Source organism: Martes martes (assembly GCF_963455335.1).
Source record: "Martes martes genome assembly, chromosome: 5".
Lineage (NCBI taxonomy): Eukaryota > Metazoa > Chordata > Mammalia > Carnivora > Mustelidae > Martes > Martes martes.
The window spans coordinates 78,426,618-78,833,917 of record NC_137892.1 but is presented as its reverse complement, the minus strand read 5'-3'; the positions used below and the strand labels follow the sequence as shown (position 1 = coordinate 78,833,917).

At 39.2% G+C, this 407,300-nt stretch overlaps 2 protein-coding genes across 3 annotated transcripts; both read left to right on the top strand.

The window, feature by feature from the left end:
- Nucleotides 1-37,735: 37,735 nt before the first annotated feature.
- On the top strand, nucleotides 37,736-38,281 carry GAPT (GRB2 binding adaptor protein, transmembrane; the record flags this gene model as incomplete). The annotated part of the gene is made up of 1 exon (XM_080804610.1): nucleotides 37,736-38,281. Exon 1 carries the CDS (start codon nucleotides 37,811-37,813, stop codon nucleotides 38,279-38,281), a length of 471 nt encoding a protein of 156 aa, XP_080660736.1. The 5' UTR covers nucleotides 37,736-37,810.
- A 73,875-nt stretch (nucleotides 38,282-112,156) lies between these two features.
- RAB3C (RAB3C, member RAS oncogene family) lies at nucleotides 112,157-402,986 on the top strand. 2 transcript variants are annotated; one of them, XM_080804616.1, is made up of 6 exons: nucleotides 112,424-112,491; nucleotides 129,576-129,706; nucleotides 141,391-141,618; nucleotides 242,614-242,732; nucleotides 356,916-357,040; nucleotides 402,547-402,986. In XM_080804616.1, the coding sequence occupies exons 2-6, from the start codon at nucleotides 129,620-129,622 to the stop codon at nucleotides 402,732-402,734; spliced, it is 747 nt and encodes a 248-aa protein (XP_080660742.1). In that variant the 5' UTR covers nucleotides 112,424-112,491; nucleotides 129,576-129,619; the 3' UTR covers nucleotides 402,735-402,986. The 2 variants fall into 2 exon arrangements, with proteins under 2 accessions (XP_080660743.1, XP_080660742.1); XM_080804617.1 differs by lacking the exon at nucleotides 129,576-129,706 and having other exon boundaries at nucleotides 112,157-112,491.
- Nucleotides 402,987-407,300: the final 4,314 nt, after the last annotated feature.

Below are 407,300 nucleotides of genomic sequence, written 5' to 3'. Positions count from 1 at the left end.
AGCCCGACGCGGGGCTCAATCCCAGAACCCTGAGATCACGACCTGAGCCGAAGGCAGAGGCTCTAACCCACTGAGCCACCCAGGCGCTCCCAAGATTTTTGTTTTCTAAGAAAATCAAAATATGGGCGCCTGGGTGGCTCAGTGGGTTAGAGCCTCTGCCTTCAGCTCAGGTCATGATCCCAGGGTCCTGGGATTGAGCCCCACACTGGGCTCTCTGCTCGGTGGGGAGCCTGCTTCCCCCTCTCTCTGTCTGCCTCTCTGCCTACTTGTGATCTCTGTCTGTCAAATAAATAAATAAAATCTTTAAAAAAAAAAGAAAATCAAAATGTAATTGACGTGTAACACTGTATTCATTTTAGGTATATAACATGTTGATTTGATGTATGTAAATATTATGAAATGGTGAACACAGTAAGTTTCCATCACTATAAATCATTTGATTTTTTTTCTTTTGATGAAAAAGTTTAATATCAACCTTCTTAGCAAATTTCAAATTTATGAACAGTATTATTAATTGTAGTCACCATGCTGTACATTACATCCCCAGGACCTATTTATCTTGTAACAGAAAGTTTATATCTTTTGATCCCCTTCACCCATTTTGTGCTCCTGGCCCCTACATTTGCCAACCACCAATCTGTTCTCTGCTATGAGTTTTGGTTTTTTTAGTTTCCAGATATAAGTAAGAACATACAATATTTGTCTTTCTCTTTCTGACTTAGTTCACATAGTATAATGCCCTCAGGATGCATCCATGTTGTCACAAATGACGGGATATCCTTTTCCTTTTTTAATCACTGAATAATATTCCATTGTAAATATTTGCCAGTGACATTGTGTCAATCCATTCATCTCCACTGATGGTTGCTAAAGTTGTTTCTATACCTTGGCTATCATGAATAATACTGCAGTGAGCATGGGAGTACCAACATGTCTGTGATTGTGATTTTGTTTCCTTTGGATATATACCAAGAAGTGGGATTTCTGGGTTATGTTATACTCCTATTTGCAATTTCTTGAGGAACCTTCATACTGTTTTATACATAAGTTGTACCAGTTTACATTTCCCTCAAGAATGTGCAAGTCTCCCTTTTCCCCATGTGCTGGCCTGCATTTGGTATCTTTTGTCTTTCTGAAAGTAGACATCCTAAGAGGTATGATATGATACCTCATTCTGGTTTTGTTTTGCATTTCCTTATAAGTAATAATATTGAGCACCTTTTTTATGTACTTGTTGACCATTTGTACATCTTCTTTGGAAAAATGTCTATTCAAGATCTTTGCCCATTTGTAATTGCATGTTTTGGTTTTTTTTGTTTGTTTATTGTGATTTGTTTTATGAGTTCCTTCCATATTTTGGATATTAACTCTTTATCAGGTAAGTGGTTGGCAAGTATTTTCTCCCATTTCGTAGGTTGCCTGTTCATCTCACTGATGGTTTTCTTTGCCATGCAGAAACTTTTTAGTTTGCTGTAGGCTGATAACATTGTTTATCTGTATCTTCTTTGATTTTTTTAACTGCTATTTTTGAAACAAAATTTCTCTATTCCTTGTTCATTGTTAAAAATTTGAAAAACATAGAAACCTTAAAGGAGGCAGTATTGGTAAGATTATACTTTAAAAACTCAAAAAATACAATGAGCAACAATCCTGAAGTGGTCTTCTCCCCTACTCCTCTATTATGGTTTTCTTGGCATATCATCCAAGTAGTGACATCATCCCCCTGCTCCCCACACAGATGGCTGCTCTCAATAGTCTTCAGTGTCTCATATCTTGAATTGCTTTTTTGGCTGTCGTTTCAACCCCAGTGATCTGGCTAGATGGTATTGTACGTGGTATTCTATTTTTTTTCATCACTACTGCCCAACTTTTTGAATGTTCTAAACAGACTCTTAACTCTAAGATTACTATGTAATTATTATTTTCTTTGACCTTTCTGCAACAGTTGGCACTTTCATTGTCCCTCTTCTTTGCCATCATACTTGACTCCTAGTCCTGTCTGCCTTCTCTTCTGGTTCTCTCCCTAAACCCTCACTCTTTCTGTTCCTTTTCTCTTTCTTCAGGTCCTCTCATTCACAGGACTTCAGATTTTTGGTCAATATACTAATAAAATAATTCTGAAAATTATGTATCCCCCCACATATTTTTAAGTTGATAGGTAAATTTTTATTAAGATTAGGGGTCATAAATAATATGATCTCTGAAACAGTGGTTGTTATACATATGCCTTAAGTACATTTTTGCAAAAACTAGAGAGTTGCATTTTCATTTTGTGGAAGATGTGCACTGTGTAGTTTAATTGGCAAATAGTGTTTTCACTTTCAAACTGAGCAGTCAGAAAACTGGCTTTGTGTTCTGACTCAAATAAATGTGTTAATACCTGTCTTTGTGATAACCATATTCCTTCTAAATTCCAAGTCTTAGACGGGGAAAAAGAGAGAAAAGAAAAAAAAAAAAAAAGCAAAAGAAAAGATGTGACATGAGGTCTTGCCTCAGCTTTGCCACTTGGAAGAAGCTTCTTACAGAAGCTCTGCAGCCCCAGTATTTCCCTTTTCATGGTGGACTGAGGGGTGCTCCAGAGGTGTTTACACCTGGAGTAAATGAACAAGAGTAAAATTCTGAGTATTGGGATGCATGGATGGACAATGGATAGATGAGAGATATGCTCTCCTATTGTAAAATGGGAGACAGGCAGTTGTGAAAGGAAATTTGGGAAAGGAGAACCTGCAGACAGGGAATTGTCAGGCAGATCAGTTTTAGGAAAGAGTTTGTATAATAGCTGGGAATTTATAAGTTGATTGCCTTGAAATTGTCAGTCTGCCCCATTACACCTTGAAACATCTTCAGGTGTATGCATGTCTTCATTTGAATTGGCTATTCTTAAAAAAAAAAAATTGGTTACTTGTTATATTCTCTCTCTTTTTACTCCTGCAGACTTTATTCATTCTCATAAATCCAATGATCACCTCTAGGTGGATGGCTCAGAAACCTATTAGTCTCTTCTCTCCTTTACAAGCACCAACCAGATATTTCTATTTGAAGATCTCACATTCAACTGGAAATCACTTCCTAGTCAGCATGACAGTGAAACACACTGTAAAGTTGTTTATTTCTTCAAGTACCCCCAGCCTAAGATAAAATTCAGCTCTGTCACCAACAACCTAGTTGTCTCTGACCTGAGCTTGCAGTGGGTGAAGGTGAAACCCCAGTCTTCTTCAGGCCCTTCTGTTTCTGCCCAACCTCCGGGTGATTCAATGAGCCTCATGCAGATTCCAAGCAATCATTGCCTTTTGTGTGAGAAAGGAAAAGAAATAAAAGTATGTGGATACAAATATATGTATATATAGGTAGATAAATACATAGGTAGTTGGATATAGAAAGACAGACATATCTGCTGATACCTTCAGTAAGAAACTGCAAGGCAAACCAGACACTAGTGAAAATATTGGTTAGGGATGGGGATAGAAGCATAAACAGTGTTAAATGAGCAGAAGTAGAAGCAAGACTTCTCGGAGTATGCCTTTATGTAAATCATGAGTCATGTAAATATTTTACACATTCAAAAAAAGCATTCCCTAAAATTGAAAATATTTTAAAATGAAACATATTGTATATATATATTTTTTAAATATATGTACTTAAATATATTTAATATTTAATATTTAAATTTAATTTATTTAATTATATTTAAATATATTTAATTAATATTTAATATTTAATATATTATATATATATTTAATATATTTAATATATATAAATATATATAAATATATTTAAATATATTAAATATATATTTAATATATTTAATATATATAAATATATATAAATATATTTAAATATATTAAATATATATATATTTAAATATATATATATATATTTTAAAATGAAACATATGTATATCAAAATTTAACATACCCCTACAGAAGAAAGAACTACATTAAATGTCTGGAATATGGTATTCTTGCTGAAAACCCTAGGAAGACGATATTGTTGGGAGAAAAAGAGCTTCAAAGTCAGTGGTGTTATTGTTAATAGTAATATTGATATTGTTATTTGGAAATCACTTTATGTATAGTACAGAGCTAAAGCAAATAAATGATTATGTTACTATTAAAAAAAATTCTCATTTTAAGAAATGAGTATAAAATCAAAAGAAGTAAAGAAAACCCTGTAAGCCAAATTGGAATTGACAAATGTCAATTTAAACTCTTGATTTTAGAGTATGTGCTGACAAAGTGAGCACTAAACTCTTGATTTGGGGGGAAAAAAAAAGTATCTCCTACCTCTATTGTCTGAATGAACCAGCATTTAAAAAAAAAATAATGACTATAACTGATGAGTACACTTGACATAAAAATTCATGAGGCCAAAATGATATTTTCAAAAAATTAAATATGTAAATAAAAACTTCTTTGCCCACATTGGAGATGACTATTCCACCAAATCCTAATTCTGAAAATTGGTAATTATAGGGAGAATCTTAACTTACTCTTGTACTTCAAGGTAACAGAATAACCCCAGTTAATGAGGATATTTTTCCAGTTTTATTGAAGTATAGTTGATATACAGCAGTGTATAGGTTTAAGCTGCACAGTATAATGATTTGACATACAAATTTCATAAAATGATTACCACAAAAAGTTCAATTAACATCCATCATCTCACTTAGATACAAAATAAAAGAAAGAGAAAAGAACACTTTTTTTCTTTTCTGATGAGAACTCTCAGAATTTGTCCATTCTGTTGAGTTTCATAATAGGTGACCCTTGAATAACGTGGCTTTGAAATGCGTGGATCCAATTATATGCAGGGAATTTTGGGGGGGCCAATATAATACAATACTATAAATATGTTTTCTCTTCCATATGATTTTCTTAATAACATTGTCTTATCTCTAATTGATTTTATGTAAGAATATAGTTTGCAATACATATAACCCACAAGATATATGCTGATTGACTACGTTATCAGTAGAGCTTCTGGTCAACAGCAGTCTGTCAGCAGTTAAGTTTTGGGGAAGTCAAAAGTTGTACACAATTTTTTAGCTGTGTGGGAAAAGGGCTATGGTCTCTAAACTCCACTGTGTACACCAACAGTATATCACACAGCAGTGTTAGCTGATCATGGTGTACCTTACATTCCTTGTACTTATCTTACAACCAGAAATCTGTACCTTTGACTATCCTCATCGAATTTCTCCTCCCTCCCACCCCCTCCCCACTGCCTCTGATGCTGAGGAAATATTTTTACAGGAGAAGGCCAACTAATAAATACAGAAAGAATGGATAGGACGAGGAAATCACCATTCTGCAACTACATATGAAGTAACAGGCTGTATTAAGAATCTTCAGGGTGGATGAAATCATTAGGCAAATGGCTGCTGGACAGATTTTCCCATGGGTTACCCCACAGATGACCTGCCAGTAACATGCAAGGTTGGGGTAGGGGAGGTGCACCTTTATAATGGGGAGATCTGGCTGACATCACCTTAACACAGAGAAAAACTCTCTGGAATAATGGGGCACCTGGTGGGATGCCGAGGGAATTACAGTCTTCTCCGTGATGGATTCTTTTTTTTTTATTTTTTTAAGATTATTTATTTATTTATTTGAGAGACAGAGATCACACGCAGGCAGAGAAGCAGGCAGAGAGAAAGAGGGAAACGGGCTCCCCGCTGAGCAAAGAACCCGATGCGGGGCTCGATCCCAGGACCCTGGGATCATGACCTGAGCCAGAGGCAGAGGCTTTATCTCACTGAGCCACCCAGGTGCCCCTCCGTGATGGATTCTTAACTAAGAAATGTTCAAGGGAAACCTTAGTCTGGATTTCTAACTTGAAGTTCAAGGGAAGTGCAGAGGACAAAGGAACAAATTAAATGAAACCACCAGGAAAAAGTAAAATAAATTCAGAAAATGAACATTTTATGATACATCTAGCCTGGTTTCTTCAAAAAGTCAAAGAGAGTAAGTAGTGATTCTTGCAGCTTAATTGAGTTAGGAGTCCTAACAGAATGCCTTCTGTTGTCTCTGATTGAAGACATTAGTTTGAACAAATGAGCTTTATAATGTGAGAAAAAGTGAATGTGAACTAGGTATTAAGGAATTACTGTTTATTTTTAAAAACATGGTAGTACTGAGTATTTTAGCTGTATATGAGAATCCCCTCATTGTCAGAGATACATGCTGCACTAATCAAGGATAGCATGTTACAATGTTTCTAACAAACTTTTAAATGGCAAAGGAAGGGAATATGTGCAAACAGTTGCTGGATTTGGTGGTGGATGTATGGGTACTGTACCCTTCTTGCCACAATTCTGTATACTTGAATTTTTTTCACAATTATGTTAAACAAAAATCACCTCCAAGCTTCCAGCTTTTCATTGCTGCTCCACATTGAGGACCCAGAAGCCCTATGCCTCTATCTTCTCCAGGGCTTTGCTGCTTCCCTGGTAGCTGGAGATCTTGGGTCGTAAGCACCCCATTGAGCCTTCCGAGCCAGGTATGCTCTTTGCATCCCTGACCTCCCACATACTGAGGTAGGTATGAGTATGGAAGCAGGGATTGGATGGAAAAGTATGGGGAGATCAGTTGGGCAGAGTGGGTTCGGGACTTCTCAAATGCAGCACATCTCTTCCCACCCACAGAGACACTCACAGACTGCTCCAGGTGTCCTGCCCTGGAGCAGAGCCTAGGAACCCTGTTCCTGTTTGAAGATCCCTGGCCAGGGGCTGAGGGAAGCACCCTGCCTCTGCCCAGCTCTCCAGCCGCTAAGCTGCTGCTCCCCTCCCTCATGTTCCAAGTTCTGAGCATTTTCTCCACTGACTGGTGGTTATAACCTCCTAGATGCCTCTCCTGTCTCTTCCTCTCTCTTCCCACTTTCCCAAGTCAAAAACAAACCAAAAAGGCACACAAAAACAGTGCTTTTGTGCTCACTCTTCCTCCTTAGTAGTTTCATTCATTTTTGTTCAACTCCTTTCAGTAAACCAGATGCTAGAGAGAGGATCTTTCCACTGAGCCTTGGTTTAAATTTCTGTCCATTCCTCTCACCTTTGCTAATGCTTTGTCTTGCCCCTTCCTTTCTTCTGAATCTTAAGTAGTAACTAACACTATTGACCTCTTACTGTGTGTCAAAAACATGCTTCTAGCACATTCTGTGCCTTGGCTGATTGAATCACAACCTAATAAAATAATCTACATGTTATGGAAGAGGAAACTGAGGCACGGCGAGGCTCAGTAATTTATGCAAGATCAAATCTAAGATCTGTCTACTCTTCTCAGTAGTTTTATATTTATGCATTGGTTTATCTGGAAAATAATTGAGTTCCTACTCTGTGCCATGTATTATTGCAGACACCGGAGTAGAGCACTGAAGAAAGCAGGGTACCTATCTTCACAGAGCTTTCATACCTCTGTCAAAGAAAAATAATAACCAAATAGTAAGAATATATAAAGCAAGGTATGCATCAGAAATGTTGACCAGATGGTAGTAACAGGAGGGTGGACAGGAAGGCCTCTTTTGAGGAGCTGCACGCTGTCACTAAAAAATGTATTTTCATCTGTATTTTTCAATAGGTAATTTGTTTTCTTACTTCAAACATTAAAACCTATAAAAAAGCAATCAGCTTTTCCTCCTAGAAATATGATGCTTTATGCATATTTAAGGCTGTAAAATTATTTTTTTTTTCCTTCCCTTTTGTCTCCAGGGTAACATACTTTACTCGACCATATGCTGACCTACTTGCTTTTCACAATATTTATTTTGGAGACCTTACCACATCCATACTTCAAAAGCCTCACTTTGTTTTTACAGTTGCCTATGTTCTCATCAATATGAATGTACCATTGTTTATTTAATCAATCCCCCTGCTGGAGGTGCTTAGGTTTGTTCTAGTCTCTAATTGTTAGAAACAATGCTGCAGTAAATAACCCTATACACCATGAGTTGGCAAACCATTTCTACAAAGGGCCAGATAGTAAATATTTTAGGCTGTGTAGGCCATATGGACTCCGTCACAGCTATTCAACTCTGCTGTTACAGCATAAAGGGGACCCGAGACAGTGTATAAGCAAACAGGTGTGGCCGTTTTACAATAAAACCTTATTTGCAAAAGCAGACATTGGACTAAATGTGGCCATTGGGCTGCTTTATTTGCTGATGCCTGTTATTCATCATTTTATATGTTGGATTGTCTCCACAGGATAAATTCCTAGAAGTAAGAATGTCCATGAATTTCTAATTGTGATAGATTCTACCAAATTACCTTTCACTGAGATTATACCCATTTGCTTTCCCACCAGCAATATACCAGAGTACCTGTTTCTTCAACACTTGATCAATTTAGTATGTTCACATAAACCTTGAGGATTTTGCCAATTCCATAGGTAGGAAATGTCAGTATAGTTTTGATTTCAGTCTGTCTTCTTAGGAATGCCAATGAGCCAATAGAAGAACCATTTGCTTTCTATTGCCTAATGGATCTTTTTTTTTTTTTTTAAGATTTTATTTATTTATGAGAGAGAGAGTGAGAGAGGGAACACAAGCAGGGAGGATGCTGGAGAAGGAGAAGCAGGTGCCCTGCTGAGCAGGGAACCCAACATGGGGCTTGACCTCAGGATACTGGGATCATGACCCAAGCCCAAGGCAGATGCTCAACAACTGAGCCACCCCGGTGCCCCCAATGGGTCCTTTTTTTTTTCTATCTTTTTTTTTTTAAGATTTTATTTATTTATTTGACAGAGATAGAAAACACACAAGCAGGAGGAGTGGCAGGCAGAGAGAGAGAAGAAGGAGACCCCCCCATCAAGCAGGGAGTCTGATGCGGGGCTCAATCCCAGGACCCTGGGACTGTGACCTGAAGCGAAGGCAGATGGTCAATGACCGAGCCATCCAGGCGCCCCCACAATGGGTCTTTTTAACATTCACTTCTATAAGCTCTTAATTTAATGGGAAGATAAACCTTTTTGTGTGGTATGTTGGAGATAATTTTTCTAGTTTGTTATTTATCTTTAGACTTGACCTAATTTTTTTTAACAAAAAGTTTTGTTTGTATAGAGTTACATTAGTGGGTCTATTATTTTGTGGATACTGCATTTTGTATAATAGTGAAAATATCTACCACACCCCAAGGCTATAATGAATTCTCCCATATTGTTGTTGGATTTCATATTTTGTATTTCAAACTTGAATCTATTTGGAATTAAGCCAGGTATAAATTAAGGATCCATTTTCTTTCTTTCCGAACATTAGCAAGTTGACTCTGTGGCATTTAATAAATACTTTACCAAAATAGTGATTTCGGTAGAGTATTTCATTTGAAATACTCTAGTATTTGAAATACTCTAGTGATTTCATTTGACACCTTCATGATATATTAAAATGCTATATACGTTGGGTCTTTTTATGGAACTTTATGTTCCACTGATTTACCTTAACATTCATGTACCGGGATCATGTTGTTTTAGTTACTAAAGCTTTATGGTATGCTTTGGTATCTGGTAAGGCTAATCGCCCTCCCCGCACACCCCACCCCCCGCCCCAGTCCTGCAATTTGTCTTTCTTTTTAAGGTTTTCTTTGATAATCCTGCTAATTTCTTATATAATCTTTAGGATCTTCTTGCCTAGATTTTTTTGGTAAGTTTATTTGGATTAATTTGTAGTTTAAGGAGAATTGACAGATTTAAGATATATTGTATCCTCCTCTCCCTGAACATGGTACAAATTTCCATTTGTTCAAGAGTTTTCTTCATACAAGTCTTGCACATTTCTTATTTGTTCTCAGGTGGATTAATTTTTTTAAATTTATTTTAATAAACATATAATGTATTTTTATCCCCAGGGGTACAGGTCTGTGAATCGCCAGGTTTACACATTTCACAGCACTCATCATAGCACATACCCTCCCCAATGTCCATATCCCCACCACCCTCTCCCGGCCCCCTCCCCCCGGCAACCCTCAGTCTGTTCTTTGAGATTGAGTCTTTTATGGTTTGTCTCCCTCCCAATCCCATCTTTTCATTTTTTCTTTTCCTACCTCCCCCAAGCCCCCACATTGCATCTCCACTTCCTCATATCAAAGAGATCATATGATAGTTGTCTTTCTCTGATTGACTATTTCACTAAGCATAATACCCTCTAGTTCCATCCACGTCATCGCAAATGGCAAGATTTCATTTCTTTTGATGGCTGCGTAGTATTCCATTGTGTATATATACCACCTCTTCTTTATCGATTCATCTGTTGATGGACATCTAGGCTCTTTCCACAGTTTGGCTATTGTGGACATTGCTGCTATAAACATTCGGATACACGTGCCCCTTCAGAGCACCACGTTTGTATCTTTAGGATATATACCCAGTAGTGCAATTGCTGGGTCATAGGGTAGCTCTATTTTCAGTTTTTTGAGGAACCTCCACACTGTTTTCCAGAGTGGTTGCACCAGCTTGCATTCCCACCAACAGTGTAGGAGGGTTCCCCTCTCTCCGCATCCTCGCCAGCATCTGTCATTTCTTGACTTGTTAATTTTAGCCATTTTGACTGGTGTGAGGTTGTATCTCATTGTGGTTTTGATTTGTATTTCCCTGATGCCAGGTGATGTGGAGCACGTTTTCATGTGTCTGTTGGCCATCTGGATGTCTTCTTTGCAGAAATGTCTGTTCATGTCCTCTGCCCATTTCTTGATTGGATTATTTGTTCTTTGGGTGTTGAGTTTGATAGGTTCTTTATAGATTTTGGACACTAGCCCTTTATCTGATATGTCGTTTGCAAATATCTTCTCCCATTCTGTCAGTTGTCTTTTGGTTTTGCTAACTGTTTCCTTTGCTGTGGAAAAGCTTTTGATCTTGATGAAATCCTAATAGTTCACTTTTGCCCTTGCTTCCCTTGCCTTTGGAGATGTTCCTAGGAAGACGTTGCTGCAGCTGAGGTTGAAGAGGTTGCTGTCTGTGTTCTCCTCAAGGATTTTGATGGGTTCCTTTCTCACATTGAGGTCCTTCATCCATTTTGAGTCTATTTTTGTGTGTGGTGTAAGGAAATGGTCCAATTTTATTTTTCTGCATGCGGCTGTCCAATTTTCCCAGCACCATTTGTTGAAGAGGCTGTCTTTTTTCCATTGGACATTCCTTCCTGCTTTGTCGAAGATTAGTTGACCATAGAGTTGAGGGTCTATTTCTGGGCTCTCTATTCTGTTCCATTGATTTATATGTCTGTTTTTGTGCCAGTACCATACTGTCTTGATGATGACAGCTTTGTAATAGAGCTTCAAGTCTGGAATTGTTATGCCACCGACTTTGGCTTTCTTTTTCAGTATTCCTTGGGCTATTCAAGGTCTTTTCTGGTTCCATATAAATTTTAGGATTATTTGTTCTATTTCTTTGAAAAAAATGGATGGGGTTTTGATAGGGATTGCTTTAAATGCGTAGATTGCTTTAGGTAGAATAGACATTTTCACAATATTTGTTCTTCCAATCCATGAGCATGGAATATTTTTCCATTTCTTTGTGTCTTCCTCAATTTCTTTCATGAGTACTTTATAGTTTTCTGAGTATAGATTCTTTGCCTCTTTGGTTAGATTTATTCCTAGGTATCTTAAGGTTTTGGGTGCAATTGTAAATGGGACTGACTCCTCAATTTCTCTTTCTTCCTTCTTGTTGTTAGTGTAAAGAAATGTGACTGATTTCTGTGCATTGACTTTATATCCTGACACTTTACTGAATTCCTGTACAAGTTCTAGCAGTTTTGGAGTGGAGCCTTTTGGGTTTTCCACATATAGTATCATATCATCTGCAAAGAATGATAGTTTGACTTCTTCTTTGCCAATTTGGATGCCTTTAATTTCTTTTTGTTGTCTGATTGCTGAGGCTAGGACTTCTAGTACTATGTTGAACAGCAGTGGTGATAACGGACATCCTTCCCATGTTCCTGACCTTAGCGGAAAAGCTTTCAGTTTTTCTCCATTGAGAATGATATTTGCAGTGGGTTTTTCATAGATGGCTTTGATAATATTGAGGTATGTGCCTTCTATCCCTACACTTTGAAGAGTTTTAATCAGGAAGGGATGCTGCACTTTGTCAAATGCCTTTTCAGCATCTATTGAGAGTATTATATGGTTCTTGTTCTTTCTTTTATTAATGTATTGTATCACATTGATGGATTTGCGGATGTTGAACCAACCTTGCAGCCCTGGAATAAATCCCACTTGGTCGTGGTGAATAATCCTTTTAATGTACTGTTGGATCCTATTGGCCAGTATTTTGGTGAGAATTTTCACATCTGTGTTCATCAAGGATATTGGTCTGTAATTCTCTTTTCTGGTGGGATCCTTGTCTGGTTTTGGGATCAAGGTGATGCTGGCCTCATAAAATGAGTTTGGAAGTTTTCCTTTCATTTCTATTTTTTGGAACAGTTTCAGGAGAATAGGAATTAATTCTTCTTTAAATGTTTGGCAGAATTCCCCTGGGAAGCCGTCTGGTCCTGGACTTTTGTTTGTTTGGAGATTTTTGATGACTGTTTCAATCTCCTTACTGGTTATGGGTCTGTTCAGGTTTTCTATTTCTTTCTGGATCAGTTGTGGTAGTTTATATGTCTCTAGAAATGTATCCATTTCTTCCAGGTTGTCAAATTTGTTGGCGTAGAGTTGCTCGAAGTATGTTCTTATAATTGTCTGTTATGTCTTTGGTGTTGGTTGTGATCTCTCCTCTTTCATTCATGATTTTATTTATTTGGGTCCTTTCTCTTTTCTGTTTGATAAGTCTGGCCAGGAGTTTGTCAATCTTATTAATTCTTTCAAAGAACCAGCTCCTAGTTTCGTTGATTTGTTCTATTGTTTTTTTAGTTTCTATTTCATTGATTTCTGCTCTGATCTTTATGATTTCTCTTGTCCTGCTGGGTTTAGGCTTTCTTTGTTGTTCTTTCTCCAGCTCCTTTAGGTGTAGGATTAGGTTGTGTATTTGAGACCTTTCTTGTTTCTTGAGAAAGTCTTGTACCACTGTATATTTTCCTCTCAGGACTGCCTTTGTTGTGTCCCACAGATTTTGAACTGTTGTGTTTTCATTATCATTTGTTTCCATGAATTTTTTCAATTCTTCTTTAATTTCCTGGTTGACCCATTCATTCTTTAGAAGGATGCTGTTTAGTCTCCATGTATTTGGGCTCTTTCCAAATTTCCTCTTGTGATTGAGTTCTAGCTTCAGAGCATTGTGGTCTGTAAATATGCAGGGAATGATCCCAATCTTTTGATACCAGTTGAGACCTGATTTATGACCCAGGATGTGGTCTATTCTGGAGAATATTCCATGTGCACTAGAGAAGAATGTGTATTCTGTTGCTTTGGGATGGAATGTTCTGAATATATCTGTGATGTCCATCTGGTCCAGTGTGTCATTTAAGGCCCTTATTTCCTTGTTGATCTTTTGCTTAGATGATCTGTCCATTTCAGTGAGGGGAGTGTTAAAGTCACCTGCTATTATTGTATTATTGTCGATGTATTTCTTTGATTTTGTTATTAATTGGTTTATATAGTTGGCTACTCCCATGTTAGGGGCATAGATATTTAAGATTGTTAGGTCTTCTTGTTGGACAGACCCTTTGAGTATGATATAGTGTCCTTCCTCATCTCTTATTATAGTCTTTGGCTTAAAATCTAATTGATCTGATCTAAGGATTGCCACCCCAGCTTTCTTCTGATGTCCATTAGCATGGTACATTGTTTTCCACCCCCTCACTTTAAATCTGGAGATGTCTTCGGGTCTAAAATAAGTTTCTTGTAGGCAGCATATTGATGGGTTTTGTTTTTTTATCCATTCTGATACCCTGTGTCTTTTGATTGGGGCATTTAGCCCATTAACATTCAGGGTAACTATTGAGAGATATGAATTTAGTGCCATTGTATTGCCTGTAAGGTGACTGTTACTGTATATTGTCTCTGTTTCTTTCTGATCTACTACTTTTAGGGTCTCTCTTTGCTTAGAGGACCCCTTTCAATATTTCCTGTAGAGCTGGTTTGGTGTTTGCAAATTCTTTCAGCTTTTGTTTGTCCTGGAAGCTCTTTATCTCTCCTTCTATTTTCAATGATAGCCTAGCTGGATATAGTATTCTTGGCTACATGTTTTTCTCGTTTAGTGCTCTGAATATATCATGCCAGTTCTTTCTGGCCTGCCAGGTCTCTGTGGATAGGTCCGCTGCCAATCTAATGTTTTTACCCTTGTATGTTACAGACTTCTTTTCCCAGGCTGCTTTCAGGATTTTCTCTTTGTCGCTAAGACTTGTAAATTTTACTATCAGGTGATGAGGTGTGGACCTATTTTTATTGATTTTGAGGGGCGTTCTTAGCATCTCCTGGATTTTGATGTTTGTTCTCTTTGCCATATTAGGGAAATTGTCTCCAATAATTGTCTCCAATATACCTTCTGCTCCCCTCTCTCTTTCTTCTTCTTCTGGAAACCCAATTATTCTAATGTTGTGTCATCTTATGGTGTCGCTTATCTCTCGAATTCTCTCCTCGTGGTCCAGTATTTGTTTGTCTCTCTTTTGCTCAGCTTCTTTATTCTCTGTCATTTGGTCTTCTATATCACTAATTCTTTCTTCTGCCTCATTTATCCTAGCAGTGAGAGCTTCCATTTTTGATTGCACCTCATTAATAGCTTTTTTTATTTCAACTTGGTTAGATTTTAGTTCTTTTATTTCTCCAGAAAGGGCTTTTATCTCTCCGGAGAGGGTTTCTCTAATATCTTCTATGCCTTTTTCGAACCCGGCGAGAACCTTGAGAATCATCATTCTGAACTCTAGATCTGTCATATTACCAATGTCTGTATTGATTAGGTCCCCAGCCTTCGGTACTGCCTCTTGTTCTTTATTTTGTGGTGAGTTTTTCTGCTTTATCATTTTGTCCAGATAAGATTTGCTTTCTCCTCCTCTAGAATTCTGTTGTTCTTGGTGAGTGAAGTTGGTCTTGACTGGATTTCTTGTTGATCTTCTGGGGGAGAGGCCTGTTGTAGTGATTCTCAAGTGTCTTTGCCCCAGGCGGAATTGCACCGCCCTTGCCAGGGGCCGGGCTAAGTAATCCGCTCGGGTTTGCTTTCGGGAGCTTTTGTTCCCTGAGTGCTTTCCGTAGAGTTCTGGAGGACGGGAATGAAGATGGCGGCCTCCCAATCTCTCAGCCCAGAGGAGCCGAGAGCTTGGGGTCCCGCTCCTCAGTGTGCCCTCAGAGAAAAGCGCCCAACCACCCTGCCTCCCTGGCCTGCGGTCACGCCTGGAGGAAAGCAGTCAATTGCTGGCACTTGGAGAAAAGCGCCCGGTCCTTCTGTCTCCGTGGCCTCTGGCTGCGCTCCGAGCCCACCCAGCCTGCAACCGGCACAAGGTAACCCCAGGCTGAGAGCTCACTCTTCGGCTTTGTCACTGTACCCGGCTTCCCCGCTCTAATACCTGTGAGCTCTGCGGCACTCAGACACCCCTGGTCCTTCTGTGACCCCACGGGACCTGGGGTTACGCTGAACCCGCCTGGGCTTCCCCCCGGTTTAGCCTCTGGAGCGATGTCCCTCCATGGAGCAGACTTTTAAAAGTCCCGATTTTGTGCTCCATTGCTCCCGCCACTTGCCGGGAGCCGGCCCCTCCCCCCGCAGTCTGTCTTCCCGTCGCTTTGGATTCACTTCTCCGCAGGTCCTACCTTTCAGAAAATGATCGATTTTCTGTTTCTAGAATTGTTGCTCTTCTTTTCTTCGATTTCCCGTTGGATTTGTAGGTGTTCACAATGGTTAGATAAGCTATCTAGCTGATCTCCTACTACCCGATCTCGTCTCAGCCTGCTACTTCTCTGCCATCTTGACTCCTCCCCCTGGGTTAACTTTTTGTTATTGTTACTTTGTAAGATCTTTTCTTCCATCTCATTTTCTGACTGCTGTCGATTTTTGTGTATCAATTTCTTTACCCTGCCACTGAATTCTACTCTTCATAAGTGATTCTTTTTTTTAATTTATTTTCTAGGATTTTCCAGGAATATAGTCACATCATTTGGAGATCATGATCTTTTTAGTTCTTTTCTACTTTAATACCTGTTATCTTTTTTCTTTAATTAACAAAGTTTAGTTCTTCTGGTAGTGTGGTAATAGTGGTAAAGGTGAGCATCCCTGCTGTTTCCTATCTGGAGTTCTAGAGCTTCTAGTGTTTCCCCATAAAACACAATGCTAGCTTTTGAAGTAAGAGTTGTATTTTATCATTGTAGGTAAATACCTATTGATTTTTAATTTGATTGTTTTTATTAAAAATAGATGCTGACTTTGTGAAATGCCTTTTAAGTACTCTCTTGATCTCTATCGATACATATCAATATTGCATTATGTGTCTTGCTCAGTGATATTGATTTCTCAATATAGCAGCATTCTTGCATTCGTGGGATAAATTTTACTTCATTGTGATGTAATATTCTGTTACTGTGCTGCTAGGTTTTGTTTCCTAGTATCTTATTTTAAACTTTCCATAAATATTCATGAGACTGTCTGTACTTTTTTATTTGTTTGCATGATCTTTGTCAGGTCTTGATGTCAATGTTATGGTTGCTTTATAAAAATAAATTCTCCATTTGTATTCTATGATCTGAATCACCCTAATAGCTCTGGAATTATTTTAACTTTGATAGCTTCACAGACTTGCCCTGTGAAACCATCTAGGACTGATGTCTTTTTAGGGGGGCAGTTCTTTGACAATTTCCTACACTACTTGTATAGAAATTGATCTACTTAAACTTCTGAATTTTTCTGGGGTCAACCTTAGAAGAGTATCCATCTCATCTTATTTATGTGGAATAAAGAAGTCTCTAATTATTCTTTGAATTTTCTCTGTGGTTATTTTGTGTAAGCAGATTTTCTATCTTTTAGGCTCTGTTTTTGAGGGAGAGGGGAGAGTGTGGGCTAGTTAACAGTTACTCTATTCTATTAGTTTTTAAATAGATTTATTTTCCTTTTTCATTTATCAATCTATTTAAGAATATGAATTTGCCTCTGGGTATTTTAGTTCAGAGTTTCCCACCCCAGACCTATGGACATTTGGGGCCAGGTACTTATTTGTGGTAGGAGGGCTTTCTCACACATCTTGTTTAGCAGCATCCCTGATCTCTGTCTACTGGAGGTCATTTGCATCCCCATCTCCAGCAATGCATCAGAAATGTCCTTGGATATTGCCAAGGTCCCCTGGTTGGGGGCAAATTTCTTGCAGTCGAAAACCACCGTATTAGCTGTGTACACCCTAAGTTTGTTCACTATATTCAAAAATTTAATTTGTATTTTTATGTGACCCAATTGTTATTTAAGATAAATTTTAAAACAGAAATTCTGAGTGACTCTGGTTGTTTCTGGTTGCTCTTACAAATAACTTGAAGTCCTTCTTCCTAATTTTACTGAAAGTGAAGTCCAAGTTTGTGGTTTTATGATCCATTTTCCTTTCAGATGATTTGCTAGATTACAAAGGAGAAACGCTAAACTGATAGAGTCATTGCTGTAGGAAGTTAATATTTACTCAACACAATATATTCTAAGACTTTCAAAGCATCTCATGTGGACTATTTCATTTAATTCTTGCAATAATCCTGCCTGGTCCATAATATCTCCGGATTCTAGATGGGAGGAATCTCAAAATAACTTGCCAAAAATTTCTTAGCAAATTAGTGGAGTATAAATATGTCTTTAGAAGGCCTCTAGTTCGTGGAAACAGCTCTGTTTTGTGGGGGCAGGTGGAGTATAAGGTGGGCAAGGGAAGCATTAGGTGAAACCCCCTGCTAACTAGTTGTTCCAGAGTGGCTTGTGTTTGAAGCATGGAAACAAATTTAAGTTGTAACTCTTCCAGCTTCCTGTGGAAAAGGCTTTCCTGGGTGGGGCAGAAAAGCACCCCGAGAGTAACGTATTTGAAATGGAAAACAGCTTTCCACTCCTGTTTGTGTGCCTGCCTTTGTGAGGACCCTGGAATATCCCAGGAGAAGATGTGCCTGGGGTTACAGCAACAGCCAAAGTCCCTAGGAAGGAGCTAGTTAATACCCGTGCATGGAAAGAGATCCAGTGCATTCTGTCTTGGTGTGCTAAATACCCTTTGTTTGTGCAGCTTGAGTTTGATAAATACATTTAGAAGCTTAATAACTTTAACTGTTTCTTGTGTTTTAAAAGCCATGTTTTGGAATAGCTCTAATAAACTTCACTTGGGGGAAGCTAAAACAAAATCTAGCCAGATTCCTTTTAGCTGGCTTTTATTATTTTTTTTTCCTGGCTTTTAATTTCCCACTTGAAATACCCATAAATTTCCCAATAAAGTAATTTTTCAAGATTTATGAGCTTTAAGTAACCAGTTTTTTCAAATGGTCTTTTAAAATGGTGAAATGGGATCTCCTAAAATGTCAGTATTAACACAGACTGACAGAAGAGGGTTCTTTACTCACAAGAAAATGTTTTTAAAAAGATTTATGTTTTTAAATGTATTAAGGGGGCTTATGTTGATTCACAGATAAAATTCCAATCGAATGAGTTTTTTTCATTAATTTTTTTTAGACTTTATTTATTTGACAGAGAGAGGGAGAGGGAGCGCACATGCACAAGGAGCAGCAGGCAGAGGGAGAGGGAGAAGAGGGACAGATGCTTTACCAGCTGAGCCACCCAAGCATCCCAAATGGGATTTCATCATGGAGTCTGTGATGAAAACTTTAAAGCGTCTCAGTGTTACCGAAAAACCCAAACTCAGCTGCTACACTCTGGAAAAGCCAATACTCAAGAGACAAATTGTAATTGGGAAGGAATATGAGCCACCTGGGGAGAAGGAGGACTCTTGTCCAAAAACCAACTCTGAGGGTTCTGCCTGGCCCAGAGATTTTTTTTTTTTTTTGAAGATTTATTTACTTATTTGACAGAGAGAGAGAGAGAGATCGCAAGTAGACAGAGAGAGAGAGGGAAGCAGGCTCCCCGCTGAGCAGAGAGCCCCATATGGGGCTTGATCCCAGGACTCTGAGATCATGACCTGAGCCGAAGGCAGAGGCTTAACCCACTGAGCCACCCAGGCGCCCCTGGCCCCAAGATTTTTAATGAAAGTTTAGGGAAGTTAATCAGTGAAAGAGGAGCTCCATGTAACACTTCTTGATCACATGCAGACTCCATGGGGCCAGCTGCAGACTCTCTTACATCATGGTGCTCAGAGGTTGTGGATTGGTTCCCCAGTGCGAGGTTGTAAGAGAGGGTTTGGCTCCAAGTCATCGAGGAAACAATGCATGATCTATAGATATACAAAGAAAGGCTTAGTTCATCCATCCCACAGGTTAAAGGTGCTTGCTAAAACTTAGAGGACTACTAAGCTGGCCAGAGGAGGGTAGAGACAGCAGCTTCATCAACTCAAAAGGTCTGTATAGCATCAAGGAAAAACGTCCTCACTATTATTACCTTTTTCACACATGCATTTGAAGAAATGGTCTTAAAAGGAAATTCAGAAGCATATGTATGGAGGATAAGCCAACTGCAAGGATCCAAAGGGAAAGAGAGGAAAATGTTCGTCAAAAAAATTTTTTTGGAGGGGCGCCTGGGTGGCTCAGTGGGTTAAAGCCTCTGCCTTCAGCTCGGGTCATGATCCCAGGGTCCTGGGATCGAGCCCCGCATCATCGGGCTCTCTGCTCAGCAGGGAGTCTGCTTCCCCCTCTCTCTCTGCCTGCCTCTCTGCCTGCTTCTGCTCTCTGTCAAATAAATAAATAAATAAATAAATAAATCTTAAAAAAAAATTTTTTTTTTTTGGAGATGTCACTGACACAGGTTTTTCCACTTACAAGAAGCTTGTTTTTCTTTGTGTTGCCTTTACTTAATAATTTTGCTATCTTTACATTTTTAAGTAATTGACTTTAGAAAATAATTGCGCCCTTGAAGATAGATTCAAATGTGAGATTACTCCTCAGGTTTTAGCTGCACGTGCTAACTTGGTAGATATGACATAAAGGGACCTCTGCATTTTAAAAAACCGGAAAAGCTTTATAGCCTTGACTGGCATTATCCTGTTGTACCAGGAGAGGGAGCTCTAAGTCCACTGCAGTAAATTAACACTTGCCCTTTACGCAACAATGAGTGGGGTGGGGAAGGTTGCTCTCTAACATTGTTATTACCATATCCAGAAAATAAGTAGATGGAGAGGTAGGTAGATAGAGAAATAGATTGATGAGTGAATAAAAGTCTTGATCAAATATTTTGAGAAATATTTAAACCTTCATCAAAGATTACTGGCAGGATTTGCTAGTTTTACTCATTTTTAAAATACCAGCATGTCAAAATGAACATAACATAAAGTCTTGATTTGCATTTTCCTGATTATTAATGATTTTTAAAATTTTGTTTATTGGATATAAGTATAGATAAAAGATACTTAACACATTTAATGTTTACCTTTAAATCCTAAAATTAATTTTTATATGCTTTAAGTTACCTTTCAGAGCTAGATATTAAAATTTAAATTTCTAACTAATATCTCAATAGAAAATTTTTCCCTTCCCTGTACTCAGAAAGTTGATGGCTTATACTTCTGCTATTGTGTTTTGTTCTTGAATTTAAGTCTACTCCAATGGAATAGACTTTGTATACAGTGTGTGTTATGGGCTGAGCTATGTCCTCCCAAAATTCATATATTGAAGCCCTAACCCTCAGTCTCTCAGACTGTGACTGTACTTGGAGACACGGTCATGAAAGAGGTTAACTAAGGTTAAAGGGGGCATGTGGGTGAAACCCTAATTGGTCTAATTTCCATCCTTATTACAGGAAATTTGGACATACGAGGGGACCCCAGGGATGCCTGAGGAGTGCTCAGGGGAACGACCATGTGAAGACACAGCCAGAAGGCAGCCATCTGCAACCCATGAGGGAGGTCTCAAGAGAATCTAGGCCTACCCACACCTTGACCTTGGACTTCCAGACTCCAGAACTGTGAGAAAAATTTCTGTCCTTTAAACCACCCCGTCCATGGTAATTTGCTATAGCAGCAAATGGAAAACTCGTCCAATGGGAGATGGGGATTTTAGTTTGTTTTGACAAGGAAAAATCATTGGTTGCAATTCTGTTTACTGAACAGTCCCTCCTTTCCTCACTGATCTGTCATGACTCTTTGGTCCTATATCAAAGTGCCATATCATATGGGCCTATTTGTAGACACTTTATTCTATTTCTCCCACTGATCAGTCTATCCCTGTGAGAGGGCTGTGTTTTCTTAACTTGCTACAGCCTCATTGTAAGTCCTGACAGCTGGTAGGGAAAGGCCTCCCACCTTTTTCTTTAAAGGGACTTTGCTATTTTTGACCACTTACACTTTCCTATGAAGTTTAGAATCAGCTTGCCAGGTGTCACTAGAAATCACACTGGGATTTTAACTGTATCTGCATTAAAGCCAAAGAACTACAGCGTAATAATATTTTGTAATTAAAGAATGATCTCCAAGGGAAAGTACTTCCTTTTCGGATCCACGGATGGCATGGACTGCAATCCTGGTTCTGTCCACGTGATGGCACCACAAACCGAAAAATCTGATTTTCGCAGTGGGCCAGAGGCTCTCAAGACTATACATTCCATGTTCACCTTATTTAGTAAATACCAGAACGGTTTGGAGGGTAGACCTGATTTTCATATGGAACGTCCCACAGTCCATCGAGTGCTGAAGTACATTTGGCAAAAATACAGACAAGGGTATATGGTAAATAAAGACGTGAAACAGTAATGAAAAATACCCTGACAATCTGTGCTTCACAGTCCTTTTCTCTCAGAAGGCCATAAACAAATGAAAAAGTTCACTACCACCAATAAAGGAAAGGTGTGGTGTAAAATGCGCTTGGAAGGTCAGGTGGTCTTTTCTAACCAGCAAGCCTGAAGCAGGGTAGTGAACAGGTCTGCATCCATCTGGGGAGCAAAGGTCACCCCCAGGGTTATTAAAGGGGAGGATTATGTAAATCTTCATTTCTACCCCCACCCCCACCCTCCTATCAGCCCTGATCATCTTGGGAGTGAAGTCTACTTTCACTTAGGAGAAACATGCTTGTGCTTGCCCTCAGCTGTTCAAAGAATCAAAAAGCCTTTCCCTTTCCACTGAGTAATGCCAGTGAAGCCTCCTTCCTCCCTTAGGCTGGAAGCGTTTGACACAGAATGTCTCTGAAAATGCTTGTTTCATCCATACCGTGGATACCTCAACTTGGTAGTGGGCTGGAGGAAACCCTTTTCGTAAGTACCCTGGAAGAAGTACCTTTCGTAAGAACCCCTGGAAGGGGTTCATCTAACCCGGTAATGTCACTAGCATTGGCATTTAGTATCAAAAAATAGTTCAGCACATCTTGTTAACTGTGACGAAAAGATGTGTCTACTGCTCAGAAACATACCTTGGATGGTCTCCTAACATACACAAGGAACAGTTCACTAAACCCCAGTTTCCTCGTCTGTAAAGTGGGAACAGCAGTATTTCCCAGTCAGAATTGTTGCAGGATGACAGAGGCATTTCAGAAACCTATACACCTTGCCTTGCACCTTAGCGCTCAAGAAATGTTAACACTGTTGGCACTAGAGCAGGCTGAAAAGGTGTTGCTGGGTCAGCCAAGATGAAGAATAGAATCTGGGATCGGGAACTGAGCCATGTTGTAGCTCACTGGCCTCTCATCCTCCCTTCATGCTACCAATGCCCCTGCAGGGGAGGAGGCCTTGCGTTCCCTCCCCCAGCACCAGGGCAGCCAGGTGACTTCCTGAGCCTTTAAAGGACGCATTGTGGATAACCCCTTCCAAATAAGAAGTGAGAGATGACTTCGACTGTAAACCATAATTAGCGCCAGGAGCACTTTTAACACAACTTCCTACAGTATTATTCATGTGAGCCAAGATATGAAAACAGCCTGTGCCTGTCAACAGACGAATAAAGAAATCATGGTTTGTGTATACAATAGAATATTCCTCAGCCTTAAGAAGGAACGAAGTCCTCCCATTTGAGACTACAATGATAAAGAAGGTATGATGCTAATTAAATCAGAGAAAAGAAGACGTACTGCATGGTGTCACTCAGGTGAAGTCTAGCAAAAAGTCTAACTCATAGAAACAGTAAAATCACTGTTTTTAGGGCCAGGGATGGGGCAGGGGAATTGGAGGTAAGTTGTGAAACGGTACTAACTTTCAGTTACAAGATGAATAAGGTCTGAAGTCCTAATGTGTAGTATGGTGACTATAGCTGATAATAGTGTATGACTGAAATTTGCTAGGAGAGTAAATCTTAAGAGTTGTTTCCAAAAAAGAGTGAATATCTGATGTGATGGATTTTTTCCTCAATTTTAAATATGTTTTAATTTGTCAGTTATATTTCAGTAAAGCTTAAAAAAATGTAGAAAACAATGTCATCAAATGCTCTTGCTGATATAATACCATAATGCAAGGATGGGTTTATTGTATTTATGTGGGGGGTAGCTCAATGGTTTCTGAGTTTGTTTTATCAGTCCAGGTTGGCTTATAGAGACATCCTACACAAGAGACAAATGCTCAGGCAGTCTGCCCAAAGCTGAGCAGACCAGCTAGAATGGTCACTCATCTCACCTGCTCAGGTTTTGCTGTCCCTGAGTGTGATGGTTTCTCATGATCTGTTGCAGAGAAGTCTTGTTAAAACAATGAAAGTAATCTCTTGATATGTATACAAGAATGGGTATAAGAAAGCAAAACACACACACACATATTGCCAAACCAAGTATATGTCAGTCGTCTCTAGGGCTTTTGTTCCTCAGCCGTTGCTCCTAGAGCCTGTCAGCCCTTTACCTCTGACTGTTTCTCTTTTTTCACTTGTGATACAGATGTGAAAGAGAAGCAAAGCCAGGCACTAGGTCAAGTGATAAGTACAGACTCTGGTCAGTCATATACTGTTGAGTAGGAAAAGGAGTTCAGTGTGAAATGAATTCAACTCGGATTTATACAAGGTGGCTAGGTGTTTTAAGGGGAGATCGAGAGTGGAGGGCAGGGAGTGGTAAGTGCAGGCTTGTAGAGTCAGAAAAGTGAGAACTTAGAAAAAGCAGGGAGATTTGAGGGGGTTGGTCTATGTGAAACCCATCTGCTTTTGTTAACTGGCCTTCATTGAAGTAAGGTTCTTACCTTCTCACAGACACTAGGAGACAGGCTCTGTCTTCAGGCATTGGCTGGAACAGATACTAATTTAGGGGGCCAGCAGTGAGTTTTCTCAGGCAGGTACTTTGTTGGGGAGAGGGGAGTGTGAGGGGCTGACCTGAGCAGAGTTGAGCTACTGGAGGGGCAGACTTGAGTTCCTTGAAACTATGTTAGTATTTGTTCAAGTATTTATAGATCAAGTTTGAGGCTTAGTTGGAAAAGACTCAGAGGAGCCTGGCTGTAGAGTTTGAACAAGAAAAGAATCTTTGTCACGTTAATACTAGTGTTACTAACAGAAAAGGTAATTCCACTACCTCCTCCTACCAATAAGACAACGTTGGTACTTCTTGATAGCTTACTGACAATAATTTGACTTTAGAGCTGCCTCAGGATCTCCACAGAATTTGGGAGACAACTGGAGAAATATCTCTCTTGTCCTGAAGGAACTGTTTGTCTTATTTCTGTCATTTTTCCTCTAAATAATCTTCAAGAACATAAATGGTCAGTTGTGTTTCTCCTGCCTAGCATCCATCTCCTTTCTCCTAGTCAGAACACCGTGATAGCCTCTGGTAAACCAAGAATTAGTCTGCAGAGAGAAATGGTTAGCCTAGCCCTAGGAGAAGGGAAGCATGAGACCCCGGCCCAGCCCATCAGAACAGCACACACCTCTGGCCAAATAGTTCTTCCGAGAGTTGACTTGAAACCTGACTCAGGCCAATGGTTAATTCTGAGACTTGTGGAAATGTTGAGAAGGATTCACTCTTGCCAGTCTCCTGCCAGCTGTAAATACAGTAAGCCTAGAGCTGAGGGCAATTACACCGGCACGGGGCCTACAGAGGAAAGCAAGCCATCCAGGACAAGGAGAGGCCAAAACACGAGTGATATTTCTTAAGCTACAATATCCCGCCACTTTGCATTTGTTTTCTTTTGCTTTGTTTGAGTTTGTCTTGAAGTATTGCAGATATTAAAGAAAGTGTGAAAAATACTATAATGAGTATCCATGTACTCACTGGGCAGTTTGTGATAAAAAAATATTATTAATAAAATTAAGCTCCTGGGCTTCTCAGTCACATAAGTCAACAAATCTGTTTTGTGTAAGCCAGTTTGAGTTATGGCTGTGTCCTGGCCACAGAGGAGTCCCAGTACACATCCAATAAAGCCTGTCCCAAGATCAACTAAAAGCATAGTGCAAAAATAAAAATAATAAATTAAATAAATAAATACACAGCAGATCAGTCACAGTTTTAGTTGCAAGTGATGGATCCTATTGAATCTTTTCTTTCTTTCTTTCTCTCTTTTTTTCTTAACTAAAATTGTGGTTTTTTTAGAGAAGTTTTAGGTTCACAGCAAAATTGAGGGGAAGGTTCTGAGATTTCCCATAGACCCCACATATGCAGGTCCTCCCCCATTATCCCACCAGAGTGGGACACTTGTCACCTCGATGAGCCTACACTGACACATCATAGTCCCCCCAAAGTCTGTAGTCTACGCTGCAGCTCCCTCTTGGTATTGTACATTCTGTGACTTTAGACAAATGTATAACATCCTCTATCTATCCTTTTGGTATCATGCAGAGTATTTTTACTTCCCTAGAAGTCCTCTGTGCTCTGCCCATTCCTAGCTTCCCCCTTTCCACAACCTCAGATCATTTTACTGTCTTCATAGTTTTGCCTTTTCCAGAATGTCATATACTTGGAATCCCATAGTATGTAGCCTTTTCAGCTGGCTTCTCCTCACTAATTAGCATGCATTTTAGGTTCCTTCATCTAGTACTAGGGCTTGATAGCTTATTTCTTATTAGCACTGAGTAAGATTTTGTCGTCTGAGGATATCACAGTTTATCCTTTCAGCTACTGCAGGACATCTTGGTTGCTTCCAAGTTTTGGAAATTATGGATAAAGCTGCTTGTGCAGGTTTTGTGTGGACAGAAGTTTTAGTTGTTTTGGGTAAATACCAAGGAACATGATTGCTGGATCATATGATAAGAGTATGTTTAGTTTTTTAAGAAACTCAAAAGATTTTGTACTCTTTTATTATTTTTAAGATTTTATTTATTTATTTGACAGACAGAGGTCACAAGTAGGCAGAGAGACAGGCAGAGAGAGAGGGGAAGCAGGCTCCCTGCTGAGCAGAGCACCTGATGTGGGGCTCAATCCCAGGACCCTGAGATCATAACCTGAGCAGAAGGCAGAGGCTTAACCCGCTGAGCCATCCAGGCGCCCCATTTTGTACCCTTTTTAAGCAAAGGACAGAAGGTTCCAGTGAGCCTGACCCTGATACTCTCCTGCACTTGGCTTGTCTTCATAGGACGCTGCCAGGATACCTAAAGTCCCTTTTTTACCTTTTTTTTTTTTTAAGATTTTATTTATTTATTTGACAGACAGAGATCGCAAGTAGGCAGAGAGTCAGGCAGAGAGAGGGGGGGAAGCAGGCTCCCTGCTGAGGAGAGAGCCTGATATGGGGCTCAATCCCAGGACCCTGAGATCATGACCTGAGCCAAAGGCAGAGGCTTAACCCACTGAGCCACCCAGGTGCTCCTGAAGGCCCATTTTACTCTCATAGAAGTGTTCCTGTTTGACCTACCCCTAAAGGCCATACTTAGAAGCAGAAAACATGAAGCACCCCGGCTTTGATCTTCTCTCCCCTGAACATCCATATCTGGTCCATGCTAGAGCCCTACCAGCTGCCTAACAATGGTCTCTATGCTCTCATGGCACTTTTTAGACCCATCTCACTGACACTCCCACCCACCAGGAGGGGTTTTGTCTGCAGTCAGGGATGCTGGGGCAGCCTTTGGTCCCATGGCTCAGTGCAGCGCCTCTTCTTCTGAGAACCTCATTTAATAGTGGTGGTCCTGCCATGTCTCCAGTCGCTAAGTGTGTGCTTGCGCTCCAGTTTCCAAAACTAGAGATACATACATGAGTGACAAAACTATTAAAAAAAAAAAAAGCTCAAGGACTGATTAACAGAAAAACGTGGATCATTGTTATTCTGGAGACGAGAGAATAGTGTCACAGCGTAGGGCGAATTGGGGCTTCCAAAGTAGTGGTGATTTTTAGTTTCTCTACTAGAGTGTTAATACATTGGTGTTTTTTTAAATTATTATTCTCTAAATATTATATATACATATATATGTTTGTGTGTGTAAACATAAATATGTATATGTAAACATTCATATGTTTATGTGTAAATATTGTATACAGATATATATACACATACACATATACATGTTTTATTAAACCTGATTTATGTTTATATTTAACACCAAAAAACTGTTTTAGCTCAAAGATTATTCTCTCAGAATGAAGCCTACTGCTTTCATTTATTTTCTCAGAAAACATTTATTGAACTACTTCATCTGACACAATAGGCACTGCTAGAGATAGAGCAGTGAATAAGAAAGACATGGTCTCTGTTCTTATGTCATTATGAAATTAATGCTAAAAGGTAGGGGAATACAAGAATAAACTAATATATGTATGTAAGTATCAGTACTATAGGCTCTGATGAAAATAAATGGGGTAGTAGGAGAGGCATTGAGAGCAAATGGAGGTATGAAAGGGGATGGGAGGCAGTGCAGGGGTTGATTTTAGAGTGGGATGGTCAAAGAAGGCATCCCTGAGGAGGAGACATTTAAGAGGAAGCTTGAAGGAGGGATGTGCAGGCCATCTGGGAGAATACAACTGAGTTACTAGGAGGGACTAATGCAGGGCCTACAGGCAGGAAGGAACTAGAAGTGTTGGAGGATTAGAAAGAAGGCAGTTGTGTTTGGGATCGAGGGAGGGAAGGAGGAGGCTGGAGGGGACAACAAGGCGCATGGGGTAGACCATGAAAAGCCTTCTTAACCGTCTTACCATAAGGGTTGGCGCTTAACTCCCAGACTATAGGGAACCACTTAAGGATCTCACTCAGGAGGCTGATGTGTGGGATTTATATTTGGAAAATATCACTCTGTCAGCCTTCAAGATATAGTAGCACTGTTGAATGACCAGGTTAGGAGGAAGAAGGCCAGTAAGTTGCTCAGGCAAGAGATGATGAGCCCTGGAATAAAGACATGTCCTTGCATATAAAGAACAGTGGGTAACTTTATTTAGAATAACCCTAAGTCCCATCAGAGCTAAAGATAAGATCATTTTTGTCTTTCTCCATAATAGTAACAAGGTTCACCATGCCCAGGCCCTTTCGTGAGCATGTCACTTTCCTATGAAATGTACAGAAAAAAAGATTTTTAGTCATGGGCTTCCTGTCTTACACCTCAGTCTCGTTCTTATACCTTCTCTAGTACTTATACCTTCCCCCGTACTTCACTAGAACCAAAGCAAAAGCTCTCCCCCAGCCATCAGACTTACTAACTGCCACCAGCAGGGCCACACCTCTATGAAGCCCAGGTCAAATATTCAGAAATAGATAGGGATTCAACTTTATACCATTTGGAATAAGGCAGATTTTAATCTGGGACTTCTCGGGAATTTGGTTACATAATTAAAAAGTAATAGAGGGACACCTGGGTGGCTCAGTCGGCTAAGCGTCTGCCTTCGACTCGGGTCATGGTCCCAGGGTCCCGAGATCGAGCCCCACATTGGACTCTCTGTTCAGTGGGAAGTCTGCTTCTCCCTCTGCCTGTCACTTTGCCTACTTGTGCTCTCTCTCTCTCTCTCTGTCAAATAAATAAATAAAATCTTAAAAAAAAAAAAGAAAGAAAGAAAGTCAGAGAGCACTTCATAGTCCCGCAGAGGTGAAAAGCACCTAGATTCCAGGCACACAGTCTGAGTTTGAATACAGACTCTGGCACAGGCCATACGATGGCAGGCAGGTCGTTCGTCCCTTGATGCCTGTTTCCTCACCTCCAAATGAGTGTATAAAACCCATCTTTATGCTTGTTATGAGAATTCAAAAAGAAAACCTGTAGAAGGGGTCTGGGGGGCAGTAGGATGATGTATGCTTGAGTGTGCAGTTAGCATGAACTATCTTAGCCAGATTCCTCAGGAGCTTTTAATAACATGTATTTCTCTGATGAACTTTGAACACTTTGGAGACTTCTTTACATTTTCTTGCAACATTATTTCTTGAGTTCCATTCTTTTTTTTTTTTTCCCAGTGTTCCAGAATTCATTATTTATGCAGCACACCCATGCTGCATGCAATATGTGCCCTCCTTAGTACCCACCACCAGGCTTACCAATCCCCCCTTCCCCCTCCCCAGGTACCTCAAGGTCATTCAGCAGAGCCCTAGCATATTAGTTCAGGAGAGGCCTGCCCTCAATACCGGCTTGCCGGGGACTTTTGAAAACTACTAAGGTTTTAGTTAGTTACACCCTCAGATATTTTGCTTTAACTCGTGTGGCCTGGAACCCCAGCATCAGTATTTTTAAAAGCTGCTGAGGAGATTTTAGCGAATGGCTAGAGATAAGAACCGATGATCCATTCAAATCCATTTTGCAAATGAGGAAATTGAGACTCTCTGTGGTAGAATGACTGGCCCAAGCTAGTTCATAATGTCAGCAATGGGGTGACTGTGAAGACAAAAAGGAGATAGTCTTAAAATTTTGGTAAATTAACCAATAAAAGGAATATATTGTGACGAGAGATATATTTCCTAAGAGAAAAAAGAACAGCATGACTTTAGCCTGTTCTCTTGTGAACATGTGTATAAGTAAGCACAGGAAATTTTTTGTAGAGAAACGGGTGTGGCTGGAACATCACTGGGTTTATTTGAGGCCATCAACCCCTTTTGCCTCACACCCTTCAGCTGTTACTTTCTGGGTGAATGTTCAGTGGTCATCTGAAGGTGAAATGGCATCTGAGGTCTATTTCTTGCAGAGGGAAAAAAGGGGACCTGCTTATCAGGTCCTAGACAGGTGCCTAGCCCCACCTACTCCCATAGTATGTGTTTTGTTGTTTTATTCACCTCCTAGTACTCCTCATAGGAATAGAGTTATATAAGACAGCATCCCAGTTGGGGGGGGGGGGCAAGTAGGGGGAGTGAATCCAAAGTATTTACTGTTCTCTGCTTCCCCTAATTTCTCATTCAGCATCAGTGTAGAATGGAGATCATTCAGGGTCTTTTTTTTTTTTTTTAAAGATTTTATTCATCTGTTTGACAGGCAGAGATCACAAGTAGGCAGAGAGGCAGGCAGAGAGAGAGAGGAAGGGAAGCAGGCTCCCTGCTGAGCAGAGAGCCCGATGCGGGGCTCGATCCCAGGACCCTGGGATCATGACCTGAGCTGAAGGCAGAGGCTTTAACCCACTGAGCCACCCAGGCGCCCCTCATTCAGGGTCTTAATGCAAAGGATTTTTTTTCAATTGCCTTGTGTAATTAATTTTTAATTTTTATTTGAATTCAGTTAATTAACATATAGTGTATTTTTAGTTTTAGAGGTAGGGTTCAGTGATTCATCAGTCTTTTATAGCACATATTATTCATTACATCACGTACCTTCCTTAATGTCCATTGCCCAATTACCACATCCCCCAACCCCTTGACTCCAGCAGCCCTCAGTTGGTTTCCTATGATTAAGGGTCTCTTACGGTTTGTCTCTATCTCTGATTTCATCTTGTTTTATTTTTCCCTCCCTTCCCCTATGATCCTTATGTTTTGTTTCTTAAATTCCACGTATGAGTGAGATCATATGATAATTGTCTTTCTCTGATTGACTTATTTCACTTAGCATAATACCCTCCAGTTCCATCCACGTCCTTCCAAATGGCAAGACTTTCCATTTTATTCATGAAGATGCAAAAAGATTTTCAAATTTTTTCATGTTGAATGATTGCTCAAGTTCCCTAGTGTCCATTTATTTTCATCTGGAGGAATAAAAGGGGAAAACACTGGGGGAGGAGGGAGTGTTGTTCAACTGAGGTTGAAGCAAACTTCAAGTCATGTTATCTGATCTGTGTAGCAATTAGGAAAGACTTATGATGAAAAGAGGGAGTGACACTAAAAAGAGAAGTGTATACTACATATGAAAAGTAGTTTCAAAAACCCTCTTCTGAATGCAACAACTATTTATATTGCTCATATGTACTTAGTAGGATTTGAAGAGAGGTCAGGGATCACCCAATCCATTGTTGTCCTATGAATGAAGAAAGCAAGACCAAGCAGTTGTATTATTTGCCCAAGATGCTAGAATTATTTCTTTTAGATAAAATTTCTTTTTTTTTAAAGATTTTATTTATTCATTTGACAGACAGAGATCACAAGTAGGCAGAGAGGCAGGCAGAGAGAGAGGAGGAAGCAGGCTCCCTGCCAAGCAGAGAGCCCGATGCGGGGCTCGATCCCAGGACCCTGGGATCACGACCTGAGCCGAAGGCAGAGGCTTTAACCCACTGAGCCACCCAGGCGCCCCTTTAGATAAAATTTCTTTACACCTATATAATTTTAGGTTGAACATGATTTTCCAGTGCCACATCTTTAAGTAAGACAAGGTGTGCCAATGAAAGACCATATTCATAAGCTCAGAAAGTAGAAATTCCCTACTTTGGGCTGAAGCTCAAGATTCATTAATAACTCCCGTCTTTCTTACCACCAGCCTTGCCAATGTCCAGACTTAAGAAACTCTAGATAAACTTAGAATTCATGCAGCTCAAAGTCTGCCTACAGTTGAGCAAATTGTTTCTCCATCCAAATTAGGAGACCGGCTTACCGAAGAAGGTGGTCATCTGAATCGATTAAAAAAAAAAAAAAAATCTTGGGGCGCCTGGGCGGTTCAATGGGTTAAGCCTCTGCTTTTGGCTTGGGTTGTGATCTCAGGGTCCTGGAATCCAGCCCTGCATCAGGCTCTCTGCTCAGCAGGGAGCCTGCTTCCCCACCCCCTACCCTGCCTGCCTCTCTGCCTACTTGTGATCTCTCTCTCTCTCTCTGTCAAATAAATAAATAAAATATTAAAAAATTTAAAAATCTCTATCTCAACTTTTCATAATTTTCTTTTCATTTTGTTAAAGATTTATTTATTTATTTTTTAGCGAGAGGTCCTCCAGATGTGTGGGGGTAGAAGGGGGCTAGAGGGAGAGGGAGAGAGAGAATCTCAAGCAGACTCTGCACTAAGCACAGAGCCTGATGTGGGGCTCAACCTCATGACTCTGAGATCATGACCCAAGCTGAAATCAAGAGTTGGATGCTTAACCAACTGAGCCGTGCAGGTGCCCTAACTTTGCCTGACTTTTAAAAGAATTGTCTTTTTATTCATTCTCAATTTATTTTAATTAAGACAATCTACATATAGTGCACAGATCTTAAAGGGAGAGCTTGATGAATGGTTACACATAACCACCACAAAGATCAAGATACAGAACATTTCTGGCATCCAGGAAGGCTCTCTCATGCACCTTCCAGTCTGTAGTAATCCCCGTATTTCTGAACTCTACCATCACGTGTTCATAAATAACATTTCCATGATTTAAGAATGGAACCTTACAGTTTATACTCTTTTGTCCATAGCTTTTTAAAGTCTATATTATGTTTGTGAGATCTGTCTATGTTGTTGAAAGGTATCAGTATTTCGGATTTCTTATTGCTGTATGTGGTGTCCAACTGCATGGATTTATCATGTTCTATTCACCGTTGAATTGTTGAGGGAACTTTCAAATGTTTCTAGAGCTCTGAGAAATTCTGAATTAAAGCAGTTATAAACAGAAGTGGCCTTCATATACCTAGGAGGGAAACTCTTGAGTCTTTTTGTTTTTCTTTCATTATCAGTTTTTTTGTTTTGTTTTTTGTTTGTTTGTTTTTAAGCCCCGGACCATAGTCTAACATTTTGAAGTTGCCCAGTGAACTGTAAACAATGCTCTTCCCTGTAGGCATGACACGTTTTCCAAGGGGGCAGATTTTGCAGCTTAGAATGGAATAGCAGTAGGGTACTATCTTTTATGGTTCATTCCTCACAGCACTTCATAACCTCCTTCACTCCAGGGTTTTGCCTGGAACCCTTCTATTCTGCCTTGATCAACTCCTTTTTATTCCATGAGGCTTATTAGCTCAGGTCTTGTGTTCCCTGACCATTCTCAACTGGATGCCTCTTTTCCTTATTCCGACTGTCCCCTGTGTATAACTATGTCTTTCTCAGCCCTTGCCTCCTTGATCTGAAACGATCTGTGTGTACAGCAGCCTTCCAGCAGGCTTTAGGTGCTGCAAGGGAGTTTGTTCATTATTGCATCCCCATTACTCAGCACAATGCCTGGCAGAATATCCACGTCCAACCCATATTGACAATCTTGTTCTTCTAATGTCTGGTTGGTGTTTCAGCAACGAAATATTGTCTTTTAATTCACTTGATTTAAAGAAAATCCCCTGGGGGGTTGAAAAATCCCCTGGGGCTGAAAAGTTCCAATACAGTTTAAAAGGCAAACTTTCCATTGCTTTATGATCTCATCTTTTTAAATTCAGCCTTTTCTGTTCTTTTTTTACTTTGTGGAGTTGGTCTCTGAGAAATGCTGTTAAATAAGGGTTCTGTGTTGGAAACCTCTCAATCACCCAAGTGAGACAACCAAATGAAGTGGTTTAGCACACAGGTGCTGGAGGCACACTGCCAGACCACACTGGGCAGGGATTATGTTACCCCTCTGCTTCCATTTACTCCCCTATAAAATTGGATGAATCGCAGCCCTCTCCCACTGGTTGTTGTTGGGATTTACCAAGTAGTACACAAAGTGTTTAGAAGACCTAGCGAGTGCTCAGAATATGCTGGCCTCTGTTATTAAGCAAAGTGAAACCGTTTTCCTTTCTACCTACTAGAAGATCACAGAAATGTCACACGTCAAGTTGAATCTACTTTGGGAGATTACTGTTTTACCAGCGTAAAGGAATATTAACATTTTCTTTTTTTTTTTTTTTTTTTTTTTTTTTGGAATATTAACATTTTCTGAACCAAAATTTGGACACTAGCTTGTCAAGTGGAAACATAACCTGTGGCACTGAGACACAGTATTTTAAATGAAGACTGTTTTAACAATCCTACAAGCAAACAAATAAACAAGACCTCCATGTAATTACATTTCAAAATCTTTCTTCTTAAAAAATTTTAAGGGCAAATGAAATGACTTTTATTGATTATGAAGTGAGGACTGCAAATATTATGCAAATAAAGAAGCATCTGGGCTCCAGGTATCATTCTCTGATGTAGCTGGAGAATTATTGACAAAGATAAAGGGCTGGACTTCCTTTTTCAAAAACTCATGCCATTTATCTTAATTCTGGTACATCTGATAAGAACTTCCTCTGCAATCAGGAAACTTTGCAAGTATGAAATAATCTGAAGGAGGGGGTAAAGAAGAGGAACACTAAAAAGAGGAACACTAAAGCAGATTTAACCAAAAGAGTAGAGGAGAGTTTGGTGCAGCAGTCTCAAGGTAAGTGAGAACCTGATCTAAGGCATGTGGCTGATGAAAAACTATAAGGAACAAGTTCATTTTAAATAATGACTTTATGTTACCATAGTTTTAGGTGGCCTTCGGTGGCAATAATCAGTTTACAAACTGAGGGTGATGTTAATCTGTCTATACCAGTGTATACACTTACCATTAAGATTAGGCTTTGCTATTGTCTTGTTTCCAAATGGGCAGTATTCTGCCTTTGAAGATTCCAGAAGTCTATCAATCATTTGTGATTTTAAGACAAATGAATAATTGTTAGGTAGCATGTTGGAACTGTTTTCCAAAACAGGAACAGCCTTCTTGCAGATTGGGCAAAATGAGACTAATTGGGGTGTTTAGCCAGCTTTGAAGGGCTCTTGTTTAACATATGGTTTCCATTCTAGTAGGTCTTTCCATTTTGCCTCTCAGATTTTTTCCTATTAAGTTGTTTTAGAGCATAAAAAGGATGTATTTCTTCTCTTTTAAGAAGTCTTCTTGTATTTATCTCAGTAAACACTTCTTTGACAGTTTTACTATTTGGAATGTTCTGGATTGTCTACATAGCACAACATAGATAGTAAAAATAAATTCTCATCTTGGAAATGGTGAGGGCAATTTATTACCTAATCTTCAGCAATAGTCAGCATTCCCCATTTTGTTGCAACCTTAGAATTTTAAAAAGGTGATTAATTTTAATCTATATTTGAAATTCAGTTCAAACATGCTACCAAATTTTTACTTAAATGAGTAATCACTTATACCATAAATTATCTTCCTACAATCAGTTCTTATCTGTTTTAGACAGGAAATGAGGTCCTAAAGGTTAAAGTCATTTGCCAAATGTTTGCCTTTGGACACAGCATTGTATCTGGTCTTTATAAAGGAGGGAACCTAGAAAGGTTCCAAAGATGTCTAGATCTAGGATGTCTGTCCATACAGTTTTATCAAATAAATTTTATAAAAGGTAACTGCATTTCATATGTAATTCGGTGTTTTGTGTGAAATCCCAAACTGAAAATTTTCACGTTGATGTAGTCCAACCTTGAACAAATTTAGAAAAGTTTACTTTCAGGTGTGAACACTCACTAAAATCAGGACTCAGCTTTGTAGGGTTACTTTTTCCCTGTTTATTGTTGCCACTATTACCCTAATGCTATTTGGTCCATTTACTAACAAATATTTAAGAAAGTAGCTCTTCTTTGTCTAGTACTGGTTTTGGTAATATAAAAATAAGTAAGAGCTCCATCCCTCAAGAAGCTCAGAGCAAATCAAGCTATAAAAATTTGGCAATAGATGTTCTTCTTAGCCATTTATAGAATTTTGGTTAAGAATAGTATTTTGTGGCAAATTTTACTTGACTCTTGATTCAGTTGCTTCTTAGTTATTCAAGAAGTTAAATTCTTTAATCCTCTCCTTACTCTTCTCTAAAATAGGCATTACAGTAGTATCTAATTCATATGGCATCTGCAGGATAAATGAGATAATCCATGTAAAAGTGTTTAGAAGGTGATCCAAAATAAGCTCTTAACTAAATATTATCAATGGTGAAATTCAATAGATGATGATAATCATCCCACAAGCACTGTTAACAATATTGGATGACTGTAGTTAACAACACTGTATTGTGTATTTGAAGGATGCTAAGAGAGTAGATCTTAAAAATTATTATGAGAAGAAAAAAGTTATACTATGTGAGGTGGCCATCATTTCACAATATGTATCATGTTGTATTTCACATATGTATTCATATGTCAAATTATGCTATATACCTTGAACTGACACAATATTATGTATCAGTTATATATCTCAATAAAATTAGAAACAGCAACAACAGTGAAAATGGTATTAGATGTAACTGTTTCTGTGTCTAGGCTGAAAACATACAATAATAATGTTTTGTTGATAAAATCATAGTACAACACTCAGTCTGGTTGAATACTTTTCATTTCTTATCTCTTTGCCATTTTAAAGCCTTGGCAGAAAACATTCTGGAAATATCTTAATTGAAAAGTTGTTTTCTGCAAGTTGTGAGAACACCAGCTATAGAAAGCCTTTCAAAGTTTGTTTTAGATATTTTGTGGTAGGTCAAAGAGCTCTTTTCTTCTTTTAAGTATGAACTATAACCTTAGGGGTTATGGTGCATGGATGGCTCAGTTGCTTAAGCATCTGCCTTCAGCTCAGGTCATGATCCCAGGGTCCTAGGAATGAGCTTTGCATCAGGCTCCCTGCTCAGTGGGGAGTCTGCTTCTCCCTCTTCTCCTCACCCCCACTTGTTGTCTCTCTCACTATCTCTCTCTCTCTCTCTCAAATAAATAAATAAAATCTTAAAACAAAACAAAACACCTATACCCTTTAGAAGACGTATCTTAAGTTTTAAATGACTTAAGCAATTAGATGCTGAGATTTGGAGTCATTTGTTTCTTGACTCCCTTATTTAATAAAATGTCAACTGAATTTCTTTCCTGCACTAGGTACTGTGCTATTCTCTAGGAATATACAGTGAAAAGACCTGATCCCTGCCCACCATTTAACCAGGTGGGAAGACACACAATTTGCTGTAACTTAAGCTGTCATGCTATAACAGAGAATGGCTTCATTTATAGGGGAATACAGAGGAAGGAGTGATTAAGGAAAAGGCCTCACAGAGAAGATGATAAATAATGGAAATTATTGCACAGGTATACTCCTCTCCCTTTCTCTCATTGCATTCAGATCATTGTCTTTCACTTGAAAATTATTAACATTATTGTCAAAATCCATGTTGAAATCTAACAAAACTACTCAGGCTTGAGCAGGTAGAAGTTCTTCTCTTTTTCTCTTCTCACAACAGCTAGTACTATATTCTCTTTTGAGTCAGGAACTCACTAAATGACAGTGCTTAATATATTGGCAGATGTTGACAGATTTTTTGTTGTGCTATGTAATAAATATGCAATTAATTTGTTTTTTTAATTTATAGGAGGTGTGTGGATGGCAGATCGTCCAACCTTCTCTTTCTTGAGTTGTCTGCTCTGCCATTATCTTCCACTCATTTTTGCTTTGTCTTGTGATTCATTGATAGAAAGTGAAGTGAAGTCAATTAAAATCCCCCCTGACACAGTGCAATTATACATTCAGGACTGTAATGCAAAAAGCATCACATACAACGAGAAGGATCGTCCAAGGCTACGTTTATTCAATCTCTCCTCTGATTGTATCAGGACTTTGCCAAATGATGTTCTTCCACATCTGAAAAAGAAATGTCAAAAAGAGCTTCCAGGATTATTTTTAAACTCCACCCTAAGAGGAATTACATTTGTCTGCACCTGTGAATTCATTAAGGGCTCCCCCATACCACGAAACAACAGCGCTTGTGCAGAAATGTTAAAAAGCTGTGGAAATACACCAGTAGCCACTTCTATAGGAATTTCCCTTCTTTTCCTCTTGTTAATCTGTGGAATTGGGTGTGTTTGGCGCTGGAAACATGGTAACCTGGTGCATTTTCCCTTACCAAGGGTCTTGCAAAGGAGAAGCAGCAGGAGAAAAGACAATACTAAAACACTCTCAAGTCTCCTCACTATCAGCTCAAGGCATAAAATCTCAGTTCAGAACCAGCACTGCAGATCTTTTGGAAGAGGGACTAACACGCACAGCAGCTATGAAAATGTGGAAAGTGGTGCTCCCAAACATAAAGAGGTAACCGATAAAGAACTATATGAGAACACTTGGCAGACCAATTTTGAGGAGCATATCTATGGAAATGAGATGTCACCTCAATATTATAACTTCCAGAAACCTAGTACTTCTGAAGACCCTCAAGATGAAGACATATATATTCTTCCAGATTCATAATAACTTTTGAAAATACTGGGTTTAGTTGTCAGAGGATATTCACTGAGACTTTTATTTTACTGATGTCATTGTTAATCGTGTTCTTTGGATGAAACTCAATGATCTTTCATCTCCCTCCATCCTCTGAACCTTCGGTGAATTGCTGCAGGTTAAATTCTCTTCACTAACTTTTCCCTAGATTAATTCTGTGTTGTGTTATATTGATTCTTCCTTCTAAATGTTACATGTTCCCTTTCTCTCTTATTTCTATCTCCACCATCTCTTTCTGGCTCAAGATTGTGTCAGTCTTCTAACTCATCTTTCTGGCTCCAGATTTCACCTATTCAGTCAGTTCCCGTGACACTGCCAAATTTACCTTCAGAAAACATTCCCAGTGCCACACCACTCCTTTGCTTAAAACTTCTTAATGGCTCCTCTTTGCAAAAGACATACTTCTTATAATTCTAACTCCAGAACTTGCTGTTTGCCACAGTTGGTTCGAGTTCACTTTTTCGGTGACTTCTAGTAATTTCTCACTTCTCTGCTTTCATCAGATATATCTGAAAACCTGCCAGACTCATCCATCTTCCTCGACTTTGTTTGTCTGCCCCCTTTCAAGCCTGCCTCAAGTGGCACCTTCTTCCACAAGTCTTCTAAGTTATTCCAAACCTACCTTTATATTTTCCTTTTCTCATCTCCTGTAGATTTTTCTGCCTGTTTAATTCTCTGGGTATTTAAACATGTGAATGCTTTCTATGGCATTTTATGATTTAATGTCATATGAGAATGTCTTAAATTCCTTGCTAAATAACAAGGAAGTGCCTCATCTTCATATTTAACTCAACTGCCTAGACCATCATATGAGGCATTTGGTATTATTCAGTTGACACAGAATTAAATTGTACACTTTGCTCACTAATTTTGAGAAAAATCCAATAAATTCATCCACTAAAGAAATATTTTTGGAGTACCTTCTATCTACTTTTACTCTGCACATGGTGGGAGTAAAACAGTAAAAAGAAAGGCATAGGTCCTGAACACATATTGTCTAGCAAGGGAGAAAGGACAATAAATAAACAAATACTGTGCTACTTCTTAAGCTATGTGTCATATCTTACCCCTGAACTCAGGCTTTTATATGCTGCTCTGAATCCTTCAGGCTGAGGCTCTGCAAACACCACATTTTTCCTTTGCCAAGTGGGTCCATATTAGGCTCTATTCCTAGGAAGCAGTGTGGAAGATGGGTAGATGAGAGGAACCCGAAAGGACTTGCTCTTCCTCACTCTCCTTGTTGCCCCATTGGGTACCATTGCAATGCATTTTACCCCAGGATCACCAGTTGGTTGCAGCTCCTAGTTTTTTCCAGCATTCCCAGAAACGGCTCGATTGCACCCTTTCAGAGGTGCTGGTACCACTCAGGTAACACCCTCTCCTTGCAATCTGAGAAGCATCTCCGCAGAGCCTCCTCCAAGCGCCTGAAGTAGAGATGGAGACAAATGGGACCGTCAGAGCTCCAGATCCCAGCCCCAGGTGCGGGGGCCATCTCCTGCTCTCACTGTCTCTGTGGTCCTCTTTCATCTTCTCAATCAAACAAGACCTTTTTGTTAATTCTCTGTATTAAATTCTCCCTGTTAAAACATTGGCATGGATTCTATTTCCCCAGGTGGATCCCAATATACAAATAGAAAAGATGGAGTAGGTGCTTTGAAGAAAAAAAAAATCTAGTATTTGAGAGCAAGGAGTTTGGGTAGGGAAGAATTTTAATAGGATGGTCAAACGAGGCCTCTCTGAGGACACACTTAAGCTGGGCCTGGAGGGTGAAAGGAGTTAACCATGCAAATTTGAGATGAGCAGGGATGGTACCAGCGTGTGAAAAGCTTCCCCATTTGATCTGGCCTGGGGAAGCTGCAGTGCTAGGAAAGCCGTTGACAGTGCAGCCCTAGTCTTTGGAGGAACAGCCACAGGACTTAATGATGGACTCACTCTGTGTGTTCGGTAGGGGAGGGTTAGGATTAAGGGGTGGTGGGAAACAGAGAAATCTAAAAGACCCATCTTATTTCTAGCTGGAGCATTGGGGACAATTATAAAGCATTTCAATGAGATGAGAAAGACAGAGACAAAACGGTTTTGGAGGAATGACTTGGGCTGCCAGTAACAGAAAATGAGACTACATTGGTTTAGACAAGTACACCTTCATTTGTTTCAAATAACATGGACACTGAAGTGAGGCATTTGAGGGCTAGTGAACTAGGCTAATGGTACCATCAGAGATGCATGTTCTTTCTGTGTTTCCTCTCTGCCATCCTTAGTGCTGTAACTTTCAGCTTCATTTGTATTACATGATCACCAAGTAATTGTGGAACCTGCAAGCCTTGTATATGTGTTCTGATCCTCAAGAAGGATGAAAGGAAAAGACAATATCAGGAGATAATCTATTTATATGTCATTGGCCAGAATTGAGTTACACAGATCCATGGAAACCACCAGGTATTGGAGTGGATGGGAAATTGAATTGTGACCTTTGATGGCTTCATAGGAAAGGAGACAAGGGAAAAGGAAGTTGTAAATAGAAGTTAGGTCAGCCAACCTATTACCAAAGGGGCAAAATCAATTTTGGACATGTTTATTCTGACGTGCCCTGTTATCCAGTTTGCAGTGGTAAATACACATTTGGATTCTGGAGGAGAGCTCCTAGCTGGTTATGTACTATTGAGACTGTAAGCATGTAGGTGGTATCTACAGGAGCAGAAATTTATGGGATCACATGGAACAAAGAGTAGAGAACCAAGAGAAGAGGAGAGGAATCCAGGAGTCCCCCCTCAGATTGCAATATTTCAGTGGTAGATCAGTGAGGAGAATCTAGCAAAGGAGCCTGAGAAAGAATAGCCAGTGGGGAGTGCCATGAATTCTTATGATCTCTGAGAATGGTGGTTGATATTGTGAAACAAATGATATATTGACACATACATTATAGTTCACTTTCTAGAGATAGGATGAATATTTGATACTTGTTTATTCTCTTTGGCCAGAAAAGCTAGTAAAAGTCTGTGTAGAGGAAGTATTTAGTCTGATCTTTTACCCAGTTTGCATCCTGACTTCTTTTTTGAATGAATTGTAAGTTTTTTATCAGTTGAAATCTCTTCCTACTTTCCTTACTAGCAGTTCTTTTTTTTTTTTTAAGATTTTATTTATTTATTTGACAGAGAGGAGAGAGATAACAAGTGGGCAGAGAGGCAGACAGAGAGAGGGGAAAGCAGACTCCCTGCTGAGCAGAGAACCCAATGTGGGGCTCGATGTGGGGCTTGATCCCAGAGCCCTGAGACCATGATCTGAGCCGAAGGCAGAGGCTTAACCCAGTGAGCCATGCAGGTGCCCCTCCTTACTAGCAGTTCTTGATGGAGGTGGGCAAGGGGAATAAAAGAGGTTGTCATTCACCTTCTCTTTTTACCGTGCATACTCTCCATTCTTCGTCGCCCCTCTGGTTTAGATTCCCTCTTCTCTTCTTTCTCTCATGTCCCATTCCTCCCTCGCTTCTTCACATCACCCACCCCAACTTTCCCTCCTCCTCCTCTCTCCTTCTCCCTGTCTCCTTCAAATTTTTATCTGCTCCTTGCATCCTTTATTCCAATATTTCTCTGCCTTCTTAAAATCCCAAAAGCAAAAATGTCCTTGAGAGGTAAAGATAATAAAATCTGTCTGCATCTACTGGGAGTAGCAGCCTGTGTTATATTATTAGCAAAAGTGACCACTTGTACCACAATTAAAAGAGGAAGGAGGTCAGGGATGCAGGAAAGGAGACAGGAACATCAAATATGAGTGTAGCTTTGCTGTGTATTCTGGAGATGTAAGCATCTTCACATCCTATGACTTACAGCTAATCTCTGTAAGACTCCATGGCCAACATCGAGCACCTGGCTTCTTCAGCTTGCTGCAGCCTTCAGCTTGAAACATTTCACTTCACATAGTTGATGAGTTTTCATCAATGATGGGCAAGCTATTGAACAATATTAAAATGACATTTTGACTTTTTTATTTTTGCTGCTTGGTGAACAATAAAATATGTCAGAGAATCAACTTGGCTACTTTTGTTACTGTTAAGACGTGAGGGTTACTGCTTTTATTTCTGGAGGTCTAAGAGTCATTGACCATAGTTAAGGTATTATGTACTAGATTATAATCGTCATCTGCTTTCTCTGCCCTGGAGTCAAGAATAAGAAGCTTCCAGGTAGAAGGAGGCTCCTTAAAGACATCAGAAGACTGTTGTTTGGATTTGAAGGGTATTATTTGAGGAGGCTAAGCTCTACTGTCTAAAGAAGTGAGTGGGGGTGCCCTGTGGCTCAGTGGGTTAAAGCCTCTGCCTTTGGCTCAGGTCATGATCCCAGGGTCCTGGGATCGAGCCCTGCATCGGGCTCTCTGCTCAGCGGGGAGACTGCTTCCCTTCCTCTCTCTGCTTGCCTCTCTGCCTACTTGTGATCTCTGTCAAATAAATAAATAAAATCTTTGGGGCACCTGGGTGGCTCAGTGGGTTAAGCCTCTGCCTTCGGCTTGGGTCGTGATCTCAGGGTCCTGGGATTGAGCCCCGCATCGGGCTCTCTGCTCAGCGGGGAGCCTGCTTCCTCCTCTCTCTCTCTGCCTGCCTCTCTGCCTACTTGTGATCTCGCTCTGTCAAATAAATAAATAAAATATTTAAAAAAAAAAAGAAGTGAGTGAAATATGGTCATCTAATCGAGTGTTGGCATCAGAGTGATGCTCACCTCATAGAATTCTCTGGAAGAGTTTGTACAGAACTGGTATTTCTTCCCTAAGAGTTTTCTTTGGTGAGGCTCTATGAGCCTGGAATTTTCTTTGTGAGAAGATTCAAAAATACAAATTCAATTTCTTTGATTGAGATAGGAATATTAAGTTGTCTATTCTTAAATGAACTCAGGTAGTTGATATTTCAGGAAATGTGTCCATTTTTTTCTAAGTTTTTGAATTTATTAAATTATTTATAACATCCCCATATTATCTTTCTAATATCTGTATGTAATGGTATCATCTCCTCATTCTTGATATTGGTAATTTGTGTTTTCTATTTTCAAGTGGTTTTATTGATTTTCTTTATTGTTCATAAGTTTTCTATTTCCTTGACTGCTGCTCTTAATTATAGTTTTTATGTTTAATTAGCTTTAATTAGCTCCTCTCTTTCTAGTTTCTTAAAGTGGAAGCTGATGTCATTGGTTTGAGTCCTTCTTTGTATAGATGTTTAAGGCTATACATTTTTCTGTAAGTACTGCTTTAACTGTGTCATTCATTTTGACCTGTTTTTATTTCTATTTAGTACAAAATAGTTTTTAACTTCCCTTCTTATTATTGTGAACTTTGGGTTATTTAGGAGCTTGTTATTTAACTTACAAATGTTTGATTATTTTCCAAGTATTTTTCTTATTGATTTATAATTTAAATTCACAGTAGTCAGAGAACATATATTATATGATTTGAATTCTTTTAGATTTAAAATTTATTCTGTGGATTAAAATAGGATTTATCTGGGTAACTGTTTCATGTGAACTTGAAAAGAATGTATCATGCTATAAATGGCATTTAGTTCCAATTAGTTCAAGGTGGTTGACAGTATGGTTCAAGTCCTTTATATTTTTTTTAATTGAAATGCGATTTACATATCACAGATTTTACCTTTTTAAAGCATATTATATAGTGGTTTTTAGTATATTATCAAAGTTGTACAAATATCACTAATTCCAGAACATTTTCATCATCCCTAAAAGAAGTTCCCTGGTTAGTCACTCCCCGTTTTCCTTTCTTTCATTCCCTGATGTCTTCATTCAGTCTGCTGTTAACAAAAAGTATAGTTTAAACACACATTTATTTCTCACAGGTCTAGAGTCTGGGAGGTCCTAAGGTCAAGGTGTCAGTAGATTCAGTGTCTGGTGAGAGAACTTTCTGGTTCTTAGATCACCATGTTCTCATTGTGCCCTCCATGGTGGCAAGTGGAGGGAGCTCTCTGAGGTCTCTTTTATAAGGGCTCTAATCGTGTTTATGACCTAATCACCTCCCCAAGTCCCACTTCCAAATACCATCACATTAGGTATTAGGTTTTGACATATGAACTGCCGGGACACAAATATTCTGTCCTAACAGCTGGCAAACACTACTCTACTTTCTGTCTCTATAGATTTGACTATTCTGGATATTTCGTATAAATAGAATCATATCACATGTGTCCTTTAGGGCTGACTGCTTTCACTTAGCATTTTAACACATGTCATTATTTCATCCCTTTTTATGGTTGAATAATCCTACATTGGATGAATATATTACATTCTGTGTATCCAGTCTTCAACTGATGGGTATTTGAGTCAATTCCTCTGTGTTCTTGCTGATTTTTTCTGTAAACTTATCCTATTACTGTTAGGGTCCGTGATCAAAGGAATGAGACTGATGCAAAGCAAAAGTCAAGCAAAGCTTTATTTCCCACCAAGCATCGAAAATCAAACCAACTGGTAGGGGCCATCTCTTACGAAGAGGCCACCATGACGACCCCCAGGAGGCCTCTCCCCAGACGAGGCCACTCCCTGGACGAGGCCGCTCCCAACGATGAAGAGGCGATGATGACGAGGACGACAACCCCGACGATGCAGGCTCTGCTCCCCATGATGCTGCTCCCAACGAGGCTGCTCCCAGGATGAGGCCGCTCCCCAGACGAGGCCACTCCCGATGACGAAGAGGATGACGACGAGGATGACAACCCTGACGACACAGAGGTGACGACGACGAGGACGACAGCCCCGAGCATGCAGACTCTGCTCCCCATGATGCTGCTCCTGACGAGGCCGCTCCCCTTATGACGCCGCTCCAGCGAGGCCGCTTGCCACCTTGAGGCGACACGCTGACAAGGCCTCTCCAGCGAGGCCGCTCGTGGTGGGGTCATGGCTCGGGGCGACGGGGCCACAGCTCTGGGTGAGGCCACTCGCGGCGGCGCTGCTCCCAACAACTATTACTCCGACGACTACCCTAACGGCTCCCGACGACTATCACTCCGACAACAGCTACTAACGGCTATCCCAACCGCTATTCTAACTCCTCCTACTACTATCCCGCAACCCAGCCTCACAGACTAACCTTTATAGAGGTGGTTGAGCTTGGCCCACACACAGGTGGCCAATGAGATTGCAACACACCATAGTAAATATATGTGCGCCCCACTGACTGGATGTCTCCATCCGGCCTGGCCCGCCCCTATATCTGGGGTTTGCAAGTAAGTTCCTCTGGCTAACCAGGCCCTCATACAGGCCCTCACATTACTAAGAGAAGATGGTTGAATATTCTGACTATCGTTATGGATTTTGCCTGTTTATCGTTATAATTTTGCCTTTTTTAAAAAGGCTTTGTCTTATGTATCTTAAAGTTCTGTTATTAGATGAAGAAACACTAAGTATCTTTGTGTCCTCTTGACTACTTGATCCCCTTATCTTTATCAAATCACAGTTTTTATTCTTGGCAATAGTCTTCACTCTGAAATAACCTTTGTCTGCTATTAGTATAGCCATTTTACAACTTTCTTTTAATTAATGGTAGCATGGGATATCTTTTCCATCCATTTGCTTTTAACCTATCTGTGTTTTTATGTTGATAGGGCATTTCTTATATGTAGCATGTAGTTAGGCCTTGCTTTCTTATCCAGTCTGACAATCTCTGCTTTCGTTTGAAGTAGTTATACCACTTACATTTAATGTGATTATTAATATGGCTTTTTAAATTATAATTCTTATTTTTATTAACATATACTGTACTATTAGCCCCAGGGGTACATGTCTATGAATCGCCAGGTTTACACACGTCACAGCACTCACCATAGTACATACCTTCCTCAATGTCCCCACCACCCTCTCCCTAAACCCTCCCCCTGGCAACCCTCAGTTTGTTTTGTGAGATTAAGAGTCTATTATGGTTTTTCTCCCTCATGATCCCATCTTGTTTCATTTATACTTTTCCTACTCCCCAAGCCCCCCACATTGCCTCTCAAGTTCCCCGTATCAGGGAGATCATATGGTAATTGTCGTTCTCTGATTGACTTATTTTGCTAAGCATAATACCCTCTAGTTCCATCTACGTCGTCACAAATGGCAAGATTTCATCTCTTTTGATGGCTGGATAGTATTCCATTGTATATATATATACAACCTCTTCTTTATCCATTCATCTGTTGACGGACATCTAGGTTCTTTCCATAGTTTGGCTATTGTGGACATTGCTGCTAAAAACATTCAGGTGCACGTGCCCCTTCAGATCACAACATTTGTATCTTTAGGGTAAATACCCAGTAGTGCAATTGTTGAGTCGTAGGGTAGCTCTACTTTCAACTTTTTGAGGAACCTCCATGCTATTTTCCAGAGTGGCTGCACCAACCTGCATTCCCACCAACAGTGTAGGAGGGTTCCCCTTTCTCCGCATCCTCCCCAGCATCTGTCATTCCCTGACTTGTTAATTTTAGCCATTTTGACTGGTGTGAGGTGGTATCTCATTGTGGTTTTGATTTGTATTTCTCTGAGGCCGAGTGATGTGGAGCACGTTTTCATGTGTCTGTTGGCCATCTGGAGGTCCGCTTTGCAGAAGTGTCTGTTCATGTCCTCTGTCCATTTCTTGATTGGATTATTTGTTATTTGGGTGTTGAGTTTGATAAGTTCTTTATAGATTTTGGACACTAGCCCTTTATCTGATATGTTGTTGGCAAATATCTTCTCCCATTCTGTCAGTTGTCTTTTGGTTTTGTTCACTGTTTCCTTTGCTGTGGAAAAGCTTTTGATCTTGATGAAATCCCAAGAGTTCATTTTTGCCCTTGCTTCTGTTGCCTTTGGCAATGTTCCTAGGAAGAAGTTGCTACGGTTGAGGACAAAGAGGTTGTTGCCTGCATTCTCCTCAAGGATTTTGATGGATTCCTTTCTTACATTGAGGTCCTTCATCCATTTTGAGTCTATTTTCATGTGTGGTGTAAGGAAATAGTCCAATTTCATTTTTCTGCATGTGGCTGTCCAATTTTCCCAGCACCGTTTGTTGAAGAGGCTGTCTTTTTTCCATTGGACATTCCTTCCTGCTTTGTCGAAGATTAGTTGACCATAGAGTTGAGGGTCTATTTCTGGGCTCTCTATTCTGTTCCATTGATCTATATGTCTGTTTTTGTGCCAGTACCATACTGTCTTGATGATGACAGCTTTGTAATAGAGCTTCAAGTCTGGAATTGTTATGCCACCGACTTTGGCTTTCTTTTTCAATATTCCTTGGGCTATTCAAGGTCTTTTCTGGTTCCATATAAATTTTAGGATTATTTGTTCTATTTCTTTGAAAAAAATGGATGGGATTTTGATAGGGATTGCATTAAATGCGTAGATTGCTTTAGGTAGAATAGACATTTTCAGAATATTTGTTCTTCCAATCCATGAGCATGGAATATTTTTCCATTTCTTTGTGTCTTCCTCAATTTCTTTCATGAGTACTTTATAGTTTTCTGAGTATAGATTCTTTGCCTCTTTGATTAGATTTATTCCTAGGAATCTTATGGTTTTGGGTGCAATTGTAAATGGGACTGACTCCTCAATTTCTCTTTCTTCCGTCTTGTTGTTAATGTAAAGAAATGCGACTGATTTCTGTGCATTGACTTTATATCCTGACACTTTACTGCATTCCTGTACAAGTTCTAGCAGTTTTGGAGTGGAGCCTTTTGGGTTTTCCACATATAGTATCATATCATCTGCAAAGAGTGATAGTTTGACTTCTTCTTTGCCAATTTGGATGCCTTTAATTTCTTTTTGTTGTCTGATTGCTGAGGCTAGGACTTCTAGTACTATGTTGAACAGCAGTGGTGATAACGGACATTCTTGCCGTGTTCCTGACCTTAGCGGAAAAGCTTTCAGTTTTTCTCCATTGAGAATGATATTTGCAGTGGGTTTTTCATAGATGGCTTTGATAATACATAATGTGTTCTTTTAATTGTATTTCTTGGGTATTGGTTGTGATCTCGCCTCTTTCATTCATGATTTTATTCATTTGGGTCCTTTCTCTTTTCTTTTTGATCAGTTTGGCCAGGGGTTTATCAATCTTATTAATTCTTTCAAAGAACCAGCTCCTAGTTTTGTTGATTTGTTCTACTGTTGGTTGTTTGTTTTTTTGTTTGTTTGTTTGTTTCTGTTTCATTGATTTCTGCTCTGACCTTTATTATTTCTCTTCTCCTGCTGGGTTTAGGCTTTCTTTGCTGTTCTTTCTCCAGCTCCTTTAGGTGTAGGGTTAGGTTGTGTATTTGAGACCTTTCTTGTTTCTTGAGAAAGGCTTGTACCACTATATATTTTCCTCTCAGGACTGCCTTTGTTGTGTCCCACAGATTTTGAACCACTGTGCTTTCATTATCAGTTGTTTCCATGAATTTTTTCAATTCTTCTTTAATTTCCTGGTTGACCCATTCATTCTTTAGAAGGATGCTGTTTAGTCTCCATGTATTTGGGTTCTTTCCAACTTTCCTCTTGTGATTGAGTTCTAGCTTGAGAGCGTTGTGGTCTGAAAATATGCAGGGAATGATCCCAATCTTTTGATACTGGTTGAGATCTGATTTATGACCCAGGATGTGATCTATTCCGGAGAATGTTCCATGTGCACTAGAGAAGAATGTGAATTCTGTTGCTTTGGGATGGAATGTTCTGAATATATCTGTGATGTCCATCTGGTCCAGTGTGTCATTTAAGGCCTTTATTTCCTTGTTGATCTTTTGCTTAGATGATCTGTCCATTTCAGTGAGAGGAGTGTTAAAATCCCCTACTATTATTGTATTATTGTCGATGTGTTTCTTTGACTTTGTTATTAATTTGTTCATACAGTTGGCTGCTCCCATATTAGGGGCATAGATATTTAAAATTGTTAGATCTTCTTGTTGGACATACCCTTTCAGTATGATATAGTGTCCTTCCTCATCTCTTCTTATAGTCTTTGGCTTAAAATCTAACTGATCTGATATAAGGATTGCCACCCCAGCTTTCTTTTGATTTCCATTAGCATGGTAAACTGTTTTCCACCCCCTCACTTTAAATCTGGAGATGTCTTTGGGTCTAAAATGGGTTTCTTGTAGACAGTATAATGATGGGTTTTGTTTTTTTATCCATTCTGATGCCCTGTGTCTTTTGATTGGAGCATTTCGCCCATTTACATTTGGGGTAACTATTGGGAGATATGAATTTAGTGCCATTGTGTTGCCTGTAGTAAGTTGACTATTACTCTATATTGTCTCTGCTCCTTTCTGGTCTACTACTTTTAAGCTCTCTCTTTGCTTAGAGGACCCCTTTCAATATGTCCTGTAGAGCTGGTTTGGTGTTTGCAAATTCTTTTAGTTTTTGTTTGTCCTGGAAGCTTTTTATCTCTCCTATTTTCAATGATAGCCTAGCTGGATATAGTATTCTTGGCTCCATGTTTTTCTCATTTAGTGCTCTGAATATGTCATGCCAGTTCTTTCTGGGCCTGCCAGGTCTCTGTGATAAGTCCGCTGCCAATCGAATATTTTTACCATTGTATGTTACAGACTTCTTGTCCCTGGCAGCTTTCAGGATTTTCTCTTTGTCGCTAAGACTTGTAAATTTTACTATTAGATGATGGGGTGTGGACCTAGTCTTATTGATTTTGAGGGGGGTTCTCTGCACCTGCTGGATTTTGATGCTTGTTCCCTTTGCCATATTAGGGAAATTATCTACAATAATTCTCTCTGATATACCTTCTGTTCCCCTCTCTCTTTCTTCTTCTTCTGGAATCCCAGTTATTCTAATGTGTTTCGTCTTACGGTATCACTTATCTCTCAAATTCTCCCCTCATGGTAGTAGTTGTTTGTCTCTCTTTTGCTCAGCTTCTTTATTCTCCATCATTTTGTCTTGTATATCACTAATTCTCTCTTCTGCCTCTTTTATCCCAGCAGTTAGAGTCTCCATTTTTTTATTGCAGCTCATTAATAACTTTTCTTGATTTTAGCTTGGTTAGATTTTAGTTCTTTTATTTCTCCGGAAAGGGCTTTTATTTCTCCAGACAGGGTTTATCTAATATCTTCCATGCCTTTTTCAAGCCCAGCTAGCACCTTGAGAATTGTCATTCTGAACTCTAGATCTGACATATTACTAATGTCTGTATTGATTAGGTCCCTAGCCTTCGGTACTGCCTCTTCTTTTTTTTTTTTTTTTTTTTTTGTGGTGAGTTTTCTGCTTTGTCATTTTATCCAGATAAGAATATATGAAGGAGTTAGTAAATACTAAAAGGGTGGCAAGGACCCCAGGAAAATGTGCTTTAACCAAATCAGAAGAGACCCCAAATCGTGGGGTGAAGAATGGGGGTAAAAAGTTCAGAAAAAAAAGTTTAAAAAAGAAAAAATAAAGAAAAATATTAAAATGGAAATATATATATTACACTGGTGAATAGAACAGAGTCGCCCACTTAATTTTGGGACTATTTTGGTCTCTTAGAAGAAACTACCTCCCAAAATTTTAAAGAAAGAAAAAAATATATATATGTATATATACATATATACATAGACACACAAAATAAGGGTAAACAATATGAAGGGATGGTATATGACTATAAAGATGAAAATTTTTTTTTTAATTTCTAAAAAAAGGAGTTGATAAGATAAATTGGTTGGGAGAATAAAGAAAAAAAGTAGAGAGAATTTGCTCAGGCTGGAGACTAGGACAAAGCCCTGTGCTAGATTTATGGTATATTTTGGTCTATTAGAAGAAGTTGCATCCCAATTTTTTTTAGAAGAAAAAACCCTATGTGTATACAAAAGATAAAGTTAGATACAATGAAAGATAAAATATGACTATAATAATGAAGGTTCAAAAAGATTTTTTTTAAAGATTTTATTTATTTATTTGAGAGAGAATGAGAGAGAGAGATAGAGAGTATGAGAGAAGAGAGGTCAGTGGGAGAAGCAGACTCCCTGCCGAGCAGGGAGCCCGAGGTGGGACTCGATCCTGGGACTCCAGGATCATGACCTGAGGTGAAGGCAGTCTCTTAACCAACTGAGCCACCCAGGTGCCCTCAAAAAGATTTTTTTTTTTTTTTTAAAGATTTTATTTATTTATTTGAGAGACAGAGATCACAAGCAGGCAGAGCGGCAGGCAGAGAGAGAGGGGGAAGCAGGCTCCCCGCTGAGCAGAGAGCCCGACGCCGGGCTCGATCCCAGGACCCTGGGATCACGACCCGAGCCGAAGGCAGAGGCTTTAGCCCACTGAGCCACCCAGGCGCCCCTCAAAAAGATTTTTTTAATGAAAGGTATTGTTAAGATAAACTAGTTAAAAAACATTAAAAGATGAAAAAGTTTAAAAAATTAAAAGATGAAAAAGTTAATAGAATTTTAGCATAAGAAAAAAATAAAATTAAAAAAATTTAATTAACTTTGCAAGTCTAAAGAATCATGGAGAGAAAGCCACGAATTCCATGCTTTGTTTTCTCCTCCTCTGGAATTTGCTCTTCTCCTTGGTAAGTGAACTTGGTCTTGGCTGGATTTCTTGCTGATCTTCTGGAGGGGACTGTTGTAGTGATTCTCAAGTGTCTTTGCCCAAGGCGGAATTGCAACACCCTCGCTAGGATCCGGGCTAAGTAATCTGCTTGGGTTCGCTTTTGGGAGCTTTTGTTCCCTGAATGCTTTCTGTCGAGTTCTGGAGGATGGGAATGAAAATGGCGGCCTCCCGATCTCTGGCCCAGAGAAGCTGAGAGCTTGGGACCTCACTCCTCACTGCCCTTGGAGAAAAGGGCTCAATCACTCCCGTCTCCCTCGCCTCCAGCCATGCTCCAAGCTCACCCAACCTCTGACCAAGCATCTCTGTCTCTGGCACACAGCCCTGCCTGGAGTCTCCAAACCCTGCAGATCCCTGCGTTCTTCCAGGGGGGTCTCCCCGGATATTGTGGGGTCCCTGTTCAAAGAGCAGTGGCCTGACTGTGCCACAGATCACAGTTTAAGATAACCCCGAGTTGGGAGTTCACTCCTAGGCTCCGTCTCTGTAGCCTGCAAGCTCTAATACCTGTGAGCTCTGCGACGCTCAGATATCCCTGATCCTTCTGTGACCCTGCGGGACCTGACACCACACTGTCCCTGCCGGGGCTTCACCCCAGCTAGCCTCTGGAGTGATGTCCCACAGTGGAGCAGACTTTTAAAAGTTCTGATTTTGTGCTCTGTTGCTCTGCCGCTTGACGGGACCCGGCCCCTCCCCCCATGGTCTATCTTCCCGGCGCTTTGGATTCACTTCTCCGCTGGTCCTACCTTTCAGAAAGTGGTCAATTTTCTGTTTCTGGAATTGCTGCTTTTCTTCTCTTTGATCCCCTGTTGGATTTGTAGGTGTTAGGAATGGTTTGATAAAATATCTAGCTGATCTCCTGCTACCTGATGTCGTCTCAGCCTGCTACTCCTCTCCCGTCTTGACTCCTCCCCTAATATGGCTTTAAATATGCATCTTGCCATTTACTTTCTATTTGTTCTATGTGTTCCTTGTTTTCCCTTTTCTTCTCATTCTTCCTTCTTCTGGAATAATTGGGTTTTAAAAATAATTTAATTTTATTCCCTTGTTGGCTTATTAGCTCTAACCCTATGGGGGTTTTAGTGGTTGCGTTTGAATTTCTATTATACATCTTTAACTGTCCTAGTTCACATTCAGATTATGTATCACTTCATGTATAGTATAAGAACCTTACAAAAGTCATCTTCCATTGTTCTCCTCTAAGCCTTTGTGCTATATTTCTCATACATTTTATCTTTGCATATGTTATGAATTCACAGTACTTTGGACTTATTTTTGTTTAAACAGTCAGTTGTCTTTTAAAGAAGTTTAAATGGTAAGAGTCTTTTCTATTTACCCACTTACTTATCATTGTAGTTATCATTGCTAATGTTCATTCATTCTTCTAGATCAATCTTTCCATATGATATCATATTCCTTCTGCTGGAAGGATTTTTAACAATTCCTACAGTGAAAGGCTGCTATAGCTGAGTTCTTTCATCATTTACATATCTGAAAAAATTTTGATTTCATTTCATTTTTGGAATATGTTTTTACTGGGTATAGAATTCTAGATCAGCGGTAAACATACTGTTCCACTGTCTTCTAGACTGTATTTTTGTCTAATAATAAGTTCAATGTTACTCTTTTTTTTTTAAGATTTTATTTATTTATTTGACAGACAGAGATCACAAGTAGGCAGAGAGGCAGGCAGAGAGAGAGAGGAAGAGAAGCAGACTCCCTGCTGAGCAGAGAGCCCGATGCGGGGCTTGATCCCAGGATCCTGGGATCACGACCTGAGCTAAAGGCAGAGGCTTTAACCCACTGAGCCACCCAGGCGCCCCCCCAGTGTTTATTCTTATCACTGACCTTCTGTATATATGTTTTTGTCCTCTGACAGATTCCAAGATTTTTTCTCTTCATCAGTATTTCTCAGAAATTTATTACAATGTACTTTGGTATGGTCTTTTTCCATATTTTTATGTTTGGCATTTTTTAAAGCTTTCTTAGATTTATGATTTTATAGTTTACATCAAGTTTGTACATTTGTTGGTTATTTCAGTTGTTTTTCTATCCCTTCCCCCTTTCTCTCTATTAGAAAGTCCCATATGTGTGTATTGGGCTTTTTTGGTAGGCTGAGAATGAAATGAGAGCAGAATATTCAGTTTAGAGTGTTCAGCAGATTGTTAGAAAGTAAGGATTAGAGCTGAGAAGAGAGATCACGGATGAAGTATACATTTGGGATATATCTGAATAGAGGTGGTAGTTGAAGCTCTAGGGGTTTTTGATTACTCTGAATGATAATGATATAAAAAGTACACAGAAGTGGTCTGCCCTTATATCCTGGTCATATGCAGATGATTGGCTACTAGTAAAAAGGTCAGCAATCACATATAACCTTGTCGTGGAAGTTATTTATGCAATCATTAGCCTCTTTGCCAGTCCTCAAACCCGCTCAGTTTGGGGACATTACATTCTCTCATCCTTGGTTCCCCTTCCCCAGATAGTCACTTTGTGAACTTCTCATCTCATTTAGTTCCCTGATGAAATGGCACTGACGCAGAGCTGACAAACCAGTCTGAAACAACCTGCACTTTTACTCTCTGACTCTTTTTAACCCTGCTTAGTTTCTGTCATAGCACTTACCACTACCTGGTAAATGTTAGTGTGTGATTTTAATCTCTTCTCTATACCTAGAATGTAATTCCATGAAAGAAACATTCTTGTCTTACTTCCTGCTTGATCATCAGTACTTTGCTTATAAGATATGCTTAATTATGTTTGCTGATCAAATTCATAAGGTGTTTTTTTTTTAACACTTGTAGTGAAATTACTGAAATACTTTGGAAAATAACATAATGGGAAGAGTTACATATATTATTTTGAGCATTACCAACACGCAAGGTTATATCAGGAAACACTTTTATGTAAATTAAATGTCATAAGACTTCTTTGGCATTTAATACAAGCAAGATTTGTCTCTGTGATCCCAAATCATTGGAGTGAGGTGGTGCCTCATCAGGTAGAATGAGAACAGAGTAGACCAGGTGCTTTGGCCCCTGGGGAGATCGGAACACTGGGCCTCATGCAGCAGAAGGAAAAGAAAGGAGGGGAGATTATGCCTGTTTCTACATTTTTAACTACTATTGTAAGTCACAGTAAGTAGGTGGTTTGTAAAATTCAGAGAATGCTAAGTCCAATATCCACTTTTCAGTGCTCCCCTTGTGTGGTCCCTTTTGCAGGATGGTGTTCTTGCTCACTCTTATTTTCTAATGCTCCTTTACAGGTTCCTTTTCTCTTGTGTACTCATTCTTATTCTCCATGATTCTTTCCTTGGTTCCCAGCTCCTTTTCCTAACACTCTTTCTCTAGGTGATGTAGATGTTTTATATATGAACTCTCCTGCCCTGATGTCTTTTGGAAGCATTTCACCCACATAGCTCACCATTTGATACTTGTCTGTGTCATGTCCTTTAGACATCTGAAATTTGGCATGGGCCAAACTGATGGATAAGGTCAGGGTTTGAACTTCACTCAGAAATAAATACATCGTTAATGATGGAATAAAAGAAGGCATAGATGTGCAGGGAGGATGTCCATTGCACCATTGCTTGCTAATAATTTCAAAAGCTGATAGTTCAAAATGTCCCAATGTCAAAAACACTGACCTCAAACTATCATAGTATCAGTGTACCATGTACTGAAATAGCTGTTTCTTCAATGCATGGCTCAGACAGTCCCGTTACTGAAGTCTGAGTTGTGTAACATTTGGAAAACCGTGTGTCCTTCCTTCTCTTTTCCTGACTTCTAAGTGATCATCTCTGAAACATAACAATGTCTGTGTAGCAGCAAGAAGGGGTCCAGACCTACTAGGCCTTATGCTAATGGACTGGTCTGATTACTCCAGGTTTCATGGCTCAGTGGTGCTACTTATTTAATTTACTTCCACATTTTTGTTTGTTATTTATTTTTAGGTCTTCTAAGGATAACTACATTGAGCTGGACCTAAAAATCAGTGTTTAATAGACTAGATAAAAAAAAAAAAAAACCTCACAGACCAGGAATTTTAGAATTTTTCCACTTCAAGTGAATGACTATCTACTGATGTTCATATGAAAGATAGGAAGATTGCCAATATATTTTGAATAAAAGCACCTTCCGTTAGATGTTTACAGTTGTATAGAAAGGAAGTTACAGAACATCAAGATCATGAAATTGATAACAAGTGACTTTAATGATCTTAGTAGAATAAAGTGATTTCAGACACATAACAAATATTTAGTAAGTGTCTAGGATGTATCAAATACTGAACCTAGAAATTCAGCAGTGGTATTGGTGGAAGGAAGAGGTAGAGGCAGACTGTGCATTCAGTGGGCTTGCACAGTATGTGTGGTGAGAAAGTTATGAAAGGGAAACCTGTCAAGGATAATGAAAGACTACCTAGGCTTGGGCTTAAGGAAGCTTCCATGCAGAAGGTAACACCTAAATTAAGACCTAAAAGACAGTCAGGAGATAGCAGGCAGAGGTGCCTATGTGGCACAGTTGGTTAATTGTCTGACTCTTGGTTTGAGCTCAGGTCATGATCTTAGGGCCCTAATCTCAGGTCATGGGGTAGAGCCCTGCACCAGGTTCTGTGCTCAGCATGGATTCTGCTTGGGATTCTCTCTCCCCTCTCCCTCTGCCACTCCCCCTGCTCTCTCTCTTCTTTCTCTCTCTCAAATAAATAAATAAATCTTAAAGAGAGAGAGAGAGAGAGAACCAGACAAAGAGGCTGAGGGGATAATGTTGCAAAGAAGTGACAGCATGTGTGAGTACCCAGAGGATAGGGTATGTTCAAGAACCTGAAAGAAGAGAAATGCTGTTTAAGTCTAAGTGTAAATGGGGAGGGGCAAGAGGAAGTTAGTACCTATGAGCAAAGGTCAGATGACGCAGGGCTTTGTATGACAATAAGAGGAGTTTGGACCTTATCTTAACAAAGCAGATACCCACGCTATCAGAATACCATCTTGGAAGGCAGAGATGACACTGATTTTTCCCCAAACCATAGGGTAGTACAAGAATCTCCCAGCTGCAGCAGAATATGGGAAGCACGATGCTGAGATTCAGGATATAGGAGGAATTGATTTCAAGAAGCACATGTCTGTGAGTTACAAAATTAGCAGCACTCTCCAGTGCTTTATTAAGGCTCCCATAGCTTTTAATTTAAATTCAGCTCCTGTAGCTTTGCATTTTGTGATTCTCCCAATAGAGAAGGGAATTAAGCAAATGAGAGAGGCTCAAACAAAAGGAAGCCCAGAAGATGGTAAATTGCCAGGCGCAATCAAGGCTGGCGAAGGTGTGACTGCAGCTATTGACCTATGCTGTTACCATGGAAACCAAAGCTCTGTGGTCCTGGAGTGCTTTCCCTTTTTAAGGACAGATCAGTCTTAGAGAATTGTTAAGACTGCAAATTACCGAAGTTGGATCATCCATGGCCACACGTATTCCACACCACTCTTTTTAGTGACAGAGACAGTGGGTCCAAGGCAGGTTCCCTAGAAGCCCAGAAGCTATCAGGGGTTAATCAGCGAAGGACAGAGTTTAGCTGTTGCCTCAGAACCATCTCCCCAGCTTCACTATACTAGATGGACATATTAATTGTGATAATTTGGGAGGAGGGATATCATTAACTGGGTTTTACATAATAACGTATGATTTTTTAAATAATCAAATAAGGAGATCTGAAACCCATGAAGCAAATATGTACAAATGCACTTTCTCTTTTTCTTCCGAGGTGTGTGTGAGGAGACTGTAGTCCTTTTTAGGTTCCTGGCAATGGAGTGCCTTCTAAGCACCAAGCACCATAATAATGCTTTGTGTGAATTATCTTTCTTTGTTCACCCACAGCCCTACAAGGTTACAAGGATACAAAGATAGTGTTGTTATCCCCATTTTATAGGAGAAGATTGAGATTTAGGGAAGTTAAAATTTGACCACAGTGCTACATATTTAAAAAACGTGCAGGCAGTATTTGAACTCTATCATTTGGCCACCAGACACTGCCTCATTTTTTTTTATTAAAGCATTTTTGGTAGATTATAATATCTTCTGTCTTACTATTATGGAATTTCAAATCTAGGGAATAACTTGGAAGTCATCTAAACTGACTTCCTCATTTTGAAAAGAACACTGAGACCCAGGAAGTTTCTGTGACTTCCACAAGTGAATTAATTCCCCCCAGGGAATTAATGACTAACAGAGACTAGAACTCTGGGCTTTTCAACATACCTTACTGCCTTTCTTATCAACTGGAAATAGGAACTTTGTATTTGTCTTTTTTTCCAAGTCTTTCGCATAGCTACCTCTTGAGTCTTCTTTAAGACCTTGCCTTTTCTCTGTTCTGTTTTAGCTGAGCATTTTCTTCTCTGCATCTAGAAGTGGTGCTGATTTATCCCAACATGAAGCATAGGCAGGCCTAAAAGAGCAAAATATACAGATTTCATAATGCATGTGGCTCTTGTGCGGCCAGAACTCTGCAAGGAGGGCAATCAGTCAGGAGTGGAGTGATGCACCACAGGTCCTCATGGCCATTCTTTCCTAAAACGTCCTCTTTTGTTACCTTGTCTCATCTGGGAGAATTTGTCTAGACTATATACACTTTTAGGTCAATTATCTGGTAAGAGAAAAACATGAGCAGTGGAAGAGGAGCACTGGGGGGCAGGGCAGAGAGGCAGGGGGAGGAAGTGGGGAAATGTCTGTGGCAACTGCATTGCAGCAGAATGGCTAGAGAGTGAGTTCAAAGGAACAGCTAATGACAAAGTAAATATCCTCTCTGGGCTTGTATGGCCAGGGCCTGCAAGCTATTTTCAGTCTGTTTGTTCCAAGAGACTTCAAGGGAGAACATTGTGCCTTACCAGCAAGGGAAAAACCTGACATTCCATTTTAAGGGAGAATCCCCTTTTAAAAGCAAGAGATGAACAAGCAAAAACAAAGCAATGGTTACTTTTTAATTTGCTAGATCAACTAAGGAAGACTTTGAGCAAGAATCTGGGAGAGGACTGGAAAAGAAGAGAGGGAAAATTTAGGGGGGCTGAGGAGCTGCACAAGAAAGGGAAGCCTCCGTAGAGTTATAGGGGCCTCGTGGTAATCAAGAGAGAAAGTTCTGGTGAAAGTTGAAAACGCACACATCTGTAGAGGCTAGGCAGGGACATGTAGTTGTGAATTAGACCTGCTAAAGGGCAGCTGGGTGCTGAGTCTTGAATGTGGGGTGAGTAGAACAGCTGCCCAAATTGTCCTACCTTTTAGGACACTCTGCTGCCCAATCAGTAATCCAACAAAATGTCTCCCTTAGCGCTACATCATGATGCAGAGGTTGTTTCTGTCACTTCTAATGCCTCATGCAGATCTTTATTTTACCAATGAAACAGTTTCTAATTCAAGGATAGTATAGTACTAAAGGAAACCAGAGGGGAAGTGGAACTCTCTTCTCTAAGAACGATTTTCATTTCCTCTTTTAATTAGCTGTGTTACTTAATATAACAATACCTTCTTCACCCACATGTGTTGAACAAGAAAACTGTGAGGCTTCATTGTGGAAGAATTTCTCCCATTGCACTTAATTGGAAAAAAATAAAAGCTGTAATAAAGATTGTTTATTTCTAACACGTGGGTTGAGATCTTACTCTCACCCCCTTTTCAAAGGCCAGGTTAAATCCCAGGTCATTTATGAATACCAGAAGTCCAAAATGACCTGTCCATTTGTCCACTTCCTTCCTTTACCCATCTACCCATCCATTTATTCACTCAGCCTTCCATTTATCCAACAAATATTTAGTGAGATCCTATTAGTTATTAGGCATTGTAATAATAGGGACAGAGGACTCAACACTGGATAAAAACATGCAATGCCTGCAATCTAGATGAAAGCCCAAAATAAAAAATCACACACACAAATGCAAAAATAGAAATATAAATAAATGTTCTGAGGGAAAAAGAAACATGGTGATATTAAATCTAATAAAAGATCTTGAACTTGACTTCTTCAGGCAGTCAGGGCAGACAACTTACACACTAGTTTACCAATGTACTAATTACATAAGCAGAATTTACCTAGAAAGAAAACAAGAATTAATGACTGTCTTTCTGTAAAAGAGGGCCATTATTATAGAACATTATCATTTGTGTTGGCTTGTTTGTTTAAAAGAAAGGGCAAAATCTCAAATTGCTTTGAAGGGTTTGTAACTACTATTTAAAATAATTAGAAGGAAACATGAAAATGTTGGTTGGGAAAATTCCACAGAGATTAGCATTCTTTACACAGGTCTGGCATTAAATATTTCTTGGCAGTGTCACAAAGTGGAGGAAATAAATGTTAAAACTTACCACAAACCTGTAGCTATATCGCAGTTCTAGGGAAGATAATTCACACAAAGCATTATTATAGTGCTTGGTGCTTAGAAAGCACTCCATGGCCAGGAACCTAAGAGGACTACAGCAAAAGTTATCCTCTCTGAGCCAGAAAATCCACAGCTGAGAAGTGGTAATAAGAAGTGGTAATAATAACTCTGAAAGCTTATTGTGAATACTGAATGTGGGATGCCTGGGTGGCTTAGTCAGTTAAGCGTCTGCCTTCAGATTAGGTCATGATCCCACGGTCCTGGGATCGAGCCCCACATTGGGCTCCCTGCTCGGTGGAAAGCCTGCTTCTCCCTCTCCCTTTGTCCCTCCCTCACTTGTGCTCGCTCTCTCTCTCTCTCTCAAATAAATAAATAAAATCTTTTAAAAATATAAGTGAAAATACCTCCAACATTTAGGTTATTTAATGCCCTGAGATGTGTGTAAAGCATTCATCTGCTGAATAACTCATCTCAGTTACCTTACCTACCTATCCTTGCTGGGCTCTTAAAGACTACTTTTACATTTTTTTTCTCCGAAGACTTTGTGCATTGAAATGCACAAAGTGCATTTCTCAATGAAATCAGCTTAATTTTGATTCTATAATAATTCCATTTGAGATTTTCAACAACCATGACCTTTAGCTACAAGTCAGAAATTCTGATTGGCATGGTTATAACTGAATTTATATATTTTTCAAATGAAAGAAACCAGAGTTGCCTGCACCATTTTCATCATCATTTTTGTAATTCAAAATAGCTACCCCTCATGTGAATAGCAAAGCAGCTTTGGTCCAAATTCCTTTCCAGGAAAACTCAAGAATGCCAAGCCAAGAGCAAGGTTGAAGGAGGTGGGACTGGAGGTAGATGAGGTATGTGTCCCACCCCACCCCAACAGTCCGGAGGGTCCCAATGCACTAAGAAGATCTAACTCCCTAATTTCAACATGTGTTGGTGAAAAAAAATGTGTATATACCTGTATTTAGACTCAAAACCATACACTTCGTTGTTTTTCAGCTTTCCATTGATTCTCCCATTAAGTCATTGACTCACATGTGCGGTATGATTCTGTTGTTACAGTGAGATCTCATCTTCTGAAACTTACAGACTTATTTTTTGATGAGCTCTAAAACAAAGGGTATTAAAACAGCACGGTCAAGTCTACATTTCTGCCCTAAAGTTGGCTTTTTGTACACCTTGCTTCCTGTCCTTGGCTGCTACATTTTGCAAGCTGCCCTCCATAGAGCGTCATAGAGTGCCTTGAGAAATTCTCATGATAGGTGCAGAAGTAATATCTTGGGGGGAAAAAAGTCCATAAAAATTATATGCACTCCCTTCTGGCCATGGCATGTTGATATCAGTTACCTCTTTTCAATTACCAAGGTTGTTGATATGGTCTGGGGTTACTTTCCTCACTTTAAGCTGTGAGTTGAGTGTGTGTACTTGCCTAGGAGTAAGGATGGTAGAGGGCTGTTGTTGCCCAGGTCAAGGTGATTTAAGGGAGTCAGAAGTCCTGCTCTTACATCTCTACTGCCTGTCACAGAGTTTAAAACTCCCACTACTACCGAGTTTTCCCCTTTTCCACAGTTTCTAGAATTACTTTGTTTAGATGTCTAAAGATATACAAAAAAAATGTGTAAGATCAGTATGTGATGTGATCTTCAACCATTACTGCTTCTTAATACTTTCATGAGTTTATGTTTCACATAAGTGACAGGAATTTGGAAAAGAATCACTACACATTTGACTAACTAATGAATTGCTTTCTTCTAAGACAAATGGTAGCTGAGTGCAGAGGTTGTGGGTTACTGGCTAGGTTTGGGGGAAGGATACCATGTAAGTTTAGACAGCTTTGGGTAAAAAGATAACTTGAGAAAATAATGCCAAATTGTCTTCATTTTGCTTCTATGTTCTCCCCTCCTGGCCCTTTATTAGCCTTTCTAATCTCTGACTTTCATCATTATGTCTACTTAATTCACAGTGTCTCTCATGGCCCTCCAGGCATAAATGCATGCACTAGCTCAGCACAATATTAAACTGAGGATACAGATATGTGAGAGGCAATTCTCTGCCTCAGAGGAGTTTATGTTCTGCTTAACCTTATAACCACTTTTTTCACTTTCAAATCGTGGACTAATATTGCCACCCACTTGTTAATTTGCATTATTATGCCTGCAAACCCTTGAAACCCAGCATCATTCTAGGTATAACATGCATTCCTTTATTTAAAATAAAATTAAAAAAAAAAAAAGAGCTTTCCTATGCCAGGGACCATTCCAGACTGTAGTAACAGAAAGATGATCTCAAAGAACTCAGAGACTATTGTGAAAGCCACAAAAATTAACCAACAGCTCTAGTATACCATGATAAGTGCTATCTGTAGTAGAAGTGCACTTTCATAGCTATGTGAACAGAGTCGAGGAAGTCACATCTGCTCGAGGGGGTGAAGTGTGTCATCTGGACGAAAGTCATGTTCAGCTAACATTGGGGGATGACACAAGTTTTCATGGCTGTCGAAGTTCCTGGAAATATTAGATACAAGATATACAAGATATACCTGTCTTGATATGAGAGACAATCTGGGCCTAATCACTCTGGGGACCCTATAGGGCATCATGAGAAAACAAGAAGCATTGTGATAAATTCTGGGGCAACCAGACGTCAGAGGGAGTTTTGATGCTTGGAAAATATTAAAAGTGGGAGAAAGCCTCAAGAAAGAGATGTGGAAAGCTGTTAACATAAACATACATACACACTTTTTCTTAGTATTTTGTAGAAAATACGTATGCGAGTATAAATAGACATTTCAAACAGAGGAAACTTAATAAGGGGATTGGCTACAAAAGTGTTGTGGAATATTTAATAGGGGGATTGGTTACAAAAGTGTTGCAGGATATTTAATAAGGGGGTTGGTTGCAAAAAGAGATAATTTTACGCAGATAATTTTACTCAGTAACTGCAGGAATCGGTTCCCTCCCCTACTGCAGGGAGAACCAAAGTGAAATGGGGCAGCCTAGAGTCCACAGTTACCTTGCGCCTGAGGCCGCGGCCTGGGAAATCATACTGTGTGAGTAGGAACCCAGGAATGGATGCTCCTCAGCCACTTACTGCACTTACTGGAACCAAAAGCTTCTCACTTTATCCCACCTTCCCATCTAACAAAAAGCCAATTGACAAGGGGGTCTGGAAGTTTGCAAAAGATGTGTACAGCTTCCTATCTCCAGGAGTATAGAGGAGAATGTAGAAGAATGACTGTGGGGTGGAGAGATAGTAGACACTCTCTGGTGATCACATGTCCTTGGGAAATCTCTTGCCCTTGATTCCTTCTTCCTCCGCCACCAGGTCTCCACCCACAAAGAACAGTATGGAGGACACACACATAAGTGTTTTCATTTTCTTCCTCATTATCCACATACATAGTCATGTCCACTCTCAGGAAATGGGAAATCTAAGTATGTCCTAGAGCAAATGAGAGAAAGTATAAACGAATAGGAGAGATGCAGGTTTAGGAGTGAGCCTTTAAAAACTAAGCAGAGGAGGCTAGTAGTAATTATCTCAGAAAAATAAGAGTCTCCTCCATTCCCAATCCATTCTTTACCAACACAAAGAAAAGAACGTATCCACTTAGTTTATACATTTATGCTTTCCTCTTGATATTTTTAGGTCAGCATATCTTGTTCACTCTCACTGTTACAGATATAAGTAGAAATTAAGTTGTATTTTTACAGCCAACAGTTTCTGATAATGAAATGTGACAAAGCTAACTCCAATAAGCTGCTCTTCATGTTGTTCAAATATGCTCTATTGTACATATTTGGTTAGAAAAATAAGATGTATCTGCTTCAAAAGGAGATTAAATGGCTAAAGATTAGAGAACAATGACAACTAGAAAACTCAATAGAAGGGAAAAAAATAGATACATAGACAAAGAAGTTTCTGTTTTCAGTTTAATTTATGGAAGAGTTCTGTTTTTAATAAGAAAAATAATTAACATTTGTTGATCTTTTAGAGATTAATATAAAAATGAAAAAGGAGTTAAAGTAAACACAGTGGGAAAAAAATGTATGCTTTTGCTTTTACATTTCTTTTTCCTTTGTGTAACCTTGAATTTTTAAAGGTACCATATGTCAGTGGTCCACAATCATACAATATTCTTTTGGGTACATGTTAAATGGTAATTAGTATCACTTGATTGGAAATTTAGAAGAAGACTTCAGGCAATTCCAGGACTTAAGAATATAAAGCAAAATTCGTACCCTTCAATTCATTTGCAAAGTTATGAAAGCATCCTATAACTACTAGATATCTGGAGGCAGTTTTTATGGCATGGGGTCCTAATAGATATATTTAAGAAGTTGGAAGGATTTTACCATAATCTCATCTCTAAGGTAATTCCTTCGAATAAGGGTGTCCTGCAGACCTTTCCTCTAGTTGTTTCCTCTTGCTAGAATGCTTTCCCCAAGATTTCCACTTAGCTAATTTCCTCACTCTATTCAAGCATGGCCACTGAACGCGCCTCACTCACTTTATAAGAGCAGCTGACACTTTCCCAAGGCAGCAAATGTCTTAAGACATCAATTAGCCAAAAAGAGAAACTCTAATAGACAAATTTTTAAAAATGTAACAGTAATATATTTACATGTTTCAATATTCAAAAGAGGAGGAGAGTTTACGGTGAAGTTTTCCTTTTTGTCCCTTCCCATACTTCCCACTCTCACTTCTTGATGCCGGCAAAGGCAGTGTGATCAGGGACATGACCTACACATTAGTGGTGGATCACTCCACAGGATGGAGCCCATGGCCGGTTCCTCTGTTAATAAAAATATGGAAAGTTTACACTATTACAGGACACATGCCCCTGAGACATGTTACACAGTTTAATGGACCGTGATATTTCATTTTCTATCTCATATGGATAATTACTTTAAAGAAATCCCTGGAGCACCAAAACATTATGTTGTGATGTAGAGTGAGTATTATTTCTTTGGAGAGCAGTGATCAATTCTTTAATGCCTGCGGGGATCACCTCATAGAGAAGAACATTCATGACTATTTGTATTTTGTTTAATGGTTGTATTAGTCAAGATTATACAGAGAAACAAAATATATGTGTGTACATAGGCACACACATATGTAAACAAATTTATTATAAGGAATAAGCTCACCTGATTATGAAGACTGGGAAGTCACGTGATCTGCCTTCTGCAAGCTGGAGACCCAGGAAGGCAGGTGGTGTGTAGCTAGCTCACCTGAGAGCCGGAGAGCTGATGGTGTAGATTCTTGCCTAGATCTGAAAACTGAGAACCAGAAGTGCCAAGGGTAGGAGATATTTATTTAGTTCAAACACTGAGGCAGAGACAACAGGAACCCACCCTTCCTTTACCCTTTTGTTCTCTTCAGGCCCTCCAGTGATCTGGTGAAACCCATGTGCATTGGGGAGGGCCATTTGTTTTATTCAGTTCACTGACTCAAGGGCTAATATTTTTGGAAAACAACCTCACAGACACACAAAGAATAACGGGCATCCTCTGGTTTGGTCAAGTTGACATAAAATTAACCATCACAATGGTCAGTTATTAAACTTAACATATTTCATAAATGAAACATAAATAACATACAAAAAATTAAATTTCCTCTCAATGTAAACGAGAAAGAGGAAGTTACTGTGTGACTCATCTTTGTGAATAATTCAAACCCTCTAAAAAGGTAAAACTTACACATAAACTTAGCAGATTTATTATTCTACCAACACTTAGAACTAGTCTATAGTTTCGGTAACATGAGCTTAATTAATTCCTTTATTGCTTCCCACTTGATGTTAATGCTTTCCAGGGATATATCTACGCTCATTTTGATATATAACTAGAGCTGTAGTAATGTTTCTTTTGATAACTTCTTGCAGTCAGAGTAATCTTAGCAGACGCACAAGTCATAAAATACCTTCTCAGACCAGCCAAGGATTTTTCATTAGCAACAGATGGGACAAAGAATTTGACTGCTTTCCCCAAAGTGAGTCTCTTTTAGTGGACACATTTTATTTTATTTTATTTTCAGGACTTTATTTATTTATCTGACAGAGAGAGAGACATCACAAGTAGGCAGAGAGGCAGGCAGAGAGAGAGGGGGAAGCAGGCTCCCTGCCGAGCAGAGAGCCCGATGTGGGGCTCGATCCCAGGACCCCGAGACCATGACTTGAACCGAAGGCAGAGGCTCAACCCACTGAGCCACCCAGGTGCCCCAAGTGGACGCATTTTTTTGGTTATTTCACTTACTTTCACTTAAGTCCTCATTTCTTGTGTGGATATTATTATTGGCATTATTTTATCTTCTGGTGTCTTCCCCCAGACATAATGTATTTTTAGGTCATCACTTTGCTAGCATTTCACACTTCACTGTCTTGTCATTATACTATGTTATTATGCTATGACCTAGTCTGTTAGCATTATTATAAACAGATGTATTCCTTGCTAGAATTTTATTTTCAGTAGTACTATCTAGGAGCTTCACCTTCTGGCCACAACGGGTTAACTGTAGGTTAACGCTCTCCTCATAAAGAGCGTTGATTTATTATTTATTATCCTGGAACAGTGTTGATTTCCTTCTCCACTTGGCCTCGTGTGTGGCTACTGGTACCAACACCCTTTTGAACCTCCTTTCCACCTGATTTTTATATTGGAACACCTGGAATGCTCATTCCTTTGTAGTTTTGGTATAGATTCCATTTTTTTCCCCCAGAACTTCTTGGTTTTCTCCAGGCTTCTTTTCTTTATTCTTTTCCCTATGCACAAATGGAAGAAAGAGCATGTCTATTTTTTATAAACAGACGTAGAGCAGCTATATAAAATTACGGGAAACGGAACACCTTTATATATAGTAGTGTTAAAGAACAAAAATCCAACTGAGTAAATTTGAAGATCTCATTAGCTTTATTAAGCAATTCATGAATTGGACACCATCCCAGCTAGCGGAGTAGAGCGGAGCTCCAAGGAATTACGCCAAATGGAAGGTTGTTACAGGAAGGAGGTTGGGACAAGGAAGTTATTATCAACAATGGAAAAGAAAGGATTGTTTCAGGTGAGGTCACCTTCCCTTAGGGGGAAGGGCAGAGAGTCTCATTAGAAAGATCACCTCATCTTCCTCTTTTAGAATGTCTAGGGCCTATGTGACAGATTATTTCATTGGTGCTGACCAGCTAAGACTACACTTCTGGAGAGAGATTGAAATTGCCATTAAGTTAGGTATTAAGCCCCTGTTTGGTAACTTGGCCTCAGCGGCTCCCTTTTGGGCACAATTTATTTTGTTTCTTTTCTTTTCTTTTTTTTTTTTTAACAGTAGTAACTTTTTTGTTTGTGTTAAAGTCATTGTAAATTTAAATATACCCTATTATATTCACCCTTTTTTTGCAGTGCTAGTATCTTTTAAAAATATTTATACAAACTGTTCTCTTTAGACTGATATTAGGAACTCCCTGATTTTTACAGCAAACCTTTTTCAAATTAACATAGCAATTATTATATCTGCTGTTGTTTAAAGTTCAAATGATCACAACTTGACTGATGAAACCATTTTGTGTGGGTTTATCCTTTCAACACTGCCTTCTTCTTGGTAAAAATTGGACATATTCTCGTATTTCTCTCTCCTAAGACATGGAATTCATTGCTTTTCTGCAGTATCCCTTGCTTCTTAGTTGAGGAGAATATGAGAATAAAAAATCTCGGTGCTAGGATTGCACAAGAGTGTCGGGGGTGAGCAAAAATATTCCTTCTGCATTTGATCTATTTTCATTAGTAGCAAAGGTAAAATACGTGTGTGTGTCTATGTGTGTGTATACATAGGTACACACATGTATATACACACACACATTTCTTTTTAAGGAGTGAATTCACACTGATTTTTCTAATTTAAACATATAATGTTTCATCAGCAACTAAGATTTCCTCTACGTGAACAGAAATGACATTTTTTTAAAAGACTATGTTTATTGATTTGAGAGAAGGAGTGAGAGAGAGAGAGAGAGAGAGCACAAGTAGAGGGAGTGGCAGAGGGAGAGGGAGAAGCAGGCTCCCCTGACTTGGAGCTAGATCCTAGGCCTCTGGGATCATGACCCAAGCCGAAGGCAGATGCTAAACCTACTGAGCCACCCAGGCACCCCAGAGACAACAGTTTGATGTTCCCACCCTGACAGATACTACATTACTACAGAAGAAAATGCTTAGCTAATGATCATGCTCGGCATTTCACCCTATTTCTGCTAAATGATGAAGTTTCACCTTAATCCTGCCAGCAGTTCTATTTTTGAAGCAGAGGACTTCCTTTATAGAATGCATTTTACCGGAGTTGTGATCCCACGGCCCCCAGGGATGCATGGGAGCGCCACCAGGCAGTCATGCAGGACTGCGAGCTGTGAAGGGCCCCCACACCAGCTTTAAGGCTCTGCAACCACTCCCTTATGATTCACCATCATTTTTGAACAAGTCTTTGCATTTTCCTTTCCTACAGAACCGTGCAAATAATGCATGAGCTAGTAGGTTAGAATTTAAGGTCCTGGTTCCTTTACCCTTTTATTCATCCAAAGTAAGCAGCAAGTTCTTAGCATGTGTCCTTCCAATGAATAACAAATCATATTAAATCCCGGAGACTCCCCAATTTCCATACACGATTCAAATGCTGTATCACTGACAGGAAAATGAGCATGAATATTTGACTGGTTACTTAAAGTCCCTGGGAGACTTAAAAGTACAGATTTCTGGAACCTCCCCAAAATGAATCCAAACCTTTTGGAATGGAAGAGAGGAATCTGTACTTTTACAAATCTCTTGGCCTTGTTTTGTTTTGTTTTGTTTTGTTTTGTTTTGTTTTATGCCCGTAAGTGGTATGGAACACGAGGCTCCATTACATTAGGCTGTCGAAATCTGTGACATGAGCGGCTTGTGTTACCAAAGTCAGTTCCTATTGGGTATTTATCTGATATGATTTCTGTCTGTTTCTGTGCTACCAGCGGGGTACCTCTGTGGAGGGAACCAGCAGTTACTACTCTCATCCACTGTGGGTGTGAGACCTCTTAGTTCTCCTAATCGTGCTCACCTAACACTGCCAGCAAAACATTGGCGGAGTGAGTCCTTTTTCGTGTCTAGTTGTTTTTTCCCCTGACCCCAGATGTCTGTTTCCTGTGGTAACTATGTGGGCTTTTCCATTATAACTTATTCCCCTTTCTCCTTCCTGAATCTAATGTTAATCACAACTGTTTCTTCTGCTTGGCCTTGCTGCTTTTGTGGGAAAAAGAGAACAGAAGACAGGAGCAAAGCAGAAGCAGAAGTACCATTTTAATGTAGCCACCTGGCAAGTTCTTGGTGCTATCCTGACTCTTACATGGCATAATCATTGACAAGGAATGGATTATTTCCTCCTGCACGCTTTTCTTGAGGTACAGAGTCTAGGGCTTGTGAGATCCTCAAGGAACCAGAACCTTAGACAAACAACCAAAAAAGGAAGAATTAACTCTAAAGTCACAACATAAAACTACAAATTCAGAATTAGTAAGTGCTAACTAAATGTATTTTACATTTACTTAATTATTCCTATTAATCACAAAAATTCATTATATTTGAAAATAATTTGTAAGAATTCTTCACTTTGCAAGAATCCCTGAATATACCTAATTATTGCTGAGAATTATAGCCAAATGTTAATTAAATGCATTATCTGTACAGCAAATAATTTCAGAAACAAAATTTTAAGATCCATTTCAATTTTTTAATGAGAAAAATATGTTTAGGGACACAGAAGTCAACTTAAAGCACTCCAAGTGACCAAAACTGAGACAATTTGAGCAATAAAATAACATTAGATTACAACCTAAAGTATAAAATTAATAGCTGTGAGTCTGACATAAATAAGTACATGAATATAAAAATTTTAATTTATTTCATGTGAAATCTGGATAGTTTTTATATGTTTAGAATACTGTGGGGAGGAGCACCTGGGTGGCTCAGTCGGTTAAGCGGCTGCCTTCGGCTCAGGTCATGATCCCAGGGTCTTAGGATCGAGTCCCACATCAGGCTCCCTGCTCTGCGGAGAGCCTGCTTCTCCCTCTCCCTCTGCCTGCTGCTGTGCCTACTTGTACTCTCTATCTCTGTGTCAAATAAATAAAACCTTAAAAAAAAAAAAGAAAAAATGCTGTGGGGACACCATGAAACCTAAGAATGCCAAAAGACCCCTAAGGTCTTAAGATGACCCCATTATGTACACTGCCTACAGGCTCACATCCCTGCTTTAATAAAAGTTTTTTTTGAAAGTCGGGTTATAGTTGAAACTACTAGTAAACACTACCCCAACCTGCTGTGTTGTAGTGATAATTTAAAATGTTTTGCTAAAGCAAAATATAATGTAGTACCTCAATATTAAAAACATTAAATAGATAGATAGCAGAATTTGTCAGTCCCTACCTTCCTCAGTAGTTCCAGATGGTTCTGCAGAATTCTGATGCTCTGGGGAGCACAGTGTGTAGTTTTTTGATAGAGAAAGAAAAGCTGAGCCTTTGAAGACAAGCCACGGAATTGGAGAAAATAATTGGAATAAACCTGATGTGGGGCATATATCCAGATGATATGAAATACTCTTACAATTCGAAAAGAAGATAAAAAACCCACTAAGGAATAGAAAAAGTGTAAAGAAACACTTCACTAGAGAAAATAATATGGATGACTAATAAACATATGAAAAATTTCTCAATGCTGATAGTAACTCAAGAAATGCAAATTAGCATGAGTCACCTGCCAGAATGGATACAATCAAAGGACTCCATCCCGAATGTTGAGGAAGCTGAGGAACAACTAGAACTCTCACACCTTGCAGGAATGCACAATGGTACAGCTACATTTGAAAATAGTTGGCAGTTTCCTATAAAGTTAGATGTCTGTTTACTCTGAGACTCAACACTCTCCCTCTTAGACATTTGCTGAAGGTACATGAAAACATATGCCCATGAGGAGACCTGTAGGCAAATGTCTATAGCACCTTTATTCACCTCTGAGTATTATTTATTTACTTCTCTAGGGGAATAGGAACTCAAAAGTGAGCAGTAATGTTCACAAGCTGTCTTTGCTGTAAAGTCGAAGTTCCAAAAATCTGAATTTGCTACAAAATACTGTTTAAAAGTGAAATATTTCCTCCAGAGCCAAAGTATCATTGAATGACATTTTAACACACAACTCAGTCTTTTAAACTTGAAAAACTCATTACTTAATGTGTTCAGTAGGAAATAGAGTGTTAGCAGATTCAAAGCATGCTTTCTTCATAACAGATGCTGTAACTTGCTAATAGTATTTTTTCAAATTACACTAATTTTAACACCTATAATCTTAACAGTTTCTATAGAATTCATATTTTAGAAATTCTTAGCACTAGTTTTAGATTTCCACATTTACTTGACTATCACAAAGTGAACTCACATGTTAAGTGACTATGGATTTTTACCTACCACATCTCAGAATATTCTTTCACCCCTCAGACACCAAGCAAGAAATGATAGTGCAAAGCCCGGGAGGCAATTTTATAACAGGAATTTTTAAAAATTGTCACATAGTAGAGAATATCCATTAGCATCTTCTCAGAATAAAATTGTTAAGTCATATGTGAAGTACGCTTTTATCTGTTTGCTTTCTATGCCTTCTGCAGGAACTAGAGATGTTTTCAGAGTTCCTTTTAGACAGATTCTTAAAATTCTCTGCATTATTGAACTAATGGCCTCACATAATTATGAAAGTTGTCTGTTCTGGGCACCTGGGTGGTTCAGTCAGTTAAGCGTCTAACTCTTGATTTCCACTAGGGTTGTGATCTCAGGGTCACGTCTCAGTATCTTGAGACTTGAGTCTGGTCTTGGAGTTTGCACTCTGCCCAGTGGGCTGGAGATGCTCTCTCTTCCTCTCCCTCTCCTCCCTCTGAGCCTCCCCCTGCTCATGCTCTCTCTCTCAAAAAAAAAAAAAAAAGGTCTGTTCTTCCTCTAGGAGTCTTCACTTCTCCACCATATACTTAGTAATTTTGTAGCTCCATGTTTGTTGTGTCTTCCTCCTCCTTGCTGGCTACTCTTTCTCCTCACCAACCTTATTCTGATTAATATTTCTTATTTCCTACCTAAAAAGTGAACTTCAGTAGCTTTCAGACTTGAAAGAAGAGTAAAAGTGTGCTATTTTACTGCAATGCCCAAATAACTTGGGCAAAATTGTAAAATGATGGAAGCAATTTTATATTCCCTTTAAGCATGGCTCATGTTTTTCCTCCCTCTCTCCCTGTCTTGGCACCTTTTCCTTGGTATCTTTTCCATCTCTCCCTTCTAGACCAGTGCCAACTTCTCTGTATAAATTAGTGTGTTTGTTTGTCACCAGGAGAGAAAATCTACATTTGAGAGGACCTCCAACAACCAGTTGTGGGGTTCAAACATCCCTGGCAACTTGATAAGGAGCAAATTGGGGAAGGAAGAAGTAAAGGGGAGGTGAAAGGTAAAGGGATTTCTTCTTGCCCCATTTGAAATGTACAGATGATTAGCTATAGTGGCAGTGCATTTGGCTGAGCCTAAACTTTGCTAGACTCATTGAAAATGGATTGAGGTCATCACTATAATGAAAATGTGGTTGGAACACACTATTTAAATATTTAATGTGAAATCCCACAATTGATACAATGTAAAAAAAAATCTTTGCTTAAAGTTGATGAGGCTGTGCCATTATTCTAATGAGTTTCTGTACAATTGTTTCACTTTTTTTTCTTTTCTTTTTTTAAAGATTTTATTTAATTTGACAGACAGAGATCACAGGTAGGCAGAGAGGCAGGCAGAGAGAGAGGAAGGAAGCAGGCTCACGGCTGAGCAGAGAGCCCGATGTGGGACTCGATCCCAGGACCCTGGGATCATGACTTGAGCTGAAGCCAGAGGCTTTAACCCACTGAGCCACCCAGGTGCCCCAATTGTTTCACTTTTCAAAATAAACTATAACTCAGTGGTTCTCTCTCCCCAACCTGCATGCAGCTTATTCTCTCTTCCACATTTTCTATAAGGTTCCATTAGGAGGGAATATGTCTTCTCCCAAATGCCTGCTCTGGTTTTTCAGGTGATCATCCACTAGAAATAAAGAAAGAAAGAGAGAGAGAGAGAGGGAGGGAGGGAGGAAGAAAGGAAGGAAGGAGAGAGAAAATAAATCTCACACAAACTCTTTTTATATAGTGAGAGAGCACAACTTTACTGGTTAATTAAGGGCATGAGCTTTGAAGCCAAACACACCCAAATTTAAGTGCTGGCCCTGCTTCTTCTTAAGTATTTAACCTTGCTAAGCCTTGGCTTTCTCATCTACATAAAGCAGAGTTAATAATATCTTCTCAAACTGTTGTCAATGGTGCTGTAATGGTTCCCTAACAGTGTCAAGACACTTCCAAATCATTGGGAAAATCTCTAAATCTACCTAAAAACCTAGAGTTTGCTGGACAGAATGTTTTTGGTGATAAAATACAACCTGAGTTCTTTACAGTTTTCTTCAAATCTTTCTTCATTATTTTAACACTATGGTATGAATTTTATTATTTTTTTAAAGATTTATTTATTTATATGAGAGCAAGAGAATGGGGGGGGGGGTGGAAGGGGCAGCAGGGGAGGGAGAAAGAGAATCCAAGCTAAGCGGGATCCCAACTCCATCCCAGGACCCTGAGATCATGACTTGAGCAGAAACCAAGAGTTGGTAACCAACTGAGCCACCCAGGCGCCCCAATTCTATAAATTTATTACAAAGTGGGGAGTCTGGTTCAGCCGGTTTCTAGTTGCATCCAAACCACCAGACTCGTTCTTGTCTTTCTGAGTTCTCTATTTTATGTCAGTGATTCTGGAGGTCACAGAGAGGCAAGGAGCAGAGATGGGGAGTGAGAGGTATGACAGGCAAGGAGGTTGGGATGAAAAGTCAGTTTAAACAAGATGGTTTCACTCATATGTGGAACATGAGGAATAGCACAGAAGACCACAGGGTTAAGGAAGGGAGGACTGAATGGGAAGAAATCAGAGAGGGAGATAAACCATGAGAGACACTGGACTCCGGCAACCAAACTGAGATTACAGAAGGGAGGGGAGTGAGGGGATGGGGTAATGGGGTTATGGGTATTAAGGAAGACATGTATGGTGATGGTCACAGGGTGTTGTACACAGCTAATGAATCATTGAACACTACATCAAAAACGAATGATGCACTCTGTGTTGGCTAATTGAACATAATAAAAAATTGTTTTAAAGAAAAAAAATTAACAGGACTGACCATTTGCTTAAATTATTTTTAAAAATGTGTGGAAGCTAGGTGATGGGTTCATAGAGTTCATTATGTTATCTTCTTTTGTATAGATTTGAAACTTTCCATTATATGTAATATATAATATGCATGTGTATGGGTACACATGCATATACATACGTGTGTCTGTGTGTATGTGTACAGGAAAGATAGAAATGGACTGTGCTTACCTGTCAACAAAGGCAGGGGAGAAATAGAAAAAATTGGGTGATAAACATTAATAAACATTAATTTTTTTCCTTGCCCAAGTGCTGCATTGATTAAGGAAGTCAGAAGAGCAAGAAATATGGAAAACAAAGTCATTGATTTATTTATTATTTATTGTTTGTATTATTTATTATTTAATTTACATTATTTATTACCGATATTGGTCAGTTTAGAAATGTGGCTTTGGGTGTATGAGGCAAGTGTACTTGCTAATGCTGCTTCCATAAATTGGAGGATTTACTTCTAGCCACAACACACCTGGATATCCACATCCTTTCCTTGTTGGAGTTGTCCTTGTATAACTTTGGACTTGGAGCAAAGTAAAGTGTGTGGGTCTCTATGAGTAACTATATCCCGAAAGAAGAAAGGGAGGGAAAGGACTGTGGACATCCATGCCCAGTACCTCCTTCCAGGCTCACCAGTATCCCTGGAAAAGTGAGAAAGAGGGTGGCAGAGAAGAGCTAAGGAAGGTCCCACATGGAAGGGAGTAGTATGAGTGGGGTATAAGGGTGCCTCCTTAAATGACCAGTGAAAGCTTTTATTTGGGAAGTCAGTCACTATTGACTAATACACTTTTTGCAGTTCTACCCATCAGTTTTTTATATAGATTAGGTTCTTTGTTTATTATGCCTCTCTCTGAAGACTTCTGTTGACCCCATCAAAGGTAGCTTGAGTCTTGAACTTTTGCTAAACATGATGAAGATAGAATATGGAAGAACTATGGCCTAAAATTAAAAGGTGCCCCCAGAAGTACCTTTTTTCTTGGGCCTGGTTAGAAGCTGGATTTACTTATTTGTTCAGGCAGATTCATTTGATGCTTCAGAGGAAGATTATTCTTTTACATTGATTGTGGTTTTTGGGAGAAAGTTTAAAATTCCAATAGATATTTCTGGCATGCGGACTCGCCCAGCTGTCATTGTTGTAGCACATATTTTCAAATAGATTGAACATTTTGATAATTCGCCTTTAAAATGCTCCCCCAAAGATTCAGCAGGTACGGTTAAGAATTGAGGAATACACTTTTTTTTCACAGACATGCTTGGCCATTTTATGACTGTTTTGTCTTGTGATATCGCATAGGCTTTACATATCCACCATTGTCACATCAAGATATATTACCTTTCTTCAAACTCTTATAGACCTATATTTATACCTCTTTTATGATATTTATCCCATAGCCTGTCTTGCGCCTACTGGGTACTGTTCTTGCCAGTCCTGCAGAACTGTAAGCTCCTAAAGAGCTGGGGTTGTAGCTACGTCACTTCCTTGTTATCACAGTGCCTGGTAAAGAATAAGTATTCAATAAATGTTTTCCAAATGCATAAATAATCACATGGCAAAAAACAAATAGAATTCCCTGCTTTTTTTTTAAACATTCCAGATTGTTTGATGTGCTTCCTCTTGCTATTATTCTTTCCTACACACATCTTTCTGTGACCAAAGGTCCTCTGCCTTTGCTATTCTTTTCTGATATACTCTTTATTGAGTCGTATGTGATTCTCTTCCATCTATTTCTATATTCCCCAATCTCCAGATTTTCTAGGCTTAAAATACACCCACCAAAAGATGAGAACATTGGGCAGAGAAAATAGACTGAGTTAAAATCCTTTTTGTATTTTTTAAAACACTTGGTTTATCAAAAAGAATATATGCAATTTTTTTAAATCAAATACTGTAGAAGACCATATAGTATAAAGACAGAAATAATTGGCCCCAAATGTTACCAGCCCCATTACCTCCCTCTCTTCTTGCAATCGCTTATGATGGTATTTAGATCTTTTTATAAATAACTACTATATTTCTACATAGGAGATTTACACCAAAATTCACTGGTCTTCATATGATTGGTGAGGTGTTAACCCACTTGGGCTCACACTCATATCATCTTCTCTGTGCCTTTCACACATAGATGTATTTTCCATTGATTACCATTGGAACATGAAGTAACATGCTTTAAACTTTTATTTCATCATGTATAAATGGTTTCTCTTAACATTTTTAATATTAATTGCCTACTATGGACTTATCATTTGTAGCCCCCTATCCCACACCCAAATTCATATGTCGAAACCTAATCCCCAATGTGATGGTTGGTGGGGAGTTTGGGGGGAGATTAGGCATGAAGGTAGGGCCCTCATGAATGGGATAAGTGTTTTATAAAAGATGCCCCAGAGAGTTCCTTCACTCCTACTGCCAGGTGAGGACATGGCAAGAGATGGCTGTCTCTGGATCAGGAAGCAGGTCCTCACCAGACACAAAATCTGCCCACATCTTGATCTTAGATTTACCGGCTTCCAGAATGGTGAGAAAAACATTTCTGTTGTTTATAAACTACTTAGTCCATGGTATTCTGTTATATAGCCCAGGTGGCCTAAAATAGCCCCCACTGCACCATCATTTGGGCACATTTGTCCAGTGCACAACCTGTACAAATGTACACTGAGCCCTGACTTTGTCCCTCCTTTCCTCCTGTCTGTTTTCATTTCTCACTATTATCAAATGTACTTCACTTTCAACCTTTACATTCTATTTTGTGACATAATTCTATGTATTTTGTGTATAGGTTGAATACTATGTCCATATATTATTCTTTGTAGAAAAAGAAGTTATGATTATACTTCCTTTCATTGTACAGCTTTTAAAAAAAATTATTATTTAGAGAGAGTGCAAGTAGGGGGAAGGGTGGGAGGGGGAAGAATCTCAGGCAGACCCTGCACTAAGCACAGAACCTGATGCCAGGCTCAGTTTCACTATCCTGAAATCATGAACTGAGCTGAAATCAAGAGTTTGATGCTTAGGGGCACCTGAGGGGCTCAGTGGGTTAAGCCTTTGCCTTTGGCTTAGGACATGATCTCAGGGTCCCAGGGTTGAGCCCCGCAGGGAGCTTTCAGCCCCCTGCTCAGTGGGGAGCCTGCTTCCCCCTCTCTTTCTGCCTGCCTTTCTGCCTACTTGTGATCTCTTTCTCTCTGTCAAATAAATAAAATTTTTTAAAAAAGAGTTGGATGCTTAACTGACTGAGCCACCCAAGCGTTCTGCTTTTTCTTTTTCTGAAATTGCCGTTTTCCTTTTAATTCTCTTCTCTCTCTCTGTTTCTCCCTCCCCCTTATTTGGAAAATTCCTTCCCTTACTTGAAGCTAGACCATTGAATCTTGGCATCTTCTGCATGTAGGGGTTTTCTAATTATTTTCTTGGGCTGAAACCTTCATTTTCTGGAGACCATGTCTTTTTTCTTTCTTTCTTTTTTTCTTTTAATTTCCTGTCTTATTTCACCAGGTTGGACCACAGCCTCAAGTAACTGCCTACAGGAGACATAAAGTGTCACATTTCTTGCACATCTAAGTTATCTTCTCTCTGCCTTCAAATTTCATCGATAATTTGGCTGAGAACAGAATTCTAGACTGAATACTATTCCTCTCAGAATTTTGAGTCATGATCCCACTGTCTTCTAGCATCCAGCAGGTAGATGAGATGTTGATTCTCAGTCAGATCTTGCCTGTTGTGTGTGGGGTTTTTTTCCCTGTCTTGCTTGTCATCATACTCTACCACCAGTAGAGATTTTAACATGTTCTTTTTCTCCTTATCGCTCTAACATTTCACAATGGTTGCCCAGGTATTGTTCTCTCAAAATCAGCTTTTATGATATTCTAGTAAGCTTTAGCTTTTAAAATATATTTGCCGATTTTTTCACCTCCATTTTCTCTGCTCTTTCTTTGTGAAACTAAGGCAGATATTAAATTAAATATTATTTGTTTGCAGGTCCTATTTTATCTTTATCTTCCTATTTTTAGCTTCTTATTTTAGATACTGTAATAGCTTATAGCACAAGAAACATGGATTCAAATCTCACCTTCCCAACTTGTTATCTGTGTGATTGCATAGGAATTTCTGAAACTTTCTTGCTTATATTTCCTCACCTGTAGGCTGGATAATAGTGGTATCTACTTCTAAGTTTGTTTTGAGGACTAAATGACTTAGTTCATTAGCACAGCAGCCATTACACAGGGTAAGTACTTGTAAAATGTTAGGTATTCTTTTTTGGAAATAGCAAAGCAGTTAAATTCATTAGACTCTAGAGCTAGACTGAATGGGTTTAATCCTGACTCATTAGCTAATTGACCTTGGACAAGTTGCCTAATCTCTGTATCTTTCAACTATAGAAAAATGCATTATACCATTACATACATCATAGGCTTGTATTAATTAAAATGCTAAGGATAGTTCCTGCCTATTTGGAAAAGTTCTTTGACTCCATCTTTCAAAGTGAGAATAACTTTTATTTTGTCAACTGTGTTTTTAATTTCCAAGACCACTTTCATGTTCTCCAATAGTTTCTTTTTCATAGCATTCTGTTTATTGTTTGTGGATACACTATCATCTCAAATTTTGAAGTTGCTAATTTGATACTAGGTTCTCAGAATAATCTTAATTTTTTTCCACTTGATTTTCAAAATGTGTTTGTGTTTTTCTTTTGTTTTCTTTTAGAAGTCTTTCCTAAAAGGCCAGTCAGCTACAGTTGGCCCTTGAACAACAATGGTTTGAACTACAGGGGTCTATTCATACATGAATACTTTTCAATAAATACAATGTAGTGCTGTAAATGTATCTCTTCTTCCTTAGGATTTTCCAAGTAACATTTTCTTTTCTCTAGATTATTGTATTGTAAAAATATTGTGTATGTTATGCATAATGTGCAAAATGTGTTATTTGATTGTTTATGTTGTTAATACGGCTTCCAGTCAACAGTTTGGGGGAGTCAAATGGTATATATATATTTCTTTTTAAATTAATTAACATATGATATATTATTTGTTTCAGGGGTACAGGTCTGTGATTCATCAGGCTTACACAATTCACAGCACTCACCATAGCACATACCCTGCCCAATGTCCATCCCCCAGCCACGCCATCCCTCCCACCCACCTCCATTCCAGCAACCCTCAGTTTGTTTCCTGAGATTAATAGTCTCTTTGATTTCGTCTTGTTTTATTTTTTTCCTCTCTTCCCCCATGATCCTTTCACTTATTTCTCAAATTCTACCTATCAGTGAGATCGTATGTGTATTTCTGACTTTATGGGGCATCGGTGTCCCAACCCCTGTGTGGTTCAAGAGTCAACTGTATTTTGTATTTCAGAACAAGGTCATATGAAGTCTAACTCAGGCATTTATGAACTGGAGTGGTACAGTTAATGGTTCCTATTGCTTTAGGGTGGGTAGGTAAGAAGTTGATCATTATGTTGGATGGCTCCTACATTCAAGGAATCAGTGAGCTTTGCTTGGTGTGACAGTATTCACACTGGTTTCCCTGGTTGTCCCAGGCAGTTTTTCTTTAGGGAAGAACCTTATGTGTCAGGGATAAACCCTCAGGGATAAATACCTGTCTTCTCGCCGACATGTCTAATGGGGTAGGGACGTCAGCTCTTCTGTGTTAAGACTTTCTATCAATTTCCCTTTCTTCACCCCTCCATTTGGCCTCGAGTGTGAAGGCTTGCCAGGACTCCACTGAGCAGGTTGTCTGCCTCTTTGGCAGCCGCACACACAGCATGAATTCTGGGCTCTGGCCTCCTCCTCCCGCTTAGCCTGAACAGTTAACATCCTCTTTATCCTTCTGCCTTCCAGAAGCTTAGTGGAATTTCTTTTCTACTGATAGTCTCTCTCTCCCATTCTGTTTGTTGTTATAGGCAAATACATTTTTTATTCCTCCCTACTGATTTAATATGGGTCTGTGAGGGAGAAGAGATAAATATAGACGCTCAGTCAGCCATCTTGAATGACAACTGTTGGAGATGCCTCTGCCTCATTTTGACACACTTTGGTTTTACTGACTTAGTCCCACATCATTGTCAGATATAAAGGGTGATATATGAAGAGGGCTATTTAAATATGAAGGCATTTGTCCTGCGTTTATAAATACTGTGGTATATATTGGTCCCTCTCTACCTCTTGATACCTATAGCTCATGACTTCGGTGTGTCAAGAGGCTCTCCCTTGTTAGATGTGTACCTTATTTAGTCTCTTTTTGATTATCATAGTATTCCCAACAAAGATATAATATGAGGAGAATTGATAATATGCACATTTTTACCATTGGTTGACATTATTCCTCCTCTCCCTTCCTCTATCTAGTCTCTTACCGTGGTGACATGGGCTAGCTCTAAGAAACATGATTTTTATAATTCTCCTATTGGGAAAAAGTGCTTTGGATATTGTTTATGTGTGATGCCTAGGAGATAGAGTGGAGAATATGATTGATGTGTCTCCTTTCATCTTATACCTTAGTTCTGTAGGATTCTCATTAGCCTAAACCAGTCTAGTTATTATCAGCTTTTCTGACTTGAGCATCTATCTGCAGAGTGTACTTCCAATCCTACTTAATATTCTGAAGGGAAATAGGAGTCAATAAGAGCCACACAGGAGAAAGCTTGGATACACTTTGCTGCTCCCCCCAAAGACTGCGTTACGCTTTCTCTTCTGTTTTCTTAGGGGCTCTCTGGGTATGTGCCTGTGAGGGGGGAAGGCAGGTTGACGAAAGGTAAGAATACTGTGTAACCAAATGTATTTGAAAGGTTTTTTTGTTTTGTTTTGTTTTTTTTACACCTATTCAGCATTTTAAGTTGGACATGAGAAGAAAGTAGAATTACATTTCTTGGAACACTATGCATTAACCCCCTCTCTTCTTTTCATCAGAGAACCACTTATGTTACTAACTGAATAACACAAATAAAGTCAAGAAGTACCACTATTATTGTTCCTCTGTTATAGATCTCACTTGCCTTTTAGTCACTGCAAAACTCCCTATTAAAAAGAGGGCAGCCTTAGAACTGTCACATTTTAGATTCTGGTCATAAAACTCTTTAGATGACATAGCAGTTCCTTTTTTTTTTTTCCTCCTAATGAGACTGACAGCCACTAGAGGCCCTCCAAGTCCAGAACTCAACAATGGAACTGGAATGTTAAACAGCTCTCAGCAGCATCACCAGCCCAGAGGTAACTGTGGGGTGATTAATCATTCTGAAAGCACAGAGCTGCCAGTCATGTCCCCAGCTGACGTATCAAACACCTGCAGTCTGTTCCACGGCCTGTGTAGGTTTCTCTTCTAGAAAGTACCATGCAAAACCAGCGGTTGTTTCTGGGTTCTTCTGTTCCCTTTTTATTCCTTTCCAGAACTTTTCTCTTAGTATCATGGGGCTTCAAAACAGACTCTCCATGCTTAGCATCTTTTGTGAGGGAGTTCACAAACTGGCAAAGACGAGCCTATTTTCCTGTTCAGCAGAGGCTCCACAGAAGATGCTTCCTTCTAACCCATGAACAGTAATGCCCAGCATTTGATTCTCTGAATCAGATGCGTGACGGATTGAGAAACCTCCACATTCTATCTTGCTGCTGTCTGGGTCCTCAGAGGTATAGTTATGACAGTCTAGAACAGAACTTAATGGTCTGTCTTGTTCTCCACACAGGCTCTAATAAGAGAAAGAGACATTTTTGCATGTGCTTGATCCTTCTGTGGGTGGGAGCCAAGCAACCTACTAAACAGACCAGTGCCACCATAACTGTGAACTAGAACATCTTCAACCCAAATATTCCACGCCAGTAATAAGGAGGGTTACAGACCTCACTATTGTTTACTTGGGTGACTTGCCATTTTCATTTGGATAAATCCAGTCTTCTTAATCACCTTATTCAAATTCCCCATTATTCCCCCAGTGTATCCCCATTGTTAATCAAAATTTTTTCTAGTACATTTTTCCACTTTCTTTTCATGACCTTTCATCCAGAAGTTCATCTTTGCTGATGACTTACCTGCTTGACATTCTCTTAATAGTTTTCTGCAATAAGGGCTCAAGTCAATTTCAGGAAGTTCAGTGTTAATCAAATTCTCTCTTAGAGTGGGAGTGAACCTGAGCCCCCTGGTGGTTGAGAGGGATTCCATTCTTAACCTATTTCCCTAGTGAGGCTGTAAGAGTCGCATAACATGGCAAACACACTTGCCTTCTAGCGGCTTGAGCTGACACATTTAGTTAAGGTTCTTTGTCCTTTGAGAGATAGCCTAGAGTTTCAGTGAGTCCGGAAACATTTCACCTTGTCTTTTTTTGACAGACAGAAATCACAAGTAGGCAGAGCAGCAGGCAGAGAGAGAGGGGGAAGCAGGCTCCCTACTGAGCAGAGAGCCTGATGCGGGGCTCCATCCCAGGACCCCGGGATCATGACCTGACCCAAAGGCAGAGGCTTTAACCCACTGAGCCACCCAGGCGCCCCACATTTCACCTTGTCTTATCATGATGGGACTGAACAGTATAGCATACAAATGTTAATGTTAAGAAGTTCCATTATTAGCCATTTCCTTTAGCTTCCCTAAAATGGCACACAATTGTATCCCAAGAAAGGAGACTACGATAGATAACTGCTCCTTTGCCATTAATTAGAAATATTGATTCTCTGATTTAACACATTGTTCATTTTGTGTTTTGGATTTGCCCAACTGTCGAAGTCGCTTGAAAGAATAATCCATTCAGAGCTCTTCAAGAGAAGAGGGTTGTAGATTTAAAAAAAAATTATTTTTTGGTTGGTTCATAACAAAATAGCCAAATATCAAGTTTCTATTCTTAACCAAATGATCCTTTTACTTATCCGAAGGAAAAATTTTGGAAGTACTTGTTTCGGCTTCTTTTCTTAAACCTTCTACTTCAAATCTGATGCTAAGTTCAAAGGGAAGCAATTGTTTTTCAGGATTTTAACCTGGATTTGTATAGGGTCAACTTCCAAAACTTAAAGAAAAAGATCTTGTACATTAACTTTGACACACTGCTCCCTGTAATTGATTCCTTGTACCTTGATACAGTGGACCATTGATTACTTACTTTCTGAGGATGTCTCTATTTTTATTCTAGAAGTCAAGGTTTGAAATGAGCTATTCTCTACCACATTCAAACATGCTGATTTCCACAGGGCCTGGTCATTTCTATTGTCACAACCCTTCCTGCTGCACTTTGAAGAGCCACAGGATAAAAGCCCCCAAAATATGCTTCCTTGGAATAAGTACTTTTTCCCCCCTGAACTGCACACACAGGAGAAGCTCTGAAAACAAAGTAGTGAGTACCCTTTTGTAAGAGAAATCTGTATTTATAATGGAAATTTGCATTAGAAAGGAGCCCATGCCAGCAAGAGAGCTATTCCAAGAGATCTTTTTCACTTGAGAGACTCATCTGCATCTGCAGGACCATCTCTGTTGATTAAATATTGCCTTCTCTTTTCTTCCTGTGAATTGCTACCCCAGCACCTCGCAATACGTATGTTTTTTCTTTACCTGAACTGGTATTTAAGTTGGTGGCTTGGACTATTTCATGTATACATGAGGTATGCATGTTAATAAACTTCTCTTCGTTTTTCTCTCCTTAATCTGTCCTTTATCATAGGGGGTGTCAGCCAAGAACTTAGTAGAGTAAAAGGAAAATTCTTTCTCCTCCTGTGCAACATTTAACTACCACTGAAAAGAACCTGAGGATGAAATTTATAATGATTAACACTGGCTGCTGCTTCTGTGGAGTGGTAGATGTGGTTGCTGGGAAACTAAGTGGAAGAAAACTAGAGAAAAGCAAAGCTTTTACTTTTGCAGACTTACCCTGTGTGGAGGTAAGAGTTGTTTCCGGGGTTTGATTCTCTGTAGCTTGATTTAACTTAATTGATTGTGAGACAAGGTATCTGCACGCTTAATAATTGTAGCAACATTTAGTGATGTTTTAGGTGATGATTTATATTTGGAGCTGATAATCTGAGGAATTATTTAAAGATCTGTACTGGGAAAGCACGTACACACACACACACACACACACACAGAGCCCAAGTGCAATAGCTATAATGTGTAGCTTTTGCCAGAAAGCAGGGCTATAAATCAGTAAAATGGGAGTTTCAAACATTGGCTATCCAGCATGAAAAGGCCTCATTACTAAATCTGGGATGCACTTATAAATCAAAAGAAGCCCTCACGTGGACAATAATTTATATAAAAATTTTGCTTTTGACTACATAAGTGATTGCTCTAATTCACTACTTCTTTAGTCTTGGTAACTCAAATTTGTTAGTATTTAGTGAGCGTCACGATGAATTTACCAAGTGATTGGCTGAAAATCACAGATGTCATAGATCAATTTACACATAAGGATAAGCTGCATTTTTTTAAACATTATTTCTTTTTAAGATTTGATTTATTTATTTGTCAGAGAGAGGAAGTACAAACAGGGAGAGAGGCAGGGAGAGGGAGAAGCAGGCTCCCCGCTGAGCAAGGAGCCCAAACGCTGGCCTCAATCCTAGTACCCTGGGATTCTGACCTGAGCTGATGGCAGCCGCTTAACAGACTGAGCCACCCACGTGCTCCAAGCTGCGTTGTTTTAAAAGCTTTCTACCTGCCCCATATATATATACCTTTCTCCATCCCCTTAACCAGAATGCATTTAGAGTCAAGATTAAAACTACCAGAAATCATACAGTTAAAAATGGTTAAAATTGTAATTTTGTGTTATCCGTATTTTAACATAATAATAAGTAAATCATTTTTACAATTACCTTTAGAGCTTTAAAGCAAACCGAGGGTAAACCAACACCCCAACTTCACCCAAGAGGTTGGGGTGTAATTGCTCCTGCAAGCAAGGCATAGGTAGCTATCAACACTCTATAGCTGATTCCGATTTGCCTCCAGGTTACCAGCCCTTGACCCAAATGATTCCTTTTTCTCCAGCTCCTTTCTCTGGCAGGTCATCCTGCATACTAACTCCTCTCAATGCCTCAAACACTGTTTTATCACATCATTCCTCTGTTTCAGTTTCTCCTTGTTCCCCATTATTGTAACTTCTATAAATGGGAGAGGCTTCATTATACATAATAGTTAGCAGTTAGTATTAATTTTAATGCCAGAGAATTATTTTAAACTTGAAAATACTGACACGGAGTATAATATATTTGTCTGGATTTTCAGGGTCAGAACCGGGTCTATAGTTTGTAAAAATATGGTTACCCATAGGGATGAAAAATTTCTTGCTTGGTGGGTTGTGTCTAGAAAACTGAAATTCCAGAATCAAGATTTTATTTGGGGGAAGGAGGGAGGACAACGAAGAGGAATCATACTAAAATGCACATATCCACAAGAGGAAAATCTGATATGGGATTGCTTTTCCTTTCTAACTGGACCATTAAGTCCAAGGGAGAGTTGATGGGGAATTGATAGAGAGATCTTGAGAACACTGGGCCTCTCCAGAAACCCCCAGGGGAGAAGCCCATGAAAGGGAAGGATGTTACTTCACCATTTTCCCTTAATAGTTCTACTTTAAGGGTGTGTGTGTGTGTGTGCGTGCGTGCACACTTGTGAAATATGCGTAATAGAGTGGGGGAAATATTTAAAATTACAACAGTCTTCTAAGATTAGACAGTTGTCATTTACATAGCAGCAATCCCTTAGTTCAAATTTTGAAACTGAACAATGAGGGAGAACTTGTCCAATTAAATATGAAAAAGTGCTATAAAGTTACAAAAACTATGTGTCATGAGAATAACATTGGAATACATAGATGAATGGAGAGAAGGTCAATAAGCAGGCATACACACATATGTGTATATATATATGCATGTGTATATAAATATTATTTAGTGATAAAGATATAAATATAGCATAAAATCACAAAGCCATCAAAATAATAGTGTACACTAAATAAAATAAGCTACAAATGCATTATTTGCATACAAAGTTAAAGCATGAGGCTCCTGTTTTATGCATAGATCAGATTGATAGATAATTCTGGGAAAACCCAATAAAACAAGAGGTTATCTTGTGGTAACCTCTTGTTTTATTGTGGTAGTGGTAGTACTTTAGCTAATTTAAATTTTCCCTTTTTGTTTATCTGAATTTTTAAAATCTAAGCTATACTCCTGTAACTTGTACAAGAATGCTTTACCATTAAAAAAAGGCAAAAACTGAAAAGGTTTCTTTTTATATCAGAAAGCTTATGATCCAGAGATCATTTATTTTCATACCATTTTAGAATTATTCAGGATTTTCAGGAGCTTAGACCACTTGTAAAAAATAGAAGCCCAAGGAATATAGAGATATAGAGTCACATCTGAAAAAAAAAAATGGGTCTATAAAATCTCAGTGGAAGATTGTATAAATGAAGTAAATACTGGGCTTAGAGAATAAAATGAACAAAGGAATTGTCTTCCAGCAAAGTGGATACAGTGGGTGAGAGTTACAACAATTTTATTGAGGCACGGGAACTACAAGTTCGGTTGGAGGAACTCATTTTATCAATATTTCAAGTTCAAAGTGGTCAAACTAAAGGGAAAATAAAATTATTTTTTGCCTGTAGTTCTCCTGTTGCCCTTTTCCAGGGACAACCCAACAAAGATTGAAAATGTGTACAGAATAATGCTGAGGGTGGTGGCAAGACATCCACAGGAGTGACATGACCTGAGAGCCCACACAAGGATTGAGGCAGCAATATTTTCCAGCAAGTCTGTGCTTCTATTGCTAAGGGAACTGTGTGAATCAGATAAATGCCAAACTCGTAATTCACCCAGACACAGCTCTTCCACCAGCTAGGTCAATCCAATTATCTCAGAGTAGGGGCAATGGGAAGAGTGCACGAAGACATATTAGGCAGCTTTCCACTGGCAAAAGGTAAAGAAATACACAACTCCACACTACCACCTACAGGGTGACGTCATAACTTATGGCCACACAAAGCCTCCAGCTCCTGTCTCTCTGCCAAAACCACCTTCCCAAGACAATGGAGCAAGAGCAGACTTTTCTTTAAGTTTTATACATCCTATCTTTATTCACAGTAAAGCCCCTTTCATGTGTCAAAATGGCTCTAAATAATAACAGCCAACACTTACTGAGAGTTTACGATATGCCAGGCACTGCTGTATACCATTTGTAATTATTAACTGGTTTGATGTTCATAACCTCGGTCAGTAAGGACTGTTATCCTCTGCATTGCCCGTATAAACAAACATAGGCACACAGAGATTAGGTAACTCGATCAAGATTGCGCAGTTAGTGTGTGACAGAGGTGAAGTACAACAAAACCTTCTCTTTTAGCCACACAACTGTATTTTGAGAGAAAAAAAAAAAATGACCTAGTTGCTCAATGCAACTCACAAGGATCCAACCCCAAAATAGAATCTAATAAGTATTCTTCAACCTGACCAAATAGAACAGTGCTTCGCCTCTTTGAGGGCAGAGATAGAGAAAAGGACTGAGGAAGAATGAAGAGAGACAGATCTTGAGTAATTAAGAGCAAGGCCCATAGTGGATAAGCAAACCACAATACATCCGTGTGATGGAATAGTATTCAGCAAGAAAAAGGAACGAATTATTGAACCTGAAATAGGGTAACATGGAGGAATCTAAAGTGCATTATGCCATACCCAAATGATTCTGGAATCTTTTCAGTTGATATGACATGCTGTATGATTCACATTCTGGAAAAGGCAATACCTTGATACAGGTCACACTGATTGCCAGGAATGGGGGGCGGGCGGGGTTGACTCTAAGGTGGGAGGGTTTCTGAGTAATGAACTCCTATATGCCTTTGTCAGAACTCTTGGAAGGATACACTCAGAAGGGTGAATTTTACCATATCTAAATTATATCTTTAGTTTTAAAAGATACAGGACCCACAGCAGCCAGTACCACTTCAAAATCTATCGTTTAAAAAAAATGTCTTAGCAGGTTACTTTTGTCCTTTTTAACAGATCTCCACTGAGTAGTTACTGTACACGTACAGGGTGGGAGGGCTGAGAGAGCACCAGAACAACAAGAACACGAATAATACAAATGCTGCTGTCCTCAGGAAGCTCCAAGCCTGCTCCATTTAATGATGGGATTTGATTCCCTCTGAAGAAACTAGAAGGACCATGAGTGGCACAAAAGATGTAACTTTTTCCTTTCAAGTGTACCCTCCCAAGACTCAGATTTTAATAGGTATGAAGTGTAAATAATATGATAGTGCCTATGAGTATAGTACAAGGTGGGATACTTCACATGTACCCGAGAGGTGCCCTTACTGAATAAAATAGTTCATGCAGCCATTCATTTCACAAATATTTATTGAGGGCCCACCATATAGTAAGTGCTAAGGTGTGGTCTTTAGCTTTATTTGTCAACTTGGCTAGGTTGTAGTCCCCAGTTGTTCAAACACTTATCCAGGTGTTGCCATAAAGGTATTTTGGAGATGTGATTAAAGTCCATAATTAACTGTAAGTAAAGGATATTATCTTAGATAATCCAGGTGAGTTGGGTCTGAGTCTGTCGGTTGAAAGGTCTTAAGATCAGAGGTAGTCTTCTCTGAAGGGGAAATTTGGCCCATGGACAACAGCTTCAACTCATGTCCATTAGTTCCTGCCTCCTTCTTCATACCAGCCCTACAGATTTCATATTCATCTAACCAGTCCCCACAACCGCACAGGCCAATTCCTTGCAAAAAATCATGATATGTATCCCCTGTGGTTCTGCGATTCTGGTTGAATCCCAGCTACTACCCAAGGAGAGAGGGATATAAAAGACACAGATCTGATCCTTACCACTTGTATGGTTTCATGGAGATGACATGGGAGTAATCTGGTGATTACAATATAATTTTATGATGGTGGAAGTACCAGGAATATATTGGGAAATACCTTGCCCAGATTTCAGAATGGGATGGATAAAGAAAGTGTCCTAGACGATGGAAAGTTTAATGTAAGAGTTAAAAAATTAACTACGAATTAAGAGAGTACAGTGAGTATGTGTATATGTGTGTGTGTATGTTTTGCAGGAAGAATGAGAGAGTGTTTTAAGCAGAAGATCTAGCGTATACTAAGGTGTAGAGGCAAAAGGAAATATGGCAAAATGGAAGAGACTCAGTAAAGCTGGTATGTATAGCCCTCCTCTCTTGAAGGTAATAGAGGAGGGCTTTGAGAATAAGCAGAAATTAGATCATGAAACCCTTGTGAGCCATGTTAAGTTGTGGGGTATGGGGAAGTCATCAGAGGTTTTAAAGCATAGGGAATTCTTGTTTAACTTTGGATTTCAGGAAGATCATTCAAGACACAATATGGAGAATGGATTGGGAGAAAATGGAGGGTGAGGACTAGAAACAATTCAGAAGACTGTTGATGGTGACATAGTCTGGGTAGAAGACAATATAAATGCATAGGATTTAATTAGATAGCAGAAAGGACAATATTTGGTGATTGATTGGATTTGAGGAACTGTGGAGATTGAAAAGTCAATGCCAAACCAAAATTTCTGCCCCGAGAAACTCAGTGGATGGTGATACCATTCAAAAAGATGGAGAACACAGAGGAAGGAGCAAGGGTGGGAGAGGGAAGGGCTGTTTGGTCCAGCTATGTTTGAGGTATCTTTGGACATAAAGATGGAGATATCCAGTAGGCAGTTGGCTATACCAGTCTAAAGGGCCCGAAAAGAACTGAGCTGAAAATAGAATATAGGAGGCACGGTTAGATCAATGGAGACTAAAGTTATGGGTGTGGATGAGATGGCCTAGGATAGTAGAGGGGGTAGGAAAGTGACCAGCATATAACCTGGAACAACCCTCACATACCCAATGTGGGAAAAGAGGAGAGCCTTCAGAATAGCAGACACTGGTTTTCTAATCAGGTTAAAAACATGACTTACATAATAACCTTCTATAGGATTAATTTTCTCTTTAATTCATATGTGAATGTGAAGCAGGACCCAAAGATATCAAAGTATCTTTCGGCTGTAGATGTACTCCTTTTCTCTACCAGTGTGGTCTGGCTAGCATGTGCTTTATAGTTTGAACAGCATTTTCACAGGCCTATATCTTTTCATTTAATCTGAGGGGGGGAAAAAAAAAGTCCTACAAGGTAGCTGTTAACATTCTTCCTGTTTTACAAACAGGAAGGGCATTGAGCCTCGATTCAGTAACTTGTGTAACATTAAAATTTTCTTTTTCATTTTAATGGGCTTTTTTGAAAGCCATATATAAGATTACTTTATTCCTGTATCTTCTCAATTGTTTCTTCCTTACATTTACCCTACGACCCCCCACCCATTTTTTTCCCTACTTGATGAGATTTAGCTTTACATCCAAGGATCTTTGCTTAGTCTTTGTCCAGTCTTTGTCCAGTCTAGTCTAGTAATAACCACCTTGCTAGAGTCAATGCCCACATGGACAGCTGTACCATTGGTTCTGTCATGCTGTAATCATTCAGTGTAGATGAAGTATTTCTCCCTGTAAACCTGGACTATTTTGCCAATTTGCTTACTGTTAGAGTGTCCTCATGCAGGGCCTCTGGCCATCAGTCCCTTCAGTATAGCCCTTTACAGTAAATATAACTTCAAAAACAGCCGAGAGGCTGTGGCTGGCCCTATATTACAGACAGGAAAATAAAGGCTCACAGAAGCCAAGAGGCTCATCAACGTTTCTTACTCTGAAAACAGAGTAGCTGACCTTGCATTCAGATCTTTGGTTGCTGTAGAATTAGCTTTCAGTATCTGCTGCCTCTTAGTAAATTGTGACTTAGTAAATCTTGATGGTCCGTGACTTTAGATTTATCTTTGTTTTTGTGTATTGGTTTGTCTGTGTATGAAATTGGGCCTCTGACCATCCATAGCAAGTTTCATGACTTTTCTAGGAACTAACTTTTTGCCAGAAGGTATATAGCTCTTTATTAAAAAAACAGGGTAATAAAAAAATATGAATCCTAGTGATTACTTTTCTGCTTTAGTTTCAGACTCTCTTGGTGCCAGAAAGTAAAATTAAAATATAGGGATACTATTTTGTAAACTTTAAGTTCCTATAAATACTAAATTTTATCACCAGGATTACAATCATCAGTTATAAGGGAATTAATAAGAAACATCAGTGTAAGTCTGTGGTTAATACAACATTAAAAGACCTTTGAAATTTCTTCTATATAAATGTATTAATCATAGGAAGAGTTCATCTGTTTTTCCTTAGACTACCCTCAACCATAGAAGTACACAACATTATTAAAAATAGCATATCCTTCTACCTAAAAGATTTTCTTGAGAATCAGCAACTTTATCAATATGGAAGTGACTTGTCAATGGCAAATAATCTTGTGAAAAGCTCGTATCCTTCTCCTTTTATTAATGATAATCAGAGGTTTATTCAGATGGGTAGGGCATCTAGCCACATGATAAATCACCCGGCTAAAAAATCCTTGATGAGCAATATATATATATTTTCATCCAGATGAATTCAATCAATCCAGACTAGTTTTAGCATCAGTGAAAACAGTATACAGATTTAGGATTGGATATAGAAGGCAGATACTGTGAAGGAAAGATCCTCAGGGCCTTGGTGAATGCTTACAATTAAGAGTGACTCCTTTTTATTTATTTGTTATTTATTTATTTATTTATTTATTTATATTTGAGAGCTTGTTTGGAGATTCCAGCAGGGGAGCGCAGCTACTTGTATACCTTTGACTGAAGAATGGTCCTCCTCTATTGGGGAAGGTCTTCTTCTTCGTGAAAGCATACAGTTTCAGGAGAGACACACATGGAGTGGTGAGGGAAGAAGGGGGCACCCGCCTCGCCAGCCAGATCAGCTGAATCAACCCTGGTGTTCAATAAGAGAGAGAGACAGAGAGTGTGCTCATGCAAAAGGCAGCTGGGAGAGGGCAGAGGAAGAGGGAAAGAGAGAATCCTCAGTAGGCTCCACACTCAGCGCCGCATTGCCTGAGGGAGCCTGACACTGGGCTCCATCTTACAACACTGGAACTGTGACCTGAGCTGAAATCAAGAGTTGGCTGCTTAAGGAACTCAACAACCCAGGTGCCCCAGGGCTTGCTCCTTTTTAATGGTGACATTTATTTCTATAAGCTTCTAACTGCTTGGTTCCCATAGAAACTCAAGTGCTGGAGGAATGACCCAGAGAATGACACTGTATTTCCTGGGATGGCTATTAGGCCCAACAGAAATCACTGCTTCTTTCAAAACTGGCTTCCAATGTAGGGTTTTCCATTTGCTTGATAGGTACTCTAGACAATTCACTTTACCTTTGGTTTTGTTTCCTCATCTATAATGTGAGGATTATAACATTAATAATTGTATCCCAGTTGCTGCAAAGATGTAAGGAATTATAACTTTATTACTTTACTTTTTCTTCAAAAATTTTATGGTACCATACATTTTACTTTGAAAGGAACTGATCAATATTAGGATTATAAGAGGATAAGTATTTTACTTGGACAGAAGAAACATAATGTAAAAAAGAAACGTGTTCTATGAAAAACTGTTATCTTAGTATACCTGCAACTAATACAACACTGTTAACCAAACTGGAATTAAGATTAAAAACTTGATAAAAAGCAAAATAACAACAAAAAAAACTACAGAGTCACTCAAGAGTGAAAAAAGCAAAACTGTGAACCTAATGAATCTCAGAAAAGAGCGACTTTGGAAGGAAAAGAAATAGTTTCATCCTTTAACATTCATATCCCATGTTATGTTCTCTTCATTTTTTCCCCCACTGATATTTTTTTCTTAAGTCAAAATTCATTTTGTAAAAGTTAGGATGGAGATTCTTGGATAGGAAAATTCTACGTCTTTCTTTCTTTTTTTTAGATTTTTTAAATTTATTTAAGAGAGAGAGAGAGAGAGACGAGCAGTGGGGCACAGGAAGAGGGAAAGAGATCTGAAGCAGATTCTGTGCTGAGTGTGGAGCCTGATACAGGGCCTGATCTCATGACTCTGAGATCAGGACCTGAGCCAAAACCAATAGTCGTATGCTCAACCAACCGAGCCACCCAGGTGCCCCAGGATTTGGTTTCACAATATGCACCTAATGAGGACAATTGCAATTTTTGTACTAGTTTGGGAGTAATTTTTTTTTTTTTTAAAGTAAGGAACTCAGAAATGTCATTACAGAACCAAATACCAAAGTTACCTCTTTGATGTTACAGGGAATTACCTAAGAATTTCAAAAACTATCCTGCAGACCATCTCTGGGGCTATTTATTCACTCATATGTCAGACCTGTGGTGTGGTAAATAAGTGTGGAACTCTACGGTCATATAAATGAATTTTAACCCTTACATTTTTGCTTTCGAAAGAAGCAAGCTTCCTAAACTCATGACTTGGTTGTTTTTTTTTTTTTTTATCTGCAAATAAAGATCATCATAATGTGTCTACTTGGTGGGTTTTATGTGAGGAGAAAATGATAAAATACCCCATGTAAAAAGCTTAGTACACTCCTTAAAAGCCAGTAATTGTATGCACTAGTAGACTTCTGCCTCAAAAGAATGACTTAGTATTATAGCCTTTTTCTGATTTGTGCTTGTGATCCATAAAAATGAGATAACACGTGGGCTAGGCATTTAAGCTGCAATCACTCACAAGCATATCAAACATAGGGGGAATTTTGTGTGTGTGTATCAATATCCCTGCTGTTCCAGAAAATCATTCGATCTGCCTGAGTTAAGCTTAATAATCATTTGGTAGATTCCAAGCTAATGAAAAAGCTCAGTAGCTGCCTCTCTTCTAGCTCTGAGTATTAGACTGGAGAGTCCTTCCAACATTTTATATTCCATCCAACTCATTTCCTGAATAAGAAAATCAATTTTTCAAAATCTTACATGATTTTGTTCTTTGTTGTATCACCTACCAGCCCCGCCTTTTTCTCCTACAGAAAACCAAGGAACCCAGGAAAGAAATAATGGGGTAAATTGAACCGAAATTCAGTTCCCTTGGGTTCAATTCAAATAGTGCTCAAGTGCTCAGTTATGAATGCTATGTTCCAACCAAATATCTCCTCCGAGGGATAGAGGTAATTCTCCCTCAAGTAGCTTCTGGGAATTAAGAACAACCACCACGAAAACACTTTGTTAAGAATCCATCCGTAATGAAACACCTGAGGGGCAAACTCCCTGCTTGAAAGTTCGTATAGTCGGTTATATCACAAGGCCTAACAGGTGTCTTTGAGAGAAACAATTATTGTGGTATGCTAAAAGCAACATGAATTGACAGAGCCTAAGAATTCTCAGCTTTGACTGGCTACTATTCACAGGGTGAGTGCTTTTCTACTGAGACCTAATGTTCCATTAGCTCAGGGATGAAAAAGCAAGGTCAGAAATTACATTTTGCAGGACTAACAAAAACTTAACTTGGATTTACAGGCGTAGCGTAATGCAGAGTGGAAGCATAGTATTATTTTTCATTTCCCAATAGGGTGGGGCCACCTCACCCCAGTTTGCCTGGGATTTTGGGGGATTCAGCGCTAAGAATCCCACACCCCAAGAAGCCCTTAGTCCTGGGCAAACCAAGGTCCAAAGTTGAACACCTTATGTCCCAAACCACATTAGTCCTAGTCCTAGATACATCTACAATATAATTTTCAGGGATAAAAAAAAAAATCCTTTCACCAAAGAAAGCACCTTTTTCAGCTTGAAATACAGTATTTGAGAAAAGATTAAATAGAATCATATTCATAAAATAGCTTAAAATCCTCCCTACGGCTTATTGGTAACACATTCACACATTGTATTGGCAGCAGGGAGACAGTCCCAGGCCTCTTGCCACTAACTGTGCAGAAGGAAACCTTACTACAAGCCACCTTAATACACTCCAGCTAGACTACACATCACTGCTATGATGGCAGAAACTCTGAACATGATAGGAGCTCAGGGAGGAATATATTTGGAGCCTCAAAGTTTTGAGGAAAACTTCCCAGAGGCAGGGATAGCTAAGCTGAGATCTTAAAATAAACAAATTCTTAGTTTACTGCTAGAAGTCACTAAACAAAGTTTTATGCTAAGAAAGAAGGCTAGACAGGCAGGTTTTCCTGATTATCATCCAACCTAAAACAGTAGACATTGTTGAGAAAAGGAGGTGCTCCTGAGTGGGAGGAAGGGGAGATCCATCAAGGCAAACATCTCCCTTTGACCTTGTTTGCCCAGAATTTCTGTAGGAAAAACCTAGTCCCCTGAACCATTTCCTCTTTCAGCTGTCCAAAATCCCTCAGTAAAATACCAAAATGTCTTTCCCATTCTTATGTGTGAAACCCCATTCACCTTTCCAAATTCCCCTGAACATCTCCATTTTCAACAAGCTTCCTCAGTCTTTGTAATCCTCCCTGATCTTCATCCTTCCCAAGCCTCCTAACCCCTTACTATTCATGGCACACCTTTATGAGCTTCCTTATATTTGGTTTCCACTATTTTATTTCTTTTTATTATTCACTAATTAATTAAATTTTGTTAAGCACATACTATATGCCAGACATTCATTGAGGTCAAACGGAATTCCTGGTCTCCTGGAGCTTTTGTAATGCCTTTAAAAACAAATGGACAGGGGCACCTGGGTGGCTCAGTCAGTTGAGCGTCTGCTTTCAACTCAGGTCATCGTCCCAGGGTCCTGGGATGGAGCCCCCACATTGGGCTCCCTGCTCAGCAGGGACTCTGGTTCTCCCTCTCCCTCTGTTGTTTCCCCTGGTTGTGCTCCCTCTCTCTCTCTGTCAAATAAATAAAATATTTTTAAAAATACAAATGAACAAACAAAACAAAAAACTCAACAAGATTACGAGGACTGAAAGGTACAGGCCATGTCATATATGTTTATTGTGTCCTCTATAGTGTTGAAAACAACTGTGGTGCATATTAAGCAATTAATAAAGATTTGTTGATTTGAGTAATTAAAACACTCTGTAGAGGAATTGTCCTTATTAGAAATCAGAATCAAAGGAGATGAAAGAGAGATGGTATATAGAGTTTCCTCGAGGGTCCACTTGAAACGTGATGCTGTAAGTAACCATCTCTCACTGTGTTATCCTGGGGATGTTAGAATACGCAAGTTAAAAGAAGGAAATAGAATTGGAATTTTGGAAAATGCTCCTTATGATGAAAAATATAAGTAGTTTTTCCCTCTATCAAGTTCAGTAGGGTAGTTAGCATGTGAAATGCAAAGAGAACTAGAAAGATCCGAGTATAGATTCTGTTTTGCCTATGTGACTGCAGAAGTTATTATTTCCTTTGATTCTCAATTTGTTCATCTTTAAAATAGGATGTGTGGATACCTCTTATTTGCCCTTCTTCTCTGCCCTACTCCGCCTTCTCCACCCTGCTGTGTCTTAGGAGGCTGAGTACATGAACTGCGTTTATAGGCTCTGTAGCTCTGGCTTCTGACTGGTTTCAGCCAATGGGGAGCAAGCAGGAGGCAGAGGGTAGGCGGCTTGGTTATTTTCTTCCACTGCAGTCCCCTTCTGTAAAAGCAATTTCTCCTAGTTCCAGTGAATGCCCTCTTCCTGGGGTCGTGGCCACCTGGCTGTAACTTCTCTCTGGTTCCCTGTTGATTCTAGCCCCAGGGTACTCACTTTCCTTTAGTGCTTTCTGCTAACTTTGCCCACAATTCTGCAGAGAACTCCTTTATTAAATTTTCCACAAATGACTCAGTTTGTACTGTCTTTTTCTGTTGATATAGACAAAAGTATCTCGTTAATGTAAACATTAAATTAAACCATGTGAAATGTCTTTATACTAGCAGAGCCTCTAGTATAAAGTAAGTCTTAGGTAAGCAGCCCCTCACCCTCCTCCTCCTTCCTGTGGTACACACTAGCCTTCTTAAAGACATGCCACTAGTTTATGCTGGTATGCAATCAGTGCTTAATGTGATTTTTAATAGCTTAACACACTTCTCCTGGAAGGGATCTTTGCTACAATGCAGAAAAACTATTGTTTACGTCAGATTTACTAGCAAATAAAATCAAGAAATTGCATCTTTCAAAAAGTCATAGAAATATAAAGAAAATTGGGGCACCTGGGTGGCTCAGTGGGTTAAAGCCTCTGCTTTCGACTCAGGTCATGTTCCCAGGGTCCTGGGATTGAGCCCTGCGTCAGGCTCTCTGCTCAGCAGGGAGCCTGCTTCCCCTCCCCTCTCTCTCTGCCTGCCTCTGCCTACTTGTGATCTCTGTCTGTCAAATAAATAATAAATAAAATCTTTTAAAAATTATTTAAAAAAAGAAATGTAAAGAAAATTGTACTTCAACTATAATTGCTTCAATGAGTTAGATATGTGCTTAATCATGGTATAATCCTCCCTTCAGGAACACATATACTCAGACTATGGAAGAACTAAAGGATCAGATAGAAGAAAAAGACTTACTTGACATGGTAACACCTTCATGACCAAAATATTGCTCACAAATATTTGTTTTGAAGCTGATTGATAATTTTTCCCACTCAAGTTTCCCATAAATTTTGTGTCAGGGAGACTAACTGAGAACTAAATGTGACAGAATAGCTATTGACTGAATTCCCTTTTTGTCCATAACATGATCATAGAAGAATGAAAGGTGTTCTTTCCTAGCTCCAGGAGTGAGAAAGCCTGTGAGTTTTCCTACTCACAAGTTAGGTAGGTAAGGGAGTTCCTAGCATCCTAACCCTCTGGAGTTAGTTAACCGAGACGAAGTAATCATCTGTTTTGGTTGCACCAGGAAAAATTTTCTAGACACATCTGTAATATTAAAGGCTTAGATCTGTGTAAATAAAAGTGGATTTCCTAAAGAGAAAACTAATCAGCAGGAATACTGTGAATGAGTGTTGAAAAGAGGTCCTATGAGGTTGATAGATCCCTCGAGTTGGGAAAGTTGTGCGAGTTCTGCGTCAAGAGCAGCAGAGGTAGGAGCTTACTGGAATGTGGAGCCTTTGAAGTGGTAGAGCCCGATGCAATGCTGACCTGTGTTCTTTAGGTTGTAGTGATGGCCACAAGCTCCATGTCCTTGTGTACCTGAGTCTTTTTGAAATGTGACTTTGCAGCATCTCTCACCAAGAAGTGGAGTTTATTTCTCTATTTCTTGAACCTGAGCTAAATTGTTACTTCTTTTGGCCACTATGAATGCTAGGCTCGTTCTTAATCTAGGCCTCAAGAGACCTTGTATGTTTCTACTCTTTCTCTTGTACCCTGAAAAGCTACCATGCATACAGATTCAATATAGCCTACTAGACGACAAACGACACATGGCCTAGTCTTTCCCCCATTCCTCATGCCATATCCGAATAATGCCAAGAAACAAAGGTTTTTGCTGACTGGTAGCTGCCTGCAGAAGCATGAATGAACCCAACTGAGACAGAGCTTTTCAACCAAAACCAGTCCCAGTTGTCAACCCACAGAATCATGAACTGAGAATGATTGTTATTTAAATCCCTAAGTTGAGAGGTTGGTTATTGCACAGCAAAGCAAACTGATACACTGTGTGCATATGACCTTGGAACTTTGATCAGGATCTCGTGGCTTAGGTTGGCATGAGGAGGTTGGCATGCTGTGACTTGCCTGCATGGGGGCCATGTTAAGCTGAAAAAGAACAACATCAGTGACTGTAAAAGACGTCTGGCATGTAGCATTTTACCGTCCTGTCTATCCTCTAGAGTTCTTGTGCAATCGGAGGAAGAAGGAAAGAAAAACCCTCAACCCCCATTCTTGTCAAATCTTTTGATACTGGACTTGTAACCATCTTAATATGTGGGGACTTGGGTCAAATTTAATTTTAGTTAGAAAAATAGTAAAACTTTGGTTCTGAACCTTCATTCTTATGTCACATTTTAAAAATACTGAAATTTAAAATGTTGTACAAGCCCCTGTTTGAGGAAGACCATATTATACTTCAACTTTCCTTAGATTTTATACCTTGTTTCTCAACCAGCATAGAGGAGAGAACTATCAGATTTCTTTCTGGAGAAGGTTTTGACTTCTGAGTTAATGTTCGTAATATCACGATGTTTGAGCAAAAGTTCGGTCAAGTTATGAGACAAGTAAGGTCTAACAAGTTCAGGCCTAAAGTTATGATTGTTAAAATATTTATATTTACAGAGAACTCCAGTCTTGATGTCATGTGAATTGTATATTAGCCCTGGCTCTGTTCTTAATGAGAGTGAGTCATTACCTGTCTTTGATCCTTGATTTCTTTATCTGTCAATTCAGAAAGAACTCAGGAATCTTTAAGTTCCTTTGAAGGTCTCCCAGTCTGTATCTCTCATTCTATGTTTACATTTAGGCAGTCTTTTTATTCAGAAGCATAATTTACTCCTCCATAAAAGATCCATGATCCAAGATTACTCTCTCCTGTAAATCTTTAAAACAGTTACTAATGGTAAGATTGGGCAGGCAGCTAATCAGGCACTGTTTTATGTTATCACTGACATGATGTCTGGTTATCTGTTACCTGTTTATATATTTGGTCTCCTGAACTAGTTTGGAGCCTCCTTGAGGATGAGAATGGTGTGTTACCCTTTTTTGACTCTCCTTTTTCAATTATAGTATGTAAACCTAAAAATAACTCAGTGGAGGGCACCTGGGGGGCTTAGTTGGTTAAGCGACTGCCTTTGGCTCAGGTCATGATCCTGGAGTCCTGGGATAGAGTCCCACATCGGGGTCCCAGCTCCATGGGGAGTCGGCTTCTCCCTCTGACCTGCTATCTCACTCTGTCTCTCTCTCTTTCAAATAAACAAATAAAATATTTTTAAAAAATAATTCAGTGGAAATGATTGATACATATAAAAATTGACTATATTAACAAATTGTAACATACTTTCAGAATAGTCTTTTTTCCAATATTAGTCAGAGCCCTTGAATAGCACTGCATGACCTTTAGGGCTTTAGGTAGCTCATTTCACCTTTCTGGGACCTAATTTCTTAAGTATAAAATGGGCAAATTGAACTAGATTAATAATAGTGATAAATAAGATCCCTTTGTGTACAGTCTCTCAGTTTTTAAATGCTGTGGAATTCCAGGACATAGATGGTTGTCATGAAGCTCATTCTTCTTGTTAGCTTTACTTGGCTATGAGATGTAAGCTCAGCTTAGAGTTATGAAGAGGTACCTCTAGGCACCCAGCTCCTGAAAGCATGCTGATAGTCACAAGTAGTCTGGCTGAGTGTCAACAGCAAGTTCTTCCATCTTGCTCCCCTAACTTCCCATCCTCACCCCTAACACACACACTATCCCACACTATTTCAAGTCTTCTAAGAGGTGATACTGAGGGGCCACTCTCTCTTCTCAGAGTCAGTATGTTGAATTGCCTCTCCTTTGATAGATTTGAGGCCTAGAGGTAGAAAGCTTAATCTAAACCCCTCATCATTAAGCTGGGTCTTGCTTATAAAATTATTTTCAAAATTTATAATAGCTTTACAAGAGTAATGATCTTTCTAAGTAGATAGTGCTGTCTCTTTCGAAGTACACCGGGCTTAATAAAGATGTAGGTCACATATCTTTTCCTCAGATACCAGTCTGAAACCTGTAGCCTACTAAGTATTTTGTATGAAATGTCGGGATCATTATTTAGTACTCTACTATTTTTCTCATAATTTGCATAATTATAATCTGTTTATTCTAAAACTGCCATAAACTAGAAATATAATATATACAACTTACCAAAAGATGTGAACTTCCTTAATAATATTTCTAGTGAACCAAATGAATCATTATTTATCTGAATATGTTAAGAGTTTTCAAATTAGAGTGTAGTATGAAAACATCAAAGTAATCCAGTAATTCCACGAGTGGACTAGAAGTAGTATCCTCATTCCCAGGTGAAGTCAACAACAACAAAGCCTAATAAAACTTTTTTGTAAGATATCATGAAAGAAATTATTATTTTTTTAAAGATTTTATTAATTTATTTGACAGAGAGATCACAAGCAGGCAGAGAGGCAGGCAGAGAGAGAGGAGGAAGCAGGCTCTCTGCTGAGCAGAGAGCCTGATGTGGGGCTCGATCCCAGGACCCTAAGATCATGACCGGAGCCAAAGGCTGAGCCACAAAAGAAAATATTTTTAAAACAACATTAGTTTTTGTGAGGAAAACTGTGGGCAGGAGTCTCAGCTTTGGACTCAGATAACCCTGAGCTCTAAATCAGGCCAATATCTTACTAGCTAGGTGTCCCTAAGCAAAATTCTTAACCTGTCTATTAATTTTCTTTGTAAAATAAGATTAATAATACTACCTTGAAATATTATTGAGGATTAGATGGAATGATGTTGACAAAATGCCTACCATAGTATGGGTCTTGAAGAAAGGTTAGCTATCAATAATATCATATTCATATTAGGAAAAAAAGCATTATTTCCTTCTTACTGAGTTGGAATGCATTTATTTACTTCTAAAATTTTTTTTATTAACATATAATGTATTATTAGCCCCAGGGGTACAGGTGTATGAATCATCAGGTTTACACACTTCACAGCACTCACCATAGAACATACCCTCCCCAATATCCATAACCCAACCACCCTCTCCTTACTCCTCTCCCTGCAGCAACCCTCAATTTGTTTTGTGAGATTAAGAGTCTCTTATGGTTTGTCTCCCTCCTGATCCCATCTTGTTTCATTTTTCCCTTCCCTACCCCCCAAACTCCCCACTTTGCCTCTCAAATTCCTCATATCAGGGAGATCATATGATAATTGTCTTTTTCTGATTGAATTATTTTGCTCAGCATAATATCCTCTAGTTCCATCTACGTCGTCACAAATGGCAAGATTTCATTTCTTTTGATGGCTGCATAGTATTCCATTGTATATATACACCACCTCTTCTTTTTTTTAGTATATGTGCTGCCGAAGCGAGCACTACACCACCTCTTCTTTATCCATTCATCTGTTCGATGGACATCTAGGTTCTTTCCATAGTTTGGCTATTGTGGACATTGCTGCTATAAACATTCAGGTATACCTGCCCCTTCGGATCACTACATTTGTATCTTTAGGGTAAATACCCAGTAGTGCAATTGCTGGGTCATAGGGTAGCTCTATTTTCAACTTTTTGAGGACCTCCATAGGAGGTTCCCCTCCTATGTAGGAGGGTTCCCCTTTCTCCACATCCTCGCCAGCATCTGTTGTTTTGTGACTTATTAATTTTAGCCATTTTGACTGGTGTGAGGTGGTATCTCATTGTGGTTTTGATTTGTATTTTCCTGAGGCCAGTGATGTGGAGCACTTTTTCGTGTGTCTGTTGGCCATCTGGAGGTCCCCTTTGCAGAAGTGTCTGTTCGTCTCCTCTGCCCATTTCTTGATTGGATTATTTCTTCTTTGGGTGTTGAGTTTGATAAGTTCTTTATAGATTTTGGATACTAACCCTTTATCTGATATGTCATTTCCAAAAGCTTCTCCCATTCTGTCAGTTGTCTTTTGGTTTTGTTGACTGTTTCCTTGGCTGTGCAAAAGCTTTCGATCTTGATGAAGTCCCAATAGTTCATTTTTGCCCTTGCTTCTCTTGCCTTTGGCAATGTCTCTAGGAAGAAGTTTCTGTGGCTGAGGTCGAAGAGGTTGCTGCCTGTGTTCATCTCAAGGATTTTGATGGATTCCTATCTCACATTGAGGTCTTTCATCCATTTTGAGTCTATTTTTGTGTGTGGTGTAAGGAAATGGTCCAGTTTCATTTTTCAGCATGTGACTGTCCAATTTTCCCAACACCATTTGTTGAAGTGACTGTCTTTTCCATTGGACATTCTTTCCTGCTTTGTCGAAGATTAGTTGACCATAGAGTTGAGGGTCTATTTCTGGGCTCTCTATTCTCTTCCATTGATCTGTGGGTCTGTTTTTGTGCCAGTACCATACTGTCTTGATGATGACAGCTTTGTAATAGAGCTTAATGTCTGGAATTTTGATGCCACCAACTTTGGTTTTCCTTTTCAACATTCCTCTGGCTATTTGGGGTCTTTTCTGGTTCCATATAAATTTTAGGATTACTTGTTCCATTTCTTTGAAAAAAATTGATGGTATTTTGACAGGGATTGCATTAAATGTGTAGATTGCTTTGGGTAGCATAGACATTTTCATAATCTTTGTTCTTCCAATCCATGAGCATGGAACATTTTTCCATTTCTTTGTGTCTTCCTCAATTTCTTCATGAGTACTTTATAGTTTTCTGAGTACAGATTCTTTGCCTCTTTGGTTAGGTTTATTCCTAGGTATATTATGGTTTTGGGTGCAATTGTAAATGGGACTGACTCCTTAATTTCTTTCTTTTGTCTTGCTGTTGGTGTATAGAAATGCAACTGATTTCTGTGCATTGATTTTATATCCTGACACTTTACTGAATTCCTGTATAAGTTCTAGCAGATTTGGAGTGGAGTCTTTTGGGTTTTCCACATATAGTATCATATCATCTGCAAAGAATGATAGTTTGACTTCTTCTTTACCGATTTGGATGCCTTTAATTTCTTTTTGTTGTCTGATTGCTGAGGCTAGGATTTCTAGTACTATGTTGAATAGCAGTGTGATAATGGACATCCCTGTCATGCTCCTGACCTTAGCGGAAAAGCTCTCAGATTTTCCCCATTGAGAATGATATTCACTATGGGTTTTTCATAGATAGCTTTGATGATATTGAGGTATGTACCCTGTGTCCCTACACCATGAAGAGTTTTGATCAAGAGAGGATGCTGTACTTTGTCAAATGCTTTTTCTGCATCTATTGAGAGAATCATATGATTTTTGTTCTTTCTTTCATTACTGTTTTGTATCACATGGATTGATTTGCGGATGTTGTACCACCCTTGCAGGCCAGGAATAAATCCCACTTGGTCGTGGTGAGTAATCCTTTTAATGTACTATTAGATCCTATTGACTAGTATTTTGGTGAGAATTTTTGCATCTATGTTCATCAAGGATATTGATCTCTAATTCTCTTTTTTGATGGGGTCTTTGACTGGTTTTGGGATCAAGGTAATGCAGGCCTCATATGTGTTTGGAAGTTTTCCTTCCATTTCTTTTTTTTTGGGAACAGTTTCAGGAGAATAGGTGTTAATTCTTCTTTAAATGTTTAGTATAATTCCCATGGGAAGCCGTCTGGCCATGGGCTCTTTGTTTTTTGGGAGATTTTTGATGACTGCTTCGATCTCCTTACTGGTTATGGGTCTCTTCATGTTTCCTATTTCTTCCTGGTTCAATTTGATAGTTTATATGTCTCTAGGAATGCATCCATTTCTTCCAGATTGTTAAAATTGCTGGCATATAGTTGCTCATAATATGTTCTTATAATTGTTTGTATTTCTTTGATGTTGGTTGTGATCTCTCCTCTTTCATTCCTGATTTTATTTATTTGGGTCCTTTCTCTTTTCTTTTTGATAACTCTGGCCAGGGGTTTATCTATCTTATTAATTATTTCAAAGCACCAGCTCCTAGTTTCTTTGATTTTTTCTACTGGTTTTTTGTTGTTGTTGTTGTTTTGGGTTTTGTTTGTTCGTTTGTTGTTGTTTTTTGTTTGTTTGTTTGTTTCTATTTCGTTGATTTCTGCTCTGATCTTTATTATTTCTCTTATCCTGCTGGGTTTAGGCTTTCTTTTGCTTTTCTTTCTCCAGCTCCTTTAGGTGTAGGGTTAAGTTGTGTATTTGAGGCCTTTCTTGTTTCTTGAGAAAGGCTTGTATCACTACATATTTTCCTCTCAGGACTGCCTTTGCTGTGTCCCACAGATTTTGAATCATTGTGTTTTCATTATCATTGTTTCCATGAATTTTTTTCAATTGTTCTTTAATTTCCTGGTTGACCCATTCATTCCTTAGTAGGATGCTCTTTAGCCTCCATGTATTTGGGTTCTTTCCAACTTTCCTCTTGTGATTGAGTTTTAGCTTGAGAGCGTTGTGGTCTAAAAATATGCAGGGAATGATCCCAATCTTTTGGTACCAGCTGAGACCTGATTTGTGACCCAGGATGGAATCTATTCTGGAGAATGTTCCATGTGCACTTGAGAAGAATGTGTATTCTGTTGCTTTGGGATGGAATGTTCTGAATATATCTGTGATGTCCATCTGGCCCAATGTGTCATTTAAGGCCCTTATTTCCTTGTTGATCTTTTGCTTAGATGATCTGTCCATTTCAGTGAGGGGGGTGTTAAAGTCCCCTACTATTATTGTATTATTGTCCTGTGTTTCTTTGATTTTGTTATTAATTGGTTTATATAAATGGCTGCTTCCATGTTAGGGGCATAGATATTTAAAATTGTTAGGTCTTCTTGTTGGACAGACCCTTTCAGTATGATATAGTGTCCTTCTTCATCTCTTCTTATAGTCTTTGGCTTAAAATCTAATTGGTTTGATATAAAGATTGTCACCCCAGCTTTCTTTTGATGTCCATTAGCATGAAAAATTGTTTTCCACCCCCTCACTTTAAATCTGGAGATGTCTTTGGGTCTAAAATAAGTTTCTTGTGGACAGCATATTGATGGGTTTTGTTTTTTAATCCATTCTGATGCCTTGTATGTTTTGATTGGGGTATTTAGCCCATTTACATTCATGGTAACTATTGAGAGATATGAATTTAATGCCATTGTATTGCCTGTAAGATGTCTCTTACCGTATATTGACCCTGTTCCTTTCTGATCTACTACTTTTAGGGTCTCTGTTTGCTTAGAAGACCCCTTTCAATATGTCCTATATGGCTGGTTTGGTGTTTACAAATTCTTTTAGTTTTTGTTTGTCCTGGAAGCTTTTTATCTCTCCTTCTATTTTCAATGATAGCCTAGCTGGATATAGTTATCTTGGTGCATGTTTTTCTCATTTAGTGCTCTGAATATGTCATGCCAGTTCTTTCTGGCCTGCCAGTTCTCTGTGGATAAGTCTGCTGCCAATCTAATATTTTTACCATTGTATGTTATAGACTTCTTGTCCCAAGCTGCTTTGAGGATTTTCTCTTTGTCACTAAGACTTGTAAGTTTTATTTTTTTTTTTTTAACATTTTTTTTACATATTTTTATTGATTTTTGAGGGGGGTTCTCTGCGCCTGCTGGATTTTGATGCTTCTTCCCTTTCCCATATTTGGGAAACTCTCTACAATAATTTGCTCCTGTATACCTTTTGCCCCCCTCTCTCTTTCTTCTTCTTCTGGAATCCCAGTTATTCTAATATTGTTTCATCTTATGGTATCACTTATCCCTCGAATTCTCCCCTTGTGGTCCAGTAGTTGTTTTTCTCTCTTCTGCTCAGCTTCTTTATTCTCCAACATTTGGTCTTCTATATCACTAATTCTCTCTTCTGCCTCATTTATCCTAGCAGTAAGAGCCTCCATTTTTTAATTGCACCTCATTAATAGTGTTTTTTATTTCTGCTTGGTTAGATTGTAGTTCTTTTATTTCTCCATAAAGAGCTTTTATTTCTCCAGACAGGTTTCTCTAATATCTTCCATGCCTTTTTAAAGCCCGGATAGCACCTTGTGAATCATCATTCTGAACTCTAGATCTGATATATTACCAATGTCTATACTCACTAGGTCCCTAGCCTTCAGTACTGCCTCTTGTTCTTTTTTTTTTTGTGTTGAGTTCTTCCACCTTGTCATTTTATCCAGGTAAGAATACATGAACTAGAGAATAAAATACTAAAGTGGTGGCAAAGACCCCAGAAAAATGTATGCCAACCAAATCAGGAGAGACCCCAAATTGGGGGGAGAAGAAAGGTGGTTAAAAGAAGTTAAAATTTTTTTTTAATTTTAGAAAATATATTTACATTAGACTGTTGAATAGAATAGAGCCACCCTCTTGATTTTGGGTGTATTTTGGTCTCTTAGAAGAAACTACCTCCCAAAATTTTAAAGAAAGAAAAACTTATATCTATACAAAAATAAAGGTATACACAGTGAAGGGATGGAATATGACTGTAAAGATGAAAATTTTTAAAAAATCCTAAAAAAGGAATTGATAAATCCATGGAAAAAGAAAAAAAAGAAAGTGGACAGAATTTACTCAGGCTGGAGACTAGAACAAAGCCCTGTGCTAGATTTAGGGTATATTTTGATCTATTAGAAGAAATTGTATCCCAAAAATTTTTTAGAAGAAAAAACCTTATATGTATATAAAAAATAAAGTTAGATACAAAGAAGGATAAAATGTGACTATAATAATGGAGGCTTAAAAAGATTTTTTGTCAAAAGTTATTGTTAATATAAACTAGTTTTAAAATGTTAAAAGAGGAGAGAGGAAAAGTTAAAGTTAGAGCAAGAAAAAAATAAAATTAAAAAAATTTAATTAACTTTCCAAGACTAATGAATCATGGGGAGAAAGACATGAATTCCACGCTTTGCTTTCCCCTCCTCTGGAATTCTGCTGTTCTCCTTGATCAGTGAGCTTGGTCTTGGCTGGATGTTCTTGCTGATCTTCTGTGGGAGGGGCCTGTTGTAGTGATTCTCAAATGTCTTTGCACGAGGTGGAATTGCGCTGCCCTTGTCAGGGGCTGGGCTAAGTAATCTGCTTGGGTTCCCTCTCGGGAACTTTTATTCCCTGACCGCTTTCCATACCGCTTGGAGGATGGGAATGAAAATAGCGTCCTCCCAATCTCTGGCCCAGAGGAGCTGAGAGCTCAGTGCTCCACTCCTCAGTGGGCCCTCAGAGAAAAGTGCTCAGTCCCTCCTGTCTCCCTGGTCTCCAGCTGCACTTGGGCACACCCGGCCTGTGACTGATCATTTCTGTCCCTGGCACACAGCCCCATTTGGAGTCTCCAAACCTTCTGGAGGCTTCCTGTCTCCAGAGAAGGAAGGTGAGTCTCCCCGCATCTGCCACTTGTGGAGTCCCTGCTCAAAGAGCAGTGGTCTGACTGTGCCACGAATCATGGTTTAATTTAACCCCAAGCTGAGAGCTCACTCCTCAGCTCCATCTCTGTAGTCGGCTTCCCTGCTCTGATACCTGGGAGCTCTGCTACACTCAGACACCCCTGATCCTTCTGTCACCCCTTGGGACCTGAGATCACACTGTCCCTGTGAGGGCTCCACCCCTGCTTTAGCCTCTGGAGTGATATCCTTCAGTGCAGCAGACTTTTAAAAGTTCGCATTTTGTTCTCTGCAGCTTCACCACTTGCCAGGAACTGGCACTTACCCCCGCAGCCCCCGCAGTCTATGCTCCCGTCGCTTTGGATTCATTTCTCCATATGTCCTACCTTTCAGAAAGTGGTCGATTTTCTGTTTCTAGAATTGCTGCGCTTCTTCTCTTTGATCTCCTGTTGGGCTTGTAGGTATTCCAAATGGTTTGGTAACTATCTAGCTGAGCTCCTGCGATCTGATGTCATCTCAGTCTGCTACTCCTCTGCCATCTTGGCTCCTCTATTCATTTATTTACTTTTTAAAGCACCTTACTTACATTGATTATTTGTGAGGTTTAAAACATCATGAGTAAGAATGAGTTAAAAATGATTTTCCTTTTTAATTAAAAAGGAATCAATAACATCATGGCGATGTTTAATTTCTTCCAAAGTGAACACAAGACAATCAATAGCATTTCTTGATACAGATGCTGCACGAAATTTAAATCAAAACCAGTCCTAACACAGTGAGTTAGACAAAGGTAACATGGCTCAGGTACAAAGGATGTTACAAAAGTAACATCCTTGCACTGTGGATTTGAATAAAGCTTGCATGAGGCAGTAAGTGAATCCCAGGGACATTCTTATCTCTTATACTAACATTTTATTTTTTAGTGTAAGTCCTAATGGAGAGATGGTTACAGTGGTAGGAACAAAATGTCTGTTGCTATTTTTAATTTAATCAATATCATCACTACTAATTAATACTTAATTATTTTGGTTTTGGCTCTTCTGTATCCAAATAAATTATCTCAGTTTGACTCTACTGGATAGAATTTTGCCATTTAATAGATCTGACACAGACATGGATTGATAACAACAAAGTGAATGATAGGTAAATTAGATACATGAAACAACAGAATGAATATTGGTAAATATGAAATAAATGCAGGGTTGTAAAAATCCAATCAATAATGAATAGTGTTTGGGAACAACAGCAAAAAACTGGACTCAAAGACAGATATTTAAGAGTTCTCATTCCAGCCTATTCCTTTAATCATCTATGTGACTCTGAGTATATCGCCTTCTTGGGTCCTCAGGGCCTTTGAGCCTTCTCTATATACCAGTATGGGGAGGTGCTTATGTTACATATTCCCTGACATTCACTAGTGGCCCTTTTGGCTTCTATTAACTATATTCTGCCTTTTAAAGTCTTTTTAATGTCAACTCTTAATCCCAGATTCACATGTAAATGAAGAAGGATTCCCTCTTTTACTGTTACCCAATAAGGGCCAGAATATTTTGGGGGGGCCTGGGTGGCTCAGTCAGTTAAGTCTCTGCCTTGGGTTCAGGTCATGATTTTAGGGTTTTGGTAATGAGCCTCACATCTGCTTCTCCCTCTCCCTCTGCCCTTTTCCCCTGCTTCTGCTCTCTCTCAAATAAATAAAGTGATTTAAAAAAAAAAAAGCCAGGATATTCTAACTTTTAGGTAATCGATTGGTTTTAAGGTTTGATTGTTGTTAAATTACATACATTTCTGGGAATTGGTAAATTTTAAATAATTAGACATTCACATTTCAGTAAAATGGCAAGTGAAAAAGCAGCAAACTTTACTTTATAGTCCCCTGATACTTTGTGGTTAAGACTACCAGCTATCTCCCAATACCTGTTCTTCCTTTCTTTTGTGATTAAATTCCTGATTTTCTTTTTTTTTTTTTTAAGATTTTATTTATTTATTTGACAGATAGAGATCACAAGTAGGCAGAGAGGCAGGAAGCAGGCTCCCTGCTGAGCAGAGAGCCCAATGTGGGACTCAAACCCAGGACCCTGGGATCATGACTGGAGTCGAAGACAGAGGCTTTAACCCACTGAGCCACCCAGGCGCCCCGAAATTCCTGATTTTCAACTGGGCAAATGTTCACCCAGAATGGGGGTCACATTTCTCAGCCTTTGCCTTGCAATTAGGTATGATCACAAGATTAAGTTCTAGGCATGATGATCTAAGAGCCCTGGTGTATTTAATGGAATGGGGGAGTGCCTGTCATCCTTCCTTCTTGCTGGGTACAATGTGGATGTGAGAGCTGGAGCTTCAGCAGTCATCTGGTGACCTTGAGAATGAAACTCATAGATGGTGGCTTGATTCTAAACAAAGCTGAAGCGCTCTTGCTTCAACTTTAGGGAGATAATCAGCTCCCGTCCACTTTTAGTTTATCCTAAACTAATAAACTAGTTAATCCCTGGATAGTTCGTTTGTTCGTTCTTTCTTCTAATTCCTCCTACCCACTTAAATACACCCAACTAAAATATGAGAAACAGGATGGAATTAAATTCCCCAAAACTTTTGCAACTCTCATTTTTTTCACAACTTGATTTTCATGGGTTCTCTCACAAATAAAAGACATACTAGGAAACTGAGAAAGATTTCATTTTTAGAAAATGTTAAGAAGGCATGAACTTCTCAAAGAATAGTAAATCTAACATGTCATCATTTGGAACATTTAGATATGTTCTATGATAACAGACTGAATTCTGGGAATTTTAGAAAGTAGTGATAGTATAAATATTACAGGAAATTCTTCTGAAGAAAGTAGCTGTATAGATTTTTATTATTAAATTCCAAATAAGTATATAAGTGCCCTTTTTTTGGCACTTCTCCTTGGCAAAAATATACAGAGCTGTACCCTTAAATTAATCTTTTTTAAAAAGTACAGAAGTCTTAACTTCTAATAAGTGCTTCAATGAAACATAGTGATACTAGGTTCCCTTTACCATTTGTTATTAATTAATTTAAATGAAATTGCTCTAACCATCACATAACTTCAACTATGCATGGAACATTTTAAATTTTATTTTCTGAGAAGTTGTAAAAACTATTTACCTAGGCCATATCATATTCCATTCTCAGTGACCACGAAATTAGAAAACAGATCTTAGATTTCTTAAGAAAAACAGAATACCAAAATAAAACTAAAGTTAATGAGGTATTTTGAACGCAGGAGGCTCCCAGTATATCGTTGTTGCATTATGAGTCAATCTGTGAAATTTTTGAACATTTCTTACATACAAATTCTTTTAAAGAAAGGCTACTTTAAAAGAATGGGAATTGCTGGAGTATTTGTTTAAAATGCTAATTCCTGGACTTCTCATCACAAATAGTGAATCAGAGTCCCTATGCATGTCTTGAGAATATGAATTTTAAATACCTACCCCAAGAGATTTTAAAGCACATTTGAGTTTCAGAACCTCTGTTCCATTGTTTTGTGTAATGCAAAGAAGTTTCAAGCTGATTCAGATTATTATTTGCATGCCTCTGAGCCAATATCAAGTTGATTCTTTTTCCATTCTGCCTCCGATAATAATCATTTCGACCTCATGCAAAAGTCAGGAATCATTACTGGACTGATTAACTCTTAAAGGGAGAGGGGTGTCCCTAGATAGGTACAGAGAACATGGATAACAGACATCTGAGTCAAATTAGGGCGAAAATAAGTATGACAAAAGTAAGGTTAGATTTCAAAACCATTTTTGAACTCATCCGGGATGAGTACCTTTGTAACGTAAGGAATAACTGCATTAAAGAAAGCACAGGATAACTTAATAGAGGTCTCCTATCTCATTCTGTGACGGTGCTTCTGGGCTCTGGTGATGAATGTGTTCATTTTATGTGACTTGCTTTGGGTAAATAACCCAGTGCCCTATCAGCTCTCCAGCCCGCGGCCAGCAGCGCTTGTGTGTGCGCGCTAATGACGGTAGAATGTGCTTGGGGGAGGGCCTCGGGAGGGGCTGCCCAGCGCAATCGCGCCCCTGGCACTTGCTAAGAGATTCTCAGCCTTTTCTCCGCAGCTGGCACTTGAAGACTCCACGCTTTCCCTCCAGAGGAAAGAAGCCATCTATCTAAATCAGCTGTACTCTCTACGTCCCTCGTTTCTCCCTCCGCCACCCGCCACCCCCACCCCTTCCATTGTGTTGTGCGTTTAGCTCAGCTTCCTGTGTAAGACCCTAACCTCATTTGTAGGAGCGGGCGTTACTGAGAATTTCGGAACCTCAAGTTGCAATGGAGCTGTACGGAAAGGTGAGCAGAATGGAGTTCCTCCTGCATGCTCTGCGCGAAATGTCGCTTTGACGGACTTTGGGGTGGGTGGGTAGGTGGGTGTGTGTGTGTGTGTGTGTGTGTGTGCGCGCGCCTTGTCAATGCAGTTGTGTGAGTGAACTACTTTCTTTATGTGTGTGCTATGCATCACCTTTCTTCCCCGTGTTTGTTGAATCAGATTGTAAAACCACCCCACTCTGCTTATGGAAGTGTGTAAACTTTCCCGTTTCGGGATAAGGAGGTGTAGGGCGGAGAGTCCCAGAACGCAGCTCGGGTTTTTCTTGTATCGGGAATTAGCACAAGGTAGTGCGTTTCCTAACCGGAAAATCACAGTCTAGCCACGGAAATCTGTGAGTAGAAACGGAAAATTCCCCCGCTGATACGAGCTGGAGTCACTTTCTCCTGAGCCTCGCAAAGAAATTGGCTGGGAGGCTCCGAGCAGTCACGACCAGGAGCTGTTCCAAGGGAGGCGAAGGGAGGCTCAGCGGCCAAGTCTGACTGGAGGAGCAGCCGCTTTAGATGCTTGCTTGCCGGGAGTTGTAGTTCGTGGTTCGCTGGTTTGCGAGAAAAGCACGGCATGTTAAGACTACAAGTCCCAGGAGCGCGCGGGACTCCCGGCCAGTACGCGTGTGCGGCGCCAAGGAGGGGACAGCTCCGGTGCTGATGTTGGAGCCGGTTAGTGAACCCCAAGAGTGCAGAGTGTGGAACGTGGAGCGCGCGGGCTGTGCATGCTTGACCCAGCGCCCTCGCCAGCGCTGTCTTAACCAGAGAGAAAGGACATTTTGAGAACAATGAGACACGAAGCTCCCATGCAGGTGGGTCTATACAGAAAGTATGGCCTCAGGAGGAATTGAGACAGATGCTTTCTTCTCTCCCCAAGCACAAATTGTGCTCGACCTCAGGGAAGGTCTAGGCTCTGACTCGGTCTTGGGGACACCGTTGGGTTCCTCTGTGCTCTGCGGGGCTGTGATTGGGTTGTCTTGATGAGGGATAGGAGTATTTAATATCTTCCCAGGCTCCGCAGGGAAGATGTGAATGACCGTCTAAAATGTAAACCCGAGCAAACAAAAGTCAGGGGAACAGGCGGTCTGGTATAGCCATTGATCTTCCCTCCTGGCTGGCCTGGTTTGTGATCCCGGTGCAAGTGCAATGATTTTAGGTTTGGGATTGCGAGGTCTCTATAGGAGTCGGGATGGAGCGAATTCCACTTGGTTAAGGGCGCGTTAAGAAAGGCTAAGATAATGTTAGGATCCCCCAAAGTCTCTTGTCTTCAATTAGGGTCCTAGTAGTATGGGAGAGAATAATAAACACATGCCAGAGGCACGGCAGCCTTTAATCTCTATCCACAAAACTGGTTTACTCTGCGTTTCGGAGAACCCTCTCTGAGGTATCCTGAGTGGTGTGCCCATTTGTTGTACGTTCTGATTCCCCATTCAGTTAGGTTTGGTTACTTCGACTTAGGTGGAAAGATGCCTCTGCCTAAGCATGTTGCTTAGGCAGATTTTGTTTTTAAGTAAAAATGAATGGTGCTTTCTTCTTTGTATGCACAACCAGTTAGTGCTAAACATCAACCTGTGTTCATTAATCTAGCAGAGTGATCCTGTTGCCTAACAGAGAGGCACTTTATGAACGGGGCTGAGAAGAGAATGGAATACACGATTTGGAACATGTCTCTCTTGAGAACCCACCTCTGCTGCCAAATCTAACAATATAAATATTTGTTTTTAATACTTGCTTAAACGCTTCCCAGTTGTTTTCTTCACAAATCAAAGACTGTAAACATATGCTGGTTTACTTTTAATTTATATTATAGGTTATGTAATTTAACAGTGATATTAAGTGGAAAAAATCTGTAGAATTTAATTGTTTGTTGAGGGATTATATAACGGAAGCCCTCAAATTACATTATGAGTTATTGAAAATATGATTTGTTCTAAAAAACAGTGGTCCCATTGTGTATCTTCTAATACCTCTGTTTGTGACTTAGCTTTTCATTACAGACCTGATGTGAAAGGAATCTGGACAGACAATAAAGGTACAGGCTGTTGTAATCAAGATATATTGGCTTATGATAATTTTCCATTACTGGAGGTACTGCCAGGAACCAACTGGCTAAATTAATCATATTTGATTATAAATAAACATTGACAGTAGACTTTACAAGTAGATTGTTAGTATTTAAAGTCAACCTCATATATGCACTGAAGTCTATCAAAATAAATTACTAAAAAAACTACGGTGCATCTGAATTTTTATTTTCTTAGAAGAGTTGCTTAGAATGTTCACAAGGCCATTAAAATGTTATAGACTGTATGAAATTAATGCCTTAGGAAGAATTTAAATTATTTCATATCAACTAGGTAGTAGGCACTATAATTCTCTCTTTTATTCAGAACTTCAATGAATTATTGTAAAAATAGGTAATAAAATTAGTTTATTTGTGGATAAAGTTATTTTTATATTTGTATTATATTTTATTCATTGGGCTAAATTTTTGAAATGTAAAAATTAAATGTCCAAATAATATAATGAATTCTGTGTATAATTTAAGAAATCAAAGACTTTTTTCTGAGGTATATTTAATTAAGACACATTCACTGATTCCATTTAAGAAGTAAATTTTTGCTGTGATGACTCTCTATCAGGTTTTCAAATATATTATTATTCAGGGTTTCAAATATATACAATGATAGGAAGAATAAAAACTATAAACATGCTTTTATTTTCTTTAAGTGGCAAGTAATGTCTCAGTACCCTTACTTCTGGAATATAATCATTTATTCCAGGTGACTTTGATACATGAAAATGCAACAAGATAAGTAGTTGACATTTCTTTTTTTTTTCCTTTTTTTAAAAAGACTGAACCACACCATCATTTGAGATATATGCCTCCAAATTTTTTATGTAGTTTCTGAAAAATGAGTCACAAGCAAATCCTCATTTTGTAGTTCATTTATCCTAAGAAATTCTCTTCCCCATTTAAAAATGTTTAGTCCATTTGTTGATGTGAAACAAAAACAAGCTCTTTAATTGTTGGCTTCTTAATCTATTTATTTTCTTATTTCAAGGAAACGTTTAAAAATTATGTAATTTTTTTTAAAAAGCATTTGATATGCTTATATATATATAGCTTAGTGGTCTGTTCAAGGTATATGTCTTTGATATATGAATATTTTCTGAAGAATATTTCTTTCTGAATTGAAGCAAAATGAGGGATAATAATTGTTTTTTTAGAGTAACTATTAAAATAATACATAATGATATTCTTTGATATCTATATTTCCTTTGTGACTAAATAACTAGGAATAGCATTTGGTAAGTGTTCCAAATAATGGGTTAGAATTTTAATGTAGGAGATGGTCATTTTGTGTTTTCTCATTCATTGAGTCCATAAATCGTGAAGGCCAAATGAAATGGGGACTAACAGTGCTCATGACTTGAGGGCAAAACTCTGATGAACAAATTGTCATTTGATTCAAGAGCCAGAAATGAACAAATTCTAGTTTATTTAGTGCTTTGTCTGTGCCAAGCACCATTCCTTACATTCAGATCTCATTGTGTGTGTGTGTGTGTGTGTGTGAAAGATTGCTAGAGAGAGAGACACAGAGAGTGTGTGTGTGCGTGTGTGTGTGCGTGTGTGTGTGTGTGTAAAACACAAAACAATCCTAGAGGTCACCATTATCCTAATTACAGTAAGGTACTGGAGCTTATTAAGATTAAATAACTTTTCCAACATGACAGAATCAAAATCTGCCAGATTTCTGTCTAGAAAGTCCAGGTTCTTTCTTCTATTATTGTGTTCCTCAAGAAGACACACAAAGGTGATGTAAAGAACAAGGGTCCTATTGATATAGTTTGCTTTCTGTCTGTGGAATTTCAATTTCTTGCAGATATACTTATTATCTTGCAGGACCAAAGTGGGATCCATTGTCTCTCATTAAATGCTGGTCTTTAGTGTTGTTATCTATAAGCTTTTGGGTCATCTCATAAATGTATAGCCTTTGAACTATTTAGGAAATTAAAACAAGCAAACAAAGAAACATTTACCCAAAGCATGAAGCAGAGTGGGGGAAAAAAAAAGTTGTTTGACTAAAAATGAGGAGGATTGAAGAAAGAATATAGATGTATGCTAAAGATGAAGTTGAGGTAAAAGCTATAATAGATATTAAATACAGTCATGCTTTATACAAAAACAACTCACAAAGGATTATAGTCTAAATATCACTGTTTCATTTGGCTATGAAAGGACATGGCATTCTGACCAAATCTAACCTTTTGATGATCCCTTTATCTTTATAAGAAATGAAAATTTAGTCTTCACCCCTTACAGAAACAGAGAAAACTCCTAGTTGACATACTTTCTGACTCTATTTAAACAAATTCTGGAAGCATCTATCTTTCTTCTGTAAAAGAAAGTGGAGTATAGAAAGGGGCACTAACTGTAGTAAAAATAAAACTTCATGATATAAGAATCATTTTCCTTTTCCACTTTTTCAGTCTAAGAAGTTGTGAATTTATTACATGGTGTAATCACAGTTTTTCTTTGCCATTCTAAGCTTGTAGTGGAACTGGAAATTCCTTTCCTGGCCATCATATTCCAAGAAAAAAATACATTTTTATGTGAAGGAATGGGTTTTCCTAGGACTGGTGATACACAAAAGACACCCAACCTAACAAACAGTTGTGTTACCTCAAAAGTGTTGTATAGGTAAAGGATTATCCAACCATTTTCTTCTTTTTTTTAATTCATTAATTGGTTTCAGAGGGTCTACAAGAACAATCTTAGTAGGTAGCCATGACATGTGAAGATGAAATCTTTTAGATTTACTTGGAATTAGGTAGATTTCAGAATTTTTTCATTTATTTACAGTTTTTAGATATTAATGTACATTGAAATACACAAATCTTAAGTGAACAATTTTATGATTTTTGATACATGGATATACCTGTGTAACACACACTATTATAAAGATATAAAACATTTCCAACCAACCCCAGAAGTTCTTTCATTCATATTTTTTTCTAGTTAATTCCCTGACTTAAAGTTTTGACTCTTTTTTAATCATAAAGCATCTTGATTTATTCTAGAACTTTATGTAGTTCTGTGAAACGTACAATAAAACAAGTAGTAGAACATGCACTATCTACTCTTGAGTCTTTCTTATTTTGCTTAGGATAATGTGTATGGGATTAATCTATGTTGTTGCATGTATCAATAATCATTCCTTCTTATTGATGCATATTATATTTTTTTATTAATCTACCATACTTCTGTACTTGTAAAATCCATCCCCCAGTTGGTAGATTTTAAAAGGTAATTTCCAGTTTGGTCCTGTTATTGTTAAGGCTATAAGCAGTATCATATTGGTCTCTTGTAATATGCTTTCATTTCTCCTGGATAAATACCTAGAGGTAAAATTTTGGGGGTAAAGGGTAAGTATATGTTTAACAGTAAAAAAGTCAAATGGTAGTACTTCTTACTAGCAGTGGATGAGTGTTCCAGTAACTTTACAATCCTCAGCATATAGCGCCAGTTGTCTTTTTAATTTTGGTCACTTTAATGGGTGTTTTGTGGTATCTCACTGTGATTTGAATTTGCATTTTCCTGATGTCCAGTGATTTTGGCACATTTTCATGTGTTTACTGGTCATTTATATAACTACCTTTATTAAAGTTTTCTTTAACCATTTGTTCTTATGTAAGGTTGTTTTATTGTTTACTTGTAGGCCTTTACATAAATTTGAAACTAGTTCTTTGTACGATATATATATATATATATATATATATATATCGTACAAAGAACTAGTTTCAAATTTATATTTGAAACTATATAAATTCAAATTTATATTTCAAATTTATATATATATAGTCTAGACATATATATACATATATATACACATGCATATATCTAATGTGTTAATATATTAATATAAATGTATATATTTAAAAATATTTTCTGTTAGTCTGTAGCTTGAGTACTCATACTCTTAATAGTGTCTTTTGATGAATTTTTAAAAATTTGGACGAAATCTAGGTTATTCATTATAGATGGGCTCTCTCTATATATATATTTAGACTATACACTTACTTTGATTTGTTTGTCTTGACTATGTCCTAAGACCTTGCTACATTTACTTATTTCTGTGGGTTTTTTAGATTGCTTAAGAATTTCTACAGAAACAGTAGTATCATTTGCAAATAAAAGCAGTTTACTTCTTCCAGTAACCTCCTTTGTCCCCCTTTCTGTCTTATTCCATAGAGTAGGATGTCCAGTACAATGTTGAGTAGAAATGAGGAGTAGACATCCTTATCTTGTTCTCAGTCTTAGGGGGAAAGCCTTACATCTTTCACCATTTAGTAGAAACTTAGCTGTAGTTGCTTTGTTGTTGTTGCTGTTGTTATGGGTATGATACCCTTGTTATATTGAGAAAATTTCTTTTGATTGCTAATTTGCTGAGAGTATTTGTTTTTAGCATACAATGCGTGTTGAATTTTGTCAAATATTTTTCCTGCATCTGTTGTGGTAATTGCATAATGAGTGTCCTGTATCTTGTTGCTTATATTGATTTATTGATTGATTAATTTTTTTAATGGCTGTCTTGTTTATTAACATCCCCAGCTATCCCCCTGACCTTCCACCCTTCCTCTTTGCTCACCTCCTTCAACTACCACCTAAACCCTTGGAGTTGGGAATACATTTCTAGAGGGTCCTGTTTTTGTTTTTTTAAATTTTTTTAATTAACATATAATGTATTATTTGCCCCAGGGGCACAGGTCTGTGAATTGTCAGGCTTACACACTTCACAGCACTCACCATAGCACATGCCTTCCCCAATGTCCATAACCCAACCACCCTCTCCATACACCCCTTTCCCTGGCAACCCTCAGTTTGTTTTGTGAGATTAAGAGTCTCTTTTGGTTTGTCTCCATCCCAATCCCATTATATTGATTTATTTTTTAGTTAACCTGGCATTCCTTAGATAAACCCCAGTTAGCTATGATATATTGTTTTTTCTACGTATCATTGGATTCAGTTTGATCATATTTCTTTGAGGATTTTTGCATTTAAATTCATGATGGATATTGGTATATGATTTTCTTGTAATGTTTTTATGATATTACAATATTGGAGTTATGCAGGCCTTTTAAAACAAACTGAAAAGTGTTCACTACAGTTTTCTAAATGATTTTGGTGTCTAAGATTGGTATATTTGGGTTCATAAAGTATTTGATAGACTTCATAAATGAAACCATTGGAACCTGGAGTTTTCTTTGTGGAAAAAAAATTTTAAACAACTTCAGTTATCAAAATATATACAATATCTCTATCATTCAACTATTCTATCTATCTATGCATTGGTTGATCGATCTGTCATCTATAATTTATCTTCCTTTATTATATTGTGGTATGCAGAATAGCTCCCTCCCTCCTCCAAGGATATCTATGGTTTAATCCTTGAAACAATCCCTGTAATAAATTATATTACATAACAAAAGGGACTTTGCGGATGTAGTGAATGTTACACACTTTAAAATAGGGAAATTAATTTGGATTATCAGGTTGGTCCAGTCTAATCACATGAGTTGTTAAGAGCAGAGAAGTTTCTCTGGCTGTGGTCAGAGAGATGTGGAAGAAGGGAAAGTCAAAGATTTGAAGCATGAGACTTGTTAGCTTAAAGATGAAGTCAATACATTAAGAAAATAGAAATCTCAGTCCTACAACCACAAGCAAGTGAATTCTACCAACAACCTGAATGAGCTTAGATGTAGAATTTTCCTCAGAGCCTCCAGGTAAGAACCAATCCAGCCAACACATTGATTTTGGCGTTGTAAGGCCTTAGCGGAGTGAGCGGTGTACCCAGCTGAGTCACACTATGTCCAGACTTCTGACTCATTTAGTTATTGGGTGCTGTTTTAAATATCTGTTATAGCAGCAGTAGAAAACTAATTATGCACATATATGTTTTCTATTTCATCTTGGGTCAGTTTTGTTAAATTTTATTTGTTGCCTAATTTTTCAAATTTACTGACAAAGTTATTCAAAATATTTTATTATTTAATTTTTCTAAGATCTATAAGGATATCTCCTCTTTAATTTGTATTTTTGACAATTTGAGTTCTCCTCCTCTCTCTTTCTCCGTATGTTACTAGATGTTTATCAATGCCATTATTATCCTCAAATAACCTTTTTTAACCTTTGCCTTTGTAAACGTTTTTGTTGCTTATTTTGTATTTTATTGATTTGGGCTATTTATTTATTTGTTTATATAAAATTTTTAAAAGATTTTTTAAAAAAAATTTATTCATTTGAGACAGAAAGATACAGAGAGAGAGAGAGAGAGAAAGAGACCACGAGCAGGGGGAGAGGCAGAGAGAAAGGATGAAGCAGGCTCCCTGCTGAGCAGGGACCCTGATGCAGGGCTCAATTCCAGGACCCCGGGATCATGACCTGAGCTAAAGGCAGGCGCTTAACAACCGAGCCACCCAGGTGCCCCAGATTTAGGCTTTTAAAAAATAAGTGTGTTACTTATACTGTAGTAGGACCTTTTCTTTATCAGTCTCCTTAGAGTAGAAATTTAGATCACTGAGTTTAAATATTTCATTTTTTCTAATAAACATAACCATGTAAAATAATAAATCTCCATCTAAGTACTACTTTAGCTGACACTCATAAATTTCTGAGTGTAGTATTTGCATTGTATTTTATTTCAAATTCTTTGCTCCTTTCTTTGTGATGTTTTCCTTAATCCATGGGTTTAGGTATGTTGTTATTTTCCAAATATCTGCTTATTTTCCAGATATTTTATTGACACTGATGTCTAGGTAGTGTCTTTTGCTACCAGAGAATATACTGTTTAAGATTTCAATCTTTTGAATTTTTGGACTTGTTTTTATGCCAGCATGTGGTCCAACTTTATGAACACTCTATGTGCATTCTGCATGTGGCATGTGAGACACGATCATTGATGAAGCCAATTAAATCATGGTATTGTATGGTGTTGCTAAAATCATACATATTCTTACTGATTTTGGGTCTAATTACTCTATCAATTACTGAGAAAAAACCCCAATTATGATTGTTAATTTATCTATTTCTCCTTTTAGTTATTTCAGTTTTTACTTCATATTTTTGAACTTCTCTTATGAGATATACACACTTTGTAATTGTGTCTTCCAAAAATTTTTCCTTTTTGTTATTGTGAAATGTTCCTTTATATCTCTGGTAATGGTTCCTTGTCTTAATGTGTATTTAATCTGATATTAATATACTCTTGCTTTCTTACCAGTGTGATATATATATATATATATATATATATTCATACTTTCACTTTTAATTTCTATGTGTCTTTATATTTAAAGTATGAATCTTGTGATCAGAATAGAGTTGAGCCTTACATTTTTAGCCAGTCTGGAAGATCTCTGCCTTTTAATTGAATTTTTTGTCTGTTTTCATGTGTTATAGTTATTGATACGGTTGGATTTAAAGTTACCTTTTTGCTATTTGTTTTTTATTTATTCAATGTGGATTTTTGTTTCTCTGTTTCTTCTTTTTTGTCTTATTTTGCTTAATTACTTAATTACTTACTTAATTCTTAAGTATTTCATTTTATTTCTTCTGTTGGGTTTTTAATTATACATGTTTGCTTTTTTCTTTGGTGTTTATTCTAAGGACTATATTATGTGTCTTCAACTTGTAATATATTCTATGTAATATTGTATTAGTTCACATAAGTTACAGTAACTTCTCAATAATAGAATTTCATTTACTCATCCTTTGTGAAACTGTTGTCATATATATTACATCTGCTTTTGTTACAAACACTCTACATGGTTTTATAATTTTAGCTTTAAACAATCAAAGGTTTTTTTAATAGAAGAAAAGAAAAACATATGTATCCATTTTTACAGTTGTCCATCACCTATTTACCATTTCTGGTGAAATGGCATTTGCCATTTCTATAGAAAGATTTGAGTTTCTATCCTGTGTCATGTTCTTTCAGCTTGAACAACTTCCTTTAACATTTCCTGTGGTACACATCCACTGGCAACAAATACCCTCAGCTTTTTGTTTATCTCCTTATAGTTTGTATTTTCCCGACATTTTTTTCTTTTTTTAAAAATTATTTTTATTAACATATAATGTATTATTTGCCCAGGGGTACAGGTCTGTGAATCATCAGTCTTACAAATTTCACAGCACTCACCGTATCACATACCCTCCCCAATGTCCATAACCCAACTCCCCTCTCCCTACCTTCTCACCCCCAAGCAACGTTGTTTGTTTTGTGAGATTAAGAGTCTCTTGAGGTTTTTCTCCTTCCCGATCCCATCTTGTTTCATATTTTCCATCCCTACCCCCCAAGCCTTCTGCCCTGCCTCTCAAATTCCTCATATCAAAGAGATCATATGATAATTGTCTTTCACTGATTGACTGATTTCTTTCAGCATAATACCCTCTAGCTCCATCCACATTGTAGCAAATGGAAAGTTTCATTTCTTTTGATGGCTGCATTATTTATATATATATATATATAGATAGATATAGATATATGTTCATATATATATGTATGTGTGTGTATACACACACACACACACACATATATGTATATCACATCTTCTTTATCCATTCATCTGTTGATGGACATCTAGGTTCTTTCCATAGTTTGGCTATTGTAGACATCGCTGCTATGAACATTTAGGTGCACGTGCCCCTCGGATCACCACATTTGTATCTTTAGGGTAAATACCATGTACTGCGATTGCTGGTCATAGGGTAGCTCTATTTTCAACTTTTTGAGGAACCTCCCTGCTGTTTTCCAGAGTAGCTGCACCAGCTTGCATTCCCACCAACAGTGTAGGAGGGTTCCCCTTTCTCCACATCCTCACCAAAATCTCTCCTTTCCTGATTTGTTAATTTTAGCCATTCTAACATCATGAGGTGTTATCTCACTGTGGTTTTGATTTGTATTTCCCTGCTGCTGAGTGATGTGGAGCACTTTTTTTATGTGTCTCTCGGCCATTTGGAGGTCTTCTTCAAAGAAATGTCTGTTCATGTCTTCTCCCCATTTCTTGATTGGATTATTTATTCTTTGGGTGTTGAGTTTGATAAGTTCTTTCTAGATTTTGGATACTAACCCTTTATCTGATCTGGCTATTTGAGGTCTTTTCTGGTTCCATATAAATTTTGGGATTAATTGTTCCATTTCTTTGAAAAAAATTAATGGTATTTTAATAGGGATTGCATTAAATGTGTAGATTGTTTTAGGTAGAATACACATTTCACAATCTTTGTTCTTCCAATCCATGAGCATGGAACATTTTTCCATTTCCTTGTGTCTTTCTCAGTTTCTTTCATGAGTACTTTATAGTTTTCTGAGTACAGATTCTTTGCCTTTTTGGTTAGGTTTATTCCTAGGTATCTTATGGTTTTGGGTGCAATTGTAAATGGGATTGACTCCTTAATTTCTCTTCTGTCTTGCTGTTGGTGTATAGAAATGCAGCTGATTTCTGTGCATTGATTTTATATCCTGACACTTTACTGAATTCCTGTACTAGTTCTAGCAGTTTTGGAGTGGAGTATTTTGGGTTTTCCACATAAAGTGTCATATCATCTGCAAGGAGTTTGACTTCTTCTTTACCGATTTGGATGCCTTTAATTTCTTTTTGTTGTCTGATTGCTGAGGCTAGGACTTCTAGTACTATGTTGAATGGCAGTGGTGATAATGGACATCCCTGCCATGTTCCTGACCTTAGCAGAAAAGCTCTCAGATTTTCCCCATTGAGAATGATATTTGCTGTGGGTTTTTCATAGATGGCTTTTATGATATTGAGATATGTACCCTCTATCCCTACACTTTGAAGAGCTTTGATCATAAAAGGGTCTTGTAAATGCTTTTTCAGCATCTATTGAGAGTATCATATGGTTCTTGTTCTTTCTTTTATTAATGTATTGTATCAGATTGATTTGTGCATGTTGAATCAACCTTGCAGCCTGGGATAAATCCCACTAAGTTGTGGTGAATAATCCTTTTAATGTACTGTTGGATCCTGTTGGCTAGTATTTTGGTGAGAATTTTCACATCTGTGTTCATCAAGGATATTGGTCTGTAATTCTCCTTTTTGATGGGGTCTTTGTCTGATTTTGGGATCAAGGTAATGCTGGCTTAATAAAATGAGTTCAGAAATTTCTTTCCATTTCTATTTTTTGGAACAGTTTCAGGAGAATAGGTATTAATTCTTCTTTAACTGTTTTGTGGAATTCCCCCTGAGAAGGTGTTTGGCCCTGTGTTCTTGTTTTTTGGGAGATTTTTGATGACTGCTTCAATCTCCTTACTGGTTATGGGTCTCTTCAGGTTTTCTGTTTCTTCCTGGTTCAGATTTGGTAGTTTATGTCTCTAGGAATGCATCCATTTCTTCCAGATTGTCAAATTTGCTGGCTTATTGTTGCTCATAATGTGTTCTTATGGTTGTATTTCTTGGGTATTGGTTGTGATCTCACCTCTTTCATTCATGATTTTACTTTTTGGGTCCTTTCTGTTTTCTTTTTGATAAGTCTGATCAGGAGTTTATCAATTGTATTAATTCCTTCAAAGATCCTAGTTTTGTCAATTTGTTCTACTGTTCTTTTGGCTTAGAAAGAAATCTGTTTCATTGATTTGTGCTCTGATCTTCATTATTTCTCTTCTCCTTCTGGGTTTAGGCTTTCTTTGCTGTTCTTCCACCAGCTCCTTTAGGTGTAGGGTTAGGTTGTGTACTTGAGACCTTTCTTGTTTCTTGAGAAAGGCTTGTATTGCTATATACTTTCCTCTCAGGACCACCTTTGCATGTCCCAAAGATTTTGAACAATTGTGTTTTCATTTTCATTTGTTCCCATGAATTTTTAAATTCTTCTTTAATTTCCTGGGACCCATTCATTCCTTAGTAGGATGCTCTTTAGCCTCCATGTATTTGGGTTCTTTCCAACTTTTCTCTTGTGATTGAGTTCTAGCTTCAGAGCATTGTGGTCTGAAAATATGCAGGGAACGATCCCAATCTTTTGGTATCAGTTGAGACCTGATTCATCACCCAGGATGTGATCTGTTTTGGACAATGTTCCATGTGCACTAGAGAAGAGTGTGAATTCTGTTGCTTTGGGATGGAATGTTCTGAATATATCTGTTATGTCCATCTAGCCCAGTGTGTCTTTTAAGGCCTTTATTTCCTTGTTGATCTTTTACTTGGGTGATCTGACCACTGCAGTGAGGGGGATATGTTAGAGTCCCCTACTATTATTGTATTACTGTCAATGTGTTTCTTTGATTTTGTTATTATTTGGCTTATATAGTTGGCTGCTCCTATGTTAGGGGCATAGGTATTTAAAATTGTTAGATCTTCTTGTTGGACAGACCCTTTCAGTATGATATAGTGTCCTTCCTCATCTCTTATTATAGTCTTTGGCTTAAAATCTAAATGATCTGATGTAAGATTGCCACCCCAGCTTTCTTTTGATGTCCATTATCATGGTAAATTGTTTTCCACCCCCTCACTTTAAATCTGGAAGTGTCTTTGGGTCTAAAAGGAGTTTCTTGTAAACAGCATATCAATGGGTCTTGTTTTTTTATCCATTCTAATTGCCTGTGTCTTTTGATTGGGGGTTTAGCCCATTTACATTCAGGGTAACTATTGAAAGATAGTAATTTAGTGCCATTGTATTGCCTGTAAGGTGACTGTTAATATACATTGTCTCTGTTCCTTTTTGGTCTATGTTACTTTTAGGCTCTCTCTTTGCTTAGAGGACCCCTTTCAATATTTCCTGTAGGTCTGGTTTGGTGTTTGCAAATTCTTTTAGTTTTTGTTTGCGCTGGAAGCCTTTTCTCTCTCCTTCTATTTTCAATGATACCCTAGCTGGATATAGTATTCTTGGCTGCATAATGTTCTCATTTAGTGCTCTGAATATATCATGCCAGTTCTTTCTGGCCAGCCAGGTCTCTATGGATAAGTCTGGGCCAATCTAATATTTCTACCATTATATGTTACAGATTTCTTGTCATCAGCTGCTTTCCATTTTCTCTTCGTCACTAAGACTTGTAAGTTTTAGTATTAAATGGTAGGTGTGGACCTATTTTTATTGATTTTTGAGGGAGATTCTCTGTGCTTCCTGGATTTTGATGCTTGTTCCCTTTGTCATATTAGGGAAATTCTCAACTATAATTTGCTCCACTATACCTTCTACATCTCTCTCTCTTTCTCCTTTTTCTGGGATCCCAGTTATTCTTATATTGTTTTGTCTTATGGTATCACTTATATCTCAAATTCTTCCCGCATTGTCCAGTAGTTGTTTGACTCTCTTTTGCTCAACTTCTTTATTTTCCATCATTTGGTCTTCTATATCACTAATTCTCTCTTCTGCCTCATTTTTCCTAGCAGTAAGAGCCTCTATTTTTTATTGCACCTCAATAATAGCTTTATTGATTTAAAGTTGGTTAGATTTTTGTTCTTTCATTCCTCCAGAAAGGGCTTTTATTTCTCCAGACAGGGTTTCTCTAATATCTTCCATGCATTTTTCAAGCCCAGCTAGCATCTTGATAATCATCATTCTGAACTCTAATTCTGACATATTACCAATGTCCATATTGATTAGGTCCCTAGTCATCAGTACTGCCTCTTGTGTTTTTTGTTTTGTTTTGTTTTGTTTTGTTTTGTGCTGAGTTTTTCAGCCTTGTTATTTTATCCAGATAACAATATATGATCGAGAGAATAAAATATTAAAAGGGTAACAAAGACCTCAGAAAAGTATATTCTAACCAAATCAGAAGAGATCCAAAACTGGGGGGAGAATAAAAGGGGTAAAAAAAAAATCTATCTATTTATATATCTATCTGTCTATATATATATATATTTATTATACTGGTGAATAGAATGGGGCCACCCACTTGATTTTGGGTGTATTCTGGTCTCTTAGAAGAAACTACCTTCCAAATTTTAATGAAAGAAAAATTTATATATATAAAAAAATATGGGTAAACATGATGAAGGGATGGAATATGACTGTAAAGATGAAAATTTTAAAAAAGATTCAAAAAAAGGAATTGATAACAGAAGTTGGTTTGGAAAAAAAAAAAAAGAAAGAAAGAAAGAGGAGAGAATGTGATCAGGCTAGAGACTAGAACAAAGCCATGTGTTAGATTTAGGTTATGTTTTGACCTATTAGAAGAAATTGTATCCCAAAGTTTTAAAGAAAAGGAAAACCCTATATGTATTTAAAAAAAAGGTTAAATATAATAAAAGGATAAGATATGGGTATAACAATGAAAATATTAAAAGATTTTTTTAAAAAGGTATTGTTAAGATAAAATAGTTAAAAAACGTTAAAAGAGGAAAGAGGAAAAGTTAGAAAAATAGAATAAGAAAAAAATTTTTAAAAATTAACTTTGCAATACTACAGGATCATGGGAAAAAAGCCATGAATTCTATGCATTGCTTTCCCCTAGCTCTGGAGTTCTGCAGTTCTTGTTGATTGCTGAAGTTGGTCTTGGCTGGATGTTCTTGCTGATCTTCTCTGGGGGGGACATGTTCCAGTGATTCTCAAATGTCTTTGCCCAAGGCGGAATTGCACTGCCCTTGCCATGGGCCAGGCTAAGTAATCTGCTTGGTTCCCCTTCGGGAGCTATTGTACCCTGAACGCTTTCTGTGCAGCTTTGGAGGTCGGGAATGAAAATGGTGGCCTTCCAATCTGGCCCAGAGGAGCTGAGAGCTCGGGGCCCTACTCTTCAGCGCACCCTCAGAGAAAAGCAGTCAATCCCTTCTGTCTCCCTGGTCTCCAGCTGCACTCTGTGCTTCCCTGGCCTGTGGTCAAGCGTTTCTGTCTCTGGCACTGGCCTCATTTGGAGTCTCTAAACCCAGCAGATTCATGCTGCCTACACCTGCGCTGCTCCTCCCAGAGGAGGAAAAAGGGGGTCTCTCTGGATCTCACCCTTGTGGGGGTCCCAGCTGGAAGAGCAGTGGCCTGATTGTGCCTCGGATCATGGTTTAAGGTAACTCTGAGCTGAGAGCCCCTCCTCAGCTCTGTCTCTATAGCTGGCTTCTCCACTCTGATACCTGGCAGCTCTGCCACATTCGGACACCCCCAGTCTTTCTTTGACCCCATGGGACTTAAGACCTTACTGTCCGTGTGACGGCTCCACCCCCGCTTAGCCTCTGGAGCAATGTCCCTCAGTGGAGCAGACTTCTGAACCTTCTGATTTTGTGCCCTACTGCTCCACTGCTTGCCGGGAGCCGGCCCCTCCCCCATGGTCTATCTTCCCGTTGCTTCCGATTCACTTCGCCACAAGTCCTACCTACCAGAAAATGGTTGATTTTCTGTTTCTAGAATTGCTGCTCTTCTCTTCTATCTCCTGTTGAGTTTGTAGGTGTTTGGAACAGTTTGATAACTATCTAGCTAAATTCCTAGGACCTACTGAGATTTTAGTCTGCTACTTTTCTGCCATCTTGCTTCCTCCTCCTATTTTGCCTACATTTTTGAATGATAGTTTTGCTGCATATTAAAGATTTAGTTGCTTTTTTTTCCCCCCTTTCAGCATTTTAGGTTATTTCATTGCTGACCTCCATCATGATGTGAAGTTAGCTGTTCTTCATATTGTTGGACCCTTCTTTGGTATTTGTCCCTTTTTCTGTTTTCTATTCAACTTTGAATTTGAACAGTTTGTCTGTAAGGTGCCTAGATGTATTTTTCTTTGTATTTAGTCAGCTTAGTGGTTGAGTGAGGTTCTAATCGATGTAGGTTCATGTTTTTCACCAAATTTGAAAAATATTTATGTATTATATCTTCAAATATTTTCCCATCCCATTATTGACTCCTTTTTCCATCAGAGGCTCTAATTGCATCTATATTAGACTTCAGATACTGTTAAAAAATCAATGAGGCTCTATTAATTTTTTTCTTTCTCTTAAATTGTGTAGTTCCTGTTGATTTATCTCAAGGTCATGGACTCTTCTGCCACCTGTGGCTTTTGTTAAGCCCACTGAAGTACTCTTCATTTCAGTTAACTTACTTTTCCTAGGTTTAATGCTGGCTTCTTTTACAATAGAAACATGTTGTCAAGAAAAGATGCATATAAGCCCTTGAGATGAGATGTTTGAGTACTGGAAGCGTTTAATCGGATTTATTTCTGGTATTGTGCAGAAACCAAGAAAACACTGTGAGCTTCTCATAGAAACGGTGAGTCAGAAATGTAAATAATAATATTAGTGATTTGATTATTCCATGTAGATTTCTGGGAAATATATTATGTTTACATTTTAATTTCTATCATTGTATTTTTATTCTTTAGGGCCTTTGCCATGCTACATTTTTTCCTTTGTGTTTGAAAATAAAATTGTGGGCTTTATGACACTTTCAAAAATTTGAACAAAGTGTAAAATTGTAAAAATAAAATAATTAAATAATTTTAAGAGTTGCTTTATCTTGCCAACCAATATATTCCTTAACATCTTCAACTCTGTAGAAACAAAATGCCTTTTCAAACACCAACATGTTTCTGATTGGTTTGAAGCATTATGTCAGTTTTATTGGCGTCAGGAAATATTTTTCTGTCCACTAAATGATGAAACCATAAGGGTGAATGTTCTAGATCTTCAGTTGTTCAGGGAATGGTAGAAGACACGGTCATGGTTCCCTGAAATACTCTCCAATAAGGTGATTGAATTGGATCCAGTGTTAGGAACTTTGATCCAACAAGCCTTAAAGAGTCTTATTTTGTGCCTACTTGACCCCCTGACTGAGAAAAACCTGGCACCATTATCATTTTGCTTCTACATGGTCAGTTTTTATGGTGTGGGAACCCAAATCATAATGTAATTTTAAGATGTAAGGCATTGAGCCTCTCATTGTTAGTCTGCCTGCTTTTAGTTTACTTTATCCATCAAGGATATTGTTAGTCTTTCAGTGGCTCAGATGCATGTCTGAGTCTCATCTACTTGAGAAACTTGCAAGCCAATGTTGATAATTTCTGTTTCAATGGCCATAGCTTTAAGAGCCTTATAGGACTCGGAGAAAGAATCTATGTACCAATTAACACAATATGACTCTCATCTCATACTCATCTATGGTGGTTGCAATGAAAAATGGGTTTTCTTGGTTGTCTTTTGAATGTTGTAATTCACCAAGCACTTGTTTGAGTGGTAGAACTGATGAAAATGGACAACAGGAATAGTAGCGATAGCTTTTGAAAGAAAAGCTGGGATGATTGTGGCTACCAAAATCCCTCTGTAAGTCATTCTAATTGGTGAACCTGCACAGTATAGAAACACAAGTGCATAAACTAATAACCCACCAAGTTTCTCAAGAATGGTTTGGATGGGAAAAAAGAAAAAGAAGATGAAGAATGGTTCAGATAGTCCCTTTTTGTCATAAGTGCATGGACAGTAGGCTATTTATGCCCCTATATGTGACCTACCTTGATGAGTGTTAATAAAGGATTTGGAAGAAATCTTCATAGCAAATCTCTGCAGGTATTTTTCAAGGGCTTAAGCCTTTAAAATAACTTTTAATGTTTTTCAATGTTTAATATTTTTTAAATGTTTAATGTTTTAAAAAATTTTAGTGATAAAAATTCCTTGGGTAATACATATATTAATATTAAGATCTAGGCTTTTTTCCCCCAGTGGGAATTTTTAGAGTATTTTACTAAGTATTTTTAAGAGAGGCTTTTCATTATACCACAGAGTACTGGGTTTATCTATTCTGTTTAGTTTTTATTTTCTTCTCAGGAAGAGGTATTCTTACAAGAGATATTCTTTATTTTGTAGTTTTAGCTTGGACACTGGCCTCCTGAATCTGTCAGGTGCTTTCTTGTGGAGTGAGGGGAAGTAAAGTCCAAATGTATGTTATTTTTAAAAATGACCGATTGAGACAGTCAAGGCCAACTCCCACAGAGCTGAGCAGAATAGAGCCACATGTGCTCTGAGAACATGATTACTGCTTCTTACGATGCCATGCCTGCTCATACTCTGATGGAAACTCACAGTGAGTTATATCACTGGCCCTTAGAAGGCTCTGGATCTTACCATAGCTAAGATAATTAACACATTTTCCAGAAATCAGCTTATCTGAGCAGGCTGGGCATTCTAGAGTATAGACTTCTTTGCAGAGTCAATATCATGGTGATGAGATCTCTTGTCACTCTTGGCAGAAGGGGTGTCTGGTGAAGAGTGCTAGGATCCCATTTTCCACATCCTGGGGTTCTTAGCTGAAATGTCAGATTACTCAGTCTCCCCTTACATGTATCCCTGATACCTTGACAATGTACACCTGCCCTGGCTTCCATGTGGACATTTGCTAATCCAGTGAATTCTAAACCCAAATGGTCAAAAGAATCACATGGGATGCTGAAAAATTATAGATGCCTGGGCCCACGTTGGACATTTTAATTCTGCAGAATTCAGGTACAGTTCCCCAGTTTTGGGACTCTCAGATCTAATGTATCTTATGAGAATTTAGTTTTGTATTCCTGAATAAAAATGAGTTTTCAGCCATTCCCCCGGTTTGCACGCCCTAGTCAGTGTGACCAACAGTCTTAGCTTTCTGGTTTTAGCACTGAAAGTCCTGTAGTGTCACACTCGGGAAAACAGGGGTAGTTGGTCACTCTAGCCACACCACATAATCAAGACACCTGGCACAGGACTGGAAGAGATTATGCTGAGTGAGTTAGATCAAGCAGAGAGAGTCAATTATCATGTGGCTTTACTTAGTTGTGGAGCATAGAATAACATGGAGGACACTGGGAGATGGAGAGGAGAAGTGAGTTGGGGGTAATTGGAGGGGGAGATGAACCATAAGAGACTATGGACTCTGAGAAACAAACTGAGGGTTTTGGAGGGGAGGGGGGTGGAGGGTTGGGTGAGCCTGGTGGTAGGTATTATGGAGGGTACGTATTTCATGGAGCACTGGGTATGGTGCATAAACAATGAATGCTGGAACACTGAAAAGAAGTAAAATAAAATAAAATGAAAAAAAAATCAACCATTAAAAAAAAAAAAAAAAGACATCTGGCATCTCTAATCCCAAGGCCATTTCAAGTTCTGTAGGTTAAGAATTACTATACAGACATGAGATGCCCTTTTTTCCGGTCATTCACTTCCAAATCCCAAACTTTCTTGCTTTTTCTTTTTTGCTTCTCTTTTTTAATATGGAATTTCCCTTTAGTGAAAAACCCTTGCCATTGTTTTAGAAGGTTTTGGAGAAAGGATAGAGATAACCAGAATGTATGCATGATACTATTTTTATGTATGTGTATTTATCTATGTTTATATATACATATGAAAGCCTCTTAGTGAGTTCTCACTTTGAAATAATGGTATTGTGGACTTTTAAAAATCTATTATTATTGGGGGCACCTGGGTGGCTCAGTGGGTTAAAGCCTCTGCCTTCAGCTCAAGTCATGATCTCAGGGTCCTGGGATCGAGCCCTGCATCAGGCTCTCTGCTCGGCAGGGAGCCTGCTTCCCCCCACCCCCCTCTCTCTACCTGCCTCTCTGCCTACTTGTGATATCTTTCTGTCAAATAAATAAATAAAATCTTTTAAAAAATATATTATTATTGAAGTACAGTTGATATATAATATTGCAAAAGTTTAAAGCATATAACATATTGATTTGATACATGCATGTATGGTAATATGATTACCTCTGTGGAGTTAGCTAACACCTCTATCAGGTCATAAAATTGTCATTTCTTTTATGTGGTGGTAACAATTAAGATCTAGTGTCTTGGCAACCTTGAAGTGTATGATACAGTATTGGTGTTATGATGGTATTGTTGACTTTGATGATTTACCAAATTTACTATCAGAAATTAGGTTGAACTTCACCTAAAGCCAATGCTAAGGCAACACAAGGGAGTTTCCCACAATTCCTTTGCATTCCTGGTGCTTCCTTTCTCATGCTTATCTTACCATTGTATTACTTGAATTCTGCCCCTTTATTAGTTCATACCTGAAACTCGGCTCTCTCCCAGTTTCTACAAAAGCCCATTCATGCCCAAGTTTCATGAGGTTAGTAACTCCCTAGAAGTTATTGGGTGGCCCCAATATCACAGGATGGGTCCTGTCACAGGGCATATGGCCATTGACCACATTCCCTTTCCTACAGCCTCTCAAGACCACAGAACACTTTTATCTGCACACAGGGAGGTAAAGGTATTTTGTGGTATTTTGATAAGTGCTCTTTGTTCCATGTCATAATATTTGTAATGAAAGAGTAAGGAGTTTATCTCGGTAATTATGAAACTCTACAGAGTGGAAGTGTTGGGCGTCAAACCTCTTGCCTCTAAGGTTAGGAAATGAGAGGAAGCATATTCTATAAAATTGACCATTTCTATTTTCAGAGAGTAGCATCAATGTTAATTGCAGAATCAAGTGAATGGCTTTAATCAAGGATCTAGCACATGCCAAAATTTTTACTTTCATGATCTTACTACAATTCCTGTTTTATAGGCGAGGAAATTATAGATTAGCAGAGTTGAAAAAATAACAAAATATCAAAGACCTTGACCAAGTTTACGCAAGTAGCAGACCTGGGATTCCTTCTCAGGCAACCTGACCATAGAGTATGTGCTCTTTACCCATATTCACATCATACCAAGAATATAGAATTTTCTTTTTCACAGATGTATCTGCATGTACATAATTTCAGAACTGCTGGAAAAGAAGTGGAATCTTGTTTTCCAACCTTTATGCTGTGATTTATAAGGCATAGATTACTAGTAGTTAGTATAATCATCAGCATCACAGGACTGCACTAATGACCCTCTGGCTTCAGCATTCATGAAGATGTGCAGGCACTGCTGGGACCAGGGCTCTGCTACATTGCAGCTGTCAGGATTACATCCTACGTGTCTGGAGAGCTCTCTCAGCCAGCCATGTGGTTCCCTTCCCAGAAAACCTTGTTTACACTCTTCTCTCTGTGGCCCAGGCATCCCCTGTACTGTGCTGCAGCACAGTCCCCGTACAGGTGCTCTCTCCCTCTGGAAATCCTCTGTAACTACACCAAGAGTGAACTCCAGTGTGGGCTGGAGAACAGTGGTCTTTGACACTAGTAGGAATAATTTTTACATGGCTTGATACTCTTTATTGTTCTGTATACATCTAGATTTCCCAGAAGATTCAAAAACCATTATAATGAATTTTAAAATATATCAAGATTAGATCATGACTTTTTTCAACAAAGGAATAGATTTTTTTTTTTTCTAGAAGCAAAAGAAGAGGTAGTGTTACCTCTTCCAGTAGTCTCCTCTGTGGTTGAAACTTGAGGCTGTTAGTTTGGCAAAGAGAAGAGTGAGCAAGCTGAACCCATAGAGCTGTAACTCTTGAAGAACACATTTGGTCTAGATGATGAAGGCTCAGCACATGTGCTGAGAGAATCAAGAGACCCTACTGAAAAACAAGGAATCCTCTACCTAAATTTCCTCTCAAATACTCTGGCCTTAATTTCTTCTTCAAAATGGGGATAAAGACTTTCGGTTTCCACTCCAGTGCATACAGAGCTTGGAAGTTGTTACTCTCATCCTCACACAAGAAAAAAATGAAACAAAATGAAAATTACCAACTCTTAGATTCATCAGAGAATTGAGGTCACAGAGAAAAATGCTGCCCCTTACATGGGAGAGACCAATAACCTGATAAAGTTTTCACAAATTCTTGGAACAGAAACTCCCATGGGAACCAGTACTGGAGTAAGAAAACCTAAACTGTAATTGATGAGTCACTGTTGGCTCAGGGTAGACAAGTCCAAGAGTTAAAGCTCCAGGGGGTGCAGTTTCAGGGAGGACACACTTGTTTGAGTTTCATCCTCAGGACCCCTGCCAAGTTCTCACAGTGAGGGTTAGAGAAAATCCCCTCATGTTTTTGGCAGGCGAAGGGAGAAGGGACCCTTTTCAAATACACCCAGAGCATACTGTTTTGATAATATGGGGTTACTAATAAATATTGATATCCTGGGGCAGTGAAAGGATGAGGTATGATGATGTATGGAAAACACGTAGTACAGTGCCCATAAGGGTTGTTATGGAGGTGATTTTACCATCTTTCTGTGCATAAGCTGAAAGTTCTACTCATCTATAAGAGAAGCTGTGTAGGAGATGGGGATCCAGAGATGGGCTGGAAAAAGTACCTTAAAATGTCATAGCCTAAGCAACACCTTTAAAATATGCAGTGATTTCCATCTTAGAAGCATTACTATCATTTGGCATACCATCCTATATATTCTCCCATGAGTCCCATGAAGAGTAATTCACTCCCTGCTGACATGAAGAAGAGAGACAAGGGTGATTGCTGAAGTCTGCCCTACTTTTCCAGGCCCTTTGCTTCAGAGCCAGGGTTAGAATTTGAATTATCTAATGCCTTGGCTGTTTCCAATTTCCTGGACAGCATCTTCTCAGCTCAGCGGTGATGTGTCCACAGTGGCATGAGCAGTGTTTTATTGCTTCTCCACTGGCTCGTTCCAGAGCCAAGAGCAGCAGACACACACACACACAAACACACACACACAGAAATTGCTGGCCAGAGACTGCAAAGAGCATCACAATTCTGGTCCATTCTGAGAGACAAACAGGGAGGCAGCAAACTGTGCAGACCAGGATTTCTCCAGGAGAAATCACGTGGGGGCCAGATGACGGATATTTGGGAATCCTAACGTTTCATATTTTCCTTGTTGATTTTATTTTTATTTTTTTAAGATTATTTATTTATTTATTTATTATTTATTTATTTATTTGACAGAGAGAGAGATCACAAGTAGACAGAGAGGCAGGTGAAGGTGGGGGGGGTGGGAAGCAGGCTCCCCACTGAGCTAAAGCCCAATGCGGAGCTCCATCCCAGGACCCTGGGATCTTGACCTGAGCTGAAGGCAGGGGTTTTAAACCACTGAGCCACCCAGGGGCCCCTCCTTATTGATTTTAAAATTTTAGTTTTGACTTTAGAGCTCTCAGGAATAATTCTTTTTATTATGATTATCCTTTTTTTCCCAGGCAACGATGATTAAGATTTGAAATTACTTGATGTATTTCTCTACTTCCAATACATACGTCCCATCCTCACTTTCATCCTTCCAGTTTCCAAGAACTTCATGTCCTTTTCTGGATGATTTATCCATCTTTGTTCATCTTCCCATTGACCCTCAGGCTGTTATCACTAGTAGTGGTGAGAATGTAGTACATTTCGAATGACTTCTTTTTGTTTTTCTCATGAGATCCACAAAATAGCTTAATGTCATTTAGATTCTTAAGTGCCCAGAAGAATCCCTGGAAGTAATTTGCTTTTCCTGTTTATTCTGAAAAACAAATGTCAAAAATTCTGAAATAATCTGTGATTGCATGTGTTAGTTAGAGGTAATCTGTTTGGTCCCTAGTTAGTAGGACTTCTGGGGAAACTAGGATTAAAATTAAAACTGGCACATCAATTAAATCCAGGATTTGTTCACCTGCTGTTGAACCAAAGCACACCTAATGAAACAGCACAATGGATTCTCAGTGCACCAAGTCCCAGAGGTTAAGGATCTGCTTTAAGTTTGCCAAATTCTTTGATGACATGTTGTAGAGGTCTCATCTATAGATTTATATATATTCAGTGGGATAAAAGGTTTATTGTTGTTTGTCTACAAACTGATTACCATTTTGATCAGAGCCTTAAATGAATATGCAAAATGCATACTAATCAAACTTGGAATGGCATAAATCTGGAAGGGATAGCCAGTGTTTTGATGAAAGGACATAAAATTATCAGATCAGTATTGAATTATAAATCAAAACAAACAAGAGGAAATGTAACAGGGTACGTATAAAGGTTGGCATTTCCATGAAAGAAAATCAATTACCCAAGTATGGAATGGGAATAAGGAAGACCTATGTTTATTACGGTTAATGTGAAAAATGTCCTGAGCATTTGAGAAGACTTAAGTGAGCTGTGATAAAATATAATAGTCTCATTTTATTCTGCACTGTTGTATCTGGAATATTGTGACAAATTTTGGGAGCCACACATGGGACTTTAACATCTGGAGAGATGTCAGTTAATCTAGCAGGATGTGGGGGATTTTTCCAACATGACTTCTTGGGGAAAAGGGGAAGGCAGTTGGGATCATCCAAGAGAGAGATATAGGGAAGGAGATTTCAACTTTAATCTAAGAAAGAAATTTATAACAATCACAGTTGTTCAGCAGTGGATTATGGTGCTTCACAACCTCGTAAACTTTTTGTCACTCTGTGTGAAGGGCCTGGCTAGAATACTAACCTGAAATCCTGAGATGCCAGCAGAAGGGACTCTTGGAATGAGTAGAAAGTTGGACTATCTTGAAAATGCTTTCCAACTCCCTGATTTTTTTTAATTAATTCAAGATTAATGCAATTTAAAGAGTCATCTTTTTTTAAAGAGTTATCTTTTATATATATTTTATGATATCTGATTTACTTTCTAGGAGGTTACTTCATGTGTACTCACGTTTCAAATATCAGCTGTATTTTTCCATGAAAACTATGAGAATGTTCACATGACTTAGTATTTAGAAGTGTCAGTAAATTGACATAGTGAAGACAAGTGTCTTTGACATTCATATGCTGTCAAACCACTTCATTTCTGTTCTCAGTAAGATTAGGGATTTTTTTCCTCAATCCTCTGGGCTAGGATGTATTTCATTATTCTGAATTTTAATGAAAGACCTGTGCATTCCCAATGCACATTTTATTGGCTCTTTGTGAATCTTACTGTGTATATAAATCAAGAAATAGTTAAAAAAAATTATCTCCAAGAATAGCATGTTAGGAAACACTTCTAATTAGTCCTGTAGAGGTTCTGGATACCCCTGTTTGCCAGCTTTGTCCTCCATCCTAGACATCTTCCATGCCCCCCCCCCCACCTTCTTTGCTGCCAACATTGCAAGGTATATCAGCCCTTGAAATTAAATGTTTTCAATTTCTCATACCAGAGAAAACCCCAATATGGTTTTCTCCATCTAAATCTCTGTAATTATATTAAAAAAGTCTATATATTGATGATGTTGATATTGCTACAGGTTTTCGAATCTACTTTTGGAATAGGATTTGAAATTGATAGCAGCTGTAGGTCATGTTTTCTTGTGATGCATCCTGGAGAGCCACAGGACTCAGTTGGATACCACCTTATAGTGATGGGATGCAGTATATGGTAGGCTATCAGGCTGAGTATGGGCAGCTCTAGAAAAGTTGTAGTGTCTATTTTCTGACTGTGGCTTAGCTGAACATTCTTAACCCAGGACCTAGCATCTGGGCTGGTTCATATAAAAGATCTTATTTGCAGGCCTGGCTGAACTTAGCACTTTCAGAAGGGAGCAGGGTTGTAGTAATTGGTGAAAGGACTATGTCTGCAGGAGTGGGGTAGTCACATGAAACAGTTTCCTGACTTTCTGGGGCTTCAGAAATCATCAGAGGAAGACATCATTGTTCAAACTTACAGTCCAGAGTTATAATCCTGTTTTTGTCCTTGGCTGGCTGCTTGTGTTGGGGGAGGTTTACTTTAGCCAGTAGATGCCTGGGCCAGAAAGGAAAATCACAATATCTGCCTGTTGTAGTGGCCCAGTTTCACTCGTCAACACTCATTCCAAGTTGTAATTATTGAAGACATCGGTGTGGTTACATGGACTTAAAAAAACAAATGCTTAAGCTGATATTTAGTAAGTGTGAAATGCAATCAAAATTTGTATTGCCCTTAAATTTAATAATATATGCAGATTTTCTGTTTATCCTTATTCTTATATTCTTATACATATAATTGTGTTCTCTTACTGGCACTAAGTATTTGTAGAAAGAGAATATGTTATCTCACCATCTCCTTTTTCTCCTTTCCCTTAATTGTGTATAAACACAATGCACATGACTTCAACAGCTGATGTCTTAGATGAGGTTGAGTACTATTTGCTGTTTCAATTATTCTACTATGTACTATCTTCTGAGGCTTCTCCCTTGACCACCTTCCCCAGAAGAAAGATAATTATTAATCAGATTTTATTGGAAGTGCAAAAAAGACTATCTGCCTAGCCTAGCACTGCCCAATAGAACTTTCTGCAGTTATGCCAGTGCTCTGTACCTGTCCAGTACTGTTGCTCCTGGCCACATGCAGTTATTGTGCACTTGAAATGTGACCAGTGTGACTAAGGAACTAAATTTTAAATTCTATATAATTTTAATTAACTTTTTTTTTTTTAGATTTTATTTATTTATTTGACAGAGAGAGAGATCACAAGTAGGCAGAGAAGCAGGCAGAGAGAGACGGGGAAGCAGGCTCCCTGCCGAGCAGAGAGTCCAAAGCGGGGCTTGATCTCAGGACCCTGAGACCATGGACTGAGCCGAAGGCAGAGGCTTAACTCACTGAGCCACCCAGGTGCCCCTTTAATTAACTTTAATTAAATAAAAGGACTAGTGGCTTCTGTATTGGAGTATGTTGGATAACACAGCAATTGCCAAAGAATTCATAACATAAAAAAATGTAAGTAAGTGCACTAATCAGTGGAATTCACCATTTAAACACTTCTTTTGAGCCAAATGGCACTTAAATGCAGCATCACTGGGCGCCATAGTGGCTCAGTTGGTTGAACATCTGACTCTTGGTATCGGGTCAGGTCATGATCTCAGTGTTGTGGGATGGAGCCCCACTTTAGCCCTGTGCTCAGCCCAGAGTCTGCTCAAGATTCTCTCCCTCTCCCTCCCCCTTTGCTCCTCCCTCTGCTTGCTCTCTCTCCCTAAAATAAATTAATAAAATCCTTTAGAAATCATGCAGCATCAGCTTTGGAGATATTAAGGTGATCAAGTGAGGAAAAAAATCAACATCCATCTAAAGCATTTATAATTAATAATGAAGATCATTCTCTATGCCATCCTAGGTGCTTCACATATCTGCTTTACAGATATGCCATCTATTCTTTTACAAATATTCCAAGTTAGATCATATTTTTTTTCTATTTCATGTAAGAGAAAAAACTGTTGCATGCCATTTTAAAATAATAAACCAACCCAAAGTCCCACAGCCAGGAAATGGTAGAGCCAAGGTTTGAACCCAGCTAGGATTCTTCAGTGATATTTCATAATGAACATTTCCTACATTGTCTTTTAGAGAAGATGTGCATATCTCCCTAGTCATCATTGAGAACTAGGACAGAGGTTAAGAACATGAGCCCTGTCGTGACATTACCTGATTTGAATTCTGTCTTCTATTACTCATCACCTGTGTGAACTCGAGCACATTACTCAATAACTGAGCCTCAATTTTCTCATTTAAATATGAATCTACTTCATTGGGTTGTTGTTAGGTTAGTAAGTTTCTCACACGGTGTTTGAACCATAAGTACTTGCCATCATCATTTTTAATTTAAAGGGATTGCCATTTATTTTAGGAAGTTGCTTTAATGTGATGTTAATAGATGAAATAGATACATGCTTTCGGTACGCTTTCCTAGGAAATAAGAGAGATTCTAATATTCAGATGATTCAGTAAGAAACACCCTGCTGTTCAGCCACTTTGGTGTGTCCATCACTGGGATTATAAAGTTTCAGAGCCCACATGCTCTGGCCAGTTCCTCATATCTTTGCTTTTCATGTAACCTTTATAGATGTCTCCTTTGGTGTCTTTGATTGGTTCTAAATGCTGAGCTGTGACAAACACCAACACAGCTGGAAAGAGCTGTAAGATTTGCTGTTCTGTCTTCCAGCAGGGAATTATTGCCATGGATACCAGCATCAGAGGGAAACTGGGGAGGATTCTCAACTGGTCTCCTGAGTGGTCTGACATCTGTTTCTGGCAAGGCCAATAACGAGTGTGCTTCTAGCTTCATATCAAATGGAAGACTGATCCATGTTTCTTGCTCTCTTTTTTTTAAACCACAGATGGCCTCTTCCCAAGATGCCCGGTATAGCCAGAAAGACTCCTCTGATCAAAACTTTGACTACATGTTCAAATTGCTCATCATCGGCAATAGCAGTGTGGGGAAAACATCTTTCCTGTTCCGTTATGCAGATGACTCCTTTACATCTGCATTCGTCAGCACAGTTGGGATCGATTTCAAAGTAAAAACTGTATTCAAAAATGAAAAGAGAATCAAGCTTCAGATTTGGGTAAGTGACTTTGAAATGACAATGTTCTTCAGTCGAGGGCATTGAACATAGATGTATTTAAGGGAAATGCTTTCTGCCTTGTTCTGTCCCCATGACGTCCACAGGCCCCATTTCCAGGTTCTTTGCTTGGAAAATTCTATTCTATTTCAAAGATAGTAGAGTGATGCTTCTCTAAGTTATGGAGACTGAATTATGCCTTGTTGTCAAGTGATCCTTCTTAGAGTCTTCAGATCCTTCTTAGAGTCCAAATATGTGTTGTGTTGGTGGTAGAAGGAACAATCAGTGAGAAGCCAGGCTATCCCTTTTATCATCTGTATGACTTTGGACAAGTCTGTGCAGCCCCCATTGCCACTTTTGTAATCTCCAAAATAGGCAAAGTCAGTCTAGCCTTTTAGGTCATAGGAAGCATGCTGTCCTGGGCCTTATAAAGAAGGTAAATGACCATGTATAAAGAAAACTTAGGTTTGATCCCTTTATAAAGCCCCAGAGAAAACTTTGAACATGGTCTACTCATACTTCACAGATTGTTTTCTCAGCTCTATGAGTTACATTTATGCAGACAAAAAACAAAACAAAACAAATGAAATAAAATATTTACTTGATAACAGCGTTTTCCTCTAAGCAGAAGGTTTCCCAATAAGTTTTGAGAACACTTGGCTAACTTTCTACCTCTTTCTACTGATGCAGAAGATCAAAATTTCTTTAACTAAATTGTTCGGAAATAATTGGGAGAATAGCAAGTAAAAAACAGAAAAAAATGTATGTGGATAACAGGTTCAAAGTAATATAAGAATGAGTGAAACTTAGTCGTACCGTACCAAGAGAGAATTATGTAGTATGCATTTTTTTGTGTGTATCATATAATATATGAGTACAATGGTGTGGAATATTTCCACAGTAAGTTTTGGTTCTTTTTTCCTGTTGATTTGTGCCTCTGCCACTCCAATTGACTGGAGCTACAAACAGGCATTTCCTTCCAAGAGGTGTTTTCTTTCTTCTTCTGAGACATTTCTGATATCTACTACTATTTTGTCCTAGCCCCAGGGTAGATCTGTAGCACTGATCATTAATCTCCTTCCTCAAATATGGAGAGTTGAAAGAAAGATAAATCCCCGAGTACAACATTTAAACTTTTCTAAAAAATAAAAACACTTTATTAGAATATCGGTATAAACTGAGTGACCTTTAAGTATCTTAAATCTCCTAGGAGTAAATTTAAAGATGTAGGTATGTACACAGACAGGTATCCTTTCAGGCAGCTTATAATGAACTCATACTCTTACTTATTTTAACTCTGGAGTTTTCCAGATCTAATGAGAACTGGTATAAGAGCTTGGAAAAGTAGTCCCAGCTCCTTCACTACTCTTCCAGCCCCTAAAGCCATTTTTGTTGGGAGGGTCCCTCTTTGGAACTTAAACACACAGCCCATCTATGGAGACAAAAAGAGCTGTGTTCATTGCTTCGTGTTTGGGCCCTGATTTATTCTCTTCCTTTTGAGCTCTAGGCAGCCCACTGTCATATTGAGATAACTTTCATATTCAGGTTTAAGAAAGGCCCCTTAACTCTGAGGAATTTTGGAAAATTGAAAATTAATTTTGTAACCACACATCTCTCAATTCTCTGACCATGTTGTTTCTGCCACTAAAATAACAGTCATTCCTCTGGCTGACAGCTCCTTGTTTCTCCTCACTGCTTTATACCTTACAGATGCCTAACGATGGATGTTGTGATCATTTAGCTACAACACCAACATGGTGTGTTAAATCTATCTAATAATCTCTAGCAACTTCTCAATCTAGGTTTTTGACAGAAATGTAGCAATACATAATTATCTGTTCTTTTTTTGGTAATTTTTTTTAAAGATTTTATTTATTTATTTGACAGACAGAGATCACAAGTAGGCAGAGGCAGGCAGAGAGAGAGGGAGGAAGGAGGCTCCCTGCTGAGCAGAGAGCCCGACGCAGGGCTCGATCCCAGGACCCTGAGATCATGACCTGAGCCGAAGACAGAGGCCTTAACCCACTGAGCCACCCAGGTGCCCCCATAATTATCTGTTCTTAATGCAAAACAGATACATTTGAAATAATATAAGAGATTTTTGGGAATTATAAAGTATTTCATATTTACAAAAAATATTTTCTTCAAAACATTCAGCTAGTACCAGACCAGAGCTGATTCATTGACCTCTCTGGGGGGTTAGAATGAGGTTATTTCTATGTAGGTATTACTCTTGGATGAAAATTGCTCTCCTTTGAGCCACCCTAAGCTTGAATCAGATCTGTAAGCTGCATCCTCAAGCTTCTCACCTCTCATCACTTTACTCAAAAAGCCCTGACATAACTCTCTTTAAATTTTTCTTCCATAGTCCACTATTCTTCCAAAACCTCCAACTCTCCTCACAGCTCAATTCAGTGCAGGACATCATTCTGGGGGTTCCATTTTCCCATTTGGTGGATATCCATACTCCTTTAGGGGTCAGCCACTCAGGAATTTTTCACCTTGCCTTCTCCTTACTTGCAACAGTAGTATGATGGCCACTGTTATCTTTGCAATTAAGGCAGTCTCATTTCTTCCTCTTTAGGGTTATTAGGAACTCTTAATGCACCTATGATTCTAAGGGTGTGAATTACTGTATACCAACTGGTTTCCTAGACTGTGAAACATTCAAAAGAAGTACTATAAAAAGATTTGATGTTCATTGAACTTAGAGTTGATTGGAAAAATAAACTAACATTCATAGAGTAATTATATACTTATGTAAGGAAATACCAATTGTATAACTATTATAGGTAACTTGCATTTATTGATGGTTTGTAAATTTAAAGATGTGGATATGTTCACAGACAGGTATCCTTTTAGGCAGTTTATAATAGACTCTTACTCTTCTACTTATTTTAACTCTGTAGTCTTCCAAGTCTAATTAGAACTGGTGTTAAGAGCTTAGAAATTAGTCCCAGGCCCCTTCACTACTCTTCTAGACCCCAAAGCCATTTTTGTTGGGAGGGTCCCTCATTCTAACTTAAACACACAGCTTTTGCATTATTAATAATAACTTTGCATTTATCATTCTTATTCTTATTTTATTTGAGTAATCTGAAAGTGGGACAAGATTAGTAGCTTGCCCAAGATCAAGTGTGATGCGTGGCTGATTCCAAGATGGGTCTATCAGATACTAATACTTGGGCTTGTTCTCCTCTACCAAGATGCCATAATTAAGAAGTCTTCTGGAATATGGTGGTGTTTTTGTGATGATGGCAGTCTTAAATTATGGCAATCCTAAATGAAGAAAAATTTGAAAAATTTTGGCCATTTTAATGAATTGAGGCATGCCGAGGATGATAGGATAAAGAATAATAGGGTGGTATGCCTAAGTATAGGTATACCTACAGTAATTCTAGGGATCCTTGCTTTATGTTGTCATATAAGTATACTGGAAAATATTTAATTGTGTATAGTTTTTATCATTTAACATCTTCAACTCATTTATTTGGGAATATATTTGGCATTGATGATTTTTCATCTCATCATATTTTAATAACCAATTAACCGTTTTTCCCAGCTTATGGTATTTTAATGTACTTATATTAACTTGTAACTGATTCTTTTGGATATCCACAATCGTCTTAGCCTATGCTACACAGTCGTTCCTCCTCACACTTCTGACACCAAATGTGTGGTGTCAGAAGATCAGTTAATGCTTCAGCTCTCTGTAGCCATCAACTAGCTGTCCTATAATTTAGTTTAATTCTGATACTAACTACATGGAGTTAACACAGACCCCAGAGATAAAGGGCCCCATTCTGCCTCTTTCACTACAGACTCCAGTCACAAGTCTGGGCTACCTATGCTTCTGACCTACAGTCTCTAAATCGGGGGTCCCATTACTTCAGCCTCCAGAGTCAATTATTTGTTAAAATAACTCACAGAACTCAGGAAAGCAGTTCACTTACTATTACCTGTTTATTATAAAGGCTAGAACCCAGTAACAGTCAAACAGAAGAGAAGAATAAGGCAGTTTCAAGGAAGGAGGGTAGACACAGCTTCCATGCCCTCTCTGAGCATGCCATACTCCCAGCATCTTGATGTGTTCACCAACTGAACTTCATTTTTTAGGATATTTATGGAGCTTCCATTACATAGGCACTGCTGATTAAATCATCGGCTCTTGGCAATTAACTCAGTCTCCAGTTGGCAATATCCAGTAGGATATTTATGGAGCTTCCATTACATAGGCACTGTTGATTAAATCATCGGCACTTGGTGATTAACTCTCCCCTCCCAGAGGATGAGATTTGGGGCAAGGGCTGAAAGTTCCATATCTTTACCCAGACAGGCTGAGGTTGTTGATATGATTCTGATTATATCATTAGTTTTAAACTGTCCACGAATAGGACTACTTCTAGGTTAAGAAACCAAGACATAGGGAAGATAAATATTTGGCTTTACCTTATAATCAGTGCCACAGCAGGTCTCCCACTAGTTGAGCCAGTCTGATTGCTATAATACCAAGTTCACTCTCAACTCAAGGTAAGTGCTATGTTATGCCAACTGTGATGAATCTGCTTGGTTGCCAGTGGAATCCACCAGGCATAGGAACATCAAGCTTGAGTCTAGATTTCAAGTATTTGAAATATTTGAAATTTCAAGATTTCAAGTAGTATTTCTAATATGTCAGGAGGAAGAGCCTGGGTAGGAAGACTCTCCTGTTTTCCTGTCAATGGTTTACTTTTGCATGTGCAGCATAGGGGGTTTCTGAGTCCACAAACTGGATTGCTTATTGGATTTTGGAAAGTCCACATTCAAATAAAGCATTTTAACAGCTACTAGAAAACATTGACATTTCTTCCTGGTCATGTTACACCTCCTCTCTGTGGAAGTTCATTACTGCCTTGGAATAAATATCATCGTTCATTTGTACTTAGTTACAAACTTTGTATTCCATTAATATATTTATGAATCCCTTTATTGTTCACCAAATTAACATTTCTCATTGCATTTTCATTTTATTATCATTTTTATGATTCTCAAATCAAAAATTTTGAAAATTTTAAAGATTCAAAGTACTTGGTCTGATTCTTTTTTTTTTTTTTAGTGTCTGCTTAATGCTATTATGAATATATTAGAGAGAAATTTAGTGTGGTTTTTCACTTTAATTGGAGAAAAGTATTTCACAGCTGGGGTCTGTATAATTTTGCTTCTAATTTTAAAAATAGTTTAGCTTTGAGAAGGCCTATGTAGAATGGATGTCTTCCCAATGAGAAGATTGAGAAATAATAGGGGTTCAATTACTAAGATGAATATTACCTGTATTTATTTTTAGTATCTAAATTACTAGTATGAGAGCACTGAGGCTTATAGCAATTTGCAAAGCAAGAAGTACTGGCAGTTATTGAAATTAGACTGTGTAGGTAGCCAGACTTCACAGTGTGGTTCCGCTGAATAAATGGCATCTTCCCTTGCTTAAAGAAAGCGCCTGGGTATCCTTTTTCAGTTGGGTCTACATTATTTAAGACCAAAAATCAGTGTTGACTCTAACGAAGGAAGACTGAACTTGAAAAAGCCATAGCTTAGTTAGGTAACATAGGTTTAAATGGGTGGAGGGGCAGGTAGGCAGCAGACAGAGAGCATTGCTGTTTGCATTGCCCTTTATGACTCCTTGTCTTTCGGCTTCCTTTCTCTCCCTTTCCCCCCTCCTCCTCTCTTCTTCATTTCTGAAGTTCTGGCCAGGCTTAGTTACTCAGAAACTGACTTTCAGCATGTTCAGTATCCAGAGCTGCCACACAAAGATTCACACAGTTATACAGTGGTCAAGGGCACCGGTCACAGGGTCAAGTGGGGTCATTCTCCAGCTAGAGTGCCTCTTAAGCCTGATGCTTTCCCTGACAGGCACCTTTTCCTTTTCACAAAGGTGCCATCTGTTTGTCAAATAGGTGCGGCTGGACCACAGGCACGTAAAGAGGATTCTGATTCCCCTATAGTAACCATGTATGCAGGGCATAACTAGTTTGAATCTAGTACAAGAGATGGACTTGGAAACCCAGAGAAGGCTACAAGCCCTGCTTCCCTAGGGGAGGCATGGAGGAAGAAGGTGTTTTAAAATATAGGTTTTATTGTTATTTAAGTATGGCAGGGCCAACAGATCAGGAGACAACTGCCATTGAAAAGATAGTTTGTTATACTCATGGATGCAGGAGCATACTTAAGAGAAGGAGGCATGGGCTGGGGTTGGGGAACATAAGAGGAATGAGGGGAACCACCAGGGTGGGTCAGGAAGGGGTATGGGTGTGTGACAAGAGTCTCTGTGTGGTCTATGTGGTAGGAATGGCACAGCAGGGTCAGCAGATTTATGATTCCTAGTTGGAAGAATTTCAGCAGACCCTGAGGGGCATAGAGGCTGTCCCTAGTTGTCTGGTACCTGGCCTCAGGGTGATGAGGGCAGGTGGAGAGTGACCCAAAGTGGGGAGCCCAGTAAAGGAGGGGGTTGGGGCTTTGGAGCGCTGGATTCATTCATTTGCATTTAAAAGTGAGCTGCCAGTGAATTGTTTAATGTCTCCAGGAATTGGCTAACTCTGAGAGGGGCTGTCCCTCCTGAGCCCACAAAGCCCCAGGTGTCACAACATCAGAATACAGAAAATGAAAGACATGGTTAACACAGAAGGCGGGTTCTTGAAGCCCTAGGTTGGCTTCTGTCATTGACTCTCTGTCGCTGATACTTTGACATATGCTTGTGATTTCAGATACTCTTGGCACAGGCTCCATGCATTTCTGGGTCTGAGTATTTGGAGACCTAGAAAGTTGGGTCAGGAAATGCTCTTACACCTTTTCTGGCTTAACCCCTCATTTGATGATATGACTGACAGAGCATCATTTATTGAACCCAGTTTTGACCCACAGAGTGAACACTTTATGTTTATATGCATTTTAGAATTGATTTTTCCCCATGAAGGAAGGTGGTATTATTAGCCCAGTTTTAGAGATAAAGAAACGGAGAATCAGAAAGATAAGGTAATTTGCCCAAAGTCATAGCTAGGTTGTGTTAGAGGCAGGATTCCAACCAGGGCACTCTATCCAAAGCCCATATGTACTTGACTACGTGGTGTAAATGAGGTCCAGGAAAGCCAAGTGATTTCTTTGAGACCTTTAGATTCTCCAGTCTGAAATCCTACATCTGATAATCCTTAGCAAGTACTTTTTCCACACTATGTAACTGCTCCATATTTTCCCTTGTTTCTTCATTACCTGTTCCAAGAAATTATTTATGGTTACCGAAAGAAATTAGTTTTGTTTTATTTGTTTGTTTGTTTGTTTTGCTTTTTACTTACTATCCATCGGCATGAGTGGGTTGTGCATTATCTGCGTTTAAAACACATAGATATACACAGCAGGAGGGATTGGAACACATTCAACTAGCTTCTTCCTTGTACATTTCTGGAATGCCTGTTTCCACTGTTGGGGAACACACATATAAAGAAGAGTATGTGGAAGGAAGAGTCTGTGTAAAATGGAATGGGAAAATATTTCTACCTGTAATCTTTGCATCTGGTGCTCATTTAGCCTAATCCCCCTGCCCACTGATTTCAGGACGGTGTTCCGATCCTTTCATCCACTTATAAGGAGCCAACATTTGCTACCCAGGTAAATTCCTTAAGAGAACCCCTGAAGCCAGCAGCTGCTGCCAAAACCATTCCTGCTACTGTCATTTATATGTTCTTTCCCACCTCACATGTCTTCTAACCTAGCATCTGCTTTCCCTGAGAGATTGAGAAAGGCGGTGTTTGGTTGCACTCCTGAGAGGAAGTTGATGCTTGTGTGCAAAAGATGCATAACATTCACTGTCTCAGGAAGCTGAAATCAGCAACTCTTGCAATCCCACTGTGTTTAAGCCACCTTCTTAACATTGACAAAATGGGAGGAATGGTAAAGACTTTGTTCCTGGCCCAGTGGAGATGGCCAGCTATGTGGGAAGACAGGACTACAAAGAAAAGAAAGGAGCACCCCGTGGGTTATGTAATGAGTGTCCCCAAGGGGCAGAGTGGTCCAGCAACATGAGCAGGGACTTCAGACACTGCTGGTCTGGGGTTCCTGTGCTGACTCTGATCTCACTAGCTGTGACCTCAAGCCCTGACTTCTCTGAGCCTCATTTGACTCGTTTGTGAAATGAGAGAAAACACCTACAGCTCTTACCTACTAAGTGTTGGCCATAACAAATACTTATGATTGTTCAATACTAGGCAGAAAATTAACAATAAATGTTAGTTTTCTTCTTTCCTAAAAACAGTGTACCAACCTGTAGACTTTTATGCTCCATCAAATAATTTAATCAAACCAGGTATCTGTTGGGTGCCTACTATGGGGTAGGCATTGTGCTAGGTGCTGGGGACATCATGGTGAAGGATACACAGGCTCTGCCGTGGGAGCCAACCGTCGGATGGGGAGGTAGTGAATGAAGAGAGAATTCCACCTGCTGTGATAACTGCTCTGGAGGCATGAACACGGGATGTACAGGAAAGAAGCCTAACCCAGGCTTAGGGACTTGGGGAAGGCTTCCCAAGGGCAGCTACATGGGAGACATGAAATTGATGAATGAAGTAGAATTAGGTATCCACTGATTCACTCATTTGGTCACTCAATCAACATGTATTGAGTTTTTACTATGGCCCAGACACTGGGAAGGAATTTGAGATTGAAAGTAAATGCTCAGAAACTCTAGATGGTGATGGTGCTATGGGTAAATAATCAGAAACCTCTGATAAATGAAAGACATCAACAGGGGAGGGGAAGCTTGTTTTTGTCAGATGTTCAAGGAGGGTTTATATTTGCTAACTGAGCTAAGACCCAAAGGGTGAGAAGGACCTAGATGTTGAAGAAGAGGGATGGATATTCTTATTTTCCTCCTCCTCCCTCTCTCCCCATCTCTCCTTCCTTCCCCTCCCCCGCCCCTATTTCAAAAGTAAGAGTTTTTGTTTTCTGAGTTTTTTTCTGCACCATAGCTTCATGTAGTGTTTCTTGCTTACTCTTTGTTTATCAGATCTTGACTACTCAGATTCTGAGCAGGAGGGTTTAGATTATTGGCACCTATAGCATTTACAGCTTGGCAGTCTTCTTTAAGGAACAAGATATAAAAATGCATTACTTTTGCAAAAGTATCAAAGAGCAGATGACTGTGTGAACCCATTGCTGGTGCTTCTTGGAAGGAACCTAATCTTCAGTCATCTTCATGGCAGTTCACCACTATTTTTGCAGAAATTTTACCTGCATATCTGCAGGGACTGAAAGACACAGACCTCTGCTAAGAAGCCGTTGTGACTGCAAGAGAGAAATGTACGGGGGGATTGCGTGGGCACATGTGTCAGTGCAGTGGGGAAGAAAATGGACACTGGGGCAGGACACCAGATTTCTGAGGCAAACGACACTCAGTAATCCCTAATGTGCCAGGTATAGTTGAACATTTTTATGAGTGCTAAGTCATGTTGTCCTCACAGAAACCTATGAGACAGATGCCATTTTTATCTTCAGTTTACAGATGAGGAAACTGAGGCACAAAGAATGTGAATAACTCACCCAAGGTCTCACGGCTAACAAGTAGTTAGCAGATAGCAATGTGAGCCCCCTAGCTTTGGAGGCTTTTCTCTTAACCCGTTCTGCTACACCTTTTCTCTGTAAGTGCCGCTTTGGAATCATTCTCTGGGTGAGCCACTGGGCACATTTATTTTCTAGTTTTTATTTTTTTTTTTTAAGATTTCATTTATTTGAGACAGAGAGTGAGTGAGAGAGAGAGAGAGAGAGAGCACAAGCAAGGGGAAAGGGAGGGAAGCAGACTTCCTGTCCAGCAAGGAGCTGCATGTGGGACTCCATCCCAGGAGCCTGAGATCATGATCTGAGCTCAAGGGAGGTGGTAACTGCCTGAGCCACCCAGGCGCCTGAGCACATTTTATTTTTAATGCTTATGACAACCTCAAATCGTTGACATTAGCATAGATCTTTTTAAACATATGAGGAAACCAGGACTCAGGCAGATTAAATAATTCCCTGCTGGACACATAACTTTTCCCACTGCTTTTAGAGTAATTTTCAACATATTATCTCTCAGATTAAAAAAAAAAAAATCAGGAAGTAGCCAAAATCAATGGAGTAAATTTTTTCCAGAAATATATCATGACCACATATCCCATCCAGATTGTTATCTTTTGTGATTCTCCTGTCATCCCAGTTCCCACAGGGACTTCTAGCCAAGACTGCTGCTCTCCAACTTTCTAAAAATGGGAATACCAGCTTTAGTAGCAGAGAATGGGGATTTGGCATAAGCACTGTTCCAGATAATTGAATATTTAGACTGCCAAAACTTTGGAACAAATTAAACATTGTAATGAAAATCTTTTTGCATTGCACGTTTACGTAACTTAAAGGGACAAGAAAGATAAGCCAATTTGTCGTGGCTTCTCAGGATTATCAGTATGAGTCCTTTAGGGATGACTCCTCCACTTGGCGGTCACCAAGTGATATTTTCTCTGGTCTTAGGTCATTTAACACATAGTTTTTCTTTCTTCAATATCACCTTCTCCCTTAACACATAGTTTTTCTTCCTTCAATATCACCTTCTCCCTTGTCATGTTTCCAGTTGCTTTCCCATTTTTTTTTTTACTTCCATAATATTTTGTAAATTACGTTTCCTGTCATTAGGTCACTTGAGATCAACGCCGTGGGTCAGAGTGTGAATAAGAGGATCTTTTTATTGACATGCATGAGCTTTGGGGTGAGGATGCTGGAAAGTCTAACTGACCTCTCAGAAGCCTCCCTTTGCTACTGAATTATTATTGTTATTATTATTATTATTAGCTACTGTATTATTATCTCCACATGTTTACCACCACAGTGTTAAATCTTCCTGATCACTTGGGTGTTATTTTAACCTTTGGCCTAGTCTAGGCATACTTCTATCTAAAATCCCCGAAGATGGCAATATCATATAGTGGTTTTGTCATTAAAAATGGATTCTGAAGCTAGGTGGTCTGAGTTCACTTTTTTTTTAAAGATTTTATTTATTTATTTGTCAGAGAGAGAGAGAGAGTATGCACAAGCCAGGCAGAGTGGCAGGCAGAGGCGGAGAGAGAAGCAGGCTCCCTGCTGAGCAAGGAGCCTGATGCGGGACTCGATCCCAGGATGCTGGGATCATGACCTGAGCTGAAGGCAGTGGCTTAACCAGTTGAGCCACCCAGGCGTCCCTGAGTTCATGTTTTAGTACAAGACTCTGGGTGTCGTGACCTTGGGCAAGTTAATTAACTTCTCGGTGACTTAGAGTTTCTATCTGTAAATTGGGGAAAAATAAAAATACTTTCTTATAGTCTTTCTGTAAAGAGCAAGTAAAATGTTTGTAAAGTTTTTAGCATAGTACTGACACATTGTATATGCTCAATCACATAGTACCTGACACATTGTATATGCTCAATAAAGAAGTCATTTTTATTTCTCTCAACCTGCATTTTACCAATATTGACCTCCGCTTAATGCCATACTTTCTGTAACTACAAATGGACTTTTTGAGCCATAAATTTCTAGTTCCAGTGTAGGTAGACATTTATATGACGAACTTAATCCTGGTGTTCTAACATGGTAATGAAATATCCAAGCAGATGGACAAGGTGAAGTGTCTTTAGGACACCTAGGTTTCTCTCACCAGCCCGGAGGAGGAAATTTTGATAATGCCCAATTGAGGGGTTTTGTGGTATCTAGAGCCATCTCTACATTGAGATAAAGTCATCAACTATGCGGAGAAGGCAAACCCATACACCTTGTTTAAGTGCTCATGAAATTGATATCCTTCCCCATAACAAAAACAACTATAAATCATTGAAATCATGGAGAGCTGTTATTAAAACTCTGGGTTATTATTTCCTCAGGATATTGCCTAGTGATACTGACAGCTTCTGATTTAAGCTGTAAGTTATATGTCTGTGTCACCAAGTGTCATTGTTATTTTCTGATGATTTGTTTAAAGTGATACTGAACTGGGGCACCTGGGTGGCTCAGTCAGTTAAGAGTCTGCCTTTGGCTCAGGTCATGATCCCAGGGTCCTGGGATCAAGCCCCATGTTGGGCTTCCTGCTCCATGGGGAGTCTGCTTCCCCCCCTCTTGCTCTGCATGATGCTCCCTCCGTTTGTACCCTCTCTTCTCTCTCTCTCTGTCAAATAAATAAATAAAATATTTAAAAAAATAAAGTGATACTGAGATGACCGGTTTTTCTGGCATTACATAAACACAGCTTAAATCTGGGGACCAGTGAAGCATTTAATTACTCAAGTCAGATTTAAGGAAAAAGCATATTTCACAAGCTGGATGACACTTATTTTCAGTTAGGAATGCTCTGATCTTGCCTTCAACTTTTGTTCTCCTAACACTAACTTTGCTCATCCTGAGCATTATCACTGTGATAAGGCAATGAGCAAGTTAAAAGAAATAGCAACCTAAGTACCAGGGGATCCATACCATTTTGCTCAGACTGCTAATGGACGTGAAGTAATGGAAGAAAAAGTCTCCACCTTCACAAAGCTTACAATCTTTGAAAACAACTTAGTCAATCTTAGAATGTCTATAAAGCATCATATGCAAGATTACAGAGTATAAACTAAAAAATACAAAGGAGACCTAAAATTAAAAAGAGTTGAAGTAGATGTGTGTGTCAGCAGTATTTGGGAGAGAAACACTCTGGACAATTTTGGAAAGTTTATTGATTTTACAAAGCTATCTGTAGGATTTTGGGAAGCAATAAGGGATGGTGCAGGCCTGAGGGCTGTTACCACCTCTTGGATTGATGGAAAGGGGAACCAGAAAGAGCCACAGCTGTCGAGGTAGAAGAGGCTGAAGAGGCCCTGTGGATTGGAGCCTTGGTCTGTCTGAATAACACAGCTTCTGCCAGTCAGCTGCTCAGCAGAAAAGTGGCCAGGGGAAGGAATACCCAAACCTCTCATCCCTCCTGCCCTCTGACTTCTTAACTGTACCTCTCATTGGCTGAGCCCATCCCCCCTTTCTGGGCAGCCAGCAAAGGAGCTTTGTTTTAGCAATTCACTGAAGTTAGGCCCCTACAGCACAGAGTAAAAGAGAACTGGGTAAAGTGGGTATTTAGCACAACGAAGAAGCAGTTTTGTTTTGTTTTGTTTATTTGAGAGAAAGTGAAAGCTAGAGAGATCACAGAGGGGGAGAGGTAGAATGAGACGCAGACTTGCCACTGAGCAGAGAACGCGATGTGGGGCTCAATCCCAGGACCCTGGGATCATGATCCAAGCCGAAGGCAGACACTTAACTGACTGAGCCACACAGGTATTCCAAGAAGATAGTTTTGGATTAGTATTTTCTGTATAAAACAATTCATTTATTAGATAAGAAGGTGTAGAGCCCAAATGCACATTTTAAAGAATTTGAATCATAAACATTATATGGCATAGTCTTCATATGTTCATACTCCTGATAATTTAAGTAACATGGTATATTTCAAACATATTTTGTTTGCTTTCACTATCCACATGGTCCTCCTTAACTGTTCCAGGGGGGCATTCCCTGGATAAGTCTACTGAGCACAAGATATTGCTCATGAGTTGGCACTTAGAACACATGTGTGGCCATTAATGGTCTGCTTCAGAAGGAAATACATTAATATTCACTCAAAACTGAGTGTCTGTGTGGAAAAAAAAATACCAGTGAGCCCAGAGCCTTTGTCTTATCCTCTTGGAGTTGCTTCAGTAACCTCTGAAAAGGTCTGAGAACTTGGGCCACAAAAGCTGCTGGGGCGTATGGTTTAGTTACAGAGAGGCCAGGAAACCCTGTATGCTACACAGGTTGAAGAATTCAGAGTTGGCCCTCCACTGTGTGAGGCTGCATAAGCATGTTCCCTTCCACATGCCAACCGTGACCCATCCTGACCTCTAACACCCATGTCTCCAAAGAAAGAACAAGGCAGTGTATTTTTTTCATAAAGCCAAATTATTCAATTTTATGAAACCTGCAACCTTAAAGTAATATTATTTATTTTAATTCCTTCCCACTCTTTTGGTAATCTGATAGATGGTAGGTTTCTTCTTAAACCTTTCTGGGGAAAAATATGGCAGTTCTCATAGATAAAATGCCCCTTTGTATTTATTTTTTATTTGTATTATTTTGGTCTCAGAAGCCCAGATGTCTGGGAATCAGAGAGGTGGGGGTTTGTGTGGGTACAGCCCTTCTGAGCTGAGCCGTGTGGAGAGAAAAGCCACGTAACGAGGCAGTCACTGTGTTTTAGTGACACAAGCATCAACATGACTTTGTCCTAAAGGACCAGGCATCGTGGTCGCTATGTGTTGTGCAAAGTGCTAAACCCTGGGGGAGAGGGATCCAAAGGTTTCTATGCTTCCTATCGTCTGGCGACTTACAGGATGATGGTATCACAGCAAGTATGGTGATACAAAAAGAACAACCCAATGAGAAAGGCAAAGGCCATTTATACTGAGTTTGATACAGCAAGGAGTCAGCCACCATCACTTGTATTTTGACAGAAAGTGAAAGGCTGGCAGAGGAGTGGGAAAGCTTTCTAGTGGTGGAAAGGGATGTTTTCATGTCCTGATTGAAGGCTATTAGCTGAGGGCATGGGTACCGATGGGGCATCCTTTATGATTGGTTATCCATGTTTGGCTTTTTTTGAAAGTCCTAAGTTGGCAGTAGGGACAAGCTGTCAGTTATTAATCAAGTCTTGACCCTTTTGGGCAGTTGTTACAGAAATTATTTCATTTTGTGGATTGTCGCTAAAGATAGCAATCTGGTCCTACAAGTCTGACTTACAGCAGACTGGCATCCTTGGTTGCTTATTGGACGTAAAGAGGTTGGTTTCCTGGACAGATTGCAGGCTGTGGGTCTAAGTTCTCTTTCTATATATGGTCTGCCTGTTGTCTGTATGTTCAGTTGCATAAGTAAGCCAAAGACAAGGCCAACTTTAGTAAGGGCAACAAGAGAGCACAAGGAGAGATAAAGGGTTTTGGTCTCTGATGGTTTGATTCTGGGCAAATTATTTGACTTCGTTATGTCTTGGTTTCATTTTCTATAAAATAAAGACAATAATCTTTGCCTATATGGGTTGTTCTGAGGAATAACATAGTATTATGTAATGTGCCTCGTATGGTTCTCATAATTTTTGGATCTAATTACACCCTTAAAAATTATTGAGGGTCCCAAAGAGCCTGTATGTTTGTGGGTTACATCTATTGATATATCCTATATTAGAAATTAAAATGGAAAAATTTAAATATTTATTGGTTAATTTAAAAATAAAAATAAATTAAAAATAATAAATAAGCATACTATATGTAAACCTAAATTACATACTTTTTATGAAAAATAACATTTTGAAAAATAAAAGAAATAGTGAGAAGAGTGATTTTTGTATATGTTTGCAAATTTCTTTAATGTTTGATTTAATTGAGGACTGCTGGATTTTTGTATCTGCTTGCTCATTCCTCTGTTGGTATAGCTTGTATCATGTCACATCTGAAAAACGCCATTGTACACCTGTGAAAGAATGAGATTGAAAAATGCAAATAACAACTGAGTGTTATTTTTTTGTATTAATTTTGACCTCAGAGACCTTCTGAAAAAGTTTGGGGGCTCCCAGACTACATTTTGAGTACCACTGCTCTAGGCCTCAAAAAATTATTAATAATATTAGCAGAAGATTACAGCACTGTTGACCCATATTTGAAAGGTAAATCTTTATAGAGAGATACTGCTTTATACTCCCACATGCTGGCAGATAAAAGAAAGGAGATACTCTGATAATAGATGCCCTTCCTGAAAACCAGGTTTGAGGATCAGAGCAAAGGGTGCAAATCTTTGCAAATAGAGGACAACCTGGAAGGAAGTTTTTATTTTTCAGCAGTGTCTGAATGAGAGAATGAGTGAATGAAAGCTCATAGCTATGCCTTTTATATGACAATAGTAAGTAGCACAACTGGAAATTAGGTTCTGCTCGGATCTGACTCACTGGAGCAGGAATCTCCTCTAATTTTGGGAAGGGAGGCAAGTAACAAATATGGTGGACCTTCCTCCAGCCCTTACTTAATTTACAGACTGGGAAACTGGAGAAACCATTTGATTTCTTGGCCATATTCTCAGAGAGAGCCTTGCTAGTAAAATCAATCTCCTTGATTCGGAAATCCTAGTCTTTTGAAGTTTATCTGAGATATTAATTTACACTAAGTTATGCATGACTGATACACATGACTGATAGACTATCAAATATCCTAAGGGTATTCGAATTTTAAAACAGTACCTTGTTACCTGAAGGAGTGAAGGATCTTTTAGCAGCATGTGTCTTAGTGGGGCCACCTTCCCTGGACTCTTCAACTTAGACCAGCTGTGTGAAGGGCTGACCAAGATGCTTAAGGCACATTGTTGACCCTTTATGATAATTGAGAGGGGAATTGGACTTATAGGAATAATTTCATTTTATTTTAGCCAGTAGATCTGTCCTCCTCTTTTACTATAAAAATATAGTAGTGTTTTTGTTTTCCTTCATATTTTGCAAAGCAGTTACTCCGTGGGTAAACACAAAACGTTTCATCTCTACCACTTACTTCTAAACAAATTTATAGTCTGTTGGAAACAAGAAAGTGAGAATTGAAAGTGTTTTTCTTACTTTGCTCTATGGCTAGCTTCTGTGAATGCTCTAACAAGGTCTATAAGTCTGGTTTGGAGAGTGAAATTCTAAATTGAGTTTTGTAATAACATAGCTACCAAGGGCTAAAGGCAGAGATGAAAGGACAGGCTGCTTAGTCCGGGGCTGGTGAAAAGCTGCACGTGCTGAGACTTTTAGCCTGGCCTTGTCACACCTATTCCAACAGTATAGAGGTGATTGTATAGTTGGGAGGTGCTGGAGTTTGCAGATGGGCCAATCTCAGAATATGAGAGAAATTCATGTATGAAAATAACAACAGAAGTCTATATTATGAAGCGGGGGGCCTGGGTGAATGGTTTTGATCCACCGGGGTTTACTAATACCACTCTTTCCCAGAAGAGGGTGTGGTTAATGATTTTAGCACAGAAACCATGGCCTTTCCAGGCAGAGAGTCCCCGAAGTCTGGTCCCAGAGGCAGATCCTTGTCAGAATCATTTGGAACATTTATTAAAAATTGAGATTTTGAGCCTCATCCCATGCCTGCTGAATCAGAGTTTTTCTTGAATAGAACTGGGGAATCTGGATTTCTAAAAACCTTCTCAGATGAGCCTCATGCAATAAGGTTTGCTAACTGCTTTTCTACAGAATATGTCCCAATTGCCCCTAAAGTACTTCTTGTCACGTTGTCTGCTCATGCAGAGCTGTGAGTAAGTCTACTTTATTCCATTAAGATTGAGGATGTATCTGGAGACGGGTGGGCTTAGATACTCTTTTCAGATTTCCTCTTGATTTCTGAAGCCATAGAACAGCCTTAGGTTGACCCAAAGGTGGCTTCCAACTGGAGGCCTATACCTTTAGAGTAGCCAGTGACAGAGCATATGTGTGCTCAGAAGAATAGCACTGAAGCTTCAGGACCTTGAACAATATCTGGCCATGATTCTACTTGTTCCTTCATTTTCTTCTCCCCTTTCCCTATCTGCCTATCATCCTTCCCTCTTTCAAGTCCAACTATAATTTGACTTCCCCCTGGTTGCTGACTTGCTCTCGATTCCTTCTTTTCCCTTCTATTCGATCCATTCTTAGCTATTGAGGTCTTTAGAAGTATTCTCTCTCCATTCCCCAGCAGCTCAGTTTTCTATGTCTCTGAATATTCATGAACTAAAATGGTGGAAGTTTCCAGTGCTCTTTTTGTCTCAAACAAAGAGAGGTTCATTTCCTCAAACTTATTAGCATTTGCCACAGAGATATTCAAATGTTTTTTTTTTAGGTTACAGAGTCATTTCTTCAAAGGAAGGCTATACAGAATTCCAATAACTAAACACATGTGTTTTAAAACACATGTGTTTTAAAAAAGGTAGGAAGCTCAGAGTCTCATTCCTTCAACTTCCCACCCCCTTAGTGGGATGAAGGCAGGGAGAGCTCAGCTTAGAAAACCACTGTTCCATGGTATCTTTTAGAACAGGGGCTGGGGAACACATGGATATGTCTCTAGCTGACTGTCCTTGAGCCGTGCCTCCTAGGAAATGGAAGATCTTAGAGAAGGAGCCCAGGGTTTCTTAAAACTAAGCGATGGAAAGGGAAGTGGAGGGGGAAGCATAGGCTGAGGACATCTCACCCACGGGGCAATCTATCAGGACCCTAATCTTCTAACTCAGGTATTTGTGTGGTGAAGACTCATTAGGGCAGTGAGAAATGCACTATTAAAACTCATCAGATTAATTGATGTTTACACGAACAATCTATCATTTAGTTTTTGACTTTCTTTTTCTTCCATCAAATTATGAGTGCCTATGGGTCATGGACTGACCATTATTTAACTCAGGAGTCTCTGCACCTGGAGTGGCTGGCCCATGGGAGATGTGGGTATATGTTGCCTACATGAGTGAGTATATTCATGTCTAACGGAGTTATGAGCATGTTCATTTACCTTATGGGTATTTGGTGGTGAAGTTTTTTGGGTTGCACCCCCAAATTTTGTTCACATATTTGCTGTTCTCATGATCATCACCATTCTTCCTTCCTATTGTTTCAGTTGTCCAGGTTGAGGGATATTTGAGGAAAGAATATATACGGAGAAAAGACCGCCTGGAAGAGCTCTGCTTCCCAGGAGCCAGCGTGGCATTTCTGGTTGGGAGCACAGACCTTGATGTCAGACTGCTTGAATTCACATCCTGCATTACGGCTTCTTAACTTCCCCTAGTCCAAGTTTCTCCATTCGTAAAATGAGCACAGTTAGGATGCTTACCTCACAATATGGGTATGAATAATAATAAATGTACATTGCTTAGCAGAGTAACTTGTAGATAGAAGGACTCCATAAAGGTTCGTTCTTGTTAATGTTTGTGTCTTGGACCAAGTTAAAAGCTCAACAATCAATCTCAGAAAGTTGTGCTCCATAATTTAAAGAATTTTTTCCCTGTCAATTTAAAGTTGCCAAGTCAGAATTCCCCACTAGTACCATGTAGGAACATACCTCTCTAACTTCCCATGTGAGAAATGTTGGAAGTTCTACAAGATGCTAGGGGACCACCAAATTGTATAAACGTTAGGCCTTGCAAAACATGGATCCACCCCTGTTAAGGCTTGATTTCACAGGCAGTGGGAAGAAACTCCAAGCAGTGTAGTGAAAGTACATTGGAGGTTGCTGATTCTCATTGGAGAAAGCATAGTCATTTAAGATCAAGGCTTAGAGTTGGACTAAAATATTATTGATAGAGATAGGAAGGGTGGACCTTTGCAAAAGAGCAACACTTTTTGAATTTAATTTTACTGAATTTAATTCAATTTGGGTGCCCAAAGAGAGAGGAATAGTTGATGAAAGAATACTCCAAGAGGTGATTATGTCCATTATGAGTTGAATAGACAAGCCTTCTGAACCATCTGTCCTGGAAATACAATGCTGGGATACTGATGTGTGTGTGAAGTTGATCAACTCTTCTCAATTTTCCCTGAGGACAAAATAGGAAGAATGATACTAAAATGGCCAAATGAAAAGCTATAGTCGCATGCATAAGGAAAAATGTCTTGTTTTGTCAAACATGACATCTGTTGTTTGGGGGTTTGCTTTCCATCCTTAACAGAAGCTTTGTAAATGAATGCATCTTAATCTGGGTGCAATAGTTAAAAGAAAGAATGGTAAATTAATGACTTATGAAGGCTGCTCCTGCCCCCGAGAAAAGGTTTTTGGAAACTTGTGTCATCTGGCATGCAGAATAGATCTCTGCGTTTACAGGAATGATTTCTACAGAATTGGGTATTTTTTAGCCAGACACACAATTGTCATCCTAGGAATCAAAATCAGACTAATTGCTGATCAGACTGGACCTTGAAACTCCTCATATCTTGGCAGGCGCAAGCGCCTGTCAGGACCAACATTTGTGCATCCCCAGATCATCCCTGACTTCTCCTAAACTCTGAGGCTGCCTTCTAAAGCACACTTTACCTCTTGAATGATCGTCCCTTAGCTTCTGCTTCCTTTCTTGACACAGAACAGAGAAGGAGATAAACCTTCCACTAAAGTTCAAGAAGCCAGTCCATGATCACAGCATAAGTAACAGGGAACTCAGGAGAGTACAGTTCACTAGATGGGGGAGGGGGGCAATACATAGCATTCAGCAATGGGAACAGCAGGAAATAATAGCAAGAAACACGAGGCACATTATGTTAACGTTCTTTAATTTTGCTTGTCTAATTTATTGTTGCATTTTGGGAGTGGATGAGAAGACACTGGAAGTCTCTAAGTATGTGGAAAAGAAAATGTCTAACCAGGAGAGTTTGAGAGAGGTCCACAGAGAATGCAGCCCATGTTAATGATCTGTGTCGTTGCTCCTATAGCTCTCAAACCTGAGAATTTGGAACAGCTAAAATAATTACTTATTATTTTGACTCCACCCCTCCTTTGAGACGAGGTTTCCCTGGTTGAAGGGACTATAGGAGATGCAAGCATACTTGTTCACTTGTTCAGTCTCAAATGGATCTTAGACCTGGTCTTCCTGGGATCCCAATTTGCTGGAAACTGGAAATTTCTAGGTTCTTTTATCCACCTCCCCAGTTCTTTAGTAGGTGGATTCCTGCCCAGATTTCTTTCTTCAGTGTCTCAGTCCCTTTAGAAACTGCGTGCCTGCCCCTAAATGCTAATGTCTATATATAATTTAGGTTCGGGGTAAGTGTCCATCATACCCCAAACTTTAAGTCCTATTTTTGGACATATGTCATTGTACGTATGCCTCTTAATTGGTTATCACTTTGCTTTTGAACTCTTGTTCCTTTATTTTGCCTCACTTTATTGATCTTCCTGCACTCATGCTCTTGAGCTTCCTGATTTGACTCTCCATGTTTCAATCCGTTATTTGGACTCCACATTCAGCAAATTTATCCTCTGCTTCTATTTTCAATTATCTTAACATCATTGTGTCAGCTCCTCTATTGAGAAAGATTGCACAAGAAGAAAGTGCCAGACCATGGTGACAAATGAATCACTTACAATATGGTGAATCATAATCCTTGGAGTTGTCTCCTTTTCCATTCCCACAGGAACACTGTTGCAATGAATTTGAGTTGACAGAGTTGGCAGTGATAGACCACCGAAAAGAAAGGGCTTATGTGAATTTCAAACTTCTGCTCATTTTTTAATATGTCAGAACCTTTGATATATGTTCTTTTTAATTTTATGCCTTTGTATAATTTTTGTATAATCAGTACATCTCTTTGATATGTTGGAAAAACTGACAAGAGCATATGGAAATCAGAAGTATGATTAGGAAAGAAACTTCGGTAACAAATTAACTTGCTTTTTTGGTCACATTTCCAATTAAAGGTCTGAACCCATGGAAAGGATATGGGCATGTGGGGAAAGCATTATCATTAAGTTGCTTCTATTTAAAGAATGACTTTTCCATTTTTACTTTCTAGTTTGAGTGGATTTTGATATTTCTCTTTCAGTTCCCCACTTTTGATGTTTTCTTATACATAGAAGTTCATATTTGGAAGACTGAAAGGACTAATACTCTTTCAATAGTCTTCCTATTTTTAGGACAAAAAGACCAATGTCAAAATCTACGCTCTGTCCTGTAATTCTATACTGCTTTTCTTTGTCTTCATCTACATTCTATCTTCTGCTTTCCCTTGTCCTCTCCTGCTGTCAGTCTCTTTCTAGATGACTAAATGTTCACTATCCTTGTATATTCTGGTGCTAGACTGTTAAAGAGCTGGGATTTCTATCCCTGAGACCTTCAAATTCTTTCTCTAATTTTCTTATAAAAGGGTTTAACTGAAGAACAAACATAGAATTTAGAGTAACTCTTTAAGCTTTGGCTATATCATTAATATATTCTTTTAGAAGATAGAAATTCCTAAAAGAAAAGGAGGAAGGCAGAAAAAATTGTTGGAGCCACCCGCTCAAGGCTTAGTCATAATTAATTTTAACACTGACATAGATTTTGTGAAAAGGAAAAGCGTTTTGATTAGTATTTTAAAAGTACATATGTGCAATGTAGAAAATATGCAAATAAAGAAAAGTAGAAAGGAAATCACCAGAAATGTTACTACCCAAAGATAGCTATTAATAGTTTGATGTGTAAGTTTCCAAGTTTTCTCTGTATGTATATCCCATACTTTAAAAACAAAATACACACTGTATTACCAACTGTGTTTTCACTTGTATGTTATGAACCTTTTCTAAAATATTTAAATACACTTTGAAAGCCTGATTTTAAGTAGCAATATAGGAATAATTCATTTACCCAATCTCTTACTGCTGGTTTTCTTTTTTGCCTGATTTTTTCTTTTTGCCATCTTAAATAATGGGACTTTGCACTGACTCCTCATTTATCTCTTCCTGTGGGTTGATAAGACCTAGGAAATAGGATTTTGGGGGTTTTAAATTATGTTACCAAGTTGCTATCCTAAGTAATATGATTTTATACTTCCAGCAACAGGACAGGAGATGGCTATTTCATTGAACCCTGAAATATTCCACATGATCATTCTCTTAATTAGCAATTTTAAATTTCTTATATTTTCACCTTCATCTGCTGGAGTGTTTTTCCGATGTTTACTTGCCATATTCACTTTTGCCTACTTAAGTTACTGATCTTTGTGCTGTGTATCTTTATTCTTATTGATTTGTGACACTTTTTTTTTCTAAATAAGGCATTTCCTCCACAAATAAGTTGTTCTCCTAACTGCCTTTCATTCTGTTTCTGGCATGGTTTGCATACATTTTTTTCTTTTGTTTTTATGGAGTTACATGTTTCAGTTATCTCCTTGAAAATAACTATATCAAAGGACAAGCCATCCTAATGTCAAAGCCATTTGGAAATACTAAATATGTCATTCTTTTGAAATTATAACCCATGTTATGACACAAGTAGATGTGTTAGTTGTTAAGTATAATGAAGTCTTTAAAGACTGAGGAAACTGCACAGCAAAGAACAGATACAGAATTTAGAATTAAAAGTAACAAGAGAGGAGCGCCTTGGTGGCTCAGTCAATTGAGTATCTGCCTTCGGCTCAGGTCATGATCCCAGGGTCCTGGGATCGAGCCCCGCTTCAGGCTCCCTGCTCAGAGGGGAGCCTGCTTCTCTCTCTCTCTCACTCACCCTGCTTGGGTTCCCTCCCCAGTGATGCTTGATTGTCAGGGATTCCTGGCCTTTCCAATCTCTGTGTCCCCAGATTCTGTCAAATAATCAATGATTTTTAAAAACACTTAGAGAAGTTTGCTTCATAAAGGGAATCTACTACACATGTATGTATAATGTAAAAGTTCACTCATGCTGCATCTTCTTTTTGCAGAGACACGCTCTATTTGGAGTGTCTTTGTACAATGTGCTCAGTTTCTCTCTCACTCTCGTCCTTTCCAGCTAACAGTGAAAACAGAGGAGGAGAAAGAGAGCAACTTCTCCTGATGCCTTTGCTGGAGTCAAGCTCATTCCTGGCTCTTGGAAAGACTGTTTCCAGCTGCTGGCAGTAAATTTGTCTGCCTGCCCAGGAGCTATTTTGCACCAATCCATGTCCCTACCAGGCAGCTGAGTATCAGGAGGCCATGCGTGGATGTCAGAACTTGCAAAGTAGGATAGCTAGCACCTCTCTCTTTCCCCTCAAAGGCTATGCGTTTGAAATCACCTCTAGGACAGAGTGAGGAAGGGAAGAGTCAGGCTATGAAACTACTTGACTACATTATTTCTATTTGGGTAAACATTTATCCCACAAATGCCAGGAAGACTGACAATCACCATTGCAGAAAGAGCTCCATTAAAATTTATGAGCCAACATACTGTGAGGAAGTAATTATAAATAATAATTACTCTGATGCTCGGTGCTATTGTGATTTGGGGCTGCTCCACTTGAGGTGGTTTTTTAAGATGCAGCTGAAATACGTGACTCTAAAAATAGTCTCATAAACCTGGTCTAAGAGTTCCTGAAATAGAAGAACAGAATAAAATATGAGATGTCTTTCAGGGACAGTGCTGTCAGAGAAGATGCCCACCCACCCCCTTTTTTTTAAGAGAAAGGGAGGGGTTGGTCAGGGGCAGTGGAGAGGGAGGAAGAGAATTTCAAGCAGTTTCCATGCCCAGCACAGAGTCGGACGTGGGACTCCATCTGATGACACTAAGATTATGGCCTGAGCGGAAATCAAGAGTCACACACTTAACTGACTGAGCCACCCAGGAGTCCCAGAAGGTGCCTTCTTCTGTAGGATGCTGGCTTCACTTATTATAGAATGAGAATAGCAATTCTTCTGCTCTAAACTAGGAATCTGGCTCAGTATTACAATTATACTCACATTCTAATGTAATAGGGGAGCTTCAGAAAGATAATTTTAGTTAAGTTACATTGTTCCTATTTTGCACTGTTTCAAGGTCAGGGAAATAAATATTCTCATCAGATCTTTCCTTGGATTGGTTTATGCCATCAGACCAAGCATCCTGGAGTCGTGTTCATGAACAAACCACCTTTGCTGCTTTTGCTCTTCCCTGAAGGCTGTCTGTCATCACCCATAATCAACTTCATATAATTGAATCCAGCATGCTTTGTCAAATTTTTATCAGAGCAAGGTTACTGTGTGGGTGGAAAATGAGTTGACTTTTAAGCGAATAGAAGGGCAGAATGTGCTGCGGGCAAAGCTGTGCTCAGGAGTCCATAGAGTAGGCTTTTGGAGGGCTACTTGAACTCTTTCGTAGCTATCAAACCTTCCCACTTCCTCATTCTCTTATCCGAGAAAAATAAGAATGAGTCCTGCCAACTGTAGTGCAGGTAAGCCCAAGAAAAAAGTCATTAAGAGGAACAGGGATCCATCTGGGCACAACCAGAGGAGAGATTATGTGATTGTGTCCTAACTGACCACCACCTCCGTGTCTGCATATGTTATTCTGGGAACCGTAGGGAGATGAAATTGATGTCCTTACCATATCAGAATTTCAAAACAAGTTCCATAAACTTATATTAAGTCTCTATCTTAAAGATGTGCAGACTTTCAGATGTTAATTTTTATATCATTGGTAATTTAAAATACACTTTCCTATTTTAAAATGCTATAAACCAGATTGGTTTCCTGGTAGAGCTACAAAGCTTATATAATTCATAAAGTAGCAACAAAAATTAATAGTAATAAAGCAGTCTTGAGAACCATTTTGGGATAAGAACTTTGGACTTGATTGGACACAAAAAGATCAGAAGCCTATTTAGGTTTCAAGGAAATTGTATTGCCCTAGAAACCAGGACCCTTCCCCCCCCACCCCCCTACCCCACCACACCAAAAAAAAAAAAAAAAACCCTGTGATTTTTTAAAAACAACCATTGATTCTAATTGGAAGCGAGCTGCCCAAACTGCATTTCCCAACAAGGGCATCCCTCCCGAAGCCAGCATCAAATGAGGCCATGGAGCTGCTACAAGAAAGAACAGTTAGTAGACTGAGCTATTCCCATCCTTTATCTTCTTCAAGGCCCATTCCCCTCCCAAGCTGAGCACCTTTCTTCTTACGAATCCTCTTGGGTGTGCCTACTGGCTCTTCTCCCTGGGCTGGCTGTCACTCTTCACTTCTGTTTGGTTCCGCTTCTGTCCCCGCAGGTCAATGAATGTGTCCACACTAAGGCTGGAAATTATCTCTTCAGTATCAAATACAGACCTTTTTCCGGACTTCATCCTCAGATACTCAGCCACATGTTCCTTGTGTCTTCCTTGGGTTCGATGGCATCAGCCTTCCCTGGTTCTTCTTTCAGCTCTGACCATCTCTTCTAGTTCTCTTTCATTAGTTGTTCCTCTCTGCTCATCCCATATGTATTGGGATGCCCTGGATTGCTCCTTTCATCTCCTATGATCTTTTACATGGATCCCACGTGATCCAGTAGACCTGTTTATACCTCCAAAATGTGAATGTCTGCTCTTGACCTTTAAACTATGCATGAGACCTCCTGGATGACTCCGTTCCACAAGCTGATTAGTCTAAAACAGAAATAAGTTTTCTTAAAAACTGCTATCTCCCTGTTCCTTGGTGTCCTCAGATGTCATAGAGATGACTAACTTTAATGAATACCTTCCAACTACCATACAAGCCATGGGTGAGGCATCCTACAGACATTACATTATTAAATTCCTGTGGCACTGTGTGAAGTCATTTCACTACCCCTTAATAGGCGACTGAAGCTCAGAGAAGTTCATTCATTCCCTTACAGTCACCCAGCTAGTAAGTGACAGAGCCAGGATTCAAATCCTGTTCATTGATCTCATGCTACTATCTGAATCAATTTTTCATAAAATGGTTAATGGGGTCTTTTGTTGTCTAAATATTCTACACATACATAGTACTTCATAGAAGGTCAATAATTTGTGGAAAATAAAAACAGTATTGTTTTTTTAACTTAAACACATCTCGGCATAGGTGAAAATTGATGCTTATCCTCTTAGTTTTATAATCTGCATCTAGTTAGCTCTATGACTTGGTAACATTGCTGACCATTTAACTTCGATTCCAGTTTCTACAAATAATTAAATAGAAGAACAATTCCTGAAGATATGTAGAAAGGAAAAAGGGTATCCTTTAACTTGGGTCTTAAAAATAGCCACGGGTTAAATAAAATCTTTAAAAAAAAAAAAAAGCAGGGTGTGATGGGCACCTGGGTCTGGTTTCGGGATCCCACAGTCCTGGGATCGAGTCCCGTATCAGACTCCCTGCTCAGCAGGAGCCTGTTTCTCCCTCTCCCTCTGCTCCTTCCCCTGCTCATGCTCTGTCTCTCTCTCTCTCTCTCAAATAAACGAAATCTTAAAAAAAATAAATAAAAATGGCCACAGGTGTCACTGGTAGCAGAATAGCTAAACATACCTAAAAATAATCTGGATAACTGATACTTGCTTCACATTTCCTAAATTTACCAAATTATGGAATTATTCCCCATTAAAGTAATATGGGGGGGTGTTTAAAGGATTACAATTTTATCTGCTAGTGTACTTGACCACATGTCCCATACTCGGGAAATTAAGGTTCCAACATGACAGGTGTCTGATTCTCAATGGTATGTAATTGGTAATTAGCTATTCAGATTATTGACAAATGTGCCGCATTCTTATTTTGGAAATGTATGCAAATTGCACTCAGTTGAAAACATATATCAAAATGTTTGATTTGGCTTCCAGGTTGATAGGTAATTGAAAATAATGATTTTCTACCTTTCAACGTATCACATGTGACTTTCTAAATTCCCTGTTGTAAATTGCCTATTTCTGAAATCATGCCTTTGTGTGACCATAACCAATTAATTATGCCACCACTCCTAAAAAGGTTTCCTGCCTCTCAGTCTCCATAAAGTAGTTCATTAGCTTTGCAGGGATTTAACTTCAATACTACATTTAGTTAGCACTCCCTGGGATGTTGTGAACAGAAGTGTGAGCTCCCTAGTCAGGGAAGCAGAAGAATTAGAAGAACAATCAAAAAGTAAATATCTGGCTTTAAAATATTCTGGGTTGTAAAGAACAAAGCAATATAAGGATGCTAATAAATAAACAACACTGCTTTTCTAATGAGCTTTCTTTCACATGAAGTATCCCAGACAAGTCAGATTTCAGCTTTCTCTAACAGGAAAAATATACTGGGGAGCTCAGGAGCAAATTTTTTGAGGTCTGGGATTGAGCTCTCATAGACATGATATCTTTGGCAGCCAGACTTGCTAACCACATTATGTGGGCAAGTGGAGTGAGCCTGAGGAGTACAGTTAACAGAAATCATAATTATAGGTGAGGCAGCTGAGATAGAAGGAAAATCAATGCGCTAGGAGTCCAGACAGATGGGAGTATCCAGCCTGGGAATGGCCAAGTGCAAGCTTGGGTGAGTTCTTTCTCTTCTTCTGCTGGACTAGCTTCTAAAGCTAAGATTTCTCAGATTCCTTTGGGTTCTAGTAGTCTATGACTTAATAATGGCTCAAGCTATACAGTTTATCACGTTTAGAATCTAAATTATTAATCTGACAACCAAAGGCATCCCATCAAGCAAATGGCGTAGCTTAATGATAACAGAAATAGCTCACAGAAGTGAGTGTTAGGTTAGACCTGGTGTAGTATACTCACAAAAGCCCTAGCAGTAGGCATTAGTATTATTGTCCCTATTTTGTTGAGGGGAAACTGAGGTACTGAGGAATGATATTATTTCCCGAGGACTTATAGCCCACAGATGATCAATGGCAAGACAAAATGTGAACCTGGGAAACCTGTGGTCTTGAATTACCACACTTCTTGCCAGCCAGCCATTGGTCAGGGATAGTCCAGGAATTTTACAACACAAATAACATACTAATTCTCTTCTCCACCTGATTTTTGAAAAAAATAAGAAAAAAGACAAAACAGTTAACAGAGGGAGGTTAAAAAAAACCCAAACCTTTGATAATTATAAGGCAAAATATTGGAGACTGATGCATTTTGTGAAAGCCTCCAAGTTATACGGACTTATCCCCCCATCACAGAAGGTAATGGTCCACCTAGGCCTCTCCCTGAAGAACAGAAAGTGAGCTTTCCACAAGAAAGTTTTTTGTTTATTTGTTTGTTTTTTATTTTCCCCCCAAACTCGCTAATCAGATAAGTCACTCTGGGCAGAGTTGAGTCAGGGAGAGAGAGAGGTCAGGAGTGCTCCACTCACTGAAGCCCCCCCCCCCCCCAGTTGGAAGGAAAGATGAGAAATGGAGAAGAAATGCTCCCATCTTAACCATTTCTCTGTCTTTTCATTTATAATTTAGTTCCTCATTTTCATGCCATATATTTCTGGCATTAAAATTGTTTAAAATATTTTGACCAATATGGAAAGAAAAAAATTATTATAATCAGCACTTGCTGAGGTCTTTTGGCTGGCTCTTTTCCCTCTGTCTTTTCATATTTGCAACTAGGCCACAGCAGCAGGACTGGGAAAGCTGAACAGGACTGCAGGTGAGAGAGTCTGTTCCTTCAGCATCCCACCCACACAATGCAAACGAAGGACTGAGGTGCTACATGTTGGTTAGTAACCAAAGTGAGTGGTTCGAGAACCAAGTAGTGTAAATTTTTTAAAAAGTGATTTATGATTAAAAATGGTTGTAGCTTTGGGAATGTGATTTCTAATCGGTGTCAAAGGCAGTGGAGACAGTGGGATTCGGATGAAGCCTCTTGATGAACCCGGAGTGTGGCTACCGGGCAGTCAGTAGACATATTAGAGTCACTCAGGCCCAAGTGAGATGGAGCGGGTCTCCCTCTGCAAGGTTTTTTAGGCCGCAGTGCTTTAGCAAGTGCTATAGGCTGATTATTAACACCACAGAGCAGAAACTGAGAGATCACTGGGTTCTAATTGTCTCTTACAGCTCTCCTAAATGAATGTGCACAGTGCATATCTCCATGACCAATCATGTGTCTCACTTCTAATAGAAAAAATATGCTTCCGATTTATAGATACATGAAATATAACTAGCTGGAGATAGAGAAGAAACATAACTGGGAGAGTGCTAGGGGTTCTTCAAAGACAATGGAAAATAGGAGCACACCACTTTCCCATTCATCCACCCACCCACCATCCATCTAGCCTACAAATGTGTTATGAGCAAGCACCTGGTATTTGCCAGACACTACACACAAAGGTAAAGACACAGATCTGTCTTCTTAAAGCAGATGAGAGTAAAAAATATAAGATAGGTTTAATTCGTGCGATTTGCAAATGACAGGAAATAGCCAAGCAGGGGGTATCAGAGAAAATGAGAATTTCACTCCTATGAGGGAAGTGCAGAGATGTTTTTTGGAAGAAGTGGTAACTTCTATGAGCCCTGAAGTCAAGGGGGAATTAATTGGGGAGTGAAAGGTTTGGGGAGGAGGGCCTTCCAGGTGGAGGGAGCAGAATGTGATCAAGGTGGGTCTGGGGCTCCAGGTAGCGGGTGCTGTTGACACCAATGGTCAGGCAGGGCCTGAGGCTGAGGAGGTGAGACCTCTGTACTCTACTCCAGAAGACTAGAGATTCTGGAAACAAACTTCATGCACCTTAACTTTGTTGTGATTTAGGCAGGATGGGAGCTGGTCTCTGGAGCCTGAGGGACTTTTCTAGCCGCACGTGTTCAGAATCTCATGAACAATCCTTCGTTACATGTTTTATAAGAAAGAGGAAGACTAAAGACTTTTCCCCCATGGTGATATCCTTGATTTCTTTCTTTTGTTTTTTTTTTTTAATTTATTTATTTGACAGAGAGAGGTCACAAGTAGGCAGAGAGGCAGGCAGAGAGAGAGAGGGGGAAGCAGGCTCCCCGCTGAGCTGAGAGCCCGATGCGGGGCTCGATTCCAGGACCCTGAGATCATGACCTAAGCCGAAGGCAGAGGCTTTATTTAACCCACTGAGCCACCCAGGCGCCCCGATATCCTTGATTTCTATTTGGACTGTTTTCTTTGAGCTGTAGGAATCCTCTGGGGCACCATCAATGTGTATCCCAAGGCTGGGGCGGGGACCCCTCTCTCTTCTCATAGCACGTTCTCTCACTGCAGGTAGCATATTATGTTGTAACCAATACTTAAAAATAGTTTGCGTCTCCTTTTTTCAACGAACGTAAAGCAATGTATTTATTCAGTACTTCTGCATCCTTAAGAGCTGGCACACTGCCGACTATTAGCACTTGGTAAAGATTCATGGAAAGAATAAACCTGAGTTAGCTCTCCTGATAAGTTTTAACAAAACCTATTATGCATGAGGTATCATAGGAGAACCCTGTCCGCAAGGTCAAGCTTTCATACCAGTACCACATCTACCAAAGCAGAGGTGACATTCTCTTGCAGGTGATTGACAGACTTCTGGGCCTGTTGCAGGATTATAGTAAGAAGAAAGAGGAATCCTTTCTTGGTGGGGACCAAGCTCATTCAGGTGGGCCAGGAGGGCTCTGAGGGAAGATCAGGTCATGCAATGGAAATAGAAAGGCAGCAAAACCAATTTTGTCTGCTTCTCATTTCGCCTCCAGCCCTCTCTGATTGGACTCTTAACCGTTTGTGGGGGCAGGGAAAGCTGGTCCTGGACATCATGATCTTGGGTGTTAGCGCATTCATTAAATAGCGAGACCAGTGATCACTCATGACCGACACATTCAATTAGGAGCTGCACAAATAATTCTCCTCAAGCTGCCCCTTGGCACCTTCTGCTGTATCATTTTAAAGTGCCGAATCAGCTAAGGAGCATAATGATCCCTCTCTGTATTCCTCATCTGGTATTGTGGGCTGTGGTTATTTAGCTCTGAGTTCATCCAGGAAGTATCCAGAATCAAAGGAGCATTGTGTTAGTTGATTCAATATTGTTCCTTAGAAGGTGTGTTTCAAATCCAATTTAGACCCTTTCTGTTGAACCGCTGTTGAATAAGGCACTGAAGCCAATTAAAAGAAACGTAAGTACTTAGGATGATAAAAACCCTAGCTTTTTAGCTAATAAGGTAGAATAATAGCTTCCTCACCCTAAAATTTTGAGTTTTCTTGGGCTGACAATTTATGCCTTCAAGCAACCTCACAAGGATATCTGAGAACCGATGGTATTGTATTGAGTCTAGGATACATAAGTACCAAAGGATTTTTTTAAATGACGCACTTGTTAAAGATAATGTTAGTCCTCAGATTTAATAATGCACATAGCCTCACATGTACCTGAATTGATTTAAAAGGTCTAGTGATTGAAGGTCGCCTCATTCCTTTTTTTTTTTTTAAGATTTTATTTATTTATTTGACAGACAGAGATCACAAGTAGGCCGAGAAGGAGGCAGAGAGAGAGAGAGAGGAGAAAGCAGGCTCCCCGCTGAGCAGAGAGCCTGATGTGGGGCTCAATCCCAGGACCCAGAGATCATGACCTGAGCTGAAGGCAGAGGCTTTAACCCACTGAGCCACCCAGGCACCCCTCATTCCTTTGATATTGAGTACATGATAGTGCTTTCATACTGTCTCATGCTCTCTTTACAGCAGCTATGTGAGGTTAAATGAATATTATCCATGTTTTACAGGTGAAAAAATCCTGAGAATCAAAAGTAATAGGTGATGAAGATAGGGAAAATACTACCATTCTTGGATTATGAAAATCAGAGTTCTCATCTAACTTTTGAGGCAAAGTAGTGCCACGGGTATGAATAGATTCATTACTTCCCAGGATTCGCCTGAAAATGAGAAGCTAAAATTGGAAAATCATCAAAGTCATTCAAAGAAACAAAGGCTACTGGTTCATGGAGAATTCCACATTATAACATTAATTATCAGAAGATCTCAAGTCCATCTCTATAAGTCCCTTCTAACTTATATTTCTTTCTCTGGTAGCAATAATTTCACTCATTCATCCATTTAAAAAAAAATCTTATTTGATGAGTTCTGTAGATTCCATGCTGTGAGTATGAAGATAAACAAGACTCTCCTCTTAGTATCTCCCCTTAGATCAGAGTTCAGTGTGTGACTTTGTAGTTTCTGGATTTAAGAAAAGGTATTTTCAACATAAATGAAAACCCTCCCAATTTTCTTTAACATGAATGGAAATCATGGTCCAAATGTAAAAACAAACAAACAGAAAACAAAAATAAAAACTCTCTTATTCCTTGGAAAGATTTTAGCACAAGATCCAGAAACTTATTTCCTTAGTTACTTAAAACTCTTTGTAGGATGTTCTATGGCCTGTCAAGTAGACAAGTGAACTTAGAAGTTGCTCATATTCATCATGGAAGTGGGTTCCAGGACACTATTCCACTAATTCTCCCAGGCTTCTCTTCTAATTGGTTGGTGCCCATTTGGTGCTAGTCGTTAAATATTTTACAGATCACACCTGCAATCCAAGGGTCTTTCCAGGGACCGTTTTCTAAACTTATGGTTCTAACTTGTTTGTTTTGGTCACTGACCTCCAGTTTCAGAGTTTCTTTTCTCTTTGGGATCTGCTCTCCATTTGATGACTGGTACCATCCTGGGATTCTCCATCTTCTCTCAACTGCCAGCTTAACAGCCATGGTCCATCCCTCCCTTAATCCACACCATTCCCTTCCTGAGCGTGCTAACCATGCAGGTTGGGTGGAGGGGTGCTTCTGACATTCCAAGGCACACATGATTCCAAGGTACTTCATGATCTCCCTTGGCTTTCTGGGTCCCTCACTGTCACTCCCCACCAAGCCTGACACAGCCTGGCCTTTCTTCCCTATTCTGTCCCCCTCAGGCTCCCTCCCACAAAGAGGTATTTCCCATCTCCACCTTCTCATAATCTGCCTGGTCAATATTGTTTTTTCTGGGAACTCTGAACGCAATTAGCTAAAGCAATAAACACATCTGGGCTAAAATGTTCTAGTTGTCCACCCATCCTGGGCAACACATTGGCCTGACAACTGAAGACTGCTGAAGGTACAGCCTTAGATTAGGAAACAGCTGTCTCTGCTGTTCTTCCAGGCACTAGCACAGCCTCAGACTACACCGTTCTTCCCCATCCATGAGGGGCCCTGACAGTCTTTTTTCTCTTCATTCCTGACTTCCGGTGTTTCTCTTTATGATTCACAATTTATATGCAAAGAATTTGCAGCATCTGACCGTTCCAAACTGAAAACAAATATGACATAATCTTGTTCTTGGAACCCTAATTACTCAGATTTAAAACCTCAACTACATAACCAAGAACATTTTAAATGAGCAAACATTAAATGCTGCCTTCATACCCCTTCATGTTTTCTTAAATGCATCCTGAAGATTTCTAACTCTGGTCTCTATTTGGATCTAAGATGCAAGGTATGTCTTGTGCCAGTGGGTTAGAGAAAGGATGTTTCATGCTAATTCTTAGTTACATCAGGTAAGAGAGCAGAAATCAGAGTCCATGAAATAGGAGTGGCAAGGAGAGAAATTAAGTGAAGGAGCAAGAGAGGGAACGGCACAAGGGGCTGGGATGGTGAGGCAAGAGAGTAGTTGAAGTCAAGAAAGGTTAAAAGAACCTAATGTAAAGTCCTGGTTTTTTGGATGAAGAGTGAGGAGTCATGAAAAATGAATTTAGCAAGTAACTGAGTAACCCTAGTTGATTAAGAAGAAACCATGAGACTGTCTGACATGTAATAATTGGTGTCTCTACGCTTAATGTTCTCAACTCTGTCTTCACATATATTGAACTCTTTTTGTACCTTAGTTTATCAACTTTCATAATTATAGTCACAAATGATAACTAGGGATGCTACTCCTGGAAAAATAATTGTGGTCATATTTGTTAAGCTTCTGTTTATTATCATCTCTGAATTTCTTGTAGCTGTATTTCTGCAAATGGTTTGAGTGCAGGCATTAACAACCAGGTTTTGCCAATGAATTATTGAGAGTTGGCTAGGAAATCTCTGAGATTTTTGAAAATATTCTTTTCAAAATATTCTTTTCAAAATTCTTTTGAAAATATTTTTGAAAATATTCTTGTACATTGCAGTCCGAAAAAGTCTAATCTCCAAGGCACAGAAGAGAAAACTCAGACCTGAACTACAGAACAGCTTTGAAATGTTTGGATTAAGCAGGATCATTCACAGTCTAGGGGGATCACTTTTATCTGAGTCTAAATTGATTTGGGCATTTTGGTTCCATGGGAGCTGAGTAATGTGTTTGCTTTGTAGCTTGCATCAAAACTTAGTCTATATAAAATGTCACTGACCTGGGGATGTTGAAGGTAGGCAAATCAGATCCTACTTAAAACCAGCTTGTTTCCTGCTGCTGTGTAACCTGCAGGATCAGCAGCAGTAGAAGTGACCCCAGTGCCCTGACATTAACTATGTCACATCACAGAGTTTTGAGATCCAGATGTTGGTCTCCACTCTCTCCGGTCTCAATACTGCTGAACACTTCTCCATCATGACCGCATTTTTCTAGCTTCCTGTCTATTCTGTGTGTTTTCTGTCACTATTAAATGAGTCAATACATGAGACTACAAGTAATTCTGTAGATCAGTTGTTTTCAAAGGGGCAGAGGCAATGGAGATGGTAGAGGTGGTATTTACTCCAGGAGGGGTACAAGATAACACATTAGCATGAAATATTAGAAAATGAGTTTATGCTTTTAAAATCTATTTTATGTTTGTGTTGTTATACACATAATATAGTGGTGCAATAGTACACATACATAGCTACTATATATTTGTGTGTGTAAAACAACAAACCCATGCATGATGAAGAATTTTAATTTTAATCCCAAAGCATTTATTTAACTATTCATGCATTCTGTAAATAATTTTAGCACGTATATTTTGTCCAGCACTGTGGTAGACCCTGAGAATACAATAGCCGCTAAGATAAACACGAGTCCTCCATTCAAAGATTACGGTCTACTTGGAATACTACTTCCTAGAGTAACGAATGCTGTAAGCTTGTAAGAGAGGGACCTGGCTTAGTTTGGGAGTAGGAGTTGTCAAGAAAGGCTTTAACATTATTCTTTTGTGGTTTTTCTTTGAAATTGGAATATATTTTATAGCATTCTCTAATGAATTGTCCCAAAGAGTATAGCTTTTACGATCATATTCCTTAAGAAAAGGAATGCAATTTTTTCCTCATAAAATTTAGTGTTATATATTTTCTTTTCTCCACTGTCTACTATAGAGGTGAAATAGTTATTACATGAACACTTAGTCAGAAGTAGTATTATATCTAAGGTTAGAGCATGGCCAAGTTTTCCATCCTTCCACTGAGAAATCACGGGAGAGATGATGTTAATGATATATTGTGATTAGCATTCCCAACCTCTGGTACTGTTGCACACACACACACGCACGTGCGTGCGCCTGCATGCACATACCTACCTATATAGAACAGTTAAGGTTTTTTTCTTGATAAGAAAAACAGAGAAGAAAGATGAGATAAATTTACTGATAGAAATATATTTGAACTTTTGAATGTTAAACATCTTAGTTAGATAAATATAATTAAAATTTTAAATGAAAATGAATTTTAATAAAGTACATGGCCCTCAAAAAGGTGATATTTTAGTTTTAAATTACTAGAGTAAAAGTGTTACTAATCATTATACTGTGCCTAAAATATAGTTCCTTACATTTCATCATATCAATCATAAATAGATAAATTCAGTCTATAGTATCTTTTTTTTTTTAAAGATTTTATTTATTTGACAGAGAGAGAAAGCAAGAGAGAAACACAAGGGGGGGGGGCAGTGGGAGAGTGAGAAGCAGGCTTCCCGCCAAGCTGGGAGCTTGATGCGGGGCTTGATCCCAGGACCCTGGGATCATGACCTGAGCCAAGCAGATACTTAATGACTTAACCACCCAGGTGCCCCAGTCCATAGTATCTTAAAGGATTTTTCTATTTACATGGCAAACCAGAGGATGAATTGAGAATTAAATATAACAAACAATGAATAGTGAACTTTTCCCTTAACACCAATCTACAGTGTTTCTCTCTTTATATACATATTCTTTGTATGCTCTTTTAAAAAAAATATGGAATAGTAGTTTTTGTTTATTTTTCTTTTGCAGTGCTCTCTTGGCTATTTTCTGTATTTATTCTTCTGTATAAATTTATTTTGCTCAAAATAGTTTTATTATTTTATAATTATTTTAAATGTTTGTTATAAAAAGTCAAAACAGTACAAATATAGTCAAAGAAGAATATAAAAAATATTTGAAAATCATACCCCCATGAGAATATAATTATTATTATTATTATTTTGTAACATATCCTTCTAGACCTTTCTATACATTTAGACTTAATGAACATTGATGCACAATCATATAAATGGCATCATGTTATACATTACTCTTGAATTTGCCATTTTACTCAGTATTTTACATGTATTAAATCTGTTTCATATCTAAGGACTTTAATTCTTTGTCATGTGTTATATTACATGGATTTCAAATTTTTTCCACGATCTCCTTTATTACTCCCATTTTCTACAAACATGCAAAATGTTTAGAAAGTACTATACTTCTATGATTTAAAATTTGTGTTTCCTTCTAGTGATTTTATTTTTGCTTTTTACATTTGAAATCTTTGGTTCATATAGAAACTCTTCTGGGAAAGAATATAGGAATCCAGATTTATTTCTTTCAAAATTACTAGCTTCTTGTCCAGTTCTGTTGGTTGGATAATTATTTCTTCTCTATTGTTTTGAAATACCAAGTTTACCCATTGTATATTTGGCTGGATTTCTACACACTATTTCCATTGATCTCTATCTAATCCTGTGCCAGTACCTTAATTTCAGTTACTCCAGCTTTATAATATGTTTTAATATTTGAAAGGATAATTTCTATCTTTATTGTTTATTTTTAAAATTTTCCCTTAACTCCTTTCCAGACAAACTTCAGAAAAATTCTAAATATAACATAAAATATCATTTTGGGGGGGTTTTACTTTGATCACATTGGATTTATAAACTGACTTAGTAGAAAATTGAGTTTCACAATATTGAGTTCTTATAGTAAAGAAAAAATGTTAACTCTTCATTTATTCTATTCTTTTACATTGCATTATTCAATAGAGTTACATAAATAATCCCTCCTATAGGATCTTCACATTCCTCACCAAATTATGATTTTTGTTGTTAGAGGGAGTTGGAACTTGACTTTTCTTCTCTAAATTTCTGTTTCTTTAGAAAAGCTGTTATTTTTATTGGTTTTTCAAAGGGTCTTCTTTTTGTTTTATTGTTTAAAATTGATAAGGTGAGCTTTTATTGTAAATCTGGAAGGAACATTTCAGACATTACTTATGCATTATAAGTGTTTCTAATATATTCATGAAACAAATGTACTCAACTAACAAATGTATAGAACTAAAAGCAATTGGTCTAAAAATTAAATTAGTTTTATAATATATAAAATTATAAAAGAGCAATATAGAAGGCTAATACTTATTTACAATTTTAATGAGGTAAGGGGGAGTACTGAGTTCAGGAAATATTTCTCCATAACAAATCAACATCCTCCCAAGAAGTATGATCTTCAGTAGCCTGAAGCAATGAAGGGAAAGTGATGGGATATGATTTGGGGAGGTGATTTGAGACCAGTCTGTGAAAGATGATCAGAAGTTGGAATCTGAAGGTAGGAATAGGAGGCTCTGGTGACTTATTAAAAGAGAGAAAGAGAGTGAGAAAGGAAAAGTGTTAACACATGTGTTTGGGAACCTGGTGGATGACCGTGTCGTTGGATGAGATGAATAATACAGGAGATTGTTGAGTTTTCTTTGGGTCATGTTAGCTTGGTGGTAGGTGATAAGGTGGTGATAAGACACATAGTTGGTGATGCCCATTGGAACAACTGAGAGAGATGGAAGCTGGTGACAAAGATTGCTCATCATTTGCCTTTAGATGATAGTTGAAGCTATGGAAAGAGAAATTTTATCCTAATTGAAAAAAAATTGTAATAGAGTTTTGTACATATGCAATAAGTCCTATGATCCTCCACTTATATATAATCTATTTTGGATGCCCGTTACTCGTATCATGCCAGCAGACTGAAGAATAAATGAAGCATTTTAGATTAAATGACCCAGAAATGAAATCCAAAGCTATAAAAATTCATATTTTCTGACTTTCTGGCTAATGTTTTCTGCATTTGCTTCTCCCTCTTTTTCTGACCTGATTTTCTTCTGCTTGCTCTTTTTGTTAGATGAGCTGGCTTAGTTTAAGCGTTTGAATTTAAAGCTTAGAGCAATTTGAGGGTTTTCTAAAGCATTCTTAGATCCACTACTGAACTGTAATATGTCACATAGGTAATGAAGTATTGCTTGGAGAGTGCAGTTTACCTGAAGGAAATCATTTTTAGCAGAAGATAATAAAAGGGCTTTTCATGGTCAAGGATTTATGGATTCTTTCCAGAGAGCTCAGTAAGTTGGAACATATTTTAAACTGAAAAGAAGAAATTACTTAGAGTACAAGATTCAAATCCACTTTTCAAATAGGTTATATGACAGACTATATATCTGATTATGCTGTTTATAGTTATAACTTAAATGTCCTAAGTCTTAGGAACAATTTATACTACAGAGAAAGTACTCCCATAATGATTTGTATTTAATTTTCCAAACTTTCAATTGAATTTTCAAATTTAGATGAGAAAATATTTCAGGAAATTCTTAGTGCAATGATAAACCAATAATGAAATCTCTTCAGATCATGTATTTCTCTCTCTCCAATGTCTCAAATTGCATTTGAAAAATCTTTGAATTTATGAGTATCTTTTCAAGAACGATTCAACTCATTTCACAGAAATGATTCAGAAGCATTTGTTCATTTATTCTCTCATTCAACAAATATTTATTGAGTGCCTACTGTGTCCCAGGTGGTGAAGATACGAAACAAAAATACCACGGAGGGTTTATATTCATGTGAGTGAGATAAATAGTAAGTAATCAAATATAGAAATACATTCATATAATTTCAGGTAGTGATTAACGGATTATATATATACATGCACACACACCTATGTAATATATGACTTACATATAATTATAGGTAACATCAATATATATAATCTATATAATTTCTTTAAGATTGGTGTTATATGTTTAATAAATCTAATTTATGAAAAGACCCATGAATATGAGTATTTTTTAAATGTAAGGAAGAATCAACTACAATAAAAGTCTATCTTGGAGTTTTATAACTTACTGGTGACAGAGGGTTGCTAGATATCATTGCGCACTTAAAGATAGATAAGTTTGGGAGAGAATAAGAACTGCTTTAGATGTGCCTATTACGTTGTTGGGATAGTAATGGAATGGAAATTTTACCTATATCAATTCATTTAATCCTTCCAACAAAACTCTATAAAATGTCATTATCCTCCTCTCATGGTAAGACAAACTAAAACCCAGAGAGACCAAGTGACTTCCCCAAGTCTATCTAGTAAATAAGTACACATTTGAGATTTTGACTCCAGCCTGCCTCTACATTCACTTAGGTGATTATTGGAGAAAAGGAGAATTATGGCTTCAGAATAAGAACTTTACTTTTAAAAATATGTAGAATATTATTTACTAAAAATTCTGCCATGGTTAATGAAAAGGTTAAAATGTCCCTTATTGGGGCGCCTGGGTGGCTCAGTGGGTTAAGCCTCTGCCTTTGGCTCAGGTCATGATCTCAGGGTCCTGGGATTGAGCCCCGCATCAGGCTGTCTGCTCAGCAGGGAGCCTGCTTCCCCCTCTCCCTCTGCCTGCCCCTCGCCTGCCTCTCTGCCTACTTGTGATCTCTCTCTCTCTCTCTCTGTGTCAAATAAATAAATAAAATCTAAAAAAATAAATAAATAAAATGTCCCTTATTGGTTGCATCATTTATGCTGCCTAACAAACCATGCTAAAGTTAGTGTCTTAAAATAGCAGTATATTTAACCTGTTATTATGTAGGTCAACAGTTTGAAATGTACTTAGCTGGGCAGCCCTTCCTGTCTTGATCAGATTTTCTCATGCAGTGTGGCTCTATTTCTGAGAGTTGCGTAGCTATTGGCTGGGCAGTGGGACAATGAGGCTACTGGGTCATACGCATGTCATCATCCACAGAACTAGCCTGAGTTTGTTTACGTGTTACCTGCAAAGTTTTGAGAGAGGAAGGAAGCAAGGTATCATAGACCTAGATCCAGAACTGGCGTATTGTTACGTCAGTCATATCTCTTGGCCAAAGCAAGTCACAGGGCTGATTCACATTCAAAGAGGTAGAGAAATAGCTGTCACCTTTTGATGGGAGAAGCTGCAAAGTCATATCATAAAAGGGACAGGCAGACAGGTAGGTCTGAGGACTTGTGGCTGTTTCTGCAGTCTACCACATTAGGCAAAGACCTTTTCCTCTAGAGTGAGTTAATCACATAGGAAAATAATTCTCAGTATTGCTATTTGACATGCACACGTATGTCTGTGTACATCTAAATGCGTATGTATGCCTCTACATATATATGTTATCTAAGTTATATTTCCACATGATATACTTTTATTTCAAATGAATAAATATGCTAAATTGAAATTAGTCTTTTCCTTTGGAAGAGATAATGTCTTCACTGCATTTTCTTTGGTCCCATGTAAAAGTTTATGCCTGTCCCATAGTAAACTACCCGGAAACATTGGGTGAATAATCCCTTGCAGGCTTTATGTAATCTTTTTCTTCCTTTAGTCCCAGAGAAAAAGAAGCAATTATCTATTCTTGTAACACTTATGTTTGCCAATGAGGGGGATGACGATTTTTTTTTCTAGATAACAGATAGTTTATCCTTCCAGAGTCTATAGTAGGCAGGAACATTTAGTTACACCATGGGTGCTCATAGTGGAGAATAATTAGTCTACTATTTCCTCTGGCAGAATCAAGCTTTATTTCTCCAGCTGGCTTTTTTAAAGACAAAAAAAAAAAAAAAACTTTTAAAATGTGCCAATATTAGACTTTGAAAGAAATAATAAAATTAATTATTTCTCAAGTAGCTGAAAATTGGTTCCAATTCACTGGCCACTGGCCTCATGATTATTACCTCTTGCCCTAATTTCTTAATATGATGACTACCTCAGGGTGCAAAAAAAAAAACCAAAAAGGAAACAAACAAAAAATGTAATATTCTGTCCCTATTTATGCAGGGTTGATAAACGTGAAACATTATAAGGTTTTCTAAACCCATGAAATCTTGGCAGTGCATCATGGAAATTCTAATCATTATGCCTTGCCTGGGATTTGAAAAGTAAGAGATTATACACTCCCTGAGACTACATTTATCCCTTCTCCTACCCACCCTCACCCTATCCCATGCAGAAGCAACAATAAAATGAGGATATAAATGGGTTTACCAAGATATCTGTCTATGGTTTCCTGGAGTTGAGTATGTGAATACGAACCTCATTTTGTTGCATGAATCGGACATGGGAGGAGACTACATTAGTCAGAATAATTAATGATAATATTATAGACAAACCCTAAAATCTTAGTGACAATACAAAACATTTTTCTTGTATTATTTCTTTCTCACATCATGGTCTGAAGCAGGTTGGGTAGCTCTTCTGTGTGGCCTTCCTTGAAGCACAAGACCCAGGCTTCATTTATCTTACTGTGTCCATCATCGTGGATCCCTTTGTTTTTAACCATAAGGAAAAGAGAGCATGGAGGAGGCACACACAATCTTACCTACCATGGATAGGACTTATTTCCCTCACTTTCCATTGGTAAGGATGAGACATAGCACCCATCTAGAATGGATCCATGGAATTGGGGAATGTAGAGGAACACAAGTGACCTCTGACACAAAGAAGTGTTCAGGGAAACTCGATTAATATGGACTATCAAAATTAAAACATGATAATGTTCATATCCTTTTACAATTCATCTCAAATCAAGGTCCCACTGAAGTCTTAATTGTGAATATTTCATTCGTCTCGTAAAGTAAACAATAGGATATTTTTAGCATGTGAAAGAATAGAAACTATTCTTGTAGTCATGTCTTAAGGGTTTTTCATTAGAATTTTGCTACCTACAGCAAGTATCATTATACCCAGTGCAATAAATGAGTTCAAGAATTATAAATCAATGCATCAAAATCTCATCTAAAATTATGTATGTGTATCTTACTTTTTTCCCCAACCATGTTATTTCTAGTACACATATCCATCTTAATTAGACATGTATTTTTCCATCCATAGCAAAAAAAACCCCACCAAAACAAACAAACAAAAAACCCCAACAGAATTATAATTTCCTAGGGCCAAACACTGGCTCCTCAAAACCATTCTTTATGCACACTTTTTTTTTTTTTATATTTGTCATATCCCTGACTAAGCCACTCAATTAATTCAAGTGCTAAAAATCTATATAAGCAAATGAAACTATAGTTGATTGACTGAAAAAGCCCTAGATGAGACAGATCTAACTTTGATCAAATACATGAGATCCACTTTTCGTTTGGTGAACTGAGTGTCCTCCATAGGTGACCATGCTTGAGCAGGCAGGGGTCAGTGGTAAGAGAGAGATGTCTTTTAGAATGTTGAAGCAATGGTAATTTACTACATCACTAACCCTATTGTTAAGAGTTCCTAATTGTTGGGGACGCCTGGGTGGCTCAGTTGGTTAAGCGGCTGCCTTCGGCTCAGGTCATGATCCCAGCGTCCTGGGATCGAGTCCCACATCGGGCTCCTTGCTCCGCGGGGAGCCTGCTTCTCCCTCTGCCACTCTGTCTGCCTGTGCTCGCTCTCTCTCTCTCTCTCTCTCTCTCTCTGACAAATAAATAAATAAAATCTTTAAAAAAAAAAAAAAGAGTTCCTAATTGTTGGAAATATAGGCCCCACACCATACCTCCTGTTCACTCCTGCTTCTTCTGAATGGGTATTCATATTATAATATCATAGATGCACAACAGAGGAAGGGATGGACAGAAGAGTAAGAGAACACATGCAAAATGGGATGAACAGTGGTGAAAGCAAACAGAAGCTACACTGTCAGTCATTTTCCAGTATTCACAGGTAGAGATTTTATAGAGTTCAACAATGAGGGAGGAAATATTTACCTAGTCCTGCTGCTCTTCCTCTCCCACATCCCAGTCCGCCATTTGATGGACTCAGATAAAGAATGAGGAAAGGACTTTCATGTTCAGTCTTTTACATTGACCCTTTATGAGAAAGGCCCCTAGAAGCCTTTGGTCCTGTTCTCATATTCTTGTTGTCTGGATCAGAGAAAAAGGACATTAAGCCCTTTTTCCTGGAAGTTTCTGGACTGTGGCAGGGACAGAATGGAGCCTAGGACAGAGAAAGCATATGTCTGTTGCCAGTTTATTCAAGCCCAAAGGAGACAGGGAAAAAGGAGGCAGAAATTCAAGGGAGCATCTTCATTCAATAATATAACGCGAAACTGTAACATTTTCTTGGTGTTGATTTCATAAGTCTTGTAGCATCTTCAGAATTATTCTCTTCTTCCTTTAGCAGGAGTAGGGGATAAAGGAAAAATATACAGTGATATAGATATTAGTTATATCCATATTGATACAATTACTGAGCACCAAGCCGGCACCTTGTGATTTGTTCTTAGAAAAACCCCAGCGGAGAGGTACACATAGGATCATTTCTCACCCAGGAAAATAGAGTCTGAGTAATTGTTCTAAATGTCATAGAGCTCATAAAGAGGAGCTGAGATTCAAATCCAATAAGTGGATGAATCTCAGAAACCTTATGCAGAGCAAAGAATGCCAGATACAGAAGGGAGCATACTGTATGAATCCATTCATCCAAAATCCTAGAGCAAGCAAAAACTAAGCTTATAGTGGTAGAAATCAGATCAGTTGTTGCCTGGGTGAGGGGCAGGAGGAAACTGACTTCACAGGGGTACAAGGCAACTTTTGGGGGAAGGTAAATATGGATAAATATGCTTTATTTCTTGATTGTGGCAGTGGTTACGCAAGTGTGTGTTTGTCAAAACTCACTGGACTACATGCAAAAAATGGATGTATTTTAATGTATGTAAATTTTAATCCAATAAGGTTGATTTAAAAATGATGCAACCAGTATGGCACAATCTTTTCTTGAGGAAACACTGCCATGAAGAAAGAATCTGTGTATGTCTACATAATGGAAAATGGGATACAGCAAATAAGCACAGAACTGCTCGATATTAAAGGAAGAGCTATTTATGTTTGTTCTTGCTGAATTATCCAACCAGTACTTCTGTATTTTTCTAGTTAACACTGGAGTGTTTCACTGTATTTACTTAATAGACACTTACTAAATTTATGTCTAAATATGCAAAGTATGCAGAGTTCAGAATCCAGACATTCTTTGGCTAAATTTTCTTCTTCAAGTTAAAAAGAAAGCACATTTTATGAAATTAGAATATTCAGATGATTGCTTTAATTTTTTTTATTTATTTTACATTTGTAGACAGTGTATATGTGAAGATAAGGTATTATTGACTAGTGCCTAGCTCGAACTCATTAGGGAATGTGGGTTATAAAATTAGTATTAGTTTAGATCAAAGGAATAGTATTAGCAGACCTATCTTTGGCAGGTATTCTGCCTTGTAAGCACATTTTACAAAGAGGTTTGGATAAAATCTCTTTCTTATTTATTGGAAAATTGATTTTCAAAGAAATTAGTCATCTTCCTCCTAAGAACTTCAAGTTTAAAATATTAAAGCATAACCCAGTTTACTTGGGTGAAATAGAAAGGGAAGATTCTAGATTAGCACAAAGATAAGTATTAGCTAAAGTGAGTGTTACATGGGTCAGAGATCTGAACAAACACTTTATCAGAGAAGATATTCAGATGACCAATAAATATATGAACAGATGCTTAACATCATCAGTCATTAGGGATACCCCTACACATCTATTAGAAAGCTAAAATTCAAAAAGAATTTAAAAAATGAACAATAACAACAACAAAAAGTTGACAATGACAAGTGCTGACAAGGTTGCAGAGCAGCTACCTCTCATTCTGAGATGATGGAAATATGAAATGGTACAGCCATTCTGGAAAACTGTTTGATAGTTTCTTAAATAATTAAACAGCAGTGCCTGTGTGGCTCAGTCTGTTAAGCATCTGCCTGTGGCTCAGGTCATGATCCCAGGGTCCTAGGATCAAGCCCTGAGTTAGGCTCCCAGCATGCTTCTCCTTCTCCCTCTGCCTGTCGCTCCCCCTGCTTGTGTGCTCTCCCTCTCTCTCTCTCCCTTTCTGTCAAATAAATAAATAAAATCATTTAAAAAAAATTTAAACATATCACCCAGCAATATCATTCCTGAGAATTTATCCCAAAGGAATGAAAACTTATGTTTACACAGAAAACTGTACACAAATGTTCACAGCGCCATGATTCTTGATTGCCCCAAATTGGAAGCCACCCTGGTGTCCTTCAGGGGTGATAGTTAAACTGTGGTTCATCTATACCATGGAATACTACTCAGCAATAAAAAGGAATGTACTATTGATACATACAACAATTTAGATGACTCTCCAGGGATTTATGCTGAGTGAAAAAGTCAATCTCTAAAGGTTATAGTACACAATTCCATTTATGTAATATTCTTGAGATAACAAAGTTATGGAAATGGAGAACAGACTAGTGGTTGCTAAGGGTTAGGGACAGAGGAGGGGGTTGGAAGCAGATGTGGCTATAAAAGGGCAACATGAGGGGCGCCTGGGTGGCTCAGTGGGTTAAAGCCTCTGCCTTCGGCTCGGGTCATGATCCCAGAGTCCTGGGATCGAGCCCCCCATCGTGCCCTCTGCTCAGCAGGGAGCCTGCTTCCCCCTCTCTCTCTGCCTGCCTCTCTGCCTACTTGTGATCTGTCTGTCAAATAAATAAATAAAATCTTTAAAAAAAAAAAAAAGGGCAACATGAAACATCCTTGAGGTGATACAAATGTTCTTTAACTTGACTGTATCAATGGTTATGATATTATACTGCAGTTTTGTAAGATGGGAGATGCTGAGAAAGGGTACACGGGATCTTTCTATATTTTCTTTTCTTTTTTTTTTTAAAGATTGATTGATTGATTAAGGGTGAAGAGGGGGAGAAAGTCTTTTTTTTTTTTTAAGATTTTATTTATTTATTTGACAGAGATCACAGGTAGGCAGAGAGGCAGGCAGAGAGAGGAAGGGAAGCAGGCTCCCTGCTGAGCAGAGAGCCAGATGTGGGGTTCGATCCCAGGACCCTGGGATCAAGACCTGAGCTGAAGGCAGAGACTTTAACTCACTGACCCACCCAGGCGCCCTGAGGTAGAGAGAGTCTTAAGCAGACTCTGACATGGAGCTCCATTTCACCATCCTGAGATCATGACCTGAACTGAAACCTAGAGTCAGCCACTTAACCAACTACGCCTTCCAGCCACCCCTGTATTATTTCTCACAACTGCATGTGAATCTATAATTGTTTCAAAATAAGAAGTTTAATTTAAAAAAAAAAAAACATCAAATCACATTACTCTCCTCTTACAAAGTGTTCCTTAGCTTTCCATCACACTCAGAATCCAATGGCCCCTTGCTCTTGCCTTACAGTCCTTGCAGGAGCTGGCTTCTTGCATCCCCTCCCAGCTCATTTCTTACTGTTACTTCTCCGACTTTGTGTCTAGCCACACTTGGTGTCTTTCTATCTCTCATTTATTCCAAGACCATTCCTACCTCAGGACTTTTGAATGTGATGCCTGCAGTCTTTGGAATACTCTTTTTCCTCGATTTTAGTGTCGATTACACCCTCCCTTTATACAGTTGCTCACATCACCTCCCTAATCTCACTTGCTCCCGTAATGTCATTAGCTAAAATATCACGTCTTCCAAGAGGACTGGTATTACCACTATATCTAAAATAATCCACTTCCCTTTCCCGTGTTGTTCTCTGTTCTCTGATGTTGCTTAATTCCCTTTTGGGTATTTATTCTTACTATAGTATCATTTTGTCCACTTGTTTTCTTGTGACAAAATACACATCACATAAAATTTACCATTATAATATTATTTTCATTTGTTTATTTACTTTAGTAATTGGTAATTAAGTTCCATTAGGGTAGAGGCCACATCTTCCCTATTCACCACTGAATCCCCTGGACCTGAGCAAATATTTTAAAATAAATAGTTATTAAATTAACAAATGAATAAGTGAGTGAACCAAAAGCAAGTTAAGGAAGTACATATATTTCTATGAGAGTGAGAAATATATATATATAATATATTTCTCAAGAGTGAGAAAAGAGATAAATGATACCTGCTGGCCATTAGTGTTTTGCAGAAGACATGGGAGTATGATCTAAGGAAAATTATGCATACAAATTTGTTAGTAACTCCTTTCAGTTGCAATAGTTCTTTTCCGGTTATTTCTTTTAAGCTGCGCTATTGAGGAATTAGAGGCTATGAGCTTGTCTGTATTAGATTACACTAAACCCTGGGCCCTACCAGGCAACAAACATGTTTATGAACTGCAAAGAATAGTACCAGTGGTTCAAATTGAAACAGTGTAATAACAGATCAGTTAAATGTCTTGAATCTATGTGCACTCATTTCATTGCTGTTACTTGATTCATTCCTTCTGTGGACTCTCATTCTGAAAAAAATAATCTTCTCAATGCAAGCCCTGGGATTGCTTTTCCGTGAGGTTATTCAAACTCCATATTATTCATTTTCTATCTTCGTGCTATCAACATAGTGCCCTGCATACTATAGGCTTTCCATTAATGTATCTTAAAATCAGTGAATGAATAGACAAAGGACGTTTGTTTCTATTTCACATATTTAGGAATAAGAACCTTTAATAAGTTTATGTCCTCTGAAACCCTATGAAGTCATGGAAAACTACACTTCTAGAAATTCTTAAAGGAGTTCATGAGAAATGTGCATGTTCCACTGAGGGATATCCCTGCACTAAATTTCTGAAGGACACAAAGAATCTTTTTTATTGCCTTGCATTGCAAACTGTTTGCAACAATAGATTTTTACGAATAGATGATAGACTGTATTCTATTTTAATTCATTGCTTCTGGCAGGTTCCAACAGACCAGTGTGAGAGTGTGAAACAAAAAGTAGGCAGCTCTGTTTACTTGGTTGGGGATTGTATAAGATGACATTCACTGTCCCTCAGGAAATCAGCACAGTCCAGTATAATTGACTGTATTTTATTACGTTTGGAATGTTCATATTTCCCCAAGCCAGCGATGCACTGTCCGATTACAGTGAAATCAAAAATATTTAAAGCATTTTCCGCTCATAAGTGGTAGTTGACAGAGAGAGTGATTAAGCTATTACTCTGTATGCGTGGGTAGCCCCAGTGTGAGCGTCTCTACTTCTGCTCCGTGTTTAAGCCAGAGATATGCTGAAAACCCCTGGCAGACAAAGACTATATTTCTCAAACTTAAGCATGAATCAGCATCATAAAGAGTTGTTAAAGCCCAAGATTCTTATATTGAAGCTAATTATATCACAATTAAGCTGGAAGGGGGGAAAAAGTGATTCCTGGGCCCTTTTCCCAGAGATTCTGATTCCACAGATCCAAGGGAGACACAAGAAATTGCATTTCTAACAAGCCCCCAGATGATGCTGCTCTGCACACCCAAGACTTTAGAGTACCCCACTGCATTGACCAGAGCTGGCCATAGACCTAGAACCAGAGTTAGGGTCTACTAGTAATCCACTTGGTGCCAATTGGGAGGGAATCAGCTAAAGAACTCAGCTGAGGTAGGAGCGGGAAGAAACTATGACTTCTCAGAAGACAGATGATGAATGTGAAGCTGATTATGTGGGAGATGACTCATAGGATAATGGAGATGATTCAGGAAAAGTGGTACAGCAGAATGGAACGGAGACGTGGAAGTATCACTGAAGTAGTGATGCATGTGGAACGTCAGACCAGAGCCAAAGAATTCTTTTGTTACTTCTGAATCTATGGGCATTCTGTCCTAAGGAGACAACCAGTTGCCATGCATCTTGGAAAACAAAATTATATGATGCTTTTTGAGATGTGATGTATAAATCATGTATAAACACAAGGTGGAAATAGCTATGTCAGATGCTCCTGGTTGCCTTCCTAGTATCTGTTCGCCCCTTCTCGCTGCCTACAGAGTCATGGTGTAATATTAACCGAGGACAACTGGATTGGTTTTTATATACTGTTGATGGCCCGACAATGGTGGCAGCTTTTTATTGAGTGTAGCAGTATGCCCAGTTATAAAATTTGATTTCACAGCTTCCTTTATAGCCATGTGGATCCATGTGACTGCATTCTAGCAAGAAGGGCATGACCGGGAGTCTTCCAGGCAGGCTTCTGGTTGTCCTGAGGTTTTCCTGATTTAAAGAAATGAAAGGACAGACTCAGCTGCGTAATGCTCTTCGGCATTTCTTCTTACTCTTTTTCTGGAATGTAGTTGTGAGGCTTGGAGGTGTCAGAGCCATCTTTGGAAGCACTGGGACAAAAGCCAAGTGAAAAGATGGAAAAATCTGGGACCCTGGCATCCTGGAGTTTCTACAACAGCCCTTGGCTGCCAACCCCAGCTTTCTGTTACATAAGGAAGATATACCCATTTGGTTAAGCAGTTGTTTTTATGTGCCTCTTTCATGGAACCAAACAAAATTTCTAACAGATGAAATGGGTATCGTATATTGAGAATTTTTAAAGTAACTAAGAATTTTATATGGATTGTATCATTTAACCTCCATAGAGCCCCCCACCAGAGGTATATTGTTCCATTTTACCAAGAGCTTCTAAGAAGAATAAATAGCATAAAAAAGAATATCCACCTTAAATAATGCCAGTATCAATTTATTGGTGGCAAATTTGACATTTATTTATGTTAACTTGCTTTAACTCCTAAGATAGTCTTTTGACACCAGCTTTATAGTGATATCGTCCTAGGTATATTATATTGATTTCTAATTATCAGTCTCCACCTCCCATCGGGCTCAAATCATTTGAAACTTCTACCAGAAACAATTTTGATTCTTGTAACATGGATGTAGACTATGGAGCAACACTGGCTTGAGTAGAACTAACCCCATTTCGATGCTGCCAGTACATAATAGAGCTCACCCATGCACATCCTGAAACAAGTATTATATCCCAGTGGCACAGACGGTTTCATTAATTTTTTTATTGCAATTGCCTACCTTAAGAGCCTGTCTGTGCTAAGTCATGTTCTTTCATTTCCTCTTTAGAGGAAAGTGATTAGAACATTAAGTGGAGCAAATTGACCTGAACCTCAGAGATAAAGGGAGAAATTAACTTGCAAAGAAACGGTCCACACTTTCTAGAATTTATTTGCAGCTTGTATATGGGGGTGGGAGGTTAGCAGCCTGGAAGACAAATTCAGAATCTAGTTTTAAATTAGATTTTAATATCAGTCTGGAATTCTAGTTAACCTCAGAATGACTGTAAATGTCTTTGGTACTTGAGTGTTCCACAAAATCATTATTAAACTTCAGGTAATAGTTTTAATGAATCCCACAGCCTAGTCCCCTGTATGGAGAAGATCATCCAAGTCTACAATATCATGTCTTCTCAGTCAGCATGAAGTATATAGTCATGAGGCATAATCAGGATCAAATCATAGGATCATTCAATTTTAAAGACCCCAGGGTATTAAACTGGCTTACTAAATGTGAACACTGTGACCGAGAGGTCAAAGTCATCCATACTAATATCAAAACCAAGACTAGAATCAGAGGCTCCTAATTCTTTATTTAGGATTCTTTCTAGTCTCCCACAGTCTCCCGTGTAAGCTTCCCCTAGAATTTTTTTTTACATTCTACGTCTCAGTGGATGTGTAGCATTTTTTTAAGCTATAGTCTCCAGAAATTGATGGCATTCAAATGTGTCTTTCTTGTTAAAATTAAATCCTCATCCCACAGGTGGTCACATATGGTATCAGTTCCCCTCGACAGAAATAGAGTAAATCCCTATGTTCAAAGAGCTCAAGTCACAGTAAAACACACTCAGAGGCTGCAAGAACATGGAGGGGAGTCAGGACAAAGTGGTGGGCTTAGCTTACACTCAACCTGCTTCCCAGCCAGCTCCCTCAGCCATTGATACAGTGATTGTATAAATCCAGTTTCCAAGGTCAGCAGGGTGTCACTGAAGGCAGGAAGACCTAGATGTCTAGGTGCATTGCCTTGGGAGTCAGAATGCCTGCAGTCATCTGCTAGCTCAACTGATAACTAGTTTTAAAATTGATCTTGAGAAAGTTTCTAGTCCTCTCTGTGCTTTGGTTTTCTCATCTATAAAATGGTTCTAATAATATCAACTCCATAGAGTTAAAAGGTTCAAATGTATGAATCCTGTGTGATTCCTGCTTGATGCTAGCACTAGACTGTCACAATCCTAAATACATTCATACAGGCAAGACCAATCTTGAGTCAACCAAAAACTCATTCTTCTCTTCTCATCAAAAGTGAACTCTTCACATTTCTTTCCATCCAACTAACACTTCTTATATGGGATGATTTGGAGATTGCTGGCAAGTGTAATCTTATTTTGTTCTCATCCTCTTTTGTTATGAAAATCTTGAGGTGAGGCAACACACAGCCATTTATACCATCTGCATGTGTATTTTCCCTTAATGCACATGTACGTGGATCATCTTTCTCCTCTATTCTCAGGACTGGTTTATCTTTCTGGTAGGGAGTCATGAAACCTTTTGAGAATCTGATGGCACCTATCAGCATCCCCTCCCCCACCAGCACTACCACCACACGCATATCCAAACAATTAATATATGATTTTAGTTACCCAGACAGTCCTTGATGCCTATTCAGGGTTCTTTGGGAGTGATAAAGCCCTCTATTCCAAGCCTGTGTACCCTTTTTAAAATAAGCACGTTTCCAAAGACAGATTAAAGTTATTTTTAGGGGCACCTGGGTGGCTCAGTGTTTAAGTGTCTGATTTTTTATTTCAGTTCAGGTCATGATCTCAGAGTCATTTGATCGAGCCTCATGTGGGGCTTTGTGCTCAGCACAGAGTATGCTTGAGATCCTCTCCCTCCCTCTCCCTCTGCCCCTCCCCCCACTCATGCACAAGCATGTTCTTGCTCTCTCTCAAATAAATCTTAAAAAAAATTTTTTTTAAAGCCTTGGCTCAGATATAACTTGAGAAAAAAAAATGCTAAACAACAGAAGTGATTTGTTCTCAACATCTATGGCAAAGACACATTTCTTTTCAACTATCTTTCCCTTTTTGGTGATTTTGGACTTCCTGGGCTATGCTAAATGTGATAATATTCTAAGTTAGCCAGATATCTCTTAAGGATCTGCCAAATTTCAAAGCAAAGTTATGTAATTATGCATTTCCAACAGGAAAAAAAGTTAAGGTCAAAATGTGGAAATGTTATCAGAGACAAATTTTGTATTTATCACCTTAAAATCTGGATAATACAGAATTGCAGTTCTTATTTTTTAAACCCTGATGTGTAACCATATGAAAGTAAGTTAAGCAGAGGCCTCATGCCTGCTTTGTATGACAGCAGGGACGTCTTTATTTTATTGACTACATTATAGAACCCAGCCAACTTCATGGTCAAAGTCAGAAATCCTGGTCTTACTTCCACTGCTGACTCAGTCCAACCTTACCTTGATGAGTCACAAAGTGCACTCCATTTGCCCTATCTATTCAATATGGAATGAAATCTGTGAAATCAAACTCATGCAAAGTTCTGGCCATCATACATTTTTTCAAGTGGACAGGGCAGAGGAAAGCGGGACTCTTGTTCTATTTCAGCAATGACAGTCTCTCTGGACCCCCGATAGTCTTCCACCAAGTGGCTAGTTAAGCCATTTACCTCTAAGCCCTGTTCAGTGCTCCTCCTCTTCCTCGTGTTGATCAACAGTGGGCTCTTGATTGATGGTGTGTCATTTCCTGTTCTGAAGATAATAGTAATTACCAAAAACCTGACACTTAATAATGCCAGGTACTGTTCTCAATGCTGAAAAATAATAATAATAAAAAAGATAATTCTCACATCAGTCTAATGTTGTAGGTACTGTTATTATCCCTCTTTGAAAGATGAATGAACAGCTTATCAGAAAAGGTAACTATCTTGGTCAAGATCACACAGTTAACCAGAAGCAGAGTGAGACCTCACAGAGGCTGTCTGGTTCCAGACTGAGCACACATACTGATTCTATTGTAGGAGTAAAGCAATAGAGTTTTTCAAGTTAGGATTCCTAGAGTAAGTTGCTTATTTCCAGTGTATTTTCCTCCAGCTGAGACTTTTAACCAAAATTTATATACTTTTAAATTAGAACCATTAAAAAATTGCGCCCTTGAAATAAATGGTATTTTTAATCTCCTCTCAAGCACATTTGCTTTTAATTAAGTCCTTCTCATCTCTTATTATCCACCCCCCTCAGCTATGGACATATAGGTCACTAATGGGATAGAATACAAATCAAAACCACAATGAGATACCACTTTATACCAGTTAGAATGGCAAAATTGAACAAAACAGTAAACAACAAATGTTGGCGAGGATGTGGAGAAAGGGGAACCCTCTTACACTATTGGTGGGAATGCAAACTGATACAGCCACTCTGGAAAACAGTGTGAAAGTTCCTCAAGACATTAGAAATAGGACTACCCTATTACCCATCAATTTACCCCAAAGATACAGATGCAGTGAAAATAAGGGCCACTTGCACCTCAATGTTCATAGCAGCAATGTCCATGATAGCAAAACTGTGGAAGGAGCCAAGATGTCCTTCGACAGATGAGTGGGTGAAGAAGTTGCAGTTCACATATACAATGGAATATTCCTCAGCCATCAGAAAGGATGAATACCTACCATTTGCATCAATATGGATGGAACTGGAGGGGATTATGCTAAGTGAAATAAGTCAAGCAGAGAAAGACAATTATCATATGGTTTCACTCACATATGGAACATAAGGAATAGCACAGAGGACCACAGGGGAAGGGAGGGAAAACTGAATGGGAAGAAATCAGAGAGGGAGACAAACCATGAGAGACTCAGAAGGTTGGGGGGGTGGGGAGATGGGGTAGCTGGGTGATGGGTATTAAGGAGTGCACATGTTGTGATAAGCACTGAGTGTTATACACAACTAATCACTGAACACTACATCAAAAACTAATGATGTACTATGTGTTGTCTAACTAAACGTAATAAAAAAGAATGTAAGTATTGCAAAAAAGAATTTCAAAATAAAGTATGATTTATACTAATGAGTCTTTGTTGTAGTTTATGTGACTCAAATATAATTGAGGCTTTTCTTTTCATCTGCTTTTGTGTGTGCTGATATCCAAAATCTTTGCAAGTTCATTTTCATAAGAAATAACTTGTAGTGACATACAACTGTTACTCAGAAATTCTGAGAATATACTACTTCTACCAGAACAGAAGCTGAGAAGTTATTAAGTGAATTAAAATACATGAAAAAAAATAGTGACATGATACATGTAAGAAAGCTTCTAGAAATAACTTTAATATTAATTAGGGATTATTTACATACTCACCATTTGCTCTTTACCCAGCTTGGTGGATGATAAACTAGGTGCAATCATGCCAGAACTTCATGGTAAAGATTTGAAATGTGCTACTATAGAGCTTTCAAAGTGGGGCTGCTAATTAAAACTGTATTAAAGGTATGGTGTCCCAGCATTTGCAGAACAATGGAATAGAGGAGAAGCAGCATCTGAATGAGTTGTTGGGAGTCCTGTGTTCCCTCAGCTCTGCCTTCAATTTGCCAGGTTGTGCCTTGAGTCTCAGTTTCCACATCAGTAATACAGGAAACTAGACCAAATGGTTCTTGAAGGTCATACCATCTCCAGTATTCCTCAGTCTTGAGACTGAAATGTGTAAGGAATCGAACTATGACAGATTTGACCTTGTTGCATTATCATTCTTGTTTCTTCTTGGAGGGCTTCTGTTTGGCCTGTAACTTGTGAGTCAATGGGTGATCTGTGAAAATTCAACCTACTTTAGTCTTGTGGTTCTTCTCTCCCTTATTGGCCACTTTTCTGTGCTAGGAACAAATTAAACTATATAAAATAGTTGTAATTTGTTGGACTCCCTCATGATTCAGTTATTCACTTGTTCTAGCCTCTACTACTTTAAGCAATCTCTAAGGATATTCCCGGGATACGTTAGTATTTAATTTTAATAAACATATTAAGTTCTTGAAGTTGGGTTCTTTGAGAGGGACAAGGAGAAATTTTTTTTTATTAACATATAATGTATTATTTGCTTCAGGTATACAGGTCTGTGAATCATCAGTCTTACACAATTCACAACACTCACCATAGCACATACCCTCCCCAATGCCTGTCATCTAGGCATCCTATCCTTCCCCCACCTCCACCCCCCAGCACCCCTCAGTTTGTTTCCTGAGATTGAGAGTCTTATGGTTTGTCTCCCTCCCTGGTCCCACCTTGTTTCATTTTTTCCCTCCCTTCCCCCCATGACCCCCCACCCTACCTCTCAAATTCCTCATATCAGAGAGATCATATAATAATTGTCTTTCTCTGACTGACTTATTTCACTTACCACAATACTAGAACTCTAGTTCTATCCACATCATTGCAAATGCAAGATTATGTTTTTGATGGCTGCATAATATTCCATTGTGTGTGTGTGTGTGTGTGTGTGTGTGTGTGTGTGTGTGATTTATAAAACACATCTTTTTATAAAACACATCTTCTTTATCTATTCATCTGTTGATGGATATCTATGTTCTTTCCATAGTTTGACTATTGTGGACTTCACTGCTATAAACATTCTGGTGCACGTACCCCTTCGGATCACTACATTTGTATCTTTAGGGTAAATACCCAGTAGTGCGATTGCTGGGTCGTAGGGTAGCTCTATTTTCAACTTTTTGAGGAACCTCCATGCTGTTTTCCAGAGCAGTCGCACCACCTTGCATTCCCACCAACAGTGTAGGAGGGTTCCCCTTTCTCTGCATCCTCGCCATCATCTGTCATTTCCTGACTTGTTAATTTTAGCCATTCTGACTGGTGTGAGGTGGTATCTCATTGTGGTTTTGATTTGTATTTCTCTGATGCCAAGTGATGTGGAGCACTTTTTCATGTGTCTGTTGGCCATCTGGAGGTCTTCTTTATAGAAATGTCTGTTCCTGTCTTCTGCTCATTTCTTGATTGGATTATTTGTTCTTTGGGTGTTGAGTTTTATAAGTTCTTTATAGATTTTGGATACTAGCCCTTTAATATGTCATTTGCAAATATCTTCTCCCATTCTGTTGGCTGTCTTTTGGTTTTGTTGACTGTTTCTTTTGCTGTGCAAAAGCTAATGTTTATTTTATTCTCAGCATTAGGCAAGGTGTTTTGCATTGAGAAATCTATTTGGTGGATAGACTGGACATGATAGAATGTACAACCCTTAAAACATGCTCTGTTTATGTTTTTCCCTGGGTTTGTGTGATATTTTGTCAGCTTCCTGAATTCTCTGATTAGTTTTGGGTATTAGAGTAACATAACTTTCAGATATTAGAAAGTCTAACCTGATCCAAAACAAAATGTTCATCTGGTATCCAGTTCACAGTTTCTCCCCTCATCAAGCCTGATCCAATTTGGAGAATCGTAGTGAGGAAGTAAGTCGATTCCTTCCTTCTTCTCAACAAGTTAGTTACATACCTATAATCTCCAACACTCTTGACCATGCCGCAAAGTTGGTCTGGCTATTCCCATGTCATAGAAGTTAAAACTCAAAAAACCCCACCCATTTCACAGGATTTGACCGAAAGATGTCTGATTTTAGAGCACATTCTTCTCACTGTCTTGTGCGGCCTTTAAAATTTCAGTTACACATGGTTGGAGTGTGTGTAGAGGAGAAGGGGCTTTGGATTTGATTTTCTTACATAATGTTCCCATTTAAAGAGGATCAGAAATTTCAGTTATGTTCAGATACGTTTTGTTTATCTGCATCTCTTTGGCAAGGTTTAATTGTGTCACAACCTGATCGTCTGATGTAACTGAAGAGGCATTTGGCATTAAACAACGGGGGGTCTTGACTCCTGCAATAAAATGCAGATACTTTCTCCAGCACTGGCACAAACACACCGGAAATATAGAATCAAAGAAATATATACTTTATATTGAATTTATTTTATAGATGACATAAATCAATGAATTATTAAAGGACATTCTTGGATTTGAGAACAGGTCAGGACAGTACAGACTAGTTGCAGAATAGACAATAGATTATAAGTTTTGCAAAGATGCAAGGCATTGGTGTTTTTCAGAGCAATTACTCAATAAACATTTAAGAGAATCTAAACAGAGAAGTTAAAAGTCGTATCTTGGGATCAGGATTGAGATTATTTCATGTGCTGTGATGCATATTATGTAGTGATAACAATGAGTGTATACGTTCTCTGTGAATCATCCTCATGTATATTACACATAGATTCAGACCTCAAGGCATCATTTCTCTCATTCTTCAGGAAACAACTTTAGAACTTGAGTTGTTGCCTTGTCTTTTTAAAATCTATATTAATGTGTTTTTCAGTGAATCTGGTGAGTCCTGGGTTTTTAATTGAAAGCTCTTTAAAGAACGTGGCTAAATATAAATTACCAATATCGAATGGATGCTGCTTGGAAAGCTTTTTCTTTTTCCTACACAAGAGAAAATGGTGGGGGAATGGTGCCTCATGCCAGAAGTCATGTTTTTCTGCTCCTTCCAGGTGAACAATTCATGGGTGACTGTCAAAAAGATCTGCTGAACTACAAATTCAGATGATACAGTAGGCTATGTAGTCAGTACACTGCCATAATTCAAGATTTAACCCTACAACTTAGTTTCCAGTAGCGTGAAGTTCAACATTCATGTTAAGGTGTTTTACATTGAGTAATGCAGTGTATTTTTAATGGGTAGAGATCTTTCCTATAGGTTGCAATGTGTCAGAAGATGTGAAAGTCCATTGCCGACCAAAGACACCAAAGAAGGTAAAGATGGAAAGTATAAGACCTTTTTGTTGCTCTTGAGAGATTTGAACTCTCTTTGGAATTTGGGAGGGATTGAGATGAAACATCTTCATAAAAAAGTCAACCTTTACAAATCTGAAGTCCAACTCACCTCTGAATCATGTGGTGAATAACCAAAGTACGATGACCTTATGAAACTTCATTTGTTTTCCTGGGGCTCAAGCAGAGGATTCTCCTGAGTGCTTTCCTCAGACCTAGTGGCAAATCCAGCACCCTCAGGATCATGTTGAAGTTTCTGAATTGAGCCTAAAAACCCTATCACCACAGCTCATGCATGTCACTCATGTGGAGTAACTTTCTCATGCTCACTCCCACGAGCTTGGCTTTAGCCACAAAACTATCTCAGGCTGTTACCTTTCTGTGAGACCTTGCCATGAAAATGGCTTTGTGTCCATCCCATATCTCATTAATTTAGGTTCTTGAGACTCAATTCAGATGACATTATATATCTCTTAAAGAAAGAAATTTTTTTTTTTCCCCTTCCAAACCTTATTCTCTTCATCTCTATCAATACCTCCTTGGCTCTACCCTTATTTAACTCCCATCTCTGTAATAACACTTTTAAGATTCTTTGTAAAGATACATTTTAAACTTTCTGTATATCGTAATTTTGTTTCTTTCTCCCATCTGCTACTTAAATTTTCTTCTCCAAAGAAAACCTTGCCATTGCTTCATTTCCACACATGGCAGGCATTCAAGAATAGCGAATTGGAGTCACAGTTACCCTGAAATGAGAGGGAAATGTGCTTCCCAGCACCCTGTCAGCATCTCCCACCGTTTGTCTTTTCTGCCTTGTTTTTGGGTTTTGTTTTTTTTTTTTTTTTTTTTTTGGCCTTTTAAGCAAATGACAACCAAAGAAAAAATCTGAACCCAAGTCAATAGCACCTCCAACCATTGTTACACAAATTACTGGATTCGGTCATTTAAAGTTTAGGATTCCTATTGAGATTATTTCTCATGGGGAATCTGAAATGAATGTGTCTTCTAAGCTTTTAGTGATCCTTTCCTAGTCGGCTGCGTTCCTCTTCCTGTGACCCCTCCGCTGGCATTAATTTTCTCCTCTAGGCAGGTCTCTTGGGCTGGGCTCCTTTCCATTCTGCTCGAGCACCACTCTTATAACAGGTCTCCATCTGGCCCAACAAACTGCCCTCTGTGTCCTCACTACTGTCCTGATACAGCTTGGCTCTTGCCTCTGCCAGGAAACTTGCTTCCATTAGCCTTTTGCTTTTAGTATCATTTCAAAGAAAATGTCCATGTGGTCCCCAAGCCCCAAGATACCTAGGTTGCTTTTCTGAGGTGTTCTCTGATACCTGCCTCATTCCATCTCTGTCAAGGACCAAGGAAACTCTGTAGCACTCTGACAACCTTCTCTCTACCTCTGAAGAACCCATTTCCACACTGGATTCTCAGTCCTTGCTTGTATAGACTGTTGGTGAGGAACAGGCTATCCCTGCGATGGTTTTGATCACCCCTTTTGTAGGCCCTGGATTGATGACCCAGCACCTGATGAGGATGTGGAGCCTCTTGTTATCTCCTTTTCTTAACTTTGGGCATACAAATGAAATTCCCAAGCTGGAAGGTTTTTTTGTCTTGTTTTCCTTCACCATTCACATTTTTTAAAAATTTTATGTACTTAAAATTATCAACTGTTGAATTGTTGAACACTACATCAGAAATTAATGTGTACTCTTTGTTGGCTAATTGAATTTAAATTAAAAAAAATTATCAATGATTTTCACAGCTTCTAGAATTTTTAAATTAAGTTTTTAATTTTAATTCCAGTATAGTTAACATGCAGTGTTTTATTAGTTTTAGGTTTACAATACAGCGATTCATCATTTCCGTGCAACACCCAGTGCTCATCACCAGTGCCCTCCTTAATCCCCATCACCTATTTCAGGCACCTCCCCCAACCCCCAGGGGACCCATCAGTTTGTCCCTTTGGCTAAATAGAGTCTCTTTCTTGGTTTGTGTGTGTGTGTGTCTCTCTCTCTCTTTTAATTTATTTTTTTTAAGGTTTTATTTATTTATTTAAGAGAGCACAAGAGCGAGAAAGATCGTAGAGGTTGAAGAAGAGGGAGAAGCAGACTTGCTGCTGAGCGGAGAGCCCAATGTGGGGCTCGATCCCAGGACCCAGAGAGCATGACCTGAGCTGAAGGCAGACAGTCAACCAACTGAGCCACCCAGTGGGTAAAATTCACCCATGGTAAAAATTATATGGTATTATATGGTATTTATTATATGGTATTTCTCTTTCTTTGATTTACTTCTACTTAGCATAATACTCTGTAGCTCCATTTGTGTCATTGCAAATGGCAAGATTTCATTCTTTTTTATGGCAGAGTAATATTTCATTTCATATATATATATATATATATATATATATATATATATATATATATATCTCACATCTTTTTCCATTCATCTATTGATGGACACTTGGCCTGGCCTGCTTCAATAATTTGGCTATTGTAAGTAATGCCACTATAAACATACGGGTGCATGTAACCCTTTGAATTAGTGTTTGTGTATTTTTTGGGTGAATACCCTGTTGTGTGACTACTGGATCATAGAGTAGTTCGATTTTTAGTTTTTTGAGGAATCTCCATACTGTTTTCCACAGTGGCTGCCCCAGTTTACATTCCCACCAACAATGCACAAGGGTTCCTTTTTCTCCACATCTTCACCAATATTTGTTGTTTCTTGTGTTTTTTATTTTAGCCTTTCAGAACTGTGTGAAGTGATATCTCATTGTAGTTTTAATTTGCATTTCCCATGATGAGCCTCTATTGATGTGTCTGTTGCACATCTGTATGACTTCACTTTGGAGAAATGTCTGTTTATCTCTTCTGCCTATCTTTAATTGGACTATTTGGTTTTTGGATGTTGAGTTGTAACGGTTTTTTATATATTTTGAATACTAACCCTTTATCAGATATGTCATTTGCAAATATTTTCTCCCATTCAGTAGGTTGCCTTTTAGTTTTGTTGATTGTTTCCTTCACTGTGCAGAAGCTTTTTATTTTGATGTAGTCCCAGTAGTTTATTTTTGTTTTTATTTCCCGTCTCTGGAAACATATCTAGAAAAATGTTGCTATGGCTGATGTCAGGAAAATTACTACTTGTGCTCTCTTTTAGGATTTTTATGGTTTCAGACCTCCCATTTAGGTTCTTCACCTATTTGAGTTTGTTTCTGTGTATGATGTAGGAAAGTGGTCCAGTTTCATTCTTTTGCATGTAGCTGTCCAATTTTCTGAACACCATTTGTTGAAGAGACTGTCTTTTTCCCATTACATATTCTTTCCTCCTTTGTTGAAGTTTAATTGATCATATAATTGTGTATTTATTTTTCTGTTCCATTGATCTGTGTGTCTGTTTTTGTGCCATATGGCTTCTAGATTTTATGTTTGCTTAGAATGGCTTTTCTCACTCTCTTCTTAGATTACTAGGGCTGCTGTAACAAATTTCCACAAACTGGAAATAAATTAGCTTGAACAGAAGACATTTATTGTCTCAGAGTTCTGGAGGTCAGGTGTCTAAAATCAAGGTGTCATCAGAATCATACTCTCCATGAAGGCACTAGGGAAGGATCACTTCCAGGCCTCTCTCCTAGCTTCTGACAGTTTCTTGGCTTATGACAGCATAACTCTAATCTTCACATGGCATTCTCCCTATGTGTATTCTTTGTCCAAATTTTCCCTTCTTACAAGGATGCCAGTCATACTGGATTAGGGGCAGATCCTATTCTAATATGATCTCAGCCTAACTTAACTAATTATGTCTGTGATGACCCTATTTCCAAATAAAGCCACAGTCTGTGGTACTGGGTGTTAGAACTTCAACATATGAATTTGGAGGGTGGCACCCTCCATGTATTGGCATAACATGCTGCAATATTTGTTAAAACTGTCCTTTCTTATAGAACTTTCCAGATGATCAGCAAGCCAAATTGATAGTTTTGTTTTATTTTGTTTTGTTTTTGGTGTTTTCCCCATCTGTGGGTAACCTGAAATTTATTTTGATATAAAGAGTAAGGTAGAGGTAAGTATGTGCCTTGATGTTTTACCAAAGAGTGAGTTAATGCTAATTTCAGTGTCTTATCCATTATGCTGTCCTCTCCAGAACCTAGAGAAGTACTTGAATCATAACTAGATATTCCATAAATGTCTTTTAGATAGAATCAAATCGCTTATCAGTGAACTGGGTTGTTACCTTTCTGACTACATGATGGTTTATCTAAATATTTGAACTGATAAGGAGCTATCTAAAAATTGGATGTCAGGTTGTGAAGAAATGCTAGAGAAATTAGAAAGCCTAAATCCATAGTAATCTAAAAGATATTGGATTAAAGAAATACTAACACTTTCTGTTTATTGAAGGAAATAAAGGACACATCTTCACTAGCTTAGAGGACAGGGTAATGAGCTAGAATCGAAGACTGATTTATAAGACAGATGTCTTCTACTCTTCCATCTGGTAGCTAGAGAGTGTGTATGTGTGTGTGTGTGTGTGTGTGTGTGTGTGTGTGTGTATTCAGTGTATATATGTTGGGCGTGGGCAGTAAGCAGCCATGTAAGCTCTTGAAAATATTTATAAGCAACATTTTAGAGCAATGATAAAAATCATTATTGAGCCATTTAAAATCTTAAAGCTTACAGGACCCTAATTTTCTGTACTTTACTTCATAAATATTTTTTCATATTATGGAAACTATTGAAAGCTAAATTTTGATGGCTAGTTATGAAACTTATGTGGGTCATATTTGATATTTGGTAAACAAAAGATATGTACTTGGAACATTATACTGCAAGTAGCTGCAATTCATATGGTATAATGTACATTCATGCTCCAAGTGATTATCGTTACTAGTATTTTAAAGGGAATACATGGAAAAAAATAACAATAAATAAGTAAATAAAGGTAGTACTTAGAGTTAACCAGACAACTGATTAGCTTCTTTAAGCGAAGAAGCTTCACTGTGCAAGGTGACAAGATAAGTCACAGAGTTTGGGAAAGTAGTTAGGAAAAAATTATGTCAAGAACTCATCTCTCAGCAAAACAATATTTCTTTTATGCTTTTTTTTTGTATTTTAACATAATCTTCCCTGAATGTCTCAGAGAAAGACATTAATGTGTTAACTTTTGAAACAAATACTTCTTGTATTACTAGCAAATGTTTTTTTCTCGGTAAGAGACTTATTTTAAGGTGAGTAAAAATCTAAATGGAACCATTCTCTATTTTAACAATAACCTAATATTCTAACAATAACCTAACCTAACAATAACCTAACTCTATTTTAACAATAATCTAACTGAAAGTCATTCCAATTTCAATATGATCATGACTTAAAAAAAAAAAAAAAGCTTAGAAAAAGCATGAATAATGTTGAGCTCTGTCATCAACTCAAAAGGGTTATTCTGATTAAAAAAAAATCTTTTGCTGTCTTTGCTCTATGAGGATATCAATAGGAAAAAACTGTATAACCAGGGAGACGTTATTATATGTCCAAACAACATTTTTTTTCTGTTTGGTGAGCCTTTATTATTTTAGATTCTGGCAAATATATGCTTCCCAACTTGATGGGCCCCTAGATAGCTATATTGTAGCCCCTGTCATCCCCTCCCCACCGCTCACTGTCCTTGCCCAAGCAAGGTGTCAGGCACTGTAAGCACGGAGGGACCTTGAGGAGTGAGTGAAGGAGAATACTCAGTGTGAGATGGGTAGGACTAAGGGGACCTGGCAGGTGCTTGAATATCTATGTGGCTTTCATTAGGTTCCCTGATGGCTTTGAGTCTCATTGTCACTTTGAACTAGATGCTTTCTTTAGCCCTTTCATCTCTCTGTAGCCTTAACAGTATTTCTGTTGAAAAGGGGAATCTTTGTCCTGAATGAGGACACAATCTTTGGTGCATGCAAGCCTCAGTGTTTATGAGGCAGACAACTCTATTATGTATTAAGCTTGTATTCTCATCTACAACACTTTAGTTCTCCTAGTAGAGCCTTTCACCTGATAGTTTTTCCACATGCAACAACACATTCTGTTTTGTGATAGTCTCACAGCCCTTTGTTTCTCTGACCAAAGTCAGTTTTTCCAGTTCACATAGGCATCTCCCTGAAAAGATTGCCTTCAGATGGTCTTTACTGTATTTAAATATGTTAACCTCAAATTAAGCTATTGAATGCTGCTTCTTTGCTCAAAAACCAGAATCAGAACCAGAGACTCCAAATGTGAATTAGTCAGCAAACTCATGCAGGCTTTTCTCTGCACAGAGAAATAAGCAGAGGCAATGTTTTCTTCTGAGTCCATGAATGGCAAGCATATCCTTTAGGAAACAGAATGTTTGATTTTCGACAAGAAATGTGTGCTGAGCTTAGTCTTTTAGAGGTTCCGTTTGTCAGCAGATTTTTGTGTAATTCAAGTTTCTGCTTATTTCTTTCAGAATCTAAAATCCCTCTGAGTATGTTAGATAACTGATGGCTACAGTCTTATAAACTGAAATAAACAGGAAAATTCACTGTATTTACAAGTGGTAGTCAGGAGAATGTGGCACTAATTTATAGCAAATAAAAGAATCAAAAAAAGGGAAGGAGTTATATAATTTGTGAATGAAAAGTATAAAAATTTCCCATGTGGAGAAAATGCGATACCCTAAAACAGTACCAGCAATTTAGGTCCTAGTAAAGTGAGCCACTGAACCTTCCTCTGAGATTCTAGAACCTAAAAAAAACAAGTGATTTTGCCAGGCTATCTAACCAAGAAGGAAAAAAAGTGCCCAGAAACCAGATCGGGAATGAGTAATCAAGAACACACTGTTTGGGGCACCTGGGTGGCTCAGTGGGTTAAGCCTCTGCCTTTGGCACAGGTCATGATCCCAGGGTCCTGGGATCAAGCTCCGCATCAGGCTCTCTGCTCAGTGGGGAGCCTGCTTCCCCCCCACCCCCTCTCTGCCTGCCTCTCTGCCTACTTGTGATCTCTGTCTGTCAAATAAAAAAATCTTTAAAAATCTTAAAAAAAAAAAAGTAAAAAAGGGCCTTTAGGTAACCTGGCAGCGTCCTGTGAAGACAAGCCAAGTGCAGGAGAATATCAGGGTCAGGCTCACTGGAACCTTCTGTCCTTAGGCTTAAAACGGGTGAAAAATGGGGCACCTGGGTGGCTCAGTGGGTGAAGCCTCTGCCTTTGGCTCAGGTCATGATCTCAGGGTCCTGTGATCGAGCCCCGAATCTGGCTCTCTGCTCCGTGGGGAGCCTGCTTCCTCCTCTCTCTCTGCCTGCCTCTCTGCCTACATGTGAGCCTACATTTATTTATAAATAAATAAAAATCTTAAAAAAAAAAAGAACACACTGTTTGCATCCAGCATTATTAAATTGTGAAAAGACAATGACCTGATGTTTGTGTGTTCTTCACGTGCGCGCTTGCGTATGCACGCACGCACACACACACACACACAACTGCAAAACAATTAGGAAAATATTAGAGTTATTCCCTGCATTAGTTTCCTATTGCTGCTGTAACAAATTTCCACAAACTGTGCTTTTCCTTGCCTCAAGAAATAATGGTTCTTCTAACATGCTAGCCTCTTGTTTCCTTGACTTCTATATTACCAGTGACTTTCGCCTTCTATTCCAGGTCCTTTGTCTACCGTTATGGTGCATCCTGGGCATATCTTTTGAAATCTTAAAATCAGACCTCCCCTGTCTGATTAAAATGATTATTTGTCCAGCTTTCTCACATAGGGGCCTTACTACACATACAATGAAGTTGAGATTGTAAAGTAATGTGTCAAACAGTATAGAATACAGAAGAGTATAGGAAGGAGACTCCTGGTTAAACAGAAAAGCTTGACTTCAGATACTCCTTTCCTCTGCCTTCTAAACCCCCGGTAAAATGGGAGATAAAGAGAATGGGAAGGCTGCCAATATGTTACACAGCTCTGGAACAGGGAGAACACATGGCAGAGTGGTAACTGACTCCCGTGGCAGGACCTGTGTCTCAGGTGCAAGGTGAGGGTAGATTCATTCTGCTGAACCTTGTAAAATCTCAGAACTTGGAAACATCCAGTACCACAAGAAGCGGAAGTGAAAGAGACAATCTGAGAGATTATCTGATGTGTTTGACCAAATAACAATAGCATTAAGAGGCTGATGGTGCAATGAGAAGGAATTAGCTATGATTCCATAGATGATGATACAAATGAGACATGAGGAAGTTATTAACTTCAGGAAAACCTAAAAGAGGAACAAGAAAAAGATACTACTTCTCTCAGCAGTGAAACATTGTTACGTAGTTATAATAATGTAAAATAGAACATTAGATTGAAAAAAAGTTTGTGCTCTTTCCCTGCAGTTTTTTTTTGGAATTTGGAGGGAAAAGAAATTGGGGTGAGGGCATTGTTGAGTTCAATCCTCCTCTCTTAAAATCGGACGCCTGTAGATAATGTTTAAAACTCACCAATCAGAAATAGCAAGAAAACATATTAATGAGAAATATGGGTGTTAAGATTGAAGTCATATGGAGTAGTGAGGCCTTGGACTATTGTTTTTCATAGTAAGTCTTTAAAATAAGGTGGAAATGTGACTATGATAAGAATTAACATTTACTAAGATGAAAAACAAGTCTCAGAGTGGAAGGTGGGAGACTGGGTTAGATATCTAAAGTAAAGGAGCTGACTTGTATTTGCTGTTGTAGATGAAAGCAAAGACTCGCCATTGAGATCGCTTGTTGCAGTTATGAACACTACCCATCACAGGCTTCCCTGAAGAGTTAGTTGACAAAATCTATTTTGGTTATTCACTGTCTTGTACATTAGGCATAGTGTATAAGTGAGCCAACAGTCAACACTAAAAGCCACACCAAAGAACTGAAGTGAGTGAGCCAGATGAATGCCAGGGAGCAATGGAGTCCCCATCCTTAGGAGCAGAACACTCTGAGGAGCCCACTACAGGGAGAGACCAGTGAGGGCAGGCCTGGGGCTGCACAGAAGTTCCTGGTGGTGCAGAGATAATCAGTCAGATTTTCTAGCTTTCATGTTCTCACTCTGCCATATCACAGTGCCTTCTAGGCTGGGAAAATTGTCAACTGAGATGAGGGCATGGAGAGCTGATGACTGAAAGTGGCAGGTTGTAGAGAGAAAGATCAAGAAAGAGGACAAGACACCTGAGGTGTTTTATAAACAACAGAGAAAAGGGGGAATGAGTGGAAAGAAAAGGTAGGGGGAAATGGCTTGAATAACATCTGCTTTTATTGACATAATCAATAAAATAGAACTTTTCTCATAAAACAATACGTAAGATCCTAATCAGATATGCTTATATCCAATGGGTATGCTCATTTCTTAACACTGATACTCCTTAGGCAGGTAAGAAGAGGGGAATGGAAAATTTGTTAATGAAATATAAGACTGAGCAAAGTGAAACTTTGTTTTAAAACAGGTTTAAGAAAATTCTTTTTTTTTTTTTAAATTTTTATTTATTTATTTGACAGGCAGAGATCACAGTAGGCAGAAAGGCAGGCAGAGAGAGAGGAGAAAGCAGTCTCTCCACGGAGCACAGAGCCCGATGCGGGGCTTGATCCCAGGACCCTGGGATCATGACCTGAGCCGAAGGCAGAGGCTTTAACCCACTGAGCCACCCAGGCACCCCGGTTTAAGAAAATTCTTAGGAGGATAAGGACAGGAAAGAAGGAATCAAGATCTCCCAGCTTACCATCAGATAATTCGACTTCCTGTCTCTCATTCAGGGAATTCGTTCGACTCTGTGTAGCCCCACATCTATGAATTCCATAGGGCAGGGATGTAGCTCATGCATCCTCTGGACTTAATTAGGTGCTTGGAGAGTTGTAGGTTATCAATGAATGTTGCTTGAAGAGAAGTAAATGCTTTTTTTTCTTCTCAGTTTTCTTTCCCCCTTTAAAGTCAGATATGACACTGAATCGTTTCTGCCTAAGGACTTAATCCTAACCATTTCTCATTAGGACTTTTATCTAGCCATGAAAGCTACAGGGAAAACTGAGTCAATTATCTGTACAAGTTAAGTGAAATAAAAATGTTGGTGCCCAGATCCTCTAATTTAGCTATCTTATGTTGTGTAAATCACATATGGAATTGTGTACATGATGTCAAAGTCAAACACTCAAACAACAATATAGTTGCCCCTGTCTTCCTTTTTAGATTCAATTAACAAAAATATCAACAATTCTCTCACAACCTATGAGTTCTATTATTATCTCTTATAAGAGTATCTCTATATATGAGTGTCTCTTATTATCTATTATCTCTTTGTTATGCTTCTCTCTGATTCTCATTCTCTCTTTCCCACCCCCTTTCCCATATACATGTGCACACACACAAATACAAATTTAATTCTTAGGACCAGCTATTCTTTTCAAAGGGAGAAGAGAGGAAAGACTCTTGTCAATACTTTTCATCTTGAAATAAATTTATAAATAGCAGGGTCATCTTTTGACCCATGCAGTTGTCCAACCCAATGATTACTAAAATATTCAACTGAAGAAAAGAAGCCTTCACCTATTTAGCAAGATCTCTTCAACAATACTACCAATTTTGACATAACCCCAATAACTCCATGAAATAGTTAAAAAAAAAAAAAAACTTTTAGTTTTAAATCTCTAGGAGACTTCAACCACTGACCTAGAGTTCCACAGCTTTTTTCCATTGCTAACAACCCCAACCACCAGCTCTCCAGTGTACAATAATGACACTATAGTCTTCTTTGTTTTCTTTAGTGGCTTATTAACAACGAGATCATCCTGTCACCTTCATGAGTTGAAGCCCTTGTAGAAATGATTGCAGCTCATTTTGTCCACCCACTAAATACCAAAATAACCTGCTATCTTCGCAAAATGTGCATTCACTCCCCAAATCATATTTTATGCGAAGCTTTAGAAGAGAGGGAACCATGCCAGGACTCATTTTAAAATGAAGTTCTATTTGCTATTTCTAGTGCTAGTGCATGGCAGACAGCTGGAGTTTCATTTAAGTTGATTTCTTCCTTGACACTGTTTCTTTTCATATATGAATTAGCTAGAATCGTGCTTAAAGTGGAGTTAACTAATTCTGAACTAAAACAATAACAACAATGAAAATTAATTGTAAGTAAATAAAACCCTGTAAACATTACAGTAATAATATGCTTGGTGTGGCTGTTAACATGTTTTTGTGCAGTTAGAAAATACTGATTTTATTAATGTTAGGAAACTGCATCTAATAAATGCTGGTCTATATGAATGTGGCATAAATTGAGGTAGAAGACAAAAAATAAAAAGCCCCAAGTCAGCAAAAGAGAATAAGGCCCAGATTACATTTTCTATAATGAGCCTAATGCAAATGTTAGTACAGCTCATCCTGTGTTTAAAATAAGTTTAATATATGCTTAAGAAAAAACGTGACTGGGCAGTTAGATGTACTGGTATCCTTTGTAGTCACTAATGTATTATTTGGCATTCTCCAGTTTATTTAGTTTTTTAGACTTTGATCACTGAAAACATTTCTGATCCAGGACCCTGAATAGATTTGTTAAGGTTCTATTTGGCTTATAATCTCTGCTATCTCACCTTTTCTCACCTATCAACCACCTTTGACACTTGGGTTGAACAAACTATTTCCAACATATCTATTTTAATTAATTTTGGTAAATACTTTAGAAAGGGCACAATGTTTATTTCTATAGAAATGCTTAGAATCCTTTTTCTTTGCTAAAAGCCATAGATTTTTAATAATTTGTTCACTGTCTGCTAGAGATCGGAGTTTTCTGTGTTCTTGGAGCTGAGCATTTCCTGGTCTCTCCAGATCTCCCTATAAAGGACAAATTCCATAAAATATGTTAACAATTTTGTTGACTTTTCCCATTTACTTCTCCTTCTTTTAAACATAACATGTTCCTCAGAGTTCTGAGCCTGGCTGGCTAAAGGTTTCTTCCCCAAAAGCATATTCTTTATAGTAGCTATGTATACCATGGAACAGCCCTACCACCCCTACCTTACTCTTTTAGGGGAAATAGAAATATCTCCAGGATCCAGAATAGGTCAAGGACAATTCTAAATTGTAGACTTTAATATTTGGCAATGTATTTGACTTTACCAGGTCTGTAAGCCATGCTTACAGACCTTATTGTATTGGGAATGTCTTCTATTCCATTTTTAAAAGACAACTTTTTTATGTCACTAAATTATTAAAACTTTAACTAATGTAATGTATCATTCTACACAATAGGTTTTGTTCCCCATCTTTCCTAAGAACATCTCACTACTATCTTCTCAAGCTGAAGATTGGATAGAAAGATGAGGAAAACTTTATGTTCTTTATCATTTTGCAATCTAATTTAATTTATTTTGGTGTTTTATTGATATTTCTTTGTCTTTGATTCTGTGAAAAGAAATTAAGCATGGACATATTTGCATCTTTAACTATTTATGATGATAACCTGATACCACTTAGAAAATCAGTAGACATAGTCTCTTGATAAGTCAGTGAAGTCCAACATGTATTTAAATTAGTTTCACTGTCTTTGTAAGTTTTACATTAATATTTTGTTAGTACTCTTTGGTGAGTTGGATATATATCCTCTATAATAGGAAATAAAGATAGTTTGACATTTATTGACCTTTTCCTGTGCCAGACATTATTGCTAAACATTATATGTAGTTTACTCTCACTTAATCCTCACAGAAGCTCTATGAATTTGATGCTATTTTTATTCCCATTTTTACAAATGAGAAAACTGAAGCCCAGGGAAATTGAAGGTAACATGGCTTCCATGAGGTGAGACCAGAAGTTAAGGCAGGAAGTCTGACTCCAGAAGAATTCCATTATTATATACTACCTCTAATATGAACATAATGTTGTTTTCTTAATACAAATTTGATACAAACTCTTATTCTGTTCTCTAGTGCCAAATTAATGTTTTACAAAAGACATCTAAAACTCGATGGGCTTTTGGCCATCAATTCCTATAATTTGCCCCCTTGGCATTCAGTATTTATCAAAAGCTAAGGAGTATGAAGCAACATTGAGGGAGGAAGTCCTAAAGGTTGTATGGTCTCTACATTCCTGTAAAATGCTTTACAATCTATTCCTTGAGTTATTCACACTAGGAAAAGAGATGTATGTACATCCATCCAAATTGTGTCCTCCTATTTGAATGACTTCTAAATTCACACATTTTTCTTTTTTTTTTTTTAAGGATTTATTTATTTATTTATTTAAGAGAGAGATAGCAAGAGAGAGAGCACAGAGGGAAGCAGACTCCCCGCTGAGTGGAGAGCCCAATGTGGGGCTCAGTCCCAGGATCCTGGGATCATGACCCCAGCTGAAGGCAGATGCTTAACTGACTGAGCCACAGCAGGCCCCCCCCACCTTTTTCTAGAACAGGAATTAAGAAGATTATTGGGAAACTACAAGGAATGCTATGTGGCTGTATATATGCCTCATTCCTCTGCATTAAAAATAAATACTTCTCCTTAAGTAATTCTGTATTCATTTGAGTTGGTCTGAACTTTTTTTAAATATAATTTAATTTTATTTTTTTTTAGTGATCCATAATTCATTGTTTATGCACCACACCTGGTGCTCCATGCAATACATGCCCTCCTTAATACCCACCACCAGTCTCACCCAACCCCCCCCCAAAACCCTCAGTTTTTTTCTCAGAGTCCACAGTCTCTAATGGTTTGTCTCCTCCTCCGATTTGCCCCAACTCACTTCTCCTCTCTATCTCCCAATGTCCTCCATGTTATTCTGAACTTTTTTTTAACTTTAAAGAATTATTGTTTAAAAATGAAGCAATGGTAGCTGAGTACATTCCTGTTTCAGTTATCTATTATTGTGTATCCTACTATACCCAAACTAAGTAGCTTAAAATATTTTACTCTTTTTTGTGATTTCATGGGTCAGAAATTTGGACAGTGCATGATGAGGGTGGTTCATCTCTCTCTGTATGATGCTTGCTGGTTTGGGGTGTCCAAAATGGCTGCTGTACTCACATGCCTGATACCTCAGTCAGAAGGTTAGAGCGGTTGGTGTTCACTGGAATAACCCCACTGGAGTCCCAACTGTGGGGACACAATTTTCTCTCTTGGCCTTAGATTTCCTCCACTCATTATAGGAGCCTTTCCTCCTCTTCCTGCTCTCTCAATGTGGTCTCTACAACAGCGCAGCCCATACAGCTTTATACTGCAACTTAAGGCTCCCCCAGGCACAAAAGTTGAAGCTGGCAGATCTGCTTAATGCTCAGGCTCTAAAATGGCATAATGGTATTTTGCTGCATTTGTAATTTAAGCATGTTACGGGCCCAGCTCTGTGTCATAGGCTATAGAAGGGCGTAAGTGCCAGGAAGTGCAATTAATTGTAGACCACCAATGATACTACTATAGTTCCATTAGGTTATAAAATAGTGATGTAACTAATAAGATTTCTAATCACTAAGAAACCCGGTAGCCACATTTAAAAAGGGTAACAATTGATCATGAGATAAGAGGCCATTATTGAAGATAATTTACAGAAGTAGATTTCCATAAATAAGCTGCTCTTAAGCCATTTTTAGATCTGGCTTATTAATAATAGCTCTATATTTTAAGTCACAAAGAACCCACAAATTGTGATTCATACCATTTCCACTCAAAAAAATAAATAACCCAAAAACCTTTGAAAAGTTGCCTGGGTAGTCTCATGAAAGTTCTGTAAGTTGGTTTGAGAAAAAGAAAGAGAAAAGATGCTTTGTATGCTGGTATGCTTAATTTTTGGAATAAGCACTGTTGTATGTCATTTTGTGTGTGATTTGATAAAACCAGAATCTCTGGTTTAAGGCATGGCATTTTTATATTCTATATGATTAAGGTAAAATTTGATAATTACTTTGACAAGTAAAGTAAAGTAATAGACTTTAACAGTAGTAGTAGTATTTAAAGAGGAGTAGAGCAAAGTGAGGGCAAAATAGTGTGTGGGGTAGTTATGAACCTACTGAAAAACTTTTGATGGCACCATGGAGTTATGAGCTTTGGAAATCCAAAATGTGGTCTAGATGGGAAAAAAAAAAAAAATCCTTGGCAATATGAAAGAATGAATAAAACCAGAGGAATCAATGAAGACAAAGCACTTTTATTAAAATTTTTTTTCAGTGTTTGAAAATTCATTGTTTATCCACCATACCCAGTGTTCCATGCAATACGTGCACTCCATAATACCCACCACCAGGCTCACCTAACCCCCCACCTCCCTCCCCTCCAAAACCTTCAGTCTATTTCTCAGAGTCCACAGTCACTTATGGTTTGTCCCTACCTCTGATTTCCCCCAACTTATGTGTCCTCTCCATCTCCCAGTGTCCTCCTAGTTATTTCTAATGTTTCACAAGTAAGTGAAGCCATATGATAATTGACTCTCTCTGCTTGACTTATTTCACTCAGCATAATCTCTTCCCAGGCCTGTCCATGTTGATACAAAAGTTGGGTATTCATCCTTTCTGATGGAAGCATAGTACTCCATTGTATATATGGACCCTATCTTCTTTATCCATTCATCTGTTGAAGGGCATCTTGGCTTTTTCCACAGTTTGGCGACTGTGGCCATTGGTGCTATGAACACCGGGGTATAGATGGCCCTTCTTTTCACTACACCTGTATCTTTGGGGTAAATACCCAGTAGTGCAATTGCAGGGTCATAGGGAAGCTCTATTTTTAATTTCTTAAGGAATCTCCACACTGTTTTCCAAAGCGGCTGCACCAACTTGCATTCCCATCAATAGTAAGAAGGTTCCCCTTTCTCCACATCTTCTCCAATGCTTGTTGTTTACTGTCTTGTTAATTTTGGTCATTCTAACTTGTGTAAGTTGGTATCTCAATATGGTTTTGATTTGAATCTCCCTCATGGCTAATGATGATGAACATTTTCTCATGTGTCTGTTAGCCATTTGTATGTCTTTGGAGAAGTGTCTGTTCATGTCTTCTGCCCATTTTTTGACGTGATTATCTGTTTTGTGTGTGTTGAGTTTGAGGAGTTCTTTATAGATCTTGGATATCAGCCCTTTGTCTATAGTGTCATTTGCAAATATCTTCTCCCATTCCGTGGGTTGCCTCTTTGTTTTGTCGACTGTTTCCTTTTCTGCGCAGAAGCTTTTGATCTTGATGAAGTCCCAAAAGTTCATTTTTGCTTTTGTTTCCTTTGCCTTTGGAAATATATCTGGAAAAAGGTTGCTGTGGCCGATGTCGAAGAGGATACTGCCTATGTTCTCCTCTAGGATTTTGATAGATTCCTGCCTCACGTTGAGGTCTTTTATCCATTTTGAGTTTATCTTTGTGTATGGTGTAAGAGAGTGGTCGAGTTTCATTCTTCTACACATAGCTGTCGAATTTTCCCAGCACCATTTACTGAAGAGACTGTCTTTTTTCCACTGGATATTTTTTCCTGCTTTGTCAAAGATTATTTGACCATAGAGTTGAGAGTCTGATTCTGGGCTCTCTACTCTGTTCCATTGGTCTGTGTGTCTGTTTTTATGCCAGTACCATGCTGTCTTGGTGATCAGAACTTTGTAGTAAAGCTTCAAATTGGGCAACATGATGCCCCCAGTTTTGTTTTTCTTTTTCAACATTTCCTTAACAATTCAGGGTCTCTTCTGGTTCCATACAAATTTGAGGATTGTTTGTTCCAGCTCTTTGAAAAATACCAGTGGAATTTTGATCAGGATGGCATTGAAAGTGTGGATTGCCCTGGGCAGTATAGACATTTTAACAATGTTTATTCTTCCAATCCATGAGCATGGAATGCTCTTCCATCTTCTTGTGTCATCTTCAATTTCTTTCATGAGCGTTCTATAGTTCTTCGAGTACAGATCGTTTACCGCTTTGGTTAAGTTTATTTCCAGGTTATCTTATGGTTCTTGGTGCTATAGTAAATGGAATCAATTCTCTAATTTCCCTTTCTGTATTTTCATTGTTAGTGTATAAGAAAGCAACTGATTCTGAGGGTTGCTGGGGGGAGGGGGGTTGGGAGAGGGTGGTGGGGTTATGGACATTGTGAGGGGGTGTGTGCTGTGGTGAGTGCTCTGAAGTGTGTAAACCTGGCGATTCACAGACCTGTACCCCTGGGACTAAAAATACATTGTATGTTTATAAAAAAAATAAAAAAATTAATAAAAAAATAATAAAAATTTTTAAAAAAAGCAGCTGATTTCTGTACATTGATTTTGTATCCTGCCACATTCCTGAATTGCTATATGAGTTCGAGTAGTTTGGGGGTGGAGTTTTTTGGGTTTTCCATATAAAGTATCATGTCATCTGTGAAGAGAGAGAGTTTGACTTCTTCTTTGCCAATTTGAATACCTTTTATTTCTTTGTGTTTTCTGATTGCTGTTGCTAGGACTTCTAGTACTATGTTGAACAACAGTGGTGAGAATGGACATCCTTGTTGTGTTCCTGATCTCAAAGGAAGGCTGTCAGCTTTTCCCCATTGAGGATGATATTCACTGTGGGTTTTTCATGGATAGATTTTATGAAGTTGAATAATGTTCCCTCTATCCCTATACTTTGAATCGTTTTAATCAGGAATGGGTGCTGTATCTTGTCAAATGCTTTTTCTGCATCAATTGAGGGGACCATGTGGTTCTTCTCTCTTCTCTTATTGATTTGTTCTATCACATTGATTGATTTGTGAATGTTGAACCACCCTTGCATCCCATGGATAAATCCCACCTGGTCATGGTGGATAATCTTCTTAATGTACTATTGGATCCTATTAGCTAGGATCTTGTTGAGAATCTTGGCATCTATATTCATCAGGGATATTGGTCTGAAATTCTCCTTTTTGGTGGGGTCTTTGTCTGGTTTGGGGATCAGGGTAATGCTGGCTTCATAAAGAGTCTGGAACTTTTATATGCTGTTCCCAAATTTTAGAATTAGTTATCTGGCTATAACATAACTTGCTTCATGAAAATAGCTATAGCTCTTTGCCAGCTGTAGATGACCACTTACTTTGCCATTTCTAGGGGTACTTTGGAGGAAATATTGTGAATCTATTGAGTGAGTGATAATAGACCTACACAAGTCACTTCATTAATATCATGAACAAACTGCTATGGAAACATAGAAGGGAAAAAGAGTGAAGTGGTAAGTTCCTTATTGCTGTGATAATAAAGTGTGACAGGTGAGACTTTGGTAAGTGACTATAGTAATTGATGAATTGGTGGGGGCATAGATTACCTGGATGAGCCAGTGATAGATTTTCATTTTTTATCTTAATAAAATACTTGTGATTTTTATTGTGTTCAAAGCCAATAGAACCATACATTAGGCTTTAATGTTTACAAGACTACATCTTTTACTTTTCACGGTTTTATCACATTTCAATTCTTACAGTTGAATTTAGCCTCACCCCACCCTAGCCCAGAAGCTGGGTGGTTACATAACCCCAGGCATTTCCTCTTCCTTTTCCCATTACACCCCTTCTTCCTATGTTGTCGACTTTAAGTGGGTCTTTATACGGTAACTACAGCTCCAGTAGAGGCTGTGATAGGGTTGTTTGAGGAAGGAAGGAGGGTCAATGTGGCAGGAATGAAAGAGAGAGGGAAAGAAGAGAAGATAGGAGGGACAGCTTAGAAGCAGATGATAGAGGCTCTGATAGCTCATGCCAAAGAGTTTGGATTGTGTTTTAAGTTCATTGGGAAGGTTCTGGAGGGCTTTAAGTTTTAGAAGATTGTCTGCTGTAAATGTATAGTTGGGTTGTTTGTTTGCTTGTTTTCATAAATAGACTGAGCTTTAATAGAGAAACAGAGAAAAGCTTTAACAAGCAGAGAGGATTGGAGATATATAGATGAGGTGGTGTTTGATGAATATTGGTATAGTCTACAGCAAATGGAAAATCAAAGAAAGAAGCAAGGAAGAGGGGAAGAGATGTTCCTCTGTATTTCCTACAAAAGCTCGGCACTAACATAGATATAGAAGGGAAACAAGCCAAACCACTTTTACAGTCTTAAACACACTGATTAAAAGGTCTAGCTAGAACGGTAAAATATGGATAATTACCAGACATTAGGGACTGTCTGAGAGACTTTGACTACATTCAGGAGGAGCCATCTTGGTTCAAAATGTCTTTTCAGGGAACTGAAAGCTTCTGATAGGCGGTGAATGTGACTTACATTTCATTTATTGTGCGTTGTGCCTAGAACATAGACACTCAGTGAACACTAAGTGTGTGTTTGATATTTCTCTCTCTCTCTCTCTCTATATATATATATATATAGTGTAACATAGTTTTGTACTATATTTTATCTGTCTTCTGCTCACCTATGATGTCACTGGAAGAATTTATCAGATAAATCCAATTTATACCATGATTTGATTAGTGTGTGGAACTGGTCTTCTTGTTCTTTAATCATAAATGAATCATTCTACTCTTCTCTCCACAAAATGTGATTGTGTCCTGAAGATTGATGGATCTAAGCATATTTTGGGCCAGGAGAATTGTCTAGACTTCAGCTAAAACAATAAAGTGGTGATTTTTCTTCAAGGTCAGAACACCCAAAGGCAGCTAGGCCTGCTGCAGAATATCCATTTAATAGATTCATGTGTTACAGCTGGCATGAAAATAGTTCCAAGTGACTAGATACTAAAAAACCCAAAGTATATGTAATACAGTAATGAGAGAACAGGGTTATATATATATAATTTAAATGCATCCCCAAATATAGACATTTGCCTTTTTATTGCAGTGTATCATAAACTCAAAGTTTAGCTAGTACAATATTCAATGTTTTTCAATGTTTAGATAACACATTTGTCAAAAGACAATAAATTGATTTACCATTTTCCAGGCATGTGAATATATACTTGCTAGTAAGAAAATAGTGTTCTTCATGGAAAAAAGATTCAGTTGATGTCATGCTTATGAATACATAGTAAACTCAGGTAATGATAGCTTTTGCTAATAACTGAGATTAAGTTTAGCCAGCTACCACACAAGTAAGTTAAATTGAAGTGGGGAACTATGACAGAGCATGTTACATTTGTTTCCAAGTTTTGACCTATATGTATTATTTTTATTGTAGTAAACACTGAAGAGGCATTCCATTCCATAAGTAAGCATAAACAAACACTATAAACGCTCCCCTTAGTCTCACCAGGTATTTGGTGAGACTCTCCTTGGGTCACCTTTTCTGGCATTGCTTGTCCATTTCTATTCCTTTTTCAACTACTTTCCAGAAAATAAAGTACTCAGACAGTGGTTGTGTCTCTTTAAAACACCTATTATATTATAGCCCCTTTAAACTCCAAATATAACTTCTTAAAACCATGCAGTCTACCTGGACCAGCAATTAAAATTTTAAAATACATTGGAAATGAACATTTTTAGTTTCAAGCTGTGAAAGATAGGGGAGGATGTATCTTGCTTACTATAAACCATCAAATTTTTCTTTTTCTATCCAAAGTTATCAAAACCCTGCAATATTGTAATCACTGTTTTTGTTAAATAGCTATTAATTCAACTAAGCGGTTGAGTAATTCAACTAAGCGGTTGAGAAATTCAACTAAGCGGCTAAGAAATTGAGGTGAATGCTGGAAACTACCACAGAGCCCCACAGAGCACGCAGGCTTTCCTCTGTTAGACTCCATGCCCCGGAGTGCAGGACATTATCATATTCATCCCTGTGACTGCAGTGCCCAACACAGTGACCCAAACACAGAAGCTCAGTAAATGTTTGCCTGATGATGTGTCAGTTGTAGATGATGCACAGAGCAGGGTTCTCTGATGAGAAACCAAGTCTGGAGATTTCTCTGAGTGAGATTAACACCCCTTCTTCCCAACTAAACCATAACCTCCTTGAAAGAAGGGCCACATCTATTCATCTTTTTTTTTTTTTTAATCCCTAGTCAGTATGGTACATGGGAATGGTTTATGAATATATTTTAAAAATCAACAGAATTACTTTAGGAGACAAAGGCAGTGTCTTTACATATGTTTCATGTGATTCAGTCTTCTGAAACTTCCAGGAACTATTAAAATCCAAAACATTCTGATTCCCCACACTTTTACATTACATGATGTAAGGGATGGGGAGAAGCAAAAACAAACCAAAAAAAAGTGTGTGTGTGTGTGTGTGTGTGTGTGTGTGTGTGTGTGTGTAACATCAGTTCCATGACTGGAATGTAACTTATTCAGGGAACTTCAGAAACAGAATTCACTTGAAGATCTCTTGGGTAAACTTGACATCTTTCCCTTCAACTCTCTGAGCCCCAGCTTGTTTATCTGCGAAACAGGGATGATATTTATGGCACATCTCCTCCAAAGTTGGCCTAAGATCAAGTAAGATGATATATGTAAGTACATGTAATGAGCCACAGAGTGCTTCATACTTTGCCAGGCCAATCAATGTAGGTTCCCTCAAGCTGTCCTTGGTGGCATGATTATAAAATGTGTCACTGTATTGAGTTAATTTCCTAATTGGAACAGATAGGAATGTCTCCATATATATTTATGTATATTTATTGTGTATATGTTATTATTTATATATTGTATTTATATAATGTATACACAATTATATCTGTATATATACATATATGTATATGTGTATTCATGTATATATGTAGAAATTTATCATAAGAAAACCTTTACAAGAGAATAATGATGTCCCGTGGAGTATACTGTCCCACATGAGACACTCATGACTTCCCAGGCATCAGCAGCAGCTTCTAAACTTCTCTGACCACAACTACAATAAAAAATATATTTTATATCACAATCCAATTTGCACACACACCCAGAGATGCAGACTAAAATCTCTCTAAAATGACACTGCTTATGTGTGATGTCCAGTGATACTTCTGTTGTATCCTTGTTAATTTTTAAAATGCTGTCCATGACCCACTTCACTGACTTTCTGACCTGCTGGTGGGTTGCAAGCCACAATCTGAGTGTCAGTGACACACAGGCCGTCCATGCAAACAAACTCCTTGTACATCCCAGATAGGCAGTTTTCTCCCAGGCCCCAGTGCACTTTAGGCTATACCTCTTCTTTTTCTTTAAAAAAAAAAAAAATTTTTTTTAAGATTTTATTTATTTATTTTGAGAGAGAGAGAGCGTGTGTGTGCATGCACAAGCAAAGGGAGAGGCAGAATGAGAAGCAGACTCCGGGCTAAGCAGGGAGCCCAGTGCAGAGCTGATCCCAGGATCATGGGATCATGACCTGAGCCAACAGCAGACGTTTAACTGACTGAGCCACCCAGGCACCCTAGGCTATACCTCTTTTTGCAAAGCTTAGGTATTATTGTATCGTTGTCTGCTGATGACTCAGCTCAAAGCATTACCTCTTTTTTAGGAAGCCTTCCTTCGCTTCCTTCAAGCACTTAGATGGCCATAGCTCTCACCACTCTATACCTGTGTCCCAGACACCCATCATGTCTCCAGCATAGTACTTTTCAGCTGGTGTCTCTCTTTCCCCCTTCCTTCTTCCCTGTCTCTGTTTCTCTCTCCCTCACGCCCACACACCTGTGCCACCTCCTGTCCCCCTCCTTTTCTTCTCTTCCTCTCACCTGATCTCCTTTACTTTTTTTTCCTTTTCTTTCGTCGTAAAGGATAGAGGATACAGTAGCCTTTGTAGAAAATTTGAGAATAGAGAAGAATAAACAGAAAGTAAAACCCGTTTTTTAAAGTAACCCTCCAGAGATGACGACTAATGTTTCTACATTTTCAGTTAATCTCTATTTATATCTGAGTCTGTACACTTTCAGAAACAAAACTGGGATCATACAGTGGAATTTTTAACCTGTTGGAAATAGACCTGATATTTACCTGGACAGTGAGTGTGGTTAGAACCAGAAATTTTTGACAAATCCAGGACAACCTATATGTTGGGTTAACAAATACTCAGGATATGGTAATGAGAGGTGATGTCTGCAAGGAGAAGAAATGTGAAGAACTTTCAGTAAAAGATGAAAAGGATAAGTCAGAAATTATATGTGGCAGCCACACTTGAACTCTCCTGATGAATAATACCAAATGTATTCTTTCATAATCATATTTCAGAGAAGCTTTTGTTTGGAATAACTGTGTCTTAACATCCTATTGTGGTAGTTTTTCCAGGGATTAAGCCAGGATTTGAATAAATTGCTTTACTTCTTTAAAACTACTAATTCAGTCTCAAAGTCAAGTCCACAGAGCACCAATATCAGAATTTCCTGGAGGATTAAACAAAGTGCAGGTTCCCATGCTCACCCCTGTCCTATTGAATCAGTCTTTAAGGATGGACCCCAGGAATTTTTAGTTTAAATGCTGATGCATAATAAAGTTTGAGAATCACTGCCCTGAAATTTATAAAACTCTTTTAAAGAAATCAGAGTACTAAACAGCTTTGCAGAGGCCCTACAGTGTACATTAATGCAAATTCTCCTGAGAAATAAATTCCTTTAAAAAGGCCTAAATTTAGGCATCTTTAGAATTGATAGTGACCTAAAAATTCTATAATTCAGTCATGTCACTCCACAAATAAGGATACTGAAAAGATGAAGTGACCTTCTCCAAGTCTCAGCAGTAGATTGTGGAAGAACTGATCCCGTTACCCAGAGAGAGCCTCTGACTCCAAGTGCAAAGCCCTTACCTTCCTTCCAGGATGGAGTGGGCTTTACTCTCGGTGCTGGATTACTTACTTAGAGCACTGTTTCATCATAGTAAATGCCATTTTAATCCTTGCTTATTTGCTTTCTAATGACAAATCCTGAATCCATTTTCTTTACAAAAACACATTTTGGTGTTTAAAGAGAAACATGCCTGGTTTTAATGTAATTATGAAAACTGCAGAGCCATGAAATCTTTGTTAACTGCATACAGCTTGGGTTTGCATATAATTTGTGGTTCATAATTCTAAAGTTTGCCTGCTGGTCTGCTCAGATAAGAGGAAGCAATGAGAGCTCCATATTAAAGGACACTGAAAGAATAAACTGCATAGATATCTCTATTTCCAGAAAGGGGGGGGGGGATTTTACTCATTTCGTGAGGTGAAAAGTAATCTAAATAGCTGAATATTATAATCTCAAACACAGAATTCTTGAAAGCACTGAGGATCTTGCAGTAAGGATACACAAAAACAATACCACACAAATATTGTATAGTATCGCTTCTATGTGGAATCTGAGTATGCAGAATTTGTAAGAACAGAAATTAGAATGGCACTTGGGGATGGGGAAATCAGAGACATCTTTACGAGTTCAAAGTAGATAATTAAGTCCTGGAGATCTAGTGCATAGCATTGTGGGTAATATACTTATTACAGACATCAAACTTGCTAAGAGTCTGGATAAAAAACAAAAACAAAAGAAAACAAAAAGTGTTGTGCAAATGAACTTTGCTGACTGTATCTGGTGCTGGAGCTCCCTTCCATTCCAGAACCGCAGTCATAAAAAAGGGAAGTGATAAGTAGATAAGTTGACTTTTACTTTATCTGAATGATTTTGGTTGCCATATTTTTGGAAGTCTAAAGAAGTGTTAGCTTTTTTTCAGGGCTGCAGCATTCATTCATTCTCTAACAAGGCAGTCAGCTTCAGCTTGAATTAGGAGTGGTGATCCCATTGCCCGACACCGGAGGAAAGGCTGATTTGTCACCTGGTGACGTGCTCATCCTTAATTGACACTCTAAGAAACCAGTGTTACCAAGTCATAGAGAACTTCAAGCAGTTAGCTGATGGTATGAGTTTTGTTTCATTCACAGTGAGTGATGGTGAAACATTATATTGAGAAACAATTTTATCAAAAGAAAGGAGCTCATAATTTATTATTTTTCATAATCAATTTGATTCTCTGCTTTTTTCCTTACTGTTTCATAACATTTTTCTAATCATCTGTTTATTTATGACATTAGGTTCTATGTTAGGTAGATTGATATTCAGGGAATTTCTGCTCTCAAAGTATTTTTAGATAAACAAGTGACTAGTGGAATAACTATACATCACATAGGGTATTTTTCTAGTGTTTATTTTGTAACTTTCCTCCTTTAGGAGGAAAACAACTTTTCACAAGTGAATTCCATTACAGCAGTTAGAGAGAAGTATCTGGTCCAAATTTGAACTAGAGTTTTCTGTCTTATGGTTAGAAATATCACTTTTAGGTAGATTCACTAGAAATCTGCAAAGGATCACCACTCCCTTCTTTTATGAACTCTTTAAAAATTGTGATGATGCGTATGATATTGTGTCATTTGAATATTTTATTTATTAGGAAAGGAGGTAAGAGGTACTTGAATTCAGAATCCAAGAGAAAATAAATTTGTGTTTCAATGAATATCAGTAAAGCTAAAGAGAAGTCTTCTTTTGGAAGGAGTGTAAGTCTCCTAGGGCTGGGTTCGTGGAGCAGAATTAGATGATGCCCAAACTTACTGCTGGAAGGACCCCTTGAATACAATGATTTGTTCCTAAGTGTCTTTGTCCTCTTTTCACCACTTGCTCTTCCTCTACCATCCTCCCTCCAGTCCTCTCTCTCTTCCTCTCTCTTTGGAGAGGGGCTGTTCGGTTCCTAGTCTGATTTAACTTGTTTCTGGAAATGGAGCAAATTAAAATTTATATGTTAATGTGTTCATCCCTGAAGTGTCCATCTTCCTGTGATGGGAGGATTAGGCTGCATTTGATCAAGTGCTGGCCCATCCAGTTCCTCTTGCTTTCCCATTGCTCATAGCAGCTTTGCAGCTTATTTCGACATAGGAGATACTAAGCATTACATCTTCGGAGCCTCCCATATAAAATTATCTCCTTATGACTCAAAATGTTTCCCTGATGGTTTGGGGCACATGTGGCACAATTTTTTTAAAAGTACAAATTAACATAATTTAGTCCAGCAACCACCAGGTGATCTACTAATAAGTGTAAAGGAGGTACCAAGGATAGGAACAGTTTTTTGCTTAAAGAGTAGCTTGTATGTCCACCTTGGATGTTAAGCTTTACTCTCTTACTAAGAAGAAAGATCGGTCAGTTCCAGCAACACATTGTGGGACAGTAGTCTTAGGGGAAGAGAGTTTGAGCACCCTCTGGAAGAGCATACTGTCAATGGTTGCCTTGGGCATCCGCCCCAAATTTGTATCTTTATTTAGAGACAAATGGCTAATCTCCCTTATGGAATCATTGAGACTTATACCATGGGAAAAGCAGAATATCAGTAATCTAAAGGAATTATTAGAAGAAAAAGTAGAGGGGCACCTGGGTAGCTCAGTGGGTTGAGCCTCTACCTTTGGCTTAGGTCATGATCTCAGGGTCCTGGGACAGAGCCCCGTGTCGGGCCGTCTGCTCCGCGGGGAGCCTGCTTCTCCCTCTTTCTCAGCCTGCCTCTCTGCCTACTTGCGGTCTCTCTTTCTCTCTGTCAAATAAATAAAATAAAATCTTTTAAAAAATAAAAAATTTAATAAATTAAAAATAAAAGAAGAAAAAGTAGATGTGTAATATAATGAAGCTATACCTATCTATAGAGTGTTGGTTTTAGAACATCTCTGCTTTGGAATTCTCATCTAGAGCTAAGAAAGTAAAACACATCTCATATCTAAGCCCTTTGTCTTTTTACAGATGTTTAGTAACTCCTCTGAATCTTGGTCTTTATCAAAAACATCAAGCTTCCAGTGCTCAGTTTTTACAGTTTAGGCACCATCTACAGATTTCCTCTTGGAATCTTGTCATCGTATAGTCTAACCCTTTAGAGACGCATCACTTTTCTAATCATCCTTGATGTTGCTCACCCAGCCTATGTTCAAACATGTCCAGCAATGAAGGAGTCACAAATTAGTAAGGCGACTGATTTCTTTATTAGTAAGTTTCTCTATTTTGATCAAAATCTATACAGTTCCAATCATTATTTACCATTGAGGCAAAGGGCTTCATCCCTTTGCAAAAACCAGTTTGGATAAAGGCCCAGAGAACATTCCAGTCATTATTTGTTTGCTTTCCTTTCCATGGAAATTTTCCATTTTTATTTGCTTGTCTCTTTTTTTAATTGCCTTAGACACTTCATATTTAAGTAAGTCTTCTAGCAGAAAGAAATTGTGAAGCTCAGAGATTTTCGCCTGTCAGTTTCAAGCAAACTGCAAGCCTGTAGCAGTAATCTCATTTCCATTTGAGAAAAAAAATCCTGTTTTACTGAGGAATAATAACGTAGAAGGCATCTTTACCTCTTGGTCATTCATCATTTTATTTAAATAAGAGTAATTAACAATGACTTTTCACATCTTTGAAAATATATGGCATGTAGGAATTAGATCTAGAAAAACAATAAAATACTACCTATCTATCTATATATAAATTTCTATAGCAACTTAAAAAATCCAAACCATAAACATGAAACATATTGTTATATACAACATTGCATATAAGAAAGAAAATTTTAAAATAATAAAAGCATCACTGGGAGTGATAACTAACATGTATGGTTGGCTTCCTATGTTTGAGGGCCTGTGCTAACCAATTGCCTGTGTTCATTCATTTGATCTTCATGACAACCTTGGAGGTCATCAGTCATGATCCCCATTTTACAGTTGAGAAAACTAAGGTGTAGAAAGGTGAACTTATTTTTCTAAGATCACACAGCTAGTAAGTGACGGAGCCCAAGTGTGAACACCAGCCACTTAGCCCCAGAGTCCCTGCCCTTCCCAATTCTGTAGTAGTAGTTCGACTCTCAGGATCAGAATGGCTAAGGGTGCTTGGAGAGAGTGCCAATTCCCAGCATCCACCACCAAATGTACAAAAGGAGAGCTTCTGAGGGTATGGCCCGATGTTCAACTGCCAACTATAATTTATACATAAGCCAGTTCAAAAGAATAGGTCTCCTGAATATGAGGTTAGCCCAAGCCAGTCTGGGCTACATCAGAATTTATCGCTATTGGCTTCCAAAGGGAAGGAACCCTGACTCAAGTCGTCATGTTCTTCAGCAACTCTAAGTAGTCTTTGGGTATAAAGAATCATTTGTTTGTCTTCCTGGGAAGGATGATGGATCTGTGCAAATCCAGCCTTACTCCCTTGCTCATCCTCCTTTCCCTCACATTTGAGAGGCCAGCTTGAGCATATAGTCGAGCAGAACAAAGAACACGCAGGAATCAGACCCTGACCTTATTAGCACAGCGTGATCATTGAGCCTGGCATACTCCAGTCTGGGTGGAGCCCAGCTGGACACATTTCTGTCTTTCCTGTAGGAGAGGGATCTGTAGATGCCAGTGCATCTGCTCTCTGACTCTGCTATCAAGCTATTCATGCAGTAGAATCTGTTGACATGGTAAGAAAAATACATTTGTCTGGCACACAAGCCCTGAAAGAACTTTTCACGTTGAAAGTAAAAATTTGAATTATCGTCAGAATGCTAATGCCCTTTCAGGCTTCTCATGCCAGCAGCCGTGTTGTCAGTAAAATTTAAATGTGGGAAAAAAATGCTTTTATGGGCTGCCAGATTGTTTGGCAAATGATTTAGGTCTATTTAGTCTATTTGTAATGCAGTGATTTGGGTATCTTTTTACTATGAAAAATAAAAACTAAATGTTGCTTTATGCGCAGGTTTTGTTTCCCAGAACAATAATGGTTTTCTCTGTCTTAGCTAAGCTTTCTTCTTAAATTTAAGAGATATGAGTGGTTAACATAGTACTCTTCTAGTGAGTGATAGAGCCGCAGTTTGATACAGGTTCTTTTTAATTGGATCTGGAGACATAATGTGGTTGGTTTATTTGTAATGACTTCTGGAAATTTGCTTTTTCTGACTTAGTAGAGGATGTAACTCCTAAATAGAATTCAGCTTGAATAAATTCTGTAGATGTTATTCTATATTTAGGTTGCATCAAGTTTTAGTATGAGTTTGGCCTCTCTTAGAATTTGTTCGCTTACAGTTCTGTGGTTGGATTTCATCCCTTTCAAAATCAGGGGGCCCAGTAACTATAGTAAGAGGGTCCTGGGTGCCTGTGGGCCCCTCTCCCTTCTCTGGAGGAGAGTCCTCACCTCACAGTTGGTCCTCAGCACTGGGCGCCCGTCTTCCTAGCTTCCCCGGTCCTTGCAACCAATGTCCAGGCCCTATTTCCGCCCCCTCCACACCCCCAGTAACTCCACTCCTGTCTTGAATGAAGATTTATTTAAAAAAAAAAAAAGAAAGAAAGAAAGAATGAGCATCTTCCTATGCTCTATCAGAAAGACTTTTTTATTTTCATAGTTGTAGAAAGTCACTCTTCAGACTCCTGAGACTGACTTAATAAAGCCTCCTTGAAGTTTTTCCATGGGCACATGTCTTATTAACCCTATCGTCATCTTTGTAGCTAGCCTCTGACTTCTGTCTCCAATTTCCATTCCTCCAGTTGCAGAACTGAACATCAACCTCAGCTCTACATTGGTGTCTGAACACAACTGAATAGAAAAGAGAAAATTGCTTAAATAGCCATCAAAGCCATCTTTTGACGGTTTCAATATAACTGGAAAAATGTAGGCAAACAGCCTGGGGGTGTCATCTTCCCCATGATCCTGATCTTGAAGCTGTAATTGTTCAATTACCCTTGCTTGATTTTATCCTGGATACTTTGTGCCTTATAAAATTTAATGCTATCTAATCTCATACAGAATCATGACGCCAGTCCCATGGGGTCATGTGAGAAATCACCCCGTGCTGTACAAGGCAGGGGGTTTGAATGTCCCTGCTTCCCAAATGCCAGACAATGGGATTCATATTTTCCGCCACTCAACGACTTATGAAACAAGTCAGCAACTCAGAATTGCCTTTGATGTTTAGATATTCCATTTGGATGGCATATCATCTCATTATATTTTTAAAACTTATTTGCGATGAAGGTTATTCATAAAGAAACAAAGAAATATATGAGCCCCACTTCTAAAATAGAAAGGTATGCCATTATTAACAGTAGTCTGTCTCTGGCCAAGAAGCCTTTCCACAGTAAACACTCTTTCCCTGATGGCTCTTCTCCCTGGCTTTCTGGCGCTCCCCTGAGGACAGACAATTATTTTCTTCTCTGGGCCCCCTTGTCCCTTACCCAGCCAGCAGCCTGCTGCGAGCTTGCCTCCTGCCTAGTGGAGCCCAGAATGAGATGCTAAAGTGACGTATATTCCCGTAGCATCTGGGTTCTACATTTTCATTTCCCTTTGTCTCCTGTGTCCTTTAGAGACTTCATTCATCAGACATAATACTTATTGTTAAACAGTTCTTATCAACTACAGTGAGCAATTGTTTGAAATGTGGGACTCGGTGCTTTAACCTTGAAACTCTGTCGTGATTCATGAGGCCTTTTGTCTCAAGGACGGTCAAAACAATTACAGAAATAAGAATGTGTAGAGGACTCTCAAGAATTTCATAAGCATAATCAAATAATAGTCATGATAGAGAATTAATTGTGTATTTCATCTTTGAAATCTGTTCCCTTTTTATGTACGGGGGCACAGAGAGAGAAAAAGAGGACATGTAGATTCTGGGTGATTCTGAAGGACACACATCTTTATTTCCGCTCCTTCCCTGAGGGTGGGATAAGTAAGGAATAATATTCCACTGAGCAGGCCATTTGCATCTTAACAGGCACCTTCTCTTGGGATTTGACATGCTAGCTTTGAGTCTTTGCTATCCTTAACACAATCAATAATGACGCTAGCTATGGCATTTTATAGCTCACATAGGACTTTTCTCATTTGCAGCTTTCAGTTCAACTCAGTATTAGGTATTGATTTCATTTTGGAAATCTTGAAAGTGATGCTCAGAGAGGTTAGGTGATATCTCTAAAGACACACAGTATGTATCTCAGAGCCAGAGTAGCAGTCCCAGGTGTTCTAACACCAAAACCCTTGTTCTCTCCTCCACATATTCCTGCTCTGGGAGAAAAGTAAAAGAGAGGTCCCATTTATTGAACACCTTGTATGTGTGAGAAACCTTTAAGTGTGTTAATTTATCTAATCCTTACGACAGCCTTGAAAGGGTAGATCACATTATCTTTATTTTAGCTTGAAAGTGAAAATTCAGAGGGGTCAAACTACCCCACTCACCTAGTACCTTGTCAGAGGTTACATTTTCCCCCTTCCATTTTGGACTGTGCACCCTGCTCTAAAAGAAACCAGAATCTGTTCTCTGTTTTGTTTTTCTTCCTTCCCAGATACTATAGTTTAAATGGGAATAGGGAATTCTGTCCATTTGCAGCACCTGGTGAATTTTCAGGTGCGGAAGAAAAACCTTCTGCAGTACTTAAAGATAAATATTGTTTTAGTCCCCGCAGGGGATAAGGGAAGAGAAATTTACAAAGGATAGCCTTTGTAAAGGATAGGTCAGTCTCTTCGCTCCCTCCCTTATTTCCATGTATTTCCCATCATCCGGACTGTGGTTGTGTCTGCTCACCACCTCCTCTCAGCCCCTCACTAGGGAACCTGCCTTAGTTTTTCTTGGAGCTTTTTCCAGCTCACTTCTGTCTGCCCCTTCTTTGATTCCCCCAGCACACCGCACGCATCACACAGTAAATTCTTCAAACACAGCCAGCTTCTCAGATCACTGGATGAGCTTCATTTTGGCAGTTTATGGGAAATACAGATTATTTCATCTAGAGATTGCCCTTCATGGATGTGTTCTCTGTATTTTTTTTCTGTACCAAGCACAATATTAGGAATATAGACTTCCATTGTTTGGTTAATTTTTAATAAGAAGGTAACCCAGACAGAATATTGATTAGTTAAAGCAACCTGACTTTTTCCTCATATAAATTTTGAGCCCAAACATCAGTTTTACTCAGGCACTAAATTGCTGGGGCTAAGTTAAGATTTCGTTTTATTCTTGGTTAAGAGAGTCAAGAAGAAGAAAGGAATAGCCATTTGATAGAATATTTTTATTTCTTTTTGAAGTTCCTTTGAGCATGAAAACACAAGACTGGAAGGACAGGTGCCCCATCCCTCTGTGGCTATCCAGCAATGCAGACAGAATTTGTAACCATCCTCTTTACTTTTTCTAAAGAAAATTGGAAATCTTTTGAGTTTTCTTCTTCAGTTTGCCTTTGTACGCTCCCCTTTGCTGCTCAGCTCTTAAGGGCTTTGCACAGGCTTCTGATCTCCATCCTCTCTCATCTTCCCGTGCCATCTCTCTTCATCGTTTCAAAGCCATCCTATAAATAGCTCTACTCTCCTAGGAGACTTTGACCACATTCTTGTGTTCAAGAACCACATTCCCGTCATTGTCACACTGATAACTCAAATTGAACTTGTGCAAAACACTGAAGTCAATGCAGTTCTCTCATATGCCACCAGCATTTTTCATATTTTAATGATAACATCAAAACTCAGAAATTTTACCAAACTCTCCCACTTACCGACTGTTCCCTCTCACCCTTCTTTACTTTTCTTCCATACTTCTGAAGAAATATAATTAGAAAAGAAATTGTTTTACCCTAAGCCTAGGTCAAGGCAAAAGAAAAAAAATCACCCAGGATACTTTTTTAGTTGCCGTGTTTTGATTGTTAATACTAATCAGGTCTTTTCTCTATCTACCCTCTAGGAGAAAATGTTAGTCTGGGATGCAGGCCTCTAGTATTTTTAGGAAGGAAAGAAGGTACATACAGAACTTTGTCTATAAAGATTAAATATATTTCTGTTGAAAAGATGAAGAGAGGTGGCTCTCTGGGTGTCTCAGTGGGTTAAAGCCTCTGCCTTCAGCTCAGATCATGATCCCAGAGCCCTGGGATCAAGCCCCACATTAGGCTCTCTCCTCCACAGGGAGCCTGCTTCCCTTCCTCTCTCTCTCTGCCTACATGTGATCTCTGTCTGTCAAATAAATAAATAAAATCTTAAAAAAAAAAAAGAAAAGAAAAGAAGAAGAGAGTGTAATTTAACAGAGCAACATATTAGAAGTCAGGAAATCTGGGTTCTGGATGCATATCTGGTACTTTTAAGCTACGTGAATTTGATTATCTCACTGGTTTCTCTGGGCTTTCATTTCTGCATTTGTAAGCAAGAAACTAAGTTTTCTAGGACTGTTTCAGCTCTAAAGTCACAGAATGTTTGTAAATACCTTTTTCCCTCTTATAAGATTTTTGATCTAGTACATCAGAACCATTTTAATGGGGAAAATTGGCCCATTAATATTTACCCTGATCACCTTTGTATTTGCATCTTATTTTATAATTTTGGCTTGACCATCCTATGATTTTTTCTATTCATTTCCTGCTTTCTCTTGGATTGGTTGAGGGCTTTTATTTTTTGCATTTTCATTCTTTCCTTTATTAGCTTGAAAATTTTTCTGTTATATATAATTATTAAAAGTCTACAACTTATATTTAAAAGAAAAATTTAATATCTGTATTTCCCCAAACTCCAATACTTAGAATAATTTTTCAGCCACCCTTCCCACTCTACATCACAGTGTTGTGCACTGTTCCATATTTAATACTGTCTTGACTTTTTATACCCTAAATTGGAGAACCACGCCCTGGAAGAGCGGGTTTAAAGAGATAAAGTCTTGTCATCTGTAATAATTGGGACAACTGGGATGAGAACCAAAAATTAAACCCCTGGATACGGCAGTCGGAATGTCATTGATTACTTGAGCATGAACAATTTCAGTAGAGCGCTGGGACCAGGTACAACTGCCCTTGGTTGAAGAATGAGTGGAGTTTGACAAAGATCAAAAGTCCATACCAGGAACAGGTATTGAATAGCCAAATGATAACATCATACATTAAGCTAGACTGAAAAAAAAATCTAAATTATCCAGTATTCAGCCCAGTATTTGGAAAAAGGATTAGACTTTGTATGACAAAACTTGGCTTTATATGACTCCTGTCAATTCTCCCTATTATGACTCAGAACTGCTGCCTAACCTGCCTCTCTCTCCGTTTGGTCACCTATAAAATGGCCTACCCCTTCAGAATAATTAAATGATAGATGTGAGTATACTGTGAAGTATGTGAAGCCCTGCTCAAGTCTGTACTTTTCACGTTGTCACTGTTATACTTCACTGGTGATTAGTCTGGTGAAAAGCCTAACTCCATCAGTGCTAAATATCACACATTAGTATTATTTCTATCTAAATCCCATTTCAGTCATACTCTGCCCGATGTCCTATGTCCATTCTCAAGGCACAACTTGAACAGATCCCATACCCAGTCATTTGTTTCTTATTTAAAAAAAACAACAACAACAATAAAACAAAACTCAGAGCACACAGGTTTTTAGGACAGTGAACCTACTCTGTATCATACTATAGTAAGGGATACATGTCACTATACATTTGTCCAAACCCATAGATGTACAATACCAAGGGCAAGCTCTCATGTAAACTCTGGGCTTTGGGTGATAGTGATGTGTTAGTGCAGGTTCATCAGATGCAACCCATGTACCCTTCTGGTGGGGGTTGTTGATAAAGGGGGAGATTATGCATGAGGCTATTCAGAGGGGATATGGGAAATCTCTACATTTTCTACTCAGTGTTACTCTGAACCTAAAATTGCTTTAACAAAAATAAAGCCTGGTGCACCTGGGTGGCTCAATGAGTTGAGCTTGGGACTCTTGATTTCAGCTCAGGTCATGATCTCAGGGTCATGAGATTGAGCCCCGTGCTCAGGGGGTGTCTGCTTGTCCGTCTCTGTCCTCCTCTGCTTCTCCCCCAGAGTGCACGCTCCCTCTCTAAAAATAAATAAATAAATAAAATCAATCTTGGAAAATAAAGCCTGCTCAAAAAAAAAAAAAAAAAAAAAAAAAGCTCAGTATCATTGAGCCTAAATGTGTCTATATTCCTAGGGACTGGAAGAGGGGTTTGATCCACTTTTTCACCCTTTTGTCCCTCCTATTTTCCTAGGTCTTGCTCTAACTGTGTCAGAGGTTGAAGGAGAGCTGGGAGATAAGGAGAAGGCAGGTGACTTTACTTAATTGGACATGAATTTGAGTTCTCTCTTGGCTTCTCCAGCTGGGCCTGTCCTGCCATGCACACGTTCTGTGAGATACAGCCAAATGCTGGTTCCCTTAAATAGGATGTTCAGGGAGCCCTGCAGGGCTGTCCTGCTGCACAGTGCAATAACTTGGAAGTTTTGTTCATATACCTTCCCTTTTAGCATTACTTCAACTCCCTCCTTTCCCTGGTAGTATACCACAAGCCTCCCATACCTCATCCAGGATACAGCCCCCTCACCAAGTGGGTTAATGGCAAGATATTTCAAGCGCAGCTACCTGCTGTGGTGTTTATTTGTCCATGGGGAGCTCACATAACCCAGTCACCCTAACCAGTGGGAAATCAGACCTCTCTACTGCCTGCCTGTCCACCCTGCCATCTCTCTCCAGGTCTTAGACCTCCCGTGCAAGCGCAGATCAGTGTTCCCACTGCCTATGCAAACACCCATCCAACCCGATCCTATTAGCATGTGGCTTTTGTGAGTGAAAGTTCCATCCCTTTGTAAGGAGTCTAGTTTGAGTCTTAGGTGCCATTTTTAGGGCAACAAGAAGATTCCCACTCAAAAGCCTGTTACCCTTTGATCATTGTAAGCACTTTGAATTGTGTCCTGTGAAGAAAAACAATCAGCATCCTTGACTAAAAGCTCTGAGCTTGCCTACATTTAAGTATTTATGCCCCAGGTTTTGACAAAATTGAACATAATCAAAATCCCACTGGGAAGATGTCAAGGAGATTAATTAAAAAGAAAGCAAAAATGGTGTCTTTCTTTGTCTTTGTGTTAATCATTCTTAGAAAACGAGCTCTTAAATAAAATGAGCGAAGATGCCTTTTAGACAGGTTTGATTGTGAGTTTTATTTAGGTCTTGAAGCAAGTTCACCAGAGCCTTTAGTGTTTACTGAAGAGTGTCTCAAATTTGTTAGCAGAAGCATACAACTGGGTTGATACATGAGTGTCTCACTGATGGTGGAGTCAAAGGCCACCTATAAGAGAGCTATATGTGACCGTCATCTCTTCCAGGGAAGATGAATTGCCATGGTAACAGTGCCAAGAAATAATAGGTCAAGTTTTATCCTCTGCCTCAGGCTTATTTTATTATGTCTTACTTAGAAGTGGATGCCATTATAAAATGAAGGTTTGGGTATTTCAAAGCTAAACATCGTGACAAGAAAATCTGATCAATAAACTGGTGTTAAGAAGGATGGATAAAGGACACTTGGTAGGAAGGACGTCCAAATTGATCAAAGAAATATTTAGAGCCCAGTTTCTTAGTACTGGCTTCTAAAATGTGAGTCTGACTTACAGATGCTTGTGTAAGTGTGTGTAAATGAAATAAAAGGACTGTTTGCACAAGATCTGTAAGGAAAAGTGGTTTGTAAATTTCATCTTAATAGAAGATTAACTGCTGTTAGGAAAAAAGTTCTTTCTTCATTCCAAAAATAAATATACAGCAAGGAAACATAAAATATTTAAGCTTCTTGTTTTGCTTATTATATTCATAAGACTGTATGCAATGTTGTTTTGTCTGCCTATTTATGAAAGTGAAAAAAAGAAATACAGCTTGAGGGAAAGTACCATCCTACAAAAGAAATGATGTGTAATTATCACCATTTTGTTGTTTCTGTTCTTTTGGAGGGTTATGTTCCAGTGTACATCATGACTTGGGATCTTTCTATAATAGCATGTCAATCATTTACGGGTCAAATACCAACATGAAGCAATATATAATTTTTGTCATTTCAAGCAACACTGTTCTTTCCTCCTGATTACCATATATGTGTATGTGTGTGTAAATATAGAGAGATCTACTTTTTAAAATGCCAAAGGTTTATCAACTCACCTTTTTGTGAACAGAATTAATTTTACATACGTGGAATATAGTAATGCACTTTAGCATTACATCCTTCATGAATTTATACAGCGAGACTATGTTAGACTTCTCTCTAAGACTACCTTAAACTTTTGATATTTTCTTTTCTGTGAAGTAGTAAATGGGTATGTGGGTAGCTGTGAAATTTATATTGCTTTTGCCCTGATCATAAAGATTCCAGACTGGGGTCAGTGACTGTTAGCTTCCTAGTGCTGCAGTAATGAAGACCCATAAATTGAGTGACTTGAAACAATAGAAATTTATTTTCTCACAGTCCTGGAGACCAGAAGTCCTAAATAAAGGTGTTGACAGGGCCATGTTCCGTCTTGGGTTCTAGCAGAGAATTCATTTCATCCCTCTCTCCTCATTTCTGGTGGTTGCCAGCAATCCTTGGCTTCCTTCGCTCATTGATGTATCACTCCCATCTCTGCCTCTGCCTTTGTGTGACCTTCCCTGTGTGCTCTGGATCTCTGTTTTCTCTACTTTGAAGGATACTAGTCATAGGATTAAGGCCCACCCTAACTCGGTTTGAACTCATATTAACTTGATTACACCTACAAAGACCCCCATTTCCAAATAAGGTCACGTTCACAAGTTCTGGGATTGGGACTTCAACATATCTTTTGGAGGGAATTCAATATGGACCATTCAGTGGCTATAAATCAGAGAACCTCACCACTGAGCAGGTGGCCTCGATTATAATTTTAAATTGCTAGTCTGTCTGGTTCTTTAGAAATGATATTTTCATGATTTTACCTAATTTTTTATCATGTAGAGAATATGGTATTCTGCTTAATGAAATGCTTTTAATGTGTAGTATTTTAGAATATGCAAAAATATGTCTCTAATAGATAGAGTATAAGTTTAATCTAAACTGATCGCAGTCCCTAACTGGTAATAGATACTCGCCAAATGTTTAGTGAATGAATGAACAAATGAATCAGTGAATCAATGAATCAGTCAATCAGTCATTAAAATATTAAGCAGAGTTTAATCTTCATTTGATGATTCAAAATAATTCCTACAATTAACTGGTAGCAAAGTACAAAAGATTACTACGTGTATAGACACTAAGTGACTGAGCGTTTATTCCATTTCATACCTTTGATCTATCTGGAAATTCAGTAATGTGTGTTTTATGTCTTATGTTGCAGGATCCTCACTTAGCATTTGACAATATTTTTGGGTTATCACATATTATTTCCCTTAGTTTAATTAAATTACTTTTGTTGATGAGTTAACATCAATGTGTTCGGTTTAGTTTCTTCACATATAAAACTACCTACTTTATCATGTATTAGGATTATCTATCCTTCAATCTATTTTTCTCTATCTAGACATTCAATAAATGTATTTTGATTGTAGTGATATTATTTGAATGATATTCCTTTACTAATGTTTACTTTCATCTTCCTTTTAATCTATACAGAGGGAAGTCACCACCAAAACAAAAATCTATTACAATGTAACTCAAACCAAGGTTAGTCCCCCTATCTTAAAACTGCAGGTTATCTCTGCATAACTTCAGAAGACTTTGGAATGCCATACATACAGTTAAAAAATATTTAGTATTTTATCAGAAAAAAAATTAAGGCAAAAACAAAGACAAAAATTCAAAATTCAAACTGAAAACATTTCTCATGACTACTTATCAAGCCGCTAATATTTTACATTCTACAGTTCTTTTCTTGATATATACTCAAGTATTTTCTCATCAAACCTATCATTAAAGCCAAAAACTCCTCTTAAAAACATGAATAGAAATGGGGCACGTGGGAGGCTCAGTTGGTTAAGTGCCCCATTCTTGATTTCAGCTTAGGTCATGATCTCAGGGTCTCAACCCCATGTGGGCTCCACATTCAGCCAGGAGTCTGCTTTAGGATTCTCTTTCCCTCTCCCTCACACCTCCACCATTCATGCAGGCACTCTCTCAAAAACACAACAAAAGAAAACAAAACATGACTGTGAAATCAAAATAAACTAACTAAAATGATTTTTTTTTAGAAGAAAATGACAGCTAACTTTCATGGAAGAAAGTTTTCATCTTTAATCATATTTTCATCACTCATTTTCTCTGTAAGAGATTTCCAGTTGTGTTTTTCAATTCTAGGAAACCTACATTTATAGAAAATCAGCAGGTATCCCCAGTTATCAGAATTAACTGAACAGAGGAACCGTGCAAAACCAAGCTTTGGAGCCATTTTTCTGAGCAAATTGAGAAGAGGTACCATTTTAGCCAGTTACCTTCTGAGACTGTTCACATTTAATTACATTAGTGGCACTTGACATTATAAAATGTTCCTTTCTTTCAGATAGAACCTCCTATCATCATTAGTAAATGTCAAATGTAATGAAGTGTTTTCTGACTTCTTTTTCTTCCTGGAACCATAGGAGAGAACATGCTAATGAGTTTGTAATTCTGAGATTGTTTTCTGTACTCAAAACCAACTTGGTGCCTGGTTTATTAGCTTAGTTTTACTCTTTTTTATTGTCTTTGCATTTGGGAAGGGAAACTACTCTCTGTTTATCCTAATACACTACCCCTATTTGTTACGATTTCTTATTCTCCCTGAGGGCTTTTAGGTGACAACTACCTCCAATTAGATTGTGTTTCTGGGTTCGTATCACAATGGTATAGAAGATTCTGATCCTTGCTGTGACTTAAGTGCTTTCTGAAAGCTTCTGTTTTTTTTTTTTCCTTAAAAGCCAGTTTTTGTCCCCCTCTGTCTACTTTTAAATTTTGATAATGGCTATCCAACCTTGCGGTTTCCTATAACATATCAGTCATAATATAATGGGGCCTTGATTTCTGCTCTCTTAAAGATTAAATACCCTCATAGACTGGAATGAATGTTTTATAATACTAGAACTAGTTTCTTTACTGTCAAAATAAAATTAACATCTTATGAAAAGGAAAGCCATCACCAAAAGAGGTCAAGAAGAAAGAGATGTCACACTTTTCCAACACACCATTATTCAGTGTCTATGTCAAGGTCATGCCTGACAGGAAGGGTCTGGGTCACATTTCAGCAGTGCCTCAGCTGTATTGGCTGTTTTCTGCTAGAGAAAATTCAGGGGAAAGCTATCTGTTATATAGAGAAGGCAACAAGAATGGGATCCTCAACCTGTGAGATGACTACTCAATCAAATGTTAAAAAACTTTTTCTTTTCCAGATTTTTATCTTTTTTAATTTTTAAATATTTTTTATGACTTTAAAAAAATTTTTTATTGGTGCATAGTTGATGTACACTGTTAGTTTCAGGTGTACCACATAGTGATTGAACAAGTAAGTGTATGTGTGATGCTGTGCTCACTGCAAGTGGAGCTACCGTCTGTCACCACTCAGCGCTATTACTGTATGGTGGACAAGATAGCCATTTAAAGTTACTTCACAATAAGAAAAAAAAAAAAGGTAATTCTATGGATAATGAATTCTGGAAAATAGGCATTTAAGACAAAAATAGATGTTTTAAAATAAAATGACTAGTTTTAAAATGTTTTGTTCCCCAGAAAGCTGAAATACATTACACAATCTCTGAGTATACCATGCTTTGTGTACATAGTCTTTGGAAATTTGGCTCTCTAAATTTCTTCTTTATTTCACAATTGGATATGCTATTAATTGAATTAAATCTAAAGAATATGTAAAAAATCCACATAAGCTCAAGACTGGCTTCTTTCTGCCTAATAAACTTGATTATTTTTCCTAATTACATGCAGTTTGTGATATTCATGTTTATGTCAAACATCTACATTTTCATATATATAAAATACTAAGCAAAGTACAATAAAACATTCAAATGATATCCAGGAAACTTCTATTAGGTAGGCATTTAACTTTGCAGCATTATTATCCTTGGGATTCAACTCTTTTTACAGATGAATTAGTTATTTATGTGCCTCTATATAAATAATTTTCAAATTAGATTGTTTAACATTTTTCTTAATGATTTCTTGCACCACTTGACATATTAAAGATAGTAACCTTTGGTCTCTCTGGTACGATGCAAATATATATTTCTGACTTTATTTGATTATGTATCATTTTAATTTTATTTATATCTTTTTTATATATTCAAGGAATTGTTAAATTTTCAAGTGGTGAAATCTGTACTTTCCTTTTTGTTTTCTGCTAACGGTGATATGTTTATGTTCTGAAAGATCTTTCCCACAGATTTTGCTCTGTTTTTGCTATTTTGGGTAGCATCATTGATTTCCATCCTATCTTTGGAACCTTATATCCCTAATATCACCACATAAATATCTTCTTCTAGTCAGGCCAGTCTCATCCCTGGTCCTATTGTTGGTTTCATGAAAAGTCAGCTAATTCTCAACTTTCTCTTCATGCCCCACTGTTCTTCTAGAATCATTTGCTGGTTTCTTCAGCCTTCCTTGATCACCCAGGGGGCTGCATAAAATATACCACACAGATTAAGAGAAAATTGTGAGCAATCTCAAGTTTCTCATGGGTTAGTCTATGATGGAGTGTAAGCATCCAAGGTGGAGAATACCTGTGGGTGAGCGTTAGCATATCCAACACGAGCCCATCCCAAGAGTGAGACCCAGGAGATATTAGTTTCATTTTGATGGTAAGGAACCTACTCTTGTGTAATCCAACACATTAGTTCCCCTCCAAGGGCCATTAAAGCTTAGGGGGAGCTAGGATGTACTCCATGGGCAAGGGAGGTATCTCTGGGAGAAGAGCAGAAAGAGGATCCAGAATAAAGTCTGAAAGAAGATAATATTTCCGTCCAAAGTGCTCAGCACCTAGAGTACTAGGAAAGAGAAATCAGAGCCAGATCTCTAGGTAAAGTGGTGAAGGGGAAAACCAAGGAGCATTGTGTCGTAAACCATAGCCCAGATCCAGTGAAGACAAAGGGGCAAGGGTCAGGTGAACTGAGGAATAATTTCTTGAGCTACACTAAACAGTATATGTGACATATATGCAGGTGACTTTAACGATATGTCTGCCATATTCCCAGATTTCACTATTGCATGTCATCTCTTCAGTGGGCCCTGAGCCTCTGTGTTTGTAAGCTGCTATCTCCCATCGTATGCTAGCCTTGCCTCCCCAGCTTTCAGGAACAGTAGCCAGTACTCAGCATTTATCAACCACTGTTTGTATGCCAGGCTCTGTGTGAAGCACTGCAAATACACCGTTTCACGTAGTCCTAGCAAACATGCTAGACTTTAGAGAGGTTTATTTACAGAGGTTTGGGGGCTTGTCCATGTTCCCCAGCTATGTAATAGGAGAGCACGAACTCTGGGTCTGTTGCCTCAAATGGCCACACAAAGCAGGTATTTTTATTCTCCTTTTACAGCTGAATAAAGTAAGATTAAACTGCATCCTTTTGAAAGCAGGAAGCTGTTCATAAAATTCTTCTTTTCCCCCATAGTGGCTTGTACTTAGATTATAAACACATAATGCTGGAGTTAATGAAGTCTTCTGGTTTTAAACTAAACAAAAAGGTATGGATTTTCATATGTATGATCTTTTTATTTTATTATCTACAGTTATCTGCTGCCTAACAGGAATGAACATATGTAGAACGTATTTTGAGCTAGATCTTGACCAAAAAAAGAATTTTTCATAATCTCGCAGAGCTGCCATATGAAAATCATGAGGGAAAACAAGACTATAGAGATATATAGTGATATGTTGCAAGTACAATGTAGAATCTCTATTATGACTATTTCTGGAATAATTAATCGCCTCCCAAAATTTGTATTGCCTTATTTTTTTAGAGTTTATAATTAAAATATATATAATTAAAATTATATAACATAATAAAAATATTTTTTAAATTGTATTTTTTAGGACACAGCTGGCCAGGAAAGATACAGAACTATCACCACAGCCTATTACCGTGGGGCCATGGGCTTTATTTTAATGTATGACATCACAAATGAAGAATCCTTCAATGCAGTACAAGATTGGTAAGTAAGAACAAATACTCCCATCTCTAATAATAATAGCGTTTTCATTCGACTTCCTCTTCTTCCTCAAAGCAATGACCACACTGCAGTGTCATATGTTTGTTTATTTTGTGTGTGATTCCCCCTTGTGCTTCAGAAAGCGGACAAATACCAACTATGCTCATTGTTTAAGGATTGGTAAGAAATCCTCCTGGTGATTTTTCTACATTCTGTACCTTGTAGTGCTTTGCAACCTGTCATGCTTGATTCCACGAGACTTTCGATTTTTTTTTTTTAATATAAATAATGAATGGTTTGGAAATGTACTGGTCTGAAATAAGGATTTGGAAACTGAACCAGTTCTTAGAACATAGCCAGGCTCATTTCCTTATGGTCCGTGACTGCTTTCACACACAACAGCAGAGGTAAGTTGTTTTAACAGAAACCATATGGCCCACAAAGCCTGATACGTTTTCTGCCTAGCTGTTGACAGTAAAAGCCTGCTGACCCCTTGTCCAGATTCATTAAATAGTTTTCCATTTTTCTTCAAATTGAAATGTTTAAAAGGACTGAGATAAAGGCAGAGATAAAATACAAGCGTGTTCTGACTCCTGGCTGCATCAGCTGTGCGAAAACCCCTCTGTCTGTGGGGAATAGGACTGGGAGTGGAGAGCTTGGGTGGCTTCCTTCAACCTATCCTCCCAGCACCTTGGGAGGGCGGGTGGAAGAACTGATGGGCACGGTTGGGGATTCAAGCAGCAGGGCTGAGCAGAGTTGCTTTCCCATGGCAAGAGCCAGAGTCTAGCTAGAGCTCTGTGTGGTAGGAGGAGGAAAATGGCGCTCCTGCTGCTGGTACCAGGCCTGAACAGCCATCACGTTTTAACTGCCAACAATCACAGCTCGGCTTATGTAAGGGAAGAGTAGTCATATAAAAGGGAAATAAACTGCGTTCATTTTTTTTTTCTGTTTTGCATCATAATAATATCCAAAGTGATTTTTTACATGTGTTATCAGCTCAATGAATGTCAGATGCTTTTAAAAACTTTAATTTGCTTTAGATTATTTCTTTTAAATTCTAATTGTTCATCTGAGAAACACCTACCTCTCTCCTACTTACACACACAGATGTGCACACACACTTACAGTATAAGAAATAATGCATTTACAGGAGCCACTCAAAAAGGAAATATATAGCTATAAACTGAAAAGGGTGAGCTTGGGACTATATGAAAAAGTAATTATAAAAGAAGGCTTAAGTCCTCTTCTTTTTAGTAGACTGAATATTGTAAAAATGCCAGTTCTTCTCAAATTAATTCATAGATTCAAGGCAACCCCAATTAAATAACGACAGGTCTGGTACAAAATGGAATGAAAAGAGAGTCCAAACATAGCCGCAAATCCGTCTGGGGGTTTAGTTTATGATGAAAGTACCATTTCAAATTACTGACAGAAAGGTTTGTTCAATTAATCATGTGGTGATATCTGGTAAATTATCACAGAGAGCTCAGGCATACATACTGCTTTGCAAAATGGCCATTTTAAACTCGATTCTTTCCTCTCAGGAAATGTTGACACCCAGTGCTCCCAGACAGGAGGTGTTCATGAATCACGTTTCAAACTTCAGGGTCTCAAATGTTGTGTGCACCCATAGTTCTTGCCCTGTTGTTTCAGTGAAAGTTATAGGACTACTGAGAATACCGAGAATCGAGTTTATTTAAACCAAATGGCAACATGACCAGGAACCAAGCTCTCTATATTTCTGGCTCTAGCTTCATAAATGCCGTGGAGAAGTTCAGCTTCCGCATGCCCTATCCCATACCTTCCCTCGCTCACCCTGGCCAGCACAGCTTCATCCCCATCAACGCTTTCTCCCTGTTCACAGACGACCTGCCCTTACCAGTCTTCCTCTGCCTCAAATTCCCTATTTGACTCTTTGCCACTTTCCTTTTTGAGGCTCTGTCCCCCCACCTTTTTTTGAGAGGTGTGTTTTCCAGACTATTCTTGTCTCTCCCTAGGACTGCTTCTCTTTCTACTTCCAAGATTTCCCTCACCCAGCCAAGGGTAAGCATACCCCCATGATTTTTTCTATTGGGCTCATTTTTCCTTTCCTTGGCTATCCTATCCTCTCTCACACATCATTTATCACGTACACCAGATACCTCCCAAGTTTACATTCCTGGCTCCAGTCTGTTCAAAACTGCAGTGTTGCATTTCCAGGTGCCCAAAATGTTTCTTCACCTGGATATCCTGCTGGTGCCTCAGAATCAATTATCTCTGCATAAAATTGCTCCCCTTCCTGACATCATTATTTCTTCTCATTGACACCGCAACACTCTGTCACCCTGGGTCCACCCTGAATCCAATTCTAACCTCCAGCCATCCCAATAGGGAACTTGATCTTGCGTATTAATTTTTTCTGAATATCTTTTGATTCTGCTCCTGCCTCTCCATTCCTGCTATGACCATCATTGCTCCTTTTCTTCTTATTGTTTGCTTCTCCCCTCATAGTAGCCTTCTAACTGATCTTTCTCCCTTGTTTCAAGACATCCTATCCCACTGCTGCTGTCAGTCTTCCAGAAGAGCATAATCCTAAACCCCTGCCCCAAAGCCATGACTTACCATCACTACTGAATTAGTTAAAACTTCTTTAGCCTGACTTTCAGATATACCACATCATAGAACCACTATACTTTTATTCTCACTATCATAGAGGCAACCTGATCTAGTCACGGTTTCTAGAGCCCAGCCTTAACTCCTAAACTTTGTGGGGTTTTGCTTTGATATCACCCCCTGCTTTGCCTATTTTCTTCAGAGCTTACCCCTTCCATTTCCCAGCATATCTAGATATGTCAAAAACCAACAGAATCAATCCTTACACACTCTTTTTTTCCCCCATCCTCAGTCGTATGATCATTATCATCAGGGGGTGTTTATTCACTCCACAAACATCTATTGAGCACCCCCTCTTTGACAATCTGCCAAACATTGTATTTATGCCAGCATTGACTATCCCAGTTTAGGGATCCACCCTCTTCCCATTTTCTGATATAGAAATCTGAGCAGTGTTTTTGATTTCCCTCTTTTACACATCATATCTCATTGACTACCAAGCCCAGTAATTTTGACTTTCTGAATGCCTCTCAAATCTATTCTTATCCTTAATTGCCACTGTCTTCATCTGGACTGTCATTGGCTATCTTGTCTTTTTACTTTTAGGTCCAACCCACTCTATATCCTATATCATACTGCCATCAGAGATAGTAAATTTTAACATGTCTTTTTTTTTTTTTTTTAGAGATTTATTTATTTATTTTGGAAAGACAGAAAGAGAGAGACAGAGAACATGTGAGTGGAGGGGAGGGACAGAGAAAGGGGGAGAGAATCTCAAGCACACTCCCTGTTGAACATGGAGCCTTACATGGGGCTCCATTCCATGACCCTGAGCTCATGACCTAAGCCAAAACCAAGAGTCAGATCTTCAACTGACTGAGCCACCCAGGAAGCCCTGAATGTTAACATGTCTTAAAAATAAATCTTCAGTAATAAATCTGGCCATACGTATTTTTAAAACCCATGTGTGTCACTAACATCATCTCCTACCACTGTCCTTCACTGGTCCTGTATGTCAGCCAGACAGCTTTGTTCAATTTACAGATGTTTGATATCTCTAATACCTCTGTGCTTCTGCTTAGAATACTTTCTCTGTTATCTTTCCAACTCTTATTCACTTTTTAAGGACAGCTCAAATATCAACTCTTGTCTACAACTTTTGAAGATACTACTACCCCCCTTCCTACCCATCCCAATTTCCAATCCTAGTGGACAGTGCTAGTCAGACCCTTATGTCTGCATGCATGCTACCTTAGCACTTCCTACAGACTGCATACAGAACCTAGTAGACCCTGCTGTTATTTGATTACATCTTTTCTTCTGTATTAGACTGTGAGTTTATTAATCTTGTTTCTCTAGTACTGAATACAATACAATCCTATACTTTTTTTCTGAACTTTTATTGTAAAATATATAAAATGATTACAACCCTAATCATTTTTTTCAATGTACAGTTAGTGGTATTAAATGCATTTTTAGTGTTGTCACAACCTTCATTACCATCCATCTCCAAAACCCTTCATCTTGTAGAACTGAGATTCTACATTTTTTAAATGATACTTCCCCTTCTTTCCTCTCCTCAGCCTCTGGCAACCACCATTCTGCTTTCTATCTCTATGAATTTGACTATTCTGTGGTCAGATGAGGTACTTACCTCATATAAGTTGAATCATAAGGTAATCTCTTACTGTACAATGTCTATTTTGGATGGATGATCTAAGGAACTATAGAGGTTCTCATCTGTTGTTGATAGCCCAACAGAAAATGTAAAATTACTTCAGACTGACATAGTCGGGATTTAAGAGTTCTATTCTTCCTCCCAACAGAAGATTTAATATTGTTATGCCCATTGCTGCTGTGGCACTAATTATTTTCAACTTTGTGTTGTTCTGAAGTGCATAATTTTCTTAAGTTCTTAATAGATTGCAAATTATTTGCAGAGCAAAAATGTCTCACTTATTTGTGTTCCCTACTTAACATAGGTAACATCACAAAACAGATATTTTAAAAATTATTCTCACCTGAAAAAACTGACCTGTCAAAAACCTTGGAAAATGTTTAAGAAATAAAAACAGAGGGTCGCCTGGGTGGCTCAGTGGTTAACCTCTGCCTTCGGCTCAGGTCATGATCTCAGGGTCCCGGGGTCGAGTCCCGTAACGGGCTCTCTGCTCAGCAGGGAACCTGCTTCCCTCTCTCTCTGCTTCCCTCTCTGCCTACTTGTGATCTCTCTATCAAATAAATAAAATCTTGTAAAAAAATAAAAACAGAATTGCATAGTAAGAGGGAAAAAAAACTGTTTAGAAAAAAAAAAATCCAGTTCAGCATTTCCTACTTGTTTTACATATATGACATTAGTAAGTAGTACTCGAGAAGGGAGGAAGCTTCATACAGTAGTGACTTTCTATAATAGGAAATGAAGCCTTCTCAAAAAAAAAAAAAAAAAACAAGCACAAAGGGACATATTCTCTAAATTAGTAGTCTCCAAGTGCTGATCTTTATGTGGCCAAAAAGAAAAAAGCCTAGGAAAACATATATAGCAAAAAATAAGAAATTAATTGAGACTGATTTACACCTAACATTTCAAATACTCTGAAAAAGTGCACTTCAATTGCACCAAAAGGAAAGAAAATGATTTTTGGCTGTGATCTCAGTAAAATTCTTAAACCAACTATAGGGACATTCAGATTAAGTGTTAAGTTTCTTAGAATTTCATTACACATAAATTCTAATGTGTTAAGAAGCCAGGCATAGAGATTTAGAGAGAATAGCAACAAGCTAGCAGGTCATGTTGAGGAAATGATGGCTATCCTTTTTTTGAAAACACATTAGACTGTGGTTTCAATTTTCCAGTGAAATTTTATTTGGGGAATTAAAAATATCCTCTTTCATTTGGCCAAATTCCACAATTCTATAAAATTAATATAAAATGAAGCTCACTGTAAGCTTACTTATAAGTTTATCTAGAGTCTACAAATATTCAAAAAGAATGTGAGGAAAGAAACACCAAAGATACATACAATATGCTTAATAAAATAGGATTAGAGAGTAACTCCCAAGAATCAGGAGCAAATAATTGTTTTAGCCCTCATGCCCTAGAAATGGGGTGGAAAAAACTTACATGCTAATTCTTAATTGTGAAGTGTAAGGTCTCAGGGCAGCAATAGTGAGGAGGCCCCATTCCATGTACATGGATGACTCACTGTAGTAGCAGTAGGGAAGCTTCTGTGTGGGAGGCAAGAAACTGTGGCATTGGCCTGAGGTAACCTGCTTTGGGTGATGCCTTTGTCATATTGGGTAAGAGAGGTGGTAGTTGAGCAGAGCCCTTACAGAATGTGTCGTGGGAGCCATTTAGCAAGTGGGCAAGAACCATCTCAGACGGATGAAGCAAGAAGATCTGAGGGGCCACATAAAAGGTGTCAGAGAGAATTTAAAAGCTTATGGAAATCCAAAGGATAAAATGGAATGAAATTTAATTCTGAGATTCTTGGAAATCAAGGTGAAAATCAAGGCTGGGGGGAAAAGTAAACGGTATATTCGGTATATTCTATTGCTCTCATTATAGGAAGAGGAGAAAATACCACACCAATCCCCCAGGGTGAAGATAGTTTTCTTTGAATTAAATTCTGATGGAAATGTCTTTTATTGGGGGCACATTGGTTTATGTCAACAATGGCTTTTACAACTAGTACTGGAAAGACCTCAGGAGACACCTTTCTTACGGTGCCCTCAAAACCCAGGAGGCAAACATTAGAGCATCTTCAGTGAATGCCCGCATGAGAAGCTAGGCAAATACTGTATTCTGAATACATTAACTTTTTGCAGTCTTTAGCTATCAAAGAATTGAATGGTAACCACTCAAGGGAATGCTTGGATTCCATGCTACCTAGTCTATCTTCCCTAAATATTATTTTTCTATCCTATACATTAGGTGGAAGAAAGTGTGAGGTTATGCACTCTGAAGAAGGCTTCAGACGCTAATATTGCATCTGGTATTTTGTAATACAAATACTGACCTTGTATTAGAATTGTTAACAAGTCTAGTTTTTGAACTTTTGTCAGTCTGTTGAACTTCTCATACCTCTGGCTTTCTCTTCCTCAGGGCCTTTGCACATGCTCTGCTTTCTATAATAAACCACATTCCTCCAACCCAAGATCAAGACAGTTTCTTCTCATCCTTCAGATCTCAGGTTGTCCATCATTTTCTCTGATATTTTTTCAAATACCATATTCTTTTAGTTGCTTCTGTAGTATACTCTCAAACACTATCACCCATGTATCTTATAACATATTTTAAGTGTTCATTTAGTGCTCTGTTTTCCTGCTGAATTCCAAGTTTCTTGAAAAAAAGGACTATGCTTATCTTCTTCACCTTTGTATCCCAGTGTCTACTCTGGGGAATGGCACCAAGTGGCCACTTAAGAAATATTTACTGAATGAGTGAGTAAAACTTGCATGGAGAATGTGCATCTCCTGAAGCTATTGGAATTGATTGGAATGTTTTGTAAAAAGATGTGGGAAAGTAAGGTGGCTATAAACATTCATATTAGGAACTCCAACGAAGCTTACAACACTCTTCGGATTTGTCCACACGGTGAAATTATGTGTAAATCATGTTCAGTGATATTCACTGAATTTGCCAGATCCCCATTTGCTTAAACCTGTAGTTTGTTAGGGAGCAAACTGTGTGCAGTTGTAAAGTCAAGGGTAGGAATTTAGTGTCTCCATTAGATGAGAAAAGAGAAGTTACCTCTTATTAAAAAAATTATAATAATAATAGTGGTCTGGCTTTGACTTCTCCTATAGGCTTTGGCTTAAGAAACAAATTAAATAAATGGTTAGAGAGACAAGTCCCAAATAGACTTAAATAGTTCTAGAAACACAAAATCACCACTGAAAATGTCACTGCCTTTGAAATGTTTCTCAGATGAGTTGTGGCCAGAGAGTTCCCTAGGTCTCAGTTGGAGCATGGCTCCAGGTGTACAGAATGTGGATCCCTTGTCCAGGCTTTTCCTAAACATCCAACACCAAGACTCAACTGTCTATGCCTACTGCAGTGCCTTTCAACTTGACTTGAAATCTTCCCTTTCCTTTATTTAAATGCATTTCTGTTCTAAGTATGGCATGGCCACAGGCTGCTGTATTCCTGTAGGAGAATGTCACTGACTTCTCTTCCCCCACCTTATTTATTTACATTTGGCTTTTTTATGACACAATGAGGAACTCTAAATATAAGTTTGTTTTTATGTTTTGTGTGGGTTTTTTTTTTTTTTTTTGAGGCAGGAAATCTGGTGAGCAGATTGATATTTTTTAAAAACCACCAGACGGAGGATAAAAGTCTAACACCATCTTCCCACCAGTTTTAAATAATTCATTTCTATGACGTTCAGGGTACCATTGCAGTTGTGCTAGAACAGGAATGAAATTTCACCTTCAAATATTCTTTTCCTCTGCAATCTTTTGTTATCCAAAAATGTGTAATGGTCTTAAATGAAGGTGACATCATGTTCAATATGAAAGAACATTTAACTGGTAATAACAACTAAGATAAGATGAATAATTGCTAGGCCTTTGTTCGTGGCTTCCTAACCTTGTTCCAGGGTCCTATCAACTGCAAAGTTGGTTCTGTCACAGCTCAGAGTGAGCAGTGGTGGGATTAGAATGTAGATGTGTGATGCCAAGGTCACCCCCACCCCACACTGGGCATCAAGGGTCTTTCTTCTCCTCTCTCTTTCTCTCTCTCTCTCTCTCTCTCTCTCATTTCTCACTTCTCACTCTCTCAACGTTGCTGTGACCCAGCCTTAAACCATTTTCCTGTATAGATAACCCGACTTACCCTCAAGCTTTTATTTAAAGGATAGATAGCTCCTAATCCACAACTCCTTCCAACAAACCTGAAATAAACAAACACCCTGGCCCCTCAACTGTCCTTTGCATCTCCTTTTTGGTTTACCAGGGCAAAAACATCGGGGTTAATCTTTTTTTTTTTTAAGATTTTATTTATTTACTTGGCAGACAGAGATCATAAGTAGGCATAGAGGCAGGCAGAGAGAGAGGAAGGAAGGTAGGCTCCCTGCTGAGCAGAGAGCCTGATGCGGGGCTCGATCCCAGGACTCTGGGATCATGACCTGAGCCGAAGGCAGAGGCTTTAACCCACTGAGCCACCCAGGTGCCCCCATCGGGGTTAATCTTAACTCCTTATTTTCTGACACCCCGCATCCACTACTTCAAAAAATACTATTGTATCTTGGCTCTAATCTCAAAGTACAGTCCGCTCTTGTTGTTCAAAGTTGTTATACTCCATGAAGTCACCAAAAATGTTCAGTTGGTGAATACTGAATTGTTCAATAGTGAAAGTAGAGAGTCAGTTTCCTGTGGGCCTCTGGTCACATTTTTGCCAGCGGATCAATATATGCTTAGTTTTAGGTGTGTTTCTACTTAAAGACACTTTAATGTATTTTGTTGATTTGTGAACATTGAAGTCATGGCCAACAGCAGGAAGCTCATGCCTAAATGAAGTGTGTCTGACACACGTATTCCTGCACGGCCATATCTCAGTCTTTTTGCACTTTGGGAACACCAGACAGCACCTGGGCTTTATGCTTGGAGGTTATTTTAAAGAGCACAATCACCAACAAAAAGCACAAAAGGTGGAAAGTATGGCACTAAGCATATTGCGAAAAAAAAAAAGGTGTAAAGTATGGCACTATTTACAGAAGAAGACTGAAACAAGGCAGAGCATGGTCTTTTTCAGTCTCTGCTGGGAATATGTGCATCAGACCACTCTGATTTTTCATCACTTTGCTTATGTCTGCAAATGTCTGTGAGAGCGCTGTGAGTATTTATTTGGAGATTACAAATAAATTTTAGCAAGTAGGCAAATTTGCAAATATGGAATCCATGAATAATGAGAACCAATTTCATATCCAGAATCCCATCACTGCCCACCATTTCTACTGTGTTTTAGTTTGCTCAGGCTGCTGTAGCAAGGTCCACGACTGGGTAGCTAAATAAGAGAAATTTATTGTCTCCCAGTTCTGGGGCTCTAAGTCCCAGATCAGATTATTGGTGGGGCTGGTTCCTGAGAAAACAAGAATGGATCTGTTTCAGACCTTTCTTCTAGCTTCTAGTAGCCTCAGGCATACCATGGCTTATAGATGGCTGTCTGCTTCCTGTGTTTTCATATCATCTTTCCTTTGTATATGTCTCCCTCTGTGACCAATGTTATCCTTTTTTTCCCCCCTAAGATTTTTATTTATTTGAGAAAGAGAGAGAGTGAACAAGAGAGAGCAAGAGAGCACAAGCAGGGAGTGTGGCAGAGGGAGAGGGAGAAGCAGGCTCCCATTGAACAGGAAGCCCGTCTCAGGGCTCGAGCCCAGGACCCTGGGATCATGACCTGAGCCAAAGGCAGACACTTAACCAACAAAGCCATGCAGGTGCCCCCCAAATTATCCTTTCTATAAGGATACAGTAACATTAGATCTGGACCCACCTTAAAGACCTTATCTTAACTTGATCGTCTGTAAATGCCTAATTCTAGTATGGCCACATTCACAGGTACTTAGGATTAGAGCTTCAGTATTTCTGGAGGAATACAATTCAACCCATAACATACCGATATCACCTTGATCGTGCCACCATCCTGTCCTGTCTGGATTGTTGCTATGGCCTTACCGGTCATCCTGCTTCTACCACTGTCCCTGCCCCCAGAATCTTCCCAGCACAGAGAGGGAGCTTTTCAAACTGTAAATCAGATCATGTCACTTTTTTTACCCAAACTTTCACAGCATTACACCCCTCGTAGAATAAAGTCAAAGTCCTTACAAAAGGCTACGAGATCCTGTGCAACTGACTCACCACCTCTCTGGTCTCACCTTCTCCTGTTCTTCCTCTCTTGCACCCTGGCCTAGCCACAACAGCCTCTTTGCTATTCCTTGAACATACCAGACACGCTTCTTCTTCCTCAGAGCGTTGGACCTCCTTTGCTCGCTGCTTAGAACTTTCTTTCCCAGATATCCTTATGGGTCTCCCCTCACCTGATGGTCTTCACTATAATGTCACCTTCTCAACAAGACCTTTTATATAGCCCACCCTATTTTATATTGCAACCATTTTTGTTTTATAACTTACTTATCACATCTGTCTCTACAATAAGATTGCTAGCTTCAGAACAGTAATTTCTGTCCTTTTTATGCAGTATTATGTCTTATGTATCCAGGGCAGTCCCCACCACATACTAGGTATTCAACACACATTTGCTGAGCAAATGAATAGATGAATAACAGAGACAGAAGTATATGGGACTGGTTTTCTTCATTTTCTGTCTTTATAGTCTGCACAGTTCATGGCATAGATCAGTTATGTCCAACAAAATATTGGTGGCAAGGGCCAGGTAGTATCAGGCCATTATGATGAAAATAATCAATACTTTCAATTCAAATATAGTAGTAAGGAGGTAATGCCTATTTTATCAAAATTTTGTCTATATTATAAAATTCCCCAGCTTCTCAGTAGAATGGAATTCTATCAATAGAATTGATAAAGAGAAATTGAAATGTTTTAGTATTACATAGGGTGCAAAGTGACTTGAAGTTACCTGGTTACTTTTGTAGTATGTTCTGTCTCTAAAATGGTTTGGTTTGGAGTTGTGTTTCTTTTTGGAAAAGAGAGCATATTTGGAAAAGAGAGCTTAGGTAGTAAAACAAATGCATAGCATGTATTTCAGAGTACCTAAAGACAATTAGAAGTGTCATCTAACCCAATGGGAAATATTTGCTCATCTCTCATGGCCTCAGTTCAAAGTTTTTCTTACTGTTTCTGTTTCCAATTAACCAACTGTCTGCCTCTGGGTTTTTTTGTTTCTTTGTTTTTTTCCACTTACTCTTTCATTTACTGTAGTCGACTCTGGCTTGTCTCAATGAATTCCCCCGACTGGAAATTGAGATAAAAATTAGCTGCATGAAGAATACAGGCATGGTAGAAAATGTAAAGCCTTGAATTAAAGATCTTAATTAAGCATTTCATTTTACCCACTATCTGCCCAGACCTGTAAGGCAAATATTGGCTCATATTTTGGTCAGAGAGAATCGAATCTTTTTCTTTTTTTTCTTTTCTTTTCTCTTATTTTATTTTATTTCCTTTCTCTTTTTTCTTTCTTTCTTTCTTTCTTTAACCTGGAAATAGAAAAATTTTGAAGACTGAAATTTGTTCTGTATGACTTGGTGTTTTGTTACTTAACTAACCTTAACTGTACTCAGAGGTGGTAATTACTATTCTATAAATATTAACACTAAACCAAAGGCTAGAAGCTAAATTCTAGTTTCTGCAGCCTTACCCCAGTCAGGCTATATAGGGAATATAAGATTAAATAAAAAACTTGGACTCTTAGGTAAAAGATATTATATAAATATGATTGCTATTTGTTCTGCTTCACTTGCCCTCTGAAAATATACTTCTTGGCAGCTCCTTTTGTGCAGTTTTGTATGACTATGCTTATTGCAAATGCCAGTATTTTCTCACAGGATTTCCTTGGTTTCCACCTATTTTAATATACCTCCTTTTCTTTGAAATTAGTTGCCTGCCTTTAGGGAATAGATCTGTCTTGAAGGACAGTAATTATACTTGTCACATAACTCCTCAGGAAAGGAGATTGTGGTAAGAGCTTATTTTCTGAGATGTCCGTCTTGGTTTCTGGGTGGTATGGTTGATGATTGTTGTATAAAAACAAATCTTTAGGATTGTTGGTGATAGTATTAAGAAAACGAATTTCTAGGCTTTAAGAGGGAATAGTTATGCCTTTTTTGAACCTTACCAGTGTTTTCAGGTCTGCGGTGAATGTGGCCTCCAAGTCTGCTTTCTGACCATAGTGAATATGTTGGGTACTTCTTGATACCTACTACTGGTCCTCATTTTCTAATTGTCCAATCAGGAAATATATACGTACTCAGCTACAGCATCGTGACATGAGTAGAAAGGCTAAGTCTTCTAGGTCTGAACTGGTACGACTCCAATCCAACCTCTACTTATTTCTAAATTGTTGACATTGTTTGCCTAATGTAGGGCTCCTGACTAGGTGGAGCATTCTGGAACCCTTTTTGCTCAATTACAGTTGGCCTGGGTTTGGTTGTTTATCTCTGCAGTTCAGTTCATTAATATAATTTCTTAATTGTCAGTTGTAAACCAACCCCCTACACACACACTCCTTGAAAACAAATAGAAAAGAAGAAAGAAAGAGAGAGAGAGAGAGAGGAGAGGTGGGGAGCAGAGGGGAAGGGGAGGGGAGGGGAGGAGAAAGGAAGAGGAGGAAAGGGAAAGAAAGAAAAGGGGAAGGGAAGGGGTGGAAAGGAGTGGGAAAGGGAGGGAAGGGGAAGGAAAGGAAAGGAAAGGAACATCAAAGCTAACTATTCAGGAAATTAGAAAACAGCACAATATTGTTCATGGGAGGATTCCATTTTATCACCAGGAAATAGGTTCTCAAATATAATGTCTGATTCCATTAAATTTAGGCAGAGCCCTTCTTCAGTGTTGTCTGTACCTTTCCTTTTCTGTACCATTGATTTCCAAAGCAAGATAAGAATCACAGTGTAACTGAAAGGACGTACAGGCAGCCCAACCATACATCACAGTCTCCCTGCCATCAGTCTCACGTTCTTTGCTCATATGATATTCCTTTGGACAGTTCTCATTTAAGGTCAATTATATCCTATAACCTAATTTTAATTTATAAATATCAAATGAATTTGGCTTTTTCTCTTTTCTTCCTTCCCATAGCATATTGAAAGCAACAACCAGTGGAAGGCAGATGAGAGGAGAAATGTCATAATGTCTAAGTGGCTTCCAGACCTTTTTTTTTTTTTAACCAAACACTCACAGCAATTTAAAGTTTTTGAGTAGTCAGCCTGATCTCTGTCTACCTCGAGTTGGCCAAACTCAAGATTAAGGGCAGAGTCCTCCATAAGATTGGCCTCACTTCAGTTTGGGGGTCCCCAGGGCTCTTCTGACTAGCTGGCTACACATTCAGGGTTTCCCATGACTCTGTTAGGTTTAAGAAGTCACTAAAGAGCTGACAGTTCAGGAAAGAATTATAGTTAAAATTTCTGCACTCCTGTGGAAGACCACTTTGTGGAAAACTGCACTGAGCAAGCCCGCCAAGGAGCATGCAAGACTGACTAACATGGGCACACCAGCTACGCCAATACCAGATGGCCTTCCCGGGTCTTCCACTACTCTGACTTGCATCTCACTTTCCCTTTGGCATCCTTTTTTTCTGTTCCCTCGTTGGCTCTCCAAATTTTGCTATTCACATCAGTTTCATTTCTACTGAAGCAATTCCTAGTGAGAAGGCCAACGTGACAGGGTCCTGTGGAAATAGCCCTCCTCACAATGCCCGTATCAGAATGTCAGAACATTCTTTTTCTGAGCAAATAGTGGAACAACAATCATTTTTACCTCCTACTTCATCCCTAACCCCATTTCTTATCAAACCCCTTCCCTCAGCCTCACACCTTTGCTGAGTTCCTCTGTAAACATGACATTTTTTATAGATTTTTTTACCCTGACATTCAAGGAGTTAAGTATAGTAACAGCTAGCTGTGCCCACTCCCCAACCTAGCACTTCCTAATTACATGTCAAACACTTAAGGAATGGGAAGAAGTGGATGCTCTGCTATCAATGAGGTTATTTTCTTTCTGGTTTTGATAAACTGTGAACTTTGAATATGTATATTAATATGTTAATTTATGCAAATCTTTGCCTTCAGAGTTTGTGTTCTGGAGATGAGTCCTTTCTGAATTGCTGGAGCACAGAATTTTATATCCTATGACCTTATCATATATTTTGAAAAGGACCAAAAAGACTTAATTTATGTGACTTGATAAAACAGCTTATTTTAGTAGAAATTTCCTTAAGCCAGGAGGAAAAGTTGCCTTTTTTTTTTTTTTTTTAAATTCCTTCAATTTAAAACTAACAGACAGGGATCTGGGGAGGAAATAAGAAAGGCCAAAAGAGGGGGATGGAATTATTGGTTAAATCTGAGGACTTGGGTTGGTGAGGAGAGCCCGGAAGGCTTCGCAGACCCTTCATGGAAGCCCCTTGCCTCAAAGTTAGACAAATCCAACAAACCAAAATACTGTATAACTGGGGAACTTTCACAGTGCTTACCACTCCTCAAACTCCCTTAGCTATATTTAAAGAAGGTAAAGGATTCCTAGCTTAAAAATTGCCTGTGAGGAGTAGAGGGGACACTGGTGTGTTGTAGACACTGAAGAACTTTCTCTTGCCCTCAGTCTGTATTAGATTGTAGTTCCTGATCCAGATTGCACACTAGAATCACTTGGACACCTTTTCAAGGCATATTGTCCCATGCAATAACTCAATCAGAATTTCTGCTATTGTTACCCCAGCATCAGGATTTTTTTAAAAAATCCCCAATTGATTGTAATATGAAGTTACGTTGAAAGATGAGAGACAGCTTTACCCAAGGCAACTGTTGTCACATATCATTGGAATTGGACACCCTTGTATTAATAATAACATTCTGGGGAAATACATAAATATATCTCATAAAGCTTCTTAACCTTTTGTATCTTTAGATTTTTTAGAATGAGTTTTTATGCCCCTACCTCTACAAGCAATCCATGAAAAATGATGGCTGTATCCCACATCCCTCTACTTTGGACTGGACCTTCATGCTACATTGCTTGCCAGCTTTTTTTTTTTCTTTCTCAGAAATTCTGTAGTTCTCGTAGAAACACAGCATTGAGTCTAGTCGTGGATCAGTCATTCAAACCTGAGGGATTCAGATCAAAAGTCCGGGTCCCGTCAGCAAGCTCAGGACCTCTAGCCAACTAATTGCCACGTTCTGAGGCGGGGGCTCCTTCTACACTCCCTCCCAGTGTGAGAAACGTAAGCTTGAACTCATGGGTGGAAGCACGGAATTTCCCCAGGGAGGGGTAAAGAGATGCAGTGACGAGTAGTAAGTACTTCCTATCAAAGATTTATCGTCTGTGCAATTGCTGTAAAAGTCCCCAGGATTCACTACTGTTCTATTAATGGCCAAAGGACTGGTATGGAAAGGGCTTCTGCAGACCTGAGGTAAACACCACCTCAAACATGTAGGAGTCTCATGATGTAGCAGCCCTGTGGGGCATTTCCGGTGAACTCGGTCTGGATCAGGATTCTCATGAGCAGCAGCAACACCACCTGGTTGCTGATTTGGGAGGAGGTGACCAGTGCATTTTGTGCCTTTTCATGGTTTCTTCATTCTCTTTGATGAGATGCTCACACAGAGAAGAGGTGAGGCCAGACTCTGAACTTTTAGAGCCTTCTAACTAGACAGAACAGGGGGTATGGTCACACGTGTGGTTATCCAAACCATATATATATATATATATATATATATATATATATACACACACACACACACACATATATATACACACACATACACACACACACACATATATGTATATATATATATGTATATATATATATTTTTTTTTTTAAGTTGGATATGAAGCACACAGTATGCTGAGTATAGTATATGAGATTCCAGCCAACTAAGAAGGATTGTTTTTTGTTTGCTTGGTCTTTGTTTGCATTTGGGGGTTTTTGCATGGCACTCACTTCAAAAGCTTCTAAACGAATTACATCCCACCCTCACAAACTTCGGAGTCTCTTAGGGGAAATAAGACATGCAGTTCCCTGGTCACCGGGCCACTATAATGGAAATAGCCTTTTTCCTGGAATTTCGTCTTTGGCCAGTCTCTTAGCCCTTGATCCCTCTGTACCTCCCATGTGACCAGGGCATTTCTGCTAGCCACCCTCTGATAGTCAAAGGCCCTGTTCCACCAGGTCTACTGTTTGAAAAATAGATGGGGTGTGATGACCTCATGCACCTGTCTTCACTCCAACTCCAGCCATTCCAAACTACAGGCCATTATTCAGATGTGAAGTGCTCCTTGCTACTTCTACTGTTCCATCAGAATGACGGGCTCCTATCCCCATTGTAGATCTGTAGTGTTCTCTTCTTCCAAAACTCACCTCACCTAATCTTCCTTCTCAATTATGCAGAGAATGTCCTAACTGAAGCCAGCCAGGAGGCAAGTATGCATTAAATGTTAGTTATCATTCCTTCCTCCAGCCCTCCCCATCAGTGTCACTGACTTCCCAGGGGCTTCTCCTGCACTGCCTTTTCTAGATCTTGTAAGAACTGACTTCCTCTTGCCTTGTATTATCATTATATACCTGTTCATTTACTCTACTATGCTATAAAGTTCTTGACCTTTGAGTATGAACCAGATTTATCCTTCTGTGACCCGAGGATCTCTCAGAGAACCTTATACTTAGTAGACAATCAATACACGATTGATGATGAATGAATGAGTGGATGGGAAAATAAATACCCATGACCATGCCCGATCTTTGCCCGCAAAACTCCCCCTTCTATAGGGTTTGCTCCCTATCTAAACAAATCTTGTTAGCTGATTGCTTTGATTCTTTCCAGGGACTAATCAGATTAAAATAGTTCACAGAATATGTAAGTCCATCATTGATTTGCTAGGGTAGCTGGGAACATTGTACTTTAGAAGGACAGCTTTAGCTTCCCAAACTGGCCTCCAGTTTTTGAAAGATTTATGATAAATATAACAATGAGGGTCTTTTTCTTACTGTCTGAAGCTGGGGATGCAAACCAACAAAAAACAGCCTCTCATTCTAGGCAAGTCACTATGCTTCCTGTAATGGGTCTGTCAGGGAAGAAATTCCTGGAGCCAGAATCATTCTGTGGCATTTTCAGGCACTTCCTGCCCAGCCTTTCTCATCACCTTTGCAAAGAGCTCTGCTCTATGTGGCACTTACAGGAAACAAAGACACGACAAAGGACAGGGAGGATGGGTTACATGCTGAATATTTTAACTGGGTATCAGGAAGCAGCCAAATCTCTGACAGCTAGTGATTGCACATATATGCACGTACACGTAGCCATCCTTATGATATTTCAAAAGAACTACATCTTGTAGCCTGAGCTTAACATTAAGGACTTTGATTTATGACTTCTCATTAGCAGCCACTACACATCATTGTGATTCAGTACCATCTTGCATAATAATTAAGTCATCCATACAGTACATGGTTGATAGCAAGAATGGAAAGCAATATTTGTTTCATACCACTTCTGCAGCTGCAGAGGGAATTCACACAAATTTTCTGAAGCCAGAAATCTATGTATATCTTTTTTAGGGGGCAGGAGGGCTCTCTTTGATTTTTTTTAAGCTTTGCAGAATAATACCTAGGAGGTTAAAGCAGAAATAGATACTGCCTCATTAACAGAGAGTCCAGCTGACTTAGTCCACAAATTATGGTTCCTTCCTAACTTTTAATTTCTAATCTACCTACAAATTTGAGGGTTTAAATCTGCCTGGGTCCCTTGGCAGGAAGGTCAGACATCTTTGTCACTCTCAGTCCAGGGTTCAGGTTTCCGGACCCTTCTACTGGGCTTGCTGGTGAGAGTCTGCACTCATCTGCCAATTCATCATCTTCATCACCTTCCCTGTGGGTCTCACTGTCCTCTGAGTCTTTGTTGTCACTGGAGTCTCAAATAGAAGGTTTCACAAAGTTGGTTTGCAAATTCAGTGTGCTTGCATTTCTGAAAAGAATCCAAATCTGCAACACTCTGCATATACAAAGATATTTATTTATTTGAAGACTTATTTATTTATTTGAGAGAGAGCAGGAGCACACGAGTGGGGGGAAGGACAAAGGGAGAAGGCGAGGGGCAAAGAGAATCCCCGATGAGCACAGAGCCTGAAGCAGGGTTCAGTCCCAGGAACCCAAGATCCCAACCTGAGCTGAAAACCAAGACCCAGATGGTCAACCAACTGAGCCACCCAGGTGCCCCTATATAAAGATATTTATGTTTAAATAATTAGCATTGTTAATTATTTCATGGGTTCTTGTTTCTAGATTAGAAAACGGCTTGGTGGGGCGCCTGGGTGTCTCAGTGGGTTAAAGCCTCTGCCTTTGGCTCAGGTTATGATCCCAGGGTCCCGGGATCGAGCCCCATGTCGGGCTCTCTGCTCAGCAGGGAGCCTGCTTCCCCCTCTCTGCCTGCCTCTCTGCCTACTTGTGATCTCTGTCTGTCAAATAAATAAATAAAATCTTAAAAAAAAAAAAAAGAAAGGAAAAAGAAAACGGCTTGGCTGGCTCCTCGAGCTTGGTAGTTAATTCCTCCTTCCAGCAATGCATACAAAAGCTTGCAAGGGGAGGACAGAAGGGAAAACTAAAGCAGTGGACTTGACATCCGCCATTATTCTGACAGAAATACCAAGGGCTCTCTCTCCTCTCAGGAATTAAACCCTACTGTGAGGAGGTACAGCTCTCTTTGATCCAGCACCTACAATCGAAACTCTCCATTTTTTCCTAACATTGTTTCTGATCAAATTTGCTTTGAATGAGATTGTGAGGCAACAATAGACACGTATTATGCTGACATTTAAAAGATCTGGACTGGAACTTTCAGTAGGATTGCCCGAGGTAGCAAAGAAAAGTCTAAACCGTCCACGCAAATTTGAATTACAGATAAATAATGATCACATTTTTAGTATAAGTATTCCCCCCCCATGCTGTGTTTGGGACATATTTATGCTCAGAAATTATTTACTGTCTATCTGAACAAATCTAACTGGACACCCTATTTAGAAACATATAGACAACCTGAGTACAGTAGAAAATATTTTAAAATACTCACATTCTAACGTGTCACTGCTTTCTGCCATCTGCCTCTCTCATTTTTCTGGAGGTCACAGCTGGTAACCAAAAGCATGCTATTATTTAGTCAAAATATTTATTATTTCTGGCAAAAGCATGTGAGAGTCTGAAGGCTGAGGTGGGAAACTTCCATAAGGAAAACAGCATAATGTGGGTTCATTGGTATGAATTTCACAGCACCCACCCATCCTAATTCTATGTTGTTATTACAAATAACATCTAATATATAATAAATATATATGTGTGTGTCATCTTGTTTAAATATCCCTTTTGCTATCAATAGAATTAGGAAAATCTTTAGTTTGGGACTACATAAAGTAAATGTCTTTAGATCTAACAATATTCAGCTCCAAGTAATTTACTTTGTAAATACTCACTAAATATTTATTTTAAATTATGGCAAGCATTACTGTCGAGACCTTAAAAAAAAATCCCTAGGGCTTAAAGGGCTCCAAATGAGATTTGATATTATCTCTCTCCAACCCTCCTTTCTATCAAATGAACTCATTCTTTCAGAGATTTAAATACTACACTTAGAGTCATCTTTGACCCACAACAAAAAAGAGCTTTTACTGTGACTGCTTGTGTCCATCATACGACACCATATCAGTGAATGACAGGATAGAACAACAGACATGTTGTTTTCTAACAACATGTTAGAAAAGTAGAGAACTTTACCCCATCCCAGCTCTCACACTTATTAATATAACAGAGATTAGGAAATTCTTTAAAAGGCATGTAAGCTAGTCCGCATGATCTGGAAGGAATCTCAAGTGAATTTATCTGTCCATCCAGAGAGAATACTGGGAAAACACTAAGAATAAGAAAGATAATTAACCCTTTTAGGCATTTAAATCTACGCATATTTTGTCATTGAGTTTATCCTTGACATTACAATTATCTGCTTTTGTGTCTTTCCTCTCCCCTAAACTGGTAATTCCCTTGAGGTATTATGAACCCTGCCATATGTTATTAGTGTTGCCATTGTTTGGTAGTGCCTGGTTCATAGTATGAAGAGTAATTATTTCAAAAGGTCTTGTAACTGTTACTCTAAAGTAGAATCTGATTGGATTGAGACAGTTAGGGACAACCACTCAACATTTTAATTTGGGGAATAATCATACGTCTGCTGGCTTGCTTGTACAAGCCCCAACCTTGCCTTTCTCAAAGATCTATAAGACCTGTGTATGTGTGTGTGTGTGTGTGTGTGTGTGTGTGTGTGTAGATATCTATTTACAAAGAATTCCAAAGATGGTGTAGGGAATCCTTAAGAAGTAGACGTAGCTAACTTGCCGTCAAATTTATTCATGCTCTTCCATTGCCTAGTTACTGGGAGGTAGGTACAGTTAAGGACTATATTTCCTAGCTTCTCTTACACTTAGGTGGACTGTGTGATTAGTGCACACCAACAGAATGCCAGCCAAAATCATGTATACTACTTCCAGGCCATGGTGGTTAAGAAGTGAATTTTTGGGGGCTCCTGGGTGGCTCAGTGGGTTAAGCCTCTGCCTTCGGCTCAGGTCATGGTCTCAGGGTCCTGGGATGGAGCCCCTTATCTGGCTCTCTGCTCAGCAGGGAGCCTGCTTCCTCCTGTCCCTCTGCCTGCCTCTCTGCCTCCTTGTGATCACTCTTTCTGTCAAACAAATAAATAAAATCTTAAAAAAAAAAAAAGAGTTCCAGCTCCCTTTGTTCTTAAAAAAAAAAAAAAGAAGTGAACTTTGTTTTCTTCATCCCCATTTTCCTCTTTTTTTTTTTTTTAAAGGATTTTATTTACTCACTTGACAGAGAGAGAGAGAGAGACAGTGAGAGAGGGAACACAAGCAGAGGGAATGGGAGAGGGAGAAGCAGACTTCCCACTGAGCAGGCAGGGAGCCTGATGCGGGGCTGGATCCCAGGACTCTGGGATCATGACCTGAGCTGAAGGCAGATGCTTAACTGATTGAGCCACCCAGGCAACCCCCTATTTTCATCTTTTAAAGGGCTAGATGCAGAATCTTGGATGCCATAGGGTAAAGATGGTACAACCAGGAAATGGAAGGAGCCTGGGTTTCTAGAAATCAGTTCTAGAAAGAGATCTTCCCCAACCTCTCAATCAGCCACATTCATTTGGGACATGATGTGTACAAGGCATAAACTTATATTGTGTTTGAGCCATAGGCTTATTTGCTTCAGAAAATAGCCTCACTCCTAACTAATACAATTTGTTGGTCAAATTTTTTTTAGCATCTATTCACTCTATTTTTTTTTCCTTTTCTATCCTTGCTAGAAGCAATTGTTCAAACTATTATTTCTTATAGTTTGCCCTTCCCCATCTTTCCTTCATAGTGCTTAGAAAAATCCCAGTACAGAGAAATGATGATTCTTATACGATTTCAAAGTGATTGGTTCTATGTGAATTTTCTTTTCATTTAGGAAACATTAGTACTCATTATGTAGAGCGTGCATCTTTCAAGGCCTTGGGAGTAAAATGATAATTAGCTGATGAAATTATCAAAAGAAACAAACATAAGAAGGATAAATTACAATGGAATGGAAAAAGTGTTACTGCCTTATGGAGTCTCTAGGAGCCAGTGGAACATGTTGTCTCTACTTGGAGTAGAAGTATCACAGAGAAGGTGACCTTGAGTTAGGTCTTGGAGGATGAAGATGAGGTCTGTCAAAGGATGAGTCACTGTTTGTACCTTTTAACCATTTATACAATGAAGAGAGGATATTGCTTTTTATAAAATGATATTACTTTGTCATATTAAAGCTGGTCATATTCATCAGGAGTAACGATGTATTGTTTATTTGGAACCTTTTGCTAAACAAAGTTTTCAGTTATTAATTTTATCATTAATAATTTTTTCCTTTGCCTCAGTCCCCATGATCTCATTTATAATTTTTTTAAGCTTGAAGATTTTTTTTACATCAAATTCTATTGTCCACCTGGAATTTATAGTTTCTATGATAACCAACAGATTATTTCATCCCTTATTAATTTATGTCTGTTAATCATTACCTATTTGTCCATTATTTTTTTACACAGTATGGTAATTTTTAAGCTCATAGGTGTGGCTCCATTCCAAGGACTTCTGTTCTGTATTATCATTCTAGTCTTGTATTTTTAACCGGTACCATGCAATTTTAACCCCTGGTGCTTTATAATATATTCTTATATGTGATAGGTGAGTTTCTCAATGTCAGTCTCCCTTCTCCCTCCTCTCAGCTTTATACAGTGTTCCCTCTGGCCAGGGACCAATTTCCAAGGCCCAGAAGTTTAGAAACTGATAAAATGAAAGAGAAGGAATTGAGAGGCGTATGGGGAAAAAAGGAAATAATAAGCTGAATAGTTGATGCTTTCTATTTCTTGCTGCTGTAAGTGTTTCAAGGAAAGAGATCTTGTTATTGTTTGTAACTCAGATTAAGGCCTTGGAAAATGGAGGCATGCTGTATGTGTTGAAATGAATCATTACCTGGCCTTGGCTCATTTCTTTGTATGCCAGGAACTCTATTCAAGGATCAGCTGACAAAGACTTGCATTCAGCAGCTGTTTTCATAGAGAGAAATTCTAGGAAATATTTATTAGAGAACATCGAAACTCTTAGGTTAAAAGGGCTTTGAGAAAGAAGAAGAAATTAGGTCTCTGACTCTCCGAAGCAATTAACTGGTTTCTATTAATACATATGGAAATTTTTTCCTCAGCCAGTGGAGTCATTTTAATCACATTGCCAAACGTTCCCATTTTACCTTATGGAGCTCTTCGTAATCCACACCTTCATCTAGAAACAAGATTTAAAACTAGGTGAGCTTTGAAAGAGGTGCTGCCTTTATAAAACTAAAAAGTTGTGCCATCATAGATAGGTCTTGACCATTGCCATGTTTGCGGTTCTGCCGAAAGGTCCAGATCCGAGTTGAGAGGGGAAGACCGAGGCAGACCTGAGGAGGGCCTGTTTGCTCCCAGCCCGATCTCCAGTACTAGAGTATCACCAGAAGACCCAGAGTGGGCACTCAGTCAAATTTGTTGACTGACTGAAGTGGTGTCAAGCATGAGTCACAGCCAGCAAAGCAGCTCATTGAAGCAATAATCATCGATCTAAGTCAGGGCGTTGGAGACTAGGTCGGGAGGCAGAACGCAGATATGTTAAAGTGAGAGGTTTGGACAGAAGCCGTGCATGGTGATATGCAGGGGAGAGGGAGACAGACCTCCTAGAATCAGTGATAGTTTATGAATGATGAGTTTACAGGACTCACTTGACCTTATGTTTATGAAATCCTTAATTGTTTTCCAGAGCATGGAAGTAAATATGCCATTTCAGTAAGTTTAAATAAGGCTCTGAATTACCGATTTAAATGTAGGTCAGAATTGTTCTTAATGATTTTCCTTAACCTGAAGCCTCTCAAACATTGTCTTTTCAGCTATACATCAGAAGAAAGTAGCAAAATCAAGTGCAAAAAATGTGAAAGTCTATATGGAAATCAGCTTTCGGGCTCAGTATGCTTATTGTGATTACCGTCTGACTCAGGCAGATGTTGAATGTATTTAGATCTCTACTCTTTTCTTAAATTAGTAATAAAATAATTCCACTGATTTTAAAAAAAGGAAATTCAGACTATGGCATGTAAGTGAAATTCATACTGAAATCACTTCTTGAACTTAATTAGTAACCTTCAGTTACCTGAACTTTAAATATGAAGGCACAAATCTGTCAGCTAAGCAGGAACCCCTTCCAAAAGAAATACCAGAAGTAACAGCTTGGTTCACAAATTACCACTGCTATAACTTAATAAGAGGCTGCATCTTGGTGCTGGACAAAGACCAAGATATCAACCCCTAATAAGCTGTAAGGGATTTAGGAATTCAGCCAACCATGGAAACTCCCAACAGGACTGTGTCCCAAAGGAATACCCTTGAAAAGAGAAGTTCTGGAAATCATCAGTTTGTTCTCTGTACTTATAAGTCTGACTCTGTTTTTTCTTTCTTTCTTTCTTTCTTTCTTTCTTTCTTTCTTTCTTTCTTTCTTTATTTTTTTAGATTCCACCTATGAGTGAAATCGTATGGTATTTATCTTTCCCAATCTGATTTATTTCACTTAGCATAATACCCTCCAGGTCCATCCATATTGTCAAAAATGGCAAGATCTCATTGTGTTTTTTGTTTTTATGGCTACATACCATTCAATGTGTGTGTGTGTGTGTGTGTGTGTGTGTGTGACATCTTCTTTATGGTTGCTTCAGATAGAATAGGTCAAGTATCACAGTGCAGAAAACTCATTGACTCTACGGCAAAAAAAGATGTTTGCAAAGGGAATGACATATATCCAGAGTTGAATATTAGCATATGTTCATCCTAAACTGTTCATCTTTAAGGTTTTGTAATATAGCAGCATTCCTAGTCAATGAGAATTCTCAATAGTCATCCCTGATTCCTCATGGACTTTCTCCAGCTGTGATGTGAAGGAGCAAACAAGACAGAGGTATTATAGCTTTAGGGGAAATTATAGAGCTCTGAAAACCCTTTATTCTGCTTTTCTCAGTTTTTTTACTCTCTACTACCTATAATGCATATTCATTTATCAGTTTAAAATACAGTGTGTTACTCGAATAATATAATCATATACCAGCTTGCCAAAATATTATATTATGGAAATTCACTCTCAATCTGAAAATAGTTGTTGATGATTTAAGCACATGTAAGGAATTAGCCTACATGCTTTATGGCAGCAAACCATCATTTTAGGATTCCAGGCAGGGTCAGTGTTCACCCAGACCTTAAAGAGTGAAAAGGAATCATTAAAAAAAAAAAAAATTACATTCCTGTTGAAAAAGTAGTTAATAGGATGTTTTGAGCCTGTTTAAACATCCTCCAGGATTCATAAATATTCATTGAATCAATTAGTTATTTGAAGCTTGATGTTCTCCTGCAGAATGAAAATAATTATCTGCTAAGGTGGGTGTCCTGTCTGGAGCCTGCATTTATTTTGAAATGTGTGAAGGAAACCAGTAGAGATTATCATTTTGATCTTTCTCTATGTGGAGGCATCTTTTAACTGAACTACAGAATTAACTTCTTACCTAAAAGAAACAAGGATTAAAAAAAAAAAAAAAAAAAGACAGAGATCTCACATGCCTTTTTCTGATTCCTGAATCATAGATTTTTAAGAAGCAGTCATTTCTTTAAAAAATTTTTAAAGGGTGCCTGGGTGGCTCAGTCATTAAGTGTCTGCCTTCAGCTGAGGTCATAATTCCAGGGTCCAGGGATAGAGCCCCGCATTGGGTTCCCTGCTCAGTGGAGAGCCTGCTTCTCCCTCTGCCTGCTGCTCCCCCTGCTTGTGCTCCATCTCTTGCTGTCTCTCTCAGTCAAATCAATAAATAAAATCTTCAAAGAAGAAGGAGAAGAAGGAGGAGGAGGAGGAGGAGGAGGAGGAGGAGGAGGAGGAAGAGGAGGAGGAGGAGGAGGAGGAGAAATGCCTAGTAAATTCCCATCGATTTAGAGAGTAAACCCTCAAATAGCCAGAATCCAGTTTTCCAGACCTCCAGTTTCCCGTCTAGTAATTTGCACCACAAACTATCCCTCCAAGAGGATTTCAGGACAAAAAGAGACTCCTGAGCATCTGGAAGAGTCAGCGTTAAGGAGAGCTGAGGCCAAACAAAGAGATGCCCAGAAGTTGGTTCAGTATCTGGTGTGCCCAGAAAGAGAAGGGGAAGGAAGGCTGGCAGGGAAAGGAGCACCCTTGTTGATCGACCCTGTCCAGAAAAGGCACAAAATTGAGAAACATGGTAGATGTGGTAAGAAGCAAGAATTGAAGAACTAGAACAAAAGGAGAGGCAGAGAAGCAATTGTGTAGTGTTGGTGGTGTCAGGGATGAAATGGGCATCATGGGGCTGATGGACAGCTGTGACCGGACAGGAGGGGAGGGGTAGACCCCTCAGCTCCAGGGCAGAACCTTCAGCTCTCTATATGACCAAACCATAGCCCTTTAAATATTTCAGCTTTGAAAGGTTTTATTTTCTCTGTTGAGGACGGGGAAGAAGAATATCTTGTCAATGGCAGTAGAGCAAGATTTGTGAGATGCTGGATTTCAACTTGGGAAGAGGTAAGGGAGGGCTGGAAGTTGGGGGGTGGGGATAGGTAGAGCTGGGACAGGTAGATTCTTCAGTTCCAAGAGAGGAGCAAATTATACAAGGTATTTTTCAAATGTTTTCTATCACAAAAGATTTTAATTCTGGCACTCACAGAGTTAATCCTCATCTCTGTGTTACATGGAGTGAACTAGTGTAATATACTCTATTTCTCCTTGGTTGAACCTCCCACTTTCAAACACGGTCATTACACGGCCCGTGTTGTTAACAAAGGTCCTGTGTGAAACTCAAAAATAATTTATGTAAGCAAAGCAGTTTAACGATTGTGATCCAGATAACATTGTCAGAGGGCAAGCTCTTTATTGTGGGGCTGAGGTTTAGGCCTTACTGTGATTTCTAGTTCAACCTTTTGCACCTCAGTTACATTACCCATATTAGATGTGAGAAAAATGCTTAACCAGGTGAAAAGAGGTCAGGGTCGACATTACCCTCAGCATGAATATGTGTATAGCTTAGAGCCAACTTGGTAGGGAAGACAGTAAGGAGAGGTAATCTTTGCCTTTGGGGGAGAGAGGTAACATATACTCCCCAACGCACCCGACAGTGGTAATTACCACAGGCCAAGAACAAACAGGACAAACATTCTTACAGCTGGACTAGCCATGAAGAGTGATAGCAGCAAAGAGGAACCAGAAATGTTCATTTCACATTCAATATATTAACTGTGTGTTCTTTCCTGAAAGACACGACAGTGAAGCACAAAAACCAGAAAGGAAATGGCCCAGTGCATTGTCCTAGCTAATATTTGTTACACTGAGTACTGCCTGTGACCCCCGCCCTCTTGGGTGACCCAGCATCATCCAGAAAGCTTGTGAGTTTTCTTGGCCTTTTTTTTTTTCTGGTTCCTGCACAAATCAATAAAACCTTTTATGTCACCCCAAGTGAAATTCCGAGCAACATAGACAAGGAAACCAAAAGAAGGTGAGGGAAAAAAAAAAAAAAAAAATCAGACTGGCTTTAATATGCTGAATTTAAGACATGCAGTTGGAGCTGACAGCTGACACATTATCAACTGGAAATCATTCTCTGATCACTTACCCACCAACCCCAGAAGAATGGCAGCCACACAGGGCTGTAACAAAGAGGGCTGTGTTCCTGAGGAGGGTAACAGAAGGGCCCAGGTAGACCGTTTCCAGAAGAAACTGCTGTTTTCTGACTTCTCCTTCTAGGGCAATGCCTTTTGATGTCCTGATTTAATGCGGTTGTAAGCCTGAACTAATCTGACGTAATACAAGCTTAATTGGCTATTTCCAATTAACATTTCCCTTTAATCTGACTATTTGTTTTCATCTGACATAGATTGCTGTTCCTTGGGGCAGAAGGTACTCTGTGTACTGTGCATAGTGAATTGTGAAATGGTTTGTGTTTGGGGTACCTTTAGAAACTGTAAGTTGCTGCTTATCCCTGTGGGTCTGAATATTGTAGTGGCTCTATCTCTGTAGGCAAGTTTAAGAGAAGTCAGGTGGATGGGACCTGACATCAGTACGAGGAGCTGTCAGGATGGGGCAGGGGTCATTGATGGCGTGGGGATGATGGCAGCTCTGGCAAGGGGAATTCCTAAGCAGGGTCTGGGCTGCTGGAAGGAACCTGCTGCTCCTTGGGGATGCTGTTGTCCAGGCAGAGGTCTCTCATTCCAAAAATTCTCACTGAGCAACATTTTGGAGCTCAAAGAACCACTAAGTGTGGGGACCACTGAGTCCTTGGCAATAATTTACACACTTCCTCATAGTCACTGACACTATTCGACTTTCGCTTTTGAATTTAAACCAGATTTTAGTTTGCAGGATGCATAAGCTAAAAGCCTCTGGCATCCCGAAATGGACGAAGTATTAAATCTCAGGCAAGTAGTATTTAATGATGTGATTTTTTTATTTATTGTGATTACTGATATTTTTTTTAAAGATTATATTTATTTATTTATTTGACAGACAGAGATCACAAGTAGGCAGAGAGGCAGACAGAGAGAGAGGGGGAAGTTGACTCCCCGCTGAGCAGAGAGCCGGATGCAGGGCTTGATCCCAGGACCCTGAGATCATGACCTGAGCCAATCTCAGAGGCTTAACCCACTGGGCCACCCAGGTGCCCCGATTACTGATACATTTTGACATATTTCTAGCCCCCCCTTTCTTTTTTTGCTTTATATTTGGAAATAATTCAATCTTACATATAAGTTGCTAATATAAAAACAGTACAAAGAATACCCATATATCCTTTACTCAGAATTACTCATTTGTTAAGATTTTACACCATGGACTTTGTGATTTGCAGGCACTCTTTCTCTCTGGCTCTTTCTCTCCTTATAGATATACATATAAATATATGTAAATTTTTTTTTTTTCTGAAGGAATTGATGGTAAGTCACATATGTCACACCTCTTTACCCCAGACTTTAGTGCCCATTCCTAGGAATGTGGATATTCTCTTATCTAGCACGGGTGGTGCTAACAACTTCAGTATGTTTAATGATAATAGACTTCTCTAATCTGCCTTTCATATTTCAGTTTTATCAACCAATGTGATAATGTGCTTTATAGCATTGCTCCCCTCTTGTGCAGGACCCAGCCTAGGGTCAGGCATGGCATGATTGGCATGTCTCTTTAGCCTCTTTTGATGGGGGAGTATTTTATGGCCTTCTTTTGGGTCTTTTCCAACATTGACATTTTGGAAGTGCAGAATATTACCTCCCCCCACCCCCTGCATCTTTTAAGATAGAGACTTTCTCACTGGGGTTCTTTGCAGTCCCCATCAGGTTATGCCTTCTCAGTGGGAGTATTGCCTGGGTGATACTGTGTCCTCGGGGTATTGTATCTGGAGGCACACAAGGTCCATCTGTCCCTCATTGATGATGTTAACTTTAATCATCCAGTCAAGTGTTTTCTGATTTCTCTACTAGGTAATTACTGTTTAATTTTCTCCCCCATAACTAATATGCGGTCTGTGGGGAGACACTTTAAAGCCTGCTAATAGCTAGTTCCTCATCAAGATTTCCCTCTAGATTTCACATCCATTGGTGACTCTTGCCTGATCCAATTTTTAATAAAATGGCTACAAAATTATGATTTTCCAGTTTCACCTCTCCCTCCCCATCTGCCAGCAGCCCCTGACATTCCACTTCAAGCAAAGCTCTTCCATTTATTTATTTACTTACCTGCTTACCATTACCATGGACCTGTGAATGTCAATGTTGGTTTATAACTTGAAATAAAATTTTAGTTGAATGGTTTATTCACTCATTTATTCAGTGAATACTTATTAAGTGCCTATAGAATGCCAGGCACCATAATCCATTCTGGGGATACAACTTTGAGCAAAACAGAAATACAACCTATCCTTTCCCCTCTATGCAGACCCATCGTTTCTGCATTTATGATCAGAGGTCTAAGGACCTTTGATCATAATTATTATTATGATTATTATTATTATTATGTCTGAGGACAGCTATAATCTAGAAGAACATTTTTATCAAACACCTATATATTGAGAACTGTCCTAGGAACTGAGGGTAGAGCCTGGGTCACTGCCCTCAAGGAGTTTACATTCACGCGAAGGAAGAAGTCAAGAAACAAGGTTTAGATAAATAAGTTGTCACAAGAATCTCAGGTTTCAAAAAGTGCTGTAACAGAATAAAACAGGAGCTAAGTCAGAGGATGATTACCAGGGTAACATAACGGCCGGCCATTATTAAAAAAAATCTAGGAAGACGGCTTCATCATGATGTCTCGTGAATATTCAAGTGGTGCTTCTCTGGGCAGGTGTTCAGTGAAAAAAAAAATTTAGGGGGGGGCAGGGTACTTTTCCATGATCTTTCAGCTTGTTTACAGCAGCTTCCCAAGTAGGAACAGAGCAACCCCCTGTTGTTGCCAATAACATGGGTCCAGCCTTTAGATTGGATCTTTATAAATTAATGAGTACATACATGCCAGTAACTTCTACAGCCACACCACAGCAGATTGCACTAAATACCACCTCCCTCAAACAATCAACAATATTTAAAAAGAAAGCTGCCTAAGTCAGGACATGGAAAACAATAGCGGACAAGACAGACTGTGCCTCCTCTCATTGGGGTATAGATTTCAATGAAGGAGACAATCACATAGGCTGGCACAAGTGTAAGCCCAGTGAGTGTAAGCCCAGTGGTAAGTACAAAGGTACTGAGGGAGGACAAGGGGATTCTAACCCAGACTTGGTGGAGGTGAGGCAAGTGTGCAGAAAAGGCTTTCTAGAGGAAGTGAAGCAGAAACTTCAAGAATGGTACTCGTTAGCCAGAGACTCCAAGCTGTTCCCAGCATCCAGGTGGCAGAAACAGCATGTGTAAAGTCACAAAGGAAGTGGGCAGCTCCCCACGACCCCCCCAGTGTGTGGCACACAGTTGACACCCAGTAGGAGCAATTTTGCAAAGAGCAAGTGGGTCTAACCATAAGGGATATTTTGTCCTCAGAAGACAAGAGAACCTTGATAAAATTCAACACAAATTCTTCATCATACTTAGTGTATAAGATCCTACCTTCTTTGCTATCAATTTTACATCCATACAGAACTTTAATTACATGCTGAAGAGGAGAGCTGGACAGTTTTTTAGAGTCTGTTGGTATTAAAATATTTTTCGCTGATGCCTTTAAATAGAGCAGATTATTTACACCTGGAAGAACTGGCTTCTCTCACTCATTCAATTTTTCCAATTAACTGAAAGCCAGGTTGACTTGGCTTTGGTTCAGTCTTCTGGTCAAAATTTAGCATCATGGCACTGATTAATTAGTGATGAGTCATTTACCTTATAAGAGCATAAAGTACACGATGGCAAATTTAGAAGATGAAAATTAGGCCACAGAGTAGCAATGCATGCCGGTCTCCTCTTTGTTATTAGAAATGTCACTACCAGTGGGGAACTAGCAGAGGCAGGAAAGGGAATCCTTCAAGTGCTCCTTCCTTACTCTTCTGTCTCTCTGACCTAGATAAGAGACCTTATCCTAGCCTAACTCTCCGCCCTGTTCAGTCCTTCTCTGAGACCCTCCCACTTAGCCACATGGTCATTCTCTCAAATGGAATGAGTGGGAGCCAGCATAATGGAAAAGATAAATGTGCAATGAATTTATTGTAACTAGGATTTGGTGCTTATTTGTTTGAAAAGTTTAACCAGTTCCTTGTTGTCTACCATAACTGTGTGGAAAAGTCATGGAAGTTTTGGAATTTAAACTTCTGGTTTAATTCAATCAAAAATGATTGAGAGTGTGAGTTCTGAAGTCAGAGCCTGGGTTCAGTTTCCTGTGCCACTGCCTTATACTTTGGGTGCATCTGATTCCTCATTGTACAGAGTTGTTGTGAGGATTCAATGAATCAAAATATGTAAAGCACTTATTGTGGTGATTCACTCTAAGGATGTTCTTTAAGCCTGCTTTGAGCATTATGGTTCTCAAGAATGGGATCACCAAAAACTTAGACCTAACAGAATATCCTGCCTGCTAGGATGTGAGCAGTTATTAATAACCAAGCAATTTGTCTATTACCTTATCTGGTGTTCAGGACTAAGGTAGGATATCTTGTATAATCAGCAAGTATTCACTGATAAAAACAAGAAATATCTATTTTTGAGAAAGTATTTTTGAGAGCCCACCATGGACATATCTGTGTGCTAGATGCTTGGTGCCCTTAAATAAATTTGATTTCTGCCCTCAGGGAGCTCCCAGCCTAGTTAATGGAGACATGGCCATGGGTACACGTCCAAAAACATCAGTTCAGCAAGTCAAATAATTGGCACTATAGACAGTAGAAGTTGTCAGTGAAAAGACCCCCAGTTAGATAGATATGAGTATTGCTTACTCATCTTAACTTTCCAAAGACAATATTCATGCATTAAAAATGTAGTTTATAGGGGTGCCTTGGTGGCTCAGTCGGTTAGGCAGCAATGTTCATCTCAGGTCATGATCCCGGGGTCGGGATCGAGCCCCATTACAGGCTCCCTGCTCAGCAAGGAGCCAGCTTCTCCCTCTCCCTCTGCCTGCTGCTCACCCTGCTTGTGCTTGCTCTCTCTCTGTCAAATAAATAAAATCTTTTTTAAAAATGTAGTTTATATAGCAACATAAATTATATGATCCCATCTCTTACCACCCTTCCTTCCTTTCTTTCTTTCTTTCTTTCTTTCTTTCTTTCTTTCTTTCTTTCTTTCTTTCATTTTTATTTTTGTCAAAAGACAAGTTTAATGGAGCCATTGAACATGATACTGGGGAAACATTCAAATATTACATAACACATTTGCAACTAAACTGGTTAGCAACTGAGGCACAGAAAATCAGTAAGGGTTAAAGCCAAATAAGCTTTCAAAAGAAAGCAGTTTGAGTGTCAAAAACTGAAAGACTCTTTGAGAAAACTGATGACAATGTCAAAGTTTTTGTGTCGTCTTATTTATTTATTTATTTGACTGTGTTATGTTAGCCACCATACATCATTAGTTTTCTTTAAATTAAATTTAATTTTGTGTGTGTATGTTCCAAAATTCATTGTTTATGTACCACACCCAGTGCTCCATGCAATATGTGCCCTCCTTAATACCCACCACCAGACTCACCCAACCCCCTATCCCCTTCCCCTCCAAAACCCTCAGTTTGTTTCTCAGAGTCCACAGCCACCCCCCCCTCTCATTTTGCCTCTGTCTCTCTTTTTCATAAACATACACACATACACAAACACACACACACAGCAAGAATCTATTTCTTAGGACATGTCCCAAACTACTAACTGTGGATATCTGTGACAAGGGGACTAGGGCTGGGAGTGGAGGGTACTTAGCACTTTTGTTATTCCTTACTCCTGAAAACACTCAATTTATCTCTCACATTAATGACTTTTAACCTGATAGTTATATAATTTACTTTTTCAGTATAAGTGAAAATTATGCATTAATTAATGTATGCATTTGCAATACCTATAAATATTTTAAACTTCATTTTGGAGTGATAAACACATTAAATCTATATATTACTTGCTCTAAAAAAGAATAAGTTAACTTCAGGATTTTCTTGATGTAAGAATTTAAACTGTTTCCAAGGTAACCAATCATATCTATAGAAAGCTTAGCCAAGCTTCTACCTCTTTCTTCTTTTTGAGTGCTTGGCTCTTTTCATTGCCTTGTGGAAACCTTGAACTTCCACACACACACACACACACACACACACAGCTGACAATACTTTCTACCAAGGGCAAAAGGGACAGCAACAATGCATGCTTATTGATCTTTAAGTTGTTTAATGCAGCTTTGGCTCAGGTCATGATCTCGGTCCTGGGATTGAGCCCTGCATCAGACTCTCTGCTCAGCAGGGAGCCTGCTTCCCCCACCACCCCTCTGCCTGTCTCTGCCTACTTGTGATCTCTGTCAAATAAATAAATAAAATATTTTTTAAAAATTACTATTTCACCATGTAACCAACATAAAATATTATTAATGGGGTATTTTCCATGTTTTTATACTATCTCTTTTCCAATCTGGTGTCCATTTTATATGGATAGCACCCCTCAATTTGGAGTAGCCACAGAGCAAATTCTCAATAGTCATATGTGGCTGAAGGTTACCATATTCGATAGCAGAGACCTAAATGCTGGTTGTTACTTCCTTGAAACTGTTATTACAGTCTATTCCTATATATTCTATATCCATATTTTGTAGGATTTTCTTACCTTCCTGAAATTTAGTTCAGGAACAACATACCCACCTACCTTATTTAATGGGAAATATTTTATTTCCCCTTTTCATGAGTATTTACCCTATAGGTGGGTTTTCCCCACCAATACCTCACCTTCTGAGGAAATCACAATATAAATATTTCTTCCCTAGTATCTGTTCAAAGATAATTTTCAGAAAAAATGTCATTTCTCTTTTACAGCTAGAAAGCGAACACATGTTGAAAAATCTATTTTATTGATATGGTATGACAGAACCAGGCAGATGTTATAATGGTTTCAAAGGCAAAGTCAAAACTACAAATTTATATGCAGTAAAGCCATGTTGAGACGAGTTGCAAATGGGACAAAACTGCTTTTTCCAAAAGTGGGAAGAAGTCAATTAACTCACTCTCAGGTGGGACAGAATCAAAATATTTATCAGTTGCCTATAATTTATAAAGAGTTATAAAGTAGCTCAAAGACGGTGAGTACAGCTAGCACCAGATAACCCGAAAGGGTAAGCTATAAATGATGCATAGTTATCTATAGAAACACAAAAGGTTTTTTACGTATCAAAGTAATAAATCTTGATATCTTACTTTTATTGCTTCTCTGTTGTTGAGCTATGGATATAACATATTATGAATATCCAGAATAGATATCTCTAATGACTAGAACCTGTCAGCATTTATTACATTTTAGGTCGATTTATACATCTATTAAACTAGCGTTTTATTGAATTATTTTTATTTTAAGTTCTAAGTACATTAAAAATATGAGTATCTACATCAATTTTCCATTGCAATGGGAAACTGGGATAACATTTAAAAATTAAATTTACTGATTACCTCATTTTTTTGTCTTTAGATTTAGTAATTGCTTCTAAAGAACATTTCATTTTAGCTGATAAAAAGTTGCTATTTTAAGTAAGTTGGGATTAACTTCATCTATGGAACATCTTGAGTAAAGGGGAGCAGTGGGTAACAAGGAGAAAGACAAAATTATAAACCCAGGGAACCCATGTTATAAAATATTGGAACTAAAAAGTACCTATATTCATGTCTTTGGATCTGCTAATCCACTTAAAGCCGTGTAAGCATCAAGTCCCCAATTTTTAGAGTAACCTTAAGCAAGTTGGAGAGATTATACTTCATTTTGCTCATTGATAAACCAAAAAATGGCATTAGATGTTTGCTAAACCTCTTTCCAGCAATATGAGTCTTTGGAAGAAAGATCTCCAGAAGTTACATCTTCACTGGAACACCTCCCACCTCCCTCAACCCCTGCCACATAGGAGCTGAAACGGTGGAAAACTTCAGCACGTTCCACCCAGAAACCTGTCTTCCTATGCTAGATAAGTACATTAGGTTCTGTCCAAGCAGTCTTTCTGCCCTGCCGGTGATGTCATCCAACAATATTATAAGAATTTGCAGGTTGTCACAAAGGCCCAGAGGACCAAGCTTCTCACACATTCTGGGGGCTCACCACTCTGTTTCCACTCCCACCAAAGAGGAACTTGCCACCTCCCTGGTTTGCAAGATAGACATTTAATAAAAGTGTGCCTTCCCTACAACTTAGAAGAGAAGAGAACAAGGGATGTAGAGAAGAAAGCAATTTGTCTTTGCTTTAGCCAGCAGAGGAGACAGCAGGGGGAAATGGCTGATAGCACCCTAATAGGCTGCCTGGGAGTGACAGGAATTCCCCTGTAGGGACAGGGTGGCACAGTGGAAGAGCAATGAATGGCAAGCTGGGAGCATCAGGGTCAGCATCCAGTGCAGCTGTTATTCTAGATCATCCTTGAGAAGCCTCTCTGTGGTTGCCCCAAATGGGGTCATGTCCCTTTAATTGGATACGGTTTTATTCTTAATTATTTCCTTCAAAAGTAAGAAAAGAGGGCGCCTGGGCGGCTCAGTGGGTTAAAGCCTCTGCCTTCGGCTCAGGTCATGATCTCAGGGTCCTGGGATCGTGTCCCGCATCGGGCTCTCTGCTCAGCAGGGAGCCTGCTTCCTCCTCTCTCTCTGCCTGCCTCTCTGCCTACTTGTGATCTTTCTTTGTCAAATAAATAAATAAAATCTTAAAAAAAAAAAAAAAGAAAGAAAAGTAAGAAAAGAAACTATGGGGCAACATTAAAATAAGCCAGGTTTGGGGGGCCTATATCAGACTTCAGGATGCCTTTGTAGAGCTCAACCCATAGTTCTTTTCTTTAAGGATACAGAAAAAAGTGTCAAACGTTAGAGAGGAGGACAATTGTCTTTCGGTACTCTTTCAACCCAAGGACTAGGAATATCCGCTCCATATAAGTTTAAAAGGACTCAAACCCTTCAGATGGTTCTGACCCTGACTTCCATCACACATGGTCAGGATCCAGGCCTGGAGGTTGTAACGCAGGATGATTTGCTCAGCTGGACCATGGTGTTTAGAACACAACTGCTCTGTGGGGGGCAAGCCTTGTGCTGGGGGCAAGCCTTGTGCTGGGGGCAAGCCTTGTGCTGGGGGCAAGGAGCCTGGCAGGGTTCCCTGTGTAATCCCTGGCCTTTCCTGTAGGAGATAACCCCAGGACTTGTTTTCTCTGGAGTGCTAGTTCTCACTCACTGTGAGACATCACTGCCAGCTCAGGGGCCTTTTCTCTTCCCAGAGTCTTAATTGTTCATTGCTATCTCCCCAGGCCTAGCAGAGAGCCATTTTCAGTTAAACCAATTTTTAAAATCATATCTAGAAAAGTCTTTATCTTTCCGTGTTAGTCACTTGTATTAGGAATCCTCAAAGCTAAAGGGGCATAAACTTTCAGTCTTTAAATGAATATACAACTTAGTTTGTCCCCGCTGCTAGTACTGGTTTCGTCCTATCAGCCTATTCCCCTGGTTTTAAGAAAACCTGCAACCAATATTCTGGTACATCTGTACTATCTTTCCACCATCTCTGGAGTAAATAAATGTCTTCCATCTGGGACTATCAGTTTGGAGGCCTTCAAGGTAAAATACTTCCATGGAATGGTTGTATCAACCAGTTCTTGTTCCAATAATACTACTTTCTTTTATGTGTTATGATATGTAACCTAACACAAGGAAGTGTTTAGAAGAATATTGGCCTTAAGAATTCCATTTTTCTAACTGAACATAAAAATAAAATAAAAAAGTAATTCCATTTGCCATTCACATCATAGTTATTATTTTCAAGTGCTTACTTTTTGGAAAAAAAATATTTTTGATGTATTGTATTTTCAAATTCAATTGATTTTCTTTAAAACTGCCAATAAAACCAACTAAAAAGAAGGAAAGTTTTTGGAAAACAGAGAAGGAGGAGAAGGACGAAGAAGAGAGAATCTGATTTAAAGACTAAGAATCATGCACTATTTGGAAAAAATAGGATTAATAGTAAACAGACTTCTAACTTTTACCCGCAATGGGCTGGATTTACAGCCAGTCCCTTCTGCTCCTGAGCTGGGGACAGGCTCTGAGGCCCCGCATGCCTTTGGAGGCCCGAACCTATTAAACTCTCCCTCAGCCAACATTTTCTTCTGACTTCCTTTCCTACAAACCTGAGAAGAAATGGTCATGTAAGAGGTCCCTACCCTAAGGCTTATCTTTCTTTCCTCTTTTTAATTGTGTGGCCCCTTTGCAAAGATAGCACTCACTCATTTTAGAAAATGTCAGTAATGCATCACATACAAAGAAAAAAGCCCAGGTATTTGTGAACTCACTACCATCCATATTCCTTAAACAAACTTCATACTTCTCTTTGCATCCAGCTATATAATTTGATGCTAGACATATTGTTTTGCAACCATATCTTTTTATTCAAAAATGTATTGTGGAGTTGCTTCTATTCTAATATAGGCATTCATCATCCTTTTAAGGGCCATAAGCTCTTTCACTCTGTGGGCACCTTATCTAACATTTATCTCTTCAGCCATTTATTGATGAACATGTTATCAAGAGAAAAAACTGAAATAAAGTCTAGAAATAAAACTGTAGGTCCAAGGTAAGAACCCAGAGACAAAGCTGCCATGTAGCACCAGATGGAAATGTGAGGCGATTAACGCTCCATCCAGGGCAGCAAATGACAGCTGAGAAGGTGGAATGTTCAGGAGTTCCGATATTTCTGGGAGAAAGAGTATATTGTCATGAATGTGCAGTGTGAATCGGATGTTTCTGGTAGGGTTCAGAATCCAGGAAGTAGACGTAGTTCAGCTAAAGGTGTCGTCAGAGACTCAATGCAGATGGGGCACGATGTAGCTGTTAGGGAAGATGCAGCAACAGAGGTCAGGATGCACAAGCCAATGGACCAAAGGCCGTGGGAGACATGGGCAGGAGCTGATTCCAAACATCCAGAAGGTGAGGGGTCTAGGTACTATGGGGTCTGAGGAAGATGTAGGGAATAGGCTTCAGGCCAAGGAGGACCATGTCTCTGAATCCGAAGCGTGAATGCAGGCCCCCAAAATCCATACAGCCCAGGAGGGGGGAACCTAGGACGGGCTCTCCTAGCTCTGCCCTAGAAATCACCACCCTACAAGGGGTAAAGGGGCCAGTGCGTGTGCTCTGGCTCTCAGGGAAGGCTGGAGTCTCCTGGTGCTGCTCACTGAGGAGAAAGCAGAGTTATCTGTAGAGTCTTCGCAGACCTCACGATAGGCCATCATTTGTAAAGAGGGTATGCAGTTCTCTAGTGAACTGGAGGCATGCAGCCAGCCAAACCTCCGAAATTGGGCCAAGATAATTCACTGGGTAATTCTCAGCTCTGAAAGGTGGGCTAACACGCTGCCAGGCGGTCTAGCTTTGCTCCATTATATACTTTTGGCAGGCACCCAGCCAGCAGATCCTTAGCTTTATTCTAGACATTTGTTTCATTCATTCATTTCTTCAATAAATATTTACTGAGCACCTGCTACGTGTCAGACACTCAGCTATGTGCTGCAAACAGATAAATAAAACACAGTTCTTGCTCATTTCAAACAAGAGAAACTATTCTGCAGCATGACTGCAAGAAAAAGTCTCTAGAGACTTGGGTTAAAAGAGAAACTTTCCTTTTTGCAAAATAAGACTAACATCGTTTTACAAGTCCATAGGAAACTTAGGGGTCTGGAGATCAGCATTCTGCTAATATTTCAATGAGTGCTGCTTATGTATTCAGTGGATTCAAGGCACCAAGCTAGACAAAGGTCATATTCATGCTCACCAAATATTTATTAATCACCTACTGTATGCCAGGCATTGTTCCAATCCCTGGGGATACAGTAGGGAACAAGAGAGACATTGAAACTGAAGAGCCTCTTGGTAAGGAGGGAAAATAAACTAGTGATAGGGATTTGATGAAAAGTCCATTATAATGACGGTTAGTGTGACTGAGAAGCTGCTTTAGATTCAGTGATCACAGATGGATTCTTTGAGGAGCTGACATTGAAGGTGAGCTCTGAGTGGTAAGAAGGAGCCAGCCTCTGGGACAGAGGACTTGAGCACAGAGTTAGTGCACGGCCTCCAAGCAAGCAGCAAGAAGAGGGTGTCGTGGGAGTGGAGGGGGCAAGGCATCAGGCAGGAGGGGAGAGGGCAGCATGAATATGCTGACTTTGAAGCCCATAGTACAGCCAGTGCAGAACTGCAGTCAGAGCAGGTGGCCCTTCCTGTCACCTACGTCCTCAGAACAAAATAGGAAGGCTCTTGAGTCCAGCACTACTTTTTCTGCACTAATCACAATGGCGCCACTGAGAAAAGTTTCCAGGCTGCTTTGTCTGGACCTGATTGCATAAATGCATTTGCTATGTTTCTATACAGGAGGGTCAATCGGCTAGTCATTCATTTCACTAAGAACTATGGAGTGCCTACAGCGTGCCAGCCACGGACAGGTCTAGCAGGGCAGATAGATGACAAATAAATAACAATACAAATAAAAAACAAAGAAATAACACAGTATCAGGGGGTGATGTGCGTTGTGAAAAAACAAAGCTGAGTTAGAGGACGTGGCCGGGGACTTTTAGATCCAGTGTCTGAGGAGTGGCAGTGGAGCGGTGGTGTGAATGACCAGCATGTGTCAGCACTGCGGGGGGGGGGGGGGGTAGGATCGGGGGCCTGCTGAGTTGCAGAGCATGTGGGAAGGCCAGTGTGGCTGGAGTGCAGAGAGCAAGGGTGGGAGGGTCAGAGGTAGCAAGAACTGGCCCGGAGGGCACCTTGGGCCGGGGCTTTTCCGTGTGTGATGGCAAGCCGAGGGAGTGTCTTAACTTGCATTTAGGGAAGATCACTTCTGGGGCTGTGTAGAGGTGATGGCAAGGGAAGCCAGGATAGGAAACGCAAGGACCCATGAAGAGGCTGGGAGCACAGTCTGTGCCAGATGTGATGTTCGCCTGAGCAGAGCAGCAGCCCTGGAGAGTGGCTTGGAAAGTGCTCAGAAAGGAAGCCAGGCAGGGCTTGATGATGACAGGAGAGAGCCAGAAGAACCGCAGATGCCACGCCCCACCCCACCCTGCTTTGGTTCCTATTCTCCTGCATAGCTAATGGCAGCAAGAACTGGTAGGGAAGACAGTGTCGGTGTTGGTGGGCAGTGGGGATCGGGGTGAAGGGGGACGCAGCATGTGCATCTTGGGTAGCGCATATTTGCAAGTTCTGTTGGACATCTGAGCAGAGACCATGATTGGCTGTTAGATACCAGTGCCTGATTCAGGAAGGAGGTGGGGGATCCAGAGGTAAAGCAGAGTCATCAGCATTCAAATGTTAAAGAACATGCGCCCTGTACTTCCTGGCTGGAGTAGACCAGGGAAGGGGTGCTGAATGCCTGCTCTTCTCTTCCCTGGAGACTAGGCCATATAAGAGAACTACATCTGCTTGAAAATATAAAGAGAGTCCGGACAACCAGATCTTTAACAAAAAAAGGAAAACAGCTTTTTCAGAGTTTGACTTGATTTGAGGAAGTTCCTGAAATTCTGAGTTGATCTTTCAGTGCATAATTTTATTAGCTTTGGACTTTTTATTTCTTTCCACTTTTACCAAGCACCTCTTCGGCTGCATCCTCATATATACCTTCTGCCGAGAAGTGAGATGGTGTATGTGTGTTTCTTTAAAGAAATCTAACCGGGGCGCCTGGGTGGCTCAGTGGGTTAAGCCACTGCCTTCAGCTCAGATCATGATCTCAGGGTCCTGGGATCGAGCCCCGCATCGGGCTCTCTGCTCAGCAAGGAGCCTGCTTCCTCCCTTCTCTCTCTGCCTGCCTCTATGCCTACTTGTGATCTGTCTGTCAAATAAATAAATAAAATCTTTTAAAAAATAAAAAATAAAAGAAATCTAACCATCTGCAAAGAGTCTTCAAGTTATGAATTTACATTTAATATTCTCCACTGGGGAATATTAACAATATGCAGTATTTTGGTCAGATTATTTCTGATAAAATATGAAGCTCTGAAGGATGTTAATGAAAAACTAGCTGAACCCATGCAAAATGGTCTTCTACCTTAAAATCGCATTCCGTGAAAATAAATTTAGGCACATCTATTTAGAAAAGCATAATGTATGGACAATGGTGCTGCTCTCCATTTCATAATGATAACGATAATTATCTTTGCTAGGTTGTTTCTGTGTAATTTAATTATTCACTTCAACACAGAATAATATTATTGAAGCATAAAGATGGTAATTATTAATATGTTCTGCCCCGAGGTGAGTAGGATGTTTAATTAATGAACCACCCTCTCTCTTACCTTATGGATGACTCATTGATAAGATGTGTGCAGTACAGCAGGCTGTTAGGTATTCTTTCCAGCTAATGGATTATTCAAATCATTTTCACAACCAGAGTGGAAAGAAGTCACTGTCTATAACCCAGAAATGATATTGGCAAGGAAGCTGCATAATCAGTGGAACAGCTTGGAATAGTGTTCGTTCTGCACGACTGACAGAACACAAAGAGGAAATATAGTTCTTCAGGGCTTCAAGGCGAGGCTGAATCCAGTTCAGGTTTTCTTGGAAATGGCCTACTTCTTTCCCTCAGATGTTTCTTATTTTTGAGGATTTCTAAAAGGTAACATTCCTTGAAACTATTATAAGGAAACATCTTTAATAATTGGCATTTTTGCTATAGTTTGCCTTCTTTAAAGAGCACAGATCTCGTCAGATCTTCAGCAGGAAGAAGTAACATTTTAAAAGCTACCACAAATTTTACCATACTCACCATCTGGCTCAAATGTGGTCCATAACTAATATTAATTATCATTAATCATAATAATTCTTTTTTACCTTTACATCTGTCATTTGGTACCTCCTCTTTTTCCATTTTATACTTCCTTAGTATTTATAAAAAATTCATAAGTAGCAGTTAGAGCTAAAACTAGATTGTTTAAGAGTAAATTGGAATAGGTCGAAACAAATACATTGATACACCAAAGTATACATGTCACAGAATAATTAATAAATCTACATTGTTTAATTAAAGAAGAATGATGCAAAATTATTTAATGAGTGCTCAAAGCATTTTATAGAAGAGTAAAAATATTCCACTGCACATGTAATCTGGCCCACAGAGCCATGAAAATGTTTCACTGTTCTATGATCTGACCTTACAGGGGCCAAACTCCCAACTTTGGTGCCAAGTGCTCCTGCCCTGACAAGATCAATTAGACAGCATGCATATGTCTTCATAAGGACTGAAATCATGAGTAAGCTACTAAAAAGAATTACTCAGCAATTGCTTGTTGGAAAAAAAAGGATAGTGCTAGATGTTGGAAGAGAAATGAAGATGAAATGTGCATATATATTTAATAATTTATATAAATATAGATATACATATGTAATTGGTTCTTCTTTAAAAAAGATTCCAACTTGTCAAGGGAGAAATAAATATTTAACTAAATACTAATGATTTAAATGAGACCGAAAAAAATCTCCAAACTCTCCATTTGATGAAAGAATCCATCAGAACGAGGGGCTTGTTATGCCTTAGTCCATGTAAGAAGAAGTAAAAAACTCAAAAAGCTCCTCTTGGTTGCTTAAAAAAATTACAAGTATTTGTGCTTTTAAATATTATCTCACAGCAAAGTCATCTTCAGCAGAAACAATTAGGTACTCAGAGTTTTAGAAGCTCAAGATTAGAATTCTGTAGAGACAGCGAGGATTTCTAGAGGGCCAGCTGTCCTCAGTGACTCTTCCCCCCCCCCCCCAATAACCCTTGCAAGGACATGTTTTCAAGTAGCAGAGATCAGAAAAGGATGGTGACGGTTACACAAGTCTTCACAATGGACCAGTGACTGACATTAATACTCTTGAGAAAGTTCTCAAGTTCAGGATTCTTTTTATGAACCAAAGTAGTAACTGATTATCTGTGACTGTAGGGGAAGTGGAAACATCTTTTTGTTTGTTTTCCCTGAGATTCATTTTACTGAAAGATGTTCATGGAAGGGTCAGTATCTCAAGGCTAAGCACTGCAGTCGCATTTGTTAGCACTGGGGGAAAAGACAAGGTTTGAAACTCAAACTTTAATGTGGAAATGGGACTGATCAATAATGGAATAGTGCGGGAGTAGAGCACAATTGTTGCAGTGGTAGTGGGACACAGGGATACACAGTGCCCCCTGGGGATCACACCCTTATATGGTCTCCTCCTTCCCAAGAGGTGTGGCCATATCAAACACACCAGGTAATATAACATTAGCAGGATGCAAGCAGAGGCCTGTTAAGTGCAGCCTTGAGGGGCAGGATCAGGAGAATTCACTCTTTGGTTGACAGTAGGGAACTAGTGAAAGTTTTTTTGTTTTGTTTTGTTTTTTTAATTTTTTATTTGACAGAGAGAGAAATCACAAGTAGGCAGAGAGGCAGGCAGATAGGAAGGGAGAAGCAGGCTCCCTGCTGAGCAGAGAGCCTGATGTGGGGCTCGATCCCAGGACTCTGGGATCATGACCTGAGCCGAAGGCAGAGGCTTAACCCACTGAGCCACCCAGGTGCCCCCTAGTGAAAGTTTTTAAGCAAAGGACTAACAGAGTCAAAGTAGTGCTTCAAGAATGTGAACTTGAGGGCACCTGGGTGGCTCAGTGGGTTAAAGCCTCTGCCTTCAGCTCAGGTCATGATCCCAGGGTCCTGGGGTGGAGCCCCGCATCGGGCTCTCTGCTCAGCAGGGAGCCTGCTTCCCCCTCTCTCTCTGCCTACTTGTGATCTCTGTCAAATAAATAAATTTTTTTTTAAATCTTAAAAAAAAATGTGAACTTGATTATATAATGTAAAATAGAGTCACATGGAGAGCAGTGGTTGGAGATCAAGGTAGAACATCTGACAGGTTACCATTATCTAACTTGACTTCTCCAATAGAACAGAAGAGCAAAGGATCAACACTGGAGATAGTCCATTTATTGGATCACAGGAAGGGACTCAAATATGACAGTGATACAGTGGATCTCTCCAACCACTGGGGGCAGGTGTGGACAGCTCTAGCCAAGTCCCAGGAGAACCTTCTTTCCCTAGCAATAAGTCCTTTTCTTGTCATGAGAACAAAGTAGACAAGAGGGCAAGCTTGTGTTTTTTGTCTTTTAGTTTTATCGTTGACTCGTTGCATTGGTGTCTAGACATTTCTAACTATTCCAGATGGCTCATTTCCCAATACAATGATCTTCATACTCTTCTGATTTCCAGAATTCATAGATCAAAAAATCTGAAATTGTTCAAATGTTACATATAACATAAGAGGATCATAGTTGAATTGTATAGAAAGCTATAAAAAGACAGAGTGCAGAAGTAAAATGTTTTTAATTGACAAAGAAAAATAATGATGCCTTCACAGGACCATGAACCCAAGGGTGAGAGTGTCAAGTTCCAGGTAGGAAGGAGAGGTGGCCAACAAAAGCAGGCATTTAATGATTGCATGCATCGTTTGATCAATCCCGACTTGGAATTTTACATAAGAGATTCTCTCAAGAGAGTAGCAGACTCATACTATGTATTTGGGGGGAGTAGTTGTAAATACCTCCAATAAAGTCCCAAGAAGGACAGGCCAAGAGTGGAATGAACCAGCTTGGCTCAGGTTTAACAGCATATTGTCAAGCACTCAAAGTGGAGAGGTGAAGGCAAGGTGAGCCTAAGACCAAGGGACTAATCAGCTGTACGTTTGGCTCGGAAGAGAGTACATACTGGTCCTAATTAGTATCCAAAAGTTATGGCAAATGGGGATTTTTATAAAGGAAAATGTGTGAGAAAGACTCCCCCATTAGTAGAAGCATGTCCTTGGGAACTCACTAAAGGGATTCTCCTAAATGAACCTGAAATAGGATGAGAGTCGTCCTCCCTCAAAGGACTGCAGCTGCCTGTTCCAGAGCTCAGTAACAACGATTCACCCCAGAATGGGCCACAAATGTTTGTTGTGTACTGAGGATCAGCTCTGAAAGCATCATTCTGTGGAAGTCAGATGGGTACCCCTTCTGGATAATTCATGAGGCCCCAAAGAGTACATTTCAACATTTCCATTATTCAAAGTTTGTGGAGCAATTCATACTGGGTACACTTGGTTAAGGCCAGGACTGATTCCTGGGGGAAAGGAGGCACAGCTGTCAGCGTCATTCTCCAAATCAGGTGAGCCACACCAGGGTGACTAAAGAGGCGATGGCTGGTGAGATTTACGGGCTGATCCCTCAATTTGCCCTCACTCCCTGCTCCTCCCCCAACGTTCACCCCCAACAATCCCCAGGACAATTTATTCCAACCATCTGCTTTTCTCGGATTCTGCTCCCAGGCTGCAAATGTTACCGGAAAAAATCAGATACCTGTGCCAACTGGCTCTGGGACAGTCTCAGCTGGGCCCTCTGTACTACTCGGCAGTCCTTTCACGTGTCCTAACTACCTTCCACTTATAGCGCCCTGAACAGCTGTTCCCAAACCTTTGCTCTTCCCACAAGCTTCCCATAGCTCTCCCCTCTTTTCATTCTCAGCTGCTGACCTTGCTTCTACCCAAGAGGAAGTTACCTCTGCACCCTTAGTCCCTGGCATAACTCCCCAAACGAGGTAGGGGAGCAGTAAATCAGTGAATGAATAACTAATTCATTAGTGACTTCTTAATCAGTTTCTCTTCCTTCCTAACATGGTATCTGGACCTACCCTTGCTTCCTTCACGCTGACCTTAGAGGGAGAATTCTCTTTCTGCCTTTTCAAGGCCAGCCCCTCTAGCAAGGCTCTTGTTTTGATCTACCTCCCCTGTCTCCCAGGGTCAGGCTCTACCAATTATGTCCTACCTTATGTGCCTTTTTCCATGCTGGACACTTCAGCCAACATGCATTTTTTTTTTTGTTTTAAGTTTTGAACTGACCACAAGCTAATTTAGATTTTTTTTTTAAGATTTTATTTATTTATTTATTTGACAGACAGAGATCACAAGTAGACAGACAGGCAGGCAGAGAGAGTGGGGGAAGCAGGCTCCCTGCTGAGCAGAGAGCCCGATGAGGGGCTCAATACCAGGACCCTGGGATCATGACCCAAGCCGAAGGCAGAGGCTTTAAACCCACTGAGCCACCCAGGTGTCCCGCCAACATGCATTCTTAAGTCTCTGGCTCTCTGTCTCAGCCCAATCCAGCTAGTACCAGCGGGACAATAGTAACAGGCAAGGTACCATCCTCAGTGTAGGAGACATAATAGTGGGAATAAAACAAAACCTTCTGCCCTGTAGTGGAGGGGAAACAGATAATATCCCAATGAGAAAAACAAGTAAATTAAAGATAGATGTCTACTAATGCCTTAGGACAAAAGAATCAGAAAAGGGGACAGAGAGTATTAGAGACTGCAGGTGCTTCTTTAAAAGGAGCAGTCAGGGGGCGCCTGGGTGGCTCAGTGGGTTGAGCCTCTGCCTTTGGCTCAGGTTATGATCTCAGGGTCCTGGGGTCGAGCCCCCATTGGGCTCTCTGCTCAGCAGGGAGCCTGCTTCCCTGCCTCTCTCTCTATCTGCCTTTCTGTCTACTTGTGATTTCTGTCTGTCAAATGAATAAATAAAATCTTAAAAAAAAAAAAAGAGCAGTCAGGAATGGGTGACGCTGAGCCAACGTCTGGAGGGAAATGTGTCTCTGAAGCAGAGGGCATGGCCAGGGTGAAGGTCCTGTGGCAGGGCGGGAGTGTTCTTAGTGCAAATTGAGGAGGCACGGAGAAGACGGTGCCTGGAACAGCGTACAGAGAGGGCTGCAGCGGGGTACGAAGCCAGGGGCACTGGGTCCTGGGGGGCCTTGCAGGACACTGTAAAGCAGGACTTTGGGTTTGACTCCAGCTGAATTAGGAAGGTCATCGAAGGGTTTTGAGCAGAAGAATAACACAATTTGACATATTTCAGAATCAGAGGCTCCCACTAGCTACTGTGTTGTGAATTAAGGTAGCAGAGGAAGGAGCAGGAAGCATGGCTGGACAGTGACTGCAGCCCCTTGGGGGAGAGGCAGGACCACCACCGTGGCCTTCCATTTGCCACCACATTTGTCAAAAGGGCAGCTTCACTCATGATTGCAGCTCTCTTGGTCTGCATTCAGTCCCATCTGTTCAATGCCCCCACCGCTCTTCTGAAAATACTCTTGGCTAGCATCTCCCATGACCTAAATACCAAATGCCAAACTCCAGAGCTTCTGTTAAGTGTCTGGGCTCCTTAAGAAACTTCAGGGCTGAAGTAAGCCCACCTTTGTCTTGACCTATTAAAAGCCATGTTGAGGAACAAGCTCCCACCAGGCCCGACAGTGGCATCGTGACAGCCACTGAGGCCTGTTTCCCTCTCCTGTTTCCTTAGAGCACTGTTTGCAAACTGAAATCCTACAGGGTCTGACAGGCTATGGAAAAGTGAATGTGGCCAGGAATGAAATGACCCCTCTGAGGTGGCAGACTTGTCACTCCACGCAATGGGTACCATGTGGAAAGGTGGCTCAGAGCTGTCAGACCTTCTCATTTTTTAAATATTTTTATATTTATTGGCAGGGAGACTATGAGTGGGAGGGGGAGAAGGAGGGAGGTATAGAACCTCAAGGAGACACCACATCGAGCTCGGAGCCTGAAGCAGGGCTCTTTCTCACGGCCCCAACCAAGATCAGGACCTGAGCTGAAACCAAGACTTAGACGCTTAACCAAGTGTGCACGCAGATGCACCCAGACGCCCCCAGACCTTCTAATTTTTAAAAAGAATCTTGAAGTCTGAAGTTTTATGTCAAGTGTTCCCATTTTTAAATGTTGGTTACTAACTTAAATATTTAAAAGCACCTCAAGGTGCCAAATAAAACCTGTGTGTACATCCTATGCGAGCAGCAGGGCACAGCTTTCACGTCTGAGAGGAATGGCTCCGAGTCGTGACACAGCACCCAGGCCTGCACCCCGTAGGTGCTGAGTAAGTGCCGACTCCGAATATTAGCCCTGGTTTTCCCAGTCACCAGCCTTAACCGCCGATGTGCAGTGAGGGTTCAGGGCACTTCCCTTATTCAAATCTCATTTTCTCTTTGAGTCCCCGGCACCCCCTTGCCTGCCCAACAACATCACATCTTGCACCACACACCACCCCGCTTCTACTCATTGCTTCCTGGCTGTGGCTGCCCCCCGTTCCTGTTCTGCTCACCCCACCTGCCATGAGACATAGCAAATTCTCTCCTGGTTCTCTCTGCAGCAACTCCCTCCCTCAGCCACCATGTAGGTCTGTTGTACTTTTCGGGAATAGATGGGTGTAGATTCAAATCCCCGCTCGCTAGCTTTTGAACTATGGAAGCTTAAAGATGCCATGTAACTTCTCTCTGCCTCCATTTTGTAATTCACAGGTTGAGAAGCGTCCATCTCACTGTGTGTTTGGGGAATGCACTTATTACATTATATTTAAAAAACAAAACAAAAAAAACAAACCAGGTTGCCTGGCAGCTCACTCCATTAAGCTTCTGTTTTTGGCTCTGGTCCTGATCCCAGGATCTGGGATTGAGTTCTGCGTCAGGCTCCTTGCTCGGTGGGGAGCCTGCTTCTACCCTCCTCCTTCTGCCTGCTGATCCTCCCACTTATGCTATCTCTCTCTCTCTCTGATGAATAAATAAATAATCTTTTTAAAAAAAAACTAATGGGCTGTACCCCAAGTAACTAAAACAACACAAAAAATTTCTCTCACTTTCTTTCCCTACCATTCTTCTCTCACACTCTTTTGGTGACGTGTCCTCTCCTTCTCGCACCATTGGTGTTGCCCCCAGAGTTCTGCCTTTGTGTTCTCCTGTCAACCCGTATGCATCGAGAGTGACCCTCTATACTTCTTAGATTTCCAAGAACAGCAGTATGCCAGTGACTTCCAAATGTAACAAAGCCAGCTTTAGCTTCTTTGTTAAGCTTCAAACCTATTTTTCTAGTGACTTCTTGAACATTTGGGTGCCTCCGCACTTAGCTCAAATTCAACATCGTTGAAACTAAGCCCATTACTTTCTTCTCATTTCCTATCTTGTTCACACCACTCCTTTCTGTCCTTCATATTACTACTGAAGGTGGTAACATGAACTGCTGAAAGAGAGAAACCATGAGATTCTAATGGCTTACCACAACAAAACTTGTCTGCTTATTCTCGGGCCATTGGAGGTCACAGTCCACTGCAGTCCTGCAAGGGCAGGGTGCTGGGGAAATTTGGCTCCCGGGACTTGTTACAGCCAAGCTTCCATGCCATGACATGGCTTCTTCAACAGCTTAGCCGGAAGTTTACTGTAGACAGGGAAGAGAGAGAATGCATAGGTGTTGAAGTGCTCTGTATATCTCTTCTGTGTACATGCCATTGGACAAACCTCAGATACATGACCCCAACTCACAACGAAAGTTCTGGGAAATGGAACTTAGCTGTGTGCCCAAGAAGAGGAGGAAAAATAAAAATACTGGACATTGCCAGGATTCTCAGCCATACCGTTCTTACAAGATAGAAACCCGAGAACACCCTCCATCCCGTATGTTGATTCGTTCTCCGATTTCAAAAGTCTCACATCTCCTTCTCTTTACAACCTTTTAACCTTCATCACATTTCACTGATATCTTTAATGCATCTGCTTTTCACCAGCTTACTACTGCCTGCTTCAGTGTGAGGGCCCATCTTGCCCAAGTTGGCTCTCACCTACCTTTTCAGCCCTCTTCTTCAATCCCTTCTGCAACTCACTCCATGCCCTGCACCAAAATTCCTTACTCCTTTCTTCAATTAACTGCCAAGGCTCTGTGTGTATGTGAGGAGTATTCTCTCGTTCCACAGTGCCCAGCCCTGCCTTCACCATTTGCTCTGAGTCTCAAGACCTATCTCAAATAACACTTAGAAGCCTTCCCAAATCCTCCAGTCAAAATTAATTTGTCTGTCTGCAGCACTTCGTATAACACTTTAGCATTTTGGCACATTTAATTATAACTATTTCTATGTGTTGCTGTCTCCCATAATACTGGGAATTTTTTGAGGGAGAAGGACTGTGTTCTTTATATAATTCTGTTTGCCAGATCTGTAAGACCTGAATCTTGTTCACGGCTGCCATACTATCAGTGCTTACTTGATACTTGACGAAGAAGTGAATCTTTGTGATCATACTGTAATTCAAACTACTACTCTATATATTTGGAATAACCCAGCCTATCATTTTTCTGCACCTTAGAGTTTTATTATATACGCCCTAGGAACTAATAGCTATGTGAATCACATAGGATTTAGGAGGCAAAAATATTAAAAGCAGCATCTCTCACTAGCCAAGTTAGCAGATTTTTTTTCTGAGGATTGTATAGAATCTTGCCATGCGTTCTTGGCTGCAGCTCAACAAGACATAGGGCTTTCCAGGATTTTACCCTCTTGGTCTAATCGGTTTTACAACTTGTGAATCTTAGAATCACTAATGAGGCACTAGAGGACAGCAGGCATTTGTCAGTTACCCAGGAGCTGGTTATCTCTTACACTTCCACTAACTTAGATGCATTTCTAGTTAAGGAAAGGAAATACAGGCAGGGCAAAGCTGTGAATCTCAATTAAGCCACTGCTACCTGAGTTTGAAGTCCAAATAAAGGCTAGAATGGGCTTTGACACTGCTCTGTCATTCTAGACTCACTTGCTTTTCTTGTCTTACTTATCGTGAACAGTTACGAATAGGTCATTATGAAGTGAGACATGTCAAGAGTACTAACTTACCTGCCCACTTCCCTGCTTCTCATACCCAGCCTGAATGTCAAAGTAGTAAACTGAAATTATTTATACCCATGGCCTCTATCTATCATGTCAGTGTGAACAACTCTCAAACATAAGTCCTGAGTTTGGACTTCTCTTCCAAGTTCCCTAAGTCTGATGGACTCTGGGCATTTCCACTCAGCTCACCCACAAGAATCCCTAAGTCAGCATGTCAAAAATTGAATGAATCACCCTCACTCCCAAACCTACTGCAGCTCCTATCTTCTCTTGTTAATAAGTTAATAAGACCATCATCCTCGGTGTCAGACAAGATAGAGAACTTGGGGCCATCTTTGAAGGCTCGTGCATTCCATTAACAGCCATTTATTAAGCTGCCTTTGCTCTGCCTCTGCTAAAGCATTATGGTACGACTTCATTCTATTCATTCTGTTTTCCATTACAGCCAGCGCAGAGCTGAACATTCACAATGTCAGTCTCATAAAGGAGAGTGCAGTCCAGTGCTAACAAAGCAGAGTCACAAAGACAAGCTGACCTTATCCAGGTTCTCACTCTTGACCTTGACTGTCTTGACCATCAGCTCTAAGTATTTACATAACAAAACCTGGAAGGAGCTCTTTAACTCAGGATTTTTGAAGTGAGCAACTACAAACACACCCGTGGATGATAGTTGGAAAGATAGATATATGATGAACAAAGGGGTATCTTAGAGGAGCCAGAACTGAATCACTAGTAGATAGTTTGTGTGTGCCAGGCCTTCCAGTTTCCTGATTATCATAGTGTGTCTGGGAGAATTTGAGGGTATGGGACATTGGGGAAACCCTAAATAGGTGCTTAGCCACATCTCTTAAGGTGAGAAGTACCAACAAGCCATGTGGAATATAACTTGAACCTAACCCCGAGTTGGAATCAGATAGACTTGTCTGGTGGCACTTTGCAGAGAGGAGAGAAGACACCGCAGGATAAAAGAAAGGGCTGTAACACTAGGGATCCCAACACCCTGCTGTAAAAACCTTCTGTCAGGTAAGTGATCATGAACCTCAGAAAGGTATTTCCTACTGGCCTTCGCTGAAGAGCATACAGGGGCAGAGAAACAGAGAAGGTCAATGTCATGGGTATGTTACTGGCAGCAAATGGAGGCCACAGAGCAACAGTGGTCAGATAGCAAAATGATGGTAAGGTCTGTGTACTCCACATAGAGGGGACTGCAGAGCTGGAGGTAGGAAGACAGGCCCCTCTCCTAGAGGGGGAAATGGATTTCTGGAATGATTAATTTGGATGGGGCTTCCCAATATGGTTTCCTTGGGATCAAAGTATTGACATTTAGAAGCGTTCTGAAAAAATAACACATTTGTACTCACTGATATGAGGGACTGGAGCTTAACAGCTTATGTATTTAAGTATAACACATCATTAAGAGTAGTCCTTGGTTGGTTACCAATATCTTTCCAAGTCCTCTTGTCTAAAGAAATAATGTGGTATGGTCTGGATCTTTCTTTTGTAATTTACGTGTAATCTCTTGTCTCCAAACTATTTCAGTCTGGGTCCCTGGTAACTAGGGTCCTTAGTAAGTAGATTTTGCTCTTTGCTTATGTACTCGCTCAGACTATTACCTTTATGAACTGAGTGCTTGTCCATTGATTTTTACTGAAATTAGCATCCCTCTAATATATTCAGCAGCATGCAGTCAGTGGTGGTGGGAAGCTGCAACTCCCTGTCCTCCTAGCCAGAGTGAGCCAGAATCTGTTTCAGATTATCTGGAGGCCAGGCTGGGCTGGTATAATCGGTGTTCTAGGATCTCTGGGGACCTTAGGTAGAGCTTTGAAAACCCTCTTTTGAAAGACAGGAGTTGCTTGTTGTTTCATGACTGGGCTGAAAATGGGCATGCCATTGCAAAGAAATGTGACTAATGTGATATATCTACTATTTTATTATTAATGACCGACCTCATAGTCTTTACCTGTGTCCTGGCTATAATGTCATTCAGATCTTCATTTCTCTCTGGGATTCCAAATGTGGCTTTTTTCTGACTTACACTCCAGCCCTATCTTTGAGTGGTAACTGAAACTGCACCTTTTCTCCTATGAAGGAGAAAACCTTCTGAAAATAAAGATACCAAACAAAAAAATTTCAAACCCGCAGCGAAGAGTACCCACAGGTGTTCATCAGTGTGACATTCAACTGCACAGTGTGGCCCTCCAGAATTTCCTGTTAACCTGTGTCCTTCTGGCCAGGAGAATGGTCTCTACTAGGTAGATATAATCTGATTGAAATCAAGGCCTATTTCCCCCGTTGCCATCACCTTCATTTATTTCTTTCACTTGGACTTGTGAAAGAGTGTCCTTTCCTACCACCTCCTTTCTCAGCCGGGGTCTGTCATCTGAATATGATTTAGAAACTATTTTCTCAGTTCTCCCAAGGAGGGTCCTTAACTAGCGCTATTTTACATGTGCGGGAGAGAGATGTTAACATACTACGAAATGTATACACTTTTGAGGCATTGAAACTTAATGCTGAGTTGACAAAGCAGGGAGTGGAACAGTTCACTAGATCAAGCTTCAGCCACTCTTTTGTCTCTGTCACCACCCTTCTCATAATCTTTCAGTGACTGCCTGACTCTAAGAATTAGGTTTAAATCCTTTACCTGTGGAACCTTCTATAATCTGCTGCAATCTGAAGCCTGATCTCTTCTCTCTCTCCAGCCTGGCCACTGGGCGTAGTCTCCAAGATAAGCTAAAGCAGAACGCACCCTCCCGCCCACCACCTTAGTCCCTGAGGCTGGTCTCTGTGTGTCTCTGTGTACTCACTTTTCAAAGCCAAGGTCAGATGTTACCTTCTCCATGGATCCTCTCTGAGATTCTCACTTCTGGCTAATTGCTCCCAGATTCTACTTTTTCAATTTTGTGGCACTTAGGAATGTCTACTTTCCGTGTGAAACCCTGTTGACCTGAGGGAGGAAGACCGAGTCTTCTTTTGCGCCTTAACCCCCTGATTAAGAAAGGTAATGTCAACAAAGCTTTGGTGAAAGAATCAATGAAAGAGTGGATGAATGAATGGGAGACAGAGTACCTTGCCACCTGTGGCCTGGGGCACTACTGGGTTAAATGTCAGCTGGTTAAACAGAAGGCTTAGAGGAGAGCAGCTTGGGAGGGGGAAGCCTCCTCTCTCTGCCTGTATGCATGCGGCTGAAATGGCATTGGTACCCTCAACTCCTACCCAAAGCTCCATGCCCCCTGCTTCCTTTAATAGCCCTTACTCAAATCTCCTATCTTGGGTTGTCCCCAGGTTTCTCAGTACACACTTGAACACCTCGCATGCTGTATGTAAATAACAATTCTGAAGGTGAACACTCACCGTGTCCACTTGTTATTACAGGTACAGTTGCTAGTCTTTGACAGTCATTGTCAAAGCACGTATTTACTCCTGTGCTTAAACATGATAAATTCCTTTGAAGTGACTGTTACATCAGCTCACAGGGGAAATCAAACAGTTCCCCCGCCCCCCGCCCCCACCCCCGCCCCTGCTCAGAAATCGTCTCAACAATAACAGTTTTTTAAAGATTTTATTTATTTATTTGTCAGAGGGAGAGAGCACAAGCAAGGGGAGCAGCAGACAGAGGGTGAGGGAGAAGCAGGCTCCCCACTGAGCAGGGAGCCCGATGCGGGGCTTGATCCCAGGACCTCGAGATCATGACCTGAGCTCAAGGCAGACGCTTAACCAACTGAACCACCCAGGTGCCCCAACAGTAACAATTTTTAAAACTTTGCATTTCTCAAGTGTGTTGTATCTGAGCATGCTGAAAGTACCTCTGGAATATAAATCTCACCGCGGTGTGAATCAGTGAGCACTTTGCTAGGAATATCAGCTTTATACCCAGAAAACACTATAGCCTTCAGCACCTAAACAGAAGATAGAAGGATCAGAATGATTCCTCCAGAGCCAGGCTCTGGGACCACGTTTGCCTTTCAGATTTAAAAGGTGAAGGTTTTTTTCTTTGTAATAGCCTTCAATTGTGTTATGTCCTATCATGTTATTTATTTCCATTGCTCCAGTGCTTTCCTGGTAGACTACCACATAATCCTTCTTGATTTCTGTAACACTACATATTCAGAGTGATTCCTTCTGGCATCAGATGTTTTTTGTCATCCAGATAGTGATGGCATTGTCAGAATATATATCCCTACAATTATTCCATCTTGTGTTTGTTAGAAATGAATTTAGTAAGAGCCTAACACATGCATATATGTTTATAAAGCATAAACAGCCCCCAAATCCTATCTATAACAGAGATACAATTTCTAAGAAATTGTTATATGATATGCTCAAGAGAACTTTTTTCAGATTAATGGATTAAAAAAAAAGGTAAAAGGTACATTATTTTGATGGTGATAAAATTCAAACTGATGCTTCCATCATTAAGAATTATGAGTAGCTGGAGTGCAAGAATGAAGACAACATGTAGAAACCATTTAGAGCAAAAAGATTTTCTCCAGTGCCTGGTACACCAAAAATAAATCTGTAGTTTCTTCCAAGAAGCATAATCTTTTTATTAGGATACATTCCAGATAAGTAATTTGTGTTTCTCCTGAAGCTGATGTGAGAATCCAAAAAGGAAAAAAAAAAAAAATACTTTTCAAGTAGTTCTCCCCCCAAAGCACTAAGGAGTAAAGGGGCAAAGTGTTTTCCATATGGCATTTGCTTTAGATGAAATCCCTTTAAAGCAAATGCATTATTAAGTCCGTGGCGATCCTGTAGGTGTGTTTGGGCACGTGGCCAGGCATAGCCTGGAGTCAAAGGGGGGATTAAACACAGCAACATTCTCCTCTCTTCTCTCCTTCCTCTTGATCCTCTAATAGGAGTTTCCTTTAGGTGTCCAGAGTGAAGCAGGAACTTTGAGAATTTACTGTTTCTGACTTAAATTTTGAATGAGTTCAACCCCTTCTTGGTAATCAGAGCATTTTTTTGGTATCATTTTAAATAAAAGTCCACTAGGAGACCTGACAATTGTGGGGAGTCTGTGGGTGAAGCTAAGAGAAGGCACTTTTATTCACTACCTGAGGTGTGTCTGGTTTCCATTCCAAGCTGAGGGATATGCTGGGTCTGGAGGTGGACTTTTGTCCAGCCATCCGTGACTGGGTGAAGGTCAAACCTCCCCACTCTTGTTTGAAAACATTTATTAAAAAATAAATGTATAGAAAGGCTCACCCACCTTAATTGTGAGGAATACCATATGTAATTGTTTATATTTTCACTTTAGAGATGCTGGATTTACTTGTATGGCTGCTTTCCATTAAAGAAAAAAAATGTTACAAGCAACGAATACATGCCTTCCTCTTACGACCTGAGATTCTAAATATGTTCCTCAGGTAAGGAATGTTAGAAATGGGAGGAGGAAATTTAAAAAATGTAAGGGTGAATGGGAGGAAAAAGAGATCACCCACTTTTGCTCTTCTTCCCCATCAATTCATTGTCATGCTTGAAGAGAACCAGTGCGTTTTAAGGACAGTTAGCGTGCTTCCCTAAACTCTGGGGGATACAGATGAACACACCTAAGAATGTATCTCAGGTCTAAAGGAGAGCATGGGGTTACCCTTCTAACTCACACATTCTGGGAGTACCCCCACCCCCAACAATGGCTAATCCATGTCCATCGTGCATCCCATAAGAAACCAAAAGGAAATGTAGTGGTGAAAAACTAGACTTTTTTTCTGTGGCACCTGGAGACGGTCTGGATTTTGTATCTGAAAACAGGGATGACCACCTTTCCCCAGTTTGCCTAGGACTAAGGAGTTCTTGAAATGTGAGACTTTCACTTTTAAAACCAGAAGAGTCCAGGGCAAACTGGGACAGATGGATATTCTGAAAACTCATAATTTAGTCTCTCTTCACCATTCTAAATCCCAGACTTTCTAAACTGGCTGCACACTCCAGACATCTAGGGAGTTTTAGAAGCAGTTGAGTTCCTTGGTTTGGGATGCAGCCTGGCCTGGAGGATTTCTAAAAACTCCTCCAGGTCCCCAGGGGGATTCTAATGTATTAGGGAAGTTTGGGAACCCTGCACTAAATGATTTTGTCCAATTGTTTAACCTCTCTAAGCCTTAGTTGTTCTTTTGGTAAAAACTTGCCTGTTTGGGGGGTGGGAGGGGCTTGGTTGTTTTTTTGCATATTACTTCTTCAAGGATACTCAAGCTTCTAGAATTTGGAATGTTTGAAAACAGTGTATAGCAGTCACCTGGAGATCTTGTCCAAGCGTGGATTCTGATTCTGTGGAGCTGGCAAGATGCTAGGGCATTTGCATTTTAACATGCTCCCAGGTGTTGCTGATGCCTCTGGTCCACAGACCATACTTTGTGTAGTAGGATATAGAACATCAAAGGGTGAGAAGGATCACTGAAAATAACCTTCTCTCTTTTGAAGAGTAGTGGAAGTCATTGAAGGGTTTGTTATTATGGGAAACAGGAAGGGCTACAAAGGTGGCTACAATGGGTAGAAGCTTAGGTATGCATACTGACGATGTGATAGGCAGAATACAGTCCCCAGTTTCAACTTGTCTACATCCTAATCCCTGGAACCTGTGAATCTGTTAGGCTCTGTGGCAAAGGTTGCAGATGGAATTAAGATCCCTTATCAGCTGACTTCAAAACAGGAAGGTGACCCTCGGTTACCCAGGTGGACCCCATATAATCAATCACAAGGGCCCTTAAAGCTGGAAGAAGGAGGCAGCCGTCATTATCGGGACCCTGTTAGAGAAGAAACCACTCCTTGCTGGCCTCAAAGAGTGAAGGCAGCCATGAGCCAGAAAGCATGGATTCTAGACACCGGTGGAAATGGCGGAAAAACAGACTCTCCCCAAGCCTCCAGCAAATAACTCAGGACTGGGCCCAACACATTGATCTTGCACGCACAGGACTTGTGACAGACTTCTGACCTACTGAACAGTAAGAAAATAAGCTTGTGTTCTTTAAGCCTTGCTGGAATTTGGGAAGGCAATGATAGGAAAAATAATACAAGTATGATAGCCGTCCGCAGCTTGGGTGGGCAGTTAACACCATTCCATTTTTCAGGAAGTCAGTAGATCACTCTCAGTCCTCTTTCTCCAAGGCCCAAACCTCAGCTCTCCCTGTGGTTTTGAGCGTCTCCCCACCATCCCATCCCTACCCCCCGCCATGCACACTGCGTTTCTGGAGATCAGCAGTCAGAGATGCATGGGAAGAAGTGGGCTGGCCAGTCAACCTTTCCCCCGTTCGTAGATAGAGTCTTGGCAGGACAGCAGGCCCACCTACAAGCTTCACGGGACTGTGTGTCCCGCACAGGAGCTGCATCTCCCAGGCTCCCCCAGGAAGAAACAGACAGGAGTCCATTTTTCAAAACAGGAACCATTTCCTTGTGTGTGAGAAGGATTCAGTGTTAGTCTTCTGTTTTATTTCCCTCTCCTCCCTCCGTAACCAATAAGGATCCTTGCTGCTGTCACGTCTGCCTGGCACGGATAGAGGTGGGGAAGTATGGAGACTTTATGAGGATTTTAGAGGCAAAGCTGAAAGGAGGTGAAGAAACCCAAGCGGCAGGGGGTCTGGAGAAAGCTAAGGCAACAAGGGCCAGAAATTTCACTGAGTCGTTTCAGGATGGGAAGGTCCCGATACTCAACTCCTTCTAGGCCCTCCGGGGTGAAGCGAGTGGCCAGTCCTGCCAGCTGCTCGTGCAGGCTGCATGGGGTGTAGGCCTGAGCTCCGTGTGCCCGTGAAGGACCCCCTACCTGCCTCTGGGACCTCCTCGGAGCTCAGAGGTAAAAACACTTCCCCCTCGAACGGCAGCTAGGCTGGCTCTGGCATCCTCCCGAGCCTTACAAGTCAGGATTCCTCCCAGTTACTACAGCCAAGAAATACCCTCTGTGGGAATTGTAATCTGTGGGAATTGTAATTTGTAATCTGTACAAATTAAAGTTACAGGTCTTTGTAGTGGACAACTGAGGTTATAAAATCCAGTTTTATTAGAAGGAGCCGAGCCTCAGGCACAGTACATAAAAAGTCCCTCAAGAAGTTTATAAATAAGTTAATGGTGATTAATTGGGGAGTAGAATTGTAGGGAGTGGTTTTGTCTTCATGTTTATCTGTATTTTCTAGAAGAATGTTTTATGTAACTTCTAAAATAAGCTTTTTTTTTTATTTGGTTCTTTTTAAATGAAGTGTTGTAGAGAGTTCAAGTTCCTTAGCTGACCAAGGGGTTCCTTGTTTAGAATGCTGTTGAGTGCCTTGTTCAGTGTTTAGAAACAGAAAGAGCCACTCATCTTCAGCTACACATGGGGTTCCTTGCTCTGTCCTCTGGCTCTGGGGCCAGGGTCTGTGCATGGACAGGAGCAGACTTGCGAGAGCTCTGCTGTGAAAGCCTGAAACCACGTGGTCCTCTTGCCTCCCATTCTTGAATGTACCCGCCCCGGAAGAAAGAGTAGGTAGTGTCTTCAGAACCCTTGGTTGTGGTCGTCCTGACATTAGGCTTGTCTCTGTCTAGAAATTGCCATCTTTGGGGCACCTGGGTGGCTCAGTGGGTTAAACCTCTGCCTTCAGCTGAGGTCATGATCCCAGGGGCCAGGGATTGAGCCTCACATTGGGCTCCCTGTTCAGCAGGGAGTTTGCTTCTCCTTCTGCCCCTCCCTCCTGTTCGTGATGTCTCTTTGTCTAGTAAATAAGATCTTCAAAAAATGAAAAAATCACCATCTTCCAGTTGATACAAATTGCAAACAGAGGCCTGAAGGCAGAGTCCATTGTTTCATTTTGATATATTTCCCTTTGAACTAAGAAGGGGACAGAAAAGTTCTTCCTTCTTCCTTGAAGCTTGGGATTTGGGTTTGACTAAACAAGGAAAAGGTTAGGGTGCTGATGGGGGCCCTGGAGAGAGAAGAATTCTGTGGTAGGGAAGAATGGTTTCCAGCAGGCGAGGACAGACAGGAATGTGGGTCCTGTTCTTGACTTGAGTTACTCCCCCATTCCTCTGAGACCCTACAGTGGTGGGGAGGAGGACACTGAGACAGAGAGAAGGGGACTTGTGGGCGACCACTTCTGTCCTTTCACACTCTCACGTGGTGGTGGGTGGAGAAAAGCCTAGAGAGGAATTTCAGGGGCCATTCTCCCAGCCCCGACCGTAAAGAAAGTCAGACTCGCAGGTACTACTGGTTCCTTGTACTGCTAGTTCCCCTGCATCCTCTCTACCAAGAAGCAACTCCCAGGCCTTCCTGCCTGCCTCTTTAGAAATGGTATAAATAAAGCCTTTGTCATGAGGACAGGGGTGACTTGGGAGCAGGGAGAGTGGAGTCTGCCCGTACTGTGACTGAGCCAGCACCCTTCAGTAACGTGGCAATCGCAGGAACAGCCCTGCTCTCTCAGGAAGTGTGGTGGAGAGCAGGGGCTGGCAGCTAGGGGAGAGCCTAGTAGCCCCTACATCTAGACCTCCAGGGGTACACCTGCCAACCTCACTGGGCTGATACTAGAACCACTGTTAGACCTTGTGGATTGTAACTGCAATATTAGTAATTCTAATGGTACAGGACCATTGTGTGTCGTGTGGCATACGTGAGGACATTGTCATCTAGGGTCTATGGTGAGCTCTGTGCCTGGGCCGGCAGGGCTTACTTACTCCCTTGTTCTGCAGGTTAGAGTCTTAGAGCCTGTGCTAGTAAGTTCTGGTTATCCACACCCCTTTTAAAGGGTGCTGGCCCTCCTCTCTAATGCTGTTGATCAGAGACTTGAGGCCCAGTGGGGATGGAACCTCATCGTCCCAAGTACAGGTGCTATAGATAAGTTGTCCCATGAGGGGGAGCAAAGCAATGGAGATGAAGAAGGGGAGGAGAGACTCAGCCCTGAGAGTGGCTCCCGCCTGCCTTCTCACAGCCCCCTTGCCTCTCCCATCCCTGTTGATTTCCTTGTCAAGCCTGCTATTAGCAGTAGGCCAGAAAGCTTTGAACTTAACTGATGTACATAAAGCAAGCTGTTCATTTAATCTGCACGTTTAATTCAGCCTGCTCTGCATGCTGCTCCAGGCTGGCTTCTTTCCATATAAGGCGTTCACAGTGTCTTTCTGCATCACCCCTGCCTCTGTCTTGAAAATCAGCCAAAGATGGCTTTGTGCGTTATGCATGTGCTGTAGGCCGGAAACGCTGCAGCCCAGCCCTCACCTCACCCCCTCCCCCACTCCAGGTAAGTCCTGCTTGCTCTGCTCGCCCCGTGCTCCCTCTGTGAGAACATGCTGAGTTCAAGTATTTTGGCCTTTCTGATGGGAACAAGGGGAAAGAAAATCGGTTCTAATTTTGCTTGTCTGTCGGATGATCTCCGGAAGAAATGCATGCTGTATATGTAATTTTGTTTGTGAATGTTGCTGGACTCTGCTGTACTAGATGTGAAGGCAGATGGGATGAAAGCTTTAGGCACTCTGTCGGTGACATCTGCATTCCAAAGGCATTAATAAGGCTCATAGGAATGAATGGTGTGGTAGGCAAAGGAGGGATGCTTCCTCATGTATTCTGTTCTCAATAAATGATACCAATCTGTGTATAATCATACTTTTATTGAAATGTGCCAGGAGATTAGATAGATGTTTGCATTTTGGTATTATCACAAATGAGCAACGTTTGGATTTGGGGTAATGGCATGTAAATGAATCCAATTCCCATTTCCCTAAGTGGTTTCTATGGCTTAATGCCTGTCAAGGTTTTGTGAAATATCTCAAAAACCAGATGATGCCACCATAGCAAAGGGAAGAGGAAGGAGATGAAAATTAGAGGGTAGCTTGAGGAATCTTTACTAAGGAGCAGGGGCTCACGCATCGAGGGGGTGAGGCGTAAACCAGAGCAGCCTAGGGAAAAGAGAGAGTATCTGAAGGCATGAGAGAAGGAAATGCATTGAAAGGAGAAAAGTGGTAAGAAGGAAAATGAAATTCAGATGCTAAGCCAGACCCCTGGGGGTTGGAGGAAGAGACAGAAAACGGCTGTGTGTTGGTTATGCCTTATCACTGTGGCCCGGCTGTACCTACCGGCTGCCTCATTTACAATCCGTCCTCCTCACACAGTTAACCAAGGTGAACATATTACAAAACCTTGACAGTGAGTGGCAGAAGCTTGAGATACAGTGTGTATATCCACCCTGGGATGGCTGCAGACCTCAAACCCCATGCACTTAAGACCACTAGCAGCAGAACAACAGAAACTGGCTCCTGTTCCTCTCCGCGAACTATGTAGCTTATCTCAGCTGTTACTATTTCCACTATATGGAACTGCTACGAAGTATTTGCTCCTCTCTTTGGAGCCTTACTTGAATGACATTGTTGACTACCTATAGTTTTCTTCCAGTTAGTGCTAACCTCATTTTCACATCTAAAAAAAGGCACAAGGAAGTGCCTCAGCCTAGGTCCACGGTCTAGCAAGTGGAGCAGGCAGGATTTGAACTCTGATCGACTGACCTAGAGAAGTCCATAATAAAGGGACAAAATACAAGGATTTTCTTGGGGAAACTGGAACCATACCTAAATCAACAGTTCAATCTCCAAGTGTTTTGTTGCCTGAATTTCCCCATAGTTGAAAATATATTGAAATATTAGCCAGACACACTGGAGTATTGTTTCTCAATATTGGACTAACCTGTGGAGGTCTAAAAATGATAATGTCTGGTTTTCGTTGGTGGAGATTCCAATTTAGTTGATTTGTGATGAACCCTGGGCATCATGGGTTTTAAAAGCTTCATAAGTGATTCTGATACTTAGCCAAATAGACATTTCCTTTTAGACTTTTTCTAAAGTCTAGACCTACTAACATAACTAATTCTTAGATGACCTTCTACTGCACAGGCATCTCAAACTCCAAATGTCCAAAAAATTTCCTTTTTTTCGCTGACGCCTGAGGCTCCTTTCATTCAGGGACTCGGAAAACCATCACGTTTTGGAATTCACCAGTATGGAGACACCATATCCCTGCTCTGTCCTGTGAGTTCCTTTGTATCTTTTTCCAACTAATCAGAATGAAATGAATATTCACTCAATTTCTCTTCACCAAGAGCCAGACCTATCTTGCTATAATAGAAAACAAGACTTGCAGTCATACTTAGAAGCAGTTTGTTGTGGGAGATATTTTCTCTTCCTGCCATAGGAGTTTGATGAATTTTAGGTAGGCCCTCCTCTGAAATGGAGAACACACTGGATGGTATAACAATGTCTGATAATGAGATTGTAAAAATCAAATGGAATAATATAAATGAAATAGCTTTGTAAATAGCAAGGACTATCAAAGTAGGAGATGGTATTGTACAGTCTTAAAGGAAATACCCATGAGGAAATGAGGTATTCCTCAAAAAAAAAAAAAAAAATTCCATCTTAATATAACCCACTTCCACTTTATGTTCATTCACGTTGCCACCAGAGCTTATTAGAATTTAACATGATGAGAAGAATTCTGTTAACTGTTGACTTTTAAGCTTGTGACTTCTATATCTGGAATAAGGCCAAGAACTAAGGAAAGGGTGAGAAGGAACAGCTTCCAAGTAACTGACAACAGCCCTCTATCCATAAGGGGCAAAGATTCTTCCTCATGTGGGAGACAGGTGCTCCAAGCAGAGGTCAAAGGGCAGTCTCAGTTCTATAGTGGTGGTCAAAACGGAGCGTCTGGCACAGAAGAAAGCAAGAAATTCTAAGAAAGGGCGAATGGGAAAAAGTACAAAGAGTAACACTAAATCGAGGGGCTGTAGCAGGAGCATGGAAACCAGACCCAGAAGTTAAGCTGTGAACCATAGGAACCCTGATTTTGGGGGGAGAGGAAGTAGAGGGAAGCAGCCATGTACCTAGTGGATCTGATACCAGAGCAGATTTATGGCTTATCAATCCCTGTCTCACATATCCATTCATAAGGAGGTTGTGAAATGAATAGAAAAAAAAAAAAAAAGAGAGAAACTCAATATAATGTCTTTTACTGAACTTAGCATAAACCGTAAAGCTGGTGCAAATCAATAAGTGAAATATCTCCAGGTGAAATCATTGTGATAGCTATTATTGTATAGGAAATAACAATTGTATTTCTAAAAATTTATTTAGTGTTAAAAAGGAAAACGCCTTCCTTTTTTCTTTTTTTTTTAAAGATGGGTTTGAAATTGTACAAAATAGTTTGTCTAAACTAAAATTGTACAAAATAGTTTGTCTAAACTAAAATTGACACTTGTCAACTACAAGTGTCAACACAAGTGATTTGTTACGGTTTCACTGTTAAAATTATAAATAAGTTCTATCCTTTGTGGGCCAATTAAGACAGACTGCAGTAACTCACATTCTGAACCTGAAAACACATAAGGGAATCCACCTGTGTCTGGGGCCAGCTGTCAAAGTAATTCTCCAGATTCGCCTTTGTGGAGGACAGACTTGTATTAAAGGCAAGCAAGAAAAGACTTATTGGAAGCTAAAAAGCATATCTACACTTAGTATGAAACCTTAACAGTCATTGCTGAGAATTTGAGACCATGTTTGGGGGAAAGAGTACTGTATCATTAATGTGGTTTTGTGACAATAAAAAGAAAACATTCCGTTTTTTCAAAGAGCTCTACCAAATGCACAGTTTTATTGCTTGCATTTGAGAGAGACCTGTCCCACCACTACGGGAGAGCCATGGCCTAAAAAGGAAAACATTTGCATCAGCGTGGAGAGAAGGACACAGAAAGGCAAGCATGTTCATGGACCTTGAGGGATTTCCTAGATTATGGTGTCAGATAAAAGTGAGCATTCACAACTGGTAGTATTTTGATCTGAGTCCTACATGTGCAATACCAAAAAGGATTTATTTGCAAATTAAGTTGTAGGAAAGTCTTGGTTCTCTTGGGTTGCCTGCAGTAGGAATTGCTATTAAAAAGATAGACTACCTCTTTGTCCTCGTTTGCTGGGTCCAACAGAATGTAGAATAGGTATGTATATGCCCATTCATACATCCCTCCCAAGCACATGCACAAACCCCCAGCAGCCTTACACAGCCCACCTTCATTGTCTCGTCCCTCGCCACCGGTGTGTTTCCTGTCTCTGTCTCTTCTGTCTCTGTCTCTCTCTATCTGTCTCTGTCTTTAATTTTTGAAAAATGGTTAATTCTCCTACCATGGAAGGGACATTTTTCAGCAATGTATTTTTTTAAATCTGGCTTTCAAATTACTTTTTAAATGCCTGTAATGTACCCTTTACAGAACTTGGCAAATACCAAAATGTAATTTTAATTTGAATTTAGTGGAGGCAAACAAATTATTTTAGCTGTTCAAGAACTTCTTATTAAGGAGGAAAATAAAAATTTTAAGTTGTGGAGTAATGAGAGATCCTTCAGGCTGAATAAAAAACTATTAGTAATGTTTGTTTTGAGAGCATATGTCTTCTCTCTCTCTCCTATATACATACGCATACATAGCAAATGCTGTTGCTGACCTAAATTATTCTCCAATGTGGGGAGCACTTAAAAGTCCAACCTCTAGATAAGCTGAACCAAAATCTCTGGGATGAGACCCAGAAACCTAAAATTAAAAAAGCATCCTATGTGTTCTGAATGGTCATTCAGCCTGAGGAATCATTCACTGGTGACGATCTGTATTTTTCTAATTCTATCCTCATGGTATTGAATGACTGTGGTCCTGATTTTACATTTCTGTTCTGTCATTTTATTGTCTATGTTCTTATTTCATCTTGGAGATCATCTGAATACGGAATTGGAGATATTTTTTTCCTCCCTTTTAAGAATTATCCTCTCTTCACTCTCCCTTTTCCAGAAAGCCCGGATTCTCAGTATTGTGCAAGCAGAATGCAAAGTTGTAGGTTTGAAAGGTCATAAATCAGCTGCAAGTTTCTCAGCAGGGTGTATTTTAAAATGTATGACCTTCTGTTGTTCCAGCATATCACTAAAGCTTGTTCTGTGCCATCAAATGCAGTGAAAATCAGTGCTTTTCATATCCTCATACACAATATATTACAAGAATCTCCCTTAGAAAAGAATAAAATTGTTCTTTCTATTTAAATAATCCCTCCCTTTTTTTATACCCCGCCCCCGACAAAATTTACAATTGCAAAGAAAGAGAAGCAGGCAAAATAAATATAGAAGCTTCTGGGAAGCATAGATAACTTACTATTTGGTTTATCTAGTTGCTAAGATTGTTGGAGACAGAAAAAAGCCGTATAGTACACTGCTAATGGCTTCTCTAATAGTCAACCAACTTCTTGTAGTTCAGTTTGTCTCATTGGTTATGCTTTCAAAAATCATTGTTTTGTCTGACTGGCACTGGATATTTAGTAAAGATACAATGTGATTATTAACCATTCAAATTTTTCATAGAAGAACACCAGTTTTAATTACTGATTAAAATGATCCTCTGAGTGTTAATGTTTTCTAGATAAAGGATTAAATAATGCTTTAACTTTTTAATATCCATAGGAAAGCGGTGTTCTCCTCACATGAGGAAAGGGAGGCTCCAAGAAGTTCAATATTTTCTAAAATTATTTAGGTGATAAACTGCAGAGCTGAAATTAAAAACCAGATGTGCAGGTTGAAAAGCCTAGGTCTGTACCCCAATGCCGGTAGTTCATGTACTTTGGCGTATGTAATCTCTAAGAAGCTGCTGAAAATTTTTATTTCTCTTTAGAGATTCCTCCTTTGGTAGTCTTGAGAGCCCAGGAATCTGTTTTTTTTTTTTTTTTTTTTTTTTTAAAGATTTTATTATCTATTTGAGAGTAACAGCTAGAGAGAGAGAGCACACACTGAGGGAGAGGGAGAGAAGCAGGCTCCCCAGTGAGCAGGGAGCCCAATATGGGACTAGATCCCATGACCCCAGGATCATGACCTGAGCCAAAGGCAGATGCTCACCCAGTTGAGCCACCCAGTCATCCCAGGAATCTATATTTTAACAAGCATTTGTGTAAGCCTGAACACACTCAGGAAAGGCTTGCAGTGTGGGTGCCCTACTGGGGGGGATAGTTCAGATTAGGAACGCAAAGAAACTCCCCAATCCTGTGTTATTTATATTACCTGGGTTTTGTCCCCTTAGAACTGAGGTGAGAGGAAGCTATACCCAGCCCTGGTTTGCTGGGTATTTTTCACCCAGAAATTTTTTAAACTATCATTTCTGAACTTAAAGAGAGTACTGAGGGGCGCCTGGGTCGCTCAGTGGGTTAAAGCTTCTGCCTTCGGCTTGGGTCATGATCCCAGAGTCCTAGGATCAAGCCCCGCGGCGGGCTCTCTGCTCAGCAGGGAGCCTGCTCCCCACACCCACCTCTCTGCCTGCCTCTGTGACTGCTTGTGATCTATCAAATAAATGAATAAAATCTTAAAAAAAAAAAGGGAAAAAAAGGAGAGAGAAAACTGAAAATGTGCTTTGAATATCATTTAGACTAAAAGCCCCAAAGAGCCTTGTGGAAATGAAGGAAGGGTGTGTTGAGAAAGAAGGCTCAGGAGGAGGCAACGGGTGTGTCTTTTCCGGTCTGATTGGATCTTACATCCCTTGCTGATGACGGTTACTGTGATGGGACGGCATGCTCATCTGGAACTGAGGCAGCTTTAGGACAAGAAGAAAAGCTCCACAGTAGTGGTAGAAAGAATGGAGTTAGGGTGGAAGTGTGGGCAGAAGACAGAGAAACAAGAGCAGGAAGGAAGAGTCAGGCAATGATATGGTGCGAGGAATCTTAGAACGAGCACAAACAGTGGGTCAGCTGAAAGGTGCTGCCTTCTCTTTACAATCCTTAGAAGAACTGTAAATTACTACTTTCAGTAAAATTAATCCTCTCGGTTAAGCATCTCTCCCAGTCAGGTTCACTTATGTAATGGATATGCTCAGTAGATGACCAATTTATAATGGGAATTTAAAGTGTCTGAAAGGAGACAGATACAAATCTAACCTGTTCCAGGAACTCCAAAGCTGTCTTCCGTGTTTGCTCCATGTAGCATAAGTTCCTTGAAGAAGGTGCTAAGCAGGATATAGAAACATTGTAGTATTGGAGAAAGGCTACCTCAGGCTTGGATCCTGGTAGAGGTATGAGGTTCTACATGTCATGGAATTTCTGTGAGTGCCCATTTGTCCAGCTAAAACATGGTGGTTATAAACCTACAGCCTGGGCTGCTTAAATGGGGACAGTGAATAATCATTTAGTACAGGACCTGGGGGATAGCAACTGTAGCAGAGTCCTGCCAGGAAACAAAATCTAATCCAGATGGTTCAAAGAAAAAGACTTTGATGAAGAGATCATTTCCAAGGATGTGGGCAAGGCATGTGGAGACTCCCTGCAGGATAGACCTGAAGGCACAAGAGATGAGGAGCCACCCTCCCGTGAGAGAAGGAGCCATGGAAGGGAACCCTGTGAACGTTGTAGTTTGGAGGGACCCAACTACTGCCAGAGAAGTGGGGTAGGAGTGGTCTCTTCCTCCTCCTGCCATCAGAGCTCTTCTTCCTGCACCTCCCCACCCATTGCCAGACCCAGTTGGAAGCCATAGGACGAGGAAGCCCAGATGATAGGGGTCGCAAGGGGTGGCCTCCCTGTGCACGGCATATGGCAGAGGTGGCGTAGGATAGATGGGGAAAGAGGAGATCCTCAGGAGTTTTTCAATAAAGTGCTTTCTACCTCTCAACCCTAACCAATCACATAGGCACACACATCCTTACATTTCCAAAGAAAACTGCATATGTAAGGTTAAGAGAAGCAGTTTTTATTTAGCTTATTATCCCATTAATGAATATCTGTCAAGTTCAGGAACAAAGTTAAACATGATTTTCATTTCCCCAAAACTCAGGAGCACTAGTGGTTATGCACTTGGAAAGATGTAATTTTTGGACCTGAACCCTGTCTCTAAGATACATAAATATCCTTTAACTCACTGAGAGACTTAATGTGCTTCTGTCAAAGACCCTTACTTACTTCCAGTGAGTGAGTTTGGCACCGAGGGTCTGAGACCATCTAGAATAAGAAAAGGAGAGAGTAGCTCACTAAACCGCTGTTGTTTCCAGTTCTCAGTCCCATTCTTCACCAAGACTGCCTCTTTAGATAATGGCAAACTGGAGCTGTCATTCATTTGAAAGGTGGAGAGCCTCCCTCTCCCTCCATAGAGGAAGAGCGTAGTCAGGTTGATAGAGATTGCTTGGCCTGTTAGGAACAGACAAAAGTATCCATGTGATGAGTCTTGAGATGGAAGCACCGGTGTGACTGGACCACGAGCAACTGTCAATCATTTGGCCCATCTGCAGGAACCATCTAGATTGATAAGAAGAGGAAAATCTTTTAGCCACAGTCCTAGAGGACTCATGGAAATGTCTTCGTCAGGTAGCCCCGTCATTTTTCTCCCACGGACAAGATGAGATTTGGCGACTAATCTGTACTCTGCTAAGACGTCAAATTGGCATTAGCTTTTGCCCAAGGAATATAGTAATTATAAATAATACGTATCACTTGTCAAATGCCCACTATGGTCCAGTTGTGTATCAAAAGGTTTAGATATCTTTGTTCTAATCCTCACACCTCTTAATGGATGACACGCTGAATTTAAAAAAGCAATAATTCATAATGATACTCAAAAGAGAGTACCTTCTTTATGGAAGAATGTCAGTTAATAAAGGGAAAGGAAAAATGAAATTGGAAACTCAGAATTATTTGACCATGAATGTAGTAACTGATTCAAGCAAATATCATCAATGGGTGCTTTAAATGTAGTGGGTGAAGTGTATAGAGGACAGAATATCCACATTATCTCAAAGCATCATGCCACGGGTTGGTTACTAATGACAAAAGGATAAAAAATAGCCTCACAATAGAAAAATCTGGCTGACCATACATCAGTGAAGTGAGCAAAGCTGACATCACCAGGAAGGAAGCAACTGACCTTACATGCCTTGTGGGGGAATGTGGTGCCTATTAGTCAACACCGTCCACGTGGTGGTCTCATGGAAATGTTTAACCTGAATCTAGTCATGAGGAAGCACACCAAGTCAGAGTTAGAGACATTCTACAACTGGCCACAAATGGCCTGGACTCTTGAAAATGTCCAAGGTAGGAGAGAAAAAACTATTAGGGAAAGTGATCTAAACTAAAACAGATGGTAAAGATGACAGCTGATTTTACTGTGTGATCGTTTGGATCCTATAAAAGGAAAAAAAAATCAAGTGCACAGATATTACTGGGACCATGTGGGAATTTTGAAATCGTCCATATACTAGGTAGTTAGATCGTTTGGGGCCCAATTTCTTGGTGGTTTTAGTGAAACTGTGCATATGGAAGAGGCTGTCTTCTCGTCTTAGAAATCTGTGAAATATTTAAATGTTACCAAGTCTGCAACTTCACTTTCACAAAGCTCAATAATCACAAAATGTTAAATAGATACAGCAAATCTGGCAAAATGTCAACAATTGATGAACATAGGTGAAAACTAGATGCATGACAACTTTTTATTTTTTAAATTCCAATATAGTTAACATATAGTTTCAGTTGTACGAATAGTGATTCAACAATTCTATACGTTACTCAGTGCTTATCATAATAAGTGTACTCTTCTTCCCATCACCTATTTCACCCATTCCCCTCTCCCCTCTGGTAACCATTAGCTTGTTCTCTATATCTGAGGGTCTGATTCTTGGTTTGTCTCTTGTTCCTTTGTTGGTTTGTTTTATTTCTTAAATTCCACTTATGTGTGAAATTTGTCTTTCTCTGACTGACTTCACTTAGCACTACACTCTCTAATCCATCCAGGTTGCTGCAAATGGCAAGATTTCTTTTTTTTTGGGGGGGGGGGCTGCATAATATTTTGTTGTATATATGTACCCATTTTCTTTATACATTCATTTACTGATGGACACTGGGTGATGTTTGTCAACTTCTAATTGTCTGTAGGCTCAAAGCATTTTTTAACGGGAGAAAAAAAAACAATATATTATTGACCCCATGTTTTCAAAAGTGGAAACAAAAGTTAAGGTCCCCCAGCTAGTATGTGCTAGAGTTAACACTCAAAGCTAGGTCCTTCTAACTCTACTAAGCCCTTCAATATATTTTGACCATGGTATAGGCAGTATGGACACAGTTGCTGTGAACTGGTCTTGAAAAAGAATGTCCTTTATTTCCGTAAGTTTCTTATGACCGAAACAGATAAGGGTCCCTCCCTGAGAGATGAGGACTTAGGTTTGGTTTACAATAGGCTGCCCTTTTCCCTCAGCCCCCTGTTACGGAGGAACACATTTCTTTCTCCTTTGAATATTACAGACAGTGGCTTTGAATTCATTCCATATCACTTATTAAGGCCCAATACAAATCTCATGGAATGCTGGGATCCAAATTAATCCTGACTTTGCATCAACTGATGACACAAGTCCTTGCTAACAATAGGAGACAACTTTGAAAAAAGCTTTAATAAAAGCCAACATGATCAGAGATACTGTGGTCGAATTTTGCAATGCTAACACCTGAACAAAAGGGCACAGGAAAGGGTATTTATTCAAACCCTTTGGCCCCCTTTCTTCAAGGAGTCTATCAACTATTTATGAGAACAGTGATCTGCCCAGTGTGTGTGAAGTGATTAATCATGTAATAATGTATTCAATTGAATTTGAAAGTATCTGGCTTTGGTAATGCCTCTTCCATGTCCCTAAATTTAGATAAATAGGTTGACTCTCAGTAAACAGTGTATGGAAGTTTGAATTCTCTCTCACCATCTTAGCTCGCTGTATTATAACACATTCTTAGGACCTCTGAGAAAATCCTCCCTGGATGTCTTCAGTCAACGTGACCAGATACAAAGGCCACTTGGTGGTGCTTTGTGGACAGCGGCCCCACGTCCACCTGACCTAGACGTCCTCTGCTTTTAACCTTACATTCAGTATTTGGATTTTGTGAATTGCTGACAGGAGCCAGATCTTTTTTTGGCAAGTGCTTTGTGCGGATGGGAGAGAAAAGCTCACAGTAGGTTAGTGGTGTCATTAGCAATTTTGTTCTTTATAGAGTGGGGTAAAATATAATAGGAGGTTTTAAGCTGTTAATTCTATAGGCGAGTCCTTCCCTCCTACTAGGAAATGCTTATTTTCTTTACCCCTGAAGGTGGGTGTTTTTTAATGTTTAAGTAAATCCCTGCCGTGTCTTTGTCTAATGAAAGAGCTGCCCTTGAATGCTTCCCGTGGAGAATGCATCAGGGTGCAGCTTTGTGCCCTGCTCCAGCTGCCGCACGTGGAGGGGTAAGGACAGGGGAAATCACATTTTGTAGGCGACTTGCCATATTTTTTTCTGAATGGAATTCTTTACTAAGTTTTAGGAAAAGGAGAAAGTAGAAAAGGTGGGAGACCGAATTCTTAGTCCTAGTTTAGTTCTGAGAGAGCATTGATAAATCCTTTTTATTCTCTTCTGTAACCTAATATAAAATAATGATGCACACTCTGTCCAGTCATTCCTAGTGAAAATATGGCTTTACCACAGGAATTCAGAGTGACTTCCTATCCACCTGGAATGATTGTTCTGTTTCTCACCGTCAGTGTATTTAGCAGCATAAATGCATTTGCCCTGCGTACATCCCTGAGGGTCCAGACAGACAAGGGATTATCGACGGGGCTGCAAAAGCCTCTGGCGGAGGGCTGGGTCTATGGCGCCCCCATGAGGAATTGGTCTGTATGTCTTATGAACAGCGCCCTCCCTGCTCTTAGGGTTTCTCTCTCCCTTGGACTACAGAGGGTTTTTAGCAAAGTAAGACACAAGCCCGGGCTTGAAACAAGCTTTGGTACAACCAGAGGTCTCGCTTAGAGTTCCAAGGATTAGCTGCACAAATCTGGACAAGGTCATCATTGCATGACATGATGACCATTTGGGATGAGGAATTGGAGCAATATGCAGAACTTTGTCAATGTGTCATCTGTGAAACTGGTGACATGTTACAGGGTAGTGTAGGATACAGCAAGGTATGCCATTCCAATGTAATGTGAGTGCGATCCAGGAGCATGTGAGTGTCTGAGAACCTCTGAGACCAGGTTAAAATTCAAATCCAGCTAATCACTAAAGATTGGATTCCTGAAAGGATACTGGAATTCTAAAATTCTGATCTTTTTCATCTGAAGTTTTTTGTTTGTTTGTTCATTTTGTTTTTCCCACTGGGCCACACCATGGCATCATCTTATGATCATGGATAATTACGAAAATTATGGAATTTGAAAGAAATTTCAAATTTCTACTGGCTTAGCCAGTAGAGTATGCACCTCTTGATCTCAAGGTCAAGAGTTCAAGGCCCATGTTGGATATAGAGGTTTCTTTTTAAAAATAATAAAAATAAATGAGATTAATATCTCAGTCTTAGAAATGGGCTCTTCAGTTTTCTGGTCAGAGATCAACTCTTTGGAGATGTAATAAGACCAGATGACCATGGGACTTAGGTTGCCGTGCCCAAAGTTGACTCTTTCAATGTGGTAATGTAACAACTTGTAAAACCAAGGTACCTTTGCTGGGAGTTAGCAAATAGTGGCTGGGGAGAATCTGCTACAGTCAGTCCTGAAAAGCTGAATGGCATCCAAGCACTCAGCTTTTTTAGTTTCTTCCCCTTAGCAAATGCTACTGATACAACCCTGCAGGAAAGAAAATACAGAACTACATTCTCTTTACTCTCCATAAAACCAGCGTTCAAACCATAATAGGTAATGGGTCAAAATTTACATTTTGAGAGGAATATTAGACTGTTTTTTTCTATGAATCCTTGGAATTATATAACTAAGAGAAATAGGAATTTAGGAGATTTTTTTTTTTAACTGAAGGCATGAAAAAATATGCTGTATTTAAAAGTAGAAAACAAACAAAAAACTCCTGCACTTGATTATAATAAATCAATCAAACTTTTATCCACACCCCAAAATCACTTTACAGTGTGCCCAATTTAAAAAATGGGCAAAGGATGTGAATAGACATTTCTCAAAAGAAGATGCACAAATAACCTCAAGGTAAATGCAAAGGTATTCAAATTCATTAATCATAATAGAAATGCAAATCAAAACAGTAGGATATGTCCTCACACCTGTTAGAAGGTCAATTATCAGGATGATGAAAGATAATAGATATATTTATGTACTATTTATGTACTTAAATATAAGTTGGTATGGCCATTGTGGCAAAGTGTGGGCTTCCTTTAAAAAATTTTTTTTAAACCTGTATTATGCTTCAGCAATCCCCCCCCACCTTGTTCTATATCCAAAGGAAATCAGTATCATAAAGAGCTATCTACACTTCCATGTTCATTACAGCATTACTCACAATAGCCAAAATACACGGAAACAACCTAAATATGCCTCCATGGATGAAAGGATAAAAACAATGTGATAGAGATCTATGTCACTCACACATCCTAAATTTTTTTTTTAAAGATTTTATTTATTTATTTGACAGACAGAGATCACAATAGGCAGAGAAACAGGCAGAGAGAGAAAGGGAGAAGCAGGCTCCCTGCTGAGCAAAGAGCCCGATATGGGGCTCCATCCCAGGACTCTGAGATCATGACCTGAGCTGAAGGCAGAGGCTTTAACCCACTGAGCCACCCAGGCGCCCCCTAAAATATTATTTGACCTTAAAAAAAGAAGGAAATCCTGCTATAACATGGATGAACCTTGGAGAACATTCTGCTAAAGGAGTTAAGCCAGATGCAGAAAGCCAAATACTTCATGATCTCACCTATATGTAGAATCTAAAATAGTCAAACTCCTAGAAACATAAAGTAGACTGGTGGTTACTGGGTGGAGGGGGAAATGGGAAGATGTTGGAGTTTCAAATAAACAAGATGAATAGGTTCTGGAGATAAAATGATATATTGCGGTTTCAATTCCAAATCATCTCAATAGGGAGAAAATTGTAATTAAATGGGTCCGATTTTCCCAGTGCATGAAAAAGTTATGTTTTGGCTACACTGTGGTTCATGAAGCATACAGTAGCATTGTCTAAAAAAAAAAAAAAAAAGGTACATACCTTAATTAAATATTTCTAAAAAATGCTGACCATCATCTGAGCTTTCAGCAAGTTTGAAGTCTTCTTGCCTGTGGAGCTTGCCTTGTTATTGATGGCTGTTGTCTCATCAGGGTTGTGGATGCTAAAGGTTGGGGTGACTGTTGCCATTTCTTAAGGCAACAATAAAGTTTGTTGCATTGATGGGCTCTTGATTTTAGCATGTGCTGCTGTTTGACAGCATTTTACCCACAATAGAGCTTTTGAAATTGAAGTCAATCCTCTCAAACCCTGCTATGGCTTTATCAACTAAGTTGATGTAATATTCTTAATCCTTTGTTGTCATTCAACATTCTTCAGAGCATCTTCACCAGGAGTAGATTCCCGTGTCAAGAAACCACTTTCCTTTCTCATTCATAAGAAAAAACTCCTCATCCTTTGAAGTTTTATCATGAGATTGCTGCAATCCAGTCACACATTCAGGCTCCACTTCTAATTATAATTCTCTTGCTCTTTGCATCACTTCTCTACTTACTTCCTTCACTGACATCCTAAACACTTCGAAGTTCTCCATGATTGCCGGGATCAGCTTCTTTCAAACTCCTGTTAATGCTGATACTTTGACATTCTTATGTATCACAAATATACTTAGTGATATCTAGAATGGTGGATCCTTTCCAGAGGTTTTTAACTTACTTTGCCCAAATTCATCAGAGAAACCACTATCTATGGCAACTGTAACCTTACAGAATATATTTCTTAAATAAGAAGAATTTGGAAATCATAATTTCTCCTTGATCCATGGGCTGCAGAATGGATGCTGTGTTAGCCATGAAAATATTAATCTTGTGCATCTCCATCAGAGCTCTTGGGTGACTGGATGCATTGTCAATGAGCAACACTATTTTGAAACAGATCTGTCTTTCTGAGTAAACCTTAATAGTGGGCTTAAAATATTCAGTAAACCATATTATAAACATATGTGCCATCATCCAAGCTTTGTTCCACGTGTAAAGCACAGGCAGAATAGATGTAGCATGATTCTTAAGGACCTTAAGATCTTCAGCATGGTGGGGCACCTGGGTGGCTCAGTGGTTGGGTGTCTGCCTTCGGCTCAGGTCGTGATCCCAGGGTCCTGTGATCAAGCCCAGCATTGGGCTCCCTGCTCAGCGGAAGGCCTGCTTCTCCCTCTCCCACTCCCCCTGCTTGTGTTCCCTCTCTCACTGTGTCTTTGTCAAATAAATAAATAAAATCTTAAAAAAAAAAAAAAAAGCAACTTCAGCATGGTAAATGAGCATTGGCTTCAACTGGAAGTCACCAGCTGCAGTAGCCCCTAACAAGAGAGTCAGCCTGTCCTTTGAAACCAAGCATTGATTTCTGTATATCTATGAAGGCCCTAGATGGCACCTTCCAATATAAGGCTATTTTGTCTATGTTGAAAATCTCTTGTTTAGTGTAGCTACCTTCATGAATTATCACAACTGTATCTTCCAGCTTACTCGTCACAGCTATTTCATTGGCACTTGCTCCTTCACCGCGTGCTTTTGTTATGGAGACAGCTTTCTTCCTTGAACCGCCCAAACCAACTTTTCTTCTGCAGCTTCCTCACCTCTCTCAGCCATCACAGAATTGAGGAGAGTTAGGGCTTCGATGTGGAGTAGCCTTTGGCTTAAGGGAAAGTCATGGCTGGTTTGATCTTCTACCCAAACCACTAAAACTTTCCCCATCTCAGCAGTGAGACACTTATGCTTTCTTCACACCCAAATGCTGACTGGAGTAGCACTTTTAATTGCCCTCAGAAACTCTTCCTTCATGGTCACAACTTGGCTAATTGTTCAGCATGATGTTAGGCCTCTCTTAGCTTTTGACATTGTTTCTTACTAACTAATCATTTCTAACTTATCCCCTAAAGTGAGAGACATGTGACTCTTCCTTTCACTTGAATACTCACAGGCCATTATAAGGTTATTAATTGGCCTGATTTCAATATTGTGTCTCAGGGAATAGGGAGGCCTGAGGAGAAGAAGAGAGACAGGGGGAACCTCTGGTCTATGGACTATTCAGAACATACACAACGTTTACCTATTAAATTAGCTGTCTTATATGGGTGTGATTACTGACGTCTCAAAACAATTACAATAACATCATCAAAGGTCACTGATCACAGATCACTATAAAAATATAATAATGAAAAAGTTTGAAATATTATGAGAAGTACCAACACGGGCCACAGACTTGAAGTGAACAAATGTTGTTAGTAAAATGGCGCTGATAGACTTGGTCAACACACAGTTGCTATAGACCTTCAGTTTGTGAAAATGCAGTACCTCTGAAGCACAATAAACTGAAACAATAAAATGATGTACGCCTGTACAAAAATGTGACTATAATTAACATTGTGTAATTGAAATTTGCTATGAGGGAAGATCCTAAGTGCTCAGTAAGAAAAAGAAAATGCAAATGGTAAGTGTAGGAGATGATGGACTTAAGAGCTTGTTTGTGATGAATATTCCACAAGGTATATGTATAGCTGACCCTTCAATGATGCCAGAGTTAAGAGCACCAACTTTACCACACAGGTGAAAATCTGTGTATAACTTTTGAGTCCCCCAAAATTTACCAGTAGCCTGCTTTTGGCTGGAAACCATACCAGAAACAGTCAATTAACATATTTTATATGCTGTAGTATATACTGTATTCTTAGAATAAAGTAAACTAAAGAAGAGAAAATATTAGTAAGAAAATCATAAGGAACAGAAAACACATTTGTAGTACTCCAGTGTGTTTAGGAAGGAAGGAAGGAGAAAGAACCTGTGTCTAAGCCGACCTGTGCAGTTCGAACTCGTAGTTCAAGTGTCAAGTGCATATCAAACCTCAAATCATATACCTTAAATGTTTACGATTTTTAATTGGCATCTTCATAAATCTAGAAACTACATTTAGAATGACAGTTTTTTCCCCCCATTTGTAACAGAATCCATATTCCTTACTAATGGACTAGCACACGTTAATTCCAGTTTCAAAGGGAAGACAAAAAAGCACTCAGCTGGGTTTCTTTAGCGTTTGTGCATGAGAGAATGCATGTATAGCACAATAGTTTTGTGTGCTCACTCCCAAAGGACAAGAAAATCATGCAGAAACTTCACATGCCAAGTTCACAGGAAGAAATGTTAGCTTATACCTAATGCCCATGGCTGCTGATGTAGGAAAGCGTATAACTAGACTGGTACATCTCAGAAATTGCAGCTCTTAAAATGAATGACTTGATTCCATCAGCTGCTAAAAAATAGGACTTGAAAAGTATTTTCCAGCTCTCTGCACTGGGCTTAGAAACTGCACAAAGGACCCAGAATCTTTTCAAGAGAGGGATACCACAGTAGGTGGGTGCACATAATTTACACAAGTTGAAACAAAAATTGGCTGTTAGGTCATCTAAAGGCTAAGTTGCTATAACAAAAAGACCCTAAGATCCAAATCTAAAATAGGTAAGATGCCACTTTCAGTCTCCTTTAATAACCTGACCGGACTAAGCTGGAAGGACAGTCATGTTTGCCAAGGTCTTCACTGGGTCATTAACCTGCTCTGCATGGTGGAAGCCAGGTCTTAGCCTGAGCCACGTTACTACAAGATGGGGCATGTGAGATGGTTCAGGGCAAATACTTGCCTTCCAAGGAGCAAGCAGAAGCTGTCCTTACCCATTCTCTCCTTCTATTGACCAGAGCTTAGTCACCGTAATAATGTTCTCCAGAGAAATAGAACAAGTAGGGTGTGTATACTATACAGATACATCTAGAGAGATTGATGACAAGGAATCTGCTCACATGATGATGGAGACTGAGAAGTCCTATGTTGTGCTCTCTGCAAGTGGGAGACCCAGGATAGCCAGTGGTAGAGTTGGAGAGGCTGAAACCTATAGAATGGGTAGTATAGGGCTTCACCCTGGTCTGCAGGCCTGAGAACCAGGTGTGCCAAGGCAGGAGAAAATCTGTGTTCCTAGTCACCCTCCAAGGCAGACAAAAAAAACTCGACCTTTCTCCATCCTTTAGTTCTATGAAGGCCCTCAACTGGGGAGGACCATCTGCCTTACTTGGTGCACCAGTTCAAATGTGAATCTCTTTTGGAAATGCCCAGAAGTAATACTTAACTGCCAACTGGGCTTCCTTTGGCCCAGTCAAGTTACCACAGAAAATGAACCATCACAGGTGGTTAGCCATATCTGTTGTGAGGAGACTGGGAAATGGTGTCTCTAGCTGGCGGCCCTGTCTTGGGGAGAGGAAAGCCAATTGGGAAGCAGCCAGTAGCCATCTACTGCCAGACTTGTCATTCTCACAATTAAGGGAATCTCTATAACCACGATCTGGTTTTAAGAGGATCATGATAATATGCAATTGAGCTCTCCCAGAAAAAATCAAATAGACTTTTCTGTCCATTTAATAAAGAGCTGTCACAGTAAAGTGTTGCTTAAACAATACTGAAGTGTCAACTCTGTAATCAAGTTTTCTTGTATTAACTCTGGTCAGAGTGGGCTAGCTTCTAGGTGGCACCTTTGTCTTCTCCAGCCTCTTCGATTGTGCTAGAAGCATTAGGCAGACAAGCTCCATTTTGGGGAAATATGGTTAATGTGAAACAAGTTCACTGCATTAGGCAAAAGGTTTATGTTTGGGGGTTTTCTGATGAGATTATAAATGCCTTTCATTTTTCTATCAGAGACTGTCAAAAGTAAAATGTGGATTTTGGGATCCATATCAGCGAGCAGCCACTGAGGTGTGCAAGACTTACCAGATAAACCGTTGCTGTTCACTATCAGGAGTAAATAAATTTTATTAAAAGCCAACTCTGGGAGGAGGGGGCGCCTGGGTGGCTCAATCATTAAGTGTCAGCCTTCGGCTCAGATCATAATCCTGGAGTCCTGGGATTGAGCCCCACATCGGGCTCCCTGCTCCTTGGGAGGCCTGCTTCTCCCTCTCCCACTCCCCCTGCTTGTGTTCCCTTTCTTGCTCTGTCTCTCTGTCAAATAAATAAATAAAATCTTAAAAAAAAACAAAAACAAAAAAAGCCTCTGGGGCACTGCGGTGGCTCAGCGGGAAGCCTGCTTCTCCCTCTGCCTGCTGCTCCCCCTGCTTGTGCTCTCACTCTCCCTCTTTCTATCTCTTACTGTCAAATAAATAAAATTAAGGAAAAAAACAAACCCCACTCTGTAAAACTCCGAGCAGACTCTGATGATGTCCGCCAGCCTGTTTTCTTAGCACCAGTTCGCCTTCCACAAACAATCCGGAACTTTATTAGTACCCTGTCTGCTACATGGTATCCAGTGAGGTGACTCATTGTCCAATGAGGTTGGAAAGCGTAAATTCTCAATAAAAAATAGCTTAGGGGACCAGAAAAATAAAGTGTCCACAACTGTGAGCTTTAAAGGAATTCAGCCTGTTCTCTGGGTTTGGAAAAAAATACAAAATTCTTATCAACTGTGGGGCTCTTTAGCTAATTGTTCTTTTTCTAAATCCAGTTATCTTACAGTGGATTTCTTTGAGAGAAATTACTGGTGACATATCTTCATATGACCAATATGGTTTTCTTTTTTTTTCCTTTTGTTTCCAGGACAGCTGGCAAAAAGCAATTGGCCAGTCATTTTTCTTGTCTTCCTCTGGATTCAAGTGCCAGGAGCCATGACAATTTTAATCAGGGTTTTCAATTAAAATTTTCCTTTTTCTTGCGTGCTTTACTCTCCTCTTACCTCCCCCAGGCTTCTGATCTTCTAGAATCCACAGGAACTGCTCATGCTCCATCTGCATTTCTTCCTTCTCAGGCAAATTCCCAACTAGGGAAGGTTAAAGAACAAGACACAAGGCTGCACAGAAATCCCCTGACTTCCCAGGTGCCCTCTTACCCCCAAAGAGACTTTTGTGTTACTCAGCCACCATTTCTAACAGATCTTTAGCACCTTATTAGCAATAAAGAGTAATTTAGGGAAGAATGTTAATTTAAAGCTGGTTTGGCCTAAATGGCGCAGGAGAAAAAAAAATGAGCTGTACACACTGGTGGGTGTGCGTGAGTGTGTGTTTGCTTCACAGTGTTTGTTCAGAGCCTGAATTCTTACAGGAGTTCTCAAAATAACATTCCCTTCTACTGAAAAGGACACCTACAGTAGATAAACTGTGACTTCTTTAGTAAAAGGGTTGAAATTAAAATATTTGTATCCTGTTTGGGTGCTGACAGAGGCCTTAAGATGTTTTTGTTCGGTCATTCCCCAGCTTTTCACCACAGCATCCATTCCCTAGAGGGGATGTTCCCTGTCTCTTGTGAATAGTAGAGATTGTAGTGGTAGAGGATGTTTTCACCAAGCTCTACTCATTTATTTTGTCATTTATTCTTTTTTTTTTTTTTTAAATTCAACTAGCCAACATTTAGTTTCAGATGTAGAGTTCAGTAATTTATCAGTTGCATATAACACCCAGGGCTCATCACGTCATGTGCCCTCCTTAGTGTCCGTCACCCAATTTCCCCCACCCTCTCACCTCCCTCCCCTCCAGCAACCCTCAGTTTGTTTCTTATAGTCAAGAGTCTCTCATGGTTTGTCTCCCTCTCTGATGACTTCCCATGCAGCTTTCCCTCCCTTCCCCTATTCCGTCATTTGCTAAATCCTTGCTGGTTACTGTTAAATACTTGGGAGAACACAAGGAAGTCTAAGACACTCCTTATATGTTCTAGAATGCAACTCCATAACTCCGAAATCCTCCTGTATAATGCTTTTATAATGCTACAAAATAATATCCCATAGAATTAGGAGCCAAATGAACACTGGAGCTAGCCAGTGCTGTAATAACCAAGAAAAAAGGAAGTATGACTTGAAGTTGGAACTTGATCTGGGAGTTGAAAGACAGACATACTTGGCATATGCAAAGAAAGAGGTGGTATTCTAGGCACAGAACCTAGGAAAGGGTACCCCAATGCAAGGTTGGGCTTGTTTAAGATAGTGTGAATAACTCGAGAGCAGAGGAACAGCAAGAGATACCCCTGGAAAGGTAGTGTAAGTGCTCAGCCTGGGTAGGCAAAGGCAAGAACGGCAGATGGGGAGCAGTGCAGAGTCCACCACCCTGAACAAAGACAACCCCCACCATCATGACAGAGTGTGGAAAGGATGGTGCCAGAAGGTACGAGGAGATTGTGTTTATAAATATGAGGTCCAGACGTGACCAGGGTCCTGGTTTTTTCAATACAAGTCTTTGGATTTCTATTAAAAAGGTTGTTGGGCTGCCTTGTTATTTTTTCCTGTCACTTTAAGTAATGTGACCATAGATGGATTCCCATCCAGCAGAATTATTGTAAGGGAAGGAGGGAAAATGTATTAGGAAAGAGAGGGATGGGGCACCTAGTGGCTCAGTGGGTTGAGCCTCTGCCTTCAGCTCAGGTCATGATCTCAGGGTCCTGGGATCAAGCCCCGCATCGGGCTCTCTGCTCAGCGGGGAGCCTGCTTCTCTCTGCCTGCCTCTCTGCCTGCTTGTGATCTCTCTCTCTCTGTCAAATAAATAAAATCTTTAAAAAAAAAAAAAAAAAGAGAAAGAGGGAATATCTGGTCTTCCAGACTAAACATCAGCATAGACGTGAAAGGCTTTGGCTATTGAGCTGAATCCCCTCGGCTTGTCCTCCTATACCTCCCCTGAGTAGCTTGCATTCCTAGGCAAGATAATTAAACTCCCTCTGCCTTATTTTACTCAGCTGTGAAGTGGGGATAACATGAGTCCCATGTCACAGCATTGTTTTGAGTATTAAATGAGATCAAATGTGAAAAATCCTTTTATAAGCTCCTAACACATAGTAAGTGCTCAGTAAATGCTATCGTAATTACCCTAAGAAGGAAGAATTCAAGCAGCCAATTCTTCAGTTTTAGGTTATGAAGAGGAAGAAGGGACTAAGTAAAAATCAGATCATCTAGGGTACATTTAGTGATGAAAGGTTATTGAAACTTCTGGTAAACCATAGAAAGGAAATTGGAAAGTTTTAATCTTTTCCACCTAGTCCTAGACCTTGTGGTCCCCTAGGAAAATGGCCAGCGTGCTGTTACTGAATCTGAAAAATACCACTCCCTCAAAAGAATTCTACTTAAAAACAAAAAAATGTCTATTGTCTGTGGCATTTTCAATATGTTTTTTCACTTTGTCAGTAAAGCAATAGCTAAAAGTGTTTAGGTATTTGTTGTTGCTTTGTGCTTCTTGAAAGCAACCCAAGTAGTTTTTTTGAGTTTATGTGAACTAATTAGATGCTACTACTCTGACTTTATACCAAGGTAAAGCTCAAGCTCCTTGGATAAATGATTATTTAAGAAAGTAAATCCCTGGGGTGCCTGGGTGTATCAGTGGGTTAAAGCCTCTGCTTTGGGTTCAGGTCATGATCCCATGGTCCTGGGATTGAGCCCCGCATCGGGCTCTCTGCTCAGCAGGAAGCCTGCTTTCCCCTCTCTCTCTCTCTGCCTGCCTCTCTGCCTACTTGTGCTCTCTGTCTGTCAAATAAATAAATAAAATCCAAAATAAATAAATAAATAAATAAATCCCTTGGTATGTTAAAACAGAGCCCCTCAGCCATGGTACTGTTGACAGTTTGGGCTAGGGAATTCTTTGTTGGGGAAGGGGGGGCTGATATTATGTACACTGAAGATTATTTAGTAGCACCTCTGGTCCTTATTCAGTAGATGCTGGTAGCACCTCCTTCCCAAAGCCATGACAATCAAAAATGTCTCCAGATAATACCAAATCACCTCCAGTCAGCAACCACTATTAGAACCATTGGAAGAAACCCATTGCTTTTGTTTTTCAAACAGAAGAGCATGACCACAATGGGTACTGGTACCTTTGGCCCTATAACCACTCACATAAACCAAGGCATTCATCTCAATGGATTCATGGGTAGAAATCAACTACCTCATGCCATGCCAGTATCCATGGCAGGTGGGGGGTGGGGTGAAAAGTCACCAATGGAGAGAAGGAATTGGAGATGCAATGAAGACTTTGCAAGATTTGAATAGTGGCATCTTCCACCTAACCAGAATAGCCTAGTGATGTCATCTTCTGTCTTTCTCTTCAGGATGATAAAACAGAGTAAGTGCTAGGCAGTCAGAGTAGCCAGTTTGGTTTGTTGTATTTTGTTTGTTTGTTTTGGACATTACTGTTTGGATTTGTAGCTTAAATTTTTCTGGGTAATACGAACATGAATCCACTAGTTAATTTCTACTTTTGACTTTCTCTGAAAAATCAGGCTTTTTAAGGCCACGTGTCAGGCCAAAACGGTGTCTGTTGGATGGTCACTGCAGTTAGGAAGCAGGACCTTTCTAAGTACTGGTGATCTGTCTCCCATTAAGAGAGCTCATAGCTCTCTCATTTTCAAGTTTCACATTTAGTTTGAGGCAAATGTGAATTTTGGGGATTTCCTATATTGTCTGGAATTCTTACATTGCTTATTTGTCACTATCACTCACCTTGGAAAATGATAAGATTCAAGGATCATGGATCATAAGTATATATTTTTTGACATATAGTTGATGCATAGTGGTGCATTAGCTTTGGGTCGCAATATAGTGATTCAAGATGTCTCTGTTAGGCTATGCTCACCCCAACTGTAGCTACCGTCTGTCACAATACAATGCTATTACAATACCACTGACCATATTCCCTATGCTGTACATTCTATCCCCATGACTTACTCATTTCTTAACTAGAAGATTGTATTTCCCATTCCTGTTCACCCATTTTGCCCATCCCCTCTCCAGCAATAGTCAATTTGTTCTTTGTGTTTATGGGTTTGTGCTTTTTGCTCATTTGTTTACTCATTGTTTTGTTTTTAGATTCCATTTATAAGTGAAATCATGTAGTACTTGTCTTTCTCTGTCTGACTTATTTGTTATAAATCAAAGACCTCTTCTAGGTCCACCCATGTTGTTGCAAATGGGAAGAGCTCATCTTTCTATATGGCTGAGCAATACTCGATTGTATGTATATGCCACATCTTCCTTGTTCCTTCATCTACAGATGGCCACCTGAGTTACTTGGTATCTTGGCTGTGGTAAATAGTGTTGCAGGAAACATGGGGATGCATATATTTTTTTGAATAAGCTTTTTTTTTTTTTTGTGGGTAGTTACCCAGTAGTGGAATTGTTGGATCATATGGTATTTCTATTTTGAATTTTAGGGGGAACCCATATACTATTTTCCGCAATGGCTATACCAATTTACATTCCCACCAACCGGGCACAAGGGTTCCTTTATCTCCACAACCTTGCCAACACTTGTTATTTCTTATCTTTTTGATTCTAGCTATTCTGAGAGGTACAAAGTGGATACCCCATTGTGCTTTTGATTTGTATCTCTCTGATGATGATGGATATTGATCATCTTTTCATATATCTTGTTGGCCATCTCTATGTCTTAGGGAAATGTCTTTTCAGGTTTTCTGTCCCTTTTTAAATTAAAAAAAATAAAACAACTTTTTTTTTTTTTCTGGTTTTGAGTTTCTTAAGTTCTTTACCTGTTTGGGATATTAAACCTTGATGAGTTATATCATTTGTGGATATCTTCTCCCACTCAGTAAGTTGCTTGTTCTTTTTTTTTTTTTTTTTTTAATGATTTCCTTCATTGTGCAAGCTTTTTATTATGGTGTAGTGCCAATACTTTTTTTTTTTTTTGCTTCTGTTTCATTTGCCTGAGGACAGCTAGTGAAAAAAGATTGCCTAGTCCAATGTTAAAGAAATTACTGCCTATGTTTGCTTCTAGGACTTTTATGATTTCATGTCTCACATTTACTTCTTTAGTCCATTTTAAGTTTCTTCTGGTGTACAGCATAAGAAAGTGGACCAGTTTCATTCTTTTGTGTGTAGCTGTCCAGTTTTCTGAACACCATTTGTTAAAGACAGTCTTTTCCTCATTGTATATTCTTTCCTCCTTTATCATAGATTAATTGACCATATAAGCATGGGTTTATTTCTGAGCTCTCTATTATGTTCTGTTGATCTATGTGTCTCTTTTTCTGCCAGTACCATACTATTTTGATTAAATACAGTGTTGTGGTATAACCTGAAATCTGGGATTGTGATAATACCTCCTGCTTTATTTGTCTTTCTCAAGATTGCTCTTGCAATTTGTGGTCTTTGTGATTGCATACAATTTTTAGGATTATTTGCTCTAGGTCTGTGAAAAATGTTGGTATTATGATTGGGATTGCAGTGAATTTGTAGATTGCTTTGGTAATGTGGACATATTTAAAAAATTCTTTAAATCTGTAAGCATGGGAAAAAAAATCTGTAAGCATGGAATTGCTTTGCATTTCTGTCATCTTCAACTTCTTTTATCAACTTTAACCTTCTCAGAATACAGGTTTTTGACCTCTGTGGTTAAATTTACTCCTAGGTATTTGATTTTTGGTGTAATTGTAAATGGAATTGTTTTCTTCATTTCTCTTTCTGCTACTTTTTGTTAGTATATAGAAACATGGTTGATGTCTGCATATTAATTTTCTATCCTTCAATTTACTGACATAATTTATTCTGATAGGTTTTTGGCGAAGTCTTTAGAGTTTTCTATGCATAGTATCATGTCATCTGCAAATAGTGATAGTTGTACTTCTTCTTTACCAATCTGGATGCCTCTTATTTCTTCTTCTTATCTGATTGTTGTAGCTAGAATTTCCAGTATAGTATTGAATAAAAGTGGTGAAGCTGGATATCATGGTCTTCTTCTGAAAACTGAAAGGTTTTTCCCCGTTGAATATAATGTTGGGTGTGAGTTTCTCATATATGGCCTTTATTAATTTGAACCATGTTCCCTCTAAGTCCACTTTGTTGTGAGTTTTTACCACAAGCAGATGTTAAATTTGTCAGTTGCTTTCTACATTTATTGAGATGAACAATTTTTATTGTTTTGTTGATGGGGTGTATTACGTAGATTGGCTTGCAAATATTGAATCGTGCTTGCTTACCCAGAATAAATTCTACTTAATCATGATGGGTATTTCTTTTAATGTATCATTGAATGTAGTTTGCTAATATTTCTTGAGGATTTTCACATCTATTTCATCATGGATATCAGTGTATAGTTTTCTTTTTTCATAGTGTTTTTGTCTGGTTTTAGTATCAGGGTAATGCTGGCCTAATGGAATGTGCTAGGAAGTTCTCTATCCTCTTTTCCTTTTTGGATTAGTTGGAGTAACAATAGGGATTATCTCTTCTTTAAATCTTTGGTAGAATTTGCCTGCACATCCTGAACTTCTTGTTTGTTGGGATTTTTTTGATTACCAATTCAATTTCATTACTAGTAATTGGTCTCTTCAGATTTTCTATTTCTTCCCAATTCAGTTTCAGAGGATTATGTTTATCTAAGAATTCATCCATTTCTTCTAGGTTGTCTATTTTGTTCACATAAAATTTTTCATAATGTTCTCTTAGAGTTCTTTATATTTCTCTAATACCAGTTGTTACTTCTCTTCCTTTGTTTCGGATTTTGAATCTGACTAGAAGTTTATCAATTTTGCTCACCTTTTCAAAAAACAAGCTCTTGACTTTTTTTTTCTTTTTTGTCTCCATTTCCTTTATTTCTGCACTGATCTTTACTATTTCTTTTCTTCTGTCCTTTGGATGTCTTCTTCTTTCTCAAGTTTCTTTAGGTACAAAATTAGATTGCTTATTAGAGATTTTTCTTATTTTTTGACAGAGACCTGTGTTGCTATAGATTTCCCTTTTAGAGCTGCTTTCACTGCATAGCAAAGATTTTGGAATGTTGTCTTTTCACTTTCATTTTTCTTCGTTGACCCATCAGCTGTTAGTAGCATGTTGTACCATATATAGGGTTTTTTTTTTTCTAGTTTTTTTCCCTCGAGATTAACTTCTAGTTTAATATCACTGTGCTCAGAAGGGATGTGTGATACTATTTCAGCCTTTTTAAATTTGAGACTTTCCTTCGGGCCTAAATATGATGTATTCAAGAGAATGTCCCATGTATACTTGAAAAGAATGTGTGTTCAGTCATTTTGGATTTAATATGTCATTCAAGACACTGTTTTCTTACTGGTTTTCTGCCTGGGTGATCTGATCTGTCCATTGATGTACGTGATATGTTAAAGTCCCCTACTATTATTATATTACTGTCAACTTTTCCTTTGTTGTCTTTTAATATTTGCTTTATGTATTTAGGTGGTTCTCTCTTGGGTATAGATATTTATAACTTTATATCTTCTTGTTGGATTGACTCCTTTATCATTTGTGATGCCCCTTTTTGTCTCTTGTTACAGTCTTTGTTTTAAAGTCTATTTTGTCTGATGAAAGTATTGGTAGCCCAGCTTTTTTTCCACTGCTATATGCATGGAAAATCTTTTTCCATTCTTTAACTTTCAGTTTAGGTCTTTAATCTGAGGTGAGTCTCTTGTAAGCAGCATATAGATGGTTCTTGTTTTTTTAATCCATCTGTCATTTGTGGAGCATTTAGGCCATTTACATATGAAATAATTACTGATATGTATGTACTTCATGCCATTTTGTTCATTGTTTTCTGGTTGTTTTTGTAGTTCTTCTCTGTTCTTTTTCTCTCCTTGTGATTAATGACTTTTTGTAGTGTTATGCTTGGTTTTATTGCTCTTTATTTTTTGTCTGTTAGAGGTTTTTGGTTTGTGGTTATTAAGAGGTTTATACATAGCATCATAAATACTTGGCAGTCCTTATTCAGTTGTTGGTCACTTAAGTTTGAACACATTCTGAAAGAACAATTGTTTTAACTCCTGCCTCTACATTTTGTGTGTATGTTGTTATCTTTTACATGTTTTTATTCATAATTTTCTTGTAATTATGTACCTTTCTATTCCAACTAAAGAATTCCCTTTAATGTTTCTTCTAAGGCTAATTTAGCAACAATGAGCTCCTTTAATGTTTGTTTGGAAAACATTTTATCCCTCTTTCAGTTCTGAATAATAACCTTGCGGGGTCGAGTATTCTTGGCTCTACACTTTTTTGGTTTGTTTCCTCTCAGCATTTTGTATATATCTTTTTTTTTTTTTAAGATTTTATTTATTTATTTGACAGACAGATCACAAGTAGGCAGAGAGGCAGGCAGAGAGAGAAGGGAGGAAGCAGGCTCTCTGCTGAGCAGAGAGCCCGATGCGGGGCTCGATCCCAGGACGTTGGGATCATGACCTGAGCCGAAGGCAGAGGCCCCAACCCACTGAGCCACCCAGGCGCCCCCATTTTGTATATATCTTATCTCTCCTTTCTGGTCTGTAGAGTTTCTGCTGAAAAACCAGCCGATTTACAGGGATTTCCTTTTATGTTACTATTTGCTTCCCTTTTGCTGCTTTTAAAGTTTTTTCTATATCTTTAATCTTTTATTTTGTTTTGTTTTTTTGTTTTGTTTTATTTTGTTTTAACTTTTTAAGTAATTTCTATACCCATCATGGGGCTGGAACTCACAACTCCAAGATCAAGAGTCACATGGTCCACCGACTTAGCCAGCCAGGCTCCTTTTAAATCTTCTATATTTTGTCATGTTTCATGGTGTGGACCTTCTTGGGTTCATCTTTTTTGGAGATTTCTGTACTTCCTGAACCCATATGTCTGTTTGCTTCCCCACGTTAGGGAAGTTGTGAGCTATTTTTTGTTCAAAAAAGTTCTCTGCTGCTATCTTCTTCTGGGACTCATGTAATGAGAGTGTTTGCTTGATACTTCCACGAGATCCCTTCACCTATCCTCATTTTTTTTTTAAGATTTTATTTATTTATTTGACAGAGCGGGAGAGATCACAAGTAGGCAGAGAAGCAGGCAGAGAGAGAAGAGCCTGATGTAGGGCTCAATCCCAGGATGCTGAGATCATGACCTGAGCCAAAGGCAGAGGTTTAACCCACTGAGCCACCCAGGCGCCCCTCACCTATCCTCATTTTTAAAACTCCTTTTTCTTTTTGGTGTTGAGTCTGGGTGCTTTCCATTGCCTTGTCTTCCAGATTACTGATCCTTTCTTCTGCATCCACTAATCTACTGATTCCTTCTGGTATATTTCCCTTTCAGTTTTTGTATTCTTCAACTCTGTTTGGTTCTTTCTTATATTTCATATATCTTTGGTGAAATCCTGAATTCTGAAAGAACAGTCTCATGAGCATCTTTATTATCACTACTTGAAAGTCTCTGTTAGGTAATGCTTATATCTGTTTCATTTAGTCCTTTTTCTGAGTTTTTGTCTTATTCTTTTCTTTGGAGCATATTCCTGTCTCTTCATTTTGCTTGATTGTCTTTGTTTCTGTGAATTAGATAGAACAGCTACTTGTCCTAAATTTGGAGGACTGGTTTTGTGTATGGTCATGCCCTGTGTAGACTGCGGGTGACATTGGCTAGATGGCTGGAGCTGTGTCTGGTGTGAGTTAGGGGTCTTGGAGCACTCCATGCTGAGGGTGCCATGATGGGATGGCTGGAGTTGAACTGGGCATGAGCTGGGCCAGAGTGGCCCTGGGACTCTCCACGTGGAAAGCTGGCAGGATGGCTGAAATTAAAGTGGGTGCAAGCCAGAAGGTCCTGGGGCTCTCAAACAGAGGTGCCCCAGTTGGATAACTACAGCTGAAGTATATATGGGCCAGGGCAGTCCCTGGGCTTTCTGCATAAAGGGGGCCCTGCAGGGTAGCTGAAGCTGAAGAGAGTGTAAGCTGAGATGTCATGGAGCTCTGCATATAGAATTTTCCCTGGCAGGGTGGCTAGAGCCAAGCTAGGGCTTGGCCTGGGGTGTCCTGGGGGTGTTTCACACAGGGGCACCCTAGCAAGGCTCCTGTTGCTGAAGTGAGATATGGATTGGGGGTGTCCCACAGTACTGCACAAACAGAGTGCTCTGGCAAGACACCTGGAGCTGAAGTGGGTACAGGCTTGGATGGTCTCTGGGTTCACACAGAGGGCTCCCTGGCAGAGCAGCTGAAGCTGAAGTAAGTGCAAGCTGGCATGTCGTGTGGTCCTTAGCACGGAGGGTGTCCTGGCAGGGTGATGAGGCTGGTGCAAGCCAGTGTAAGCCAGTATGTCCTCGAGCACTCTGTGCAGAGAGCACCGTGGTGGGATGACTAGAAGTGAGATTGGGTATTGGCCAGGAAATCATGTGTTCCACCACACAAGGGATGCCCTGGTGGACTGGCTGGAACTGAGGCACAGGCCAAGGGTTTGGGACCCTCCACATAGGAAGCACCTTGGCAGGGTTCCTGGATCCAAAGCCAGCATGAGCCAGAAAGTTCTAGAGCACTCTTTACTCAGAGTATATTAGCAAGCCATCTAGAGCTGAAGTGTTGTCTCCCTGCAGTGTTCTAGGATGCTTTCCACTTGTGGCACCTTGGCAGGTTGGTTGGAGCTTAGTGAACACTGACCTGGGCTTTGCTGATGGGCGCAGCACTTTGGCACTTGGTGGGGTGGCTGGGGTTGGTGTGGGCTAAGGCCCAGGGCTTGCTGAGGTGGCAGGAAGGCTACAACACCCATGCTCCCACCCATGCTATCAAAGTGGAGGGAACGATGTAAAACCCAGCTATTCACTGGCCCCTCTGATGCAGAGAGTCCCAGCAGCTCCCTCACTTTGGGTGGGTTCTAGGGCTGGTTTTTTTGTTTTTGTTTTTGGTTTTTTTTTTTTGGTCTAATGACACTTTTAAACTGCAGCTTTTCTCTGTGGTCCAGGGCATATGGGGCTGGTTTGGGCTAGTGACCTTGGTGCTTGCTGAGGACATAGGTCCACCACAGCCTCTGGATCCTGCTCCTGTTGCATTATTATGGTGAAGGAGGAGCATAAACAATGGCAGTGACTAGCTCCAACCCAGACAGCATGAGCAGCTCCTGAGCCATTTGGCTGGTTTCTCTATATTCTAGTTCCCCTCTGAAAGCATGACTATTTTTCTGTGCCCCGGGACAGACAAATTCCCACCAGGTCTCTCAGTACTGTCTGTCCCTTCCCACTGCAGTTGGCAGCTTCAGGCATGAGAATTCCCTTCCTTATAGTGCCTCTGTGTCTCATGGTGTTCTCTTCATGGGCTCTATCTTTTGTTATTCAGAAGCTGTTCAGTCAGCACTTTGCTCTTCTTCAGGAGGATTTACTCTATAAAAAGGTGTAGGTCTCGTGTGTCCATGGAGGAGGGGAGTTCGGGGTCTTCCTATGTCTGCCTCTGGGACCAGAACCTATCATTTTTAAATGTTTCTTTTTTTTTTTTTAAGATTTTATTTATTTATTTGACAGACAGAGAGCACAAGTAGGCAGAGAGGCAGGCAGAGAGAGAGAGAGGAGGAAGCAGGCTCCCTGCTAAGCAGAGAGCCCAATGTGAGGCTCGATCCCAGGACCCTGGGATCATGACCTGAGCCGAAGGCAGAGGCTTTAACCCACTGAGCCACCCAGCAGCCCCAAATGTGTGTTTCTACTATCTTTTTTCACGCTAGGAAAAAGAGCTTTCATACTAGAAACTACTTCTTCCATCCAAAGTTTGCCTCCAAGGAGGCTTCAGGAACAAATTCCGCAATGGTATTTGGAAGTCAAAACTGCCTTTTCCGGGGGAGCCATAGTTCTCGAGAACTGTCCTTTTAATCTTATCTGAGAAGAAACAATTTTTGGTTAAAATTAAATATTGCAAACCCAAAGGAACTGATTCTACTCTGCAGAATTTAATATTGTCTTCCATCCGTACACGGTGTGCCAGGTACCCTGAGCATTAGCATTCCCTGGGCACATCACATCCTTCAATTTGGCTGGGCTATTGCCCTCATTCTTTACTTTAGAATGCCTTTTGCTGGAGAAAGGAGTGACATTATCTTGTCAGAGTGAAGTAAATGCATGGTGGATAGAGGAAACCCATGACCGCCAAATAAGAATACTTGGTATTGCAGATGTTTGCTCTGCAATTAAGAATTTTTCAGAACCAGAGGCGCCTGGGTGGCTCAGTGGGTTAAAGCCTCTGCCTTCAGCTCAGGTCATGATCCCAGGGTCCTGGGATTGAGCCCCGCATCGGGCTCTCTGCTCAGCAGAGAGCCTGCTTCCTCCTCTGTCTCTGCCTGCTTCTCTGCCTATTTGTGATCTGTCTGACAAATAAATAAAATCTTAAAAAAAAAAAACTTATTCTAAAAAAAAAAAAAAAGAAGAATTTTTCAGAACCAGACTGCTGACATGCTAGTCCAGAAAGCAGGAGAATTCATTATGTTTCTAAGACTAATGAAAGTGATAATCCCTTTGTGGCTTAGATTTTTTAAAAATCTAATAGTTGGAATAAAAGCATGCCTCAGTGGACAAATAGACCGTCCACCATGTATTGGAAAACAAATCCTTGAAAAAGCTTTTAGTAATAGGTTTAAGTGTGAATCAAATACAAATAAAATAGCAGTAACTCAAAGTAATTCCGTCATTCACCTTATAAATTGTTACAAGTCAAAGCAATTAAGAATTTAAAAGAACTTTGGACTACCTAATTTAGCTGCCTGTGAGCATAAGATTTGCCTTATGGGTTTACTTACCAGATCAACCTAAAATGATGAGGAGAGCAGGAAAGAATACTTCAATAGTGCGGTCGAAAGTGTTACTTCATTTCTTGAGACAAAGATCCAATTTTTCTGTCTTTAATTTCGTCTCTGGGATTTAGGTTCTCTCCTTTTGAGTCAAGGAAGAACATTTATTCTTTAGCTTCCTTCTCTGTACCAGGATGTCAAAATGTCAAGAAATGTATCATGTTTTGTCATTTTACAATTTATTTGTTTTGCCCGAAGCTACCTATGGTTATTTCAAATAGCTCAGTAAACACTAGGGTTTTAGAATTTTGACTAAATTGCTTTTGCCTAACATAGCCTGTATTTTTCTACATTTACTGCTTATTTCTCCTCAAAGATAATAGTATTTCCCTCTTCCTTTTCATTTATTAAATAGTGCCCACTGCATTGTTACTAAACCTAGTATATAGCCTTCAGCATTCGCACAGCTGACAAAATACATCCATTTAACCAAATTTTATCTTCATAGAGTTGACAGATTAGGATGGGAGAATCTCTACGTGCATTGAGTTTATTATTTACTGTTTATCCATTCCAAATTGTATGTGGCAGTTGAAGCCTCCGCATAGCTGAATAGCTAAAACAGCCTATACTTTTGAGCTACAGAGTAGCATCTGGTTTTGTTTCCTGAATGAATAACTGTTTAAGCATTGACATCGTGTGTCAGTGAGGATCCAGTCGAGAAAGTAGACCTGGGATAGCTTGTTCCACTGAGACCCTCTAATCCTATATAACCAGAGACAATGAGACAACCACAGATGATCCTCTCGGGTTTCAGGTGATGTTACTAAAGGCCAGGAGCTAGGGCAGCCACCTACCAACAGCTGGAACAAGAAAACTGCTGCCCCTCTTAGAGAAGCCACCAGAAGCAGAGGAGAAGGAGAAACCCCGAGCTTCTCCCCTCTTCCCTCTCCAGTCTCCCGATGGCGTCCCCCAGTGGAAACCAGCTGGCAAGGCAGTCTAGGAAACAGGCAGTGCAAGGGGCAGCCTCCTGCCATACAGAGAACAGCATGGAAGCTGCAAGAAAAATATAGGGTAACAAATGGGCAAATGACTGACCTGTCTGGAAAGTACTGGTCACGAAACAGAAGCGTTTCTGTTGGTACAGTCATCCTCTGAGTGCTTTGTGCTTATGTATCACCTGAGAGCTAAGGTGTTGTTTTGTTCTTCCAGTCTAAGATGTGATGATTACTAGTTAGTAAGATCTTCTCAAGCACCATGATAGGAGGCAGTTTGCAGAAGCAGGAAATAGAAGGGCAGTGTATACTTGAAGAATGGGTGTTAATATACATAAGAGATGGCTCTTCTTTTCAACGATGTGTTGCTCTTCAAGTCATTTGTAGATTGTTTCGCTCAGTTATTTGAGTGGTGGACTTCTCGAATTTGCTTCCACCAAAATGCTGCTACCATAGCCTCATCTGCCTACAAGGGATGTAGGATAAATATGGTTCACTCTGATCATAGGCATGAGGAGACCAGGACTAACTCTATGTAGCAGAGCTGAGTGCGGGTTCAGTGAACCACTTCTCCACTGCCTGACAGTGTGTGTCTGCACGAGTGCTGTGGTTCACATGCACAGTGGGCAGCTGGACCCCTTAGACCTGGTGTTTGACATGGTTCTGAAAGACTGGCAAGCAACTATCCTTTGCAACAGGAGCGAGCGGCAGCTGTGGAGCGTGGCCTTCGCATCTTTTCTAGTTTCCTGAGGCCAGAGTTCTCTTCTGTGAAGAAACCTCTTTGCTCTCCTTCATTTGGAAAAACCGTTGTCTTAAAGGGGTGTGGTGTACGTGCATGTGTCTGCGTGCATGTGCATGTGTGTGCACTGAAACTGGATGATTTTTATGGAAATTAATAGAGCAATGCTTCAGACACATTAAGAGGGAGAGTTTGGAAGGGGAAATAAGATGTTGACAGAGAGCAGACAGTTCCTGGTTTCTGCAGATCTGTCGTGCAGAACCCAAGATCTAGGGAAGGGACAGCAGCCCTCAGTCAAGTCCATGACTTGGGCCTGAGTATAATTTTTCTTTGCCTCCCTGCTTAGCATTTTCTTTCCTTTCCACTCCCCTCCCCAGCAAGCTACAAAACTCTTCGGAACAGCTGCTTTCCTAAAGCCCCAGCGTTTTTTCAGATCATACAGGAAGGCAGGCTGAGCTAACCTCACAACGGGGAACCGCTGATGGGAACCTCAAGAGCAGATTCTTAGACCACCCTCTCTCCCCTGCCCCAGCGCCCCCCCCCACTCTTTCCGGGCATGGGGCCCCCACATAGCTCCTTGGCCCCTTCTGCCCATCACCTTCAGTTCTTCAGCCTGGAAACCCCAACCCCATTCTAGCCCTGATGATCCTCTCCTTCAGTCTGTGTGTTTCTCTGACATGGAGCCTAAGTCCTACTTTCAAGATGCATCATTATGTTTTAAGTTACTGCCTGAGCCCAACAACAAGTAGTCGTGAGAAGGATTATCGAGAGAAAGCTTTTAGAGCTTCTTTCCATTTATCCTTTCTGACAAAGAGCAAAAAAAAAAGAAGAGCTTATTGGAAACCCTGGATATGACTGTGTGTTCAGAAAAAAAGAAAAGAGAGGGAGGTTAGAGAGATGACCCAGGACAGAGCCCGAGGTCATAAAATGAGAGGAAAGAATTATACAAACTGAACCCTCACCGCAGTGCCTCACCCTTAGGAAGGCACAAAGCACTGCTCCATGTCCGGCAGACCCCCTACCTCCTGTGCTTCTCAGAGGTCCAGCCTCTCCCCGGTCCCCTCCATTCCATCCCCTGTGCTGCTGGGACACTGATCCGTAGCTTCTAAAGTGATAGTCCCTCACTTACCTTTCCATTTTAACATTCTTTTCAAGCCACTCTCTAGTGAGTGTAGCAGCCTGAGGACAGGGTCTAAGTCCCATTTATTTCTATCCCCTCGTATATGGTGCTACTCAAAATATGGTCTAAAACCCAGCATCAGTCTCAGGCAAGTGCTTGTTGGAAATATAGAATGTCGGGCCTTATCAGAGACCTCCCAAATCAGAATATCTGGGGTAGAGTGTAGGAATCTGTTAGAGCAAAACTTCCAGGTGATTCTGGTGCTTGCCAAAGTCTGAAAAGCATCACTCTGAGGTATAGACACCAGTGTCTTATGCACAGTAGTTGTTTAATAAATGCCACTTGATTTGAATGTGTATGCTAGATCATAGTATAGAGCCAAACCCTGAGAGCGGAGAGCCTGTCTCCTTTACTGCTATGTTCCCAGCTCCTCACATGGTGGCTGACACTGCATTTGTTAGGTTAAAATAAAACTGGATAGTATCTTGTTTTGGTTTTGGTTTCTCTCCCACCTTAACCTTTTCTAATTAGGGGCTACAAAACAGCAAAGAAAATCACAATGAGGATTGTTTAAAGAATAATCTCAAAATTTTGAGATAATACATCAATGCCGTGACAGTGGGAGGGATGGGGGAAGAAGGGGACGGGGACTGAAGAGTACACTTACCTTGATTAAAATAAAATGGTTAAAAAAACACCAGTGCCATGTGGATGATTAATGACCTCAATTTGCCAGTAGTAATACCTTCTATTCTTATAACACTCTGGTTTTCAAAATTTTCTGATGAACATTTTTCTCATTGATCTTTATGAAAATCTGGTAGAATTTGTTTTCCTCTTAGGGCGCCTGGGTGGCTCAATGGGTTAAAGCCTCTGCCTTCGGGTCGGGTCATGATCCCAGGGTCCTGGGATCGAGCCCCGCATCGGGCTCTCTGCTCAGCGGGGAGCCTGCTTCCCCCTCTCTCTCTGCCTGCCTCTCTGCCTACTTGCGATCTCTGTCAAGTAAATAAATTTTAAAAATCTTAAAAAAAAAAATAAAAAAAAAAAGAATTTGTTTTCCTCTCTTAAGAAGTAGCAGAGATTCAAGGAAGCCAAGAGAATAGTTCTAGTACAAAAATGAGAACCCAGATTGGGAAGGGTATGTGCTATGGTGAGTGCTGTGAAGTGTGTAAGCCTGATGATTCTCAGACCTGTACCCCTGGAGCTAATAATACATTATATGTTAATAAAATTTTTTTAAAAAAATGAGAACCCAGGATTTTGTGTTCCTACTCGTGGAACGGTTTGCATTCTATTGGCATTATACAGTGTCTGAGTATTTCTGGTAACTTACCTCAGTAAGTCTCCGATTTAATTTCTTCATCTGTAAAATGGGGAAAATGATAGTATCTACATTATAGTCTCATAGAAATGAGACATTATTATCTCATTAATTATGAGCTATAATTATACTCTATCTCATATAAATTAATTTATCTCATTAAATGAGATAATAATAAATGTAAAGCACTTAGTACATTGCCTAGCATAAAATAAGGGTTTAAAAAATGCTATATTAGCATTGATTATTACAGTTTTTGGTTACATCTGACGTTATTACATTTGTTAGGACACTACGCTGTTGCCCACCTGATTGACAGTGCTCCATATGTAGGTCAGCACAGGCCAGGGTCGTCTCCCTCTGGGTGGGTGTTCCTGGCTAACTCTAGGCGCTGTCTGTGGCATTCAGTCTGATCCTCGTGGCTGGGAGTACTTCTGAGTGTTGCCCTTCCCTGGGTCTCTACTCATGCTAATTCTTTGCTCATTAAATCTTATAGCCCATCGGGAAGCTGGGGTATCTGCTGTGGTCATAGTGCTCACTTCTCTGTCTCAATTTCACACTGCCTACTCATTCCAAACACGTGCCTCCCTTGCCTCACTTGCTATGATGTTAGGGTTAAGCTCTTTGAAAAAATGAGGTAAAATCGCAGCTATTAACCAAATATAAAATAAACACACGTCAAAATTTTATTTAACTCCGCAATGAATAATGGAACCTGTAAGATGTTGCCATGGGTTTAAGAGAGAGTGTTCAGTGGACACACATTGAGGCCATCAGGAATGCTGAAGTTAATGTACCAATCATTGCCAAATAGGTTAATATCCATGGAAGAGTAATCAGTTATAATCCAGACATGGTTTATTCGCATTTCTTTTCCTTCCCAGCAAGAATTCATTTGTATTACTACCTGTTTTTATCTACAGAGCTGTAAAACAGCCCAAAGACCATGAAAAAGCAGGGATGACCGGGAAAGATGTACTAGGCAGGACCCCCAGTCCTCTTTTCTGCTGACTTCGAAGTCTTAGTTCTTCTCTGACCAGGATCTCAAAAGAGTAGGCTGGTGTTAGAGGAAGGAAGAGAGCATATAACTATGTCCAGTTTTCTCATTTTCCCTGCCTGAAAAGGAGGCTTCACAGTGTTTGTCTTAAAGGGGCTACATGGACATTTCTCCGTCTCCTATCTTTAGCTCATCTTCATACCCACTTACCCTTTTCTTGCAGCTCCTACTTCAGAAGTCCACAGACTTGTAAGGTTCCACTCCTCCTCTTTAGAAACTCTACTTTTCCCAGAGGAGAAGGGAGGCTTCCCCAGCTCCCCCATCCTGGTTCTATCTCAATGTCTGGCAAACCTCAGTGATCACTCTTTGTCTGAATGTGTATCCAGGTTGTCCTCCAAGGGGAAGTAGAGGGTTCTGGTATCTGAGGGAGGGCCGAGCAGATACTGGATTCTTAGTTCAGCTTTCCCTTCGGCAGGTGGGACTGCTTAACATTAAGAGGCAAGCCACCTTGTAAAAGACCCTGAATTACCCCGGGGGAACTAAGTCTTGTCTAATCTGAGGAAAGGATACTGCTGTTAACATGACTTTGGCCTTGCCTCCTGTGGAAGAGTAACCCAGGCGTTTGTGAGCAGAGGACCAAGTGAAGGGGGCTGTCTCTTTGTTGTGCAGAGGGAAACGCTTGCTCCACTTAGGTGTTTTTCTTTCTTGTATAGAAGAAAAGAGCTGTCCAGTGGTTACTACCTCACATAAAGGTTAAAAAATTAGAATTTGAGATTTTGAAAAATAAAACTGGGATCATATGTAATAGAAGAGGAATGATGGGGATCGGCCCAAGGTTAGATTTTGATGAATGACTCAGAATCTGATGCGCTCCAAGGTAGTTCCAGGACCCTTTTGATCAAGACAACTGCTTCTTGAGCTTTTCAAATAAATTCTCAGTATTGGCTCTCAGCAACAAACAGACTTACTGCAGAGAGGGACGTGAAAGAGATCCTTCAGAACATCCATTTCTGCTCATTCCCACTTGCAGCCTAATGACACTGTACACATGAAGATTTGGGGAATTTTTGCTTTCCCCAGGAGACATAATATTTTTTTTAAAAGATCAGTAATCACCATATGAATTTCTTATCATGTCTTAAGTAAAATTTAGTTACTTCTCTTCCCTGTGGAAGCAGTAGCATGTTCTAGAAAAGCAGGCCTGGGGAACTTTGAAGTGTAAATCCTCATTAGCCACTAGGTAATTGGGTTATTTCCATCAAGTCAGGCCATATCTTGAGTCTCCACTTTTTTATCTCCAAAATAAAGGAGTTGGAGTACGGCTCTCTAAAGCAACTCTCCCACCATGTTACTCCTTGAGGTTGGGGCAAAAAGGCAAATGTGAGCCCTCCAGGCTGGGATGAATGGCCCATCACACAGATGGCCTTTGCAGGCTGTGGAGGGGCCACCTCTTGTTTTCCCCTGCCATGGACACTGGCAGGATATAAAAGACCTTGTTAAACTCTACCAGGAACACATCTGAGTCCCAAAAGGGGTACAGCAGGACATAGGCACTACATACAATGGTGATTCTCCTCCAGTGCCTTCTTAAATGTTTGCTTCTATTCTGAGTTAACTCCTTAGGCATTTTTGCCATTTTCAACCTATTACTTGTTCATTTATTTGGTCACTAATTCAAAGTTGCTTGAGAATGTTCTAAATACCACACATTATCTTGAAGCCAGGAGATATAATGTTGAACAAAGCAGTTGGGGTCCCTGCCCTCCTAGGACCTATAGTCTAGGGCAGGATATAGACCACGGTGAAGATCATAGTGAAGTACAGGGTGTATGTGGGCCCATTTAAGGGACACCTAATCAAGAGAAATGTGTGTACTAAGCCTGGAGGGAAGAAAATGACAGATTGACACAGAGGCAATAAATTTGACTTAGACAGGGGGCACCTGTGATGCCTACATGTGGGTTTCTCGCAAAATTAGTGAAGCTTAAGCTTCCTGGTATACCAGTAAATGAGATATTTTAAAAAGGGGTCAAGGGAAGAAAAATCCGAGTTAAAGCATTTGCTAATCTCCATGATGTAAATACATCACCATGGTTGATGTCAGGGTGCGGTTTAACCACCAACCCCCAAGAGCCATTAATATTTAACAACAGAGCTTTTGAATGAGTAGTACCAGCCCCAAACAATGCCTAGTAAGCTTGGTGCCCTTTACTTGGACAAGCCTCTTCACAGTGTCTTAGTAGGGGTTCTTCTGGTACTGGGCTCTGAGACAAGAATTTATATACAAGTAGTTTATCCCAGAAATGCAAGAAACAGCCACAGGGAGTGGAGAAGCAAGCCAGAAAAGGGAAAGAAGCCAATAAAATGTGTGTTTCTGCCACCGTTGGGAAGTAGAGCTTTATCCTTCTGGAGAGTTCTGGGAATCGGTGTGACAACAACATGAGGAGGAAGGGAGCCTGGGGAATCAGTAGAGCAACTAATTCCAGTTCCTGGCCGAGGTCCGCTTCTGGGATGTGCTATTGCCCTGTTACCTTTGATCTTCAGTGATGGGCACAGTGTCCTTGCATCACTTTGGAGAAGACTTTAAAGCAAAGAGCTGTAGATTTTGGCTGTGGGAAGTCAGCTAGCAAGCACACAAGTAGTGCGCTATGGGCAGAGCCCCGAAGCCATCTGCTACATGTTGCCTGTACTTAATTCTGTATTTATATTTTGCATGTTTGAAATTGGGACCTCAAATTTGTATTAGTTTTAGGCCTTAAAAAACCTCGAGCCCCATAGTTATAGCTCCTTTTCATTGGAAAGGATAGTATATATGGGAAATTTAAAGAAATTAATAAGGATATGTAAGAACTGGGAGAAAGCAAGATAGGAAGGAACCAGATGAAAATGGTAAGCCACACCACAGTAAGGGTGTTAAGTCAAACATAGCTCATCTAGGTTTGGCTGGGATTTGGGGGTCTCTGCAGAACTCAGCTGGGCTCCTGGCTTGTCATTTCCAGGACCAGCTGACAGAGCAGCCCCATTCTGGGATGGCTCTGTCCATGATGAAGGGCAAGAATAGAAGAGGACTGGGGCGCCTCAGGGGCTCAGTTGGTTAAGCATCTGCCTTCAGCTCAGGTCATGATCCTGAAGTCCCGGGATTGAGTCCTGCATCGGGCTCCCTGCTCCGTGGGGAGTCTGCTTCTTCCTCCAACCCTCACCCCCTCATGCTCGGTCTCTCATTCTCTCTCTCTCAAATAAATAAATAAACTATTTAAAAAAAATAGGAGAGGACTAACAGAACTTCACAATGCCTCTGTTGGCTATTGCTCACGAGTGGCTCATCTCACATCTTCTCACATTCCATTGGCTAAGGCAACTCACTTGGCCCATCCAAAGCTAGTAAGGTAATGAGTTATGTACATAGAAAAAAGCTTTTTCTATGTACATAACTCATTTTAAAAAGGAGTTTAAAAGAAAGGAGACTTTGAAAAAGTATCCTCATGTAAATGCTCCCCATTATGTGATCTATTTTATAAGATAGAAGCTTACCTTCTTTGTTAAAATTACTGGCTTCCCATTAAAGGTTCTAATGATACAAAAAGCTATAACAGTAAAAATTACCAGAAATATCACTATCTCCAGATAATCACTTGTAACATTTTGGTAGAAATTCTATAGTGGATTGTTGTATTACCTCACTAAGTTACCACCCTTTTCCCCTGTAGGTGGATTGTAGTTTCTTACCTTACTAGCTTTGAGACCACCTATTAGCCTCTATAGCATATATAAATCATTACATTTTATTATGTCCGTTTCTCTTTCCTTACCATTACTCTCTTGTTTTAAAGTGTATTTCATATGTATCTTTGTAAAACACTTGCAAATACTTTGGGTGTTAGATGGAAAATAAGGAAACTTTATTTATTTATTTATTTAAAATAGATTATTTAAAACCTAAAAAGGAAAGATCTAGGGATAGAGTTATCCCAGTAATATTGAGCCTCTGTTCCACATACCAGTACCCTGGAGAGATTTTGTTAATTCCTTTGATGAAGTCCCTAGAGGTTATGATCTAATTGTTCTGCTCTGGAATAATTTTTAAAACTCTCTAAGGGTTGAGAAAAATTGAATAAATACATGATTAAATTAGTGAGAAAGTAACAGGAAGGCATTCCTATGTGATGAGCAGTAGCAGGCTGGGAAATTTCCTTATAAATTGGAAGTTGGCTGAGAAGCTGTAGAGCTATGTACTCCTAAACTTTGAAGAGAATAAGGGAAATGGAGGCTAGTGGAGGCATAGGAGCTTCTGGAATTAAGAATAGGACAGCTGTTAAGATCTGTTCGAGCTTTATTGGGTGAGAAAAAGCAAGTCTTATCCTCTCTGACATCCCAATCTCCCCACATACAGCCCAAATCAGACCCTAGGAGACCATTGTTTTTTGAGGTCACTGATACATATTTTATACACTGTTTTCCAGAACGCTGTGTCTAGCTAAAGTCCAGTCTCTGTGAGAGCAGGTTGAAATAATAGGAAATTACTTATATACCCAAAACAGGGAAGAAGGAGCAATGGTACAGAAATTGATTGTTTTGTTTATAGCTCTCCAATCAAATGAATCTGTGCATAGTTCAGTCATATACACGTAAAACATGAAAAATTCATCTTCTTCATCATAATATAAAACAAAAACAGAAAACAAAAACCTTTTCTCTATGTGTTTATGGAGAAGATAAAAATATAAATGTGGGTTGTATTTTTTGGTTTTGGTTTTAGCTAATAAAAGATTTTTTAATAACCATGATTTGATACTGGTAAGATCTGAGTTAATTGCCATTTGTAGAGTAACCATGGTGACCAACATATTGCTTCTGATTCCATTAATCCTGTGGAGATTAACTGTAAATCCCAAAGGATCTCTAGCAGTGATTCAGAAATAATCTTTTCACATGTATATTATTTGGTGACAGCCACTTTCTTTAAATGTGTCTCTAACCAGCAAAGAGATAAGACATCCCTGAATGAGGTGTACCCCTGTTCCCCAAATTTAAAAAATTTTTTACAAAATACAGCAAATGACCAAAAAGTTAAATAGGTAGAAATTCCACATTAGGAAGGATTAATTTAACAAACATGTGTCCTATTCCTAAAAGACATAACAGAGTAGGCCATTCTATTCCAGTTAGAAATTTGCCTGTGTAGGACCTCAACCTCAAGATAGGAACTGGAGACAAAATTTGATATTCTTTAATGAAAAAACTTCCAATTATTATTTAGAATATAGGAATTAAAAAGGATGAGTTGAGCCAGACTTGGGAAGAGGAATAGCTGATTGCCTAATCTGGGACTAATAATGTATTATGTTTGTTCAAAGTTATAAACAAAATTTTACATAGAGTATGACCCCACCCCATGTAAAACCACCTTTGTCCTGGAACAACCCAGAGAGTCTGTACAAAATGTAGTAGCCTCATTTTATAGATGAGGATACCTCTAAAGAATGCAGAATGACTTCCCCATGCTTAGTATTAGAGTTTTCTTTTTAACTGGTTGAATAAATTGTAAGATGCTGAGTTGTAGGAGAAGAGAATTGGATTAACAACCCAACTTTTTTCTGACCTTAATTCATATTGTGTCCAGATGATATAAGCAAAACTCTGGGCCATTTGAGTAGCAGGAAGGATTATAAATTTAACATGAATGCTCCTTTTGGAATAATAACCATCATTTCATATTTTCTTGCAAAGCGTCAGCCTACAAAATTTAAGAAAGAAAGATACCCACAAGCAGTTGGGTATGCTAACTTTTATTACTGAGATAGTCATAGAATGATGTTCATGTACTGTTTCCAGGTAGGAAAAAATTCCTGAACCCCTCACAGTACATGAAAGAAATTTCAAAATAATAAGAAGCTGATAAGACTGATTGTTAGTAGGACTAATATGAAAGTATTGTGTCACAGTTTCATTGCTGCTTATTTTTGTTCTTGGCCATTCATAAAATAATTTTCATCTCCTAATTCATAGCATCTTGGACTCTATGATACATAGTAATTCATAAATCAACCAGCATGATTCTGATCCCCTCTGCCTGGTGGTTGGACTTTGCCTAAAGCTACTTTGTTGGTGGTAGACATCATTGGCAAGTCTGTAGTAGTCAAATCAAAGCCAAACATTGGGCATTTGCACCCCTGATTCCAAAAATGAGATTAACCAAATTTGATGGCAAATTAATCTTCTGTTCACCTCAGCCCAAATGCCCCAGACCATAATTTTAATCAACAGAAAAAAGAAAATGGTCTCCATTAGCTATTTAATCTTTTAAGGTAAGGGTTTTTAATAATTCCCCAGTAATTATAAAAATAAAACATTTCCTTGACAATTTAGGAGATTGAGGAGGTCACATTAAAATATTTCTTAAAAACAAATGGAAGATGAATGGTTTTGATATAATCATGGCTATATATTTATATATTTTTACAAATTGTTAGGGAATGGGGAATACTGTGTATGCATAAATGTGCAACTCGTCACAGTAGCCTAAATCCCCATGGGTTATTAAATCAGAAATCAAGGGCACCTGGGTGGCACAGTTGCTTGAGCGTCTGACTCAGTTGCTTGGCTTCTGCTCAGGTCCTGGTTTGGAGTCACGGGATCAAGCCCTAAATCGGACTCCACGCCCACCAGGGAGTCTGCTTGAAATTCTGTCTCTCTCTGTCCCTCCCCCCACAAATAAATAACTCTTTAAAAAAATAGATCAGAAATGAGATACCTGTACATGTTGAATAGTAGAAGCAAGCATTCCATCAACTGGGCTCAAGAATACAAATAAGCTAGCCAAGTTGTTCCTTCTTCATCTCCACAAAGGTGTATCCTAGTTAAGTTTATATAAATAGGGTTGCAGAGGGTGAGTTTGCCTAGGTCCAAGAAGTGCTAAATTGCTTCAAGCAAGTAGTTGTCCTCTGTAAACTCAGAAGGCCATGTCCTTGATACTGTAACCTCAACCACTTCCTTACACAATGACACTCTCCTCTGACTCCCCCCAACATTTTTCTGGTGATTTCATTTCTAGCTGTGTGCCAGGGTAGCTTTGCCTGTTAACATAAGGACTCTATACTTAGAGCCTTTCCAGGAATAGGCCAGGCCTTGGTTAATAGGACCTCTTAGGAGCGGGGAGATAATTTAAAAATTACCTGAAGAAATCCAATTAGATTTGAGTTCCTTTGAAAGAACCTTTGGAATTTCTTTGTAAAACTATGCCAGCACTTGAAATTTAAGGTGAATTCGTGTGTAGCATGCATTTTACACCTTAATTCACTATGAATGTATCGTTTTTCATAGATCACACACATAGGATAAGGTGAGAGAAGAATACAGTATCCAGTGTTTGCTTTTATTTTCCTAATTTATGATACATGCTGACTTGCCTGTTGCTAAAGAAATATATTATCAACTTTGGCATCAGAATTAGGTTGTGTCTCTGGATTTTTCTGAAAAAATATACCACGTATCTGAGATGTTCACATGGGTCATAGAGTATATTTCTCCAGCTATTTTTTTTATTAACATATAATGTATTATTTGACACAGGGGTACAGGTCTGTGAATCGTCAGGCTTACACACTTCACAGCATTCATCATAGCACATACCCTCCCCAATGTCCATAACCCAGCCACCCTCTCCATACCTTCCCACCCCCCAGCAACCCTCAGTTTGTTTGCTGAGATTAAGAGTCTCTTATGGTTTGTCTTCTTCCCAATCATATCTTGTTTCATTTTTTCTTTCCCTACCCCCAATCCCCCCACTCTGCTTCTCAAATTCTTCATATCAGGGAGATCATGTGATTTTATTGTCTTTCTCTGATTGACTTATTTCGCTCAGTGTAATACCCTCTAGTTCCATTCACTTCATTGCAAATGACAAGATTTCATTTCTTTTGATGGCTGCATAGTATTCCATTGTATATATATATCACGTCTTCTTTATCCATTCATCTCTTGATGGACAGCTAGGTTCTTTCCATAGTTTGGCTATTGTGGACATTGCTGCTATAAACATTGAGGTGCATGTGCCCCTTTGGATCACTGCATTTGTATCTTTAGGGTAAATACCCAGTAGTGCAATTGCTGGGTCATAGGGTAGCTCTATTTTCAACTTTTTGAGGAACCTCCATGCTGTTTTCCAGAGCAGTCACACCACCTTGTATTCCCACCAACAGTGTAGGAGGGTTCCCCTTTCTCCGCATCCTCGCCATCATCTGTCGTTTCCTGACTTGTTAATTTTAGCCATTCTGACTGTTGTGAGGTGGTATCTCATTGTGGTTTTGATTTGTATTTCTCTGATGCCAAGTGATGTGGAGCACTTTTTCATGTGTCTGTTGGCCATCTGGAGGTCTTCTTTGTAGAAATGTCTGTTCCTGTCTTCTGCCCATTTCTTGATTGGATTATTTGTTCTTTGGGTGTTAGGTTTAATAAGTTCTTTATAGATTTTGGATACTAACCCTTTATCTGATGTCATTTGCAAATATCTTCTCCCATCCTGTCAGTTGTCTTTTGGTTTTGTTGACTGTTTCCTTTGCTGTGCAAAAGCTTTCAATCTTGATGAGGACCCAATACTTCATTTTTACCCTTGCTTCCCTTCCCTTTGGCGATGTGTCTAGGAAGAAGTTGCTGTGACTGAGGTCACAGAGGTTGCTGCCTGTGTTCTCCTCAAGGATTTTGATAGATTCCTTTCTCACATTGAGATCTTTCATCCATTTTGAGTCTATTTTTATGTGTGGTGTAAGAAAATAGTATAGTTTCATTTTTCAGCATGTTGCTGTCCAATTTTCCCAACACCATTTGTTGAAGAGACTGTCTTTTTTCCATTGGACATTCTTTCCTGCTTGGTCAAAGATTGGTTGACCATAGAGTTTAGGGTCTATTTCTGGGCTCTCTGTTCTATTCCATTGATCTGTGGGTCTGTTTTTGTGCCAGTACCATATTGTCTTGATGATTACAGCTTTGTAATAGAGCTTGAAGTCTGGAATAGTGATGCCACCAACTTTGGTTTTCTTTTTCAACATTCCTCTGGCTATTTAAGGCCTTTTCAGGTTCCATATAAATTTTAGGATTACTTGTTCCATTTCTTTGAAAAAGATTGATGGTATTTTGATAGGGATTGCATTAAACCTGTAGATTGCTTTGGGCAGCATAGACATTTTCACAGTCTTTGTTCTTCCAATCCATGAGCATGGAACATTTTTCCATTTCTCTGTATCTTCCTCAATTTCTTTCATGAGTACTTTATAGTTTTCTGAGTACAGATTCTTTGCCTACTTGGTTAGGTTTATTCCTAGGTATCTTGTGGTTTTATGTGCAATTGTAAATGGGATCAACTCCTTAATTTCTCTTTCTTCTGTCTTGTTGTTGGTGTATAGAAATGCAACTGATTTCTGTGCATTGATTTTATATCCTCACACTTCACTGAATTCCTGTGCAAGTTCTAGCAGTATTGGAGGGGAGTCTTTTGGGTTTTCCACATAAAGTATCATATCATCTGCAAAGAGTGATAGTTTGACTTCTTCTTTGCTGATTTGGATGCCTTTAATTTCTTTTTGTTGTCTGATTACTGAGACTAGGACTTCTAGTACTATGTTGAATAGCAGTGGTGATAACGGACATCCCTGCCATGTTCTTGACCTTAGCGGAAAAGCTCTCAGTTTTTCTCCGTTGAGAATAATCGCTGTGGGTTTTTCATAGATGGCTTTGATGATATTGAGGTGTGTACCCTCTACCCCTACACTGTGAAGCGTTTTGATCAAGAAAGCATGCTGTACTTTTGTCAAATGGTTTTTCAGCATCTATTGGGAGGATCATATGGTTCTTGTTCTTTCTTTTATTAATGTATTATATCACAGGGATTGATTTGTGGATGTTGTACCAACCTTGTAGGCCAGGAATATATTCCACTTGGTCATGGTGAATAATCCTTTTAATGTACTGTTGGATCCTATTGGCTAGTATTTTGGTGAGAATTTTTGCATCTGTGTTCATCAGGGATATTGGTTTATAATTATCCTTTTTGATGGGATCTTTGGTTTTGGGATCAAGGTAATGCTGGCCTAATAAAATGAGTTCAGAAGTTTCTTTCCATTTCTATTTTTGGAACAGTTTCAGGAGAATTGGTATTAATTCTTTAAATGTTTGGTAGAATTCCCCTGGGAAAACATCTGGCCCTAGGCTCTTGTTTGTTGGGAGATTTTTAATTACTGCTTCAGTTTCCTTACTGGTTATGGGTCTGTTCAGGTTTTCTGTTTCTTCCTGGCTCAGTTTTGGTAGTTTATACTCTCTAGAACTCCATCCATTTGTTCCAGATTGTCTAATTTGCTGCCATATAGTTGCTCATAATATGTTCTTATAATTGTTTGTATTTCTTGGGTATTGGTTGTGATCTCTCCTCTTTAATTCATGATTTTATTTATTTGGGTCCTTTTTCTTTTCTTTTTGATGTCTGGCCAGGAGTTTATCAATCTTATCAGTTCTTTCAAAGAACCAGATCCTAGTTTCACTGATTTAGTCTACTCTTCTCTTGGTTTCTCTTTCATTGATTTCTGCTCTGATTTTTATCGTTTCTCTTCTTCTGCTGGGTTTAGGCTTTCTTTGCTGTTCTTTCTTCAGGTCCTTTAGGTGTAGGGTTAGATTGTGTACTTGAGAACTTTCTTGTTTATTGGGAAAAGCTTGTATGGCTATATACTTTCCTCTCAGGACCACCTTTGCTGTGGTCCTGATCTGTGGTCCTGATCTGTGGTCCAGATTTTGAACAGTTGTGTTTTCATTTTCCTTTGTTTCCATGCATTTTTAAATTCTTCTTTAATTTTCTGGTTGACCCAGTCATTCTTTAGTAGGATGCTCTTTAGCCTCCACGTATTTGTGTTCTTTCCAACTTTCCTCTTGTGATTGAGTTCTAGTTTCAAAGCTTTGTCATCTGAAAATATGCATGGAATGATCCCAATCTTTTGGTACTGGCTGAGACCTGATTTGTGACCAGGATATGATCTATTCTGGAGAATGTTCCATGTGCACTAGAGAAGAACATGCATTCTATTGCTTTGGGATGGAATGGTCTGAATATATTTGTGATGTCCATCTGGCCCAATGTGTCCTTTAGTGCCTTTATTTCCCTGTTGAACTTTTGTTTAGATCATCCATTTCAGCGAGGGGGGTGTTAAAATCCTCTACTATTATTGTATTATCGTTGATGCGTTTCTTTGATTTTGTTATTAATTGGTTTATATAATTGGCTGCTCCCATGTTAGGGGCATAGATATTTAAAATTGTTGGATCTTCTTATTGGACAGACCCTTTAAGCATGATATAGTGTCCTTCCTCATCTCTTATTATAGTCTTTGCCTTAAAAATTAATTTCTCGGGGCACCTGGGTGGCTCAGTGGGTTAGGGCCTCTGCCTTTGGCTCAGGTCATGATCCCAGAGTTCTGGGGTCGAGCCCCACATCGGGCTCTCTGCTCAGCGGGGAGCCTGCTTCCTCCTCTCTCTCTGCCTTCCTCTCTGCCTACTTGTGATCTCTATCTGTCAAATAAATAAATAAAATCTTTTAAAAAAATTAATTTCTCTGATATAAGGATTGCCATTTCAGCTTTTGTTTGATGTCCTTAGCATGTAAATTGTTTTCCACCCCCTCATTTTAAATCTAGAGGTGTCTTTGGGTTTAAAATGAGTTTCTTGCAGACAGCATATCAATGGGTCTTGTTTTTTTATCCATTCTGATACCCTGTGTCTTTTGATTGGGCCATGTAACCCGTTTACATTCAGGTTAACTATTGAAGGATAGGAATTTAGTGCCATTGTATTGCCTGTAAGGTGACTGTTACTGTATATTGTCTCTGTTCCTTTCTGGTTTACTACTTTTAGGTTCTCTCTTTGCTTAGAGGACCCCTTTCAATATTTCCTATAGGGCTGGTTTGGTGTTTTTAAATTCTTTTAATTTTTGTTCATCCTGGAAGCTTTTTCTCTCTCCTTCTATTTTCAATGACCCCTTAGCTAGATACAGTATTCTTGGCTGCATATTTTTCTCATTTATTTCTCTGAATATATCATATGAGTCCTTCCTGGCCTGCCAGGTCTCTGTGGATAGGTCTGCTGCCAACCTAATATTTCTACCATTTTATGTTACAGACTTCTTGTCCCCAGCTGCTTTCAGGATTTTCTCTTTATCTCTGAGACTTGTAACTTTTAGTATTAGATGATGAAGTATTAACCTATTTTTATTGATTTGGGGCGGGGTTTCTCTGTGCCTCCTGGATCTTGGTGCCTGTTTTCTTCCTCCTATTAGGGACGTTCTCCACCATAATTTGTTCCAATACATCTTCTGCCCCTCTTTCTTCTTCCTCTGGGATTCCCAATTATTCTAATATTGTTTTGTCTTATGGTATCACTTATCTCTCCAATTCTCCCCTCATGATCCAGTAGTTGTTTATCTCTCTTTTTCTCAGCTATCTTATTCTCCATCATTTGGTCTTCTATAACACTAATTCTCTTTTCTCCCTCATTTATCCTAGCATTAAAAGCCTCCATTTTTTTTATTGCACCTCATTAATAGCTTTTTTTTTATTTCAACTTGTTTAGATTTTATTTATTTCTCCAGAAAGGGATTCCCGAGTGTCTTCTTTGCTTTTTTCAAGGCCAGCTATCATTTTCATAATCATTATTTTGGACTCTAGTTCCAGTATCTAATTAATGTCTATATTGATCAGGTCCCTAGTAGTCAGTACTGCCTCTTATTCTTTTTTTTTTTTTTTGAGGTGATGTTTTCCACCTTATAATTTTGTCCAGAGAAGAATAGATGAATGACAGCACACAATGCTAAAAGCAGAACAACAACCTCAGAAAAATATACAGTAAACAAATCAGAAGAGAATTGAAACTGGGGAGAAAAAAAAAAGGAAAATATATATAAATATATGGTAGGATGGTGAAAATAACAGAGCTGCACACTTGATTTTGGGTGTGTTTTTGTCTGTTAGAAGAAACTGCCTCTCCAATTTTAAAGACAGGGTAAAAAAACAACATATATATATATATATATATATATATATATATATTTAAAGACAGGGAAAAAAACAACATATATATGCACACACACATATATGTGTGTGTGTGTATATATATATCTTTAAGTTGTTATAACAAGGGAAAATCATATATAAATACATATATATGGGGGAAAACATATATATACACACACACATACATACATATACGTGTGTGTGTGCATGTGTGTGTATATATATATATATATAAATGGTAAAATGAAGATATTAAATATGACTGTAAAGATGAAAATCTAAAAAAATTTAAAAATGATAATAAGTTGGTTGAAAAAAGAAAGAAAAAATTAAAAAAAAAAAAAAGGTGAGAATGTGATCAGGCCAGCAGGAGACTAGAAGAAAGCCATACACTAGATTTAGGGTATATTTTGGTCATACAGAAACTGTATCCCAAAATTTTATAGAAAGAAAAACTCATATGTATACTAAAAATAAGATTAAATACAATGAAGGGATAGATTATGACTATAAAAACGAAAGTTAAAAAAGATTTTTATAAAGGTATTGATAAGATAAGATGTTGGTTAAAATAGGAAAGAGGTTGGGGTGCCTGGGTAGCTCAGTCAGTTAAGTATCTGCCTTCAGCTCAGGTCATGATCCCAGGATCCTGGGATTGAGCCCTGCACTGGGCTCCCTGCTCCATAAGGAACCGACTTTTCCCTCTACCACTTCCCCTGCTTTTGTTTCCTTTCTCACTTTTTCTCTGTCAAATAAGTAAATTTAAAAAAAAAAAAAAACCCTTCAAAAAAAATGAAACAGGAAAGGGGAAAAATTTAAAAAAGAAAGAAAATTTTAAAAATTTAACTTTGAAAGACTAGAGAATCATGGAAAAAGCCATGTATGCCATGTGCTGTATTCCCCCAGTGCTGGAGTTTTGCAGTTCTCATTGATTGATGAACTTGGTCTTGCCTGGAAGTTCTTGCTTATCTTCCGGGGAGGGGCCCGTTGTAGTGATTCTCAAATGTCTTTGCCCGAGGTGGAATTTTACCACCCTTGCCAGTGGCCCATCTAAGTAATCTGCTCAGGTTCACTCTTGGTAGCTTTTGTTCCCTGAACACTTTCCGTAGAGCTTTAGAGGACAGGAATGAAAATGGCGGCCTCCCAATCTCTGCCCGGAGGTGCTCTGGGCCTCACTCCTCAGCACACCCTCAGAGAAAAGCAGTCAATCACTCCCATCTCTCCAGCCTCACTCCATGCTCACCTGGCCTGTGACCAAGTGTTTCTCTATCTGGCACATGGCCCCATTTGGAGTCTCCAAACCCAGCAGATTCCTGCAGTACACTCCCGTGCTGCTCCTCCCAGTGGAGGAGGGGATGGTGTCTCCCCGTTTCTGCCACTTGTGGGGTCCCAGCTTAAGAGCAGTGGCTGTGCCTCAGATCATGGTTTAAGGTAACCTCAATCTGAAAGCCCGTTCCTCAGCTCCGTCTCTGCAGCCGGCTTCCCCACTCCGATACCTGGGAGCTCTGCTACACTCAGGCACCCCTGGTTCTGTGACCCCCGAGGGTCCTGAGAAGACCGCACTGTCCCAGTGAGGTCTCCACCCCCTGCTTAGCCACTGGAGCGATGTCCCTCAGTGGAGCCGACTTCTAAAAGTTCTGACTGCATGCTCTGCTGCTCTACCACTTGCTGGGAGCCGGCCCTTCCCCCACCCACAGTACATTTTCCCGTATAGCATCTGATTCACTTCTCTGCATATCCTACCTTCCAGAAAGTGGTCGATTTTCTGTTCATAGAATTGCTGCTATTCTTCGATCTCTTGTTGAGTTTGTAGATGTTTAGAATTGTTTGATAACTATCCAGCTGAATTTCTGAGACCAGGCAAAATTTAGGTCTCCCATTCCTCCACCATCTTTCTCCTCTTCTCCTTATGATTCATTCTTGAAAATTAACATTATCCCCATATCTCCTAGGCCCCGATTGTCCTAGCTCTTTAAGTTGTTATTATAACAAGGGAAAATCATGCCTTTTTTTTTTTTTTTTGTAATGGGCTATAAGGTGAACAACTGGGTTTCTTAAAACTGAGGAGTTTCTAGGAAGATGGGATTTTTACTGCAAAAACTGGAAATGTCATGAATAAACAAGAATCATTGGTCACTCCAGCTATAAAGGTACTACATAAGGTGTAGGTAAAAGGGAGAAAGGAAAGAACAGGAGTCATATTAATATCACCCAATAAAAAAGAATTCTTAGTACAAATATTCTGACTATCTGAAGGGTGAAATTGCACTGAACTAATTAATTCTAAATGTCAGGCATTTGGGTTTCATTTTTTGCCATTACCATTATCTGTGGGACATACTCCTCCTTCGTTTTATGTTGTGTTCTCTGCTGATCGTTTCTTGCCTGTTTTTCTTTTAGGTCAACTCAAATCAAAACATACTCTTGGGATAATGCCCAGGTTATCCTTGTTGGGAACAAATGTGACATGGAAGATGAGCGGGTCATTTCAACAGAGAGAGGCCAACATTTAGGAGAACAGCTTGGTAAGTGATAAGCTAACAAAACAGAGCTTGGTCATTATTTGTAACAGTGCACAGAGTCACGGCTAATTGCTATGATGGACTTAATGAAAGGACTTTCAACCTTACAGTAGAAGCCAGCATATCCTCAGTAAGTAGTAAGTGGATTTCCTCCCACTTTTTGTGGCACTATGAGAATTCAAGCATAACTACAAAAGCAAAATAACCATAATGTTAATCTACTACAAGGTATTCAAATTCTCATTTCATGAGAAACACAGGCTAAGCCCTGCCTGCTATTTTGTCATTGCATTGTTTTTCTCCATATACAACATTTTGCATTGACTGAGCATTTTATTATGCTGTATGATTGTTGTTGTCAGGTTTCTACCGGAAGAGTTTAGTAGCACAGAATAGGTCACATTATAGATTCTGGTTCTGGGGACATCACTGACAAGGCTTGCTGCTGTTAAAAATGTTTTTGAGGGACGCCTGAGTGGCTCAGTGGGTTAAGCTGCTGCCTTCGGCTCGGGTCATGGTCCTAGGTCCTGGGATCGAGTCCCGCATCAGGCTCCTTGCTTGACGGGGAGCCTGCTTCTCTCTCTGCCTCTGCCTGCCACTCTGCCTGCTTGTGCGCTCTCTCTCTCTCTCTCTCTGATAAATAAATAAATAAAATCTTTTAAAAAAATGTTTTTGAGACTTATTCTCCTCCTCTCTCAAAAATAAGTATCATGACCCATGCCTTCTTTACCAAGTTTTTGTAGATAAAACTAACTGAGATAAGAAATAGGTATTAGAGAGCTTTAGAAGTCACAAAGCCCTTTTAAACACAAAACATTGTATCTTGAGAGAAAAATACTGGAGTGAGTAGGGTAGAGTTTGGTGCACAGGAGGGAATCATGATTGATTTATTAGTTCAAGGCATTTACACTGAGCACCTCTGATATGCCCTGTACTATGCCAGATATCATGGGGCATACAAAAATGTATGATTCACTGTCCCTGGGCTCAAGTTGCTTTTAGTCAAGTGGGAAACCTAGAGATCCACAGGAAAAAGCAGAAACAGCCAGACAACAAAAACAGGATAGTTAGCTAGGAGGTAGATGCCAAGAAAAAAGCAACAGGGGGAAGGAGGCAGACTGGAAGAGAGGTACCAGGAGGTGTGGGAGCAGAGTGGGACAAGAAGCAGGTAAAGCTCAAAGAAGATGGGACACCTGGAGAGAAATTGTATGGAATTGAGCAGAACAGCTGGAAAGAGGTGAGTGATGAGAGGACATAGAGATCATAGGGGTTAAATGCCAAGATAAGGCCTGAATGGACCCTAAAGGAGAATAGAATTTGAAAACCACAGAGAGGAGAGGAAGCTTTATGTATAAAGGGTACAATGGACCAAGGACAGTGAGAGGAGAGTGAGTACAAAAGTTGGAACCTAGTGTAATATTATTGAAGTAGAGAGCAGATTTGAGGAATAATTGAAACTCTAGAGCAAAAGAGGTGGAATTCTTTTCTTTTTATTCCTGCTCCCCTTCCTTCCCTCCCCCTCCCCGTTTCCCTCCTCCTTACATAACAGAGAATATCAAGGTATTCTTAGCAGGGCAGAGTATGGCTCTTCAGCCTTTTTGGCTAGTACCTACAGTAAGAAATATGTTCAATCCAGCAATCGAGTGCATACATATGTATAGAGAGAGAAAGAAACAGAAGTTTCACAAAGTATATTTACCCCTATTTGATTCTCTTTCTCCGTCTTTTAATAATGGTCTGACCCACTCTTGATTTTAGGACTTAGTTACGGGTCTCAACCTACACTGAAAAGCGCTGCTATGAAGGGCTTCTTTGAGATCAATCTGCTGGTACTGGGCAGTGCATATTGGAGAGCAGAGACCCTCTCAGTGGGTCCCATTTGGGTTACTCTGTCATGTGGTAATCTCCTAAAGGAACTATGCACGGCCCATTCTGAGAGCTTAAACATTTCTTCGTGAGATCAGTGTGCTCATTAGACTAAGGGCCACCTGATGACCACAAGAACCCTTCCACAAATGTTTGTGGAGCTTCCCATGAGAAAGTCACATAGCTCATGTCTGGTTTCTCTGTGGTTGCTCTTGAACCTTCAGCATTTCATTCTTTGGGGTTGTTCAATTTTATCACTTTAACAACATTTTCATTGAAAATCCTGAAAAACTTGGCAAACTCTCCTTATTTCTCTTAGCACATCAGAAAGTTAGGATTGGAAAATAGTAGATCCCCCAAAAGAGAAAAGAAACCTAGGAGTGAGTTGGCATGGTGGCTTCCTGAAACCATCTCTAGTTTCCCTATATTTTCTTCACTAGTCAGACATGTGCCACATTGGGGGCGCTGGGGGAACTGCTCCACAGTTCGAAATTGTCTCTCTCTGTATAAACCTGAAAACTGTTTGGTAAACAAAAATGGATTGAAGGTGAACACTGTTAAGTGTCACCAGTAGAGAAGAGCCAGATAACCGCATAAATTCTTCACTACTTTGATAAATTACTTGGATGTTCAGAAGAGCAAGTTATGGAAGGAAACACTAGAATGATGAGAATGCGTCAAGAAGGTGACCTTTCTTAGAACTAAGCCTGTGACTACATCAACAGGAACCCTGTTCATGCAATGCCGGCTGTAGAAAGTTCCTGAAATTGTGAGGCAGAACTGTTTGATGCTCCTATGCAAGTTCTCCCAGTGGTTTCTAATTGATTTTTTTTTTTTTTGCTCTCTATTTAATATAACCCAGCAGTTGTTATAGCAACCAACACTTGTGCATTCTTAGAGAGTCATTTATTTCCTTTAATGTGGTTTGTTCTTCTCGTGACTTGCACACACTTCTACAAATGATAATGAGAGATCATTCGTATGGAAATAACCCACTCTTACAACCTCAATGTAAAGATTTTAAAGGTCTTTGCTTTATTTTTTTTATATTACTAGCAAAACTCCATTGTCCAGAATTCCCTTACATACACACAGAGATTGGGCACTGTTTATAAACATCATTTCCACATTTTAGTAAATGGTTGAAAATAACTCTTCTGTCAGTCTGGTTACAATTGCAAATCCTAATGAGGGCTCTTGAAGGAACTGAGTTGTAGGTGAGCTCTTTAAAAATCCTTGTTTAGGGGCGCCTGGGTGGCTCAGTGGGTTAAAGCCTCTGCCTTCGGCTCGGGTCATGATCTCGGGGTCCTGGGATCGAGCCCCGCATCGGGCTCTCTGCTCGGCGGGGAGCCTGCTTCCTCCTCTCTGCCTGCCTCTCTGCCTACTTGTGATCTCTGTCTGTCAAATAAATACATAAAATCTTTAAAAAAAAAAAAAAATCCTTGTTTGGCAGTCGCCCTTCTTGGTCGGTCCTCTTTAGTTCACCAAGCATTTACTAAGCGTTCACAATATGTCAGCTGCTGGTAATACCATCCCCTACTGTCTAGGAACAAATGTAGTAGCCGAGATAGACTATACAGACAGTGAGAATCCCTTACCTTATTGTCTGTTCTATTTGGCCCGTGGTAAGGCCCTCCCTGTAAAATTTGGCCTTTTGGCTTCCACCCTATCATGCCCTCTGTTCTCCTCCTCTCTCTCCAGCCATAACTTCTGTTTGCTTGGAAAATTCCTCCTCTTTCTGCTTCTTGCACTTTGGCATTCTTTCCTGGGCCTACCACTCTTCATTCTCTCCCATTCACTTTCATGCTTAGAACTGCTGCCACAGACCATGACAACCAAATCATTTTTTTAAATTCTAATTCCAGTATATTAACCTACAGTGTTATATTAGTTTTAGGTGTACCATGGAGTCATTCAACACTTCCATACATCACCCAGGCTCACCATGGCAAGTGCATTCTTTAATCCCCATAACCTGTACCATCCTTCCCCCACCAACTCCCCACCTTCCCTCTGGTAACTATTAGTCTGTTTTCTATAGTTACATCTGTTTCTTGGCTTATCTCTTTTCCTCTGCTCCTTTGTTTTATTCTTAAATTCCACATATGAGCGAAGTCATATAATTATTTATCATTCTCTGATGGACTTATTTCACTTAGCATTTATACTGTGTAGTTCTATCCATGTTATTGCTAATGACAAGATTTCATTCTCTTTATGGCTGAATAATATTCCAATAACACACCACATCTTCTTTACCCATTCATCTGTCAGTGGACACTTGGATACCTCTATAACTTGGCTATTGTAAATACTACTATAAATGTAAGGATGCATATATCCCTTTGATTTGGTGTTTTTGTATTTTTTTTGGGTAAACACCCAGTAGTGCAATTAGTGGTTAGTAGGGTGGTTCCAATTTAACTTTTTGAGGGACCTCCACACTTTTTCCACAGTGGCTGGACCAGTTTGCATTCCCACTAACAGTGGCAACCAAATCTTGTTCTAGTCCCACCCTTTCCCTGGAGCTGCAGGCTCCTCTGTCCCCCACCCCCCATAGCTGTGCCTAGTCCGTGTGTCTATTGTAAAGTGGTTCTTTAATCATCTGCAGCTAAATCAGCTGAGGTTCTTGCTCAAGCGCACATTCGTCACCTCAACACAGTCCTGTTGCTTTAGAGTTTCTGAAGTTGAAGCCCAGGAATATCCATTTTTAAGAAACACTCTCTGACTTTTACACAACACTAGTTTTAGTATGCTGGCTTAGGTGGTGGCAAGTATTTGGAGAAGGTAGAGAATTACCCCTGGAGCTGAAGATTGTCCTATAGCTGATATTATTCTTTCAATGCAAGTTTTTAACATTCACTACAGATGCATGTACCTGATGCATGTAACAATATATAAGAATGTTTTAGATTTGTATTTTATCTAAAGAACAAATTTATACTATGGTAATAATCTAAATATATGTATAATATTATAACTTAAGCTTTATAGGTAAAAGTGTTTAATACTAAATGAGAAAAAATAGGAATAATTAAAGTTTTCCTAAAATAGTTGTCAGTCAAGTAGAAATGAGAACAAATAAATTTATGGAGGGGAAGGGGTTTGTAGCACCTGGAATTATAGTTGAAAGGAGATTTGAACTATTTTTGTAAGTTCTGAAAGGGCAGAAAGTACAGAATTTCTGGTTTGCCAAAAATGTAGTCAGAGAAACAAAGACTACAGATAGAAAAAATTGAGAAGTGATTATTTTTTATGAATAATTTGTAAGGATTCAGTTTTGAAATGTTTCTAATTTGTATTAACATTTCTTCCTAAATCAAATAATACTTATTTCCTTTTAATCTTCAAACAGCTGTCATATTATGTGCATGTATTACTAAATGCCAGACCCATCTTTCCCCCTTGTCCAGCACAGAGACCCCATGAGGATTTCTGACAACTCTAAAATATGTTAACACTTGCCCACTTTTCCAATCTGTAAAATTTGTCTCTCATTTTGCCATTGTAATGACTTATTTTTTTTTTTACTATCCATCTGACAAATACTTATTAAACACCCACAGTAACATCAGGGAGTCATAAAATATGTATCTTCTCTGTTGTGAAGCTTAACATGTGGTCTGTATATCAGAAACATAATCAAATATCATGCATATATAAATCAAACAGCTGGAAAACATAAAAACAAGCGCAATTTGAAGAGTGGAAGAAGGGCACGGAGTTGTAGGAGTAGACAGTTGCTTCTGTTTTAGGAATATGAAGACTGACAAAACACATTCTGTCTATACTCTGAGGCATACTGATCGATAAAGACTGGCTTAACCAGTCCCTTCAAGGGAATAATCTGTTGAAGTAGAAAGAAGTAAACTAAAGACAAATAAATGGAAAAGGATACCTGTTCACATCACAGAGACTATACTAAAGGAACCGACTGGATGTAAGCAGGATATATAATTATTTCCTAAAAGATCTAAATAAATCAAGGAAGGTAGATCCACCATGGCTGAAAGAGTTTGGACTCCCTGTGAACATTTCTGTTGAATCAAGGATAAGAATCTAGGCACATTGACCATACTGCCCCAGATGCCTTGTTATCACTGGTGGAGACGAGTTAACTGAGGTGAATGGACCATCAGGGGAGTCTCATCCAGGGAAGTCTACCTCCTTGGACTGTAGAGGCAGTGCTTTGGATTCCTACTAAGTCTGCACAAACCCAGGGTTGCCTAACTTGAGAATTCTGAATCTGGGATTTTTTAATCTGCTCTGCTCATATGAATCTTTTAAAGGCAACCACCCTTGTCTTTCACTGCCAACCCAGGGAAGAGAAAGCAAGGCAGTCACTATAATAAGAAATCATGTTGTCATGGGAACCATGAACTTTTGGAACCACCTGGTCTGACCCTAAGCAGCCAGATTGTCTTCATATGTTTTTTATTGAAGATAATTATAATTGTAGCATCATACATTTCCTGACCTCTGAGCTCACTCATGAGTCATTGTATCCTTAGTACCTTGAGATTTACTTTTGTACCTTGAGGTGCAGAATAAGTCTTAAATGAATTTGGTTTTCTGTTTTACAGTTTGGGAGGGAATTGAGTCCTGTATAATAGTAAGTCTATTTAAACTCTTTTCTTGAATGCCAGTCTACCAGTGATGATGCCGTAAAGTGATTGCAACCTTGTTAAGGATAAATTTTCTTAAATACAGTCTCACCCAAATACATAATTTCTGCTTTCAACAAATGTCCATCTTTCTGGAGTCTCTTCCAACATTAGTTTATTCATTTATTAAAACTGAAAAATTCTTTAGCGATTTTGTGCTTTATAACCTCTGGAAATTCTTAATGCCTTACTCTTTGAGCCCTAAAACAGACACTGAGACAGCAGTAAGCCATACAGCAATTTCTTAGTACCTTTAGAACACCAGTTTATAGGGATTCCTGGGTGGTGCAATCAGTTAAAGGTCCAATTCAGGTCACGGTCTCAAGGTCATGAGATAGAGCCTGCAGGGCTCTGTGCTCAGTGTGGATTGCTTCAGTTTCCCTCTGCCCCTCCTCTGCCCCACCCTCTCCTTTTCTCTCTCTAAAATAAATAAATCTTTTAATAAAACACCAATTTACAGAATCTGTAATCAAAACCACTTAGATTCTCTTCCAAATAATGAAAAATTTGTATTGTGGGGTGTGTTATTGTCACACTGAGAGAGCCACATCAGAGTGCTCAGAGACCAGGAATAACAGAGATGAATTAACTCAGAAGTCACAGATAGGCCTCAGAACGCTGATGGGGTCTTCCTTTTTCTCTCAGAAAATTCAAATCAGGGAAGACCAAAGCAAGGAGAAGGAAATAAATCTAGAAGGAAGATTGGATCTAGAAGGAAGATTGGATCTAGAGTAGATATTCTGAAAAAATCTCAATGCTCAAGCCATATCCAGGTCAATTAATTGGAATCTCGAGAATGGCACCCAAAGCATTAAAAAAAAACTTATATTGCAGTAATAATTTACATATATCATATTAGTTTCAGGAGTACAACTTAATGATTCAATATTTGTATATAGTGCAGCATAATCATCACAAAAATTTTCGTTAACCTCTGTTAACATACATAGAAAAATTATTTCTTGTGATGAGAACTTTTAAAAAATAAACTATTTAAAAAAAAAAACTAAAAAAACAACTTTTAAATAAAAATACAGTATCAGTAACTAAAGTCATTATGCTATATATTTCCATAATTGATTTATAGTATTACTGAAAATTTAAGTATTTTGTCCCCCTTCACCATTTTGTCCACCCATCACTCCTGGCCTTTAGTAACCTTCAGGTATACAACATAGTGATTCCACTATTAGATACACTACAAAATGCTCACCATTATCATTTTTCACCAATCATTCACTATTACTGAACACCACCTATTGGCCAGGCCTTGTGAGCAAAGCAACAGTATGACCAACCTCCTGATGATGTCTGTCATCATATGAAGTTATTAGATTATACTCCCTATGCTGTACTTTTCATTCAATCACTAATTTATTTTATAACTGGAATTTTGTACTGTTTAATCCCCTTAACCTGTTTCATCTCTCCCTATGCCCCCTTCTCTGATAGCCATCAGTTTGTTCACTCTGCTTACAAGTCTGTTTCTATTTTGCTGTTGTTGCTGTTGCTTATTTTTTATGTTCTACATAAAAGTTAAATCATGTCTTTCTCTGATTTACTTCACTTAGCATAATAACCTCTAAGCCCAGCCATATTATCGTAAATGGCAAGATTTCATTTTTTTATGGCTGAGTAATATTTTATGGTGTATTTATACCACTTCTTCCATATCCATTCATCTATCAATGGACATTTAGGGTGCTTTCATATCTTGGCTACTATACATAATGCTGCAGTAAACATGAGGGTGCATATATCTTCACAAATTAGTGCTTTTGTTTTCTTTGGATAAATAGTCAGAAATTCTATAGGGGCCCCACCAATTTACATTTCCACCAACAGTGCACTGAGGTTCCCTTTTCTCCCCATCCTAGCCCACACTTACTCTTTCTTGTCTTTTTTGAGGCTATTCTGATGGCTGTAAAGTGATATCTCAGTGTGGTTTTGATTTGCATTTCCCTGATGATGAGGGATGTGCATCTTTTCATGTGTCTGTTGGCCATCCACATGTCTTCTTTGGAAAAAGCCCCTAAATGTCTGTTAAATGAGATGAGAGCCCCTCTGGCTGATCCTTCAAGTGTAGCAAATGAGCCACTTCTACATAAAGTCTGGGTGTCTTTCAACTGGCTGTCTCTGCGTTAGGCCCTGGGGATTAAGTCTGTGTATAAGCCCTTTAAGAGCTTTTTCTCAGTTTACTACAATGTTGTGGGCGTCATAGATACAAGCCCTATTCATTTGCAAAGATAGATATCTTGGGGAACTTGACTTTAAGGTGCAAATCATAAAATCTGAATACATTATGTGGGGTTTAAACCCTTTGACTCTCAACCAGAAGCTTTGGGTTTTGAGTTCCGTACTCACTGTAGATGGCTAAGCCAAGAATGAAGTTTATAGCAAGATATGTTCCAGCCTCTCCTACCCACTTTGATGTGGCCGTTCTCTTATTTGCCCAATGCGTAGGAGTTGCTCAGCCATTTCAGATTTTTCCCTCAGGGGATTCTTCCGTATGTAGCTGCAAATTCATTGTGTCTGTGGGAAGTGAGTTCAATATTCTATGTCACCTTCTTGAACAAAAACCCAACTGTATTTCTTTTAAGTCTCAGGTTATTCCAGCACATAGTCATGACTGAGAACCACTGATGTACGGGGAAAAACAAAATAAAACAAAAACAAAAAACAAAAAACCAAGAGGCAGATTACTAAAGAGCTAGCAGAAGGAAATTGTGCCATGTGATGCTTTTCACAGTTGGGAACCATGCTGCTCTGCCTCAGGGACCTGGTCCCCAAAGTTGGCTTCCTTCTGACCACCTTATGCACTACCCTAGTCTCGTCCCTTGTGGCCGGTAGTTAAAGCATTTTTAAGAAGGCTTTTGGTGGTCATAAGAGTAGTATGAGGTTATAGAACAGTATATAATTAATGGGTCCAGTGAGAATTTAGCAAAGTCTGCTTGGAATTAATTATAGTATAACGAGCCACTGAGTTAAAATAAATGTGCCATAGATTCTCATCCCAAACTGCAACGTGATCACCTTAAGAATTTATTTCTTTGACGGGTCTGGAGATAAATGCTTTTCTGAGTAATTTGGGAATTTATTACAGTATTTTATTAATTCACTCATTCAGTCATTCAGGATTATTGATCACTAACTGTTGGCCACACCCTGTGAACAAAGCAACAGTATGACCAACTTCCTGCCACCACCCACCCCCCAAGCAGATTCTAGTCCAGTGAGGAACACTTAAAGGCTTTTAAAAGACCATATATACTGCCATAATAGAGATGTGGACTGTATTTAGAAGAGCTTATAAGATAAATATCCCCTCTCTGAAGACTCTGGGAATGCTGACATCGAGGAGATGGTGTTTGAACCAAGTCCTGAAGCATAAATAGGATTCATTAGGTGGACAAACAGATGATTATCCTTCTAGGCAGAAGAAAGAGATCTGGAGAGATCTAAGGCTGGGAAAGCTGGCACATCACGAAGAGTCTTGTTTGTAGCACCGAAGAACTGGGCTTTATCTCATAAGCGCCGCAGAACCAGGGCTATGCTTTTAACAGTAGGGGGACAAGATCACATTTCACTTTAGACCATATACCCTGGCAGTGTTCATAAAATTAAGGTATTTAAGTTCAGTGGGGGTACAGAAAGAAAATGTTAACACTTACATTTATTTGTGTAGAAATGCTCAAACATTTTTTTAGTTGTTGGATTTTATAATGTATTACTCCAATAGTATATTATAATTTACAAATATTTGTATGTTAGAGTAGTGTCAAATCTTATTTTTGTTCTGCTTTTTTGTTTTTTATTGAAATATATTTGACATATAACATTGTGTAAATTTAAGGTATATAAGTTAATTTCATATATTATAATATGAATGCCATTGTAATGATAATTAATGCCTCTATCACCTTACATAGTCTTTTTAATAGTCAGAATAATGAAATTCTAGTTATCAAGTTTGATAATTATAGTACAATATTGTTATCTATGTTTACTGTGCTGTGCATTAGATTTCTGGGGCTCATTTATTCCCTGTTGTAAGACTGTATCCTTCAATAACATCTTTCCTGTTCCCTGACCCCCATCCCCTGGAAGGCAGCTATGCTCACCACTATACCACCAACGCCGACTGACCCCCATCCCCTGGTAACCACCATTTTACTGTGTTTTTACAAGTTTAGCTTTTAGATTTCCACATCTAAGTGCTAGCATACAGCACTTAAATTTGTCTGAATTCTCAGACCTAGATTAATATGCACAGCAGCCATCCATGTTGTTGCAAAAGGCAGGATAACCTATTTTTTCATGGCTGAATAATATCCATTTTGTGTATGTACCACAATTTCCATATCCTTTCATCCACTGATGGGCACTTAGTTTGTTTCCATATCTTGGCAGTTCTGAATAATGCTGTACTAAACATGGAAGTGCATATATTTCTTCAAAATTCTGTTTTCATTTCTTTTGGGTATATACCCAGAAGTGGAATTGCTGGATCATATGGCAGATCTATTATTTTTGAAGAAACTTTATATTTTTCATAGTGGTGGGACCAGTTTACATTCCCACCAACAGTATGTGAGGATTTTCTTTTACCCACATCATTGCCAGCCCTTGTTATCTCGTTGCCTTCTTGAGTATAGCCATTGTAACAGATGTTGAGATCTTTTCATATACCTTCTGGCCATCTGAATGACTTCTTTGGATAAATGTCCATATAGTTCTTTTGCCCATTTCTTAATCAGATTTTTTTATTGTGAGGTGTTTGGGTTCTTTATATATTTTAGGTATTATCTCCTTATCTGATAGATGGTTTGCAAAATACTTCTCCCTTTCTGTAGGGTGCCTTTTCAAACTGTTTATCCTGCTGTGCAAAAGCTTTTAAGTTTGATATAGTCCCATTTGTTGAATCTTGGTTTTGTTGATTGTACTTTGGTTGTCATATTCAAAAAATCCTTGCCTAACCTAATGTTGAGACATTTCTTCCTTATGATTTCTTTTAGGAGTTTTAGAGTAGGAGTATAATGTTTAGGCTTTTGATTATTTTGAGTTAATTTTTATGAGTGATCTAAGACAGAGGTACAAATCTGTTGAAGAGACTATCCCTTTTCCACTGAGTGTTCTTAGCTACATTTTTGAATATTAGCTGATCATATAACCAGGAATTTATTCTTGGCTCTTTATTCTGTTCTACTGGTCTATGTGTCTCTTTTTGTGTCAGTACCATACTGTTTTTATTACTATAGTTTTATAGTGTAGTTTGAAATCTAGACGTGTGGTAACCCCAAGCTTTGTTCTTTTTTCCTCAGAATAACTATAACTATTCATGGTCTTCTGTAGTTTAATACAAATTTTAGATTTTTTTCTGTGAAAAATGCTTCTGTTATTTTGATGGGATTTGCACTGGGTTTGTAGATAGCTTTGGATATTATGGCCATTTTAACAATATAAATTTTGTTGATCTATCAACACAGGATATCTTTCCATTTGTTTGTATCTGCTTTTATTTCTTTTAGCAACCTCTTTACATTTTTATTCTACAGACCTTCCACTTTCTGGGTTAATTTTATTCTTAAGAATTTTCTTGTTTTTCACACTATTGTGAATAGAATGATTTTATATATTTTTTAGATGTTTCATCATTAGTGTATAAAACTACAAATGATCTTGTTTGTTGATTTTTGTATCCTCCAACTTTACTGAAATTGTTATTTCAAACAGTTTTTTGGGTGAGTCTTTGAGATTTTTTATAAATAGAATCCTCTTCTCTGCAAATGGCATCATCTTTACTTCTTATATTTTCTTATGTCTTATATTTTTGTCTTATAGGTCTTATAATTTATAAATTATAATTTTATAAGTTAAAATTATAAGTTAAAATTTTCTGTGTTGCCTTATTGCTCTAGGTAGCACTTCGAGAACTATACTGAGTAAGAGTGGTGAGAGTGGGCATCCTTGTCTATATCTGATCTTAGAGGAAAGCTTTCCTTTTCCTCCATTGAGTATAATGTTAGCTGTGGATTTGTCATATATGGTCTTTATTATGTTATGTTCTTTGTATACCAAAGATGCCAGTGTTTTTACATGAAAGAATGCTGTATTTTAGCAAATGCTTTTTCTGCATCTATTGAAACGGTCATGTCATTTTTCCTCTCATCTTATTGGTATCTATTACATTTGTTAATTTGCGTAAGTTGAACCATCTTGCTTCCCAAGGATAAATCCCACTTGGTCGCAGCTTATAATCCATTTTATGTATTCTGAATTCTGTTTGTTATTATTTTGTGGAGATTTTTCACATTTATATTCAGGATATCAATTACTCTCCTTACTACATTATCAGTCTATTCAGATTTTCTATTCCTAGTTTAGTCTTGGTAGGTTTTGTTTCTAGAAATTGATCCATTTCTTCTGGGTTATGTAATTTGTTGTCATATAATTATTCATAATGGTCTCTTACAATCTTTTGTAGTTCTGTAGTTATCAGTTGTAATGTCTCATTTTTTATTTCTCAAGTTATGAGTCTTCTATCCTTTTTTTCTTAGTCTAGCTAAAGGCTTGTTTTGTTTATCTTCTCAAAGAATCCCAACTGGACTTCTACAAATTCTTCACCTCCAATGAGTGTGTGTCCCGCTTTACACTCTGCAGTTTCACTCCTTCCCCACCCCCATTGTGGCAAGTGGGAGTGGGCCAAATTCACCAAATGCTTTGGTTCTCAGCCCCCTTCAAGGTCCCATCCATCTACTCTCTGATGTATGAGCGGGTAGAAATCTCCTGCGTGTCCTGGTGTAATGTCAGAGACACTTTTACTTAGTTGTGAATGGTCAAATTCATAGTAAATAAGAGGGGAGGGAAAAAAATGGTTCACAATGCTGGTGTCATGATGCTGACATCAGTCTTTCTGAACATGTTTTTAACTGGAAGAAATGTACTATGTAAAATGTTTGGATTGAGGATGGATTGTTGGCTAGAGGATGGATTGTTGAAGGAAAACAGGAAGCACATGCACAAGCACACAGTGGTCCCTTAAGTCAAAATGTCTGAAGCTGGAGTGCAAATGTGAGTGTCTTTATTAAATCTTCCTTATTCAAGATGATTTTAATATACAGCAGAGAATCCCTGATTTAGATCCTCCATATGTATCACCTGATTGTGTTGAAGGTTGAGGACAGATCTAAACTGAGCAGTAAAAGTGAGGATACAAAAGCAAAGAGGTTTTTTAATATTTAGGCAATAGAAATAATAGCGCTTAGTGAATGTCTGGATCCTGGAGGCTGAGGATATAGAAAAGTCAAAGATGATCTTAACTGTTGTGCTTGAACAATGAGTTGAAGCCCTCATGTAGGGAGAACATGGGAGTAAAATCAATCAGCATGTTAACCTGCAGAAGGGAAGAAACCTGGAAGGAGGCAGAGAGAATAGAGATACTTGGTGGAGAACCAACAAAAGGGTGAATGGGACAAGTCTAGTAAGCAAACCAAAAGAATAAGTCTTGCACTGGGATCCTGAAATGCATACTTTTAAAGATAACATGAAATTACTGGTCAAGTGCAAATAGCCACCCTTTTCTATGAAATTAAACAGGGGAGGAGGTTAAAAATTGTCTCCATTAAATGCATTTTTGTATAACATAAGAAACTGCTATGAAAAAGTAAAGCAAATCTAAGATTTGGCTATCGTGGCTAGATCAGAATTGTTCATTATAGCTGATTTCTTTTTTTTTTCTTTTTTAAAGATTTTATTTATTTATTTGACAGAGAGAGGTAGGTGGGGCGGGGAGAGTAGGCTCCCTGCTGAGCAGAGAGCCTGAGGTGGGGCTCGATCCCAGGACCCTGAGATCGTGAGCAGAACTGAAGGCAGAGGCTTAACCCACTGAGCCACCCAGGCACCCCCATTATAGCTGATTTCAATTCATGGGTTTCATTCTGACCTAAGAGTGTCTCCTTAGCTTGCTAAGAGCCACTTATTACCTGGGGCACCCATGCCAGAGAAGTATGAGCAGTCCTGCTGGTAGATCTCCCACCGTGGACATTTTAAAGCTTTCCTTTTTGGTTCAGACCTGCAATGTTGCCTCCAGCCACGCCACCTTAATAAATAATGATGCATTTTTGCTTCAATTTTATAATCTTCACCCCTTGTCCCTATGAAAATAATACTGTAATTAAGCCAGGCTGAGGGAGACCGAAACTATAATGAGGAGAGCCTTGCCCTGAAGTCCGTTTTTAAAACGCAGACCGCCTGTTCCAAATAGTTTTGATTCTTTTCTTCAGCGGCTTTTAAAGATTAATTTAAATCTTAAGTGTAGTGTTTATGAAATAATGGGAAGTGCCAACTTTTAGATTCAGTAGGGAGCCCCAACAATGCTATTTAAAGACTCTTAAGTACTGGTCTGCTCACAGCTCTCTGCAGAGGAGCACTGCCATATGACTATTACTTCTGCTGGCTCACATTCTTTTTAGCTAAATGTGCCCAAGAGGTATAAAATAAACCAACAGGGACATTTTAATGGGTTTGGATTGGTTTAGGTGTGGTCTTACTCATGGGGTGGTACAGGAAGGGACACCTGCCTCTACTGGTCCTTGTCTCATTGGGGCTCTCCCAATCTTAGTAACTTTTGACCTCCCATTATTTCATAACCTATGGACATCCACTCTCTCTGTTGGCAGGTGCAATATACTCCCCAGCAAGTGTCTGTTCCTTATAAATGAAGCTACCCTGCAGTTTGCTTGGGAGAGTCTCAACTCGTGTTTGTTTCCCAGTGTAAGGATTAATAACACCTTAATAACTTTCAGTTTCAAAAATGACTCAGTTTGAATGATCAATTTGATCTTATTCCAACTCATGATGGGCCACCCATGAAACAGCTTTGAGTAAAACAACCTGTTTCTCACTGACATTGGGGTTCTGCATGCTGATTCTCTTCTAGACTTCCTCTCTACTTCACCTTCTCACATTCCTCAGTTCATGAATCCTCTAGACTTTGGCAATTCCCTCTTATTGCTCCCTTTAGTCAACCCCATTCACTTAGGTGATCCTTCTTACACTCCATACTCCTACAGATCTCTGCCAACATTTATTTGATCTCTGGGATATTCCCATTACCCATGAATCTAGATCCTTCAAGGGTTGCCAGAATGCTAGACATGTTCTTGATTAACAGCCTCCAAACTCCCACTGCTTTCTACCATTTGCAGATCAAAACTTCTCCTCTAACCTGTCTCGAGTTTGCGTGTGTCGGGCCCCATCTAAGAAAATGGTCCATTTGTCATTTTTCTTACCTGAATTAAGCTCAGAACCAGGACTCTTCTCCTTTTCTTAGAATCCTTCAAGCTGGACTCTTTAGCCATTCACATGAACTTGCAAACCTATTATGTGAAATGTTTAAAAACACACACAGTTCCATGTAACAGAGACCTGTGTAAACTGGTTTTGTTTTTTATTTGGTTTTTAAAAACAGAAATTGCTATTATTCATGTTATTTAAGAATAAAATTAAAGTCAGGTATAAGAAATACAAACTGCAGCATCTGGATAGAATTAAATTTTGAGAGTTAAAAGAGCTAAAACGAAGAATGATTGTTTTTTCATGCTGAATTGTGAAACACCCAGTTCAGGGGTAAGCTTAGCAGAAGGTCAGGTCTGTTCATTAGCCTTGCACACTTGCCAATGTTCTTTCCTTTTTCTCAGGCCAAAATGATCAGAGTTGGGATTAGTAGGGTAACAAATCACTCTAACCAAACTCATAAGGGACTGATTTCTAATTAAAAATGCCTTTTATTATTTGTACTGAGAAATGTAAATGTCATGTAGTTGATAATATTCCTGTCAGGTAATCAGCGCATCCTTCTACCAATAGTAAAAATACCCTTAGGAAAGGCATTCAATGTCATATGGCTTCTCAGTGGCCCTAGATCAAAGAAAAGAGAGTCCAACAATGTTCATTCACTATTCCTTATTCTGTTGAGTGCTTATTATGTGGCAGGCCTGTGACATTAAAGGGATACCAATGAGAAACAATGCTCCCTTACCCGTGGCGATAAGCAGGCAGGCAAACCTGAATCCCCATACTGTTTGATAGAGGCATTCTCCCATCTCCTTTGATCACCTTGGACAGTGAGTACTCTCCATCCCAGGCTTGTCTTTTTCCTGACTCCATGTAGACCAATTCCATTTTCTTTTGATGGTTGCATCTTGGAAATTTTATCATTCATTAGCCCACAGCTAAGAAAGAGATCCAGCCCTCCATGTTAAAAATTTGGGAAGACTCCCTAGTGCCTTAAAGAATTTCAGGAAATGACATATTCTCACCAGAAGGTCACTAGTTAGTCCTACCTTGAAATGAACTATTTGAGCAGGTGATTAATCTCATGTGCCTTGTGGTTCCTTCCTAGTAACTTGAGTCTGAGTGGGTGACTTTATCTTGTATCCATGCCAGATTCCAAGGATGCACTCTCTTTGGTGCCTGTAGGAACCTCTTTCCCATCCAACGTACATAATAAACCATGATATTTTATCCAGGAAAGTCCTCAGAATAGAAGTTTTCCATAATAAATCTAGATACAATACCTTTATGCTGTCTCTTTTGCTTTAAGTTTTAATTAACTGACATTAAACTGGATTGGCTTTATTTGACAAAGAAATGGCCTTTCTAAGAAAAGAGTTTAAAGATCGAGGATTCATCATATCATCCTTTACTTTGAGGACTCAATGAACAAGCCAGCTGCTGGCTATTGGAGACATGGTTCCTTTTCCAGATAGATTTATTAAAAGATGACTTAATTACACCTTCCAGGACCCATCAGTATGTGGTTGGGTTTTCCACTATGTGGAAAATAACTTGTATAAAGCTTCACTTGCTTTTTGTATCTACTCTGGACAGGACACCTGGGCTGCTTTATCATACAAAAGAGCTAGATTTAAAATTTGAGGAGAATTTCCTGACTTTGAGAATTGGGAAACATTGAAACATATTACTCAGAGCAGGTAAGAATCCCCAAGAACATTTTTATGAAGTTGACAGCTATCATTCTATAATGGGGTGGGGAACTGCCAAAATGTATGAAGGTGAGCATTAGGATTGTAAAGAGGTTAAGAATGTAGGTTTTACAATCAGACTTCAGTTCCTGTTCTGTTTTACCAATGAAAGACCAAGTCAACTTTTTTTTAGCGGCGAAAGTGTAAAAGTACTTCATGGGGCTTGTCCCAGGATTAGGAAATAAGTGCAAAATGCCTAGTACAGTAGCTGTACATAGTATACGCTCAATAAGTTATATTGAAGGTTCTACAACCTTGGATAGCACAAGAAAATCTAATTAGCTTGGGCCCTGCTAAATGATTATTTGCTCTCTTTCATATGCATCCCTCATAGTGAAAATAACCCCTTAACTGACAATGCATAAAAATGTTATTGTAAATTGAAATCCTATATATAGGAAGTTAATGACAATTTTTAAAATAATTTTTGTGAAAAATGTGTTGACAATTCATAAAATTATCTGGAACTTGTCTCCTTTATCATTAAAAGCCTATTAAAATGTTAAGGTAGAAAGGGGATATAAAACTGATTTAAGAAAACAAACAGTTGGGGCGCCTGGGTGGCTCAATGGGTTAAAGCCTCTGCCTTTGGCTCAGGTCATGGCCCCATGGAGCCCCACATCAGACTATCTGCTCAGCAGAGAGCCTGCTTCCTCCTCTCTCTCTGCCTGCTTCTCTGCCTACTTGTGATCTGTCAAATAAATAAATAAAATCTTAAAAAAAAAAGAAAACAATGAATCATGGAACACTACATCAAAAATTAATGATGTATTGTATGGTGACTAACATAACATAATAAAAAGAAAACAAAAGTGTTTTTAAAGATTGTATTTATTCATCTGAAACAAAGATACAGAGGAAGAGGGAGAGCATGAATGAGCAGGGGAAGAGGCAAAGGGAGAGGGAGAAGCAGACTTCCCGCTGAGCTGGGAGTTTGCCCTGGGGCTCAATCCCAGGACCTGGAGATCTGACCTATGCTGAAGGCAGAGGCTTAACCATCTGAGCCACCCAGATGCCCCCAAAACAAACTTCCTAAGCACCTAGCACCTATTTGCATCTAAACATTATACGTGATCATAAGTGATCCTTACCTCTTCACTAAAACCTTCACTTCTCAGCATGAGGTGCTGGAGTTTAACAACCCTGCATTTCTTCTCCAGAAATGTGTTTTTCCTCACAGTTAAATAGAGGTGCTTTAATTTGTTTTGTGGAATAATTTTTCTACAGGACAGAAACAAAATAATACAACGTCGAAGTCTGTGCTTGATAATCACCCCCAAAACACACATACTCCCCGGCAATAATTTGGCTGAGAAAATTGCTCACATGTTTGGTCACTTCCTAACTATAAAAAAAAAAAAAAGGAAAAATTGATTCTCTTTCATTTTTCCATTCCCATTCTACCCCTTCTCTCAGCCAATTAACAGCAATCAATCCTTTAATTAGCCAACATCTGCTGGACACCTGCTCCTGCCTGACACTGTGTTAAATACTATGTGGCATACAGAGCAGACCTGATGGGATGTACAACTAATTGGGGAGCAAAATGCCCCTAATATGAAGTGGAGGGAGCCAGGGAATGGGAAATGACTACTTAATGGATACAGTTTCTTTTAGTAATGAGTGTTCCAGAATAATTGGTGCTAGTTGCACAACATTGTGAAGGTACTAAAAGCCACTAAATTGTACACTTGAAAATGGCTACAACAGTGACTGGCATGTGAGGCAAATTTTATACCTTATAGAAAACAGTATCTAATAAGTCCCAAATACCTGGTATAGTTAGAACTGGTAAGGAGCAGTGATTGTCCAGTTCAGCTAGAGTCATTCAAGCAAGACCTTACCGATGAGTGAGAACCCAGCCAAATCTTGAAGTTCATAAACTCAAAAATGTATAAGGGACAGGCATATGATATAAATAATTAAATGAGTAAAGCTGCCAAGTGAGAGATTCAAACACAATTGTTTAACAAAAGTCAAGGCCTACATTCTGCTTTTTCTTGGGTCAAGAAGGCCTTCTCTGTGTCTCTTTTTCACTGTGAACAGAGACGTGGGTGTCAAGAAATAGGAGTTCAAGTGGAGAAGAAGGAAACCTCCTACACTATTGATAGGAATGTAAATTGGTGAAGGTACTGTGGAAAACAGTACAGAGTTTCCTCAAAAAATTAAAAATGGAAATACCCTATGATACAATAATTCCACTACTGGATATTTACCCAGAGAAAGCTGAAACATGAATTTGAAAAGATATATGTACCCCTATGTTTATTGCAGCTTTATTTACAAAAACCAAGATCCTGAAGTAACCCAAGTATCTATTGATAAAGGAATGGATAAAGAAAGCTGTGGTATGTATGTATATGCATAAACACCCAATGGAATATTATGGATATATACATATGTATATATGCACAATGGAGTATTACTTAGCCATCAAAAAGAATGAGAACTTGTCATTTGTGACAACACAGATGGACCTAGATGCTAAGTGAAATTAGAACAACAGATGCCATATGACTTAATTTATATATGGAATATAAAAATAGATGAATAAACAAAATGCATGATCAGACTTATAAATACAGAGAACAAACTGGTAGTTGCCAAAAGGGAGGAGGTTGGGGAATGAGCAAAACAGATGCAAGGGAGGCAGAGATAGACGCTTCCATTTTTGGAATAAATAAGTCATGGGAATAAAAGGCACAGCATAGGAAGGATAGTTAATGGTGCTGGAATAGTGTTGTATGGTGACAGATGGTAGTTACATCTGTGGTAAACATAACTTAATTGTTGAATCACTATGCTGTAGACCTAAAAGTAATGTAACATTGCAGATTGAGTATACTCAGATTTTAAAGAAAAGAATGACTAAAACATGCATTTCATGTCAGAGAGAGAGAAGTGACAGAGCAGGTAGAGCTGGAGAGAATGCCTACCTGAGGTGGGCCAGTTGCAGATACCCAAGATATGCTGCCACAAAGCCCCTCAGTATTAACAATTGTTTTCCAATCTTTTCATGTAAATTTTATTTCAATTGAATAAATTTGAAATGTTACATTGTATAAATTCAGGGTGTACAATGTGTTACTTTGATATGTTTGTGTGTTTTAATATGATTGCTGTTGTAGCAATATTCATCACATTACATAATTATAAGTAGAGTATTATCTGTATCCATATTATTAGGTGTTAGATCTCTAAAGGCTTATTTACTACTCATTATAAGCTTGTATTCCTAAACACTATAAATCTTAGCCCACTCACCCCTTCATTTTTTTTCCAAGTTTGATTTTTTTTTTTTAGATTATACATATGTGATAGCATATAGTACTTACCTTTCTCTGACTTACCTCACTTAGCATAAAGTGATCATGGTTGACCCATGTTGTTGCAAATGGCAGGACAGCCTCCTTTGTCATAACTATACAATATTCCATGGTTTATATACCTCATCTTTATATCCATTCATCTGTTCATGGGCATTTAATTGTTTACATATTTTGGCTACTGTGAATAATACTGTAATAACCATGCAAGTGTATATATCTAGTCAAAATCTTGTTTCCATTTCCTTTGGGTATATACCCAGAAGTAAAAGTGCTGGATCATATGGTAGATGTATTTTTAATATTTTGAGGAACTTCCATATTGTTTTCCATGCTGGATGGACCAGTTTACATTTCCACCTATGTTGTATAAAGCTTCCCTTGTCACCACATTCTCCCCAGCACTGAGTCTCTTGTCTTCTTGACACTAGCCATTGTAACAGACAAGAAAGGATATCTTATTGTGGTTTTTGCATTTCCTCAGGAATTAGTAATGAGCATGTTTTCATATGCCTTTTGACCATTTTGCTGTCCTCTTTGGAAAAATGATTTTTCTGGTCTTTTTTTCCCCAAAGATTTTATTTATTTGAGAGAGAGAAAGCACACAATCGGGGAGCAGCAGAGAGAGAAGCAGAGTCCCCAGCGAGCAGGGAGCCCAATGGAGGACTTGATCCCAGGACCCTGAAGGCAGACGCCTAACTGACAGCCATCCAGGCACCCTTTTCTGGCCATTTTTAAAAATCAGATTGTCTTTTTGTTATTAAGCCTCATGAGTTCCTTACAAATTATAGAAATTAACCCTTTATTTTATTTATGTTTTGTAAAAATATTCTCCTATTCTGCAGGTTGTCTTTTCATTTTGGTAACCATTTTGCTCTGCAAAAACTTTTCAGTTTGAGGTAGTCTGATTTGTTGATTTTTTGCGCTTGGGTTTTTTTGTTTGTGGGGTTTGTGTGTGTGTGTGTGTGTGTGTGGTTTTGGTATATTCTTCTAGGTGTTATGTTTATATGCCCTTAATCTGTTATGAGTTAATTTTAGTGAGTGACATGGGATAGGAGTTTAATTCTAGGCTCTCTGTTCTGTCCTTTTGGTCTGTTTGTCTATTCTTGTGCCTATTACATACTGTTTTTATCCTGTCTTTATAGTATATTTCAAAATCTGGAAGCATGATCCCTCCAGCTTTGTTCTTTTTCCTCAGGATTGCTTTGACTATTTGAGGTCTTTTGTTATTCCACACAAGTCTTAGAACTTTTTTTTTTTTTTTTTTTACTTCTATGAAGGATATCTGTTATCTTGATGGGGATTGCATTGAATCTGTAGGTGACTTTGAGAATTATGACCATTTTAACAATATTCATTCTTCTGAACCATGAACACAAGATGCCTTTCCATTTATGTCTTAAATTTCTTTCAGCAAACTTGTCATTTTTAATGTATAGATGTGTCACTTCCTTGCTTAAATTTATTCCTAAGTAATTTACTGGTTTTGATGCTATTGTGCATGGGATAGCTTTATTTCTTTTTCAGAGACTTTATAACTAGTGTAAAAAAAAAAAAGAGCAACTAATTTGTTGATTTTATAACATGCCATACTACTAAAATTATTAATTTATATTTTTGATGGATTCTGGGTTTCTCAATATAGAAGATCCTATCATCAGGAAACAGCAATTTTGTCTTTCTTTCCCATTTGGATGCCTTTTACTTCTTTGTCTTGAGTAAGTGCTCTAGCTAGAACTTCCAGTACTATATATTTTATTGTTGTTTTTGTGAGTATAGTTGACATACACTATTATTAATTTTAGGCATAAAGCACAGTGATTAGAGAATTCCATACGGGACTCAGTGCTCACCACCATAAGTCTAGTAATCATCTGTCACCAGACAAAATTATTATAATATTAATGGCTATTTCCTGTGCTGTACTTTATCACATCTTTGTTTCATTTAGTTCTTCTTCTAAAATTTTACCTTGCTTTTTCATTGAATATATTTAGTTTTCTCCTCATTTTGTGTGACTTTCTGTGTATTAGAGGAAACTGCTACCTTTCCCAATCTTGAAGGAGTACCCTTGTGTAGGAATGTTCCCTGTATAGACTATGCGCCTGGCCGCATAGGGTTGGGTTCCTCCAGCAGTATGTACCTGGGCCACTCTTGTGGGACAGCAGGGGATGAAATGGACATACACCAGGTGCTTTCCAACAGGGAGGCCTGGATAGATAGATGGAGTGGATGCATGCTGGGGCCACCCTGGTGGGATGGCTGGAGCTGAAGCATCTATGGGCTTCTGATTCTGGCATGCTTTGATCTAGGGCCATTGTTGTGGGTGTGGGAAAGGGTCTGTTTGGGGGGATAGCAAGACTTAGTGTGGGCTAGGGGTCCAGGGCTCACTGAGGTGGCAGGCTGCCTAGGGTAACTGGACCCTGCCTCCTTCTCGGCTGTCAAGTTGAAAGGGGAACACAGACACCACCTCTGACCCAGAGAGCATTCCAGCAGTTGGTCCACCATTTGGTGGATGCTCTAAGGTTAGTAAAGGGTTTCTTTTGCTTAATGTTAGCTGCTCTTTAAACCATTTTTTCCCCCTTGGCTGAGCCCCAAGTTACAAATCTACATGCAGGCCTCTCAGTGATATCCCTCCTTGCTGCTGTTCCTAACATCAGGAGTAGAGTTCCTGTCATCACCATGTCTCTGTCGCTCATGCCATTTTGTATGTGGTTCCTCTGTTCTTCACTTTGCAGAAGCTACTCAATCACCTTTTAGATCTTTAGGAGGAATTGCTCTATATGTAGGTATGGACTCTGAGTCTGTGAGAGGAGGTGACTTCTGGGTGTTACTATGCTGCCATATTAGACACCTTCTTCCTTCCAGTACTATATTTAGTAGGAATGGTCAAAGTGGGCATCCTTGTCTTATTTTAGAGGAAGTGCTTTCATTTTTCTCCTTGCAGTATAATGTTACTTATGGGTTTGTCATATATCACCTTTATTATTATTGAGGTAGATGGCTTCTTAACCCATTGTGGGTTTTATCTTTTTTTTTCCTGTCATGAAAGGATGTTGTATTCTGTCAAACTTTTTTCTACATCTACTAGATTATTTGGGGATTTTTATCTTTCATTTTATTGTGATGCACTACATTCATTTATTTGCATATGTTGAATCATTTTTGCATCTCAGGGATAATCCCACTTGGTCCTGGGGTCTAATTCTTACTCTTACTTACTCTTGAATATACTTGCAAAAATTCTCAAAAAAATATTAACTGAATTCATTAGTGGTATTGATCAGGATATAGTTTTCTTCAGGTATCTTTATCTAGCTTTGGTTGGCTTCAGTGTTGGCTTCAATGAAGCCAATGTTGGCTTCAATGAAAGAGTTTGGAAGTGACCCCTCCACAATGATTTTGGAAGAGTTTGAGAAAGATTGGTGTTAATTCTTCTTGAAACATTTGGTGGAATTCTCCAGTGAAGCCATTTAGTCCTGGAGTTGTCTGTGTTCAAAAGTTTTTAATTAATGATATAATTTTGTACTTACTATTAGTTCAGACTTTCTATTTCTTTCTGATTCAGTCTTTGTAGGTTGTGTGCTTTTAGAAATATACTTATTTTTTCTTAGTTATGTAATATGTTGGCATATAATTTTTTTTAGTAGTCTCTTGAAACTCTTCGTATTTCTCTAGTATTAGTTGTAATGGATTTTATTTCAGATTTTGAGTCATCTTTTTTCTTAGCCTAGCTAAAAGTTTGTCAGTTACATTTTGTGAAGAAACTGTTCTTAGTTTTATTGATTCTTTCTATTGTTTTCCTGGTCTCTGATTTTTTTTTTCCATAATGATATTTATCATTTCCTTCCTTCTGCTAAATTTGGCATCAGTTTGTAAGTTTTTCTAGTTCCTTGCAGTGTAAAGCTAGCTTGTATATTGGAGAATTTTTTTAAGATTTTTTTTATTTGACAGAGATCACAAGTAGGCAGAGGCAGGCAAAGAGAGAGGAGGAAGCAGGCTCCCTGCTGAGCAGAGAGCCCGATGCGGGGCTTGATCCCAGGACTCTGAGATCGTGACCCAAGCCGAAGGCAGAGGCTTAACCCACTGAGCCACCCAAGCGCCCCCCCCCCATTCTTAATCTGTGTTTATTGGTATAAACTTTCCCCTCAGATCTGCCTTGGTGGCATCTCGTAAGATTTGATATGTTACTTTCATTTTCATTGGAAGATAATTCCCTTTTGTTTTCTTCAACCCATGCCCTTTTTTTTAAGTGTGTTATTTAGTTTGCACATACATATATAGCTCTTACCACTCTGCTGATTTCTTCTGCTAATTGTCATCAGAAAAGATAGTAGTTATGATTTCAGTCTTAAATTTACTCAGAATTGTTTGGTGGCCTAAGAATCATGTATGTATTCTTTTTTTGGATGAGATATTTTGTGTCTGTTAAGTCTATTTGTTGTAATGTGTGGTTCACTTCTAATATTTCCATGTTGATTTTCTGAGTGATCTATCCATTGCTGACAGTGTGGTATTAAAATCCCCTACTACTATTGTATTGCTATATGTTTCCCCTTAAGACCTGTTAATATTTGTTTAATACATTTTTGGTGCTCAGGTGTTGGGAGCATACATATTTATGATTGTTACATCTTCTTGATGTACTGACCCCATAATTATATAATGACCTCCTTTGTTTCGTTTTGGCTTCAAGTTTATTTAGTCTGATGTGAAGTTTGCCTATGTCTGCCTTTTTTTGTTTGTTTGTTTGTTTCTGTTTACTTAGAATATCAATTTCCATCATTTCCATTTAGTCTAAGAGTCTCTTTAGAGCTGAAATGAGTCTCCTGCAGCATAATTTGGGTCTTATTTTTTCTCCATCTTGCCACCTTATGCCTTTTGATTGGTGAGTGAAATCCCTTTTCATTCAGAGTGATGACTGATGTGTCAAGAGTTACCGTTGACATTATATCTTGTGCCTTGTTATTTTTCCATATTTTTTCTTCTTGTTCTCTTGTTCTTGTTCTTCATGTATACCTTGAGTAACTTGGCAGTTTTCCATAGTCATTTATTCAGTTTCCCATTTTTATTATGTTTGTGTGTCTGCTAGAGCAGACATATTGGGCAGATTTTCATGTGTGGTTATCAGGAGGTTCACATGTAACATATCATAGATTAAATACTCCTTTTCTGCTGAGAACAGCTTATATTCTTGCACCTATAAAGGCTCAATCCTTTTAGTCTTCCCCTCTATATATTTGATGTCACAAACTATCCCTTTTAATACTTAGTTTGTTACCAAGTTGTAATAGCTATAGGTATTATTAATGTTCTTTTCTTTTAACCTTTATGCTATAGTTACATAGTACACTTTCCTAAAAGTTTTCTAATTCTGACCACTTATACTTAATCAGAGCTTTGCATAGTTTTTGTGTGTGTTTCAGCTTGAAGACCTTCTTTAATATTTCTTATAAGACAGTTCTAATGGTGTTGAACTCCCTCAGCTTCCATTTGTAGGTGGAAGCATTTATTTCTCCTTTAATCTGAAAGATAACTTTGCTAGAGTACTCTTAGCTGGCAATTTTTATCTTTCAATGGTTTGAATATGTCATTCCACTCTGTCCTGGCCCGTAGAGTTTCTGCTATGAAATCTGTTGTTAGCTTAATGGGGGTCCCTTTGTAGGTTGTTTTCTTTCCCTGGATGCCTTTAAAATTCTTTATAACCGACTTGACAGTTTTAATATATTGTGTTTTGGAGAAGATATTTTTGTCTTGAGATACTAAAGTGTTATATTGGCTTCTTACCCAGTTCCTTCCCCAAGTTTGGGAACTTATTTATAAAAATCTCCTCCCTCTTCTCCCTCTCTTCTGCTTCTGGTATAGCTATTAATATTAAATTGCCCTTTTCTTTAATTTAAATTCAAGTTAGTTAACCTACAGTATATTATTAGTTTCATGGTAGAGTTTAGTGATCATCAGTTGCATAGAACACCCAGTGCTCCTTACATCAAGTGCTCTTAGTGACCATCATCCAGTCACCCCAACCCCCAGCGCACCTCTACTCCAGCAGCCCTCAGTTTGTTCCCTATAGCGAAGTCTCTTATGGTTTTCCTCTGTGTTTTTATCTTATTTTTCCTTCTCTCCCCCCATGTTCATCTGTTTTGTTTCTTTGGTTCCACATGTGAGTGAAATTGTATGGTATTTGACTTTTTCTGACTGATTTTGCTTAGCATAATACACTCTAGTTCCATTAATGTCATGGCAAATGGCAGATTTCATTTTTGGGTGGCTGAGGAATATTCCATTGTATATATATATATACACACCACATCTTCTTTATCCGTTCGTCTGTTGATGACCATCTCAGCCCTTTCCATAGTTTGGCTATTGTGGACATTGCTGCTATAACCATTGGGGAGCATGTACCCCTTCAAATCACTGTGTTTGCATCCTTTGGGTAAATACCCAGTAATGCAGTTGCTGGGTCGTAGGGTAGCTCTATTTTTAACTTTTTGAGGAACCTCCATACAGTGCTCCAGAGTGGCTGCACCAGGTTGCATTCCCACCAACAATATAAGAAGGTTCCTCTTTCTGTATATCCTTGCCATTAAGTTGGCTTTTCTGATGGAGTCTCAAAGTTGTCACGGTGTTTATTCCTTTTTTAAATCTTGAGTTTCTTTCCTCTTTCCCCTGAGTCATTTCTAATTCCTATTTTTGAGCTCTTATTCTCCATCTGATCTACTCTCTTTCCAACCCTTTCTAATGCTTTCTTCAGTTCACTTACCCAGTTCTTCAGCTCCACCTTTTCTGTTAGATTACTTGTAGACTTTGAATTTCTTGGTAAAGTACTCCCTTCTTTTCTATAATCTTATTCATGAGATCGTCCTGTGGCTTTTTTTTAGTTTTCTTGTAGTTGAATTATTTCATAATAGCTAATTTTAAGTATTTATCAGTTATACCTCAATAGTTCATATCTTTGTTGTGGGATGCTGGAAAATTGTCATTTTGTGGTACCGTATTTCTGCCTAACTACATAAGGTACTTCCTACTTTGAAAACAGCAGCAGCACTTTACTTCAAAAACTATCACCTTTGCTTTTTTATGTTTTCCAGAAGGTGGCACTATCACACAGGTTGAGTTTCTCTGGCCAGAACTGACTGGTTGCTAAGGTTGGGACTGCGTGCCCAAAAAAATGAAATAAATAAAGCTGGTAGAGAAATGAAACAAGGGGTAGGGTTGTTAGCAGATTGGATGGGTATTCCTAGAGGTCCATGGGTAGACCTCGTGCCAGAATCCTAGGGCAAACACTAGGAAAAGCTTTGCTTCCATTCTGTCTTTGTTTTCCTTTGCCTGCCCACCACTCTTGAGAGAGAACTCCTGAGAGAGAACAGTAGGTTTCCTTAGTTAGAGCAGGCACAGCTGGACATAATCCCACTCCGTGCCTTCTCCCTCTACCTCTTCTGCCAAAAAAGTATCTAGGGGAGTACTTCTCCTCCCCTAACTCTCTAGGCTCTCTTGAGATGTACTCCACCCACTTTCAGGTGTACAGATGGATGGATCTTCCAGGGTCCTGGTGAGCTTTTGCCTGGTCATGGATATCCAATTAGTTGTAAATCATTGTGGTGGGGGGCGGGGGGGGGGGGCAAAAAGGAAAGACTTACGCCACTATAACGCCATTATCGTTCTTTATGCTTACAATGGTTGAAGATAAGCCAAAAATTAGAAATAATTTTCCAGTTTTGAGACATTAGTTGATATGCAGCACCCTGTTAAAGCATACAGTATTTAGGGATTCCTGGGTGGCTCAGTTGGTTAAGTGTCTCCCTTCTTCTCAGGTCATGATCCCAAGGTCCTGGAATCGAGTCCCCCGCCCGTCAGGCTTCTTGCTCAGCGGGGAGCCTGCTTCTCCCTCTGCCTGTCCCTCCCCCTGCTTGTGCTCTCTCCCTCTCTGGCAAATAAAATCTTTAAAAAAATAAAAAGTGTGCAGCATTTGAGTTACATATATGAAGTGACTACTACAAAAAGTTTAGTTAACATCTATCATGTCATACATCATCCTTGTGATGAGAACTCTTTGGCTATACTCTCATAAGAGTTGTAGGATATGTGGTCATAGTTAATTGTAGTCATCATGTTAAGCATTACATCCCGAGTACTTATCTTATAGTTTATGTTTTGAACACTTCCATCCAATTCCTCCTTAAGCCCTCCGACCCACTTCTAATAAACACAAACCTGATCACTTTTTCAATGAGTTTATTTTTGTTCAAATTCCACAAGTGAGATCATACAGAATTTTTCTCTGATCTTTTTTCACTTAGCATCATGTCCTCAGGGTCCATCGATGTTGTCTCAGATGGCAGGATTTCTTCATTGTTTATGGTTGGATAATTCCATTGTGTTTGTGTGCATATACATAAACATAAACATATATATGCATGCTCTAAAATATATATATATATATCACAACATTTTAATCGATGATCCACAGATGGATAATTAGGTTGTTTCCACATGTTGGCTATTGTAAATAATGCTGTAATGAACATGGAACTACACATTATTTGAAGAAAACAAAAACACTAACTTGAAAAAATAAAGATTCAGAACTTAAATGGCTGGATCATATGGGAATTCTATTTTTAATTCTTTGAGGAACTTCCATACTGTTTTCCATATGGCTGCACTAATTTGCATTCTTACCACCGGTAACCATGTACAAGAGTTCCCTTTCCTCCACATTCTAACCAGCATTTGTTACTTCTCTTCTTTTTTACATCCCTATTCTAACAAGTGTGAGGTGATATCTCATTGTGGAATTCACCTGCATTTCCCTGGTGATTGACAATGTTGAGCATCTTTTCCTGTACCAGTTGGCCACTCATCTATCTTCCTCAGACAAATGTCTTCTTCGTAAGCATTTTTCCCATTCCATAGGTTGTATTTTCTTTTTGTTAATTCTGAGCTGTGCAGAAACTTCATAGTTTGATGTCTTGTTTATTTTTGCTTAGGTTACTTGTGCCGGAGGTGTCCTATCCAAAAAGTTATTGCAAAGACCCATGTCAAGGAGTTTTATGATTTCAGATCTTAGATTTAAGTCATTCATCCATTTCAAATTTTTGTGAGTGGTATAGGATATAGGTCTACTTTCACCGGTTTTCATGTAGACATGAAAGTTTGCTAGCAGCATCTTTTGGAGAGACTGTCTTTTCTCTGTAGAGTATTGGCTCCCTTGTCAGGTATTAGTTGACTATACACTTGGGTTTTAGATAGCTTCTCAGTTCTGTTCTGTGGGTCTCTGTGACAGTTTTTAATGCCAAGATCATACTGTTTGGATGACAATAGCTTTATAGTATAGCTTGAAATCCATAAGAGTGATGCTTCCTGCTTTGTTCTTTATTCTCAGGTTTCATTTGGCTATTCAGGATGATGTGTGGTTCCATATAAACTTTAGGATCATTTTTTCTACTTCTGTAAAAAAGGCCATTGGGATCATAAGGATTGCGCTGAATCTATAGATGGCTTTCATATATATATGTGTGTGTGTGTGTGTATTTTCATATATATATATGAAAGTATTTAGATCTTCACATTCGGATTTACATTTTTGAAAACTGAGCCTGACTGGTACAATGAAAAAGAGGTTGTCCTTACCTAATTTTTTATTATGTTCAATTAGCCAACGTATAGTACAGCATTAGGTTTTGATATAGTGTTCAGTGATTGATTAGTTGCATATAACACCCAGTGCTCATTATCACACGTGCTCTCCTTAATACCCATTACCTTGTTACCCCATCCCTCCACCCCCTCCCATCTGTAACCCTCAGTTTTGTTCTCAGAGTATAGATGGCTTTTGGTATTATTGACATTTCAGCAATGTTTTTACAATTAATGAATGTAGATACTTATATATTTGTGTTTTCTTCAGTTTGTTTCATCAGTGTCTTAGAGCTCTTTCAACTTTTGAATTTATTCTTAAGTATTTTATTGTTTTGGATGCTATTACAAATTTTATTTATTCAGATAATTTATTTATATGGACACACTACTAATTTTTCTATGTTAACTTTACTAAGTCTGTTGTTTAGACCTAACAGATTTTGGCAGAGGCTTAGGATTTTCTTCTTGTGTGATTGCTATAGTTAGAACTTGCAGGACTCTGTTGAGTAAGATTGTGAGAGTGGGCCCTGTCATCTTGTTCCAGATCTTAAAGGAAAAACTTCCAGTCTTTTACCACTGGGGATGATGATAGCTGTGGGCTTGTCATTTGTGGCCTTTATTATGTTGAGATACATTCCTTCCTGTACCGTATTTGTTAAGTTGTTACCATAAAAGTGTATTGAATTTCATCAGATTTTTTTTTTGCATCTATTGAGAGGATTCTTTTTCTTTCATTCTATTAATATGACATGTCATATTGAATGATTTGCATATGTTAAACCATTCTCCCATTCCAGAGAGAAATCCCACTTGATCATGGTTAATGATTCTTTTAATGTTCTGTTAAATTCATTTGCTACTATTGAGTATTTTGCATGTATATACTAGAAGGATATTGACCTATAGCTCCCTTTTCTTGTAGGGTCCTTCTTTGGCTTTGACATCAAGGTAATGCTGGCCTCATGAAATGAGTTTGGAGGTGTTACCTCTTTCTAAATTTTTTGGAGTTTGAGGAGGACTCCTCTTAATTCTTCTTTAAATGTTTGGTAAAATTCACCAATGAAGCCATCCAGTCTTGAATTTTTCATTTGAATCAGTAATCAAAAATATCCAATTTCCTTTCTAGTAACTGGTATGTTCAGATTTTTGTTTTGTCCTGATTTAGTCATGGTAGTTTGTATGTTCCAAACAATTTTTCTCTTTCTTCTAGGTGGTCTAGTTTCTTGGTATAGAGTTGTTCACAGTAGACTCTTAACATTCTTTGTATTACTATGGTAGCAGCTGTCATGTCTTCATGTAGTTTAGAATGTTTTTGGTCTGGGTCCTCTCCTTTTCCTTCATTAGTTTAGCTAAAGAGTTGTCAGTTACCTTCTTGTCAAAGAAGAGACTTTTAATTTTCTTAATTTGTTTTATTGTTTTCCTGTTCTCTATTTGATTTAGTTCTCTTCTAATCTTCATTGCTCATCTTGGGCTTAGCTTCATTTGGGAGCTTCCTTGTATCTTAAGGTATGCATTTATTGCAGTCCACTTCCCTTTATGACTGGGTTTAGTGCATTCCTTGTTACTTCCCCTTCAATTTTTTCTTGGATCCCTTGGTTTAGGAGAGGGTTGTTCAATTTCCACGTATTTATAATTTTTCTAGTTTTCTTTTTGTCACTGATTTCTAGTTTCATATCACTGAGGTCATAGAAGATATTTAGTATGATTTTAACCTAATTGAATTGGCTAAAATTCATTTTATGGCTTAACATTTGGTCTATATTAGAAAATACATCATGTGTGCTTATGAAGAATGATCTGCTGTTAAGGTCTATTTGCTCTGTAGTATTCCAATCTGCTGGGTTTTTGTTTTGTTTTGTTTTAAAGATGTATTTATTTTAAGGGGAAAAGGACAGAGGGAGAGGGAGAATCTCAAGCAGACTCCTTTTTGAGTGAGGAGCCCAGCACAGGGCTCCATCCCATGACCATGAGGCAAAATCAAGAGTAAGATACTTAAATAACTGAGCTGCCCAGGAGCCACTCCAGTTTGCTGCATTCTCATAAATTCTCTGGAGGAACTATCCATTGTTGAGACTAGAGTATTAAAGTCCCCAACTATTCTTATAGTGCTATTTATGTCTTCATGTAGCTCTGTTTTGCTCTATGTATTTAGATGCTCTGATGGTGGGTGCATAAATACTTATGACAGTTATCCCTTCTTGATGGAATGATGCTCTTATAGTAAGTAGAATGTTTATACATCTTCCTTGTCTCTTTTACCCTTTTAAGTTTAATTTCTGATGAGGTATAGATAGCCCAGCCTGCTTATTTTGGTTACCATTTGTTTGAAATAACTTTTTCCCTCCCTTCACTCTCCGTCTATGTGTGCCTTTAAGACTAAAGTGAGTCTCTTAGAAGCAGTGTGTTCGTGGGTTTGGATTTTTAGCTATTTATGTCTTTTAAAGAATTTAAGCCATTTAAATTTGAAGTAGTTAATGGTAAGTAAAGACTTGCTATGGCCACTTTGTTGGTTTCTGGCTGTGGTACAAATCAATATTCTTTGTTATCCTGCTATGTTTCAGTATTAGTATACCTGGGCTTCTTTACCATGTTCCTTTGTATAATTACTACAGGTTTCTTTCCTTGTGATTAACATAAGGCTTACATAAAGTATTATAGTTTTAAGATACTGTAAGCTGGAAATAATGTCAATAGCACTCATAAACTTTATATTGCTTGTCCTCCCCCTCACAACTTTGGTTATTAATATTATAATTTACATATTTTAATATTGTTTAACCAAGAGATTACTGTGGTTGTGCTTAGTTTTATGTTTATTTTTTAACTTTGCAATGGGAGTTGTAAGTAAATTATGCAACACCATTATCATATTATAGACTCTAACTGTGAATGTGTATTTGCCACTACCAGTGAGTTTTAAGCTACTTTATGTCTTTATGATGTTAATTAGCATCCTTTACCACTCAAGAAACTCCTTTTGGCATTTAAGACAGGTTTAGTGTTGATTAAATCTGTTTTTGTTTTGTCTTTAGCCATTAGTGAGGGATACCTTTGCTGGATATAGAATTCTTGGTTGATTTTTTTTTTCCCTTTGAATATTTTAAATATATCATCCTCTTCCCTCTTAGCCTGAAAAGTTTCTGTTGAGAAATAATAGTCTTTGTTCCCTTGTCTCTAACTTCTCTTTTTTCTCCTGCAGGTGTAGTAATGAAGAGGTGTCTCAGTGTAGCCCTAGCAGGCTTACTCTATTTGGGGTTCTTTGGGCCTCCTGGATCTGTATGTCCATTTCTTATATTATCTGTCCCTTTCTCTTTTTCTTCTCCTGGAATTCTTATAATGCAGATATTTCTTTTGATTGTCAATTAAGTACTGTAGGTATTCTTTTTTCCTTTTATTCCTCTGACTTGATAATTTCAAATGTGTTGTTTTCTTGAATTTTGATTCAGCATGATTATGCTTTTGAAATTCTTTGTTGAATTCTTACATGTGGTCACAGTGTTTTTCACAGTGTTTTTTCACAGTGTTTTTCAACTTTAAGATTTCTGTGGATTTTGTAAGTGTTTTTATATTTAGAACATATTCTGTTAATGCATTGTTGGGTTGTTCAATTTTACTTGTATGTATGTGTGCTTTTTCTTTTCCAGTTCAAAAACTTCTCTAAGACAACTATTCTGAATTCTTTGTATGACAATTCATATATCTCCATTTCTTTAGGATTATTGGAGCTTTTCACCTGTGAATTTGAGTAAGCAGTTTCTTCTTCCAGATAGTACAGGTTCACTTTCACAGAGACCACTCTTCACCAGTCAGATCAGTTGTGTTTTTGGACTTTTATGCTTATAATAACCCTGGGCTGATGGGGCTTGCTATTAGGGTCTATTTGGGGGCAAGTTCACTGCCCCAGCTCTGAGGTCAGGATGTGTGCTTCTAAGTAAAGTTAGACAGGACTGCTGCTTTGGTTCCCCATGCCTGTGAAGCTGTATGATGAACTACACATTGACGTGGGTTCTTTGGTCAGGCTTGCAAGACAGGACTGAGTACTATGTTCAGGGTAGATAGCACAATGAATTAGTTTCTCTGCCTTGGCAGGGTGGAAGGGTGGGCCTACTTGGCTGCACAGCATATTGTTTGGAAGTCTGAATCAGGCAAGACTGTGCACTGAATTCTTTGGCCAGATGTGGCCACTCATTTGCTCTGCTCACAGGTAAAGCCATGGGCTGTGCTCTCTGTTCATGGTCCACCATAGGCACAGCTGTTGGATGGTCTATGCAGTTTTCTTGTGCTCTGGTTACATTTCTTGGTCAGGTGACCTGAAGGTTGCAATGCATAGGGACAGAAGGCCCATTATGAGAACTGGCTCCAAAGCCCCCAAGGCTTCATGTTGGGGTCTTGACCCAATCTGACCTGTGCCCCCTATTTCCAAGCCAGACAGGGCCTCTAGCTTTACTCAGCACAGGATTAACTCTGCCTGTTTTACTCTTTGCTTAAGCATAATGGGGCAAAGCAGCTTCTAAGCTTTCTAAGCTCCCCTGCTTAGATAGGGGCAGGCCAAGTTGCAAGACCCTCAAAGCTCTTTGATAACCTGGATCAGGCAGACCCCCAGGTTGCTTTGTTTCTTGGCCAGACTATGCTACCATATGTAGATGAGCAAAGCTCCTGGTGGGGACTGCTACTTGCATGTTTAAGGTGGAAACTCAGTCTAACAAGATGTGGGTGTTGGTTATTGAAGCTCCTCTTCCCTTCTCTGTCACAGTAAAAATCCCAGTGACTGAGCCAAGCTTATTTTCCCAAAATTCCTATGGAGCAAGACAGGAGCAGAGGCTTCCCAGAAGCAATCTACCATGTTTATGCTGGCCTCTCTTTCCCCACTCAAAACACTGTAGGTTCAAGGAGACCTCGAGCATGGTACTACATCAGCCTGAGGGAGGGGCAGTGCAGGTCCTGTGACCGTAATGTGAAGCTGCTCCTCTTAGCTCTCTAACTTGGACTCTCTTCATCTCTGTGGTGCAGGGGGTTGCTTCAACCTCTTCCCTTTCTTTTAGAATTCTCCAAAGGTGTCTGTTCCATCTGTAATTGTTTGTTTGTTGTTCTCCTTATGCAAGGGGAGCAAAGTTCAGAATGATCTATGTTGTCATCTTTGTTATTTCTAGAATGACATCACTATTTTAAAGGTTAGGTCAAAATGTTAAAGGTTTACCAGTTTGGGGGCCAAACAGAATACCTAGCCATCTCAAGAGGAAATTTGCAAGGACCTTGGATCAAGTCTCTACACTAGATGGGGAGTGGACAGGGGATGATTTGAGTGTGTGTGGTGGTGGGGGGGGGGGGTATACATCTAGGAAGGGATGGCACAGAGGGAGTCGATAAGGTAGACTTCCTTCACAGAAAAGGATCAGTCATAGCACAGGCTACTGTCATTATACTGCTGTCCTTTGCATTATAGTCCTTTGTAATGCTGAAGTTAAACTTCTCCCACCTATGAAGAATGTTAAACTCATGTCTGGAGTGGGAAAGGCCAAAGACAAAACCTTCTCTACACCCACTGTGATTTGTCAAGATCATACAAACCCTTGCATAGATTCAGAATCCTGATAAAGCAGAAGAAAGGTACCATCTGGTCAGGCCTGGCCAATGACAGGACTCAAAGACTAGAATATTTGAATACTTACTGTAGCAACATGAACCTTTGGCTGAGTTCCTCTTTTGTTCAGCTTTAGAAGGCTTTCGGGGGCCCTTCTTGAGGCAGTATATCCAAATCCTTATTGATTGCTCTTCCTGAACTCTATCTGGAAAGCTAACCACCAGCTAATCCTGCTACACAGCAATCTGGACTCTGGGCCCAAATTTCACCCAGCTGGTGGCAGAATGACCATTTTTGCCACTCTGGTTCATCCAGTTCCACAGAATTGCAATTAAAATCTGGAAGCAAAAGGTCTTATTTAAGAGTTTGAGAATAGAAACCTAAGCCCAAATTATAGACTTCTTAAATAATTAAATGAAAAGTATGATTTTAGGAGCTGCTTCCCCTTTATAGAAACAATAGCAATTCTTACTATTCTTTCAAAGTGAAGTTGAAGACGGTCCAAGTGTCCCAGATGCCATTTATGACTTTCCTGGGGGTGGAGAAAGAGACTCAATTTCCCAGAACATCTTTTGAAAACAAATGGCATTTCAGAACATAGAGTAGCCACTGCTATAGAGAAATACATTGTTTTCCAAAGAGCTGGGTCATTTTCCATTCCCTTCAGTGGCGTTTGAAGATCGCGAATCCTTCACTTCTTAATTTTATAATGTGATCTTTTGAGCCCCCTTCATTCCTCTCCAATCCACCGCCCCTGTGTGTCTGGCAACCATCAATCTGTTCTTTGTATTTGAGAGTTTGTTTTCCTGTTGTTTTAGATTCTACATACAAGTGAAATCATATGGTATTTGTCTTTCTCCATCAGATTTAATTCATGTAGCATAGTGCCCTTGAAGTCTATCCATATGTTGGCACAAATGGCAAAGATTTCATTCATATTGTTGAATAACATTCCACATTTCCTTTTCCTTCCACAATACACATTTTCCTTTTCCATTTATTTATCCATAGACACTTAACTATTATAAGTAAGGTTGTACTAAACATGGGGGTCCATTAGAGTTTTCATTTCTCTTAGAAAATAGAAGTACAATTGCTGTATCTTTAAATTTTTGAGGAACCTCCATACTGTTTTCCATAGTGACTGCACCAGTTTACACCAATAGTGCATAAGCATTCCCTTTTCTGGACTCCCTCACCAAAACTTTTTTGATATTAGCTGTTATGCGAAGTGAGAAATGATATCATTGTGGGTTTTATTTGCATTTTTCTAATGACTATGGATGCTGATCCCCTTTATATTAATGTTTGCCATTTATGTGTTTTCTTCAGAAAACTGTCTATTCAGATTCTCTTCCCATTCTTAAATAAGATTGTTTCCTTTTTTGCTATTAAATTGTAGGAGTTCTTGATACATTTTATATGTTATTTTATATGTCAAATCTATGATTCGGGCATATTTTCTCCCATTTGATAGGGCACTGTTTAATTTTGTTAGTGATTTCCTTCACTATGCAGAGGTTGTTGTAGTTTGAAATAGTCCCTCTAGTTTATTTTTTAGTTGCCTTTGCTTTTGAAGTCAGATTTAAAAAAAAAAAAAATCACCAAGACTGACATCAAGGAATTGATCACCTATGTTTTCTTCTGGAAGTTTTATGGTTTCAGATCTTACAGTCACGTCTTTAACCCATTTTGAGTTAATTTTTGTATATGATGCAGTTTAGTGGGCCAGTTGTAATCATTCACAGGAAGTTGGCCAATTTTCCCAGCACCATTTATTGCAGAGAAATCCCTTCCCACTGATGACAAATGAGCCAAGAATATACAATTGATCATATATGCATGGATTTATTTGAGCTTTCCTGTTCCATTGACCTATTTGCCTGTTTTTATTCCTGTACCATACTGTTTTGATGACCATAGCTTTGTAATATGGTTTGAAATCAGGTAGCATGATGCCTCAAGCTTTGTTCTTCTCAAGATTGCTTTGAGTATTCAGGGTCTTTTGTAGGTCCATGTAAATGTGAGGACTCTTGGTTAGTTTTCTGTTAAAAGTGGCATTAGGGGGGCACCTGGGTGGCTCAGTTGGTTAAGCAGCTGCCTTCGGCTCAGGTCATGATCCTAGAGTCCCAGGATCTAGTCCCACATGGGCCTCCCTGCTCGGCGGGGGGTCTGATTCTCCCTCTGACCTCTCCCCTCTCGTGCTCTCTCCTCTCATTCTCTCTCTCAAATAAATAGATAAAATCTTAAAAAAAAAAAAAAAGTGGCATTAGGATTTTGGTAGAGATTGCATTGAATTTATATATTGCTTTGAGAAGTATGGACATTTTAAGAATATTCTTCCAATTACGTGACCAAAGAGTATCTTCTCATTTATTCAAACACATCGGTGAAGACAATGTTTTATAGTTTTCACCTCCTTGGTTAAGGTTATTCTTAGGTATTTTATTCTGTTGTCCGTGTTTCCTGAATTGCCCTATTTTGTTATTTGTGTATAAAAATTCAACAGATTACCATGCAACTTTACTGAATTCACTGATTAGTCCTAAGAGGTTTTTGATGGAGTCTTTAGGATTTTCTACATGTTGTATATTGTCTTCTGCAAATAGATTTTTCTTTTCATCTATGGATGCCTTTTCTTTTTCTTGCCTTTTTGGTCTGGCAAGGACTTCTAATACTATGTTGAATAAAAGTGGTGGGAGGAAACATCTTTGTTCTTGATTTTAGAGACAAAGCTTTCAGCTTTTCACCACTGAGTGTGATCTTACTTGTGGATTTGTCACATATGACCTTTATGATGCTAAAGTACATTCCCTCAATACCTACCTTGTTGAGAGGTTTTATCATAAATGGATATTGAGTTTTGTCCAGTGCTGCATTTGCATCTTCACAGAATGATTGTATGCTTTTTGTTCATGTGGTGTAGCACACTGATTAATGGATGGTGAACCATTCTTGCCTCCTTGGAATAAAGCACTTGATTTTGGTGTAGAATTCTTTTTATGCATTATTACTTGGTGTGCTGACCTTGTCTTGAGGGGTTTGGGATTTATGTTCATTGAGGATATGGGCCTGCAATTTTCTTTTCTTCTGATGTCCTCGTTGTGATAGCAGAGTAATACTGGCCTCAAAGTTAGCTTGGAAGTATTTCCTCCTCTTGAATTTTTTGGAAGAGTTTAAAGAAGGACTGACATGAATTCTTCTTTTAAAATTTGATAGAATCTACCAGTGAAGCCCTCGCATTTGGGGCGTTCTTTTTTGGGGAAGTTTTGATTACTGATACATTCTCCGTACTACTAATTGGTTTGTTCTTATGTCTTCACCATTCTAGTTTTGTAGGTTCTGTGTTTCTAGTATTTGCTCTATTTCTTTTTGTCTTGGTGAGTTTAGCTACATGTCAGTTTTGTTTTCTATCTTCAAATCAACAGCTTTTAGTCTCTATTTCATTTATTTCTGCTCACACTGGTCTTCAGTTTTTCTTTTTCTTGTTCCCTAAGGAGTAAATCTGTTAGAGAGTTTTTGTTTCTTCATGTAGGTATTTATCAATATGGAAAAAATTTTAATTTGGGTTAAAAAGATACACATAATGTTTACCATGTTTAAGCATATAGGTGAACAAGTACATTCACTTTGCTATGCAACCGGTCTCAAGAATTCCTTTTATTTTGCAAAATGGAAACTCTGTTACCTCTTTTTCCCTCCCTGATAGCCTCTGGCTCCCACCATTCCACTTTCTGTATCTGTGAAATTGACTATTCTATGTACTTCACAAGTGAAATCATACAGTATTTGTCTTTTGGGGACTGGTTTATATCCTAGGAGATAATGTCGAGGTTTGTCCATTTGGCAGATGTATCAATTTCCTTTTATACCTGAGTAATGCATTCTACTATGTCTATACCACATTTTATTAATCTACTCATCAGTCAATGGCTATCTGTATTACATTCTATCTCGTGAATGATGAGGCTACGAACATGAGTGTACAGAGAATATTGAACCTTAACCCTTCATGTGCATAAAGAACCTTCCAAGGAGCTCTGAAATGCATATTTAAGGCCCTGCCCCTGCTTGTGATTCCAGTTTAGTATGTCTGGGGTGGAGTTTAGAAGTATGAAACCCATTCAGGTAATGCAGATACAAGTAACCGTCCAATGTCATAATGTCAGGCTGTAGGATGACAACTCTTGGGTGCTCGAGTGTAATCTGATTTGCACCACCATGCTCTACTGCCCCATTTAACGATATATATAGTAAGGAGAACCCAAGTTTGATTTTGGCTTTCTTCCCTTCTTCAGCACATTTTTTCATACAAAATATTTCCCAGTTTCTGTGGAGTCCCTCAGTGTCAAGTGGAACCGAAGCATAAGGTCACACGTGAAGTCCAGTGGTGCCTATAATAACCTTTGGAAAGGGCAGGAACAATAGTTTGGAATCAGGCATGAAAAGACATGAACCAGGGATGTACTGGAGTGTAGCACAAGGCTCATCCAAGTTGGGAACAAGTTGGGAACAGGGTGGTGTCCAAGAGGAATTAGAAAGGTTCTGATGGGGGAAGAAAGAGAAATGACGGTCAGAGGATGTGAATTCATTATGAATACTGGCTGATGAAGTTTAAGGGACAGGTGTCGAAGCCTGGAAGCTAACTCAGTAACCTATTTATCAGATTTCTGTGAGCCTTCACAGTCAGCTTGCTGTGTAACCTTGGGCTACTTACTTAAATACTCCAGAACCACACTATCCTATCTAGTAAATTAAAAATGGTCTTACATGTTAGTAAGAAAAACTGGTTCCAGAGCAAAGCACGGGTGGCTCCCTACTCTCTGTGTATGTAGATAAGAGGTTCAAGATTTCTAAGAATAAGGTCACCTTGCTGTAGTTGAAATTAAAATACTGGGAGGGGATAGCCCTGAAAATCCAACAAAGAAGAATAAAGGGTGAGGTGTTGGAATCTGTTGTTATGATTTAGGCCATGGGATTTATATATACATGAGGTGTAGGGTGTGAGTGGCTTCACAAAGACTTGATTATGAGTCAACTGGATAGCGGATCATTTACGGCACTGTAAACCTGGATCTGCCCTGAATCCAAACAACTAGATGCTGCAATAATCATTTCCAGAAACTTTTGTATCTATAATACAGTGTAGAGATGGAGGCAAAGCTAGTTTTATTACAACGCTGTATCAAGCATGTCTATGAGCACCATTTTCCCAATACTATTTGATCACCTCATATCTTGGTGTAACATTAAAACTTTTTCATTCTATTTGTTACAGTTGTCTGTGAACATGATCTTTGATGTAAATAACTAGTTCATTTAGGGCCTTCTCTCAAATGAAGTCATGCAATAGGTCTTCTTTCCTATGCTGATACAGGCCAAAAGCTAGGCTTCTTGCATGAAACAGTCAAGTTGTGAATGCAAAATCTTGACAGAAGTTAAAAGTGCTACTCCTCTGGGGGGAAAAAAAAAAAGTGCTACTCCAGTGAATACACGGATGATAAGAAAATTCAAACAGCTTATTGCTGATAGGGAAAAACTTTTAGTGGTCTGCAGGGAAGATTAAACCAGCCACAACATTCCTTTAGGCCAAAGCATAATTGAGAGTGAAGCTGCAGAAGCAAAAGTCAAAACCACCCTCAGCTAGCTTCTGGCTTTAAGGAAGAAGCCATCTCCATAATGGAAAAGTGCTCGTTTACCATTTCAAAAGTCTGAGGGGCCTTAAAAGTTATAACTATGTATAGTCTGCCTATGCTCTAGGAACAGCACCACCTCGATGATGGCAGATCTGCTTACAAAATGGTGTAGGGAGTATTTTAAGCCCCTGTTGAGAGCTACTGCTCAGAAAAAAAATTTCCTTTCAGGACATTATTGCTTATGTACAATATTGCTTATGACAATGTACCTGGTCGGTCAAGAACTCTGTTGAAGATGTGCCACAAAATGAATGTTTTCATGTCTCCTAACCATCAAGGAGACACTGATATTTTCAAGCCTTCTACATTGGAAGGTTATACCTTCCATAGATAGTGATTTCTCCAATGGATCTGGGCACAGGAATTGACAACATTCTGAAAAGGATATAGCATTTTAGATACCACTAAAAACATTGGTGATTCAGGAGGAAGAGATCAGAATAGAGTATCAACCTTAAGAGGAGTATGCAAGAAGTTCATTACACTCCTCACGGAGGACTTTGGGCTCAGGACTTACGTGGAGGAAGTAACCATGGAGATTTGTATAATAGCAAAAGAACGATTAGAAGAGGAACCTGAAGATACGACTGAATTTTGCAATCTCGTGGTCAAACTTGAAGAGGAGTTGCTTCTTAGGGATGAACAAAGAAAGGGGTTTGGAGTGAAATCTGTTTCTACTGAGGATACTGTTAAGATTGTTATATTGTAAGCCCATTGTTGTCATTTCAACCAACTGTGTTTACAAAGCAGTGACAGGGTTTGAGAGCATGGACCCCAGTTGTGGAAAAAAAAGTGCTATAGGTAAAATGCTCTCAAACAACATCTCATGCTATACAGAAATTGTTCCGGAACGGAAGAGTCCACTGATAATGCAGACCTCATTGTTGTCTTAAGAAACTGTCAGCCACCCCACTTCTCAGTATCCATCAGCATCGCAAAAAGATTAATACTCACTGTAAGTTCAGATGGTTAACAATTTTAAGCAATACAGTGTTTCTTAATTTAGTTATGTGCTTTTTTTGAGACTTAGATACACTGGGGAAACCCAAAAATTCACTTTGGTGAGGCAGTCTGCCAGTGCAGCTGGCCTGATGGCCACCTTGATATCATTAAGAAAAGGTGTTTTTCTCAGTCATTATTAAATCTATTTGATTGTTTTCTAATTACCTTAATGATAAGAGTTTATGATATATAGTGCAGTTTTAATTAGCATAGAACTTACAATTCAGCTGGGATCCAATAACTGCTTACTTCTGTAGGTATCTGGAGGAGCAAGGGAGTAGCCAGTTTAATAGCTCAAAGCCAGCTTTACCATTACAGACTGAACAAAAAAGATGTTTGAGCAAACTACTTGACAATCTTGTGCCTCCATTGCCTAACCAGTGAATTTTTTCAGTACTAGCACCACCTCCTGGATAAAATGAGTTACAGCATATTAAGGGCTTTGAAGAGTACCTGTTCTATGCTAACCATTCAACTGTGTGTTTACTATTACTAGTATTATCAGAGCAGCATCTGGTTTGCTGGGAACCTGTACATACATTTTCTCATTTGAGCCGCATGATAGCTCTCTGTAAACGAAGTAAGGCACATGTCATAAATAACGGGACACTAATAACATGACTTAGATTTCCTATCTTCCGACTGATAATCCATCTTGCTTCCATACCGTGGCACCCTCTTCTATTCGAAACTCTTATAAGCCCCTGAGAGCACTCTGGCTCTTGGGATATAGATCATTTTACTGACCTGAAGTTGTACACCAGCAGCAAAGTGTGTCCAAAAGCCCAGGTTTAAGGAATCCCATCTGACAAAAGCTTACCTGGGTTACGGTTTCATCACGATGGCCAAATCTTTTATAATACCTTCAAGTTCAGTGCCTTCCCTAATAGCACTAGGAAGAAAACTAAGTGTTAGCAGAAGAGATGAGAGAACTGATTCTGGACATGAAACCTTTGTGCCCAATTAGCGGATGTTTTTTCTTGTAAGTCTTATTCAGGGATCTTAACTAATGCAGTAGGGTCTTAGTATCTTGGAACTTAAAGAATACTTCACTTAGCACTGGGGAAAACCCCAATAAAATGTGAGTAGTTCTAACATCTTTGCAATAAGGATATTGTTTGTATCCACAGCTGAGTTCTTCAAAATCTGGATCAAATTGTTGTAAGACAAATGACAGAGCTCTGTAGACTGTAAAAACATTAGGAAAGAGAATTACATTTGTGTTTTCTGCTAAGAAATCCAGAATTTTTCAGAGCTATAATGAAAGCAAACATCAAGCCAAAGGGGGTTCTGAATGATCCAGTGGAATTTTACAGTCCCACTCATGCTCCTTTAACTCCAACCCTACAGTTGTTAAAACACAAGGGAATATTGGAATACACACTAACAGAATTCAAGCTCAAATATAGTCCTCTAACTACTCATCTGTCATAACTAAATTAGAAATTTTAACTCCAGAGAAATACTAATTTTAAATAATACTGAGGATGACCAACAAAATATTTCTGGGTTATCAGAGGGTTTAGACATGAATGTAAAATAATGAGTCTTTTTTTTTTTTCCCCCTTGGGTCCTAAGAGCTGAGATGAAATCACATGATTTAATCATTCTGAATCCATGTGGCTCCTCTGAGATAGGGCCAGATGTAACCAGAAGGATTTATAGGGCGTAAAATTCAGAATGGATTAGGAAAGCGTTTTTGTGTCCTGCCCAGTACATCCTAAATCAAAGTCTCCTGAATGGACTGGGGAGGTTGTCATGGCAACTAACTGGCAAGCTGAGCCCGTGGAATGTGAAGGCAAACAATAGTGATAAGACTGTGTACAGAACAGCAGCCGGAGTCTGCATCTGCCCAGGTACAGGGATGGGGAGAAGTGTGCAACTATGACTGCCTCTTTCATACATACTTGCAATTCTGGCACCGCCTTTGATATATATCAGGTGTCTTTTTCCAGATGCCAGTAAAAACACTGCTACTGCTAGAGCATAGAATAGAGAATAGAAGCCCCAGAAAAATCTGCACCAAAGCCACAGAGAGCTGTTCACCTAACAGGACACACAATTTTCCAGAGGTTGAAGCACATTTAAGGTTAATCCACTGACTCTTTAGTGCCACCTTGTGTCCAGTTCGGTACGGAAACATTTCCAAAAGCTCACCATGGATCCGCGGTGGGGCCTCAGGCTCAAGAGGAGTCACCACCGGGGAGTGTGGTGAGGAAGTCCGTAGTCCCTTTTGCAGCAGAACATACAGATGAAGTCTTCTAAGCCTCAAGTTAATGAAAACATGCCTATGGACAATTATGACGAATCTGCAAAGGGATAAGGAAAATATGCCCAATTACACATCTTAGAAAAGATTCCAAGAAGCTTCCTGTTGGCTCAGAGCTGGAGGAAAGGAGGGCAAAGACAGACTCAGGGTGGAGGATTTTACTAATAAGCTTTTGTGAAGAGATTTGGTGGTGGTGGTTCATTCAATTCATAAATAAATTGACAGGGAAAAATCAAATGTCACTGTAGCCGTGAACAAAAGACTTGGTAGCAAGATGACAGCATTTGTTCAAATCGCATCTTAGGTCCACATCTTCTCTCTGCCCCAACCCCCAGGGAAAACCCGTCATCAAGTCCCATTTACTTTCAGCAGAAGTGTAAAATCACCAAGCTGTCTTTCTCCCTGTTTCTTCCAGGGTTTGAATTTTTTGAAACAAGTGCCAAGGATAACATTAATGTCAAGCAGACGTTTGAGCGTCTTGTGGATATCATCTGCGACAAAATGTCCGAGAGTTTGGAGACGGATCCCGCCATCACTGCCGCCAAGCAGAACACAAGACTCAAGGAAAGCCCTCCCCCGCCACAGCCCAACTGTGGCTGTTAATGTCCCCCCCACAGCACACACACACACATACACACAGGCAGCTGGAGGGGGCCTATCACCAACCAACAGCGTTTATAAATGGTCGATTAACCTTCATTTCTACTGCCTAGTAATTATTTGAGGGAAATCTTTGATGTCAATGGCTCATACATGCATTCAATTCGTGGAAGATTTCCCATGTTAATATGTGGCAAATATGTGATCTCAAATTTGTAAGGACTATCCATCTATAAACATCTGATATTTGCATGTAATTTGTTACTTGTCTTTGTAGGCTCTTTTTGTTTCAGATTTCTTCTCAAAATTAAGCTACTGCTGGGACCTCAGACTGTAATTTCACTACCACTGAATTTCGTGCCTCGGGTTCAAATTTGCGATTCACTTGTAAGGATGATAACCAAGGAATTGCTTGTGTGGGGTGGGGGGGGCGGGTAAGAGGAGATCTTAGGAGACCATCATGGGTCTGGTCAGTTTAACTGTTCAGGAAATGTGTCTGGTTTTCAGTCTTACTAATAACTGAGGAGACCACTGACTATAAAGAAATAGGAATACTGTATTTGAAACCCTTGCAAATTTTCTTAGAGATTAAATCTAGTTCCAGTTTAATCCACCTTCTTAATTTAGTTATGTACATAAACAATGACCCTAATGCAGGGCTCTTGGTGCCACTACTTCTGCCCAACGTTTGGAATATTTGAGGACACAGACTGACAGGCATCAGCTCAAGGCATTCCGTAAGAAGCCTTTAAACCAAGAAGAGTAGGAATGGCTGCAGACTTCTCAAAGGACGGACTCCCCCATTCCTTAATAACTGCCTCCCACTATACACACACCATCCCCACCCACTTTCTGGAACCATCACTCAAGCATGGAATAGAGATGAATGTGAAGTTTTGTTAGAGCCCCTCTTCCTGTGGGATAGACACTTGCTTCCACAACCAGTGCCTTCTGTTCACCCCTCACCTTACTTCTCTTACTCAATAGATTAATTTTTTAAAATCCCAATGGCTCTAAAGTTGAGGAAAAGAATTTTTATCTGTAGTCTTTTTCAATCCCATTGTTCCCAATTATAAAGCATATCCGTCTGCATTCTGTAAGTTTTACAGGTGCACACCTTACTGAGAGAACACTCTATTTAGAGTTAAGAAAAGTTGAACCAACACTTTAGGACACCAGAAGCAATTGAGTGGGGACAGGGGGAGAAAACCATTCGAATACCCTCATTTTTTCTCCCAGATTTTCTAAGACCATCTGAGAATAACAAGCCCCCAGAGCTCACCAGCTGTTCTAATTAACCTGCCAAAGGAAATGGGCATCCTTAACAGCGCAGTATACTAGACTTGAGGAAGGCAGCGGGCACAGACTGGTGGATTTAGAAGGACAGTTTCATTAGGGTGATTTTCTTGTTGCCCTGCATTGATGGTTATGTTCAAGATTTTTTGTCCTCCTTCCAGAACTAGACACAGTTCCTGGGAAAGTTTTGGGTATAAGACTCTTGAGCAAGGTTACTGATAGTTAAGTGTGTCGTTGGATAATAACCATCTTCAGGTCAAGGAACTAGGTCGTATGCATTATTACTAAGTTAGATGAAACTTACAGAAGAGTACATGTGGGATGTTTTCAACAAGCCCAGGTCATTTCTCACCTTGAGTTTAAGATCCATGCATTTGTAATCAGTCTCCACTTTGGCACCCTGCAAGGCAGGCCCGAGAATGTTTTACATTTTAATAGACCAATGAACTTCCAAAAATCGCAGAACTCTCAGTGAAGGGCAGGACAAAGCAAGGGTGGCAAACAAAGCAAACCGGTTTGCAACAGAAGCTATTTGCATGACAAAACAGTATTTCTGTAACCACCTCAGAATGTGGGCAGGGTCAAGGTCAACGTTGTTAAAAATCACTTGTGTAATCTTGTATGAAACAGTGAGGCCAAGAAAACTTTCCTGGCCTCTGAGTCCCATTCCCATGTATACATGCAGATGTCAAGGACCTAAGTATGATGTTCAGAGGGCTCTTACAAACCCCTTCCTCTGTGGAGTATTGTATAGGGGCAAGCAAAATCAAGGTGAGAAGAGTGGAAGGTCAAGAGGTGTGTGTTACTTTTGTGTAAACCCCTTCCCTGAAAACATCATTGCAAATGACATTAATTGGCCCTATGACCAAAAAACGAAGTCAGAAGCCTATGTCACATGTAGATGTCAGGCATGCCTACGCTGAACTACTTTAATCACAGTCAGGGAAGCATGAGGGCAAGTGTCAAAGCCAAAGAACTTTGGATACTTTCCATTTCCCAGCCCTCTGTGGAAGTGGATGAACCTTCCTAGTTCATTCTCTGTTCCAAAGCTCCCATGCTGGTGTGAATTTCACTGAGAAGTTTCCAGAATGAACTGTCACAAAGCTCAGGTAAATGCACACCTACAGTCCTGCTATAAAGCTTGTCGGAAGAGAAAACTCTCTATTCCTCATTTCATGAAGAGATTTTAGTTTTAAAATTAAATTTTTGTTGTAAGAGGTAAAGCCACAGTGTGGTTTTCTTGTCATCAAACTATTAAAACTTGTAGCTATGTAACTGCAAGGTTTTTTAGCCTTTTTGCACCAACACACACACACACACACACACACACACAACCTCCTACATTGTCTCCAACTCCCACTACAGCCTAAATAACCACAAGTCATTTTTACCAACGGCCTAACTACATTTGTATTTTAAAGATGAAGATACCTTAAAGTACATGCTTGTGTAAATGTGTACACTTTTAACACACATCTTCTATTGTATGATTCAATTCAATTATTTTTCAAGAATGAATTTCTCTGCTGCCCACCTTCTTACCACCCTCACCCCTGCAATTTTTTAGAGACAAACCCTGATTGTTGAGCAAATACTTCCAAGAGCTTTGGTGTTGGTACCTTCCTTTCCATTCTTAATGCAACTGAAAACCTAGACTGGAAAATTCTGCATGTATACAGCGACCATCAGAGTGGATGGGCATTTGGTGTTGGGGAATGTGAATGGATGTAGAAGGTGCATGACCTTTCTGAAGTCCTAAGATGGCAGTTTAAGTGCCACATCCCATGGTTCGGGAACCCAAGAAAAATCGTTTCTGAACGGTAGATCAGTTCATTGCTGCCGCCCTCTCCTCCTCCCTCTCCCCACCCCAGAACAACTTCTACTGCCTTGGTGAACCTGTCAGTGGATTCTAAGAGTTCCCGCTGAGGTTCACTTCAAGTCAGTATCCCTTTGCTGCCTGGTAACTGAGTGCTAAGATTATTATCTGTCAGGTGAGCGGTGATGCCTTCAGTGATGCCTTCAGTCATAGCAGAAAACTGCAGCATGGTTATGATAAATGTGAAGCATAAATTCTAAAAATTATAACCAAACAGCTCCAAAACACCTGTCTACCCAAACACATAGTGAGTATGGACACTGCACCTACTTCACTCTTATCCAGATGAGTTCCAGTCCTTTTTTTGAGCACACGACTCCTTTTCTAAGGACCAATTCAAACTAATTCTATATCTATGCTGAACGCAGACTTTCACGTATTTTTTAAAGTAAAATATTCCATTATCAACTGAACTTCCATAAAGCGACCTGAGTTTCCAAGTGTGGTAGTATGTTCCCAGAGGCTCATCATGATGGGCTCGGGTTGCCGTGTATCTTAGTGCACAGGGAGGATGTTCTCTGCCTCCTGAGGCTGACCAGGTAGCATTTGTCAGACTGTATTTAAAAGGTCTCCAGACTCTACCAAGCTCTCTCAAGGCTGAGGTAACCGCTGCAGGTGAAAAACTGTGAGCTAAATCTGACCATGTAGTCAGGACTAAAACCCTTTCCAGACCAAAAAGTGTTAAACATTTGCATCTACTGTTGGAATGCTCAGCCAGGTATTGTTGGTGAGGAATACTTAGGAGGTGGCCTTTTTTCGTCTGAAGGTTCTTCTCTCTGTAACTTAGGGACAGTGCATGACTGGTAACTCAAACCTTCTGTTCCTTTGTGTGTATGCTCACCCAGTGTGCTAGGTCAGGGTAGCATGTAAGCCGCTTGACCCTCGTGGCCTTTCTCATCCCCGAGCCCCCCGGAAGATGCCACCTCCACAGCACAGTTTCGTTTTGCCTATTTGTGTCGACTACCTGCACTTGCGTGGTTTCCTAGTAAGTTGGGGAAGTCCTTCCGCTGAGCTGAACCAGTAGGGTCAGCTTTCTGGATTGCTTTGTATTTAAAGTCATTTTTTGACCAAAGCCCCTTAAAGACATAAACCTGTTTCTTATTCGGGAAGGAATTGGGACAAATTGGATCAAAGACAAAGTTTATGATGACCAAAACCAAAACAAAACCTGTTCTCCCTATAATGTACCTACAGGGCTCCAGATTCTCGAGATACAAGAAATACAGTATCCCCTAAGAGGGCAGCAACAAGGTCCAGGGAATTTATCTAAAATACATGTACGTATTGTTATTGCTATTTCATGAATAAATGTAGTTTGTCTGAAAGACCTTTACAGAAATGCTTGACACTCCAGCTAACAAATAATTCCTTTTGGTAGATTTAAATATTTACACTTG

Bases quoted from the DNA above. Each gene is read 5' to 3' on its own strand.
- RAB3C (XM_080804616.1), top strand. From the start codon at position 129,620: ATGTTTGAGTACTGGAAGCGTTTAATCGGATTTATTTCTGGTATTGTG. The intron at 242,733-356,915 runs GTAAGTAAGAAC...TTTTTCTTTTAG, and splicing joins TTCAATGCAGTACAAGATTG to GTCAACTCAAATCAAAACAT. The intron at 357,041-402,546 runs GTAAGTGATAAG...TGTTTCTTCCAG, and splicing joins ACATTTAGGAGAACAGCTTG to GGTTTGAATTTTTTGAAACA.